The sequence below is a fragment of the Xenia sp. Carnegie-2017 genome, unplaced genomic scaffold (genome assembly GCF_021976095.1).
Source record: "Xenia sp. Carnegie-2017 unplaced genomic scaffold, XeniaSp_v1 HiC_scaffold_24, whole genome shotgun sequence".
Taxonomy (NCBI): Eukaryota; Metazoa; Cnidaria; class Anthozoa; order Malacalcyonacea; family Xeniidae; genus Xenia; species Xenia sp. Carnegie-2017.
The window spans coordinates 8,285,097-8,848,202 of record NW_025813487.1 but is presented as its reverse complement, the minus strand read 5'-3'; the positions used below and the strand labels follow the sequence as shown (position 1 = coordinate 8,848,202).

The 563,106-nt window shown below is 34.4% G+C and overlaps 18 protein-coding genes, 13 long non-coding RNA genes and 2 pseudogenes across 54 annotated transcripts; 10 read left to right on the top strand and 23 right to left on the bottom strand.

Annotated features, from left to right (window-relative positions):
• Positions 1-25,951: 25,951 nt before the first annotated feature.
• Positions 25,952-29,987, bottom strand: LOC124450548. Its single transcript, XM_047001203.1, has 2 exons — positions 29,916-29,987; positions 25,952-28,669 (listed from the first exon to the last, which is right to left on the bottom strand). The coding sequence occupies exon 2, from the start codon at positions 28,558-28,560 to the stop codon at positions 26,008-26,010; it is 2,553 nt and encodes an 850-aa protein (XP_046857159.1). The 5' UTR covers positions 28,561-28,669; positions 29,916-29,987; the 3' UTR covers positions 25,952-26,007.
• On the bottom strand, positions 28,648-70,466 carry LOC124452083 (the record flags this gene model as incomplete). Its single annotated transcript, XM_047002676.1, has 4 exons — positions 70,368-70,466; positions 69,428-69,482; positions 66,462-66,581; positions 28,648-30,035 (listed from the first exon to the last, which is right to left on the bottom strand). Coding segments are annotated over exons 2-4 (1,536 nt in total), but the record flags the coding sequence as incomplete, so codon positions are not given.
• Positions 70,467-76,461: 5,995 nt separating this feature from the next.
• Positions 76,462-141,653, bottom strand: LOC124450547. 7 transcript variants are annotated; one of them, XR_006950074.1, is made up of 5 exons: positions 90,928-91,015; positions 89,979-90,629; positions 89,546-89,700; positions 88,964-89,048; positions 88,111-88,618 (listed from the first exon to the last, which is right to left on the bottom strand). XR_006950074.1 is itself a non-coding variant. In XM_047001202.1 (4 exons), the coding sequence occupies exons 2-4, from the start codon at positions 91,037-91,039 to the stop codon at positions 78,772-78,774; spliced, it is 3,477 nt and encodes a 1,158-aa protein (XP_046857158.1). In that variant the 5' UTR covers positions 91,040-91,050; positions 106,040-106,162; the 3' UTR covers positions 76,462-78,771. The 7 variants fall into 7 exon arrangements, 1 of the variants encoding a protein (XP_046857158.1); XR_006950071.1 differs by lacking the exon at positions 88,111-88,618 and adding an exon at positions 88,794-88,874; XR_006950073.1 differs by lacking the exon at positions 88,111-88,618 and adding an exon at positions 88,794-88,874 and having other exon boundaries at positions 90,031-90,629.
• LOC124452082 lies at positions 121,412-139,862 on the bottom strand. The gene is made up of 4 exons (XM_047002675.1): positions 139,718-139,862; positions 124,661-124,786; positions 121,497-124,294; positions 121,412-121,444 (listed from the first exon to the last, which is right to left on the bottom strand). The coding sequence occupies exons 2-4, from the start codon at positions 124,770-124,772 to the stop codon at positions 121,412-121,414; spliced, it is 2,943 nt and encodes a 980-aa protein (XP_046858631.1). The 5' UTR covers positions 124,773-124,786; positions 139,718-139,862.
• LOC124452081 lies at positions 127,225-127,872 on the top strand. The gene has a single exon (XM_047002674.1). It carries the CDS (start codon positions 127,225-127,227, stop codon positions 127,870-127,872), a length of 648 nt encoding a protein of 215 aa, XP_046858630.1.
• Positions 141,654-154,763: 13,110 nt separating the features above from the next.
• LOC124452079 lies at positions 154,764-174,845 on the bottom strand. Its single transcript, XM_047002673.1, has 4 exons — positions 174,754-174,845; positions 158,524-158,643; positions 154,880-157,794; positions 154,764-154,775 (listed from the first exon to the last, which is right to left on the bottom strand). The coding sequence occupies exons 2-4, from the start codon at positions 158,630-158,632 to the stop codon at positions 154,764-154,766; spliced, it is 3,036 nt and encodes a 1,011-aa protein (XP_046858629.1). The 5' UTR covers positions 158,633-158,643; positions 174,754-174,845.
• On the bottom strand, positions 160,153-161,345 carry LOC124450554. The gene is made up of 3 exons (XM_047001210.1): positions 161,130-161,345; positions 160,889-161,051; positions 160,153-160,816 (listed from the first exon to the last, which is right to left on the bottom strand). The coding sequence occupies exons 1-3, from the start codon at positions 161,287-161,289 to the stop codon at positions 160,459-160,461; spliced, it is 681 nt and encodes a 226-aa protein (XP_046857166.1). The 5' UTR covers positions 161,290-161,345; the 3' UTR covers positions 160,153-160,458.
• Positions 174,846-199,365: 24,520 nt separating the features above from the next.
• Positions 199,366-292,499, bottom strand: LOC124450546. 5 transcript variants are annotated; one of them, XM_047001199.1, is made up of 10 exons: positions 292,236-292,499; positions 290,861-290,932; positions 289,574-289,644; positions 288,515-288,590; positions 286,882-287,020; positions 280,755-280,874; positions 229,953-230,506; positions 216,658-216,662; positions 202,464-205,347; positions 199,366-201,881 (listed from the first exon to the last, which is right to left on the bottom strand). In XM_047001199.1, exons 6-10 carry the CDS (start codon positions 280,861-280,863, stop codon positions 201,840-201,842), a joined length of 3,594 nt encoding a protein of 1,197 aa, XP_046857155.1. In that variant the 5' UTR covers positions 280,864-280,874; positions 286,882-287,020; positions 288,515-288,590; positions 289,574-289,644; positions 290,861-290,932; positions 292,236-292,499; the 3' UTR covers positions 199,366-201,839. The 5 variants fall into 5 exon arrangements, with proteins under 5 accessions (XP_046857155.1, XP_046857156.1, XP_046857152.1 ...); XM_047001200.1 differs by lacking the exons at positions 199,366-201,881; positions 202,464-205,347; positions 216,658-216,662; positions 229,953-230,506 and adding an exon at positions 276,441-276,716 and having other exon boundaries at positions 277,525-280,874; XM_047001201.1 differs by lacking the exons at positions 199,366-201,881; positions 202,464-205,347; positions 216,658-216,662; positions 229,953-230,506 and adding an exon at positions 277,255-277,373 and having other exon boundaries at positions 277,525-280,874.
• LOC124450559 lies at positions 213,686-215,743 on the bottom strand. Its single transcript, XR_006950086.1, has 2 exons — positions 215,708-215,743; positions 213,686-214,283 (listed from the first exon to the last, which is right to left on the bottom strand). It is a non-coding gene; the product is annotated as an uncharacterized LOC124450559 (long non-coding RNA).
• LOC124450572 lies at positions 218,572-220,607 on the bottom strand. Its single transcript, XR_006950101.1, has 3 exons — positions 220,379-220,607; positions 218,999-219,070; positions 218,572-218,920 (listed from the first exon to the last, which is right to left on the bottom strand). It is a non-coding gene; the product is annotated as an uncharacterized LOC124450572 (long non-coding RNA).
• LOC124450550 lies at positions 246,157-250,176 on the top strand. Its single transcript, XM_047001207.1, has 2 exons — positions 246,157-248,785; positions 248,889-250,176. Exon 1 carries the CDS (start codon positions 246,241-246,243, stop codon positions 247,489-247,491), a length of 1,251 nt encoding a protein of 416 aa, XP_046857163.1. The 5' UTR covers positions 246,157-246,240; the 3' UTR covers positions 247,492-248,785; positions 248,889-250,176.
• Positions 292,500-292,956: 457 nt separating the features above from the next.
• LOC124450580 lies at positions 292,957-296,518 on the top strand. Its single transcript, XR_006950110.1, has 2 exons — positions 292,957-293,434; positions 295,978-296,518. It is a non-coding gene; the product is annotated as an uncharacterized LOC124450580 (long non-coding RNA).
• Positions 296,519-305,319: 8,801 nt separating this feature from the next.
• Positions 305,320-316,321, bottom strand: LOC124450555. The gene is given in 3 exon segments (XM_047001212.1): positions 305,320-311,102; positions 311,105-311,921; positions 316,164-316,321. Coding segments are annotated over 2 exon segments (4,047 nt in total). The 5' UTR covers positions 311,914-311,921; positions 316,164-316,321; the 3' UTR covers positions 305,320-307,864.
• Positions 316,322-324,824: 8,503 nt separating this feature from the next.
• Positions 324,825-403,898, bottom strand: LOC124450557. Of its 8 annotated transcripts, none has more exons than XR_006950078.1 (11): positions 403,453-403,896; positions 402,972-403,010; positions 402,830-402,853; positions 402,534-402,604; positions 401,195-402,058; positions 400,420-400,499; positions 399,845-399,916; positions 398,466-398,536; positions 397,418-397,493; positions 327,258-327,348; positions 324,825-325,035 (listed from the first exon to the last, which is right to left on the bottom strand). It is a non-coding gene; the product is annotated as an uncharacterized LOC124450557 (long non-coding RNA). The 8 variants fall into 8 exon arrangements; XR_006950083.1 differs by lacking the exons at positions 324,825-325,035; positions 327,258-327,348 and adding exons at positions 391,722-392,201; positions 396,425-396,674; XR_006950082.1 differs by lacking the exons at positions 324,825-325,035; positions 327,258-327,348 and adding exons at positions 393,753-393,822; positions 396,425-396,674.
• LOC124450566 lies at positions 333,874-361,153 on the bottom strand. Its single transcript, XR_006950095.1, has 3 exons — positions 360,964-361,153; positions 359,941-360,123; positions 333,874-333,925 (listed from the first exon to the last, which is right to left on the bottom strand). It is a non-coding gene; the product is annotated as an uncharacterized LOC124450566 (long non-coding RNA).
• On the bottom strand, positions 363,071-367,530 carry LOC124450575. 2 transcript variants are annotated; one of them, XR_006950104.1, is made up of 3 exons: positions 367,421-367,530; positions 363,263-363,327; positions 363,071-363,170 (listed from the first exon to the last, which is right to left on the bottom strand). It is a non-coding gene; the product is annotated as an uncharacterized LOC124450575 (long non-coding RNA). The 2 variants fall into 2 exon arrangements; XR_006950105.1 differs by lacking the exon at positions 367,421-367,530 and adding an exon at positions 364,259-364,574.
• On the bottom strand, positions 371,319-385,706 carry LOC124450567. Of its 3 annotated transcripts, none has more exons than XR_006950096.1 (6): positions 385,591-385,706; positions 385,067-385,161; positions 373,630-373,954; positions 372,951-373,022; positions 372,653-372,785; positions 371,319-372,586 (listed from the first exon to the last, which is right to left on the bottom strand). It is a non-coding gene; the product is annotated as an uncharacterized LOC124450567 (long non-coding RNA). The 3 variants fall into 3 exon arrangements; XR_006950097.1 differs by having other exon boundaries at positions 371,319-372,582; XR_006950098.1 differs by having other exon boundaries at positions 373,809-373,954.
• LOC124450564 lies at positions 372,069-373,628 on the top strand. Of its 2 annotated transcripts, XR_006950091.1 has the most exons (5): positions 372,069-372,158; positions 372,410-372,482; positions 372,751-372,794; positions 373,261-373,353; positions 373,441-373,628. It is a non-coding gene; the product is annotated as an uncharacterized LOC124450564 (long non-coding RNA). The 2 variants fall into 2 exon arrangements; XR_006950093.1 differs by lacking the exon at positions 372,751-372,794 and having other exon boundaries at positions 373,259-373,353.
• Positions 403,899-405,613: 1,715 nt separating the features above from the next.
• On the top strand, positions 405,614-426,230 carry LOC124450556 (annotated as a pseudogene).
• Positions 426,231-426,837: 607 nt separating this feature from the next.
• LOC124452078 lies at positions 426,838-440,218 on the top strand (annotated as a pseudogene).
• A 615-nt stretch (positions 440,219-440,833) lies between these two features.
• On the bottom strand, positions 440,834-443,367 carry LOC124450551 (vesicular integral-membrane protein VIP36-like). Its single transcript, XM_047001208.1, has 8 exons — positions 443,206-443,367; positions 442,750-442,865; positions 442,561-442,675; positions 442,381-442,463; positions 442,212-442,307; positions 441,929-442,115; positions 441,231-441,353; positions 440,834-441,106 (listed from the first exon to the last, which is right to left on the bottom strand). The coding sequence occupies exons 1-8, from the start codon at positions 443,351-443,353 to the stop codon at positions 440,943-440,945; spliced, it is 1,032 nt and encodes a 343-aa protein (XP_046857164.1). The 5' UTR covers positions 443,354-443,367; the 3' UTR covers positions 440,834-440,942.
• On the top strand, positions 441,092-443,040 carry LOC124450563. 2 transcript variants are annotated; one of them, XR_006950089.1, is made up of 3 exons: positions 441,092-441,168; positions 441,326-441,418; positions 441,802-443,040. It is a non-coding gene; the product is annotated as an uncharacterized LOC124450563 (long non-coding RNA). The 2 variants fall into 2 exon arrangements; XR_006950090.1 differs by lacking the exon at positions 441,326-441,418.
• A 2,879-nt stretch (positions 443,368-446,246) lies between the features above and the next one.
• Positions 446,247-448,008, top strand: LOC124452077. The gene is made up of 11 exons (XM_047002672.1): positions 446,247-446,338; positions 446,433-446,498; positions 446,592-446,657; positions 446,753-446,818; positions 446,923-446,988; positions 447,102-447,167; positions 447,265-447,330; positions 447,437-447,502; positions 447,600-447,665; positions 447,748-447,813; positions 447,913-448,008. Exons 1-11 carry the CDS (start codon positions 446,282-446,284, stop codon positions 448,006-448,008), a joined length of 747 nt encoding a protein of 248 aa, XP_046858628.1. The 5' UTR covers positions 446,247-446,281.
• A 223-nt stretch (positions 448,009-448,231) lies between these two features.
• LOC124452076 (nucleolin-like) lies at positions 448,232-455,357 on the top strand. The gene is made up of 13 exons (XM_047002671.1): positions 448,232-448,750; positions 449,385-449,429; positions 449,526-449,576; positions 449,687-449,752; positions 449,868-449,921; positions 450,392-450,436; positions 450,617-450,697; positions 450,831-450,896; positions 450,986-451,045; positions 451,130-451,216; positions 453,176-453,268; positions 455,176-455,214; positions 455,301-455,357. Exons 1-13 carry the CDS (start codon positions 448,232-448,234, stop codon positions 455,355-455,357), a joined length of 1,263 nt encoding a protein of 420 aa, XP_046858627.1.
• Positions 455,358-458,084: 2,727 nt separating this feature from the next.
• LOC124450579 lies at positions 458,085-459,856 on the bottom strand. Its single transcript, XR_006950109.1, has 2 exons — positions 459,811-459,856; positions 458,085-458,461 (listed from the first exon to the last, which is right to left on the bottom strand). It is a non-coding gene; the product is annotated as an uncharacterized LOC124450579 (long non-coding RNA).
• A 9,374-nt stretch (positions 459,857-469,230) lies between these two features.
• LOC124450549 lies at positions 469,231-472,029 on the bottom strand. Of its 2 annotated transcripts, none has more exons than XM_047001205.1 (2): positions 469,401-472,029; positions 469,231-469,327 (listed from the first exon to the last, which is right to left on the bottom strand). In XM_047001205.1, exons 1-2 carry the CDS (start codon positions 471,916-471,918, stop codon positions 469,296-469,298), a joined length of 2,550 nt encoding a protein of 849 aa, XP_046857161.1. In that variant the 5' UTR covers positions 471,919-472,029; the 3' UTR covers positions 469,231-469,295. The 2 variants fall into 2 exon arrangements, with proteins under 2 accessions (XP_046857161.1, XP_046857162.1); XM_047001206.1 differs by lacking the exon at positions 469,231-469,327 and having other exon boundaries at positions 469,394-469,417; positions 469,567-472,029.
• LOC124452075 (E3 ubiquitin-protein ligase DZIP3-like) lies at positions 471,968-480,842 on the bottom strand. The gene is made up of 4 exons (XM_047002670.1): positions 480,833-480,842; positions 476,548-476,602; positions 472,037-472,817; positions 471,968-471,977 (listed from the first exon to the last, which is right to left on the bottom strand). The coding sequence occupies exons 2-4, from the start codon at positions 476,573-476,575 to the stop codon at positions 471,968-471,970; spliced, it is 819 nt and encodes a 272-aa protein (XP_046858626.1). The 5' UTR covers positions 476,576-476,602; positions 480,833-480,842.
• Positions 480,843-491,330: 10,488 nt separating this feature from the next.
• Positions 491,331-495,669, bottom strand: LOC124450562. The gene is made up of 4 exons (XR_006950088.1): positions 495,490-495,669; positions 495,295-495,370; positions 494,426-494,564; positions 491,331-492,273 (listed from the first exon to the last, which is right to left on the bottom strand). It is a non-coding gene; the product is annotated as an uncharacterized LOC124450562 (long non-coding RNA).
• Positions 495,670-502,171: 6,502 nt separating this feature from the next.
• On the bottom strand, positions 502,172-509,292 carry LOC124452074. Its single transcript, XM_047002669.1, has 4 exons — positions 509,119-509,292; positions 503,032-506,406; positions 502,379-502,435; positions 502,172-502,218 (listed from the first exon to the last, which is right to left on the bottom strand). Exons 2-4 carry the CDS (start codon positions 506,393-506,395, stop codon positions 502,172-502,174), a joined length of 3,468 nt encoding a protein of 1,155 aa, XP_046858625.1. The 5' UTR covers positions 506,396-506,406; positions 509,119-509,292.
• Positions 509,293-509,932: 640 nt separating this feature from the next.
• Positions 509,933-510,998, bottom strand: LOC124452073 (uncharacterized protein K02A2.6-like). The gene is made up of 2 exons (XM_047002667.1): positions 510,303-510,998; positions 509,933-510,145 (listed from the first exon to the last, which is right to left on the bottom strand). The coding sequence occupies exons 1-2, from the start codon at positions 510,996-510,998 to the stop codon at positions 509,933-509,935; spliced, it is 909 nt and encodes a 302-aa protein (XP_046858623.1).
• A 9,518-nt stretch (positions 510,999-520,516) lies between these two features.
• On the bottom strand, positions 520,517-520,864 carry LOC124450565. The gene is made up of 2 exons (XR_006950094.1): positions 520,720-520,864; positions 520,517-520,587 (listed from the first exon to the last, which is right to left on the bottom strand). It is a non-coding gene; the product is annotated as an uncharacterized LOC124450565 (long non-coding RNA).
• A 26,467-nt stretch (positions 520,865-547,331) lies between these two features.
• LOC124450552 (isoaspartyl peptidase/L-asparaginase-like) lies at positions 547,332-555,643 on the top strand. Its single transcript, XM_047001209.1, has 7 exons — positions 547,332-547,477; positions 553,499-553,569; positions 553,639-553,769; positions 553,886-554,036; positions 554,210-554,536; positions 554,695-554,868; positions 555,159-555,643. The coding sequence occupies exons 2-6, from the start codon at positions 553,551-553,553 to the stop codon at positions 554,853-554,855; spliced, it is 789 nt and encodes a 262-aa protein (XP_046857165.1). The 5' UTR covers positions 547,332-547,477; positions 553,499-553,550; the 3' UTR covers positions 554,856-554,868; positions 555,159-555,643.
• Positions 555,644-560,715: 5,072 nt separating this feature from the next.
• Positions 560,716-562,955, bottom strand: LOC124450571. The gene is made up of 3 exons (XR_006950100.1): positions 562,747-562,955; positions 562,530-562,617; positions 560,716-560,847 (listed from the first exon to the last, which is right to left on the bottom strand). It is a non-coding gene; the product is annotated as an uncharacterized LOC124450571 (long non-coding RNA).
• Between the last annotated feature and the right edge of the window lie 151 nt (positions 562,956-563,106).

Below are 563,106 nucleotides of genomic sequence, written 5' to 3'. Positions count from 1 at the left end.
AAATTTTTGGGTTCATCTTTGTAAATCGTCACAGGTCACAGTTTTCGGGGGCGTTTTACCCCTTCCTTCCGTTTTGATAATGTTTGTTCGTTTAGTTCGGTAGACAAAATGCTGGTCAGGATTTTAGAAATTTTAGTTGGCAATTATTAGTCTGTCGGTTCATTCTCAGTCACTTCGTGAATCAGCTCATCTACCAAAGTATCGTTTTGATTTGCTAGAGCTGGAGCTGTATCTGCAACTACAGCAGCAGCCCCGTTGGTTGAGTGTTCGTCATCAGTTTCACCTTCAGACATAACATTACCATGGTTCATTTGGTATGAAATATCATAAGCCTGCTTAAGCTCTTATAAGACAGGAGCAAAAGTATTCATCAAGACAGTAAGTTGATCGACTTTCCTGTTAAGGTCATCCAAAATAGTTCTCCCGTCATTTCCTTCTTCTACCAGATTGTTGTTGTTGGCTTTAGCAGGGTGTTTATACCCGGCCCCGCCAGATTTGCTCATTTTCCCTTGTAGACGAGACCGCTTCTGTTCCGGTTCATCATATACATTCATGTCTCCTAATAAGCCCGACAGCGTCGAATTAGGATGTAGGCCCACAATCTGAACGGCCCATTTTTCGTAGTTATTGTAAGGAAAAATCAGAAATTATAAGTGATGAAATCATGCTTTTGGTTAAAATTCACTTGAAGATGTCCACACACCCATGTCAATACTGAAAATTAATAATAGTTAAATGTGTACAACATTTATGAGTTGATTGAGTTGAACTGAAATTGAATTTGCAATAAAATTTAAAAATCATCCCTTCTTCGTATATTCTCATCAGTCATATTTGATATAAAAAATTTGCCCATCTCTTTTTATCGTCTCGCTGTTATGAACAAAATTCAATATTTTACAATAAAAACAGCAGGTGATTGAAATCAAGCATTTATTGAACATTCCAATTTCTTTGTTATCAAGAAAAAGCAAAGACATAATGTAGATGGTTGCGTCTTTTTTAATCTTTCTAAATTTGTGAAGGTATATTGATTATAAAGTTCACCTATCATAGTGTCATTGTTTGTTTTTATGTCTAGAATTTTGTTATATTTGTCATAAAAAACCTGAATGTCATTTTCGTGGTGGAATTCGCACTTCATATGTTTTATATTAATACATGTGTTGATTTTGGTGGGATTTTCCCAATAGCACATTGGATAAATTATTATTTCAAAATACTGACCTTTCTTAAATTGTCACCAATAATTAATTTCATTAGTCTTTTCAAATATCATTGGTACGGCAGGGCTAAAAAATCAACAAGATGAATCAAAATTATGATACGTCATAGACTTTCAGTTATGCATATCATTATGTGCAATAATTTTAGTTTTATCTAACAGGGCTTTTATCAAGAAGAATTTTTTCCTCATTCATATAGTCATCTATCTATTTATCTTATTCCTAACCCAGATGGTGACATAAAAACGTTTTGTTAAGTATGTCTTAAGAAATTGCGCCTAGTTGGGGTGAAAAGCTCATTTCTTCACGTATTAGTACACGTGATTTTTTTCTAGTCTATAATTGTTAAACTTGTTGTAAGATAGACTATTTGAAATATTTGTTTGCGTCAAAAGTTCGCAAAATGACAAAACTTTGCATGATGAACTGTCAAGTCCAAACACTATCAATTTTGAAGTATCTCTGATTACTGAGATGTGACAAAACTATACAAAATTAGAGACTTGAGATTAGTTACTCTGAAATTCCCTTTTAAATAAAGACTGCCGCTAAAATCTTCAGCCAACCAACTTTTATTTGCTTCTCACGCCCCTGATCAAATTACTTGTTTATCAGCATCGAAAGTTTACAAAATGACAAAACTTTGCATGATGAACTGTCAAGTCCAAAACGCTATCAATTCTGAAGTAAAACCTTGAGCCCCTTAACTTTTACTTGCTTCTCACGCCCCTGATCAAATTATTTGTTTATCCAGATCAGAAGCTTACAAAATGACAAAACTTCATTGACCACGTTTCAAAGTTGGAACGCTGACAATTTCAGAGAAGCTCTGTTTATCGATTTTCTTACTTCCTAAATTATAAATCTTTAACTTTTGAACTATCTTACTTTTAAAAGGCTAACTGCCACGTCTTCCTTTATGATTATTTTAGTTAGTTTGCATGTAAGTCAGGATGTTCACTAATTGAAATAAATAATAGTGAACTGTGAAAGGTTTATTAGCATAAAGCTTCCAAGTCAAAGCTTCTTTGTGTTTATTTCAGTCATAGCTAAAATAAAAAATTTGCATTTCATATTCTATTGGGTATGAACAAAAATCAATATCTTACAATAAAATCAGCAGGTGATTAATATTGAACATTTAGTGAACATAACAATTTCTTTATTATCAAGCAGAAGCAAAGGCACCATGTAGTTGGATGTGTCGTCTTTAATGTTTCTTAATTTGTGAAGGTATGTTGATTTTAAATTCTACCTGTAATGGTTTGTTTTTATGTAATCTGTTACAAACGACTTATATTAATAATTTCAGTACTATAGGCATGTGTTATACGGACAACACTTGTCAATTTTGATGGAATTTTTAAACAAACGGTAATTTAATATGAACATTTTACTATTGGAAAGTACTGACCTTTCTCACATTAACATAAAGTACACATTCCAAAAGTTTATTTTAAATATTACATGTATGCAGAAGCTACAAATTGACAAGATGAGTCAAAATAATGACACGTCAAAGAATGTTAAGTATGCATGTCAATATGTGCGATAATTTTACTTTTTCTAACATGGCTTTTATCAAGACGTGTATAACATTTTACTTTTTTCATTTATTTCTTACGTCTAATAAAATTTACAAATCTTCTTTTAAACATATTCAGAATCGTCCACCAAAACAGTCAACAAGATCTTAAAGATCTTTGGTCAATTTAGATGGTATGTCAACGTACAACCATTAATATTATAGTGAATATAGAACCAGAATATTTACATCGAAGGAGAGTTGGAAGTTTATTATCTAGATCTTTATATTTCGCAAATTTCGCGTTAGATATCTATGGAACAATAAGTTGCTACAGATAACGATCACTACTTTTGTGTTCTTTCTGTGTCGTTGTTGAAAGGCATTTTTGATATGAATAACATTTGTTGATTTTGATGGGGTTTTTTAAACAATCACAAATAAATTTTGGATAATTTAACGTTGAAATTTAACGAAAACACTGAACTTTACAGCATCATCACTAGCAATACGATTTAGTTAATTAAGTATTCATTTCAAATCTTATTCATACAACAGGTGTAAAAATCAACAGGATGTGTGAAAATAATGAAACGTCACAGAATTTCAGTTATGCATATCATAAATGAGGAATGATTTGAATTTTTCTGACCTGACTATCTTCAAGAAGAGCAACATTTTTTTACTTCTCATTGGAATCTCTTGCAGAATATCTTATGCATGATCAACTGAAAACAATTATCTTTGATAAATTTTAATTGAAATCAACGTAAAATTCATTAATATTGACACAAAATTGATGATTTTTAAGCCATATTGGTCGTTATCATTCTTAGTTGCATGTGTTTCTTGTTCTGCTTGGTTGGTGTGTGCATTAACACTTATGACTCATACATCACGGATAGTCAGAAAAATGTAAACTTCGGTAAAGTTTGTTTGGGAAAAATTCTGCTTGGTTGTCATTTAACACTACGTCACCAATGGTAAACAAGATATCTTTGTCCCCCAAAGCAACAAAATAAGTGTTCAATTGATGCATGGTAAGCAATATCTGTCATACTATTATTATTATATTATTCTCAAAACAAAGCTTAAAGGTGTCTTCTAAGATGGCGAATTCTTGGTGCAGTTGCATATTTGAATGAAAATTTTGTGTCTCTGATAACTTTATGTTTCCCGCCATTTGCCACACACTATCCGAGTTTTTGTGGTCACGACAACATTGAAGAGCAAAAAAGGTTCTGTGTTCTGTTTACAAACACTGATAACATCCATACTGCTATTTTGTAAATATGTATATTTGAGACGTTTCACAATTTTATTTTAGAAAAAAAAAGCAGAAACTATACATGTTTTTAAATGTAGATCGTCCACGTTGGTATAGTCCTGAGAAGGACTGTTTTTGTTGTTGTTGGCTGACGTTTCGACAACCTTAGCGGTAGACATCTTCAGAGCCAATTGAGGAGTAAAATTCAGGTTAGCCGTATTTGTTATCTGGTTCTTACGTCCTTGCGGCGGTGGTTGAACCAGAGTTGTTGGCGTATGCCTCTTACGTCGCTTGCAAAACGTATGTAGTCGTTAGCAAGTTGTTTGCTCTGTCGTCCAAATGATCGTAATAAAGTAAATGGTTTGAGCCCGGGAGCATCGTTACATGTTTGTAAATGTATAAAACGTCAGTCAACAACAACAAAAACAGTCCTTCTCCGGACTATACCAACCTGGACGATCTACATTTACAAACATGTAACGATGCTCCCGGGTTCAAACCATTTACTTTAAAGCAGAATCTAGTTATAAAATTCCCTTACGGTGATGTTTTTGAATTCTTATGTTTTGTTAATTGAACCAACGCTTTGTTAATAATCTCTACTTGTAGAATAACTGCATTGATGTCTTTGTAACGACACAAACGCCTGGTTTCCCATTGGAATTGAAGTGTAAGCTTTGGTTTGCCGTTACAATTCCCATCACCAAAAAGAGTATGTGACCACAAAGGGTTGCTTTCTTTAAAAACGTGTAAATAAATTGAAGTGTACTTTGTTTGCAATAGTTCAACATCTAAGAGTGATTTCTCGATTGCTAAGTTTAATCTGTGTGCGTAGTGTACGTAGATTGCAGGTGAGCTAACGCCCTTTACTTAAACCTTTTCTTTCATGCTCCATCTCTTCCATATAATCTAATTCACTAGACGTCTTTTTATCTTTTCATAAATTGCCTATGCAAACGACCCCATGGAGTTAAGCTCAAATCCCCGACAGTCACTCAAACTTCTGGGGGTCCATTCACTTCTCTCCAATAAGCCTATGCACACCCAATATTTTTGTTAAAAACAGACACGTGGTACTGTTTTGTTGGTGTAAATGTAAGACAAATTTTTTGAGCTTTTTTGTCATTTTCTAAATTTTCCAAAACATTTCAAGTGTTAGGGATGTTTAAAGATACTTTAAATGCATGCAAAGAAACACAATAAGTAAATCGTACATTTTATGGCATTTACATGAAATTTACATGTCGATTACATACAAAATACTATAAAATGGTAATAACAGAATTTACCATAACATTTAACAGTGTGTAATTAATTTGTTTTTTAAATGTTCGCCTGCACACAGTCTCAAACTGCATTCTATACAACTAGAATGAATTTTTGGTTGTTTTTTCTATAAAACATGACTTACATGACATGCCAAATATTTTACATGACTTTTTTATTGAAAAGGAAGAACACTTGAAAAATTTCTCATGGTTGTCTTTACAATTAATTCTAGAAAGTAATCAGATCTTTTATAAGAAATAGTAATTGTTTTAAATGCAAAGGCTAAATTCACTCTGCTTCATACATATTTTTATTGTAGAGCTGACTAAGTAGTCATTGTATTCAAGTAGACTGCCTGCACAAACTTTGTGTGTCAGTTAGACAAATTGGTAAGCACCTACCTAAGTGATGGTATAACTCAGTACCTCCATCTTCATTCCAACATGCAGTGGCGTCCCTAAAGTGGGACCTAGGAAGGGGGCACGTACCCCCCTAAAAATTGGCTGTGCCTCTTAAGTGTCCTCCATTTGAATTTTAGATAAGAGTTTTCATATGGATCATTCGAAATTGAAAAAGAAGCACATGGCATTAATGTAGCTCTTACTGAATTCGCACAACTTTTTTGTAAAGGGAAGCATTCTATTAGCTGTGCAGACTAGTTTGCGTTGCATTTACCCTTTCTGGGTTGTTAGCCAAGTGGTGAAGACTTTAATTCCTTGAAAATGAAAAAATTAAAACAATAATTCTACAATAATTCAAATATCTAGTGGGCAAGGAAGAATAATAATACTGTGATGCATGTCATGAGCCACATTACACCATATCATAAAACTTGTATGAGATCGTGGAAAAGTATACTCATAGACTCAAACTTGTAGACACAAAAGTACAAATATAGTAATGACTAACATTAAGGCTCATGAAAACACTGCAATTCTGGAAGTATTATAATATGAAGACATTTAATTAAAATCAATAATCAATCTACGTAACGTTATAACACGAAGAATGTACAAATCCGCCAAGGTTTAACTGGGAAGTTAAAAAATTGAACCTATTCATGTTGTGATTAATATTTTGAAACTTTCCCAGTGCAGAAGCAATTTTGAGGGCCATTTTGCTAGCGACGGATGTGGTACAAATTTTGTGCCCCCACTCGCTAAATCCAGGCAACGCCATCACCAAAATGTAGCCAAATGCCTAAATGCAGGAAAACTATAATGTCCAAATTCGTTATTTTCAGCTGCCATCCACGATATTCATTTACACGTACAAATAAAACTGTAACATTACGTAGCTATGTTTGATCTTCAACAATTTTAGCTGTCTATAAACTCTAATTAAAGAACCAATTTATGTTGATATCAATAATTTTATGACCCTTAGATGCAGTCAAGAGAAAAAATTAATAACTTCTATTTGCAAGAAATACTTACTGATGTTACAAAGAAACTTGCTGATCTTTTTATCCAAAAGTGGAACACTTATTACAAAAAATCTCTCGGAGAATGGGAAAATACAAACGTCAGTGGTATGAAGTTGTTCTATATTGAAAAAACAAAGAAGAAACCTCATGACAAACATATTATAACAAAATTTCAGCATGGTGACACCAGTAAGTGGGATTGTACGACATTATTTGCAGCAATTTTGTTTTCCAACTCAGTTGGAACAAAACTAGACCCAAAATCTAAGGCTGCTGTGGATAAACTTCGTGTTATCAGAAACAACTTTATCCATGAAAACAAAGGAAAAGTTTCTGATAACAAATTTCAAATGATGCTTTGTGATATTGAAAAGTCGTTTAAAGATCTAGGATTTTCATTTAATGAAATTAATGAAAAAAAAAGTCAAAGAAACAAGTTTAATTCTTTTCAAGTACTTCCTTGCAAACCAAATCACGATGTCGTTAAACGTACAGAGTTACTTAATCAAATCACAGCAGATCTCAATAACTTGCGCAGTACTAACAATAATGAACTAACATATTACTATATTTCTGGTAATCCTGGCTGTGGTAAATCGCAATTAGCCAGACAAATTTGTAAAGAAATGTTTAAATCAGTAGACTGGGAAAATAAAACAACATTTGTGATGACACTCGAAGGAAATGATTCAGAATCCCTTTTAAAAACTTATGCTGAACTTTGTCAACGTTTCAACAATGATAAAACTGTCATTGAAAATATTCTGAAAGAAGCAAAAAGCAGCGAAGATAAAATTAAAGATTTTCAATTATTGCTGACACAGCAACTGAAATCATGGCAAACATGGTGGATTGTTGTAGATAACGTGGTTGAACTTTATAAAATTTATCCATTATTACCTCAAGTTGGTGATCATAGCTGGAAAAATGGTCAAATTATTGTAACTGTCCAAAATACAGATGCTGTACCACCAGATGGAAATCTAAATAAACACATTTCAGTTAGTCATGGTATGAACAATGAAGAATGTCGAGAACTTCTATCTGTCTTTTCTGATATTCATAATAAAGATGAAAATTTTTAAAGGATTTATCAGAGAAATTAGATCGTCAACCGTTGGTCCTGGCAAATGCTGCTTACTATGTAGGTAGTGTAAAAGTGCAAATCCGACATTCACGTGGGAGCAATATTTTGATAAGTTGAATAAAGGAGGGCGACAGAAAATGGATGGCAATTTTCAAAAAATAAACTCAGCTTATTTAGGAATGAAAACTGTTATGTTAGCAGTACAAAAAAATGCTGAAGAATCCAACTTGTTGGAATATATTTTTAAACTTTTCTCAATAATATCTTTTGATCCCTTACCACAAGGTGTTATAATACCATTTATTAAAAGCATTGATCCACAAAAATCTGCAGAAGATGTCTGTCTTGAATTAAAGCATTGTTCTTTGTTCCTTCAAACAGAAAACAACGACATCCGCCTGCACAGCGTTGTGCACGAAGCCATCATAAATTATTCATCGGAGAACTTTGGCTGGAAACAAAACGAAAATAATTCAAAAAAGTCTGCAGCTGATCTCGCCTGTCAAGTTGCTTGGGCACTAAATAATTTTGAAGGCAGAGAAGATGAAATCAAAATAATTCCACATCTAATTAAATTCATAACAAATTCATCATATCAACATTTCCTAAATAAGATGATCGATGTAAAATCACTCTTTTTTTTCATTAGAAAACAGAAAATTGATGAAAGAAATTGGAAATTTGCCAAATATTTTGTAGATGTTCTGGAAAGATTTCGCAACTATAAACTTGCTGCTAAAGTACTTTATGAAATAACAGAAATTCAAGCTAAAGTGTTAGGTGTTGATCATATTGATGTTTCATATTCGTACAAAGAGCTGGGTTTATTGCTCTGGAAGAATGGAGAATATGAGAATGCTAAAGATTTTCTCGAGCGAGCAATGGACATTCAAGCAAAAACACTTGGACCTGACCATTTTAATATTGCGACGACGTACAACAATCTGGGTTTGGTTTACAGTAAAATGGGAAAGTACGAAAAAGAAAAAGATTTTTATGAACGAGCGATACAAATTGAAAAGAAAACATTTGGACCTGACCATGTTAATATTGCGATACAGTACAACAATGTGGGTTTGGTTTACAGTAAAATGGGACAATACGAAAAGCAAAAGATTTTATGAACGAGCGATAGAAATTGAAACGAAATCATTTGGACCTGACCATGTTAATATTGCGATATGGTACAACAATCTGGGTTTGGTTTACAGTAAAATGGGACAATACGAAAAAGCAAAAGATTTTTATGAACGAGCGATAGAAATTGAAACGAAAACATTTGGACCTGACCATGTTAATATTGCGACAATGTACAGCAATCAGGGTTTGATTTACAGTAATATGGGAGAGTACGAAAAGCAAAAGATTTTATGAACGAGCGATAGAAATTGGAACGAAAACATTTGGACCTGACCATGTTAATATTGCGTTAACGTACAACAATCTGGGTTCGGTTTACGATAATATGGGAGAGTACGAAAAAGCAAAAGATTTTATGAACGAGCGATAAAAATTGAAACGAAAACATTTGGACCTGACCATGTTAATATTGCGACAATGTACAGCAATTTGGGTTCTGTTTACAGTAAAATGGGAGAGTATGAAAAAGCAAAAGACTTTTATGAACGAGCGATGAAAATTCAAACAAAAGCATTTGGACCTGACTATGCTAATATTGCGACAACGTACAACAATCTGGGTTCGGTTTACGATAATATGGGAGAGTACGAAAAAGCAAAAGATTATTATGAACGAGCGATAGAAATTCAAACAAAAGCATTTGGACCTGACCATGTTAATATTGCGACAACGTACAGCAATCTGGGTTCGGTTTACGATAATATGGGAGAGTACGAAAAGCAAAAGATTTTTATGAACGAGCGATAGAAATTCAAACAAAAGCATTTGGACCTGACCATGTTAATATTGCGACAACGTACAACAATCTGGGTTCGGTTTACGATAACATGGGAGAGTACGAAAAAGCAAAAGATTTTTATGAAGAAGCGATAGAAATGCAAACGAAAGCATTTGGACCTGACCATGTTTATATTGCGACAACGTACAGCAATCTGGGTTCGGTTTACGATAATATGGGAGAGTACGAAAAGCAAAAGATTTTATGAACGAGCGATAGAAATTCAAACAAAAGCATTTGGACCTGACCATGTTAATCTTGCGACAACGTACAGCAATCTTGGTTCGGCTTACGATAATATGGGAGAGTACGAAAAAGGAAAAGATTTTATGAACGAGCAATAGAAATTCAAACAAAAGCATTTGGACCAGACCATGTTAATATTGCGACAACGTACAGCAATCTGGGTTCGGTTTACGATAATATGGGAGAGTACGAAAAAGGAAAAGATTTTTATGAACGAGCGATAGAAATTCAAACAAAAGCATTTGGACCTGACCATGTTAATATTGCGACAACGTACAACAATCTGGGTTCGGTTTACAGTAAAATGGGAGAGTACGAAAAGCAAAAGATTTTTATGAACGAGCGATAGAAATTCAAACAAAAGCATTTGGACCAGACCATATTATTGCGATAACGTACAGCAATCTGGGTTCAGTTTACAGTAAAATGGGAGAGTACGAAAAAGCAAAAAGTTTTTACAAAAGAGCGATAGAAATTAAAACGAAAACATTTGGACCTGGCCATGTTAATATTGCGACAACGTACAACAATCTGGGTTTGGTTTACAGTAAAATCGGAGAGTACGAAAAAGCAAAAGATTTTTATGAACGAGCGAAAGAAATTGAAACAAAAGCTTTTGGACCTCAATTGCAATAATATATAACAATCTTTATTTCGTTATAAATAAACTATAGATATTGAAACTGAAGCATTTGGTATTCTATTTATCTTTTATGTGCTTGAAGCTAAAACACCCCTGTCTTTGAGAAAATGTATAAGGAAATAGAAGAAGAGGAAATGAATTTGTGGCTCATTTTCAATGAAGAAGAAAATCAATTTCTCTTTTCATTTTAGGTATGTGTTCTTCATAATAAAGCTGATTAAACACATTTGTATTGTAGATTTCTTTTAACAAATTATTAACAGTGAAAACAAGCGAAAACAGCGAAAACAGTGGAAAATGCAAACAATCAAGTAGTCAATCAATTATTAACAGTGGAAAATGCAAACAATCAAGTACTCAATCATTTCTGATTGTTATGCAATCACAAACACATCAATGGAAGATATTGATATTGATAAAGATATTGTGCACGAATCAAAAATTTGAGGGCCTTTCAAAACTTTCTACCAACCTCGACTATTCAACATGGATAAAACAATGCGAATCAATTTGACATTAAGTAATCTTAAAAATATTGTCATCAACATGTTTTTAAAGTTATCCATGCAAGAATCTCTCCCAACTAACAGTGGTATGCAACTGATCCATACAAGAATCTCTCCCAACTAACTGTTGAATGCAACTGATCAATACTAGAATCTCTCCCAATTAACAGTGGTATGCAACTGATCAATACTAGAATCTCTCCCAACTAACAGTGGTATGCAACTGATCCATGCAAGAATCTCTCCCAACTAACAGTGGTATGTAACTGATCCATGCAAGAAACTCTCCCAACTAACAGTGGTATGTAACTGATCAATACAAGAATCTCTCCCAACTAACAGTGGTATGCAACTGATCCATGCAAGAATCTCTCTCAACTAACAGTGGTATGTAACTGTTCCATGCAAGAAACTCTCCCAACTAACAGTGGTATGCAACTGATCAATACAAGAATCTCTCCCAACTAACAGTGTAACCCTTTCCTTGTTTTTTTTTCGTTTTTATTTTTAATAAATCGTCTTTATTACTTTTGCTCTGGAAGGGCATGAGTAGAGGTTTCGGCTGTGGTTTTGGCTTGTGGTCCTTGCGGTGTCGAGAAATCGACTTTTTGACCCATAACGCTTTGCGCTTTCACACTATGGTGACTGCAAGGAGTGACAAAATATATTACGAAGCGCTAACGTTTACTACGATGATAATATCATTGTCCTTAAACTTCACAAGGGCAATGGTGTTGTCATTTTGGGCAGTTAGGTATACATTAATTACTCCCACACCATCATTAACAATACATCTAAAATCAAGCCCCTTCCTCATGACACTACGATTTCCCGTGAAGCAAAACTGCAACGACTCCTACGTAAATTAAAGAAGAAAAACTCCAGAAAAACTCCAAAGAAATATTTCCCAGAGGTTTGCAACCAGCTTGATTCTATGGTCTACCTTAACTCTATAAACTAAATAATCTTAATGACATACCTGCCATAAGACCCATATATAGTTCAGGTACGTTGGAGTGCCATTTGTGCAAAGTAAACTGCACGTCGGCGAAGATTTCCGCTGTAGTTTCTCTTAATTTCTTTGTTTGTAGGTACAATGGTTTCTCCTCCACCGATCAAGTCGTCGACGTATAGGCTGTCTTTAATCTCTTTTACAATGTCGAGGTGGTTTTGTTTATTGTTGTTTAGGTGTTGTATGATGAGTGCTACGAAAAAGAAAAAGGAAGGAGAGAAGCCAAACAGAGCTCTGGTGAAACGTAGAATTGTCTTTATATCTTTGTACCAATGGAAACGCATCCAATCCAGATATTCTATACGTATTTTTACCTAGAGAAATGCCTGCTTTAGATCTCCTGTTAACGCAACTGGGTGAAATCTTCCTCTTACTAGCACCCTTCACAAATGATTCTGCAGTGGTGGACCGCCTTGTAAACATTCATTCTAGGATGCTACTTTATCGTTATCATGTGCAGATCCATCATATACCATCCTTAACTTTTTTCTCTCTGCTGATTGCTAAATCAATGGTTTATGAGGCAAGTAGAACTCTTTGCCGTGAGCTTTCATTTCTGCCACCTCTACTATTTCTTCTTTAAACTGTTTCAGAATAATCTCGTTACACTACTCCATGATATTTTGTTCGTCTAGGTTTTTAGTCAAACTGTTTAGTCTTCTAACACTATTACATTTGTTGTTGGGTAATGGTGGATGATTTCCTTTCCAGGATAATCCTGTCATATACCAAACTTCTTTAATTCTCTGCAGCTGCTCTATAAACTCATTGTACATATTCTGTTGATCATTGGTTTCAGGGTCCTCCAGTACAAGAACATCTAACCTACACAGTTGCTTGTACTCTTCGTGATGTTTTTATGTAAAAAGCAGTTTATTAAGGCTACCTTCCTCCCCCAGTGGCATGATTTTCAATCTTACTTTCGTGATCTCAGAGACAAGCTTCCCGGGGATCCAACTCTTAGTTTTGACGCGATTTAAATTTTAGAGTAATCCCCCGCCTCTAACATTAAACGTAAGGAGAGTTTTCCTTTGTCGTCATCATCATTCATGCTTATGACACTTAGATGTGTGTACGCTGAAGTTAATTTTGCATGTTTTGGATTGTCAAGCATTAAAAGTTCCCTTTTTTCTACTCGTGTTACTTCTGTCTGAATTTGAATCCTTTTTTATTTCAGTCGGTGCATGCCAAATCTCATCTCAACATCTCGGATTTCCTTATTATCAGGTAATTGCTTAAGAATGTCAAAGAATGTTGAGGATGCGTAAGAGCTTCCTACCCACATATCAATTAGAGATCGACATTTATACCTATTTACTTTAACAATAACAACGGATGAACTACTGCTTTGTACTCATTAGATTTAGTGTTCAATAATTGGACATTACACAGGGTTTTGACAGGAATTTTTGCAGATAGTATTATCATGCCTTTGCTTGCAAATAGCGCATTTGGATTTGTTACAACACACGGAAGCCCCATGTCCTTCCCCAGTGCAATTAAAGCAAAGACGATTAGCGCTGAGTAATTTCTTACGTCCTGCTGATGGGTGTAGATAAATAGCCGGTGTGATCATAGATAATTTTTTTTGACCCATTATTTAAAGCAATCAAACATGCATATTTTAAAGTTTCAATTTTCAGTCAGTCATATAAAGTGCAACGCAATGAAACCCTATAGTTAGATATTACCATCTCAATTAACACATTTAATTTAAAAAATTTAACTATATTTGCCTTTCCATACTTCACCCAATCATTGCATTTCCGTAGTTTTGTATTTTTTTCGTGTCTAGTCAATAACCTTTCACTCATGTTGGCCTTACTTGGGTGGACGTGTTTATTTTACTACATTGATAATAACTTCCGTCAAACTTACATTTGGCAGAATAGTTTCATCGTATTGTGAATAAACAGTAGAGTCACTCTATTGAAATTTTTCGTGCTACACATATCTTAATACGCATACGATTACCATAGTGGCAGCCAGTCAATTGCTTTTTTGACCAATAGAATAACAAAATAGCTAAAGGCAGCCAGTAATCTAATTAAATATACAGATGCCAGTTGCGCACGAAAAGGACCTACTGTATATTCACTATACTGTGGCAGTACGTTTATATTGCAGTTTTCAACTTGTACTTCCTTTTAGAAGCTGAGGTTTGAAGCCATTGAAACCTAACTAGTTAGCTCGTACAATAATTAAAAAAAGAGCTACAGAGATCTTCCAATGTTTGCCTATACCTATGTCTCTTACAAACATCATTTATTTTCGTTTTTTTAGCTTTTTCCCCGTTAATTTTTCAACGTAGAATATTTTAATAACAAACTAAAAGCATTTTATTTAATTTTGCATTTTGTTTTATTTCTTTTGTCCGCCGTCCTCGTCCACCTTCAGCGCCCGCTTTTAATCTACACTCTTCTGCTGACGTATAAATCTTTTTAAAATTGACAGATGAATGATTGGTTTCATTACAATAGACACATATCGTCTTTGTTTAACCTCATGTTGGCGCGCTTGCAATTAATTGATGTGGGGATGTCTCGATATGATGTTCTTAGCGTCATGCTTATCATGAATTTTTAAGATTTCCCTCCGTCCATTTCCTAATGCGTCAGTAAGTCGGATAAAATTCCATTTCTTCCAATTATCATACATGTGCACTAAATTGCCCCAAATTCCCTCTGATTTATCAAGGCACATACGAGCATACCCGTTTACCTCTTTTAGATTTCCCATTGTCTCAAGTGATTGAACGTTAAAGAAAAGTTTATCATAAAATGGGTAGATTTTACCGCAGTGTGTTACCAGTAGGTCAAGTAAATCTATGATGTTCAGTACATAGTAGTATAGTAGTTTGTCATGGCGTAGTTTTGTCCACTTCTTTCTTTCAGCAATTCTTGTTCTTTTCGTTCTTCTTTCTCACCAGCTAAAACATGCTGAAAACTTGTGTGGTATGCTGATGCCGAATTTGCGCAAGAAAAGGAAATGGTTTTACCATAACAATGGTTTTACGAGACTGGTAAGCAAGATAATGTTGTTTTTCATTCTAAGTGTTCAGTATTTTCACTAATTTGTTTGCCGTATTGTTTTTACGAAGCTTGTAGTGGTTAACGTTTTTTATTACAAAGTAATAAGATTGATGTTGGTCCAATAATGTATATTTATTACTTAAATGCTTGTCAGACATATGAATTTGGCAATTTTTTTCGAGATGTGCATCTCTTGCATCAAAAATTAAAAAAATTCCTCCATTCATAATGCGTTGAGTTTATGCCTAGGAAAGGGATTAGGATCTTTTCAAAATATAATTCAGACAATATAAAGGAAAAGTTAATAAATAAAGTTGCGTTGAAATTGAATGCAACACTTGTAAATTTTCAAGTGGAAATATCCTTTTGGTGTACAAATAATTTTTCAAGTGGAAATTTCTATTTGGCATCCATCTTTTTGACAACAGTTCCCAACCCAAGTTTCCTCTCCAGGTAATTTGATAGAACTCTATGTGCATAACACATTCCACACGAGACACATTCTATATTCATGTACAATTTGTCACGTGCGCGATCTCGCGTGACTTCCACTTATGTATGTTTAAATCTAAACCTAAACAGTCTTGTATTTTGACAAGGTAGTAGCAGGGCTATAACAAGAAAGTTTCAGGGGGGTGCACATTTGAAAAAGACGGACATATATAACACAACTATATATAACATTTAGAATTACACCAATGCCTTCGAATAGTACAAATAGCCTTTTCTATGATTTCATTTTCACGGTAAATTTAAAATATAGTGTCAAATTGAAATCGATGACGATGCTTTCTTAAATAAATGTTTATTGTTCTTTTATATCTGTAAAGCGAAGCATAGAAAATCGGACCTTTTAGTTATGGGAGGGTGCACGTGCACCTAGTGCACCCCCCTGGTTACGGGCCTGCTCTCAACACAAAATGACCGACCGATAACGAAAACAGTTTAACAAAACCGTAAATTAAAATATCTCATAAGTAAATTTTAAACAACAAAAAATACAGGGCAATAATAACGAGTGATTTTACTACATTTTTTGCAGCTCTTTTAACATCAAAATGTTTTTGTATCCAAATAAAAAACGAGATTGTTCTTAGGATTTGTAAAAAATGTTATTAAAAACCTATGCATGGGACACTTACCCTGTTATTCGTGATATTTTTGAGTGTTTAAAGTCATTGCAGATTGGCTACAATTATTTTCGCATAAATTTAAGTGAATCAGACCCAATCACAGCACCTCACCGTAACACATGAAAAAGCCAATCTTTCAGGGCTAAAAAGTAAAAAAAGATCAACTTTTTGTCTCATAAAATATATTGCAAAGTTTTTAAAATCGTCCACTCTATCTAAATTAATGACTTTCCTGAGGGTGATATCGGCACTTTAAGGATTTTACGGGTAGTAATTGTGACACGATAACTTTGTTAAAATTTAACGATGAAGGTTGAAAGTTGGCATTTAGCTAGAAAACATCTCAATTTAGTGCCTGACATTTTTTGATTTTTAAATTTTTTAATGAGTGATTAATCATGACGTCTTCGCACATATTAATCAGGATTGAAATTTATGTCAGGCACGAGATAATGTTCTAAGCTTTCCAAAAATTTGTCATTTATGATATTAAAGACATGTTTAACAACACGAAATCATGTCACGTGTAGGTGCTAATAAATAGGCTGCAATATTAATTCATCAGTGTAATTTTAAAATAAGAATCTTAAATTTTCTATAGTCATTTGTTTCCCTTGTCAACTCCTTGGAGAAGATGGCAAAATTCATTTTATTTCATGAAAATTATGAAAAAACCCATGAAAGGGGATGACCATCTTTAAGTTCATAGCTATAAATGGTACTGTAGCATCTGTGTTGTGTCGGCTGTAGTTATAGTTAAGCACAAGTTATTTGGTTTTATGATGTCCTACAATACAGACAATACTCAGTATATATACTTCATATAGACGTATATTATTGTTAATCTTCTTGCCTAATTACGGTTCACTGCAGTTCACATTACTTTTTAGCGCATGCGCATTTAGATAATTATTAAAAAATAGAACTGCTGGGGATAAAACGGAGGTAGACTTATTTCAGTAACGTGTTGATTTGATTTTAAAAATCGTTAGTTTGATTTAAAATAATTAAATAAATGTCTTAATGTAAGTTAGAGTTAATGTAAATTTCTCTCTCAATAATTGGCGAAGAACTTATAATTCGCTTCGCTTGCGTCATTCAATGCCAGATGGCTCAGGTGAAACATGAACGTATTTCAAGTGCCAGCGTTGGCGATCTGCCATTGCAGTCAACAGGTCTTGTCTAGACATAGGCGTGTCTAAGCATTCTTGTGTATGTGCCGTCGAGACGCTTCTTATATTTCTCAAGGGGCGAGTGGCTGAATGGTTAATGGCGTGAGCTGTAAGCCAGACGGCGCGGGTGGTGGCTAAATGGTTAATATCGTGGCACATTAGGCAATGTGTCTGTAAACCTAGCCCGGGTTGACCAAAGCCATGTGAGGGAAATTTGGCAGAGGAAACTCTGTCCTCGGATGGACTGTACCTGCATCTGCAATGTTGCAGCCTTGTCACACTGTGTCACGCTGATATCAGCGTTGAGGTTGCGTGAAGGGTACGAGTGATTGTAGTCAGGTCAGCTGCCTTCACTATAATTTCAGTAACCAGGATGTTCCACTTCGTGGAACCCTCATACGTCGAAATCGACGGAGTCCATTAAATTAAATTAAATGTTTCACATTTAGCGTCCATAAATCTGACCCGTAGAGAAGGATGGTTTCAATGCAAGCCTTGAACACTTTACTCCTTGTTGACTTCTTGATTGGAGACTTCCAAACTGCCTGAAGAGAATGCAGCGCATTCCATGCCAACGCTATTCTGACAGACATATCATGCTCAGTATCTGAATAACCGCCAAGGTACTTGAAGTCTTCAACACAGTCGATTTTAGAGCCATCTGATGCAAACAGTGGAGTGACAGATGATGGATTTAGATGCATGTATTGTGTCTTCAGAGCGTTGAGGTGCAGACCAACCTCTTGACAGACATTCTCTACACGCTTAAGGAGATCTTGAGCAGCTTCAATACAATCTTCAAGAAAGGCAATGTCATCAGCGTAGTCCAAGTCAACAAATTTTTCAGCAGGGTATCTGCCACTTCGGCGCGGATTGAGTGTGAGGCTGTCACTGCTAGTAATGGAAGTAAGGAGTGCGTAATCAGGAACAATGATAAATTGAAAAGGCGCCAAGGGGTTGCCTTGAAGAACACCAGTGTCAATCTTGAATGCGTTTGTTTCTCCTTCCGGGGTGAGTACTTCAGCACAGGTGTCTTTGTACATTACTTGAATTGCATCAACAACGCATGACGGCATTCCATGTCCTGAGAGGATTTCAAACATTCGATCACGGTTGATGGAATCGAAAGCCTTGCGAAAGTCTATAAAGGTTATAACTGCTTCCTTGTTGTGATTTTTTAGCTCCTTAACTGTACGCCTGAGAGCCAGTAAATGAGACGTGGTTGATCTTCCTTTGCGAAAACCATTGTGATTAGTTCGCAACACCCTGTCGATGACTGGCCGGATTCTGTTGAGTAGGCAGCGGTTGTAGATTTTCGCTGCTATTTGGGTGAGCGAGATGCCTCTATAGTTGTCTGTCTTCTTGAGATCCCTTTTCTTCGGTATGGGAGTTAGACCAGAAACACCCCATTCTTTTGGGCGTTTGCCATGAAAGGTTTCGTTACAGAACTACAGCAGGGTACTCTTCACTTCAAGTAATTTCCAAAACTCTGGAGGAAGACCGTCCAGCCCTGGCGCTTTCCCATTCTTCAGAATCCGTGTGGCAGAGTCAACTTCATCTTGTGTTAGATCACCACAGTCTTTTTCAGGGAAGATGTCGAATATCTTATGAATTAGAGGGAGATCAGGCTGTGCACCAACAACGGCATTTAGCAAGTTCTTGAAATGATTTTCCCATGTCTTAAGACGGTCAGCACCTTCAATAAATATAATGCTTCGTGAATTTTTGTCTTACAGGGTCTTCACTAAAGCCCATGCATTTTTAATGACAGAGCCTGCCGCTGGCGTTTCAAATGAGCGTAAGATATTGTTAATCCGCTTGTCTTCATAGCTGCCATACGTTTTGCGGAGATTTTTCTGATTTTTCAACAGTTTTTGTGGCTCTTGGTGGACTTTTTGAAAGAAGCTCAGCGCCCGCATCTGTTGCTACTGAAACAAATGTCGAGTAGTCTTGCTCGGGTGGAGAGAGGCTAATGAAGCGCTCTGAGATTGTGCTGCCAATTTCAGTAGCAAGTTCTTTGTCAAGTGATAGCGCTTTCCAGTGAAGTTTTTTCTTTTTTGGAAGAGCAGGGTGGCGTAAACTAAGTTTGAGAGTTGCAGTTACCATACGGTGATCACTACCAACAGGATTAGATGAGGAAAAGGCACGACACTCACTAATGCTGTTTCGCCACCATTTGCGGTACAGTACGAAGTCAATTTGTGAAAGTGACCCTGATGGAGATCTTTGGGTCCAGAGCTGGCTTCGCTATTTCTGAAACAATGTGTTACCGATGAAAAGGTTATGTTGTTAGATGAAATCAAGGACTAGGACACCATTACGATTTGATGATAAATGGTATGAGAAACCTGTGTCGACTTGAGCGTTCATGTCTTCTCCGACAAACAACATGGAGTGAGATGGCACATCTTCAATCACTTGACTCAGTTTTTGGTAAAAGTCAGAAACGATGGGTTCATCAAGAGCGTTGTGAGATGAGTAGCAAGGAACAACGATAGTTTTAGGATTGCATTTAAATGTAGCAAAGATGGAGCGACTGTCATGTTTATCGACTGATTCAAGAAATGGCAGTAGCTTTGCATTTATTGCTATACCAACACTATGCATTGAGGCTCCAATAGAGCTGCGATTGGCTGTCGATGAAAACAGAACAGATGGTCTAAGTTACGAATAACTATGTCAGAATCGTTGTCAGCATGCACGAAACGATGTTCGTGTACGCATGTGATGTCGATGGTGTAGTTGTTAAGCAGTTTGTTGAACTCGGCTTGTGGTGATTATAATAAATCTCTGAAAAAATCATCAAACATAAAAGGAGCGTTGATACTATACATCCCACGGAAAATTTACACTACGATTGACACGGACTGTCTAACTCATACAAACTTTTGCCACACACCACAATACTGTAAAGGTTTCACGGAAGTTTTACACTAAAAAGTAAAAGTTATTAAAATGATAACTCTAGCAGCAGAAGTGTAAATTAATCTGGGTACCAGTGAAGAAAAAGTAATAGACAAAAGCTTCTTTTCCATCTTCTTGCAACAAGAAAGGTAGGTAGGTCTGAACATAGATTGAAGAAAGCCATTAATACCTCAAGTCGAACATATATTTCCGTATTTATGTGCAGGATTTTGCCTTTTCATTCATATGTACTACACAGCAATGACTGTATAGACAAAATACGACGTTAATTATTGACTTGATTTCTGATTACCAAATAACAACAGTAGAAATAATTTTAATAATGAAGCTTTAAAGGTCAGCTTTATGTTTTTTAGTTGGGTAATGACACTTTACACCTGAATTTGGTTTACATTTATATTTCACTCACGTTTAAATTATCATCATCTTCCTTAGATCCACGACAAAATATTTCACACGCTCCACAAGCTTCTTAGGGTTCTAGTTACATGTCGGATCTAATGTCAGGAGACTTAGTCACATATTTCTGTACACTTGACTTGACAACTTTAAAAAGCAAAGTTCTTGCCCAATAGAAAGAAGATTGTATTTCACAACGCCATAGTGAATGATCATCAAGCAACTTTAATCTTTAACTTCCACATTTACGATAAACGATTTAACTTGCTTTACGTTTGAATCCATATCTTGTGCTGTTAGCTCATCATCTCAGAGTTAATCGTGTCTAGAAATGTTTAAAGTTTGCCCCTCCAAAAAATTCAAACCTGGCAACCATCTCAGACATCCTTAACAAGCAAAGACACAGCTCAAATCAAACACAAGTGCATGGGGAAGTAAAGCTATCCTACAAACAGCACGCAAAAATATGAATTTTAAATAAAGTAGAAAACCAAACACCTTTGGGATTCATCACTCTTTTGACTCAAACACTAATGGACACTTCTCTATTGTTTATGCTTTCACGTATTGTGTTTATATTATAATTACCTTCGATATAAAATCAATTTTTGCACAACTATAATCAAATAATTCCTTGGGAAAACGTCTTCCATCGTATAATAAGTTTGTTAACGACTTTTATAGAGCCTCGCCTCATCGATATACCACCCTGGGTGCTTCGCGCTGTATATCGGCCTTGGTTCCTTTCTTACGTCCAGTAGCATACACACCCATGACACAAGAAAAATTAACTGAACTTTAAACATACGGGGAAAATGGGAAAGAGGTTGTGGATATTTGGCAAAACTCTCGTGGCAAATTTAGGAAACATCCAATTTGTTACATTTCATATAAACTCAATCTTATGTCTGTATATCAAATGCTAACTGTTAACGGATAACCCATAATGAAATGAAGCAAAATTTGAAAGAAGACGCTTCTCCTTGACACCCAAACATTCCACGACGAGAAAATCAGATACAAACTAGTGTATGGTCACAGAATAATGACTATACAGAAGGGTCACTCAGGTGTACAACGCGTCCTCGTTACTTAAAAAATGACTTCGGATCATTTTTAAGATTTGGAAAAAGTCAAAAACCTTAATCAGCTGGCTGGAATAATGTCGGCCACCATGCGCGTGACGACATGCGCGAGGACAAAAACATCAAAGGTTCCGACACGAGTGACTCTTCTGTATATTCTTAATCTGTGGTACGGTGCTATAGTCGAAAACCCGTATAAGACTTTGTATTCATTTCATTTACCGGAAGTAATCTCAACTGTTATTAGGTAAAATGACCATGACGAACAACATGGCACAAGTGCCATTTCCTCAAACCGGTACGAAACTCATGAAATTAGTACTAACAATACAATTTTCATTAATTATAAACACAACAAAAAATCAATGGTGTTCAGGATGCTTATCAAAAAATATAAATGTTACTTTTTCTTCAAAATTAAAGTGTTTTTCTGATACCTTTTAATTTCAATCTAAGGCCTGTTTCAAACGTCGAACTTTACATGCACCAAACGCATTAAAGACAAAAGAAAATGAGATGAGTTTCCTAATTATCTTTTGTTTTAAATGCGTTTGTTCCGTGTAAAGTTTGACGTTTGAAATGGGCCTAAGTAACATCAAACACTTTTAAGTTCTACGTACATTCTTTTATTGGTTTCTCGCAACTTTCATCGCTAAGTATAGCTACTGTCAACATGTCCGATTCTTATTCATCATAATTACATAATAAACTATTAAGTCATTAGTATTAAAGTATCTGTTTGCGACAACTTTAATGTAAGAAAATTGATAAGATTCTACGTGTAAAAGATGTAATTGTACCTGATGTTCTCATCTTGTGAACCATTCTTTACGTACATATATACATTATACGGGTGTTCCCAAAAAGGAACAAATACAGGATGTATAAAAACAGTATTAAAAAAATCAACTTATTCTGAAAAGTTAATTCCTGATCACCATGTCTCACAGATGCATTTTTCTGAACTAAATTCTAGGAGACTAATGATGTGCATGAAAGTCGTTTGATTTTGATTTGGAATCCTGCAAACCATAAAAATCGGCAAATCAACTTTCGAATTATGACTGTTTATGCAAGTAGTTGAATTGTTATATAGATGCTGTGTATAGTAATTGTGATTGGTTTATTAGTAGTCACATGACTTGAAATAAATGCATGATTTCCTGCCAGGAAAACATATGAAAAAGTGTTGCCCACTCATTTTAATATCATAACGAATAAAACAGCCACCAAGCCAAAAACTGAAAAACGTTTCTCGAGCTTATTAAGCGACGAAAATCAACTATTAATAAAAAAGAGTTAAGAGAAAACTCGAAGTCAACCTAAATTGCTGTGGTCAATCATAGCATTTTGCAACGAAATTTATTTAAGACACTACATATAGATCAACACACACATTGTAACAATTTCGTAGAAAACATATTTATACAACGATTATTTCCTACATCAACATACTAATATAATAAAACTATGTCAATACGTGTTAAAAAACAAAGTTCAACAAAACACTGCCAAAAAGAAAGTTGCCCTGTAATAAATTTTTTATAAGTGTTAAATGAATGAATCCCAACCAGTCTTTAAAATGGCAACTGCAATTGTTCTGTTTTGATAAAATGTGGGTATTTTTCAACTTCCTTTACAAGATGACAGTTACCAACAAATAATGTTGCTGAATGTCAGTGAAAGTTATTAAACAACTATTGATTGCTAATTTTAAAAAATTGTATTTTTGAATTCAAGATAGGACTCCTCCTTTTCTAAAGCACCAGTGATTTTCACATGGCAGTTGGCAAATTACCATTAGTCTAAAACAGGGGTGTGCAACCTTTTTCACTGGAGGGCCATTTTCAATCATTTGAACAACAGGGAGGGCCAGTCATCATAAGAAATGTCTAAATTTATTAAATGTTTTGGCATCAATGAGGGCCACAACAACTGCCCTTCGGGGCCGGATTGTGGCCCGCGGGCTGCACATGCCTGGTCTAAAAAATGGTGTTGAGTTATGTGGGATTCATTTATTTAGCATTTAAAATTTAAAAAGTAAAAGAAAAATCTAGAAACGTAAAGAAAAAGTGCAGAAATGAAAAGTCTGCATACAGTCAAGCTACTCGTAAACGGACATCCTTGAGACCACGACCTAATGTCTGCTTACGGTAGATGACCGTTTATGAGATGTTATAAAAGATATCTATTCACTATACGTCGATATGTGCACAACAAAATGAAATAAATTTAATGATCTAAAATTTATTCACTACACAAAAATTAAACACAGTTGATCAAGAAATATGACATCTTGAAAAAAGACGTTGAAATTTTTCCATATTTTTCATTCTCATAACTTGATGTAGTTCTTACATGTTGAAGTTACTTTTGTTGTGAATGATGGGTTGACCATTTATATGAACTAAACTGATCACATTCATTCTACAACCATCCATAGTTGACGTTTGCTTTGAATTTTCATGACATGTTGCTGTTGAGATCTTTAATCATATCAGAAAGGTTATAGTATCATTTAAGTACATATATATTTCAGAGCACGCGCAAAGGTAATCAAGTGTCAAAATATTCACAATGACAGTGTGTTTGTATCAAGCAGCTTCAATTATAGATGCAGCAAAAAATTCCTTTAGCCATCTCCAATAGCCACAATGTAATAAAATTAAATTCCTTTTATTCACTCTCATGATTACTTATGCATTTTGTTCTCATCAAAATGTCCACATGAGAGGATAATTTTTACGTTTCAGTTTTATAAAAAGTGAACAAAGTGAACAGCAAGCTTTCACCTTTTTAAAAATGTAAAAGTTCATATCTTCCACTTTTGACGACAAATGACATTTCAATGAACACTTGACCTGGTGACGTTACAATGTACAACAATAAATCGTCAGAGAACCATGGTACATAAAATTTTCATTTCTTTGATTACGTCACTTCCTGAAATAAGGCTTCTCCTTCTTGTGTTATCGTTTGAAGTAAGAGTAGACGATGGAATTTTATAGACAAGCCATAAACATATCAAACTTTGGCAAAGTAACTTGCAGTATGTCTACCGATAATTGAGTTGATGTTGTTAAAAATAATTCCCATAAAGTATCGATTTATAAAGTAAAAGTATTCAAACTTTAACAATGCTTGATATCGATTTTGCATAAAAAGTTGAAAACGTGTCTTTAAACTCCCTTCCATATGCAACATTGTGGGTTTCTTTTCCGTCTCTCTATATTGCAAAACTTTCTTTGACTTATGTTAACTTTTCCTGTTCATACGGTTTGGAGTGTTCAGTCACAATGGTTAAATTGTTTATCACGCTGATTAATGCCAATTATAAGTCATATTCTTGTCGAGTTTACGATTTACTTTTTAACAGTCAGTGAGAAAGACAGCCAAATTTTTACTTTTTCTTGAAAAAATTAGCAAAGATATCATTGCTTTATTATAAATTTACGTTTTTAAAATTGATAAAGATAAAAATATTCCTATATCAGAAGTAACAATTGGGCTGTATTTGTCTCTCTTAACAACTTAAACACATAGATATTTTGTATACCAAAATGCAATAATTAAAAAGAATTAAGAAATTATTTCAGTGCAAGATAGTATTGATTTAATTAGTAACAACTTGTTTTTTGGTGTAAAAGACTATGGAAAAACGTGCAATATTAAAACCATCCTACACTGAATACACTTGCATGAAAATTATATGTTTATATGGTGTAGATATAAACAAAATATAACCAATGGTACAATAACTAACAATAGTTTGCACTTTATTTGATTGTGTGATAAGATGAAAGTCAATAAAATTATTTTCTCGTGCAAGGAAAATTATTATCTTTAACACGAAATCATTTGTGTTTATGGTTTCTCTCTATTGTCATTGAATTATCATCTTTAATTAACTTCAGCTTTTATACATAATCTCTCTCAATGTTGACATTATCGTACACTGCGGTCTCTGTACAAAATAATCAAATTAGACAAAGGTCGTTTCATGAAATCATAGGCAAACAGACATTAATAGAAATGTCAACAATGATAGAAATCATGCATAAATTGAACAAGATTTTCTTAAAGATAATATAGTCATTATCCAAAATGGTGAGAAATTTTATCATTAAAGACCAAATTTATTCTCGTGGCAAGATGATTTTAAAGCATTGTACCGGGACCTTTGAGGAAGAAAAAAATAAAGCAAGTTTGCGTTTACGACAGTAATAAAAAGTTCTTGAAAATATACTTAACAATGCGAGAAAATAACCTTCATTTTTAAAATATTTCAAATCAATTAAATATAAGTCTTTGTTAAATATATACCTATCATCAACAAAGAAAAACTTTGAATCAGAAAAACCCCCAGTATATCTATAAATAATTTGTATGTTTTTAACATCAAATACTTTCACATACCTGCGCATGTCACTTATTAATAATTTATCTGCTGAAGGCGAAAAAGCAGCGTAAGTTATATAGGGAGTAACATCACGCCGGAAGTTTCCAATGACTTTGTCGGTGATTAAGTCCTCTTTAATTACGTCATCCCAACAATTAACAAGTTTTTCTTCATGCCACATACAGTAAATTATCTGACCCTTAAATTCAACTTTAGCAAACACGTGATACTTAGAGCTACATGCAAATACGTGCACATTTCGATAATTTTCAAAATTTACTGATATTTCTTTTTGCTTGTTTTCAACATTGAAAAACACAAAAGAATCAGTTTTTTTACAAGCAAATGATACATCACTCACCTCAAAAATTTTGTTTGTACCTTTAAGTTCATCGAAACTATAAACAAGTTTTGTCAAATCATTATTCCAAAGCTCAGGAGTATTTTTTGCCGTAAGCGAAATAACTCCATTTTCTACAGCAACCATGTCACCAACAAAACATTCCTTGACAACAAAGTCAAATGTGTTGAGATTGTATATAATTATCCTTGAATTTTCTTCATTGCTCCGATACAGCAATTGTCCATTTGAGCAAAATTTCTCGTTACGAAAACAGTAACTGTTAGTTAAATATGCACGCGGTATTGAATAAAGATAAAAGTCATATCCGTATTCAAACAAAAGAACATTGTCGTTATTCAAAATAAAGTAATACTTTTCTTCTCCACTAAAGGAAAAGCTTGATCTGTTCTCATCGAAAGGATCAAGAGGAAAAAACGAAGTTTGGAAAACAGGATCAAAGTCAGGAAGTTTCTCACCAGTGGGATTTACAATGAAACGTTTATTCGTATAAAAAGTATCGCAACAACACCAGGAATGAAGACCAACAGTGAACAAATTATCATCCTCATCTAATTTACCAGACAGTAAATGATCGATCGTTTCATAATTATTCGCTACATCAAATACTTTACACGCTATTCCTTCCACAATAACGCACAAATATCTTCCAGAATTAGAAAAACACAGTAAGGTCACATTATTACATCTAATACTGCGTTTCTTGTCACCTTTCTCAACATCCCATACTGTCAAAGTATCTTCGTAACTAGTGACCATTGTGTACTTATCCTTAGAAAAACATTTGTTAGTAAAGAACTTAGAAGTGGAATCATCACAATGGAACGGACTGGAGGAAATTTTACCATTAATATCTAATATCTTATCAAGCTGGGAGGCAAAAATGAAATCCTTGAATGGATGAAAGACAACGCAAAAGTCTTTCTCGTTGTATTGCTTAAACTGACCAGCAATATTTTTTATCCATAAACATCTGTTTGTTCTCAATGAAAAAAGTTGCACGATGAATTCTTCATAACCACAGACGACGTAATCATGATTTCGTGAAACATCAAGAGACTTCAAATATTGATTCAAAAGTAATAATCGAACTTTTACAGAACTCGTGTCTCTGTACTCTAGATATGGTGAGCCTTTGAAACGTGTTTGAAGCATTGTGGTGGCTTGAGACGACAGATCATTGACTTCGTTGGCAACGTATTGCAAAAAATCTTCTTCATCGTCAAAGATTGTCATTACAGAATAAACTTCATTAAATAAAAATCGAATGTCCTCAGAAATAAGAAAGTACACATCATGTGCGTTGAATAATTTAAAATTTTCAAAAGTACGAGAACGATCAACCAACACAGAAGCAACTAAAACTTCTAAGTCAACAAGATATTTACCAACATTTTCAACCATAAATTCATTATCAGAAATAGCAAGTAAATGAAGCAACCAATACTTGACTGAATACCTCACTGACGCATATTTAATGACGTCATAGTTTACACCTACAGCTTTGAGATTATCCAAAGTTTTTAAACAAAATTCTAAAACAAGTCGATGACCATAAGAAGTTTTTACTGAGTAATCATGTTTTCGATCATCCAACAACCAATCATTTAAAGATTTGTGAAAAAACGAAACACATCCTTCTTTGTTGCTAACAAACAGGCAAGAGATAATTTTTCTAACCCCAAGTGATTCGCGACTCGAATTCAAACAAAGAACGTCATCGATCATTTTCCAAGGAAGAGGTTCTTTAGCAACAGCCAGAGCATTTAAAATTGACTGAAACTTTTCGTTACTAATATGAAACGAATCTAATTCCTTACTTAATCTTGTTAAGCAAATTTCGTAATAATCACTGAGATCTTTTGGTATGGGACCTTTCAACAAATCCTGATTTTTGACTTCACTGCTAAGAAGTGATGCAAGCAACATAAGTCCGTCAGCTTTTTCTGCCAAACTGTTTTTAACATCAGATAGGCTGCCAGTAGAGCCAATTCTTTTTTCAATCAAAAATTTAATATCCTCTAAATTGCGATCATCGCTACAATTAATGAACAGTGGATTTAATTTTTCGAACTTATTCAAAGCAACTTCGTTAGGTCTGGTTGTAATTACAAAACGAAAATAAGGCGGAAGTTTGTGTAAGTGATTAGCAAGCAAATAAGCAAGGTCATCTCTTTCAGGATAACCACATTCATCAAGAGCATCAAGCACAACTAACATTCGCTTGGGAACTTCTGAGATATTATAAAACAACTCAGTAAAAAGAAGGGAAAATAATCCTTCCACATTCATGTTATTCAAAGGCTGAGAGAGTTTACTTGAAAGTTTTTCCACAAGAAGTTGTTTGTAAGCAGGAAACTTACGACTAATTTGCATAGCTAAAGATTGAAGAAGTACATTGGCTTTATTGTAACGACTGTTGTTGTGTTGAAAGAAATGAACTGCAGTCAAATATTGTGGATAACGTTTACATAAAGTAGCTGAAACTACAGATTTACCCATTCCAGCAACCGCAGAAATAACGAATGCACGATTTTTAGAACTGTCGTCTTCGAACCAAGCTAAGAACTCATCAAAAACCCATTTCCGTGTTCCCTCTAAAAATTTTTCATAATGATGCCTAATTTCACTTTCAAAGTTACAGCTAACAAGGTTTTTTGTCAAAATATCTTCTTCTGAACCTAAGTGAGGGTGATGTCGTATTTCATGTACTTCGTCTTTAATTACTGTGACACTATCTTTTACCTGTTGTAAATCTTTCTCTATACCCTCCACTGTTCTCTTAATACCTCTCTGATCAGTTTTAATATCAGTTAAATCGCTCTTTAATCTATCCCATTCTCTCAAAATTCTTTCACATTCTTCATTACCAAACAACTCATTTTTCAATCTATCTATTTTTTCCTGACTTATTCCTAAACGAACTAATGGTTCACTTATATCCAGCCAATGATTTTCAAATTCATCACAGCTTACTGAAGTGTCAGGTAAGTGAGCAAAACGATCATTACGAAATAACCTGATACGGGTAATATCTGCTTCAGTTGAACAATCAGTGACATTAGGCATGTTTTGCCATATTGGATCACGAGGTGGTTTTAAACCACAAATATTACGCAGGAGAATACAAAGTAAAGTAATGTCAAACTTATTTTCATTTGGTAATATTGGAGGAGAAGGATACAGTAGATCCCATTGATGTTGCTTTATAATTTGCTTATCTTTTAGCAACAAAAGCTTATTATAATTTTCTGTCTTATTTAAAACATAAAATAAATCAGTACCTGACAGTTGTTTCCTCAATGTTATTCTTAAAGCTTCTCCACCAACATCAACAATTAATCTCATCAACTTAAAACCATTAGTTTTCATGTCTGAGCTCAAGACAGACATAATGTTGCTCCCTGCAGAAAAAAAGTATGTAAGATTTCCATGGTACAAATTCATTGTGATTATAATGGAAAACCTGCGGTCAGTTACATGAAGGGAGAATAGTTTTATCCATTAGATGGTAAATAGTTTTGAACTTTTACAAAATCTCTTAAAAAAGGATCAATATGTGATTAGAACTGAGCAATCATTGAAATCAAATATTGCTTCACAGATTACAAAATTTTTCTACAAGTTTGAAAATTTTACTATCCGACAAATAATGCTATCCAGGCTTCGTGCAACCGTTCCCAGATATACAAGGTACATAAAAAATAGGTACGTGTGTACACGTGGGTAGCCTTGACCAGAGTTAAAGTACATGAAGCAAACAGTAGTCAGTAGTCCAACTGCTTAATATTGTATTTTTCATTAAATTAAGGCCATTTCCAAGGTCAAGTCCCAAAATCACTCCGTAATAATAACATATGAAAAATAACAAAAAATATTTTCAAGTCAAAATGCCACAAAATGAAATCATTCCTTCTTTGGCACTTCTCTTTGGTACAAAACGTTCTTTGTGCTCAATGTTTAATAAAAATGCCCAGTAATTATCATTGTCTTTCCTTTTTATTGCTCTCCTACGCTCAGTGCATGTTATGTGTGCTGGTGTTCACGGGCTAATATCGTGCATAGGAAGCTTGCAAAAAACAATTTAATTGCAATGTTCTTATAAATCTCATAAATTTCAATGATAGAACAAAAAGTTCTTCGCCATTTTGATATAAAACGATTTTTTTCAATTAATATTGTATCTTATTTGTCTAACAATGGTGTGGTGAAAAGATATATCAAATCGGTTTGTTTTGTTGTACGAATTTTTGCTTATTGATAGGACTATGTTGCCGATGATTCTGTTTCAATTTAAATTTTTTTGTTTATTTTGAAAATGAGGAGGCATTGCACATGGTACATATATCATTGCTGATGTAGTTATTTTCCGTAGGGCCATAACATATTTAAATTCTTCGTCATTTTTGACGATCTGTTAAATCCAAATCGCCGTCATTACTAATTGAAATAAATATAAAGAAAACTATATCCTGTCTGCTTTACATTTTCCTCACCAAAACACAGAACACAGGGTGAGAGATAAACAACGTGATATACGAATAAAATACTGAGCAAAATACAAGCACGGAGTGCACAGTGTAGCTATCAAATTCCAATCATTGCCTATACTAGACAAAACAATACTAGTCGTTATCGTTCGCATTTGCAACTATGAACGAGGACACAGCCGAAGATATCACGACGGACAGACAGACACTGCCTCACTCAGACACTTTTTCAATATTGCCACCAAAAATTTATTTAGCAATCTAAAATCTTACTATGATTTTTAGCCTTTCAGAGAAAAAATTTCAAAAATTTACTCAAATCAACAAGCTTTTATGGAATCTTGAAGTTGTGCATTTTTGGCTCAACGCCGTCGATTTCTATAATACTAAAGAGACTGGCACTAGAAGGTGTTTGACGTCATCTAATATAGGCAGCACTCGGGCATATTTAGCTTATATTAAACATATACATTCTTTCACGCTGTTTAATTATATGTCTTCCAAAGAAAGCAATAAATCAAAATCAAAATTTAGTGTTCAGTCAGATAATTCTGACAAAAACTTTATTCCGGGATACGTGACAGAAAACTAGGAAAGCAATGAAACTTGAGCGATAATGATTCAGATTTTCAGTCCAAAGAATGGATGGTCAGAAAGACACAAATTCTAATCTCATCTTTTTTAAGTCCTGGAAAATTAGCATTTTTTTGATTCGGCAAACTACTAAACTGACGCTCCAAATCCTCTCGTTTTAATCGGGCCGAACAAAGTGTTGAAGCACTGGAAGGCTCAAATACGCACTTTGCTTTAAAACCCAGATATTCCGTCTTCGCTTGGCCTCGGGCCTTTTATCATTATAAGGCATAGTGTGAAGACTCATACTAGAGCAAAGGCTTGACTCATTCGTACAATTGGCTGCAACGCAACAATTTACCTTTTTTCTGCTATCACTAGTGCAAAGGCAATGCTTTTAGGCGCTTATAGACTTAAGTTGTGCCTCAGGCAGCATTGACTTGGTAGCAATTGAATACACGACTCGTGTAACACGAGTACCTTAGATGACGTCAGAAAATTAGCTAGTTTCAGGCTCCTCATTATCACGGACATAGTTCACAAGAATATACGATTTTAGTGAATTTAACGCTTTTACAAAAATCAAACGATTTGACTAAATTTAAATTTTCTTCCTCAACGAGGCTTAAAATCATCGACAGATTTGATATTGCTAAAAAATTTTTTTGGTGGAAGGGACACTTTACGACTCACAAGGTAAATTGCCTATTATTTTCAAAGTAAAAGAATATAAAAACGTACATAGAAGGACTAAACATTTTATCAGTCTGGCTACACCACTGAAAATTTTATTCTTTAAAAATTCATAACCATTATCATTGTTTAGAAGGTATTATGATAAAAAAAAATGAGCAGGTGTAATTTATTTGGACTAATGCTTCATTCACTACTTTGGACCTAAAGAAGACATAATGTAATTGGGGCATGGTTACAGGAACATATAGTATAATTTTATAGAGAACATGCAGTAGATTGCATTGAATATTTTTGTGCCATGAATATTTTATTCCACAAGTGATTACCATAGTGGCAGTCAGACACTACCATTTTTTGACCAATAGGTGCACTGAACTGGTAAACTACACCCAGTAATATAATTATATATACAGCAGTAAGTTGCACAGAAAGTGGTCCTACTTTATATTCTCTATACTGTCGTTGGGGTGACATAAACATTTGGATGTAATGATCCCTAGACAACAATGGTTTCAAAGGAATTTAACACATGTAGCCTATATTATGCATACATGATATGATCTCCAAATTAACAATCATCCTACAGTCCTGCCACAGTTTTTCTTGTTAAAAAAGGGAGTGTGTCAAGAAGTCAACAAAAGTGATGAAAGCAATAAAAATGGTCAACAAAACATTGTAATAAGAAAACCAATGAAAAATTGGAGGACATAATTTTTATGAGAGTTGATCCAAAATTGTGTAAAAGATGTAAGAATCTGTACGCCTATGACCAAAACCATTTTTCATTGGTTAGATTATTATTCAAAAAAAATAGGCAAACTACATGAAATAGGTAGCAACTGAAGAATAAAAACATATCATATACATAAATTAATATGAGCCCCAACCCAACAATTATTGATCTTCCTGTACATGAATGAATTCAAGTAAATAGATAAATCTTTAGCAAAAATATATTTAGCGACCACACATTATCCACAATCATTGATCAGTTATAAAAGATGAAGAACACATATAAAATATTGACTTTAGTATTTTATTTCAGTTGCAAATCAACACATATCAACAAACAAGTTTTATCATATCAAAGGTTCAAAATATGTTGATGTACGTAACTAAGTGATGAAAACCCTCTACAACGATCATTTTAAGATTAAACGATGACAAAAATAACTTTTAAACATGAACAAATCATGTTAAACACAGTGATTTAATGTTCTGCTTCAATTATATTCATTTCCTATACAATGTTGAAATCTAACTTGAATATCTTGTTTATGTTTGTTGTATTTTATGGTTTGACAATAACCATGTTTAAATGCTTATGAAAAATAAAAAAGCAAACTAGTTTTAAGGTCGAATCATACCTACATTAGTCAAAGTCTTAAGTAAATTTTAAATGAAAAACTGTCTTTGTTCTACTTAGATAGATACGTAAATTAAAATTAAATCGAGTCGCCATCTAAGGATGCAAAATCTTTATCTTACCGTTTTATTAGATGGAAGGAATATTTCTTGATATCGTGATCATATATCGCCAGAAAAATAACTCCAACTTTTAACGTTGACGTGGATGTATTTGATAACATAAAGAATTTAAATATTTCTCACAGCAGGCTGCCGCTTCCTTATTTACGTGCAATGGGTGTTACGCGCGCGATCTTGCGTGAATTCCACGTATGTATGGTCAAAGGTCTTACACTTTAGGCAACTCCAACCGTTAACTCAAACACTTTCACCAAACCGTTCATTAAAGTATCCCATACATAAATAGTAAAACACATAAAAATAGGACGCAATAATAACGAATGACTTTACTACATTTTTATAATGCATATGAAAAACGAGAATGTTTTTTGGGTTTGTCATATCAAATGTTTTTCAATATCTGTCCTGGGCCTTTCAAAACCTATGCTAGGTTTTTCGATACCTATGTCACACGTTAGTGCTAATTAGCAGGCCGTCATGAATATGAGTGTAATTTTAAAATGAGAATCTGAAAGTTTTTGTTGTCTATTGTTTTTCGATCTTGTCAATTCTTTAGAGAAGATGGTAAAATTTATTTTTTTCATGGAAATTATGAAAAAACCCATGAAAGGGGGATTACCACCTTTAAGAGCATAGCTATAAATGGTACTGTAGCATCTGTGTTGTGTCAGCTGTAGTCTGTGTATTCAATGTATTGCTCAATTTTCAGTCATAAGCAAAACATTATAAATGTAAATCTTAATGTTTCATACGAAGGCAGATATTTGCTCAACTTTCAATTTAACTGTCCTTTGTCCAAGATCATCTCATCAACGCGTAATATACGAGAGTAGATGCTCCAGAAATCATAACATTCTAAACTGGAGCCTGACAAAAACTTCAGAATGTTAACATTATGCGAACTTAATACTCATTGTAATTAATTTACTCATATCATATTATGTATCATATTACTTAACACTAATCATTCCGTGTAATCCTTGTACTAAAAAGTAAAAGTTATTAAAATGATAACTCTAGCAGTAGGAGAGTAAATTTATTAAACAGCTAGTAAAGAAAAAATAGCAGACAGAAGCTTCTTTTTAATCTTGTTGCGAGGTAAGTCTGAACAGTAAGGAAGGTAAGTCTGAACACTAATAAAAAAGACATTAATACGGCAATGTCGAACATGTATTTCCGTATTTGTGAGCGGGATATTGATTTTTCATTTACATATACACACAATAAAAATTGTATGGACAAAATACGACAGTAATCATTGGGTTAATTCATTTATTTATTACGGTAAATTAAATAAGGTATATATACTGTCCCTGTGACTTCAATGTTTCCTTGCTGAATCTGAATACTGTCCGGTGTTGCTGGTTTGTATCTAGATACAGCCTCGTATTGCTGGGCTTTACCTGTGTTGGGAATGCTACAGAAGCTAAGTTGTTGGCCAACACACTCATAATTTTTGTTATGTTTTATTTATAACTGTTTCACATCGAGAAAAAAGACTCAAAATTACTGTCCATCTCTAATGAATATAGTCGGTAATATACCCCTTACTCACGTTATTAACTATATGATTACGTAATACAAATTGTCCCTGTTCCCTACACTCTCCTCTACTCGTTTTCCGTTAGAGACGAATATAAACACAAATCATTTACTAGAAAACTACCTTTATAACAAACTGTAGTGAAAGATTAACTACGCATTGACCTGAAGTTAGGCTTTAATCAACGATAAACATAGCCTAATTAATAAACATGGCGGCTGTCAAGACAGAAGACCGCTGACAATGATAATAACTGACTCATATACCACAAGAACCCCAAAACCATATAAATGTACTTAGAAGCGAATGCGGTTATCACGACATTCACCATGTCCTTTAAAGATTAAGTCTATCAATTGGGTGCCTGATTCGCTAAGAACGCCGCACAGGGGTGTGTTCAGATGTAGTAGGTATGCTAGCTTGATTGGTAGCTGTTGGTACTTCTTGTTGCGCAGGAGAATTTACAACTGTGGTTTCTGGCGCATGATCGTGAGGCTGAATTTGAACTTCAGTTGTAGATGAGGTTTGGGTGCAAAATGCTTCGTTGACACAGTTGTCTCCTTACCATCAGGATAACGTACAAGGCAAAGTGAGGGTTTGCCTGGAGTAGCTCCACCTCGTCGACTAACGGATCAGTTTTATTTGTGCGAACATGACGCTTGAGGAGTACAGCACCTGGTTCTGTCATCCAAGTAGCAATCGATGAACCCGAAGAAGATCGTCTAGGAAACTTGAAGAAGCGCTCGTGAGGTGTCTCATTTGTAGCCGTACAGAGTAAGGAGCGAATGGAATGGAGGGCGTCAGATAGAACAACTTGCCAATACTTAATATGTATATTCTTGGATTTCAAGGACGTTTCAACAGCTTTCCATACAATACCGTTGTAGCTTGTTGTTCGACTTGTGGCGATCCCTTTTCCTCTTAGGAATGCTTGCAGCTCATGGCTCATCAACGATGCACCACGGTCTGAATGAACAAATGCTGGCATGCCAAACAGGTAGAATAGAGTAGTTAAGCACTTTATTACTGTAGATGTTGATATATCTGAGCATGGAAAAACGAATGGGAACCTGGAGTATTCATCAACTATGTTCAGGAAAAACTTGTTTCCGTTGTTGCTTGGCAATGGTCGCTTTTGGTCGGTTCTCAGAATGAAGTGTCGCCCTGTCAGGAAATGTCTCCAATGCCTGATGGCCTCAATGATAGCTTGTGCTTCCTTTTTTATGGCAGCATTCTTCAGTTCACTTCCTTGTAGTGAGCGAGAGAAGAGAGCGACAGGCCTGCCATCTTGGCTGAGTGTGGCTGCTATTTCTACATCAGATGCATCAGTTTCGACTTCAAATGGTATATTGTTATCAATAGCAGTAACAAAGGCTCCTTCTACAGTTTTCTTCAAGTTGTCAAATGTATTGACAGCTTCAGGGGACAGAGGGAATGATTTTGAGCTTGTTAGTGGCTTAATGCGGTTGGAGAACTCTGGGATCCACTGAGAGTAGTAAGAGGACAGACCAAGGCACCTGTTGAGTGACTTAGAATCGTGAGGCACAGGTAGGTTGCGCAGAGGGCTTAGCCTTTCTGGGTCAGGACGAATAACGCCTTCTTCAATTACATATTCAAGAATAGCAAGTTTCCGAGTTGAGAAGACACTCTTTGAGTCGTTGTAACAGATGCTCTTCTTTACTGCAGCAAGATATTGCTCAAGGTTTGCATCATGTTCTTGTTGGTCTTTACCGCAGATAGTAATGTTATCCAAGTATGGAAATACTGCGTTGAGATTGTTCTTTTCAACAAACTTTACCATCTCACGTTGAAAACAGGCAACTCCATTTGTCACACCAAATGGGAGGCGTGTAAACTTATAGAGATTGTTGCGTGCTTCGAAGGCTGTGTATTGCTTATCTTCTTCTTTGAGGGGAACCTGATGGTACGCACTTTGTAGATCAATTGTTCTGAAGACTCGAAACTGTGCAATGTCATTGACCAAGTCATTTATCCTTGGTAGCGGGAAGGGGTCTACTTGAGTGAAGCGATTAATAGTTTGGGAATAGTCGATAGCAAGTCTCTTTGCGTGATTATCATCTATGGTCACAACGACTTGTGCTCTCCAAGGGGAGTTGCTTGGTTCTATGATCTCTTCTTTTAGCAGCCTTATAACAATTTATATCGCAAGGTGTGAAGTACACGTGCAGCAAAATTTCTCCTTCTTTCTTCAACAAGTCGTCGAATGAGGCAGGTCTAGTTGGTAATAGTTGCACTGATTACCAATTAAATCAAATCACAAAAAATTATAGTTCTATATACAAAACTGTATAGCACAATCAATAATTGGGGAGTCCTATTCATATATGCAAGTTCTAATTTCTATAGAGACAGATTTTCTGAGGGGTTACAGGGGAGTGCTTCAAAAAGAAGCAATTAAACTTCCTCAATTTTTAGCAAAAGAAATCAATAGTACAGTTGAACTGAGTTTTGCGATAGGTAATGATTCAACTTTGTACACAACCTTCAATGGCTGCATAACCAGACAGCCATAAAATCCAGATCCTTACTTTGTCTTACATCACTTCCTTACCAGCGCAACCCCCTAAATTTTTTAAAAGAATGAGTATCAGCGTCATGCTTTGCGCGCTCCGTTGGCCATTTTAAGGCAACTCGAAAATGGCGGCTGTATTAAGTTTGATTTGGGTTTATTTGGATACACCCCCCCCCAAGTGAATATATGGATACACCCCAATTAACGATCTAGTTACGTCTCCGATCAACTCTAACGTGTTCATCTCAATATTGTATCAACGCTTAGTTAATCATTAAAAGAACTATAAAGAGCATATGACACAAAAACTTCGCTACCCAGATTTATTTTTATCCAACATACTTTTTAAAACAATTTTGTAAGTAAGATCTTAGGTATTGTTATACAGTAAGTACGAGTGTTTAGGATACTACACTGGATAAGTTACTCAATACTAAGTGTGTACATTGAAGTTAGCTATTGAAATATAGTCAATAGCTACGAGAGTGCTATTGATGTTAAAATTGTAAAAAGAGCTATCATTTTTACAAATGTTCAAAGTGTTATTAATGTTACGAATGTTGCAAGTGTAATGTCACGAATGACAGGCATTTGGGACAAAAGTTTATCATAAAATGCGTGGATCTTACCGCAGTGTGTTCCCTGAAATTGGAAACGACGTAATGATTTTGGAGGAACAAACCTCAAAAACAGTTTAAAATCAATGATGTTACATGAAGATATTTATATATGAGTACATAAGTAAAGCATACAAATATGGCATGAATATTGTAGCAGGATACAAACCATCAATCATAAATGCTTCCTATAAATAAATATGATGACATATGTGAATTAACGAAACAAAGCCTGTACTGAATACGCATCGGATTGCGTAAGTGGACATAAACATAAACATAAACATTATTAAGCCCGCAAAGCATGATCCTGATTCTCATTCGTTAAACGAGCTTAGTAAAAAAATATGGAAATCCATTCATGGTTGTATTGCGCGAATTCACTTTTGAGGTAGGTTTTTGTAAATCGTTACTTGAAAATTTATTATGAATTGGAAAGTTTAAGTGTTCTAGGTAGCTATAGTAAAAAAACACAATTCTATGTTTACTAAAATTGGACTTTACCGATTTCCAAATCAAGTTTCTTCGTAAAGTTTGAATTTCTTTTTTATTTGAAGAAAGCGACGGAATCAGTGGTAAATTTACTGAGAGAAAAACTGAACGAGTCAGGAGGAGCTATAACGATTGACATAAACGGAAATTTTGGTAAGGCATTTTCTACTCATCTAATGTCTTGGGCTAGCTTGAAAGAAGATTAGTTGAAGGCTGGATTTGAGAAAGATGAAAAAGAAAAAACGAAATTGCTGTAGAACGAAAGGGTTTGAGGTAACTAAAAAATTACCATTACTATATGATTTAGGGTCATATTTCTTTAATGAATATATATACGTATCTTCACAATTATGCACACGTTAACTCTACTACAAGTAGGACACATCACATTTTCCTTCATTGTTTTAAAAACTTTAACTTTTTTACTGAAAAATATAATGTTATCTATTCTTCAAGATTGTAGTATTTCTTAATGTGAGAAAATTGACAAGATTCTACGTTTAGACGGTGTAGTTGTAGCTGTTGATATCATGATGTGTGTTATTCTTCATATTTTATTATACATTATACGTTGTGTTCCTGAAAAAGTGACTCCAAAGTGACAAATTAACCTATGGTGATAATTTCGATGACAATGTTAATCCTATTGATGCATTCCTTTGCGTGTTTTAATGCTGTCTTAAATTCCTTGGAGCAAAAAACAACTTTTGTGCTTGCAACGAAGATATGTATTATAGCGAAGCAAATAGCTGGCAAGAATTGATGCAAATTATCAAAGTACGTAAGAAGATTTACTTTATGACAATGTTCTTTTTCATTCGCCATTTGTTTTTTAAAATATGGTTTTGTCCAGAAGCCCAGTTATTATTGGACAACAGGGAAATTACCGCAACGAGGAACATGTACATTGTAAAGTAAATAAAGAAAAGCGTCTATTGGAGAATGTGCGCAAAACACGAGTGCTTAATGGATATACCACCCTGGGCGCTTTGCGCTGTATAACATCCTTGGTTCCTTACTTACGTCCAGTAGCATACACGCCCATGACACGAGAAAATTAACTGAGCTTTAAACATAAGGGGAAATGAGAAAGAGGTTGTCGATATTTAGCAAAACTCTCATAGCAAATTTAAGAATCTTCAAATTTGTTACATTTTATATAAACTCAATCTTATATCTGTATATCAAATGCTAACTGCCAACGGCTAACCCATAATGAAATTAATCGAAATTTGAAAGGAAGGCGCTTCTCCTTGACACCCAAACATTCCACGATGAGAAAATCTTATAGAAACTAGTGTATGGTCACAGAATAATGATTATACAGAAGGCTCACTCAGGTGTAAAACGCGTCCTCATGTCAGCCATTATTCCAGCCAGATGATTATGATTTCTCACTTGTTTACAACCACAGAAATTACATGACGCCAATACTTAATAAAGAATTCAAGCATATTTTGACTTAAAAAATGACTTCGGAATATTTTGAAGGTTTGGAAAAAGTCAAAAACCCTGATCCTCTGGCTGGAATAATGGCGGCTACTCTTCGCGGCACGACATGGGCCAGGACAAAAACAATAAAGGTTCTGACACGAGTGACTCTTCTGTATATTCTTGTTCTTTGGTATGGTGCTATAGTCGAGAACCCGTTTAAGAGTTTGTATTCACTTCATTTACCAGAAGTAATCTCTACTATTTTGGGGCAAAATGATCATGACGAGCCACATGGCAAATGTGCCATTTCCTCAAACCGGTACGAAAGTCCTGAAATCAGGACTTACAATACAATTTCAGTTAATTATATACACAATAAAAAAAATCACATGGTGTTCAGGAGGCTTATCAAAAAATATAAATGTTACTTTTTCTTTAAGATTGAAGTGCTTTTGTGATATCTTTTAAGGCTGAAACACACTAGGCAGTCGCTTTAGTCGCGCGTCTAAAACTACCACTTTGAGTGGTTACTAAGCTAGTAGCGTAGTCGCGTCAGCTAGTCGCTTTGAAAGTTCAACATGTTGAACTTTTGACTTTGGTCGCTTCAGTCGCTTTACACTGATTGGCCAATAGATACATTTTAACTTTCTAAATGCATATCATATTCCCTGTCATAAGCACAGAATAGATACAACCAGAAGGGCCACTCTCGTCGGAACCTTTGAAGATTTTGTTGTCAACTTTTAGCCCGCAATCAGGCATCGCCGCCATGTTGGCAGCAAGATAACTCCAGCAAGTTCGTAGTAGAAAATATAGTAATGAGAAACAGTTTGGCGCGTCCTCGATAATTATATGGCTATTCCATTTTTGTTTTGTGTATGCCATCACGAGCAATGTCAAAGAAGGTAATTTTGACAACTTAGGTCGAATCGCATCGTTAGAATACACGTTTTAAAGTCAAAATTTGTTATTGTGGTCTGATGCTTTTGCCAACTTGCCAACATTCAATCATGGTTATGCTTGTATTGCGAGTTAGAATGAAAAGGATCATCAACTTTGTCTATGGAATTTCCCTTGTAGTAAGTTTGTAGAATGTTACAAATGCTTGACTTTAATGTACTTTCGCGATCTTTTATTAGAAGAAGAAAACTCGCGATTTGCAAATTTGATGCCGTAATAAATTCGCATTCTTAAAAAAAGTTTGACCAAATATTGCAGTGGAAACTGTGAACATGTACGGAATGGCACTGGTATCCAATTGATGAATATGTGCAAATCGATGCAGCAACGGTGTGGCTGAATATTAGTGCAGCATATTTAACTTGAAAATTAATCTGAAAATTAATGCAGCGACAGCGATGTAACGAAAATAACAATATATATATATATTAATAGAAGCAAGAGGACAATTTTATTTCCTTACAACGGAATCAATACTTTAAATTATCTAAAACATGACAAATATAAGGAACATATAGTTAAGAGCATCTGGAAGTTAGCTACAATCATACAATATAAGAATTTTCCCAACACAATATGGCATTGGCATTAAATACAATTGCACAAGTTTGCAATTTCTCAATGAACATTTATCGAGTGTTCGGGATATGACTAAATTTGTCTGAATTCTAAAGCACCAAATCCAATGTCATACGAAATATCTTTTTTAGTGTAGCCCGTCCGTTGATAAATTTCACATTGTTCCTTCTTCTTTCTGATTTAAAGACGTTCGTTAAGCACTTCTCCGCTTCCGTTCTTTACAAATAAATAAATACGAATAACCTTGACCACACGGCCACGGCACAGCATTTCTCATACAGGTTTCGATAGAATTGTACACATTGTTTGTACATGAAAAAGCATAAAAATATGTTGATTGTATGTTCCCATTTCAGCACAGCTTTGATTTGGTCGTCTCAGGATAAATATTTCAACTTTTCAAGTAATAACGCCAAGATTTTTGAGTTGTACACTGCTACCCTTATTTAGTGTAGCAAGTTTATCTTGCTGCCAACATGGCGGAAGTGGCGCATGCGCATTAAAATTTAGGACCGCATTTTTCGCGAAGTGGCCCTTCTGTATGTATCTATTCTGTGGTCATAAGCATCATACGGAATTTATAGATTATACCTTGGAAAACGAAGGCAATATATAGTGAATTCACACTGGAATCTTTCAGTTTTTATATGACTTATCAAATAGGGACAATAGGAGCTACAAACTGGAACCCTAATGCACAACCTAAGTGCACAGAATAAGATTATCCACAATATATGCGTAATGGACTATGATAATTTTGGCGTGTTTTAACTGCCTTGTTCTCTTTTCTCCACATAGTAGTCTGTACTGAGTAAATATTCATATGTTAGTAGCTATAATAAAGGCCAAAATAAAAAGTTTAAGTGATATCTGTGTCTGTAACAAACTAAAATCACCGCCATGTTCAACAGACGCCACGGTAAATGTCGCGATGGTCGCTGCATGTGTGTTCCTAGCGTTCAAGCAACTGACGCGTGCGCATCAATTCGCTTTGGACGCGCGACTGAAGCGACTGCCCAGTGTGTTTTAGCCTTTAATTTCAATCTAAGGCCCGTTTCAAACGTCGAACTTTACATGCACCGAACGCATTAAAGACAAAAGAAAATGAGATGAGTTTTCTGGTTATCTTTTGTTTTAAATGCATTCGGTTCATGTAAAAATGAACGTTTTAACTAGGCCTAAGTAACATCAAACACTTTTAAGTTCAACGTACGTTCTTTTGTTGTTTTCTCACAACTTTCATCCTTAATTATAGCTCCTGTCAACATGTCCGATTCTTATTAATCATAATTACGTATTAAATTATTAAGTCATTGGTATTAAAGTATCTGTTTCCTAAAACTTTAATGTAAGAAAATTGACATGAAAAAGATGTAATTGTAGCTGATGATCTCACCTTGTGAACCATTCTTTATGTACATATATGCACTACACGAGTAGATATCATGCAGCTTTGTCACACTTTTGTCACGGAGCTCTTACCCGTGCCAGTTAGTTTCCAGTCCCCCTAAAGTTGAGCGGTGCGCGCGCATGTCAACCGGAAATAGGGTTTAATAAACATGGCATGGCATTGGATGGCGTGAAAATCGGAAATACGACAAAGCTGGAAGTTGCATGCTATTGACAAAGTAACATTAGATCCGCCTTATGTTTTACTGGTTAATAAACCGGATCTATGTCATTGTGTATTCATTCTTCAAACTATATAGTCGAACTATCGTCTTAAAAAATGTTATTTGCGTTGTTTATTATTGCATTGCTTTTGGACGTTTTGAAAAAAAACAAAAAATATGGCACACATGTTTAATCAGATATATGCAGACACTGTTGAGTTTGAAGAAGTTAGTCACAGTGATCTTATCAATTTGATTTTCGTCGATTTTATAAGTAAAAAGATTCAAGAGCTACGAAGAGCTGAAAAGGATGAAAGTAAAGCAGACCCTTGGACGGAGTATCAAAACGTTTTAGAAATGATGGCTGAGGAAGATCGGTGGTTCAATTTTGCAGCTCGTGCAGTCGAAACAATCAATCGCGAACATGTCTGGAATGGAATATGTGAAGCCTTTAAGTTTCTAAAGTACAGTGGACCTTCGAATTCTCACAAGACATATTTTGACAAACTGTTTAGTGTTACTTGGGTAGAACTAATGTTAATGTACACGGAGACAAAACGTCCTCCTTTTTATCAACATCTCTTTGACTATGCTGATTGTAGTTGTAAACTGAAATACAGATCAACTATGTAATTGCTTTGACAAAAAAATAAAATATAAATTTCAACGTTATTGCATTTTGTCTTCAGTTGTTTTATGACCATGTCATTGTGAAAATGGGGATCGGTAGCAGCAAACGTGAAAATAGAAATGCAAAAAGGGATAAAAATCATAATCGTCAGAAAATGTTTCGCTTGGGTATAAGTTTTGGACGCAACGATCTCAATCTTGAGGGTCATTTGCAAGCAGGATACACAAGTAAAACTGTTAAAAATTATGGACCCGCCGCAATTAAACTTCCAACAGATAATGCAATAGAAGAAACATTGTCTGTAACTGAAAACATTGAACCCATCGATAATGAGTAGTTAAAAGAAATTGACATCTATTTGCAAAATTATTATCACGAGAACATTGTCATGAGTAACGTTGACCAGTACTTAGCAGGTGTATACTTCAATCCAAAACGTCCTGGAAGCTACGGAGGTGTTGAACGTTTGTACCGCGATGTAAAAGCAGAAGGAATATATGACATTAGTCGTGAAAGAATTAAAGAATGGCTCATGCAACAAGACGCATACTCTTTGCATAAACCTATTCGAAGAAAGTTTGAAAGAAATCGTGTCGTAGTGAGTGGTATTGACGACCAGTGGCAATTGGATCTTGCAGACATGCAATCTTTGCAAAAGTATAATGATGGTTATCGCTATCTTCTTATCTGTATTGATGTTTTTTCCAAATATGCATGGGCTGTTCCATTAAAAAAGAAAACAGGATCGTCGTTGGTAGAAGCTTTTAAAAGATTTTGTCATCAGGACGTAAACCACACACATTCAAACGGATCAAGGCTCGGAGTTTTTTAATCGAGACTTTAAGAAACTTTTGGCAGAAGAAAACGTTACCTTGTTTAATACATTTAACGAGACGAAGGCATCCATCGTTGAACGTTTGATACGTACACTGAAAACTAAAATGTGGCGCTACTTCACAGCAAACAAAACAATGAGATACATTGACATGCTTCCTGATCTACTGTATTCTTATAATCATAGCATGCATCGCAGCATTAAGGAAAAACCGATCAACGTTACAAGTGAAAATGAAGATAGAATTCGGCAAAATTTATACGGTGATAGCAAACTAAATAAGCCTACGCATGTAAATTATAAGTTTGATATTGGTGATCAAGTACGAATAAGTAAAATAAAACGAAAGTTTGAGAAGGGGTATTTACCGAATTTTTCAAAAGAAATTTTCACTGTAAGTCAAAAAATACCACGCAATCCTCCTGTATACAGACTGAAAGATCATGAAGGGGACGAACTTCAAGGAACATTTTATGAAAAAGAACTTCAAAAAGTCATCAAGAAAGACGATGTTTATGAGATTGAAAAAATACTTAAGAAACGTGGTAGAGGGGGCAATGTACAATATTTTGTAAAGTGGTCTGGCTACCCTAACAAATTTAATTCATGGGTACCGGCATCGGAAATACATATATAAAACGTAACCGTTTTCATGATTTTTTCATTTCACATTATACCTTAAAGATGAGCGGGACACACTTCTATCTGACATTACCTAGTAATGCATCTCTCTGTATTTCCTGAGAATAAGATTTCAGGTTATCGCGTAAAACTACCTCACGTTGTGAATTTAAATGGTAATTGGGAAGTAGGACTGTATTCAATTACATATCCTCATACATGGTACACGTTGAAAAAAGGTTTGGATACACATATATATGTAACTCACAAAACAGGTCTACCTACTCCGGTATATGTCAACTATGGCTTGTATGAAAAAGCCTTCGACCTAGTAAAATCAGTTAACGAGACTCTGGACAAAGAAGTAAAAGACAATATCAAATTGAGCTTTGACCCCCGCACAGAAAAAATTAAAGTGCATGTAAGACAGGGTTACAAAATATCATTTAATCAACGAATGTCGGTCTTACTTGGTTTTGGCGGAAAAGACGTAGAGATTTCAAAAACAACCGAAAGCCCTTATGCTTCTGATTTGCACGGATCCGTCATGATGTATGTATATTGCAACATTGTACAACCGCAAGTTGTTGGAGACGTCAATGTAAAATTACTAAAGGCAGTTACCATTCAAGGAAAATATGGAGACATTGTTTCAAGAACATTCACTAATATCCAATACATACCCGTGCAAACAAAATCTTTTGAGGACATCGAAATTCTCTTAAGGGACGAGTTAGGAAACCCCATCGCATTTGAACGAGGGAAGTCGATAGTGACACTTCATTTCAGAAAGCAAGCTTCGTCTTATTTTACATAAGAAATATGACTCTAACAAATCGTTATGTTCAATATTATCTCAACCAACAACGAGGATACGGTTCATCGCCTGTGTTTAAAGGAGCACCTTGGCAAAGAGGATATGGGCAAGTGGGTTATGGTCTTGGTGGGTTATTTCGCAGTTTAGCTAGAGCTGTAATACCTCTGGCAAAAAAGCGGTGCAAAAGCTCTGGGTAAAATTGCTCTTAACACAGGAGCAAACGTTTTAGGCGATGTTATCTCCGGGAAAAGTGTGAAAGAGTCTGCAAAATCGAGAGTAAATCAGGCTGCTAAAGATGCGGGGAAAATGGCTGTAAACAGAATGCAGCAGTTTGCTCAAACAGGAAGAGGAAAGTCTTCAAAGAAACGGTCAAGAAAACCAGCTAAAAAAGAGAAAGGCGACGACCTCCATTGCCATTCACAGTTCAGCCAAGAGACGTAAAGCAGCTAAAGAAGCGGAGGACATTTTCGGCTAAATATGGATTTCGTTCATCCAAAATCTGCAGAATGTACAAAAACCGAACTTGATTTATTTTCTGTCCCACCAACACAAGTCAGTTTAGAAAGGGCATTGGATTGATCATCAACCTGTGTCCAGCGTATCTGAAAATGGACCAATTACATTTTTAGCGCCCGGCACTGAAGATTATGTTGACATGTCTAAGACAATATTGGTAGCTAGAGCGAAAGTAACAAAAGCCGATGGTGGGGATATCGATGATGACACTAAAGTTGGACCTGTAAACAATTTCTTGCACAGTTTGTTCAAGCAAGTTGACGTGTTTCTAAAAGGAAAGTTAGTTACACAAGCAACAGGAACATATCCATATCGTGCATATCTCGGCACACTTTTAAATTATGGTCCGTCAGCCAAACAATCACAGCTCACCGCTGCGTTATTTTACAAAGATACTGCAGGTCAGATGGATAATGCAGATCCTGCTCACGCAAGTCCAAACAGGGGTTTGAAGACAAGAAATAAGTTTATCATGGGAAGTAAAATTGTTGATATGGCAGGTCCTATCTTTGCGATGTTTTCTTTGGTGAACGTTACTTACTTAGCTATGTTGATTTGAAAGTGGTCATGAACCGTACCAGTGACGAATTTGTCTTAATGTCATCGGTGGACGGTGCAGCCTTTAGAGTGAAATTGATAGATGCATACCTTAAAGTTCGTAAAGTCAAAGTGAATCCTAGTATATCTCTGGCTCACGAAGTTGCCCTGAAAAAAGGTCCAGCCATTTACCCTGTAAGGCGTGTGGACTGTAAAAGTTTTATTATTCCTTCTGGAAACCCTTCGCTGCAAAAAGATAACCTTTTCAATGGTTTAGTGCCTAAATCGTTTGTTTTTGGTCTTGTTGAAAGTGCGTCATTCAATGGAGCTTACAAAAAGAACCCATTCAATTTCCAACATTTCAACATTTCATCGTTAGGCATTTCAATAAATGGTGAATCTGTACCATTTAAACCAATCAATTTGTCCTTTGGCGCGAATCCAAGATTTATAGAAGCATTTCTATCGCAGTTTTCAGGCACTGGGAAAATGTATTACGACACAGGCAATGGCATTACGCGTGAAGATTTCCCAAACGGTTTTGCCCTGTTCGGCGCGGACTTTACCCCCCGATATGTGCAGTGCATCCGAACATTTTAACACGGTGCAAAAAGGAAATCTGGCCATTGACTTACAATTCTCGACACCGCCAACTCAGGCAGTTAGCCTTGTGTGTTATGGTGAGTTTGAAAATATAATACAAATCGACGGAGAGAGAAATGTCGTTTATGACTACATTGGATAAATGAACACCTCACAAATATGGACCGCTTTGAAATCCGATCCGGTAACAGGAAAAAAATTTCTCGGCGTTTTTCCAGCCGACCGTTTGCCTAAAGAAATCGAAAGCTACCCAAAAGGATTTATCGCAAACACGGATGTAAGCGGAAAACCGGGGACCCATTGGGTTGCCTTTTACTTTCCTTCAGAAGGAAAAGCCGAATTCTTCGATAGCTATGGACAACCACCAGAGCGATATCATAAGTTCTTTAGAGATTATTTGAAACATTATGATTGGGGATTTAATAAACGTCAATTGCAAAGTATCTGGACGGATGTATGTGGACAATATTGTATATTTTACCTCAGCCATAGAGTGCGAGGATATAGCATGAATAAGATTGTAAACATGTTTGATGGTAACACTGTTGAGAACGATAACAAGGTATCAAGTTTCGTTAGCAGACATTTTCATATAGAAACTAGTGTAACCCTAAACGATAGCATTCAGTCAAGTATAAAATTTGTTGTAAAAGCTTGAGCCGTTTATTATCAATAAAATTTGTTGTAAAAGCTTGAGCCGTTTATTATCAATAAAATTTTCTTTGTGTAAGCTAATTGCCTGTGTTTTCTATTTGCATATTCTAATGATAACAGTCAGGAAATTGATATCAACTGCTCTATTTATTTAAACAAAACAAATCTTTACATGTCAAATTTTAATAGTCTATCCAACGTAAACGAGTTTTCTTTAGTGTAGGGGAAGGTTTAGGTGTTGTAATTTTTGTTCTTGAGCCTCTGTGGTAGGCTATTCCGTCTTCTTCATCGGGCGAAGTTTCCATTTGAGCTTCTTCCCATCTTACATCGTTCCGAACCAAATCGCGAGGAATGTTTATTTTTGATAAAACGCGAAAGAATTCTCTAGAACCTGTAGGATTGAAATTCTTTCTCCCTCTTACGGCATCGCTAATGAGGTCTGATATATTTGATTGAGGGATAATAACACCGTCAAGTTTGACTTGTCCTGAATCATCCCAAGTTATTATATCAGGATGTCTTTTAATACGATGCAGTATTGCTGTTGCGCGTTCACGCATCGTCTTCGGCACACTTTGTACAATGACGGAGTCAGCTAATGTACGCACTTCGTTGTTTATTACCGTGTTTCTTTCTTCCCCGTCGGTTGTATCCATCACGCGTACTGTGGGTATCTGAATATCTTTTTGTTTCTTCAAATTAAGGAATTGCTCAAAGTTTGTGTTAAAAAGTTTTTGCCTTTGATCGTCACTTAAACCGTCTTGGTGAAGGATGTGTGAGAGTTGAGTATCTTTTTGCATCATGTTCATGGTAATCGGCGAAACTTCAAATTTTTGCTTTTGTTCATATTTATTATAAACGTCTTCAGGTACTAAAATCATTCGCTTGGCATGCTTCATTATTTCAGCAAACTCCCTAGAACGTTCAAAACCGGTGGTAGGAAGGCGCTCAGTAGATTTCCTTTTGATTTAAAAGTTTTTCTTTTAGCTCTTGAAATTCTCTTGTTCGCTAAGGCTCTGAGATGTTTCTTATACCTCAACAAGCGTCGTTTTGACTCGCAGATATCGGTACAGTTCCTTTTAACACATTAACTGCGCATTCACAAACACAACATGACATCAGATGGTCCATGTTCGATGATAACCTTTCGAATTTTCGGCTTAGATTTTGCAAGTACTTGTAGGTATGGAAGATTGCTCCTAATTCGTTTAGACATGGTGCTTAAATGACTGTTGATGTCGATGCTTATCACTTATGTACATAGGCAATCTGCTTTTCACCGGGCAAGATATTTGTTCTGACACGCATATTGTCAGATGTGAGTTGATGCAAATCGAGCAAAAGATAACCGTAAGGGCGGCATGTGGCGTCTTGAAATGACTCCAAAAGGTAATTCGTTTTCTTTGGGTACATTTGACGTACCAATGTTGCGATACCTAGTGAATCTCTGGGGTTTTTAAAAATGATCATGTAGTGGGAATTTAAGCTGATTGTTCGGGATTGTTTACCAGGCGGAAATAAATTTTGTGTTAGATACATGACAGAGACGCCACGGTGATGTGACCCGCGGGTAAATAAATCGGACATTCGTTGATCGCTAGAACATTCTGACATCAAATCGTCAACGACCACTAAAGAGTTTTGACAACCTTCCAGAATATCAAATAAGTTGTCCGGGAATCCTTCGACGAAGCAAATGTTTGGAATTTTCGATTCCATTTCACCAAATTCACTTTGCCGTTCGCCATAACAGTAAATAATCTTATTCGGAACGGGATAAAAAAGTTCATTTAAATTATAAAGCATCGACCTAACCAAATAGCTTTTGCCCGACTGACTTTGACCACACACATAAAAGTTGGCAGGTGTTCTAAAACGTACGTCCATTGTCTCGCAAATAAAAGCAAACATGCTCTGCTTTCACTTTTATAACCACTCGCACTAGTAAGCATTTTGACATATTCAAAGAAATAAGGAATGATTCGACTGGCATGAATGGGTGGGGGCTGTATTTGTAAAATAGTGAACAAAGTGCACACATTAAGAATACATTGGACAGTGAGTAATTTTTATTAAATATTTTTCTAATTATCTACATCAATCAAACAACAAAAATCTCTTTTGATTACATATGAACACACCATACTTTAGCAGATATTTATGACAGAAAATTTTAAAAAGCACTTGAGGGTTTACTTTAAAATCCTCACAAGCATAGGCATGTCTTTTAATCGTTCATTCGTTTGTATTGTTTACAGCATAGCTCTTTTTTACATTTCGATAAAATGAGTTTTTCGTTGCTTTTGTGGGTGTTTTTTTTTATGGCCGTGGGAGAAATCCACACTGAAAAATGCGGTTATGTGAGGAGATACCGTATGTTGGATTGTTCCAATTTAAACCTTAATGGTATTCCGGTAAATGAAAAAGATGAAAGAGTGAAAATAATCTCAGCCAGAAAGAACCATATCAGAAGTGTTGACGAGACATCTCTAATTCGTGCGTTCCCGAACGTTCTGTATATAGATCTTCGTGAAAACCCTCTGGTCTGTCCTGTAAACTTCACATTGTTACACATTCTTCACGATCCATGTCCAATGTCAAGAACTGTTGTGCTATCGTCGTCGTCCGTCAACTCTTTAACGTCCATATCACCATCAGTCCAATTTATTCCCACAAATTTTTACATACATCACCCCACGACCTCTTTGAATTTTACATCGTCACTGCCGTCGTCATCATTGTCGCTGTCTTCGTCGTTTTCATCGTCACAGTCATCACGGCCGTTACCACCTTCCTTGTTACATTTACAGCCCTCCTCTTCATTGCCGCAGTCACAGTTGTCACAGTTGTCACACACGTCGCCCTCGTCGTCTTCGTCTTTATCGTTATCACCGTCACTGTCAGAATCAATGGTTTCGTCTTCATCGTTCATGTATTTAGTTCCACCAGCGAAAGAAAAAACTGTCAACTTTTATGTGTTGGTTCCTTCTACGATAGTTTCCATATTTGTCTGTATAATGTTGATGTATTGCATGATTCGCAATTGTCGTCGCTGTTTCCCGTCTGTACATACCGATCACATTGAAATGACTGCGTATCGTGTTCAATCATCGTTAGCCTTGTCCAGTGTAGAAATTTGTCAAACAACCTCAGTCTAAAAATATGTATATTTGTTTGTTAGTTTACATGTCCTTGATTCGAAACTGTTTAACTATTCAACGCTGTTTGATTATATGCATGTCACTTTATTAATTTACCTGTCTCGACTCTATACTTGATTATCAATCTGTCTGTAAAACGAAAGTTCACTGTCGGAGTGATCAATGTCGTCAAGAAACTCCACATCGGATTGTCTTTCGGAAAAGCTTTCTTCGTCTTCAGAGTCGGTTGCCATTAAATCAATCGACTCGCTACATTCACCTTGACCTGTCATACATTCTTTGTAATTTTCTAGTGCGGTTGGATGCACGGATGTGAATAAAATATCATTAGCCACGGCTTCGCGTGCGATCTGAGGTAAACTGTTGGAAATTTCCGCTGACGGGAACCAATTATAGCCATAGGGAATGGTATTGGCCCCTCCGTCTATTATTATACGTTTGTCAAAGACAACTTGATATTTCTTACTTTGATTTTTATTTACAAGTTTATGCGACCATTTCTCCCTGACTATTTTACTTTCTTCTATTTGTACAGTTGACGGTTTTTCAACATAATTATAAATCATATCTTTTAACGTGTCGAAGTTTAAAAGCAAGCTATTTTTAAAATTCAATGTAAAGCCTCTTATTTTACAGTGTTGCTCGCCATTACTAACTGTAAAGCATAATTTTAGGACCCCACAGACAAATTCAGTAATGTGCTCGCCTTCACCAATTTCATCGGTCAAATCTCCTAAATAGTCTCCTAAAGGAGGCTTTGGAGAATCAGGCTTTGCAACATACACACAGCTGTCTGTGTCTGCATAGAGCGAATTTTCTCCTAGTAAATCTAACAAACTGTAGAGCTCCAAACGCGCCCATGCAGTTGTAAAAATACCTATAAAAATATTTGTTGTTTTATTTTCTTTTTGAAACTCCCAATCACGCTTATATACAACTTCGACTAAATCGTCATTCAGTAATTGCATGTCGTGAATTTCAGTGTCTGCACTATTTAGTCGTTTGTAAAATACAAGCGGATCGTGAATAAACTCTGTAATTAACATATCATTACGTTGTGCAAATTTACCCCAAAGCGAGTTTAAACAAAGTTTTGCTAGCGCTCTTAACCCTGGATTTTTCACAATTTTTTCCTTACGCAATAGAATTCCCTCGTGCTTTAGATAGTCGTCGATATATTTTGCCCGGTCTGCGTCTGAGTTTACCCAATCCGGAAAGCCCGAAGCTTCTTGTTTCAACCAAAAAGAAATTTACATATTCACTAAATAAACTGTCCGATGTTTCTTCAAAATGCCAAATTTCATGCACCCAAAATTTTGTAGCCTTTTTCGATTGCCTTGTTCATTTCAATGGTCGTAAACGTCCCGCAAAATGAACGCTGGTTTTCGGAATGATGACATTCTGCCGAGGCAGTTACAGCACATCGCTTACACAATGGAAACATTAATTTACCATTAACTTTCATCGGGAGCACAGGATGATACAAGCCTGCCGGTGCCAAAACGCGGCACTTAATCAAACCGAAGTAATTTGAAAGATCTTCAAAATTTTTGCGAATAATTGTAGGGTGCCCTATAGGATAACGGCGATTTTTCATAACGAATGGATAAAGACTTGTAAAATCGTTAAAAGATTTTCTCATTTTCTTCGGCCTTACGAAACAGTTTAAAACCCTCAACTCTTCCACCAAAAAAGCTATCGTCAGGGTAAAGGTCTGTTATAAATTCATGTGTGTTTAAAAAATGCTGCATTTGAGGAGTTTGTCTGAGTTGCTTGAAATCATGCTCCCATATGGTTTTTACTTTATATCCTAACTCCGTTAATCTTTTTTCACGCTCAATGGTTCGGTTATATGCTTCTCTTAGCGTTGTACCTGTACGGTAAGGATTTTCACTCTTCAAATCCAGGCATAAAGGGCAGCCGTGATAAACTTTTCCGTAGAACTCATACACGGTGTTTGTGTCTTCACAAAATCCATCGACATAATAATGTTTGTTTAACAATGGGTCATAAATAACTTTCTCCCCCCCATTATGAAGAGCGTGTTTGATATTGCTTTTTGTTTGAAAGGAAACAAACTCCAGCCACTCAATGGCACTGTTTGAATACGGTTTATTACTATCACGGTAAAAATTCTTAGGTACAATGCCGATGGTTTTTTCTTTTAAATAGTTTGAACGAAACACTGCCATGACCGAAGACGCAATTGTACAATAACAAAATGGGTCTACATGAGTTTCGACCAAAAACAGCTTTCTGAATTCCATACAACACAAACGCAAAATAGTTACATCTTGAGAACAGTATTTGTACATTTCTTTTTGAAAGTCGAAAACGTATCCCTCATCAATTAAATTCTGATGCCATGCAATTAGCTCATCTCTTTTAAGTTTTGACTTTGTGTCAGGGCTATAATATTCAAGAGCCGGAATAGGTCCAACGTATGTCTGATTTTCTCGTGTGTTAAATTTAAAAGGGAAATCGCCTTTCGAATACATCGACAAATCTAATCCAAACGTTTTAGGCAAATCGGAAAGAGGCATACTTAGGAAGTTTAACGAGTCGATTAGCGTCATCTGGTAATCTTTTAAAAATAGTTGCATTACTTTCTGACCAGAATGAATGACATGCATATCCGATGTCGGTCGATATTGTATGAGCCATTTTTGAATGATAACAGCGTCAAATCCTTTGGCATTATGGGCAATTGCTATATAGCCTATATGCTGTCTTGAAAACAGAAACTCACAAAAATCATTTAATGCATTGTATCCTTTGAAAACACGTTCGTCACCTGAAGCATACTGTAAAACTGCAAAATTCACAACGTGCTCACCGCTTGTAAAATCCGTTTCAAAATCGTAGAAAATGAGTTTAGCATTTGGCTTTTTTGCTGGTTCGGGTTGAATAAAACATAAATGCCCACTAGCAACCAGCTGTTTGCAGATATGACACTTAAATTCTCCGCACTTGTGTTCGTCTTGTCTATTTCTGTTGACAATGACACTGCATGTACGACATTTATACGTGCTGTCACATTTTGAGGGAAGATTAAGTCCTTTTAATCTACGTTGTTTTTTATGTAGGTTGTAACATGCATTTGAGCGGCAGGTCTTATAACAGTCAGGGCATTCATGCTGCTCCGATTCAATTAATGCACATCCTTTGTGTAGGCATGTATTGCAGACATCAAAACATGGGTGATCAATATAACTGTTTACAAAGCTTGAACACTGTTCACAGTAAAATCTTTTACCGAAAAAAGCTGGGAGCTTTGCCGGATTGATAACATTGAAATGATCTCCGTGTTTGTATAGCATTAGCTTTTTTACTCTTCTAGGCCCTTCATAAATTGAAGTGTTTCGTGCATCAAAGTCTATTACAATAATTTGATAGTCTGAAAGAACACCTTGAAACTTTGAAATTTCCCTCAATCCACATTTACCAGGCAAAATATTGGCACGTTTATGCAACTTTAAGGCTAATTTTTTTTGTATAGGTCTACCCATCTTCATTTGTTTTAATTTTGGATGGTGGTCAGCCATCCCTAAGGCTACAACTAAAGCCCGAGCGCAGCATAGGTTATCATTATTCTTGATAGTTACAATCGATTTTTTTAAAGTACTGTCTTTAGAGTAATCTAAGACTTTGAGGGCCTTACCACTCCCAACAGGCGCTTTTACACCAATAAGGTCGATGATAAACGAGTTGTCCAAAGGAATCTTCTCATTACTCTGCAAAGTTTTTGTAATTTCACCCAAAATTCTGTTAGAGTTAATTTCAGCGGCAGGAAGAAGCTTAGTGCTGATTGGTGTTTTCAAAGCATCCGATCTAATCATTACACGAAGCCGATCTTCCAATGGTGTTCTAAAATCACACTGTTCTTTTACCTAGGAACATTAACATAAAAATTAAAAAGATGCTTTGTGTCACACAGCGCTTTTTTCACTCTCACCTGACGTATGGCGTCGTCAAACAAGCCATCGAGCTCAGTCATTATGTCTTTGACTTTTATTTGCTTATCGCGAACGGTTAGATCGTCTAACTTAGCACGGAATATACACGACTTGGCGCCGAATTTACGAACATATCGTTCCGAAACTTTTTCAAGCACAAAGTTAACAGATTTTTCATCATTTTTAGTTTGATTTTTTATGTTGTTTCTTTCTTCCACAAGTTCAACACTTTGCTGCAACAACTTTGTTGATTTTTTTACCCATTTTAACACTTTTGAAATATCCGTTTTATCTTTAGAGATTTCTTTCTGAACTTTTTTCAGCAAACGTTTTGCCTTTACATTTTTTCTGATGGCTCGAACACGTAAACGCTCTAGATACTCTTTTTCTCCCATGATCATCTGGCGATGATTTTCATGCGGTAATGGCAATTTGTGAAATCATGCTTTATTTTATAGTATATGTTCATTGAACTCCTACAGAGTAATTGAATACTTACAAACAGACAACATATTGAGGTGTTCAGAAAGGTATTGTATGTGTAATGAACAAACACTCAAAGCGATACATTAAAAAAATTTATTGCGTGAATTTTTTATAGTTAGATACAGTGATCAACCGTTTGTGCATGCATTGTTGCTATTGCTTAACGTTTCGCGTTTATTCATCGTCCTGGAATGGGTTGGCCCTTTTTTTCTGTTTCTTAACGGCGACCGTTTTAGGTTCCTTTTCTTTAGGCTCTTTCCTCTTATGGTCATTCGGTTCTACCTTTCTTTTTTTCATAATGATCTTGCTATTCATAGTCGCGTCGCCCCAATGGAAGAAGCTACATTTTTCTCCGTCGACGATAGATTGACAACGAAAATAGGGTCTTTCAGGATTATTGCTCGATTGGGAGACCTTGAGACTACCTGGATAACCGCATTTGCACAGGGGGAACTTGTTTGGTTTGAATTCTTTCGCGACTTTCGTTTCGTAGGCATCCATTATATTATGGTACCTTTCTTCGTGGCAGAGCAATGTGCATCCTTCACCTCTGCACTTAACATACGCCCGTCCTTCGTCCTTCTTAGACACGATTCTCTCGAGGCCTGCACCACAGAAACATGGATATTTCTCAATGGAAACCATGATGTTCAAATTATTTGCTCTCCTAACACAGATTTAACACGTTTATGAAGCACTGTTCAAGTTGTGTGTGCAACAAGAACATTTTCCACCTTTTTTAAAGGGTTGGCCTTCACATGAATAATCATTTACCAACGCATGATTTTCTTTAAAGAAGAATAGGTCTCATTCATACTGGGAGTAAAGAATTGAATAGAATCACATTCAAGTGTAAGACTCACGCTTGTTCAAATCAGTAACCCCTGTTTGGTACATTGTTTGATATCTTTCCTGAGGGTCTCATCATTAATTAACTGCATCGCTTCCCTCTGTATGATACCCTCCCACACCGCAGGATCTTATCTTCACAACATGATTTTTCTTTTTAATTTCCCTTCAATATTGACTCATGTTCAAACCGATACTTTATTCACATTGTCAGGCATCTTTCCTAGGGTCATTTACTGTATCATGTCGGTATGTTAAAGGCTCTTTTCATTTCCCTTTAATATTGACTTTTGTTCATGCCGCTCCTTTATTCACATTGTCAGGCATCTTTCGTTGGTCCTTATCATTTACTGCATCATTCCCCTCAGCAGGATTCTGCACCGATCTTACCCACGCCTCATTATTCAATGGTAATTTTTAACTTACACGTGCGAGATGGCAGCGAAGGTCACATCTCAAACGCATGCGTTGTGTACTTCAACCACTTGAAATTTACACGTGCGAGATGGCAGCGAAGGTCACATCTCAAGCGCATGCGCTGTGTACTTCAACCACTTGAAATACTAAAAGTGTTTTGTATGTGTTAAGACGATAAAAACTCTGCAAAAAATCAAGACACGCAAATCAGAAAATTTTGCAGAATGGCATCGATGCAGCAGCAGGAATACCCTGAAATTAGTAAGTGCGAGCTCTTTCTGTTTATTTCAAATTAGAGAATGTTTTTATCTTCAACAGAATCTATCTCCTCGTTTTCAGAAAAATGTGATCACTGTGATGATTTTTTCATCAAAGCTAAATGTGGACATACTGTCCATTTGTCCCCGTTAGTGGAGTCACGGGGAAAATTTAAATGTAGAATTTGCGGGTTTGTATGCCTTTAAAGATATTTTAATCTCAGGTTGCGTTTCATGTCATTGATTTTTAGTCTTCATTCATGTAGTGTATCGGACGCAAGTGTTGACGCCGCTGTCCGTCAATTTGTAATGTAAGTTTGTAATTCATGGGTGCGTTTATATATAAACTGTCATACGGAAGCAGCAATTTTATATGGTGGTTCTTATTTCATTCATTCAGAAAACTGTGTACAGAGGGCATCATGTTCGACGCAGAACATTGACAACGAAGACTTGATGTATTAATTTAAATAAAAATTTACAAATGTTGAATGACTCGTTTTTTAAGTTTGTTCATTTTATCCGAAACAAATACTTTACGCCAGTCGTTACAAGTGTATTTTAGTATCTCAAGTCCATTAACGGGCGGCTTGACATCTTCAATGCTTTTCATAAAATCTTTGATCACAATCTCTTCGGACACATTTTCCAAGGCATCATCAAAATGCAACAACATACGCTCGTCATGCTCCATCATGAGACAGTCATGCTCACGCTGAGAGGGGTGATTGATCATGCATCCATTGCAGTTCTTATTTACTTCAGCATTTATCATTGCAGCAATTTCTTCAGCATAGCAGTCTAAAAGTTTATTTTCTAACAAACTTTGACGTACAGTTATTTCATTCTTTTCCGACTCCAAAAGCAATTTGTTCATTCTTAATGCCAGATCAATGTCTACATTCAATTCCATTTGTTTCAAGAGATAGAATGTAAACCTTTCGATAAAGTATAAACTATAAAATGCAATTACCTCGTTTTCTACCGTTTTTACCTTCGATTGAGAAAAGGAAACGGATCTAATGTTACTTTGTCAATAGCATGCAACTTCCAGCTTTGTCGTATTTCCGATTTTCACGCCATCCAATGCCATGCCATGTTTATTAAACCCTATTTCCGGTTGACATGCGCGCGCACCGCTCAACTTTAGGGGACTGGAAACTAACTGGCACGGGTAAGAGCTCCGTGACAAAAGTGTGACAAAGCTGCATGATATCTACTTACACGGGGTGTTCCCAAAAACAAACAAATACAGGATGTACCAAAAAAGAGTATTATAAAATTCAATTTTTTCCGAAAGTTTAATTCCTTATAACCATGTCTCACTGATGCATTTTCCGAAATAACTTATAGGAGACTAATGATGTGCATGAAAGTCGTTTCATTTAGATTTGGAATCCTGCAAACCATTTAAATTGGCAAATCAACTTTCGAATTATGTCTATTTATACAATTAGTTGTATTGTTATGTAGGAGCTGTGTATAGTAATTGTGATTGGTTTATTGGTAGTCACATGACTTGAAATAAATGCACGACGGTTTCCTGCAAGGAAAACAAGTGAAAAAATGTTGCCCGCTCATTTTAACATTATAGCGAATAAAACAGCGAACAAACCGAGAACTGAAATAACGTTTCTCGAGCTTATTAAGCGACGAAAATCAACTATTAATAAAAAAGAATTAAGAAAACACTCGGAAGTCAACCTAAAGTGCTGTGGTCAATCATAGAATTTTGCAACGAAATTTTGCAGGCCAACTCCCCCGCCGAAAAAAATTGATTTTATTGAAGAGTTGTCAAAATTTATGATTTTTCCCCTATATAACAAAACACTTAATGTGCTCTCCCCCGGGAAATAGTGAGCCTAATTTCCCGAGAATCCCAACATAGGTTTGGTGTGGTAGAAAAATGTGAAAATTATTTAAGACACTACATATAGATGAACAAACATATATTGTAACAATTTTGTAGAATACAACGATTATTTCTTCACTAACATACCAATAGAATAAAATTATATTAATATGCGTTAAAAAACAAAGTTCAACAAAACGCTGCGCAAAAAGAAAGTTTCTCTCTAAATAATTTTTTATAAGTGCTAAATGAATGAATCCCAGGCAGTCTTTAAAATGGCAACTGCAATTGTTCTGTTTTGATAAAATGTGGTTACTTTTCAACTTCCTTTACAAGATGACAGTTATTAACAAACAATGTTGCTGAATGTGAGTGAAAGTTATAATACAACTATTGAATGCTAATTTTAAAAATTGGTATTTTTGAATTAAAGATACAACACCTCCTTTTCTAAAGCACCAGTGATATTCACATGGCTGTTGGCAAATTACTATTAGTCTAAAAAATGGTGTTGAGTTATATGGGATTCATTTATTTAGCATTTAAAATTTAAAAATCAAAAGAAAAATCTAGAAACGTAAAGAAAAAGTGCAGTAATTAAAAGTTTGCGTACAGTCAAGCTACTCGTAAACAGACAACCTTGAGACCACGACCTAATGTCTGCTTATAGAAGATGTCCGTTTATGAGTTGTTATAAAAGATATCTATTCACTATACGTAGATATGTACACAACAATATGAAATAAATTTAATGATCTAAAATTGTTCATTACATAAAAAAATAAAACACAGTGGATATAGAAATATGACATCTTGAAAAAGAAAGACGTGGAAATTTTTCCATATTTTTCATTCTCATAACTTGATGTAGTTCTTAGATGTTGAAGTTCCTTTTGTTGTGAATGATTTGTTGACCATTTATATGAACTAAGATGATCACTTTTATTCTACATTTATTCATAGTTGACGTTTGCTTTGAATTTTCATAACATGTTGCTGTTAAAATCTTAATTCATATCACAAATGTTAAAGTATCATTCAAGTACATATATATTTCAGAGCATGCGCAAAGGCGATCAAGTGCCACAATGACAGTGTGTTTTCATCAATAAGCAGCTTCGATTATAGACGCAAAAAAATCCTTTAGGCATCTCCAATAGCCACAATGTAATAAAATCAAATTCTTTTTATTCACTCTCATGATTACTTATGCATTATGTTCACATCAAATCGTCCACATGAGATGATAATTTTCACGCTTCAGTTTATTAAAAAAGTAACAAAGTGAACAGCCAGCTTCAACATTTTAAATATGTAAAAGTTCATATCTTCCAATTTTGACAACAGATGACATTTCAATAAACACGTGACCTGGGTGACGTTACAAAGTACAACAGTAAATCCACAGAGAGCCATGGTACATAAATTTGTCTTTTCTTTCATTACGTCACTTCTTGAAATAAAGTTTCTCCTTCTTGTATTATCGTTTGAAATAAGAGTATATCGAATTTTACAGACAAGCCATAAACATATCAAACTTTAGTAAAGTAACTTGCAGTATATCCGCTGATGTTTGAGTTGACGTTGTTGAAAAATAATTCCCATAAAGTATCGATTCACAAAGTAGAAGTGTTCAATCTTTAACAATGCTTGCAATATCGATTTTTCATTAAAAGTTAAAAACTTCTCATTAAACATCCTTCCATATGCAACATTTTCGTTTGTTTTCTGTCTCTCTATATTGCGAAACTTACTTTGACTTTTGTTAACTTTTCCTGTTTATACTATTTGGAGTGTTCAGTCACAATAGTTGAAATGTTTATCACGATGATGAACGTCAATCATAAGTCATTTTCTTGTAGAGTTTATGATTTACTTTTTAACAGTCAGTGAGAAAGACAGCCAAATTTTTAGTTTTTCTAGAACAAATTAGCAAATGTACCATTGTTTTATTGTAAATTTACATTTTTCAAGTTGATAAAGATGAAAATATTCAAATAACCGAAGTAACAATTGGGCTGTCTTTGTCTCTCTTAACAACTTAACGCATTGATATTTTTTACATCAAAATGCAATAATTAAAAAGTATTAAGAAATTATTTCAGTGAAAGATAGTATTGATTTAATTAGTAACAACTTGTTTTTGGCGTAAAAGAGTATCGAAAAACGTGCAATATTAAAACCATCCTACACTGAATACTTTGCATGAAAATTATATGTTTACATGGTGTAGATAATAACAAAATATAACCTATGGTACAATAACTAGCAATAGTTTGTACTTTATATGTTTGTGTGATAAGATAAAAGTCAATAAATTTTTTTTCTTGTACAAGGAAAATTATTATCGTAGACACAAAACCATTTGTGTTTATGGTTTGTCTTTATTGTCTTTGAATTTTCATCTTTAATTAACTTCAGCTTTTATACATGATCTCTTTCAATGTTGACATTATCGTACACTGTGGTCTCTGTACAGAACAATCAAACTTAGACAAAGGTCGTTTCATGAAATCATACGCAAACAGACATTAATTGAAATGTCAACAATGATAGGGATCATGCATAAAAATTGAACAAGGTTTTTTTAAAGATAATATGGTCAATATCAAAAATGGCGAGAAATTTTATCATCAAAGATCAAATTTATTCTCGTGGCAAGACGATTTTTACGCATAGTAGCGGGACCGTTAAGGAAGAAAAAATTAAAGCAAGTTTGCGTTTACGACAGTAACATAGAGTTCTTGGAAATAAACTCACAAGGGGGAGAAATAATTCTACAATCTTAAAATATTTCAAATCAATCAAATGTTTATATTCATTATATACATACATATAATCAACAAAGAAAAAGTTTGACCCCAAAAAATGCTCAAAATTCTCTGTAGAACTGTAAATAATTTGTATGTTTTTAACGTCAAATACTTTCATATACTTGCGCATGTCACTTATTAATAATTTATCTGCTGAAGGCGAAAAAACAGCGTAATTTTCATAGCCAGTAGTATCACGCCAGTACTCTCCAATGACTTTGTCGGCGATTAAATTAACGATTTCCTCCTTAATTACGTCATCCCAACCATTAACAAGTTTGTCTTCATGCCACACACAGTAAATTATCTGATCCTTAAATTCAACTTCAGCAAACACGTGATACTTAGAGCTGCATGCAAATACGTGCACATTTCGATAATTTTCAAAGTTCACTGATATTTCTTTTCGCTTGGTTTCAACATTGAAAAACACAAAAGAATCAGTTTTTTGACAAGCAAATGATACATCACTCACCTCAAAAATTTTGTTTGTACCTTTTAGTTCATCGAAACTATAAACAAGTTTTGTCAAATCATTATTCCAAAGCTCAGGAATATTTTTTGCCGTAAGCAAAATAACTCTATTTTCTACAGCAACCATGTCACTAAAAAAACATTCCTTGACAACAAAGTCAAATGTGTTGAGATTGTATATGTCTATCCTTGAATTTTCTTCACTGCTGCGATACATAAATTTAACATTTGAGCAAAATTTCTCGTTATAAAAACTGTAACTGTTAGTTAAACATGCACGCGGTATTGAATAAAGATAAAAGTCACGTCCGTATTGAAACAAAAGAACATTGTCGTTATTCAATATATGATAATACTTTCCAAATCCTTTAAAGGAAAAGCTAGATCTGTTCTCATCGAAAGGATCAAGAGGAAAAAACAAAGTTTGGAAATCCGGATCTAAGTCAGGAAGTTTTTCACCAGTGGGATTTACAATGAAAGGTTTACTCCAGAAGAAAGTAGGCCAAACACAACACCAAGAATGAAGACCAACAGTGAACAAAACACCAGACTTACTTAAATTACCAGACGGTAAATGATCGTCGTAAACGAATGTTTCATAATTATTCGCTACATCAAATATGTGAACCTCTTTTCTTTCCTCAATAACACACAAATATCTTCCAGAATTAGAAAAACACAGTGAGGTCACATTATTACATCTGATACTGCGTTTCTTCTCACCTTTCTCAACGTCCCATACTGTCAAAGTATCTTTGTAACTAGTGACCATTGTGTACTTATCCTTAGAAAAACATTTGTTGGTAAAGAACTTAGAAGTAAAATCATCACAATGGAACGGACTGGAGGAAATTTTACCATTAATATCTAGTATCTTATCAAGCTGGGAAGCAAAAATCAAATCCTCAAATGGATGAAAGACAGCGCTAAATTTTTCCTCTTCATATAGCTTAAGCTGACCAGCAATATTTTTTATCCATAAACATCTGTTTGTTCTCAATGAAAAAAGTTGCACGATGAATCCAGAATAACCACAGACGACGTAATCATGATTTCGTGAAACATCAACAGACTTCAAAAAATGAAATAAACGTAATAATCGAGCTTTTACAAAACCCGTGTCTCTGCACTCTAGATATGGTGAGCCTTTGAAACGTGTTTGAAGCATTGTGGTGGCTTGAGACGACAGGTCTTTGACGTCGTTGGCAACGTATTGCAAAAAATTTACTTCATTGTCAAAGCGCGTAGAGTACGTCATTACAGAATAAACTTCATTAAATAACAATCGAATGTCCTCAGAAATATGAAAGTACACATCATGTGCGTTGAATAATTTAAAATTTTCAAAAGTACGACGAGAATCAACCAAAATAGAAGCAACTAAAACTTCCAAGTCAACAAGATATTTACCAACATTTTCAACGATATAATCATTATCAGAAATATCAAGTAAATGAAGCAACCAATACTTGACTGAATACCTCACTGTCACATGTTTAATGACGTCATAGTTTAAGCCTTCAGCTTTGAGGTTATCCAAAGATTTTATACAAAATTCTAAAATAAGTCGATGACCATAAGAAGTTTTTACTGAGTAATCATGTTTTCGATCATCCAACAACCAATCATTTAAGGATTTGTGAAAAAACGAAACACATCCTTCTCCATTGGTAACAAACAGACAAGAGATAATTTTTCTAACCCTAACTGAGTCGCGATTCGAATTCAAACAAAGAACGTCATCAATCATTTTCCAAGGAAGAGGTTCTTTAGCAACAGCCAAAGTATTTAAAATTGACTGAAACCTTTTGTTAGTGATATCAAACGAATTTAATTCCTTACTTAATCTTGTTAAGCAAATTTCGTAATATTCACTGAGATCTTTCGGTATGGAGCCTTTCAACAAATCCTGATTTTTGACTTCGCTGCTAAGAAGTGATGCAAGCAACATAAGTCCGTCAGCTTTTCTGCCAAAATGTTTTTAAAACCAGGAAGGCAGTCAGTAGAGCCAATTCTTTCTTCAATCAATAATTTAATATCCTTCAAATTGCGATCATCGCTACAGTTAATGTACAGTGGATTTAATTTTTCGAACTTATTCAAAGCAACTTCGTTAGGTCTGGTTGTAATTACAAAGCGAAAACAAGGCGGAAGTTTGTGCAAGTGATTAGCAAGTAAACAAGCAAGGTCATCTCTTTCTGGATAACCACATTCATCAAGAGCATCAAGTACAACTAACATTCGCTTGGGAGCTTCTGAGATATTATAAAACAACTCAGTAAAAGAAGGAAAATAATCCTTCCACATTCATGTTATTCAAAGGCTCACACAGTTGACCCGAAAGTTTCTTCACAAGAAGTTGTTTGTAAGGAGGAAACTTACCACTAATTTGCATCGCTAAAGATTGAAGAAGTACATTGGCTTTATTGTAACGACTGTTGTTGTGTTGAAGGAAATGAACTGCAGTCAAATATTGTGGATAACGTTTACATAAAGTAGCTGCAATTACAGATTTACCCATACCAGCAACAGCAGAAATAACAAATGCACGATTTTGAGAACTGTCGTCTTCGAACCAAGCTAAAAACTCATCAAAAACCCATTTCCGTGTTCCCTCTAAAAATTTTTCAAAATGATGTTTAATTTCACTTTCAAAATTACAACTTACAAGGTTATTTGTTAAAATATCTTCTACTGGACGTGAGTGAATTTGACGTTTTATTTCTTTCTGATTGCTTTTCATTTCCTCCTGATTACTTTCAATCACACATAAACGATTCTGTAGACTATCTTTTACCTGTTGTAAATCTTTCTCTACACCCTCCACTGTTTTCTTAATATCTCTCTGCTCAGTTTTAATGTCAGTTAAATCGCTCTTTAATCTATCCCATTCACTTAAAATTCTTTCACATTCTTCTTTACCAAACATTTCGTTTTTCAATCTATCTATTTCTTCCTGTCTTATTCCTAAACGACCTAATGGTTCGCTTATTTCCAGCCAAAAATTTTCAAAGTCATCAGAGCTTACTGAAGTGCTAGGTAAGTGAGCAAAACGACCATTACGAAATAACCTGATACGGGTAATATCTGCTTCAGTTGAATAAACAGTGACATTAGGCATGTTTTCCCATATTGGATCACGAGGTGATTTTAAACCACAAATATTACGCAGGAGAACACAAAGTAAAGTAATGTCAAACTTATTTTCATTTGGTAATATTGGAGGAGAAGGATACAGTAGATCCCATTGATGTTGCTTTATTTGCTTATCTTTTAGAGACAAAAGCGTACGATAATTTATTCTGTCATTTAAAACATAAAATAAATCAGTACCTGACAGTTGTTTCCTCAATGTTATTCTTAAAGCTTCTCCACCAACATCAACAATTAATCTCATCAACTTAAAACCATTATATGTCATGTCTGAGCTCAAGACAGACATAATGTTGTTCCCTGCAGAAAAAAAGTAGGTAAGACTTCCATGGTACAAATTCATTGTGATTATAAAGGAAAACCTGGGGCTGGTTACATGAAGGCAGAATAGTTTTATCTATTAGATGACAAATTGTTCTAAACTTTTACAAAATCTCTTACAAGGGAATAATATGTGATTTGAACTGAGTAATCATTGAACTAAAAATATTGCTTCTAAGATTACAAAAATTTCTTTCACCAAAGAAAAATAAAACACTTTTTTCTACAAGTCTGAAAATTTTACTATCCGACGAATAATGCTATCCAGGCTTCGTGCAATCGTCCCCAGATGTACAAGGTACATAAAAAATAGGTACGAGTGTGTAAATGTGGGTAGCCTTGACCAGAGTTAGAGTACATGGAACAAACAGTAGCCAGTAGTCCAACTGCTTAGTGTTGTATTTTTCATTAAATTAAGTGAAGTCACAAGGCCATTCCGTAATAATAACATATGCAAAATAACAACAAATATTTTCATTTCAAAATGCCACAAAATGAAATCATTCCTTCCTTTGGCACTTCTTTTTGGTACAAAACGTTCTCTGTGCTCAATGTTTAATAAAAATCCCCAGTAATTATCATTATCTTTCCTTTTTATTGCTCTTCTACCCTCAGTGCATGTTATGTGTGCTGGTGTTCACGTGCTAATATCGTGCAAAGGAAGCTCGAAAAAAAAATATAATTGCCAAGTCCTTATAAATCTCATAAATTTCAATGATAGAACGATAAGTTCTTTACCATTTTGAATTAAAACGATTTTTTTAAATGAATATTATATCTTATTTGTCTAACAATGGTGTGGTGAAAAGATATATGAAATCGGTTTGTTGTGTTGTACGAATTTTTGCTTATTGATAGGACTTATGTTGCCGATGATTCTGCTTCAATTTAAATTTTTATGTTTATTGTTAAAACGAGGAGTCATTGCACATGGTACATATATCATTGCTGATGTAGTTATTTTCCATAGGGCCATAATATATTTAAATTCTTCGTCATTTTTGACGATCTGTTAAATCCAAATCGTTGTCATTACTAATTGAAATAAATATAAAGAAAACTATATCCTGTCTGCTTTACATTTTCCTCACCAAAACACAGAACACAGGGTGAGAGATAAACAACGTAATATACAAATAAAATACAGAACAAAATACAAGCACGGACTGCACAGTGTAGCTATCAAGTTCCAAGCATTGACTATACTAGACAAAACAATATTATTCGTTATCGTTCGCATTTGCGACTATGAACATGAATACAGCCAAAGATATCACGACGGACAGACTGACACTGCCTCACTCAAACACTTTTTCAGTACTGCCACCAAAATATTTCTTTAGCAATTTGAAATCAGTCTATGATTTTAAGCCTTTCTAAGAAAAAATTCCAGAAATTTGGTCAAATCAACAAGCTTTTATGGCATCTTGAAGTTGTGCATTTTTGGCCCAACGTTTTCTATAAAAGAAACTGGCACTAGAAGGTATTTTGACGTCATCCAATATAGTCAGCATTTGGACATATTTAGCTTATATTAAACATATACGTTGCTTCACGCTGTTTAATTATAATATTCGAGAAAATTATGTCTTGCGAAATAAGCGATGAATCAAAATGAGAATTCAGTGTTCAGTCTGTTAATTCTGACAAAAACTTTACTCCGGGATACGTAACAGAAAACTCGGAAAGCCATGAAACTTGAACGATAATGATTCGAATTTTGACTGAAAAGCATGGAAGGTCGGAAAGACACAAATTCTAATCTCATCTTTTTTAAGACCTGAAAAATTAGCGTTCATTTGATTCGGCAAACTACTAAACTGACGCTCCAAATCTTCTGGTTTTATGCGAGCTAAACAAAGTGTTGAAGCACAGGAAGGCTCAAATACACGCTTTGCTCTAAAACCCAGATATTCCGTCTTCTTTTGTCCTCGGGTCTTTTATCATTATAAGGCATAGTATGAAGACTCAAACGAGAGCAAAGGCTTGACTCATTCGTACAATTGGCTGCAACGCAACTATTTACCTTTTTTCTGAGTTTACTAGTGCAAAGGCAATCCTTTTAGGCGCTTATAGACTTAAGTTGTGCCTCAGCCAGCATTGACTTGATAGCAATTGAATACACGACTCGTGTAACACGACTACCTTGGATGACGTCAGAAAATTAGCTAGTTTCAGACTCCTCATTATCACGGACATGGCTCACAAGAATATACGATTTTAGTGAATTTAACGCTTTTACAAGAATCAAACGATTTGACCAAATTCAAAACTTTTTCTTTAACGAGGCTTAAAATCATCGACAGATTTAATATTGCTAAAAAATTTTTTCTGGTGGAAGGGACACTTTAAGACTCACAAGGTAAAATGCCTATTATTTTCACAGTAAAAGAATATAAAAACGTACATAGAAGGACTAAACATTTTATCAGTCTGGCTACACCACTGAAAATTTTATTCTTTAAAAATTCATAACCATTATCATTGTTTAGAAGGTATTATGATAAAAAAAATGAGCAGGTGTAATTTTTTTGAACTAATACTTCATTCACGACTTAGGACCTAAGGAAGACATAATGTAATTGGGACACGGTTATAGGAAAATATAGTATAATTTTATAGAGAACATACAGTAGATTGCATTGAGTATTTTTGTGCCATGCATATCTTATTCCGCAGGTTATTACCATAGTGGCACTGTACCATATTACCACTGTATATTCTCTATACTATGGTTGGGGTGACATAAACATTTGGATGTAATGATCCCTAGACAACAATGGTTTTCAAAGGAACTTAACACATGTAGCCTATATTATGAATACATAATATGATCTCCAAATTAACAATCATCCTACAGTCCTGCCACAGTTTTTCTTGCTAAAAAAGGGAATGTGTCAAGAAGTCAACAAAAGTGATGAAAGCAATAACAATGGTCAACAAAACATTGTAATAAGAAAACCAATGAAAAATTGGTGGACATAATTTTTATGAATGTTGATCCAAAATTGTGTAAAAGATGTAAGAATCTGCACGCCTATGACCAAAACTATTTTTCATTGGTTAGATTATTATTCTAAAAAAAATAGGCAAACTACATGAAGTAGCTAGCAACTGAAGAATAAAAACATATCATATACATAAATTAATATGAGCCCCCACTCAACAATTATTGATCTTCCTGTACACGAATGAATCCAAGTAAATAGATAAATATTGTAACAAAAATATATTTAGCGACCACACATTGTCACAATCATTGATCAGTTATAAAAGATGAAGAACACATATAAAATATTGACTTTAGTATGTTATTTCAGTAGCCAATCAACACATATCAACATTCAAGTTTTATCATATCAAAAGTTCAAAAATATGTTGATGGACAAAACTAAGTCATGAAAACCCTCTACAACGATCATTTTAAGGTTAAACGATGACAAGAATTACTTTCGAACAAGAAAAAATCATGTTAAACATGGTCATTTAATGTTCTGTTTCAATTATATTCATTTCCAATGCAATGTTTGTAATCTAGCTTGAATATCTCGTTTATGTTTGTTGTATTTTATGGTTTGAAAATAACCATGTTTAAATGCTTATCAAGAATAACAAAGCAAACTAGCTTTAAGGTCGAATCATACCTACATTAGTCAAAGTCTTAAGTAATTTTTAAATGAAAAACTGTCTTTGTTCTACTTAGATAGATACGTAAAGTGAAATTAATTTGAGTTGCCATATAAGGATGCAAAATCTTTATCTTACCGTTTTATTAGGTGGAAGGAATATTTCTTGATATCATGATCATATATCATTTCGTTTCGTTTTCGTTTTTGTCAATATAGACGATAGTGTGGCCCAGGCTTTATTCTATACGGATGAAGTAAATTCACTGATCTGATAATAAACTGGATATAGCTTCTACAAGTATCAAAAGTGAAGCCTAATTAATTATACATGCAAAATTCACTTCCGGGTAGCTCGGCGAGATACAAATTGCTATAGAAATGTATGGCGGATAACGTTTACAAACATGGATTTTCGAATATTTAAGACCTTTCGCGACTCCTTACTAACCTCAAGTATGAGTCATGGATAAAACAGGTTATGCGAATCGATTTGACATCAAAATGATTCCTTTTGCTGTAAAATATCGACGTTAGTGTTAATTTGAAAGTTGTACATGCGAGAATGCATTTTGTCCCATCGTTGCCAATGCAAGATAGTTCACTGCTCGCTTTCCAATTTCTGAGGCATTTATGATCTAGTATACGTTTCAGTTCTTTAGAAATGAGATGAGTTACTTTTTTTATCATTCTTTCTTTATGTTGAGAGATTGTTGACATTTTATTTTTTCTGTAAATTCAAGTACTACTGATGCTTAAACAAGACAAGTTTATTTAGTTTCTTTCGCACTTTATCTTTAGTTGCTATTTCTGTAGTTGTTTTTCTCAAATGGTATACTCGCACCTTGCTGTAACATTAAGATATGGTCTTAATGAGTAAATATGATTTTCGTGAACAGTAGTATTCAACATGTGTGCGTCGAGATCCTTGAATGTGGTCCTCAAATCTATACCATTTAATACAGACACAGCAATACCATCAGCAATTCCTTTCCCTTGCGGTAAATTTCCATTTGTAGCTGCCAAACATTCTCTGAAAGCACCTCTCTGTTTCATTGCATATTACTAAAACACTTGCTGTTGGCTTAAACAAATTACCCCTGTCTTTTAAAGTCAAGAAATCAGACTCATTTTTATGGTTTCTTGAACCGACTGCTTCATGACAAACAGGACAGTTTATTTTCTTTTGCACCATCTGGGCAATATAGCCAGCCATGTACGATATTACTGCCTTTTTACATTCAGTACATTTCATTTTCCTCTTCTAAGTGCTAAGCAAATTCCAGAAGATGATAGTTAGTATGAATGTAATATTAATGCCTTAAATATTTTTCCAAAAAGATTAAAATTATTCTTAAGATATGAATGTAGTTAGAGATGGTATAAATATGAATTGCAGTTGACATTAGAATCCTTTTCAGCAATAGTTTGATCATCAGTCTCTAGTCTTGTAGTAATAAGAAAGACAAGAGCTTTATTCCACTTGTGAAGTGTGACTTTAATAATCGAACAGTTGACCAATTTACAGCTGTAGACAATAAACTGTTGCCGAGAAGCAGTATTCATGGCTGTAAAGGAATTAGCACAAGACAATGTGAAACTGATATACTGGATACAATTGGATACACTTATAATTATAAACTGTGGACACAGTCTTATGTTGCTGTTAATAATTTAAATCTGCTTAAGGGACAAACCAAAACCAAGATGAATATAAAGATTAAACAATGCACCCAGCTTTTGCACTCTTAAAGGGCCTGCAAATTCATACCTGGCTGGCTACATTACCTTGATGTTTCAAAAGCAGTTTACTAAAGTGTCCTAATGTGTGTAGAACGCATGTGTTACATTTTAATGTCAATGAAAATCATACTTCTATAAATAGTTAAGCGCAAAGTGCGACTATACCATTTGAGAAAAACAACTACAGAAATAGAAACTAAAGATAAAGTGCGAATGAAACTAAATAGACTTGTCTTGTTTAAGCATCAGTAGTACTTTGCTCATGAAAAAATGAAGTAACAGCAAAAATAAAATGTCAACAATCTCTCAACATAAAGAAAGAATGATAAAAAAAGTAACTCACCTCATTTCTAAAGAACTGAAACGTATACTAGATCATAAATGCCTCAGAAATTGGAAAGCGAGCAGTGAACTATCTTGCATTGGCAACGATGGGACTAAATACATTCTCGCATGTACAACTTTTAAATCAACACTAACGTCGATATTTTACAGCTATAGGAATCATTTTGATGTCAAATCGATTCGCATAACCTGTTTTATCCATGACTAATACTTGAGGTTAGTAAGGAGTCGCGAAAGGTCTTAAATTTTCGAAAATCCATGTTTGTAAACGTTATCCGCCATACATGTTTATAGTAATTTGTATCTCGCCGTGGTACCCGGAAGTGAATTTTGGATATATAATTAGGCTTCACTTTAGCTTCCTGTAGAAGCTATATCCAGTCTATTATCAGATCAGTGAGTAAAATCAAATGATTTCGATGAAGTAATAAATAATGCATTAAAGTTTGATTCACCGCCCCATTTTCTCAATTTCAAATTGCAATTTGCAATTCGTACTGCAGATGTGGCGCAGCGAATTTTTAAGACGATCGTCAAAAAATCGTCTATCTTGTTGTTCTCACTCAATCTCCTCGGAGGTTTTCGTTTACTTCGAGGAATTTCAGAATATAATACATTTTTTTGTTGTTGTTAAAAGCATTAACATTGCCACGCATGCGGGAATAATAATTTCAGCAGTGGTTTCAGCCCGGGCTGAACGATTACCTGAGAGATTTTCCAGCTGGGGCTGAATACAGCACGGATAGCTCAAACTGGGCTGAAATTGTTGTCATGTATACGCGTACGCTATTATGTTAGGATATCATAACAGGCCCAGGCTAAAATTGCTCCATGTAATCGGCATATTAATGTAGTAAAGATGGGCAACAAGCCACATTATTTCTGACTGCTCTAATTTTATATTCCACTTGAATGAATTCCCCCAATGATATTTTACACCATTATTACAATACAATCAAATTAATAGATGCATTTCTTTTATAATATGTAACTGGAACATCTTTTTATAAAAAGACTGACAAGTAAACGGAGAATATATATTACTCACAAACCTTGGAAAGAATTCATCTCAAAAGCATCACAAGTTTGGGGGCTCTCTAGTGGAAGCGGTGTTAATGACACTTTAAACCCGAATTTGGTTTACATTCATATTTCACTCACGTTTGAATTATCATCATTTTCCTCTGATCCACGACAAAATATTTCACACACCCCACGAGCTTCTTATTCTACTCTTTACAAGTCGGATCTATTGTCAACTGATTTAATCTCATATTTCTGTACACTTGACTTCACAACTTGAAAAAGCTAAGTTCTTGCCCAATAGAAAAACATTGTATTTCACAACGCCATAGTGAATGATCCTCAAGCAACTTTAAACTTTAACTTCCACATTTACGATGAATGATTTTACTTGCTGTACGTTTGAATCCATATCTTGTGTTGTTAGCGCTTCATTTCAGAGTCAATCGTGTCTAGAAATGTTTAAAATTTGCTCCTCCAAAAAATTCATACCTGGCCACTGTCTCAGACGTCCATAACAAGCAAAGACACAGCTCAAATAAAACACAAGTATATGAAAGCAAAGCTATCATGGAAACAGCACGCAAAAATATGAATTTTTAATAAAGTAGAAAACCAAACACCTCTGGGATTCATCACTCTTTTGACTCAAACACTAATGTACACTTCTCTATTGTTTATGGTTTCACGTATTATGTTTATATTATAATTACCTTCGATATACAATCGATTTTTTGCACAACTATAATCAGATGATTCTTTCGGGAAAACGTTTTCCATCTTATAATATGTTAATTAACGACTTTTATAGAGCTTTGGCTGTAATCGATACACCACCCTGGGTGCTTCGCGCTGTATAACAGCCTTGGTTCCTTACTTACGTCCAGTAGCATACACGACCATGACACGAGAAATATTAACTGACCTTTAAACATACGGGGAAAATGGAAAAGAGGTTGTCGATATTTGGCAAACCTCTTATAGCAAATTTAACATACATCCAATTTGTTACATTTCATAAAAACTCAATCTTATGTCTGAATATCAAATGCTAACTACTAACGGCTAACCCATATCGAAATGAAACAAAATTTGAAAGGAAGACGCTTCTCCTTGACACCCAAACATTCCACGATGAGAAAATTAGATATAAACTAGTGTATGGTGCAATAGTCGAAAACCCGTTTTTAAGAGTTTGTATTCACTTCATTTATTGGAAGTAATCTCAACTGTTTTTGGGTAAAATGACCATAACGAACAACATGGCATATGTGCCATTTCCTCAAACCGGTACGAAAGTCCTGAAACCAAGACTAACAATACAATTTTAATTAATTCTAGACACAATAAAAACACATGGTGTTCAGTATGCTTATCAAAAAATATAAATGTTACTTCTCCTTCAAGATTGAAGTGCTTTTGTTATATCTTTTAATTTCAATCTAAGGCCCATTTTAACGTCAAACTTTATATGCACCGAACGCATTAAAGATAAAAGAAAACGAGATGAGTTTCCTTATTATCTTTTGTTTTAAATGCGGTCGGTTCATGCAAAGTTCGAAGTTTGAACAAGGTCTAAGTAACATCAAACACTTTTAAGTTCTATGTACATTCTTTTGTTGTATTCTCACAACTTTTATCCCTAATTAAAGCTCCTGTCAGCCTGTCCGATTCTTAAATGAAGATATGATCTTAGCACTTTACTGGACAATTTAAGCAATTGTCTCATGAACCTGAAAAATTCAGGTGACTCAACGAGATTCGAACCCATGACCTCTGCGGTGCCGGTGCAGTGCTCTGACCAACTGAGCTTTTAAATCACACAGTGGGGAGCAGGTCAGTTTTGTTGGGCTGATGTTTTCTTGTGAAAGGAATGACATACGAAAGAATATTATATGCAGTGCGGTGTTTGAAACTAAATAAAGATATGATCTTCGCACTTTGCTGGACAATTTAAGCAATTGTCTCATGAACTTAAAATATTCAGGTCACTCAACGGGATTTGAACCCATGACCACTGCGGTGCCGGTGCAGTGCTCTGACCAACTGAGCTTTGAAATCACACAGTGGGGAGTAGGTCAATTTAGTGCACTGTACCGGCACCGCAGAGGTCATGGGTTCGAATTCCGTTGAGTCACCTGAATTTTTCAGCTTCATGAGACAATTGCTTAAAGTGTCTAGCAAAGTGGATGATCATATCTTCATTTAATTTCAAACACCGCACTGCATATAACATTCTTTCGTATGTCCGATTCTTATAAATGATAATTACATATTAAGCAATTATAAAGCATCTGCTTTCTACAATTTTAATGTAAGAAAATTGATAAGATTCTACGTGTAAAAGATGTAATTGTAGCTAATGATCTCACGTTGTGAACCATTCTTTACGTACATATATACATTATACGGGGTGTTCCCAAAAAGGAACAAATACTGGATGTATCAAAAACAGTATTATCAAATTCAGTTTATTCTGAATATTTAATTCCTGATCACCATGTCCCACTGATGCATTTTTCTGAACTAAATTCCAGGAGACTAATGATGTGCATGAAAGTCGTTTGATTCAGATTTGGATTGCTGCAAACCATTCAAATCGGCAAATCAACTTTTGAATTATGCATATTTATACAATTAGTTGTATTGTTACATAGGTGCTGGGTATAGTAATTGCGATTGGTTCATTAGTAGTCACATGACTTGAAATAAATGCACGATTTCCTGCCAGTAAATTAAGTGAAAAGGTGTTGACCGCTCATTTTAATATCCTAACGAATAAAACAGCCACCAAACCGAAAACTGAAAAAACATTTCTCGAGCTTATTAAGCGACGAAAATCAACTATTAATAACAAAGAACTAAGAAAACACTCGGAAGATAACCTAAATTGCTGTGGTCAATCATAGCATTTTGCAACGAAATTTTGCAGGCCAATCCTCCCCCCCCCCCAAAAAAAAGACATTAATTCTATTGAAGAGTTGTGGAAATTTATGATTTTTTCCCTATCTAACAAAACACTTAATGTACTCTCTCTTAGGAAATAGTGAGCCTAATTTCCCGAGAGTCTCAATATAGATTTGGTGTAGTGGACAAATGTGAAAATCATTTAAGACACTAAATATAGATCAACACACATATATTGTAACAATTTTGTAGAAAACATATTTATACAACGATTATTTCTTATATTAACATACTAATATAATAAAACTATGTTAATACCTTTAAAAAACAAAGATCAACAAAACACTGCGCAAAAAGAAAGTTTCTCTCTAAATGATTTTTTACAAGTGCTAAATGAATGAATCCTTACCAGTCTTTAAAATGGCAACTGCAATTGTTCTGTTTTGATAAAATGACGGTTACCAACAAATTATGTTGCTGAATGTGAGTGAAAGTTATTGTACAACTATTGAATGCTAATTTTAAAAATTGGTGATTTTTAATTCAAGATACGACACCTCCTTTTCCAAAGCACCAGTATTCTTCACATGGCAGTTCGCAAATTATTATTAGTCTAAAAAATGGTGTTGAGTTATGTGGGATTCATTTATTTAGCATTTAAAATTTAAAAACCATAAGAAAAATCTAGAAACGTAAAGAAAAAGATCAGTAATGAAAAGTCTGCATACGGTCAAGCTACTCGTAAACGGACATCCTTGAGACCAGGACCTAATGTCTGCTTACGGTACATGTCCGTTTATGGGAAATTATGAAAGATATCTATTTACTATACGTAGATATGTACACAACAAAATGAAATAAATTTAATGATCTAAAATTGTTCACTACATAAAGAATAAAACACAGTGGATTTAGAAAAATGACATCTTCAAAAAGAAAGACGTTGAAATTTTTCCATATTTTTCATTCTCATAACTTGATGCAGTTCTTACATGTTGAAGTTACTTTTGTTGTGAATGATTTGTTGACCATTTATATGAACTAAACTGATCACTTTTATTCTACAACCATCCATAGTTGACGTTTGCTTTGAATTTCCATGACATGTTGCTGATAAGATCTTAAATCATATCACAAATGTTATAGTATCATTCAAGTACATATATATTTCAGAGCATGCGCAAAGGCAATCGAGTGTCATAATATTCACAATGTTAGTGTGTTTCTATCAAGAAGCAGCTTCAATTATAGATGCAGCAAAAAATCCTTTTAGCCATCTCCAATAGCCACAATGTAGTAAAATCAAATTCTTTTTATTCATTCTCATGATTACTTCTGTGTTATGTTCACATCAAAACGTCCACATGAGATGATAATTTTCACGCTTCAGTTTTATAAAAAGTGAACAAAATAAACAACCAGTTTCACCATTTTAAAAATGTAAAAGTTCATATCTTCCAATTTTGACAACAGATGACATTTCAATGAACACGTGACCTGGGTGACGATACAAAGTACAACAATAAATCCACAGAGAACCATGGTACATAAATTTGTCATTCCTTTCATTACGTCACTTTCTGAAATATAGCTACTACTTTTTGTATTATCGTTTGAATTAAGAGTAGACGTTGGAACTTTATAGCCAAGCCTTAATTGCAGCATGTCCTCTGATGTTGTTAGTTGAGTTGATGTTGTTAAAAAATAATTCCCATAAAGTATTGATTCACAAAGTAAAAGTGTTTAAACTTTAACAATGCTTGACATCGATTTTCAGTAAAAGTTAAAAACTTTTCATTAAACATCCTTCCATACGCAACATTGTCGTTTGTTTTCTGTCTCTCTATTTTGCAAAATTTTCTTTGACTTTTGTTAACTTTTCCTGTTCATACGGTTTGGAGTGTTCAGTCACAATGGCTAAATTGTCTGTCACGATGACGAACGTCAATCATAAGTCATTTTCTTGTGGATTTTACGATTTACTTTTTAACAGTCAGTGAGAAAGACAGCCAAATTTTAAGTTTTTCTTGAAAAAATTAGCAAAGGTACCATTGTTTTCTTATGAATTTACGTTTTTCAAATTAATAAGGATGAAAATATTGATATAACCGAAGTAACAATTGGGCTGTCCTTGTCTCTCTTAACAACTTAACACATAGATATTTTGTATATCAAAATGCAATAAATGAAAAGTATTAAGAAATTATTTCAGTGCAAGATAGTATTGATTTAATTAGTAACAACTTGTTTTTGGTGTAAAAGAGTATCGAAAAACGTGCAATATTTAAACCATCCTACACTGAACACATTTGCATGAAAATTATATGTTTACATGGTGTAGATATAAACAAAATATAACCTATGGTACAATAACTAAGAAAAGTTTGCATTGTATATGTTTGTGCGAGAAGATAAAAGTCAATAAAATTATTTTCTTGTGCAAGGAAAATTATTATCTTAGACACGAAATCATTTGTGTTTATGGTTTGCCTTTATTGTCATTGAATTTTCATCTTTACTTGACTTCAGCTTTTATACATGATCTCTCTCAATGTTGACATTATCGTACACTGCGGTCTCTGTATAGAACAATCAAAATCAGACAAAGGTCATTTCATGAAATCATACGCAAACAAATATTAATTTAAATGTCAACAATGATAGGGATCATGAAAAAACCGAACAAGATTTTCTTAAAGATAATATAGTCATTATCCAAAATGGTGAGAAATTTTATCATCAAAGATCAAATTTATTCCCGTGGCAAGATGATTTTTACGCATTGTACAGGGACCTTTAAGGAAGAAAAAAATAAAGCAAGTTTGCGTTTACGACAGTAATGAAAATTTGTTTGACGTTGTTTACTCTTAAATGCGAGAGATGAACCTACAATTTTAAAACATTTCAAATCAATCAAACGTAAGTGATCACTAATTATATACCTATCATCAACAAAGAAAAACTTAGAAAAAACGTTAGTATAGCTATAAGTAACTTGTAAGTTTTCAACACCAAATACTTTCACATACCAGCGCTTGTCACTTATTAATAATTTATCTGCTGAAGGTGAAAAAGCAGCGTAATTTATACAGGGAGTATTATCACGCAGGTACTCTCCAACATATTTGTCGGCGATTAAATTGGCGAATTCCTCTTTAATTACGTCATCCCAACCATCAACAAGTTTGTCTTCATGCCACATACAGTAAATTATTTGATCCTTAAATTCAACTTTAGCAAACACGTGATACTTAGAGCTACATGCAAATACGTGCACATTTCGATAATTTACAAAATTCACTGATATTTCTTTTCGCTTGTTTTCAACATTGAAAAACACAAAAGAATCAGTTTTTTGACAAGCAAATGATACATCACTCACCTCAAAAATTTTGTTTGTACCTTTTAGTTCATCAAAACTATAAACAAGTTTTGTTAAATCATTATTCCAAAGCTCAGGAATATTTTTTGCCGTAAGCAAAATAACTCCATTTTCTACAGCAACCATGTCACTAAAAAAACATTCCTTGACAACAAAGTCAAATGTGTTGAGATTGTATATAATTACCCTTGATTTTCCTTCATTGCTCCGATACAGAAATTTTCTATTTGAGCAAAATTTCTTGTTATAAAAACAGTAACTTTTAGTTAAACATGCTCGCGGTATTGAATAAAGATAAAAGTCACATCCGTATTCAAACGATAGAACATTGTCGTTATTCAAAATAAAATAATGCTTTCCTAATACATTAAAGGAAAAGCTAGATCTGTTGTAATCGAAAGGATCAAGAGGAAAAAACAAAGTTTGGGAAACAGGATCTAAGTCAGGAAGTTTCTCCCCAGTGGGATTCACAATGAAAGGTTTACTCACGAAGATAGGAGACCAAACACAACACCAAGAATGAAGACCAACAGTGTACAAAACACCATACTGACAAAAATTACCAGACGGTAAATGATCGTTGTAAACGAATGTTTCATAATTATTCGCTACATCCAATATTTGAACCACTATGTCTTCCTCAATAACACACAAATATCTTCCAGAATTAGAAAAACACAGTGAGGTCACATTATTACATCTAATACTGTGTTTCTTCTCACCTTTTTCAACGTCCCATACTGTCAAAGTATCTTTGTAACTAGTGACCATTGTGTACTTATCCTTAGAAAAACATTTGTTGCTAAAGAACTTAGAAGTAGAATCATCACAATGGAAAGGACTGGAGGAAATCTTACCATTAATATCTAATATCTTATCAAGCTGAGAAGCAAAAATCAAATCTTCGAACGGATGAAAGACAACGCAAACTTCTTTGTTTTTATATAGCTTAAACTGACCAGCAATATTTTTTATCCACAAACATCTGTTTGTTCTCAATGAAAAAAGTTGCACGATGAATCCTTCATAACCACAGACGACGTAATCATGATTTCTTGAAACATCAACAGAGATCAAATATTGATTTAAACGTAATAATTGAGCCTTTACAAAACCCGTGTCTCTGCACTTTACATATGGTAAATCTTTGAAACGTGTTTCAAGCATTGTGGTGGCTTGAGACGACAGATCTTTGACTTCGTTGGCAACGTATTGCAAACAAATTAATTCATTGTCAGAGAGCACAGAGTTCATCATTACAGAATAAACTTCATTAAATAAGAATCGAATGTCCTCAGAAATAAGAAAGTACACATCATGTGCGTTGAATAATTTAAAATTTTTAAAAGTCCGACTACCATCAACCAACACAGAAGCAACTAAAACTTCCAAGTCAACAAGATATTTACCAACATTTTTAACGATATAAGCATGATCAGAAATAGCGAGTAAATGAGGCAACCAATACTTGACTGAATACCTAACTGACGCCTCTTTGATGATGTAATAGTTTACACCTTCAGCTTTGAGGTTATTTAAAGATTTTAAACAAAATTCTAAAACAAGTCGATGACCACAAGAAGTTTTTACTGAGTACTCATGTTCTCGATAATCCAACAACCAATCGTTTAAGGATTTGTGAAAAAATGAAATACATCCTTCTCCATTGCTAACAAACAGACAAGAGATAATTTTTCTAACCGCAAGCGAGTCGCGACTCGAATTCAAACAAAGAACGTCATCGATCATTTTCCAAGGGAGAGGTTCTTTAGCAACAGCCAGAGCATTTAAAATTGACTGAAACTTTTCGTTACTGATATCAAACGAATCTAATTCCTTACTTATTCTTGTTAAGGAAATTTTGTAAAATTCACTGAGATCTTTTGGTATGGACGCATTCAACAAATCCTGATTTTTGACTTCACTGCTAAGAAGCGAAGCAAGCAATATAAGTCCGTCAGCTTTTTCTGCCAAACTGTTCTTAACATCAGAAAGGCTGTCAGTTGAGCCAATTCTTTCTTCAATCAATAATTTAATATCCTCTAAATTGCGATCATCGCTACAATTAATGAACAGTGGATTTAATTTTTCGAACTTATTCAAAGCAACTTCGTTAGGTCTGGTTGTAATTACAAAGCGAAAACAAGGCGGAAGTTTGTGCAAGTGATGAGCAATCAAATAAGCAAGGTCGTCTCTTTCTGGATAACCACATTCATCAAGGGCATCCAGCACAACTAACATTCGCTTGGGAAGTTCTGAGATATTACAAAACAACTCAGTAAAAAGAAGGGAAAATAATCCTTCCACATTCATGTTATTCAAAGGCTCAGAGAGTTGACCTGAAAGTTTTTCCACAAGAAGTTGTTTGTAAGCAGGAAACTTACGACTAACTTGCATCGCTAAAGATTGAAGAAGTACATTGGCTTTATTGTAACGACTGTTGTTATGTTGAAAGAAATGAGCTGCAGTCAAGTAATGAGGAAAACGTTTACATAAAGTAGCCGCAATTACAGACTTACCCATTCCAGCAACAGCAGAAATAACAAATGCACGATTTTGAGAAGTATCGTCTTCAAACCAATCTAAAAACTCTTTAAAAACCCATTCACGTGTTCCATGCAAATACTTTTCATAATGATGCCTAATTTCACTTTCAGAGTTACAGCTAACAAGGTGTTTTGCCAAAACACCGTCTTCTGAAACTGAAGTAAGTCCATGTCCACTAGCTTTCATTCCTTTAATATCATCTCCTACTAATTCTAATTTATCTATCACTTTCACAACATTTGCACCGACATCTTTTAAGGTATTCTTAATTTCCTTGTGATCTGATTTTAAAACTTCTAAATCACTCTTTAATTCATCCCATTCTCTCAAAATCCTTTTATATTCCTCATTACCATACACTTCACTCGTTATTCTATCTATTTCCTCCTGACTTATTCCTAAACGAACTAATGGTTCGCTTATTTTTACCCAAACATCTTCAAATTCATTAAAGCTTACTGAAGTGTCAGGTAAGTGAGCAAAATAATCATTACGAAATAACCTAACACGGGTAATATTTGCTTCAGTTGAATAATCAGTGGGATTATTTACTGACGTCCATATTGGATCACGTGGTGGTTTTAAACCACAAATATTACGCAGAAGTATACAAAGTAGAGTAATGTCAAACTTATTTTCATTTGGTAATGTTGGAGGAGGAGGATACAATAGATCCCATTGATGTTGCTTTATTTGCTTATCTTTTAGCAACAAAAGCTTACGATAATTCTTTCTGTCATTTAAAACATTAAATAAATCAGTACCTGACAGTTGTTTCCTCAATGTTATTCTTAAAGCTTCTCCACCAACATCAACAATTAATGTCATCAACTTAAAACCATTAGTTGTCATGTCTGAGCTCAACACAGACATAATGTTGCTCCCTGCAGAAAAAAAGGAGGTAACACTTCCATGGTACAAATTCATTGTGATTATAAAGGAAAACCTGCGGTCGGTTACATAAAGGCAGAATAGTTCTATCCATAAGATGGCAAATTGTTTTGAACTTTTACAAAATCTCTTAAAAGGGAATAATATGAGATTTGAACTGAGCAATCATTGAAATAAAATATTGCTTCTAAGATTACAAAATTCCTTTCACCTAAAGAAAATATAAACATCTTTTTCTACAAGTTTGAAACTTTTATTATCCAACGATTAATGCTATCCAACTTCGTGCAACGGTACCCAGATGTACAAGGTACATAAAAATAGGTACAAGTGTGTACATGTAGGTAGCCTTGACCAGAGTTACAGTACATGGAACAATTAGTAGTCAGTAGTCCAACTGCTTAGTGTTGTATTTTTCATTAAATTAAGTGAAATCCCAAGGTCATTCCCAAGTCAAGTCCCAAGGTCTTTCCGTAATAATAACATATGAGAAATAACAAAAAAATTCTTATGTCAAAATGTCTCAAAATGAAATCATTCCTTCCTTTGGCACTTCTCTTTGGTAAAAAACGTTCTCTGTGCTCAATGTATAACAAAAATGTCCAGTAATTATCATTATCTTTCCTTTTTATTGCTCCCCTACGCTCAGTGCATGTTACGTCTGCTGGTGTTCACGTGCTAATATCGTGCAAAGGAAGCTTGCAAAAAACAATACAGTTGCCATGTCCTTATTAATCTCATAAATTTCAATGATAGAACGATAAGTTCTTCGCCAATTTGAATTAAAACAATTTTTTTAAGTAAATATTATGTCTTATTTGTCTAACAATGGTGTGGTGAAAAGAGATATGAAATCGGTTTGTTGTGTTGTACGAATTTTTGCTTATCGATAGGACTATGTTGCCGATGATTCTGTTCCAATTTAAATTTTTATGTTAATTGTTAAAATGAGGAGGCATTGCACATGGTACATATACCATTGCTGATGTAGTTATTTCCATAGGACCATAATATATTTAAATTCTTCGCCATTTTTGACGATCTGTTAAATCCAAATCGTCGTCATTACTAATTGAAATAAATATAAAAAAACTATATCCTGTCTACTTTACATTTTTCTCACCAAAAAACAGAACACAGGGTGAGAGATAAACAACGTGAATATACGAATAAAATACCAAACAAAATACAAGCACGAGCTGCACAGTGTAGGTATTAAGTTCCACGCATTGACTATACTAGACAAAACAATACTATTCGTTATCGTTCGTACTTGCAACTATGAACGAGGACACAACCGAAGATATCACGACAGACAGACAGACACTGCCTCACTCGGACACTTTTTCATTATTGCCACCAAAATTTTTTTAGCAATATGAAATTTGTCTATGACTTTTAAGTCTTTCTGAGAAAAAATTTCAAAAATTTGGTCAAATCAACAAGCTTTCCCCACGCCGTCGTTTTCTATAATACAGAAGAGACTGGCACTAGAAGGTATTTTGACGTCATCGAATATAGTGAGCATTCTGGCATATTTAGCTTATTTTAAACATATACGTTCTTTCGCGCTGTTTAATTATTATATTCGAGAAAATTATGTCTTGCAAAGAAAGCGATAAATCAAAATCAGAATTGAGTGTTCAGTCAGATAATTCTGACAAAAACTTTATTCCGGGGGATACGTGACAGAAAACTCGGAAAGCAATGAAACTTGAGCGATGATTCGGACTTTCACTCCAAAGCATGGATGGTCGGAAAGACACAAATTCTAATCTCATCTATTTTAAGGCGTGGAAAATTAGCGTTCTTTTGATTCGGCAAACTACTAAACTGACGCTCCAAATCCTCTGGTTTTAATCGAGCCGAACAAAGTGTTGAAGCACTGGAAGGCACAAATACGCGCTTCACTTTAAAACCCACATATTCCATCTTAGCTTGGCCTCGGGCCTTTTATCATTATAAGGCATAGTGTGAAGACTCATACGAGAGCAAAGGCTTAACTCATTTGTACAATTGGCCGCAACGCAACTATTTACCTTTTTTCTGTTTTTACTAGTGCAAAGGCAATGCTTTTAGGCGCTTATAGACTTAAGTTGTGCCTCAGCCAGCATTGACTTGATAGCAATTGAATACACGACTCGTGTAACATGAGTACCTTGGATGACGTCAGAAAATTAGCTAGTCTCAGACTCCTCATTATCACGGACATGGTTAACAAGAATATACGATTTTAGTGAATATAACGCTTTACAAAAATCAAACGATTTGACAAAATTCAAAATTTTTTCTTCAACGAGACTTAAACCATCAACAGATTTGATATTGCTAAAAATTTTGTTGGTGGAAGAAATAGTTTAAGACTCACAAGGTAAAATATTATTTTCACAGTAAAAGTATAAAGAAACGTACATAGAAGGACTAAACATTTTATCAGTCTGGCTACACCACTGAAACTTTTATTGTTTAAAAATGCATAACCCCTATCATGGTTTAAAAGGTTTTGTGATAAAAAAAATGAGCAGGTGTAATTTATTTGAACTAATACTTCATTCACGACTTAATACCTAAGGAAGACATAATGTAATTAGGACACGGTTATAGGAACATATAGTATAATTTTATAGAGAACATACAGTAGATTGCACTGAATATTTTTGTGCCATGTATATTTTATTCCGCAAGTTAATACCATAGTGGCAGTCAGACACTACCATTTTTTGACCAATAGGTGCACTGAGCTGGCAAACTACACCCAGTAATATAATTATATATACAGCAGTAAGTTGCACAGAAAGTGGTCCTACTGTATATTCTCTATAATGTGGTTGGGGTGACATAAACATTTGGATGTAATTATCCCTACACAACAATGGTTTTCAAAGGAACGTAACACATGTAGCCTATATTATGCATACATAATATGATCTCCAAATTAACAATCATCCTACAGTCCTGCCACAGTTTTTCTTGCTAAAAAAGGGTGTGTGTCAAGAAGTCAACAAAAGTGATGAAAGCAATAAAAATGGTCAACAAAACAAATGTAATAAGGAAACCAATGAAAAATTGGTGGGCATAACTTTTATGAGAGTTGATCCAAAAATTGTGTAAAAGATGTAAGAATCTGTACACCTATGACCAAAACCATTTTTCATTGGTTAGATTATTATTCAAAAAAAATAGGCAAACTACATGAAATAGCTAGCAACTGAAGAATAAAAACATATCATGTACATAAATTAATATGAGCCCCAACTCAACAATTATTGATCTTCCTGTACATAAATGAATCGAAGTAAATAGATAAATCTTGTAACAAAAATATATTTAGCAACCACACATTGTCCACAATCATTGATCAGTTATAAAAGATGTAGAACACATATAAAATATTGACTTTAGTATGTTATTTCAGTAGCAAATCAACACATATCAACAAACAAGTTTTATCATATCAAAGTTCAAAATATGTTGATGTACATAACTAAGTGATGAAAACCCTCTACAACGATCATTTTAAGATTAAACGATGACAAAAATAACTTTCGAACAAGAACAAATCATGTTAAACACAGTGATTTAATGCTCTGCTTCACTTATATTCATTTCCTTCCTTAAACAATGTTTGAAATCTAACTTGAATATCTTCTTTATGTTTGTTGTATATTATGGTTTGACAATAACCATGTTTAAATACTTATCACGAATAATAAAGCAATTTTCGTACAAGTTTTAGAGTTGAACTGTAACTACAATGATCATTGTTCATAGAAATATTTAAATGACAAACCATCTTTGTTCTACTTATAGATAGGTAAATAAAATAAAATTAATTCCAGTCGCCATCTAAGGATGTAAAATCTTATTCTTACCGTTATATTAGATGGAAGGAATATTCCTTGATATCATGATCATATATCGCCAGAAAAATATTTGTGGATGATAACATAAGAATTGCACGAACACTTCCTAATTCATATTCAATATAAGGGATTGGCGACCACAGATTACTGAGTAATCAATACCGCTCGATACCAGGCTTCTAGCGAAATAATCCATACCATATATGTCGATACCATAGTAGCATCGTAATATTTTCTATTACTCTACAAACATTGTAATGTATTAGCTAAAATTCATAGGTAAATTTGTCTTTGTACGTTGTATATAACGAAATTTATAGACAATAAACTCAATGGGGACATATATTTGTCCCTCGTTTATCGTGTCCGCCGGGAAAGAGTTGACATTGATTTCTATTGTCTCGGAACTTGAAATCATCCCATAATGAATTTATTATGGCATTATAGCATGCTCAATGCGTATCTGTGTACCTGGTATTTCACAATTTAGCCAAACTAAAGAACTTTGATACAATAGTAGAGTGGCTAACAATATCATTTCAAAATTAATGTGTTATACAATTTTACTCACCACATATGACCTAAACGTCTAATTCTTCATTTCAACACGTTGCATAACGTAGTCACCAATATGATTCAGAAAATTATTTTCAATAGAAGATGCCAAAAAGTATTCGTATCGATCATGAATGCATGACAAATTTCTTTTCTGAAATTCCGAGACTGAAGATTAGCAGATAGAGTGGGTACATGAGTGGGGTACAAAGCACCGGTCGTCTTACCAGTTCTTCAATTCAAAATGTCTTTACGCAACTATGGAAACATTTTGCTTTTGCAAAAGAATGCACGAAAATTTGAGAAAGCTTGTAGATTGATTGCATGAAATTTCTTGAAAATTATGGTTAGACTTTACATGGTCTTCATATATGGCTGAAATCTCTTTTCTGTGTTGATTTTTGTAGATGAAGAAAAGATGGCTTTGTAGTATTACCGTAATTGAAATATTATGGTAAATTATAGTCTTGTTTTTATAAAAGATCACAACTTTTTCTGAGCATGTTTTTCCTTTTATGTAGAAAAGAAATTATCTATATTGTTGCCAGTGAGGTGCCAGGCGGGAAACAGATTCTCAATATAAATATTACAGCCCAACATATAATTTTGAACACAGCCATAAGCAATTTGGTTTTGTGAAATTTATTAAAATACTGACGTTTCGTCTTGACTCAAGACATCTTCAGACTAATAAGGAAGTTAACAACGAAATGTAGGTATATATATGGTAATTTACATAGTTAGAGGTATTAGATTACTGTTGATGTGTAAGTGTGATGTGATGTATAGTTAGGTTGAGGTGTTGAGACTAGAAAAGCTTAAGAGAAATGAAGCTGCCTTGGGTGTTAAGTGAAGATTTTAGGTTGGCGATGAAGAGGTTTTCGTGGATCATGTCCCAGAAAATATTTGAGATTGGCGCAGAAAAAAATTGGTTATAAGTACTGAAAAGTTATAGAATTCTTATAAGTAGGGTTATAAGTAAGGAAAAGAAACTAAATACACAAGCTTCAGTTTTGTAAATGCACAATGTCAGACAGACATCTCGAGCTACTCAGCAGTCTCGACAGCAGCCTGGAAAGTCAGAACTTAGTAAGATGAAGTCATCTTTGCAGTTCTTCTTAGTCATTCCTTCATCTATAGTATTTAACAGCAATGATATATCATTGCAGTAGCCAGGATTTTCTGTCAAGGGGGAGGAGATAAAAGGGAAGGGGAGCCACAACCATTGTTGTAATTAATTTTAATAAAATAATATATTTTAGTGGACCCAAGAATTTTGCCAAGGGGCCTGGCTCTCTGTCTCATATCATAAAGTGCTTCAAGATATTTTAATGGATGATCTTTACTATTATTTATACCACAGTTCATGTTTGGTTATCTTTCGCTTAACCTGAAAAAGAATTCCACGTGATTACGATGAAGTCACGTGATCTTACACAAAGTCAATTTCACACCAAATCATAGTAAAGTCTGTGTAACCTGTGAACTATGTAGATCTGTACTCAACATGATGATATTGTAAGCAAGAACATTGGAAGCGTCGGCTCTAGCAAACACATGGTTACTAAAATATAAATGATAAATATGAAATAAAAGTTTATCATAGACAGTCAAACCTAGCTATATCTAGACACTAGCAAACACATCGTCACTAAAATATAAATGATAAATATAAAATAAAAGCTTCTCATAGACAGTCTAACCTAGCTATATCTAGACACTAGCAAACACATCGTTACTTAAATATAAATGATAAATATAAAATAAAAGTTTATCATAGACAGTCTAACCTAGCTATATCTAGACACTAGCAAACACATCGTCACTAAAATATAAATGATAAATATAAAATAAAAGTTTATCATAGACAGTCTAACCTAGCTATATCTAGACACTAGCAAACACATCGTCACTAAAATATAAATGATAAATACAAAATAAAAGTTTATCATAGACAGTCAAACCTAGCTATATCTAGACACTAGCAAACACATCGTTACTAAAATATATATAAATATAAAATAAAAGTTTATAATATATGGAACGAATCTTATTCCTTACTTCATCTTGTTAAGCAAATTTCGTAATATTCGTTGAGAACTTTTGGTATGGAACCTCTCGATAAATCCTGATTTTTGACTTCACTGGTAAGAAGCGATGCAAGCAACATAAGTTCGTCAGCTTTTTGTGTCCAAGTATTTATAAAATCAGGAAAGCTGTCAATAGAACCAATCAATACATTAATATCCTTCAAAGTGCGATCATCGCTACAATTAATGTACAGTGGATTTAATTTTTTGAACTTATTCAAAGCAACTTCGTTAGGTCTTGTTGTAATTACAAAACGAAAACAAGACGGAACCACATTCATGAAGAGCATCAAGCACAACTAACATTTGCTTGGGAAGTTCTGAGAAATTATAAAACAACTCAGTAAAAAGATGGGAAAATAATCCTTCAACATTCATGTTATTCAAAGGCTCAGAGTGTTGACCTGAAAGTTTCTTCACAAGAAGTTGTTTGTAAGCAGGAAAATGACGACTAACTTGCATCGCTAAAAATTGAAGAAGTACATTTGCTTTATTGTAACGACTGTTGTTGTGTTGAAAGAAATGAACTGCAACGAAATAACTTGGATAACGTTTACATAAAGTAGCTGCAATGATAGACTTACCCATACCAGCAACAGCAAAAATAATAAATGCACGATTTTGAGAACTGTCTTCTTCGAACCAATTTAAAACTCATCAAAAACCCATTCCCGTGTTCCATGGAAGTATTTTTGGTAGTGTTGACTAATTTCACTTTCAAAGTTACAACTTACAAGGTTTTTAGTCAAGATACCGTGTTCGGGAATTGAATTAAGTCCATGTTCACGAGCTTTGATTTCTTTGATATCGTCTCCTACTAATTCTAAATTATCACTATCACACCGACATCCTTTACAGCATTCGTAATTTGTGATTTTAAAACTTTTGAATCACTCTTTGATCTACCCCATTCTCTCAAAATTCTTTCTCATTCTTCATTACCAAACAACTCATTTTTTAATCTATCTATTTCTTCCTGACCTATTCCTAAACGAAGTAATGGTTCTCTTATTTCAAGCCAATGATTCTCAAATTCATCAAAGCTTACTGAAGTGCTAGGTAAGTGAGCAAAATGATCATTACAAAATAACCTGATACGGGTAATATCTGCTTCAGTTGAATAATCAGTGACATTGGGTATGTTTTCCCATATTGGATCATGAGGTGGTTTTAAACCACAAATATTACGGAGGAGAAAACAAAGTAAAGTAACGTCAAACTTATTTTCATTTGATAATATTGGAGGAGGAGGATACAGTATATCCCATTGATGTTGCTTTATTTGCTTATCATTTAGCAACAAAAGTTTATCATAATTTTTATTGTTATTTAAATTATAAAATAAATCAGTACCTGACAGTTGTTTCCTCAATGTTATTCTTAAAGCTTCTCCACCAACATCAACAATTAATCTCATCAACTTAAAACCATTAGTTTTCTTTTTAGAGCTCAAGACAGACTCCATGTCAATGTTTCCTGAAAAAAGGTAGCTCAAACTTTTATGGTACATAATTTGTCACGTTTATAATGAAAAACCTGATGTACAACATATATAAAAAATATAGTTAAGACTCAAACATAAAATGTAGGGATGAACAACAGTATTCTTTAAAAATCTATTATTTTCAGAGTAAAAGAAGATAAAATATACAAAGCAGGACTAAATATCACACAGGTCTGGTTATGCCACTGTTAATTTTATTCCTTAGAAAGTCAAATTCCTAACCAAGAGCCAGATTTTAATAAAAAATGGTCGGCTATAACTTATTTGGTCTAACGCTCGATTTGCTACTTAGTACCTAAGAAGGAAAAATATAATTGGGGTGAGGTGCTCATATTCATTTGCATGTGATAATCCACACACAACAATGGTTTTCAAAGGAGCTCGACACATGCAACATATATCATATTGTGTACACCTAAAACTGAAACTATTTGTTATTGGTTTGATTACTGTTTCATGGGAAACTACACAAAAACTACATGAAATAACTAGCATTTGAAGAATAAAAATGCAAGCATAGTTGTAGGAAGATGGATAATTGGTGGGGTGTACAATGTATTTGAAAAAAACTTAATACAACTGAACACACAATATACATAAATTAATATGAGCCCCAATTAATATGAACTAATTTGAGGTGGTTTGGGCATGTGGAAAGGAGGGAAGAAAGTGCTAAAATTCGTAGAACCTTGCATATGAATGTTGATGGAGTCCGCAAACGAGGTAGACAGAGAAAGAGATGGATGGATGCTGTGAACAGTGATATGAAGGCGATGGGTATAACGAGAGATATGGCGAGAGATAGAGACGTTTGGCGTGGAAAAATTCATGGACCGGTCAACCCCCCTGGCGGGGATTAATACTGGCCGGTATACAAATGTTGTTTGTTTGTTTGTTTGTAATATGAGCCCCAACCCAACAATTATTGATCTTCCTGTACATGAATGAATCCAAGTAAATAGATAAATCTTGTAACAAAAATTATATTTAGCGACCACACATTGTCCACAATCATTGATCAGTTACAAAAGATGGAGAAAACATAAAAAATATTGACTTTAGTATGTTATTTCAGTAGCAAATCAACACATATTAACAAACAAGTTTCATATCATCAAACATTGAAAATTATATGTCGATGTACAAAACTAAGTGATGCAAAATTCTTGATAACGATAATTTTAAGGTCAAACGATGACAAAAACAACTTTCGAAGAAGAACAAATCTTTTTAAACACAGTGATTTAATGTTCTGCTTCACTTATATTCATTTCGTATGCAATGTTTGAAATCTAACTTGAATATCTTGTTTATGTTTGTTGTATTTTATGGTTTGACAATAACTATGTTTAAATGCTTATCACGAATAATAAAGCAATTTTCAAACTAGTTATAGGGTCGAATCATACCGACAATCGACAATAGTCAATGTTCTTAGTAAATTTCGGATGAAAAACTGTCTTTGTTCTACTTAGATAGGATGCGTAAATTAAATTTGATTCGAGTCGTCATTTAAGGATAATAAATCCAAGTAAATAGATCAATATTATAAAAAAATTATATTTAGCTACCACACATTGTCTACGATCATTGATATGTTATAAAAGATGAAGAACACATATAAAATATTGACTTTAGTATGTTGTTTCAGTTGCAAATCAACAGATATAAATCAATTCGAGTCGCCTGTAAGGATAAAAAATCTTTATCTTACCGTTTCATTAGATGGAAGGAATAATTCTTGATATCATGATCATAAATCGCCAGAAAAACATTTTCAACCTTTAACGTTTACGTGGATGATAACATAATGAATTTTAAATATTGCTCACTGCAGGCTGCGGCACAACTCCACACAAGACTGACACAAGACGAACGACTCGTGTGACTCATGTATGCAGAGGTCCGTTTACATGATCCGACTTGTCGGATCCGATTTCGTCGGATTAAGAAAAACGGATCGTGTGAACATACATAAAGTGAGCGAGCTTCCGATAGTCGGATCCGTCAGTCTGAAAAAACGGATGGAAATAGAACTTGCTCTGTTATCTTATGCAAATTTTTCCCTCCCTTCACAACCACCGGGACCTTCTAAACACGTTAAGCATTTCATAGGGGTTATTCCTTTTTTTTGTAAGTAAAGCTATGTCGACACTGCCATTTTAGGGGGTCTCGATTTCAGAAGTTTCGTCCAGCTCGTACATATGTCATATTGTTCGTCATTTTACCTAAACAAAATTGAGATTACTTCCGGTAAATGAAGTGACTTTAATACAGGTACTTCACTATTAAAGAAAACGCCAAGTTTACATTGAAAAACTACATTATGATATCGCTTGAAGCTTCTAAATTATAGCATAAATATAAGTAAAATGTAAAGATGTAAAGATAATTGATCTGTTGCATAGACGCATAGTTAAAAAAACAGCTTGTGCAAGAGCTTTATCAATTTTTTGTAATTGATAAAGCGAGAAGTGCAATTGAGCAGTTTAAAGCGGAGTTAAAAGGAAGTTATTACTTTACTAAAAAGATATCCACTTCTCTTCCGTCCATACTTCTGCAATCGTAGTAAGCCGCTGACTGCGGTAAACGTTGACAGAATATTTACGCCAGATTTTTCATAAAATGGTTGTCAAAGACGTGATAGAGAGGAACTTGTTATAATGCATAGGCGCGACTATCTACAAGAGTGCGAAGGTACAGTACAAAATGTTTCGTCCAAATTTTTTCGATGTAAAAAAGACCTTTATCAAACGAACTACTTGTATCTCTAATAAGCGCCTCGTCTATAATAGACGCTTTGCACAAATATAATAGTGGATTGATGGTGCTCAGAAGTCAGAAACGTGCATTTAGTTTAACTTTTTTGCTTTGCTAAGTGATAGAAATAATATAAACGCCTCTACGTACGACCGTTAGGGTATATTTAATGCCCCAGACGTTTATTACACAATGAACAATATTTTTTTGCTATCAAACGTAACTCTTGAAATATAGCATTGTATATAATTTTTGTGACAAACGGACTATTTGCTTGTTGGAAGATGTTCGGCCCAAAAGTAACACATGCGCCAACGTATCGTATTTTCCACTCCACAATGACAAAGACAACCTTAGCTATAAATAGTTTCAAGAAATGATGAACGATGGGATTTTGAACTTCCCCACATTGGTGTTCCATAGATTTTAGTTGGAGAATAACGCTTTAAACCTTTATTTAGTTTACATACATATTTCAATCACATTTGCATTATCATCATCTTCCTCAGATCCACGAAAAAATATTTCACACGCTTCACAAGCTTCTTAGGCTGCTTGTTACATGTCGGATCCAATGTCAACTGTTCTAATCTCATATTTCTGTACACTTGACTTGACAATCCAAAAGCAAAGTTCTTGCCCAATAGAAACAACATTGTATTTCACAACGCCATAGAGAATGATCCTCAAGCAACTTTAAACTTTAACTTCCACATTTACGATGAATGATTTAACTTGCTTTACGTTTGAATCCATATCTTGTGCTATTAGCTCATCATCTCAGAGTTAATCGTGTCCACAAATGTTTCAAATTAGCAACTCCACAAAAATTCAAACATGGCTGACCACTCTTTCTCAGGTATCATATCAAACCACAACACAGTTAGAATAAAACCCAAGTGTATGAAAGCAAAGCTATCATGAAAACAGCATTCAAAAAAATGAATTTTAAATAAAGTAAAAAACCGAAACCTTTGGGATTCCTCACTCTTTTGACGCAAACACTATTGGAAACTTCTTTATTGTTTATGCTTCACGTTTTGTGTTTTGTATTATAACTAGTTTTGATACAAACAGTTGGCTGCACAATATTCTCAAATTATTCCTTCGGGAAAACGTCTTCATCGTATAATCGCTAACAGCCTCAGTTCCTAACTGAAGATCAAAAAATGAAATGAATATGGCGGGATATTTCCCGGGGGAAGGGATAAATGCAATTGTAGCAGATGATCTCAGCATGTGAATCATTCTTTAAGTACATATATACATTATACGGGGTGTTCCCAAAAAGTTACAAACACAGGATGTTTCAAAAAAGATCTTTATAAAAGTCAACCTATTGTGAAATTTCAATGTCTCATCACCGTGTCTAACTGATGCATTTTTCTAAACAAATTTTTATGAGACTAATGATGTGCATGAATTGAGTCGTTTGATTTATACTTGGGATTCTGCAAACCATTCAAATTGGAAAATAAATTTTCAAATTATGCCTATTTATAAACCATTGAAGGTAAAAATCGTTTCGTTAATCAATCGGCATTTTTGAACGCACAACATGCTGTATTTAACTTAAATATTGTTTATTATTAAACTTACTCTTTGCAATTTCTGTGTGAAGTGATAAAATTCACTTTACGTCAGATATATCTTTATACATTTGACTTTATCTGTAAATGATAAAAAAGAAAATGTGATCGTGTTTTGTAATTAGTACATATTATTTTAACTCTCTTTCTTCATGCAATAAATTATAGAAGTAAATTATTTTAGTGAAACCAAAAGTTAATCGTCATCTCTTAAGTAAAGATGATTATACAACCTAATGAAAGAGGCAGCCAAAGCAGGTTGTGATATATTGAAGGTGTATGTATGAGATATAGTGTGAAAGATCAAAACAAACTCTTTTAAAATTCCCCCCCGTTCTTAGCAGCAATAAATTCCATTGTTATATTGGGGCTTTGTACGTTAAATATAATTGGTTCATTCGTAGTCACAAGACTTGAAACAAATGCAAGATTTCCTGCAAGGGAAACATATGAAAAATTGTTGCCCGCTCATTTTAATATCATAACGAATAAAACAGCCATCAAGCCGAAAACTAAAAGACGTTTCTTGAACTTCTTAAGCAGCGAAAATCAACTATTAATAGCAAAAAAGGATTCAGAAAACACTCAGAAGTCGATTTAATATTCTGTGGTTACCCTTAGGACTTTGCTAAGAAATTTCGCCGGCCGAATTTCCCCATAAAGACATTGACTTTATTGAAGAGCTGTCGAAGTCTATGATCTTTTTTCCTATAGCTACAACAAAACATTTAATGTTCTCTCCCTCGAGAAATCGTGAGCCTAATTTCCCGAGAATCCTAATATAGATCAACGCACATATATTGTAACATGTCTGCAAAAAATATATTTATACAACGATAATTTCCTCCAACAACATACAAACTAATAATATATAAAATTATGTTAATATGCTTAAAAAACAGAGTTGAACTAAACACTGAGCAAAAAGAAAGTTTCCCCTAAATAATTTATCATAAGTGCTAAATAAATGAATCCAAACCAGACACTAAAATGCCAACGGCAATTTTTCTGTTTTGATACAATGTGGGTATTTTTAACTTACTTTACAAGATGACAGTAACCAAAAAATGTTACTAAATATTGAGTGAAAGTTATTAAACAACTATTCAATGCTATTTTTCAAAATTGGTATTTTTAAATTCAAGATACAACAACTCCTTTTTTAAAGCACGAGTGATGTAATTCTTCACATGGCATTTGGCAAATTACTTTTTGCCTAAAAATTGGTGTTGAGTTATCTAGGATTCATTTATTTAGAATTTAACATTCAAAGAGCAAAACGAAAATCAAGAAACTTAAATATAGAGAATAAAAACGAAAAGTTTTCATACTGTCTAACCTCTCGTATACGGACATCAATGAAACCACAACCTAATGTCTGCTTATGTAGATGTCCGTTTATGGGATTTTATGAAAGATATCTATTCACTATACGTAGATTAATTAAAATTGTTCACTACATAAAAAATAAAACATAGTAGATCTACAAAGGTGACATCTTGAAAAAGAAAGACGATAAAATTTTCCAAATTTCTCCTTCTCGTAACTTGATGTCTTCTTTAATGTTGAAGTCATTTTTGTTGTAAATGATTTGTTGACCATTTGCATGAACTAAACTGATCACTTTTATTCTACAACCATCCATAGTTGACGTTTGCAACATTTTCAGGACATGTTGCTGACAAGATTTTACTTCATATCACAAATGTGATAGTATCATTCAAGAACATATATATTTCAGAGCATGCGCAAAGGCAATCAAATGTCATAATATTCACAATGACAGCGTGTTTGTATCAAGAAGCAGCTTCAATTATAGATGCAGCAAAAAAATCCTTTTAGCCATCTCCAATAGCCACAATGTAAAAAGATCAAATTCTTTTTATTCACTCTCATGATTACTTATGCGTTATGTTCACATCAAAACGTCTACATGAGATGATAATTTCAACGCTTCAGTTTTATAAAAAGTGAACAAAGTGAACAGCCAGCTTCACCATTTTAAAAATGTAAAAGTTCATATCTGCCAATTTTGATGGAACAGATGACATTTCAATGAACACGTGACCTGGTAACGTTACAAAGTACAACAATAAATCCACAGAGAACCCTTGTACATAAATTTTTCATTACTTTCATTACGTCACTTCCTGAAATAAAGCTTCTCTTTCTTGTATTATTGTTTGAATTAAGAGTGGACGTTGGAATTTTATAGACAAGCTATAAATATATTAAACTTTGCCAAAGTAACTTGCAGTATGTCTACTGATGTTTGAGTTGATGCTGTTAAAACATAATTCCCATAAATATCGATTCACAAAGTAAGAGTGTTCAAACTTTAACAATGCTTGATATTGATTTTTCATTAAAAGTTAAAAACTTCTCATTAAACACCCTTCCATATGTAACATTGTCGTTTGTTCTCTGTCTCTCCATATTGAAAAACTTTCTTTGACTTTAGTTAACTTTTCCTGTTCGTACAGCTACACATGGTTTGGAGTGTTCCATCACAATGGTTATATTGTTTATGACGATAATGAACGTAAATCATGAAGTCATTTTCTTGTGGTGTTTACGATTTACTTTTTAACAGTCAGTGACAAAGACAGCCAAACTTTTAGTTTTTTTTGAAAAAATTAGCAAAGGTACCTTTGTTTCATTATAAATTTACGTTTTTCAATTGATAAAGATGAAAATATTCATATAACCGAAGTAACAATTGGGCTGTCTTTGTGTCTCTTAACAACTTAACACATAGATATTTTGTATATCAAAATGCAATAATTAAAAAGTATTAAGAAATTATTTCAGTGCAAGATAGTATTGATTTGATTAGTAAAAACTTGTTTTTGGTGTAAAAGAGCATTGAAAAAGGTGCAATATTAAAACCATCCTACACTGAATACATTTCCATGAAAATTATATGTTTACATGGTGTAGATATAAACAAAATATAACTTATGGTACAATAACTAACAATAGTTTGCATTTTACATGTTTGTGTGATAAGATAAAAGTCAATAAAATTATATTCTTGTGCAAGGGAAATTTTTATCTTAGACACGAAATCATTTGTGTTTATGGTTTGTCTTTATTATCTTTGAATTTTCATCTTTTATTGATTAACTTTAGCTTTTATACATGAGCTCTCTCGATGTTGACATTATCGTACACTGCGGTCTCTGTACAGAATGAAAATTAGAGAAAGGTCGTTTCATGAAATCATACGAAAACAGACATTAATTGAAATGTCAACAATGATAGGGATCATGCATAAAAACTGAACACGATTTTCTTAAAGATAATATAGTGATTAACCAAAATGGTGAGAAATTTTATCATCAAAGATTAAATTTATCCTCGTGGCAAGATGATTTTTGCGCATTGTACCGGGACCTCTAAGGAAGCAAAACTTAAAACAAGTTTGCTTTTACGACAGTAATAAAAAGGTGGTAGAAATGTACTCACAGCGTGGGGAAAGAATTCTACAATCTTAAAATATTTCAAATCAATCAAGTCTAAGTCATCATCAATTATATACCTATCGTCAACAAAGCAAAATTTTGATTCGAAAGAATGACCAGCATAAGTATAAATAATTTGTTTGTTTTTAACGTCAAATACTTTCACATACTTATACTTGTAAGTTATTGCTAAATTATCTGCTGAAGGTGAAAAAGCAGCGTAAGTTATACAGGGAGTAATATCCCGCATGTACTCTTCAACGTCTTTGTCGGTGATTAAATTGGTGATTTCCTCCTTAATTACGTCATCCCAACCATTAACAAGTTTGTCTTCATGCCATATACAGTAAATTATCCGATCCTTAAATTCAACTTTAGCAAACACGTGATACTTAGAGCTACATGCAAATACGTGCACATTTTGATATTTTTCAATATTTACCGTTATTTCTTTTCGCTTGTTTTCAACATTGAAAAACACGAAAGAATCAGATTTTTGACAAGCAAATGATACATCATTCACCTCAAAAATTTTGTTTGTACCTTTTAGTTCATCAAAACTATAAACCAGTTTTGTCAAATCATTACTCCAAAGCTCAGGAATACTTTTTGCCGTAAGCAAAATAACTCCATTTTCTACAGCAACCATTTTACTAAAACATTCCTTGACAACAAAGTCAAATGTGTTCAGATTGTATATAATTACCCTTGATTTTTCTTCATAGCTCCGATACAGAAATTTTCCATTTGAGCAAAATATCTCGTTATAAAAAATGTAAATGTTAGTTAAACATGCAGGCGGTATGGAATAAAGATAATAGTCACATCCGTATTCAAACAAAAGAACATTGTCGTTGTTCAAAATAAAGTAATAATGTTCTGATCCATAAAAGGAAAAGCTAGATCCGTTGTCATCGAAAGGATCAAGAGGAATGGGAGTATAGGAAGTATGGGAATCACGATCAAAGCGACGAAGTTTCTCACCAGTGGGATTTACAATGAAATGTTTATTCCTAGAAAAACAATGCCAACCATAACACCAAGAATGAAGACCAACAGTGAACAAAACACCAGACTCACTTATATTACCAGACGGTAAATGATCGTCGTAAACGAATGTTTCATAATTTTTCGCTACATCAAATATTTGAACCATTGTTCTTTCCTCAATAACACACAAATATCTTCCAGAATTAGAAAAACACAGTGAGGTCACCACATCAGTACATCTAATACTGCGCTTCTTCTCGCCTTTCTGAACGTCCCATACAGTCAAAGTATCTTCGTAACTAGTGACCATTGTGTACTTATCCTTAGAAAAACATTTGTTGGTAAAGAACTTAGAAGTAGAATCATCACAATGGAACGGACTGGAGGAAATTTTACCATTAATATCTAGTATTTTATCAAGCTGGGAAGAAAAAATCGAATCTTCGAATGGATGAAAGACAACGCAAAATCTTTTCTTCTTATCTTGCTTCAACTGACTAGCAATATTTTTTATCCATAAACATCTGTTTGTTCTCAATGAAAAAAGTTGCACGATGAATCCTATATAACCTATATAACCAAAGACGACGTAATCATGCTTTCGTGAAACATCAACAGAAATCAAATTTTCATCTAAACGTAATAATCGAGCCTTGACAAAACCCGTGTCTCTGAGCTCTAGATATGGTGAATCTTTGAAACGTGTTTGAAGCATTATGGTGGCTTGAGAAGAAAGATCTTTGACGTCGTTGGCAGCGAGATGCAAAAAAATTACTTCACTGTCAGAGTACGTCATTACAGAATAAACTTCATTAAATAACAATCGAATGTCCTCAGAAATATGAAAGTACACATCATGTGCGTTGAATAATTTAAAATTTTCTAAAGTACGACGAGAGTCAACCCACACAGAAGCAACTAAAACTTCCAAGTCGAGAAGATATTTACCAACATTTTCCACGATATAATCATTATCAGAAATATCAAGTAAATGAAGCAACCAATACTTGACTGAATACCTCACTGACGCATGCTTAATGATGTCATAGTTTACACCTTCAGCTTTGAGGTTATCCAAAGATTTTAAACAAAATTCTAAAACAAGTCGATGACCACAAGAAGTTTTTACTGAGTAATCTTTGTTTTGATCATCCAACAACCAATCATTTAAGGATTTGTGAAAAATCGAAACACATCCTTCTTCATTGGTAACAAACAGACAAGAGATAATTTTTCTAACCCCAAGTGATTCGCGATTCGAATTACAACAAAGAACGTCATCGATCATTTCCCAAGGAAGAGGTTCTTTAGCAACAGCCAAAATATTTAAAATTGACTGAAACTTTTCGTTACTGATATCAAACGAATATAATTCCTTACTTAATCTTGTTAAGCTAATTTCGTAATATTCATTGAGATCTTTTGGTATGAAAGCATTACACAAATCCTGATTTTTGACTTCACTAGTAAGAAGCGATGCAAGCAACATAAGTCCGTCAGCTTTTTCTACCAAAATATCTTTCAAATCAAGAAGGGTGTCAATAGCGCCAATTCTTTGTTCAATCAAAAATTTAATATCCCCTAAATTGCGATCATCACTACAATTAATGAAAAGTGGATTTAATTTTTCGAACTTATTTAAAGCAACTTCGTTAGGTCTGGTGGTAATTACAAAGCGAAAACAAGGTGGAAGTTTGTGTAAGTGATTAGCAATCAAATAAGCAAGGTCATCTCTTTCTGGATAACCACATTCATCAAGAGCATCCAACACCACTAGCATTCGCTTAGGAAACTCCGAAATTGTAACAAATAACTCAGTAAAAAGAATGGAAAATAATCCTTCAACATTCATGTTATTCAAAGGCTCAGAGAGTTTACCTGAAAGTTTTTTCACAAGAAGTTGTTTGTAAGCAGGAAAAAGACGACTAACTTGCATCGCTAAAGATTGAAGAAGTACATTGGCTTTATTGTAACGACTGTTGTTGTGTTGAAAGAAATGAACTGCAGTCAAATATTGTGGATAACGTTTACATAAAGTAGCTGCAATTACAGACTTTCCCATGCCAGCAACAGCAGAAATAATAAATGCACGATTTTCAGAACTGTCGTCTTTGAACCAAGCTAAAAACTCATCAAAAACCCATTGCCGTGTTCCCTTTAAAAATTTTTCATAATGATGTCTAATTTCACTTTCAAAGTTACAACTTACAAGGTTTGTTTTCAAAATATCTTCTACTGGACGTGAGTGAATCGGACATTTAATTTCTTTCTGATTGCTTCTCATTTCTTCCTGATTACTTTGCATTTCTTCCTGTTTACTTTCAATCACACACAAGCGATTCTCTACCTCCTGCAAACCTTTCTCTACACCGTCCACTGTTCTCTTAATACCTCTCTGATCAGTTTTAATATCAGTTAAATCGCTCTTAATTTCTTTAAGATCTGATTTTAAAACTTCTATATCACTCTTTAATTCTTCCCATTCTCTCAAAATTCTTTTATATTCTTCATTACCATACACTTCACTTGTTATTCTATTTATTTCCTGCTGACTTATTCCTAAACGAACTAATGGTTCGCTTATTTTAACCCAAAAATCTTTAAATTCATCAAAGCTTACTGAAGTGCTAGGTAAGTGAGCAAAATGATCATTACGAAATAACCTGATACGGGTAATATCTGCTTCAGTTGAATGATCAGTGGGGACATTTACTGACTTCCATATTGGATCACGAGGTGGTTTTAAGCCACAAATATTACGCAGGAGTATACAAAGTAAAGTAATGTCAAACTTATTTTCATTTGGTAATATTGGAGGATCTGGATACAGTTGATCCCACTGATGTTGCTTTATTTGCTTATCTTTTAGCAACAAAAGCTTATCATAATTTTTTCTGTCATTTAAAACATTAAATAAATCAGTACCTGAAAGTTGTTTCCTCAATGTTATTCTTAAAGCTTCTCCACCAACATCAACAATTAATCTCATCAACTTAAAACCATTAGTTTTCATGTCTGAGCTCAACACAGACATGTTCTGCTCCCTGTAGAAAAAAAGTAGGTAAGACTTCCATGGTACAAATTCATTGTGATTATAAAGGAAAACCTGCGGCCGGTTACATAAAGGCAGAATAGATTTATCATAAGATGGCAAATTGTTTAGAATTTTTACAAAATCTCTTAAAAGGGAATAATATGTGATTTTAACTGAGCAATCATTAAAATAAAATATTGCTTCTGAGATTACAGAATTTCTTTCTCTTAAGGAAAATATAAACACCTTTTTCTACAAGTTTGAAAATTTACCATCCGACAAATAGTGCTATCCATGCTTCGTGCAACCGTCTACGATTTTAAGCCTTTCTGAGAAAAAATTTCAAAAATTTGGTCAAATCAACAAGCTTTCATGGAATCTTGAAGTTGTACATTTTTGGCCCAACGCCGTCGATTTCTATAATACAAAAGGAACTGGCACTAGAAGGTATTTTGACGCCATCCAATATGGTCAGCATTCGGGCATATTTAGCTTATAGTAAACATATACGTTCTTTCACGCTGTTTAATTATTTGTCTTGCAAAGAAAGCGATGAATCAAAATCAGAATTGAGTGTTCAGTCAGATAATTTTGACAAAAACTTTATTCCGGGATACGTGACAGAAAACTCGGAAAGCAATGAAACTTCAGCGATAATGATTCGGATTTTGACTCCAAAGCATGGATGGTCGGAAAGACACAAATTCTAATATCATCTTTTTTAAGCCCTGGGAAATTAGCGTTAGTATTATTCGGCAAACTACTAAATTGACGCTCCAAATCCTCTGGTTTTAATCGAGCCGAACAAAGTGTTGAAGCACTGGAAGGCTCAAATACGCGCTTTGCTTTAAAACCCAGATATTCTATCTTCGCTTGGCCTCGGGCCTTTTATCATTATAAGGCATAGTGTGAAGACTCATACGAGAGCAAAGGTTGGACTGATTTGTACAATTGATAGCAACGCAACTATTTACCTTTTTTCTGCTTTCACTAGTGCAAAGACAATGCTTTGAGGCGCTTATAGACTTAAGTTTTGCCTCAGCCAGCATTGACTTGATAGCAATTGAATACACGACTCGTGTAACACGAGTACCTTGGACGACGTCGGGAAAATTAGCTAGTTTCAGACTCCTCATTATCACGGACATGGTTCACAAGAATATACGATTTTAGTGAATTTAACGTTTTTACAAAAATCAAACAATTTGACCAAATTCAAAATTTTTTCTTCAACGAGGCTTAAAACCATTGACAGATTTGATATTGCTAAAAAAATTTTTGGTGGAAGGGACATAAGGTAAAATGCCTATTATTTCCACAATAAAAGAATATAAAAACGTACATAGAAGGACTAAAAATTTTATCAGTCTGGCTACACCACTGAAAATTTTATTCTTTAAAAAATTTTATTCTATTTTATTCATTCACGACTTAGGACCTAAGGTAGACATAATGTAATTGGGACACGGTTATGGGAACATATAGTATAACTATATAGAGAACATACAGTAGATTGCATTGAATATTTTTGTGCCATGCATATCTTATTCCGCAAGTGATTAGCATAGTAGCAGTCAGACACTACCATTTTTTGACCAATAGGTGCACTGAGCTGGCAAACTACACCCAGTAATATAATTATATATACAGCAGTAAGTTGCACAGAAAGTGGTCCTACTGTATATTTTCTATACTGTGGCTGGGGTGACATAAACATTTGGATGTAATGATCCCTAGACAACAATGGTTTTCAAAGGAACTTAACACATGTAGCCTATATTATGCATACATAATATGATCTCCAAATTAACAATTATCATACAGTCCTGCACAGTTTTTCTTGTTAAAAAAGGGAGTGTGTCAAGAAGTCAACAAAAGTGATGAAAGCAATAAAAATGGTCAACAAAACATTGTAATAAGAAAAACAATGAAAACTTGGTGGGCATAATTTCTATAAGAGTTGACTTAAAATTGTGTAAAAGATGTAAGAATCTGTACGCTTATGACCAAAACCATTTTTCATTGGTTAGATTATTATTCAAAAAAAAATAGTCAAACAACATGAAATAGCTAGCAACTGAAGAATAAAAACATATCATATACATAAATTAATATGAGCCCCACTCAACAATTATTGATCTTCCTGTACATGAATGAATCCAAGTAAATAGATAAATCTTGCAACAAAAATATATTTAGCAACCACACATTGTCCACAATCATTGATCAGTTACAAAAGATGAAGAACACATGTAAAATATTGACTTTAGTATGTTGTTTCAGTAGCAAATCAACACATATCAACAAACAAACCCTGGAATAATCTTCAAACCCTGGAATAATCTTCCCTTTAATTATCAAACCCTGGAATAATCTTCCTATAATTATCAAACCCTGGAATAATCTTCCTATTAATTTATTTCATTTTGACAGCCCTAACGTTTGAGAGTTTAAAGCAAAATTGAAGAAACACATGAATATTTATTGAATCGTCAGTTAATAATTGATATTTAGCTGTTTCTTATTTGACATTTTTATTTATTTATTATTTACTATTTATTTTTTATTTATTATTTTTATTTTTTATTAACTAGTTCTGTAAGATTTTTTACATAAATAGGAGACCCTTGATATAGGGCTAACCTCTGGGTTTCCTTTTTCTTAGTAATGATGTATTTACATGTTGTTCTGAAATAAAGTATTGTATGTAAACAAGTTTTACCATATCAAAAGTTCAAAACATGTTGATGTACATAACTAAGTGATGAAAACCCTCTACAACGATCATTTTAAGATTAAACGATGACAAAAATAACTTTCGAACAGGAACAAATCATGTTAAACACAGTGATTTAATGTTTTGCTTCACTTATATTCATTTCCTATACAATGTTTGAAATCTAACTTGAATATCTTGTTTATGTTTGTTGTATTTTATGGTTTGACAATAATCATGTTTAAATGCTTATGAAAAATAACAAAGCAAGCTAGTTTTAAGGTCGAATCTTACCTACATTAGTCAAAGTAAAATTTAAATAAAAAACTGTCTTTGTTCTACTTAGACAGATACGCAAATTAAAATTAATTCGAGTCGCCATCTAGGGATGCAAAATGTTTATCTTACCGTTTTATTAGATGGAAGGAATATTTCTTGATATCATGATCATATATCGCCAGAAAAATATCTCCAACTTACGTTGACGTGGATGATATTTGATAACATAAAGACTTTTAAATATTTCTCACAGCAGGCTACTGCTCCTTATTTATGTGCAATGTGTTACGCGTGTAATCTCGCGTGACTTCCACGTATGTATGGTCAAAGATTTTATACTTTGGGCAACTCTCACCACAATATGACCAACCGTTAACTCAAACACTTTCACCAAACCGTTCATTAAAATATCTCATATGTAAATAGTAAAACACGAAAAAATAGGACGCAATAATAACGAATGACGTTACTACATTTTTACAATGCATATGAAAAACGAGAATGTTTTTTGGGTTTGTCATAGCAAATGTTTTTCAATACCTGTGCTGGGCCTTTCAAAACCTATGCGAGGTTTTTCGATACCTATGTTACACGTTAGTGCTAATTAGCAGGCCGTCATAAGCAAAACATAAGCAAAACATTATAAATCTAAAATTTCATGTTTCATACGAAGGCAAATATTCCCATAACTTTCAACTTCACTGTCCTATGTCTATATGAATGTGGTTGGTTCAAAATTCATAACATTCTATACTTAAGACTGACAAAAACTTCAGAATGTTAACATTATGCCAGCACTAACGAAAAGCATTACAGTAAAAGTGCATTTTTTTTGCATTAATGAACTTTCTACACTATTTGATGTTTATAGCAATTTCATTATGGCTGCTATTTCAAGCCTTTACAGTTCGTAGAAAAGTAGTACTTGCGCATTTAGGTATTTCTTAGCACTGATAAAAAGTTTCTGGAAAATAATGAAACATAAAATCAGCGTTGATGCTACACATCCCACGGAAAGTTTTCATCACTGACACGGACTTACTCATTTATACAAACTTTTGCCACACACCACAATACTGCAAAGTTTCCGTGTAATTTTTGTACTAAAAAATAAGAGTTATTAAAATGATAAACATCTAAAAACACTCTAAAAACTCTAGCAGTAGGAGAGTAAATTTATTAAACAGCTAGTAAAGAAAGAATAGCAGACAGAAGCCTCTTTTCAATCCTGTTGCAACAAGTAAGGAAGATAAGTCTGAACACGAATAAAAAAGGCATTAATACGGCAATTTCGAACATGTATTTCCGTATTTGTGAGCAGAATTGTAATTTTTTTATTTACATATACTACACAATAAAAATTGTATGGACAAAATACGACAATAATCATTGAAATAATTGATTTACTTATTACGATAAATTAAATGTAGATATAATTTTAATCTTGAAGATTTCATGATCATGCATCTTTAATTTTTCTCATGTCGTCGCCTTTCTATAAAGACATAAGTATCATGAGTATCGATATTAACGTTATACAGCATCTTTTCTGGATCTATTCTAAAATTCTTTTCCGGTCATAAAAAGCAATATTTATATGTGTATGAATAAAAATCAGCGATTATAAATATAATCATCTATTTATGTGATATTATTATAAGTTAGAGTCGTTTTACTTTGATGGTCCGCTGGTTGTATTTGACGTAACTGCATAAATTCATGGAATGTATTTAGATGCAGTCCTATGTCCCCCATGCTTCGTGGCTGTATCTGAATGCTGTCCGGTGTTGCTGGTTTGTATCTCGATACAACCCGGTCTTGCTGGGCTTTACCTGTGTGGGAACGTTATAGAAGCTAAGTTGATGGCCAACACACTCACAAGTTTTGTTATGTTTTATTTATCACTGTTTCACATCGACTAAAGTCTCGAAATTACAGTCCATCCCTATTGAATATAGTCTGTAATATACCCCTTATTCACGTGATTCTACCCAGCTAATCATTAACTATACAATTACGTAAATCAAATTGTCCCAGTTCCCTACACTCTCCTCTACCCGTTTTCCGTTAGAGACGAATATAAACACAAATCATTTACTAGAAAACTACCTTTATACCAAACAATATAAAAATTATTTATATTAAGAAATAATAATGTCCTAAGGTTTGAAAGAATTACTCCCCTTCCTTAATTTTCCTGGTCTTCTTCTTCTACTTGGTCTTGTAACCGACAATCTGCAACTTCTGCGGCATTATTCTTTGGTTTAAATTCACGAGAATCTACATTCAGATCAGTGTCCGAGGGTAGTTTCATGTTTCTTTGTTACGTCGTAAGATAATTAAATCAGATTCAGTAATTGAAGGGGTCGTTCGATTATACTCTTTGCAACTCTCAGCTTTGCTCCACGTACAACAACATCATTTTCGGTTACTAACAGCTTTTCAATTCCAAATTTCCACTTGCGTCAATTCTTCTCCTCGCACTTTATAATCGCAACGTCACCAATGCTGAAGTTTGCCTTTTTTCTGTTATGCTTCATGTTATCTCTCTCACGCAGTGCCTTCAAATATTCTGTCTGCCACCGTTTTCATAGCACTTCCTTGCAGCGTCGTATATACCTTGCTCTGCGTCGCTATTCTTAATTCGATGGTCTTCTTGCTTTGGAATAATGTTTGGTAGTTCAAACTGAATGGCATTTGGAGTGAGCAAGGGAAGTTGATTGTTGTCTTTGATGTATCTGAGTAGACGGTGGTTTAAGGGGATTTCCACATCCCAATTTATTTCCTCGAGCTCTTCCGAGGTCAGAAAGCCGTTGCTGATCGATTTGTAAAAGACCTGCTCGATAAGACCAATCAACCTTTCGTACTGACTACCCTACCATGGACCTCGACTAAGGTTGATTTTGCATAGGACGTTGAACTTAGCTAAATATTCGTTGAACCTCTCGTTGTGCATAATTTCTTTTAATATCCTTGCTCCAGCTACAAACGTCTTGCCATTGTCGGAGTAAACTTTGCTTGGTCACCCTTTTCGCGCAATTAACTGTTTGAAAAATATGAGAAAATCTTGAAGTCATAGGCGTTGTTAATTCCAGATGTAATTCATTCGTGACTGCACATGCATAAACTACAATCCAGGCTTTTCCTTTAATATTTTTCCTTTTACGATACTTTATCGGGCCAGCGTAGTCCACACCAATTACTTGGAACAGTAAACGCCACTTAGTGCGGTCTCTAGGTAGATTTCCTAGGACAGGGCTTGGATAGGGAACGGCTTGAAATTTTTTACATCGGTGACAACGCTTTATAAATCGTTTAATAATTTGTCTTAGTCTTGGAATCCAGTAACTTTCACGTACCTTCACTATTGTTAAACTTGCTCCTCCAAGAAGGGTGACATAATGCTAATGCTAAACAATCTTTTCTGTAAACACATCGTTGTCGGGCAGATAAATAGGGTAATCACTTTGAATTGATCCATAACATTTTAGGACACCAGGTTCGTCAGGCAAAAGATGCAGCCTCTCTTGATCTTTACAAAATTTTGCAGTGCCTAGATTTCGGGCTTGGACTCGTTTTAGCCACCAATATCTCCGATTGTTAACTTTCTCTGTAGTCAATGGACCGCTCTTCTTTTGTCTTTGTTTTCTAATTTTCCGAATAAGCTGTGGCTGTGAGATCCATCCACAAATTCTCAAGGTTTTCCAGAGATCAGACTCGTCACGCAGCAGGGTTGCAGTTTCAAATATTTGTGCTATAGGTTTTGTTTCCGCCATACTCTCTTTCGTTGCTGTACGTAGTTGTGATGTTCTCTGGCCAATATTCGTTCGTTGTCTACCACTTTGGACCCTATCCTTAACTCACTTAAATATCTCTGCTGGTCACATCTTCAGGATTATCTTGTCCAGGAACGTGTCGCCACTGGATGTAGTAGGTCTTTTCCATGCAGTATTTTGCAGTATTTTGCTTACTTGATTCCCAAATATCTGTTTTAAATCCTTACTTCCACCATTCCGTATCCAATGGAGAGCTACTGTGCTGTTCAGCCATCCAAAAACATTGCCGTTTGGAAGCCCATATAGCGCTCCCTTGACGTTATAAAGAAAGTTTGTTGCCATATGTACCAATACAAGTTCTAGACGTCGTATGGCCAGTTTCTTTGCAAGAAGAGATTTGGTAGCCACCAGGTCCTTCCACGTACCACTCTTTTGATGGACAATGGCCATCACTATTGCCTCAACTTCATGACTGCTGACATCAGCAAATGTATGCAGCTCGATTTCTTGGATGATTTACTGGTTCAGGTACGTTGGAGTGCCATTTCTGCAAGGTAAACTGCTCGTCGGTGAAAATTTCTGTTGCATTTTCTTTTAATTTCTTCATTTGTAGCTACAATGGTTTCTCCCCCGCTGATCAAGTTGTCGACGTACAGGCTGTCTTTAATCTTTTTTACAAGGTCGGGGTGGTTCTGTTTATGGTTGTCAAGGTGTTGACTGCTCCCAAAAGTAACGGGAAAGGAGACACGCCGAACAGAGCTCTGGTGAAACGTAGGGTTGTTATTTCTTTTGTCTTTATATCTTTGTACCAATGTAAAGCATCACATCCAGATCTTCTTTACGTATTTCTACCTGGAGAAATGCCTTCTTTAAGTCTTCTGTTAACGCAACTGGGCGAAATCTTTCTCTCACCATTACCTTCCACATATAATTCTGCAGGGGTGGACCGGCCTGTAAGAATTCATTCATGGATGATGCTTTTTCATTATCGAGTGCAGACCATCATACAAGACCCTTAACTTTGTTGTCTATGCTGACTGCGTAATCACTGGTTTATGAGGCAAGTAGAACTCTTTACCGTGAGCTACCTCTACTATTCTTTCTTTCAACTGTTTCAGAACAATCTCGTTATACTGCTCTATATGATATTTTGTTTCTTTAGCTTTAGTATAATGACACAAACAATATGGCGGAAGGTTATGCTCTCGTGAGTACAGCTGTCTTGGCGATATTCTTGGCTTCTTTGGGCAACAATGGCCTCTTCGACTATTATTACAATCGTGCACAATCAGGAAAGATCGTTTCTTGGCCACGAGTATTTTTCAGCGCAAATGTAGACGTTGGTGCTACCGCTGTCGCTACACGTGGTAACTTTCGAAAATTTAGGAGTCTCCGGCGTTCAAAGTTCTTCTCGAGGCGTTTTAAATACTACTCAAATGCCTCCTGTGCTTTTAACCCAGCTGTTTTCAAGATCTTAAACAGTGGCGATGTTGAAATAAATCCCGGTTACGCACCTAAAGGCACGACACGACCTCGAAGACAAAATCGCACTTCGAAGTTGAAGGTATTCTACACAAACGCCAGGAGCATTGTCAACAAAGTTACCAAATTACAATTGCAACTAGCTAATAGTCAAGCGGATATCGTTGTTCTAACTGAGACACATTTAGACTGTTCGATTTCAAGTGAGGAAGTTATTGGTAGCGATTATACTGTCTACCGGAATGACCGCGACGGCAATGGAGCTAGACATGGCGGTTGTGTTTTGATCGCGAGGAAGAAAGGCATAATCACCTCAATACGTGATCACCAAGATCTACCTTCTGAGTTACTATTTCTTGATATAATCACGGACGGAGGGAAGAAATTAACAATTGGAACATTTTACAGACCGCCAAATAGTGACTTGAAGCCTCTGGAAGACCTTCGGTCTTATCTTTCTTCGATTACAACCACAGATCTTGTCATTACTGGAGATTTTAACCTAAGCGAATTTGATTGGTCCACGAACCATCCTACTAAATCATCTGAACATCACTACCTCCTGTCTGAAATAATTCAAGACCATTTCTTGTATCAAATGGTTGACGAGCCTACTCGTGGGAACAACATATTAGACTTAGTACTAACGACTAACATCGACCTGATAAATAACTTGGAAGTCTGTGAACCATTCTCCGATCATAATGCAATAACATTCATCGTAAACACTCGCCCCTACCAACAACGGATCTCAACTAAAGAAAATTATGCATTCAACAAGGCAGACTGGAATTATTTAAGATCTTTGTTCAGTTATTCACCCTGGTACTTTACAATAGACCAACAAGACATAAATGCCAACTGGGAAGCATGGAAAGACCTTTATTTTGCAGCGGTAAACGAATGTATTCCCAAGTACCGGCATAAAAGAAAAAACATCGCTCCATGGATTACGAAGGATTTAATTAAATTGTGCAGGGAAAAGAAACACCTTTATAAAAAAGCAAAAAAAACCAACAATGAAAATCACTGGGCCGCTTATCGTACTTTGAACAATTCTTTGAAAAAGAAATGTAACTCAGCCAAATGGAGACATCTTGAGTCACTCGCAGATAAATTGCAGGTAGAGAATAATTCCAAGCCTTTTTGGAACTACATGCGTTCAATAAGAAAAGGAACTAACGACCTATTGTTCCTAAAAGACGGAAGTGTAGAAATCACTGGAGATCAGGATATTGCACAACATATGAACGCATATTTTGCATCAGTATTTACACAAGAACAAAAGTCTCTTCCGGAATTTGATCATGTTCTCAATGATAAGTTGTGCAATGTATTATGTACACCTAGCGAAGTGGAAAAACATCTGAAAAACTTAAACATACACAAATCCACAGGTCCTGATAAATTATCGCCTCGTATCCTAAAAGAATGTGCACTGGAACTATCTACGTCACTTTGTAACTTATTTAACATGTCGTTCCAATCCGGCTCACTACCCAACGACTGGAAAATTGCACACGTTATTCCAATTTATAAAAAGGGACCAAAATATAGAAAGGAGAACTATCGCCCAATCTCGCTAACATCTATCATTAGTAAAACGGCGGAGAAGATTGTGAAATCGAGAGTTGTCTCAGTTTGGACGGAACACCAACTACTAAACCCAAGCCAATGTTGAATACAAGAAGTTTTTATAGTGTTGAAAATGTTGAGCACTTAGTCATATGACAAAAATTAAGAAGCATTCTTTCTGCAATGAAATACGTGCACAGCCAAAATATACAGTGACACGCAAAAGTATTCAATATACTGGATAATTGTTAATATCTCAAGTTCTAATCATTATTTTTTGATGAAAATTGCCTGAAATATTCATGTTAGTGTAAGAAACAAAATCTCTGAAGGCTATTGAAAAGCAATCAGTATTTTATTGTTTATTCAAAAAAACATCAAAATAAGTAACGCAAAAGTATTCAACACATCAATTTAGTATTTAGTTGCAAATCCTTTATTCTGTTTTACAGCAAGAAGTCTCTTAGCATAGTTCTCAGAGAACTTCTTGCATGTCTCAGGCGTTATTCGATTCCATTCTTCGAAGCAGAAAGTTTTCAAATCGTCCATATTTTTAGGATTCTGCTTGTGGACAATGATTTTGAGAATCTTCCACAAATTTTCGATTGGGTTTAGGTCAGGTGATTGGCTGGGCCATTTCATCACATCAATTTTGTTATCCGTAAACCATTTTTTCATTAGCTTCGAGGTGTGCTTTGGGTCATTGTCTTGTTGAAACACAAAACCACTTTCAAACTATAAGGAATCAACTGATTTCTTAAGTTTTTCCGTCAAAATGTCTCGATACATAAGGGCATTCATCCTTCCTTCTATGATCTTCAACTCTCCGACTCCATTCGAACAAAAACAAGCCCAAATCATTATACTACCCCACCGAATTTAACTGTTGGGATAGTGTTTTTTGGAGCATGAGATTTTCCGCTTTTTCTCCAAACCTTGTTAGCACCATTATGACCAAAAAGTTCTATTTTTGTCTCATCTGACCATACAACAGTGTCCCAATACGTATCTGGCTTCACTAGATATTCGTCGGCAAACTTCAATCGATCAACAACATGTTTCTTCTTCAGAAGAGGCGTTTTTCTGGGGGACCTGGAGTGAATACCGGCTCGATAAATAGTCCGACTGATGGTATCTTTGCTAACATTTACTTCAGCACCTTTTAACTGCTCTTGTATCTCTGAACGGGTTACAAATGGGTTCTGCTTCACTTTTCGAATGACCAACCTTTCACTTGCACCAGTAATCTTTCTTGGACGGCCTGTTCTGGGACCATTTAAAACAGAGTCACACTTCCTCCACTTTCTGATGATGCATCCCACTGTGTTTACATTCACATTTAAAGCCTGTGATATCTTCCTGTACCCATTCCCTTTTTGGTACAGTTCTACGATACGTTCACGCATGTCGTTACACAATTCCTTTGCTTTAACCATGGTTAAATAGTAAACACTAAGGGAAACTGAGTTCACGAATGGTTACAGGGGTATCACCGGCCATACTGACTTCAAAATAACGACGGGGACGCTGGTGATTGGTCAAATATTGTCATATTAATATGGAAATGAACCGTGATGAGGTGTTCGCAATAAAAAACTATAGTAATATGTTAACAACATTATGATAACATAATGTGTTGAATACTTTTGCGTTACTTATTTTGATGTTTTTTTGAATAAACAATACAATAATGATTGCTTTTCAATATCCTTCAGGGATTTTGTTTCTTACACTAACATGAATATTTCATGCACTTTGCATCAAAAAATAATGATTAGAACGTGAGATATTAACAATTATCCAGTGTATTGAATACTTTTGCGTGTCACTGTATATACAGCTCACTATACATATAAAGAACATTACAAAAATCTTGCAAGAAGAGCATTTAAAACTATTTTATTTACTGTTGAATAATTTCGAATAGCATTATTACAGGACAAGGAAACAGTCTAGTTGATTTATTAAAACAATGGCCATTACTTTAACATATTTATTTAATATATGTATTAACAATCATGTACACGTATATAATTATTTCACGGATTCTGCATCATTAGACCATATGATTCCTTCATTGTGAAACATTTGAAACTAACACTTCACTTCGAAATATTCGTACAATAAAATCTAATATGGTGTTTATAATGATTCGATAAAAGTACGCTCCTAGTAAATACACGGCTCGTATCTAATGAACGCTCGCTTAAATAATTTTGCATCAGACACCTCTCTCGTAAGAGACGAAGCACCCTGACAAATTAAATACTCATTACGACAATATCATTATAATACTGGCACAGAATATGATGTGATATCTGGGTTTTCGATTCAGCTGAGAAACCAATATATTTAGCCTTAGTATTGTTTTTCTTTGATCACACCTCACGCTCTCTCTAACTGTTAAACAACAAAGACAGTCGGGAAATACTCTCTAAAAAGTCGCGTAAATAAGGTCATACATCAACATTGAAAATGTACCGACCACGCCTTAAAAAGTTTTATCCAGTGTCTCATGATCTGTCGCTCATTAATTGACGTTTTATGCTTAGTAGGGTTAATACGACTGGACGACTTAAGATAAATTTTTTTACATGCTTCTTATAAAGGACATATAACTCGAAAAATATGCTTTACTTTTACTTTATATTTGCGTTGAACATCTTGAAGCTTTAAAGATTTGATTTAATATTTCTTGCAACGTCGCCTTTCTATGAAAACGTATGTAACATGAGTACCGACTTTAAATTTATGAAGCATCTTTTTGGGCTTTATTCCTAACATTCTTCTCTTGTCATATGAAAAGCATTTATCTATGTGTATAAATGAAAGTTAGCGATTATAAATATAATCATCTATTTATGCAATGTTATTAAAGGATAGAGTCGTTTTTTGAGGCTCCACCAGCTGTATTTAGCGTAACTGCATGAATTCATTGGTGTATTTAGATCAATCCCTGTTACAGCCAAGTTTCCGGGGTGTATCTGAATATAGCCCGCCATTCTAGGCTGTATCTGGATGCAGCCTGCAAATTCATAATCTTTTTAGTTGAAGAGTTACGCTTTAAACCTATATTTAATTTACATTCATATTTCACTTTGAATTATCCTCATCTCCCTAAGATCCACGACAAAATAATTCACCTGCTTCACAAGCTTCTCAGGCTGCTCGTTACATGTCTAATACAATATCAACTGACTTCATCTCATATTTCTGTACACTCGAGAACTTCAAAAAGTCAACTTCTTGCCCAATAGAAAAACATTGTTTTTCACAACGACATAGAGAATGATTCTCAAGCAACCTTAAACTTTAGGCTCTAACTTCCGCATTTACTGTACGGTGAATGATTTAAATTGCTTTACGTTTAAATCCATATCTTGTGCTGTTAGCGCTTCATTTCAGAGTAAATCATGTCTAGAAATGTTTGAAATTCCCAATTCCACAAAAATTGAAACCTGTGCAGGCCACTCTTTCTCAGATATCACAACTAACCACAACACAGCTCGAATAAAATGAAAACAGCATGCATAAAATATGAATTTAAAATAAACACCTTTGGGATTCATAACTTTTTTGATTCAAGCACTAATGGATACTTCTTTATTGTTTATGTTTTTGCGTTTTGTGTTTGTAATGCAATTAGTTTTTAAACAAACATTTTTCTACACAAAATATTGTCAAATTGTTCCTACGGGAAAACGTCTTCAATCGTATAATAAGTTAGTTAACGGCCTAGAACCACGCCTGTAATCCATAAACCACCCTCTACGCTTTGTGCATTATATGGGTAAAAGCCTCGGTTCCTAACTTATGTATAGGAAACATACACTCCCATGAACAAAAATTTGTTGAATTTGATAAAAATTTGTGTGCACTTCATTTACCCGAAGTTATCTCAACTGTTTTTGGGTAAAATGACCATGACGAACAACATGGCATGTGTGTCATTTTCTCCTTCTGGTACAAAAGTCCTGAAATCAAGACTAACAATACAATTTTAATTAACCATTCACCAAATAAAAAGAAATAAAACGAAGTTTAGGGTGATTATTAAAGAATATTAATGTTACTTTTCCTTCAAGATTGTAGTATTTTTTGTGATATCTTTTAATTTCAATTTAAGTAACATCAATTCTTTTTAGTTCTATCTACGTTCTTTTGTTGTTTTCTCACAAGCTTTCATCCCTAAATATAGTTCCTGAAAGTAAAAAACAATTTTCGAGCTTATTAAGCAACGAAAATCAAATCTTAATAAAAAAATTTCAGAGAACACTCGGAAGTCGACCCATAATGCTGTGGTCACCATTAGAATTTTGCAACGAAATTTCGCCTGCCGAGTTTCCTAATAAATAGTCGATTTTATTGAAAAACTGTCAAAATCTGTACTCTTTTTTCCTAAATAACTAAACACTTTCTGTACGCTCCCCGGGGAAATGGCAAGTTTTGTCCCCCGAGAGTTTCAATATAGATTCGGTGTAGGACAAATGTGAAAGCTATTTAACACACAATATAATCAACACATATATTGTAATAACTTTGCAGAAAACATCATAATACAACAATTATCTCCTATATTAAAATACTAATGTGATAAAACTATGTTAACACGTCTTACAAAACAGAGTTCAACAAAGCACAGTGCAAAAAGAAAGTTGCCACATTATTTATTATAAGTGCTAAATGAATGAATCCCAACGAGTCTTTAAAATACTAACTGCAATTGTTCTGTTCCTATACAATACGGGTATTTTTCATTATGCTTTACAAATTGGCAGTTACCAACAAATAATGTCGCTGAATAGTGAGTGAAAGCTACTATATACAACTATTCAATGCTAATTTTGAAAATTGCTATTTTTTACTTCAAGATAAGATAACTCCTTTTTTAAAGCACGAGTAATCTCATTCTTCAAATGGAAGTTCGCTAATTACTATTAATATAAAAATTGGAGTTGAGTTATGTGGGATTCATTTATTTATAACATTTGAAATTTAAAAAGCAAAACGTAACTATACTATACGTAACATAATACACAACAATATGAAATAAATTTAATGATCTAAAATTGTTCACTACATAAAAAATAAAGCACAAAGGATTTAGAAATATGACATATTGAAAAAGAAAGACGTTGAAATTTTTTCATATTTTTCATTCTCATAACTTGATGTAGTTCTTTGATGTTGAAGTTTCTTTTGTTGTGAATGATTTGCTGACCATTTACATGAACTAAACTGATCACTTTTATTCTACAACCATCCATAGTTGAGATTTGTTTTAAATCTTCATGAAATGGTGCTGTTATGATCTTAATTCATTTCACACAGGTTATAGTATCATCCAAGTACATAAATACTTCAGAGCATGCGCAAAAGCGACCAACTATTATGATTTTTACGATGGCAGTGTGTTTGGAGGAAGAACAGCTTTAATTGATGATGCAATTCCAAAAATAACTTTTCATATTCCAATAACCACAATGCAATAAAATCAAATTTTTTTCATTCAATCTCATGATTACTTCTCCGTTATGTTCACATCAAAACGTCCATAAGAGATGATAATTTTCACGCTTCAGTTTTATAAAAATTGAACAAAATGAAAAAGGAGCTTCACCATTTTAAAAAAGGAAAAGTTCATATCTTCCTATTATGACCACAGATGACATTTCAATGAGCACGTGACCAGGTGACGTTACAAAGTACAACAATAAATCTAAACAGAACCATGGTACATGAATTTGTCATTTCTTTCATTACGTCACTTCCTGAAATAAAGCTTCTCCTCCTTGTACTATCGTTTGAATTAAGAGTAGACGATGGAATTTTATAGACAAGCCATAAACATATCAAACTTTGGCAAAGTAACTTGCAGTATGTCTACTGATGTTTCACTTGATGTTGTTAAAAATGAATTTCTATAAAATATCGATTCGAAAAATAAAAGTGTTCAAACTTTAACAATGCTTGATATCGATTTTTCATTAAAAGTTAAAAACTTGTCATTAAACATCCTTCCATATACAACATTATCGTTTGTTTTCTGTCTCTATATATTGCAAAACTTTCTTTGACTTTTGTTAACTTTTCCTGTTCATACGGTTTGGAGTGTTCCATCTCAATGGTTAAATTGTTTATCACGATGATGAATGTCAATCATTAGTCATTTTCTTGTGGAGCTTACGATTTACTTTTAAACAATCAGTGACTAAGACAGCCAAATTTTTAGTTTTTCTTGAAAAAATTAGCAAAGGTACCATTGTTTTATTATAAATTAACGTTTTTCAAATTGATAAAGATGAAAATATTCATATACCCGAAATAACAATTGGGCTGTCTTTGTCTCTCTTAACAACTTTACACTTAGGTATTTTTTATATCAAAATGCAATAAATAAAAAGTATTAAGAAATTATTTCAGTGCAAGATTGTATTGATTTAATTAGTAACAACTTCTTTTTGGTGTAAAAGAGTATCGAGAAACGTGCAATATTAAAACCATCCTACACTGAATACATTTGCATGAAAATTATATGTTTACATGGTGTAAATATAAACAAAATATAACCTATGGTACAATAACTAACAATAGTTTGCATTTTATATGTTTGTGTGATAAGATAAAAGTCAATAAAATTATTTTCTTGTGCTAGGTACATTAAAAGAAAGTTCGGAGCGTTCAGCCAAAATGGTTCCATTGTTTATCATGATGGTCAAGGGAGATTATGAAGTCAATTTCTTCTTAAGAATGCAATTTTATTTTTTCACACTCAACGGCGAAGCTATTCCAAATTTGTAGTTCTTCTAAGAAAACTCGGCAAAGCTGCAATTCATTTTGTTAATGAATTAACAACGTTCATGAATGATCACAAAAAAATATTTGGACAACAAAAGTTTGGGCTAGCTTCGTCTCTGTTAGCTATAATATCTTCATTGATATTTAGATATTTTACTATCAAAAGCATTTATTACCATAACTTTTTAGCTATTAAAGTTCTAAATTATTTTAGTGCAAGATAGTGTTGGTTAAAAATTTGTTTTTAACGCAAATAACTAAAAACGTACAACATGCAAAATTGAACAATCTTGCACTAAAACATTTGCAAGGTAATTATGCGTACAACTTCAAATTTTTCGTTTTACTTTTCTAGTATATAAAAGATTTTTTTAAGAATTGTTTTCCTAGATATAAGTTTAGAGAAAAATTGTTTTTATTTCTATATTATTGACTTGAGAGCAAAACATTCTGAAATTGCCCACATTCAGCGAACAGAAAAACAACTAAACCTACTTAGGTTTGCAAGCATACGTCTATCCAGAGAAAGAATTTCATAAAACGACTTTTTTTACAATTTGGTTGTTCTAACAGATACCTTATTTTGATGATAATGTTAACAACTAGATCATGCATTAAAACAAAAATTAGTCAATGAAAGATGCCAATTAAATATTAATGATTTAACAAAGAAGAACAAAAATGACTTTTGTTAGATAATGATTTTACTCAGAAAACAAACAATGTTTTTTAATATATCTTAGCAAGCATACATATAAAATGCAAATTATCATGTGAGTTCTTCTACCATTCCAAAATATTTAATGTAAAATGTAATATAGCTACAACAATGCTTTAACATGTAGAAAGAAAGCCTACAAAAAGCAGTGTAGACATAGAAGTACGTAAAACAGCAATGCTCAGATATACTTTAATTGACAACTAGCTACCAATAGTTTGCTGGCGTTGTAGTAGAACTTTTTTAATAATAAATCTGTGTTGTCGAAGTAAATTTCTCCTCATGTTTAATTTATTGTGTTTAAACGCAAAATTCGTTTGTGTGTTGCCCTGTTCTATATTATTGTTATTTAAGTTTCATTTTCCATTTAAGAATTTTAGTTTTCATGCGTAATCGCCCTTATTGTTGATACAGAATATTTTTCACTTGCACACGTGTCATTGCAATTGTGAATTGCATTTTCGATTACTTTAAATTTTGTTAATGATTGACTTCTTACCAATAACGAACAAAAAATGATGTAAATTTAAGTTGTTGCACAATGAAATCATAATACCCTAAATATGATCACCAAATAAATGAGATGTACTTTCAGCTAATGTAGTTGAGATCACGATGAAATTTATTCTCGGGGCAAGATGATTTTCGCGCAATTTACTGGGACTTGTAAGTCAGTAAATAAGGTAAAGACAAGTTGGCTTTTACGACAAAAATAAAAAATGCTCCCATGTTTATTGATAAACGGGTAATCTAATTTTATTTTTTTAAAACACTTCAAATCAATGAGCGTTAAGCGACTACAAATTATAAATCTATCATCAATAAAGACAAACTTACCTGATAAATTGCACTCATCTAAAGAATAAATAACTTGCATGGTTTTAATGTCAAAGACTTCCATATACATAAAGTTGTCACTCGTTAATAATTTATCAGCTGATGGTGAAAAATCTGCGTGATCAAAACTGTTAGTTACATGTATTAGCCAACTTCCAAGTGTGGACTTTTTACACTGAACAAGTGTATCACTCCAACCATCAACTAGTTTATCTTTGTGCCACAAATAGTAAGTTACATTGTTTTCAAATTCCGTTTTCGCAAACACATGATACTTAGAACTACATGCAAGTATACTTTGATGATTTTCAAAATTCACCGATAGCACTTTTCGTTTGTTTTCGATATCTAAATACACAAGAGAGTCAGTTTTTTGACAAGCAATTAATACCTCACTTACCTGAAAAATGTTGATGATATCTTTAACTTCATCGAAACTATAAAGAAGTTTTGTCAAATCATTATTCCAAAGCTCAGGAATAGCTTTTGTCGTAAGCAAAATGACTCCATTTTCTAAGGCGACCATGCCATTAACAAAACATTCCTTGTTAACAAAGTGTCCTGTGTTGAGATTGTTGACTATTATGCATGATTTTTTTTCGTCTCTCCGATACAGAAAGTTGCTATTTGAGCAAACTATCTGGTTATCAAGAACGAAAGATTTTGTTAAAATTGCGTGTGCCATTGGAACAAGATGAGAAGCATGTCCATAATCAAATAAAAGTATATTGTTATCATTCAATAAATAATAATGATATCCTGTAAAATTTATCAAAGAAACGCCTAACATGCTATCATCAAAGGGATCAAGCGGAGACAAACCAAATGTACGCTCAAGATCTAACCCAGGAGGTGCCTCTTGACTAGGATTGACAATGAAAACTTTGTCATTATCAGACAAAGCACAAGACCAAGAATGAAGACCAACAGTGGAAAGAATACGAAGCTTTCTATCATAATAGCGATAGCGCTTTGCATCATTTTCAAAAGGTGAAGAATCAAATAACTTATAATCCTTCGTTACGTCAAATGTTTGAAATACGTTTTTTTCATCAATAACACCCAAATATTTTTTTGAATTGGAAAAACACAGGGATGTCACATTGCTGCATATAACACTGTGCATCTTCTCACCTTTCTCAACGTCCCATACAGTCAAATTATCTTTGTAACTAGTGACCATTGTATACTTATCCTTGGAAAAACAACTGTTGGTAAAGAACTTAGAAGTTGAATGATCACAATGAAAAGGACTAGAGACAACTTTCCTGTCTACATTTAGAACTTTATCCAATCGGGAAACGAAAATCAGATCGGTGAAAGGATGAAAGACAACGCAAAATCCTTTCAACTCACTTAGACTTAGCTGATCAGATATATCTTTTATCCATAGACACCTGTTTGTTGTCAGAGAAAAAAGTTGCACTATGAACCCTTCATAACCACAGACGACATAGTCATATTTTCGCGATACATTTACTGAAATCAAGTTTCGCGCTAAACGTAAAAGTGGAGTTAATACAAAATGCGTATCGAGGCGCTCAACATAAGACTCTCTGAAACGTGTTTGAAGCATTGTGGAAGCTTTTGGCGCAAGATCTTTGATTTCGTTGATAACGTACTGCAAAAAAATTATGGAATTCATGAAACGCCTCGTAATAACACAATAAATGTCATTAAATAACAATCGAGTGCCCTCAGAAAGATGAAAGTATATGTTATGAGAGCTTATAAGACGAAAGTTTTCCAAAGTACGATGTCTATCAATCGATACAGAGGCAAGTAAAACATCTAAGTCAACAAGATATTTACCAACGTATTCAATGACATGATCATTATCACAAATAGCAAGCATATGAAGAAACCAATATTTCACTGAATACATTACTGACGCCCGTGTAACGAAGTTATTGTAGTCTACGTCGACAGCTTTGAGATTGTCTAAAGTTCTTGAACAAAACGCTAAAAGAACTCGATTACCGTCAGTAGTATTAACAGAGTGATTATGTTTACACTCGCCATCCAGCCAATCAGATAAAGATTTGTGGAAAAACGACACATGTCCTTCTTCATTGGTAGCAAAAAGGCACAACATAATTTCTTTAACCACAGATGAAAGGCAATTGAAATCAAGTATGTCCTCAACTAATTCCCGAGGAAGGGGTTCTTTAGCAACTGCTAATGCATTTAAAAGTGACTGAAATTTTTCTTTACTGATTTGAAATGAATCTAATTCGTCACTTATTCTTTTTATGGAAATTTCGTAATATTCATTGAGATCCTTTGGTATGGATCCATTAAACGAATCCTGATTTTTAATTTTACTGGAGAGAAGTGATGCAAGCAACATAAGTCCGTCAGACTTTTCTAGCAAATTTTTCTTAAGATGTGAAACTCTGTTAGTGGGGCCAGTTCTTTCTTCAATTAGTAATTTTACATCATTCAAGTTATCATCATCACTGAAATTGATGAAGAGCGGATTTAGTTTTTTAAATATGATATTACAATCTTTGTTAGGTCTTGTTGTGATTACAAAGTTAAAACAAGGCGGAAGTTTGAACAAATGATTATCTAACAAATCAGCCAGGAGAAGGCTTTCTGGATAACCACATTCATCTAGCGCATCCAGCATAATTAAAGTCCGCTTAGGAAATTTCGTGATTTTTTCAAACAACTCAGTAAAAAGAAAGGAAAATAGTCTTTCAACATTCATGTCACGCAGAGGTTCTGAGAGATTTCTTAGTGTGTCCTCTAAAAGTTCTTCATAAGCAGGAAAATTACGAGCAATTTGCCCAGCTAAAGATTGAAGAAGTACATTGGCATCATTGAAACGACTGTCATTGTGTTGAAAGAAATGAACTGCAGCGAAATAACTTGGATAACGCTTACATAAAGTAGCTGCAATTACAGACTTACCCATTCCAGCAACAGCAGAAATAACAAATGCACGATTTTGAGAAGTATTGTCTTCAAACCAAGCTAAAAACTCATCAAAAACCCATTCCCGTGTTCCATGTAAAAATGTTTCATAATGATTACTAATTTCACTCTCAAAAGTACAACTTACAAGGTTTTTGGTCAAAATATCGGCTCCAAATTCAAAACGGGGGCCTGCCTGTACCACAGGTATATTCATTATACGTTCAATCAACTGAATTCTTTCCTTGTTTAATTGATCTATTTTTTGCTGACTTATTCCTAAACGAGCAATTGGTTGGCTAACATCCTTCCACAAAATCTTAAAGTCACCTAAGCTAACTGAAGTGTTAGGTATGTGAGCATAACACTCATTACGAAAAAACCTGATACGGGTAATATCGGCTTCGGTTGAATGATCGGTGGACTTAGGTTTGTTTGTCCAGATAGGATTACGCGGTTGCTCTAAATTGCAAATATTGCGCAAAAGGACACAAAGTAAAGTAATGTCAAAATCGTTTTCATTAGGTAATCTTGGAGGATCTGGATACAAAAGAATCCATGCATCGTGCCTGATTATTTTTTTCTTTATTCTCAAAAGCTTTTTTCTATTTTTAGTGGTATTCAAGAAAAAGAATAATTTAGTACCTGACATTTGTTTTCTCAAGGTTATTCTCAAAGCTTCACCACCATGATCAACAATCAATTTTCCCAACATAAAAATGTTTGCTTCATTTTCTGACATCAAGGCGGAAGCCATTTCAACACCAGTAACTAAGAAAACAGCTTACAATTTAATGACAGATTTTCAATGACGTATAATCACATCAAAGACATATCGTTAGAATCGTAAATAGTGATTGAGAAATACTAATTATATATTCAAACATTCTTTTTTCAATGTGTGTGGTAGAGATTTGAAACTGTATAGGGGAACTCCTTCCTCACAGAATGTTGGTATTGAAAGTTTTATTTGTATGCAAGGGTTACAATATATTTTGAGATTTTTAAATTAGGTGCTTAATTTTGATGCCAAGATGTAAAATTTCCAATTTCCATCTTCCTAGGTTCAAAATTTTTGACACTTCTGAGATGCAAAATTTCTGACTTCCTCTGACAAATGTATTTGTATAAATCATTTAAAATAAACGACAAATTTTTTTAAAGCAAACATATTTGGCATACTTTATGTCATCTTCAGTGCGAAGTGAATAAATACAGGAAGTTTACATGATAATAAGTTATAGTGATAAAGCGGAAATATCGACTAGTTATGAATTTATATTAACAGTTGAATAAGGTGTTATAAAATGTTTGAGTTAGGTTTTATCACAAAAAAAATACAAAGAAAATGAAAAATATCTGATAAGGTAGGAATAGCTATTTACAGTTCAAAGATAGTGTTAAGATGTTGTATTTGTTGAGGTTGGGTTTACGCTTCTTGATATAAAGGGCTTCGTTGAGTTTAAGGGCGAAAGGAGGGTGAGCGGTGTCTAAGATATGGAAACAGAATTGTGTATAATAGTTTTTGGAGTGTGGTGACGAGAGTAAGTGTCAGAATATGTGTGAGTTTTTCTCTGTGGTGGTGTGTTCTTTAACCCGTGTGGAAAGGTGGCGGTTGGTCTCCCCAATGTAACTGGAATTACATCCAGCACAAGAAAATTCATAAGCCACGTTGGATTTTAAAAGAGTAGGAATAGGATCTTTGAAGCTAAAGTGATTTTTGATTTAAAAAGATGAAAAAACTAGTTTGATGTCTAAGTCTGTGCAGTAGCATTTTATTAAGTTGTGTGATTTCCGTTCCTTGATTTGTGAAATGTAGCCTATGTAGGGTAGTTTGAAGAAGTAAGTCTCGAGTTGGGTAGGTGTGGGTTCGTTTCTGGTGTTTATTTTGTTTGTGTTTTTGTTATGGTCATATGATTTAAGGATTTTTTCTATGAAAGGCGAGGGAAAGGAGTTTTGTTTGAGATTGTCAACGAGAGCGTTTAAGTCGACGTGTTGTTAATTTTCCGTATGCGGTCTATAAGAGTTTTAATCAGTCCTGTCTTATCCTTTTGTGAGGTGAAGCTAAAAAAGTTAAGTAATAGGCCAGTGTAAGAAGATTCTAACACTATCTTTGACCTGTAAATAGCTATTCCTACCTTATCAGATATTTTTCATTTTCTTGGTAATTTTTTTTGTGATAAAACCTAACACAAACATTTTATAACACCTCATTCAACTGTAAATAATTATTCATAACTAGTCGATATTTCCGCTTTATCACTATAACTTATTATCATGTAGACTTCCTGTATTTATTCACTTCGCACTGAAGATGACATAAAGTATGCCGAAATATGTTTGCTTTAAAAAAATTTGTCGTTTATTTTAAACTTGTTATAACCATTGTGCTCTTACGAAATTATTGTATAAATCCTTTTCCAGCCGACAATTTCTTAAAATAAACGACAAAACACACTGCAGAAAACGTTATCTTGTAAACACAAGATTCGACTTATAAAAGTAAGAGACAAGATTCAAAGCATTATTTCGACTTCATTTCAAAGTCATTATCAAGCTAAGTGATTATTTACAAGCATGCGTGATTTTGAATAATTGTTACAAGGAAATGACGTAGGAAATGAAAAGAAAGAAAGGCGATGAAAGGAGGTTAGGAGCTTGCTCATCGCCTTGCTTTTCCTTGATGCGATTTATATAAGTTTCAAACAGCCTTAGCTAAATTCTGGACTAAAGGCTTCTGAAGAACTTGCTATTTTTTAATTTCATTGATGTAATTCTAGACAGTAACACCTCCTTTCATCTCCTTTCTTTCTTTTCATTGCTTACGTCATTTCCTTGTAACAACTATTTAAGATCACGCATGCTTGTCAATAATCACTTAGCTTGATAATGACTTTGAACTAAAGTCGAAATGTTGCATTAAGGCCCCGTCCACACGTATCCGGATTCGTTTGTATCCGCAAACATTTTGTTGCGGTTACGCTTATCGTCCACACGTATCCTGTGAAAACGCATGCTGTAACCGCAAACTTTTGAAAACGGTCTCCAGAGTGGAAACTTTTGAAAACGCATTAAATCCGGATACGTGTGGACGCACTGTAACCGAAATGATTAAAAAACGCTGACGTAATTCGATTATCTACCCACACAACGATCCTCTAAATTTTCTAATCCAGTCCTCATTTATCCTGCGTTATCCTACCGTTAAAATGGCCCCTCAACAGCAAGCGATTCTTTCGATTTTAACTGCGCTAATTTCGAGCATTATAGCGTTTATCCAATTGAATATTACCGTCGTAAATTATCAGGAAAGCTATGAAAGAGAGCGTGCGGCACTGATACGGCTGCTTTCAATACCAGTAGCCAGAAATGTGTCGTTAAAACGATTAAATAAAATACGCCAAGCACGACCTCGAAGATTTTGGGTTAGACCCGGACGCACAAGCGCTTGGTGGGAAAGTTTTTTGAATGAAATAGTTATTCCTGAAGAGTGGAGGGAAAATTTTCGTATGGGTCGAGTCTCTTTGTACAGGTTAGCCGAAGAGTTAAGACCCTTCATTCAAGGCAAGGACACCGTGATGAGAACATCAATCGACCCTGTAAAACAAGTGGCAATAACTTTATACTATTTGAGTGACGAAGGTCGTTTACGGAAAACGGCAAATGCGTTTGGAATTTCAAGGCAGACCGTTTCAAAGATCGTAAGAAAAGTCTGCAAGGCAATAACGGTTAATCTGGGCCCAAAGTACATTAAACTGCCGTTTACAGAAGAAGAGGTGAACGATCTCGTAAAAAATTTCACAGAGTGCATGGATTTCCTCAATGTTTGGGAGCCATTGACGGAACTCACATTTTAATCAAGCAGCCACGACTCAACTCCACTGACTACATCAACAGAAAGAGCTGTTACACCTTAAATGTGCAAGCAACATGCAATTACGATTATTGTTTTATGGATGTCGTTGTTAAATGGCCTGGAAGTGTCCATGATGCTAGAATGTTTTCAAATTCCAGTCTAAGTGATGCCCTAAAGCATGAAATATTCCTCCATGCAGACGCCAGATCCTACCTGATGAAGACCCGATTCCTGTCTTTTTACTTGGAGATCCTGCATACCCACTGATGCCGTATCTAATGAAAGAATATTCAAGCGGTGGCTCAACTGCACAGGAGCAATACTTTGGTATGTCGTTGTGCCAGTCTCGAATGGTCATCGAGTGCGCCTTTGGTCGATTGAAAGCCCGTTTTGGTGCTTTAAGGAGAGCTATGGACATAAATCTGGATGACCTTCCACAGGTCATTTATGCTTGTTTTGTCTTACACAATTTTTGTGAATTAAATAATGAGAGAATTGGAGAAGACAAAGTTGCAGCTGCAGTTGATTATGATAAGAGTTTCCAACCAGTTGTTTCCAACAACAACTTTAGAACGACTGTAACGAAGCAGAGGGAAAGAAAATCAGACGGACACTAACAAAGTTCTTTGATCCTTGAACATGAGCCAGCATCAGCACAATATTGATGGATTTCAGTAACTTACTTGTTTTTGTGTTTATGCATTATCAATTAAATAAATACTTTGCTTACTTCTTTGTGCCTAATGAAAAATAACATCAGCAGGCTTCTCTTAACTCATAGAAAGTAACTTTATTGGGGCATAACTGTGCATAAGCCATTTTCTATTCTTTATTTACAATATTTTGAGAATTGAAATTTTATACATTTGTAAAATAGATTGCCAACATCTGCAAACAAATGAAAATCAGTCAGTTTGGAGCAGCTATGAAACTTACCTAACCAAACACAGACCTGATTACTTAAGATGCTACAAACCACATTTTAGGTATACTTCTGATTCCACAACATTAACTGTGTACCTTCTAGCTGTAGATAATTCAATGATGAACAAAACAAGAATTAAAGAAAATATTTAAGACAGTTATACGTGAGTAAAAGCAAACCATGCTTTTATTTATAATTCTTACACTACTGCACTAAAATTCTCATTAAATCAATCTTCGTTTTCATGCTGTATTACTCATCTAGTGTTCACAGAGTTCAAAAGTTATCTGGCTGAAAATGCAAATTCTGTTCATAATCGTTGTTGAATGTTTCATTCTCCCTAATCCTGTTAGTTTGGTAATGATTCGGCATTGTGTTGTATATACCAGATTGATAATGTACAGGTGGTACAAATTGAGAAGACATAGCAGGTGGTTGCTGCATAACTTGCCGGAGCATTGCAAAGCCTTCAACAATGGAACCAGTCAACTGTTCCATGTTTGAAGTTAACCTCTTCATGTTTTCTCCCTGCTGTCTGTCTATATCATCCATTTTTGAAAAAATCCTTTTCTTCATTTTCATATCTTCCTTGGCAATATTGAGAAGTTGAGCGTCAACAGAGAGTTTTCGTTTAAGTTTGTCTTGTCTGTAGCTCTTTAATCTATTATTTAGTAGATCTCGTCTTTCCTTTAGGGAACTTGAATCTTTTAGTGTTGGATCTTGTTCATCATCGACTTCCAAACACTCGTGCTCATTTGAGGTTTCACTTTCCCTGCTCAGTGGAGAGATGGACCTTGTGGTAGGGATATTTTGTTGGTAGGGTTGGGAATTAGGAGTGCTGGAAGAAGAAGGAGAGCTAAATGACAAGTCAAGTTCTTGTTCGTCACTTATTTGACTCGTTTCAATGCCATTTTGTAGCGTGGTTGTAGCTGGCGAGCCACCCCATATTTCCTGGCATTTATCAAAGAAGAGAAGGACAACTCTTCCATGGCCACTTTTTCTTCCACTTTCGATGGCAGCGCGAAACTTCGAGCGAATGGCTTTCATTTTGGACGTCAGAATAGCTTTTGTAAGCTCATTTTCTTGATGCGGAAATTCCTTATCAAGCTGAATAGCGTTTTCAGCGGAAGGATATTGTGATATAAACAGATCCAAAATGTCAGCATACTTTGACTGGCAGGTTTCCCATTCGAAATTTTCTGACGTTTTCGCGATTTTATATTCTAAAACGACGCTTAATAGAAGGCCCACTTCATCATCTGTCCACACAAAAGCTTCATTCTTACTTTTTTTCTTTGATGACCCCGAAGCAGTAGTTTTTGTTGGACAATTCGATATTTTACCGTATGATCGAAGCAATCTCTAGTAAAAAATATTGCGTGCTCATTATTCGTAACAGCGCATGCTCTGTAAGCAATAATTGCGTATTTGTATCGTTTTCGCGGCTACGTGTGGACGCACAAAAACGCACCGAGTTCGCATACGTGTGGACGCGTAAAGTTTTGAATCCGCAACAAAATTTTTGCGGATACAAACGAATCCGGATACGTGTAGACGGGGTCTAAATCTTGTCTCTTGCTTTCATAAATCGAATCTTGAGTTTACAAGATGATGTTTTTTGGAGTGTGTTTTTTCCTTTAATGTATTGTATGTTTACGCTCATTCGAAATGAACGAAGAGGTATGTTCATAGATGGCACTCCCATTTACTAATATAATTCATTCGCATGTTTATTATATTGACAATGACAAGAGAAAAGAAGCATTTATGTATTTCAACTTTAATGAAATCGATGTCATTGTTTGTTACTTGAAAACGATTAAATTTTGTGCAACAGTTAGTTTATTGCATAGTTTACTGACAAATTTTCGGATCCTAGAAAACGGATCTTGGGAGCACAAAAAAGTGAGTCTCACTTGTCCATCTAAAAAATCGTATGAAAATAGAGCTTGTTTCATTTTCATCAAACAAGATCAAAGAAAACTGACTAGTCAAATTACATAGATTTGAACAAGAACAAAATACAAAAAATATATCGATAAATCTTCTGGATAACACAAATAAAAATATCTAAACGAACATAAATATCAAAAAAATTAACCGACCGTCTGAGCAAGTAACCAAATTAAAGTCGGGACCGAAACAATCAGATACGACAAATCGGGTCGTGTGAACGGGTTTATGTGCATAACAAACGCAAGTCATGAATTTTCATCGCTAAGAATATATTTTAGTGTTAACAGCAGAGAACGCTGATTCCTAGAGAACATAATTCACATTCAAGTGTGCATATACAGAAATAAAGAATCCCTGAGAACTCAACAGAAAACTTTTTCTACGAACATCTACTTTTAAAAGTGCAATTCTACTTCATTTTAACCGCTACATTTAACCTGCAACTTGAGACATAGGGTCACTTTTTCAGGGAGGAAAACAATATATCAATAACGTCTTTGGAAAAGAGCTTATATGCTAACTAAATTCGGGTACCGTAAATTTCTGCTTTATTTTTGTTTCTAAACAGTAAGCTTTGAATTGCTTCGATGTATATTCTGCTCCATTATCGCTTCTCAATTTTCAAGGTAATCCTGATTGTGCTACGTACTCTTTAAATTTTTTGAATGCTTGTGATTTCATGCTCATGAATTTAACGACTGCATACTTCGAGTATACGTCCACAAAGGTAATTGCATATCTGCATCCACTTCAAATGGACCAAGAATATCTGTGTATACCAGTTCGCGTGGTTTCTAGGACTTATTGTGAGCTTCTTTAGGTAGAGGTTTGCATGATTGCTTTCCAAGTGCACGTTTCACACACTTTCTTTAATTTGTCTTCCCAGTTAACGGTGCGTTTGACATAATTTTTGTTCAAATGTCCGAGACGTTGATTCCACAGTTGAAAATCTCATTTGATTTCTCTTTTATTCTGGTTGCTTTTAATGAAATTACAGGAGCTGGATCTTTGGAATATGATCTCCAGATTAAATAAACCTGCATTTTTGTTTAGAGCAATTTCTGGACCATGATTTAACATCAACTTTGCTTCACTCTTTTGAATACGAACTTATGTTCAAATTTGACAGCTCGGTTGACGGAGAGTAGGTTTACTTCATAATTTGGCACATAAAGGACATTTCGCAGTACCATCTCTACTTCTTGTCCATTTTTCAATAGAAGCTTTACTGGTACGTCACCAATACCTTCCATATATGTTAATTTTCCCTTTGGAATTTTATCATTTTTGGTATTGCATGGTTTTAAGTTGTCGAATAGTTCCTTTTCAGTAATGATATGATCTGTGCAACCAGTATCAATGATGATATAATTCAATCTTCTACTGTCACTATTTATTCCAGTGCCACTGTTCATGCATTGAGAGTATAATGAGAATGAATTTGGTCTTATTGTTGAAGGTTCTTTGGTTTTACTCTGACTCCTACATGCTTTCGATAGATGTCCCTTTTCTTGCACTTTGAACAGAAAGCAGAACTTCTTTTACTACATTGCTTGGCAAAATGACCAGGGAGTCCACAAACATAACAAGTTCCTTTTTGCATCATTGGGGCTTTGTTTTTGCCTGATGCATTTCCAGAATGCATTGCTATTGCGCTATCTTCTTCTTGCTTTCTTTGAATCCGACTATCCTCATAGTTTTGTAGTCAAGTTCTCAGTTCTGAGAAGTTAGCTGCTGGATTAAAACTTTCTTGAACCACGAAGTGTTCAAATTTTTCTGGAAGTCCATTAATGACTAGAGCATTAAATAATGTTTATGATATATTTTCTCTGGCTTCGGTGAGTCGAGACATTAATTCTTGTGATCGTATAAAGTATTCGGATAACTTTTCACTTTCACCTAATTGTAATCGAGATATTTGTCGAACTAGACTTACTACAGTTGGTTTTTCTACGTTAGAAAATCTTTGTTGCAGTAGACGCCACGCTTTTACTCCATCTCCGACACCATCTGGCGACAGGCAGTCATGTCGTATGTATTAAAGACTGTTGTTGTCAAGAGCTGATGCAATATGACACCATACCGTGTTGTTCCCACAGATCTAATAATACACTAGATAGTGCAACTGACATAAAAGTTGAAGCCGGGCAAATTTACTTCCGGAGCCCCAAAGTAGTGAGAATCAATATGGCGTTGTATTAGAAAATATGTGGTCCAAGTTAATATTTCGCAATTATTAGCAAATCGCGGAGGTTGCATCAACTTTTTTGCACTATCTATGAAATAAATCATTGTGACTATAGTTTGTAAGAAAAAAATTGCAGAATACGCCAATACATCGATGTAAAATTGATTTCAAGTGTAGCTCGATTTGAAAGCATCAGCAGCGACTAAGGCTTAAGGACTGGAATTTACACATCTAAATATCGTATCACAGGACAATCTGCGATAGTGTGGCTTAGTTCGTGTGGCAAATACAGCGATATCATACTCGATCTATGGATGTATTGTAATAGAACAGGCATATTACAAAAATCAGTCAGAAATTGACACATGTTACAAGCCCAAATTAAATATTTTGCTCAGAATAAATAATTTAGGTTTGACATTTTCAATAACAAGAATGTGTAGAAAGTTTTATATGCATATACATGCCTGAATGGTAAAAAAGACAATAAAAATGTTGAAAACAGTAGCATAATATCACCATAACAGTACATTAAGCACTGTGGGCAGTGGCCATATAACCCACTGGTTTAAATTATGACAATACATTGTTTATATATATGTGTAAAACACAGTCAATACTACAAGTCTGGTGACTCTTCTTGCTTTAACAAGTAAATATTTTCCCCGTGTTGGACAGAGTGTATTGTATCAACCTGTGGTATCAACAGTTTCACAAGTGACCTGCTATTTTATACTTCACAAAAAATTTGGTGTAACAGAGGTAGACTCATAATATAAAACAAATTCCGAAGAAGCAAGACAGACTCTATGACATAGACAAGCAAGACAAGCAAGACATAGACAAGACATAGACAAGCAAGACATAGACTCTTCGAGGTAGACTCTTCACATTCTTTCTGTAAATAATTTCTGAACGTATTAATTACTCACATCTTGACATAGCTATATTCGTTTGCCGACCAGAAACACCAGAAAAATGCATTTCTGGTACAATAATCCAGTGCAATATTTAATTATGTACAGTGAACAATATACTTTATATAAATCGTGAAAAATCTTTCAAACTGTTATCTCCAACTCGTTTTACTTAACAATAAATATCGGAAGATAATTCTACGACGTTCGATTGAACATTTTGTGGCAGATTGTGCTGTGATACGATATTTAGATGTGCAAATTCCAGTATCTTAAGCCTTCGTCGCTGCTGATGCTTTCAAATCGAGCTACACTTGAAATCAATTTTACGGCGATGTATTGGCGTATTCTGCTATCTTTTTCTTGCAAAACTATGGTAACATTGATTTTTTTCATTAATAGAGTAAACCAGTTTATGTAACCGTCGTGACTTGCAAGTAATTGCAAGATATCAGCTTTGACCAGATATTTTCTAATAAAACGCCATATTGACTCTCACTACTTTGGGGCTGCGGAAGTAAATTTGCCCGGCTTCAACTACTACTTATGAAATGTAAGCCGTTGCACTATCTAGTGTATTATTAGATCTGTGGTTGTTCCTTTCTTTAATTTCATCAATTTGTTGATTTCTCTCTTGTACTTTTGTTTCCCATTCTGCCCTTTGTTCACTTGTAGCTTCGACTGTTAATGGTGTATCTTCTTGAGGTATGACTTCTCTCCCAATGAGTGCTTTGTACAAGCCTTTCGCTTGCATATATGCAGTAACTTTGTGCTCCATGCCGGATAGTTCTCGGCTGTTCCATCGAACACAAGCCACTTTATTGACTACCCATAAATACGGTCTTGGACTATTTCTTTACTATTACTGAACTATTTCTGGGCCCATAACCTGTTAGATTATGAACTTTATTCTAAGATTAGTATTGATTTCACAATAATCTTTTTCTACTAAGAACAACAAAAATATATATACAGGATGTATGTAAAATCGTTCGTTTGTCACGTGTCCAATGATCTATATCTAATGAACTAAATTAACATTCACTTTAACAAATGAAATACTTTATGTTATATTATATCATGTTAACAGTATTAAAACATGAAGTATATAAAATAAAGAAGCAAAGTACTTGATTTTTGTGATCGAGCAACTATGAAGGTTTTATTGTTATTCATTCGTTCCTTTGTTGCAAATCTAAATGTCATCATGGCATGTACAAAGTAAGCAAAAAGGCTGTATGCATGAAAAAATATACGAGTCAAATATCTAAACATGAAGCTAGTATATTTATGAAATGCACAATGATTTCACAGAACAAGTGGGCTTTGTCGCGTAATTTAACTACTTCAATGGTAAAAAAACAGTTTTCCTTACAAAAGACCCATTTTTAGCGTAAGAATAATTGTCTTTCACTACAAACTGACAGAGTTTTTTAATTACGATGATGAGTTCCGTTCAAAACTGGACTATATGATTGTTCCGCAGAAAAAGTCGCTGGTTTTGAAGGAAGTTAAAAGCAATGCGTGCACATATTATATAATCTCTGATACTAAACATTACCTCCAACATGGCAGTTGTCGACGTAGTGATTTCATAGGGCGGCGGAAACGCGGGTGAGTAGGGTTAAACTCCTCCCGACTTTTTGTAAACGTAAAATTGGCGGACTGAGCACCGGGCGAAACTAGAACGTTAGTTGGAGGGTATATATTCATATATTCACCTCTTCCCAGCTGATTTCTTTCGTTTGTGATGTTAATTCCAAAAGAAACCAGCAGGGCAGCGATGAATGTATGAATATTTACCCCCCCCCCTACTAGCGTTCTAGTTTCGCCCCTGACTAAGCTCCCCCCCTTAAAAAAACCCTAACAAATTAATTGCCCATTTTTGTGATACTTCGACAATGCTCTTTTATAATTGACTATGCTAACCAAGGAAAAAGATCTTTAGGCATTTTTAAAGAAGATTTTCTATTGAACAATCATCAAAGTTTTGTACGGAGTACGTCACTGTTTTTAGCTGTGAAAGATTTACTTTTTTAAAATATTTCCATAGTTTCGGCGATTTAAATTTTGAAAACGGGTCTAAATTTTACTTCTGACTCTGTGACAAAAAAAGGCAGACGCTGATTAAAACGTGTTTAAATCACATATAAGTCGCGGAAGTTTGTTTAAGTTAAGGGAGGCGTGAATCATGGGGGAATGGGCTCTTATACACAAAAAGTATCGAGGATGGGGAGACCGTTATTATCTAAAGTTTTGAAATGTTAAATAAAGGTATTGGAGATAACAACTGTATAATATTGCAATGCTCCAGGCACCCAAAAACTTGAATAGCCTCTTAGAAAGAGCAATAAAACTGTTGTTCAGTTCAATGATTTGTAGTAATGTCAGCATTTAGCATTGACACTAATCGTCACGCACACCAGCTATCCGACATCAAATTTAAAAAAAATAAATCATTTTTTGTGAATTGATTGCTTTTGAATGTCCATTAGAGACCAAATATGCAAATGTGACATGAGATAAATTTCCATATGTAAACGCCTCAACGCTCGCCCGCAATTGGTTTTCTGTCGGTTGTTTTTTGAAAACTCAACTTTAGAATTTTGAGTTTTGAATCAGCAATGAGCATAAGATTTTGAAAGTTTTACACGTATAACGGCTACTGCCTGTGATAAATCACCATAAAGCATCTGGACAGCTAATGATGTTAAAAATTTATTGTGATCAAGGGAGGGAACTGCATGGATTTGGATACCGTAGTGAACAAGTTCAACGTTAGATTTTGCAAGTGTAGAGTTGCTCCCTAAATTATTGTTGGACATAATTATAAAATATTTCATAGTACACCACTGATTCATTGTATACATGCAGTCAAAAAGGACTGCTCATCAGCAAAAAAGTTTAACAGGGTAACATTAAGATAAAGTGCCAAAACATAAGATTTAAGTTAAACAAGAAAAAAATAAAATTGGAACCTCATCTTACTTAGATTAAAGCTTTTAATTGATTAAAAAAGATGTTCAATATGATAAAGTGTTTATATTACGAATTTTAGCCCCTCTCCCTTTTTAGTAGCTGAATTAAAAGACTAGCTTTTGGGGATTCCATTTCTGCAATTACAATTAAAATCTGATTTCCAGAAGTGATTTTATTAACGTTCAAAGTTGCGATTTTCAGCCATATTTTTGCGAACTTTTTGATGGTATGTTAATGGGTGTGACCAGAGGGTGTAACGCAGCCTCATACCCAGGCGCTTCACATGGCATGCCTGGGCATCACGCATTTGCGTGCCTGTAACAAGCCGATTACGTGTGGAAGCGATTTCCCATTTTTTGCTCACGCATGTCGTCCCGCGCAACTACAGTATTAAATATTTCAAAGCAAAATATCAAAGCGCCTAGGTACAAGGCTGGGTGTGACGTAAATAGTTGAGCACATCAAATCATCATGGCGTATTTCACTAGTAATCGATACAAAAAATGCGATGGAAAAAGTTGTGTTACTGGCCGACCTAATCAAGTTACTTGCGCCAATTACTCAATAAATGAAGAAATATCAATTCATTTGTTTCCTAACAAAGAAAATAAGTGGCAAGGACAGGAGAAAGGAATAAATTCAGCAGGTAAGTATTAAATAACCTTGACAAACTTTGAGGCTTTCATTACCTCGATCGCTTGTTCTGCACTTTTTGAGGATTTTTGTTTCGACTTTAATTAGAAAGTGCAAGTCAAATAGCAAAGAATGTTGACGAGAAATGCATCGGATCATTGTTTTTGCTGGTACACCTGAGCCGTTAGAGAAGCAGACAACCGATCGAAAGCAATGACAATAAAGTCCAAATTTACGCTTATGATTAACTATCCAGTAAAATAATATACTGCTGAGAATTTATCTTTTATAATATAAATTAGATATACAGCTAGTACAAACTATTTGAAACACTCTGCATCAACCAATAAAGAAAGAAACGTATTTTAATGACGATGAATTATCGTCTACCAGTGGCGCAGAAACTACATAAAGTATGCAGCTATATTTAACAAGTAAAAGATGTTTATTGTGTTCGCACAGGCTTATGCAAACCGAGGAGACCTTTGGGAGAACTCGAAAGCAGATATGTGCAAGCCCGAGACCGAAGGTCGAGAGTTGCACATGCTCGAAAAGTAGATATAATCAAAAATGAGCTGCAGTGATTTATTTTGACTTACCCTATACCTGCCAAAGCATTGATTCAGATCTGGACCTATGTATGTGTAGTAACGTGTTTTCCTGACCAAGAATATGCAACCGAAATGTCGAGTATTGACTTTATTGCTGGTAAATTATAAGCAATGAAAACAAATATCTTGGTGCTGCTGTTGAAAACTACCAGAAGATACGTTCAAATACGTAAAAACGCTTAGCAGTGGGTCAAGATTAGTTTCAAAGCACGATAAAAGCACGAACCAGTCAACCGCAAATTTAGCTCAAATCAATAAAATTGAGTTTGGTTTGCAGTAATTATTCACGAAAACGCCAAAAGCTTCATTGTGGAGTCCGATATATTTAAAATTTCCATTAAAAAAGGCGGAATTGCTTCATTCTTTTGCTCATTTAGCCGATTTCACACAGTTTCATTATAAGTTTATATTGCAAGTAGAAACGAAAATGGCGGCTCTGCGCTCGCCCCAGACTGTTATGCCAACTCTTTCAAATAGAGGGCTCTGAGTAGGGCTACTTCGCCATTCAACCGGCTGCTGTATATTTAATTAGTTTACAAGCTGCCGTTTGCCATATCGTCAATCCTATTGGTCACACAATGCAATTGACTGGCTGCCAATATGGTAATCCTATGCATAATAAGATATGCGTGGGACGAAAAATTCAATGGAGTGGCTCTAATGTATGTTCTCTATACTGTGGCATTACCGTGAGAGATACTACCGAAAACTAAAAAGAATTTCCACATGTCATGTATACACGTCATGCAAACGCCAAATATTTCGTAGTACTTTATCTCAAAATGTTTAATTTTTGTAATCAGACTTGATGTGTAGACTGCGGCACATTATTTCTGTTGGGAAAGACGTCTTTCGTACAAAGCATATACATGTTTATTTGAATGCCTGCTTTATCATGATGATCCTTCATTTGATTTTACTCAATGCACGTGAATGCTATACTCAAACATTCTCGATTTAATGCAGCATTAATAAATATTATTGATTGTCGACTAGTGCTCTATATTGCTATAGCGCTACTGATCAGTCAAAGCGTGTAATTAAATGTCCAATGTGCTCTAATGATGAGCAAATGTTGTGTATACATGCTTATTTGATTGTCTGCTTTATATAAATGATCTTTCTTTCGTTTGATTGAATGCACGTTAAAGCAAGTTGAATATTCCTGATTTTTATGCTATGCGGCATAAATAAATGTTATTGATAGTCGACTTGTGCTCTTGATTGTTCATTCGTGTTAAAGAATATTCTACAGCGCTATTAATAAGTCAATGCGTGTAATTGAATATCCAATGTGCTCTAATGATGAGCAAATGATGCAAAATGCATTAGCTAAATATCACAAGTAAATTTGTCTTTATACGTTGTATACAACGAAATTAATAGACCATAAACTCAATGTGGACATAGCTTTGTCCCACGTTTATCGTATCCGCCGGGAAAGAGTTGACATTGATTTCTATTGTCTCGGAACTTGGAATAATCCCATAATGAATTTAATATGGCATTATAGAATGCTCAATGCGTATCCGCGTACCTGGTATTACACAATTTTGCCAAACCGAAGAACTTTGATACAATAGTAGAGTGGCTAACAATATCGTTTCAAAATTAATGTGTTATACAATTTTACTCACCACATATGACCTAAACGTCTAATTCTTCATTTCAACACGTTGCATAACGTAGTCATCAATATGATTCAGAAAATTATTTTCAATGGAAGATGCCAAAAAGTATTCGTGTCGATCATGAATGCACGACAAATTGCTTTTCTGAAATCCGAGACTGAAAATTAGCAGATAGAGTGGGTACAAAAGTGGGTACAAAGCACCGGTCGGCTTAACAGTTCTTCAATTCAAAATGTCTTTACGCAACAATGGAAACATTTTGCTTTTGCAAAAGAATGCACGAAAATTTGAGAAAGCTTGTAGATTGATTGCATAAAATTTATTGTAAATTATGGGTGGACCTCACATGGTCTTCATATAAGGCTGAATATTCTTTTCTGTGTTGATTTTTGTAAGTGAAGAAACTATGGCTTTGTAGTATTACCGTAATTGAAATATTACGGTAAATTATAGTCTTGTTTTTTAAAAGATCACAACTTTTTCTGAGCATGTTTTTTCTTTTATGTACATATGAAATTATTTATATTGCTGCCAGTGAGGTGCCAGGCGGGAAACGGATTCTCAATATAAATATTACAGCCCAACATATAATTTTGAACATAGCCCTAAGCAATTTGGTTTTGTGAAATTTATTAAAATAGTGACGTTTCGTCTTGACTCAAGAAATCTTCAGACTAATAAGGAAGTTAACAACGAATTGTTGGAAAAAATATAGTTATTTATATAGTTAGAGGTATCAGATTACTGTGGATGTGTAAGTGTGATGTGATGTATAGTTAGGTTGAGGTGTTGAGACTAGAAAAGCTTAAGAGGGATGGAGCTGCCTTGGGTGTTAAGTGAAGGTTTTAGTTTGGAGATGAAGAGGTTTTCGTGGATCATGTCCCAAAAATATTTGAGGTTGGCGCAGAAAAAAATTGGTTATAAGTACTGAAAAAGTTATAGAATTCTTATAAGTAGGGTTATAAGGAAGGAAAAGAAACTAAATACACAAGCTTCAGTTTTATAAATGCACAATGTCAGACAGCCATCTTGAACTACTCGGCAATCTTGACATCAGTCTGGAAAGTCAGAACTTAGTAAGATGAAGTCATCTTTACAGTTATTCTTCGTCATTCCTTCATCTATAGTATTTAACAGCAGTGATATATCATTGCGGTAGCCAGGATTTTCTGTCAAGCGGGAGGAGATAAAAGGGAAGGGGAGCCACAATCGTCGTTGTAATTAATGTAAATAAAACAATACAATTTAGTAGATGCAAGAATTTTTCCAAGGGGCCTGGCTCTCTGTCTAGCTATGTCACCATTGATTGATACAAATGATTTCCTTTGTATTGGATAAGTGATAATTCCCATGAGACGTTTTTTTGAAGAAAATTATTTATTGGCCTGGTGGTCCCAGAAATTGGAATATTTTATGCCCATCAGCTTGAATAAAGCAGTATAATTTATGCAATTTTTCAAGCAGATGTGACAGTATGGCATATGAAGGAGCAAGCACCTTTAATACTGCAATTTGCATAGAGCTGTACAACAGGTATGGGCATATGACAGTAGTTTCAGACTTCACTATTTATTTTAGACTAGATGCAGACTGACCTGTTCTTGACTCACTGCAAACCCTCAGAAAAAAGGTGCTGTTTGTAGCAAGTAGCCATTTCTTTGTATAACAAAATGACTTGTTAATTTCGAATAGACATCAAATATATGAGGTCCATTGAAAATATTTACCTAACCTTTTATCGTTAAGTGCTCACATCAACATTCAAAGCTCTTCATCTAACCCTACATCCCCAACATCATTACTACATCCACTCTAAGTCAATGTCCTGATGCTCCATCCAAAACACAGGACTACATTTCCAAGCCACTTTTTTAAAAACCTCCATCACAAAGGTCTTTACAGCCTTGTGTGTTGTTTATATTTAAAAAAAAATAGGTTTTTCATATTTTTTCCTGTTTTTCTCAAATACCAAATCAGCCTAGTGACTACATTCCAGATCTTCTCTTCAATCTCCATTCAAAAGATCCACCTCCCTCCCCTCCCCTCCTCTAGCCCTCTGTGACCGTAAATAATCATCTAAGCTTTGATCCTAAACTCTTCACAAGATCCTACCACAACTACGAAATACGTTATATGTTAGCGGAAAAGGAACGTAACGAAAGAGACCACTACCTAATCCCAACTCCAATCAAACTATTGGCTAATGGCATTTTCTTTGATTGTGGGCTCACTACACCAACTTTGCCCAGACTCACGCAGTGGCATTCTAAATAAAAATTCAAAAAGATACCCACAGCGTCATATTTACTGTTCACTTTGATTGGGGGTGTGTTTCACCTTGATTTCATTCTTTGCCATAATATCATAAAGTGCTTCAAGATATTCAGATTGATGATCTTTACTATTATTTATACCACAGTTCATGTTGGGTTATCTTTCGCTTAATCTGAGAAAGAATTTCACGTGATTACGATATGTTACTTTTCCTTCAAGATTGTAGTATTTTTTGTAATGTCTTTTAATTTCAATCTAAGTAACATCAACACCTTTAAGTACTATCTACTTTCCTTTATCATTTTCTTACTTGCTTTCATCCCTTAATATAGCTCCTGTCAACATATCCGATTCTTATTAAATATAATTACATATTAAACTATTAAGTCATTAGTATTGAAGTATCTGTTTACTACCTTTTTAATGCAAGAAAATTGACAAGATTCAACGTATGAAAAATGTAATTGTAGCAGATGATCTCACCATTTGAATCATTCTTTACGTACATATATACATAATACGGGATGTTCCCAAAAAGTTACAAAAAAAGGATGTATCCAAAAGACCTTTATAAAAGTCAACCTATTGTGAAATTTCAATATCTGATCACCATGTTTCACTGATGCATTTTTCTAAACTAATTTTTATGAGACTAATGATGTGCAAGAATTAAGTTGTGTGATTTATATTTGGAATTCTGCAAACCATTCAAATCGGAAAATCAACTTTTAAATTATGCCTATTTATAAACCATTGAAGGTAAAAATCGTTTCGTTAATCAATCGGCATTTTTGGACGCACAACATGCTGTATTTTACTTAAATATTGTTTATTAAACTTACACTTTGTAATTTCTTGCTGAAGTGAGAAAAATTCACGTTACGTAAGATATATCTTTATATATTTGAATTTATCTGTAAATGATTAAGTACAAAATGCGATCGTGTTTTGTAATTAGTACATATTACTTTAACTCTTTTTTTCATGCAATAAAATATAGAAGTAAATTATTTTGATGGAACCGAAAGTTCGTCATCTCTTAAGTAAGGATGATTATACAACACAATGAAAGAGGCAGCCAAAACGGGTTGTGTTACATTGAAGGTGTATGTATGAGATATAGTGTGAAAGATCAAAACAAACTCTTCTAAAATTTCCCCCCGTTCTTAGCAGATAAATTGTATTGTTATACAGGGGCTATGTATGTTAAATGTAATTAGTTCATTCGTAGTCACATGACTTAAAATAAAGCAAGATTTCCTGCCAGTAAAACAAGTGAAAAGGTGTTGCTCGCTCATTTTAATATCATAACGAATAAAACAGCCACCAAGCCTAAAACTAAAAGACGTTTCTCGAGCTTATTAAGCAGGGAAAATCAACTATTAATAGTAAAAAAGGATTCAGAAAACACTCAGAAGTCGATTTAAAATTCTGTGATCACCAGTAGTATACAAAGCGTTGCTGCTGGCGCACCTTACACCTTGAGACCTAGTATACGCAAATTTAAGCCCCTCAGCCCTAGTTCGCGTAGGTACTTCTTGTAATTATGCTAGCATAATTATTTATTTAGTCGGGGTCTATTATTTATCTAGACAGAAATTCTCCTATATAGTATATTCAAACAGTCAAAAGCCATGAGGCAAAGCAAGAACAAGTGTGCGTGGTTATTATCCGGAAAGCCCACCACATGTGGACGTAGCTGCATTGGGGAATACTGCGGATTTCATATGAGGTGGTTAAGGGAAGGCAAGCGACTTCCAGAGCCATGTCGTAAGTGTGGGGTCGGAACACAGGCAGAAACTATCCTTGGCAAATCCTGCGGTGCGAATAGGGTGCTGCATATATTTGTTTGTAAACAGAAACAATCAAGAAAAAGGTTTGCTAGCGTACTCGCCGAATTAATTTCGACATTTAGAATTAATTTTGATTTAGAAAATATCTCCCCTAATGTATAGCACTAAATTTTGCGACACTCGAAATGGATACTGTTAATAAACATCTGCAACTATATGACCAAGGTGTAATTAGCGTACACGCGCTGAACGCCTCTCTTAAGGCTCTTCAACCGCCCGAGCCTTTGCACATGACGTCTCCTCCTCGCCGACGTCTTCGAGAACTTCCGAAAGCTGTGCCTCGAGTGATACCGTCTAGACCCATCCAACTATTACACGAGCCCGGGCCTAAGCTGGGACGCTCTCCTCAAGCAAACAGGGGTGGAGCTCGAGCTGCTCATCGACATCGACATGCATCTCTTCATCGAAAAGGGCCTGCGCGGCGACATCAGCATGGTCAGCAGGCGCTTCGCCAGGGCCAACAATCCCAAGGTGCCAGACTACGATCCGGGGAAGCCCCAAAGCTGGGTCCAGTACTACGACGCCAACAACCTGTACGGCTGGGCGATGTCGCAGCCGCTGCTGACAGGCGCGTTCGAATGGGTCGCCCTAGAGGATGCAAAGGCGGCCCTGAACCAGCCTGTAGATGCAGAAAATGGCTGCATTCTCGAAGTCGGTCTGAAGTACCCAGATAAGCTGCACGACAAGCACAATGCATATCCGTTAGCGCCAGAACGCCTGAAGGTTGACAACGCGTGGATTTCGGATTACCAGCGAAATCTCCTCAAACAGATGTATGGGGGTGTGTCTCACGAGGTCGAAAAGCTGGTCCCCAATCTGCGCGACAAGACCCGATACGTCCTGCACTATCGGAGTCTGCAGCTCTATCTGCAGCTTGGCATGCGCCTGAAAAAGATCCACAGGGCACTCCGCTTCGATCAAAGTCCATGGATGGAGCCCGACATACGGAAAAACACCGAACTCCTTAAGAAGGCAAAGAGTGACTTTGAAATCAACCTTTACAAGCTGCTGAACAACAGCGTCTTTGGCAAGACGATGGAGAACCTCCGAAAGCGTGTTGATGTGAAGGTGCTCCGGCCAAGCGAAACCGAAAGACTCTGCAAACTTATTGCCAAGCCGACATTCAATCGGCATCTCATCTTTGGCGATGAGGGAGACCTCGCAGCCGTTCACATGAATAAAAGCAGTCTGCTGCTCAACCGGCCGGTCTTCGTGGGCATGAGTGTTCTCGATCTCTGGAAGCATCTGATGTACGACTGGTACTACAACCACCTCAAGGCGCAGTACGGGTCGTCAGCAGAGCTCCTCTACACCGACACCGACAGCCTTGTGCTGGAGATCCAAACTGAGGATGTGTATGCCGACATGAGGCGCAACGCCGGTCAGTACGACACAAGCAACTATCCCAAAGACCATCCGCTGTTCAGCACAGCTAACCAGAAGGTGCTGGGGAAAATGAAGTACGAGTGCGCTGGGGCGCCTATCGCTGAGTTTGTGGGGCTCAGGCCCAAGATGTACTCTATTCTAAAAGCCGATGGTCTCGAGGAGCGCAAAGCCAAAGGTGTTAAAAAGGCCGTTGTGAAAAAGCATATCAGTCATGCCCATTACAAAGAGGCACTCTTCGAAACAAAGCGCTTCCGCCACGGTATGGATATGCTGCGCAGTCGCGGACATCAGATCTTTGGCGAGCATGTCAACAAGACATCGTTGAGCCCGCTGGAAACGAAGCGCTGGATCACGGCCGATGGGATCTTTACCCTAGCATACGGGAATAGGGAAGCCCGTGTCACAGGCGAATATCACATCGTACCAATCATCACATCAGACATAACAGAAATAAAAGACTTCGTAGAAGAGCTGCTCCACGGCTAAGTCGGCGGTATTTCGGTCCCAGAGGGCACCATTTGGAGCTCCTCGCGCACAAACGCGCGCTTGTGCCCATCACTCAAATAATACAACACAGGCTTCCCGCCCTCAAACACAGCCCGCTCGACCTGGTGGGAGGTCACACTCCAGATAGGATCGGTCGCCCTACGCCGTTCGCCACCCTCGAGTTCACCAGGTGCATACAAATACCGCAACATAACATCCGATGGCAAGCGTCGCTCTTTAAAACCAACTGGACGAAGCACTGGTGCAGCGGGCTTGGCCTTAACGCTCTTCTTCCGAATCGCAAGGGAGGGCTTTTCGCCCGTCAAACGAGAAGTTTCATCGTTGAGCGCTTTAACCACCTCAGGTAATCATGATACCCATTCTTTATTCCGAGTTCCAGGCTCAGCCATCTCGCGATGATACTCTGTAACCGAACAATTGCTCCACCAAAGTTCGGTTAAATCTTTCTACGATCCCCTGATCTCTATAAACTCCGACCTTACCCCGTCGAATCGTGACACCATTTTTATCACACGCTTTTTGCACAGCCCCGCTGAACTCCGAGCCAGGGTCGATTTGCAAAACTTTAGGCCATGGAAGAGGCCCACACCCATAAATAGACTCTAACGCCTTAGCAACATGCGTCACTGTCTTGTCTGTGATTGCCTGGGCCTCCTTATACTGACTTGCTACGTCGACCACCGTCAATGCGTATTTGAATGTACGTCTTAGAGACTCGATTGGGAGGCAGGTACAAGAGATCGGCCTGGTGGACCTCATTCGGGGTGCTGATGTCAAAGTTAGGTCGAGGGATAGCACTTCGCGCTGGTGCGGGCAAGTAGATCTGCCAGATGGTACTGTTTTGTTAGCCATTCATGAGCCACATCTTCGCCCACGCCAGCCTCTTTAGCAAGCTTTGGAATAGCAGCACGGCCGTACCAGTACCCCGCAGGACTGTAGTACGCCTCTGCTAGGCGTTCCTCAACGCTTCCGTCCGTAGAAACGCGACCATGCTTTGTCGGAACGACGGCTTTGACACTACGTGTCATAGGCGACTTCTCTTAAGCTTCGAATTTTGCCGTATCAGCAAGCTTTGGAGTTAACTTTTCAGATATTACTGGTAGATTAGAACGTAATTTCCTCCCCATTAATAATTCTGCTGGTGAGTACCCGTTCTGCAATGGTGATGATCTGTATGCAAGTAAACCTGAATAAGGATCTTCGGACTTTATGATTAAGTTCTTTGCAGTTTTTACAGCTCTTTCTGCTTCTCCATTACTTTAAGGATAGCGAGGACTACTTGTTAAATGTGTAAATCCCCATTCTTCCGCAAATTTGGAAAAAATAGCTGCAGCATACTGTGGACCATTATCCGACACAACTGTTTCTGGTATACCATGACGAGAAAATATGGATTTCATATGATTGATAACATCTTCTGCAGTTGTGCTTTTTTTCAAAGGAGCAATTTCAAAATATCTAGAATAATAATCTACTACAAGCACATAATTTTTTCCGCTATGTTCAAACAAGTCTGTAGCAACTTTCTGCCACGGTCGTTGAGGAAAACACGTTGTTAGTAACGGCTCTGCATGATTTTCTCTGTATTTACAACAAATGGAACAATCAGTAACCATGTTTTCAATGTGCTTACTTAGTCCAGGCCACCAAACAGATTCTCTTGCTCTTTCACGACACTTACGGATGCCTTGATGACCAGCATGAACCTTTTCTAGAATATCTAAACGTAGCGATGATGGAATTATCAAGCGGGAGTCTTTCATTAACATTCCTTTCTGCATTGTAATTGTTGCTCTTTCAAAGTAATAAGGTAACAAGGTACTAGTAATTCGATTTCGGTCAGGCCAACCTTCCGAACAAAATTCCACAAGTTTCATACAAACCGGATCTTCTTGTTGGTGTCGGCGAATTTCTTCTAGCCTTCTCTCACTAGCTGGTATGTTTTGAACAATCTGTGCAACATAAATGTTCAAATCTTGGGATAAATTGTTATCAGATTTTGTAGGTTGTTTCATAATAGGAGCTCGAGACAATGCATCCGCTACAACCAACTCTTTTCCTGGTATGTGACGAATAGTAAACGAATATTTCATCAGCCTCATCTTGAATCTCTGTATTCTTGGAGGAAGTTGGTCTAATATCTTCGAGCCAAGCAGAGGAACCAAGGGTTTATGATCAGTTTCTATCACAAAATCCATTCCTAAAATATAATCATTAAATTTCTCACAAGCCCAAGTTGTTGCCAATGCTTCCTTTTCAATCTGAGCATATCGTTCTTCGGTAGTTGTCATTGATCTTGACGCATAAGCGACTGGTTTCTTTTCTCCTTTCTTATTTAATTGCCAAAGAACTGCTCCTATACCATACGACGATGCGTCGGCTGCCAAAACAGTTCGCTTCGTTGGGTCATAATAGGCTAAAACTGGTACAGAACTTAATTCAGTTTTCATCTCTTCAAAAGCTTTTTGTTGTGCACCTCCCCACTGAAATTCATTCTTTGTACTCAATAGATCTCTCATAGGTTTTGTTTTTTCAGACAAATTTGGAATGAATTTTCCCAATTGATTAACCATTCCCAAAAGTCTTCGCACATCACTCACATTTTGTGGCACTTCCATACTTTGTACTGCTTCAATCTTTTCTGGGTCTACTTGAATTCCATCTTCACTCACTATATTACCTGCAAACTTTACCATCTTCTTAGCAAACTCACACTTCTCAGGATTTAGTGTTACTCCAGCATTGTCAAATTTTTTCAGCACAGCTTTCAGTCTACTTTCGTGTTAATTTTTTGTCTTTCCATAAACAAATTAAGTACGTCGTCAATTATGCAGCTGTTTCATTCTTTTCTGAAAATGCTCAGGTGCAGATTTAATACCGAAAGGCATTCTGTTGAAACAGAATCTTCCGAACGGAGTAATAAATGTAGTTAACAAACAAGAGTTTTGTTCTAGTTTTTCTTGCCAGAAACCAGAGTTACAATCTAGCTTCGAAAAATATTTTGATCCTCTTATTTCTGCCAAGAGACTTTCGATCTTCGGAAGTGGATAAATTTCTCGCAGGACCCACTCATTTAACTTTGTGAAATCAACACAGATCCTTATTTTACCATCTGCTTTTGGAACAACAACCATACCAGCGCACCAATCGGTAGATATATTAACCTTTAAAATAACGCCAAGTTTTTCCATGCGCGTCAATTAATCATGAACTTTCTTTGTCATCGTTAAAGGTATTCTTCTAGGTGTGGTTAACGCAAATGTGATAGCACCAGGTTTTAATTTGATGTTGTATTCTCCGTCTAATTCACCCAGACCTTTAAACAAGTTTGGATAAGTAGCCTTTATTTCTTCTTCCATATCACTTGCATCATTTGACTGAATCGCTTCGACTGTCGCTATTAGATCAAGGGCATTGATAGCTGGACGTCCCAACAATGGCTCTTTCAAATTTTTCACAATATAAATATCTTGCTCTGTTGTTTTTGAAGTAGCAGTTCTCAATGTTGCTCGAATTTTTCCCTTTACTGACAGCTTTGCTTGATTTGGCCCGAACAATTCTTTATTAGTTGATTGCATCCGTGTTATGCCTGTTTGCATAAACACCGATTCTGGAATAACCGTCACATCAGCGCCCGTATCAATTTTAAATTTCACTGTAGACTTTCCTAATAATAAATCGATTGCCCATTTTCGCTCATTTTCTATATCGCTAATTGTCCCAAGAAAAAAATCTCCTGGGGAATCCGTGCTTTTGTCATCAACTGATTGAGTTTTTGCGCTTGAGTTACTTCTGCATACGGCTGCAAAATGCCCTTGTTTATTGCACTTTAAACAAGTTTTATTGTTCGCTGGACAATCCTCTCTTTTGTGAATTGTTGATCTTCCACATCGAGAACATTGACGGTTTTTCTTTCTCGAATGTTGATCGGGACTCCTATTCTGATTCCATTTTAACTTCGATTTTTGTGTCGTATCATTACCTTTCCGTTGATTTGTTCTTACGCGACCAATCAGCCCATTTTCGCTGTCTCCTTTTAGAATATCGTGATGGTGCTTGACAAGCTCCGATGATTTCACCTCCCTAATAGCTTTCTCTAATGTTAATTTATCATCTTGCCTTAGCCTTTGTGAAAGGTTTGCATTTTGTATACCGACGACAATTCTATCTCGTATCAACTCGTCTTTTAGTGTTCCAAATTGGCAAGTTTCCGCCAGTTTGTACAAATCTTCCACAAAGTCGATGACTGATTCTTTTTCACCCTGTATTCGTTTATTGAACCGAGCACGCTCGAAAATTGTGTTCGATCGACCAACAAAGTGCGATGCAAATTGTTCTACAACATTTCCGTACACCATATCTCTTTCGCTTATTTGAAAGCTTTTTAAAAGATCATTGGTATTGCCTCCCATAGCATATATCAAAGTATTGATTTGTACTTTATCATCTTTTTCGTCTAAGCCAGCTGCGATGCGATAACATTCGAATCGTTCAATCCATCGCTTCCAATCTTCGGGCTTTTTCGATTCTAATTTTTCTGGCAATGGAATTTGTGTTTGAAATGCCATTTCTTATTTATCTCCACGTCTCTTGTCCACTGGTCTTTACCATTTTAGACAGGATCCTATCGTTGCCACCATGTAGAGTTTTTATTAAGTGCCTTCTTATCTAAATGTCCTCTATATATATACATTATAAGCGGAAGTAATATTCAACAGGAAGTGACATCTACACATACTCCACCTTTTCTAGGAGCGTCCCCGGATTGGGGGAGGGTGCGCATCCCTAAAAAGGCATCCTCGTCGCTTGGTGAAATACCGAAGGAAATTATCTCTCATTCTATCCAGTGATTGTTAGAATCCAAGCCGCCAGCAATCGAATTTCGCACTAGAGGCTGCCAGCCTACTAAGCCTGCCCCCGTCATGAGACATCCGTATTGATGGACTTTTGATGGACTTTTGATTGCAGACTGCATGCACAGTGAGAAGAGCATGGTTGTGCAGGCCATGTTCTATTGGCTTGGCCACGCGGTTCCATCTTCAGTGGCACAAATGATCGCGACGACTGTGAAACTACGCGGTTCCAGGGAGAGGCCGTCGACACAGTTAATCCGTGAGCGCCCTTTGCTGGCGTTTATCCCGTTATGCCGAAAACCATTTACCCATGGCTGGGGACTATTTAATCCATAGCTGAGCAAACCTTGTCAGACCGCAGGGCATGTCCACACGTCAGTGGGCCTGGCCTGTCGTGACTGAGGGGGGTTTGTCCTCCGGAGGTTTCTGTCAGGGTTACCTCACCCTTAGCTTTTGGGAAGTCAAATACTAACCGCAAGCCATTAGTATAACCGTAAGCAATTAAGCCATTAGTATAAAGTATCTGTTTGCTACAACTTTAATGTAAGAAAATTGATAAGATTCTACGTGTAAAAGATGTAATTGTAGCTGATGATCTCACCTTGTGAGCCATTCTTTACGTACATATATACATTATACGGGGTGTTCTCAAAAAGGAACAAATACAGGATGTATCAAAAAACAGTATTATAAAATTCAGTTTATTCTGAAAATTTAATTCCTGATCACCATGCCCCACTGATGCATTTTTCTGAACTAAATTCCAGGAGACTAATGATGTGCATGAAAGTAGTGTTATTTAGATTTGGAATCCTGCAAACCATTCAAATCGGCAAATAACTTTCGAAAATATGCCTATTTATACAATTAGTTGTATTGTTATATGGGTGCTGTGTATAGTAATTGCGATTGGTTCATTAGTAGTCACATGACTTGAAATAAATGCACGATTTCCTGCCAGTAAAACAGGTGAAAAGGTGCTGCTCGCTCATTTTTAAATCCTAACGAATGAAACAGCCACCAAATCGAAAACTGAAAAAAACTTTTCTCGAGCTTATTAAGCGACGAAAATCAACTATTAATAAAAAAGAATTAAGAAAACACTCGGAAGTCAACCTAAAATGCTGTGGTCATTCATAGCATTTTGCAACGAAATTTTGCCGGCCAATCCTACCCCCCCCCCCAAAACAAACGACATTAATTTTATTGAAGAGTTGTGGAAAGTTATGATTTTTTCCCTATCTAACAAAACACTTAATGTACTCTTCCTCAGGAAAAAGTGAGCCTAATTTCGCAAGAGTCTCAATATAGATTTGGTGTAGTGGACAAATGTGAAAATTATTTAAGACACTAAATATAGATCAACACATATATATTTTGTAACAATTTTGTAGAAAACATATTTATACTATTATTTCCTACATTAACATACTAATATAATAAAACTATGTTGATACGTGTTAAAAAACAAAGTTCAACAAAACACTGCGCAAAAAGAAAGTTTCTCTCTAAATATTTTTTTACAAGGCCTAAATAAATGAATCCTTACCAATCTTTAAAATGGCAACTGCAATTGTTCTGTTTTGATAAAATGACGGTTGCCAACAAATAATGTTGCTGAATGTGAGTGAAAGTTATTGTAGAACTATTGAATGGTAATTTTAAAAATTGGTATTTTTTAATTCAAGATAAGACACCTCCTTTTCTAAAGCACCAGTAATCTTCAGATGGCAGTTGGCAAATTACTATTACTCTAAAAAATGGTGTTGAGCTATGTGGGATTCATCTATTTAGCATTTAAAATTTAAAAATCAAAAGAAAAATCTAGAAACGTAAAGAAAAAGTGCAGTAATGAAAAGCCTGCATGCAGTCAAGCTACTCGTAAACGGACATCCTTGAGACCACGACCTAATGTCTGCTTACGGTAGATGTCCGTTTATGGGAAATTATGATATATATTTATTCTTTATACGTAGATATGCACACAACAACATAAAACACTTACGGTAGATGTCCGTTTAAGGGATGTTATTAAATATACGTAGATATTCACACAACAATATAAAATATTCATGGTACATGTCCGTTTATAAGTTTTATGAAAGATAACTATTCACTATACGTAGATATGTGCATCACAAAATGAAATAAATTTAGTGATCTAAAATTGTTTACTACATAAAAAATCAAACTCAGTGGATTTAGAAATATGATATCTTCAAAAAATAGACGTTGAAATTTTTCCATATTTTTCATTCTCATAACTTGATGTAGTTCTTACATGTTGAAGTTACTTTTGTTGTGAATGATTTGTTGACCATTTATATGAACTAAACTGATCACTTTCATTCTACAATCATCCATAGTTGACGTTTGCTTTGAATTTTCATGACATGTTGCTGTTAAGATCTTAATTCATATCACAGATGTTATAGTATCATTCAGTACATATATATTTCAGAGCATGCGCAAAGGCAATCGTGTGTCATAATATTCACAATGTCTGTGTATTTCTATCAAGAAGCAGCTTCAATTATAGATGCAGCAAAAAATCCCTTTAGCCATCTCTAATAGCCACAATATAGTAAAATCAAATTCTTTTTATTCTTTTTCATGATTACTTATCTGTTATGTTCACATCAAAACGTCCACATGAGATGATAATTTTCACGCTTCAGTTTCATAAAAAGTGAACAAAGTGAACAGCCAGTTTCACCATTTTAAAAATGTAAAAATTCATATCTTCCACTTTTGACAACAGATGACGTTTCAATGAACACGTGACCTGGGTGACGTTAGAAAATACAACAATAAATCCACAGAAAACCATGGTACATAAATTTGTCGTTTCTTTCATTACGTCACTTCCTGATATGAAGCTTCTCCTTCGTGTATTATCGTTTGACTTAAGAGTACACGATAGAATTTTATAGAAAGCCATAAACATATCAAACTTCAATTTCCATAAAGTATTGATTTTTAAAGTAGAACTGTTCAAACGTTAACAATCTCTGACATCGATTTTTCATTAAAAGTTAAAAACTTGTCATTAAACATCCTTCCATATACGATATTGTCCTTTGTTTTATGTCTCTCTTTATTGCAAAACTTTTTTCACTTTTGTTAACTTTTCCTGTTCATACGGTTTGGAGTGTTCAGTCACAATGGTTAAATTGTTTATAAGGATGATTAACGTCAATCATAAGTTATTTTCTAGTGGAGTTTACGATCTACTTTTTAACAGTCAGTAAGAAAGACAGCCAAATTTTTAGTTTTTCTTGAAAATATTAGCAAAGGTACCATTGCTTTATTATAAATTTACGTTTTTCAAATTGATTAAGATGAAAATATTCATATAACGGAAGTAACAATTGGGCTGTCTTTGTCTCTTTTAACAACTTAACACATAGATATTTTGCATATCAAAATGCAATAATTAAAAAGTATTAAGAAATTGATTCAGTGCAAGATAGTATTGATTTAATTAGTAACAACATGTTTTTTGTGTAAAAGAGTATCGAAAAACGTGCAATATTAAAACCATCCTACACTGAATACATTTGCATGAAAATTATATGTTTTCATGTTGTAGATATTAACAAAATATAACCAATGGTACAATAACTAACAATAGCTTGCATTTTATATGTTTGTGTGATGAGAAAAAATCAATAAAATTATTTTCTTGTGCTAGGAAAACTATTATCTTAGATACAAAATCATTAGTGTTTATGGTTTGTCTTTATTGTCATTGAATTTTCATCTTTAATTAACTTAAGCTTTTATTCATGATCTCTCTAAATGTTGATATTATCGTACACTGCGGTCTCTGTACAGAACAATCAAAATTAGACAAAAGTCGTTTCATGAAATCATACGCAAACATACATTAATTGAAATATCAACAATGATAGGTATCAAGCATAGAAACTGAACAAGATTTTCTTAAAGACAATATAGTCATTATCCAAAATGGTGAGAAATGTTATCATCAAAGATCAAATTTATCCTCGTGGCAAGATGATTTTTACGCATTGTACCGGGACCTTTATAGAAGAAAAAATTAAAGCAAGTTTGCGTTTACGACAGTAATAAAAAGTTCTTGGAAACACACTCACAAGCGGGAGAAATAATTTTACAATCTTAAAATATTTCAAATCAATCAGATTTAAGTAATCACTAATTATATACCTATCATCAACAAAGAAAAACTTTGGCTTAAAAAGTGGAAAAGTATAAATAATTTGTATGTTTTTAACGTCAAATACTTTCACATACTTATGCATGTAACTTACTAATAAATTATCAGCTGAAGGTGAATAAGCAGCGTAATTTATACAGCAAGTAACATCATGCATGTAATTTTCCATGTCGTCGTGGGCGAATAAATTGGCGATTTCCTCCTGAATTACGTCATCCCAACCATTAACAAGCTTGTCTTCATGCCACATACAGTAAATTATCTGACCCTTAAATTCAACTTTAGCAAACACCTGATACTTAGAGCTACATGCAAATACGTGCACATTTCGATAATTTTCAAAATTCACTGATAGTTCTTTTCGTTTGTCTTCAACATTGAAAAACACAAAAGAATCAGTTTTTTGACAAGCAAATGATACATCACTCACCTCAAAAATTTTTTTTGTACCTTTTTGTTCATCGAAACTATAAAAAAGTTTTGTCAAATCATCATTCCAAAGCTCAGGAATATTTTTTGCCGTAAGCAAAATAACTCCATTTTCAACAGCAACCATGTCACTAAAAAAACATTCCTTGACAACAAAGTCAAATGAGTTGAGATTGTATATAATTATCCTTGAATTTTCTTCATTGCTCCGATAAAGAAATTTTCCATTTGAGCAAAATTTCTCGTTATAAAAAGTGTAACTGTTAGTTAAACATGCACGCGGTATTGAATAAAGATAAAAGTCATATCCGTAATCAAACAAAAGAACATTGTCGTTACACAAAATGAAATAATACTTTTCTGCTCTATCAAAGGAAAAGTTAGATGTGTTGTCATCGAAAGGATCAAGAGAAAAAAACGAAGTTTGGGAATCAGGATCAAAGTCAGGAAGTTTCTCACCAGTGGGATTTACAATGAAATGATCATCCATAAAAATACGATCGCCACAACACCAAGAATGAAGACCAACAGTGAACAAAATACGAATCTCGCTGTCCTCATTACAAGGTAAATGATCGCCATAAACAATCAATTTACAATTATTCGCTACATCAAATATTTGAACCACTATTTCTTCCTCAATAACACACAAATATCTTCCAGAATTAGAAAAACACAGTGAGGTCACATTATTACATCTAATACTGCGTTTCTTCTCACCTTTCTCAACGTCCCATACTGTCAAAGTATCTTTGTAACTAGTGACCATTGTGTACTTATCCTTAGAAAAACATTTGTTGGTAAAGAACTTAGAAGTAGAATCATCACAATAGAACGGACTGAAGGAAATTTTACCATTAATATCTAATATCTTATCAAGCTGGGAAGCAAAAATTAAATTTTTGAATGGATGAAAGACAACGCAAAATTTCCTCTCTTTATATTGCTTAAGCTGACCAGCAATATTTTTTATCCATAAACATCTGTTTGTTCTTAATGAAAAAAGTTGCACGATGAATCCTTTATAACAACAGACGACGTAATCGTGATTTCGTGAAACATCAACAGAGATTAAATTTTGATTTAAACGCAATAATCGACACTTCACAAAACCCGTGTCTCTGCACTCTAGATATGGTGAATCTTTGAAACGTGTTTGAAGCATTGTGATGGCTTGAGACGACAGATTTTTGACGTCGTTGGCAACGTTTTGCAAAAAAAATACTTCATTGCCAAAGCGCATAGAGTACGTCATTACAGAATAAACATCATTAAATAACAATCGAATGTCCTCAGAAATACGAAAGTACACATCATGTGCGTTGAATAAGGAAAAATTTTCAAAAGTACGACGAGCATCAACCAACACAGAAGCAACTAAAATTTCTAAATCAACAAGATATTTACCAACATTTTCAACGATACATTCATTATCAGATATAGCAAGTAAATGAAGCAACCAATACTTGACTGAATAACTCACTGTCACATGTTTGATGATGTCATAGTTTACACCTTCAGCTTTGAGGTTATCCAAAGATTTTAAACAAAATTCTGAAACACGTTGATGACCAAAAGAAGTTTTTACTGAGTAATCATGTTCTCGATCGTTCAACAACCAATCATTTAAGGATTTGTGAAAAAACGAAACACATCCTTCTTCATTGCTAACAAACAGACAAGAGATAATTTTTCTAACCCCAAGTGATATGCGATTCGAATTCAAACAAAGAACGTCATCGATCATTTTCCAAGGAAGAGGTTCTTTAGCAACAGCCAGAGCATTTAATATTGACTGAAACTTTTCGTTACTGATATCAAACGAATCTAATTCCTTACTTAATCTTGTTAAGCAAATTTCGTAATATTCACTGAGATCTTTTGGTATGGAACCTTTCAACAAATCCTGATTTTTGACTTCGCTGCTAAGAAGTGACGCAAGCAACATAAGTCCGTCAGCTTTTTCTGCCAAACTGTTTTTAACATCAGGAAGGCTGTAAGTAGAGCCAATTCTTTCTTCAATCAATAATTTAATATCCTTTAAATTGCGATCATCGCTACAATTAATGAACAGTGGATTTAATTTTTCGAACTTATTCAAAGCAACTTCGTTAGGTCTGGTTGTAATTACAAAACGAAAACTAGGCGGAAGTTTGTGTAAATGATTAGCAAGCAAATAAGCAAGGTCATCTCTTTCTGGATAACCACATTCATCAAGAGCATCAAGCACAACTAACATTCGCTTGGGAACTTCTGAGATATTATAAAACAACTCGGTGAAAAGAAGAGAAAATAATCCTTCTACATTCATGTTATTCAAAGGCTCAGAGAGTTGACCAGAAAGTTTCTTCACAAGAAGTTGTTTGTAAGCAGGAAAATTACGACTAATTTGCATCGCCAAAGATTGAAGAAGTACATTGGCTTTATTGTAACGACTATTGTTGTGTTGAAAGAAATGAATTGCAGTCAAATATCGTGGATAACGTTTACATAAAGTAGCTGCAATTACAGACTTTCCCATACCAGCAACAGCAGAAATAACAAATGCACGATTTTGAGAAGTATCGCCTTTGAACCAAGCTAAAAATTCGTTAAAAATCCATTCACGAGTTCCATTTAAGTATTTTTCATAATGATGCCTAATTTCACTTTCAAAGTTACAGCTAACAAGGTTTTTTGTCAAAACATCTTCTTCTGAAACTAAAGTAAGTCCATGTCCACAAGCTTTGATTCTATTAATATCATCTCCTACTAATTCTAATTTATCTATCACTTTCACAACATTCGCACCGACATCCTTTAAGGTATTCTTACTTTCTTTGTGGTCTGATTTTAAAACTTCTAAATCATTCTTTAATTCATCCCATTCTCTCAAAATCCTTTTATATTCTTCATTACCATAGAAGTCACTCGTTATTCTATCTATTTCCTCCTGACTTATTCCTAAACGAACTAATGGTTCGCTTATTTTTACCCAAAAATCTTCAAATTCAGCAAAGCTTACTGAAGTGTTAGGTAAGTGAGCAAAATGATCATTACGAAATAACCTGATACGGGTAATATCTGCTTCAGTTGAATGATCATTGGGGTCATTTACTGACGTCCATATTGGATCACGAGGTGGTTTTAAACCACATATATTACGCAGGAGTATACAAAGTAAAGTAATGTCAAATTTATTTTCATTTGGTAATATTGAAGGATCTGGATACAGTTGATCCCATTGATGTTGATGGATTTGTCTATTCTTTAGACTTGAAAGTAATTGCGCATTTTCGGGATCATTTAAAACATTAAATAAATCAGTACCTGAGAGTTGTTTCCTCAATGTTATTCTCAAAGCTTCTCCACCAACATCAACAATTAATCTCATCAACTTAAAACCATTAGTTTTCATGTCCGAGCTCAAGACAGACATAATGTTGCTCCCTGCAGAAAAAAAGTAGGTAAGACTTCCATGATAATAAACAAAACCAGTTACAAGAAGGCAGAATAGTATTATCCATTAGACCATTAGATGGCAAACTGTTTTGAACTTTTACAAAATCTCTTAAAAGAGAATAATATGTGATTTGAACTGAGCAATCATTGAAATATAATGTTGCTTCTATAGCCTGGGCCACACTATCGTCTATATTGACGAAAACGAAAACGAAACGAAAATTCGTGCACGAAATGCATGCCAGACACGACGAAAAATTTCAAGCATGTTTGCAAAGCCAAAACGTTTTTGGCCAATAAGCAAGCGACATTTTTGACGGATTAGAAACAATAGCGATGTCTAAAAGAAAAAGATTACTTCTTCTTAAGAAAAGTTACTGCTTTTAAAGTTGAAAACAAGCAACAGCAAACGTCGATACCGGATTCATCCAATTAATAAACGACGTGATCGTCTTGGACTATTTAACAACTTGATTAAAGAATTACGAGAGCCGAACAATGAAAATAGACACATAAAATACTTGCGAATGACGAGGAAAAATTTTGACTACATTTTGGATTTAATTAAACCTCACAACACTAAAGTTGACAAACATCTTAGAAAGTCTATTAGCCCTGATTTAAAGCTTGCAGTCACACTGCATCATCTCGCAGAAGGTGCAAGCCACGCATCCATTGCCTATCACTACAGGTTAGGGAGATCTACTGTCTCAACAATAATTTATAATGTGTGTCAAGCATTATGGAGTGATCTTCAACCAAGGTATATGAAGGCTCCAAGTGGACCAGAAGAATGGAAAGAAATTGCCAAAGGGTAAGTGCTTGACGTGTGGAATGTTAATTTAGTTAATTTGGGAAACCAGTGGCCCACCTAAAATCTAACTAATTGCAATCAAACTATGCTATATAAAATAAAATATGACATGGGTATAAAATTTGTGTATACCATAGTTTTGAAAGGTGGAATGTTCCAAATTGAATTGTAAGCATCGATGGGAAGCATGTATCTATCAAGAAGCCAAAACACAGTGGATCAGAATTTCACAACTACAAGCACAAACTATGGAAACAATAGAGTACTATTCATAAATTTTAGGCATCCTTGCTCAGCGATGGCGGTTATTGTTCAGAACAATAATTGCTGAACCAGAAAAGGCAGCATTGTTAGTTAAAGCAAAATGTGTTTTGCACAACATGTTACGAACTGTTGGTGATCCATCTTATACACCTCCAGGATTTTCAGATTTCATAACTCCGGATGGGCATCTGTGCAATGGATTCTGGCGAAGGCAATCCAATGCAGAGCTGGAAAGTGCTGTAAGGCTGGCAGGCAAAAATTCCACAGCTGAAGCAATTTCTGTACGTCAACACTTTACGGAGTATTTTGTTAGTGAGCATGGTTCAGTTGAGTGGCAATGGGCTTACATAAATCAACGCTGAACACTTTTCCTTGTAATTAATTTTTGTCAAAATAAACTTGAACCTTTAAAATCCATCTTTTTTTGTTTGTGTCTTAACACATGATGAATTATTATATATATATTTTAAAAATCACTTTAACAACAGATACTTAAGATAAATTAATTGAAGGATAATCACTTTGTACATCATTGTTTGTGGGTTGAGCAATGCTGGTCGGCAGGAAGTTTTGTTGCATTGTTTGGGGCAAAACTTGAAGAGAAGTTGATTGCGATGAAAAAGAATTAGAGTAGCTTGGTTCTCTAGGAGTAAAATACTCAGCATTAAACACTGCAACTTCAATTTGTCTCTTGGCAATGCTCATTTGATAGTGGGATAGCTTCCTTAATCGAGTTGCAATCCCATACAGAAAAAATGGGCATCATCTTCCTCATGATTCAATTGCTGGTCTATGGACTTAAGCATCTCATCATAATCCATGGAGCTTTTCCTCTTGCATGCTTTCTTGGTTTTTCGTGCAAGTGTTGGAGCTGTTGAAGTTGGTGTTGTTATTGATGGTGATGCTGATGGTGAAGGTATGGGTGAGGGTGAACTGGGTGAGTTTACAAGAGATGATGATGTAGATGGTTCGTTTGATGACTGAGCTGATGTAATCGCAGGAAAGGTTGTTGGAGTATTTAATACATCCAAATTATTGACTGGAGAAGGCGCAACTGTTCGTCTATGTAGACTAGATGACGTGCTATAGTTAACAAATTAAATAAACTTTCATTTATAATTAAAAAATTGAAATAATATTAAACAAAGAGCAAACCTTCTTTTTCTGTTAAAATCCAAATACCAATCAAAGTGTCGCCACCATTTCCAATTCGGCTCTTCAGTGGCAGCAGCACCACTAGCTCTTCGAAGATCGTACTGCCTTTTGTACTGCATGAATGAATCACGCAGATTAGCCCACTTTTTCATAATAGTATCAACTGTAAAATGTTTAAAAAATAAAGGAAATGCATGATTTGATATAAAAAGTGTGTCGGCGGACTATCAATAATACTCACTATCCCACGCCAAGTCCGTAATTTTATTAAATTCATCTAAAAAATCTTGCCAGTGATTTCTTTTCTTGTTCCTCGAGTCCTTATAATCCGGGTGACTTTTATCATACAAAATTGGTTTTTCTCGCATCGGATTTAGCAAAACCTCTTGCCACTCCGCCATGTTTGAGTACAAAGTCTGATATTATCAAGATATTATTAGCCAATAGTATGCGTTTTCGTTGACTAAAAAGGTCAAAAGTTCAACTCTTCTAATATGCACGAAAACGAAATTTTCGTCGAGTTTTCGTTCTAATTTTCGTCAATATGAACTATAGCGTGGCCTAGGCTTAAGACTACAAAATTTCTTTCCCCTAAGGAAAATATAAACACCTTTTTCTACAAGTTTGAAAATTTTACTATCCGACGAATAATGCTATCCAGGCTTCGTGCAATCGTCCCCAGATATACGAGGTACATAAAAAATAGGTACAAGTGTGTACATATGGGTAGCCTTGACCAGAGTTATAGTAAATGGAACAAATAGTAGTCAGTAGTCCAACTGCTTAGTGTTATGTTTTTCATTAAATTAGTTGAAGCCCCAAGGCCATTACCAAGGCAATAATAACATAATAATTTCTGTAATAATAACATATGAAAAATGACAAAAAATATTTTCATGTCAAAATGCCACAAAATGAAATCATTCCTTCCTTTGGCACTCCTCTTTTGTACAAAACGTTCTATGTGCTCAATGTTTAATAAAAATGCCCAGTAATAATCATTATCTTTCCTTTTTATTGCTCTCCTACGCTCAGTGCATGTTATGTGTGCTGGTCTTCACGTGCTAAATCGTGCAAAGGAAGTTTGTAAAAAGCAATATAGTTCCCATGTCTATGTTCCATAAATCTCATAAATTTTAATGATAGAATGATAGATCTCATTTGTCGAAATACATTTTTTCCTAATGGTTTCGTTAACATATCAGCAACCATTTGTTGTGACGTACAATACTCAAGTGCAATTTCTTTCTTCAGTATTTTGTCGCGAATGAAATGATATTTTATGTCAATGTGTTTCGTTTTTGGATGGTATTTCTGATTTTTCGACAAACTTATTGCTCTTTGATTATCCTCTTTTATGATAGTTGGTTTCTTTTGAGTGAAGTTTAAATCACCTAATAATCCTCTTAACCATATTGCTTCTTGACATGCTTGTGATGCTGTAACATACTCAGCTTCAGTAGATGAGAGAGCTACAATACTTTGCTTTTTGCTTGCCCAACTTACCAATCCACCACAAATCATGAATAGGTATCCTGAATGTGATTTTCGATTATTTGGATCACATCCCCAATCAGCATGAACAAATCCACTCAATTTGACTTCAGATTCCTTATGTCCATCAAAGCAAATGCCGTAGTTAATCGTACCTTTAATGTAACGTAAAATACGTTTGGCAGCATTCCAATGGTCTTGGCTAGGGTTAGCACAGAATTTATTAACTGTTGAAAGTGCTTGTGCCAGGTCTGGTCTTGTCGCTGTAACTGCATACGTTAATGCACCAATTAATGCTTGATATTTGGTTATGTTCATTGGCTCTCCTTCATTATTCAACAACTTGGTTCCGAGCTCAACGAGGGTTGCAACAGGTTTGCAGTCTTGAATTCCAAATCTCTTAAATAAATTCGTCAAATACTTTGATTGATGAAATCGCATTTGTTTCTTTTCCCTGTCTCGTTGAATTTGAATGCCAAGACAGAAATGAATTTCACCTAGATCTTTCATTTCAAAGTGTTTCTTTAAAATACCTTTCTCCTCATCTAGCATTTTCTTGTTGTTACTTGCAAGAATCAAATCATCGACGTATAACGCTAAAAGCATGATAATATCTCATTTCGTTTAATGTACAGGCACGGATCAGAATTGGATTGAACATAAGCGGATTTCTTTAAGAACTGATCAATGGTATCGAACCAGCATCTCGAAGATTGCTTCAAGCCATATATGCTTTTGTTTAATTTACAGACCTTCTGTTCTTGTCCCTTTTCTCATATCCTTCAGGTTGCTTCATGTATATTTCCTCTTTAAGTTCGCCGTTCAGAAATGCCGTTGAAACATCCATTTGGTGTACGCCAAAATCTAACCGATTAGCAATTGCCAAAAGAGAGCGAATTGATGTATATTTTGCTACTGGAGAAAATGTTTCTTCATAATCCAAACCATATTATTGTAAGTATCCTTTAGCAACTAACCGAACAAATGTGCATTTCTTGGTTTTGGAGTCCCATTTCTTCCTTGTTTCCTTAGGAACGTGCATGTAAGCTGTGCAACCAAAAATTTTCAGATGTGAAACATCAGGTTTCTTTGAATGGAAACATTCGTAAGGTGTAACTCCGTTCACGGATACAGTAGGACTTCGATTTCTTAAGATGATTGCAGTATGAACTGCTTCAGCCCAGATTTTCTTTGGTAGTTTTGCGTTGTTCAGCATAGATCGTGCAGCTTCTTGAATGGTTCTGTTCATTCTTTCAGAAACTCCGTTCTGTTGTGGCGTTCTTGGAACACTGAATTGATGCTGAATTCCCTTATCCTTTAGATATTTTTCAAACATGTGACAACTGTACTCACCACCGTTATCTGATCGACGTACTTTAATTTTCTTGTTAGTGAGATTGGTCACCATTGCTTCAAACTCTTTAACTTTCTCAAAAGCTTCATCCTTTCTCTTCATAAAGTAGACTGTTGTGTACCTTGATTTATCATCAATAAATGTTATGAAATATTTATTTCCAGCAAGACTTGTTTCTTCCATCGGTCATCAAACATCGCTATGGACAAGATCAAATACATCTTTAGCACGCGTTGCAGGTTCTCAAGGAAAGGTTGCTCGTATCTGCTTTCCTTGTGCACATCCTTCACAAACTTCAAAGTGATCATCGGATTGAAAATTAAATCTTTAACCAATTTTTTATATCGAAGTAGACGTAAATTCTTCAGGCTTAGATGGCCATACCATATTTCTTCGCTAGTATCACTTGTAGAAACATTCGCATGCTTCGAATCATCCTGTTCTTCTTTAAAATCAAGAACATACAGGTTAATCATCATTCTTCCTGATCCAGATATAGTTCTATTTTCATCAAGTATCAAGCAAGTGTGTTGATTAAATTCAACTGAGTATCCTCGTTTTGCCGTAGCACTAACTGAGAAGAGATTTTTTCCTAAATCTGGAACATATAGAACGTCAACCAATCTTCTTGGTTCATGATTCTTCTTAGACTTAATCTCAATGTGTGCATTTCCTTTTCCCAGTGCTTGAACTATTCTGTCATCTCCTAGCTTTACCTTTTCAGGGAATTTAAATGGGATGAAATCGACCATGATGTCCTTATTATATGACATATGAGATGATGCCCCTGAATCAATGTACCATGCAGATTCTTTGCTATCTGTAAACAATGATGAATTCTGAACTGTGGCTCCGTAGGATGCTTCTTCCCTTTTATTTCTATTGTCACTTCGCTGATTTTGTTTGGGTTTGCAACATTCTCTAGCCCAATGTCCAGGTAACCCGCAGTTATGGCATTTACCTTTTCTTTTGAATTTGGTATTCTTTACTTTGTCGTTTTTGGACTTTTGACATAGTAGTGCTTTCTCACCAATATCCTTACTTTCGTTGGATTCTTTACGTTTCTGTTCTTCATGAAGAAGTCTAGCAGTAACGAATTCTAATGATAAGTCATCCGCTCTAGATTCCAATGCTGTTATTAAATCACTGTACGCATCAGGTAAACTACCAAGGAGTGTCGCCACTTGATCTTCCTAAGAAACAGACGCACCCAATGCTTCTAATTGACTTGCAATATCCTTCATCTTGTTGAGATGTTCGGTCATGGAATCATCAGGACCCACACTTGTAGTGAAATATTTCTTTCGCAAGAATAACTTATTGGCCAAAGATTTGACTTCATAATGACTTTCTAATTTCGCCCAAGCATCTTTTACAGTACGCGCTGATCGAACGAGCGATAGCTGTTCATCGCCGAGAGACAAACATATTGTTGCAAATGCTTTCCTTTCCCGCCTTTGATATTGTCCACGTTGAGTATCAGTAGTTCCTTCACCATTAGGTTCTACCTCATCGCCAATAACTATTTGCCAGAGATCCTTCTCTTCAAGTATCATCTGCATCTCAAACTTCCAAAGGTGAAAGTTTTAACCATTGAACTTTTCGATCCGTGTAAATGCTTCGTCATTTCCCGAAGTCGCCATATTCAATATTTCGCACTTATGTAAGTTATATTCTCAAGAAATCGCGATATCTCATATACTTTCCGTATTTGCCGTCATAAACAGAAATTAAAACGCTCCTGGGCCCATAACCTGTTAAATTATTCGAGATTCTGCAATAACGCTCGGAAAATGTGTGAAATATTAGGATTTATATTTCTGAACAAAATAACAAGTATCTGCGAACGACGATATTACCATAACAAGTACTGAATGTCACTTAATATGACATGTGTCATATCTACTTAATGCTATATTGTTTATGTTTTTTGCGTGATATTTATATCTTAACGTTAAGTTGTGCCTCAGTCAGCATTGACTTGATAGCAATTGAATACACGGCTCGGGTAGCACGAGTTCCTTGGATGACGTCAGAAAATTAGCTAGTTTCAGACTCCTCATTATCACGGACATGCTTCACAAGAATATACGATTTTAGTGAATTTAACGCTTTTACAAAAATCAAACGATTTGACCAAATTCAAAATTTTTAGTGAGATTATTATTCTCAAAAAATAGGCAAACTACATGAAATCATGAAATAGCTAGAAATGCTGGCTGGAAAACAACAAATGCTTATCAAGAATAACAAAGCAAACTAGTTTTAAGGTCGAATCACACCTACATTAGTTAAAGTCTTAAGTAAATTTTAAATGAAAAAAACTGTTTTTCCTACAGTAATTACTTTAACTTGCATGTTTATTATATCGAAAAGGACAAGAGAAAGAAGCATTTATGTATTTCAACTTTAATGAAATCGATGTCATTGTTTGTTACTTGAAAACCATTAAATTTGGTGCAACTGTTAGTTTATTACATGGTTTACTGACAAATTTTCGGATCCTACAAAACCGAGCCTGTGAACCCAAAAAATGTGAGCCTCCTACAGTCTGATATGTCCATCTAAAAATCGTATGAAAATAGAGCTTGTTCTATTTTCATCAAACACGATCAAAGAAAACAGACTAGTCAAATTACATAGATTTGAAAAAGACAAGTGAACAAGAACAAAATACGAAAGATACATCGATAAATGTTCTGGATAACACAAATATAAATATCTCAACGAACATAAATAATCAACAAAATTTTCCAACCGTCTGAGCAAGTAACCAAATTAAAGTCGGAACCGAAACAATCGGATACAACAACGTGTGAACGGGCCTATGTGCATAACAAACGCAAATCATGAATTTTCAGTGGAAAGAATATATTTTAATGTTAACAGCAGAGAACGTTGATTCCAAAAGAACATAATGCACATTCAAGAGTGCATATACAGAAATAAAGAATCCCCGAGAATTCAACATAAACTTTTTCTACGAACATCTACTTTTGAAAGTGCAATTCTACTTCATTTTACCCGCTACATTTAACATGCAACTTGAGACATGGGGTCACTTTTTGTATGCTAAATATATTCACATGTAAAATAAATTCTTCCGAAGCATTTTTGATTGATGTTTTAAAACATTTTAGTTTTACTTTCCTTCAATTTGGCACATGGAACAATTTAAACAAAATCACGCGATGCAAAACTTTTTCATGATAATTTTGCTAAACACAACCACATGAAAAGAAGTAAAATTTTAAGAAGATCTGTGTTTTATCCCCACATGCGTGTTTTATCTCAACCCAAATTGGACTATATACCAGTCAGACAGTACATCCTACTAAGGACAAGTTGCTAGTACCGGTCGCTTGAAGGGATAAAATTGATATTTGTGATCGCTTGCGTTAATATGTGTGAGCTAAAAAATATTTAATACGCTACGTCCAAATTACAATTTGCCTAACCTTTTGAAGATGGTAAACATAAATTCTTTGATTAAGTATCTAGTCTTAAATTAATACGAGAAAGCATTGTCCAAATGAGCTTTTAAGGTTCGGAAAGATGTAAATAAACGTTTCATTAAACTGAGGTCAAATTTATAAATATAATACTACCAAAATGTACCTTAATGTATCTAGGTAAAACCTTTCACTGCTTTCTATTGTAGTAAAGCACGAAGTATATGAAATAATGAAACAAAATAGTTGATTTTTGTGATCGAGCAACTAGAAAGGCTTTATTGTTATTCATTCGTTCCTTTGTTGCAATTCTAAATGTCATCATGGCATGTACAAAGTGAAGCCTGCTGCACACTGGTGAACTTTCCGCGCGTACTTGTTATTCGTGACAAGTGTGATCGACAAAATTTCCTAGTGTGCGCGGAAGTTTTGAACAGCATTTGTCATTCGCGACAGATGAGTCAAATATCAAACGAGTTTGATATTTTTTGTCACGAGTGTCAAAAAATCCTAGTGTGCGGAGAGCAAGCAGCAAGTGCGCTGTAAATGACAAAAATGCGCACGCGCGAGATTGAAAAAACAAAATGGCAGATTTGTTGAACGCGTTGAACTCATTGTTGGACGACGACGATTTCTCGGAGGACGAAAAAGCGCTGCTATTGCTTTTATTGCTACGAAGACGTCGCAGAAGGTTAAAGGCAGCAAATCGTAAAATATGGACGAAACAGTGGCTCTTAAGAAGAAAAACACAAGGTGTCTGTGATAATTTATTGAGAGAGCTAGCAGTAGAAGATCCTGAACAGTTCCGTCAGTATCACAGATTGGACAGGCAATCATTTGAAGATATTTTGAAGATTGTTTTTCCATACATTGTGAAACAAGACACGAAATGAGGACAGCGTTAAAACATCGTAAACGACTGGCAGTAACCCTGCGATTTCTTGCAACAGGTACGTAGAATTACGTGTAGTAATTGAACACTTGGTCGGAGAAAGCAGTTTTCTTACTGTTTTTATTATTTTCCCATTTTAGGTGAAACATTTCGTAGTCTGTCATTCCAGTTTAGAATTGGAGAGCGTACAATTTCGAATATTGTTGAGGAAACATGCCATGCTTTGTATATCTCGTTGAAGGAAACATGTTTGGAGGCAAGCTATTAAGCATTTATAACAAATATCGGCAGTATTATTAACAATAACTGTTTACATCCATTAAGAGCTCATGTTAACATAGGCAGATGAGTCTTGACATGAATTAAGCTCTCTAAAGATTGGTGAAGACCACATATTAACAACAGGACGGCTCAATCCACCATCTATTGGGGAAGATGTATTGTATTGTTGACGGAAGTTCAGACAACGACTGTGTGATATAATGACCAAATGCTTCATCTGGGTTATTACATTGCTTGTGAGACATTTCTCTACTTCTTTTTCTTGAGATGTTTTCTGCCAAACGAATCAGGAGCTTGTATTCTTCGTCTGCCTGCCTTTTTCTATTTGGCTTTATACGTGTTGGCTGTTTAGTCCTAGAAATGGGACAGTCAACCTCGTTCTCAAGAGTGTTGCTTGGTGTTGCTGGATCATTAAAACTGTCGTCATCATCATCATCGTTTTGATCATCAACTTCATCAGCAATTTTTATGCATGAAGGTGAACTGGAATCGTCCTAGAAGCATTCAATAAATGAACATCCATTAGTTTAAAATAAGCAAATTAATGATGTAATTGCTTTTATTTTCTTCAATTACAGACTCCATCTTGTGCAGACGAATCGATGGCTGTTGCAGACCAATTTGAAAAAAATGGAACTTACCTGGCTTCATTGGAGCTCTAGATGGGAAACACGTAGCCATACAACAACCAAATAGTAGTGGTTCAAAAGTTTTACAACTACAAGCATTTTTTCAGTGTTTTGCTTTTAGCTCTAGTAGATGCAAACTACAAGCTTGTCTATGTTAATGTTGGAGCAGCAGGCCGTGCAGGAGATGCTGGCGTGTATAACGAGTCTAGCTTGCAAAAAGCTGTTGTTGAAAATACTCTTGGTCTACCACTATCGATTGAAATTCCAGGACTTTCTTCAAAAATACATTACCACATTATGGGTGATGATGCTTTCCTATTGAGCAAAACAATGACGAAGCCATTCCCTCACAGGAATTTAAATAAGGAGAAAAGAACCTTCAACTACAGATTGTCTCGTGCCAGATGGGTAGTAGAAAATGCTTTTGGGATTCTTGCCAGCAGATGGCGTGTGTTCCTAACTACAATAAGATTGTGTCCTGACAAGGCTACCTATCTAATTCTAGCTGCTTGTTGCTTGCATAACTATATGATAGAAAAGAATAAATCATGTTATACAGCACCTGCAGATGTAGGGGATGACAATCAACTTGTCACACCTGGCTCCTGGAGAATAGATATATGCATGACAAATAATGCATGAATCCATTCAACACAGACAGAAATCCTTCTAATAGTGCCAAAATGCAACGTGAAATTCTGACGACATATTTTAACACTTGCGGAGCTGTATCATGGCAAGATAGCATTATCTAGCAGCAGCACTTTCTTAATATATATATATATATATATATATATATATAGGAAGTTTATAATTTATGATTTTCCGTATAAAACAGTGCTCGATTTACGTGCGAATAATTCCCATTTTCTTGTTCTTCTGAGAATATCTATCCCATATGTCGATTTTATAAGTTTGAAAATTTGTAATCCAGGCATTGAATACATAAAAGATAAACGTTTCTCCGGATTTTTAAATGATTTTTTATTGCGCTTTCGACTCGTTGCCTCGAGCCTTCATCAGAATGAGGATATTTATTTACACGTGCTTTTTAGCTTGGAGACGTTTAGAGCATCTAATTGGATTAGTGGGTGGATTAATGTGATTGGATGGGGTGAAATGCGTTGCCATGGGTTTTGGTGTGTTGTTAATATGATTGGTGTTAGTAATATTAGAGTGTAGTGTTTTAGTTTTGGTGTTGTTTGTAGTTTTGTCCTTTTCTTTAGTTGTGAGTATATGATGGGTATGTCGATATGTCTGTTTATTGTGTCGTTGTCTTCACTGTACCAAGCTTCTTTAAATTCGCGTGCGTGTTTAGTCTGTGCGCGTCCGAGTACTTTAGTTTCTGTCCAGTCGAATGTGTGTTGTTTCCGTGGGTATGTTCTGCCGGTAGTGAGTTCGGATCTCGTCGTTTTATGGCGTTTTGTGTTCTGTGAGTCTTGTTTCAATTTTCTTAGATGTTTGTCCTATGTATTGCTTTGAACAGTCTTTACATGGTATCATGTAGATCGCGTCAGTTGTATCATGAATTGTTGTTTTGTCTTTATGTTTGGTGAAACATGATTTGAGTTTTTGTGTAGGTTTGTGGGCGACGTTAATATTAAATGGTCTAAGAAGTCTGGCAGTCATTTCTGATGTTCCGTTTATGTATGGTAATGTGACGATTTTTACTGTTTCGTCCGGTTTTTTGTTGCTTTTGTCGGTTTGTGTTTTGTTTTGTATTTTGTATATAGTTTTGTTTATGAAGTTTCTAGGGTAGTTGTTTTTAATAAATGTGGAGTATAAGTAGTTGCGTTCTGTTTTTTTGGCTTCTTCCGTATTACAATGAGTGTTTATCCTGTTGAAAAGTGTTCGAATGCAGCTTATTTTGTGTTGTGTTGGATGATTGCTGTTGAAATCGAGTATTTGGTCTGTGTGGGTGGTTTTGCGGTATACTTGTGTGTTTAGTGTACTGTCATCAGTTCTGGTTAGTACGATGTCGAGGAAGGTAAGTTGTTTGTCGTGTTCTTCGTCTTTAGTAAAGGTAATGTTCTTTGTGGTATTGTTTATGGTGTGTAGGATTTGTTCAGTTTTGTCTTTCTTGACTATGGCAAAGATGTTCAGTTTTGTCTTTCTTGACTATGGCAAAGATTTCAGGCACACCAATGGGATCACCACTATCCACCTTCCTCGCAGAAGCTGTCATGCAACACCTCGAAACACAATCAGTCACAAACAACACAAACATCAGACTATGGAAAAGATATGTCGACGACATCTTTGCCATAGTGAAGAAAGACAAAACTGAACAAATCCTACACACCATAAACAATACCACAAAGAACATTACCTTTACTAAAGACGAAGAACACGACAAACAACTTACCTTCCTCGACATCGTACTAACCAGAACTGATGACGGTACACTAAACACACAAGTATACCGCAAAACCACCCACACAGACCAAATACTCGATTTCAACAGCAATCATCCAACACAACACAAAATAAGCTGCATTCGAACACTTTTCAACAGGATAAACACTCATTGTAATACGGAAGAAGCCAAAAAAACAGAACGCAACTACTTATACTCCACATTTATTAAAAACAACTACCCTAGAAACTTCATAAACAAAACTATATACAAAATACAAAACAAAACACAAACCGACAAAAGCAACAAAAAACCGGACGAAACAGTAAAAATCGTCACATTACCATACATAAACGGAACATCAGAAATGACTGCCAGACTTCTTAGACCATTTAATATTAACGTCGCCCACAAACCTACACAAAAACTCAAATCATGTTTCACCAAACATAAAGACAAAACAACAATTCATGATACAACTGACGCGATCTACATGATACCATGTAAAGACTGTTCAAAGCAATACATAGGACAAACATCTAAGAAAATTGAAACAAGACTCACAGAACACAAAAACGCCATAAAACGACGAGATCCGAACTCACTACCGGCAGAACATACCCACGGAAACAACCACACATTCGACAATATTATTAACACCAATCATATTCACAATACACCAAAACCCATGGCAACGCATTTCACCTCATCCAATCACATTAATCCACCCACTCATCCAATTAGACGCTCTAAACGTCTCCAAGCTAAAAGCACGTGTAAATAAATATCCTCATTCTGATGAAGGCTCGAAGCAACGAGTCGAAAGCTCAATAAAAATCACTTAAAATCCGGAGAAACTTTTATCTTTTATGCATATACATATATATGATAATGATAAGGATTCTCTGGATTTGTTTTAAATTTTTATTAAGCTTTCAACTCGGTGCTTCGAGCCTTCGTCAGAATGTGACAATATATTATTTACAAAGATTTTGTAGGCGTTTGGAGCGTCTGATTGGTTGGTTAGTAGTTGAGTTGATATACTCAACTTTAATAGCAATCACCCAACACAACACAAAATTAGTTGCATACGAACTCTCTTTAACAGGATTAAAACACACTGCAATACAGAAGAAGCCAAGAAGAATGAACGCAACTACTTATAGTCTACATTCATAAACAACAATTACCCACGAAACTTTATCAATAAAGTATTGAACAAAATACACAACAAACCACAAACTGAAAAACCTAACGAAGATACAGACGAACCAGTAAAAATAGTGACATTACCATATATAAACGGAACATCGGAAATGACATCAAGATTACTCCGACCATTCAAAATAAACATCGCACATAAACCAACACACAAACTCAAATCATACTTCACTAAACATAAAGACCGAACAACGACATTCGACACAACCAACGCGGTCTACATGATACCATGTAAAGATTGCCCCAAACAGTATATAGGACAAACATCCAAGAAAATTGAAACAAGACTCACTGAACACAAGAATGCCGTCAAACGACGCGACCCAAAATCACTACCAGCAGAACATACCTACGATACCAACCACACATTTGACTGGACAAAAACACAACTTCTTGGACGCGCACAGACAAAACACGCACGAGAATTCAAAGAGGCATGGTACAGCAAAGACAACAACACAATTAACAGACATATTGACATCCCCATCATCTATTCACAACTAAAGACAAAACCAAAACAACAAACTAATAACACAACGACTAAAATAAAACACTCGAATTTCATTAACGTAATCCATACACCCGAAAACATGACAACGCATCTTATACCATCCAATAATATCAACTCAACTACTAACCAACCAATCAGACGCTCCAAACGCCTACAAAATCTTTGTAAATAATATATTGTCACATTCTGACGAAGGCTCGAAACACCGAGTTGAAAGCTCAATAAAAATTTAAAACAAATCCAGAGAATCCTTATCATTATCATAATATGCCTGGGTTACCAATTTTCAAATATATATATATATATATATATATATACATGTTATGCTAAATATTAATTGCTTTGAAAATCAAAATAAAACAAGAATTTCGCTTAACGTATCAATATTTGAAATGGGAACTCTTGTTGCCACGAAAGGAGACAGGAACTTCAGTTTATCCAGCAACCAGCTACCTCGCTTCGTAAGATTTTTGCGAGCGCTACCACTTGGAGGAGGTTTTTTGACTCGTGTGTAAGCATGTCTAAATGCTTTTATTTTAGCCTTGACATAATCAACTAAGTAAGAAATTGACGTGTGAGTTCCATTGCGACTATTTATTATATTTTCCAGCAAACAAGTCTCTGCTCAACAGCGTGAACTGAATAAAAGAACTAAAAGATTGGAGAATGACTATATAACAAACACTTATAAAGTCGATATTTATTATTAAGAAATAACAACCTGTTTGCCCAAGATTTTCTGCAATTTCTTGCAGAGCCTTATCTCTTGCGTCTAGATTTTTAAATTCCGACGATCTTACATCGTATAGACATGGATAATCAGGCCAAATATCAACAAGCTAGTCCTCTAATATAACGTCCGCCACATGTTCCAAGGTTTGGTCTGCCATTTTGTTTTCTCAATCTCGCGCGTGCGCATTTTTGTCATTTACAGCGCACTTGCTGCTTGCTCTCCGCACATCAAGATTTTTTGACACTCGTGACAAAAAATATCAAACTCGTTTGATATTTGACTCATCTGTCACGAATGACAAATGTTGTTCAAAACTTCCGCGCACACTAGGAAATTTTGTCAATCACACTTGTCACGAATAACAAGTACGCGCGGCAAGTTCACCAGTGTGCGGCGGGCTTAACACAAAGTTTGTTTGCATGAAAAAATAATATGAATGAGTCAAATATCTAAACATGAAGCTAGTATATTTATTGGTAAAAGCAAAGTCACATAACAATGCCCTTACTTCTTATCAGACGTGTATAAACAGCTAACAAAATTATCTGATAGTTATTGCCTCAACCTATGTCAATTAACTTAGTGGCAGTGTTGGTATATAGTTCATCGTGAATGTCCCACAAGATTCAGATATCATTCCTTTTGTAAATTGTCTGTTTACCCATTTAATACAATGTTCCTGTAGCTTGGTTAGCAGTTAGATCATTTTAATGTATAATTCTTAATATAAAATGTTTGATTTTGAATTACTTGTGTATTTTGTAATGGTAAAGAATGAATGTGTATGGGTGAAGGATGAATGTTTAAAAATGCTCGTCTTTGTAAATTAAGTGTCTTGATACATATATATGTAGCACACTATACTGAAAATTACTGAAATAAATTGAATTAGTACAAGACCACATACATATCAGTTTAAAAATGGTGATCATAATTCATACCTTATTGTTACATCAATTATCCATGTAAGTTTTGTTACATAAACACATTTAAATAGCGAACGAAATTGAAGAGTGATTCAGGATCTCCTTCAACAAACAGTATTATAAAACATTAATGACTTCTATGTAAAACATTCTAGTTATATAACTAAGTATACATCACTGACTAAAAACAATTGTTATATAAATACAAACACATAAATAAGAACCTCATGCAGAGTACATAATAACATTGAGATTAGTCAAATTCCAAAGGACTACTGCTAAATCTTATAAAGTTTCGCAAGTTTTAACTCAGGAGTAAAGAACAACCTATCTAAGACAGGATTTGAATGCCAATGATTAAGACACGATTTTCGAAACTGTGAATGGATTTTTCCCTTCTTTAATAAAAATTCCATGCATGTATATTCTTGCACAATGCAGTCCATATTATAAAAAACCTTTGTTATTGAATAAATCATTGTAAATTATGAATACGTGGCAAACATCGACTGCACGCAATTGTAATTACTTATGATCAATAAAAACACTGTAGATACAACAGTAAAGTATGCAATGAAAGTAAACCTTAAAACTGTTAAAACAAACATGATCAAAAGTATAAATTTAAAAGCTCACTGTGTTGCATGAATCAACATTTCACAAAAATAGATTCGGTTGCTTTATTTCTCTGTGTAAACACATTCTTCCTATGTTTAACATTTGCTTATTTTACAAATGTTCTTACTTTAAAAATGAATGGTTTGCTCAATACAACTAACAACATTTTGTTAGACACACAGCGATTAGTCAAAAGTGGTGTCGGCAAAGAAGGGAGGTGATGCATGATTGGACATGCTACCCCCCTACATAAATTTTTACAGATTACCATTTTTTCCATAGACAAGTACGCTATTTCGCTACTCCCATACCTTTGGACAGGTTTTGTTTCCTATACCATGCAGCTTATTGTCAATAGTTAGAAAGTTGATATATCAATTTAGATATGATTTCTCATGCATGTTTAGTCATACTTTATCGAGATTCTGCTTTAGCCAACTTGTTATGTCGGTAATGTAGTTCTAAAATATCTTTTAATTTTTTTACAATTACCTTCGTTTTAGAAGTAAGACGTGAACAAAATTATGCATGCTTTAGTTCTTTACATGTCACAAACTCAACAAACGGATGAGAGATTTAATATAAACAACGCGATCACATACACATCAGTTTAAAAAAAGGTGATCATAGTTCATGGCTTATTGTAACATTAATTTTTTATCCATGTGAGTTTTGTTACATAAACACATTAAAATAACGAGCGAAGATGAAAAATGAGTCAGGATCTACTTCAACAAACAGTATTATGAAACATTAATGACATCTATGTCACAGTATGGGCATAGAATAAGAATATACAGAGGAGACACTTGTGTCGGAACCCTTTGATGCTTTTGTCCTTGCGCATGTCGTGGTATAGGGAATATAGAGTAGGTCCACTTCTTGTGAAACTGGCTGCTGTATATTTATTTTGATTACTGGCTGCCGTTAAGAATTTTATCATTCCTATTCGTCAAAAAAGGCAATTGACTGGCTGCCACTATGGTAATCACATGCGTAATAAGATATGTGTGGCATGAAAAATTTGAATAAAGTGGCACGATTGTATGTTCATCTATAGTGTATATGTAGAAAAGTAGTGGTACCAGTGAAGGAAAAACACCCACAGAGCACATTTACGATTTCAAGAAGTAAATGCTTAGAGTGAGTTAAATCACAGTATAGGAATATACTGTAGGGTCACTTTGCTGTGCGACTGGCTGCTGTATATTTAATTACGGGCTGTTCACATGAGCCCGTAGCCGCGATTGAGCGAAGTGTTAAAACATTTTGGCAAATGGAAATGATTAAATTCTTCAAAACAAAAATCTTATTTGAGCCATTTCTCTGTAATATGACTTTGGAAATTCACAAAACCTTCAAAAAGAAGACAAATAATTTAGCTTCACTTGAGAATTACGACTAAAATGACTTATGACGCTTAAGAAAGGTTGTAGATTTTGCACTTACAGCTTTAACTCTAAGAGCGAAAGGTTTCCGGTGTACTGCAAGCAGTTAAAGAAAATTAAGAAGTAGCCAAAAATGTTTTGGTGAAGAGGAAAGAAACTTGTGATGTAGATGCAAATTACCTATTTTCTCTGCTGTGCCCTGATTATTCTGATGATAGTACTTCAAGAAGAATGCTTGAAGAAACCATCATGGATAACTTTCAATATTTCTTCATGGCACTGGAAGATAAACACATATCTGGATACAAAGAGGAAATTGCATGGTTTGTTACCAACCCCGCTAAAACCAATCAGTATGCTGATGATGATGAAGAAGTGGATGAAAGCACTTATTCCATAATGACAAATCTGACACCTTCAGGTTGGCTTACAGGCCAAAAACATCGGTCATTAAATGGTGATGTTTTAAAAGCAACTGTTAGATTTGATCAATGTTGTCTATTAAGGAATCCTAATCATACTATCTGCTTTCCTATTATTGGAGCTTGTGGCCGTACCATAACAATATCTGTTGCACACATTAGCAAAACTGGTGATTTTCAGCATCTTGTTTTGCTAGCAATATGTAAGGGTGGTGTTTTTGCAACTCCTTAATTTTCCAAAACTAAGTTGTAAACAAGAGAAGCATTTGAAACTGTATAATTGACACAGACTATAAGAGTATGGTTTAATTTACATAACACATGAGTTGATGTTGGCTTTAAATCACAGCAAATTCGTTGGCTGTTACTTTAAAATATCGTAAATTTTATAAGATGTCATCACAGTTATTCAGAAATAGCAAACAGAAAATTATATACAATGTTATTATCAGAAAGATTCCACAAACTTTAGGTTTACTGAAGTTAAGTAACCATGTTAACTTAACAATTAAAAAACAATTTTTGTAAAATGAAATGCTAATTTCATTTTGTAATAACAGTCACTTAACAATATTCTGTCATCAAATGCAGACCTTGAAAAGACAATCCGCTCAAACAGGTATAAAATCAATGGTCTTTTGCTTTGTAAATTAATTCATTGTTAAGATCCAAGACTTGTCTCCACTCTTAAGGCAGCTCTAAGCCAGCTTGATCTATGACACAGTATACAAACAAACAGTAGTCTCACTCCATTGTGAAACTTAGTGCTGTATAATTAATTAAATTACTGGCTGCGGCTAGCTATCTCAGCGCTCTTATTAGCGAAAAAAGCAATTGACTGGCTGCCACTATGCTAATCACATGCGTGATAAGATATGCGCTACACAAAAAATTTCAACATAATGGGTTTTCTGTTTGTTTCTATACTGTGTCCATGACATGTACAAAGTACTCTTCGTACTCGCTTTTGTTTTAATCAAGATAATACTCTGTATAACCTGATCACACTGTTGTAGACTTACAGATTGAAGAAAATCTTCTGAATCATGCCTCTCGGGAAGGTAATATAACTCATTTGGCCTTCCTAGTATGGTGTCAAACCTTGATCTTCTTATATAATGAGTATTCCAATGATTTTTTACATGATTCAAGTCTTGTTGAATGAGACTTGAAAAACAAATCACAGGCATTCCATTTCCAGTTCAAATCCAGATGAAACAACTTCCTGATGCATCAAGTCTTTAAAAAAGTTGATCCAACAGTTTGCTCGGCTTCTTCTAAAGTATGACTACCACCCTTCGATTCTTTGATTGTGTTGAGATGTACCATACACATGAGACTGGTCATAATTTGTAAAGTAACATTATGCAGCTATAACAAGGACATTTTCGGTTCCCAGGTCAGTTCGTGAATTTTTAGGGCAGCCATGGCACGACATGACTAAGTTTAAGAAAAGTTTAAGTATCGCTTGTGGTTTATTGTTTGACTTAGTCAAATGCAGCAATAATATTTTACGACTAAAACCATCGATACACCCATGTATGGGGAAACCAAACGGTTTCAGTTTATCATATCTATCCAAGTACCAATAAAAATTTGGACCTGGATTTACATAAACTCTCCGCCTTAAACGATGAGCTCGTCTTGTTTCACAACCCTCAGGATCTAATTCTTTTAACAACTCTTGAACTTTTTTCCTCGGTATCATAAATCCTCCCTGCTAAGAATATGCCACATTCCCCGATATCTGCTCAAACATCCTGGTCCATTAAGTTCGCGCATAATTCTTTCCTTAAGGCGGATCTTCACTAGACGATTTTTATGACGACATCAACTTGATATTGACGTTTGTGAAACATAATATTGATGTTTTGCGCTGTTATTCGATTCGAAAGGTATGTGTACATACGGAATCAAGCCAATCAAATTTGCGTTTTTCTCTCAAGCATCAAAGGTGCCTTTGTCAGAGAAATTTAAGGTGCTCTGTTTATATAGCAGTAGTGGCGTATTTTGTATGAAACAACAGTTCAACTTAAATTTTGAGGCCGGTTACATGGACTCAGTTTTAAATTCAGGTAGCACAAAATACCGATTAAATACACGTTTTTTGATTTTGAGTGATTATACTATGTTGATAACGATAATGCATAAAGGATCGTGACTAAAACACCACACGAGTACATACGAGTACATACGAGTAACATACGAGTACATACGAGTACATACGAGTAACATACGAGTACATACGAGTAACATACAAGTACATACGAGTAACATACGAGTACATACGAGTGACATACGACTATTTTCTGGTCAACAAATGATAAACAACACAATTTCTTCAATACATTGATATTTGCGTTTATTTTTCCTTGTATTTGTGTGGACTTTGGGGCAACCATTCGATGGATTTAAATACTGAAAAGGTATTTTACTTTCATACTACATTCATTTGTATGTTTTAGTTGAATTTGTTATAGATATTTTGTCGATGCGATTTGCCAGTATTTGAGCGCTTTTTGACACATTTTCACCTAGGAAATACATATTTATGAAAGCGATTAAATACACAACGTATAAATAATGCTTTCAAAACGTGCTATATGAAATAAATGTACATTATATATATTTGAATTAAATGAGAGTTGCACTGTGTTACGTATCAAATTATGCGTACAATTTCAGCTTACTTTTAATGTTTTTAAAGTTCTAGCTGATATAATTCAGTCTTTTAACTGAAAAATCAGTATCTTAAAGACCAAAATGAATGTATAATCGCTTTCATAAATATGTATTTCCTAGGTGAAATGTGTCAAAAAGCGCTCAAATACTGGCAAATCCCATCGACAAAATATCTATAACAAATTCAACTAAAACATACAAATGAATGTAGTATGAAAGTAAAATACCTTTTCAGTATTTAAATCCATCGAATGGTTGCCCCAAAGTCCACACAAATACAAGGAAAAATAAACGCAAATATCAATGTATTGAAGAAATTGTGTTGTTTATCATTTGTTGACCAGAAAATAGTCATATGTCACTCGTATGTACTCGTATGTTACTCGTATGTACTTGTATGTTACTTGTATGTACTCGTATGTTACTCGTATGTACTCGTATGTACTCGTATGTTACTCGTATGTACTCGTATGTACTCGTGTGGTGTTTGAGTCACGATCTGCATAAAGTCGTCAAATGTCGTCATAAGGGGCGGATCTAGGGTATGTCAAATCAGTCACGCGACATATGTTTATAGTTCAAAAATTATTTATCAAATTTAATGATTACAATTTTTTTAATCATTAAATTTTCGTTCTTTAATCGTTTGGATTTCACCTTTAAAGGTACAAGGTCCAACATGCTGTCAGAGCATAACATTTTGCTTGTCAAAATTATTTAAAAGGACTGTGCATCTTTCAAAGGATTTCATCGCTCGCTCGTTAACGTTGGCATTGTATCGAAGCCAGGATTCGAATTTTGTTTAAAAGTAGAGTAACACTTCATTTAAGTTAAGAAAACTGATTGAAATCAGCTCATTCGGGCTGTCAATTTCAATACATAATTTCTATTTACGTAAAGTTCAAACCGTTTAAAATATTTACCAAACTTGTAAAATTGACTGAAGTATCACACAACAAATGCTTTTCTACCTTATATCAAGTTGATTTCAGCTGGAGTTCAAACTTTTAGGACGATTTTAGTGTATATATTGTAGTACAGAAAATTGTGTCATCAAATCTTACCATGCTCACGATTTGCCACCTTTATTTTACAATTATGACTTTTTATTGCCGGTAAATGAATAAATAAATCCTGAGCTCAGCGTAATAATTTATGAAAATTTCAAAAATGTGTGGGGAAACATTGTTTAACAAGTTTTTAATGCAATTGACATCGCAAACTAAAAGGGGAAATTCAGGTGAATTTTCGTAGTACCTTTAAAAATGCTATTTGCTTTTGTTGATAGGATGTTATTAACAATTGTTTTGGTTATTGAGTCACATTGCAGTTGCAACTGGAGCGGTTTCTTAAATTTTCCTATTCTGAAATTTTCCCCTGAAAGAGAAACTCAAGATAGAAAAATATGGAGAAAAGTATGGGAAATGTGGAGAAGAGTATTGAAAGGAGGAGTTTCACCAAGTTACTGGGTTCGATTTTAGAACTGCTACTCAAGACAGTGATGAATATATTGATATTGACAAAAATTCACTTACTCCTGTGTCACCCAATGAGCTTCAAAGTTGTGATTCATTTATACCAACTCATCAATATGACTTTCAGTTTTCCAGAACATTACACACTGAAGCATTTATTTCATGGCAAGCGACTTGGACCAAATTGATGACAAAGACACTGTCAGCACAATTCCTTACCTTCTGCAATCTCCAAGTAAAAAAGAGCCTGAAAACATACAAGAGAGGGATGATCTATCAAATTCTAAGTCATTAAATATATGCAAATCCACGTCATTTTTTCCTTCTGTTTCTGAATTGAATCCATCAGAATGCAACTCATACAATCACTTTTATTCACCAAATCAATCAGATACTATGTCTTTTTATCTTTCACATAATTCACATTTGGATCCACACAACCAATCAGTTTATTATTTACTTCAAACTTTGAATTCAGAGTTGTGTAATATTGACGTTCCCAATTCACTTGATCTAATGGAATCAGAGGAATCAGAGGAATCAGATTTAACTTTTTCAGAGTCTGAGGATCAATCCAAATTCAAAACACTAAATCAGTCTTATGCCAGGTCACCTAGCTTTTCTTATTTTGAGTTACCTCGTTCACTTGATTCCAAGTCAATTAATCTCTCCAATTCAGAATTCTTTCTATCACTAGATTTATTGGTATCTGAACCATTTAAATCAGATACACCTGACATATTTGATTCTAGTTTAGTATTCGTCTGATACTAATTCACATGATTCATCGGAATCTAATCGTACTGTTTCATCCGATCCTAATTCATTTGATCTATCTTATCCACATTTAACGGATTCATTTAATTCTCACTTAAAAATTTTGTACAATTCAAATGATTTTTCAAATTCTGGCCAAATTTCTCATCCAAATTGATTCTCATCCAAATCTATTTCAATGCAATTCATCTCAATCAAATTCACCTGATTCTAAATCACCAACTCCTCGTGACTCTGATTCAAATGCTCCATGGAAGTCTGACTTAACTATTTTACCTGCTTCAGGTTTACCATATTCATCTTATTCCAATTCCCTTGATTTGTCGAATTCAGATTCATTAGATTTAGATTCAACAAGCTCGCCATGTCTATCTCATCAAATTCACCAGTATCAGATTCACCATATTGACCAGTTTCACCAGAGCCACCCGATCTACCAGATGCATTAGATTCTCATTCTTTACATTCATCAGAATCAGTTTATCATATCCATCTGATTCTGTTTCTATAGATCCATCACCTTCTAACTTAAATGATTCGTTTGATGCTGTGAACAGTTTTGATTCAAAATAACGTGAAACAGATGCGCTAGTTCCGCCTGTTGCATCTGGCTCTGATTCATCAGATTTTTCCGATTCAGATTCGTTGGAATCTGATACAGCATATTCACCTGATCAATCTGATTCTGATTCACCGAATCCATCACATTTTGATTTTTCAGCTCTATCTTATGATTCATATTTAAAAGTAACTTTCCTAATCCACAAGATTCTGATCCATTGGACTCGAATTCAAGTGATTTCAATACAGCTCTTCCTTCTCAACAATCTACATTACATGTTAATCCATTGACATGATTTGGGATGTCTTCATCAACCAGATTCGGATTTTGCAAATTTATATTCCAAAAATGTCTACAATGACAATGATGACCATCCACAGTATTTGCAGGTAAAAAGTGGAAATGATGCAGAAACAATTGCAGGGGTAAATGATTGCATTAAGCTTGAGGGAGACAATGTTGATCAAGGTATTGAAATCAATTCACTTCTGTCCATTCAAGAAATTGCAGAGCAGGATGATTTTGATAGAGGTGTTGGGATTAACCCACTCCTTCCTATCGAAGAAAGTGAGGAAGAGCATGATTTTGACCAAGGTGTTGCCATAAACCATCTCATCCCAATCCAGGAAAGTTAGGAACAGCAAGATTTTGAATACGATGTTGCCATAAACCATTTCTTCCCAATCCAGCAAAGCAAGGAACAGCATTATTTTGAACAAGTTGTTGCCATAAACCCACTTCTTACAATCCAGGAAAGCGAGGAACAGCAAGATTTTGAACAAGTTGTCGCCATAAACTCACTTCTCCCAATCCAGGAGAGCAAGGAACAACATGATTTTGAGCAAGGTATTACCATAAACCATTTCCTCCCAATCCAGTTATGCAAGGAACAACATGATTTTGAATAAGGTGTTACCTTAAACCATTTCCTCCTAATCCAGGAAAGCAAGGAACAACATGATTTTGAACAAAGTGTTGCCATAAACCCACTCCTCCCAATCCAGGAAAGCAAGGAACAACATGATTTTGAACAAGGTGTTGCCATAAACCCACTCCTCCAAATCCAAGAAAGCGAGGAACAGCATGATTTTGAACAAGGTGTTGCCATAAACCCACTCCACCCAATCCAAGAAAGTGAGAAACAGCATGATTTTGAACAATATGTTGTCATAAACCCACTCCTCCCAGTCCAGGAAAGTGAGGAACAGCATGATTTTGAACAATATGTTGCCATAAACCCACTCCTCCCAATCCAGGAAAGTGAGGAACAGCATGATTTTGAACAATATGTTGCCATAAACCCACTCCTCCCAATGCAGGAAAGTGAGGAACAGCATGATTTTGAACAAGATTTTGCCATAAACCCACTCCTCCCAATGCAGGAAAGTGAGGAACAGCATGATTTTGAACAAGATGTTGCCATAAACCCACTCCTCCCAATCCAGGAAAGTGAGGATGATTTTGAACAAGGTGTTGCCATAAACTCACTTCTCCCAATTCAGGAAAGTGAGGAACTGTAAAATTATTACATTGATATGACGAAAAATGATTTAGAAGAAGAATTGTATATGGTGGTGAAATTTTTGACGCATATACTTCAATGATTCGTACAAAGGTTTGTAGACCTAACATTCGTTATCATTTGTGCCTGATTATATAACGCTCATTCAAAAAAGTACTTGCATGATTGATTCTGAGGTATTCTTCAAGTTTTGTAATATTACGATAATAACTAATTGTTCATTGCATGAATTATGATAGTTAAAAATTATAATAATTTTTTCAAAAACCTATGTTATGACCTTAAATCTTATGTTTATTGATGCTTTATATAACTAATTGTGATTATATCAATGTTTTAAGAAAATGCAATCTACATATGATGGTTTCTTTATCTTTTTCGCGTAGGTGCTTTTACATGCGTATGTAAAATCATTTGTCAGCCCCATGAAGCTAACCCAAACTTATCTAATTCATGTATAAAATGATGCATATGTAATAACAACCACACAAATATTTGCATAGCACGACTAATCATCTCCGGCTGCCATTCCTGCTTTGTGTAGTGTAAGAAAATCAACAAAAATTATGATAAAATACTTATATTTAGAACAAATGCGCATAGCTTGAGTAAGAACTTTTCTCACAAGATTTAATATTAAAACTCGTGACAATTGGAGTTTTATCTCACATTCTTTTATTTTTGATGTATCGGTTGATGTAAAGTTCAACGTTTGAAACTGACCTAACAACGCACTCCAGCCACTCCTTCATAAAGAAAGCTTGTTCAAGTGGAGAGAGAAGAGGCAGGGGGTTATATTAGTCCAGCCCCCATGTGGAAACGGATGGCTCATCGAAGACGACCAATTGAAAGTTCTATGGATGACTCGGCCGTCAGCACCTGACACCCTAATTGAGGTCGTCACCTGCCATTGTAAAACTGGGTGCAAAACCCTTAGATGCTCATGTTTAAATTCTGGCTTTAAATGTACCGACTTGTGTGGCTGCGCGGACTGCTGTAATTTTGTTGCAGGAGATGACGATTTGTCAGAAGATGAGAATGATGATGATGATTGTGATGATAAAGACGATGAGTACGATAGTGAGGAAGATTAATAGATTTACAGATTTATAGATTATCGCTTGAGGAATATGCGCGCATCATATCAAATTTGTCGATTCAGGTCGCACGTTTAGTATAATTAGTCATATAATAATATAATGTTATGTATTGTTTGCTCATATAATTAGACCATTCAAAAGGTCATATAAATCTGCATTGTATTTGAACGAAAATAGCTAGTAAGAAAAGTTCTTACTAGGACGCTTACAAGTAATAAGTAATCTTCTCTATAATATTATATAAGTATTTAATGATGTAAGCGCACGGGTTGAGGTCATCCACTCAGAACAACTGAGCCTTTCTCTTTTGTTTATAATGTTCAAATTTTTAGATAGATACCGCTTTCCCGCAGTTTTGCACTGCTAAAATACATAAGAAATAATTTAAATCCTAAATGTCACTATACTCACTTTGATCAAATACTGTAGTTTACTGAATATATATTTTCTCACTTTTCTGTTTTAAATTAATAAACAATATATATATAAAATACTTCAAGCAAAAAAAACGGAAAAAAACTAAAAAGACTGCCTTAAAATCCTCGATTCTATTTCGTCATTGGACTACGTCACTAAGGAGTCATGTGAGAGATATGCCCACGCAGATCGAGGAATCAGTTGCCCGCGTAGTCTTCGAGCGAACGGTTGTATTTATCGAATAAAATCTCAACAAAGGAGTGAAAATCATGGCATCAGATGACGAATTGGAAAGACGGCTATTGGAAGAAGAGCCAAGCGGTATGAAAGAAGCGACACCACCAGGGATATCAATGCCAGAAGTGTTGGCTAGTCTCGTCGACAAAGTAGAGAAAATGTCAAGCAAAATTATCAACATGGACAGTTCCATTAAACGGTTGCAGTCCGACAGTCAGGATCCTTGCTTGAACGAAGGACCAAGCAAAAAACGACGTGTAACTTCACTAATGGAAATAGACAAAGGTTACACTGACGGTGATGCAGAAGGATTGCATCGAGAAAGTGAACCTGATGCCGACTCGGCAAATGAAGGTAGTATAAGCGCCACATGTGTTCGACGCGAACATGACGCTCTGCTACAAGAAATCTCGCACGACTTGGAGCAAGAAGAGGAGGTTGGCGACAATATAAACCAGCAACTTGCTGATAAACAAACGATGGTCAAACAAGCTCCCAGAAGCAAAACAAAAAGAAAAAATGGAAAAGTATTCAAGACCAAGTAATTGTGAAAAATTTATTGTCCCTCGCGTTAACGCTGAGATATGGGACAAGCTTGACAATAAGACCAAGCACAACGACCTTCGCACTGCTAACACGCAGAAAACAATAGCGAAGGTTGGCGCCGTACTGTCTTTCACGACAGACAAATTGCTACAAATACGTAGTAAAGAATCACCAGTCGTTGATAAACTGATCACAATGAATACCGATGCCTTGGCACTTCTTGGCCACACAATGTGTGAACTATCAATGCGTCGACGAGACGCTATTAGGCGAAATTTAAACAAGGATTATAGCAGCCTTTGTGCATCACATGTGCCAGTAACGACTTACTTGTTTGGGGATAACCTTCAAACACAACTAAATGATATTAGGGCATCGAACAAGATCAGCAAGGCAACAGTGCCTCAAAGGTTTGATAAGGTCAGGCAGTATGGCCGCCCTCACTCTCATGGTACCAACAATTCCTCCTCACAGGGAAAACCAAGAAAGAACCATTTTTTATCCAACAATCTGAGTTGGAAGAAACACCCACCAAGGTGGACATACCCATCGAAAAAGCCATCAACCTTTCCAGTCAAGCAGCAACAATACCAGTAATGGCCAATAGTGAAAGAAACGAAAATATCATGACAAACTTACAGGTCAGTACTTTAGAGAGAGACTTGCCTTTATTACTCAGGTATTTACACTCACGAGTGAAACGCTTTCAAGCAGGCCAGTTAAGTCACAAACTTTGTGAATGGCTCAAACTCACCTCTGATTCAGAGGTTTTACATACAGTCTTGGGTGAGGAGATTGAATTTAACGCTTTACCTCACCAACTACATGCACCAAAACCCAATACATTCACAACATTCGAGAATGGTTGTGTTGCACAGGAAATAAAAAAGCTGTTTGCAAAGGGTGTCATAGTTCAATCGGCTCATGAGGCAAATGAATTTATTTCATCCATTTTCTTAAGACCAAAACCTGATGGGTCTCATAGAATGATATTAAATCTCAAAAGTTTAAATAAGTATGTGGTATATAGGCACTTCAAAATGGACTCCATTTGGAATGCTATTAGTCTAATGAAACCAAACTGCTACATGGCATCAGTTGATCTAAAAGATGCCTATTATTCAGTACGTATCTGTGCTGAACATCAGAAATATTTAAAATTCGATTGGAATGGTAAATTATATAAATTTACTTGCTTCCCTAATGGGTTAGCATTAGCACCAAGAAAATTCACAAAATTGCTTAAGCCTGTGTACTCATCATTACGGAAAAAGGGTCATATATCATCACCTTATATTGATGATTCCATTTTGATAGGTGATAACTTTAATGACTGTGCAGCAAACATTGTTGAGACAGTTAAAGTTTTAGACAACTTAAATTTTGTCACTCACCCTGAAAAATCTGTGTTAATACCAACACAAAAAATTGTATTTCTTGGTTTTATTCTAAATTCAATAACTATGACTGTTTCTTTGACACAAGAAAAAGCAAAGAAGGTAAAATTGGCTTTTACCCACCTACACTCTTGTAGGACACCTCAAATAAGAGAGGTTGCCCAGGTTATTGGGTTTATTATCTCTACATTTGCAGGGGTAATGTATGGGCCCTTATATTTTCGGATTACAGAGGGTGAGAAAGCGGAAGCCCTAAAACAATGTAAGGGAAATTATGATACTCACATGCAGTTATCCTCTAGCGCAAAAAAGGAGCTGGAATGGTGGATAAACAATGTAGAAAGATCAAACAATCTGATCTCTAGACCAGAGCCGCATGTAACTATGTCCACAGATGCATCTAAAGTGGGCTGGGGGTGTGCTATAAATAACATTAAAACTGGAGGGCTCTGGACTCAGGAAGAGAGTCAATCTCATATTAACTATTTAGAAATGCTGGCAGTGTATTTTGGTCTCAAGTCACACCAAAATCTATTACGAAAATGCATGTAAAAGTACTAGTTGATAACACTACGGTTCAAAATACCCTAAACAAAATGGGAACAAGTCACTCTCCATTATTGAACAGTCTTATCAAAACTATATGGGACTGGTGCATTGTTAATGAGGTTTGGATCACAGTTGCCCGTATTCCTTGCAAGGAGAATGTCGATGCAGACAGGGAATCTCGGAAGGCTAGGCGCACCACTGAGTGGTGCCTGAATAAACACATATTTCATAGGGCTTGTACGAAACTAAATGTAAAGCCAAACATTGACCGTTTTGCCTCAAGAATTAATTGCAAATTAAAGCCATACATTTCATATACCCCAGACCCGGAAGCAATTGCAGTCAATGCTTTCCATCATTCATGGCTGGGTTATCAATTTTACGCTTTTCCACCTTTTTGTTTGATTAGTCAGGTGCTACAAAAGATTCAAAAAGAGAAGTCGGAGGGACTGCTTATTATACCAAAGTGGCCAACCCAATCCTGGTGGCCAGTAGCAATGAGAATGCTGATGCAGTCACCAATCTTGCTACCACAAACACCATCAACACTAATTCTACCCAGCAACCCATTGGAGAAACATCCTCTTCACGAGAAACTAGTGCTAGTAGTGTGTCACTTATCAGGAAACAGTTCAAAGACCGAGGACTTTCGGCAACAGCTGTGGAATTCCTGGAATCAGCATGGAGAGCAGGCACACGAAAGCAATATGAAGGGCATTTGGAAAGATGGAGACAACATTGTTATCAACGGCATATCAATCCCTTTTCTCCCACTGTAGAAGAAGGGATAAACTTCCTTGCGGAGTTGTTCAAAAAAGGGCTTGGGTACAGTGCACTAAATACTGCAAGGAGTGCGCTATCATCGATAGTAAGTTTATCAGATAGTACTAGTTTTGGAACGCACCCACTAGTTTGCAGATTCCTTAAAGGAGTCTTCGAAAATCGTCCAGCCTTACCAAGGTACACCAGAATCTGGGATGTACGAATAGTGCTAGAATACTTAAAAACCATGCAGCCAAATGAAACTTTGACACTGAAAAGGCTAACACTTAAACTGACCATGATGTTAGCCCTTATCTCTGCTCAAAGGTGCCAAACCCTTAAAGCCTTATCACTGGACAATATATCTCGGGAGGATGATAAGTATGTATTCACCTTCGACCAATTGTTAAAAACATCTCGGCCTGGGAAACACCTAAAGCCTTTCATAGTTAAGAAATATGACCCAGATGCAACACTTTGTCCGTTCAAACTCCTTACGGAGTACATTGAAAGAACAAAAACTATTAGAAGTAATTCCAAACAGTTGTTAATTTGTTTCCAAAAACCCTTTAATGTAGCAAGCACGGACACTATCTCGAGATGGCTTAAAACAATCTTAAAGCTGGCCGGAATAAATAATTTTTCTGGCTACAGCATAAGAGCAGCATCCTCGTCAGCTGCAAGCAAAGCATCCATATCAATTGAAGCAATTATGGAAGCAGCTGGGTGGTCTAATGCTTCAACATTTCAAAAATATTACAATAAGCCATTAAAAACAAAAGCCGACTTCGGTTGTTCATTATTAAATGGTTCCAATGACTAAGCACGAATTTTTTAATAGTGAGAAGTATAGTTATATGTGTTGTTGAAAAAATTGTCAATACATTTGGGATTATGTTAAAGCTCGTGATCACAACACTTTGAATATCTCACATGACTCCTTAGTGACGTAGTCCAATGACGAAATAGAATTTAAAAATTAAACGAGACTTACCTGTAAGTTGAAGTTTGATTGTAATTCTATGAGTTATTGGACAAGGAAACTAAGGAGTCACCCATTATATTGGAGGGATGTTTAGTGTAAAAAATCTTATTGCACCCGCCCTAAATGGTGAATGCTGTTGTAATCACTCGCAGCGTTGAAAACTGATTCCTCGATCTGCGTCCGCATATCTCTCACATGACTCCTTAGTTTCCTTGTCCAATAACTCATAGAATTACAATCAAACTTCAACTTACAGGTAAGTCTCGTTTAATTTTTAAATTTTGCCGCCTCTTTCTCTATCTGAGCCTGCGAATAATACAGCGGTCTTCCACAAAAAAAAATGGCGGACTATGGAAAAACAATAGGATTCAATTCGTAATTTCGAGGCTAAAACTCCCTAGATTGCAAGATTTGGAGGTGTAAACAGGTAAATTCTTGTTAGTTATGGAAAAAGCAATCAATTCATGTAGTTTTTACGTAGTCATATATTTTTACATACGAACTTGAACGATAATAGACCACAGAATACGGCCTATATAGCACAAGAGTATAGAATACTTGAAAGGACGCTGAATTTTACCCAATTCAATACTTGAAAATAGAAGAAGTGATGGTATGCCCCCCCCGAGCCTCTCGCTCCACCGCGGTATCTTAGATACAGACCAATAAACCGCTTGTTCACAGCTAAAAAATACATAATTTGTGAAAACGTTTCACTTTCTGCTGCTTTAAACTTGTTACATTTAGACTTTTGAAATTTTACAATAATTTATCAAAAGGTCATTGAACTTTTCAAAAACTCTTAATACAAATAATTTTTATTCTACAACTTATTCGTTACTAACATAGTTTCTAGACCGCTTGGTTTTGATTATTTCGTAAAAAGTGGCCACCATTTTTTCATTATAAAACTTGGTGAGTCAAGAGAAAAATGTTGTGTTACGTACTTTCACCTGGGTCTAAAGAAGTAAACTTTTCCTCAAGAGTCAAGACCATGTTGTGTTACGTACTTTCACCTGGGTCTAAAGAAGTAAACTTTTCTCAAGAGTCAAGACCACAAGACATACTTTCACAAGATTTAAAAATTTTCGCGCTTTAGCGTGCTGTCAAGTGAGAATTATGAGATACCAAGGCCTGCTTCATACATCGCATTTTACATGCGCCGAATGCATTAGAGGTAAAAGAAAATGAGATAAAATTCCTCATTAACTTTTAAATGTATTTGGCTCATGTAAAATGCGACGTATGAAACAAGCCCAATTCTCGTCTACATTTTTAATTTTATGCTTCTAACTTACGGCAATAGTTCACTCGCCAATTTAGTAAATTACTTTCGAACGACTTAAAATTATAGCATTCAAATCAAAATTCAAATATATTGGTTTTGGCTTTCAAATGCTGCACACGACCACGTAAAAAAATGCAAGACGTTTATAAAATGGATGAAAATATCGATAAACCTTTACTAGTTGTTTCAATAGGAACACCTGGATCTACTGTTTAAACACAGGACGGTAAGACTCCACGAAAAACAAAGCCATAAACTACATCCAGTCTCAAAACCCTAAACAAACATCCATTATTGCGATTAATATTGAACAACATCACTATAATCAGTACATTGCTAACCGCAAACGAAATTTCTTGCTGATGTTTTCTTTTACAAGCGGAAATACATTATAATTCTTTTCACAAGTAAATATCACTGAATTTGCTTTCAAAATACATCCAAAGCGCGTAAGATGTGATTCATACACAAAACAACTAGGAATGGTTTGGCTATGAGCTATGCTCGTATAATTCAACACCATTACGCAAGTTCGATGTTTCCAAACAACACATCGTCTTGGTACATGTTTGCAAAGTGAAGATGATTACCGCTAACGTTGTCGAAATGTCAGCCAACAACAAAAACAGTCCTTCCCAGGACTATAACAAACTGCATGATCTACATTTACAAACATGTAACGATACTCCCGGGTTCAAACCATTTACTTTACATCGTATTGAAATGCTAAAATATTTTCGCTACATAAGATATTTAAAAGAATATATTTTAGAGAAAATTCATGAATCATCCAAACCTGTAAAAGAAGTTAAAGGTACACGAAAATCTGCCTAGCTTTGCCTTCGATGATTGCTTGTTAGTTGTTTGTCCATATTTCGAAGCAGTCAAATACTTTGGTGAAATGCGTCGTCAGATCTTAATGTAACTCACGACAATGACATAAGGCTACTTAGAATGTGAGAAGAAAATAATAGAACAGCAAGTTTTTCGTATTAGAAAAAACTAATTTCTAGTACAAAGTCTAAAGCTACTGGCCCATTGGCAAAACCAAAGCGAGGAGAAAAAAAGATAAAGTTCCAAGGCCGACGCTATATTGACATATTTATTCCACATCACAGAATAGATACGTTACAATCAGAGGCCGCGGAACCGGGGGGGCATTGGGGGCAAGTGCCCCCCCACTTTTTGCACCAGGGAAAAATGTGCCCTTTTTCTGGAATGAAAGTGCCCTTTTTCATGGTGTAGAAATGCTCTTGTTTTAGGTAAAATTGGACTGAAGAAGTTTTTCTTAGATACATGTAGCCCCGAGAGTAGAACAAAGTCTGTCGGCATCATACGAAATCAGCTATAGCTTAGTTTTTGATCTTGATTACCCCGATGGATCAAAAATTGCGTTTGTCGATTGGGGCTGTCTTCGCAGACGTCCGCCCAGTAACTTAATTAACCAATGAGAAGTCGCAATTTATGATCCACATGAGACTATAAATTCTACGGCAACGCATTGCTCCCATCGTATTGTCTTTCAGGCCTTTGGTCCTACAAAACTGTTGACAATTCATAATCATAATAATTGAAAATTTTTTGGTTTAAATCACTTCTAATCAAAATCATCATGCCTAGAGCTGCTAGGCGAAAACGAGAAAAGGAAAAAGAGCTTGTAGAAACAGCTAAAAGGATGCGAAAACTGACGAGATTTTTTAGTAGTGCTCCAGCAGAGAACGTTGTTGACCAAAACATCGACTCTAGGTCTAATTTGACACTGACGTCAGCTACAGAAACTCCATCAACGTGTTTATCTCCTCATTCTCATTCCGAACCAAAATTCGGCGATTCTGACTCTACATCGTCTTCAGAGATACTAGTCGCGCCCCCGACCGAACCAGTTCACACACCTTCTCAAAACCTAACGTATGCGTCTTTGCCAAGTTCCACGACTACCGCCCTATTGGTAGGACCTATGCAAATTGAGTCAACGGAATGTTTGCTAGGACTCGATTGTAAGCGTTTGTGCTGCACAGGCCGACAGCCTTACTATCCTACCCTAGAAGAAATAAAGCACACGTCTAGAAAGCAAACCAGTACAGGAGGATCGTCGAATGTACGAACTTGTCCGTCTTCTATATTTTTGAAATATACATGGGTCACATACTGCATGACAAAAGGCACCATTGCCTGTTACTTTTGTCAAAGAGCGATGCGTCAAGACCTTATTACTTTCAGTCATAATGGTGAAAAGGCTTTTCTCCTAGGACAATTCAGCGACTGGAAGAAGTGCCGAGAAAAACTTAAAAAACACTCTGAGTCTAAATTTCACGCAGAGGCTACTGAGAAAGTTTTATTATCTGATGATTCGAGAAGAGATATTGGAGCGATATTGGTCAGTGAATTGAAGAATACCCAGGAAACTCGAAGAAGAATGTTGCTAAAACAACTTAGTAGTATAAGGTATTTGGCACGCCAAGCCCAAAGTTTGCAAGGTAAAACTGAATTCGAGAGTAACTTGCAACAGTTGCTAAAATTAAGAGCAGAGGATGTACCTGATTTGTTGGAGTGGATTGACAACGGAAGGATTGTAAGTTACAGTGGATTGTAACTTACAATCCTTATTCTGTAACCACATATTAATCACACATGTGTAACCACACATGCCCACGCATGTCATTAATTATGTCACGTGTCATTTTACTTTAACATCCAATCAGGCCCTCACTTACGAAGGTTTACAATGCTCTACGAAGTTGTGATACATGATATTTTTCTTTTCCAAAGAGAATTCTTAGTTCAAGAAATATATGCTCTAGATGATTAGATGAGCAAATGATCAGAGGAGGCAAAATCATGAGAAAACTTTGAAAATTCAGATCTCTAGACGGCTGAAAATGGCCATTTTATAGATAGCTTTTTTAAAGTCATTATATTACTTGCTCTACGAAATAGCAAAATCTTAGAATTTTTTTTCAAAACAATTTTTCCAAAAATTAAAAGCCCAAAAGACCAAGGTGTTGATTACATAAGAAAGTTATCAAGGCTGGGAGAAGCAGAATGTGATTAATAAATACAATGAATCCCCGATCTACTGTGCTTAGAAACAAAAAGAGGGACAAAAAATTTCGTTGAATGTAACCAATTTACACATAGGTCATTGATCAATATGTTAAGCATACTTACAAATAAAGTTATTGTACAGTTACAATGCTTGATTATTCCAAATGGTTATTGAATTAGTTACTTTTTGAATACTTAATGAACTTCTCGGCTAACCTTGACAATTCCAATAACTTATTGACAACAAAAAACTTATTTGGTTACAACAGATAGGGTGCCTCTCCTTATTTGACAAGAAATTATTGGATATAAAAAATATCAAGTTTCTTTTCCACATAATATCTCTAACCTGTATGTACTTTCCTATTAATGACATTGCCATTATATTGGACGTGACGATATTTGAACCTTAATTAACTTACTTGAGTAAGTCTACATTTTACTATGGAGTAATGATAAAAATGTTCTATTTATGTTCTAATTTACTCTGTCTATTCCATAACAGGGGCGTAGCAAACTCGTTGATGAGGAAGGGGGGAGGGTACAAATTTATGAATGCATGTTTTAATCTATAGAAAATAATGGATTTCAAAAAGAATTTAATTCTGCAGAACATGCTTGTATGAATACGCTCTCCCCCAATTATTGAGTTTGCTAAACAATTGCATATGGATGTAATATTTATGATCATTGTAACAATTTCAATGGTTGTAAAAAGAGAAATTGTATTTCGACATGCCATAACAAATTACAGTCATCAAAGCTCTGGAGGAACAGACTTAAAATCAAGATGAAAGTCCATATTCTGCCTGCTGTCCTCAAAGAGATTGCTGACCTCAAGGTCTATTAATTCAAGTCCATTTAGTTCATCTTGATTTGTTTCCTGGAGTGAATTGGCATCATCATCTTGATTTGTTTCCTCTGTCAGAAATTATAGAAATTCGTAAAAAGATTTTTTATTTGTTTGAAAATGTAGTCGAGAACGGTATTTAGTGAGAGACAGGCAATCTATTGGCGAGTGAAAGTCATAGTGGAATACATCGTAAACAAGCTTAAAGAAAGATGACAGAATCAAGCACAACCAGATTTCTCAAATGGATCACTTTAGGGCAGGCTCTGTGAACTGTGAGTTTGGCTGTCCCTAGAAAGTTAATGGGAGAGGGGGCTTAATCACAAATTTAGTTGCGTCCAACTGATTTCTTTTGAAAGCAATTTACTGAAAGTGCCAATGCAACGAAAATTTTGCAAGTTGAATTATGTTTGCAATGACTAGAACCTTTGAAATTACAGTGTACTTTCTAAAACAGTAAATGCATATTCTTGTGATTTTGATGTTTTTGTTATTTCCATATTATTTAACTTGTGACGTCATATAACATAATGAGTTCCCACAATGTTTCAAATACTCTTCAGTTTCCTGACAACTTAAGGTTGATACAAGTAGGCAGCATTTTATACCATTAACCCCGTCACAATGAAAGGAACTCTGTCATTGTAAAGTAAAATATCAGTAAATACACCTAATAATTTTAGTTCTCATTATGCAATGTGACGTCACAAGTTAGATATAATGGACATAACAAGAACATCAATATCTCAAGAGTTAAAAGTGATATGCATAAATTGGTTTAGAATGTCCATAGTCATTTTAAAATATCTCTTCAATAAAGTATTACTCAGATAACAAAATTTTCGTTTCATAGGCGCTTTAAGAAATTAAACAACTCGCTTTCAAAAAAAATCAATCAGGCACAATTGAGTATATGAATAACACACACTCTCTCACCAATCAATGTTTACCAGGTGGCCGTGACTGTGAGATGTATGTGCGGGGGTATCAAAAAATAGTCAGTGACGAAAAACTTTCCTAAATTGATCAGCGCGCAATCTTTGCAAAAAGTTTAAGTGGAAATAGGCAGTTGGTCTTCCAATGGTTCATCTGATAGTTAAGTAAAATTGTTTCAAATAATAACCTTGTTAGAGGGAGGAATGTGTTTTTCAGAGAAGTGCTTTTGAAGTAGCTCACGCACAAAAATGACAAAGCTAAAAGATATTTAAACACATAGGATTAAAATATGTCACATTTTGTTCAAGCAAATGAAGTTTCAGGGAATTTGGCAAAAGCGTACGCGAACAATTAGCTTCCAAATCACAGATTATTTTGTTTTCGTTTTTGAATACCTTTTTATAGCTCTTCAATTTTGTGTAAATTTCAGTTTCCAAAAAACCTGAATCATTATAAACAGAAAAATTGATGATGATTTATGTAAAATGTCTTATAAACGGAAAAACACAAATCAATCTACGATTCGGAAGATGAGCGTTCGCGTAAGAATAGTCCAAATTTACTGAAACTTTATTAGTTTGAACAACATATGCCATATTTTAACCTTATGCGTTCCAATTGTAATCTATTGTTGTCATTTTTGGGGCATACTATTTTAAAACAGTTTCTCGTTTACAAATTTTTTACTCAACAACGATTATGATTTACGAAAATTTAACTGTAATAACGTAAATGGTTTGAAGCCCGCCGTATCGTTACATGTTTTTAGATGTAGATCGTCATGGTTAGTAGAGTCCTGAGAAAGTCAACTTGACTTTAAAGATGACTACTGCTAAGGAAGTCAAAACGTCAATCAACAACAACAAAAACAGTCCTTCTCATAACTCTACTAAACTGGACGATCCACATCTACAAACATGTGAAAATTTGACATTAGATAAATCATTGTAAGTCAAACTACTTATTTTCACCAAAGGTTTTTGCAAACCTTGCACGCTGATCGATTTAGCAACGTTCTCTCAACTGTGTTGTTTTTTCAATTTTCTCCAATCCTTTGGGGTAACCATTACCTCCGTAGGATTTCTAGCACTTCAACAAGACAGCATATTGATAATTACTGTCTCGATTCAGAGACAAATCGTTCGTTCGTAGGGCCGTACTGCCACTGTAGGGATTCCAATGGAATATGAATTTCAACAATCGGTTGAAACTAAAAAATACGTCAAACATGTCAAATACATCGTAAATATGAGTGGACAACAATTAATAAGAATTTATAAAATTTCAATGTTGCCAGTGAGGTGCCAGGTGTGAATCGAATTCTAAATATAAAGATAAGATCCCAAAAGATCGTGTTTGAGAAAGCCATCGGCATTTGATTTTTTCAGTACTTATTTAAAAAAGCAAGCGACGTTTCGTCTTGACTCAAGACTTCTCAGACTAATTACATAGACTTAAGCCTGGGCCACACTATCGTCTATATTCACGAAAACGAAAACAAAACGAAAATTCTTTCACGAAATACATGCCAGACACGACGTAAAATTGCAAGCATGTTTACAAAGATCGGCTAAAACGTAAACAGTATTATTGCTGGATGTGTCTTTGTAGTAGACGTTGCAGTAACAAAACAAGCAAAAACAGAAAAGGTGTCTTCCTCTGGCAAGAACTTACTCCTTCTGAAGTATAAAGCAAGCATTTAGCAAGACAACCAAACTCCGATACTAGATTGACCCAATTAATAAACGACGTGATCGACTGGGATTATTTAACAATTTGAATAAAGAGTTACGAGAACAGAACAAAGAAAACAGACTCATAAAATACTTGCGAATGACGACAAATTGTTTTTTCTCGCATCGGATTTATTAAAACTCATGCCACCCCGCCATCTTTGTGTATTAAGTTTTAGATTATTAGCCAATTGCATGCGTTTTCGTTAACGAAAAAGGTCGAAAGTTCAACTCTTCTTATAAACACAAAAACGAAATTTTCGTTGAGTTTTCGTTCAATATTTTCGTTGCGGCAGTTTTCGTTCTAATTTTCGTCGATATGGACGATAGTGTGGCCTTGGCTTTACTACGATGCTCAAAAGTTCCTGTTTATTACTTTTGTTTTGCTGTGTGCCCTTTCACAGGAAGCAACTATCTATAACTTCCTTTTTTCAGGTCTTAAAAACACTTTAATTGGTCTTTGGAATAGTTGGGAGAATGCACGTCCCCCTCAGCTCTTTTCATGGTAAACTTCTCCCCATTACTTACCCCCCTTATATCTTGTACAGTAATTCTTACATTTCCTTACAATACTCAATATCAGCTTTACACTGTAAGTACACATCCACACAAACCTCACACCTTAACTATCTAAGTAATTACATCTCATTTGAAGATGTCTTGAGTCGAGACGAAACGACAAACGTCACTTGCTTTGTTTTAATAAATATCAAAGAAATCGAACGCTTATGGTTATCTTTGAAACGATGTGTTGGACTCTAACATTTAGGTTGATGATTCATAAATTTCTTTAATATTTCAAACATGTTACCCTCTTCAGTACATAAAACATTGTCTAATTCTTGTTGATCAACGTTATCAACGTCGTCGTCGGCGCTCATGTTTCACTGTATAAAGAAAAAAACGTCAAACTAGATGAATTGGTCAATTTTGACTTCAAAATATCATTTAATTTCAATAAACATCGACTACAAATCATCTAGAGTTGCAACTACATAATAAGTACGTTTCTCGAGCTTATTAAGCAGCGAAAATCAACTATTAATAGCAAAAAAGGATTCAGAAAACACGCAGAAGTCGATTTAATATTCTGTGGTTACCCTTAGGATTTTGTAATGAAATGTCGATAGGCTGAATTTCCCCAGAAAGATGTTGACTTTATTCAAGAGCTGTCGAAATCTATGATCTTTTTTCCTATAGCTACAACAAAACATTTAATGTACTCTCCCTCGACAAATAGTGAGCCTAATTTCCCGAGAGTCTCAATATAGATTTGGTGTAGTGGACAAATGTGAAAATTATTCAAGACACGATATAAATCAACGCACATATATCGTAAAATGTCTGCAAAAAATATATTTATACAACGATTATTTCCTCCAATAACATACAAATTAATAGTACATAAAATTATGTTAATACGCCTTAAAAAACATAGTTCAACAAAACATCACGCAAAAAGAAAGTTTCCCCTAAATAATTTATTATAAGTGCTAAATAAATGAATCCAAACCAGACTCTAAAATGCCAACGGCAATTTTTCTGTTTTGATACAATGTGGGTATTTTTTAACTTGCTTTACAAGATGACAGTTACCAAAAAATGTTACTAAATATTGAGTGAAAGTTATTAAACAACTATTCAATGCTATTTTTCAAAATTGGTATTTTTAAATTCAAGATACAACACCTCCTTTTGTAAAGCACGATTGATGTAATTCTTCCCATGGCATTTGGCAAATTACTTTTAGTCCAAAAATTGGTGTTGAGTTATCTAGGATTCATTTATTTAGCATTTAACATTCAAAGAGCAAAACGAAAATCAAGAAACTTAAATATAGAGAATAAAAACGAAAAGTTTTCATACTGTTTAACCTCTCGCAAACGGACATCATTGAGACCACAACCTAATGTCTGCTTATGGTAGATGTCCGTTTATGAGTTGTTATAAAAGATATCTATTCACTATACGTAGATATGTACACAACAATATGAAATAAAATTTAATTATTTAAAATTGTTCACTACATAAAAAATAAAACATAGTATATCTACAAAGGTGACATCTTGAAAAAGAAAGACGATAAAATTTTCCAAATTTCTCCTTCTCGTAACTTGATGTCGTTCTTTAATGTTGAAGTCATTTTTGTTGTAAATGCATTGTTGACCATTTATATGAACTAAACTGATCACTTTTATTCTACAACCATCCATAGTTGACGTTTGCAACATTTTCATGACATGTTGCGGATAAGATCTTAATTCATATCACAAATGTTATAGTATCATTCAAGTACATACATATTTCAGAGCATGCGCAAAGGCGATCAAGTGCCACAATGACAGTCTGTTTGTATCAAGAAGCAGCTTCAATGATGCAGCAAAAAAATCGTTTAGCCATCTCCAATAGCAACAGTGTACTAAAATCAAATTCTTTTTATTCACTGTCATGATTACTTATCTGTTATGTTCACATGAAGACGTCCACATGAGATGATAATTTTCACGCTTCAGTTTTATAAAAAGTGAACAAAGTGAACAGCCAGCTTCACCATTTTAATAATGTAAAAGTTCATATCTTCCAATTTTGATTGAACAGATGACATTTCAATGAACATGTGACCTGGGAGACGTTATAAAGTACAACAATAAATCCACAGAAAAACATGATACATAAATTAGTCATTTATGTCATTACGTCACTTCCTGAAATAAAGCTTCTCCTTCTTGTGTTGATATTGTTAAAAAATACCTCCCATAAGTATCGATTCACAAAGTAAAAGTGTTCAAACTTTAACAACGCTTGATATCGATTTTTCATTAAAAGTTAAAAACCTCTCATTAAGCACCCTTCCATATGCAACATTGTGGTTTGTTCTCTGTCTCTCCATATTGAAAAACTTTCTTTGACTTTAGTTAACTTTTCCTGTTCGTACAGCTACACATGGTTTGGAGTGTTCCATCTCAATGGTTATATTGTTTATTACGATGATGAACGTCAATCATAAGTCATTTTATTGTGGAATTTACGACTTACTTTTTAACAGTCAGTGAGAAAGACAGCCAAATTTTTAGTTTTTCTTTAAAAAATTAGCAAAGGTACCATTGTTTTATTATAAATTTACGTTTTTCAATTGATAAGAATGAAAACATTCATATAACCGAAGTAACAATTGGGATGTCTTTGTCTCTCTTAACAACTTAACACATAGACATTTTGTATATCAAAATGCAATAATTAAAAAGTATTAAGAAATTATTTCAGTGAAAGATAGTAATGATTTGATTAGTAAAAACTTGTTTTTGGTGTAAAAGAGAATCGAAAAAGGAGCAATTTTGAAACCATCCTACACTGAATACATTTGCATGATAATTATATGTTTACATGGTGTAGATATAAACAAAATATAACCTGTGGTACAATAACTAACAATAGTTTGCATTTTATATGTTTGTGTGATAAGACAAAAGTCAATAAAATTATATTCTTGTGCAAGGGAAATTATTATCTTAGACACGAAATCATTTGTGTTTATGGTTTGTCTTTATTTTCATTGAATTTTCATCTTTTATTGATTAACTTTAGCTTTTATACATGATCTCTCTAAATGTTGACATTATCGTAGACTGCGGTCTCTGTACAGAACAATCAAAATTAGACAAAGGTCGCTTTATGAAATCATACGCAAACAGACATTAATTGAAATGTCAACAATGATAGGGATCATGCATAAAAACTGAACAAGATTTTCTTAAAGATAATATAGTCATTATCCAAAACGGTGAGAAATTCTATCATCAAAGATCAAATTTATCCTCGTGGCAAGATGATTTTTACGCATTGTAGTGGGACCTTTAAGGAAAAAATTAAAGCAAGTTTGCGTTTACGACAGTAATATAAAATTCTTTCAGATATTTTCACAAGCGGCAAAAGTAATTCTACAGCCTTAAAATATTTCAAATCAATCAAATTGAATTGATTAATAATTATATACCTATCATCAACAAAGAAAAACTCAGGTAAAGCCTTAAAAGCCCAAATAATTTGTATGTTTTTAACGTCAAATACTTTCACATCCACATTACTGTAACTTATTGCTAAATTATCTGCTGAAGGTGAAAAAGCAGCGTAATATATAAAGCGAGTAAGATGACACAGGTCATTTTCAACGTCTTCTTTGGGGAATAAATCGGCGATTTCCTCCTTAATAATTACGTCATCCCAACCATTAACTTGTTTGTCTTCATGCCACATACAGAAAACAATCTGATCCTCAAATTCAACTTTAGCAAACACGTGATACTTAGAGCTACATGCAAGTACGTGCACATTTCGATAATTTTCAAAATTCACTGATATTTCTTTTCGCTTGTTTTCAACATTAAAAAATAAAAAAGAATCAGTTTTTTGACAAGCAAATGATACATCACTCACCTCAAAAATTTTGTTTGTACCTTTTAGCTCATCGAAACTATAAACAAGTTTTGTCAAATCATTATTCCAAAGCTCAGGAATATTTTTTGCCGTAAGCAAAATAACTCCATTTTCTACAGCAACCATGTCACTAACAAAATATTGCTTGACAACAAAGTCAAATGTGTTGAGATTGTATAAAAATATGCTTGAATTTTCTTCATTGCTTCGATACAGAAATTTTCCATTTGAGCAAAATTTCTCTTTACGAAAACTGTCACTGTTAGGTAAACATGCACGCGGTATTGAATAAAGATAAAAGTCAAATCTGTATTTAAACAAAAGAACATTGTCGTTATTCAAAATAAAGTAAAACATTTCTGACCCATCAAAGGAAATGCTCGATCTCTTGTCATCGAAAGGATCAAGAGCACGCGGCAAAAATCCCAGAGCAGGATTCAAGTCAGGAAGTTTCTCACCAGTGGGATTCACATAGAATTTTCCCCACCCTTGATAACACCAAGAATGAAGACCAACAGTGAACAAAGCACTAAAGTTTGTAGTAAAATTATTCAGTAAATGATCGTAGTAAACGAGTGTTTCATAATTATTCGCTACATCAAATATTAGAACCACGTTGCTTTTCTTAATAACACACAAATATCTTCCAGAATTAGAAAAACACAGTAAGGTCACCACATCATTACATCTAATACTGCGTTTCTTCTCACCTTTCTCAACGTCCCATACTGTCAAAGTATCTTTGTAACTAGTGACCATTGTGTACTTATCCTTAGAAAAACATTTGTTGGTAAAGAACTTAGAAGTAGAATCATCACAAAGAAACGGACTGGAGGAAATTTTACCATTAATATGTAATATCTTATCAAGCTGAGAAGCAAAAATCAAATCTTCGAATGGATGAAAGACAACGCAAAATTCTTTCTCTTCATATTGCTTAAGCTGACCAGCAATATTTTTTATCCATAAACATTGGTTTGTTCTCAATGAAAAAAGTTGCACGACAAATTCATAATAACCACAGACGACGTAATCATGATTTCGTGAAACATCAACAGAAAACAAATATCGATCTAAACGCAATAATCGAGCATTTAAGAAACCCGTATCTCTGTACTCTAGATATGGTGAATCTTTGAAACGTGTTCGAAGCATTGTGGTGGCTTGAGACGACAGATCTTTGACGTCGTTGGCAACGTTTTGCAAAAAAACTAATCCATTGTTATAGTACGTGGGGCAGCGCACAAAGTACGTCATTACAGAATAAACTTCATTAAATAACAATCGAGTGTCCTCAGAAATAAGAAAGTACACATCATGTGCGTTGAATAGTTTAAAATTTTCTAAAGTGCGACGAGAGTCAACCAAAATAGAAGCAACTAAAACTTCCAAGTCAACAAGATATTTACCAACATTTTCAACGATACATTCATTACCAGAAATATCAAGTAAATGAAGCAACCAATTCTTGACTGAATACCTCACAGTCACATGTTTAATGACATCACAGTTTACACCTTGAGCTTTGAGGTTATCCAAAGATTTTAAACAAAAATCTAAAACAAGTCGATGACCACAAGAAGTTTTTACTGAGTAATCATGATTTCGATCATCCAACAACCAATCACTTAAAGATTTGTGAAAAAACGAAACACATCCTTCTTCATTGCTAACAAACAGACAAGAAATAATTTTTCTAACCCCAAGTGATATGCGATTCGAATTCAAACAAAGAACGTCATCGATCATTTTCCAAGGAAGAGGTTCTCTAGCAACAGCCAGAGCATTTAAAATTGACTGAAACTTTTCGTTACTAATATCAAACGAATCTAATTCCTTATTTAATCTTGTTAAGCAAATTTCGTAATACTCACTGAGATCTTTTGGTATGGAACCTTTCAACAAATCCTGATTTTTTACTTCGCTGCTAAGAAGTGATGCAAGCAACATAAGTCCGTCAGTTTTTTCTGCCAAACTGTTTTTAACATCAGGAAGGCAGTCAGTAGAGCCAATTCTTTCTTTAATCAAAAATTTAATATCCTCTAAGTTGCGATAATCGCTACAGTTAATGAACAGTGGATTTAATTTTTCGAACTTATTCAAAGCAACTTCGTTAGGTCTGGTTGTAATTACAAAACGAAAACAAGGCGGAAGTTTGTGTAAGTGATTAGCAATCAAATTAGCAAGGTCGTCTCTTTCTGGATAACCACATTCATCAAGGGCATCAAGCACAACTAACATTCGCTTGGGAAGTTCTGAGATATTATAAAACAACTCAGTAAAAAGAAGGGAAAATAATCCTTCCACATTCATGTTATTCAAAGGCTCAGAGAGTTGACCTGAAAGTTTTTTCACAAGAAGTTGTTTGTAAGCAGGAAACTTACGACTAACTTGCATCGCTAAAGATTGAAGAAGTACATTGGCTTTATTGTAACGACTGTTGTTGTGTTGAAAGAAATGAACTGCAGTCAAATATTGTGGATAACGTTTACATAAAGTAGCTGCAATTACAGACTTTCCCATGCCAGCTACAGCAGAAATAATAAATGCACGATTTTGAGAAATGTCGTCTTCAAACCAAGCCAAAAACTCATCAAAAACCCATTCCCGTGTTCCCTTCAAAAATTTTTCATAATGATGTCTAATTTCACTTTCAAAGTTACAACTTACAAGCTTTTTTGTCCAAATATCTTCTACTGGACGTGAGTGAATTTGACGTTTTATTTCTTCCTGATTGCTTCTCATTTCTTCCTGATTACTTTCAATCACACACAAACGATTCTCTACCTGTTGTAAATCTTTCTCTACACCCTCCACTGTTCTCTTAATACCTCTCTGGTCAGTTTTAATATCAGTTATATCGTTCTTTAATCTATCCCATTCTCTCAAAATTCTTTCACATTCTTCATTACCAAAAAACTCATTTTTTAATCTATCTATTTCTTCCTGACTTATTCCTAAACGAACTAATGGTTCGCTTATTTCCAGCCAAAAATTTTCAAAGTCATCAAAGCTTACTGAAGTGCTAGGTAAGTGAGCAAAACGATCATTACGAAAGAACCTGATACGGGCAATATCTGCTTCAGTTGAATGATCAGAGGGATCATTTACTGACGTCCATATTGGATCACGAGGTATTTTTAGACCACAAATATTACGCAGGAGAATACAAAGTAAAGTAATGTCAAGCTTATTTTCATTTGGTAATATTGGAGGAGGAGGATACAGTAGATCCCATTGATGTTGCTTTATTTGCTTATCTTTTAGCGACAAAAGCTTACGATAATTTTTATTGTTATTTAAAACACTGAATAAATCATTACCTGATAGTTGTTTCCTCAATGTTATTCTTAAAGCTTCTCCACCAACATCAACAATTAATCTCATCAACTTAAAACCATTAGTTTTCATGTCTGAGCTCAAGACAGACATAATGTTGCTTCCTGCAGAAAAAAAAGTAGGTATAACTTCTATGGTACAAATTCATTGTAAATATAAAGGAAAACCTGCGGCCGGTTACATAAAGGCAGAATAGTTTTATCCATTAGATGGCAAATTGTTTTGAACTTTTACAAAATCTCTTAAAATGGAATAATATGTGATTTGAGCTGAGCAATCATTGAAATAAAATATTGCTTCAAAGATTACAAAATTTCTTTCCCGTAAGGAAAATATAAACACTTTTTTCTACAAATTTGAAAATTTTACTATCCATCAAATAATGCTATCCAGGCTTTTTGCAACCGTCTCCAGATGTACAAGGTACGTAAAAAATAGGTACAAGTGTGTACATGTGGGTAGCCTTGACCAGAGTTACAGTACATGGAACAAACAGTAGTCAGTAGTCCAACTGCTTAGTGTTGTATTTTACATTAAATTAAGTGAAGTCCCAAGGCCATTCCCAAGGTCAAGTCCCAAGGTCATTCCGTAATAATAGCATATGAGAAATAACAAAAAATATTTTCATGTCAAATGGCCACAAAATGAAACCATTCCTTTCTTTGGCACTTCTCTTCTACAAAACGTTCTCTGCGCTGTATGTTTAATAAAAATGCCCAGTAATTATCAGTATTTATTTTTATCGCTCTCCTACGCTTAGTGCATGTTATGCGTGCTGGTGTTCACGTGCTAACATCGAAGTAATACGAGTTTTTTAAATGAAGATTATATCTTATTTGTCTAACAATGGTGTGGTGAAAATATATATCGAATCGGTTTGTTGTGTTGTACGAATATTTGCTTATTGATAGGACTATGTTGCCGATGATTCTGTTCCAATTTACTATTTTATGTTTATTGTTAAAATGAGGAGGCATTGCACATGGTACATATATCATTGCTAATCTAGTTATTTTCCATAGGGTCATAATATATTTAAATTCTTCGTCTTTTTTGACGATCTGTTAAATCCAAATCGTCGTCATTACTAATTGAAATAAATATAAAGAAAACTATATCCTGTCTGCTTTACATTTTCCTCACCAAAAAACAGAACACAGGGTGAGAGATAAAGAAAGTGATATACGAATAAAATACACAACAAAATACAAGCACGGACTGCACAGTGTAGCTATCAAGTTCCAAGCATTGACTATACTATACAAAACAATACTTTTCGTTATTGTTCGCATTTGCGACTATGAACGAGGACACAGCCGAAGATATCACGACAGACAGACAAACACTCCCTCACTCAGACACTTTTTCCGTATTGCCACCAAAATACTTTTAGCAATATGAAATCTGTCAATGATATTAAGCCATTCTGAGAAAAAATTACAGAAATTTGGTAAAATCAACAAGCTTTTATGGCATCTTGAAGTTGTACATTTTTGGCCTAAATCCGTCGTTTTCTATAATACAAAAGAAACTGGCACTAGAAGGTATTTTGACGTCATCCAATATAGTCAGCATTCGGGCATATTTAGCTTATATTAAACATATACGTTCTTTCACGCTGTTTAATTATAATATTCGAGAAAATTATGTCTTGCAAAGAAAGCGATGAATCAAAATCAGAATTGAGCGTTCAGTCAGTTAAATCTGACAAAAACTTTATTCCGGGATACGTGACAGAAAACTCGGAACGCGATGAAACTTGAGCGATAATGATTCGGATTTTGACTCCAAAGCATGGAAGGTCGGAAAGATACAAATTCTAATCTCATCTTTTCTAAGCCCTGGAAAATTAGCGTTTTTTTGATTCGGCAAACTACTGAACTGACGCTCCAAATCCTCTGGTTTTAATCGAGCCGAACAAAGTGTTGAAGCACTGGAAGGCTCAAATACGCGCTTTGCTTTAAAACCCTGACACTCCGTCTTCGCTTGGCCTCGGGCCTTTTATAATTATAAAGCATAATGTGAAGACTCATACAAGAGCAAAGGCTTGACTCGTTCGTACAATTGACTGCAATGCAACTATTTACCTTTTTTCTGCTTTTACTACTGCAAAGGCAATGATATTAGGCGCTTATACAATTAGGCAATGATATTATACAATTAGGCGCTTATACAATTAGGCGCTTATACAATTAGGCGCTTATACAATTAGGCAATACAATTAGGCAATGATATTAGGCGCTTATAGACTTGTGCTTATAGAGTTGTGCCTCAGCCAGCATTGACTTGATAGCAATTGAATACACGACTCGTGTAACACAAGTACCTTGGATGACGTCAGAAAATTAGCTAGGTTCAGACTCTTCATTATCACGGACATGGTTCACAAAAATATACGATTTTAGTGAATTTAACGCTTTTACAAAAATCAAACGATTTCACCAAACTCAAATTTTTTTCCTCAACGAGTCTTAAAATCATCGACAAATTTGATATTGCTGAAATATTTTTTTTGGTGGAAGGGACACTTTAAGACTCACAAGGTAAAATGCCTATTATTTTCACAGTAAAAGAATATAAAAACGTACAAAGAAGGACTAAACATTTTATCAGTCTGGCTACACCACTGAAAATTTTATTCTTTAAAAATTCATAACCATTATCATTGTTTAGAAGGTATTATGATAAAAAAATGAGGAGGTGTAATTTATTTGGACTAATGCTTCATTCACGACTTAGGACCTAAGGAAGACATAATGTAATTGGGACACGGTTATAGGAACATATAGTATAATTTTATAGAGAGCATACAGTAGATTGCATTGAATATTTTTGTGCCATGCATATCTTATTCCGCAAGTGATTACCATAGTGACAGTCAGACACTACCATTTTTTGACCATTTGGTGCACTAAGCTGGCAAACTACACCCAGTAATATAATTATATATACAGCAGTAAGTTGCACAGAAAGTGGTCCTACTGTATATTCTCTATACTGTGGTTGGGGTGGCATAAACATTTGGATGTAATGATCCCTAGACAACAATGGTTTTCAAAGGAACTTAACACATGTAGCCTATATTATGCATACATAATATGATCTCCAAATTAACAATCATCCTACATTCCTGCCACAGTTTTTCTTGCTAAAAAAGGGAGTGTGTCAAGAAGTCAACAAAAGTGATGAAAACAATAAAAATGGTCAACAAAACATTGTAATAACAAAACCAATGAAAAATTGGTGGGCATAATTTTTATGAGAGTTGACTCAAAATTGTGTAAAAGATGTAAGAATCTGCACGCCTATAACCAAAACCATTTTTCATTGGTTAGATTATTATTAAAAAAAAATAGGCAAACTACATGAAATAGCTAGCAACTGAAGAATAAAAACATATCATATACATAAATTAATATGAGCCCCCACCCAACAATTATTGATCTTCCTGTACATGAACGAATCCAAGTAAATAGATAAATCTTGCAACAAAAATATATTTAAAGTAAATGGTTTGAACCCGGGAGTATCGTTATATGTTTGTAAATGATGATCGTCCAGGTTAATAAAGTCCTGAGAAGGACTGTTTTTGTTGTTGTTGACTAATTCACAATGACAATACACATTTCATGTACACACAATACAATGATGTAAGAACCAGACAACAAATACGGCTTACCTGACGTTTACTCCTCATTTGACTCTGAAGATGACTACCGCTAAGGTTGTCGAAACGTCAGTCAACAACAACAAAAACAGTCCTTCTCAGGACTTTATTAACCTGGACGATCATCGTTTACAAACATATAAAAATATATTTAGCGACCACACATTGTCCACAATCATTGATCAGTTATAAAAGATGAAGAACACATATAAAATATTGACTTTAGTATGTTATTTCAGTGGCAAATCAACACATATCAACAAACAAGTTTTATCATATCAAAAGTTCAAAATATGTTGATGTACGTAACTAAGTGAAGAAAACCCTCTACAACGATCATTTAAGATTAAACGATGACAAAAATAACTTTCCAACATGAAAAAATCATGTTAAACACAGTGATTTAATGTTCTGCTTCACTTATATTCATTTCCTTCCCTAAACAATGTTTGAAATCTAACTTGAATATCTTGTTTATGTTTGTTGTATTTTATGGTTTGACAATAACCATGTTTAAATGCTTATCACGAATAATAAAGCAATTTACGTACAAGTTTTAGAGTTGAACTGTAACTACAATGATCATTGTTCTTAGAAATATTTAAACGCCAAACCATCTTTGTTCTACTTATAGATAGGTAAATAAAATAAAATTAATTCGAGTCGCCATCTAAGGAAGTAAAGTCTTATTCTTACCGTTATATTAGATGGAAGGAATATTCCTTATATCATGATCATATATCGCCAGAGAAGTATTTATGGATGATAACATAAGAATTGCACGAACACTTCCTAATTCATATTCAATATAAGGGATGGGCGACTACAGATTACTGAGTAATCGATACCGCTCGATACCAGGCTTCTAGCGAAATAAATCATACCATATATATCGATACCATAGTAGCATCGTAATATTTTCTATTACTCTACAAACACTATAATGTACTAGCTAAAATTCATAGGTAAATTTGTCTTTGTACGTTGTATATAACGTAATTTATCGTCAATAAACTCAATGGCGACAAAGCTTTGTCCCCCCTTCATCGTGTCCACCGGGAAAGAGTTAACATTGATTTCTATTGTCTCGGAACTTGGAATCATCCATATTGAATTTATTATGGCATTATATCATGCTCAATGCGTATCCGCGGACCTGATATTCCACAATTTAGCCAAACCGAAGAACTTTGATACAATAGTAGAGTGGCTAATAATATCGTTTCAAAATTAATGTGTTATACAATTTTACTCACCACATATGACCTAAACGTCTAATTCTTCATTTCAACACGTTGCATAACGTAGTCATCAATATGATTCAGAAAATTAATTTCAATAGAAGATGCCAAAAAGTATATGTGATGATCATGAATGCATGACAAATTGCTTTTCTGAAAATCTGAGACTGAAGATTACCAGATAGAGTGGGTACAAAACACCGGTCGGCTTAACAGTTCTTCAATTCAAAATGTCTTTACGCATCTATGGAAACATTTTGCTTTTGCAAAAGAATGCACGAAAATTTGAGAAAGCTTGGAGATTGATTGCATAAAATTTCTTGAAAATTGTGGGTAAACCTCCCATGGTCTTCATATATGGCTGAATACTCTTTTCTGTGTTGATTTTTGTAAGTGAAGAAATTATGGCTTTGTAGTATTACCGTAATTGAAATATTGCGGTAAATTATTGTCTTGCTTTTATAAGCGATCACAACTTTTTCTGAGCATGTTTTTTCTTTTATGTACATAATAAATTATCTATACTGTTGGCAGTGAGGTACCAGGCGGGAAAAGGACTCTCAATATAAATATTACAGCCCAACATATAATTCTGAACATAGCCATAAGCAATTTGGTTTTGTGAAATTTATTAAAATAGTGACGTTTCGTCTTGACTCAAGACATCTTCAGACTAATATAGAAGTTAACAACGAATTGTAGGTATATATATAATTATTTACATAGTTAGAGGTATTAGATTACTGTGGATGTGTAAGTGTGATGTGATGTATAGTTAGGTTGAGGTGTTGAGACTAGAAAAGCTGGAAAGTCAGAACTTAGTAAGATGAAGTCGTCTTTGCAGTTCTTAGTCATTCCTTCATCTATAGTATTTAACAGCAGTGATATATCATTGAGGTAGCCAAAATTTTCTGTCAAGGGGGAGGAGATAAAAGCGAAGGGGAGCCACAACCGTCGTTGTAATTAATGTAAATAAAACATTTATTTTAGTGGGCCCATGAATTTTGCCAGGGGGCCTGGCTCTCTGTCTAGCTATGTCACCATTGATTGATATGTCACCAAATGATTTTCTTTGTATTGGATAAGTGATAATTCCCATGTGACGTTTTTTTGAAGAAAATTTTTTATTGGCCTGTTGGTCCCAGAAAATGAAATATTTTATGCAACCATGCCCATAAGCTTTAATAAAGCAGTATAATTTATGCAGCTTCTTAAGCAGATGTTACAGTATGGCATATGCAGGAGCAAGCACCTTTAATACTGCAATTTGCATAGAGCTGTACAACAAGTATGGGTCTATGACATAGGCTAGCCAAGATTGGTGAATATTTTTTTGAAACTCTACTTTGTATATTAACATTTTGTAGTGAAAATGACATCCCTCTTGCACCTTCTCTAACCCAGGCAATGATGGGTGTACACCCCTAGCTTTACGACCCTCCGTAAATCCTTTCCTGTGATCATTTATGATTACTTGACAGTAGTTTCAGGCTTCACTATTTATTTTAGACTTAGATGCAGACTGACCTGTTCTTGACTCACTGCAAACCCACAGAAAAGGGTGCTGTTTGTAGCAAGTAGCCATTTCTATGTATAATATAATGACTCGTTAATTTTGAATAGACATTAAATTCATGAGCTCCATTTAAAAGATTTACCTAACCTTTTATCCTTAAGTGCTCACATCAACATTCAAAGCTCTTCATTTAACCCCACGCCAAATGCATTAGAGGCAAAAGAAAATGAGATAAAAATCCTCATTATCTTTTAAATGTATTTGGCTCATGTAAAATGCGACGTATGAAACAAGACCAAGTCTCGTTTACAGTTTTACTTTTATGCTTCGAACTTACGGCAATAGTTCACACACCAATTTAGCAAATTACTTTCGAACGACTTAAAATTATTGCTTTTGAAACAAAATTCAAAAATATTGTTGTTGGCTTCCAAAGTCAAAACACATGGCACATGCTGTAACCATGACGACGTGCGTAAAAAAATTTATTTTATATTATACAAATACTTTGGTGAAATTCGTCGTCAGATCTTAATGTAACTCACGATAATGACATAAGGCTACTTAGAATGTGAGAAGAAAATAATAGAACAGCAAGTTCTTCTTATTAGAAAAAACTAATTTCTAGTACAAAGTCTAAAGCTACTGGCCAATTGGCAAAGCCAAAGCGAGGAGAAAAAAATAAAGCCCCCAAGGCCGACGCTATATTGAATATTTATACCACACATTGATCGCCCACGCATGTCATTGATGATGTCACGTGTCATTATACTTTAACATCTCCTCAGACCCTCACTCACGAAGGTTTACAATGCTCTACGAAGTTGTGATACATGATATTTTTCTTTTCCAAAGAAAATTCTTAGTTCAAAAAATACATGCTCTAGATGATTAGATTAGCAAATGATCAGAGGAGGCAAAATCATGAGAAAACTTTGAAAATTCAGATCACTAGACGACTGAAAATGGCCCATTTTATAGATAACTTTTTTAAAGTCATTATGATACTTGCTGTATGAAATAGCAACATCTTAGAAAATTTTTTTTCAAAAACACTTTTTCCATGAATTAAAAACATAAAGGACCAAGGTGTTGATTACATAAGAAAGTTATCAAGGCTAGGAGAAGCAGAATGTAATTAATATATACGATGAATCCCCGATCTACTGTGCTTAGAAACAAAAAGGGAGACAAAAAATATCGTTGAATATAACCAATTTAAACATTGCCCATTGACCAATATGTTAAGGATACTTACGAATAAAGTTATTGTACAGTTACAATGCTTGATTATTCCCAATGCTTATTAAATTTGTTACTTTTTGAATACTTAATGAACTTCTCGGCTAACCTTGAAAATTCCAACAACTTATTGACAACAAAAACTTATTTGGTTACAACATATAGGATGCCTCTCCTTTTTGACTAGAAATTATTGGATACAAAAAATATCAAGTTCTTTTTCCCCATAATATCTCTAACCTGTATGTACTTTCCTATTAATGACATTGGCATTATATTGGACGTGACGATATTTGAACCTTAATTAACTTACTTGAGTAAGTCTACATTTTACTATGGACTAATGATAAAAATTTTCTATTTATGTTCTAATTTATTCTGTCTATTCCATAACAGGGGCGTAGCAAACTCGTTGATGGGGAAGGTGGGAGGGATCAAATTATGAATGCATATCTTAATATATAGAAAACAATGGATTTCAAAAAGAATTTAATTCTGCAGAACATGCATGTATGAATACGTTCTCCCCCAATTATCGAGTTTGCTAAGCAATTGCATATGGATGTAATATTTATGATCATTATAACAATTTCAATTAATGGTTGTAAAAAGACAAATCGTATTTCGACATGCCATAACAAATTATAGTCATCAAAGTTGTGGAGGAACCGACATAAAATCAAAATGACAGTCCATATTCTGCCTGCTGTCCTCAAAGAGATTGCAGACCTCAAGGTGTCTTAATTCAAGTCCATTTAGTTCATCTTGATTTGTTTCCTGGAGTGAATTGGCATCATCAACTTGATTGGGTTCCTCTGTCAGAAATTATAGAAATTAGTAAAAAGGTTTTTTATTTGTTTGAAAGTGTAGTCGAGAACGGTATGTAGTGAGAGACAGCCAATCTATTGACTCGTGAAAGTCATAGTGGAATACATCGTAAACAAGCTTAAAGAAAAATGACAGAATCAATAACAACCAGATTTATCAAATGGATCACTTTAGGGCAGGCCCTGTGAAATGTGAGTAGGGTTGTCCGTAGAAAGTTGATGGAAGGGGAGGGGGCTTATTCACATTTTTAATTACGCCCAACTGATTTCTTTTGAAAACAATTTACTGAAAGTGCCAATGCAACGAAAATTTTGCAAGTTAAATTATGTTTGCAATGACTAGAACCTTTGAAATTACAGTGTACTTTCTAAAACAGTAAATGCATATTCTCGTGATTTTGACGTTTTTGTTATTTCCAATTTATTTAACTTGTGACGTCATATTGCATAATGAGTTCCCACAATGTTTCAAATACTCTTCAGTTTCCTGACAACTTCAGGTTGATACAAGTAGGCAGCATTTTGTACCATTAATCCTGTCACAATGAAATGAACTCCGTCGTTGTGAAGTAAAGTATCAGTAAATATACCTAAAAATTTTAGTTCCCATTATGCAATGTGACGTCACAAGTTAGATATATCGGATACAGCAAAAACCTCAATATCTCAAGAATTAAAAGTGATATGCATAAACTGGTTTAGAATGTTCATTGTCAATTTAAAATATCTCTTCAATAAAGTATTACTCAGATAGCAAAATTTTCGATTCATAGGCGCTTTAAGAAATTAAACAACTCGCTTTCAAAAAAATCAGTCAGGCACAATTGAATATATGAATAACACACCCTCCCCCACAATCAACGTTTACCAGGTGGCCCTGACTGTGAGATGTATGTGCGGGGGTATCAAAAAAATAGTCAGTGACGAAAAACTTTGCTAAATATTTGCGAAAATTTTAAGTGGAAATAGGCTGAAAGGTGACGACTTCTAAAGAAGTCAAAACGTCAGTCAACATCAACAACTGTAATAACGTAAATGGTTTAAACTCGGACGTATCGTTACATGTTTCTAGATGTAGATCGTCATGGTTAGTAGAGTCCTGAGAAAGTCAACTTGACTTTAAAGGTGACTACTGCTAAGGAATTCGAAACGTCAGTCAACATCAACAACTGTAATAACGTAAATGGTTTGAACCCGGACGTATCGTTACATGTTTCTAGATGTAGAGGTTAGTAGAGTCCTGAGAAAGTCAACGACTGCTAAGGAAGTCAAAACCGTCAGTCACCAACAACAACAATCCTTTCATAACTCTACTAACCTGGACGATCTACATCTACAAACATGTGAAAATTTGACATTAGATAAATCATTGGAAGTCAAACTACTTATTTCCACCAAAGGTTTTTGCGAACCTTGTACGCTGATCGATTTGACACGTTCTCTCAACATTCAATTTTCCCAATCCTGGGGTAACCATTACCTCCGGATTTCTAGCAATTCAACAGGACAGCATATTGATATTTACTGTCTCGATTCAGAGACAAATCGTTCGTTCGTAGGGCCGTACTGCCACTGTAGGATTCCAATGGAATATGAATTTCAATAATCGGTTGCAACTAAAAAATACGTCAAACATGTCAAATACATCGTAAATATGATTTAGACACTACTCAGTGATAACACAAATAGTGATTTAGGTTTTTACATAAAATATTACACGTTTACTTGATTAAGAGCCGCGATGTTTATTAAATTCACAAAGCTAATGTGCGGTGCTCACTTGGGGGGCGGCATTTCTATTATATCGCGCTGATTTGGGAGCGGTGTTAATTAATCAATTTGTATGTGGGGGGTTGATGAAGTTCGTACTTGTGAATTTTACCGTAAAATTATAAAATTTCAATGTTGCCAGTGAGGTGCTAGGTGTGAATCGAATTCTAAATATAAAGATAAGATCCCAAAAGACCGTGTTTGAGAAAGCCGTCAGCATTTGATTTTTTCAGTATTTATTTAAAAAAGCAAGCGACGTTTCATCTTGACTCAAGACATCTCAGACTAATTACATAGACTTACTACGATGCTCAAAAGTTTCTGTTTATTACTTTTACTTTGCTGCGTGCCCTTTTAAAGGAAGCAACTATCTATAACTCCCTTTTTTCTCTTCAGATCTTAAAAACTCTAAAATTGGTCTCTGGAATAGTTGGGAGGGGGACGGTGAATGCACGTCTCCCTCAGCACTTTTCATGGTAAATTTTCCCCCATTACTCAACCCCCTTATATCTTGTACAATCTTTCTTACATTTCCTAACAATATTCAATATCAGCTTTGCACTGTAAGTACACATCCACACAAACCTCACACCTTAACTATCTAAGTAATTACATCTCATTTGAAGATGTCTTGAGTCAAGACGAAACGACAAACGTCACTTACTTTGTTTTAATAAATATAAAAGAAATGGAACGCTTATGGTTATCTTTGAAACCATCTGTTGGACTCTAATCTTTAGGTTGATATTTCAATAAAAATTCTTTAATATTTCAAACATGTTACCTTCTTCAATACATAAACACTGTCTAATTCTTGTTGATCAACGTTATCAACGTCGTCGTCGGTGCTCATGATTCACTGTATAAAGAAAAAAACGTCAAACTACATTAATTGGTCAATTTTGACTTCAAAATATCATTTAATTTCAATAAACATCGATTACAAATCATCTAGAGTTGCAACTACGTAATAAGTACCGTGCTTGCTATAAGCACGAGCATAATTTCTCTTCAACGAGAATGATCATGACGAAGTAAGAGATTTCGAACTATACAATATCACATGTGCAAATGCGTCATTATGTCGTAACAAAACCCCATCATTCTTTGCGGACGCAGACATGATGCATAATAAAAGTGAAAGCCGTTAAGGAGAGTAGCCTTTTGTTATTTCTCAAATTAATATGTTGACTGATGACTCTAAGCGATAAAATAAAATGCAGTCTACTTCTGTCGACACCTTAAGAATAAAATTGAATTTCAACAGATAAATTTTCACAAACTCTTTCGATTTTTGAAATAGAATTTGCCAACAACCATCATGCATAGCGCGCGTTTGTTCGTTTCACATCAAAACAATTGTAGAATCACATATATCAACTATTGTTACTTAAAAAACGAATATCAAAAATTCAACAAACATTGCAGTGATTAGTACAACGAAACATGTAACAATAAATTCAAATTTGGGAAGTGTTATGTCCCAACATTTCTAGGAGCGAATGTTTATTAAATGATTTTTATCTTCTGTCGAAGACTCGAAGATATTTCGATCTTGTGAAAGCTGCTTTTAGTTAACCTCTTAATCACAAGCAGTAACTAACGGTGATTTACATTGACTAGTCTTTGGGATAAATTCATACAATTTATGAAACTTTTAGCAACATATAGATAGCGAATGTTCACGGAAATAATCTTAACAATCTGTGACAAACTGGAATTCAAATTCAGAAGTTCGTTCCCATTTACTTTACTTATGTCACTGAAATTCGAACAACAAATACTTAATACATGATATTTACCTTTTGATGAAAATGCTTTGTACAATTTTATCGAAATTTTCGTAAGGCGTCTTCTCCAATGAATACGATGACTAGAAAATGAAAGTATTGATCTCAGGAAGAATGTCATATGATCTCTGCGTGACTAGAAATACTATATGATTAAATATCATGTGTATAAACTTACGCTAGTTAACATAATTTCTTTCAATAATTGACGAGAATTAGTCAATTTGATAAAAGAATTTCTGGTTTCACAAGAATTATTCCACAATATACAGCATAAGACTTCGGTAGAGAAATTTTTTATCTCACTGTAAATGCTACACGCAAGAAAATACTGGATATTAAAAGTGCTAATAGTCAATTGGTAAAGAAGTGACGACAATAAAAGTGTAGATTTTAGGGGAGGTCTGGTAGTGCAGCCACCAAAGATATTAAAGAAAGTTGAAACATTGCCCAGAAAAACTCAGTTCAACTGTACTACTGATTTGTTTCGTTAAAAATTGAGGTAGTTAAAATGTTTCCAGCAGGGGTATGCAATTTATTTTTGGGAGTTAAATCTAAAGATTGTGAGCCCCACCCAGTACCCCTCCTCAGTAAATCTGTCCATGTTTTATAGTGGTTATCTCATTAATGGCAGGAGAAATGGTAAAGCTGTAATGGAGAAAGTTCTTTTAAAATACTTTTGTTTTCTTGGATTACAGTAAATCACTCTACAAATATGGAATAAAGAACAATTTTTCATTGAAAGAAAATTTACATCGTCGATAGGGAAACAATTCTTATACTAAATCCTCCTAAGTTAAAATGGAAATAATAGTATATATCAATATATGAGTGATTATTTTACTTTTATTGCAAATTCGTAATAGTTAAATTTTAACGTTGCCAACAAATAGCGACACTCTTTTTTAAGCAACATTATTCAAAGATGAAAGTTCAACATAGCTACATAGTATCTCTTGTAATTGTTGGCAGTATTGAGCACATGCTCTCTTCTACAGAGAAAAAATCCCAGTCTGCTTTCAAGACATCTATCAACGGGCTATGTTGATTTTGTAGAACTCATTTCTGTAGAAAATGTCAAACGTTCGCCACTCGTCAGTTTGTACATTATAAATTTCTTACAAATTTGTTATTTTTACATACCATCTTCAGAATATTCACTGTCTTTGACATAAGATTCAGCAGTCTTTCGTTCATTTGTTTCATATTAAAATCCTTAAGGAAAGAAATTTCATCTTAAAGAGTTTCCATCATAAGAAACATGTGCTAAAGCACAATATTTATACATGTGAAAGACAATAAAAATGTAATTTCTAAAGACAGTGATAATTAGACAAATAATGTATTCATTTGATTTACTAGTTAGAGCAATAATTAGCAATTGGGAATAATAATGTGTAGTTTTGACAAACCATAGAGGAAGATGTGGCACTGGAATTTTTTTTGGCCAGTCTTTCTTAAGTGAATTATCTTAAATGAATTTTTTTTATTACTTTGTGGGAGCTTGGTTTATTGTAATATAGTTGTTTTATGTCAGGGACTTAGGAACTGAAACATTTCTCCCTACAACTGAACGATCTTGATGCATAACAATTTAATTATAATGAATTATGTAAGAAAGTGACTTGTTTGAAAACAACTGTTTGGAGCATACATTTTTTCATACAGTGGTTATTTTTGGCAATTGTGTGGTAATGTCCCAAAAATTCAAAATATAAATACTATTTAAGTGACCTTTACTGAACAGTCCACCTACTTTAAGTAGACATGGTCACCTTTTCCAAGATTAAAATTTGATTTTTCATTGTTCAAAACTGTATTAAATGGTCGGGTGAATTAAATACCCACTACATATAAAAATTAGTCATTTAAAACAAAAGGACAACTTTTTTATTATAAACATCAACTTACATTAAGTCAACTTCAGTAGACTGGAAAGTTGAAACATGTTTATAAAAAAACAACTTGTTGTTTATTTCAAATCCATAATTAATCTGGTGCTTTTGAGATCATACATACATACATATAACAATTTATAAAACCAACACATACAGTGTTTTGTGAAGAAGCAAAAAATGCCATGTTCTAACAGATATTTCAGAATGCAAGATTAGTAAGAGATGTTGTGTGACTGGTAACTTTATAATAAGTCTTAAAGTATTTCAAAGTTTTGAAAAATATAATTGTATTGGGCATTAATTTGATTAAATCCAAACTGAGGTTGTTGCTTTTGTTTAAATATTTTGCTACCATTATATTTAAAGATGTGTTGTCTCATTTAACACATAAACGAATGCAGCATTGATAAATTAAAATTTAAAAGAAAATGAATAAAAAAAACAAATGTGTTGCCTTTTAGGTCCTTCTCAACTAAACCCCAATAACAATGACAACATTCTACCGCATAATTCATAAAATGTTCAAATTTACTGTTTCATTTATGACCAAATATAAAATAAAATGCACTTGCCAGATAATTTTGTTCAAAATCTAAATTATAAATCATTAAAAAACTTTACTTACCACTGTACGTTTTACAGACATTAATGACGATGTGTTTACGGAATCATGTAGCATGCGACGTCTGAAAATTGCATCGCTCGCGCGCAAATTCTCACGATTTTAATTCCTTTCATTTCATAAATTTCATACACACATATAATTTTTCATAGCTCATACAACCAAACAACCAAATAAACGATGACAAAAACGCAAGATTAATGAAGAAAAGTTAAATCACGTTTTTGTACGACTACTTCCGCTTGCATGAGCACCAAGACTGTTGCTTTGTAAGGGGAGGGGTAGATAATATGTTGCAAATGTTTTTGGCTGATGATATTCTTTATCAGTTGATGGTTGCATGTGAAAAGAGCGAAGTTTTTCGATGTGTATTTTCTGCTAATAACTCATACAATACAGATCCTATAAATAAAGAAAAGGTATAGTCATTTTTTAACCTCATGGTTTGCCACAGACCACATGTACTAGGGCTTCATTATTTGAAAGTTGGTGCTACAGTTGATGAAATTAATAGAAAAGATTTGTTTAGTTTGTAACACGCTCTCCATTAATTTATCTCATTTCCTCATTATCCTTATAACTTATCCAAATTTATATCTCTCATTGTTATTGTATCATAATACTTTTATAAACCCTGTATTTATTTATTTATTCACTCATACTGAAGATGGCATCATGAGATGTCAAAACATGTCTATTTTCAAAAATTAGTCGTCTATATTAAATGCCAAACAAAACAACTGGCATCATATTCTACAAATTCACTATAGCGACGATTGAAATTGTTGATCGTCTTGCTTTTATCTTGGATATACCAAGCAAAATGATTTAGCTTAAAGCACTTCGTGCATTTTTTCCATAAGTCTTGCATTTCCCTCGCTTGTGAGTGTAAGAATAAAATTTACAGTCTTTTAGTAGGGAGTTATCATAACTTAATGATTCTCTGCCAATATTCTTTTTTGTTTCTCGTGAATTTTATCTTCTGTATACTGTCAATATATTCTTTGCCTTTTAATTTCCTTTTGAAGTTCCTTCATATGTCTCTTCGTTTTCTCAGCAGCATGTCCATTTGTACAGTTTTCTGTAGTGTTGATTCTGGTTCTCTAAGTAGACGTTCACGAAGACGGTTATCATTAAGTCCACATATTATAATGTCACAGATGAGATCATCTCGAAGTATTTTAAACTTGCGTTCTGCACTACGCTCCTTCATACTAAAGTTTGATTATGACATAGGCATTTGCTATCTGTTATAAATATGACTGCGTTAAGTATTTAAGGTATAGTAGTAGTATATGAAATGTTACATACCAACTTCCAGAAACTACACCAGCTGTCCTACTTAGTTTCGGTTGGGTATAATTAGACAACATGCTGGAAAACGTGGAGATCCAATTGATTTTCCACTTGTAAATGTCCTAATAACTTTTTCTATCTTAAAAACCGACATGGAATAATTTTTGCAAATGTATATGTATATATGTATATATATGTTAGAGCTCACAGCAAAGTAACCAAATAAAATGACAAAGTACAATCAACATGTTCGACTGTAGTGTAGTCGACATACATGATAAGCAAAAACACAAAAACAAGAATATTGGTTTACTGTGAAATACCTTCATTGATAACCTAGTTGGTTACAACTAATATAACACCCAAGAAAAAAATTAATGCGACAGTTGAAAATTAAATGTGGAGAGTAAGATTTGTTTATTTTTATGGCTTGCCAAAAAAACATTTTAGCAACACTATCAAAAAAAAGTTATTGTACACTCAGACTTTAGAGGAGCCTTTAAAAAACTGCCACAAGCAGACCCGAGAAGCTCACCTTCCTTAACGCTCCAAAAACACAGGAAAAAGCATAGGGTATTAGATATAAAAACCGAACAGGGCCACCTCCCACAGAATGGATTAAAATTGGGATCATCATCATCAAAGTTCTGCAACGCGATCCACATCACACCAAAGTTTACAGATTTAAAGAATCACTAGAGGAGCAGAAATGTTTTCACTATTTAACATCAGTTGAAGAACAAACACTCGTATGCACTAATGTTAATGAACTGTTCATGATGACCAAATATACACCAGATAAAACTATCTCAACCAAATCTCACCAATAAGCAGCAATCCATGGCCCCCAAAACCACTTCCAGAAACGACAAAAGGATGGCGGAGACCTTCACCACTACAGACTGCAAAAACCATGAAAATATCTTTACCAGCGCAAACCATTACACCAACAGAACCAAACCTGCTCGAACTAGTAAACACAAGCACAGATTACTTGACTACAAAAAGGACTACAGTAGAAGCTTTACAAAATGAACGAATAACACATAGCTACTTATTGTCTGCAACTGTACAATTTTACATCTTCAAAAAATTTAGGGAGGAAGGATTGAGCATATTCATACTGCCCTTAGTTAATAAGGAGCGTGCACTCAAAATTTATTGTTTTCTATCTTGTGTATAAAAACAAAATCTTTACACTGTTTTTGTTGGAAACATTTGATAAAGATTCATATTTCGTAAAAAAGTCTCAGTCCTATAGAGAAAAATGCCAAAAATTCGATGTCGATAAAAATAAGATCATTTTCTTCTTTATAGCACGTCTTTTGGTTTAACAGCCGCTAGTGATAAATATGAAATAATTTATAGCAGCATTTTAGGTCAGAGATCACTGGAGTCACATAATTCAAACACACACACAACACGCAATAATTTTTCAACAAAACAATTTCTTTACGACTACATTCTATATTACAGTGCAAAATTAATAAAAGTCATGCAAATACTTCTTAATAAAATCACCTAAAGTTATTTCATTATATGTTTTTGCAAAATTTTTGACACACATATCAACTGCCTGTTCTTGTCCAACAAAATGAACAATTCATTTCCTTCAAATGGACAGTAATATCACATGTACATAGTTCCATGCAACAAAAAATCATTGACTAATAATGTAACTAGCCCACTCGTGTCAGTCGTGCTATGCAAATTTTTGAGCATCATCATCATTCATTTCTTTAGAATACGTTAATTTTCAATTTTTAAATTTGCACAGTAAAACTTAATGAGTTAACTGGCTACACTACATTTATTGAAGACACATATAAAAAAAGCCATTGAAAATTTTGAAAATAACCATTGAAACATCCTTAAAAAACTTAACTTCCTGAGAAAAACGTTCAAAGTGTCGTATACTTCTCATCGTTGTAGATTGACGTTACTTTCACATTTTGATGTTACTGTAGTCTAGACACACTATCTATATGAAACAAAGTAGACATGAAACTGTCACTCCAGGTTGAGGCATCGACAAAAATACTGAACGATAGCCCATTGGCTACAAAATCTTTGTAATCATGCGACATTCTTTTATTCTCTCTCACAAATGTTCAGTCACTTTAATTGTTTACAGTTTTTCAAGAACATTTGAAATTCCCTTGAAAACGGTTGTGTGGATGACCATTTTTTCACGTTCAGGTTTTAAAAGTGTTGTCAACAAAGTCAATAACCAATATCACAGTAAAATCACAGAGCCTTTGTCTTCCAGTTCTGCTCGCAGATGAAACTTTATGGTTTGAGAAAAATAGAAAACTATGCCACCAAGTGCTTTAGTAGATAAATTAGTCATTTCTTTAGTTTGAATTTAGACAGTGCAAATTTTCAATATGCTATAAATTAATAAATATCAAATCTCGTTGGACATCCATTTCCAGTATGCTCACTGATCTTTGAGTGAATAATGTTCTTTTAATTGTTTAACACTTTTAATACAAATACACTTTAATTAAGTTCACGGGCTTCGCTTGTCCAACAATACTAAGTTCTCTTTTGTCGCAGCCCATAAATGATACGATTGATTCACAAAGCACAGGTGTTCACAAAGCAAAATTCTTGATTTAAAATTTCTCAGTAAAAGTCATAGATGTGTCCCCGAACATCCTTTCACATACAGCACTGTAGCTTTTGTTCTTTCTTTATATTTGCAAAACTCTTTAAAGCTTTTGTTAACTTTTCTCGTTCGTACAATAACACATAGTTTGGAGTGTTTTTGAATCAATCAACACTTGTTTAACACAAAATTGAATGTCCATTATGAAGTCGATTTCTATTGTACATTTTACTTCTTCACATGTTTCTTCACATTTAGTGGTGCACGTGGTTTGGTTTTCTATGTAACTGCTTTAATATTTCTCGTTTAAATTTACTTGAGCATTATTCATACTAGTGAATGTATAGTAGTAAGACAGTGTAAAGTACAGAATGAATAATAGAGTGAATTTAAAATTATTTGGACTGTAATGTCATAGATATGAGCCTCTTTAAAGATAAATTTTAACAATACAAATAACTTGCCAAACAGCATATACATGAGCTTTGCTTTCAAAAATGTTCTACCTTCTTCAAAATAAATCCAGTCAAGATCTTTACGAACCACAATACACTGCACTTCCCATGCTTATTGTTAAAATTTATATTTAATTGACCCTCTCAATTGTGCAAGAATTGAATACGTTCGTGCTGACCTTTGACAAGCTGAAACCAAAACCTTTAACAGTAATCGAACGAAATACCAATATTTTAATACTTTATACAACATATTCTTCGACATATTCTCCAACAAATATTTAGACCGATTCGGGCAAAGAGTTTTTTGAAGAATATATCGAAGTTTATTTTGTTGAACCTGCAATGGAGTAAGTCTTTTAATGCCTTTTTTTTGTTTGTTAACAATTCTTGACTGAGACTAAAGAGAACAGTTATATCACTTTTTGAAACAAAACACACTGTGTCAAAGATTTTAATCAATTGTTTCGTTGTTTGCCAATTTTCAAACAAAAAAATTGACAACGTTAACAAACGTCTCTTTTGGCTAACATCATCATGTCCTCCTCACCTTATTGTCTATGTATGTAATCAACTAATTCCCAAGGAAGGGGTTCTTTAGCAACTGCTAATGTATTTAAAAGTGACTGAAATTTTTCTTTACTGATTTGAAATGAATCTAATTCGTCACTTATTCTTTTTATGGAAATTTCGTAATATTCATTGAGATCCATGAAAGAAAAATTGTTCAGACGTTAAAAATCTCTGACATCGATTTTTCATTTAATGTTAAAAACGTGTCTTTAAACATCTTTTCGTGTGCAACATTGTCGTTTGTTTTCTTTCTCTCTTCGTGCAGTAACACATGGTTGGAGTCTTCAATCTCAATGGTTAAATTGTTTATCACGATGATGAACGTCAATCATGAAGTCATTTTCTTATGGAGTTTACGATTTAACTTTTAACAATCAGTGACAAAGACAGCCAAATTTTTAATTTTGCTAGAAAAATATATGGCAAAGGTACCATTGCTTTATTATAAATTTACATTTCTCAAATGCATGAAGACGCAAATATTCATGTAACAAAAGTGACAATTGGGCTGTCTTTGTCTCAGTTAATAACTTAATAACATCGATGATTTGTAAATCAAAACGCAATAATTAAAATGTATCAAAAAATGCTTTTAGTGGAAGATAGAATTGATTAAATTACTAACAACTTGCTTTAAGTGTAAAATAGTAACAAAAAACGTGCCACGTGAAGTATTAAAACCATTCTGCTTCAAATAAATTTGCAAGAAAATTATGATTACATGACGTTTTAACAAAACATAATATTTAGGTGCAATAACAAACACTAGTTTGCCTTTTCTATTTTTGTGTGAAAAGATAAAAGTCAATAAAATAATTTCGTTGTACAAGTAAATTTATTGTCTCACACGAAAGTCCTTTTTGCTGTTGGTTTGCTTCATTATTGTTTTTCAATTGCCATCTTTACTTGATGAAGTTAAGTTTTCCTGCATGATTTCCAAAATTGTTGACATTGATGAAGATGACTACCGCTAAGGTTGTCGAAACGTCAGTCAACAACGATGGACGATCTACATCTACAAACATATAACAATACTCCCGAGTTCAAACCTTTTACTTTATTGTTGACATTATCGTCAAACTGCAGTCTCTTTACAGAAAAATCAAAGTTAGACAAAGGTCATTTTATAAAACCATAAGCAAACGGACTTAATTGAAATGTCAACAATGTTGGAGATCATGCATAAGAACTGAATGAAATTTTCTTTAAGATAATGTAGTTGACATGTCATGATCAAACATGGGAAGAAATTTTATCATCAAAGATCACATTTATTCCCGTGGCAAGATGATTTTTGCGCAATATATCGGGACAGCAAAGGAAAAACTAAAAAAAAGTTTGCGTTTACGACAGAAATAAAAAGTTGCAAGTGACATTTTATCACGCGGTCTTAGTAAAATGCTCTTAAAATATTTCAAATCAATCACTTGTAAGTTAACATTAATCATAAATCTACAATCAAGAAAGAAAAACTTACCATAGACTAAATTCTTAGTAAAACTACAAATAATTTGTAGGTTTTTGATGTCAAATACTTTCACATACAGTCCTGGGTCACCTATCAATAATTTATCTGCTGAAGGTGAAAAAGCAGCGTAAGTTTTACAGCGAATAATATCACGTGTGTACTTTCCAGCGTGTTTGTTCACGATGAAATTGGTGATTTCCTCCTTAATTACGTCATCCCAACCATTAACAAGTTTGTCTTCATGCCACATACAGTAAATTATCTGATCCTTAAATTCAACTTTAGCAAACACGTGATACTTAGAGCTACATGCAAATACGTGCACATTTTGATAATTTTCAAAATTCACTGATATTTCTTTTCGCTTGTTTTCAACATTGAAAAACACAAAAGAATCAGTTTTTTGACAAGCAAATGATATATCACTCACCTCAAAAATTTTGTTTGTACCTTTTAGTTCATCGAAACTATTAACATGTTTTGTAAAATCATTATTCCAAAGCTCAGGAATATTTTTTGCCGTGAGCAAAATAACTCCATTTTCTACAGCAACCATGTCCCTAACAAAACATTCCTTGACAACAAAGTCAAATGTGTTGCGATTGTATATACTTACCCTTGATGTTACTTCATTGCTCCGATACAGAAATTTTCCATTTAAGCAAAATTTCCTGTTACGAAAACTGTAACTGTTAGTTAAACATGCACGCGGTATTGAATAAAGATAAAAGTCAAGTCCGTAATTAAACAAAAGTACATTGTCGTTATACAAAATAAAATAATACATAAATAACATATAAAAGGAAAAGCTAGGTCCGTTGTCATCGAAAGGATCGAGAGGAAAAAACGAAGTTTCGAAATCAGGATCTAAGTCAGGAAGTTTCAAAACAGTGGGATTTACAATGAAAGGCTTTATCCCAAAAAGAGGATGCCAACAACAACACCAAGAATGAAGACCAACAGTGAACAACTTACTTGAAAAACTAGACGGTAAATGAACGCCGTAAACGAATGTTTTATAATTATTCGCTACATCAAATATTTGAACCACTTTTCTTTCCTCAACAACACACAAATATCTTCCAGAATTAGAAAAACACAGTGAGGTCACATTATTACATCTAATACTGCGTTTCTTCTCACCTTTCTTAACTTCCCATACTGTCAAAGTAACTAGTGACCATTGTGTACTTATCCTTAGAAAAACATTTGTCCGTAAAGAACTTAGAAGTAGAATCATCACAATGGAACGGACTGGAGAAAATTTTACCATTAATATCTAATATCTTATTAAGCTGGGAAGCAAAAATCAAATCTTCGAACGGATGAAAGACAACGCAAAATTCTCCCTCTTTAAATTGCTTAAACTGACCATCAATATTTTTTATCCATAAACATCTGTTTGTTCTCAATGAAAAAAGTTGCACGACGAATCCATAATAACCACAGACGACGTAATCATGATTTCGTGAAACATCAACAGACTTCAAATTTTGATTTAAACGTAATAATCGAGCCTTTACAAAACCCGTGTCTTTGCACTCTAGATATGGTGAGTCTTTGAAACGTGTTTGAAGCATTGTGATGGCTTGAGACGAAAGATCTTTGACGTCGTTGGCAACGTTTTGTAAAAAAATTACTTTATTGCCTATACGCTTAGAGTACGTCATTACAGAAAAAACTTCATTAAATAACAATCGAATGTCCTCAGAAATAAGAAAGTACACATCATGTGCGTTGAATAGTTTAAAATTTTCTAAAGCACGACGAGAGTCAACCAAAATAGAAGCAACTAAAACTTCCAAGTCAACAAGATATTTACCAACATTTTCAACGATATAATCATTATCAGAAATATCAAGTAAATGAAGCAACCAATACTTAACTGAATAACTCACTGACGCATGTTTAATGACGTCATAGTTTACACCTTCAGCTTTGAGGTTATCGAAAGATTTTAAGCAAAATTCTAAAACAAGTCGATGACCACAAGATGTTTTTACTGAGTAATCATGTTTTCGATCATCCAAAAACCAATCATTTAAAGATTTGTGAAAAAACGAAACACATTCTTCTCCATTGGTAACAAACAGACAAGAGATAATTTTTCTAACCCCAAGTGATATGTAATTTGAATTCAAACAAAGAACGTCATCGATCATTTCCCAAGGAAGAGGTTCTTTAGCAACAGCCAGAGCATTTAAAATTGACTGAAACTGTTCAAATATAATTCCTACTTAATCTTGTTAAGCAAATTTTGTAATATTCACTGAGATCTTTTGGTATTGAAGTATTCACCAAATCCTGACTTTTGACTTCACTGGTAAGAAGTGATACAAGCAACATAAGTCCGTCAGTCTTTTCTGCCAAAATTTTTTTCAAACCAGGAATGCTGTCAGTAGAGCCAACTCTTTCTTCAATGATAAAATTAATATCGTTTAAATTGCGCTTATCTCTGCAGTTAATGAACAGTGGATTTAATTTTTCAAACTTATTCAAAGCAACTTCGTTAGGTCTGGTTGTAATTACAAAGCGAAAACAATGCGGAAGTTTGTGCAAGTGATTAGCAATAATATTAGCAAGGTCATCTCTTTCTGGATAACCACATTCATCAAGAGCATCAAGCACAACTAGCATTCGCTTGGGAACTTCTGAGATATTATTAAACAACTCGGTGAAAAGAAGGGAAAATAATCCTTCAACATTCATGTAATTCAAAGGCTCACACAGTTGACCTGAAAGTTTTTTCACAAGAAGTTGTTTGTAAGAAGGAAACTTACGACTAATTTGCATCGCTAAAGATTGAAGAAGTACATTGGCTTTATTGTAACGACTGTTGTTGTGTTGAAAGAAATGAGCTGCAGTCAAATATTGTGGATAACGTTTACATAAAGTAGCTGCAATTACAGACTTTCCCATGCCAGCAACAGCAGAAATAATAAATGCACGATTTTGAGAACTGTCGTCTTCAAACCAAGCCAAAAACTCATCAAAAACCCATTCCCGAGTTCCCTCTAAAAATTTTTCATTATGATGTCTAATTTCACTTTCAAAGTTACAACTTACAAGGTGACGTTTCATTTCTTCCTGATGACTTATCATTTCTTCCTGTTTACTTTCAATTACACACAAACGATTCTGTACATCAAATTTGAATTTGTCCCATTCTTTCACAATTCTTTCACATTCTTCATTACCAAACAACTCATTTTTCAATCTATCTATTTCTTCCTGACTTATTCCTAAACGAACTAATGGTTCGCTTATTTCCGCCAAATGATATTCAAATTCATCAAAGCTTAGTGAAGTGTCAGGTAAGTGAGCAAAACGATCATTACGAAATAACCTGATACGGGTAATATCTGCTTCAGTTGAATAATCAGTGGGGTCATTTACTGACGTCCATATTGGATCACGAGGTGATTTTAAACCACAAATATTACGCAGTAGAATACAAAGTAAAGTAATGTCAAACTTATTTTCATTTGGTAATATTGGAGGATCTGGATACAGTTCATCCCACTGATGTGGATGGATTTGTCTATTCTTTAGACTTGAAAGTAGTTGCGCATTTTCGGGATCATTTAAAACATAAAATAAATCAGTACCTGACAGTTGTTTCCTCAATGTTATTCTTAAAGCTTCTGCACCAACATCAACAATTAATCTCATCAACTTAAAACCATTAGTTTTCTTTTTAGAGCTCAAGGCAGTCTCCATGTCGCTACCTGTAGAAAAAAAGTAGGTAAGACTTCCATGGTACAAATTCATTGTGATTATAAAGGAAAACCTGCGGCCAGTTACATGAAGGCAGAATAGTTTTATCCATTAGATAGCAAATTGTTTTGAACTTTTACAAAATCTCTTAAAAAGGAATAATATGTGATTTGTACTAAGCAATCATTGAAATATTGCTTCTAAGATTACAAAATATCTTTCCCCTAAGGAAAATATAAACACCTTTTTCTACAAGTTTGAAAATTTTACTATCCGACGAACAATGCTATCCAGGCTTCATGCAACCGTCCCCAGATGTACAAGGTACATAAAAATAGGTACAAGTGTGTACATGCGGGTAGCCTTGACCATAGTTACATTACATGGAACAAACAGTAGTCAGTAGTCCAACTGCTTAGTGTTGTATTTTTCATTAAGTGAAGTCTTGAGGCCATTCCCAAGGTCAAGTCCCAAGGTCATTCCATAATAATAAAATATGAGAAATAACAAAAAATATTTTGATGTCAAAATGCCACAAAATAATCAACGATAATGGTTCGGATTTTGACTCCAAAGTATGGATGATCGGAAAGACACAAATTCTAATCTCATCTTTTTTAAGCCCTGGAAAATTAGCGTTCTTTTGATACGGCAAACTACTAAACTGACGCTCCAAATCCTCTCGTTTTAATCGAGCCGAACAAAGTGTTGAAGCAATGGAAGGCTCAAATACGCGCTTTGCTTTAAAACCCAGATATTCCGTCTTCGCTTGGCCTCGTGTCTTTTATCATTATAAGGCATAGTGTGAAGACTCATAGGAGAGCAAAGGCTTGACTCATTCGTACAATTGGCTGCAACGCAACTATTTACCTTTTTTCTGCTTTTACTAGTGCAAAGGCAATGCTTTTAGACGCTTATAGACTTAAGTTGTGCCTCAGCCAGCATTGCCTTGATAGCATTTAAATACACGACTCGTGTAACACGTGTACCTTGGATGACGTCAGAAAATTAGCTAGTTTCAGACTCCTCATTATCACGGACATGGTTCACAAGAATATACGACTTTAGTGAATTTAATGCTTTTACAAAAATCAAACGATTTGACCAAATTCAAAATTTTTTCCTCATCGAGGCTTAAAATAATCGACAGATTTGATATGCTAAAAAAATTTTTGGTAAAAGGGACACTTTAAGACTCACAAGGTAAAATGACTATTATTTTCACAGTAAAAGAATATAAAAACGTAAACTTTTTATCAGTCAGGCCACACCACATATAGTATAATTTATAGAGAACATACAGTAGATTGCATTGAATATTTTTGTGACATGCATATCTTATTTTGCAAGTGACTACCATAGTGGCGGTCAGACACTACCACTTCTTGTCCAATAGGTGCACTGAGCTGGCAAACTACACCATGTAATATAATTATATATACAGCAGTAAGTTGCACAGAAGTGGTCGTACTGTATATTCTCTATACTGTGGTTGGGGTGGCATAAACATTTGGATATAATGATCCCTAGACGACAATGGTTTTCAAAGGAACTTAACACATGTAGCCTAGATTATGCATACATAATATGATCTCCAAATTAACAATCATCCTACAGTCCTGCCACAGTTTTTTTGCTAAAAAAGGGAGTGTGTCAAGAAGTCAACAAAAGTGATGAAAGCAATTAAAATGGTCAACAACACATTGTAATAAGAAAACGAATGAAAAATTGGTAGGCATAATTTTTATGAGAGTTGACTTAAAATTGTGTAAAAGATGTAAGAATCTGTACGCCTATGACCAAAACCATTTTTCATTAGTTAGATTATTATTCTAAAAAAATTGGCAAACTACATGAAATAGCTAGCAATAAAGACATATCTTATACATAAATTATTATGAGCCCCCACCCAACAATTATTGATCAAAAATATAACGAGCGACCACACCTTGTCCACAATCATTGATCAGTTATAAAAGATGAAGAACAAATATAAAATATTGACTTTAGTATGTTATTTCAGTTGCAAATCAACACATATCAACAAACAAGTTTTATCATATCAAAGGTTCAATATATGATGATGTACGTTACTAAGTGATGAAAACCCTCTAAAACGATCATTTTAGGATTAAACGATGACAAAAATAACTTTCGAACATAAAAATATCAAGTTAAGCACAGTGATTTAATGTTCTGCTTCAATTATATTCATTTTCTATACAATGTTTGAAACCTAACTTGAATATCTCGTTTATGTTTGATGTAATTTATGGTTTGACAATAACCATGTTTAAATGCTTATGAAAAATAATAAAGCAAACTAGTTTTAAGTCGAATCATACCTACATTAGTCAAAGTCTTAAGTAAATTTTAACTGAAAAACTGTCTTTTCTACAGCAACTACTAATATATATATCACTCACATGCTTATTATATCGACAATGACAAGAGAAAAGAAGCATTTATGTATTTCAACTTTAAGGAAATCGATGTCATTGTTTGCTACTTGAGAACGATTAAATTTGATGCAACTGTTAGTTTATTACATAGTTTTCAGACAAATTTTCGGATCCTAGAAAACGGATCCTGTGAACACAAAAAAGTGAGCCTTAGACAGACTGATACGTCCATCTAAAAATCGTATTAAAAAAGAGCTTGTTCTATTTTCATTAAACAAGATCAAAGAAAACTGACTAGTCAAATTACATAGATTTGAGAAAGACAAGTAAACAAGAACAAAATACGAAAAATATATCGATAAATGTTCTGGATAACACAAATATAAATATCTCAACGAACATAATTATCAACAAAATTATCCGACCGTTTGAGCAAGTAACCAAATTAAAGTCGGAACCGAAACAATCAGATAGGACAAATCGGATCGAGTTTACATAGTTTATTCCATAGTTTTCAGACAAATTTTCGGATCCTAGAAAACGGATCCTGTGAACACAAAAAAGTGAGCCTTAGACAGACTGATACGTCCATCTAAAAATCGTATTAAAAAAGAGCTTGTTCTATTTTCATTAAACAAGATCAAAGAAAACTGACTAGTCAAATTACATAGATTTGAAAAAGACAAGTAAACAAGAACAATATACGAAAAATACATCGATAAATGTTCTGGATAACACAAATATAAATATCTCAACGAACATAATTATCAACAAAATTATCCGACCGTTTGAGCAAGTAACCAAATTAAAGTCGGAACCGAAACAATCAGATAGGACAAATCGGATCGTGTGAACGGGCCTATGTGCATAACAAATGCAAGTCATGAATTTTAAGGGCTAAGAATATATTTTAGTGTTAACAGCAGAGAACGCTGATTCTTAGAGAACATAATGTACATTCAAATGTGTATATACAGAAATAAAAAATCCCCGAGAATTCAACATAAACTTTTTCTACGAACATCTACTTTTAAAAGTGCAATTCTACTTTATTTTACCCGCTACATTTAACCTGCAACTTGAGAAATAGTTTCACTTTTTCGGGCAGAAAAATAATGTATAGATAATCTCTATGGTACAGAGCTTATATGCTGACTATATTCACATGTAAAATAAATTTTTGCGAAGCATTTTTTGATTGATGTTTTAAAACAGTTTGGTTTTACTTTCCTACAATTTGGCACATGGAACAATTTAAACACAAGAAACGATGCTAAACATTTTCATGATAATTTTCCTAAACACCACCACATGAAAAGAAGGAAAATTTTAAGAAGATTCGTGTTTATTCCCCTTATCCATGTTTATCCCCACATACGTGTTTCATCGCAACCCAAATTGGACTATATACCAGACAGACAGTACATCCTACTAAGTACAAGTTGCTGTTACCAGTCGTTTTACTCTTTGATTAAGTATCTAGTCTTAAATTAATACGAGATAGCATTGTCCAAATGAGCTTTAAAGGTTAGAAAAGATGTAAATAAACGTGTCATTAAACTTAGGTCAAATTTACAAATATAATACTAGAAAAAATACATAAATTTAGCTCAGTAAAAACTTTCACTGCTTTCCATTGTATACAAACACGAATTATATAAAATAATGAAGCAAAGTAGTTGATTTTTGTGATAGAGCAACTATGAAGGCTTTATTGTTATTCATTCGTTTCTTTGTTGCAATTCTAAATGTCATCATGGCATGTACAAGTAAGCACAAAAATATGTATAAAAAATATGCATAAATATGTATTCATAAAAAAATAATATGAATGAGTCAAATATCTAAACATGAAGCTTGTACATTTATTGGTAAAATCAAAATCACATAACAATGCCCCTACTTCTTATCAGACGTGTGTAAACAGCTATCAAAATTATAAGACAGTTATTGCCTCAATCCATGTCAATAAACTTATTCGCACTGTTAGTATATAATTCATCGTGAATATCCCACATGATTCAGATATCATTCCTTTTGTAAGTTGTTAGGTTTACCCATTTAATACAATGTTCCTAGAGCTTGGTTAGCAGTTAGATCATTTTAATGTGTAATTTTTACTATAAAATGTTTGATTTTGAACTACATGTGTATTGTGTAATGGTGAAGGATGAATGTGTATGTTACGTGCGTGGTCCCGAAAGAATAAGTATTAATTTTGGTTCTATTTCCACACGCAACAAAGATAGTGTGAACCAGTTATATTTCTTAAACAATTTATTAATAAAGCGTAAATATTAAAAGTAGATAAGTGTCTTAATAATTATATCAATAAGTATGAGTAAAACTTATCTCCTCTGTCTGAGTACAACCGCGAGTCTTTATTCTTGAGCGTTCGTGAGTCCAACAATGACTCACAATAGTTTTCCAATAGATTAAAGCACAGAAGCCAAAAGATAGTTATGGCACAGAAGCCAAGATAGTTGTTTGGTAGATTGTAGCTTGTCAACCTACTTCGGTAGGCTATGCCTCCTAAGTTTCTCCTCGTAGCTTGTGCTCGTAGGTTGTCCTCGTAGGTTGTACTCAGTGGTCTAAACTACTGATATATATATCATATCTAATGGGAAGTATTGTGGTTTTGTGACCTACATCCCATACGCAATACAGTATGTTACAGCAAGATATAGTTAACCACAATAACAACAAATGCGGTTGCGGTTCTAAAGTGCTTACGCATGTAAGCAAGCTTCTAGCGCATGCAAGCAAGCTTCTAGATAACGTTCTAATTAATTGTATATGAAATTATAATATGACATTAAAAAGATGTTACATGATAATACTTGCTATCATGTAACACCCTCCCTCTTGGAGAAAAAGAAAGCACACAAGGGCTTTCTTTTAAAGTCGCAATGTTATAATGTTCTACGGTCGTGAAAGACAATCTGCAATGAGGTTGTCACGTCCCTTGATGTGACGGATTTCTATGTTGTACTCCGACAGTATAAGACTCCAGCGTAAAAGTCGTTGATTCTTTTGACGTAATTTATGCAGAAATACCAATGGGTTGTGGTCGCTGTATACAATCAGGGGTGTGTTGTTGGATGAGACATAAACGTTGAAATAAACTTTTTCGATGGTGGAATAGTTTCGTTGGTTTACATTAAATTTTCTGGAAAAGTAGCAAACTGGATGATCTATTCCCTCGTCATCTTCTTGTAGTAACACTGCTCCGGCAGCTGTATCACTGGCATCAACTGCTAGTTTAAATGGACGTGAAAAGTTTGGTGCAGATAGTATGGGTGAGCTTTGCAACATTGCTTTCAACTGATCAAAAGCTAACTGACATTGTTCTGTCCAGGAGAATTTAGCGTTCTTTTGTAATAATTTCGTCAATGGTTCAGCGACTGAAGAGAAATTTGGGCAAAACTTGCGGTAGTATCCTGCCATACCGAGAAAACGCATGACATGTTTCTTGGTAGTTGGTTCTGGAAAGTTGGCTATAGCTTGTACTTTAGCATCAACTGGTTTGACTTTACTTTGACCCACGATATGTCCTAAATAAGTCACTTGGCCACAACCAAATTCACTTTTCAACAAATTGACTGTTAGATTAGCTTCGCTTAAACGTTGGAAGAACTCGTGTATAATCATTAAATGTTTTTCCCAAGTATCACTGTAAATTATGACGTCATCAATGTAACCGTCACAACCGTCAATGTCAGCAATGAGACTGGTGATAAGCCGTTGAAATGTTGCTGGAGAATTACGCATGCCAAATGGCATAACTTTGTATTGAAAGAGACCATGTGGTGTAACAAAAGCTGAAACTTCTTTAGCACGTTCAGTAAGAGGAATTTGCCAAAATCCTTTCAGTAAATCAAATTTAGAAATATATCTAGCATTTCCAATTCGGTCAATACAATCATCCATCCGTGGAATCGGGTAATTGTCAGGTTTAGTTACGTGATTTAGTTTTCGGTAGTCAGTACACATGCGGTAACTTCCATCGGGTTTGGAAACAAGAATACATGGTGAGCTCCAACTACTTTGACTAGGTTCAATGAAGTCATTCTCGAGAAGGTAGGAAATTTCTGTATCAAGATATTTCTGCTTTGTTGGATTAAGGTGATAAGGATGCTGCTTCATGGGAGTTGCGTCACCGATGTCTACGTCGTGAGCAATTTTATTGGTTCGTGAAGGTACGTCAGGAAACAAATTTGGAAATTTGGCAACAAGAGTTTCTACGTCTTCTCGTTTTCCTTCGTCAAGATGACCAAGTTTTAATTTCATATTTTGTAGGACATCGGAATTGTGTAGTTTGGTCGACTCAGACAGATTGCAGAACTCTATTCCATCAGCATTGTTATTGTTTAAACTATTATTTGTTTCTGTCTCAACTGTGGTTACCACTCCTACATCATTCTTTCCCTCGGTACATTCTCTTTCATAATACGGTTTTAACATATTTACATGACAAAGTTGTTTTGCCTTGCATCTATCAGGGGTGACTATTACATAATTGTAATCATTCTCTTTCGTTTCAATAAGATAAGGGCCAGAGTAACGCGATTGAAGAGTATTCCCAGAAACAGGAAATAATGCAAGAACCTTATCTCCCGTTTGAAAAGTACGACTGGTAGAAATCTTGTCGTATTAGCGTTTCATGCATTTTTGAGCTGACATAAGGTTATCTTTTGCTAAATCCCATGCTTTTGAAAGTTTAGTTCGAAACTTAGAAACATATTCTGAGACATTCAATGATTCACCACCGTCATCAAGTAATTCATCCTTTAAAATACTAAGTGGTCCCCGTACATCGTGACCGAAAACAAGCTCGAAAGGACTAAAACCTAAGGATTCTTGTATTGATGATCTTGCTGCAAACAAAAGAAAATGAACGCCTTCGTCCCAATCTTTTTCAATCTCAAAACAGTATGTGCGTATCATGTTTTTTAATGTTTGATGAAATCGCTCAAGTGCACCTTGGCTCTCTGGATGATATGCAGTGGACTTGTATTGTTTGATGTTTAACGCATGCATTACCTCTTGGAAAATTGTTGACATAAAATTTGATCCTTGATCCGACTGAATAGACTTTGGCAGTCCAACTAGCGTAAAATATTTTGTTAAGGCTTGAATAATTGTCTTCGTTTTTATGTTTCGTAATGGTATAGCTTCGGGGAATCGAGTGGAAGCGCACATGATAGTAAGTAAGTATTGATTTCCCATTTTAGTTTTTGGTAATGGACCAACGCAATCAATTAAAATACGGCTGAATGGTTGTTCAAAGGCCGGTATTGGTTTCAATGGTGCTTTTGGAATGATCTGGTTTGGTTTTCCTATGACTTGACATGGATGACATGTCTTGCAAAACTCAGCCACGTCCTTACGTATTCCTGGCCAATAAAAATGGTGTGTGATTTTGTCATAAGTTTTGTTGACGCCTAAATGTCCAGATAATGGATTATCGTGTGCTAAACTTAAAATATCATTTCGATAGATTTTGGGTACGACTATTTGGGTACGAGTCAACCATTCGTCACTTGGTGAAGCAGAGGAAGGCCTCCACTTTCGCATTAAAATATTTTGTTTCATAAAGTAAGAGATCGAATCATTTGTTGCTTCGTCTTCATTTGGGGCATTTTGAATCAGGGCAGCTAATTCAGGGTCATTCCGTTGCGCAGTAATCAAATTAGATTGGAAACTTGTTTTATCATTTCCCGAAGAGTCGAAAATTTGCGAAAGAAAAGTTTCCGACAGATCGAGATCATGCTCTGTATTTTCTTTATCGACCTGTTTGGCCTTTTTCATTGCTCGTGTAACCGCACAAGATGGATATAAACTTGCTATCAAATCCTCTGAAGGATTTGGCTCTTCTGAACTCACTGGCTTATCGCTTAAAATTGGATCTACACTAACTTTACTTCCTGCGAGATCGTTTCCAAGGAGTAAATGAATCCCATCAAACGGTAATGCGTCAATGATGCCTAGTTGCACCTCCCCGGAAACTAAACTTGACCGCAATTTTATGTTATGCAATGGGATGGCGGTGTATTTGTGTGGAACAACTCCTTTTATTAGGGCATTTTTACCAGAATAAGAGTGTGTAGAAAATGGTTGAGTTTTAGTTAAAATTAAAGACTGAGAAGCACCTGTGTCTCTAAGTATCTTAACTGGATACATTGGCGAATTATCATCAGCTAAAGAAACTGATCCATCAAAAACAAATGGTTGGAATATTTTCATAACGGGATTAACATGCTCAAGTGGCTCCTTAACTGTAAACAAAGATGTTTTATGATGATTTGCATTTTTTGACAATAAACCCGTGGGTTTATGCTGTTGTTGTTGCTCTTTACGCTTTAATTCAAAACAGTTTGACATTACATGTCCTTCACGTCGACAGTATCCGCAGATTATAGGCTTAAATGGTTTTGGTGGTCTTTGTGGTCTAAACGTGGGTGTGTAACGAGATCGGTTGTTGTTTTGAAAATTACGATCGCAATATTGAGGATTCTCATTTCTACTGGTGTTCAAAGGATTGCGGTTTTCGGGATGATTGCGAAAATTTTTAGGCGGAAGTTTGTCATCTAAATTGACATTGCTATGGTGTCGAGAATGATTTTGCAAGTGCACTCTGTTTGTCGAATATTTATGTGTTAAAGTGAACTCGTCTGCTAATCGAGCGGCTGTTGTTATGTTATCTGGTTTTTGCTCGTTAATGTATGTGCGTGTGTCGTTGCTTAAACATCTTTTGAATTCCTCTAAAAGCAAAATTTGGCGTAGACGTTCATAATCTTTTTTTATATTTTCTGATAAACACCAACGATCGAATAGTTGTTTCTTTTTTCTGCGCAAATTGAATGTACGTTTCTTTTAAATCTTTGTCTAAATTACGAAATTTTTGGCGATAAGCTTCGGGTACTAACTTATATCCTTTCAGGACGAGTTCCTTAACGGTGTCGTAATCGGAGGACATCTCATCGGAAAGTTCAGAGTAAATATCTCTAGCTTTCCCAACTAAAACACTTTGAAGTAACAAAGTCCAATATTTTTTTGGCCATGCACAATTTTTTGCAACTTTTTCGAAATGTAAAAAAAATTTGTCCGCTTCCTGTTCCTGGAAAGATGGAACCATTCGAACGTGTTTTGTAAAGTCAAAATAATGACCTTGAATAATGTGGCGTGGGTAAAATCTGTGCAGTATCCTAGCTTTTAATTCTGTCCTTCTTAGATTTACAAACATTATTTTTATTTTAGTATGCGTTTGTTTTACTGGTTGCTAGAGATTGTATTAGGAGAATTTAAACGAAGAAGTTAGGGCAATCAACTGATAAAAGTGCAACGAGCGTTTGATATTGATATTGCAGTAATTGATACCACAAGCCTATCTGCCTATAGTGGTTTAAATTTATTAACTTATGCATTCAAGATGCGATGTGGCACAACATTTTTAGTTGTTTCAGGCTTACCATAACCGGTTTACTGCTGAAAGTTGCGTATATAGGTAGAAGTGTAATTATTCAATTACTCTGTAGGAGTTCAATGAACATATACTATAAAAGGAAGCATGATTTCACAAATTGCCATTACTGCATGAAAATCATCGCCAGATGATCATGGAGGAAAAAGAGTATCTAGAGCGTTTACGTGTTCGAGCCATCAGAAAAAATGTAAAGGCAAAACGTTTGCTGAAAAAAGTTCAGAAAGAAATCTCTAAAGATAAAACGGATATTTCAAAAGTGTTAAAATGCGTAAAAAAATCAACGAAGTTGTTGCAGCAAAGTGTTGAACTTGTGGAAGAAAGAAACAACATAAAAAATCAAACTAAAAATGATGAAAAATCTGTTAACTTTGTGCTTGAAAAAGTTTCGGAACGATATGTTCGTAAATTTGGTGCCAAGTCGTGTATATTCCGTGCTAAGTTAGACGATCTATCCGTTCGCGATAAGCAAATAAAAGTCAAAGACATAATGGCTGAGCTCGATGGCTTGTTTGACGACGCCATTCGTCAGGTGAGAGTGACACAAAGCATCTTTTTAATTTTTATGTTAATGTCCGCAGGTAAAAGAACAGTGTGATTTTAGAACACCATTGGAAGATCGGCTTCGTGTAATGATTAGAACGGATGCTTTGAAAACACCAATCAGCACTAAGCTTCTTCCTGCCGCTGAAATTAACTCTAACAGAATTTTGGGTGAAATTACAAAAACTTTGCAGAGTAATGAGAAGATTCCTTTGGACAACTCGTTTATCATCGACCTTATTTGTTTGTAAATGATGATCGTCCAGGTTAATAAAGTCCTGAGAAGGACTGTTTTTGATGTTGTTGACTGACGTTTCGACAACCTTAGCGGTAGTCATCTTCAGAGTCAAATGAGGAGTAAACGTCAGGTTAGCCGTATTTATTGTCTGGTTCTTACGTCATTGTATTGTGTGTACAGGAAATGTGCAGGAAATGTGTATTGTCATGTGGATTAGTGTGAAGTGAAATATTTTATTTTTAGTTGTGATGTGTGATTTAGGTGTGACGTTTTTAGTTGTAATGTGTGGGTGTAAATTGTGTATTGTCATTGTGAATTAGTTTGAAGTGTAATGTTTTTAGTTGATCGTTTGTTTGTATTGTGAATAAGTCGTTTGTAAGGTGCCGGTAATTGCTGTGATCTGTTCAGGGGGGTTTGTTCCAAGTTGGTATACCAACTTTCTAATGTAAGCCGTTGTCTATAGTCAGTACTGTAAGTGATGCATTTTGCCGAGTCCCAGTCAATGTTGTGCTTTGTGATTCGGTGATGTTCGGCAATGTGATTAGTTTTGTCTTGTTTCTTAGTAGCTCGTTTGTGCTCAGTAAGTCTTATGTTTAAGTTCCTGCCAGTTTCCCCGATATAGGAGGCGTGGCAGTCGGAGCAGTTTATTTTGTAAACTGCACCTTGTCGTTCGTTGGGTTGTTCTTTGTCCTTTATGTTCGTTAGTACTTGTCGTAATGTTGTGATTGGTTTATGTGCGACACGTATGTTGTATGGTCGTAAGATACGCGAGATAGTCTCAGACGTACCTTTGATGTAAGGTATCGTTGCTGTTGTCACTGAGTTGTTCGTTTCGTTGGGTTCGTTGGGTTTGTAAGTGTTGCGTTTGATAAAGTCAGAGTTATAGTTGTTTTGTCAAAACACGTTTGAGATAGTTGTTTTCGTTTTGTAGAGCGTCCGGTGAATCACATATGATTTGTGCACGTCTTGTTAATGTTCTGATTGTGGTGGCTTTGTGTGATGTAGGGTTGTAAGATGATTGGTCTAGTAGTCGGTCAGTATGTGTTGGCTTGCGATAAACTGTTGTTCCTAGTTTTGATTGTCATGTTTTACCAAACAGTCGAGAAAAGGAAGAGTTCCGTTTTCTTCGACATCTTTGGTAAATTGTATGTGGCTGTTCTGTTTGTTGATGTGAGTATGGAAGTCATCAATCTCGTCTGCATGTAGTGCTGTGATTGTGTCATCTACGTAGCGAAACCAAAAAGGTAGTGCATGTTTGTAAGTCATGAGTGCCCGTTCCTCTATAGATTGCATTACAATTTCAGCAACTACAACAGAAACGGGCGAGCCCATTGCTGTCCCATGTAATTGTTTGTAGTGTGTTCCTTTGTATTGGAAGTAAGTCGAGGTGAGGCAGAGCTCTAGTAACTCCATAATGTCTTCTGTCGGTAATGGCAGTACGTCCGTGGTGTTTGTAATGAGGGTTTTTGTACAAGTAAGTGCCAGATTAAGTGGAATACTGGTGAACAGTGATTTCACATCAAAAGACACTAGTATATAGTTGTCTGGTATTTGTATAGTGCACAGTTTTTAATGAAAGTTTCAGTGGATTGTAGCTTGTGTTTTGATTTGTTTGTAAGTGGTTGCAGTATGTTAGTCAAGTACTTTGAAAGTTCGTAAGTAGGCGAACCACAGAATGATACAATTGGTCGCATGGGTATTTGTGGTTTGTGAAGTTTTGGTAGTCCGTATAGTCTGGGTGGTCGTGGTACTGAACATCTGAGTCGATAGTAAATACGTTCAGATATAATGTTAGATTTTCTCATAGAAGATCTTGCTGTTAAGTTTGCGTACTAGTGATGGTGTTGGGTCTCGTTTGAGTTGTTCGTACGTTTGTCTGTCGTTAACAAGTGCGTCCATTTTGTTAAAGTAATCATTCCTGTCCATGACCACAGTCACGCGTCCTTTGTCTGCTGGTAAAATGACGATGTTGTTGTCGTGTTTTAGTCGTTTGAGTGCTTGTTGTTCGTCTTTTGTCAAGTTGTTGTCACGTATAGAGGACGATTGTAAAGTGGAGGCTATCCTGCTTCTGATCTCGTCTTTGTTGTCTCTGACAAGTCTCTTTGATACGCTAGGACAGCCTCGACACTTGATACTATCGTCTCAGTCGGGATTTGTCTAGGTGTTATGGAATGTTTTAGTCCGTAAGATAGTAGTCGCGTTTCAGTTTCGTCTAATGGGCGGGAAGAAATATTCCTCACCCAGTTATCGTCATGTTTATGTCTTGCACGTGTTTTAGTTTGTTTTAAACGTTCAAGTTTTTGTTGTTGTTTGATTTGGTGTTGTGTCTCTGTCTTGTTTGCTCGTTTCTCTGCAATAGTTTGTATGGTAGAAAGTAAAGTATCACTTACTGTCGTTGGTATGAGTTCCTTCAGTTTGTTCAGTCTTTGTTCTTGTTGTTTGATGTAATAGTTGATTCGTCTGTGACAGTCGTTAATCCGTGCTCGTATCAGTCGTCTGCTGGTGGATTTGACAATCTGAATAGCCTCTTGTGTGTTCAACGGAGACTTAATTCTAAGTCCTGTCGGAACGAGACCAAAATCCTTGCAGCGGTGGTTGAACCAGAGTTGTTGGCGTATGCGTCTGACGTTGCTTGCAAAACGTATGTAGTCGTTAGCAAGTTGTTCGCTCTGTCGTCCAAATGATCGTAATAAAGTAAATGGCTTGAACCCGGGAGTATCGTTATATGTTTGTAAATGATGATCGTCCAGGTTAATAAAGTCCTGAGAAGGACTGTTTTTGATGTTGTTGACTGACGTTTCGACAACCTTAGCGGTAGTCATCTTCAGAGTCAAATGAGGAGTAAACGTCAGGTTAGCCGTATTTATTGTCTGGTTCTTACGTCATTGTATTGTGTGTACAGGAAATGTGCAGGAAATGTGTATTGTCATGTGATTAGTGTGAAGTGAAATATTTTATTTTTAGTTGTGATGTGTGATTTAGGTGTGACGTTTTTAGTTGTAATGTGTGGGTGTAAATTGTGTATTGTCATTGTGAATTAGTTTGAAGTGTAATGTTTTTAGTTGATCGTTTGTTTGTATTGTGAATAAGTCGTTTGTAAGGTGCCGGTAATTGCTGTGATCTGTTCAGGGGGGTTTGTTCCAAGTTGGTATACCAACTTTCTAATGTAAGCCGTTGTCTATAGTCAGTACTGTAAGTGATGCATTTTGCCGAGTCCCAGTCAATGTTGTGCTTTGTGATTCGGTGATGTTCGGCAATGTGATTAGTTTTGTCTTGTTTCTTAGTAGCTCGTTTGTGCTCAGTAAGTCTTATGTTTAAGTTCCTGCCAGTTTCCCCGATATAGGAGGCGTGGCAGCAGACTTATTTTGTAAACTGCACCTTGTCGTTCGTTGGGTTGTTCTTTGTCCTTTATGTTCGTTAGTACTTGTCGTAATGTTGTGATTGGTTTATGTGCGACACGTATGTTGTATGGTCGTAAGATACGCGAGATAGTCTCAAAGCACAACATTGACTGGGACTCGGCAAAATGCATCACTTACAGTACTGACTATAGACAACGGCTTACATTAGAAAGTTGGTATACCAACTTGGAACAAACCTGAACAGATCACAGCAATTACCGGCACCTTACAAACGACTTTATTCACAATACAAACAAACGATCAACTAAAAACATTACACTTCAAACTAATCACAATGACAATACACAATTTTACACCACTACAACTAAAACGTCACACCTATCACATCACATCAAAAATAAAATATTTCACTTCACACTAATCCACATGACAATACACATTCCGCACATTTCCTGTACACACAATACAATGACGTAAGAACCAGACAAAACTGGCTAACCTGACGTTTACCTCATTGACTCTGAAGATGACTACTGCTAATTGTCGGTCAGTCATCAACATCAAAAACAGTCCTTCTCAGGACTTTATTAACCTGGACGATCATCATTTACAAACATATAACGATACTCCCGGGTTCAAGCCATTTACTTTATCGACCTTATTGGTGTAAAAGCGCCTGTTGGGAGTGGTAAGGCCTTCAAAGTCTTAGATTACTCTAAAGACAGTACTTTAAAAAAATCGATTGTAACTATCAAGAATAATGATAACCTATGCTGCGCTCGGGCTTTAGCTGTAGCCATAGGGATGGCTGACCACCATCCAAAATTAAAACAAATGAAGATGGGTAGACCTATACAAAAAAAAATTAGCCTTAAAGTTGCAAAAACGTGCCAATATTTTGCCGGGTAAATGCGGATTGAGGGAAATTTCAAAGTTTCAAGGTGTTCTTTCAGACTATCAAATTATTGTAATAGACTTTGATGCACGAAACACTTCAATATATGAAGGGCCTAGAAGAGTAAAAAAGCTAATGCTATACAAACACGGAGATCATTTCAATGTTATCAATCCGGCAAAGCTCCCAGCTTTTTTCGGTAAAAGATTTTACTGTGAACAGTGTTCAAGCTTTGTAAGCAGCTATATTGATCACCCATGTTTTGATGTCTGCAATACATGCCTACACAAAGGATGTGCATTAATTGAATCGGAGCTGCATGAATGCCCTGACTGTTATAAGACCTGCCGCTCAAATACATGTTACAACCTACATAAAAAACAACGGAGATTAAAAGGACTTGATCTTCCCTCAAAATGTGACAGCACGTATAAATGCCGTACATGCAGTGTCATTGTCAACAGAAATAGACAAGACGAACACAAGTGCGGAGACTTTAAGTGTCATATCTGCAAACAGCTGGTTGTTAGTGGGCATTTATGTTTTTTTCAACCCGAACCAGCAAAAAAGCCAAATGTTAAACTCATTTTCTACGATTTTGAAACGGATTTTACAAGCGGTGAGCACGTTGTGAATTTTGCAGTTTTACAGTATGCTTCAGGAGACGAACGTCTTTTCCAAGGATACAATGCATTAAATGATTTTTGTGAGTTTCTGTTTTTAAGAGAGCATATAGGCTATACAGCAATTGCCCATAATGCCAAAGGATTTGACGCTGTTATCATTCAAAAATGGCTCATACAATATCGGCCGACATCCGATATGCATGTCATTCATTCGGGTCAGAAAGTAATGGAACTATTTTTAAAAGATTATCAGATGACGCTAATCGACTCGTTAAACTTCCTAAGTATGCCTCTTTCCGATTTGCCCGAAACGTTTGGATTAGATCTGTCGATGTATTCGAAAGGCGATTTCCCTTTTAAATTTAACACACGAGAAAATCAGAAATACGTTGGACCTATTCTGGCTCTTGAATATTATAGCCCCGACGCAAAGTCAAAATGTAAAAGAGATGAGCTAATTGCATGGCATCAGAACTTAATTGATGAGGGATACGTTTTGGACTTTCAAAAAGAAATGTACAAATACTGTTCTCAAGATGTAACTATTTTGCGTTTGTGTTGCATGGAATTCAGAAAGTTGTTTTTGGCCGAAACACGTGTAGACCCATTTTGTTATTGCACAATTGCATCTTCGGTCATGGCAGTGTTTCATTCAAACTATTTAAAAGAAAAAACCATTGGCATTGTACCCAGGAATATGTATCGTGATAGCAATAAACCGTATTCAAACAGTGCCATTGAGTGGCTGGAGTTTGTTTCCTTTCAAACAAAAAGCAATATCAAACACGCTCTTCATAATGGGGGGGAGAAAGTTATTCATGACTCGTTGTTAAATAAACATTATTATGTCGACGGATTTTGTGAAGACACAAACACCGTGTATGAGTTCTACGGAAAAGTTTATCACGGCTGCCCTTTATGCCTGGATTTGAAGAGTGAAAATCCTTACCGTACAGGTACAACGCCAAGAGAAGCATATAACCGAACCATTGACCGTGAAAAAAGATTAACGGAGTTAGGATATAAAGTAAAAACCATATGGGAGCATGATTTCAAGCAACTCAGACAAACTCCTCAAATGCAGCATTTTTTAAACACACATGAATTTATAACAGACCTTTACCCTGCCGATAGCTTTTTTGGTGGAAGAGTTGAGGGTTTTAAACTGTTTCGTAAGGCCGAAGAAAATGAGAAAATCTTTTATAACGATTTTACAAGTCTTTATCCATTCGTTATGAAAAATTGCCGTTATCCTATAGGTCACCCTACAATTATTCGCAAAAATTTTGAAGATCTTTCAAATTACTTCGGTTTGATTAAGTGTCGCGTTTTGGCACCGGCAGGCTTGTATCATTCCGTGCTCCCGATGAAAGTTAATGGTAAATTAATGTTTCCATTGTGTAAGCAATGTGCTATAACAGCCTCAGCAGAATGTCATCATTCCTAAAACCGGCGTTCATTTTGCGGGACTTTTACGACCATTGAAATGAGCAAGGCAATCGAAAAAGGCTACAAAATTTTGGAGGTGCATGAAATTTGGCATTTTGAAGAAACATCGGACAGTTTATTTAGTGAATATGTAAATTTCTTTTTGCGGTTGAAACAAGAAGCTTCGGGCTTTCCGGATTGGGTAAACTCAGACGCAGACCAGGTAAAATATATCGACGACTATCTAAAGCACGAGGGAATTCAATTGCGTAAGGAAATAATTGTGAAAAATCCAGGTTTAAGAGCGCTAGCAAAACTTTGTTTAAACTCGCTTTGGGGTAAATTTGCACAACGTAATGATATGTTAATTACGGAGTTTATTCACGATCCGCTTGTATTTTACAAACGATTAAATAGCGCAGACACTGAAATTCACGACATGCAATTACTGAATGATGATTTAGTCGAAGTTGTATACAAGCGTGATTGGGAGTTTCAAAAAGAAAATAAAACAACAAATATTTTTATTGGTATTTTTACAACTACATGGGCACGTTTGGAGCTCTACAGTTTGTTAGATTTACTAGGAATTAATTCGCTCTATGTCGACACAGACAGTTGTGTGTATGTTGCAAAGCCTGATTCTCCAAAGCCTCCTTTAGGAGACTATTTAGGAGATTTGACCGATGAAATTGGTGAAGGCGAACACATTACTGAATTTGTCTGTGGGGGCCTAAGAATTATGCTTTTACAGTTAGTAATGGCGAGCAACACTGTAAAATAAGAGGCTTTACATTGAATTTTAAAAATAGCTTGCTTTTAAACTTCGACACGTTAAAAGATATGATTTATAATTATGTTGAAAAACCGTCAACTGTACAAATAGAAGAAAGTAAAATAGTCAGGGAGAAATGGTCGCATAAACTTGTAAATAAAAATCAAATTAAGAAATATCAAGTTGTCTTTGACAAACGTATAATAATAGACGGAGGTGCCGATACCATTCACTACGGCTATAATTGGTTTCCGTCAGCGGAAATTTCCAACAGTTTACCTCAGATCGCACGCGAAGCCGTGGCTAATGATATTTTATTCACATCCGTGCATCCAACCGCACTAGAAAATTACAATGAATGTATGACAGGTCAAGGTGAATGCAGCGAGTCGATTGATTTAATGGAAACCGACTCTGAAGACGAAGAAAGCTTTTCCGAAAGACAATCCGATGTGGAGTTTCTTGACGACATTGATCACTCCGACAGTGAACTTTCGTTTTACAGACAGATTGATAATCAAGTATAGAGTCGAGACAGGTAAATTAATAAAGTGACATGCATATAATCAAACAGCGTTGAATAGTTAAACAGTTTCGAATCAATGACATGTAAACTAACAAACAAATATACACATTTTTAGACTGAGGTTGTTTGACACATTTCTACACTGGACAAGGCTAACGATGATTGAACACGATACGCAGTCATTTCTATGTGATCGGTATGTGCAGACGGGAAACAGCGACGACAATTGCGAGCCATGCAATACATCAACGTTATACAGACAAATATGGAAACTATCGTAGAAGGAACCAACACATAAAAGTTGACAGTTGTTTCTTTCGCTGATGGAACTAAATACATGAACGATGAAGACGATACCATTGATTCTGACAGTGACGGTGATAACGATAAAGACGAAGACGACAGCTGCGAATGAAACGGTGATGATGCTGATGGTGATAGTGGGGTAACAGTGGTAATAACGACAACAGAGGCGATGACTTTGAAGTTGAGAATGATATCGTTGAATGTGGAGGAATTGACGGCGTGGACGGCGACAACCGCAAAGATGTAGACAATAACAACAGCGACGGTGATGAGGTTGAAATGGAGGTTGACATGTTAAAAAAAAAAAAAAAAAATCCGTGAGGGGCGAATATAAAACTTTTGGCGGGACGACGGAACGTGAGATGATTTACATGGGGTGGACATAATCAACGACGATGGTAGAAGAGAAAAACTGACTGATGACTGAGGCAAACGATTGCTTGTGGTTGACGTATACGGAAAAAGTTGTGTCACAAGCGAAAATGAGTTCACAGACAACAAATATAAATCTTTCTTTCGGGCTGGACACGGATCAAACAACACATTTAACATTGAGAAATTGACAGGACAGGACAGAGGGTTTTCACGTAAATCAATGTACATAAGTCTTGGGTACGCACGGAATAACATCCAGTTCATTCACACCTTTAATGTTGTTTCGTCTCAACGACAAAATCCGTATTCGTGCATCTTTTACCGTTCTGACAGGAACATGCTTGAGATCCATGTTAGAACAATCTAACATATGATATCGCTTCACATAACCGCATTTTTCACCGTGGTTTGCACAGCCATAAGGAAAAAACATACAGACAGCAAGGAATTCATTATGGAAAATTGGAAAAGTTACAAACAACTCTTGTGAAATATGAATGTTGCGAACTATGAATGTAGTTACAAAATGAATGAACGATTAAAAGACATGCCTATGCTTGTGAGGATTTTAAAGTAAACCCTCAAGTGCTTTTCAAAATTTTCTGTCATAAATATCTGCTAAAGTATGATGTGCTCATATATAATCAATAGAGATTTTTGTTGCTTGATTGATGTAGATAATTAGAAAAATATTTAATAAAAATTGTTCATTGTCCAATGTATTCTTATTGTGTGCACTTTGTTCACTATTTTACAAATACCTCCCATTCAAGCTAGTCGAATCATACCGTCTTTCTTTGAATATGTCAAAATGCTTACTAGCGCGAGTGGTTATAAGAGTGAAAGCAGAGCATGTTTGCTTTTATTTGCGAGACAATGGACGTACGTTTTAAAACACATGCCAACTTTTATGTGTGTGGTCAAAGTCAGTCGGGCAAAAGCTATTTGGTTAGGTCGATGCTTTATAATTTAAATGAACTTTTTTATCCAGTTCTGAATAAAATTATTTACTGTTACGGCGAACGGCAAAGGGAATTTGGTGAAATGGAATCAAAAATTCCAAACATTTGCTTCGTCGAAGGAAATGTTAAAAAAACATTAAAATGTTAAAAAATGTTATAAGGAAAAAAATGTAAAAAATGTTAAAAAATGTTAAAATGTTAAAAAATGTAAAAATGTAAAAATGTAAAAATGTAAAAATGTTAAAATGTTAAAAAATGTTATGAAGGAAAAAATGTAATGAAGGAAATGTTAAAAATGTTAGGAAATGTTAATGCTTATTCTGGAAGGTTGTCAAAACTCTTTAGTGGTCGTTGACGATTTGATGTCAGAATGTTCTAGCGATCAACGAATGTCCGATTTATTTACCCGCGGGTCACATCACCCTGGCGTCTCTGTCATGTATCTAACACAAAATTTAATTCCGCCTGGTAAACAATCCCGAACAATCAGCTTAAATTCCCACTACATGATCATTTTTAAAAACCCCAGAGATTCGCTAGGTATCGCAACATTGGCACGCCAAATGTACCCAAAGAAAACGAATTACCTTTTGGAGTCATTTCAAGACGCCACATGCCGCCCTTACGATTATATTTTGCTCGATTTGCATCAACTCACATCTGACAATATGCGTGTCAGAACAAATATCTTGCCCGGTGAAAAGCAGATTGTCTATGTACATAAGTGATAAGCATCGACATCAACAGTCATTTAAGCACCATGTCTAAACGAATTAGGAGCAATCTTCCATACCTACAAGTACTTGCAAAATCTAAGCCGAAAATTCGAAAGGTTATCATCGAACATGGACCATCTGATGTCATGTTGTGTATTTGTGAATGCGCAGTTAATGTGTTAAAAGGAACTGTACCGATATCTGCGAGTCAAAAACGACGCTTGTTGAGGTATAAGAAACATCTCAGAGCCTTAGCGAACAAGAGAATTTCAAGAGCTAAAAGAAAAACTTTTAAATCAAAAGGAGGAAATCTACTGAGCGCCTTCCTACCACCGGTTTTGAACGTTCTAGGGAGTTTGCTGAAATAATGAAGCATGCCAAGCGAATGATTTTAGTACCTGAAGACGTTTATAATAAATATGAACAAAAGCAAAATTTGAAGTTTCGCCGATTACGATGAACATGATGCAAAAGATACTCAACTCACACATCCTTCACCAAGACGGTTTAAGTGACGATCAAAGGCAAAACTTTTCAACACAAACTTTGAGCAATTCCTTAATTTGAAGAAACAAAAAGATATTCAGATACCCACAGTACGCGTGATGGATACAACCGACGGGGAAGAAAGAAACACGGTAATAAACAACGAAGTGCGTACATTAGCTGACTCCGTCATTGTACAAAGTGTGCCGAAGACGATGCGTGAACGCGCAACAACAATACTGCATCGTATTAAAAGACATCCTCATAAAATAACTCTGGATGATTCAGGACAAGTCAAACTTGACGGTGTTATTATCCCTCAATCAAATATATCAGACCTCATTAGCGACGCCGTAAGAGGGAGAAAGAATTTCAATCCTACAGGTTCTAGAGAATTCTTTCGCGTTTTATCAAACATAAACATTCCTCGCGATTTGGTTCGGAACGATGTAAGATGGGAAGAAGCTCAAATGGAAACTTCGCCCGATGAAGAAGACGGAATAGCCTACCACAGAGGCTCAAGAACAAAAATGACAACACCTAAAGCCACCCTACACTAAAGAAAACTCGCTTACGTTGGATAGACTATTAAAATTTGACATGTAAAGATTTGTTTTGTTTAAATAAATAGAGCAGTTGATATCAATTTCCTGACTGTTATCATTAGAATATGCAAATAGAAAACACAGGCAATTAGTTTACAAAGAAAATTTTATTGATAATAAACGGCTCAAGCTTTTACAACAAATTTTATACTTGACTGAATGCTATCGTTTAGGGTTACACTAGTTTCTATATGAAAATGTCTGCTAACGAAACTTGATACCTTGTTATCGTTCTCAACAGTATTACCATCAAACATGTTCACAATCTTATTCATGCTATATCCTCGCACTCTATGGCTGAGGTAAAATATACAATATTGTCCACATACATCCGTCCAGATACTTTGCAATTGACGTTTATTAAATCCCCAATCATAATGTTTCAAATAATCTCTAAAGAACTTATGATATCGCTCTGGTGGTTGTCCATAGCAGGGGTCTCCAAACTACGGCCCGCGGGCCAGATGCGGCCCGTTGGGCTTCTCAATCCGGCCCGCAAAGGCACTTCAGAAAAAAAAAATTATTAAACAAAATAAATTTTGTGCAGAAAGTTTACGTTATGTCGCAAGCCAACTAGCAAGAGTGGCTTACGTTAATTTTTCTCCCAACTTCCTACTTCCGTTTCAAGCACACTGCGAAATTTAAAAAGCTGAAGGATAACGTGGAAATTTTTTATATTCTTTGGCCCTCAACATGCTGGATGAAAGTTCATGTGGCCCTCTGGCTGTAAAGTTTGGAGACCCCTGGTCCATAGCTATCGAAGAATTCGGCTTTTCCTTCTGAAGGAAAGTAAAAGGCAACCCAATGGGTCCCCGGTTTTCCGCTTACATCCGTGTTTGCGATAAATCCTTTTGGGTAGCTTTCAATTTCTTTAGGCAAACGGTCGGCTGGAAAAACGCCGAGAAATCTTTTTCCTGTTACCGGATCGGATTTCAAAGCGGTCCATATTTGTGAGGTGTTCATTTATCCAATGTAGTCATAAACGACATTTCTCTCTCCATCGATTTGTATTATATTCTCAAACTCTCCATAGCACACAAGGCTAACTGCATGAGTTGGCGGTGTCGAGAATTGTAAGTCAATGGCCAGGTTTCCTTTTTGCACCGTGTTAAAATGTTCGGATGCACTGCACATATCGGGGGTAAAGTCCGCGCCGAACAGGGCAAAACCGTTTGGGAAATCTTCACGCGTAATGCCATTGCCTGTGTCGTAATACATTTTCCCAGTGCCTGAAAACTGCGATAGAAATGCTTCTATAAATCTTGGATTCGCGCCAAAGGACAAATTGATTGGTTTAAATGGTACAGATTCACCATTTATTGAAATGCCTAACGATGAAATGTTGAAATGTTGGAAATTGAATGGGTTCTTTTATAAGCTCCATTGAATGACGCACTTTCAACAAGACCAAAAACAAACGATTTAGGCACTAAACCATTGAAAAGGTTATCTTTTTGCAGCGAAGGGTTTCCAGAAGGAATAATAAAACTTTTACAGTCCACACGTCTTACAGGGTAAATGGCTGGACCTTTTTTCAGGGCAACTTCGTGAGCCAGAGATATACTAGGATTCACTTTGACTTTACGAACTTTAAGGTATGCATCTATCAATTTCACTCTAAAGGCTGCACCGTCCACCGATGACATTAAGACAAACTCGTCACTGGTACGGTTCATGACCACTTTCAAATCAACATAGCTAAGTAAGTAACGTTCACCAAAGAAAACATCGCAAAAGATAGGACCTGCCATATCAACAATTTTACTTCCCATGATAAACTTATTTCTTGTCTTCAAACCCCTGTTTGGACTTGCGTGGGTAGGATCTGCATTATCCATCTCACCTGCAGTATCTTTGTAAAATAACGCAGCGGTGAGCTGTGATTGTTTGGCTGACGGACCATAATTTAAAAGTGTGCCGAGATATGCACGATATGGATATGTTCCTGTTGCTTGTGTAACTAACTTTCCTTTTAGAAACACGTCAACTTGCTTGAACAAACTGTGCAAGAAATTGTTTACAGGTCCAACTTTAGTGTCATCATCGATATCCCCACCATCGGCTTTTGTTACTTTCGCTCTAGCTACCAATATTGTCTTAGACATGTCAACATAATCTTCAGTGCCGGGCGCTAAAAATGTAATTGGTCCATTTTCAGATACGCTGGACACAGGTTGATGATCAATCCAATGCCCCTTTTCTAAACTGACTTGTGTTGGTGGGACAGAAAATAAATCAAGTTCGGTTTTTGTACATTCTGCAGATTTTGGATGAACGAAATCCATATTTAGCCGAAAATGTCCTCCGCTTCTTTAGCTGCTTTACGTCTCTTGGCTGAACTGTGAATGGCAATGGAGGTCGTCGCCTTTCTCTTTTTAGCTGGTTTTCTTGACCGTTTCTTTGAAGACTTTCCTCTTCCTGTTTGAGCAAACTGCTGCATTCTGTTTACAGCCATTTTCCCCACATCTTTAGCAGCCTGATTTACTCGCGATTTTGCAGACTCTTTCACACTTTTCCCAGAGATAACATCGCCTAAAACGTTTGCTCCTGTGTTAAGAGCAATTTTACCCAGAGCTTTTGCACCGCTTTTTGCCAGAGGTATTACAGCTCTAGCTAAACTGCGAAATAAGCCACCAAGACCATAACCCACTTGCCCATATCCTCTTTGCCAAGGTGCTCCTTTAAACACTGGTGATGAACCGTATCCTCGTTGTTGGTTGAGATAATATTGAACATAACGATTTGTTAGAGTCATATTTCTTATGTAAAATAAGACGAAGCTTGCTTTCTGAAATGAAGTGTCACTATCGACTTCCCTCGTTCAAATGCGATGGGGTTTCCTAACTCGTCCCTTAAGAGAATTTCGATGTCCTCAAAAGATTTTGTTTGCACGGGTATGTATTGGATATTAGTGAATGTTCTTGAAACAATGTCTCCATATTTTCCTTGAATGGTAACTGCCTTTAGTAATTTTACATTGACGTCTCCAACAACTTGCGGTTGTACAATGTTGCAATATACATACATCATGACGGATCCGTGCAAATCAGAAGCATAAGGGCTTTCGGTTGTTTTTAAAATCTCTACGTCTTTTCCGCCAAAACCGAGTAAGACCGACATTCGTTGATTAAATGATATTTTGTAACCCTGTCTTACATGCACTTTAATTTTTTCTGTTCGGGGGTCAAAGCTCAATTTGATATTGTCTTTTACTTCTTTGTCAAGAGTCTCATTAACTGATTTTACTAGGTCGAAGGCTTTTTCATACAGGCCATAGTCGACAAATACCGGAGTAGGTAGACCTGTTTTGTGAGTTACATATATATGTGTATCCAAACCTTTTTTCAACGTGTACCATGTATGAGGATATGTAATTGAATACAATCCTACTTCCCAATTACCATTTAAATTCACAACGTGAGGTAGTTTTACGCGATAACCTGAAATCTTATTCTCAGGAAATACAGAGAGAGATGCATTACTAGGTAATGTCAGATAGAAGTGTGTCCCGCTCATCTTTAAGGTATAATGTGAAATGAAAAAATCATGAAAACGGTTACGTTTTATATATGTATTTCCGATGCTGGTACCCATGAATTAAATTTGTTAGGGTAGCCAGACCACTTTACAAAATATTGTACATTGCCCCCTCTACCACGTTTCTTAAGTATTTTTTCAATCTCATAAACATCGTCTTTCTTGATGACTTTTTGAAGTTCTTTTTCATAAAATGTTCCTTGAAGTTCGTCCCCTTCATGATCTTTCAGTCTGTATACAGGAGGATTGCGCGGTATTTTTTGACTTACAGTGAAAATTTCTTTTGAAAAATTCGGTAAATACCCCTTCTCAAACCTTCGTTTTATTTTACTTATTCGTACTTGGTCACCTATATCAAACTTATATTTTACATGCGTAGGCTTATTTAGTTTGCTATCACCGTATAAATTTTGCCGAATTCTATCTTCATTTTCACTTGTAACGTTGATCGGTTTTTCCTTAATGGTGCGATGCATGCTATGATTATAAGAATACAGTAGATCAGGAAGCATGTCAATGTATCTCATGGTTTTGTTTGCTGTGAAGTAGCGCCACATTTTAGTTTTCAGTGTACGTATCAAACGTTCAACGATGGATGCCTTCGTCCCGTTAAATGTATTAAACAAGGTAACGTTTTCTTCTGCCAAAAGTTTCTTAAAGTCTCGATTAAAAACTCCGAGCCTTGATCCGTTTGAATGTGTGTTGGTTTACGTCCTGATGACAAAATCTTTTAAAAGCTTCTACCAACGACGATCCTGTTTTCTTTTTAATGGAACAGCCCATGCATATTTGGAAAAACATCAATACAGATAAGAAGATAGCGATAACCATCATTATACTTTTGCAAAGATTGCATGTCTGCAAGATCCAATTGCCACTGGTCGTCAATACCACTCACTACGACACGATTTCTTTCAAACTTTCTTCGAATAGGCTTATGCAAAGAGTATGCGTCTTGTTGCATGAGCCATTCTTTAATTCTTTCACGACTAATGTCATATATTCCTTCTGCCTTTACATCGCGGTACAAACGTTCAACACCTCCGTAGCTTCCAGGGCGTTTTGGAATGAAGTATACACCGGCTAAGTACTGGTCAACGTTACTCATGACAATGTTCTCGTGATAATAATTTTGTAATTAGATGTCAATTTCTTTTAACTACTCATTATCGATGGGTTCAATGTTTCCAGTTACAGGCAGTGTTTCTTGTATCGCATTATCTGTTGGAAGTTTAATTGCGGCGGGTCCATAATTTTTAACCGTTTTACTTGTGTATCCTGCTTGCAAATGACCCTCAAGATTGAGATCGTTGCGTCCGAAACTTATACCTAAGCGAAACATTTTCTGACGATTATGATTTTTATCCCTTTTTGCATTTCTATTTTCACGTTTGCTGCTACCGATTCCCATTTTCACAATGACATGGTCATACAACAACTGAAGTCAAAACGCAATAACATTGAAATTTATATATTTTTTTTTTATCAAAGCAATTACATAGTTGATCTATATTTCAGTTTACAACTACAATCAGCATAGTCAAAGAGATGTTGATAAAAAGGAGGCCGCTTTGTCTCCGTGTACATTAACGTTAGTTCTACCCAAGTAACACTAAACAGTTTGTCAAAATATGTCTTGTGAGAGTTCGTAGGTCTGCAGTTCTTTAGAAACTTAAAGGCTTCACATATTCCATTCCAGACATGTTCGCGATTAATTGTTTCGACTGCTCGAGCTGCAAAATTGAACCAACGATCTTCCTCAGTCATCATTTCTAAAACGTTTTGATACTCTGCCCAAGGGTCTGCTTTATTTTCATCCTTTTCAGCTCTTCGTAGCTCTTGAATCTTTTTACTTATAAAATCGACGAAAATCAAATTGATAAGATCGCTGTGACTAACTTCTTCAAACTCAACAGTGTCTGCATATATCTGATGAAACATGTGTGCCATATTTTTTGTTTTTTTTCAAAACGTCCAAAAGCAATGCAATAATAAACAACGCAAATAACATTTTTTAAGACGATAGTTCGACTATATAGTTTGAAGAATGAATACACAATGACATAGATCCGGTTTATTAATCAATAAAACATAAGGCGGATCTAATGTTACTTTGTCAATAGCATGCAACTTCCAGCTTTGTCGTATTTCCGATTTTCACGCCATCCAATGCCATGCCATGTTTATTAAACCCTATTTCCGGTTGACATGCGCGCGCACCGATCAACTTCAGGGGACTGGAAACTAACTCGCACGGGTAAGAGCTCCGTGACAAAAGTGTGAGAAAGCTGCACGATAACTACTGAGGACGCGTTGTACACCTGAGTGACCCTTCTGTATAATCATTATTCTGTGATTTTCTCGTCGTGGAATGTTTGGGTGTCAAGGAGAAGCGTCTTCTTTCAAATTTTGCTTCATTTCATTATGGGTTATCCGTTAACAGTTAGCATTTGATATACAGACATAAGATTGAGTTTATATGAAATGTAACAAATTGGATGTTTCCTAAATTTGCCACGAGAGTTTTGCCAAATATCCACAACCTCTTTCCCATTTTCCCCGTATGTTTAAAGCTCAGTTAATTTTTCTTGTGTCATGGGTGTGTATGCTACTGGACGTAAGAAAGGAACCAAGGCCGTTATACAGCGCGAAGCACCCAGGGTGGTATATCGATGAGGCGAGGCTCTATAAAAGTCGTTAACAAACTTATTATACGATGGAAGACGTTTTCCCAAGGAATTATTTGATTATAGTTGTGCAAAAATTGATTTTATATCGAAGGTAATTATAATATAAACATAATACGTGAAAGCATAAACAATAGAGAAGTGTCCATTAGTGTTTGAGTCAAAAGAGTGATGAATCCCAGAGGTGTTTGGTTTTCTAATTTATTTAAAATTCATATTTTTGCGTGCTGTTTTTAGGATAGCTTTACTTCCCCATGCACTTGTGTTTGATTTGAGCTTTGTCTTTGCTTGTTAAGGATATCTGAGATGGTTGCCAGGTTTGAATTTTTTGGAGGGGCAAACTTTAAACATTTCTAGACACGATTGACTCTGAAATGAAGCGCTAACAACACAAGATATGGATTCAAACGTGAAGCAAGTTGAATCATTCATCGTAAATGTTAAAGTTAAAGCTTAAAGTTGCTTTAGGATCATTCGCTATGGCGTTGTGAAATCAGGGGCGTAACTAGACTTGAAGTAATGGGGGGTGTGGAGAAAATTTGCCCTGCAAAAGGGCGTTGCCCACTAAAACCCCTTAAATCATTAGGGCTAGCAAATTCAGGGGCGTAACTGTTGGGGGGGTGTGGGGTGGTGTGACACCCCCCCCAATTGCTGAAAACAGTGTTTTTGCAGGGCATATTGCCGTCAAGTGGCAGGGCAGTGTTCAGGAAGTAGAAAAATTGACATACCATCGAAAACAACTAATTGATTACTAAGTGGAAATAATTCGATCATGGGATAAGATGAGAAGCGTTGGTAAAGATAAAAAAGGAAAGATGCAACAGCATTTCTCTTCCGAATCCCACAAAATTGCTTTGAGTGATTTGGCACACTTTTCATGCAATATGAAAAACGTCGATGTAATGTTGGAAAAGAAGTTAAGAGAAGTAAGAATACAAGAAGAAGAAAACAATTTGCGAAACCAAGAAGCCATAAAGATCCTTTTAGACATCGCAAGAACATTGGCACGACAACAGCTAGCTTTCAGAGGGCATAATGAAAAGCACGAGGGAAACTTTATCCAAATATCAAATCTTGTTGCCAGGCATAACCCTAGACTTCAGTCATGGCTGTCAGACAAGAACATGAAACCTTATTCAGTAAAATACCTATCACCTATTTCACAAAATGAGTTTATTAGCCTTTTGACTGAAGACTTAAGGAATCGCATCGTAAAAGATATCGTTTCATCTGAAATATACTCAGTCATGGCCGACACGTCTCCTGACACTTCAAATGCGGACCGCCTCGTAGTGGCAGTGCGCTACGTTGACGAAAACAACGTGCCAAACGAGAGAATACTGGAGATGAAAGAAACAAGGAATAAAACAGGTGAAGGCCAAGCAAAAAGAGATTCTTGATTCCCTTAAATCACGATTACCTATTTGTCACGATGGGTTAGTGTATCAGTCTTACGACTACACAGCTTCAATGTCTGGGACTTTTAATGGAGTTCAACAACATTTGCAGGAAATGGTTGAACGCAACATTCCATACATCTCATGTCAAGGCCATAGGTATGTGTCCAATGCACAGCATTAAACATTGCCGTATAAATTACTTAGGCATTAACTATATCTTTTTAAATATTTTTAAGACTAGTCTCTGCGTTGAATAATTTTTCAATTATATGTTTTTAGATCAAACACTTTCAATGAGCATTGCTCAAAGGCCTCTACATTTGTTGAGATGTATAGCTTGCTCGAAGAGCTGTATGTTTTTTTCAGCAGAAGTTGTAAACGAGATTCTATGTTGCAAGAACATATGGAAAAAATTGAAAATGCTCTTAAATTGCGCAATCTCTCAAAGACGAGATGGGTGTATAGAAGTGAATCAATTGAAGCGGTATGGAGATCTTTTGAAGCCATACGAAATGCCTTAGCGGAAATAGCAAAAATTGACAACAACTCATTAACCAGAACCAAAGCAACCTCGCTCTGTAAGAAAATGGTCAAATTTGAGTTTGTTTTTGCAGTTATGTTTATGAGGTTCATCATGAGAAAGACCAAGATCCTGACAGTACAGATGCAGAAGCCAGAGCTCAATATCCTTGATGGTCTTCAACTGATTGATGAAACTGTTAGATCACTAGAAAGAATACGGCACAATGAATCGGAATTGAATGACCAAATAGATGCGAGTGTTGAGTTTGCGAAGACTCTAGGCTCTAATCCCGAGGAAGAGTTTGCTAGAAAGAGTAATAAAAGATCAAGTACACGTTTGGATGACAACCCTGAGACTTTGGCAATTATGTCACTAAAAACTAACTATCGAAAATGCATGATTGAGGTCCTCGATTCCCTCATCAGAGAATATAGAGATAACATAAAAAGTTGTTTGCAAAAAATAAAACCCTTAGCTGTTATCCTTCAGCCTCGACTGACTAAACCAAATTTTGAACAAGTTGAAAAGGTCACCGAACTTTTTCCTCCATCAATTAGCGTAGATTGTATGTCACTGTATGCAGAACTTGAGATTTTTGTTAACTTTGTAAATGAGACAGAGAAAGAATGTAATACAGTCCACGACGGAAACACTGCTTTCAAAAATATAGAAATTTTCCCAAACGTTTATAAATGTTACAAACTTCTGTTTACTGCTCTAGTAAGTGTGGCTGATCTTGAAAGATCATTCAGCAAAATGAAAATTGTCAAGAACTATTTTCGCTCAACAATGAAAGGTGAAAGGCTGGAAGAACTCATTGTCCTCTCAACCGAGAATGATTTAACAGATACAATTCATCTGGATGTAGTACTAAAATCTTGGGCAGCCAGAAAAAACCGTAAACTCAGATTAAAATTCAAGTAAAAAGCAACATCTCAAGACTACGTTGAGATGATTCTCACTTAAGACTCTTGATATGAGAACAAATATACATTGTTTTACTGTTATGTCCGAAACGGTTAAGGTTTATATTTCAAAAACAGGTTTTGTAATAATGTATGTGTTAGAAACCTAATCTTCGATAATGTTTACTAAAAAACAACGTATGCAATAATAGAAATGATTATAATTTGCTCAGGGGCGTAACTAGACTTGAAGTAATGGGGGGGTGTGGAGAAAATTTGCCCTGCAAAAGGGCGTTGCCCACTAAAACCCCTTAAATCATTAGGGCTAGCAAACTCAACACTCGCATCTATTTGGTCATTCAATTCCGATTCATTGTGCCGTATTCTTTCTAGTGATCTAACAGTTTCATCAATCAGTTGAAGACCATCAAGGATATTGAGCTCTGGCTTCTGCATCTGTACTGTCAGGATCTTGGTCTTTCTCATGATGAACCTCATAAACATAACTGCAAAAACAAACTCAAATTTGACCATTTTCTTACAGAGCGAGGTTGCTTTGGTTCTGGTTAATGAGTTGTTGTCAATTTTTGCTATTTCCGCTAAGGCATTTCGTATGGCTTCAAAAGATCTCCATACCGCTTCAATTGATTCACTTCTATACACCCATCTCGTCTTTGAGAGATTGCGCAATTTAAGAGCATTTTCAATTTTTTCCATATGTTCTTGCAACATAGAATCTCGTTTACAACTTCTGCTGAAAAAAACATACAGCTCTTCGAGCAAGCTATACATCTCAACAAATGTAGAGGCCTTTGAGCAATGCTCATTGAAAGTGTTTGATCTAAAAACATATAATTGAAAAATTATTCAACGCAGAGACTAGTCTTAAAAATATTTAAAAAGATATAGTTAATGCCTAAGTAATTTATACGGCAATGTTTAATGCTGTGCATTGGACACATACCTATGGCCTTGACATGAGATGTATGGAATGTTGCGTTCAACCATTTCCTGCAAATGTTGTTGAACTCCATTAAAAGTCCCAGACATTGAAGCTGTGTAGTCGTAAGACTGATACACTAACCCATCGTGACAAATAGGTAATCGTGATTTAAGGGAATCAAGAATCTCTTTTTGCTTGGCCTTCACCTGTTTTATTCCTTGTTTCTTTCATCTCCAGTATTCTCTCGTTTGGCACGTTGTTTTCGTCAACGTAGCGCACTGCCACTACGAGGCGGTCCGCATTTGAAGTGTCAGGAGACGTGTCGGCCATGACTGAGTATATTTCAGATGAAACGATATCTTTTACGATGCGATTCCTTACGTCTTCAGTCAAAGGCTAATAAACTCATTTTGTGAAATAGGTGATAGGTATTTTACTGAATAAGGTTTCATGTTCTTGTCTGACAGCCATGACTGAAGTCTAGGGTTATGCCTGGCAACAAGATTTGATTTGGATAAAGTTTCCCTCGTGCTTTCATTATGCCCTCTGAAAGCTAGCTGTTGTCGTGCCAATGTTCTTGCGATGTCTAAAAGGATCTTTATGGCTTCTTGGTTTCGCAAATTGTTTTCTTCTTCTTGTATTCTTACTTCTCTTAACTTCTTTTCCAACATTACATCGACGTTTTTCATATTGCATGAAAAGTGTGCCAAATCACTCAAAGCAATTTTGTGGGATTCGGAAGAGAAATGCTGTTGCATCTTTCCTTTTTTATCTTTACCAACGCTTCTCATCTTATCCCATGATCGAATTATTTCCACTTAGTAATCAATTAGTTGTTTTCGATGGTATGTCAATTTTTCTACTTCCTGAACACTGCCCTGCCACTTGACGGCAATATGCCCTGCAAAAACACTGTTTTCAGCAATTGGGGGGGTGTCACACCACCCCACACCCCCCAACAGTTACGCCCCTGTGTGAAATACAATGTTGTTTTTATTGGGCAAGAACTTTGCTTTTTAAAGTTGTCGAGTCAAGTGTACAGAAATATGTGATTAAGTCTGCTGACATTAGATCCGACATGTAACTACAATCCTAAGAAGCTTGTGGAGCGAGTGAAATATGAAGTATGAAGCTTGGTAATCAGAAATCAAGTCAATAATTAATGTCGTATTTTGTCTATACAGTCATTGCTGTGTAGTACATATGAATGAAAAGGCAAAATCCTGCACATAAACACGGAAATATATGTTCGACTTGAGGTATTAATGGCTTTCTTCAATCTATGTTCATACCTACCTACCTTTCTTGTTGCAAGAAGAAGGAAAAGAAGCTTTTGTCTATTACTTTTTCTTCACTGGTAACCAGATTAATTTACACTTCTGCTGCTAGAGTTATCCTTTTAATAACTTTTACTTTTTAGTGTAAAACTTTTTGTGCCACATTGTGGTGTGTGGCAAAAGTTTGTATGAGTTAGACAGTCCGTGTCAATCGTAGTGTAAATTTTCCGTGGGATGTATAGTATCAACGCTCCTTATATGTTTGATGATTTTTTCAGAGATTTATTATAATCACCACAAGCCGAGTTCAACAAACTGCTTAACAACTACACCATCGACATCATATGCCTACACGAACATCGTTTCGTGCATGCTGACAACGATTCTGACATAGTTATTCGTAACTTGGACCGTCTGTTCTGTTTTCATCGACAGCCAATTGCAGCTCTATTGGAGCCTCAATGCATAGTGTTGGTATAGCAATAAATGCAAAGCTACTGCCATTTCTTGAATCAGTCGATAAACATGACAGTCGCACCATCTTTGCTACATTTAAATGCAATCCTAAAACTATCGTTGTTGCTTGCTACTCACCTCACAACGCTATTGATGAACCCATCGCTTCTGACTTTTACCAAAAACTGAGTCAAATTATTAAAGATGTGTCATCTCACTCCATGCTGTTTGTCGGAGAAGACATGAACGCTCAAGTCGACACAGGTTTCTCATACCATTTATCATCAAATCGTAATGGTGTCCTAGTCCTTGATTTCATCTAACAACATAACCTTCTCATCGGTAACACATTGTTTCAGAAATAGCGAAGCCAGCTCTGGACCCAAAGATCTCCATCAGGGTCACTTTCACAAATTGACTTCGTACTGTACCGCAAATGGTGGCGAAACAGCATTAGCGAGTGTCGTGCCTTTTCCTCGTCTAATCCTGTTGGTAGTGATCGCCGTATGGTAACTGCAACTGTCAAACTTAGTTTACGCCGCCCTGTTCTTCCAAAGAAGAAAAAACTTCACTGGAAAGCGCAATCACTTGACAAAGAACTTGCTACTGAAATTGGCAGCACAATCTCAGAGCGTTTCATTAGCCTCTCTCCACCCGAGCAAGACTACTCGACATTTGTTTCAGTGGCAACAGATGCGGGCGCTGAGCTTCTTTCAAAAAGTCCACCAAGAGCCACAAAAACTGTTGAAAAATCAGAAAAATTTCCGCAAAACGTATGGCAGCTATGAAGACAAGCGGATTAACAACATCTTATAACGCTCATTTGAAACGCCAGCGGCAGGCTCTGTCATTAAAAATGCATGGGCTTTAGTGAAGACCCTGTAAGGCAAAAATTCACGAAGCATTGTATTTATTGAAGGTGCTGACCGTCTTAAGACATGGGAAAATCATTTCAAGAACTGGCTAAATGCCGATGTTAGTGCACAGCCTGATCTCCCTCTAATTCATAAGATATTCGACATCTTCCCTGAAAAAGACTGTGGTGATCTAACACAAGATGAAGTTGACTCTGCCACACGGATTCTGAAGAATGGGAAAGCGCCAGGGCTGGACGGTCTTCCTCCAGAGTTTTGGAAATTACTTGAAGTGAAGAGTACCCTGCTGTAGTTCTGCAACGAAACCTTTCATGGAAAACGCCCAAAAGAATGGGGTGTTTCTGGTCTAACTCCCATACCGAAGAAAAGGGATCTCAAGAAGACAGACAACTATAGAGGCATCTCGCTCACCCAAATAGCAGCGAAAATCTACAACCGCTGCCTACTCAACAGAATCCGGCCTGTCATCGACAGGGTGTTGCGAACTAATCAGAATGCTTTTCGCAAAGGAAGATCAACCACGTCTCATTTACTGGCTCTCAGGCGTACAGTTAAGGAGCTAAAAAATCACGACAAGGAAGCAGTTATAACCTTTATAGACTTTCGCAAGGCTTTCGACTCCATCAACTGTGATCGAATGTTTGAAATCCTCTCAGGACATGGAATGCCGTCATGCGTTGTTGATGCAATTCAAGTAATGTACAAAGACACCTGTGCTGAAGTACTCACCCCGGAAGGAGAAACAAACGCATTCAAGATTGACACTGGTGTTCTTCAAGGCAACCCCTTGGCGCCTTTTCTATTTATCATTGTTCTTGATTACGCACTCCTTACTTCCATTACTAGCAGTGACAGCCTCACACTCTATCCGAGCCGAAGTGGCAGATACCCTGCTGAAAAATTTGCTGACTTGGACTACGCTGATGACATTGCACTTCTTGAAGATTGTATTGAAGCTGCTCAAGATCTCCTTAAGCGTGTAGAGAATGTCTGTCAAGAGGTTGGTCTGCACCTCAACGCTCTGAAGACACAATACATGCATCTAAATCCATCATCTGTCACTCCACTGTTTGCATCAGATGGCTCTAAAATCGACTGTGTTGAAGACTTCAAGTACCTTGGCGGTTATTCAGATACTGAGCATGATATGTCTGTCAGAATAGCGTTGGCATGGAATGCGCTGCATTCTCTTCAGGCAGTTTGGAAGTCTCCAATCAAGAAGTCAACAAGGAGTAAAGTGTTCAAGGCTTGCATTGAAACCATCCTTCTCTACGGGTCAGATTTATGGACGCTAAATGTGAAACATTTAATTTAATTTAATGGACTCCGTCGATTTCGACGTATGAGGGTTCCACGAAGTGGAACATCCTGGTTACTGAAATTATAGTTAAGGCAGCTGACTTCACTACAATCACTCGTACCCTTCACGCAACCTCAACGCTGATATCAGCGTGACACAGTGTGACAAGGCTGCAACATTGCAGATGCAGGTACAGTCCTCCATCCGAGGACATAGTTTCCTCTGCTAAATTTCCCTCACATGGCTTTGGTCAACCCGGGCTAGGTTTACAGACACATTGCCTAATGTGCCACGATATTAACCATTTAGCCACCACCCGCGCCGTCTGGCTTACAGCTCACGCCATTAACCATTCAGCCACTCGCCCCTTGAGAAACATAAGAAGCGTCTCGACGGCACATACACAAGAATGCTTAGACACGCCTATGTCTAGACAAGACCTGTTGACTGCAATGGCAGATCGCCAACGCTGGCACTTGAAATACGTTCATGTTTCACCTGAGCCATCTGGCATTGAATGACGCAAGCGAAGCGAATTATAAGTTCTTCGCCAATTATTGAGAGAGAAATTTACATTAACTCTAACTTACATTAAGACATTTATTTAATTATTTTAAATCAAACTAAAGATTTTTAAAATCAAATCAACACGTTACTGAAATAAGTCTACCTCCGTTTTATCCCCAGCAGTTCTATTTTTTTAATAATTATCTAAATGCGCATGCGCTAAAAAGTAATTTGGTGTGAACTGCAGTGAACCGTAATTAGGCAAGAAGATTAACAATAATATACGTCTATATGAAGTATATATACTGAGTATTGTCTGTATTGTAGGACATCATAAAACCAAAAAACTTGTGCTTAACTATAACTACAGCCGACACAACACAGATGCTACAGTACCATTTATAGCTATGAACTTAAAGATGGTCATCCCCTTTCATGGGTTTTTTCATTATTTTCATGAAATAAAATGAATTTTGCCATCTTCTCCAAGGAGTTGACAAGGGAAACAAATGACTATAGAAAATTTAAGATTCATTTTTTAAAATTAGACTGATGAATTAATATTGCAGCCTGTTTATTTGCACCTACACGTGACATGATTTCGTGTTGTTAAACATGTCTTTAATATCATAAATGACAAATTTTTGGAAAGCTTAGAACATTATCTCGTACCTGACATAAATTTCAATCCTGATTAATATGTGCGAAGACGTCATGATTAATCACTCATTAAAAAATTTAAAAATCAAAAAATGTCAGGCACTAAATTGAGATGTTTTCTAGCTAAATGCCAACTTTCAACCTTCATCGTTAAATTTTAACAAAGTTATCTTGTCACAATTACTACCCGTAAAATCCTTAAAGTGCCGATATCACCCTCAGGAAAGTCATTAATTTAGATAGAGTGGACGATTTTAAAAACTTTGCAATATATTTTATGAGACAAAAAGTTGATCTTTTTTTACTTTTTAGCCCTGAAAGATTGGCTTTTTCGTGTGTTACGGTGAGGTGCTGTGATTGGGTCTGATTCACTTAAATTTATGCGAAAATAATTGTAGCCAATCTGCAATGACTTTAAACACTCAAAAATATCACGAATAACAGGGTAAGTGTCCCATGCATAGGTTTTTAATAACATTTTTTACAAACCCTAAGAACAATCTCGTTTTTTATTAAGATACAAATACATTTTGATGTTAAAAGAGCTGCAAAAAATGTAGTAAAATCACTCGTTATTATTGCCCTGTATTTTTTGTTGTTTAAAATTTACTTATGAGATATTTTAATTTACGGTTTTGTTAAACTGTTTTCGTTATCGGTCAGTCATTTTGTGTTGAGAGCAGGCCCGTAACCAGGGGGTGCACTAGGTGCACGTGCACCCTCCCATAACTAAAAAGGTACGATTTTCTATGCTTCGCTTTACAGAAATAAAAGAACAATAAACTTTTATTTAAGAAAGCATCGTCATCGATTTCAATTTGACACTATATTTTAAATTTACCGTGAAAATGAAATCATAGAAAAGGCTATTTGTACCATTTGAAGGCATTGATGTAATGCTGAATGTTATAAATATATAGTTGTGTTATATATGTCCCTTTTTTTCAAATGTGCACCCCCTGAAACTTTCTTGTTACCGCCCTGCTACTGCCTTGTCAAAATACAAGACTGTTTAGGTTTAGATTTAAACATACATAAGTGGAAGTCACGCGAGATCGCGCGCATGACAAATAATACATGAATACAGAATGTGCCTTGTGTGGAATGTGTTCTGCACATTGAGTTCTATTAAATTACCTGGAGAGAAAAACTTGGCTTGGGAACTGTTGTCAAAAAGATGGATGACAAAAAAAATTTCCACTTGAAAAATTATTTGTACACCAAAAGGATATTTCCACTTGAAAATTTACAAGTGTTGCATTCAATTTCAACGCAACTTTATTTATTAACTTTTCCTTTATATTTTCTGAATTATATTTTAAAAAGATCCTAATCCATTTCCTGGGCCTGAACTCAATTCATAATGAATGGAGGAATTTTCTGAATTTTTTTGATGCAAGATATGCATATCTCAAAAAGAATTGGCAAATTCATATGTCTGACAGGCATTTAAGTAACAAATATAAATGATTGGACCAACATTAATCTTATAACTTTGTAGTAAAAAACGTTAACCGCTACAAGTTTTGTAAAAACAATACGGCAAACAAATTTGTGAAAATACTGAACACTTTGAATGAAAAAAACATTTTGCTTATAAAGTAAATAGTTTGAGCACGAGAGTATCGTTACATGTTTGTAGATGTAGATCGTCCAGGTTGGTATAGTCCTGAGAAGGACTGTTTTTGTTGTTGTTGACTGACGTTTCGACAACCTTAGAGGTAGTTTTCGCACAACCTCTACGAAGTGCTGGTTCACTGCTCTCGAGACTTCACTCGAACGATGGGACTGTATTTTAACAATTGTATTTAACACTTGATAGGATATTTACAGTGGTTCGTGTACGATTTGTGATACGGAGTTCCAAACGTTGGTTCTTTGCGTAACACAAATATGTTATTGAAACGTTGAGATTACGGCCAACCGTCAATCTTAAACTTGAAACTTATTCAAACGCTATCGCCTCCTGCGATATGACTTCTAACTTATCACTTTTGTACGTCTAACAACGTCTGTTTTTCCGAATGCCGAACCAACGCTTACAATCTCTTATTAATATTATAATTATTAGGACATGATTTTTGGGCGTTTGGATGACTTGCAACTACGCGATTCCGTTTATAGAGTACCGTCGTTACCTACATCCTACCGCAATGCCACATTGGGTAGAAAAAGTGTTCCTAAGTATTTTGAATTTACGTACAGGATTTCCACTGAAACCACAGTTTAATAACTATATACGTATTTTCCTATTTGTCTAGTAATATATGAATAACATTTTACAATTTATCATGCGGTATATTCACACACTACACAACATATCATGACAATTTACAACAGTAGTCATCTTCAGAGTCAAAATTATCTTGCTTACCAGACTCGTAAAACCATTGCAATGTTTCGTTTTCTTCCACAAATTTGGCTTCAGCATACCACACAAGTTTTTAGCATGTTTTAAAGATGAAATTTAAAAAACATTTTGCGTTTGGAATGCCCTTCGACATGTTTTATAACCGTTTTTTTTTATTGCTTGTCAAACACTGCAAAAATGCTAATTCTCTTTGAGAATTGTCAACAAAGTTGAAAAACATTGTGTTATGGGTCATGCAATAAAAATGTTATAGTTAAGCTCTTTGTTTGTCATGCGGAAATTAACAGACTGCAAACAATAAAAATAGTGAGTAGTGAGGGAAAGGTTTCCTTGATGAGAATACACTTATGAATGCTGCTCAATGGTTCTGTAAATTCATAGAAGCATTGTAATATTAAACTAGTTGATTAATGCATAAAAACTAACAAAAAAGAGCAGCTTTGTGCAATTTTATGCAGTTAAGACTTCCTTCTGAAATTGTTAAAATGATCATAAATATTACATCCAAAATGCAATTGTGTAGCAAACTCAATAATTGAGGGAGAACGTATTCATACATGCATGTTCTGCAGAATTAAATTCTTATTGAAATCCATTGTTTTCTATTGATTAAGACATGCATTCATAAATTTGAACCCTCCCCCCTTCCTCATCAACAAGTTTGCTACGCCCCATGTTATGGAATAGACAGAGTAAATTAGAACATAAATAGAAAATTTTTATCATTAGTCCATAGTAAAATGTAGACTTACTCAAGTAAGTTAATTATTAATATATTGCCAGTGTCATTAATAGGAAAGTACATACAGGTTAGAGACATGAAGAAAAACAAATTGATATTTTTTGTATCCAATAATTTCTAATCAAATAAGGAGAATTTTACTGTCCATTGCACAAACTTTACAAAGAGTATGATTCAATGCTTAGTGCTTTTTAAGTAAGAATCAATCAACAGTAAAAGGCGGCCATCATACCACACATTGCAAATTTTGATAGTAAATAATTCCACGTTGAACAAATACGCCGTATTACGGTCATTGCCTACGTCTATAAAATGAAAGGTTAGGGTTTGTATTGGTACCACAGTTCTTATTTGTAAAATATAAAATACATATGTAATTTTGGGGGTTGTTTTCCTTCTTCTCCATAAAATCCTTGTATCTTAATGCTATTGTTTACCTCAGGAATATGTTGTAGTTGGGATGGGACTTGATATTTAAATTAGAAACATGTTCAGATTAGGATCAAGTTTGGATTGCGCATGGATTTGGATTAGGCAAAGTTTCGATCAAGTAGGACATTTTGACATGGAAGATATTAAAACACGATACCGCTGGGATTACCTGGTTTAGATTAGGCACAAAATTTGATCACACGTGACATTCAAATTAATTAGATACTAGGTTTGGATTAGACATTGGGTTTGTATCAGACATGATTGCATGTCATTGTGGCCAAATTTAGTAATTTTTATTACCATATCCACTCTAGTGAGGTTACACATATCCACCAGCTTTACATAATTGCGACATTTGAAACAGGGGAACACCCAGAGACGTGTTTAGTGTTTCGAGATTCTCTCGCGAAGTAAAAATTGATTGAACTACGCACTCGTGTCTGGGTGTAATCTCAAATGTCTGGGTGTAGGATTTAGATTTAAAAAATCGCTATGCTTTTCTATAACAGGTAGCGGTCAATGTATTTTATAGTTCAATGATATGAGCGCCCCTTCCTCGCTCAATTATCCATCTTCAATTATCCAACTCCCATGCATAAGTTCAGTGATTAACTAACAAGAAATCAAACACAAATTCTACATCATCACAGTTATCACATACATCATCATAGGGGGTATTGCTGGAAACGTAAAGGACGTGTTAGTGATGCTGCATTAGCTGGTTGTGGTGGACATTAAAATGATAAAGAAGCAGCAGCAACCACTGGTCATGGAGAGAAGTTGATAAAATTAACCTTAGTACATCAAGTTGTCAATGAAATGGAAAACGGTAAATGTGCACATTTAGTGTAAAAAATCGATCATTTATTTCTTCGCTCGTAAATTATTTTTTGAATTTATGGGTCGCTTTGATGCATTGCACAATAAATTCCATAAAACAAATGTGATTTATATTTGGAACTGTGCAAACTATTTCAAAAGCAAATCATTATAAATGAAGTGGAAAGTTTTGGTTTTCTATAGTTGCACTGATTACCAACTAAATCAAATCACAAAAAATTGTAGTGCGATATGCAGAACTGTATAGCACAATCGATAATTGGGGAGTCCTATTCATATATGCAAGTTCTAATTTGTAGAGAGACAGATTTTCTGAAGGATTACAGGGGGTGCTGCACTAAGAAACATTTAAACTTCCTCCATTTTTAGCAAAAGAAATATATAGTACAGTTGAACTGAGTTTTCCTATAGGCAATGGTTTAACTTTGTACACAACCTTCAATGGCTGCATCACCAGCGAGCCATAAAATACAGATACTTAGTTTGTCTGACGTGACTTCCTTACCAGCGCAACCCAGAGCCCTCTATTAGTAAGAGTTGGGACTTCTATTGTTATCCGTTTAGCTTACGTTGATTGGGCAATAGTGATCACCTGATCGATTTCCGAGATTTTGGTTCCTAGTTTTGAAATTTGAGTTCGTGTTTATATAGCAATTGCTGCTAGTAATGCAGTATTTTGATATAATATTGCGTTTTTTTTATGGATAACTTTGTAATAACTGATTGTTGACGGCTACTAAATGTCATTACATATCGCAAGAATCGAGGATTACGAAAAAAATGAAAGAAATGCCTTTACGTCGAACTTACGAAATTTGATTGCGTATGGTGATTGTTGTGCAGAACTGCTTTTGATATAAGGTTCAATTAACTGACTCAAGTAAAGAAACATTTTTGGGCCAAATAACATTGCAAAGTTCGTGCTGATGCAGTTTCAATAGTTTTCCTGAAGCCCAGTTATTATTAGACAAGAGAGAAGTTATCGCAGCGAGGTACATGTACGCTGTAGAGTAAAAAAAAATAAAAGCGTTTATTGAAATAGTGCGCGAAACACGAGTGCGTAATCGATATACCGCCCTGGGCGTTTCGCGCTGTATAACAGCCTTGACTCCTTACTTACGTCCAGTAGCATACACGACATTGACACGAGAAAAATTAACAGAGCTTTAAACATACGGGGGAAATGAGAAAGAGGTTGTCGATATTTGGCAAAACTCTCATGGCAAATTTAAGAAACATCCAATTTCTTACATTTCATACAAACTCAATCTTGTATCTGTATATCAAATGCTAACTGCTAAGGGCTAACCCATAATGAAACGAAGCAAAATTTAAAAGGAAGACGCTTCTCCTTGACACCCAAACATTCCACGATGAGAAAATCAGATAGAAACTAGTGTATGGTCACAGAATAATGATTATACAGAACGGTCACTCAGGTGTACAATGCGTCCTCATGTCGGCCATTATTCCAGCCAGATGATTAGGATTTCTCACTTGTTTACCACCATTAAAATAACATACATCAATACTTAATAATGAATTCAAGTATATTAACACGTAAAAAATGACTTCGGATCATTTTAAAGGTTTGGAAAAAGTCAAAAACCCTAATCATCTGGCTGAAACAATGTATATTAACACGTAAAAAATGACTTCGGATCATTTTAAAGGTTTGGAAAAAATCAAAAACCCTAATCATCTGGCTGAAACAATGGCGTCCACCATGCGCGGCCCGACATGCGCGAGAACAAAAACATCAAAGGTTTCGACACGAGTGACTCTTCTGTTTATTCTTATTCTGTGGCATGGTGCTATAGTCGAAAACCCGTTATAAGAGTTTGTATTCACTTCATTTACCGGAAGTAATCTCAACTGTTTTGGGTAAAATGACCATGACGAACAACATGGCATAGCTGATGATCTCACCTTATGAACCATTCTTTACGTAAATATACACATTAAACGGAGTGTTCCCAAAAGGAACAAATACACGATGTCTAAAAAAACAATTTTATAAAATTCAACTTATTCAGAAAATTTAATTCCTGATCACTATGTCCCACTGATACCTTTTTCTGAACTAAATTCTAGGAGTCTAATGATATGCATGAAAGCCGTTTCATTTAGATTTAGAATCCTGCAAACCATTCAAATCGGCAAATAAACTTTCGAATTATGTCTATTTATACAATTAGTTGTATTGTTATATAGGTGAAATAAATGCACGGTTTCCTGCCAGGAAAAAGTGAAAAGATGTTGCCCGCTAATTTTAATATCATAACGAATAAAAGAGCCACCAAGTCGAAAACTGAAAAACGTTTCTCGAGCTTATTAAGTGAGGAAAATCAACTATTAATAAAAAAGAATCAATAAAACACTCGGAAGTCAACCTAAAAGACTGTGGTCAATCATAGCATTTTGCAACGAATTGCCGGCCAATTCCACCCCTCCCCCTCCGGAAAACATTTATTTCATTGAAGAGTTGTCGAAATTTATGATTTTTCCCCTATATAACAAAACACTTATTGTACTCTCCCTCGGGAAATAGTGAGCCTAATTTCCCGAGAGTCTCCATATAGGTTTGGTGTAGTGGACAAACGAGAAAACTAATTAAGACACTTTATATAGATCAACACATATATATTTTGTGACAATTTTGTAGAAAACATATTTATACAACGATTATTTCCTACATTAACATACTAATATAATAAAACTATGTTAATATGTGTTAAAAAACAAAGTTCAACAAAACACTGCGCAAAAGGAAAGTTTCTCTCTAAATAATTTTTTATAAGTGATAAATGAATGAATCCCAACAAGTCTTTAAAATGGCAACGGCAAATGTTCTGTTTCAATAAAATGTATGTGTTTTTTTCAACTTCCTTTACAAGATGACGGTTACCAACAAATAATGTTGCTGAATGTAAGTGAAAGTTATTATAAAACTATTGAATGCTAATTTTAAAAATTGGCATTTTTGAATTCAAGATAACACACCTTCTTCTCTAAAGCACCAGTGATCTTCACATGGCAGTTGGAAATTTATTATCATTCTAAAAGATGGTGTTGAGTTATCTGGGATTCATTTATTTAGCATTTAAAATTTAAAAAGCAAAAGAAAAATCAAGAAAGGTAAAAAAATGCAGTAATGAAAAGTCTGCATACAGTCAAGCTACTCGTAAACGGACATCCTTGAGACCACGACCTAATGTCTGCTTACGGTAGATGTCCGTTTATGAGTTGTTATGAAAGATATCTATTTACTATACGTAGATATGTACACAAAAAAATGAAATAAATTTAATGATCTAAAATTGTTTACTATATAAAAAATAAAACACAGTGGATTTAGAAATATGACATCTTGAAAAAGAAAGACGTTAAAATTTTTTCAAAATTTTTTCATTCTCGTAACTTGATGTATTTCTTCCAGGTTGAAGTTATTTTTGTTGTGAATGATTTGTTGACCATTTATAGAAAATAAACTGATCACTTTCATTCTACAACCATCCATAGTTCACGTTTGCAACATTTTCATGACATGTTGCTGTTAAGATCTTAATTCATATCACAAATGTTATAGTATCATTCAAGTACATATATATTCCAGAGCATGCGCAAAGGCAATAAAATGTCATAATATTCACAATGACAGTGTGTTTCTATCAAGAAGCAGCTTCAATTATAGATGCAGCAAAAAATACCTTTAGCCATCTCCAATAGCCAAAATGTAGTAAAATCAAATTCTTTTTATTCACTCTCATCATTACTTATGCGTTATGTTCACATCAAAACGTCCACATGAGATGATAATTTTCACGCTTCAGTTTTAAAAAAAAGAACAAAGTGAACAGCCATCTTCACCATTTTAAAAATGTAAAAGTTCATATCTTCCAAATTTGACAACAGATGACATTTCAATAAACACGTGACCTGGATGACGTTAAAAAGTACAACAATAAATCCAGAGAACCATGGTATATAAATTTGTCATTTCTTTCATTACGTCACTTCCTGAAATGAAGCTTCTCCTTCTTGTGTTATCGTTTGAATTAAGAGTACACGATGGAATTTTATAGACAAGACATAAACATATCAAACTTTGGCAAAGTAACTTGCAGTATGTCCACTGATGTTTAATTTGATGTTGTTAAAAAGCAATGTCCATAAATTATTGATTTTTTATGTAGAGCTGTTCAAACGTTAACAATCTCTGACATCGATTTTTCATTAAAAGTTAAAAATTTGTCATTAAACATCCTTCCATATGCGTTATTGTCGTTTGTTTTCCGTCTCTCTTTATTGCAAAACTTTCTTTGACTTTTGTTAACTTTTCCTGTTCATACGGTTTGGAGTGTTCAATCACAATGGTTAAATTGTTTATCACAATGATGAACGTAAATCATGAAGTCATTTTCTAATGGAGTTTACGATTTACTTTTTAAGAGTCAGTGACAAAGACAGCCAAACTTTTAATTTTGCTAGAAAAACATATGGCAAAGGTACCATTGCTTTATTATAAATTTACGTTTACAAATTGATAAAGATAAAAATATTCATATAACCGAAATAACAATTGGGCTGTCATTGTCTCTCTTAACGACTTAACACATAGATATTTTGTATATCAAAATGCAATAATTAAAAAGTATTAACAAATTATTTCAGTGCAAGATAGTATTAGTTTAATTAGTAACAACTTGTTTTTGGTGTAAAAGAGTATCGAAAAACATGCAATTTTAAAACCATCCTACACTGAATACATTTGCATGAAAATTATATGTTTACATGGTGCAGATATAAACCAAATATAACCTATGGTACAATAACTAACAATAGTTTGCATTTTATATGTTTGTGTGATAAAGGTCAATGAAATTATTTCCTTGTGCAAGGAAAATTATTATCTTAGACACGAAATCATTTGTATTTATGGTTTGTCTTTATTGTCATTGCATTTTCATCTTTAATTAACTTCAGGTTTATACATGATCTCTCTCAATGTTGACATTATCGTACACTGCGGTCTCTGTACAGAACAATCAAACTTAGACAAAGGTCGTTTCATAAAATCATACCCAAACATACATTAATTGAAATGTCAACAATGATAGGGATCATGCATAAAAACTGAACAAGATTTTCTTAAAGATAATATAGTCATTATTCAAAATGGTGAGAAATTTTATCATCAAAGATCAAATTCATTCTCGAGGCAAGATGAATTTTACGCATTGTAGCGGGAACTTTAAGAAATAAAAAAATAAAGCAAGTTTGCGTTTACGACAGTAATGTAAAGTTCTTGGATATCTACCCACATCCGAGTGAAATAAATTTACAATCTTAAAATATTTCAAATCAATCAAATATAGCTCATCACTAAATATATACCTATCATCAACAAAGAAAAACTTTGGCCAAAAAATACAATCAGTATAACTATAAATAATTTGTATGTTTCTAACGTCAAATACTTTCACATACTTACGTACGTTACTTATTAATAATTTATCTGCTGAAGGTGAAAAAGCAGCGTCAGTTATATAGGAAGTCTTATCACGCATGTACTCTAAAATGACTTTGTCGGCGATTAAATTGGTGATTTCCTCCTCAATTACGTCATCCCAATCATCAACTTGTTTGTCTTCATGCCACATACAGTAAATTATCTGATCCTTAAATTCAACTTTAGCAAACACGTGATACTTAGAGCTACATGCAAATACGTGCACATTTTGATAATTTTCAAAATTCACTGATATTTCTTTTCTCTTGTTTTCAACATTAAAAAACACAAAAGAATCAGTTTTTTGACAAGCAAATGATACATCACTCACCTCAAAAATTTTGTTTGTACCTTTTAGTTCATCGAAACTATAAACAAGTTTTGTCAAATCATTATTCCAAAGCTCAGGAGTATTTTTAGCCGTAAGCAAAATAACTCCATTTTCTACAGCAACCATGTCCCTAACAAAACGTTCTTTGACAACAAAGTCAAATGTGTTGAGATTATATAGAAATATGTTTGAATTTTCTTCATTGCTCCGATACAGAAATTTTCCATTTGAGCAAAATTTCTGGTTACGAAAACTGTAACTGTTAGTTAAACATGCACGCGGTATTGAATAAAGATAAAAGTCGCGTCCGTATTGAAAAAAAAGAACATTGTCGTTGTTCAAAATAAAGTAACACATTCCTGCACCATAAAAGGAAAAGCTAGATCTGTTCTCATCGAAAGGATCAAGAGGTATAAACGAATTTAGGGAATCAGGATCTAAGTAAGGAAGTTTCTCCCCAGTGGGATTTACAATGAAAGGTTCAACCCTAATAAAAGCATTGCAACAACACCAAGAATGAAGACCAACAGTGAACAACTTACTTGAAAAACTAGACGGTAAATGAACGCCGTAAACGAATGTTTTATAATTATTCGTTACATCAAATATTTGAACCTCTCTTTCTTCCTTAATAACACACAAATATCTTCCAGAATTAGAAAAACACAGTGAGGTCACATTATTACATCTAATACTGCGCTTCTTCTCCCCTTTCTCAACGTCCCATACTGTCAAAGTATCTTTGTAACTAGTGACCATTGTGTACTTATCCTTAGAAAAACATTTGTTGGTAAAGAACTTAGAAGTAGAATCATCACATTGGAATGAACTGCAGGAAATTTTACCTTTAATATCTAATATCTTATGAAGCTGCGAAGCAAAAATCAAATCGTCGAATGGATGAAAGACAACGCAAAAATCTTTGTTTTCAGAATGCTTAAACTGACCAGCAATATTTTTTACCCATAAACATCTGTTTGTTCTCAATGAAAAAAGTTGCACAACGAACCCAAGATAACCACAGACGACGTAATCATGATTTCGTGAAACATCAACAGAAATCAACCAATAACGTAAACGTAATAATCGAGCCTTTACAAAACCCGTGTCTCTGTACTCTAGATATGGTGAGTCTTTGAAACGTGTTTGAAGCATTGTAGTGGCTTCAGACGACAGATCTTTGACGTTGGTGGCAACATTTTGCAAAAAAATTACTTCATTGTCAGAGTACATCATTACAGAATAAACTTCATTAAATACCAATCGAATGTCCGCAGAAAAAAGAAAGTACACATCATGTGCGTTGAATAATTCAAAATTTTCAAAATTCCGACGACTATCAACCAACACAGAAGCAACTAAAACGTCCAAGTCAACAAGATATTTACCAACATTTTCAACGATACATTCATTATCAGAAATATCAAGTAAATGAAGCAACCAATACTTGACTGAGTATCTTACTGACGCATGTTTAATGACGTCGTAGTTTACACCTCCAGCTTTGAGTTTATCCAAAGATTTTAAACAAAATTCTAAAACAAGTCGATGACCATAAAGAGTTTTTACTGAATAAATATGTTTTTGATCATCCAACAACCAATCATTTAAAGATTTGTGAAAAAACGAAACACATCCTTCTTCATTGGTAACAAACAGACAAGAGATAATCTCTCTAACCTGAAGTGATATGCGATTCGAATTCAAACATAGAACGTCATCGATCATTTCCCAAGGAAGAGGTTCTTTAGCAACAGCCAAAATATTTAAAATTGACTGAATCTTTTCGTTACTGATATGAAACGAATCTAATTCCTTACTCAATCTTGTTAAGCAAATTTCGTAATATTCATTGAGATCTTTTGGTATGGACGCATTCAACAAATCGTGGTTTTTGACTTCACTGGTAAGAAGCGATGCAAGCAACATAAGTCCGTCAGCCTTTACTGCCAAAATATTTTTAAAACCAGGAATGCTGTCACTAGAGCCAATTCTTTCTTCAATCAAAAAATTAATATCGTCTAAATTACGTTTATCGCTGCAGTTAATGAACAGAGGATTTAATTTTTCGAACTTATTCAAAGCAAGTTCGTTAGGTCTCGTGGTAATTACAAGGCGAAAACAATGCGGAAGTTTGTGTAAGTGATTAGCAATCAAATAAGCAAGGTCATCTCTTTCTGGATAACCACATTCATCAAGAGCATCCAACACCACAAGAATTCGCTTAGGAAACTCCGAAATTGTAACAAATAACTCAGTAAAAAGAAGGGAAAATAATCCTTCAACATTCATGTCATTCAAAGGCTGAGAGAGTTGACCCGAAAGTTTTTCCACAAGAAGTTGTTTGTAAGCTGGAAAATTACTACTAACTTGCATCGCTAAAGATTGAAGAAGTACATTGGCTTTATTGTAACGACTGTTTTTGTGTTGAAAGAAATGAACTGCAGTCAAATATTGTGGATAACGTTTACATAAAGTAGCTGCAATTACAGACTTTCCCATGCCAGCAACAGCAGAAATAACAAATGCAAGATTTTGAGAACTGTCGTCTTCGAACCAAGCCAAGAACTCATCAAAAACCCATTCCCGTGTTCCCTCTAAAAATTTTTCATAATGATGTCTAATTTCACTTTCAAAGTTACAACTTACAAGTTTTTTTGTCAAAATATCTTCTACTGGACGTGAGTGAATTTGACGTTTTATTTCTTCCTGATTACTTTTAATTTCTTCCTGTTTATTTTCAATCACACACAAATGATTCTGTACATCAAATTTGAATTCGTCCCATTCTTTCACAATCCTATCACATTCTTCATTACCAAAAAACTCATTTTTCAATCTATCTATTTCTTTATGACTTATTCCTAAACGAACTAATGGTTCGCTTATTTCCAGCCAATGATTTTCAAATTCATCAAAGCGTACTGAAGTGTCAGGTAAGTGAGCAAAACGATCATTACGAAATAACCTGATACGGGTAATATCTGCTTCAGTTGAATGATCAGTGGGGTCATTTACTGACGTCCATATTGGATCACGTGGTGGTTTTAAATCGCAAATATTACGTAAGAGAATACAAAGTAAAGTAATGTCAAGCTTATTTTCATTTGGTAATATTGGAGGATCTGGATACAGTAGATCCCACTGATGTGAATGGATTTGTTTATTCTTTAGACTTGAAAGTAGTTGCGCATTTTCGGGGTCATTTAAAACATTAAATAAATCAGTACCTGACAGTTGTTTCCTCAATGTTATTCTTAAAGCTTCTCCACCAACATCAACAATTAATCTCATCAACTTAAAGCCATTAATTTTATTGTCTGAGCTCAAGACAGACATAATGTTGCTCCCTGCAGAAAAAAAGTAGGTAAGACTTACATGGTACAAATTTATTGTGATTAAAATGGAAAACTTAAGGCCGGTTGCACAAAGGCCGAATAGCGTTATCCATTGGATAGCAAAATATTTTAAAGTTTTACAAAACCTTTTAAATTGAAAAATATAGGATTTGAACTGAGCAATCATTGAAATAAAATACTGCTTCCAAGATTACAGAATTTCTTTCTCCTAAGGAAAATATAAAGACAATTTTCTACAAGTTTGAAAATTTTACTATCCAACGGATAATGATATCCACGCTTCATGCAACTTCATCGAGATGTACAACGTACATAAAAACTATGGTTAAGACTTGCAAGGTAAAATGTTAACAAAAAACAAAGAATGATATCATCATTTAGAAATTTATTTTTTTCACATAAAAAAGAAAAAAAATACATAGCAGAGCTAAATATTATATCAGGTAATTACATGCATATCTAATTATGTAAGTGATTACCATAGTGGCAGTCAGACACTACCATTTTTTGACCAATAGGTGCACGGAGCTGGCAAACTACACGCATTAATATAATTATATATACAGCAGTAAGTTGCACAGAAAGTGGTCCTACTGTATATTCTCTATACTGTGGTTGGGGTGACATAAACATATGGATGTAATGATCCCTAGACAACAATCGTTTTCAAAGGAACTTAACACATGTAGCCTATATTATGCATAAATGATATGATCTTCAAATTAACAATCATGCTACGGTCCTGCCTCTGTTTTTTTGATAAATGTGTTTCAAGGAGTCAACTATAATTGTGAGAGCAATAAAAACGGTCAGTAAAAAATTGTAGTAAGAAAACCAATCAAAAATTAATGGGCATAATTCTCATGATTATTGAACAAAAATTCTTTTAAATATATAAGAATCTGTACCCCTATAACCAAAGCAATTTGTGTTATAGGGGTACAGATTATGTTGTACATTCAAGTGTGCATATACAGAAATAAAGAATCCCCGAGAATTCAAAATAAACTTTTTCTACGAACATCTACTTTTAAAAGTTCAATTCTATTTCATTTTATCCGCTACATTTAACCTTCAACTTGAGACAAGGGACACTTTTTCAGGCATTTCACTCATTCACAAGTAAAATAAATTCTTGCGAAGCAATTTTCTATTGATGTTTTAAAACATTTTGGTTTCATTTTCCTTCAATTTAGCACATGGAACAATTTAAACAAAAGCACGCGTTGCAAAACATTTTCATGATAATTTTGCTTGACACAAATACATAAAAAGAAGTAAATATTTAAGAAGATCCGTGTTTAATCCCTTATCCTTGGCAATTGCGTCAAAATGCCAATCCCGTCAAAATGCCTTATCCGGCATTTTATCCCAACCCAAATTGGACTATATACCAGACAGACATTACATCCTACTAAGCACAAGTTGCAAGTACCGGTCGCTGGAAGGGATAAAATTGATATTTGTGAACGCTTGCGTTAATATGTGTGAGCTAAAAAAGATTAATACGCAAAGTCCGAACTACAATTTGCCTAACCTTTTGAGGTTAGTAAAGATAAATTCTTTGATTAAGTATCTAGTCTTAAATCAATACGCGAAAGCATTGTCCAAATGAGCTTTAAAAGTTCGGAAAGATGTAAATAAACGTGTCATTAAACTGAGGTCAAATTTATAAATATAATACAACCAAAATGTACATAAATGTAGCTCAGTAAAACCTTTCACCGCTTTCTATTGTAATAAAACATGAAGTATACGAAATAATGAAGCAAAGTAGTTGATTTTTGTGATCGAGCAACTACGAAGGTTTTATTGTTATTCATTCGTTCCTTTGTTGTAATTCTAAATGTCATCATGGCATGTACAAAATAAGCACAAAGGTTGTATGCATGAAAAAGTAATATGAATGAGTCAAATATCTAAACATGAAGCTATTATATTTATTGGTAAAAGCAAAGTCACATACCAATGCCTACTTCTTATCAGATGTGTGTAAACAGCTAACAAAATCATGTGATAGTTATTGCCTCAATCCATGTCAATAAACTTATTGGCAGTGTTGGTATATAATTCATCGTGAATATCCCACATGATTCAGATATCATTCCTTTTGTAAGTTATTCTGTTTACCCATTTAATACAATGTTCCTGTAGTTATGTTAGTAGTTAGATCATTTTAATGTATAATTATCAACATAAAATGTTTCATTTTGAATTACCTGTTTATTTTGTATTGGTGAAGGATGAATGTGTATGGGTGAAGGATGATTGTGTATAAATGCTCATCTTTGCAAATTAAGTGTCTTGCTACATATATATGTAGCACATTATACTGAAAATTACAGAAATAAATTGAATTAGTGCACGACCACATACATATCAGTTAAAAAATGGCGATCATTATTCATACCTTATTGTTACATCAATCTTTTATGCATGTAAGTTTTTTACATAAATAGCGAACGAAAAGGAAGAGTGAGTCAGGATCTCCTTCAACAAACAGTATAATAAAACATTAATGACATCTATATAGAACATTCTAGTTATATAACTAAGTATACATCACTGACTAGAAACAATTGTTATAGAATTAAAAATACATAAATAAGAACCTCATGCAGAGTACAAAATAACATTGAGATTGATCAAATTCCAAAGGACTAATGCTAAATCTTATAAAGTTTCACAAGTTTTAACTCAGGAATAGAGAATCACCTATCTAAGTCGGGATTTGAGTGCCAATGATTAAGATACAATTTTTGAAACTGTGAATGGTTTTTCCCTTCACTAATCAAAAATTCCATACATGTATATTCTTGCATATGTCAGTTCATATTATATAAAACCTTTGTTATTGAATAAACTATCGTAAATTATGAATACGTGGCAAACATCAACTGCACGCAATTATAATTACTTATGATCAATAAAGACACTGTAGATACAACAGTAAAGGATGCAATGAAAGTAAACCTTAAAACTGTTAAACAAACATGATCAAAAGTATAATTTTAAAAGCTCACTGTGTTGCATGAATCAACATTTCACAAAAATAGATTCAATGGCGTTCTTTCTCTGTGTAAATAAATTCTTCCTATGTTTAACATATGCTTATTTTACAAATGCTTTTACTTTAAAAATGAATGGTTTGCTCAATACAATTAACAACACTTTGTTAGACACACAGCGATTAGTCAAAAGTGGCGTTGGCAAAAAAGGGAGGTGATGCATGATTGGACATGCTACCCCCCCTACATAATTTTTCAAATATTCCGTTTTTCCAAAGACAAGTATGCTATTTCACCTCTCCCATACCTTTGAATTGGTTTTGCTTTCCTTTACCATGCAGCTTATTGTCAATAGTTAGAAAATTGGTACATCAATTAAGATATGATTTCTCATGCATGTTTAGTCATACTTTGTCGAAATGCTACTTTATCTAATTTGTTATGTCGATAATGTAGTTCTAAAATATCGTTAAATTTTTCTAAAATTACCTTCGTTTTAGAAGTAAGACGACCGTGTGAACAAAATTATGCTTGCTTTAGTTCTTTACATGTCACATACTCAACAAACGGATGAGAGATTTAATATAAACAACGCGACCACATACATATCAGTTAAAAAATAATGATCATAGTTCATACCTTATTGTTACATCAATCTTTTATCCATGTAAGTTTTGTTACATAAACACATTTAAATATCGAACGAAAATGAATGTTGAGTCAGGATCTTCTTCTTTAACCAGTATAATAACACATTAATGACATCTATGTAGAACATTCTAGTTATATAACTTAGTATACATCACTGACTAAAAACAATTGTTATAGAAATAAAGATACATAAATAAGAACCTCATGCAGAGTACATAATAACCTTGAGATTAGTCAAATTCCAAAGGACTACTGCTAAATCTTTTAAAGTTTCACAAGTTTTAACTCAGGAATAGAGAACAACCTGTCTAAGACAGGATTTGAATGCCAATGATTACGACACGATTTTTGAAACTGGAATGGATTTTTTCCCTTCATTAACCAAAAATTCCAAACATGCATATTCTTGCATAAGTCGTTCATATTATATAAAACGTTTGTTATTGAATAAACCATTGCAAATTACGAATACATGGCAAACATCAACTGCACGCAATTATAATTACTTATGATCAATAAAAAAACTTTAGATACAACAGTAAATGTTGCAATGAAAGAAAACCTTAAAACAATTAAACAAACATGATCAAAAGTATAATTTTAAAAGCTCATTGTGTTGCATGGATCAACACTTCACAAAAATAGATTCGTTTGCGTTTTTTCTCTGTGTAAATACATTCTTCTTATGTTTAACATTTGCTTATTTTACAAATGTTTTTACTTTTAAAATGAATGGTTTGCTCAATACAATTAACAACATTTTGTTAGACACACAGCGATTAGTCAAAAGTGGCGTCGGCAAAAAAGGGAGGTGATGCATGATTGGACATGCTATCCCTACTACATAAATTTTCACAGATTCTTATTTTTTCCATAGACAAGTATACTATTTCGCTTCTCCCATATCTTTGAATTGGTTTTGCTTTCCTTTACCATGCAGCTGATTGTCAATAGTTAGAAAGTTGCTATATTAATTAAGATATGATTTCTCAAGCATGTTCAGTCATACTTTATCGAGATGCTGCTTTGCCTAATTTGTTACGTCGGTAATGTAGTTCTAAAATATCGCTTAATTTTTCTGAAATTACCCTTGTTTTAGGAGTAACAAATGTTTAGGAGTAACAAATGTTTGTTTTAGATGACCGTGTGAACAAAATTTTGCTTGCTTTAGTTCTTTACATGTCACATACTCAACAAACGGATGAGAGATTTAATATAAACAACGCGACCACATACATATCAGTTAAAAAATGGTGATCATAGTTCATGCCTTACTGTAACATTAATTTTTATCCATGTAAGTTTTGTTACATAAACACATTAAATAAACGAGCGAAGATAAAAAATGAGTCAGGATCTACTCCAACAAACAGTATTATGAAACATTATTGACATCTATGTCACATTATAGACACAGAATAATAATATACAGAAGAGTCACTTGTATCGGAACCTTTGATGTTTTTGACCTCCCGCATGTCGTGGTATAGGGAATTTACAGTAGGTCCACTTCGTGTGCAATTGGCTGCTGTATATTTAATTAGATTACTGTCTGCCGTTAGACATTTCATCATTCCTATTCGTCTAAAAAAGCAATTGACTGGCTGCCACTATGGTAATCGCATGCGTAATAAGATATGTGTGGCACGAAAAATTTCAATAAAGTGGCTCTACTGTATGTTCTTCTATAGTGTGTCTATGTACAACATCTCGGTTATATAACTAAGTATACATCTGAAGAATGTTATATGCAGTGCAAAGCCGGTGCAGTGCTCTGACCAACTGAGCTATGAAGTCACACAGTGGAGAGCAGGTCAATTTTGTTGGGCTCATGTTTTCTCTGCACCGCACTGCATATAACATTCTTCATATGACATTCCTTTCACGAGAAAACATGAGCCCAACAAAATTGACCTGCTCTCCACTGTGTGATTTCATAGCTCAGTTGGTCAGAGCACTGCACCGGCACCGCAGAGGTCATGGGTTCGAATCCCGTTGACTCACCTGAATTTTTCACGTTCATGAGACAATTGCTTAAATTGTCCAGCAAAGTGCGAAGATCATATCTTCATTTAATTTCAAACCCCGCACTGCATATAATATTCTTCATATGACATTCCTTTCACGAGAAAACATGAGCCCAACAAAAATTGACCTGCTCTCCACTGTGTTAAGACACGAATTTTGAAAATGTTTTTTTCTACTAACCCAGACAATCTACATCTACAAACATGTGAAAATTTGTTTTTTGCGAAACTTGTACGCTGATCGATTTAGCAACGTTCTCTCAAATGTGTTGTTTTTTTTAACTTTCCCCAATCCTTTGGGGTAACCATTACCTCCGTAAGATTTCTAGCACTTCAACAGGACAGCATATTGATATTTACTGTCTCAATTCAGAGACAAATCGTTCGTTCGTAGGGCCATACTGCCACTGTAGGATTCCAATGGAATATGAATTTCAACAATCGGTTGTAACTAAAAAATACGTCAAACATGTCAAATACATCGTAAATATGAGTGGACAACAATTAATAAGAATTTATAAAATTTCAATGTTGCCAGTGAGGTGCCAGGTGTGAATTGAATTCTAAATATAAAGATAAGATCCCAAAAGATCGTGTTTAAGAAAGCCATCAGCATTTGATTTTTCAGTATTTATTTAAAAAAGCAAGCGACGTTTCGTCTTGACTCAAGACATCTCAGACTAATTACATAGACTTACTACGATGCTCAAAAGTTTATGTTTATTTTTTTTACTTTAATGTGTGCCCTTTTTGCTGGAATCAACTATCTATCACTCCCTTTTTTCTCTTCAGATCTTAAAAACTCTTAATTTGGTCTTTGGAATAGTTGGGAGAGGGGGAGGGGAGAATGCACTCAGACTAATTACATAGAGTTAAGCCTAGGCCACACTATCGTCTATATTCACGAAAACGAAAACAAAAGGAAAATTCGTGCACGAAATACATGCCAGACACGACATAAAATTGCAAGCATGTGTACAAAGATCGGCTAAAACGTAAACGGTATTATTGCTGGATGTGTCTTTGTAGTAACCTTTGCAATAACAAAACAAGCACAAAAGAAAAGGTGTCTTTCTCTGGCAAGAAGTTACTCCTTCTGAAGTTGAAAGCAAGCATTTAGCAAGCCAATCAAACGCTGATACTAGATTGACCCAATAAATAAACGACGTGATCGACTTGGAGTATTTAACAATTTGATTGAAAAGTTACGAGAACCGAACAAAGAAAACAGACTCATAAAATACTTGCGAATGACGACAAATTGTTTTTTCTCGCATCGGATTTATTAAAACTCATGCCACTCCGCCATCCTTGTGTATTAAGTTTTAGATTAGTAGCCAATTGTATGCGTTTTCGTTAACGAAAAAGGTCAAAAGTTCAACTCTCCTTATAAGCACAAAAACAAAATTTTCGTTGAGTTTTCGTTCAAGATTTTCGTCGATATGGACGATAGTATGACCAAGGCTTTACTACGATGCTCAAAAGTTCATGTTTATTACTTTTATTTTGCTGTGTACCCTTTTACAGGAAGCAACTATCTATAACTCCCTTTTTCTCTTCAGATCTTAAAAACTCTTAAATTGGTCTTTGGAATAGTTGGGAGGACAATGCACGTCTCACTGAGCTCATTTCATGGTAAATTTCCCCCCATTACTCATCCCCCACTTATATCTTGTCCAATCTTTCTTACATTTCCTTACAATACTCAATATCAGCTTTACACTGTAACTACACATCCACACAAACCTCACACCTTAACTATCTAAGTAATTACATCTCATTTGAAGATGTCTTGACTTAAAACGAAACGACAAACGTCACTTGCTTTGTTTTAATAAATATCAAAGAAATCGAACGCTTATGGTTATCTTTGAAACGATCTGTTGGACTCTAACCTTTAGGTTGATAATTCAATAAAAATTCTTTAATATTTCAAACATGTTACCTTGTTCAGTACATAAAACACTGTCTAATTCTTGTTGATCAACGTTATCAAAGTCGTCGTCGGCGCTCATGATTCACTGTATAAAGAAAAAAACGTCAAACTAGATTAATTGGTCAATTTTGACTTCAAAATATCATTTAATTTCAATAAACATCGACTACAAATCATCTAGAGTTGCAACTACGTAATAAGTACCGTGCTTATAGCCATGCATTAAAGTCAATAACGAGCATAATTTCTGTTCAACGAGAATGATCATGACGAAGTAAGAGATTGCGAACTATACAATATCACATGTGCAAATGCGTCATTATGTCGTAACAAAACGCCATCATTCTTTGCGGACGCAGACATGATGCATAATAAAAGTGAAAGCCGTTAAGGAGAGTAGCTTTTTGTCATTTCTCAAATAAATATGTTGACTGATGACTCTAAGCGATAAAATATAATGCAGTCTACTGCTGTCGACACCTTAAGAATAAAATTGAATTTCAACAGATAAATTTTCACAAACTCTTTCGATTTTTGAAATAGAATTTGCCAACAACCATCATGCATAGCGCGCGTTTGTTCATTTCACATCAAAACAATTGTAGAATCACATATATCAACTATTGTTACTTAAAAAACGAATATCAAAAATTCATCAAACATTGCAGTGATTAGTAAAACGAAACATGTAAAAATAAATTCAAATTTGGGAAGTGTTATGTCCCAACATTTCTAGGAGGGAATGTTTATTAAATGATTTTTATCAACTGTCGAAGACTCGAAGATATTTCGATCTTGTGGAAGCTGCTTTTAGTTAACCTCTTAATCACAAGCAGTAACTAACGATGATTTACATTGACTAGTCTTTGAGATCGCATGTAATTTTACATTTCTTACAATCATTCATACAATTTATCAAACTTTTAGCAACATATAGATAGCGAATGTTCACGGAAATAATCTTAACAATCTGTGACAAACTGGAATTCAAATTCAGGAGTTCGTTCCCATGTACTTTACTTATGTCACTGAAATTCTAACAACAAATACTTAATACATGATATTTACCTTTTGATGAAAATGCTTTGTACAATTTTATCGAAATTTTCGTAAGGCGTCTTCTCCAATGAATACGATGACTAGAAAATGAAAGTATTGATCTCAGGAAGAATATCATATGATCTCTGTGTGACTAGAAATACTATATGATTAAATATCATGTGTATAAACTCACGCTAATTAACCTAATTTCTTTCAATAAGTGAAGAAAATTAGTCAATTTGATAAAAGAATTTTTGGTTTCACAAGAATTATTCCACAATATACAGCATAAGACTTCAGTAGAGAAACTTTTTATTTCACAGTAAATGCTACACGCAAGAAAATACTGGATATTAAAAGTGCTAATTTAATAGTCAATTGGTAAACTCAGTTCAACTGTACTACAGATTTGTTTCGCTAAAAAATGAGGGAGTTAAAATGTTTCCGACAGGGGTGTGCAATTTATTTTTGGGAGTTAAATCTAAAGTTTGTGAGCCACACCCTGTACCCTCCTCAGTAAATCTCTCCATGTTTTATAGTGGTTATCTAATCAATGGCAGGAGACATGGTAAAGCTGTAATGGAGAAAGTTCTTTAAAATACTTTTGTTTTCTTGGATTACAGTAAATCACTCTACAAATGTTGGATAAAGAACAATTTTTCGTTGAAAGAAAACTTACATCGTCGATAGGGAAACAATTCTTATACTAATTCTTCCTAAGTTAAAATGGGAATAATAGTATATATCAATAAATGAGTGATTCTTTTACTTTTATTGCCAATTCGTAATAGTTAAATTTTAACGTTGCCAACAAATAGCGACACTCTTTTTTAAGCAACATTTTTCAATGATGAAAGTTCAACGTACACCATGTCATGAAGAAATTTATATTGCATACGAATGAACGTAAGTTGTGATCTAAACATGTTTTTGCTCAATAACCACATACCCAGAACTACATACGTTGTCTGTGAATTTTAGATAGGTGTGCTAAATATACAATGAAAAATATTAGCTACATGAAAACTTTTCAAAGAACGTGAAATTAGCACGATAATTAATATCTCACTGTTGGTCATATATAAGTAGCTAACGGTTTAAACTTGTACATAGCTACATAGTATCTCTTGTAATTGTTGGCAGTATTGAGCACATGCTCTGTTCTTCAGAGAAAAAATCCCAGTCTGCTTTCAAGACATCTATCAACGGGCTATGCTAATTTTGTAGAACTCATTTCTTTAGAAAATGTCAAACGTTCGCCACTCGTCAGTTTGTACATTATAAATTTCTTACAAATTTGTTATTTTTACATACCATCTTCAGAATATTCACTGTCTTTGCCATATGATTCAGCAGTCTTTAGTTCATTCGCTTCATTTTAAAATTCTTGAGTAAAGAAATTTCGTTTTAAAGAGTTTCAGCAAGAGAGACATGTGCTAAAGCACAATATTTATACATGTGAAAGACAATAAAAATGTAATTTCTCAAGACAGTGATAATGTGACAAATATTGTATTCATTTGATTTACTAGTTAGAGCAATAATTAGCAATTGGGAATAATGTGTAGTTTTGACAAACCATAGAGGAAGATGTGGCACTGGAATTTTCTTCGGTCAGTCTTACTTAAGTGAATTATCTTAAATGAAATTTTTTTTATTACTTTGTGGATGCTTGGTTTATTGTAATAGTGTGCTTTTATGTCAGGGACTTAGGAACTGAAACACTTTTCCCTACAACTGAACAATCTTGATGCATAACAATTTAAATATGAATGAATTATGTAAGAAAGCGACTTGTTTGAAAACATCTGTTTGGAGTATACATTTTTTCATACAGTGGTTATTTTTGGCAATTGTGTGGTAATGTCGCAAAAATTCAAAATATAAATACTGTTTAAGTGACCTTTACTGAAAAGTCCACCAATATTCACTAGACATGGTCACCTTTTCCAAGATTGAAATTTGACTTTTCATTATTCAAAACTGTATTAAATGGTCGGGTGAATTAAAAACCCAACACATATAACAATTAGGCATTTAAAATAAACGACAACTTTTTTATTATAAACATCAACTTACATTAATTCAACTTCAGTAGACTGGAAAGTTGAAACATGTTTATAATAAAAAGTTTTATCGTTTATTTTAAATCTTTAATTACTCTGGTGCTTTTGAGATCATACATACATACATATAACAATTTATAAAACCAACACATACAGTGTTTTGTGAAGAAGCAAAAAATGCCATGTTCCAACAGATATTTCAGAATGCAATTAGTAAGAGATGTTGTGTGACTGGTAACTTTATAATAAGTCTCAAAGTATTTCAAAGTTTTGAAAAATATAATTGTATTGGACATTAATTTGATTAAAGCCAAACTGAGGTTGTTGCTTTTGTTTAAATATATTACTACCATTATGTTCAAAGATGTCTTTTCTCATTAAACACATAAACGAATGCAGCATTGATAAATTAAAATTTAAAATAAAATTAATAAAAAAAACAAATGTGTTGCCTTTTTGGTCCTTCTCAACAAAACACCAATAACAATGACTACATTCTACAGCATAATTCATAAAATGTTCAAAATTACTGTTTCATTTATGACCAAATATAAAATAAAATGCACTCGCCAGATAATTTTGTTCAAAATCTATGATATAAATCATTAAAAAACTTTACTTACCACTGTACGTTTTACAGACATTAATGACGATGTGTTTACGGAATCATGAAGCATGCGACGTTTGAAAATTGCATCGCTCGCGCGCACATTCTGACGATTTCTTTTCTCTTTCATTTCATAAATTTCATCCAAACATATAATTTTTTCATAACTCATACAACCAAACAACCACATAAACGATGACAAAAACGCAAGACTAATGAAGAAAAGTTAAATCACGTTTTTGTACGACTACTTCCGCTTGCATGAGCACCAAGACTATTTGCTTTGTAAGGGAGGGAGAGGGAGGTGATATGTTGCAAATGTTTTGGGCTAATGATATTCTTTATCAGTTGATGGTTGCATGTGAAAAGAGCGAAGTTTTTCGATGTGTACTTTCTGATAATAACTCATACAATACAGATCCTATAACAAAAGAAAAGGTATAGTCATTTTTTAATCTCATGGTTTACCACAGACCACAGGTACTAGGGCTTCTTTATTTGAAAGTTGGTGCTACAGTTGATGAAATTAATAGAAAAGATTTGTTTAGTTTTGTAACACGCTCTCCATTAATTTATCTCATTTCCTCATTATTCTTATAATGCATGAGTCAATTCCATGAGTTACCACACCCCCGGGATACCCCTGGGCATTTGCCCTGGAGACCTTTCTCGGGGGTCGGGAATTTGCTCGTAAAATGGATGCTCGGGATTCGGGTATTTACTTCGGCTGTAATACCCCCGAAGATTTGGCACCATTTGAGTACGCGAGTCGCGACTATTGATTTCAATTAAACGCGACATTAAGTACCGATTCCCATCTCTTTGTATCCAGACGGACCATCGTGTAGTTTTTTTTCCTTACCCAGTTGCTGATGCAGAGACCTTGCGGAAGGAAGATTGCAAAACATGCACGTGAGTTTGCTATGGGCATTATGTCACCGATGTGTCAGAGCTGCTAAATTTATATGCAGTAGGCAAAGCTATAAGGAGCCCGCCGCCGTCTGAAATACTGGCAGACTTTCACAAGAATTACAGTGGTGGATGTGTAGAGGATACTGACATAAGCATGCTTGCCAAGAAATGTTTGCTGTCAACCGAGGATGTTAAATTGTGGTTTCAGTACTTGACGCTTGACGCAATTTCTGTGAACAGGAAAAGAGGTGCTTGAAAAGCAAAAGCAACAAGAGAAAAGCGGAGCAAGGGAAAGTAACTCAGGTACGAATTTCTTTTACTACATTTATTTTTTGTAGGATCTCTCATATATCTTGTTTAATAAAGTATTAAAAAGTGTTCCTAATCTTCGTAATTTAAATTAAATTGGTCCGGGAGCAGGGCATTTGCCGTTGGCAGCTTGCCGGGGGCCGAGTATTTGCCTTCTTGCCTCTCCCCGGCAGCGGGGAAATTGAACTATTAAAACGAAAAAAATCAAATGCCCGACCAAATTCCCGGGGGAGGGATGGTAACTCTTGGAATCGATTTATGCATAAATGTAGATCGTCCAGGTTGGTATAGTCCCGAGAAGGACTGTTTTTGTTGTTGTTGACTGACGTTTCGACAACCTTAGCGATAGTCATCTTCAGAGTCAAAATTCTATTTATGGCCGAAACAGAAGTCGGCCCTTCCATAGCATCCGGCAACCAAGTATGTAACACTAATTGAGCAGATTTTCCTACAGCCCTTATAGTTAATAATATACAAATCCAAATACAAGCTGAAGATGGTGATAAAGCCGGAAATAAACTACAGTAATCTACTGCCCCAAATTTTTTCCAGATTAATATAATAGCCAGCATTAATCCTATGTCTCCTATTCTATTGATTAACATTGCTTTAATTGCCGCCTTATTAGCTTGTATGCGTGTAAACCAAAAGTAGATTAATAAATAAGAAGATAAACCAACATCCTCCCAACCAATAAATAATTGCACATAATTATTACTAGTAATTAAAATTAACATAAAAAAGGAAAAGACAGATAACTCATAAACCTAGGTAAGTGGGGATCTTCTCACATATAACTTGTAGAATACACATGAACTAACCCGCTAATTGCTGTAACTACAATTAACATTTGTTACAATTAACAGCTGTTACCATATCAAATTGTAGGCCAAAGCTAGTTATTAGTAAATATGACTCTATCCATCTGCCTAACTCTATATATACTGTAGACCCATTAATCAGGATTTCATAACATAACACAAAAGAAAGGAGACTACTGACGAGAACCCACACAGAACTTAACAAGCCAGCCCCCTTTCTTCCTAAATAGCGACCCCCTAATCCGCTTCCGACTGCGCTTAGTAATGGTATTAATATAACTAGAAGATACATTGGAATAAATCTAAGATAATCAAGTGTACTAATTGAAAGAATAAACTAGGACATAATTGTTAACACTAAATATAATTGTTAAATTTACACTAAATATAAACTTGCCCCCATTAATATTGCTTGCCTAAACTTGTTTCCTCTGGTGTTACATTGCCACATGGAGAATTTAATATATTTGTTATTACTAAAGGCGTAGACAAAGGTTGATAGAACATAATTTTTACTAATCTAATGTAATAAACTCCAGCTATCACAGAACAAACTAAAGCTAGTAAAGCACTGAGATAGTAACCTTGACCAACAACTGCTAAATTACATACCATTTGGTTAGAAACGCAATTAAAGGAGGAATTCCTGCAGTAGACAATAAACCTGTAGCTAATGCTAATGCTAACATTGGGTTTAATCTTGAAACACCACCAAATTCAATAAGCATGTTTCTTTCAGGGGATATTATTAGGACTCCAGACCAAAGTAATACTTGAGTTATTATGTAAGCATCTATATACATTAAACTCACCTGAAGACTTTCTATAGACCCAATAGCTATTCCAAGTAACACGAACCCCATATGGCCTATTCCGCTATAAGCTAGTAGTCTTTTTATTCGAGTTTGATTCAAAGCTCCTATAGCTCCAACAATCAAAGAGATTAACCCAGCTATTAATAGCCCCATTTCATTTAAGCCTATTTGTACCATAATAGCTAGTACTCCTAATTTAGGTGCAATAGATAATAGCGCAGCTACCCAAGTTGGAGCTCTTTTGTATACATTGGGGGCCCACATATGAAATTTGGCTGCAGACACTTTAAATTACAATGAGATAGTAATAAGACGCTTACCAGCTAATACACCATAGATTCTAAACTCATACGAATAAATTGAAGTTCAAGTTCTCCTGTGGAGCCATAGATTAAAGCACAACCAAACAGAAACAACCCCGAAAATAGTGCCCCTAACACAAAGTATTTATGGCCAGCTTCTGCCGATAACAATGAGCTTTTATTATAAGCCACTAAGATAAACATACATAATGTTGCATCTCTAATGCCAAATATATAGAAATTAAATTTGTTGACCCTATAAGTAGTAAATTACTTAAGATCACTAATAAAATCAATAAAGAGCTTAATCGATGCGATGTTTGATGGTCAAGCATACATAGTATAGCTAATCCACTTATCATCACCAACATTTTAATAGCCTGTGTCCAACATAGTAGATGGGGTTCAGTTAATAACTCAGTAGCCCCCACAACCCCCGCAAGTAGTAGAGCTAATCTTAAAGTCGGGGCTTTTAATCCATATGTCAACATTGTTAATATAATGAGCCCTAGTGTTAATTCCATAATATGCCAGAGGCGATGCACCCACATGGCATATGACTTGTTAATCCCTAAACCTTTTGTTTTCCTTCTTTGCAGCAGCCAGAAGTTGATTACGTCGATGGGGGCAATATAGTTGAGCATCGCTGAGACCATTCATTGCGTACTAGGACTCAGAAAAGTTGGGATTGATTATTGTAGATAGAAACCGTACTGTGTCACCACGCTCTGAACTCAAATCATGTACGGTTTTCATGGTCGAACAGACCAACCTAAGGTACCTTCTACAGCACCAGGGCACCGCAATTCAACATTGAGGTCGCAAACATTGTCCTCGATAAGAACTCTCCGACAATATTACGCTGTTATCCCTACGGTAGCTTTTATCCGCTTTCGATATTTATTTTGGACTATGATATCGGGTCATTATCGCCCACATAGGACTATGTATTTGTGCCAGCTAGGGGTGTCCCCCTCACTGTCAGGCTAATGAGATCAGCTTTTATACCAATAAGCTCGCCTTCGTTTCTTATTCAAAGGTAGTCGCCCCAACTAAACTGTCTTACCAACAAAATTACTTACTCAAAATTAGGATACTTGTATCGATCATTTTTAGTAAACGTTATTGGTATCCAGTAAAGCTCGATAGAGTCTTTTCGTCTTGCAATGATTATCTTCACTACAACTATAATTTCATCGGCTTTCTTCTTGAGACAGTAATACCCTTGTGGTTCCATTCATACCCGCCAACAATTAATTGGCTGTTTATTGTGCTACATTATCACGGTCAGAGTTATCGCGGCCATTCAGTTGGGTTTCGCTTTAGACGTTAGTCCTTAGTTTCACTATGCAACCATTGGGCAGAATTTACCCTCTATACTTCAGTAACTTTTAGCAGAGAGCTATGTTTTTGGTAAACAGTCGAGATCTTATTTTGCCGAGTTCCTTAAGAGAAATTATGCCTTGATCTAAGTCCAATAATAACAGTTGAAGGTACAAAGTACCATAATATTTTCCTGAACAAGTACAAGAATTATAATTCATCAGGCGTGATACCCTTAGAAGCTGTATATAGATTTATTTGGGAGTGAATCTTGTACTACTCATGCCCGCATTATCACTTCTGTTTGTCTCACGAAGTATGCACATATCGTGCTTACAGAACGCTCTACTAACAAGCCAGTTGCTTCCTTATGGTCTGACTTCCAAAATTTTAGTTACAGATTTAGCCGCCTTGATTTTTAGAGTTTTCTAGCTCATTCAGTGAACTTTTACGTTTTCCTGTACAGATGGCTCTTTCCAAGCCTATTTACTGTTTGTCTAAGTTGAACCCTCTCTATACACTTAATTTTAATTTCTAGTGACTTTAATTTCTGGTTAGGGCTTAGCTCTTTTGACTAGAAGCCTTATCGCTATATTCTTACTGCACCAGTAATTCAAGCCCCCGGTTTTTGGGGCGAATCAACTTGGGGCGCCTTACTAAGATAAGTTTCGTAGAGAACCAGCTATATCCAAGTTCGACTAGTATTTCACCGCTAACCACAGCTCATCCAAGATTTTTGCCACAAATACTGGTTCGGTCAGCAAATAGCTACCTGGCCATGGTTAGATCACTTGGTTTCGGGAAATTTGACTTACGATTTTTTTTCTCTTGCTTTCACTATGCCTTCATTAATACTTAAGCTTGCCAAATTTTGACTTGCAGGCCCATTATGCAAAAGGTAACTTTTAGAACAAATTCTGCGTCTTTGCCTCGCGGTATTTTCTCTATAGATTTCTATCGGGGTTTAGTCTAGATGTCCAATCATCTTAATTATCTGTTTTTGAGACAACTCCGCTATCGCACGCCGCTACGCACGGAATCTCAGTTGATGTATTCCTCATAGTCTAATAAGATGTTTCAATTAACTATTCAATTTACCCTTTTCAGTTAGGATAAAGAAGTTCAAAGTATCTCCCTAGTTATTTCGTGTTTACGTCCTTACAGATAGACCCTAGACTTTACTCAGTTCCACTGTCTAAGACTCATTAAGATAAACCCAATATAATTTCTTATGTCCTGGTGTTTTCTTCCAACCTAAAATAGAAATTTTATTCCTATGTATATCTAAATGACAGCTTGAGCAAACTGGCACTAAGTTTGACCTTCGATTTAATCTTCTACTACCTAATTTCTTAGGTTGAATGTGGTGGTTAGCCTCCGCTGGAGCTCCGCATATTTTTTTCATGAATCAATAAAAACTTGAGTATTAAATTTTGAAGGCGGAATACTGCTAAAGAGCTTGCTCCACTTCGAGATGGTTGTTTCCAGTTAATAAGTTTACGATATTTTAAAGCACTGTTATAAAATTTTTTGTCATTATTTATGTGGCCCATAACTTCATTGCCATATTGGGAAGGTCCTGGGCCAAGTTTTAATTTACGTTCATAAATTAGGCCCAAATCTTCGTGTTGAATAACAGATAAATGATAGAACCGAGCTGGTGAATCAATTAAAGAATAAAATTGGTGTAAATGAGTTGAAAGAGCAAAACTATTTTGTGCAGTTGTTAATCTTTCAATTGTTGCAGCTAATATCGCTGTTCCTGAACTAACTTCTGTTCCATGACAAATTTCATCACCTAAAATTGAACTGTTATAATTAGCTAGCTTTAACATAGTTGAAAGATCTCTCATTTCGACCTCAAAAGTACCATGGCCTTTATGAAGATCATCTCTCCCTAAAATACGAGTAATTAAATAATGATAAGGTCTTAACCTAAATGAATCTGCAGCTACATATATTCCTGCTTGAGCTAATTTTACGTTGACTCCAATTGCTTTAAGTAAAGTGGATTTACCTGCACCATTTACTGAGAATATTAACATTCCTTTATCTTCTAGACTTATATTATGAGCCACACATTCTTCTTGAGTGTTTAACTGTTCTACTAATGGATGTCGTAAATTAATTGTTTCAATTAGACCCTTGGATTGTTGGGATTTTGTTGGTGTCAAAAAATGTTTAGTATAATTAAATTTAATAGCCGCGATAGCTCCGCTTAGTGCAATATCTATTCTAGAAATCATATTTTCTAAAGGCGAAAATAACTCAAAATAAATAAAATATAATCTTTTAAGTTCTCGTTTATAAGTCTGTTTTGCATAAACATTAATCTGCTCTTCTAACAAATTTAATTCGATTGACACTTTGTTGATGGTGGGGCTAGTAACTATAAGGTAGTTTTTTCTTTTGCCCAACACAATAATTGATATAACAGATATAGAGGCACTAGTCATGTAATGCTTTAACTTAGTTAAATTTTTAGATGAAATAGAGAAAGCATGATCCTCTTTATTAAAATAACAAACTTTAATAGAAATTGTATCTTGAAACACAATGTGTGAAGTCTGCTCGGCCCACTTTGTGAGTTGGGCCCTTAAAGTTTGTTGTTGTGAAAGAAGCTTGGTTAGATTATCAGATGGTTGTAATACATCTTTAAAAACGCCTAGAGTATTATCAACCTAGAAAATTAGACCTATTGCTTTGATTAACAATACTAATTGAGGCTTAATTGAGGGGGGTAATTGAATATTATTTATGAATTTGTTTATTAATTGATTAGCAAATAAATAAGAATGATAAATTTGACTAAGATTTTAGGTGGTAAGATGATATCACTTGAAGCAGATATTGCCCATTGACGGTGTAGAGAAGATAAATCTTTAATTTGTCTTAACTCGGAATTGTCAAAGATTTTCTCGCTAATTAATTGTTTAAATGTAGCAAAATCTTCATAACGAAAATTTAATTCAGAATAATTTGTAATAGGATTAAGAAGTCTGAATTTTAGTAGTTTTTTACCCATTGCAGTAGAACAATAATAATAATAACTCGGCTTGAGAGTATGCTTGTTGTCTACTAGGGGTGTTAGGGTCATGCCAAAGTTCATAGAACTTACCAATTTGAATAAGCTGGATGACTGATAATCCATGCTTAGAAAAATTCTCCTCTGCTAAGTTAAAATATTGCATAGGTATCTGATTAATTTTAATTTAGGCTTAACCTCTCAATAAATTTAAGGCTCGAACAGCAATTTTACCACGTAAACGATAATAGTTAACCATAATAGCTAAACCAAAGGCAGATTCTGCAGCTGCAATAGTTAAAATTACTATCGCAAAAATTTGACCAAAAAGCGCATAGAGCACACGAGATTCAAATGGAAGTAAAATAGTAGAAGCCAGTAAAACTAGCTCTACACACATTAACATAATAATTAAATTACTTCTATTAAGAATAATACCTAATATTCCGATTAATAAGATGATAATTGATAACACTAAATAATTCATGCGCCAATACTAATTAGAAGCTAGTTTCCTACTCTAAACCTCCTTCTATCCATTCATAAATTAACCCTAAAGTTAAGATAAATAAAAATAACATAAAACCCAATATCCAAATAAAGGTAAGCCCATATATGTAACAGCCCAAGGAAACAAAAAACATATCTCTAGATCAAATATTAAGAACAAGATACCAATTAAGAAAAATCAAACGGAGAAGGGATTTCCGGATTATCAAAATGGACAAATCCACATAGAGCGGTAGTCATCCACAACCTTAGCGGTGGTAGTCATCTTCAGAGCCAAACTACGAGTAAACGCCAGGTTAGCACTAATTCACAATGACAATACACATTTCCTTTACACACAATACAATGACGTAAGAACCAGATAACAAGTACGGCTAACCTGACGTTTACTCCTCATTTTACTCTGAACATGACTACCGCTAAGGTTGTCGGAACGTCAGTCAACAACAACAAAAACAGTCCTTTTCAGGACTATACCAACCTGGACGATCTACATTTACAAACATGTAACCATACTCCAGGGTTCAAACCATATAGTTTAATATATTCTTTGCCTTTTAATTTCCTTTTGAAGTTCTTTCGTACGTTTCTTAGTTTTCTCAGCAGCATGTTCATTTGTACAGTTTTTTGTAGTGTTGATTCTGGTTCTCTAAGAAGAAGGTCACGAAGACGGTTATCCTTAAGTCCACATATTATAATGTCACAGATGAGATCATCTCGAAGTATTTTAAACTTGCATTCTGCACTACGCTCATTCATACTAAAGTTTGATTTTGACGTAGGCATTTCTATCTGTTATAAATATGCCTGCGTTAACAATTTAAGGTATAGTAGTAATATATGAAATGTTATACACCAACTTCCAGAAACTACACCAGCTGTCCCACTCAGTTTCGGTTGGGTAAAATTAGACCACGTGCTGGAAAACGTGGAGATCCAATTGATTTTCCTCTTGTAAATGTCCTAAAAACTTTTTCTATCTTAAAAACCAACATGGAATAATTTTTTCAAATGTATATATTTGGATTTTTATTTTAGAATTTTTATTAAGCTTTCAACTCGGTGCTTCGAACCTTCGTCGGAATGGAAGAATATATTATTTACAAAGATTCTGTAGGCGTTTGGAGCGTCTGATTGGTTGGTTAGTAGTTGTGTTGATATTATTGGATGGTATAAGATGCGTTGTCATGGTTTCGGGTGTATGGATTGCGTTAGTGAAATTCGAGTGTTTTATTTTAGTCGTTGTGTTATTAGTTTGTTGTTTTGGTTTTGTCTTTAGTTGTGAATAGATGATGGGGATGTCAATATGTTTGTTTATTGTGTTGTTGTCTTTGCTCTACCATGCCTCTTTGAATTCTCGTGCGTGTTTTGTCTGTGCGCGTCCAAGAAGTTGAGTTTTTGTCCAGTCATATGTGTGGTTTGTATCGTAGGTATGTTCTGCTGGTAGTGATTTTGGGTCGCGTCGTTTGATGGCATTCTTGTGTTCAGTGAGTCTTTTTTCTATTTTCTTGGATGTTTGTGTTATGTACTGTTTGGGGCAATCTTTACATGGTATCATGTAGATCGCGTTGGTTGTGTCAAATGTCGTTGTTCGGTCTTTATGTTTAGTGAAGTATGATTTGAGTTTGTGTGTTGGTTTATGTGCAATGTTTATTTTGAATGGTCGAAGTAGTCTTGATATCATTTCTGATGTTCCATTTATATATGGTAATGTCTCTATTTTTACTGGTTCGTCTGTATCTTCGTTAGGTTTTTCAGTTTGTGGTTTGTTGTGTATTTTGTTTAATACTTTGTTGATAAAGTTTCGTGGGTGATTGTTGTTTATGAATGCAGAGTATAAGTAGTTGCGTTCATTCTTCTTGGCTTCTTCTGTACTGCAGTGTGTTTTAATCCTGTTAAAGAGAGTTTGTATGCAACTAATTTTGTGTTGTGTTGGGTGATTGCTATTGAAGTTGAGTATTTGGTCTGTGTGTGTATTTTTGCGGAATACTTGTGTGTTTTATGTGCCGTCATGTGATCTGGTAAGTAGAATATCTAGGAAGGTAAGTTGTTTGTTCTGTTCTTTGTCCATGATGAAGGTTATGTTTTGTATGGTGTTGTTTATTGTGTGTAGAATGTGTTCTGTTTTGTCTTTTTCGACGGTAGCAAAGATGTCGTCAACAACTCTTCTCCATAGTCTGATGTGTGTTTTGTTGGTGACTGACTGCTTTTCAAGGTGTTGCAAAGCAGCTTCTGCGAGGAAGGTAAATAAAGGAGAGCCCATTGGTGCTCCTGAGATTTGTCACTAATATGAATTTTGGAAGGAGAATTCAGTGGAGAGGCAGAGCTCGAGCAGGTCGATGATATCGTTTTGGTCTAGTTCGGTTGTGATTTTCCATGAGTTGTTGTTAGTAAGTAGTTTATTTGTGACTTGTTTGGCTATGTTTAGTGGTATGGATGTGAAAAGTGACACTACATCGTAAGATATCATGATTTCGTCTGGTTTTAGTTTTACATTTTTAATATTGGTGAGGAAAGTTGTGGCATTTTTGATAGTATGATGTGATGATTTGACTAGTGGGTGCAGAATATTAGAAAGATATTTTGATAGTTCATACGTAGGAGATCCAGGAAGAGATACAATTGGTCGAAGCGGGTTGTTTTCTTTGTGAATCTTTGGTAGTCCATAAAATTTCGCGGTGGAGGAGTCGTTGGATCGGATTCTTTTGTAGACGGTTTCGTTAAGTTTCTTTTTGTCTTTTAGTTGTTTTAATTTCTTGTTAATGCGGTTGGTAGTGGTTTTGTTGAGTCTGTTTGTAGAGGTTCATACGTGTTGGTGTCTTGTTAGAAGGTCTTCGCTTTGTTGATAAAGTCTGATTTGTCCATGATTACAGTTTTGCGTCCTTTGTTGGCTGGTAGTATGACTATGTCTTCGTCGTTTCGTACGTTTCTGATAGCTTTTTGTTCTTCGTTGTTAAGTGTGACTGGTCTTTTGAGGCAGAAGTTTGTCGTTACTTTGTGGCGAATGTATTGTAACATGTTTTTTGGGGAGGACACCCTGTATGCTTTATATACACAATTTGTATAGCAATGTACCCTCCTGTGCAATGGTGGATCAGGGCTGTGGAGTAGAACAGACGGTTACACATTGTTGCTGTTTTACACTAGAGTTTCCAGAGTGCTAAAACTTGTAGAAATATTCCTTCGACTGTTATGTTAATGAGGACAATATTCATAAGACATCGCTACAAGCAGTGTGTGAGATAAAGGTGTACACAGTGCAATTTGCACATCGTTTTAGCTAAAATGAACACAATTGCACATCACTTTTTAAAACGATATGCAAAAAACTGATTACCACCACATGAATTGAAAAAAGTTTCCAAGCTTATTCTTTACTAATCTTTACTTTACAAACGAGTGCGCTGCACGACATTAAAATCAATGTTGGCACAATGTCATCAAATTCAAAGACGTTGTCACTTTGAGACTGTGAAGTCTGTCAAGAATCAACATACATGGTGCTTATATTCTTATGACAATACATTATTCATGTCAAATTTTGCATTTGCGTTGTTTTGTAAACCGTTACGTAGTGTTTTTGGCATCATAGCTATTTTGAGTATTTTCAGTAAAATCAGGAAACATTTTGAAAGAAAACAAAAAAAAACTTAAATATGCCAAATTTGAAATATAAACCAAAACGACTTTTGATTTTAAATAAGCCTAATGTGAGAAAAAGAAGCCAAATCTGGTTCAAAACATTAAGCCAAACTGGCAACCTTGATCAGTCATTCTTTTTGCTTTTACCTCAAACTGGTACGAAAGTCCTGAAATCAGGACTAACAATACAATTTTAATTAATTATAGACACAATAAAATAAATCACATGGTGTTCAGGAGGCTTATCAAAAAATAAAAATGTTGCTTTTCCTTCAAGACTGAAGTGGTTTTGTGATATCTTTTAATTTCAATCGAAGGCCTGTTTCAAACGTCAAACTTTACACGCACCGAACGCATTAAAGACAAAAGAAAATGAAATGAGTTTCCTCATTATCTTTTGTTTTAAATGCGTTCGGTTCATCTAAAGTTTGACGTTTGAACTAGGCCTAAAAAACATCAAACACTTTTAAGTTCTACGTACGTTCTTTTGTTGTTTTCTCATAACTTTCATCTCTAAAGATAGCTCCTGTCAACATGTCCGAGTCTTATTAATCATAATTACATATTAAACTATTAAGTCATTAGTATAAAGTATCTGTTTGAAACAACTTTAATGTAAGAAAATTGATAAGATTCTACGTGTAGAAGAAGTATTTGTAGCTGATAATCTCACCTTGTAAACCATTCTTTTGGTACATATATACATTATACGGGGTGTTCCCAAAAAAGAACAAATACAGGATGACTAGAGCCATAGAAATAGACCAAAAAAATATATTTCTTGGTGTAAAATTCAACTTATTCTGAAAATTTAATTCCTCATCACCACGTCCCACTGATGTATTTTTCTGAACTAAATTCTTAGAGACTAACGATGTGCATGAAAGTCGTTTGATTTAGATTTGGAAACCTGCATACCATTCAAATCGGCAAATCAACTTTCGAATTATGTCTATTTATACAATTAGTTGTATTGTCATATAGGTGCTGTGTATAGTAATTGCGATTGGTTCATTAGTAGTCACATGACTTGAAATAAATGCACGGTTTCCTGCCAGGAAAACAAGTGAAAATGTGTTGTCCCCTCATTTTAATATCATAACGAATAAAACAGCCACCAAACCGAAAACTGAAAAACGTTTCTCGAGCTAATTAGGCGACAAAAATCAACTATTAATAAAAAAGAATTAAGAAAACACTGGGAAGTCAACCTAAATTGCTGTGGTCAATCATAGCATTTTGCAACAAAATTTTGCCGGCCAATCCCCCCACCCAAAAAGACATTGATTTTACTGAAAAGTTGTGGAAATTTATGATTTTTTCCCTATCTAACAAAACACTTAATGTGCTCTCTCTCAGGAAATAGTGATCCTAAATTCCCGAGAGTCGCAATATAGGTTTGGTGTAGTGGACAAATGTGAAAATTATTTAAGACACGATATATAGATCAACACACATATATTGTAACAATTTAGTAGGAAGCATATTTATACAACGATTATTTCCTACATTAACATACTAATATCATAAAACTGTGTTGATGCGTGCTACAAAACAAAGTTCAAAAAAACACCACGCAAAAAGAAAGTTTCTCTCTAAATAATTTTTTACAAGTGCTAAATGAATGAATCCCAACCAGTCTTTAAAATGGCAACTGTAATTGTTCTTTTTTGATAAAATGTGATTATTTTTCAACTTTCTTTACAAGATGACGGTTACCAACAAATAATGTTGCTGAATGTGAGTGAAAGTTATTATACAACTATTGAATGCTTATTTTAAAAATTGGTATTTTTTAATTCAAGATACGACACCTCCTTTTCTAAAGCACCAGTGATCTTCACATGGCAGTTGGCAAATTACTATTACTCTAAAAAATGGTGTTGAGATATGTGGGATTCATTTATTTAGCATTTAAAATTTAAAAATCAAAAGAAACTCTAGAAACGTAAAGAAAAAGTGCAGTAATGAAACGTCAGCATACAGTCAAGCTACTCGTAAACGGACATCCTACAGACCACGACCTAATGTCTGCTTAAGTGAGATGACCGTTTATGGGATGTTATGAAAGATATCTATTCACTATACTTAGATATGTACACAACAATATGAAATAAAGTTTAATGATCTAAAATTGTTCCTTACATAAAAATAAAACACAGTGGATACAGAAATATGACATCTTGAAAAAGAAAGACGTTGAAATTTTTCCATACTTTTCATTCCCATTATTTGATTTACTTCTTAGATGTTGAAGTTACTTTTGTAGTGAATGATTTGTTGATCATTTATATGAACTAAACTGATCACTTTCATTCTACAACCATCAATAGTTGATGTTTGCTTTGAATTTTCATGACGTGTTGCTGTTAAGATCATCATATCACAAATGTTATAGTGTCATTCAAGTACATATATATTTCAGAGCATGCGCAAAGGCAATCGAGTGTCATAATATTCACAATGACAGTGCGCTTGTATTAAGAAGCAGCTTGAACTATAGATGCAGCAAAAAATCTTTTAGCCATCTCCAATAGCCACAATGTAGTAAAATCCAATTCTTTTCATTAACTCTCATGATTACTTATGCGTTATGTTCATATCAAAACGTCCACATGAGATGATAATTTTCACGCTTCAGCTTTATAAAAACTGAACAAAGTGAACAGCCAGCTTCACTATTCTATAAATGTAAAAGTTCATATCTTCCAATTTTGACAAATGATATTTCAAAGAACACGTGACCTGGGTGACGTTACAAGTACAACAATAAATCCACAGAGAATCATGGTACATAAATTTGTCCTTTCTTTCATTACGTCACTTCCTGAAATAAATCTTCTCCTTCTTGTATAATCGTTTGAATTAAGAGTAGACGATGGAATTTTATAGCCAAGCCATAAACATATCAAACTTTGGCAAAGTAACTTCCATAAAGTATCGATTCACAAAGTAAAAGTGTTCAAACTTTAACAATGCTTGATATCGATTTTTCATAAGTTTCAAAGTTAAAAACTTGTCATTAAACATCTTTCCATTTGCGACATTGTCGTTTGTTTCTGTCTCTGTATATAGCAAAACTTTCTTTGACTTTAGTTAACTTTTCATGTTCATACAGTAATACATGGTTTGGAGTGTTCCATCTCAATGGTTAAATTGTTTATCACGATGATGAACGTCAATCATAAGTCATTTTCTTGTCGAGTTTACGATTTACTTTTTAACAGTCAGTGAGAAAGACAGCCAAATTTTTAGTTTTTCTTGAAAAAATTAGCAAAGGTACCACTGTTTTATTGTAAATTTACGTTTTTCAAATTGATAAAGATGAAAATATTCATATAACCGAAGTAACAATTGGGCTGTCTTTGTCTCTCTTAACAACTTAACACATAGATATTTTGTATATAAAAATGCAATGATTAAAAAGTATTAAGAAATTATTTCAGTGCAAGATAGTATTGATTTTATTAGTAAAAACTTGTTTTTGGTGTAAAAGAGCATCGAAAAACGTGCAATTTTAAAGCCATCCTACACTGAATACATTTGCATGAAAATTATATGTTTACATGGTGTAGATATAAACAAAATATGACCTATGGTACAATAACTAACAAAAGTTTGCATTTTACATGTTTGTGTGATAAGATAGGTCAATAAAATTATTTTCTTGCGCAAGGAAAATTATTATCTTAGACACGAAATAATTTGTGTTTATGGTTTGTCTTTATTGTCATTGAATTTTAATCTTTGATTAACTTCAGATTTTAAACATGATCTCTCTCAATGTTGACATTATCGTACACTGCGGTCTCTGTACAGAACAATCAAAATTAGACAAAGGGCGTTTTATGAAATTATACGCAAACAGACATTAATTGAAATGTCAACAATGATAGGGTTCATGCATAAAAACTGAACAAGATTTTCTTAAAAGTAATATAATCATTATCCAAAATGGTGAGAAATTTTATCATTAAAGATCAAATTTATGCTCGTGGCAAGATGATTTTTACGCATTGTACCGGTACCTCGAAGAAAGAAAAATTTAAAGCAAGTTTGCGTTTACGACAGTAATAAAAATTGCTTGGAAACATCCTCACAAGAGGAAAAAGTAATTCTACAGTCTTAAAATCTTTCAAATCAATCAAATCTAAGTCCTTAATAATTATATACCTATCATCAACAAAGAAAAACTTTAAACCCCAAGAATCCTCCAAAAATCTATGAATAATTTGTTTGGTTTTAACGTCAAATACTGTCATAAACTTACCCACGTATCTTATTAATAATTTATCTGCTGAAGGCGAAAAAGCAGCGTCAGTTATACAGTGAGTAGTATCACGCGTGTACTTTCCAACGTGTTTGTTCACGATGAAATTGGTGATTTCCTCCTTAATTACGTCACCCCAATCATCAACTTGTTTGTCTTCATGCCACATACAGTAAATTATCTGACCCTTAAATTCAACTTTAGCAAACATGTGATACTTAGAGCTACATGCAAATACGTCCACATTTCGATAATTTTCAAAATTCACTGATATTTCATTTCGCTTGTTTTCAACATTAAAAAATAAAAAAGAATCAGTTTTTTGACAAGCAAATGATACATCACTCACCTCAAAAATTTTGTTTGTACCTTTTAGTTCATCGAAACTATAAAAAAGTTTTGTCAAATCATCATTCCAAAGCTCAGGAGTATTTTTTTCCGTAAGCAAAATAACTCCATTTCGTACAGCAACCATGTCACTAAAAAAACATTCCTTGACAACAAAGTGAAATGTGTCGAGATTGTATATAATTACCCTTAAATTTTCTTTATTGCTCCGATACAGAAATTCTCCATTTGAGCAAAATTTATCGTCACGAATACTGTAACTGTTAGTTAAACATGCACGCGGTATTGAATAAAGATAAAAGTCATCTCCGTAATTAAACAAAATAACATTGTCGTTATTCAAAATAAAATAGAACTTTGGTACTCTATCCAAGGAAAAGATAGATCTGTTGCGATCGAAAGGATCAAGAGGTAAAAACGAATTTTGGGAAACAAGATCTAAGTCAGGAAGTTTCTCACCAGTGGGATTTACAATGAAATGCTTACTACTCCTATATAAACGATGGCAACAACGCCAAGAATGACGACCAACAGTGAACAAAACACCAAACTCACTTAAAGAATCAGACGGTAAATAATCGTCGTAAACGAATGTTTCATAATTATTTGCTACATCAAATATTTGAACCACTTTTCCTTTCTCAATAACACACAAATATCTTCCACAATTAGAAAAACACAGTGAGGTCACCACATCATTACATCTAATACTGCGTTTCTTCTCACCTTTCTCAACGTCCCATACTGTTAAAGTATCTTGGTAACTAGTGACCATTGTGCATTTATTCTGAGAAAAACATTTGTTGGTAAAGAACTTAGAAGTAGAATCATCAAAATGGAAAGGACTGGAGAAAATTTTACCATTAATATCTAGTATCTTATCAAGCTTGGAAGCAAAAATCAATTCTTCGAATGGATGAAAGATAACGCAAAACTCTTCCTCTTTATATTGCTTAAACTGACCAGCAATATTTTTAATCCATAAACATCTGTTTGTTCTCAATGAAAAAAGTTGCACGACGAGCCCAAGATAACCACACACGACGTAATCATGATTTCGTGAAACATCAACAGACTTTACAAATCCACTAAAATATAATAATCGAGCCTTTACAAAACCCGAGTCTCTCCACTCTAGATATGGTGAATCTTTGAAAAGTGTTTCAAGCATTGTGGTAGCTTGAGACGACAGATGTTTAATTTCGTTAGAAACGAGTAGCAAAAAATTTACTTCATCGTCAAACCACGTAAAGCGCGTCATTACAGAATAAACTTCATTAAATAACAATCGAATGTCCTCAGAAATAAGAAAGTACACATCATGTGCGTTGACTAATTGAAAATTTTCAAAAGTACGACTAGAGTCAACCAACATAGAAGCAACTATAACTTCCAAGTCAACAAGATATTTACCAACATTTTCAACGATATAATCATTATCGGAAATATCAAGTAAATGAAGCAACCAATACTTGACTGAATACCTCACTGTCACATGTTTAATGACGTCATAGTTTACGCCTTCAGCTTTGAGGTTATCCAAAGATTTTAAACAAAATTCCAAAACAAGTCGATTACCACAAGAAGTTTTTACTGAGTAATCATGTTTTCGATCATCCAACAACCAATCATTTAAGGATTTGTGAAAAAACGAAACACATCCTTCTTCATTGCTAACAAACAGACAAGAGATAATTTTTTTAACCCCACGTGATATGCGATTCGAATTCAAACAAAGAACGTCATTGATCATTTCCCAAGGAAGAGGTTCTTCAGCAACAGCCAGAGCATTTAAAATTGACTGAAACTTTTCGTTACTGATATGAAACGAATCTAATTCCTTACTTAATCTTGTTAAGCAAATTTCGTAATAATCATTGAGATCTTTTGGTATGGAACCTTTCAACAAATCCTGATTTTCGACTTCACTGGTAAGAAGCGATGCAAGCAACATAAGTCCGTCAGCTCTTTTTGCCAAAATATTTTTAAAATCAGAAAAGCTGTCAGTAGAGCCAATTCTTTCCTCAATCAAAAATTTAATATCGTCTAAATTGCGATCATCACTGCAATTAATGAACAGTGGATTTAATTTTTCGAACTTATTTAAAGCAACTTCGTTAGGTCTTGTTGTAATTACAAAGCGAAAACAAGGCGGAAGTTTGTGTAAGTGATTAGCAATCAAATAAGTAAGGTCATCTCTTTCTGGATAACCACATTCATCAAGAGCATCAAGCACAACTAACATTCGCTTGGGAAGTTCTGAGATATTACAAAACAACTCAGTAAAAAGAAGGGAAAATAGTCCTTCAACATTCATGTTATTCAAAGACTCAGAGAGTTTACCAGAAAGTTTTTTTACAAGAAGTTGTTTGTAAGCAGGAAACTTACGACTAACTTGCATCGCTAAAGATTGAAAAAGTACATTGGCTTTATTGTAACGACTGTTTTTGTGTTGAAAGAAATGAATTGCAGTCAAATATTGTGGGTAACGCTTACATAAAGTAGCTGCAATTACAGACTTACCCATGCCAGCAACAGCAGAAATAATAAATGCACGATTTTTAGAAGTGTCGTCTTCAAACCAATCTAAAAACTCTTTAAAAACCCATTCCGTGTTCCATGCAAATATTTTTCATAATGACGCCTAATTTCACTTTCAAAGTTACAGCAAACAAGGCTTTTTGTCAAAATATCTTCTTCTGGACCTAAGTGAGTGTGATGTCGTATTTCATGTACTTCGTCTTTAATTACTGTAACACTATCTTTTACCAGTTGTAAATCTTTCTCTACACCCTCCACTGTTCTCTTAATACCTCTCTGATCAGTTTTAATATCATTTAAATCGCTCTTTAATCCATCCCATTCTCTCAAAATTCTTTTATATTCTTCATTACCAAACAACTCATTTTTCAATCTATCTATTTCTTCCTGACTTATTCCTAAACGAACTAATGGTTCGCTTATTTCTACCCAAAAAATTTGAAAGTCATCAGAGCTTACTGAAGTGTTAGGTAAGTGAGCAAAACGATCATTACGAAATAACCTGATACGGGTAATATCTGCTTCAGTTGAATAATCAGTGGAGTCATTTACTGACGTCCATATTGGATCACGAGGTGCTTTTAAACCACAAATATTACGTAGGAGTATACAAAGTAAAGTAATGTCAAACTTATTTTCATTTGGTAATATTGGAGGAGGAGGATACAGTAGATCCCATTGATGTTGCTTTATTTGCTTATCTTTTAGCGACAAAAGCTTACGATAATTTTTTCTGTCATTTAAAAAAATAAATAAATCAGTACCTGACATGTGTTTCCTCAATGTTATTCTTAAAGCTTCTCCACCAACATCAACAATTAATCTCATCAACTTAAAACCATTAGTTTTTTTGTCTGAGCTCCAGACAGACGCCATGTTGCTACCTTTAGTAAAAAAGTACGTAAGACTTCCATAGTACAAATTTATTGTAATTATAAAGGAAAACCTGCGGCGGTTACAAGAAGGCAGAATAGTTTTATCCATAAGATGGCAAATTGTTTTGAACTTTTACAAAATCTCTTAAAAGGGAATAATATGTGAATTGAACTGAGCAATCATTGAAATCAAATATTGCTTCAAAGATCACAAAATTTCTTTCCTCTAAGGAAAATATAAACACCTTTTTCTGAAAATTTTACTATCCGACAAACAATGCTATCCAGGCTTCGTGCAACCGTCCTCGGATGTACAAGGTACGTAAAAAATAGGTACAAGTGTGTACATGTAAGTAGCCTTGACCTGAGTTACAGTACATGGAACAAACAGTAGTCAGTAGGGCAACTGCTTAGTGTTGTATTTTTCATTAAATTATGTGAAGTCCAAAGGCCATTCCCAAGGTCAAATCCCAAGGTCATTTCGTAGTAATAACATATGAAAAATAACATAAAATATTTTCATCGCCAAATGCCTTAAAATGAAATCATTCCTTCCTTTGGCACTTCTCTTTGGTACAAAACGTTCTCTGTGCTCAATGTTTAAAAGCAAGGCCCAGTAATTATCCATAGTTTCTATTGGAACCCACTCATTATACCATACAAATTGGTAACCCACCCTACATTTGGGTCCAAAATTTCTTACCATACATACGAGCCGAAAAATTCGTTTTCTAAGGAAAGCTGATTTTAGACTTATTTATGGTCTCTCTATGCATACTATATACAACACTGATAAAGTCTATGTATTCACTGATGCAATTAATGGCTGATGCAATCAATAGCTGATGCAATCAATGGCTGATGCAATCAATGGCTGATGCAATAACATGGTGCCAAATTAGGGAGATATTTTTGGTCCCTTATAGGGTAATATGAAGATAGATGATGCAATAACATGGGGCAAAATTGAGTGATGTTGAACTTTGAAGTTATTAACTTTTTTTTTATCATAGATGCATTTCATCTATTTTTAATTTTCTAATAGGGAAAATCTCGGAACCCATCCTACATAGACATACACTAGTTTATAACTAGAAATTCAAAATTTTTTCGACCCACCCCTAGAAGGCATTTTTGAAAATTCCAAGACCCCCCTAAATTTGGGGGGGGTAGAAACTGTGTTATCATTATCTTTCCTTTTTATTGCTCTTCTACGCACAGTGCGTGTTATGTGTGCTGGTGTTTACGTGCTAATATCGAGCAAATAAATCTCATAAATTTCAATGATAGAACGATAAGTTCGCCATTTTGAATTAAAACGATTTTTTTTTTAAGGAATATTATATCTTATTTCTATAACAATGGTGTGGTGAAAAGATATATCAAATCGGTTTGTTGTGTTGTACGAATATTTGCTTATTGATAGGACTATGTTGCAGATGCTTCTGTTGCAATTTCAATTTTTATATTTATTGTAAAAATGTGGAGGCATTGCACATGGTACATACATATATATCATTGCTGATGTAGTTATTTTCCATAGGGACATAATATATTTAAATTCTTTGTCATTTTTGGCAGTGTAACTATCAAGTTCCAAGCATTAACTATACTAGACAAAACAATAATATTCGTTATCCTTCGCATTTGCGACTATGAACGAGGACACAACCGAAGATATCACGACAGACAGACAGACACTTTCTCACTCAGACATTTTTTCATTATTGCCACCAAAAATTTATTTAGCAATATGAAATCTGTCTGCGATTTTAAGCCTTTCTGAGAAAAAAATTCAGAAATTTGGTCAAATCAACAAACTTTTACGGCATTTTGAAGTTTTACATTTTTGGCCGACGCCGTCGTTTTCTATAATACAAAAGAAACTGGCACTAGAAGGTATTTTGACGTCTTCCAATATAGTCAGCATTCGGGCATATTTAGCTTACATTAAACATATACGTTCTTTTACGATGTTTAATTATAATATTCGAGAAAATTTTGTCTTGCGAAGAAAGCGATGAATCAAAATCAGACTTGAGTGTTCAGTCAGATAATTCTGACAAAAACTTTACTCCGGGATACGTGACAGAAAACTCGGAAAGCAATGAAACTTGAGCGATAATGATTCGGATTTTGACTCCAAAGCATGGATGGTCGGAAAGACACAAATTCTAATCTCATCTTTTTAAGCCCTGGAAAATTAGCGTTCTTTTGATTCGGCAAACTAATAAACTGACGCTCCAAATCTTCTGGTTTTAATCGAGCCGAACAAAGTGTTGAAGCACTGGAAGGCTCAAATACGCGCTTTGCTTTAAAACCCAGATATTCCGTCTTCGCTTGGCCACGGGCCTTTTATCACTATAAGGCATAGTGTGAAGACTCATACGAGAGCAAAGGCTTGACTCATTCGTACAATTGGCTGCAACGCAACTATTTATCTTTTTTTCTGCTTTTACTAGTGCAAAGGCAATGCTTTTAGGAGCTTATAGACTTAAATTGTGCCTCAGCCAGCATTGACTTGATAGCAGTTGAATACACGACTCGTGTAACACGAGTACCTTGGATGATGTCAGAAAATTAGCTAGTTTACGGCTTCTCCTTATCACGGAAATTTAATATACGATTTTAGTGAATTTAACGTTTTTACAAAAAATTTTTCCTCAACGAGGCTTAAAATTATCGACAGATTTGATATTGCTAAAAAATTTTTTTGGTGGAAGGGACACTTTAAGACTCACAAGGTAAAATGCCTATTATTTTCACAGTAAAAGAATATAAAAACGTACATAGAAGGACTAAACATTTTATCAGTCTAGCTACACCACTGAAAATTTCATTCTTTAAAAATTCATAACCATTATCATTGTTTAGAAGGTATTATGATAAAAAAAATGAGCAGGTGTAATTTATTTGGACTAATGTTTCATTCACGACTTAGGAACTAAGGAAGACATAATGTAATTTGGGCACAGTTATAGGAACATATAGTATAATTTTGTAGAGAACATACAGTAGATTGCATTGAATATTTTTGTGCCATGCATATCTAATTCCGCAAGTGATTACCATAGTGGCAGTCAGACACCACCATTTTTTGACCAATAGGTGCACTGAGTTGGCAAACTACACACAGTAATATAATTATATATACAGCAGTAAGTTGCACAGAAAGTGGTCCTACTGTATATTCTCTATACTGTGGTTAGGGTGACATAAACATTTGGATGTAATGATCCCTAGACAACAATGGTTTTCAAAGGAACTTAACACATGTAGCCTATATTATGCATACATAATATGATCTAAAAATTAACAATCATCCTACAGTCCTGCCACAATTTTTCTTACTAAAATAGGGAGTGTGTCAAAAAGTCAACAAAAGTGATGAAAGCAATAAAAACGGTCAATAAAACATTGTAATAAGAAAACCAATGAAAAATTGGTGGGCATAATTTTTATGCAAGTTGACTCAAAATTGTGTAAAAGATGTAAGAATCTGTATGCCTATGACCAAAACCATTTTTCATTGGTTAGATTACTATTCTAAAAAAAATAGGCAAACTACATGAAGTAGCTTGCAATTGAAGAATAAAAACATATCAATACATAAATTAATATGAGCCCCCACCCAACAATTATTGATCTTCCTGTACATGAATGAATCCAAGTAAATAGATAAATCTTGTAACAAAAATATATATAGCGACCACACATTGTCCACAATCATTGATCAGTTATAAAAGATGAAGAACACATATAAAATATTGACTTTAGTATGTTATTTCATTAGCAAATCAACACATATCAACAAACAAGTTTTATCATATCAAAAGTTCAAAATATGTTGATGTACGTAACTAAGTGATGAAAACACTCTACAACGGTCATTTTAAGATAAAACAATGACAAAAATAACTTTCGAACGAGAACAGATCACGTTAAACACAGTGATTTAATGTTCCGCTTCACTTACATTTATTTCCTTCCTTAAACAATGTTTGAAATCTAACTTGAATATCTTCTTTATGTTTGTTGTATTTTATGGTTTGACAATAACCATGTTTAAATACTTATCACGAATAATAAAGCAATTTTCGTACAAGTTTTAGAGTTTAACTGTAACTACAATGATCATTGTTCTTAGAAATATTTAAATGACAAACCATCTTTGTTCTACTTTATACAGATAGGTAAATAAAATAAAATTATTTCGAATCGCCATCTATGGATGTCAAATCTTATTCTTACCGTTATATTAGATGAAAGGAATATTCCTTATATCATGATCATATATCGCCAGAAAAATATTTGTACGAAGGAATTGCACGAACACTTCCTAATTCAAATTCAATATAAGGGATGGGCGACTACAGATTACTGAGTAATCAATATCGCTCGATACCAGGCTTCTAGCGAAATAATCCATACCATATATGTCGATACCATAGAACCATCGTAATATTTTCTATTACTCTACAAACACTGTAATGTTTAGCCAAAATTCAGAAGGTAAATTTGTCTTTGTACGTTTTATATAACGAAATTCATAGACAATAAACTCAATGGGGACATAGCTCTGTCCGCCGTTTTTCGTGTCCGCCGGGAAAGAGTTATGGGGCGCGAAGTGTTTCTTTATTATTTACGGAATTTTTAATGTTTAATTTCATTATTTATTAAATAACCAAACGTAATAGGTTGGTTATTTCAAATAACCATTTTTTGGACCAGCATAAGTTTGGTTATATCAAATAATCAATTGACAAAATTTGGTTATTTAATAAATAACCATTTTATTTCGGCGCCGATTTGGTTATATCAAATAACCAATTTACGCTAATTGGTTATTTAATAAATAACCATTTTTATTTCGGCGCCGATTTGGTTATATCAAATAACCAATTGACAAAATTTGGTTATTTAATAAATAACCATTTTTATTTCGGCGCCGATTTGGTTATATCAAATAACCAAATAATTTTGTTACACTTGGCACACTTGAGATGACGTACGTTCGTGTTCTACTTACCCTCTCCCGCTGTGGAAAGTTATGTAACATGGCTTCCGGTTTAATATTATACACTGATTTAAGCAGAAAGCGCGCAAAACAAGGCATGGCAGATAATAAAAATGATATTTCGAGAAGGCTGACAGAAGCGATAGGAAGGGTAATCACGCAAACTTTGGGTACAAGAGTTATTTGAAACAAATTTAACAGATAAGCGTTGAGCACGAGACAAATGATCCACTGGTCATTCAAACCTGTGGCTTGCTACATAAAATCAAAGATATTTCGTTGATTCAGATTTTAAGTATTTTCTCAATCAGCAGGCATCAACGGCTGATGACATCCCCAGCCTAAACAGTTCTAATTCTAGTTCTATTACAGTCCAGCCTGTCCAGGTACGTTGACTTTTTACAGCTGACCCCTGGGTTACTAACTTACTATGTGCCTGGTCACTAGAGATGCTTTCCAGAGACACTCTTTTGTTAACATTTTTTTTATTTCTCAAAGTTTTAATTCACATGATTAAAAAGAGCAAAACATAATTGTGATATACACAATGTGTTCTCTGTAGCAAAGAATTCCAGCTCAAACATATTTGGAGACATCAAATTCAAGTTGTCACCTCAGTGTGGTAAGCTTTTTTATAATAAATTATCAATGTGAATCAGATATTCATTGATGAACATTGACAATGTTAATGAACATTGACAATGTTAATAACCACATTACATTTATCACATGTATGCTACCAGGAGTTTATATTATGTTGTCGTCAAATGAGAAATTTGCAGTGCCAAAATATGAGTTTCCAGAGTTGAATTGTTGTCAATGCCAATAGGCATAAGCAATGTCTTATTTACTTTGTATATTATGGTTTGGGATTAAAAGTCAAACATGATTAAGCAATCTATTAAAAGTTTAAATTACTTCTTAGACAAGGCAACTGCCTTCACTTTTTGGTGGAGTAACTGGTAGAAAGAAAAGAAAACAATCTTCTGCATGCCTTCCTAAAAGAGGAAAAGTTCACACTAAGGATGTTGTTTGTTTACCACCAACAGATCAAACCTTCAACATTCCTATTCCACAAGGGAATAAAAGAGCACATCTTGCAGAAATGGGCTTGATAGGGAAAGTTTCCATTAACTCTGCTTGGGGGGCTGAAGAAGTTGCAAAAGAAATTTCTAGTGTATTCTCTAGGGCATTTAACCTTCAGCCTGGAGAAGTTCTGTCATATGATTATTTGGGGTATGTCATTCATGAATATAAGGTGTTTGCATTGCTCATTGTTGTAATTTTGCTATTAAGTTAATTTATATGTAACGAAAACAAAACAATGAAAACATGTACTTATTAAAGATGTGTTTTAATATAACAAAGGGGACAAAACAGTTGACTTTCCCATAAATATCAAGATCTTTTGTGTGGAATGGGCCAGAAGTCATCTCAAATTCATCCCAAGGATGTCTATACATAATGGCTAAAATCAATCCTGTATCAACTGTTTTCATCTCAGATGATGATGACTGTGATGATCTCATTGAGGTATTAGGCATTATCTTGTAGTAGAAATCAAAAATTATATATGAGATAAATGGTCATAACTGTTCTCAAAACTTTTTAATGACTGTATTATTTATTTTACTGAAAGAGTGTAAAAGGAATTGGTAACCAACCTAAAGATGAAAAGAGTGATGCTGTTAGTGAAACTGTTTTAAATCATACACATCCCTTGTCAGCAACAAGTGTTGAATCAGCCGTAGCTGTAACCACATCTTCTCCATCTTTTACTTCAACAGTTTCACTTAGTCAATATTCCATATTCCTCCATATATCTAAAAATGGTAATTCTTGACACTAAAAGATGTCTTGCAATATCACATATAGGAACTTTCAGTTGAAGAAAGTTCAACAAATGTTCTTTGTTAACTCTCCTTCTAGGTCGGCCAGCCCTTCTGTTAATATCATTTTCACCTCTGAAAGAAAAGAAGCACAACTTGCATTTTATATGTCCTTTCTATACCAAGATAATTATCAATAAACTGACTATTGAGGATACTAACTCATATGCTGAGATATCCAACATTAAAATGCACAAATTTATGTGCATAAAGAAAAAAGTATATCTTAAAGAAAACATGAGTTAGAGGAATACAATGATACCTTTCATGTAAATCTTGTATATTATCAGTCATTACTATCTAAACAATCAAATGAAACATTGACAAGCATAGCATCAACCCTAACCTTGATGGCAAAACAAATTATAAATATATATCTTGAGCTGGAATACTTTGCTACAGAGAACACATTGTGTATATCACAATTATGTTTTGCTCTTTTTAATCATGTGAATTAAAACTTTGAGAAATAAAAAAAATGTTAACAAAAGAGTGTCTCTGGAAAGCATCTCTAGTGACCAGGCACATAGTAAGTTAGTAACCCAGGGGTCAGCTGTAAAAAGTCAACGTACCTGGACAGGCTGGACTGTAATAGAACTAGAATTAGAACTGTTTAGGCTGGGGATGTCATCAGCCGTTGATGCCTGCTGATTGAGAAAATACTTAAAATCTGAATCAACGAAATATCTTTGATTTTATGTAGCAAGCCACAGGTTTGAATGACCAGTGGATCATTTGTCTCGTGCTCAACGCTTATCTGTTAAATTTGTTTCAAATAACTCTTGTACCCAAAGTTTGCGTGATTACCCTTCCTATCGCTTCTGTCAGCCTTCTCGAAATATCATTTTTATTATCTGCCATGCCTTGTTTTGCGCGCTTTCTGCTTAAATCAGTGTATAATATTAAACCGGAAGCCATGTTACATAACTTTCCACAGCGGGAGAGGGTAAGTAGAACACGAACGTACGTCATCCATAGATATAGTAGGTCTAGATTACTAACGAGCCGCCATATTGCGTGACATCCATGATAAATCCAAGATGGCGTGGGAACCGGGCAAAAAACATGGAGTCACTATAGGGCAATTGATGTTTTTCGCAATTTACTTCTTCTCATTGTTTTCAAACTCTTCCGATGAAGTTTTATTGGAAACAAATCTTTATTTCAAGTGTTTTGAAACGATATTGGACAGTTATAATTAAAATACGGGTGAAAATATCGCTATCGAAATATTGTGTAAATTGGTCGTTTGGTTGTCTCAAGTCGTTTGTCCACTAAAAGAAACAGATTTTTTCAGCTTTAACTCCCATACTGATTTGTTGCGCATCGGAATATGTCATATTGACAATTTACAGAAAGATTGGGGAATCAATCTGAATATTTCTGACAAAAAAGCGACTCATTCGAGAAAGCACTCTGCACTCCCACTGTACTCGTACTGATATGAGATATGTGAGATTCAAACACGGTTTAGAAAGGCCATCCGACTTTGAATGAATGAAAAGAGGAGCAAGGAGATACATAACAATGCAGCACTATTATCTACTGACAAGATCTTAGTGAAGCTATTAAAGTTAGTAAACCTAACTGAAGGAAACTTGCCTCATATCAAGTAATTGTATCCAGGAGCATTGGCTATACTGATGAGATCTTACAGCTAAGAGGTTCAACGAAAGAGAAGGAACTTATGTTCAGAAGCTTGTTATATTAACAGTGGTTATTTCAAAATCTGACATAATTACATTCAAACACATAACCCAAGATACTGTTACAATACTATTTTTTGAGAGAGTTATAAAGCTCTGTATAAAGTATTTTTTACCAGAGCTAAGGTGTTCATTAAATTTATATATTATCTTATGAAATATTTGATATGGATGTCATCGGTGGCATATCCAGAATGAATGTTTTACACTTGCTATGTAAATTTCACTGCATCATTGCTCATTCATTAGAAATCTATTGTTTTTACAGTGAGTGAAAACAGCAAGATTGAGATAGAATGAGCAAATAAAAATGCTGGCTATGGCTGAGATTATTATAAGATATAGCTGTGAATAAAATATATGTGACTTTTATGCTTATCATACTTAGTTATAGTATATGTTTTTATTATGCTATAGCTACAACACCATCTATGATACCAGTTGTTTCCAATGGCAATACAATTTTATAACTACAAATGTCTAAATTGCATCACATTATTAACATGCAACTAATGACTTCTGATAAAAATTGTATCATACTGCTCAGTTGGTTCATTTTATGACACTTACGTACAAAGATAAGTAAACTACTGATATTTCTTTGTTCAATACATGACAGCCCCAGCAACTGCCAACTGCTCTATTGTAAGTGAAAGCAAGCTAGCTGAAGAGACACAAAATGTTGATAGGAGAGTTGCAGCATTATTAAACAGTTCCACTCTTTGGCATGATGATGTACTGACCTATATCAGTGAATGCATAGCCAAGAAAATTACAAGTTGCATCAAGTGTGCTGAATGTGCAACTGCCTTAACCATAGAGAATGATGACCAACCTCTCATACCTGACCACTCATACTGTCATGGAGGTTCATTAAAGTCAAGCTTAACATCTTTCAAGACCTATGGCAAGCTTACAAGTCCATCGTCCTCATTGGTAAAAGTAGTAAAAGCAGCAGATAAAGCCCTTCGATGAAGATTAATTTTCCCATCTTTTTGTATGTATCCAATATCATGTATTTCAATTTGGACGAACAATTATGGGAACTAAAGCAGACGAAATCCGTTTAGTTTGGTAGACAAACGCCTCGAGACAACCAAACGACCAATTTACACAACACTTCGCAAGCGATATTTTCGCCTGTATTCCAATAATAATTGTCTAATATGGCTTCAACACATTATTAATAACGCTTTGTTTCCAATAAAACTTGATTGGAGGAGTTTGAAAACACTGAAACGAAGTAAACTGCAAAAAACAACAATTGCCTAATACAAGCCCTAAGTTTTTTGCCCGGTTCCCGCGCCATCTTGGATTTATCATGAATGTCACGCTGCCGTCTTAATAAGTCTTATATGACGTCACACTCGTCAGCGATCTAGACCTACTATATCTATGACGTCATCTCAAGTGTGCCAAGTGTAACAAAATTATTTGGTTATTTGATATAACCAAATCGGCGCCGAAATAAAAATGGTTATTTATTAAATAACCAAATTTTGTCAATTGGTTATTTGATATAACCAAATCGGCGCCGAAATAAAAATGGTTATTTATTAAATAACCAATTAGCGTAGAATTGGTTATTTGATATAACCAAATCGGCGCCGAAATAAAAATGGTTATTTATTAAATAACCAAATTTTGTCAATTGATTATTTGATATAACCAAACTTATGCTGGTCCAAAAAATGGTTATTTGAAATAACCAACCTATTACGTTTGGTTATTTAATAAATAATGAAATTAAACATTAAAAATTCCGTAAATAATAAAGAAACACTTCGCGCCCCATAAAGAGTTGACATTGATTTCTGGATAGATAGATAGATAGATGATTTATTTCTATTGTCTGGGAACTTGGAATCATCCCATAATGGATTTAATATGGCATTATAGCATGCTCATTGCGTATCCGCGTACCTGGTATTCCACAATTTAGCCAAACCGAAGAACTTTGATACAATAGTAGAGTGGCTAACAATATCGTTTCAAAATTAATGTGTTATACAATTTTACTCACCACATATGACCTAAACGTCTAATTCTTCATTTCAACACGTTGCATGACGTAGTCACCACAATATGATTCAGAAAAATATTTTCAATAGAAGATGCCAAAAAGTATTCGTGTCCGATCATGAATGCATGACAAATTGCTTTTCTGAAATCCGAGACTGAAGATTAGCAGACAGAGTGGGTACATGAGTGGGTACAAAACACCGGTCGGCTTAACAGTTTTTCAATTCAAAATGTCTTTACGCAACTATGGAAACATTTTGCTTTTGCAAAAGAATGCACGAAAATTGCAGTGAAAATGACATCCCTCTTGCACCTTCTCTAACCAAGGTTATGATGGGTGTACATCCATAGCTTTGCGACCCTCAGTAAATCCTTCCCTGTGATCATTTATGATTACTTGACAGTGGTTTCAGAATTCACTATTTACTTTAAACATAGATGCAGACCGACCTGTTCTTGACTAACTGCAAACCCTCAGAAAGGGTGCTGTTTGTAGCAAGTAGCCATTTCGATGTATAATATAATGACTCATTAATTTCGAATAGACATTAAATCTATGAGCTCCATTTAAAAGATTTACCTAACCTTTTATCCTTAAGTGCTCACATCAACATTCAAAGCTCTTCATTTAACCCTACGCCGAATGCATTAGGGGCAAAGGAAAATGAGATAAAATTCCTCATTATCTTTCAAATGTATTTGGCTCATGTAAAATGCGACGTAAGAAACAGGCCCAAGTCTCGTCTACAGTTTTAGTTTTAAGCTTCTAACTTACGGCAATAGTTCACTCACCAATTTAGCAAATTACTTTAGAACGACTTAAAATTATAGCGTTCAAATCAAAATTCAAAAATATTGTTGTTAGCTTCCATAGTCGAAACACATGGCACATGCTGTAACCATGACGACAAACGTAAAATAATTTTTTTATTTTATACAAATATTTTGGTGAAATGCGTCGTCAGATCTTAATGTAACTCACGACAATGACATAAGGCTACTTAGAATGTGAGAAGAAAATAATAGGACAGCAAGTTCTTCGTATTAGAAAAAACTAATTTCTAGTACAAAGTCTAAAGCTACTGGCCCATTGGCAAAGACAAAGCGAAGAGAAAAAAAGATAAAGCCCCCAAGGCCGACGCTATATTGACATATTTATACCACACATTGATCGTCCACGCATGTCATTGATGATGTCACGTGTCATTTTACTTTAACATCTCCTCAGGCCCTCACTTACGAAGGTTTACAATGCTCTACGAAGTTGTGATACATGATATTTTTCTTTTCCAAAGAGAATTCTTAGTTCAAGAAATATATACTCGAGATGATTAGATGAGCAAATGATCAGAGGAGGAAAAATCATGAGAAAACTTTGAAAATTCGGATCTCTAGACGGCTGAAAATGGTCATTTTATAGATAACTTTTTTGAAGTCATTATATTACTTGCTCTACGGAAATAGCAAGATCTTATAAATTTTTTTTCAAAACATTTTTCCAAGAATTAAAAGCCCAAAGGACCAAGGTGTTGAATACATGAGAAAGTTATCAAGGCTAGGAGAAGCAGAATGTGATTAATATATACGATAAATCCCCGATCTACTGTGCTTAGAAACAAAAAGAGGGACAAAAAATTTCGTTGAATATAACCAATTTACACATTGCCCATTGGCCAATATGTTAAGCATACTTACGAATAAAGTTATTGCACAGTTACAATGCTTTATTATTCCCAATGGTTATTAAATTTGTTACTTTTTGAATACTTGACCTTCTCGGCTAACCTTGACAATTCCAATAACTTATTGACAACAAAAAACTTATTTGGTTACAACAGAAAGGGCGCCTCTCCTTATTTGACTAGAAATTATTGGATACAAAAAATATCAAGTTGCTTTTCCCCATAATATCTCTAACCTGTATGTACTTTCCTATTAATGACATTCGCATTATATTGGACGTGACGATATTTGAACCTTAATTTACTTACTTGAGTAAGTCTACATTTTACTATGGAATAATGATAAAAATTTTTTATTTATGTTCTAATTTACTCTGTCTATTCAATAACAGGGGGCGTAGTAAACTCGTTGATGAGGAAGGGGGTAGGGTTCAAATTTATGAATGCATGTCTTAATCTATAGAAAACAATGGATTTCAAAAAGAATTTGATTCTGCAGAGCATGCATGTATGAATACGTTCCCCCCCAAATATTGAGGTTGCTAAACAATTGCATATGGATGTAATATTTACGATCATTGTAACAGTTTCAATGGTTGTAAAAAGACAAATTGTATTTCGACATGCCATAACAAATTACAGTCATCAAAGTTCTGGAGGAACCGACATAAAATCAAGATGACAGTCCATATTCTGTCTGCTGTCCTCAAAGAGATTGTTGACCTCAAGGTCTATTAATTCAAGTCCATTTAGTTCATCTTGATTTGTTTCCTGGAGTGAATTGGTATCATCAACTTGATTTGATTCCTCTGTCAGAAATTATAGAAACTAGTAAAAAGTTTTTTATTTGTTTGAAAATGTTGTCGAGAACGGTATGTATTGAGAGACAGCCAATCTATTGACTCGTGAAAGTCATAGTAGAATACATCGTAAACAAGCTTAAAGAAAAATGACAGAATCAAGCACAACAAGATTTGTTAAATGGATCACTTTGAGGCAGACCATGTGAACTGTGAGTAGGGCTGTAAATAGAAATTTAATGAGAGAGGGGGGAGAGGCTTGTTCACATATTTAGTTGCGCCCAACTGATTTCTTTTGAAAACAATTTACAGAAAGTGCCAATGCAAATTTTGCAAGTTAAATTATGTTTGCAATGACTAGAACCTTTGAAATTACGAAGAAGCAAGACATCTTGAGATTGCAAAACATGCATCAAAACAAGACGGGAAGTGAACTGTTTAGATGCATATTTTGCAATCTCAAGATGTCTTGCTTCTTCGGAATTTGCTTTATACTATATTTCTTTAAATTGTCGGCTTGTCGTGGTTTTCGAAATTACAGTGTACTTACATATTGCAAAATGACTTCCCACAATGTTTCAAATACTCTTCAGTTTCCTGACAACTTCAGGTTGATACCAGTAGGCAGCATTTTATACCATTAACTCCGTCACAATGAAATGAAATCTGTCGTTGTGAAGTAAAGTATCAGTAAATATACCAAATAATTTTAGTTCTCATTATGCAATGTGACGTCACAAGTTAGATATATCGGACATAGCAAAAACCTCAATATCTCGAGAATTAAAAGTGATTTGCATAAACTGGTTTAGAATATCCATTGTCATTTTAAAATATTTCTTCAATAAAGTATTACTCAGATAGCAAAATTTTCGTTTCATAGCCACTTTAAGAAATTAAACAACTCGCTTTCAATAAAATCAGTCAGGCACAATTGAATATATGAATAACACACCCTCCCCCACCAATCAACGTTTACCAGGTGGCCGTGACTGTGAGATGTATGTGCGGGGGTATCAAAAAAATAGTCAGTGACGAAAAACTTTGCTAAATTGATCAGCGCGGAAAATTTGCAAAAATTTCAAATGGAAATAGGCAGTTGGACTTCCAATGGTTCATCTGATAGTTAAGTAAAACTGTTTCAAATATAAACCTTTTTAGAGGGAGGAATGTGTTACAGAGAAGTGCTTTTGAAGTAGCTCACGAACAAAAATGACAAAGCAATTTAAACGCATAGCATTAAAATATGTCACACTTTGTTCAAGAAAATGAAGTTTCAGGGAATTTGGCAAAAGCGTACACGAACAATTAGCTTCCAAATCACAGATTATTTTGTTTTCATTTTTCAATAGCTTTTTATAGCTCTCTTCAATTATGTATAAATTTCAGTTTCCAAAAAACCTGAATCATTATAAACAGAAAAATTGATGATGATTTATGTAAAATGTCATATAAACGAAAAAACACAAATTAATCTACGATTCAGAAGACAAACGTTCGCGTAAGAATCATCCAAATTTACTGAAACTTAATTAGTTGAAACAACATATGTCATATTTTAACCTTATGCGTTCTAATTGCAATCTATTGGTGTCATTTTTGGCGCAAGCTATTTTAAAATAGTTTGTCGGTTACAAATTTTTTACTCTAACAACGATTTTGATTTACGAAAATTTAACTGTAATAACGTAAATGGTTTGAACCCTGACGTATCGTTACATGTTTCTAGATGTAGATCGTCATGGTTAGTAGAGTCCTGAGAAAGTCAACTTGACTTTAAAGGTGACGACTGCTAAGGAAGTCAAAACGTCAGTCAACATCAATAACTGTAATAACGTAAATGGTTTCAACCCGGACGTATCGTTACATGTTTCTAGATGTAGATGGTCATGGTTAGTAGAGTCCTGAGAAAGTCAACTTGATTTTAAAGGTGGTGACGACTGCTAAGGAAGTCGAAACGTCAGTCAAAAACAACAAAAACAGCCTTTTTCATGACTCTACTAACCTGGATGATCTACATCTACAAACATGTGAAAATTTGACATTAGATAAATCATTGGAAGTCAAACTACTTATTTCCACCAAAGGTTTTTGCAAACCTTGTACGCTGTTCGATTTAGCAACGTTCTCTCAAATGTATTGTTTTTTCAATTTTCCCCAATCCTTTGGGGTAACCATTACCTCCGTAGGATTTCTAGCACTTCAACAGGACAGCATATTGATATTTACAGTCTCGATTCAGAGACAAAACGTTCGTTCGTAGGGCCGTACTGCCTCTGTAGGATTCCAATGGAATATGAATTTCAACAATCAGTTGCAACTAAAAAATACGTCAAACATGTCAAATACATCGTAAATATGAGTGGACAACAATTAATAAGAATTTATAAAATTTCAATGTTGCCAGTGAGGTGCCAGGTGTGAATCGAATTCTAAATATAAAGATAAGATCCCAACAGATCGTGTTTGAGAAAGCCATCAGCATTTGACTTTTTCAGTACTTATTTAAAAAAGCAAGCGACGTTTCGTCTTGACTCAAGACTTCTCAGACTAATTACATAGACTTAAGCCTAGGCCACACTATCGTCTATATTCACGAAAACGAAAACAAAACGAAAATTCGTGCACGAAATACATGCCAGACACGACGTGAAATTGCAAGCATGTTTACAAAGATCGGCTAAAACGTAAACGGTATTATTGTTGGATGTGTCTTTGTAGTAGTCGTTACAGTAACAAAACAAGGAAAAAAAGAAAAGGTGTCTTCCTCTGGCAAGAAGGTACTCTTTCTGAAGTTGAAAGCAAGCATTTAGCAAGACAATCAAAGGCCGATACTAGATTCACCCAATTAATAAACAACGTGATCGACTTGGATAATTTAACAATTTGAATACAGTTACGAGAACTGAACAAAGAAAACAGACTCATAAAATACTTGCGAATGACGACAAATTGTTTTTTTCTCGCGTCGGATTTATTAAAACTCATGCCACCCCGCCATCTTTGTGTAGTTAAGTTTTAGATTATTAGCCAATTGCATGCGTTTTCGTTAACGAAAAAGGTCAAAAGTTCAACTCTTCTAATATGCACGAAAACGAAATTTTCGTTGAGTTTTCGTTCAAGATTTTCGTTGCGGCAGTTTTCGTTCTAATTTTCGTCGTTATGGACGACAGTGTGGCCTAGGCTTTACTATGATGCTCAAAAATTCCTGTTTATTACTTTTACTTTGCTGTGTGCTTCCTTTCGCAGGAAGCAACTATTTTTAACATCCTTTTTTCTCTTCAGGTCTTAAAAACTCTTAAATTGGTCTTTGGAATAGTTAGAGGAGGAGAATGAACGTCTCTCTCAGCTCTCTTTATGTATTTCCTTACAATACTCAATATCAGCTTTATACTGTAAGTACACATCAACACAAACCTCACACTTTAACTATCTAAGTAATTACATCTCATTTGAAGATGTCTTGAGTCGAGACGAAACGACAAACGTTACTTGCTTTGTTTTAATAAATATCAAAGAAATCGAACGCTTATGGTTATCTTTAAAACGATCTCTTGGAGTCTAACTTTAGGTTGATAATTCAATAAAAATTCTTTAATATTTCAAACATGCTACCTTGTTCAGTACATAAAACACTGTTCAGTTCATGTTGATCAACGTTATCAACGTCGTCGGCGGCGCTCAGGATTCACTGTATAAAGAAAAAAACGTCAAACTAGATGAATTGGTCAATTTTGACTTCAAAATATCATTTAATTTCAATAAACATCGACTGCAAATCATCTAGAGTTGCAACTACGTAATAAGTACCGTGCTTATAGCCATGCATTAAAGTTAATAACGAGCATAATTTCTGTTCAACGAGAATGATCATGACGAAGTAAGAGATTGCGAACTATACAATATCACATGTTCAAATGCCTCATTATGTCGTAACAAAAGCCCATCATTCTTTGCGGACGCAGACGTGGTGCATAATAAAAGTGAAAGGCGTTAAAGAGAGTAGCCTTTTTTCAAATCTCAAATAAATATGTTGACTGATGAATCTAAGCGATAAAATAAAATGCAGTCCACTGCTGACGACACCTTAAGTATAAAATTGAATTTCAACAGATAAATTTTCACGAACTCTTTCGATTTTTGAAATAGAATTTGCCAACAACCATCATGCATAGCGCGCGTTAGTTTATTTCACATCAAAACAATTGTAAAATCACATATATCAACTATTGTTACTTAAAAAACGAATATCAAAAATTCATCAAACATTGCAGTGATTAGTACAACGAAACATGTAACAATAAATTCAAATTTGGGAAGTGTTATGTCCCAACATTTCTAGGAGCGAATGTTTATTAAATGATTTTTATCTTCTGTCGAAGACTCGAAGATATTTCGATCCAGTGGAAGCTGCTTTTAGTTAACCTCTTAATCACAAGCAGTAACTAAAGTTTCTGTTATTACTTTTACCTTGCTGTGTGCCCTTTGACAGGAAGCAACTATCGATAACTCCCTTTTTTCTCTTCAGGTCTTAAAAACTCTTAAATTAATCTTTGGAAAAGTTGGGGGGGGGGAGGGAGAATGAATTTTATCCTCAGCTCTATTCATGGTAAATTTCTCCCCATTACTCACCCCCCCCCCCTTATATCTTGTACAATCTTTCCTACATTTCCTTACAATACTCAATATCAACTTTACACTGTAAGTACACATCCACACAAACCTCACACCTTAACTATCTAAGTAATTACATCTCCTTTGAAGATGTCTTGAGTCGAGACAAAACGACAAACGTCACTTGCTTTGTTTTAATAAATATCAAAGAAATCGAACGCTTATGGTTATCTTTGAAACGATCTGTAGGACTCTAACCTTTAGGTTGATAATTCAATGAAAATTCTTTAATATTTCAAACATGTTACCTTCTTCAGTACATAAAACACTGTCTAATTCTAGTTGATCAACGTTATCAACGTCCTCGTCGGCGCTCATGATTCACAGTATAAAGAAAAAAACCCGTCAAACTAGATGAATTAGTCAATTTTGACTTTAAAATATCATTTAATTTCAATAAACATCGACTACAAATCATCTAGAGTTGCAACTACGTAATAAGTACCGTGCTCATAGCCATGCATTAAAGTCAATAAGGAAAATGATTTCTGTTCAACGAGAATGATCATGACGAAGTAAGAGATTGCGATCTATACAATATCACATGTGCAAATACGTCATTACGTCGTAACAAAACCCATCATTCTTTGCGGACGCAGACGCGGTGCATAATAAAAGTGAAAGCCGTTAAGAAGAGTAGCCTTTTGTCATTTCTCAAATAAATATGTTGACTTTTGACTCTAAGCGATAAAATAAAATGCAGTCTACTGCTGTCGACGCCTTAAGAATAAAATTTAATTTCAACAGACAAATTGAAAAACTCTTTCGATTTTTGAAATATAATTTGCCAACAACAATCACGCATTGCGCGTTTGTTCATTTCACATTAAAACAACTGTAGAATCACATATATCAACTATTGTTAATTAAAAAACGAATATCAAAAATTCATCAAACATTGCAGTGATTAGTACAACGAAACATGTAACAATAAATACAAATTTGGGAAGTGTTATGTCCCAACTATTCTAGGAGCAAATGTTTATTAAATGATTTTTATCTTCTGTCGAAGACTCGAAGATATTTCGATCTTGTGGAAGCTGCTTTTAGTTAACCTCTTAATCACAAGCAGTAATTAAAAGTGTTTTACATTGACTAGTCTTTGGGAACGCATGTAAATTTGCATTGCTTACAATCATTCCCCCATTTTTTTAAAATTTTAGCAACATATAGATAGCGAAAATTCACGGAAATAATCTTAACAATCTGTGACAAACTGGAATTCGAATTCAGGAGTTTGTTCCCATGTACTTTACTTATGTCACTGAAATTCCAACAACAAATACTTAATACATGATATTTACCTTTTGATGAAAATGGTTTGCACAATTTTATCGAAATTTTCGCAAGGCGTCTTCTTCAATGAATACGATGACTAGAAAATGAAACTATTGATCTCAGAAAGAATGTCATATGATCTCTGCGTGAATAGAAATACTATATGATTAAATATCATGTGTATAAACTCACGCTAGTTAACCTAATTTCTTTCGTTAATTGACGAAAATTAGTCAATTTGATAAAAGAATTTTTGGTTTCATAAGAATTATTCCACAATATCCTTCCAGCATTATTTTTATGAATTTCAGTACATTCAGTTGTCTTCAAATTTCCGACAAAATCAGCGATTTTACAAAAAATGGGGAACGCCCGGGGGACATAAATTTTAGTAGTGTGTACCTCACTTTTTTGTTAAATATTATTAATACAATCATGAGCATTTATTGTGTAAATATTAATGATGACACAGCTTCGTCGTGTCTGTATGACATGTATTTGTGTCTGAATGCAACAGAATGAATTAATTACGATATATTTCAAAATAATATGAAAATAATATGAAATAGATAAAAGGTAGTATTATGTGTTCATATATTTGATTCCTATTTTACTTCATAAGAAGTCACAAAATAAATTATAAAGTCAACTTCTACTGGAAAAAATGACAGTTTTACTATTGTCTGTTCCTTTTGTCAACAAAAGATTCACCCAGCAAGACACGAAATAACTATAGACTTCCATCGTTTTATAGGCTTTAATTGGGGCAAATGAAGGCTTGAGCCACAATCTCACGACGGACACGATCCCCCGGGAAAAATTAAAAAATGAAGAAAAGAGAGGTCGCAAACGCTATTTCCTTGGGTTTTCATGATCAGACTACATGGTTTTGTGATTGCTTGATTCCACGTTTTTGTCAAATCATTTTGCATTTTGCATCACCAGTGATAAAGGACCTTTACTATATTTCATAGGTAGTTCTCTGCATGAAAACAGAATCACAACACGAAATTCTTCTTGGTAGTATCGTATCGGATTCCAGGATTACGAAATTGCTTGGTCATATAACTAAAAGCATTTTCAAATCTTAAAAAAGTGTGGCATAAATAATATTAAATATAAAATTCTATTTTAAATATGTTGATTAGATCTACTTCATTCAGTAGCTATATACTTGTAGGCTAACAACATGTACGCATTGCGTACTATTTTTCTTTAAATGTAAGTCATGTACTTAATAATCGCAGTGTTTTGAGAGATACCCAAAGGCCATGAAATGAAGAAAAGAAACGAGAATATTCATGACAGCTACAATAAATAGTGTTCTGAAAAACAGCTTTGCTTGGCCCGAAATGTGGACACTGTTTTTTTCCAAAACAAAACGAAATGTGAGGAAAAACTGGTGGATTCGGTAAAAACCCTCCACATAAAAGAAAAGATCAAAAATTTAGAAAAATTTCTTTAAATTTTTGTAGTTTTAAGATGTCTCATATTTTTGTTGTATTTAATGATCCCGATGATCTACTTTAACACGTAGCGTAATCAGATCGTACAGCGTACAATTTTCAGAGCGACAAAAAATTGCGCGACCTGACCATTCACCTTTTAATAACAATGAAAAATGAAATGACCAAAGTGACGTCATGACTTGCATAAAAATCAGTTTTGATGTACACTAGACTTTGTTTGATTCAAAATAATTACTTTGCTTCATTAAGACCTTCATTAATAGCTGGCTTTCACTCGAGTTTTTTTGTCAGAAATTTTAACAATTTTAACAATTGTGAAAATTTAGTTTTACGGAGTTTTTTAACTGTTGAATTTGAAAATGCGTTTCACTGTTAAGCATTATGCATAATAAAAGTCGCCAGTGTGAATCTTTCAATAAGGACACTTGTCTCTTGGTGCTTCTGTCTGACTTGATCGTTCATTCATTGCACAGTTAGTAGGCCTAGATATAGCTTCTCTATAAAAAACACGTTATAAATGTCAGCATAATGAATGAACAAAAGCAGAATTTAAATATATGGAAAAAGAACAAAATTTTCATACCTGATTTCGAAGCGTTGTCCTGAACAGTCTGATCCAGGCGACTTAGTCGGGCCCTTCCTTTTTTCACCGCGCAATTTTTGCGTGTATATCGTTGAAATTAATTGCAACATTTTTATCTTAGGAATTTAATGAACACTACTTGCAGCATTTTAATTTTCCTTATAAACGTTAAATAAAATTAGGAAAAAGTAGCGAGTGAAAGCCAGCTATTTTCTCATAGCAAGTGACATCTTTTATTGATATTCTTTTTAATTTGGGAGTTTTTCTTAATTATGGTTCAAATTATAAAAATAGACCTTCAGGATCCTTTTTAACGATCTCATGCAGTTACTTATGAAAATTAATTTTAACACTTATCTACTCGACTTACAAACCACAAGACATGGATTGTGTTTTTCTACTCGCTTGTTTTCCATTTTCGTAGAATACAGACGTTTTTATATTCCACTCACTCCAATGTTAATGTTCATACGTACATATGCCGTTATACGATGTCCATTCAAAACGTTTGTACCATTCCATACACAAAGTTACCAGCATCATTAACCAATAAAGTAGCTACTGAGATCATGAATCGCTATTTCTATAGATTACAATTGGTAAATTCAAGCAAAGGAAAAGGGAACACTTCATCACTCGTCACTCAAAGAATGCTTAGTGCAGAGTTGATCTTCTGTGAGTATCAGCTGACCACCTTTAGGTGGCTCATCTAACAATGGGGCCCATCATCATTATATGAGCAAGCAACTGACATCAACAAAGAATCCAAACTACAAATGAACATTCTTGGCCATGAATCACCATGACACATGAGTAATGACAAACCATTAAGAGTAACTGAAGTCAATGACACAGGTGGTAAAGGGATATTCACAACTCCATCCAAGTGGGATCTAAAATATAAGAAAATATGAATCAGATATGTTTTCTGTTTGATTATCCAAATGGTAAAACATTTTCCTACATTGCATGAAGAGCATTAGTCAGTTGAGTTTGAAAATTGAACAATGCAACAAGAACTTTTAAACGATCAAAGGCTTAACATCGTGGTCGAAGCATTTTAAAGTGAAAGCTTTCATATTACAAACCAAACAAATAAGACTACTTGTTATTCCATGTAACTCATACTTCACTACTTAGTCAATAAAAAGGAGAGAATTTATCTTATTTTCTAACATTAAAGTGACTAAACCGTTGTTAACATTCCCTTAATTGAATTCATGACTGAAATTTTTTATTGTAATTGTCTCCTTAGGGGCATGTTACATATTCAAAAAGACAATAAGTAATCCTTCAGCAAAGGCTTCGGTGCTTTTAAATAAAAATAATTCGTCAGAATTTTCAGATTTTTTTGCATTTATATGGCATTATGCAAAGTAACGGGATATGATGTTGTAGGTTGGGATTCAAGAGACGTTAATTAATGTAGAAACTAGACTTTAATTTTGTCCAATTATTTATTGCATCTTGTAGTCATATCTTGCTAGGTAAAGGTTAGGAGAGGGTTTGAATGCATTCTGCTTGCCCTAAGTTTTCTCGACTACTAAAAATATTGTAAGAAATTCGAGCTAAAGACAATTATGGATCTCGTTCATTGCAATTCTTCACCACAATCTGAAAAAACTGCACCTCTAGCGCTCAACCACATAGTGCGTTGGAGACAGACGATAAATTTAGTGTATTTATCATTGCATCTATTCAATAATGACTAATGTGACATTGAAGAAATAAACCAAAAGTCAATAGCATCAATAAAAAACATTGAGATTTTAAGAAGAACAATATAGAGATAAATGAAGAAGCAAATAATCATTTATCGTCAGCGTAGTCACTTACATTTAGTTTCCAGCCGAGGGTTTTCTTTTTATACATGATACCGAAGTAAGTACGTGGGTAAAACATTTCAAAATGGTTTCAAGGCGACACCTTTATTTTGCTTTGCAGAATCACAAATCTTTATACTTGTCGTCTATGTGTATACTCTTGTTCCATCTCATGTGAACAACATCTGCTTTCCACGACGCCTCATGGTTTATACGGGACAAAATTTGAAGTGAATAGTACCTTTATGCATGGTGTTAAGCATGTCATTATATCTATTTGTTCCACATAATTATTTAACCTTCCTTGTTCGTACTTGATCAAATTACCAGATATTTATCAAATCTAATTTTTAAAAACAAAACGTATTGTTGCCAAACAAAAGAAATATGCTCTCCCTTCATTAATATACGTAAAATGCAAAAAGTTTTTGACCATTTTTCTGAGATATTACGCAAATCCTTAATTAATTAAAGTTATTCAGCCTATTAAATAACACAAATATCATCGTTTTCGGCATTAAGATGTTGGTGACGTCAACCAAAACACCCTTAAACCCTCTCCTAACCTTAACATAGCAAGATCGATTGCAAGATTCATAAATATTTGGACAAAATTAAAGTATAGTTTCCAAATTTAATATCGTCTCATGAATCTAAACCTACAACATCATGCATCGTTACTTTGCATAACGACATTAAAACGTAAAAAATCTGAAAATTCAAATGACTTTTTTTTAAACGCATTGAAGTTGATTTGAACGCAAGTCTTTTTGATAGATGACATGCTCCTAAGGAGCCATTCACAATAAAAATTTAGTCACGACGTTAATTAAAGAAATGTTAACAACGGAAAATTAGTCACTTAAAGGGCTGTTTATATGAGCCTGGTTAACCGGATTCAGTGAGGCGTTAAATGATTTCGACGCTATGAAAGGGGGAGGGGGGGCATCTCGAGAAGATTTTCTTATGATAAGTATAGAATCGTTTTAGAATTGTATTGAATAGAATTTTTGTCATTACTTTGTGTTGATGCTTGGTTTAGTGTAATAGTTGTTTTATGTTTGAAAAACATGTCCCAACAACTGTAGGATCAAGTTGCAAAAAATTTTAATAAGATGATTATGTAAAAAAAAAACATGACTGAAAACATGTTTTTGGGGGAGGGAATTTTGTTGCGTAATGGTTATTAATTAATGATTGGGGGGGGGGGCACTAATATTTATATACTGGTTACATGTTTTACTACGTTAGTTAATTAATTTCTTTTGAAATCCATAGTGATTAAGGATTATACAATATGAATAATGACAATAAACTAATAAACAAAAAGGTTGAGTTTTTTGTGCATCTTGATTCCTACAACAGGTAGCAAAGAGTTGAAAACCCACAACAGACATGTTCATATATTTAAAATAACCCTTTCCTCTCTATTAGCTTCAACTTGCTCTGTTGGATTCATACTTTTTCCTTTGGCAGACATTAGTCATGGTCTGTTCTTTGAAAATGCTATTATGGACATAATTTTCCATTTTATAACTTAATTAAGGCAAAAAATCTGCAATGTATAAATTAAGTGTTCCATAATTGTGGAAATGTGCGAATTGGAAGAATATTGTTGTAAAAATAAGGCAGGTTATAATTTCACCTATCAAAACAGAAGATAGCCAAATTGTCAAAGTTGTGATGCAGTTGATGTGAAATAAAAAACACCCCTTCATCAATGACACTAAAAAATGCACTGTTTCTAGGCAAGCCTTGCTTCTATAGTTTCCTTAAAGATGCGACAACTTTGGGTAAGTATATTTGTCGAATGGAGATTCTCATGTTGATTCACCCCACCACTAACTTCATCTTTAATACAAGTTTCAACTATAGCCACAGATGAATTTTCAAACAAAGGAAAGGTCTAGCTTCTTGGAGAAGTTGGTTGAAGCTATCTAAAGAAATGTAGAGAGATTAGAAAGATATAAAACAAAGTAAGAAATTCCTGTAATACTCCAAGGTTGGTAAAACAAAACTCTGTAATTCCAATGTATCATTTACGTATATTAAGATGCAAGTTAGGCATGATGAAAGGGTTCAAATTGGTCTTTGAGGGAAAGAGCCCCTTTGCTTAAATTTCTCTCTCCAAAATCAAGGCAATCTATAATTGATAACATTGATAGAAAGCCATCTAGATTGAAACATTCACTAATTTAGCTTCAAAAACAAACTTAAACTTTTATGACATTTTGATAACCTTACTATGCTATTAAAAAGATAAAAAAGTGCACTATGATTCAATGTATTGACTTGAAATATATGATTTGCTTAATGCAAATGATAAGGTAAAATTGTAACAGTGCTTTGTGAAGACGCAAATAATGCCATGTTCCAATCGGTAATTCAGAATGCAAGATTAGTTATACTTATAAGTCAATATCTTGGGAATAGTAAAAAAGTATCTTACTTTATGTTAAGTCTTAAAGTATGACTTAAGTTTTGAAAAACATCATAGTATTAAACCAAACAGAGGTTAATGGTATTGTTACTGTTACATTCTTGGTCATTGGTGTGTAGTCTAATTTAACACATAAAGCCCTGTTTCCATATAATCGTCTCGATCGTCTGTCGTCTGAAAGCGTGCAGGGACGATATTGCACGCAAACGTTTTAATCGTCTAGATAGAACAGAGTTCCATCTTGACGATTGTAATCGCTTTGATGGCCTTGTTCGTTTCGATAGTCTTGAATATGTTTCCATAAAATCGCTCTAATCGTCCTTGTACGCTTTCAGACGATTGAAGATGGAGACAATTATATGGAAACCGGGCTTAAACGAATGCGGCAATGACATTTTAAAATATAAAATAAAATGAAGAAAAAAAATGTGCTGCCTTTCGGACATTTCACTATACATCATAATTCATAAAAAATTGAAAATTACGGTTTAGTTCAAAATCCACGAAAATAAATCATCAATAAATTTAACTCACCTCTGTATATTCCATACTGTGTTGTAAACATTTATCGCAATGTCTTTACGGTTTTTGGTTTGTTTGAAATTGCATCTTTAGTGGTCACTTACATACAGTTTTTATTCTATTTTTTCTCGAAAACATATCTATTTCCAAACACTCATAAAGACATAAACGGGCAAAAATTCGATTGTACAATGATTGTACGCGCGGAATATGTCTGTCGGGGGGACTCGGGGGGACTCAAGTTAAACGTAAATAGCGCAAACAATATTTTTTTTATTTCAACCAATCATTCGCGCCATTGGTTCCCGCACTTGCGTAAAAAATGTGAAGTTTCAATTTAAATTCATCCCGCTGCACGAATATCAATTCGATTTTATGCTTTATAAAAGAAAAAACTAAAGAGAAGCTTTATAAAAGGAAAAAGGTAAGTTATAACTTATACATAGATCGGGTTTATTTAATTAGAATAACAACAAGATGGATAGGTCTAATTGAAAGTACTTTGTAATTTACACAGATAAATTTGAAGTCACTGCCACATGATAATAAACGAAATGTAACTATTTAAGCTGATTTGTTATTTTCAAAGCAATGTTACATAAATAAATCGTCATGCCAAACGCATTTTGAAGGTTTAACATACTAACGATGGTACAATTGTACGTATGTCGCTAAGTAGTACAACTGTACGTTGGGGAAGGCCGACCGAAATATAGTAGACGAAATATACACTATAGCAGGCACGTTTATATTAACGGGCTATCTACAGGGTGTATCAAAGACGACATTTAGAAACTAACCTATCGTGAAATTTCAAGACCAGATGACGATGCTAATCTCTGTGATACATTTCAGCCCATGTTTTGTTGTTAGAACTTGTGTCAAATTCCCAGGATCAGAAAAGCTTTTGCGCAAGTATATGTACGTAGCTAACAAAGTTTATGCAGTAGTGTGCCGAGCCTAGTCGTAGCAATTTAAATCATCGCAATATGTCAAGTTCTAAAGATCTTTGATACACCTTGTACACTATACATTCTGTACACTTAACACCCTGTACACAATACACCATATACCTGCACACCACTTGCACTAAACACTTTCAAGATTCATCACTAAACACTGCACCAAGGGCATCAAAAAATTTAAACATTGAAACCATTTGAAATCAACTCAAATTTAGACTATAAATGCATGGTTCAGCAGTAATTGTACCCCAAGGAGGCAGCTAGTGCACATAGTAAATCAAAGAATATAATTCCTTTTTTTTGTGTTTGCGCCTCCTTGTGGATCAATGGAAAATTCCTAAGGTCAGGTGATATCTACGGATTGAAGTTTTTTAACACACCCTGTATGCTTTATATACACAATTTGTATAACAATGTACCCTCCTGTACAATAGTGGCTCAAGACTGGGGAGTAGAACAGACGGTTACACATTGTTGCTGTTTTACACTAGAGTCGCCAGAGCGCTTAAACTTGTAGAAATATTCCTTCGACTTTAATGTTCATGAGGACAATATTCATAAGACATCCCTACAACATAAGACAAGGTATAAACAAATTTTTAAACTTGGGGTTTGCCAGAGGGGTGAGAGAATCTTTAAAAGAATGTGGTTATGTGGATGCCAAATATGATTATAAAAAAAGGAAAGGCATATACAATCTCAATGTTTAAAAATGTGTGGAACACAAATATTGAAAATCAAATGGTCTGTCTGTACTGTATGCATGTTATTCAAAACTAACTTCATTGAAATACCTAGTGATGCAATGAAATGCTCTCCAAAGTAATGTTTAATGGTGAACATTCTGTCTCGAAATGCTTTCCTGCTAATCTTCTATACCCTAATATGCTTACTTTGACAAAAATTGCAAATGAGAAACCACACATTCAGCACAATGATGCAAATATAGATTACCTTAAGCAAAAACAATGGACAATTCACTTGGTAAATTAAAGCTTAATTAAGGTTTTTAAGGAAGCTTTTTGAGCTTGAAATGAACTACATACCATATGCCACTTTGAGCATGATCGTACAAGACAGTTTCTACTCAACTTTAAAGGCAAGTTTCTGTAATGAGGAAAAAATTATTTTCAGTAAAGAATCACAAGCTAATTACTTCAACTAAAATGAATACTCCTCCTTAAACAAAACATTTAGATACATTATGTGTTGAAAGCATACAATAAGTGGAAAACATGACACAACTGCCAAATTGGTGATCATGATTTTAAAGATGTGCCCCCACATTTTAGTCCTTCCAGTGCCGTTGTGCAATAATATAAGTTCAAACTTGAAATTGATAGTTATTTAAATGCCCCAGAAGAATGGCCAGTTTCAAAATATTGCACTTCATTCTTTCTGCACTTGATAATATAGCCATAGAGCAACTATTTTTTAGGAAATTCTCGTGATTTTTTAAACTGCATCATCTTGTCTACAATAATTCCTCATTGGCATCTTGGTTGCAAAACATTAATTTGTAGAATAACAAGATGTTCATTCACAGTGACTAATCCAATGTGACAATGTATGTTTTATACATTATGAGCATTGATCTGTGTAGATTGCTTCCCCCTGTTCCATATGTTGTGATCATTTAAAGCAGGTGGGGCTGTCAAAGCTCAACAGACTAGATCTGGTAATAAAAATTACCAAGTCTGATCACATTGAACTAATCTCTACCAAAACACTTGCAAGATACAAATAACGAACTTGATTCTAATTCATGCATTTAAAAATTCACTCTATATTCAAGGTTAGTTGTCAAAGGACTGCATCTCAAATTTCACTTAAGACATTAAAAATTTCAGGACAAATTTTCATATTCTTTACAGGGGTGGTGCTAAAAAATTTTTTTGGGGGAGGAGTGCTGGTAAGGAAGTGATGTAAGACAATGTAAGGGTCTATAATTTATGGTGGTCTAGTAGTGTAGCCATCAAAGGTAGTGCAGAAAGTAGAAATTTTGCCCTGAAAAACTCAACTGTACTGCTGATATGTTTCACTAAAAATTGGGGAGTGGTAATTATGATGTTCGTTAGAGGGGCGAACAATTTAGTTAGGGGATGAAATCTAGTCTTTGAGGTGTGGTAACCCATGCACCCCAATGTAAATCTATCCATGTCACATATCTGCCAAACAGACTTGCTCACCTCTTGAGCTGATTTGTGATTTATTTCATTGAACCACCTACTAATTTTGAAAGATTTTTTCTGCATACCTTCTATTAGAGTTGTCACATGATAAAGAGCTCAAATTTCACTACAGAGATAAAGAATTTCACGACAAATTTGTAACCATCAACTCTTTCAACTGTCCACAATCATTCAATGCTTTAAACGCAAATATTTTACCTTCGCTATTATTTTTGCCATTATATTAGCAGTTTCCATGTACGACGATTAGGTGAAGATTAGTCCAGTGTATGTCATCCACGCTGCACGATCGCCTCTGGTAGCATTGGACATACAGATTCTTCCAGTTCGCTCAAATTTCGATGGAGCACTGCTCCGGTCTGTTTCCATGTACGCAATTTAAATGAAACATTATGATTCACTACGGTAACAGTTCAACCACTCTACACAAAATACACTGACATTTCAACTGTCGACCTTTTGTTTGCCGCCATATAACTATGAAAGCATGTCAGAAAAGAGCGCGAATTGTTTGAGGGGAAATGACGAAATCATTTCTGGGAAGAAATTGGATATGTGTAAATATTTTTTCTCGATCAAATTGAATTCATTGTCTGATAGCGATTTGCGAATCCGATACGGATGAATCATGTATTCAGTACAGATTCAGCATCGTGGCATTCGCTTGAACAGGACTGGTAGAATTTAACAGTATATAATGATAAAATAGAAGTAATCTCTTTCTATATTAATTTATGATTCAAATACCGGAATATTTTTTCCAGATAGCGATCATAAAGTATGGTATCAATGTACGTAAAAAAACCAGAGTATATATCCAGGGAAACATAACTTCAAATCAGCAAATCAGCAAATCAGTAAATCAAATAATCAGCAAATCATTTTTCTAAATTTCTTAAGAAAACCAAACAAACAAAACTGTTAACAAACAATAATGCAGGTTTAATAGTTATTGGCAATTTAACAGTTTTTATTTTTTTTGACATTTTCTCTAATTTTAACTTAACCACTCAAACTTTTTCAATGTAGAGAGCAATGATAATTGACAATAGTAATCTTGAGAAAGACGAGTTGTCTCTTTTTGAGTCCACTCAACCCCAGTTCCACTCATCATATGTGAACCCATTTTGTTTTTGTCCACATTTTTGACATTGAAAACAGTACATTAGGGGATGAAAAGACGCCACGTGAAGTGTGATGTTCCCCAACAGATTTGGAAATTCAGTTTTTGGCGGCAGAAGGGGGGGTTTGGTTCAAAGCGTCGAAATTTTGCGACAATTTTTGAGGGGTTTTGAGAATTCCTTGACAAACCCCAAAAATTGTTTTATTATCAACAAAATTTCATAAATAATTTTTATTATCTGTTTTCAAAGATCGATTTACTGAATATTAGAATCGATGGAGGCAGTCATAGCTATCTCACTCCTCCCAATCCAGGAAAGTGAGGAACAGCATACTTTTGAACAAGGTGTTGCCATAAACCCACTCCTTCCAATTGAAGAAAGTGAGGAACAGCATAATTTTGAACAAGGTGTTGCCATAAACCCACTCCTTCCAATTGAAGAAAGTGAGAAACAGCCTAAATTCGAACAAGGAGTTGCCATAAACCCACTCCTTCCAATTGAAGAAAGTGAGGAACAGCATAATTTTGAACAAGGTGTTGCCATAAACCTACTCCTTCCAATCCAAGAAAGTGAGGAACAGCCTAATTTCGAACAAGGTGCTGCCATAAACCTACTCCTTCCAATCAAAGCATGTGAGGAACAGCATAATTTCGAACAAGGTGTTGCCATAAACCTACTGCTTCCAATCGAAGCAAGTGAGGAACAGCATAATTTTGAACAAGGTGTTGCCATAAACCTACTCCTTCCAATCAAAGCATGTGAGGAACAGCATAATTTCGAACAAGGTGTTGCCATAAACCTACTGCTTCCAATCGAAGCAAGTGAGGAACAGCATAATTTTGAACAAGGTGTTGCCATAAACCTACTCCTTCCAATCAAAGCAAGTGAGGAACAGCATAATTTCGAACAAGGAGTTGCCATAAATCCACTCCTTCCAATCCAGGAAAGTGAGGAACAACCTAATTTCGAACAAGGTGTTGCCATAAACCTACTCCTTACAATCGAAGCAAGTGAGGAACAGCATAATTTTGAAGAAGGTGTTGCCATAAACCTACTCCTTCCAATCGAAGCATGTGAGGAACAGCCTAATTTTGAACAAGGTGTTGCCATAAACCCACTCCTTCCAATTGAAGAAAGTGAGGAACAGCATAATTTTGAACAAGGTGTTGCCATAAACCTACTCCTTCCAATCGAAGCAAGTGAGGAATAGCATAGTTTTGAAGAAGGTGTTGTCATAAACCCACTCCTTCCAATCCAGGAAAGTGAGGAACAACCTAATTTCGAACAAGGTGTTGCCATAAACCTACTCCTTACAATCGAAGCAAGTGAGGAACAGCATAATTTCGAACAAGGAGTTGCCATAAATCCACTCCTTCCAATGCAGGAAAGTGAGGAACAACCTAATTTCGAACAAGGTGTTGCCATAAACCTACTCCTTACAATCGAAGCAAGTGAGGAACAGCCTAATTTTGAACAAGGTGTTGCCATAAACCCACTCCTTCCAATTGAAGAAAGTGAGGAACAGCATAATTTTGAACAAGGTGTTGCCATAAACCTACTCCTTCCAATCGAAGCAAGTGAGGAATAGCATAATTTTGAACAAGGTGTTGCCATAAACCTACTCCTTCCAATCGAAGCAAGTGAGGAATAGCATAATTTTGAAGAAGGTGTTGCCATAAACCTACTCCTTCCAATCGAAGCAAGTGAGGAACAGCATAATTTTGAACAAGGTGTTGCCATAAACCTACTCCTTCCAATCGAAGCAAGTGAGGAACAGCATAATTTTGAACAAGGTGTTGCCATAAACCTACTCCTTCCAATTGAAGCAAGTGAGGAATAGCATAATTTTGAACAAGGTGTTGCCATAAACCTACTCCTTCCAATCGAAGCAAGTGAGGAACAGCATAATTTTGAACAAGGTGTTGCCATAAACCTACTCCTTCCAATCGAAGCAAGTGAGGAATAGCATAGTTTTGAACAAGGTGTTGCCATAAACCTACTCCTTCCAATCGAAGCAAGTGAGGAACAGCATAATTTTGAACAAGGTGTTGCCATAAACCTACTCCTTCCAATCAAAGCATGTGAGGAACAGCATAATTTTGAACAAGGTGTTGCCATAAACCTACTCCTTCCAATCGAAGCAAGTGAGGAACAGCATAATTTTGAAGAAGGTGTTGCCATAAACCTACTCCTTCCAATCGAAGCAAGTGAGGAACAGCATAATTTTGAACAAGGTGTTGCCATAAACCTACTCCTTCCAATCGAAGCAAGTGAGGAACAGCATAATTTTGAAGAAGGTGTTGCCATAAACCTACTCCTTCCAATCGAAGCATGTGAGGAACAGCATAATTTTGAAGAAGGTGTTGCCATAAACCCACTCCTTCCAATCCAGGAAAGCGAGGAACAGCCTAATTTCGAACAAGGTGTTGCCATAAACCTACTCCTTCCAATCGAAGCAAGTGAGGAACAGCATAATTTTAAAGAAGGTGTTGCCATAAACCTACTCCTTCCAATCGAAGCAAGTGAGGAACAGCATAATTTTGAAGAAGGTGTTGCCATAAACCTACTCCTTCCAATCGAAGCATGTGAGGAACAGCATAATTTTGAACAAGGTGTTGCCATAAACCTACTCCTTCCAATCGAAGCAAGTGAGGAACAGCATAATTTTGAACAAGGTGTTGCCATAAACCCACTCCTTCCAATCCAGGAAAGCGAGGAACAGCCTAATTTCGAACAAGGTGTTGCCATAAACCTACTCCTTCCAATCGAAGCATGTGAGGAACAGCCTAATTTTGAACAAGGTGTTGCCATAAACCTACTCCTTCCAATCCAGGAAAGTGAGGAACAGCCTAATTTCGAACAAGGTGTTGCCATAAACATACTCCTTTCAATCGAAGCAAGTGAGGAACAGCCTAATTTCGAACAAGGTGTTGCCATAAACCTACTCCTTCCAATCGAAGCAAGTGAGGAACAGCATAATTTTGAACAAGGTGTTGCCATAAACCTACTCCTTCCAATCGAAGCATGTGAGGAACAGCCTAATTTTGAACAAGGTGTTGCCATAAACCTACTCCTTCCAATCGAAGCAAGTGAGGAACAGCCTAATTTTGAACAAGGTGTTGCCATAAACCTACTCCTTCCAATCCAGGAAAGTGAGGAACAGCCTAATTTCGAACAAGGTGTTACCATAAACATACTCCTTTCAATCGAAGCAAGTGAGGAGCAGCATAATTTTGAACAAGGTGTTGCCATAAACCTACTCCTTCCAATCCAAGAAAGTGAGGAGCAGCATAATTTTGAACAAGGAGTTGCCATAAATCCACTCCTTCCAATCCAGGAAAGTGAGGAACAGCCTAATTTCGAACAAGGTGTTGCCATAAACCTACTCCTTCCAATCGAAGCAAGTGAGGAGCAGCATAATTTTGAACAAGGTGTTGCCATAAACCTACTCCTTCCAATCCAAGAAAGTGACACAAACAAACAAACAAACAAACAACATTTATATACCGGCCAGTATTAATCCCCGCCAGGGGGGTTGACCGGTCCATGAATTTTTCCACGCCACACGTCTCTATCTCTCGCCATATCTCTCGTTATACCCATCGCCTTCATATCACTGTTCACAGCATCCATCCATCTCTTTCTCGGTCTACCTCGTTTGCGTACTCCATCAACATTCATATGCAACGTTCTACGAATTTCAGCACTTTCTTCCCTCCTTTCCACATGCCCAAACCACCTCAAACGCTGGCGCCTTACCCAATTTTCGATACACTCAACACCAACTCTTTCTCTAATCTCTTCACTTCGAATCCTATCCATCAACGTTACACCACACATCATCCTAAGCATTCTCCTTTCCGTCGACGCCAATCTTCTCAGGTCCTCTGCTTTCGGCGCCCAACACTCTGCTCCATATCCCAAAACACTTCTAACACATGCCTTATACAATTCTCCCTTCTGCTTCAACGAAGTCGACTTTCCGCACAACATTCCCGACAACTCTCTAAAACTCCACCACGCTGCTTGAACTCTGTTCCTCACCGCTTGCTCGCACCCTCCACCATCATTTAACACATCGCCCAGATATTTATACTCCGATACACCTTCCAAACTCACGTCACACAGTTCAAACCGTTCAATCGCGACTCGCCCACCACTTCGGCACGTCCCACACTCAAAATCAGTTACTCTTGTCAATGCACCACGGACACCTGAACATCTTCCATGAACCCACTTACCGCATTTCCCACACATTATCGAATTCACTCCAACTCTTTTCCCACACACAATCCAAGAAAGTGAGGAACAGCATAATTTTGAACAAGGTGTTGCCATAAACCTACTCCTTCCAATCGAAGCAAGTGAGGAACAGCATCATTTTGAACAAGGTGTTGCCATAAATCTACTCCTTCCAATCAAAGCAAGTGAGGAACAGAATAATTTTGAACAAGGTGTTGCCATAAACCTACTCCTTCCAATCGAAGCAAGTGAGGAACAGCATCATTTTGAACAAGGTGTTGCCATAAACCTACTCCTTCCAATCAAAGCAAGTGAGGAACAGAATAATTTTGAACAAGGTGTTGCCATAAACCTACTCCTTCCAATCCAGGAAAGTGAGGAACAGCATAATTTTGAACAAGATGTTGCCATAAACCCATTCCTCCCAATCCAGGAAAGGGAAAAACTGTAAAATTATGACATTGATATGACGAAAAATGATTTAGAAGAACAATTTTAGATTGTGGTGAATTTCTAATTGCATATACTTCATTCATTCGTACAATTATTTGTAGACTAAACATTCGTTATCATTTAGTTCTTGATTGTGTAATTAACGCTCATTCCAAAAAGTAATTGCATGATTGAATCTGAAGTTTCATCAAGTTTTATAAGTTTATGATGATAATTAATCGTTTATTGCATGAATTATGATATTTAAATTTAAAAATATCTTTTTAATAACTTATATTATGACCTTAAAGTTTATGTTTTTTATGCTTTATATAGTGACTAATAGTGATTATATCAATGTTTTAAGAAAATGCAATCTACATATGATGGTTTCTTAATTTTTTTCGCATACGTATTTTTTACATGCGTATGTAAAATCATTTGTTAGCCCCAGGAGGCTAACCCAAACTTATCTAATTCATGTAAAAAATGATGTATATCTAATAATAACCACACTAGTACAGCACGACTAAAATTATATTAAAATACTTATATTTAGAACGAATGCACTTGGCTTGAGTAAGAATTTTTCTCGCTCGATCTAATATTAAAATTTATGACAGTTATGGCGCAAATATGCTTCTAAATCCTTATGAATAGTAATTCAGAGTTTCCTTTTTTATAATTTGCATTTCAAACATCAAGTGAAACTTTCCAAAGTATTTTTTAACAAAAGGGAAGTTTTTAACGCCCCTAATTACTCCAAGAGATAAGACAGCAATGAGTACTCATCTCACAACTCTACTGATTATTTAAGCTGTGATGCACGACATGTTCCATTGTTTTATCACAGTATAGGGAATACATAGTACCTCCACTTTGCTGTGCAACTTGCTGGGTATATTTAGATTACTGGTTGTCATTTGCCAGCTCAGTGCAACTATTAGTAAAAAAAGCAATTGAATGGCTGCCACTATGATAATCACATGCGCAATGAGATACGCGTGGCACAAAAAAATTGAATGCAGTGGCTCTAATCTATGTTCTATATACTGTGGTTTTATGCTACGACAAGATTAATTACGTTGGTTCTACAGAATATAATTTATACCTGTATATTTGTTCTTTTTTCAGGTAGCCATAAAAAACTTTTAGTTAAGGGCTGTTCACATGAGCCCGAGTAACCGGGATTCAGCGAGACGTGAAATGATTTTGAGGAAGTGAAAGGAGTAAAAAGTTTAAGTGCAAAATTTACAACCTTTTCTTAAGCGTCATAAGTCATTCCAGTTTCAATTTTCAAATCAGACTAAAACATTTGTTTTGATTTTTAAAGGTTTTGTAAATTTGTAAAGTCAGAGCATAGAGAAATTGCTCAAATAAGGTTTTTATTGTGAAGTATTTAATCTTTTTCATTTGCCAAAATGCTTTAACGCTTCGCTGAATCCCGGCTACTTGGCTCATGTGAACAATCCCTTAATCCTGCTGCGTTTAAAGTCACATTGGGAACAAGCTAAACTGATTTATTCTTATTCATTCAAACTCTGTTACTCAAGTGTTTGCATTTACTTCAGACAGATAGCGCGTAAGTAAAACTTTTATTTTCAATGCATTCGGTTGATGTAAATTTCGACGTTTGAAACTGACCTAACAACGCACTCCTTCCTGAGGAAAGCTCGTTCAAGTGGAGAAGGGGGGGAACAATAGCACAAGTGTATACACTATTTGAAAGGACGCAGAATTTTACTCAAATCATTGCTTGATAATAGAAGAAGTGATGGTATGCTCCCCACGACTCTCCTGCTCCGCAGTATCTTAGATACAGACCAATAAACCGCTTGTTCACAGCTTAAAACACATAATTTGTGAAAACGTTTCACTTTCTGCTGCTTTAGTACGAACTACGGAGTTGTTCGGAATTTGAATCTGAATTTGCAAAACTAATGCAGGAATAATAAAATTACAAAGAATTTGGCAACTTACACTTGACTTACACTTAGACTTTTGAAATTTTGTCATAATTTAGCAAAAAGTCATGAAACTTTTCAAGAACTCTTAATAAAAATAATTTTGATTCTACAACTTATTCGTTACTAACATAGTTTCTAGACCGTTTAGTTTTGATTACTTCGTAAGAAGTGGCCACCATTTTTTCATCATAAAACTTGGTCAGTCAAGAGAAAGAATGTTGTGTTACGTACTTTCATTTGGGTCTAAAGAAGTAAACTTTTCCTCAAGAGTTAAGACCACAAGACATGCTTTTACAAGATTTAAAAACTTTCGAGCTTTAGCGTGCTGTCAACTGAGAATTATGAGATACCAAGGCCTGTTTCATAAGTCGCATTTTACATGCACCGAAGGCATTAGAGGCAAAAGAAATTGAGATAAAATGCCTCATTATCTTTTAAATGTATTCGGCTCATGTAAAATGCGACGTAAGAAACAGGCCCAAGTCTCGTCTACAGTTTTAATTTTAGGCTTCAAACTTACGGCAAAAGTTCACTCACCAATTTAGCAAATTACTTTCGAACGACTTAAAATTATAGCATTCAAATCAAAATTCAAAAATATTGATGTTGGCTTCCAAAGCCGAAACACATAGAACATGCTGTACACGACGACGTACGTAAAAAAAATTACTTGAAACACGTTTGTAAAGTGGATGAATAATTTGACAAACCTTTACTAATTGTTTCAATAGGACCACCTGGATCTACTGTTTAAACACAAGACAATAAGACTCCACGAAAAACAAAGCCATAAACTACACCAAGTCTTAAAACTCTAAACAAACATCCATTATTGTGATTAATATATGTTGAACAACATCACTATATTCAGTATATTGATAACCGCAAACGAAATTTCTTGCTGACGCTTTCTTTTACAAGCGGAAATACATTATATTTCTTTTCACATTATAATTCAATATCACTAAATTTGCTTATAAAATACATCCAAAGCGCGGAAGATGTGATTCAAACACTAAACAACTTGAAATGGTTCGGCTATGAGCTATGCTCGTATAATTCAACGCCATTACGCAAGTTCGACACTTCAAAACAACACATCGTATCGAAATGCTAAAATATTTTAACTACATAAGATAATCAAAAGAATATATTTTAGAGAAAGTTCATGAATCATCCAAACCTGTAGAAGAAGTCAAAGGTACACGAAAATCTGCTTGGGTTTGCCTTCGATGATTGCTTGTTAGTTGTTCGTCCATATTTCGAAGAAGTCAAATACTTTGGTGAAATGCGTCGTCAGATCTTAATGTAATTCACGACAATGACATAAGGCTACTTAGAATGTGAGAAGAAAATAATAGGACAGCAAGTTCTACGTATTAGAAAAAACTAATTTCTAGTACAAATTCTAAAGCTACTGGCCCATTGGCAAAGCCGAAGCGAGGCGAAAAAAATAAAGCCCAAAGGCCGACGCTATATTGATATATTTATTCCACAACACAGAATAGATACGTTACAATCCTTATTCTGTGACCACACATTATTCGCCCACGCATGTCATTGATGATGTCACGTGTCATTTTACTTTAACATCCCCCAGGCCCTCACTTACGAAGGTTTACAATGCTTTACGAAGTTGCGATACATGATTTTTTCTTTTCCAATAGGAATTCTTAGTTCATATGAAAAGACACCACGTGAAGTGTGATTTTTCCCAACGGATTTGGAAATTCATTTTTTGGCGGCAGGGGGGGCTCAAAGCGTCGAAATTTTTCGACAATTTTTGGGGGGTTTGAGAATTCCTTGATAAACCTCAAAAATTCTTTTATTATCAACAAAATTTATAAATCATTTTTATTATCTGTTTTCAAAGATCGATTCACTGAATATTAGAATCGATGGAGGCAGTTATAGCTCTCTGGCAACTAACAGCACATACAAAGAAAATAGATTAAAAATAATAAGGTTTATGCATGAATTGCCAAGTGGAATTATTCACTCTTCACTGCTCTTGCATTATTTTTATGTATTTCAGTACATTCAGTTGTTTTCAAATCTCCGACAAAATCGGCGATTTGACAAAAAATGGGGAAGCAGTTGCCCCTCGACACCACTGAGATTTCTACCCCTGCAGGACATAAATTTTAGTAGTGTGTACGTCACTTTTTTGTAAAATATTATTAATACAATCATGAGCTTTTATTGTGTAAATATTAATGATGACACAGCTTCGTCGTGTTTGTATGACATGTATTTGTGTCCGAATATAACAGAATGAATTAATTACGATATATTTCAAAATATTATGAATATAATATTAAATAGATAAAAGGTAGTATTATGTGTTCATATATTTGATGCTCTTTTACTTCATATAAAATCACAAATTAAATTATAATGTCAACTTCTCCTGGAAAAAATGACAGTTTAACTATTGCCTGTTCCTTTTGTCAATAAAATATTCACCCAGCAAGACACGAAAAAACTATAGACTTCCATTGTTTTATGGGCTTCGTTGGGGCAGATGCAGGCTTGAGACACAATCTCACGCCGGACACGATCCCCCGGGAAAAATTGAAAAATTGAAAATAAGGGGTCGAAAACGCTATTTCCTGCGTTTTCATGATCAAATTATATGGTTTTGTGATCGCTTGATTCCACGTTTTTGTCAAATCATTTTACGTTTTGCATCACCAGTGATAAAGGACCTTCACTATATATCATAGGTAGTTCTCTGCATGAAAAAAGAATCACAACTTGAGACTCACTATATTGAAACGTTCTTATTCATTGAAAATGACGTATTAAATTCATCGAAAATTCTTAGACAATTTATAGAGCGAAATTTCATTTATGATAGATATAAAGATGATCTCGCAATAAGAAATAGGACATGTTCACAAGTTAATCAAGTAAAATTATGCAAATTTCATTAGCTTCCTATAGCAACACATTCACGTAAAATAATATTCCAAAATCTTAGACTTTTTCTATTATATTTTGAAGCTTTACACTATAGATATCGCTTCTACATGTGTTTGATACAGATGTTAGTCGTGCGGTTAAGAAAAATTGCAATCAAGCTACCGCGATAAGGATGACCATAAGCACAATACATGAGCACAAACAGAAGTACACGAACACCAACAAAAGTACACGAACACAAACAAAAATACACGAACACAAATAGTTTACATGTTAATTGCTAGCTACTTAATACTCCGAGCTTACATTCACAAGATCGAAGAAGCAATACAATATTACATTAGTAGAAATTATCAAAACAAAACTACAAGCACTTTTATACGTTACAATACTGTTAAGGAAGTGATGACAAAATCCTACATGGTTGTTGCAAAAAAACCCAGACTGAAAGCTAACTAAAGCAGATATTTATAGTTTCTACAAAATACAAATAATAAATCAATCAGTTGGTGAAATAATTGTTTCAACAGTATATACACAAACAACAAATATAATATTGGAATATTTAGGCTGCGCGTTGACATCATACCGGATTCGCTGATCACGACATCTTTATTTGCTTTAAAGGGGTAACTGCTCGGAGTAAAAGCTTATTAAGCTGATAGATTTAGTCCATTTGATTGTGTTTCTGACGTTGAACAATTTCACTGCCTTTTGATATAAAGAATATTCAACCTGCTACGATAGCAATCCGGTATAGTGCAAACAGGAATTTAGATGTGTAGATATGACTTTAACGTCCTCACTAGACAATATCGAACGTCCATGAACGTTTCTCGCGAAGAATGGATGAAGAATCTTCCACCACTTCATTTAGCACTGATAAGTGCTTGGAACTTCAAGTAAAGGACCACAAGTATGAACAACAGGCCGACGGGCTGAACCATTTAAGTCAGTGAATGTGATCTTCCACTTCATTTCTGGCAGAAGGAAACTGGCTCCAATAGCGAACTGAAGAAATGCAATGACGTTACTTCCAAGAGATGTAATGAATTAGGTTAAGTGGTGTAACAGGTGTTTGTTGTCATTTTGTGCATCAAGCATTTGAATGGCTTTCTTCGGTGTAGGCTTTTTTATCGTAAAACAAGTAATGTTTGAGATATTCTGAAATTATGCACCTTCGAGCTTCAACGATTGCAGTATCGCATTCCAGCAGCTGCAATTGCTTGGAAGTATTGTATCGGATTCCAGAGTTAGGAAATTACTTGGTCATATAACTAAAAAGCATTTTCAAATCTTGAAAAAGTTTGACATGAATAATATTAAATATATAATTTTATTTTAACTATGTTGATTAAATCTACTCCAATCAGTAGCTATATACTTGTAGGCTAAAAACATGTACGCATTGCGTACCTATTTTCTTAAAATGTAAGCCATGTATTTAATAAACGCAGTGTTTTGGGAGATATACCCAAAGGCCATGAAATGAAGAAGAAACGTGAATATTCGTGATAGCTACCATAAATAGTGTTCTGACAAAAAGCTTTGCTTGGCCCCAAATGTGGACACTGTTTTTTTCCAAAACAAAACGATATGGAAGGGAAAACCGGCGGATCCGGTAAAAAAACCCTCCAATAAAAGAAAAGATCAAAATTTAGAAAAATTTCTTTCAATTTTTGTAGTTTTAAGATGTCTCATATTTTTATTATTTTCAATGATCCCGATGATCTACTTTAGCATGCAGCGTAGTCAGATCGTACAGCGTTAAATTTTCAGAGCGACAAAAAAGTGCGCTGACCACTATATTGGCACAGCAAATATTTTGTGTTCCAACAAAAGAAACGAAAACTTTTGTAGAGAACAAAAAATGAAAAAGCGCAGAGTCACAAATTTTAATAAATAGAAGAAAAATGAAAACTATTAGTAGCTATACATAAATCATATGAAAAAATATTCAGTGCGTACGACCTGACTTTAATAACAATGAAAAATGAAATGACCAAAGTGACGTCATGACTTGCATAAAAATCATTTTTGATGTATACTAGAATTTGTTCTATTAAAAATTATTACTTTGCTTCATTAAGACCTTCATTAATAGCTGGCTTTCACTCGTGTGTTTTGTCAGAAAACTTAACAGTTGTGAAAATTTATAGTTTTACGGAGTTTTTTAACTTTTGAATTTGAAAATGCGTTATATTGCTAAACATTATGCATAATAAAAGTCGCAAGTGTGAATCTTTCAATAAGGACGCTTGTCTCTTGGTGCTTCTGTCCGACTTGGTCGTTCATTCATTGCACAGTTAGTAGGCCCACAGACATAGCTACTCTATAAAAAACGCGTTATAAATGTCAGCATAATGAATGAACAAAAACAGAATTTAAATACACTGAAAAGAACAACATACCTGATTTCCAAGCGTTGTCCCGGTCAGTCTGATCCAGGCGTCTTAGTCGGTCTCTTCCTTTTTTCACCACGTAGTTTTTGCGTGTATATCGTTGAAATTTATTGCAACATTTTTATCTTAGGAATTCAATGAACCCTACTTGCAGCATTGCAATTTTCCTTATAAACGTTAAATAAAATTACGAAAAAGTAGCGAGTGAAAGCCAGCTATTTTCTTACAGCAAGTGACATCTTTTATTGATATTCTTTTTAATTTGGGAGTTTTTCATGATTATGGTTCAAATTATAAAAATAGATCATCAGGATCCTTTTTAACGATCTCATGCAGTTTCTTATCGAAGTTAATTTTAACACTTATCTACTCAACTTGCAAACCACAAGACATGGATTGTGTTTTTCCACTCGCTTGTTTTCCATCTTCGTAGAATACACTCGTTTTTATAGTCCAATCACTCCAATGTTAATGTTCATACGTACATATGCCGTTATACGATGTCCATTCAAAACGTTTGTACCATTCCATACACGAAGTTACCAGCATCATTAACCAATAAAGTAGCTACCGAGATCATGAATCGCTATTTCCATAGATTGCAATTGGTAACTTCAAGCAAAGGAAAAGGGATCACTTCAATACACCATTTATATCATCACTCAAAGAATGCTTAGTGCAGAGTTCATCTTCTGTGAATATCAGCTGACCACCTTTAAGTGGGCTCATAAAACAATGGGACCCATCATAATTATATGAACAAACAACTGACATCAACAAAGAATCCAAACTACAAATGAACATTCTTGGCCATGAATCACCATGACACATGAGTAATGACACTCTAGTAAGAGTAATTGCAGTGAATGACACAGGTGGTAAAGGGATATTCACAACTCCATCCATGTGGGATCTACAATATAAGAAAATATGAATAAGATATATAGAGGATGAGCAAGTTACAATATGTTTTCCGTTTGATTATCCAAATGGTAAAACATTTACCTACATTGCACAAATAGCTTTAGTCAGTTGAGTTTGAAAATTGAACGATGCAACAAGAACTTTCAAACGATCAAAGACTTAACATCGTGGTCGAAGCATTTTACAGTGAAAGTTTTCATATTACAAAGCCAACAAATAAGACTAGTTGTTATTCCAAGTAACTCATACTTCCCTGCTTAGACAGTAAAATAGAGAGAATTTACCTTGTTTTCTAACATTAAAGTGACTAAACCGTTGTTAACACTTCATTAATATAAGTCATAAAAAAGATTTTTTATAGTGATTGTCTCCTTAGGAGCATGTCATCCATTTAAAAAGACAATAAGTAATCCTTCAGTGAAGGCTTCAGTGCTTTTAAATGAAAATAATTCATCAGAATTTTCAGATTTTTTTGCGTTTATATGTCGTTACGCAAAGTAACGGGATATGATGTTGTAGGTTGGGATTCAAGAGACGATAGTTAATGTAGAAACTAGACTTTAATTTTGTCCATCTTGTAGTCATATCTTGCTAGGTTAAGGTTAGGAGAGGGTTTAAATGCGCTCTGTTTGCCCTGAGTTTTCTCGAGTACTACAAATATTGTAAGAAATTCGAGCAAAAGACAATTATGGATCTCGTTCATTGCAATTTTTCACCACAATCTGAAAAAACTGCACCTCTAGCGCTCAACCACATAGTGCATTGGAGACAGACGACAAATTTAGTGTATTTATCATTGCATCTATTCAATAACGACTAATGTGACATTGAAGAAACAAACCAAAAGTCAATAGCATCAATAAAAAAACATTGAGATTTTCAAAAGAACAATATAGAGATAAATGAAGAAGCAAATAATCATTTATCGTCAGCGTAGTCACTTACATTTAGTTTCCAGCCGTGGGATTTATTTTTATACATGATACCGAAGCAAGTACGTGGGTAAAACATTTCAAAAGGGTTTGAAGGCAACACCTTTATTTTGCTTTGCACAATCATAAATCTTTTTACTTGTCGTCTATGTGCATAGTCTTGTTCCATCTCATGTGAACAATATCTGTTTTCTACGACGTCTCGTGATTTACTTGTGGCAACACTTAAAGTGAATAGTATTTTTATGCATGGTGTTAAGCATGTCATTATATGTATTTGTTCCACATGATTGTTTAACATTCATAGTTTGTACTTGAACAAATTACCGTAAATCTATCAAATCTAATTTTTTAAAACAAAGCGTATTGTTACCAAACAAAAGAACTATATGTTTGTAAATGATGATCTTCCAGGTTAATAAAGTCCTGAGAAGGACTGTTTTTGTTGTTGTTGACTGACGTTTCGACAACCTTAGGCCCGGTTCAAACGTCGCATTTTACATGCGCCGAATCAAATCTGAGTTTTAGTCGACTAAAATAGTTTTATGCGTAGTTTGATTCAGACGTCGAATTTAATAGTCGCATTTATTATAGTTATGCTTCCACTTTTTCATAGTTTATTCATTTTCTTGTACTAATTTCCTAAATGGCGAACAGGAAAATGTTGAGTTTATGCATTTCAAATATAATTCGTGTTAATAGGAAAAGACGAATATTGATGCATGCTACAGCAAATAAACTATTAGAAACGAGACGGCAGCTTCTGCAAATTTCCCATGTTTTTCTACGATTAATTGGTCAAAAAAATGCCTTCATACGTAGCCCTCCTTATCGATCTTGTCGAAAACAAGATAGAAATTCCGGCTGGTGGAAGAAAGTTTGGAGTATTTATTCTGATCTTCGATTCAAAAAAACATTTCGTGTATCTCGAGGAAACTTTCTTTTTATTTCAAGTCGTATTCGACCTATACTTTAAAAGCAAACTGTCACAGAGGAACCCCATTCTCCGGAGGAAAGACTTGGTATATGCCTTTACAGATTGGGACGAGGAGATTACTTTTACACCATCGCTGAAATGTCAGGAAGAGGAGTATCAACGGTGAGCACCATTGTGCAGCAGGTATGTCAACTTCTCGTTGAATACTTATGGAATGAAACAATTTCAAAAAACATGCTGAAATGTCAGACTGATTTCAAGAAAAAAATCGTGGACATGGAAGAATTATGGCAATTTCCCTGTATCTGGGCTGCTTTGGATGGTTGCCATATTCCTATAAAATGCCCCCCTTGGTGGTCTTCAAGCGTGCAAAGAATATCATAACTACAAGAATTATTATTCAATTGTTTTAATGGCCTTGGTCGATTCTACTTCGCCTTCGGTGCTCTCACAAGAGGACAGTCGAAATGCACGTATGCTCGCCCGAGAAGATGTACTCCTACCAATTTACTGATCGACTTCCTCAATCCCAATCTTTTCACGAAAACATGCATCGCAACGAGAAACCGCTCGTTCTGCTTTCCAACCAACACTCCCTTCATCGTCTTTAAAAATAGAGCACCTTGTACATATAAATTTTTTGCACTTTAAACAAGTGTATTTTGTTAAACTTGTGCACGAAATACAAGGGCATTACCATCACTCGCCGCCGCCATGTTTTTACAACTTTGCGAATGGCATTTAGCATGGAAATAATTGATTTTTGCTTAGAATATCTTAAAATAAATTATGCATTAAATTCGGCTCATGTAAAATGCGACGTTTGAATCAACATGAATTTTCGTCGCATATTCGACTAACTCAGTCGAATATGCGACTAAAGTCGCATTAAATTAAAATCCGTCGAATTTAATTGATTCAAACGTCGCATTTTACATGCACATAATTCTCGCATTTGATTCGGCGCATGTAAAATGCGACGTTTGAACTGGGCCTTAGCGGTAGTCATCTTCAAAGTCAAATGAGGAGTATACGTCAGGTTAGCCGTATTTGTTGTCTGGTTCTTACGTCATTGTATTGTGTGTACAGGAAATGTGCAGGAAATGTGTATTGTCATTGTGGATTAGTGTGAAGTGAAATATTTTATTTTTAGTTGTGATGTGTGATTTAGGTGTGACGTTTTTAGTTGTAGTGTGTAGGTGTCAATTGTGTATTGTCATTGTGAATTAGTTTGAAGTGTAATGTTTTTAGTTGATCGTTTGTTTGTATTGTGAATAAGTCGTTTGTAAGGTGCCGGTAATTGCTGTGATCTGTTCAGGGGGGTTTGTTCCAAGTTGGTATACCAACTTTCTAATGTAAGCCGTTGTCTATAGTCAGTACTGTATTTAATGCATTTTGCCGAGTCCCAGTCAATGTTGTGCTTTGTGATTCGGTGATGTTCGGCAATGTGATTAGTTTTGTCTTGTTTCTTAGTAGCTCGTTTGTGCTCAGTAAGTCTTATGTTTAACTTCCTGCCAGTTTCCCCGATATAGGAAACTGACGTTTACTCCCCATTTGACTCTGAAGATGACTACCGCTAAGGTTGTCGAAACGTCAGTCAACAACAACAAAAACAGTCCTTCTCAGGACTTTATTAACCTGGACGATCATCATTTACAAACATATAACGATACTCCCGGGTTCAAACCATTTACTTCAAAAGAACTATGTTCTCCCTTCATTAATATACGTAAAATGCAAAAGATAATTGACCATTTTTCTGTGATATTACGCAAATCCTTAATTAATTAAGTTATTCAGCCTATTAAATAACACAAATATCATCGTTTTCGGCATTAAGATGTTGGTGACGTCAACCAAAACACCCTTAAACCCTCTCCTGACCTTAACATAGCAAGATCAGATTGTAAGATTTCATAAATATTTCTACAAAATTAAAGTATAGTTTCCAAATTTAATATCGTCTCATGAATCTAAACCTACAACATCATGCATCGTTACTTTGGATAACGACATTAAAACGTAAAAAAATCTGAAAATTCAAATGACTTTTTTTTAAACGCATTGAAGTTGATTTGAACGCAAGTCTTTTTGATAGATGACAAGCTCCTAAGGAGCCATTCACAATAAAAAAATTTAGTCACGACGTTAATTAAAGAAATGCTAACAACGGAAAATTAGTCACTTAAAGGGCTGTTTATATGAGCCTGGTTAACCGGAATTCAGTGAGGCGTTAAATGATTTCGACGCTATGAAAGGGAGGGAGGGGGGGGGGCATCTCGACAAGATTTTTCTTATGATAAGTATAGAATCGTTTTAGAAGTGTATTGAATAGAATTTTTGTCATTACTTTGTGTTGATGCTTGGTTTAGTGTAATAGTTGTTTTATGTTTGAAAAACATGTCCCAACAACTGTAGGATCAAGTTGCAAAAAATTTTAATAAGATCATTATGTAAGAAAAAAACATGACTGAAAACATGTTTTTTGGGGAGGACATTTTGCTGCGTAGCGGTTATTGATTGATGATTGGGGGGGAGGCACTAATATTTATATACCGTATACATGTTTTACTATGTTAGTTATTTAATTTCTTTTGAAATCCATAGTGATTAAGGATTATACAATATGAATAATGACAATAAACTAATAAAAAAAAGGTTGACTTTTTTGTGCATCTTGATTCCTACAGTAGGTAGCAAAGAGTTGAAAACCCACAACAGACATGTTCATGTATTTAAAATAACCCCTTCCTCTCTATTAACTACAACTTGCTCTGTTTGATTCATATTTTTTCCTTTGACAGACATTAGTCATGGTCTGTTCTTTGAAAATGCTATTATGGACATAATGTTCCATTTTATAACTTAATTAAGGCAAAAAATCTGCAATGTATAAATTAAGTGTTCCATAATTGTGGAAAAGTGTGAATTGGTAGAATATTGTTGTAAAAATAAGGCAGGTTATAATTTCACCTATCAAAACAGAAGATAGTCAAATTGTCAAAGTTGTGATGCAGTTGATGTGAAATAAAAAACACCCCTTAATCAATGACACCAAAAATGCACTGTTTATAGGCAAACCTTGCTTCAATAGTTTCCTCAAGGATGCGACAACTTTGGGTAATTATATTTGTCGAATGGAGATTCTCATGTTGATTCACCCCACCACTAGCTTCATCTTTAATACAAGTTTCAACTATAGCCACAGATGAATTTTCAAACAAAGGTAAGGTCTAGCTTCTTGGAGAAGTTGGTTGAAGCTATCTGAAGAAATGTAGAGAGATTAGGAAGATATAAAACAAAGTAACAATGTCCTGTAATACTCCAAGCTTGGTAAAACAAAACTCTGTAATTCAAATGCATCATTTACGTATATTAATATGCAAGTTAGGCATAGTAAAGGGTTCAAATTGGTATTTGAGGGAAGGAGCCCCTTTGCTTAAATTTCTCTCACAAAAATCAAGGCAATCTATAGTTGATAACATTGATAGAAAGCCATCTAGATTGAAACATTCACTAATTTAGCTTCAAAAACAAACTTAAACTTTTATGACATTTTGATTACCCTACTATGCTATTAAAAGATAAAAAGTGCACTATGATTCAATGTATTGATTTGAAATATATGATTTCCTTAATGCACATGATAAGGTAAAATTGTAACAGTGTTTTGTGAAGACGCAAATAATGCCAAGTTCTAATCGGTAATTCAGAATGCAAGATTAGTTATAATTATAAGTCAATATATATATAATTATATAGTAATTATATATAGTCAATATATAATTATAAGTCAATATCTTGGGAATAGTAAAAAAGTATGACTTCGAAAAACATCATAGTATTAAACCAAACAGAGGTTGATGCTATGGTTACTGTTACATTCTTGGGTCATTGGTGTGTAGTCTAATTTAACACATAAAACCCGGTTTCCATATAATCGTCTCGATCGTCTGTCGTCTGAAAGCGTGCAGGGACGATATTGCACGCAGTCGTTTTAATCGTCTATATAGAACAGAGTTCCATCTTGACAATTGTAATCGCTTTGATGGCCTCGTTCGAAAATAAATCCACGAAAATAAATCATCAATAAATTTAACTCACCTCTGTATATTTCATACTGTGTTGTAAACATTTATCGCAATGTATTTACGGTTCTCGGTTTGTTTGAAATTGCATCTTTAGTGGTCACTTACATACAGTTTTCATTCTATTTTTTCTCGCACACTTATCTATTTCCAAACACTCATAAAGACATAAACGGGCAAAAATTCGATTGTACAATGATTGTACGCGCGGAATATGTCTGTCGGGGGGACTCGGGAGAAAGTTAAACGTAAATAGCGCAAACAATATTTTTTTTATTTCAACCAATCATTCGCGCCATTGGTTCCCGCACTTGCGCAAAAAATGTGAAGTTTAAATTTAAATTCATCCCGCTGCACGAATATCAATTGATTTCATGCGCCACTAATGAGAAGCTTTATAAAAGGAAAAAGGTAAGTTATAACTTATATATAGATCGGGTTTATTTAATTAGAATAACAACAAGATGGATAGGTCTAATTGAAAGTACTTTGTATTTTACACAGATAAATTTGAAGTTATTGCCACATGATAATAAACGGAATGTAACTATTTAAGCTGATTCGTTATTTTCAAACCATTGTTACATAAATAAATCGTAATGCCAAACGCATTTTGGAAGTTTAACATACTACTGTACGTATGTCACTAAATAGTACAACTGTACGTTGGCGAAGGCCGACCGAACTGTTGTGGACGAAATATACACTACAGCAGGCACGTTTATATGAACGGGCTAGCTACAGGGTGTATCAATAACGACATTTAGAAACTAACCTATCGTGAAATTTCAAGACCTGATGACGATGCTAATCTCTGTGATACATTTCAGCGCATGTTTTGTTGTTAGAACTTGTGTCAAATTCCCAGGATAAGAAAAGCTTTTGCGCAAGTATATGCACGTAGCTAACAATACTTTACGCAGTAGTGAGCCGAGCCTAGTCGTAGCAATTGAAATTATCACAATACGTCAATTTCTAAAGATCTTTGATACACCCTGTACATTATACACCCTGTATACATTACACCCTGTACACCATACAGCCTGTACACAATAGACCCTGTACACTTAACACCTAGTACACAATACACCCTGTACACAATACACCCTGTGCACAATACACCCTGTACACAATACACCCTGTACACAATACACCCTGTACACAATACACCCTGTACACTTAACACCCTGTACACAATACACCCTGTGCACAATACACCCTGTACAATTAACACCCTGTACACAATACACTCTGTACACAATGCACCCTGTATACAATACACCCTGTAAACAATACACCCTGTACACCATACACCCATTACACAATACACCCTGTACACAATACACCCTGTACACAATACACCCTATCCCTGCACACTTTACACCATGTACACTAAACACTCTTCAAGATTCATCACTAAACACTGCACCGAGGGTATTAAAAAATTTAAACATTGAAACCATTTGAAATCAACTCAAGTTTTGACTATAAATGCATGGTTCAGCAGTAATTGTACCTCAAGGAGGCAGCTAGTGCACATAGTAAATCCAAGAATATAATTCTTTTTTGTTGTGTTTACGCCTCCTTGTGGATCAATGGAAATTCTAAAGGTCAGATGATATCTACGGATTGAATTTTTTTAACACACCCTGTATGCTTTATATACACAATTTGTATAACAATGTACCCTCCTGTACAATGGTCGCTCAGGACTGGGGAGTAGAACAGAAGGTTACACATTGTTGCTGTTTTACACTCGAGTCACCAGAGTGCTCAAACATGTAGAAATATTCCTTCGACTTTTATGTTCTTGAGGACAATATTCATAAGACATCCCTACAACATAAGACAAGGTATAAACAGATTTTTAAACTTGTGGTTTGCCAGAGGGGCGAAGGAATCTTTAAAAGAATGTGGTTATGTGGATGCCAAAAATGATTATAAAAACAGGAAAGGCATACTGTATATAATCTCAATGTTTAAAGTTGTGTGGAACACAAATATTGAAAATCAAATGGTCTGTACTGTATGCATGTTATTCAGAACTAGCTTCATTGAAATACTGAGTGATGCAATGAAATGCTCTTCAAAGTAATGTTTAATGGTGAAAATTCCGTCTCCAAACGCTTTCATGCTAATCTTCTATACCCTAATATGCTTACTTTGACAAAAATTGCAAATGAGAAACCACACAATCAGCATGATGATGCAAATATAGATTATCTTTAGAAAAAACAATGGAAAATTCACTTGGTAAATTAAAGCTTAATTAATGTTTTTAAGGAAGCTTATTGAGCTTTAAATGAAATACATACCATACGCTACTTTGAACATGATCGTATATGACAGTGAGTTTCTACTCAACTTTAAAATTAAGTTCCTGAAATGAGGAAAAAATTATTTTCTGTAAAGAAATAACAAGCTAATTACTTCAACTAAAATGAATACTCCTCCTTAAACAAAACATTAAGATGCATTATTAGGAGTGTTGAAAGCATACAATAAGTGGAAAACATGACACAACTGCCAAATTGGTGAAGACAATTTTAAAGATGTGCCCCCATTTTAGTCCTTCCTGTGCCGCTGTGCAATAATATAGGTTGCATCTGAATTTGTGCAAACTTGAAATTGATAGTTATTTGAATGCACCAGAAGAATGGCCAGCTTCAAAATATTGCACTTCATTCTTTCTGCACATGATAAATAGCCATAGCGCAACTATTTTTTTTTGGCATCTTGGTTGCAAAATATTAATTTGTAGAATAACAAGATGTTCATTCACAGTGACTAATCCAATGTGACAATTTATGTTTAATACATTATGAGCATTGATCTGTGTAGATTGCTTCCCCTTGTTCCATATGTTGTAATCATTTAAAGCAGGTGGGGCTGTCAAAGCTCACCAGACTGGATCTGATAATAAAAATTACCAACTCTGATCACACTGAACTAACCTCTCCTAAAACACTTGCAAGATACAAATAAAGAGACTTGATTCTAATTCATACATTTTTAAAATTCACTCTATATTCAAGGTTAGTCGTTGAAGGACTGCATCTCAAATTTCGCTAAAGACATTAAAAATTTCAGGACAACACTTTCTCAGGGCCACTGCTACAACATTAGTTAGGGAAGGGTGTTATTCATCGATGCAACAGATATGAGTTGGACGCATTGAGTTCTCTGTGACCTTGAGGTCTTATGAGGTCTTATGCAACTCAATGGTTGGGTGCAACAGAATATATGAATTTCATAGCCCTCCAGCTAAGAACCTGTCTAATCATTTAATACTTGTTCAACAAATATTTCACCTTCGCAGCTATTCTTTTCTTTGTCTTAGCACTTTCCATGCACATTGACCAGAGAGTTTCACAATGTTTATTCCCGTGTATCAAGTTCATCCACCCCCTTTCTGGCTGCAATTCAAACAGTCATTTCCAAATTGCAATTCGCTCAAATTTCGATTCAATACTTCTCCAGTCTGCCTCCACATACAATCAAACTTCATGATTCACTACGGCAAGAGTTCAATCTTCCTATCAGTCCAAATTGGACGGCCTTTCAGTTAGAAATGCGTCGAGATTTCGACTGTCATTTGCCGCCATACGGCTACTCCACATGCACTAGTTCGTGTTGCAGGGGAAATGACGTAATTGTAGAGATAAATTATGTTTTATTTTATTTTTTTTTGCTTCATCGGATTGGATTCATGATTGGATTTCGATTCCGACACGGTATAAGTCCCAGTATCGTGTAAATAGTACTAATATAGAATGTACATAAGCTTGCATAGGAAATCATGGTACGAAAATAGAATTAAGTTAAGTTTATGATACAAATTCCGGAATTTTTTTCCAGATAACAACGTGTGCCATTGAAGTAAATGTGACTTAATCAATACTTTTTACCTTATGTTTTTGTAAAAAAGCCCAGAATATTTCTAGATAATAAAAACTTTAAACTCAGCAAGTCATCTTTTTAAATTGGAAAGGTGTTTGTTGTAAGGAAACTAACCAAAAAAATTTAACTTTTCTTGAATTCGGACATGCCCAAGAGTGGACATTGTGCCATTGTGTCATGGTACGTGGGCCCTTACTAGTATATGAAAATGGACCCTTTATACGCACATCTATGAAATACCAATGTTACTGATATTTAAAGAATTATTTGATTCTCGTACTTTTGCAGGTGTGACAACGAAAACAGTCAAGAAGTTTAAAGCAGGTCAAAAGGTGCGCAATAAAACTCCCCGGATGTTTAAAGGCAACAAAAGTTCCAAGAATGTGTAAATACTTCAGATCACCGTCAAAGTCATTGAAAATGAATCAATTTCTCTTTTTTGCCGCAGGGGTCGGTTGCACGAAGACTGGATAGCGTTATCCACTGGATAGCAAATTTTTCTGAACGCTCATAAAATCTCTCATAAGAGAAAAATATACGATTTGAACTGTGCAATCACTGAAATAAAATATTGTTTCGAAGATTACAAAATTTCTTTGTTGTAAGAAAAATATAAACGCCTTTTTTACAAGTTTGAAATTTTTGCTATCCAATGGATAACACTATCCAGGCTTCGTGCAACCGGCCCTAGGACTGTAACCTGGATAATCAAGACTACATACAACATGTAACTATACTCGCAGGCTTAAATCATTCACTATATCAATAAAGCACCAATATATTGCCATTCGTGATTTAATCAATATTTTTTACTTTATTCGAGACATCCTTTATATTACAAAACTTAACCGTACTTTTGAAACTTTCCATATGTAGAAGTAGAATGGTTGGTTACAATAATGGATCTAATTCAGCCGATGAGTTCCACCTTACTTTGCCTATTCAAGAGACATCTGATGGTGAGTATACTGCCATGCCAAATCATGGACCAACGGCTTATCAAAACATATCTAAACATGAATCCTCGTGTAGTAATTATAGAATTGCGAATCAAATTACTTTTCTTTTAAATTAGGGAGAAGTGATCTTAATGATTATCTAGATGATGACGAAATGTATTTCCCAGTGCATAAGGAGGAGTCCGTTGAAGATGATTTTCTTAATCAGTTAGAAAACAGCAAAATAAATAGATCTTTAGATAAATAGTACTACCCAGCAAACAATACGTAATATATAATGAAATAGATTTAGTTGACATATATTTAATTTTAATTTCTTAATCGGTGTTTTACCATTGATGTTCATTAAAAAATTACAATTCTTGTCAGCGCTAAAGGAAATTTGCCGGAAAGAATGAACATCTGCGTATTGCTGCTTGCGTATAGTAAAAGTTTGTATCAACGTACATGCATTTATGATTAAGAAGTGAGGAAGGAATGTATTTTCTTCTTCACTCTTGCAAAAGAAGAGTTTTTACTAAACCATGGGGAACACCAATCATTAGAAGAAGTGCTTGTTTTGAGTAGCTACTGATATTCAGACATCATTGTGAGAGAATAAGAAAGGAACTATTCCGTAGTCAGTCTGTTAAAACATATATAACTCGGGCAAAACGAGATATATTGCTGAGCATTGCAGAAATAATTCACATACTGCTCGTAAAACATTTCATGTAAATGTGGAAGCTTATTCTATTGGAATATTTTAGCAAAAATCTTGCAATTGTAGAAGAAATCACTCTGCTATTAATTAGAGAGAACACGATTAGCGTGAGAGAGCGTTTAGAAAACGGGCGTTGGTCTCAAATTCTAAATAAAATTTACTAAAGCGTATTATACGTATCTGCCGTCTGCTTTAATAGACTTCACTAGCACACCAAAACCGCTTTCTCTTTGAAAGTGGTGAAAATAAATCATAATCTTTGTGAAATTGATACACGCTACATCACCTGTTCAATTTGCATTCTCTCACCAAACTGCTTACTAAAGTATAAAATCGTGCAAAATTGGAGCAAAGAGAACTGTGATAACTCCACTGAACTATCATAGAAGGAAGGCTACCTGTAATAGACAACAGCTAGGGCTTTCTTTGCAAAACTTTATTTGCCGAAAAGTTGTGTATCCTTAATGTTAAACTTCATTTGAAAAGTTTTGTTTGCCAAATAGAAAAGGACGTTTGTTTTGTTTTGGGATATTTGTAAATCATACAAGTTATCTTTTCCTTCGCTTCTATCGGCCGTGCGTTTATATTGCGTTTAAAGAGTGGGCTCTACTGCCATCAAAATATCGAAAGACGTGTAGACTTCCATCTATTTTAGTTCAATAACACACTGATAACACACGATAACACACTGAACTGCTTGAAGACAGTGAACTGTATATGTAATTGACAGAAATGTTTTATTTGCTGTTACATGTAAAAGCTTGCCTGCGGGTTTTAATAAGAGCATGATATTTAATAAATATATATTGTCTTTATCATTTGAAAAACTAAGCCATGTATCATGCATCAATGAAAACTTTACAGCATTTGCCAGTTAGACGAATCGCAGATGCACATCTTTCAAATCTTACCATAGGTTATTAGTATAGTCGTTTAATCGGCTTGTTTGCAAGATTTCAGCGAGTCCAATCTTTTTCCTTGCAAGTCAAGAATTTTTATGTGATGTGAAGCCGCCATGTTGGTTTGTTAATTCAAATTTCCGACAAAAAAGATTACATTTTTAAATTCACTGATGAAAAGGAAATTAGTCGCAAAAATTTGAAAAAAATTGAAATCCAAGATCTTTGAAGGACATCTTAATTAATACAAGGACTTTCAAGAATATTCAAGTTTCTGTGTATTGTGTACGAACTCTGTTGAACATATCAACATAATCAACAACTTCAAGGGATTCAGCCATGTTCACCCATAACAAATCCAGATCAAAGCATGCATTTCTCTTAAGATATTTTAAAATGTGCTAATAAATATGTCACAAGAGCTAAATGAAAGTATATATTTCATGATAAATGTAAGTATTTATTATATTTTAGGAAATAGTTTATGAATCATCCAAACCTGAACGTGAAGCCAAAGTTACAGGGAAATTTGTCAACTTTCGCCATCAACCAACACTTGCTTGTTAAAATTTCAATGACTTCAAATAATAAATATTGTCGAGGTTTGTTAAGCGACGCATTTTTAATATAACTGATATACGTAAAATTTTCCCACAAAGTAGTCGTATGAACAGATGCTTGATAGGAATAAAAATAGAAAGAGATGTAGTCAGGGGCGAAATTTAAGGGGGGGTATGGGGGGGACTAACCCCCCAAAAATGTTAACGTTGCAGGGCAACGATTGAATTTGCATGGCTAATTACAAAACTAAACACTAGGATACGTGCGAACAGTTATCCACATAATTTGAAAATATAGTTCAGTTTTAATTTAAGCTGGATTTGCACTTCATGGGTAAAAACGGAAAACGGTAAACGGTAAACGGTACGCATCAAGGAAACTTTCCGTTTATAAATTTCCTCTTGTTTTGGCGGACATTTTAAAAGCAGATATGCATCATCATCGAAGTGTTCGTAAGTAAAATTATTGAAGGTTTTATATCTTAAGCACAGAATAGATACATACAGAAGCGCCCCACTCAGCGAAAAATCTGTCCCCTACTTGTACCCAGTTCTTAAGTGCGCATCTTTTGCGTCCGCCATTACTCCAGCCAGATAAACTGGCCAGAATGTATATAGATTAATATTATGAAGAGTTGTTTTTCGAAAATTTGACGAATTTAAATTCACTTATGGACAAAATTTTTAATGCCATCGGATAGGATAACAAGCATATGAGGTGAGAAACAGTTTTGTTGTAAAATACGTTCTTCAAATATAATTTTACGGGTTTTATAGTTTCTTGCCTTGAATTGTATGCGAGATCCATGTTTAGAACGTCTCTTATATTGAACGGCAGTTGCCCTAAGAATTTATAATTTAGGACAAAAGTAATAAATATATTTAGTGTGATTCCATTTCTATATTTTCTAGTAAAGAGTTTCCTATTAGAATGATCAACGGATTTGATAGAAGCGATAAAACGACCTACTGTGCGTAAAGAACGTTCTTCAGATGAAGACGTTATTGGTATAAAATTTGGACTAAACTAATTTATATTTGATTCTTGAATCGTGGCTTTTTATTTGCAATGTAGCTTGTCTGCATAATTATAATTGAAAGTTTTTATTTGTAATTGTATATTGAGTTCCTGTGGCTATCACGTCTGTCAAATTTGTATTAACTTACAAATAAAGATGCTTTTTGTTGTCTTATTTTTAATAAACAATATATGAAATTACAATTTTTAGAATGAAGTTATTGATAAATTGTTACAATTAAATTAACAACTTTACCATTATGTCAAACATATTGTCAATCTCCTACAGCTTACCTCTTTGGTTAAACTTCACTTGTGAGTTGTGACCAACAATTGTATGTGAAAAATGATTAGAATTATGTTTGATTCACTGCATTGATCAACCAGCAGAGAGAAATTATTGCAACAAAGGGCTCGAAAATTTAATTTTTGCTAAAATCCATAAACTTCATTCAGTAAATTAAAATTTTTATTGTAAGTAATCATGTCACAAACAGAATTTATTCTGACAAAAACCAGTTATAGTTACTCTTAATGCCATTATTTAAATCGTAATACTTTACACAGTAAAATGTTTACCAAAAGGTGAAACACAGATACACCAGAAAACTTTTTTAAAACATTTGACAGGGGGAAACTGTGCCAAGCCAACACCAATCCAATTCACAAAAGCATTCAGGAAGCTTTTTTATGTTCACTTCTCACATCATCAATAAGCATCCATGTCAAATATATAAATAATCTCCTGATTGAATTTAAAAAGGCAGAAATAACAAAGTTAAGTCATGTGGACCATATGGCAGTATATGTTTTACAAATTGCTATTCAAGCACTTTATTGGTGTAGGCCAACATGCTGCTGCTTATGTTCCAACTTGCTCAAAAGTCATTCAAGCTTCACAAGTTATAACTGTGATGAATACAAAATATTTTGGCATCAGATGACTTTCATAGTGGCCATGCAGCATCTCTTCTGATAGTTTAAAACACCTGGGTAGACAATTTTGGTGATTCGAATGTTCTGCCAAACGTTGTTTGCAATATATAAACTTAACTGGAGGATAATTTGATTTGTCACTTGTTTCAGCCACGACCGAGATTCCAAATGTTAGAACAAATGTCTTCAAGATTCTCTGCAGAATTCTTATATGATAAAATTAAAACTGACGACAAACCATATACCGAGTACGCATCTCGTCAGATACATATCTACTTTGCAAATATTCCGAATAAACCCTCATTTATCAAAACGGACGTCGAATTAATGATAAATTGTTGAGAGGTTGATGTGTTAACTGTATCCACACAAAAAAATATTAAAAAAATGGCCAATCTATAGAAATATTTGGGTTTATTTGCCAAAACCCATCCGTAGAACTATATATTATATTGCGATCTGGCTGATTTTATCTGGCTGGAAACATGGCCGCCGTGTAAAGTTGCCCGGATGCTGCGGACACGAACATCAAAGGTTTCGACATCGAGTGGCGCTTCTGTATGTATCTATTCTGTGTCTTAAGTGGAAACACCATACTATATTTTTTCATCAGTAAACACAAACACTAAGATAAATTTTGTTGATTTAAATTGATTGAAGCTTTTTAGTAGTTAATGTTTGTATAGTTTATTTTAGGAAAAAGAAAAGTCAAGGATGAATGGTAAGTAATAGCAATTATTTAAACAAAAAAACCGAAACTAACAAATGTGTAAATGTGATTGGTATTTATTGTAATCGGTATTAAAGCCACCCAAACGAATTGGCGAGCATTCCGAAATAACAACAGAAACATCATTTAAAGATTTCTACCGAAAGGAAATGTACTTGGTTCTAGACTCACTTATTACCGAGTATACCGATAACATTAAAGATTGCATCGACAAAATAAAACCTCTTGGAGAGAGCTTACAGCTGCCGCTAGAAAGACCGATGGCTGAAACAGTTAATGAAATGTGTAGTCTTTTTCCACCAGCGTTAAAAGATTTTGATGCAGAAATACTGCTGTCTGAGTTGGAAATTTTCAATATTATTGTGTCATCACAACTTAAATCAGAACGTAAATCCCTTCAAGACGTTGCGTTATTTGCTTTCAAACACAAAAACGTCTTTCCAACGGTGTGCAAGGCGTATCAACTATTGCTGACCGCTACAGTGTCCGTGGCAAAAGATGAAAGGTGTTTCAGCAAGCTTAAGATTGTCAAAAACTGCCTGAGATCCACAATGAAAGATACGCGATTAAATGACTTAATCGTTCTTGCATGTGAAAAAGATCTTACGGACAATGTTGACTTAAATATTATTTTAAAAAATTGGGCAACTGTAAAGATGCGAAAACTGCCATTAAAGATTTAATAGTACGCTAAAGTGCGTTCTGCCACAAAAATACAACATGTATTACAAAAATATATAGTGTAAGTACTGTTCCATATGATCTGCAGGGCATCTTATGTCCTTCCAGGGCAATTTCATCCCGAGCCCCTCCCCCCCCCCATTAAAAAGGTGCTAGTTTCGCCCCTGGATGTAGTTCGTACTTATGTCTTTGAGAAAGAAGCTTAAGTGAAGGCTTAATAAGTCTGTTACGTCATAGCCTCCATCATGTAATATTCATAAAGTAACTCGATGATAATGACAGTGTCAGACAATTGCTGTATCGCTTGCTGTGTGCAGTGTACATCGAAAATAATACAGATGTAATTTAGAATACGGCAGCACTTCCTGGTCCTTTTACGAGAATTATCATTCTGTACATTTGTCCTCATACTGGCGATTCACAAGCAGAATTTCTGCCATGCGACGACATAGTCGAGGGCCTCGAGGCTGTTGTTTACCGTTGCAACTAAAAGCAAGTGGCTTCATTGCTAGCTAGTGGCATCAGTCGAAGAATTGTTGTGTAGGAAGACATTGTTGCTCAGGAAAAAGAACTTGTGAACGCTTTAGAGAGTCAATTAGATTGTTGCTTTCGTTCTGTTCTGAAATGGTCTTAGTGAAAGTATTTATCCATATTTGTAATAATATCCATTACTTGCATCAATATGAAACTCAACTGCATACTTCGTTCAAGTGGGAGTGAGTCCAGTAAGAAGATGGATCAATACCGTATATATTATAGACTATTATGGCTTTCACAAAGTTTCTTTGAACAAATGAGTTCTTGATACTGAAAGCCCAGAGAAAAGTAAGCAATGTTATTATGTATTATTTGTGTGTGATGACAGGAGGCCTCATTGTTTATATAATATATGGAAGCTCCATTATTTCTGATTATTGATAGTAGTTTCGTATTTGGTAATTTACTGTAGGCTCTTAACATCCTTGGTTTTACATTTTCTTTCTACCACTGAAATGTTAGGCTGTCAGGATGTATTGGATGACACATGCAAAGCATTATCAAATATTTCAATAGATATGTTATTGATATTTTGTTAGGCTACACCTGCAAAGCATTCCAGCTGATAAGAATAATGAATCATCTTTGGAGCAAAATATTAAAAACTGAAAGGTATCTTTCTGAACACCTTTTTTGTGTTGTAGAAGATAATTGTTTAACCAATTGTTTGTGTCCTCTTGTGCTTCCTTTAGCTTTTTATATGCAATACAACCTAACTTAAAGAAAAAAAAACTTCATTGCAGCTACCTCATAAAGTTGTATAAATGTAAACTGCATATTACCCCTAGTGAGCCAAATCCATGCCTTGAGATTTTTACCAATATTGTATTAGCATCAGATAATCCTCATATAGCAGTCCAATAAAAATAACATCCAATAGCTTTCCTCCATTTAGTGACAGCATGTAATTCCTTCCTGTACAAGGTAATTAAATAAACTTTACATTTCTTAATTATGTCATAAATCAAAGAAAGTTGGAATGGCTGTTTTTTTATATGCCATTGTATATTCAAATAAATGTTTCTCTTGTATACTTAGTGATAGTTGCATGGCTATCAGAAATAAGTGTTGTTATCATACCAGTGGTAAAAAACCAAACAATTGCTTCATAGTGGCCAAGGTCTCCCATATCTGTACTGTTCTGCTTAACATCTAAAGTTTGCATAAACATACAATTAAAAACGTAAAGGTTAATCTTTGATTTTTATCATCTACTTCTCATGTGAATCACAACAAATGAAATAATGACTAATACTGTCATCCCTACTATCACCAACTCCTACAATACTTTTATTGTTTCTATTGTCTAGAATTTTTGTTGACAAGACTTGCAATACAGGGAAAAGAAAATTATGTTTATGATTATAAGTTGATTTGCTGTATCCTAGAGACTCATGCGTTGATAAACCTGAAAAACCACTGATGTGCCCAGAAAAATTATGGTAAAGCTCAAAAGAAGATTAATGGATATAACTAAGATAAGGTTATCTTTTCCGAATGTGATGTTCATCACAGTTGTAGCAAAATCATTTGTTAACATGGTTACTGAATGGCTTGTTTTCACCTTAAGAACTGGCGCAAAACATAAATGATGTTGCTGAAAAAGAAGGAGTTGCTATAGAACGATAATTTTCTTAGCTTTATATTTCGCACTTGTGTCTTGGCCTGTTGTCAAGAGAATGCAAGTTTGGGTGAAAATACTAAAATGTACGTCTTATCTAGTGAAAATATATAATGGGACCTACTCTTCAACGCTTACAATGTCTTTTCAGCATTTTTGTTGTATTCTTTGCTTGGACATTCAGGATGTACATCATAACTTTATATCTGCTTAAACTGTGGTGTATGTTGCATTTTTTTCATGGTTTGTGCTGAAGTCAATGCAAGTTTGGATAAATTACCAAAGCCAAGTATTTCAGTGAAACATATGTGACCTACTCCTCAATTATCTTCATCAGCATTTTTGTTGTATTTTGTGCTTGGACTGTCTGTCTGATTCCAGTGCTGATGCTACATCCTTTATGTAACTGTTGTATTTACTTGCATATCTTCAGTATCTTTCATAAACTCTTCCACCACATCATCTACAGAACAATAATCAATAATTGTAATCTTTGACTTATAAATTAATAAGTAACAATAATGCATTGCGGTGCCTGACGCAAGCCGACGCATAACCATTTAAATGAAACTAGCTCCTAAAACAATCACTAGTAAAATGCTCCGATTATATCGTTTGACGACATTTCGCATTTTCCGGAGTTAAAATTGATTTGTTTGTAGAGGATTGACTAACCTCCCCCCCCCCCATTGTAGAAACAATCTAGCTTCATATGTTTCTTGTGTTGTTTGCTTTCCATCCTTGTTGTTCGTATGCGATTTGAAAACATGTTCAGCATTGACTACAGTTTTTTCATTAATTTTTCAACTACCATTTAATCTTGTTTTGTGCTTGTTGAGGTCGACCTCATAGAGTTTTTACTTTCTGCATAAAGTGAAGCATGCTCACTTCAATAATTTTGTACTTTTCAACCTGTTTTTTAGCAAGATTGCAAATAAATGTATCTTGTAAATAAATATTTTTTAATTTCCTGATGTATTCTTTCCATTAAAGATATTTATATTTTCATTTTTTCTCTTTTCTTTGTGTGACATTTCACAAATGTATAAGGCTCAGTTTAAGTAATTATATTTTCTGTATTTTGACTTTTTTTATTTGAAGGATGCTAAGTTTTATTTAACAGTTTTGATTTAAAGGTTTTCAATCAGAAAAGAGACTAGAGCGACCAATACAGTTTCATCTTACTATATGATTATTATACGTTTGAAAATGCTATTTTTTGTTTGAGTAAATGAGCCAATTTTTGTAAAGATACATCATGTGCTTGTGGTATGGAAGTCCAGTTCTTTTCAGAACAGCTCATAATTACAACGTAGAAAAATCGTTGAAAAACGCGCGGTCCTTTTCCAACGTCCATCTATAGATACAGAATAAATACGTAATTACAATCCTTATTCTGTACTATAGATGTAAAGGTTGGTCATATTTTTGCTGGAATTTTTATTTTACAGCACATTTTAAAAATTGAACATTATTAAAACAAATATGTGCTATAGTAGATCGTAGAAAACTATGCTTTGGGGTTGAAATTTACGATTGAAAAAACGGCCATTTTTCTTTGCAAAATTTGTAAAAGGCTTGGGGTGATACCTTCCATTCCCCCCCGTAATAGAACTCTAGTGATATTCATTTTAACGTGTAGTCAAAGTTAAGGTAAAGAAAAGTTTAAAAAACCAATCGTAAAACCACTTTTCAAAGTTTTTATAAAGGTAAGCCTACGTCGAGTTTCGTATGTATCTAGTCCAAAAAATATTTTATTGTATCTTCTCTAAGACGCTAATTATTTCGGGAAGGTATAAATGATCTATAGCCATGTGCTTTTAAAAGAGCAGCTTTTTGTTAGATATGTGTTAAGTGTATTCAATGCAATCTTATAGACAACTATGCTTGAAGATTGCTGTTTAGTATACTGGCTTTGTTATGTGATCGTTTAAAGGAAGCAACTTTTTTTATTGCAATTTGAAGTTTGATTCATTGCACTTTCCCTTCTTCCCCTTCATTTTTTCCATGATTTCTAACATATAAAAAATGGTCTTTGGAAGGACTAGTCCCCTCAAAGTTAACTCCCTGGTGACGCCACTAATTGTGTCTACTAAATTATTGCCAACCTTTGGTGTTTTAAGAATTTTTGTTGATTTTGAGGTCTGTGCATGCACATTTATGCATTTTATCAGATGATGGTTGCATGAGAAAAAATACTAAATGCAGACAGTATTGGCTTTCCAGTCTTATTTTTAAAAATAAATTGCAAACAAAAGGCAACACACCATCTGAACAATTTTCAGGTGGAGAAATAGGTGGCATAAACAAAAACAACGGCAATGTGCACCTTTAGCTAAAAGCACACTAGGTTTTGAAGACAGGAAACCAAGCTTAAAATGAAGCATATACGATATACTTTTGTACTTTTTGTGCTATAAATACCGTGCACATCAAAGAAGTCCACACAGAGTAATAGATGACAGAAAGTACAAATGATTTGAATTTTTGCAAAAAATGCCTGAAATGAGAAGTAAATAGCTTTGTAGTAAAAACATATAATATAAATCTTTACAAATTATTATTTTTATAGACATCAAAATGAATGTCTTGGAAGTCCTGGAATACTTCATCAAGTTCTTTGTTCTACATTTATTCCATTACATTCGTAATTGCTTGATGATGGTAGCGCTTACATCATCAATTCTATGCTGGAATTTACGTATTTTGGTAAATTAAGTTCATAACTTTTAAATGTTTGATGTGTTTTTACTGAATTTCTATAGTTGATAAACGAATTTCAGCGTTTATGCAAAATTGATCAAATCGTTAGAATTTAATATGGTTTTACGATTATTGTTTCACGCGTAATATTTCAAGGAAATTATACTTCATGTTTTGAAAGTGCAGCATTTGCTGGCAATATTCAAATCTGTGTGAAAATATTTAAGCAGCAATAAAATCACTGGTTATTTGGTTTGGGCAGCAAATTCAAAAGGCAAATATATAAACAATACATGTTATTAAAATCAAAAAATTTGCCTTTTCAACATTGTTTTTAAAAACTACTTTATAAAGGGAATAGAAAACATTTTACTTGTTTCTATAAAGTTATAAAAACACTTGTGAAAGTTTGGGAGAAACTTAAAATTACTTGGAAACGCTTGCACTTTGTGTGTGTGCTTGCCACGCAATTTTCCGTTTCTCCCGACTTTTCAATCGTCTTTGTATAACCCTAAAGAAAAAAAAAATTTATATAATTCTAAAATGATTTCATTAAATTAAAGATCGTTCATTACACAACATATGCAATATTAGACGTGTTAAATTACAGCGAGTGTGTGACAAATTGGCTTAAAAATATCTTTTTAATCATGGCATGAAAGTTAGGAAAGTAGTATATGCAGCAAGAATATAAAACACTGATTACATTTTGCTTTCTAAAATTAATTTTCGAAATATTACCTATCACATTCAGTGCATGTCAGGCTCAAAAATTTTAGGTCAGACCATTGAAGATGGCAAAGTAACTATTCATTGTTATATTTAAATAATTTCTGAAAAATTGTTAGAGATTATAATTATTTTATCATAAGGTGCTAGATTTTCATTTTAAAGACGCTTTAACTTCTTAGGGAGCCATTGAAAGAATACCAGTATTTTCCATGAACAACTTATGGGATTCTTGTCTAAACTTTGACATAAATACTTTTATTAATATATCATTGTTAGAAATGAAGACAGTTAAAATAGTAACAGTTACAAAAATATTGCAACTCAACAGATTGCATTATAATTGAGAAATCCTTTATTTTTAACAATATAATAAACATTCTTTATTTAGAATATAATTCCGAGTAATAGCCCTCAAGTGGGAAATGGTTTCTTACAAGAAGATGAAGGTGAGCATCTCAATGACCAGCAACTCTTTTAGCTCATACAGAGTACTCAAATCCCGAATCGTCTAATTGTAAATCCACTGACAACAAATCGTTTTATTATGAAGATCCCGGTGATGAGTCCTTAGAAGATGAGTCATCTATTGGTGGATACTCTGATGAGGAATACAGTGAGTACTCTTATGCACAACTATTGAATTGGGACTTTTTTGCAATCATGGAATTCCAAAACCAATGACTTTTTTACTTAGGCAGTGCTGATGATCCAGAAGAATTTAACGCTTCGGCTAACGCTAATGCAGATTTTGGTGAGGCAACAGCCGCACTGTGAATTAATTTACTTTAAATTTTGAGGTTTTCTGAGGTTTTAATATTTTAGTGCACAGTCACTTTAGTGCCATGCTTCAATCTTTTATTTAATGATATAATCAATTTTTAGTTGTATATTATTGGCACGCAAAAAAAGTAAAAAGTAATTTACTAACTTATTTCCTGTTATTATATTTGCTCGTAATATAATAAAAGCAGTTATCAAATTGTCAAAACGTATAGGAGAGAGTATCATTAATTTCATATACGCTTATTGCAAGCTTTTAAATAGCTGGACAGTTCTAGAACTTACGGTGGCCAACAAGGGAAACGTCAACTTTAAATCAATACGCTAAAGTTAAATTGCTCACGCCAAATTGAAATTCATCGCACCAAATTGAAATTCATCGCACCAAATTGAAAATCATCACACCAAATTCAAATTCACACCATTGAGTTCTATAATAACTGGAGCAGCTAACTTTACTGGGCGAGGTCACCAAAAAAATGGTGGCCAACGGACGTATTTCCACTAAAATAAGCGCTTTGCAGAAAAATAATATTCTCGACCTCCCCCTAGTGACTATAGTAAATTACAAAGACTTTTTTAAAAAACAAACACAATACCACAGAATATGGATATCGTTAGTTCCATATTCTGTGACGATATCTTTTTTGGCATTTCTTTTATAATGCCAACACTTCAATCGTTCAACTGTTAGATGTCATAGTTTCCACAAAAAGGAACATATCGCTTCTCACAGGTGAGATAGTTGCTTGTTTTTTTAGTCCGTCAACGATTGAAAAGCTATTATACATGCACTTGGAAAGCCATAAAATACATATTAAAGATCGTATTTTTTAAGACTGACTTGAACGCCAAATATACTGATGTTTTCCTGTTTTTCTTAATAAAATTCTGTATACTTTTCTGTCATTTGTTAATGCATGAAATGGTAGATTTACCCATTTATTTGCAAAATAGTTTCATTAAAGCAAAAAAGATCCTGCACACATTTTGCTCTGTGAGTAAGTATCAAGAAGAAATGATCAGCCCAAACAGTATCCATGATTTGGAGCAGAGCTTGTTATGTTCGATTTGCTGACAACATGCAGGGAAGACCAAGGAGTAAAGATGACTAGAAGATGTTATTGACCAGGCAGAGTCTCAAAAAATGATAATGCTGTAAAGATAATTGATTCATTGTCTGCCCTATCCAGAGTTATTTAATTTGATCATGGTCAAATTCTATGGATGGAGACAATGGATTCACTAAGGATGCCTTGAATGCTTTGAAGTTAAAGTTCATGAATCAAAGAAAGATGGCAAGAAGGTTGTGTGTGTTTTGATGCTTAATGAAATGTCAATTCACAAACATATAAAACAGGAAGGCCATAAAGTTTGTGTCTATCTAAACATTTGTACTGAGATTGATGATGACTCGATGCAGATGTGAAGCTTCAAACGTTATAAGCCATTGGGTTTTATACAACTTAAAGTTTAAATCATGTCATATTTTTATCAAAATATTTTAGTTGAATGTTGTTTAGATGTTACTGATATCTAATGCACTATACTGAAGCATTAAAGATTCAGTGATGAAAACTTTAAACTTACTGTACTGTTTATTTCTTATATATTTCTTATATTTCTTTAAGAAACAGTATAAGCTTATTTACCTATTAGAGTACAGAATGGAGATTTATCATATGCATTATTGCTGCTTTTTTAAAGAAAAGTTTATTCACTTTTCAAAGCTTTTCTACAAATATTTTGCTTCTTATTTCTTATCATGAGAATGATAATAAAGAGGTAATATAATCCAATAACTTTATAATTTCTAAAAAGCTTTTAAGCTTCTAGCATAAAAGTGCACTATAGGTATTTAATTCATTTGGTTTTATTGCCTTGCTATAACATATCTACTTGCCCTTCATCATTCTTGTATGAAGTAAACACCAGATGTGGATACTCAGAGAACAAAATGTACTACCAACTGCTTATGAAATTTATTATTGAGGTGAAAACTCTGTGTTAATCATTCAAATTGTGCACTTATATTGAAAATATAGGAAAAAAACAAGGTGAAAAAGAAGGGTAGAAGTATTAAAACTAAAAATGAATTATAAACACCATTGGAAGTATAAGTGTTTTGATGATTATTTGCATTTTGCTCAATTCGTATATCAATACAACAAAATCAAAATGTGCTACAACTTTACGAGTATTTGATGCAGTTGCACTTCAGAACATCACAAAAAGGTTATTTAAAGTAATTTCTATACAATATTGTTTGTTTTCATTTACCAAACCTATGCAGACTTGAGTCCTTTTGAAATTTAATATGAAACTCAATTACAGAAAATCCGTAAATATCCAAAGATTTAATATTTACTTTTTTAAAGAAACAAGTAAGAATCCTACATTTGTGGCAAAAAAAGCCATTGCTTATTGCATGAAAAGAAGCAAAATAGCAATGATAACAAATAAGCTAACTTCTCTCTCGTGAACCGTGGAGATGAACTATGATATACTTTTTTGTATAGACTAAAGAGCTTAATCGATCAAACAAGTTTGACGCTGGTAAAAGAACGACGCACATCTGCATTCATATATGTGTAGCCGATATATAGCTCTTTCGTCGATAGTTATAAATGCATCCTCGTACGAGCAGATAACTGACAACCACAGTTGACTCGCTGTTATGAATTTAAGGTTTTTACCTTGATTTTCATCAAAAAATTGCTTGCCGAATCCAAAATACTCACATACATTTTCCTCACTCTTTCCTTAGGAGGGAATGGGAAATTGTGAAATTTTCGGAAAAGCAGTCAATTTCGGTAAAACTCAGAGGCAACGGACGAAATCCGCCATTTTTTTGGCGTCATCAGACATCTAAGGCCGCGCTTGAGATTACCCGCTACAGTTATTATAGAACTCAATGATTTGCACTCATCATCATGCCCGCGCATGCCCTCAGTGGCTTTGTTTAAGAACACTCATTACTTCATGTCACGATGCAATTTTTGATGCGAAAAACGTGACACAAATCATAAACAAAAAGCGCGTATTTTATTTGGCGACCATCATGTAGCTCAGTAAAATCTTTCACTGCTTTCTATTGTATTAAAACACGAAGTTTATAAAATGATGCGGCAAAGTAGTTGATTTTTGTGATCGAGCAACTATGAAGGCTTTATTGTTATTCATTCGTTTCTTTGTTGCAATTCTAAACGTCATCATGGCATGTACAAAGTAAGCACAAAGGTTGTATGCATAAAGAAATGATATGAATGAGTCAAATGTCTAAACATGGAGCTAGTATATTTAATGGTAAAAGCAAAGTCACATAAAATGCCCCTATTTCTTATCAGACGTGTGTAAACAGCTAACAAAATTATGTTATAGTTATTGTCTCAATCCATGTCAATAAACTTATTGTCAGTGTTGGTATATAATTCGTCGTGAATATCCCACATGATTCAGATATCATTCCTTTTGTAAATTGTTCTGTTTACGCATTTAATACAATGTTTCTGTAGCTTGGTTAGAAGTTAGATCATTTTAATGTATAATTCTTAATATAAATGTTTGATTTTGAATTACCCGTGTATTTTGTAATGGTGTGGGATGAATGTGTATGGGTGAAGAATGAATGTGTATGGGTGAAGGATGAATGTGTATAAATGCTCATCTTTGTAAATTAGGTGTCTTGCTATATATATGTAGCACATTATACTGAAAATTACTGAAAGATTTTGAATTAGTACACGACCACATACATATCAGTTTAAAATTGGTGATCATAAATTATACCTTATTTTTACATCAATCTTTTATCCATTAAAGTTTTGTTACATAAACACATTTAAATAGCGAACGAAAATGAAGAGTGAGTCAGGATCTCTTTCAACAAACAGTATTGTAAAACACTAATGACATCTATGTAGAACATTCTAGTTATATAACTAATTATACATCACTGACTAGAAACAATTGTTATAGAAATAAAAATACACAAATAAGAAACTCATGCAGAGTACATAATAACACTGAGATTAGTCAAATTCCAAAGGACTAATGCTAAATCTTATAAAGTTTCACAAGTCTTAACTCGGGAATAGAGAATCACTTATCTAAGAGAGGATTTGAATGCCAATGATTAAGACACGATTTTCGAAACTGTGAATGGATTTTTTTCCCTTCATTGATCAAAAATTCCATACATGTATATTCTTGCATAAGTTAGTTCATATTATAAAAAACGTTTATTATTGAATAAACCATTGTAAACTATGAATACATGGCAAACATCAACTGCACGCAATTATAATTATTTATGATCAATAAAGACACTGTAGATACAACAGTAAAGGAGGCCAAGAAAGTAAGCCTTAAAACAGTTAAACAAACATGATCAAAAGTATAATTTTAAAAGCTCACTGTGTTGCATGAATCGAAATTTCACAAAAATAGATTCTGTTGCCTTCTTTCTCTGTGTAAATACATTCTTCCTATGTTTAACTTTTGCTTATTTTACAAATTTTCCTATTAAAATAAATGGTTTGCTCGATACAATTAACAACATTTTGTTAGACACACAGCGATTAGTCAAAAGTGGCGTCGGCAAAATAGGGAGGTGATGCATGATTGGACATGCTATCCCCCTACATAAATTTTCACAGATTCTCATTTTTTCCATAGACAAGTATGCTATTTCACCGCTCCCATACCTTTGAACAGGTTTTGCTTTCCTTTACCATGCAGCTTATTGTCAATAGTTAGAAACTTGGTATATCAATTTTGATATGATTTCTCATTCATGTTTAGTCATACTTTATCGAAATGCCGCTTTAGCTAATTTGTTATGTCGGTAATGTAGTTCTTAAATATTGCTTAATTCTTCTAAAATTACCTTCGTTTTAGAAGTAAGACGACCGTGTGAACAAAATTATGCTCGCTTTAATACTTTACATGTCACATACTTAACAAACGGATGAGAGATTTAATATAAACAACGCGACCACAAACATATTTGTTAAAAAATAGCGGTCATAGTTCATGCCTTATCGTAACATTAATATTTTTACCATGTGAGTTTTTTACATAAACACTTTAAATAAACGAGCGAAGATAAAAAAGTATATATCATTGACTGAAAGCAATTGCCATAGAAATAAAAATACATAAATAAGTACCGCATACAGAGTCCAGATAACATTGAGACCCAAGGACTCGTGCTAAACGTAATAAAGTTTCACAAGTTTTAACTCAGGAGTTGAGGAGCAACTATCTAAGACATGATTTGAATGTTAATGCTTAAGACACGATTTTCGAAAATGCGAGTATTTTTTCCTTTCATTAATCAAAATTCCATACAAATAGATTATTGCATAAGTTATTTCATATTATAAAAAACCTTTGTTATTAATAAACCGTTGTAAATTATGAATAATTTTTAAGCTCCAACTAAACGGAATCATATTTACTTACGATAAAAAACACTGCAGACACAAGAGTAAAGAATGTAATGAAAATAAGATAATGCTTATCTCAGATGTGTAGTAACGATGAGAAACACATTGTAGTTGAGTCTCAGTAGGCAAATTTAAAAGATTAGTGGTACCAGTAAGGGAAAAACACCCACATAGCGCATTTACTTGAAATTCAGAGCGAATTTCAAGTAGGACCCTTTGCTGTGCAACTGGCAGCTGTATATTTAATTATGGGCTGTTCACATGAGCCCGTAGACGGGATTTGGCAAATGGAAAAATGAAATACTTCACAACAAAAATCTTAGTTGAGACATTTCTCTGAAATATGACTTTGGAAACTAACAAAATCTCTAAAATGAAAACAAATAATTTTGCTTGATTTGAAAATTACGACTAAAATGACTTATGACACTTAAGAAAAGGTTGTAAGTTTTGCACTTAAAGCTTTAACTCTTTTCAATGACTTAAAATCATTTTACGCCTCGCAGAATCCCTTTTACCGGGTTCATATGAGCAAGCTCTTAGTTTACTGGCTGCTGTTTGCCATATCGTCAATCCTATTGCTCACACAATGCATTTTGCTGGCTGTTAATATAGTAATCACATGCGTAATAAGATATGGGTGGCACGAAAAATTCAATAGAGTGGCTCAACTGTATGTTCTCTATACTGTGGTTAAATGTTCTTTTCCATCACATGTGATTTTTCTTTAAAAATATGAAAATGCAATCTCTGCCAAGAAAATTGGTTAGTTTAAGCAAACTTTACATTTGACGAGAAATGTATATAGTATGTTTCTGAGTAAATATTGATGTTATTCAAAGTTTTTCCTCCCGCTAAAGTGAACCTTCTAAAACATGTCAAGAGCTTCAAAAAAGTTATTTCTTTTTGTTTTTGAAAGTTAGAACTATGTTGACATTGCAATTTTAGTGGGGTGTCGACTTTAGGATTTTTGTCCCGGATTGAAGAATTGGCACATGTACCATGGTGTTTGTTGTGGTAACAATCTCGCAAATGAATTTGACACTGTTTCCCAATGGAACACCAATTGGGACTTATGTACAATATTCAGAATGCAAATTTTAAAGCTTGTGGTCAGTTGGCTGCTACTTCCATTGCTCAAAGAAGTCTCCCACTATGCATTTTGGACAAAGTGCTTACAACTTGATGCTAATCCTAATATCCTAATCTAATCCTAATCTCGACAGCAGCCTGGAAAGTCAAAACTTAGTAAGATGAAGTTCTTCTTAGTGATTCCTTCATCTATAATATTTAACAGCAGTGATATATCATTGCGGTGACCAGGATTTTCTGTCAAAGGGGAGGAGATAAAAGGGAAGATGAGCCACAACCATTGTTGTAATTACGGAGCTTTAGCAAGAGTACGACTACGACAACGAGTACGACGTTTGACCGTGTAAGAGAATGGCACGAGGAAGTTTGTTGTCGTTGTCGCTTCGTCAAAATTTTGTTTTAGTTGTAAACAACAGAACGAGCCTTTTTATTGTGTAAAACACCGACGTTGGCGAAGCAGCTACGGCTCTTTTTGTTAATAATGATATTAAAAAATCGGTAATACTGGTTTTGCGAGAATATAAGACTCTTTAGACTAAAAAATCTTCACTATTTTAAGTTTTATGTACGATATATTTGTACTATTTTATTGTTTGTTTACTTTTCACTTTGCGTACGAAATACATGAAAGTTTTGCAGGTCATGTTTTCCTTTTTAAAGTACATCTGCGCTCAAAAAGGGTTCTAAATTAAAGCCTGGATGCTCGAAAATACTATTGCAAACTAATTTCTTACAGAATGAAGAAATATACCTACTTTCTTTGCTTAAAAAGACATCGTAGTCGAGACTACGAATTTTTTACAAAACATTGTACTCACATTGATGACGGCTACGTGTTGTTGTTATCGCAACAATGTTTTCGCGCCAAAATGACGTAATTCGTACTCGTACTCGTAGGCTCTGCTAAAGCTCCCTAGTAATGCAAATAAAACAATATATTTTAGTGGACCCAAGAATTTTGCCAGGGGAATTTTGCCTGGCTCTCTGTCTAGCTATATCACCATTGATTGATACAAATGATTTCCTTTGTATTAAAAAAGTGAATAGAAAATATATAACACTAACAGGGACCTGTTATGACTCACATCACAGCAGTTTTTCTCAAGAAATCCCATATCTGGAAATAGTGACATTTAAAACGTACAAATCTTATCCTGCGAGAATAGACGAACTTAGTAGCTATCATAAGAGCAACAAGAATCACTTTGGTAATATAGCCAGTATATTTTTGAACGTTTGTTAGTCATTTTATCAGACATCAGAAACCAAACAATTAAAAAATTTGATTTTTGAACAAACATCTCTACTTAAATAAGGAAAAATTCGTGTAAATCAGACGTACCTGTGTCGAGAGGAGTGAAAAGCTTGTTCAAATCAGAAATTTGTCAATATACCGTAAAATATCTCGAAAAAAATGATGCATCTGTTTCAATGCGATTGCTTTTAGAATTTGTGAAGCTCCTTATCATAGCAGACGTAGAGTCGCAGTCAAACAAAACAGGTTGCTAAGATAAAAGGAATGTTGATGACATTGAAAGGATCTTATTGGTTGGCAAATAATTAGTTATGCTACTAGCAACTGTTGAAAAAAAAATATTTAATTAAAACAGTAGATTTCAGTAAATGGACAGCTGTTTTTACATTTGTAGTTCACCCATTTGATCTAAACTCTCCGAAATTATGTCTTCTTATTTGTATTTAGCATTTCCTTGACATATAGAATTAGCATATCTTATAACGGTGAAGGCTATTTCAGATATGGTAGAGCACCTTGTGCCCAGGCCCTTTAGCTTTAACTTGTCTACTTAAAGCTATTAATAATTAATTTTCAGATATTTACATATTACATCGCGCTTACTCTTTCGTAACATGGAAGATTATACTTTATCTGATTTACATATTCCAAAAATTGACAATATTGTCAACGAAGAAAATCCTTTTTTCGGTTATGTAAGTTCTTTGGAAAAAGCGCTTGAGCTCGTGAGGGATTTTGAAAACGCGACACGACAAAATTCACAGTCTTCACGAAAACAAAGAGCTTTGGAGCCACCGGTAAAATGCGTTTTGAGCGCGAATATTTGAAATACTCTACCGTGATGATGCAATCATCACACATTATTAAGTATTTATTTTAGTAGAATGTCGAATACATTTGTTGAACCAAGTATAAATCAATAAAGTCAGTAGGTTTAAAAATGTAACGTTTATCTGCAGCTAAGTATTTACGGAAGTTGTTAGGATTCATCTTGTGCATTTCCTGCTGTATAATATCAATATAATAATCGTACATGGTCATGGCCTGTTTTAATTTATTAAAATGCACCTTGTTAACGAAATCTTCTCATCTTCACGTAACATATTATATTGCTTCGCTGGATGTTAACATAATCTATGAAAACTACTGTTACAATTGACCTAAAACCACACCGAATCTAAATGGTACTGAAAAAATGTACCCTATTTGGTTGGAACGAATGTCTTGGAATGCCAACACGGTGTAGACAGAAACGTTTATCAGAAAAAAAAACATGAATCAAATCTCCTGGTAATTATTCTAGATGACACCACTACTCTTCATAAATTCTTTAGGTAATGAAAGTAAATTGGACTTAAAAATTAAAGTTTTACTCATATTACAGGGCGACCGTGGAGATCATACTATAAAACAGAGACGTTTCTGGAAGCAAGATAGTAAAAAACTTGATTGCACAGCCATCATACAAATGAAAGAAGTAATAAAGTTTCCAGAATACAAGGTATATTACTAATAAAAAAGAAAATTGCTCATACTGTGGCTTTATTTTTGTTCATAGTAAATCGACAAGTATACACATGTTAAATTGGTTTTTTTCTAAAAGATTAGAGTGCAATATTTTTAGGTGCCACATGACGCTAAAAAGTAGAAACGTGACACGACCTCTGCTGATTTGCGAGCCCATTTAATAAAACCCCAGCTCCTCAATAAAAACTGAACGCAGAATCTATATTTCGTTTCCGCGGCCAGAAGATCACACCACGCACAGACTTGGAATGGTATATGCTCTTGTTTGACATGCTCGTCTTGCAATCTGTAGACAAGAACATCACAATCATTTGTGGCATTTGCATGATAAAATTCATGAGACTAACTAGTTTTGCCTTTTGCTATTTCAGCACAGCGGAATGACACAACGACTAGATGAAAAGGTTATTAGAAAGATAGAAGAACTTGTCAGTGAAGGAGTGCGAACTGTTCATGAGATGAAACGTCATTTGAAAATATACATAAAGGATGAGCTTTTTCGAGGAAAAGAACAACCTCTGCGTGACAATCGACGATACTTTCCCAGAGCTAAAACAATAAAAAATCACATGTACAACGCGGCAATGAGAGCCAGGCTTTCATTTATGGACCAAGACAACGTCACTCGACTGGTTGAAAAATGGAAATGCGAAAAGGCTTCGAGCAACGATAGATTTATTTCCGTCCATACGTTGAAGGAAGCAGTGAATTCAAAAATACAGACTTACAAAATGAAGAAGACAGCGATGACGACATAAGTTTAAATGAAGAGGTTATGACGACTGCAAAGGAGCAAAAAGGGCGACTTTTGTTTATACACCAAACGGCTTGGCAATCAAGGTTACTTTGTCGTTATGGTCAGGAACTAGCTTTCCTAGATGCCACATACAAAACCACAAAGTATTCCTTGCCATTATTTTTTGTTGCTGTGAAGACTAATGTTGATTATGCTATCGTTTCATTCTTTGTAATACAAGATGAAACAACAGCTAGTATAACGGAAGCTCTCAGTATTTTACATCAATGGAATCCACGATGGAACCCACAGCATATGATGACCGATCTTTGTGAAGAAGAAATAAAATCAATCGAGTTTGTTTTTCCAGGTATGAGGCACGAGCTGCAAGAGGTTTTGACCAAAACATCTGGCATTCTTTATTGCACTAAATCAACCATGTAACACCTAAATAATAAAAGCAATGAACAGCAATTCACAAGTTATATTTCTTCCATCGCTAATCAAATATAATAATAATATCAGAAAACTTTGGACATGGGAAGGGAAGAAAGGGTTGATCAATTTCTACGTGCAGATTATTTTCATTTTACGATTTATATGTAATCGTGTTGACAAAGTTAAACATCCTTTTAAAAAGTTCTATATACCATGGCTACGTAGCTCTGCAATTCATCATGGAGTGTAACATGTGGGTATATTTTCAGACTGCAAAGTGCTGCTTTGCGATTTTCATCGAGAGAAAGCATGGGAACGTTGGACATCTAAAAAAGATAATGGATCGCAGACAACCGTGAATTTATATTGGCTTTGATGAGACAATTGGCACGGTCAAGAACTGAGGATGCATACGAAAATGCCCTGCAAAAAGTTAAAGACACTAGCGAGTGGAAGACCAATAACAGCTTTAAAAGGTGGCTGGAAAACACGTGGATAAGACACAAAAAGGTAAAAAAAAGAATACAGACTTAGCAATTGCACGGCCGCAAAATGTACTGCACAAATAACTACCACAAGCGTTTACACGAAAAAAGTGGAAAAGTACGTTTCATTGTACTTTCCTTCTTCGTCACGTCAATACAAGTAAAACCTACAACCATTTTTTATACTTTATTGATATTTAACTTTTACAGAGATGGGTATGGGCATTCAGAAAAGAGCGTCTGCTTGTTTATGTTAGCACAAACAATAGGTTGGAAAGACAAAATGGGGCTTTCAACACCAGTATTTACTGACTTTACGAAAGTATTCTCTCAGCGCAATGTTAACAATTCTTGTAAATGAATTTCTTCCTGACAAATACGAAAGGTAAGTCTGGCATTCAATTAAAAGATGATCTAAAGCGACACAGTTTTTCTTTCTGAATGAGAGGCAGATCCTGGCTAGCTTACGTATATTATTTATATTAATGCCGAGAGTAAACCGTAAAGTGAAGTTAATACACACATAAATTATTCGTAATGACAGGAGCACTACATGCGGTCGTTTCCACAACAACTAGCTAATGCAAACCTGAAAATTCAACAAGAAATCTTATATTCTATAATAATAAATTACGTCAAAATGGTTTCCATCTTAGTTTCAGTGCGTTCTCCTCGAAACACTTCTTATTCATGTTAGAGGAAATATTAAAACGTTTGCTTTGAATTTATCTTTATTACATTATTGTTATTCTATAAAAGAAATATAAAGATGTTTTCGCCCTGATCTGCTTTCGAGTACTCTCAAAGGTCTCCTCGGTTTTAATATTTCCACAATAAACATCTTTTATTTCTTAATTGAACATCTGCAAATCTTGCAAAGTACACCGAGTGGAAACATTTGTTTCCTCCTTAGAAACGTACGTCAGTTTGAAACCTCCACAGCAACAAACGTGACTATGGCACTTTAACAAGTTGCCACAAAATGAAAATTTTGCTAATTGAATCGTGTTTTTATGGAATAGTGAACACAAAAGGTCTGTCCATAAGCTAAGAGAGGACGAAAAAGTTAGTGTGGTTAAAACCTGGGACTTTTTTATCGAATATAAACACTAAATATGTTGGTCCTAGCTGCTGCAACTCTTTAGATATAAATGACTTGAATATGGAGCCTACGAATTTGGACAACTATATATATGATAAAATGGTCGAAAGAGACATATAAAACTAATTGGAACCAAAAAGTTAAAAATAAGTATAATCCGTAAAAGGGCATCTTGTAACCTGAAATAGTGTAACCTAGTGTAACTCATAATGTAACCACAAAGTTATAAAACAAGACAATTACGCGGCAATGTTTCGGTTTTATTTAAAAATCAACATCAGAAAGAATGACATATTTACAAGTTGCCAGCTAATTGCACACATATATACAAAGTTTGTATACATTTACGAGAAAATTTAGGGGCTGTTTAACTGATCCCGGGTACCCGGGATTCAGCCATGCGTTAAATGACTTTGGCAAGTGGAAAAGATTTAATACTTATCATCAGATGAATGTTCTTCAGCACTTTCACAATATTCCGTTTTCATAACTATACGCATAACATTCAGAATCGAACAACAAATTTGGCCTTATTTGAGAATCATAACAGGCAAAGTCGTAACTAGAACGTTAATTGGGGGTGGGGGTGGATGGGTGTATACTCATATATTCAGTTGTGCCCTTGTGTTTTCTTTTGAAATTCAATTCATTTTCCCCCTGACAGTTGAAATGCCAAAGCCCTTATTTTGGAGCTACTTTGTTTAGTCTATTTATTTACCTTTCAAAAGACATGTTGTACGAATCTTTCAGTTGTGAAATGAAGGAGTATTTCTTTACAAATAAAGTTCATAAAAATCACAATTTTCCGCTAGTGGGAATTCCATTTTTTTTCTTTCAAATTTACTCCCATAAAGCTTTTAAATGCTAATCATCACTACAGACCTAATCCAAATTTAACTTCTTGTATCGTATGCTTTACAAACGCAGTGGCTCTAATTAAGAATGGCAGAAGGCACATTTCTTGTGAAAACGTTTTTTGAAACCGGTAGCTTACAAAAAACACACAATCAGTTCAAACAAAGATTTCCAGAACGACAAACTTTGGCCTCAGTATCACCTGGTACACTGGTACAATGTGCGTAAATTTGAGCAGAATGGAACAAGCCTAAATCGTAATAAAATTATGTAAATTTTATTCGTAAACGAGTTCTTAAATGCTAAATTGCATTATCTTTCGTCTTCACGTCTCACTTTAAATTCATTAGCGGAAAAATCTTATTTCAAGCTAAAAGTTTGAACAGAAGACTGCGTGGTTGATTTTGATAGAATCATCAGTTAAGGTGTATAAACAGAAATCTAATATGTTATTCTTTATCACCATGTAAAAACTATAAGCTTCAGTCAAGTATACTGTATTGCTTGCCTCCATGATTGTTGCTTGCTGTGCTAAGAATCATGATTTGTGCAAAGAATCAAGATAAGCTAATGGTTGGCTATCACATCTATTACTTGGTTAACACAGAATTTTAGGAACTTAATTCTTTTGACATTGAAGTTATGTTGCACCATATTAACTATCTCCATTTAACACTTTCTGTCTAAAACTGACAAACTCATAAAATTATGTACCATTGTTTACACTGTTCTGGTTAACACAGAACTTTGGAACTTGATTTTTTTAATATTTCAATGGTCTTTTCACTCCATTTTCATGTAATCAAATCACCTCTTATAAAACTATCTGATTCTTGGTTGTTTTAAACCTAAATTAGAATGTCAAATTACTCCGTAACTTTCAAACTCAGCAACATTTACTCAAAATATATAAGTCTTAAATATCTTATTGCATTTTATGCTATAGATTATTCAAAGAAAGAAGATTTTTACAAACTTTAAATATATGCTTCGCAGTAAACAATTTTTCATAGATATAGCATTTCATATGAGACAGACTAATTTTTGAGTTATTTCTATGGAAGACCAACGAACATTTTCCTAGATAAGGCGTGGAAGCCACTAGTATTTATTTCTAAGAAAACATTAAATTAATACAAATCGGTTAAAATGAGTTTTCCTGAAATGATGTTATCTCATTTTGAGGAATTGAAAAAAATCTTCAGCTCCATGCATTAGTTCTTTTAACAAACCAATAAAAACCATGTACATTTTAAAAACTTATATTTTTGATTAATTGTAAAAATATTAATTTCATAGACACATAAAAAGACTCTAGGCTTTGCAAATGCATGTCCCTTGCCTAATGCCAGCAACGTTCTTTTGAATTCTTTTGATTTATCATATGACAGACAGGAAAGGTTCTGTTGATTCAGGATCCATTGCTTCAAGCAAGTCTTGGACAATGGCTCTTGGAACGTTCAGTCCTTCCATTCGCAGACAATGCCATAACCGCTCTGCAGCCCTTGGAATTCTCTGGACCACTAACTAATTCTCTTATTTTTGGCAGCACCATCTGAAATGTATTATCGAAGTTGGGAGAATCTTTGACATGTCGACAATGAAGACCATAATCTTTCAAGCGTCTGAGAAGTGTATTGTAACTCATGTTACAACTGTGGTGCTTCGATAAAAAGCCAAGGACTTCATTGTACTCATGCCCACAGCAAAAATAGTATTTTATAGTCGCTTCCTCATTGAATCCCTCTCTAAGCTCTTCAGTAGACGACTCACTGTTTTCAGATTGCGATACTAACTCGTGAGATGTTAACCAACCTTTTTTTTACATTAGGACAAAAAATTTGAGAAATAAGGATTAGCATTGATTTTAAGGGCACATTCAAATGTGCTTTGCATGTTTATGTCAGAATTTTTTTGGCAAAAATTACGAAAAAACCCATGAAAGGAGGATGACCACCTTACAGCATAGCTATAAATGGTACTGTAGCATCTGTGTTGTGTCAGCTGTAGTCTGTGTATTCAATGTATTGATCAATTTTCAGTCATAAGCAAAACATTGTAAATGCAAATTTTAATGTTTCATACGAAGGCAGATTTTTGCGCAACTTTTAATTTCACTCAGGAGTTGAGGATCAACTATCTAAGAAAGGATTTGATTTTCAATGCTTTAACACGATTTTCGAAAAGGCAAATGTTTTTTTCATTTCATTAATAAAAATTCCATACAAATACGGTATTTCATAAGTCATTTCATATTATAAAAAACTTTGAAAATTATTTATAATTTACAATGGTTTATTAAATAACAAACTCCAACTACACAGAATAATAATTAATTGTGATAAAAAAAAACACTGCAGACACAAGAGTAAAGAATGTAATAAAAATAAGATAATGCTTATCTCAGATGTGTAGTAACGTTGAAAAACACATTGTTGTTTTTGTCTCAGTAGGCAAATTCAAAAGATTAGTGGTACCAGTAAGGGAAAAAACACCCACAGAGATCATTTACGATTTCAAAAAAATGAAAACTTAGAGTGAGTTAAATCACAGTATAGGAATATACTGTAGGGCCACTGCGCTGTGCAACTGGCTGCTGTATATATAATTAGTGGTCCTTAACATGAGCTCAGTAGCCGGGATTCAGTGAAGAGTTAAAACATTTTGGCAAATGGAAAAGATTAAATACTTCACAACAAAAATCTTATTTGAGCAATATCTCTGTAATAGGACTTTGGAAAATCAAAAAACCTTTAAAATGAAGACAAACAATTTAGCTGGATTTGAAAATTACGACTAAAATCACTTCTGGCGCTTAAGAAAAGAATGTTAATTTTGCACTTTTAACTCTTTTCAATGACTTAAAATCATTTTACGCCTCGCAGAATCCCTGTTACCTGGCTCATGTGAACATGCTCTTAGTTTACTGGCTGCCGTTTGCCATATTGTCAATCCTATTGGTCACACAATGCAATTTACTGGCTGCCAATATGGTAATCACATGCGTAATAAAATATGCGTGGCACGAAAAATTCAATGGAGTGGCTCTACTGTACGTTCTCTAAACTGTGGTTAAATGTTCTTTTTCTTTTTACCATAAGTTAACTTCTATGAGGTTCCTTTAAATACACCAAAAGTGTTGTACTTTATTAATATTCTCTCGAGCTGAGTCCTCTCTATAATACATAATTGATTGATGACATTGAGTCTAACATATCAATTCCCATCTCGCAGCCGCAAAATTTGAAATCTAATGTGACTCCGTAGTGACGTGACTGATGACGTTGTAAAATTCTTAAATTAAACGAGACTTACCTGTAAGTTAATGTTTGATTGGAAATCTACAAGTCATCACTAAGGAACAAAGGAGTCACATTCCCTGCACTACCCATAATTCCCGTGACTCCTTCGACTCCTTAATTTCTGCTACTGCTCTCGTTGAAAAACTGATCGACAAGCGAGGCGCACGCGCTTCTCATGTGACTCTTTCGTTCCTGTCTGATGACTAGTAGAATTCCAATCAAACATCAACTTACCGGTAAGTCTCGTTTACTTTAAGGATTCATCGTGAATATCCCACATGATTCAGATATCATTCCTTTTGAAAAATGGTTTTGTTTACCCATTTAATACAATGTTCCTGTGGCTTGTTTAGCAGTTAAATCATTTTAATGTATAATTCTCAATATAAAATGTTTGCTTTTGAATTACCTGTGTATTTTGTATTGGTGAAAGATGAATGTGTATGGGTGAAGGATGAATGTGTATAAATGTTTATCTTTGAAAATAAAGTGTCTTGCTACATATATATGTAGCACATTATACTTAAAATTACTGAAATAAATTGAATTAGTACATGACTATGCGATATGCATAAACTGGTTTAGAATGTCCATTGTCATTTTAAAATATCTCTTCAATAAAAGTATTACTCAGATAACAAAATTTTCGTTTCATAGGCACTTTAAGAAATCAAGCAACTGGCTTTCAAAAAAATCAGTCAGGCACAATTGAATATATGAATAACACACCCTCTCCCACCAATCAACGTTTACCAGGTGGCCGTGACTGTGAGATGTATGTGCGGGGGTATCAAAAAAATAGTCAGTGATGAAAAACTTTGCTAAATTGATCAGCGCGCAATATTTGCAAAAATTTTAAGTGGAAATAGGCAGTTGGACTTCCAATGGTTCATCTGATAGTTAAGTAAAATTGTTTCAAATAATGACCTTTTTAGAGGGAGGAATGTGTTACAGAGAAGTGCTTTTGAAGTAGCTCACGCACAAAAATGACAAAGCTAAAAGCAATTGAAACACATGGGATTAAAATAGGTCACACTTTGTTCAAGCAAATGAAGTTTCAGGGAATTTGGCAAAAGCGTACACAAACAATTAGCTTCCAAACCACAGATTATTTTGTTTTCGTTTTTGAATACTTTTTTTATAGCTCTCTTCAATTATGTATAAATTTCAGATTCCAAAATACCTGAATCATTATAAACAGAAAAATTGATGATGATTTATGTTAAATGTCTTATAAACGGAAAAACACAAACTAATCTACGATTCGGAAGATGAACGTTGGCGTAAGAATCGTCCAAATTTACCGAAACCTTATTAGTTTGAGCAACATATGCCATATTTTAACCTTATGCGTTCCAGTTGCAATTTATTGGTGTCATTTTTGGCGCAAGCTATTTTAAATTAGTTTCTCGGTTACAAATTTTTACTCTAACAACGATTATGATTTACGAAAATTTAACTTTAATAACGGAAATGGTTTGAACCCGGACGTATCGTTACATGTTTCTAGATGTAGATCGTCATGGTTAGTAGAGTCCTGAGAAAATCAACTTGACTTTAAAGATGACTACTGCTAAGGAAGTCAAAACGTCAGTCAACATCAATAACTGTAATAACGTAAATGGTTTGAACCCGGACGTATCGTTACATGTTTCTAGATGTAGATCGTCATGGTTAGTAGAGTCCTGAGAAAGTCAACTAAATTTTGAAGGTGACGACTGCTAAGGAAGTCAAAACGTCAGTCAACATCAATAACTGTAATAACGTAAATGGTTTGAACCCGGACGTATCGTTACATGTTTCTAGATGTAGATCGTCATTGTTAGTAGAGTCCTGAGAAAGTCAACTAAATTTTGAAGGTGACGACTGCTAAGGAAGTCAAAACGTCAGTCAACATCAATAACTGTAATAACGTAAATGGTTTGAACCCTGGCGTATCGTTACATGTTTGTAGATGTAGATAGTCATGGTTAGTAGAGTCCTGAGAAAGTCAACTTGACTTTCAAGATGACGACTGCTAAGGAAGTCAAAACGTCAGTCAACATCAATAACTGTAATAACGTAAATGGTTTGAACCCTGGCGTATCGTTACATGTTTCTAGATGTAGATCGTCATGGTTAGTAGAGTCTTGAGAAAGTCAACTTGACTTTCAAGATGACGACTGCTAAGGAAGTCAAAACGTCAGTCAACATCAATAACAGTAATAACGTAAATGGTTTGAACTCTGGCGTATCGTTACATGTTTCTAGATGTAGATTGTCATTGTTAGTAGAGTCTTGAGAAAGTCAACTTGAACTTAGAGGTGACGACTGCTAAGGAAGTGAAAACGTCAGTCAACACCAACAACAACAGTCCTTCTCTTGACTCTACTAACCTGTACGATCTACATCGACAAACATGTGAAAATTTGACATTAGATAAATCATTGTAAGTCAAACTACTTATTTCCACCAAAGGTTTTTGCGAACCTTGTACCTCCGTAGGATTTCTAGCACTTCAACAGGACAGTATATTGATATTTACTGTCTCGATTCAAAGATAAGTCAAACTACTTATTTCCACCAAAGGTTTTTGCGAACCTTGTACCTCCGTAGGATTTCTAGCACTTCAACAGGACAGTATATTGATATCTACTGCCTCGATACAAAGATAAATCGTTCGTTCGTAGGGCCGTACTGCCACTGTAGGATTCCAATGGAATATGAATTTCAACAATCGCTTGCAACTAAAAAAATACGTCAAATATGTCAAATACATCGTAAATATGAGTGGACAACAATTAATAAGAATTTATAAAATTTCAATGTTGCCAGTGAGGTGCCAGGTGTGAATCAAATTCTTTATATAAAGATAAGATCCCAAAAGATAATGTTTGAGAAAGCCATCTGCATTTGATTTTTTCAGTATTTATTTAAAAAAGCAAGCGACGTTTAGTCTTGACTCAAGACATTTCAGACTAATTACATAGACTTACTACGATGCTCAAAAGTTTCTGTTTATTACTTTTACTTTGCTGTTTGCCCTTTTACAGGAAGCAACTATCTATAAATTCCTTTTTTCTCTTCAGATCTTAAAAACTCTTAAATTGGTCTTTGAATAGTTGGAAGAGGGAGGGGGTAATGGTGAGAATGCACGTCATCTCAGCTCTCTTTATGGTAAATTTCCCCCCATTACTCACCCCCTCCCTCTTATATCTTGTACAATCTTTCTTACATTTCCTTACAATACTCAATATCAGCTTTACACTGTAAGTACACATCCACACAAACCTCACACCTTAACTATCTAAGTAATTACATCTCATTTGAAGATGTCTTGAGTCGAGACGAAACGACAAACGTTATTTGCTTTGTTTTAATAAATATCAAAGAAATCGAACGCTTATGGTTATCTTTGAAACGATCTGTTGGACTCTAACCTTTAGGGTGATAATTCAATAAAAATTCTTTAATATTTCAAACATGTTACCTTCTTCAGTACATAAAACACTGTCTAATTCTTGTTGATCAACGTTATCAACGTCGTCGTCGGCGCTCATGATTCACTGTATAAAGAAAAAAACGTCAAACTATTGGTCAATTTTGACTTCAAAATATCATTTAATTTCAATAAACATCGACTATAAATCATCTAGAGTTGCAACTACGTCATAAGTACCGTGCTTATAGCCATGCATTAAAGTCAATAACGAGCATAATTTCTGTTCAACGAGAATGATCATGACGAAGTAAGAGATTTCGAACTATACAATATCACATGTGCAAATGCGTCATTATGTCGTAACAAAACCCCATTATTCTTTGAGGACGCAGACGTGGTGCATAATAAAAGTGAAAGCCGTTAAGGAGAGTAGCATTTTGTCATTTCTCAAATAAATATGTTGACTGATGACTCTAAGGGATGAAAGAAAATGCAGTCTACTGCTGTCGACACCTTAAGAATAAAATTGAATTTCAACAGATAAATTTTCAAAACTCTTTGATTTTGAAATAGAATTTGCCAACAACCATCATGCATAGCGCGTTTGTTCATTTCACATCAAAACAATTGTAGAATCACATATATCAACTATTGTTACTTAAAAAACGAATATCAAAAATTCATCAAACATTGCAGTGATTAGTACAACGAAACATGTAACAATAAATTCAAATTTGGGAAGTGTTATGTCCCAACATTTCTAGGAGCGAATGTTTATTAAATGATTTTTATCTTCTGTCGAAGACTCGAAGATATTTCGATCTTGTGGAAGCTGCTTTTAGTTAACCTCTTAATCACAAGCAGTAACTAACGGTGATTTACATTGACTAGTCTTTGGGATCGCATGTAATTTTGCATTGCTTACAATCATTCATACAATTTATCAAACTTTTAGCAACATATAGATAGCGAATGTTCACGGAAATAATCTTAACAATCTGTGACAAACTGGAATTCGAATTCAGGAGTTCGTTCCCATGTACTTTACTTATGTCACTGAAATTCGAACAACAAATACTTAATACATGATATTTACCTTTTGATGAAAATGCTTTGCACAATTTTATCGAAATTTTCGTAAGGCGTCTTCTCCAATGAATACGATGACTAGAAAATGAAAGTATTGATCTCAGGAAGAATGTCATATGATCTCTGCGTGACTAGAAATACTATATGATTAAATATCATGTGTATAAACTCACGCTAGTTAACCTAATTTCTTTCAATAATTGACGAAAATAAATCAATTTGATAAAAGAGTTTCTGGTTTCACAAGAATTGTTCCACAATATACAGCATAAGACTTCGGTAGAGAAATTTTTTATTTCACAGTAAATGCTACACGCAAGAAAATACTGGAAATTAAAAGTGCTAATTTAATAGTCAATTGGTAAAGAAGTGACGACAATAAAAGTGTAGATTTTAGGGGAGGTCTGGTAGTGCAGCCACCAAAGATATTAAAGAAAGTTGAAACATTGCCCAGAAAAACTCAGTTCAACTGTACTACTGATTTGTTTCGCTAAAAATTGAGGGAGTTAAAATGTTTCCAGCAGGGGTATGCAATTTATTTTTGGGAGTTAAATCTAAAGATTGTGAGCCCCACCCAGTACCCCTCCTCAGTAAATCTGTCCATGTTTTGTAGTTGTTATCTTATTAATGGCAGGAGACATGGTAAAGCTGTAATGGAGAAAGTTATTTTAAAATACTTTTGTTTTCTTGGATTACAGTAAATCACTCTACAAATATGGAATAAAGAAAAATTTTTTGTTGAAAGAAAACTTACATCGTCGATAGGGAAACAATTCTTATACTAATTCTTCCTAAGTTAAAATGGGAATAATAGTATATATCAATATATGAGTGATTATTTTACTTTTATTGCAAATTCGTAATAGTTAAATTTTAACGTTGCCAACAAATAGCGACACTCTTTTTTAAGCAACATTTTTCAAAGATGAAAGTTCAACGTACACCATGTCATGAAGAAATTTATATTGCATACGAATGAACGTAAGTTGTGATCTAAACATGTTTTTGCTCAATAACCACATACCCAGAACTACATACGTTGTCTGTGAATTTTAGATAGGAATTTTAGAATTCTAAATATACAATGAAAAATATTAGCTACATGAAAACTTTGCAAAGAACGTGAAATTAATATCTCACTCATGGTAATGTATAAGTATCTAACGGTTTAAGCTTGTACATAGCTACATAGTGTCCCTTGTAATTGTTGGCAGTATTGAGCACATGCTCTGTTCTATAGAGAAAAAATCCCAGTCTGCTTTCAAGACATCTATCAACGGGCTAATGTTGATTTTGTAGAACTCATTTCTTTAGAAAATGTCCAACGTTCGCCACTCGTCAGTTTGTACATTATAAAATTCTTACAAATGTGTTATTTTTACATACCATCTTCAGAATATTCACTGTCTTTGTCATAAGATTCAGCAGTCTTTAGTTCATTCGTTTCACTTTAAAATTCTTGAATAAAGAAATTTCGTCATAAAGAGTTTCCAGCAAGAGAAACATGTGCTAAAGCACAATATTTATACATGTGAAAGACAATAAAAATGTAATTTCTCGAAACAGTGATAATGTGACAAATATTGTATTCATTTGATTTACTAGTTAGAGCAATAATTAGCAATTGGGAATAATAATGTGTAGTTTTGACAAACCATAGAGGAAGATGTGGCACTAGATTTTTTTTTGGCCAGTCTTTCTTAAGTGAATTATCTTAAATGAATTTTTTTTATTACTTAGTGGGTGCTTGGTTTATTGTAACATAGTTGTTTTATGTCAGGGACATTTTTCCCTACAACTGAACGATCTTGATGCATAACAATTTAAATATGAATGAATTATGTAAGAAAGCAACTTGTTTGAAAACATCTGTTTGGAGCATACATTTTTTCATACAGTGGTTATTTTTGGCAATTGTGTGGTAATGTCCCAAAAATTCAAAATATAAATACTATTTATACCTTTATTGAACAGTCCATCTACATTAAGTAGACATGGTCACCTTTTCCAAGATTCAAATTTGATTTTTCATTGTTCAAAACTGTATAAAATGGTCGGGTGAATTAAAAACCCAACACATATAACAATTAGGCATTTAAAATAAATGACAACTTTTTTATTATAAACATCAACTTACATTAAGTCAACTTCAGTGGACTGGAAAGCCAAAACATATTTATAATAAAAAATTTTGTGATTTATTTTAAATCCACAATTAATCTAGTGCTGGGAGTACATACAACAATATATAAAACCAACACATACAGTGTTATGTGAAGAAGCAAAAAATGCCATGTTCCAACAGATATTTCAGAATGCAAGATTAGTAAGAGATGCTGTGTGACTGGTAACTTTATAATAAGTCTTAATGTATTTCAAAGTTTTGAAAAATATAATTGTATTGGGCATTAATTTGATTAAATCCAAACTGAGGTTGTTGCTTTTGTTTAAATATTTTGCTACCATTATATTCAAAGATGTGTTGTCTCATTTAACACATAAACGAATGCAGCATTGATAAATTAAAATTTAAAATAAAATGAATAAAAAAAACAAATGTGTTGCCTTTTAGGTCCTTCTCAACTAAACCTCAATAACAATGACAACATTGTACAGCATTATTCATAAAATGTTCAAAATTACTGTTTCATTTATGACCAAATATAAAATAAAATGCACTCACCAGATAATTTTGTTCAAAATCTATGTTATAAATCATTAAAAAACTTTACTTACCACTGTACGTTTTACAGACATTAATGACGATGTGTTTACGGAATCATGAAGCGTGCGACGTTTGAAAATTGCATCACTCGCGCGCACATTCTGACGATTTCTTTTCTCTTTCATTTCATAAATTTCATACACACATATAATTTTTCATAACTCATACAACCAAACAACCACATAAACGATGACAAAAACACGACTAAGGAAAAAAAGTTAAATCACGTATATGAACTACTTCCGCTGGCACGAGCACCAAGATCAAACTGAAGGTGATATCGACCAATCACAGGTATTTTTACCAGAGCCCTGATATTTACATCTACGATTGTATTAACGAAATCACCCAATCAAAGAGCGGCGGGAAATTTTTCGCGTTCAAACAATACTTTCAACCACCTACGCGTTTCAACAATGAGCATTATTGGTATTCTTCTTGGTAATTGAGAAGTTGGTATCCTTCGAAAGGTAAGATCGGAATTCTGAATTCATAATTACACAAAATGCGCACTTCTATGAAAGTATGTTCTATTTCACACAAAGTATTTCAATAAATTTGCAATTAACGATAGATGATTATAAACATAATGTTGGTAAATAAGCTGATTTGTTATTTTCAAAACATTGTTACAATCGCATTTTTGTTGAGGAAAACGCATTTTGGTGAATTATTACACTAACATTCTAACGAAGGTACATACATACGTCGCTACGTCAATAGTACAACCGCATGCCAGCGATCTCCGTACTTTAGTTCGCGAAATGTACACTATGGTACGTATTAGAATGTTCTTTATCAGTTGATGGTTGCATGTGAAAAGAGCGAAGTTTTTCGATGTGTATTTTCTGCTAATAACTCATACAATACAGATCCTATAATAAAAGAAAAGGTATGGTCATTTTTAAACCTCATGGTTTGCCCAAGACCAGAGGTACTAGGGCTTCTATATTTGAAAATTGGTGCTACAGTTGATAAAATTAATAGAAAAGATTTCTACATTCTCATGTTGAAGGTGGTGTGGAGGATAAATATTGTTTCATAGATAATATCAAATGGTTTAGAAGCATGGCAGACATGCTTGCCAACTCAAGCTTGATTGAAATGCTGATATGCAATGAAATGCTCTCTAAGGTAACATTTTAAGGCAAACATCATGTTCCCATATGCTTACCTGCAGATTGTGGCTACCACAAATTTTAAAAGAGAAACCACACCAAAAGAAAAATTTTCAAATCAAGGTTATCTTGAGCAAAAATGGTGGTCAAGTGCACAAAGGTTGAATTTAAGCATTTTGAGTAACTTAATTTTGCACTTCATAATTTTGAGCAATATGCAATGAGCACTCACCAAGTAAAGCCATGCTTACAATTGTCAGTGAGTTTTAATTGGTTTTGGTCCACTCAACTTTGACTTAAGTCCTGAAATGAGAAATAATTTGAACAAATGATCACAAGCTTATAGTTATGTTTGCATCTGAATTTGAATAAAATTACAAACAATAATTTCTTTAATGCACCAAAGAATAGACAGCTTCAAGATTCTGCACCATAATAATATCTGTTCAGAACATTTTTTCATTAACTACAAATCCTAGTTGCAGCATAATAACTTGAGACATGAGATGATCATTAATGTTGACTAACCTCTCTGAAAATGTTTGAAAACACCTAAAAATATGAATAAAGTAGATTTATTTACAAGTGAAACATGTAATTTAAAGAGCAGTTGAACCAGACAGGGGGCTGTTAGGGAGCCCCCCAAAATAATGAGTTCGTCTATGCTTACTTTCTCCAATTAATTTCAGACTTACATAGACCATGCTACCTATTAAGAAAATACATTTAAGTTTGACGTCTCAAAGGACAAATTTTCACATTCTTTACAGAGGTGCTGCTAAAAAAATTTTTTAGGGGGAGGAGTGCTGGTAAGGAAGTGATGTAAGACATTGTAAGGGTCTATAATTTATGGTGGTCTACTAGTGTAGCCATCAAAGGTTGTGCAGAAAGTAGTAATTTTGCCCAGAAAAACTCAACCATTCTGCTGATATGTTTCACTAAAAATTGGGGAGTGGTAATTAAAATGTTCGTTAGAGGGGCGAACAATTTAGTTAGGGGGTGAAATCTAGTGTTTGGGGTGTAGTACCCCATGCACACCCATGTAAATCCATCCATGTCACATATCTGCCAAACAGACTTGCCCACCTCTTGAGCCGATTTGTGATTTATTTCATTGTACCACCTACTTATTTTAAAAGATTTCTGCATACCTTCTATTGTAGTTGACACATGATAAGGAGCTCAAATTTCACCACAGAGATAAAGAATTTCACGACAACTTTGAAACCATCAACTCTTTTAACTGTCCACAATCATTCAATGCTTTAATCCCAAATATTTTCCCTAGTTTCCATGTACAACGATTAGGGGAAGATTAGTCCAGTGTATGTCATCCACGCGGCACGCTCTGCCTCTGGTAGCATTGAACATACAAATTCTTCCAGTTCGCTCAAATTTCGATTGAGCACTGCCCCGGTCTGTTCCATGTACACAATTTAAATCAAACATTATGATTCGCTGCGGTAACAGTTCAATCACACTACACAAAATACACTGACATTTCGACTGTCGACCTTTTGTTTACCGCCATATAACTATGAAAGCATGACAGGAAAGAGCGCGAATTGTTTGAGGGGAAATGACGAAATCATAGCTGGGAAGAAATGAAATTGAATATATGTAAATTTTTTTTCTCGATCTATTTGGATTCATTGCTTGATAGCGATTTGCGAATCCGATACGGATGAATCATGTATTCAGTATAGATTCAGTATCGTGGCATTCGTTTGAACAGGACTGGTAGAATTTAACAGTATATAATGATAGAAATAGAAGTAATCTTTTTTCTATATTAATTTATGATTCAAGTTAAGGAATATTTTTTTTTGATAGCGATAACAAAGTATGATATCAATGTACGTAAAAAAAACCCCGAATATATATCCAGGGAAATATGACTTAATGATTTCATGCAAATTATTTTTCTAAATTTTTTAAGAAAACTAAACAAACAGAATTGTTAACAAACAATAATGCTGGTTTAATAGTTATTGGAAATTTAACAGTTTTCATTTTTATTGACATTTTCTATATTTTTAACTTAACCACTCAAACTTTTTCAATGTAGAGAGCAATGATAATTGACAATTAGTAATCGTGAGGAAGACGAGTTTTCTCTTTTTGAATCCACTTAACCCCAGTCCCACTCAACATATGTGAACCCATATGATAATGACTTAAGCAGCATTACTAGCGATGAGTTTACTCAGATCTATTCGGAGTCACCAATCACTTCATCTTTTAATGATTTTTACATTTCAAGTCACCAGGAAAGTCTTCGCCACGAAACAAATATGGCATTGCCCGTACAGGAGACTGGCGATGAACATGGTTTTGTTTTCGTCCACAATTTTGACATTGAAAATAGTCGATTAGCGGATGAAGAGACGCCACGTGAAGTGTGATGTTTCCCAACAGTTTTGGAAATTCAGTTTCTGGAGGCAAGGGGGGTTCAAAGCGTCGAAATTTTTGAATAATTTTTGGGGGGTTTTGAGAATTCCTTGATAAACCCCAAAAATTCTTTTATTATCAACAAAATTTCATAAATCATTTTATTATCTGTTTTCAAAGATCGATTCACTGAATATTAGAATCGATGGAAGCAGTCATAGCTCTCTGGCAACTAACAGCACATACAAAGAAAATAGATTATAAATAATCAGGTTCATGCATGAATTGCCAAGTGGAATTGTCCACTCTCCACTACTCCAGTATTAATTTTATGAATTTCAGTACATTCAGTTGTTTCAAATTTTCTACAAAAATGGGGAAGCAGCAGCCCCTCGCCCCCACTGAGATTTTTACCCCTAGGACACATAAATTTTAGTAGTGTGTACCTCACTTTTTTTGTAAAATATTAATTTAATCATGAGCTTTTATTGTGTAAATATTAATGATGACACAGATTCGTCGTGTCTGTATGACATGTATTTGTGTCTGAATGTAACAGAATAAATTAATTACGATATATTTCAAAATAATATGAATATAATATTAAATAGATAAAAGGTAGTATTATGTGTTCATATATTTGATGATCTTTTACTTCATAAGAAGTCACAAAATAAATTATAAAGTCAACTTCCCCTGGAAAAAATAACAGTTTTACTATTGTCTGCTCCTTTTGTCAACAAAAGATTCACCCAGTAAGACACGAAAAAACTATAGATTTCTATCGTTTTATAGGCTTTCATTGGGGCAGATGCAGGCTTGAGCTACAATCTCACGCCGGACACGATCTCCCGAGAAAAATTGAAAAATTGAGAAAAGAGGGATCGAAAACGCTATTTCCTGCGTTTTCATGATCAGATTACATGGTTTTGTGATTGCTTGATACCACGTTTTTGACAAATCATTTCGCGTTTTGCATCACCTGTGATAAAGGACCATCACTATATATCATAGGTAGTTCTCTGCATGAAAACTGAATCACAACACGAAACTCTGCTGCTTGGTAGTAAAGTATCGGATTCCAGGGTTAGGAAATTACTTGGTCATATAACAAAAAAGCATTTATAAATCTTGAAAAAGTGTGACATAAATAATATTAAATATATAATTTATTTTAACTATGTTGATTAAATCTACTTCATTTAGTAGCTATATACCTGCAGGCAAACAGCATGTACGCATTCCGTACCTATTCTCTTAAAATGTATGCCATGTATTCAATAAACGCAGTGTTTTGGGAGATATAGCCAAAGGCCATGAAATGAAGAAAACAAACGTGAATATTCATAATAGCATCAATAAATAGTGTTCTGACAAAAAGCTTTGCTTGGCCCTAAATGTGGACACTGTTTTTTTTCCAAAACAAAACGAAATGGAAGGAAAAACCGGTGGATCCGTTAAAAAACCCTCCAATAAAAGAAGATCAAAATTTAGAAAAATTTCCTTAAATTTTTGTAGTTTTAACATGTCTCATATGTTTGTTGTTTTTAATGATCCCGATGATCTATTTTAACATGCAGCGTAATCAGATTGCGTAGCGCACAAATTTTCAGAGCGACAAAAAAGCGGCTGACTACCATATTGTCACAGCAAATATTTTGTGCTCGAACAAAAGAAACGAAGACTTTTGTAGAGAACGAAAAATGAAAGAGCGCAGAGTGTTAACAAAATTTTAATAGACAGAAGAAAAATGAAAACTATTAGTAGCTATACACAAATCATATGAAAAAATATTCAGTGCGTACGACCTGACCATTCACCTTTCAATAACAATGAAAGATGAAATGACCAAAGTGACGTCATGACTTGTGACGGCATAAAAATCATTTTTGATGTATACTAGACTTAGTTTGATTCAAAATTATCACTTTGCTTCATTAAGACCTTCATTAATAGCTGGCTTTCACTCGTGTGTTTTGTCAGAAATTTTAACAATTGTGAAAATTTAGTTTTACGGAGTTTTTTAACTGTTGAATTTGAAAATGCGTTATACTGCTAAACATTATGCATAATAAAAGTCGCAAGTGTGAATCTTTCAATAAGGACGCTTGTCTCTTGGTGCTTCTGTCCGACTTGGTCATCATTCATTGCACAGTTAGTAGGCCTACAGACATAGCTTCTCTATAAAAACACGTTATAAATGTCAGCATAATGAATGAACAAAAACAGAATTTAAATACATTAAAAAGAACAAAATTTTAATACCTGATTTCCAAGCATTGTCCTGGTCAGTCTGATCCAGGCGACTTAGTAGGTCTCTTCCTTTTTTCACCTCGCAGTTTTTTCGTGTGAAATTAATTGCAACATTTTTATCTTAGAAATTCAATGAACCCTACTTGCAGCATTGCAATTTTCCTTATAAACGTTTAATAAAATTAGGAAAAAGTAGCGAGTGAAAGCCAGCTGTTTTCTCACAGCATGTGACATCTTTTATTGATATTCTTTTTAATTTGGAAGTTTTTCATGATTATGGTTCAAATTATAAAAATAGACCATCAGGATCCTTTTTAACGATCTCATGCAGTTACTTATGAAAGTTAATTTTAACACTTATTTACTCAACTTACAAACCACAAGACATGGATTGTATTTTACCACTCGCTTGTTTTTCATCTTCGTAGAACACAGTCCGTTTTTAGTCCAATCACTCCAATGTTAATGTTCATAGGTACATATGCCGTTATACGATGTCCATTCAAAGCGTTTGTACCATTCCATACACGAAGTTACCAGCATCATTAACCAATAAAGTAGCTACTGAGATCATGAATCGCTATTTCCATAGATTACAATTGGTAACTTCAATAGGAAAAGGGATCACTTCAATACCCCAGTTATATCATCCCTCAAAGAATACTTAGTGCAGAGTTGATCTTCTGTGAATATCAGCTGACCACCTTTAGTGGGCTCATATAACAATGTGGCCCATCATAATTATATGAACAAACAACTGACATCAACAAAGAATCCAAACTACAAATGAACATTCTTGGCCATGAATCACCATGACACATGAGTAATGACAAACTACTAAGAGTAACTGAAGTGAATGACATAGGTGGTAAAGGGATATTCACAACTCCATCCATGTGGGATCTACCATATAAGAAAATATGAATCAGATATATAGAGAATGAGCAAGTTACAATATGTTTTCTGTTTGATTATCCAAATGGTAAAACATTTACCTACATTGCATGAATAGCATTAGACAGTTGAGTTTGAAAATTGAACAATGCAATTTGAACTTTCAAACGATCAAAGGCTTAACATCGTGGTAGAAGTATTTTACAGTGAAACCTTTCATACTACAAAGCCAAGAAATAAGACTAGTTGTTATTCCATGTAACTCATACTTCACTACTTAGTCAGTAGAAAGGAGAGAATTTACCTTATTTTCTAACATTAAAGTGACTAAACCATTGTTAACATTTCTTTAATTGAAGTCATGACTGAAAGATTTTTATTGTGATTGCCTCCTTAGGAGCATGTCACCAATTCAAAAAGACAATAAGTTATCCTTCAGTGAAGGCTTCGGTGCTTTTAAATAAAAATAATTCACCCGAATTTTCAGATTTCTTTGCGTTTATATGTCGTTATGCAAAGTAATGGGATATGATGTTGTAGGTTGGGATTCAAGAGACGATAATTAATGTAGAAACTAGACTTTAAATTTGTCCAAATATTTATTGCATCTAGTAGTCATATCTTGCTAGGTTAAGGTTAGGAGAGAGTTTAAAACCGTTCAGCTTGCCCTGAATTTTCTCGACTGCTAAAAATATTTTAAGAAATTCGAGCGAAAGACAATTATGGATCTCGTTCATTGCAATTCTTCACCACAATCTGAAAAAACTGCACCTCAAGCGCTCAACCTCATAGTGCATTAGAGACAGACGACAAATTTAGTGTATTTATCATCGCATCTATTCAATAATGACTAATGTGACATTGAAGAAATAAACGAAAAGTCGATAGCATGAATAAAAAAAACATTGAGATTTTCAGAAGAACAATATAGAGATAAATGAAGAAGCAAACAATCATTTATCGTCAGTGTAGTCACTTACATTTAGTTTCCAGCCGTGAGATTTATTTTTATACATGATACTGAAGCAAGTACGTGGGTAAAACATTTTAAAAGGGTTTGAAGGCAACACCTTTATTTTGCTTTGTACAATCACAAATCTTTATACTTGTCGTCTATGTGTATAGTCCTGTTCCATATCATGTGAACAATATCTGCTTTCTACGACGCCTCGTGATTTACTTGTAGCAACACTTGAAGTGAATAGTATTTTTATGCATGGTGTTAAGCATGTCATTATATGTATTTGTTCCACAAGATTGTTTAACATTCATTGTTCGTACTTCAACAAATTACCAGATATCTATCAAATCTAATTTTTAAAAACAAAACATATTGTTGCCAAACAAAAGAAATATGGTCTCCCTTCATTAATATACTTAAAATGCAAATGATAATTGACCATTTTTCTGTGATATTACGCAAATCCTTATTTAGTTAAAGTTATTCAGCCTATTAAACAACACAAATATCATCGTTTTGGGCATTAAGATGTTGGTGACGTCAACCAAAACATCCTTAAACCCTCTCCTAACCTTAAATTAGCAAGATGCGACTTCAAGATTCAATAAATATTTGGACAAAATTAAAGTATAGTTTCCAAATTTAATATCGTCTCATGAATCTAAACCTACATCATGCATCGTTACTTTGTATAACGACATTAAAACGTAAAAATATCTGAAAATTCTAATGACTTTTATTTAAACGCAGGTCTTTTGAACGCAGGTCTTTTTGATAGATGACATGCTCCTAAAGAGCCAATCACAATAAAACATTTTTGTCACGACGTCCATTAAAGAAATGTTAACAACGGAAAATTACACACTTAAGGGGCTAACCTTGATTCAATGAGTCGTTAAATGATTTCGACGCATTGAAAGGGTGAGGGGGCATCTCGAGTCGATTTATCTGATGATAAGTATAGAATCGTTTTAGAATTGTATTGAATAGAATTTTGTCATTACTTTGTGTTGATGCTTGGTTTACTGTAATAGTTGTTTTATGTTTGAAAAACATGTCCGAACAACTGTAGGATCAAGTTGCTAAAAATTTTAATAAGATCATTATGTAAGAAAAAAAACATGACTGAAAACATGTTTTTTGGGGAGGCCATTTTATTGCGTAGCGGTTATTGATTGATGATTGGGGGGGGGACACTAATATTTATATACCGTATACATGTTTTAGTATATTAGTTATTTAATTTCTTTTGAAATCCATAGTGATTAAGGATTATACAATATAAATAATGACAATAAACTAATAAAAAAAAGGTTGACTTTTTTGTGCCTTTTGATTCCTACAGTAGGTAGCAAAGAGTTGAAAACCCACAACAGACATGTTCATGTATTTAAAATAACCCCTTCCTTTCTATTAACTACAACTAGCTCTGTTTGATTCATATTTTTTCCTTTGACAGACATTAGTCATGGTCTTTTCTTTGAAAATGCTATTATGGACATAATGTTCCATTTTATAACTTAATTAAGGCAAAAAATCTGCAATGTATAAATAAAGTGTTCCATAATTGTGGAAAAGTGTGAATTGGTAGAATATTGTTTAAAAAATAAGGCAGGTAATAATTTCACCTATCAAAACAGAAGTTGTCACCTGTCATAGTTGTGATGCAGTTGATGTGAAATAAAAAACAACCCTTCATCAATGACACCAAAAAATGCACTGTTTATAGGCAAACCTTGCTTCTATAGTTTCCTCAAGGATGCGACAACTTTGGGTAATTATATTTGTCGAATGGAGATTCTCATGTTGATTCACCCCACCACTAGCCTCATCTTTAATACAAGTTTCAACTATAGCCACAGATGAATTTTCAAACAAAGGAAAGGTCTAGCTTCTTGGAGAAGTTGGTTGAAGCTATCTGAAGAAATGTAGAGAGATTAGGAAGATATAAAACAACATAACAAACAGGGGCGGATCTAGGATTTTTTAAACATCAGTCATAAAACGTCGGAGGCGCTCCGCACCTGGGGGGTCTGAGGCATTCTCCCCTGAGAAATTTTGAATTTCAGAGCCTTGAAAATGCCATTTTCAGCGTTTTAGAGCAATACAAAATGTATTTAGTGGGCATCGTTTTTGCGTTAAAACAACACATTTTGCTTACGTTTTTTTCAAAAAAAAATGAAGTGAACAATACTTGAATGTTTTGCCAAATATTTAGGCTCATCATCATGCCAAATATATGGCTCATTAGCATGTCTAGGAACGTAAAATTTATATTACAAAAATGCTATTCAAAAACAGATATAGTCTTTAAAAATTTCTACCAAGTTGTCAGGCATAGACCCCCCTAGAGACCCCCATTCAAACCTCTATGTAATGAGTTAAGTTAGAAATTTGGTACTATAAGTGACAGTTCATAGATAAAGAAAAGCTCAGACTTCAAACCATGCAAGTTTATTGTAACCCTTTACACATCTCCACATCAGTGCCAGCAAATTCACTTTTGACAAAAATTCAAAATTTTTTCTGCCAAAGATTAAGCAAAAATTATCAGAGTGAAAATTTGCAGTTAAGGACAGCTAAATGTCATAAATGTTTATTAGGCATTTCACTTGACAATTATCTTCTGCAAGGTGTGCTATATAGCAATCACTAGTGGCATTGTATAATCAAATACAAACAGAATGTAACCAACATGTCTTTAATTATATAATTACATGAATGTTAAAATTGGTTCATGTGTCATGCTTACTGGTTATGATAAATATCTTTTCATATGATCAAAGCTCGTTTAAATGTAAATCTGAAATAATTTAGTCTAAAAATTATAATGATCATCAGAAAAATTACCTAGTGATCATGAAAAATACTTTGCTGTTTTGCCAAATTTCAAGGTTTATCTGCATACATAGGAAGACATTTTTACTTTATAGAAAATGCTTTTCATACATCAATAGCCCTTTTGGATTTATGGCAAACAATCTGGTATGAGCCATAGATTAACACACCTTTACATCTCTACATGAGGTGTTCAGTTAGAAAAGGGCACAATATGTGACATGGGACAACATTTCATGTATGTGAAATACTAAGGTTTAATACCATTCCAGTCAAATTGTCAAAATATAAAGCTTCATGGATCAGAAGACTCAAAATCACAGGTTATAGTAAACAGCTTCTCGTGTAATCAATGTTAGTTTTCTCAAATCTTAAACAATATGTAGTATAACTGTCTTATGATTGAATGACCAATGATCATAAACTGAAAAGCCCCAAACATTTGTTTATGATAAAGTAAATAATAGTATGGCGCTTTATGGCTACAGATTTTTTGTCAATTGAAATATATTTGCAGGAATGTAGGATTTCGCTGCCATATAACGGTCACGATTCCCCAAGCACTAAAGAAATTATAGCTAAAAGTCCTTCGTCAACAACAATTTTAGAAGCATCAATCTGCTTAACATACGCCATATTAACATAAATCGCATCACACACTCGCATAAATTGACTTTCATATATTACATTCATGCATACACTTCAGTTGTCCTTTACTTACGATTTTGGATGCAAATTTCTGCTGATAAAACTCAAAACAATGTTGGCTTGCTTTTGAACATCAATGACTGAAATGTCGCTCGCGAGATCGTCTTTGTCAAGCATTTACAATTCATCCATAAATTTTTCGTCCTCTTGAAAAAATTCCAAGTTTGGAAAGCAGCATTCATGTCAATATATGAATTTGTAAAAGATTTCCATAAATTCCATCTGATTGGAGTTTAGTTTCTATCAAGCTTTAGAAAATTACTATGAAACGATCAAACATTCAATTCAGACAGTGAGCTTGACTATGTTAGTTCAGTTGGCTATCAGTCGAAATAGGTCAAACCAATCACAGTAAGACAAAAATTCAAATGAACCAATTGTAAGATAGCAAGTGGACTCCCTTATAGGTCCGGCCACCCCGCTTATCGGTCGAGATTATTCCAGATCGTCCACTGATCTGGCTATTGACCAATGAAATAAGCGTTTTTGGCGTTCATAGACTCCTTTATCCGTCGAACCAGTCAAGCCACCCCGCTTATCAGTCGGTTATTCCAGGTCAATTAAAATTCAACTGATCTGGTTACCAACGAGATATTCATTGCATTAGTCATTAGTTTTCAATAATAAATAAAGCTGGATTTTTATCACGAAGTAAATGCGATAATAAAGGGAGAATAATTAATGAATTTTTAATTAATATGAATAGGTAATTTTTGAATTTCAAACATCAGTCGCGCGACGGATTTGACATACTCTAGATCCGCCCCTGATAACAAATTCCTGTAATACTCCAAGCATGGTAAAACTCTTTAATTTGAATGTATCATTTACATATATGAAGATGCAAGTTAGGCATGATGAAAGGGTTCAAATTGGTATTGGAGGGTAGGAGCCTCTTTGCTTAAATTTCTCTCTCCAAAATCAAAGCAATCTATAATTGATAACAGAAAGCCATCTAGATTGAAACATGCACTAATTAGCTTCAAAAACAAACTTAAACTTTTATGACATTTTGATAGCCCTACTATGCTATTGAAAAGATAAAAAAGTGCACTATGATTCCATGTATTGACTTGAAACATATGATTTGCTTAATGCACATGTAAGGTAAAATTGTAACAGTGTTTTGTGAAGAAGCAAATAATGTCATGTTCCAAATAATGTCATTTTCAGAATGCAAGATTAGTTATAATTATAAGTCAATATCTTGGGAATAGTAAAAAAAGTATCTTACTTTATTTTAAGTCTTAAAGTATGACTTAAGTTTTGAAAAACATCATAGTATTAAACCAAACTGAGGTTGATGGTATTGTTTAAATATTTTGTTACTGTTGCATTCTTAGGTCATTGGTGTGTAGTCTAATTTAACACATAAAGCCCTGTTTCCATATAATCGTCTCGATCGTCTGTCGTCTGAAAGCGTGCAGGAACGATATTGCAAGCAAACGTTTTAATCGTCTATATAGAACAGAGTTCCATCTTGACGATTGTAATCGCTTTGATGGCCTCTTTCGTTTCGATAGTCTTGAATATGTTTCCATAAAATCGCTCTAATCGTCCTTGAACGCTTTCAGAGGATTGAAGATCGAGACGATTATATGGAAACCGGGCTTAAACGAATGCGGCAATGACATTTTACAATATAAATAAAATGAACAAAAAAATGTGCTGCCTTTCGGGCATCTCACTATACACCATAACTCATAAAAACTTGAAAATTTCGGTTTAGTTCAAAATCCACGATACTAAATCATCAATAAATTTAACTCAGCTCTGTATATTTCATACTGTGTTGTAAACATTTATCGCGATGTATTTACGGTTCTCGGTTTGTTTGAAATTGCATCTTTAGGGGTCACTTACATACAGTTTTTATTCTATTTTTTCAGGCACACAGATCTTTTCCAAACACTCATAAACAAACGGGCAATTTCGATTGTACATTGTATTGTACGCGCGGAATATGTCTGTCGGGGGGACTCGGGAGAAGGTGAAACGTAAATAACGCTAAAAATGTTTTTTTATTTCAACCAATCATTCGCGCCATCGGTTCCCGCACTTGCGTTCAAAAATTGAGGTTTAAATTCCGCTGCACGAATATCAATTCGATTTCATGCGCCACTAAAGAGAAGATTTATATAAGGAAAAAGGTAAGTTTATAACTTATATGTAGATCGGGTTTATTTAATTAGAATAACAGCAAGATGGATAGTTCTAATTGAAAGTACTTTGTATTTTACACAGATTTGAAGTTATTGCCACATGATAATAAACGGAATGTAACTATTTAAGCTGATTCGTTATTTTCAACCCATTGTTGCATAAATAAATCGTCATGCCAAACGCATATTGGAAGTTTAACATACTAACGATGATACAATTTTACGTATGTCACTAAATAGTACAACTGTACGTTGGCGAAGGCCCACCGAACTTTTGTGGACGAAATCTACACTATAGCAGGCACGTTTCTATGAACGGGCTATCTACAGGGTGTATCAAAGACGACATTTAGAAACTAACCTATCGTGAAATTTCAAGACCTGATGACGATGCTAATCACTGTGATACATTTCAGCGCATGTTTTGTTGTTAGAACTTGTGTCAAATTCCCTATGAAAATGCAAGAAAGCTAACAATATTTTACGCAGTAGTGTGCCAGTCGTAGCAATTAATTATCACAATACGTCAATTTCTAATCTTGATACACCCTGTACATTATACACCCTGTATACATTACACCCAAATACACCATACAGCCTGTACAATAATAGACCCTATAAATACACCCTGTACACAATACACCTGTACAGAATACACCTGTACAAAATACACCTGTACACAAACACCCTGTACCAATACACCCTGTACACAATACACCCTGTACAATTAACACCCTGTACCCAATACACCCTGTACACAATGCACCCTGTATACAATACACCCTGTACACTATGCACCCTGTATACAATACACCCTGTAAACAATACACCCTGTACAATTACACCCTGTACACCATTACACCCTGTACACAATTCACCCTATCCCTGCACACTTTACACCACGTACACTAAACACTCTTCAAGATTCATCACTAAACACTGCACCGAGGGTATTAAAAAATTTAAACATTGAAACCATTTGAAATCAACTCAAGTTTCGACTATAAATGCATGATTCAGCAGTAATTGTACCCCAAGGAGGCAGCTAGTGCACATAGTAAATCCAAGAATACAATTCCTTTTAACTGTGTTTACGCCTCCTTGTGGATCAATGGAAATTCTAAAGGTCAGATGATATCTACGGATTGAAGTTTTTTAACACACCCTGTATGCTTTATGTACACAATTTTTATAACAATGTACCCTCCTGTGAAATGGTGGCTCAGGACTGGGGAGTAGAACAGATGGTTACACATTGTTGCTGTTTTACACTAGAGTCACCAGAGTTCTCAAACATGTAGAAATATTCCTTCAACTTTTATGTTCTTGAGGACAATATTCATAAGACATCCCTACAACATAAGACAAGGTATAAACAGATTTTTAAACTTGTGGTTTGCCAGAGGGGCGAAGGAATCTTTAAAAGAATGTGGTTATGTGGATGCCAAAGATGATTATAAAAACAGGAAAGGTATACTGTATACAATCTCAATGTTTAAAGTTGTGTGGAACACAAATATTGAAAATCAAATGGTCTGTCTGTACTGTATGCATGTTATTCAGAACTAGCTTCATTGAAATACTGAGTGATGCAATGAAATGCTCTCCAAAGTAATGTTTAATGGTGAACATTCCTTCTCCAAATGCTTTCATGCTAATCTTGTATACCCTAATATACTTACTTTGACAAAAATTGCAAATGAGAAACCACACAATCAGCACGATGATGCAAATATAGATTATCTTTAGCACAAACAATGGAAAATTCACTGGGTAAATTAAAGCTTAATTAAGGTTTTTAAGGAAGCTTATTGAGCTTTAAATGAAATACATACCATACGCTACTTTGAACATGATCGTATATGACAGTTTCTACTAAACTTCAAAAGCAAGTTCCTGGAATGAGGAAAAAATTATTTTCAGTAAAGAATCACAAGCTAATTACTTCAACTAAAATGAAAACTGCTCCTTAAACAAAACATTAAGATGCATTATCAGGGGTGTTGAAAGTATACAATAAGTGGAAAACATGACACAACTGCTAAATTGGTGATGATGATTTTAAAGATGTGCCCCCATTTTAGTCCTTCCAGCACCGCTGTGCAATAATATAGGTTGCATCTGAATTTGTGCAAACTTGACATTGATAGTTATTTGAATGCACCAGAAGAATGGCCAGCTTCAAAATATTGCACTTCATTCTTTCTGCACATGATAATATAGCCATAAAGCAACTAATTTTTTTGAAATTCTCATGATTTTTTAAACTGCATCATCTTGTCTATAATAATTCCTCATTGGCATCTTGGTTGCAAAACATTAGTTTGTAGAATAACAAGATGCTCATTCACAGTGACTAATCCAATGTGACAATGTATGTTTAATACATTATGAGCATCGATCTGTGTAGATTGCTTCCCCCTGTTCCATATGTTGTGATCATTTAAATCAGGTGGAGCTGTCAAAGCTCACTAGACTGGATCTGGTAATAAAAATTACCAACTCTGATCACACTGAACTAACCTCTCCTAAAACACTTGCAAGATACAAATAAAGAGACTTGATTCTAATTATACATTTTGAAAATTCACTCTATATTCAAGCTTAGTTGTCGAAGGACTGCATCTCAAATTTCACTAAAGACATTAAAAATTTCAGGACAACACCTTCCCAGGGCCACTGCTACAACATTAGTTAGGGAAGGGTGTTATTCATCGATGCAACAGATATGAGTTGGACGCATTGAGTTCTCTGTGATCTTGAGGTCTTATACAACTCAATGGTTGGGTGCAACAGAATATATGAATTTCATAGCCCCCAGCTAAGAACCTGTCTAATCATTTAATAACTTGTTTAACAAATATTTCACCTTCGCAGCTATTCTTTCTTTTGCCTTAGCACTTTCCATGCACATTGACCAGAGAGTTTCACAATGTTTATTCCCGTGTATCAAGTTCATCCACCACCTTTCTGGCTGCAATTCAAACAGTCATTTCCAAATTGCAATTCGCTCAAATTTCGATTCAATACTTCTCCAGTCTGCCTCCACATACAATCAAACTTCATGATTTACTACGGCAAGAGTTCAATCACCCTATCAGTCCAAATGGGACGGCCTTTCAGTTAGAAATGCGTCGAGATTTCGACTGGCATTTGCCGCCATACGGCTACTCCACATGCACTAGTTCGTGTTGCAGGGGAAATGACGTAATTGTAGAGATAAATAAAGATTTTATTTTAATTTTTTTGCTTCATCGGATTGGATTTATGATTGTATTTCGATTCCGACACGGTATAAGTCCAGTATCGTGTAAATAGTACTAGTATAGAATGTACATAAGCTTGCATAGGAAATCATGGTACGAAAATAGAATTAAGTTAAGTTTATGATACAAATGCCGGAATTTTTTTCCAGATAACAACGCGTGCCATTGAAGTAAATGTGACTTTAATCAATACTTTTTACCTTATGTTCTTGTAAAAACCCAGAATATTTCTAGATAATAAAAACTTTAAACTCAGCAAGTCATCTTTCTAATTTGGAAAGGATGTGCTATAACTTATTGTAAGAAAATTAACCAAAAATTTTAACTTTTCTTGAATTCGGACATGCCCAAGAGTGGACAATGTGCCATTGTGCCATTATACGTGGGCCCTAACTAGTATATGAAAATGAACCCATTATACACACATCTATGAAATACCAATGTTACTGAAATTTAAAGAATTATTTGATTCTCGTACTTTTGAAGGTGTGACAACCAAAACAGTCAAGAAGCTTAAAGCAGTTCAAAAGGTGCGCAATAAAACTCCCCGGATGTTTAAAGGCAACAAAAGTTCCAAGATTGTGTAAATACTTCAAATCACCGTCAAAGTTATTGAAAAATGAAACAATTTCTTTTTTTTGCCCCTGGGGTCGGTTGCACGAAGACTGGATAGCGTTATCCACTGGATAGCAAATGGATATTTTTGATTGCTCAAAAAATCTTTCATAAGAGAAAAATATACGAATTGAACTGTGCAATCACTGAAATAAAATATTGTTTCGAAAATTACAAAATTTCTTTGTTGTAAGAAAAATATAAATGCCTTTTTTACAAGTTTCAAAATTTTTGCTATCCAATGGATAACACTATTCAGGCTTCGTGCAACCGGCCCTAGGACTATAGCCTGGATAATCAAGACTACATACAAAATGTAACGATACTCACGGGTTTAAATCATTCACTATGTCATTAAATCAACAATATATTGCCATTCGTGATTTAATCAATAGTTTGTACTTTATTCGAGACATCCTTTATATTACAAAACTTAACTATACTTTTGAAACTTTCCATATGTAGAAGTAGAATGGTTGGTTACAATAATGGATCTAATTCAGCCGATGAGTTTCACCTTATTTTGCTTATTCAAGAGACAATCTGATGGTGAGTATACTGCCATGCCAAATCATGGACCAAGGACTTATCTAAACATATCTAAACATGAATCCTCGTGTAGTAATTATAGAATTGCAAATAAATGACTTTTCTTTTGACTTAGGGCGAAGTTATCTTAATGATGATCATATTCAGACATCATTTTGAAAGAATAAGAAAGGATCTATTCCGTAGTCAGTCTGTTAAAACATATATAACTCGGGCAAAACGAGATATATTTGCTGAGCATTGCAGAAATAATTCACATACTGCTCGTAAAACATTTCATGTAAATGTGGAAGCTTATTCTATTGGAATATTTTAGCAAAAATCTTGCAATTGTAGAAGAAATCACTCTGCTATTAATTAGAGAGAACACAATTAGCGTGAGAGAGCGTTTAGAAAACGGGCGTTGGTCTCAAATTCAAAATAAAATTTACTAAAGCGTATGGTACGTAGCTGCCGTCTGGTTTAATAGACCTCACTGTAACACCAAAACTGCTTTGAAAGTGGTGAAACAAATCATAATCTTTGAAAATGAAACAGGCTACGTCACCTGTTCAATTTGCATCCTCTCACCAAACCGCTTAGTAAAGTATAAAATCGTGCAAAAATTGGAGCAAAGAGAACTGTGATAACACCACTGAACTATTAATGAAGATATGACGATGTTGGATTTTAAGCATCAGTTCAGGACCTGAAAATCAGTCACCATTTTCAGGTCCCTGAGACGATTGCTTAAATTGTCCAGCAGAAGATCATATCTTCATTTAATTTCAAACACCGCACTGCATAAAACATTCATAATACTGAACTATCATAGAAGGAAGGCTGCCTGTAATAGATAAAAGCTAGGCTTTTTTACAAAACTTAATTGCCGAAAAGATGTGTATGCTTAATGTTAAATTTCATTTGAAAAGTTTTGTTTACAAATAAAAAGGGCTTTGTTTTGTTTTCGGAGATTTGTAAATCATACAAGTTATCTTTCCTTCGCTTCTATCGGCCGTGCGTTTATATTGTGTGGAAAGAGTGGGCTCTCTGGCATCAAAATATCGACAGACGTGTAGACTTCCATCTATTTTAGTTCAATGGATACAACACTGACAGGGGCGGATCTAGAGTATGTCAAATCCGTCGCGCGACTGATGTTTGAAATTCAAAAATTACCTATTCATATTAATTAAAAATTCATTAATTATTCTCCCTTTATTATCGCATTTACTTCGTGATAAAAATCCAGCTTTATTTATTATTGAAAACTAATGACTAATGCAATGAATATCTCGTTGGTAACCAGATCAGTTGAATTTTAATTGACCTGGAATAAACTGACTGATAAGCGGGTGGCTTGACTGGTTCGACGGATAAAGGAGTCTATGAACGCCAAAAACGCTTTATTTCATTATCAATAGCCAGATCAGTGGACGATCTTGAATAATCTCGACCGATAAGCGGGTGGCGGACCTATAAGGGAGTCCACTTGCTATCTTACAATTGGTTCATTTGAATTTTTGTCTTACTGTTATTGGTTTGACCTATTTCTGACTGATAGCCAACTGAACTAACATAGTCAAGCTTCAATGTCTGAATTGAATGTTTGATCGTTTCATAGTAATTTTCTAAAGCTTGATAGAAACTAAACTCCAATCAGATGGAATTTATGGAAATCTTTTACAAATTCATATATTGACATGAATGCTGCTTTCCAAACTTGGAATTTTTTCAAGAGGACGAAAAATTTATGGATGAATTGTAAATGCTTGACAAAGACGATCTCGCGAGCGACATTTCAGTAATTGATGTTCAAAAGCAAGCCAACATTGTTTTGAGTTTTATCAGCAGAAATTTGCATCCAAAATCGTAAAGTAAAGGACAACTGAAGTGTATGCATGCATGAATGTAATATATGAAAGTCAATTTATGCGAGTGTGTGATGCGATTTATGTTAATATGGCATGTTGCAGATTGATGCTTCTAAAATTGTTGTTGACGAAGGACTTTTAGCTATAATTTCTTTAGTGCTTGGGGAATCGTGACCGTTATATGGCAGCGAAATCCTACATTCCTGCAAATATATTTCAATTGACAAAAAATCTGTAGCCATAAAGCGCCATACTATTATTTACTTTATCATAAACAAATGTTTGGGGCTTTTCAGTTTATGATCATTGGTCATTCAATCATAAGACAGTTATACTACATATTGTTTAAGATTTGAGAAAACTAACATTGATTACACGAGAAGCTGTTTACTATAACCTGTGATTTTGAGTCTTCTGATCCATGAAGCTTTATATTTTGACAATTTGACTGGAATGGTATTAAACCTTAGTATTTCACATACATGAAATGTTGTCCCATGTCACATATTGTGCCCTTTTCTAACTGAACACCTCATGTAGAGATGTAAAGGTGTGTTAATCTATGGCTCATACCAGATTGTTTGCCATAAATCCAAAAGGGCTATTGATGTATGAAAAGCATTTCTATAAAGTAAAATGTCTTCCTATGTATGCAGATAAACCTTGAAATTTGGCAAACAGCAAAGTATTTTTCATGATCACTAGGTAATTTTTCTGATGATCATTATAATTTTTGACTAAATTATTTCAGATTTACATTTAAACGAGCTTTGATCATATGAAAAGATATTTATCATAACCAGTAAGCATGACACATGAACCAATTTTAACATTCATGTAATTATATAATTAAAGACATGTTGGTTACATTCTGTTTGTATTTGATTATACAATGCCACTAGTGATTGCTATATAGCACACCTTGCAGAAGATAATTGTCAAGTGAAATGCCTAATAAACATTTATGACATTTAGCTGTCCTTAACTGCAAATTTTCACTCTGATAATTTTTGCTTAATCTTTGGCAGAAAAAAATTTTGAATTTTTTGTCAAAAAGTGAATTTGCTGGCACTGATGTGGAGATGTGTAAAGGGTTACAATAAACTTGCATGGTTTGAAGTCTGAGCTTTTCTTTATCTATGAACTGTCACTTATAGTACCAAATTTCTAACTTAACTCATTACATAGAGGTTTGAATGGGGGTCTCTAGGGGGGTCTATGCCTGACAACTTGGTAGAAATTTTTAAAGACTATATCTGTTTTTGAATAGCATTTTTGTAATATAAATTTTACGTTCCTAGACATGCTAATGAGCCATATATTTGGCATGATGATGAGCCTAAATATTTGGCAAAACATTCAAGTATTGTTCATCATTTTTTGAAAAACGTAAGCAAAATGTGTTGTTTTAACAAAAACGATGCCACTAAATACATTTTGTATTGCTCTAAAACGCTGAAAATGGCATTTTCAAGGCTCTGAAATTCAAAATTTCTCAGGGGAGAATGCCTCAGACCCCCCAGGTGCGGAGCGCCTCCGACGTTTTATGACTGATGTTTAAAAAATCCTAGATCCGCCCCTGAACACTGACATGCTTGTCGACAGTTAACTGAAAATGTAATTGACAGAAATTTATTTGTTGTTACATTTAAAAGCTTGCCTGCGGGTTTTAATAAGAGCATGATTTTTAATAAATATATATTGTCTTTATTATTTGAAAAACTAAGCCATGAATCATGCATCATTGAAAATTTTACAGCATTTGCCAGTTAGACGAATCGCAGATGCACGTCTTTCAATATCTTACCATAGGTTATTAGTATAGTCGTTTAATCGGCTTGTTTGCAAGATTTCAGCGAGTCCAATCTTTTTGCAAATCAAGAATTTTATGTGATGACTTGCAGCTAAATCGAGAGATCGGAGCACAGACGCCATATTGAAATTTGATGCGTGGGTTCAGTATATTACGTCATTATTTCTAAAACACGGCAAAACACTTGCCTAAATATATTTTCTTTTCCAAAACCAAACGATGTCGTTTATTCGTATTCTGTCTGGTAAGTGTCCGTGTAAGTATTTAAATTTATTAACACTTCATCCCATGCACTGTCTCAAATACAAATACATTAACACAAGAAAGTGGAAAGAATTTATTTATTTTATGCGCATACGATGATGTTTTTTTACAAAAAAGTTAAAGTGGGTAAAATCGTATTTCGCGGCAAGACGATAAAACAATTCGCGCGCGCAACGATGGTGTATTTATCTTTCAGTTCACGTTTCACGTGCCAAATTTCAATATGGCGTCTGTGCTCCGATCTCTCGATTTAGCTGCAAGTGCGGCAAGTTCTCAGCAAAAAATGATAAGAACAGATTGGAAGAAAGAAAAAGAATTAGAAGAAGCTAGAAAGGCAGGAACTGCACCAGCTTTGCAGGATGAAACAGGAAAGTATGTGTACCGTCTAAACTTTCTTTTACTTGTCAAAAGGCTAACCATCTTGCGCCTTTTATGTTCGTAATTTTGTGATTGCGAATACTTAACAGTTTCCTTCTACTTCAAACATTCGATTTCAAGTTCAACTAATTTATATCTCATTATTTATGAATTTTACGAAGCATTTCAAATTAAAAATATATTACTTAGAAATGATTCACGTTATATATAAATAAATTTAAAATATACTAGTTTGTTTATTGTTTAAATTTTAAAGTTTATATAATAATTCTAGATTGTATGTGGAATAAATATAACACATATTGTGAGAGAAAACATGTCATGTGTGTCTGAACCATTCACTTTATAAAATCCTATGTCCAAGTGTTGTCTTGTTATGCGATAATTAAAATTACTTGGTTTTTTAAACCACTGAAGATCTTGTAAAGTAGTGCTTAAAGTACTTTATTTATGAATTGTGTAAATATTTTCATAATATCTGATACGTTCAATATTTTGCTTTATCTAGAGACATCAACCCTCATATTCCTCAATATATTTGGATGCCTTGGTACTATGGAGCATCTGGGTATGTTAAATAGTTTATATTGTGTTGTTTCGTATAGTTTGTTGCTGAGGTTGCTGGCTTGGATTTTTAAATTTGATGCAAAATCATATATTCAACTTGTTTGTTTACTGAAATACAAATAGTATATGCAGAACAAAATTGTTGACTTTAGTGTAAAGCAATCAATTTCCGAAGTTCAACATCAACATCTTGAACTTTCAAAGCAACTTGCTAATGCAAAGAGTAGTTTTCGAGGGTTTTCACCTTCACCTCAGGTTCTGGATCTGGTCGGGATAAAAAACTTCAGCTTTGGCCAAAAAAACTTAGTGTTAATTTTCACGGTCTTTCAAATACTGTAACTACCCACCACACTGGAAAATCTTGCTATGAATGAAGAAAAGGTTTTTACAAAATAGTTTTACTTTCATGAAAAACAGCACCTTGTCTCTGAATCACTTTGTCATAAAAATATTTTTGCTCTCACATTATGCAGTTGTCATAGTGTGAGAGCAAAAATACTGCTCTGAGAGTTGTCATAGTGTCAGATACAGTCGAATATAGTATTTAATTTATGTATAACGAAAGATGTCATGTTATCTTTCGTTATACATAAATTAAATACTATATTTCGACTCTATCTGATTTTTGACTTCAAACATTAATGTTTTTACTCATTTACAAAAATCTCACTGCCAGAGCTTTTGTTTTGACATAAATTTTGACTCCCTTTGAAAAATATATCAAAACTGCTCCAAGTGCACAGTACTAACCAAAAATAAGCCTTTACTAGAATTGAACTCCCAACAGTTGTTTCACAAAAAAGAGTCGGATATGCTACATTGACAAGTAACCATGGAAATGCAATCCAAGCTTGAGCACCACCATTCCATTCACAAAATCATTGTAGATTCATCCTTGTCTTTAACAATGAACACCACATAACATTGCAATGAATATTATTCTACAATGAAAAGTTGTAAGATTGTTTTAACTCAAACCATGTCCTGTGTAAAAGTACAAATGCAGACCTTAAATGATTTTTCTCAATATTTAGACCAACTCTCAAGCATCAAAGGCCACAGGAAGAAAGGCAAAAACAGGCTTGAAAGAGGTAGCGAGTTACACGTTGGTGAATTTTCATCGTTTTGAAAATTATGTAATGTAACCTGTCTAAATCTTTAGACTGCAGCGATAAAATTTCGAAAGGGAGCCTGTGAAAACTGTGGTGCGATTACTCACAAGAAAAAAGACTGTCTAGAGGTTTCTTTCATGATAATTATGTATTTGAAATCTGTTTTAACTCTTGTTGTCTGATGAGATTGATTAGTGGCGTCGGTCTTTTTTAATGGGAATTTTTGCCTAGCTGAACATCGAGGATAGTAGAGCCTAAATCCGGATCCGGTTATCACTTTAAATCAATCACTTGCAAGATTAAAGGATTACCGTAGACTCTCGACTGTAAGACCTGCACGTGTTACTTTCGTGAGCGATATATGATGGGCTAATACAATGGGCGTGTTGTTATATTCAGAGGGCTTAAAGTCAATGCTTCACGGTAATCTACGCACAACAAGAAACATTTAAACGACTCTTGTGATTGCACCCTGCATGTTGTAATTTAATAAAATGATCTTTAAAGTATGAAAATATGGCATTCATAAATCGCGTTGCTTATTTTACAATCTGTAGTATTTATTTCACTTAACTTGGTAGCGTCCTAGACGTGTAGGTGCTAAATTCACCGGTGAAGATATAAAACCCGACGAATATGTCCCTGAACAACATAGCTTTGACTACGATGGCAAAAGAGACAGGTATACATGGTTTACACATGAAGTGGGATTGTTCAGTGATACGTCGCTGTAGTTATGTACACAGCGAGTACTTCGCCATTGATTTTGCATGGTGTTCGTTACTTTAAGATGGGTTGGATATGATCCTGAAGAACACCAAAGGGTGCTAGAAGAATATCAAAAATGGAAATGGTAAGCGAAAGTTTTGTGAACAAAGAAACCGAACTTCAAATTGTTCTTATCATCGCATTCTTACTTAATGAACCTCTTGGCCAGTAGCACTGCGAGTACTCATCACGGAGTAAAGTTCTCTTTTCATTCATCTAAATATTCTACTCCGATTGATCTATATTTATCATTGATACGAGTACTTTATGCACCCATAGGCGTACGGGACAGGGGCAGTTGGAAAGTTGGGCAAATTTTTAACGGGCGAAATTACGGCGGGACCTCTTTGTGAATTGGGAAAATTTCTTACTCCCTCTCCAGAAATGATAGCTCCCGTGCGCTTATGTATGGACCTCATCTTTATCTATAAGTTTTCTAAAGCGAAGCTTACTGATATTTCTTTGTAGGCGAAACAACAGCTGAAGTCGGATAAACTGCATCAAGATTTAATGGACGGAAAGAAAGTTGAGGAAAAAGTGCGTTCTTGAATTTTGAATTCTCCCCGTTTCACCCAGTATCATGACGTTTCAGTTGTCACTTACGTGCATAACATTTTATGTCCATAGGAGAAATTAAGTGACGATGACGATGACGATGAGGATAAATATGCTGATGATGTCATTATACCTGGACAGAAGTTTGACAGTAAGAGGTGAGATAGATCATGGTAGTTGCCTTCAATACACCAGTATCCACAGAGAGGTGAGATAGATCATGGTAGTTGCCTTCAATACACCAGTATCCACAGAGAGGTGAGATAGATCATGGTAGTTGCCTTCAATACACCAGTATCCACAGAGAGGTGAGATAGATCATGGTAGTTGCCTTCAATACACCAGTATCCACAGAGAGGTGAGATAGATCATGGTAGTTGCCCCTTCAATACATGGAGCGATACTCCCGGGTTCAAACCATTCACTTTAAGCATCATCACAAGTCAAATAGTTACAGTGAAAACCACCATTTCCCTAATTGACTTACTTCATTTCCCAGGCGAGTCTTGTCATGGACCCGGCCGCCTTTCTCGAAAGACGAACTCAATTGAGAATTGAAGAACAAACTGAAAGGATTTTATCCGAGCGCGAAGATTATCCGACTTACCAACAACACGTCCAACAACGAAGGAAAGGTTACTCGAAGAATGCGTCAAAGTTCACACGGCCCTACAAGAACTTGTTTCTATATACATACATTATGTAAGGCTAAAGTCATGCCGTTTACGTTGCTGGAAATGAAATTGATGGTCTCGTCTTGCCTTTATTTGGTTTGTTTTTCTTTTTGCGCAGGCCGAGACAAAACAGACACCGACACCGAACGATGAACTTAATGAGTCCATTGATAGCATGGCCGACAAAACTCAAGATCTACGACGTCAAGTTTGTATCTTTATTCTCCAATCTGTAAAACGTGTAAAACTTGTGTAAAAGTGTGTTGACTACGGCCGTAAACATCATGCGTCAACACTCAACAGACATACATGGCTTTCTTATTGTCAGAAATTTATGTTTTAGATGCGTGTTGCCGTGGCTGATCATATCTCGGATACCTTTCTCGACACTCTTGTACCGCTGATGTTGCTTGTTGACGCTGCCAAAGATGGTAATCAACGTGGGGTCGAGGAATGCGCCATTGTGTTCAGCGAAGGAGCTGCGAAACTGGAAGAGGTAAAGAGTTGTAGCATACAGTATATGTTATTTCAACCGTTTAGTCGTAACGAAAAGTAAGATAGTCTATCCACCTTGCGAAATGTATACTCACCACCAGTTGGTACGTGGCCTTATAAGTACGAGTGCAAGATAAAGGAAGAAACTATTGAGCACTCCGGGAAAAACCCAGCATAAACAAACCTGGAGGGAGAGGGGAGATAAAACGCGCACATATACCCAATCTCGCTTGCTCTGTGTACTTATGTGTACCTGCATTGACTAACATATTTTCAAAATTGCAACAGGTTAACGTAAATGTAAAAAATGCCATTTTATTGTGTCACTTGAGGTCGCCAATCTTGCTTGCTCTGTGTCTAATAATGCTGAGGGAGTTAAACTTGTTCGAGTGATCACCAAGAAAATTCACAATTTATGTCCACAGGTTGGTAAAACAACTATATATTTGTTGTTGTGTCTGTGTAGGTCTTATGAAAAAGTTTGCATTCAAATGTATTGCGACACATTGTATTATTCAGCCCCAGTCTTCTTATGCTCGCACACCGCTTTTTTTGCCTAGCTTTTTGCGAGTAAAGTCCTCACTTTTAGGTGATAAATGCAGCCCGCACGTTGGCAGCCCGCCCACGTAGTCGTACGGCACGTGCCAATATCGACACATTCAAAGCGACTTGGGAAAGTCAAGTTCATCTTCTGGTTGAAGCTGTGGATGAGATCACGGAGATTGACGAATTTCTAACTGTTTCAGGTATGAACACATTGATCACCTCACCTGCTTAATATACTAATGATTTATCATGGTGTATTCTTAGTGCATGTTTGTGTTTGTTGTGTTATGTTTTGTGCTGTGTGTCATTTTGCTCAATTAAGTCTAGTGACTGTCGTCGATCCTAATGAGTTCAACGTAGTAAGAAAGATTACCTAGACACAAAATGTACAACAGTATTAGCCAGTTTCCAAGCGTGTGTTTTGCTTCAAACTTTACCACAACATTCCTTTCCTACTAATGTGCTGTTTACAGTTGCTGTATAAGTATTTAATTGTTTTTTTGATAGAAAATCATATTGAGAGGACGTTGAATCCTGTATCAAGGCGACAAAGGAGAGAGATGTGGAGACGCTGGATGGGACTGCTGGTCTCATTCGTGGATGCACGGAGCGCGTTGCTGCAGTGGTATTGGCTGAAATGGAAAATTTCGAGCAATGACCTTATACTGAAAATGTACAGAAGACTGTGAAATCACTCGAGGAAGACAGTAAGTGTTTTCCAACTTTCACATATGTTCGATTAACGCTGGGTAAAATCTGTCACTGGCATGTAGCTCTGGTTGGATATGTGTAGCTCTGCTGGGATATGTGTAACTCTGGTGGGATATGTGCATTGAGTTCTATAATAACTGGAGCGGCTAACTTTACTGGGGCGAGGTCGCCAAAAAAATGGCGGCCAACGGACGTATTTCCGCTGAAATGATCGCTTTGCAGAAAAATAATATTCTCGACCTCCCCCTGGTGTCTATAGTAAATTATAAAGAATTTTTCAAAAACAAACACGATATCACAGAATATGGATATCGTTAGTTCCATATTCTGTGACGATTCTTTTTGGCATTTCTTTATAATGCCAACACTTCAATCGTTCAATTGTTGGATGTCGTAGTTTCCACAAAAAGGTACATATCGCTTCTCACAGGTGAGGTAGTTGTTTGTTTTGTTAGTCCGTCAACGATTGAAAAGCAATTATACATGCACTTGAAAAGCCATAAAATACATATTAAAGATCGTATTTTTTAAGACTGACTTGAACGCCAAATATACTGATGTTTTCCTGTTTTTGTCTATAAAATTCTGCATACTTTTCTGTCATTTGTTAATGCATGAAATCGTAAATTTACCTATCTATTTGCAAAATAGTTTCCCTAAAGTAAAAAAGACCCTGCACACATTTTGCTCTGTGAAAAGTATCAAGAAGAAATGATCAGCCCCAACAGTACCCATGATTTGGAGCAGAGCTTGTTATGTTCTATTTGCTGACAACATGCAGGGAAGACCAAGGAGTAAAGATGACTGGAAGATGTTATTGACCAGGCAGAGTCTTAAAAATGATAATGCTGTAAAGATAATTGATTTATTGTCTGCCTTATCCAGAGTTATTTAATTTGATCATGGTCAAATTCTATGGATGGAGACAATGGATTCACTAATGATGCCCCTAATGCTTTGAAGTTAAAGTTCATGAACCAAGAAAAGATGGCAAGAAGGTTGTGTGTGTTTTGATGCTTAATTAAATGTCAATTCACAACATATAAAATGGAAAGGCCATAAAGTTTGTGTCTATGTAAACATTTGTACTGAGATTGATGATGACTTGATGCAGATGTGAAGCATTAAACTGAATAAGCCATTGGTTTTATATAACTTAATGTTTAAATCATGTCATATCTTTATCAAAATATTTTAGTTGAGTGTTGTTTAAATGTTACTAATATCTAATGCACTATACTGAAGCATTAAAGATTCAGTGATGAAACCTTTAAAATTACTGTACTGTATATTTCTTTATATTTCTTATATTTCTTTAAGAAACAGTTTGAGCTTATTTACCTATTAGAGTACAGAATGGGATTTATCATATGCATCATTGCTGCTTTTTAAATAAATGTTTTCACTTTTCAAAGCTTTTCTACAAATATTTTGCTTCTTATTTCTTTTCATGAGATTGATGATATAGAGGTAATATAATCCAATAACTTTATAATTTCTAGAAAGCTTTTAAGCTTCTAGCATAAAAGTACACTATAGGTATTTAATTCATTTGGTTTTATTGCCTTGTTATGACATATCCATATGCATTTCATCATTCATGTATGAAGAAAACACCAAATGTGGATACTCAGAGAACAAAATGCACTACCAACTGCTTATGAAATTTATTATTGAAGTGAAAACTGTGTTAATCATTCAAATTGTGCACTTATATTGAAAATATAGGAAAAACAAAACAAAGTGAAAAAGAAGGGTAGAAGTATTAAAGCTAAAAATGAATTATAAATACCATTGGAAGCATAAGTGTTTTGATGATTATTTGCATTTTGCCCAATTTATATATCAATACAACAAAATCAAAATGTGCTACAACTTTACAAGTATTTGATGCAGTTGCACTTCAGAACATCACAAAAAGGTTACTTAAAGTAATTTCTATACAATATTGTTTGTTTTCATTTACCAAACCTATGCAGACTTGAGTCTTTTTGAAATTTAATATGAAACTCAATTACAGAAAATCCGTAAATATCCAGAGATTTAATATTTACTTTTTTAAAGAAACAAGTAAAAATCCTACAATTGTGGCGAAAAAAGCCATTGCCTTTCCACGAAAAGAAGCAAAATAGCAATGATAACAAATAAGCTAACTTCTCTCGTGAACCACTGTGGAGATGAACTATGATATACTTTTTTGTGTAGACTAAAGAGTTTAATCGATCAAACAAGTTTGACGCTGGTAAGAAAACGACGCATATCTGCATTCATAGATGTGTAGCCGACATATAGCTCTTTCGTCGATAGTTATAAATACATCCTCGTAGGAGCCGATAACTGGAAAGCTAGGTTGACTCGCTGTTAGGAATTGTAGGTTTTTATCGTGATTTTCATCAAAAAATTGCTTGCCAAATCCCAAATACACACATACATTTTCTTCACTCTTTCCTCAGGAGGGAGGGAAATTGTGAAATTTTCGGAAAAGCGGTCAATTTCGGTAAATCTCAGCGGCAACGGACGAAATCCGCCATTTTTTTGGCGTCATCAGATATCTAAGGCCGCGCTTGAGATAGCCGCTCCAGTTATTATAGAACTCAATGGATATGTGTAGCTCTGGTGGGATATGTGTAGCTCTGGTGGGATATGTGTAGCTCTGGTTGGATATGTGTAGCTCTGGTGGATATGTGTAGCTCTGGTGGGATATGTGTAGCTCTGGGATATGTGTAGCTCTGGTGGGATATGTGTAGCTCTGGTTGGATATGTGTAGCTCTGGTGGGATATGTGTAGCTCTGGTGGGATATGTGTAGCTCTGCTGGGATATGTGTAGCTCTGCTGGGATATGTGTAGCTCTGGCGAGATATGAAATCGATAGGTTCGAGTTTTTGACTCTTTGATTACAAATGGCTAAATGAACAGATAATTGTCTGCACAAGTTGCATTTCCGCTAATTAGCACAAAACAAAGCGCGTTCATAACTTAACACTTCTGTTTGTTTTTCTAATTGGAGTTGAACGAATACATTCAAATAGCAAAGTTTCATCTTTCAGTACAACTATATAATATCCGTTGGAATCGTTTTATTCCAAATCATGAATTGGATTGCGAGTGTGCAGTTGATAAGTTAGTTGTTAAATCGCTCTATCGTCTGTTTTTGTAATGACCACAAGGTCTGTAGCAACTATTAAAAGAATTTAAAACTAATTATTGCTTACATTTATAACTTCTACAGTTATTCCAAGATTTTCCGACGTCGTCGATTCAACTGTGGAAACTTTGAACCGAAATCCTCGCGAGAAAATTGACGGGGAAGCTGTTGTTCAGGCATCGCAACTTGTAAGTAAACATCATGTCTGGTCTGGTGAAGTGTTCACCAAATTTTTCACCGAACTTCATGTTGTTACATCTTGCTACATGTTTAAGGCGTTTAAAGTGCACACGACACGAAAGTTGTGCTATTTAGATTATATTTTCATTGAACATAACGTTCAAATAGATAGCGTTTCTTCTAAAACCGTTTATTCGTATGACACTTCGTTCTCAAGATATTGTAGTTTGTGTCGTTAATGTACGCTTTGCAAAATTTGTGACGTCACATTGCATCATGAAAATTTGAAATTTTGAGGTATATTTGCTGATTTGTTACGTCAGTGGAGCGGAGTTCCCTTCGTTGTGAAGAATTGATCGCATGAAAACTGCCCAATCGTATCAACCAAAAGTTTGCAAGGAAACTGGCGGATGTCTGAAAGTGTGCGTCGATTTATTATGCAGAATGACTTCACGAGTTGTATGAGTCGGACTTATTCAAAAAACTTCGATATCTTAGGAATGAACTCTAGAAAGTGCAGTGTCATTTTAAAAGTTCTATTCAATGAAAATATAATTTAAAATGTCACACGCACTTAAAGTTAAACTGTTCATTTTTCTATCGCCGTAGCTATAACATGAATTGGATTATTATGAAGACTGTAAGAATTTGATTATTATATAGGTTTACGATGCAATAAGAGATGTGAGAAAAGCAGTTAACGTGAAAACGGTATGAATGTTTTTGCATCGTTTCCTCGAAGGTTTTAGGCTCTTGCTAAGGTTTACGTTCTAATTTGATGTAGAAACGTTACATTAACGGGTTGGAAACGAATATCGATCCAATTTACACGGCCCAGGTTCAACAAGAATTGACTGTCGCTAAAGAAGAGGCCGCCTATGAACAAATACAAGCTGCAGGTAAAAGTGTTTAAGGTAGAAACAGTGTTTTGAAAATTGTTTTAAAGTGAGCAATTGCCATGGTGGAAGGCCAAAATAAGCTAGGTGTTCTAACGTTTACTTTTTCATTCCATTATGAACGTCGATTCAATCGATTGATTTTACGTTTTCATTTTGCAGACGTTGACACCTGTTTGAGTAGTCTGTCGGAATGAATCCCGTGTTTTAAAACAGTTCTTTTTAGATTTATTGGGTCGGTGTTTTGGTTGTAAACCAGTTCTTTTGCTAGAAGTCTTGCGTTGTTTTGGCCCGTATACCATGGCCATTGCTATTTTTGAAACATTTTGTAGATTTATCACCACGACAGAGTCTTTATTGAACAGTATTTTATTTCAAAGTCTTCTTCATCTCAGACTCGTCCAAGCATATGACCATATTTGAAATAATTTTCCGAAACAAGATTTTTTAAACTCCTCTTTCGCCCTTCACTTTAATCTCGTGACGTTTTTTACGTTCATCTGTGTTAAGCCCTTCAATTCTGGTGTCGTTCTCTGTATTCTCTTACTGCTGTCCTTGAAAAGACACAATTATTGTATTTTCATGATTGATCGAATTGTATTTGTTTGTATATTCAAGATCCTCACATCACTTGTGTGTTTTTCATTGAAGTCCTGCATTATATGGTCATTAAAAATACACATTACACATTAATATCGTTATCTACTCGCACATAAACACGCACATATACCCAAACATATTACGTATAATAGTTGCAACTAAAAGTTACGACAATTTCACGAAGTATATGTAATAAAACATATTCGGAAAACTGTAACTAAATATAACGAGATGAGATAACCCTCCTTCAATTTCATCGAGAATGTTACAATTTAAAGGAATAGATTTCTGACTTTTGTGTTTGTAATAATTCGCATTAAGGTTTGACTGTTTTATAACTTTTATTTTTTACCAAGGTAAAGTTCATTACGACATCCGGGCATCTGGTGGCGATGACGTTGGTGGTATGGGTGTGGCATCTATCAAGGTGAACGGAGTAGAGTATTGTCACAAGCGAGTTGGACATAACGTGGTCGTGTTGGATCCCGCAGGAGAATTTGTGGCGTCGGAAAATTTCGACACAACAGCGCCAGAGGGTGGCGTTGCCATGGGAAAATTTTGGATGAATTGCCCGAAGACCATATTGTATTGGTTGCTACCCAGGAAACTACTGGTGCGTTTTATCAACTTCAGCCTCTTTTATTATTATTGTTGTTGTAATGTCGTTAACCGTGTAGGTCCTGGGGTCGAGTACGCTGCTCCCGCCCTTGGAAGACTTGGAGCTCAAGGGCCATTTGATTCCGGTTACCGATCATCTTGGGCGTTTGCTGGATACACGGGACCTGAGCAGAAACCATGGATACACGAGAAGAGTCGTCCTGCAGGGCAAGGACCAACGTTGGTGTCGAATCTCATGTTCACACCGGCTCATGAACAGGGTAACAAATTTTAAACATTGCTGCCCTGTATGTGTGTAGTCAATGGTCTAAAATATCTATTGAAGTTGGTTTTTTGTCCAAAGTTAATCGAAATTCCTTTACATTAAGATTGAATTTATTCTATACCAGCAAAAAAAGATTTTGTCAAATTTAGAAATTGTTTTAAAAAGAGAAAATACCACGGCGAATGGTCAAAATAATAACATAATAGTTCTTAAAAGAACTGTTTGAAACTGGAACACTAACCCAAAACGGTTTAAAAACAGTTCTTTTAGAATTGTTTATTTCCAGCATTAAGCTTGGGTATAATCATAAAATTACAGGAAAATCAAGATAGTTCTTCGTGGCGAAGGTTCCGACGACCCTAACAAGTTAGGCTACTGTAGCATAAAAGTAAACGGTGTAGAAAGAAGCATGAAACACCGAGGTCATAACGTTGTCGTCCTCGACGACAGTGGAAACTTTGTCACATCGAAATGTTTTGATACCGGTGATGCATCAAAGAACGAAGGTGTTGAAATGCAACGTTTTCTCGATGGTTTACCGAACGAAAGGATTGTACTCATTGCTACACAAGATACTAAAGGTATGCAGTATTATCGTAGAGGGAAAGTAACTGCAGCCCACTTGAAAGCAGCCGTCTTTTTTAACATTTAAACTAAAGAAACGCGAAAGTACGACCGCCTTCACGAAAGTATAAGAACTTTTAAGAGCTTTGCAGCATTTACGTTTTTATTCAAATAAAGGGTTCATACGCGTTTGTATCAACTAACTCAACCTTCCATTCCTTTAAACTCAGTGAAAAATATCGTTTTTACAACGTGGTTTAAGATTTGACCTTTTGAGTTAACCGATATCGAAAATAACTCGTGCGTTGGGGCGACTTTAGAGACTCTACTGTTGTTTTCCTTATACGGTCGTTGTGAAGAATAATGGGGAGTTTTAGCAAGAGTACGACTACGACTACGAGTACGAAATTTGACCGTGTAAGAGAATGGCACGAGGAAGTTTGTTGTCGTTGTCGCTTGGTCAAAATTTTGCTTTAGTTGTAAACAATAGAACGAGCCTTTTTATTGTGTAAAACACCGACGTTTGCGAAGCAGCTACGGCTCTATTTTTCAATAATGATATCAAAGAATCGATAATACTGGTTTTACAAGAATATAGGACTCTTTAGACTGAAAAATCTTCACTATTTTAAGTTTTATGTACGATATATTTGTACTATTTTATTGTTTGTTTACCTTTCACTTTGCGTACGAAATACATGAAAGTTTTGCAGGTCATATTTTCCTTTTTAATGAACATCTGCGCTCAAAAAGGGTTCTAAATTAAAGCCTGGATGCTCGAAAATAGTACTGTAAACTAATTTCTTACAGAATGAAGACATATACCTACTTTCTTTGCTTAAAAAGACATCGTAGTCGCGATTACGAATTTTTTACAAAACATCGTACTCAGATTGATGACGGCTACGTGTTTTTGTTGTCGCAACAATGTTTTCGCGCCAAAATGACGTAAATCGTACTCGTAGTCGTACTCGTAGGCTCTGCTAAAACTCCCTATTGTTAGCTAGAAGAGAGCACACGTCTATACTAAATAACAATTATATGAATGCAAGAGTTTAGATAAATTAGATGAAGATATGATCTTCGCACTTTATTGGACAATTTTTAAGCAATTGTCTCATAAACCTGAAAAAATCAGGTGACTCAACGGGATTCGAACCCATGACCTCTGTTTCAAACACCGCACTGCATAAAACATTCATAGTTTAGATAAACTCCGGATTAAATTAGATCAATGTCAAATCCAGATTTACGATCAAAGCTCATTTACAGGTGTTAGTGTTAATGAAGCAAAGGATTCGCTTGGTCGTATCGGTGCTACTGGTAATGTAAATCCTGGACCAGGTGGCTCTTGGGTATTTATGGGATACACGGGACCAGATGCAGTAGATTGGGTCACACAGGAATCGAAGCCTCGATACGAAGGACCCTCAGTATTATCCGACTTTGTTTCTTTACCCGCTACCGTGAAGGCAGTCGAGGAAGAACCAGGTATTTTGTTTAACGAATTTTTGCATCACTATTAATGAAGAGCTTTGCAGAGATTCTCCGAAATGCGTGTGCAGCACGTTTCAACACGTTTCCTGTTACTTTTAGTTCGTCCGCCTTCGCTTGTCGCCGTCGACGGTTTCGAACTCGCAGCCGAACCCGAACCTGAACCTGAAAATGATAGCGATGATGAAGAAACTGGAACGAGTTTCGCGGAAATGAGTGACAGGGTAAGTATGCTTTATATTAATCATTACTAAATAATATTTTCATGTCCTTTTTCTTTGATAAAAAATTTCCCGTTATGGCAGACTGTATTGGTGGGGTGCCCTCTTAAATTAAACCTGCCAACACCTTAATGAAATTGAGACAGTTGTAAGATGGCGCGGTGCGTATCGATCTACGTATTTCCATTTTAATATCTACTTACATACGTATAGCTTAGCCATATACCATGATGCATTGCGTTGTGCTTTGTGATTGGGTCAGTTTTTCGATCTTTTTCATAAAACTAGGCAAAAATGAAAGCGATGCCCGCCGAAGATAAGGCGAAAATTGAACAACTGTCAACCGAGCTGCGTTCAGAGAAATCGAGGTTCGAAAATATGTTGTCACAGTGGGATGAATCTGGCAACGAGATTGTTGTTTTGGCTAAGAAGATGTGTGTGATGATGATGGATATGTCGGACTTTACAAGGTACGTTGATTACATGTTTGTAAATGTAGATCGTCCAGGTTGGTATAGTCCTGAGAAGGACTGTTTTCGTTGTTGACTCTGAAGATGACTACCGCTAAGGTTGTCGAAACGTCAGTCAACAACAACAAAAACAGTCCTTCTCAAGACTATACCAACCTGGACGATCTACATTTACAAACCTGTAACGATACTCCTGGGTTCAAACCATTTACTTTAGTACGTTGGTTAATCACGACTTTCCTTATGTCATCTGAGATCAAACAAACGCTGTTTGTTTTTTTATATTAACAGAGGTACTGGAACATTGAAGACAACCATGGACGTTATAACTGCGGCAAAGGTGAGTGTCGATTCTGAAGCAGATGAACTCCGACTTGTGATTGATATTCTAAAAAAAAGTAGAGAAAAATCTGCCTTATATATATGTCAATGTACAACACAGCACAAGAGAAAATTAAAAAATAGTCACAATATAATGTGACGTCAATGTAATAATTCTGGCCATTTCTATGTCGTGGATGACCATTGAACTAAAATACATGGAAAGCATGTATTTTAGTTCAATGGGCATGACTTCAAAGTGCCGGCTTACAATATGTAGAAAATTTATGTTAATTATTCCTCTTGTGGGTGATTCTGATATTTTTGTTTGCGTTTGGTTGTAGCGTATTGCAAAAGCTGGCGAAAGAATAAATCAATTATCAACAGAAGTTGCTGAAAAGGTGCTTGTGATTTATTTGTTGAGCAAACATAATAGCGAACAACAAGGGCAAATTTTTGCCGCCTGAAATGCTTCATTATGTGAGCATTGTACGTCTCTAATGCCCGGGCAAATTCTTTCAGTTTATTTTAAACTTAATTATTGTGAGAAAATTACATTTATGTCTCAACAAGATAGGATGTTCTTGCGATGGTATCCAGTGGAAGATAAAATCTGTCCTTTAGACAATGTCAATGTTACCCTTTGCGTTTGCCAATTGTCTAATCTGGATATTTAAGCAAACGAAAGAGATTGTCTTTCTAAAAAACAAAATGAAAGCTTGAGTTTCTTGTAAATATTATATTGCAGAGACCGGTTGCACGAAGCCTGGATAGCGTTATCCATTGGATAGCAAAATTTTCCAAAAAAGGTGTTTGTATTTTACTTACGACAAAGAATATTCGTTATCTTCGAAAAATATTTTATTTCAGTGATTGCTCAATTCGAATCTTATATTTTTGCGTTATGGTTTTATAAAAGTTTAAAAATTGCTGCCCAATGGACAACGCTATCCAGGCTTCCTGCAACCGGCCCCGGCCGTACTTTTATTGCTCTCTATTGCATGTATTTGATTTTCGCACTCGTGTTGCATCCAAGTTTCTTTTCCTGACTTTAGTGTCCTCATTCTCAATCGAAGAACGATCTTCTCGCATACATTCAACGCGTCTCTCTTTTTTCACATCAACTCACCATCACCAGTCGAGTGAAAGCTGATATCCAGACAATCAGTGGCGTCGAAGTTGTGTCAGCGGTAAGTCCGTTGTTGTGTCAGCGGTAAGTCCGTTGCCAGCGGAGATATTTGTGACTTTCTTTTTCGAAATAAATTGACCACTTTAGCGGTAGTTGCCATAGCGTCCAACTTGAAATGAAATATGCGGAGCTAATTGTGTCTCCTTTGCTTAATTAATATACTAGCTAACTTCGAGACCATGATTTAAAGTTTCCTTTTCTCTTTATCAGTTGGAAAGTGCAACTTCTCTTATAACAGCTGCGAAAAACTTGATGAATGCTGTTATACTAACAGTCAAAGCTTCTTATGTCGCTTCTACTAAGGTAAGTGAGCAATAAACAAGTGATTTGACTCAACGTTGAATTTCATAATTATTAAGATTTGCCATTATTCCGTTTCTAGTTTCGAGGTTCTAACAGATCAGTGGTAAGTTATTAAATCATATTATAAATTAAACACAATGAAACGTGTGCGCTGATTGGTCTAGAGCTGTGTTTGCATTGGCCTTTGCAAAACACAACTGAGCTCAACCAATCATAACAATCAATCAGTCATAGAGAATTTGCAAATTGAGCATGAATACATTTTAGAAGAAAAATTAAAATGTTTGTCTTTTTGCATTTTATTTTAAAAGAAATAAAAGATGTTTTTCGTGTTTACACAGGCTTATGCAAACCTCTCGAGCATGTGCAACCCTCAACCTTCGGTCTCGGGCTTGCACTGATCTGCTTTCGAGTTCTTCCGAAGATCTCCTCGGTTTGCATAAGCCTGTGCAAACACAGTAAACATCTTTTATTTCTTAAATATCGTGTTTTATTCATGAGTAAATATTATATTCGCCCATCAAACTTTAGGTTGTGTTACATTAAGGTTTTGTCGATGATAGATGTGTATAGATTACTACCAACGATGATCATTACATGTGTAGCTATTTGTGATTGCTGGGGCATAGTTGCTTGACTGCAAGTATCTTGTCAATTGGAATGACCAATTGGATTGAAGAAAAAGAGCAAATAGTGACGTATATGACAAGGTCACGTTTGACGATCTCTAAAACGTAGTTCTTTTTCAGGTCAACTGGACAATGAAAGCGCCCAACATGAAACCGCTTGTCACTCAAAGGAGTTTCGCAGACGATGACTCATCACCTCGTAGGTTAACCAAGTCGACAAGATATAGTGAAGTAAATCCACTTGTCCCTCTCGATCAATTCGACACATCTCGACCAATGAAAAGAGCAGATTTCTAGAAACTATCGATTTTATAGGTAAATAGTAACTTATGTATGTTATCGTATTGACAGGTATGTGTGGGTAATTCAAGGCTGCGATAGATGCACTTTGATTGTATGAAATTTTAGGTAATTTTAATGACGATTGGTGATGGCGGTGGCCCTAAGGGCTCGCCATCATTCAACTCACCTTATTTTGTGTCAAGACTTGCTTGCAGCTAATCATATAGCTGCAGTGTAGGAGTTCTTGTCTGTAAAATGAACCTTAGCACGATGTATTACAGAGGCTGACAGGCTGATATTATTTAACTTACATGGATAGACGAAGCGTTCTATCCTTTGTTTAAAAAAACACGTATTTTACTTGTAACGATGTCTTCAATTAATTAATTATGTCTTCGTCTAATTTTCAAATAAAGAAAATCCGAAATATTTTTATCCAAATGTAATTTGGATATTTGCTAGCGTCCGGATTTGTGATGTATACACAGATTATTGAATGATAGAAAAAGTAGCTAAAATAGTGAGCACAGTAAACATATACGTTAACCAGTAAATTGATACCGTTATGCATTGCGCGGCGGCGCCTTGTTTCTTCCAGTTAACTATGGTTGAATTACTTTGCCAATGAAAAAAAAAGTTCGAGTGATTAGTCTTTCAACGACCTGTTTGAGCCCGCATTCCCGCGATAATTTATTTTGAATTATTTATAGAGCTACAACAGGCGGTGAGTGTGTTGTTGCCTCAAACAATGTGGCAATTCAAACGCAACAATTTGTAACTTCTCGATTGTGAAATTAACTGCAGATGGCGGATGAGAATTTTTCCAATAACTGGAGATGACGGATGAGTATTTTTCCAATAACTGGAGATGACGGATGAGTATTTTCCAATAAGTTATGAATACTCCAAATTCGATTTGACGTACATATTGTTGAACAGACGTCGTTTCGAGATTACACACGCACAAACACACATTCATCCGTTTTGTGTGAAGATTGAAATGCATTCTGGTAAAATAGACATGCCGCCATCTGTCTTGAGGCATTTTGTGTAAAGATTACAAATTTTAGCGATGCAGAAGCGATATTTGTTCATTTCGTTAAAAATCGTTTGCGTGCAGCCTCCTGTTGCTTCTTGTATACAAAAAATCCGACCACACAAACAATGACACCGACCACCAAAATCCAGAAAAACCACGTGAACGCTTTCGTCATTCGCCGTGTATAGTGTCCTTTCGGGGAATTCTCGACAGGCTCTGGAAGAAAAAAATTTTAAATGTCAACGTCGCTGGTATGATGAGTCATGATATTGTACAAGGTATGCAAAACAAAATCGTGCCCTAGTATGTATGAGCCATGATATGTATTGAACTTACTGACCTTTAACAGGTTCCGCTTTTACAAATGGGACAATGTCATCGGTGTTTTCTGTACTTCTAACTGTTTGTTCATCTTTCTCAACTTCCAACTCGTAGAATTTCAAACCGACGATGTCGTGATTATCTGTTGTGCAGGAATTATGATTAGTACCACGATAAAACGACGTTTTTCAAAGATGATCTTAACAGGTAACGCGACATCCAAAGAATGAATATTACAGCACGCCTGTGTTTACTACTGGAATTAAACTTCTGATATATGATGCAGATAGTTCAACTGAATAACTGAACTTAAAATAACGTCTTTCTCCAAACTTTACTCTTGCTATTTCGTCTTCATTTCATGCCCTACCACGCTTTAGCGTTAATAGACCAGATTTGGCAGGGAAAGTAGACATTTTGTGGAACTAACAACCTAAAATGACGCCATCATTGGATGTCCCTAAAATGGCTATGGCTCGCTAAGCGCGCAAGGCATTACTGTTATACTCGTTCTTTAATGTCTTTGTCAGCAATGTGTTACGTTTGAAAGCAAAAAAACTACCAAAATCCTATTTACTCAATCTTTTCAGGGAAACAAAGAAATGCTTGGCCGACACAACTTTACCATAACACAGTTCAGAAGAACGACTTTTCTTGTATTTTATCAATATCTTTTTTGCTCCTGAGAAATTCATAAGCCATTTTACAGTGACCCACCTGCCAAATTGCCAGTAGCAGCGCTAAGACCAATGAAATATGAAGTCGGAAGTCGTATACCAGAGACCTGAAGACATGCTTTCCATTCACCATCACTATCAATGTCTGTCATAACTGTTAAAGTTTCTTTGCTACCCAAGTACTGAATCAAAGCATATGTTTCCGCTCCATTATTGCGAAAAGAAGCCTAAGAAAATATCTGAACTGTCAAAATTGGACCATGAAGATATTCAATGAGCGCTTGAAATCATGAAAACAGTTATACAAGAGGTAAAATACAAACCGAGCAGCCCTGTATTTGTGAATAAGCACCATCACGATTATGGTCGTAGTTTAAGGTACCATTGTTTACCATAGCTGATATATAAGGGTGGTCTGCCTATATCAAGAAGAAAAATCATTGCTGAAATGTGGTTTGCTTTGAAGAAAACTTCAATGGATATCAATCTTACAGCGTTATCACCATTTGCATTACTATAAGTGTCAAAGAAAACAGCAAGTCCTGAGAAGAAATTTTTGCTTCCAAAGACTGGACCTAAACAATACAAATAACATTTGTGCATAAATTTATCATATGAACTTTCCACATCCATAGATTTAATGAAATTTACTAAATAAACTCAATTTATTACCGAATTCCATTTTCTCTTTAGCATAATGGAACGCAAAGCCATCTCCATAAAGTGAATCTCCAGAACCATGAACTGAAAAATGGATATGGATTTCCCAATCGCGAGCTGTTACAGGCTGTATGGTAAAAGAAGTTTTCATGTTAATTCACTACTCGGACATAAAACAAATCTTATTTTATTACCACTGACCAATGTGTTCCAAATAAACCCTTTTTGACTTTGATGATCCTCGGTCAATCGGATATGATTACTGGTTATCAATGTGTCACCACCAAAATCCCAAAATTGCAGGCTAGTGCTACCAACTAAATAAAAACTGCTGTAAGCTCTAAGGACTATGACAAAAACGCCACAACTTACATGTTGGAAAACTTTGAAATACTACTATTGATTAATTCTGAACATGCTGAGTTAGCAAATCAATTGTAGATTTTCATCAATGTCAATTTATTTCTACATAAATTAAAAAAATAACCAGCAGCAACGCTTAAGAAGTGTCAAGAAGGCGCATATACAAAAAAGTGCATGTTTTGAGAGCGATCCAAATTTGATTTCCGTCAAATTTTGAAGGCTCAAAAGTCCGTCGGGGCGCCGAGCACGAGCAGCCGGTTCGACCGAAGAAAAATAGTTTTTAAAATGCAGCACCTTGAAATGGTTTCGAAAGTGAATGTTCTCTTCTCACATATCCATTCGAGCTTGCAAGTTCCAAACCGTATATGCTTGAGAAACTATGACAAAATAATGAAAAAAATAACACATTTCGAATGAATATTTGGCCACAGCGGTTCGCCATATTGAAGAGCACAGATTTACTGAAAATATAAATGATGAATTTTCCTTTGTGTTTCCATTTGTTAAATACTGCAACCTTACGAGACATCAGCCAATCATATTACGAAGAAATTTTTTGAGTCAATACTAACATAATAAAAACACTTAATTCACGCAAAAAATAAGTGTTCACTGTCCTAACATCAATTAAGTTTTTTTGGCTTTTTTCAGTCACGGTTCGCAGCCTGCATAACATAGCAGACATGCCTCTGCTTTACACTTTTTCCATAGACAAGCAATTGATTCGGGGGGGAGGGGAGGAGAATTCAGCGTCCCACATACACATACATTTTCTCATCTTATTCTCCTCCGTCCTCTTTTGAACAGGCTCCGTAGTCAGTGTTTCAAATTTACTCGCTTGTTCTGCTGAAGTTTAATTATTAGGAGAACTACTATACCTAATTTCAATACAATGCCATATACGACCTCAATAACTGTCTAGAGAACAGCCAGCTATACAACACTAGGATCCACTTCAGTGTTTTGCCATGATTTAACGTCACAGGTTGTGCTAGAGTTCCCAAGGCACGACCAGCATGCACCGGGCTCTTTAGAATTAATGGTGTAACAAAGCGCACGGAACCAATTAGTGACGTAACAATGCTCACGGAGCCAATTACTATCGTCAGAATAAACACGCAATGTTAATTTGTTCATTTCGCAGCAATAGCTCGCATCGCAAGGTTCTACATATTTTCAAAGCAATTTCGAAAGAGAGATATTTTCATTGCAGTTAAGTAGCAACGAGAAAATGGGTAACTGTTTCTCTTGCCGCTTCGGAAAGGATAAAAAAAGCAAACGAGAACGCAGAAAAAACTGCGTCTCGAACTCCGAATCCAAAATGTTCAGCGTCACGATCGCGGAGAAGACATCAAAAGTTGATCTTTCTGAAAAAAATTCAGACGAAGTAAGTACCAATCATTTTTATAGTATCTTGTAAAGTTTAATTGCTAAATATGCTCTTTTTGGGTGAGTAGCTATAACGCAACAAGTTAAACATTTTTATAAAGTTTTCTGAAGTTTTTGTCGCAATTATATTACTTTGTAATGAATTATGTTATAGCTAATTGTGTGTTTTTTCTTTACAGTAAATAAAAACATTTTTTTCGTGTGTTTTTGTTTTTTTTTTCTTCTTGGGTCAATAGCTTTCTTATGAGTAATACGAGTGTAGCATTTTTTCGCTATGAATCGAAAGGTTTTCTGCGCTTTCTTGCTAAAACTAATTATTTGTCATAGCAACAAGAAACTCAGACCCAGGTCTCCTTTAGCGATTGTGCTACGAAGTGCATGCGCACGATTGTGATTGGTGAGAAAAGTTTGATGACGTTACTGATAATTGACTTGGAATAAATGAGAGTGCATTCATTTCGGAAAATTTTCAACCGTTTTGGAATGTAAACATGAAGTCCAATTTTCATAAAGACGAAATTGCCTACGGAACAAAAGACGAAAGACTACTTCCTTTAACTTAACTCGACGCATTTTCAAGAATTTCAATTGTTTTCGATTTTTGGAAAACATACAAAAACATTCACCAAAACAAAACAATATTTTATTGCTCTCAACGCATCCCGATTTCATCTTGAACTTTTAGCTACACTATGTTTGACTTGAGCAGAACAAAACTTACATAAGCAAACATTTTAGCTAATCACTTTTCTAATCAAAACAAGTCTAAATAATTTCTTCATGAAGCCATGGCATCTTTACATGATCATGCATTACGTACATTAATTTCTTCATGAAGTCATGGCATCTTTACATGATCATGCATTACGTACATTAATTTCTTCATGAAGCCATGGCATCTTTACATGATCATGCATTACGTACATTAATTTCTTCATGAAGCCATGGCATCTTTACATGATCATGCATTACGTACATTAATTTCTTCATGAAGCCATGTCATCTTTACATGATCATGCATTACGTACATAGAAATCATCTGTGTTTTTTACTTAACTTTTTTGGACACATGTAGACAGGAAATCTATGATAACTCTATAAAAACTCTGTATATTCTTTAATACTTTTCGCTGGTGAAATTAAGCTCCACGTCAAGTATATGAAGACATTACCGTATCCAGCAAACGTGTTTCGTCATTTTCACTGTGTAAATTTCAGACATGATATCATTGCGTGTATATATTTGCTCTGGAGGAGTAAGCTAAAATGGACTGGCCAGTGGTAGTGCCCCATCGTTTATGTAGCCAACATTTACTGCACATAAAATGCTACGAACCCTAACATTTCGTGACTGTAGTGATAGAGTCATTGTGTAAGAATTGAAAACTAAAACTTTTATCGAATGAGCCAACTTTGCACGTTGTGTCTGAGTGTAAAATCAATACTTATTTGATTAATTTGCTACGTAGCACAAAGGCTTGCTCTTGGCTATCCGTTTTATATTAACCATTGATTATGTTGATGATCCATACTTTCCCCATAATATAACCTGTTTCATTCATGCAAACGAATTTTAGGCGCAAGCTCCACAAAAGCAACAACAATTGGCTATGATACCATACATTGACATGAGTTCCAAGCTTGTGAGTTTTCGTTATCTACCTCTTGGCTATCTATGAAACCATGAAGTTGACTAATATCGTGAAAAATTTTAGATGCCCGTGTTAAAAAGAAAACTTGTCGTTGATCGTGAACCTCACGAGGTTAATGTACCAGAAAACGTTAGTCAAATCTTTCTTAAATTGATAAATGTTTCATTTGACTTTATTGACTTCATTTGACTTTATTTCATTTGACATTTGACATCATTTGACTTTATTTCATTTGACATTTGACATCATTTGACTTTATGTTTGAACTAACTGAACTATTTTTATGATCATACGCACCAACCATATTCATATTTCATTTCATTCAAAAGATGCAACAGTTGGCCATCATAACATACATCAACATGAGATCCAAATTTGTGAGTTTAGTGAGTCATCTTTCAAATGTAGTTAGTGATCGTACCTGAGCCCCGTGGCTCTTCGCGAACCATTTCTATTGACAATATGTCGTGAAAATTTCAGATGCCCGTCTTAAAAAGAAAACCAGCTTGTGTTTTTAAGCCTTATTTGGCGAACACACCAAAGAGCGTAAGTTCAAAGTCAACTTGTATCTGTTAGATCAAGATCTATATTTGATAAATCACTGAATATTAATTTGTCATATGTTGCCATGAATTTCAGATCCAACTTGTTCCAAAGCAGAAACAGTTATCTATAATACCATACATTGATATGACATCAAAACTTGTAAGTTTATCGATATTCAAATATCTTTAGAATGTAATCAACTGTAATTTTACGTACAATCACACTAATTGAAACTATCTCTCAAAAAAATTTAGATGCCAATGTCGGAAAGAAAACTGGTGCTTGCTTATAATCCGTATGTGATCAAGATGGAAAAGAGGGTAAGATCAATTTAATATTAGTTATTTAAAATAAATGTTTGATGAAGATCTAAATCTGATAAACCAATAAATATTGACTTGTCATATATTGCCATAAATTTCAGATTCAGTTTGTTCCAAAGCAGAAAGAGTTATCTATAATACCATACATTGATATGACATCAAAACTTGTAAGTTTATCGATTATTAAAAGATATTTTAATATATCTAGCTAATCACGTTTAATTTTTATGTACCATGACTAGTTTACAATATCTCTAAATATCTTCAATAAAAAATTTAGATGCCAATGTTTGAAAGAAAACTGGTTTTTGCTTATATTCCGTATGTTGTCAAGATGGAAAAGAGCGTGAGTTCATTTTAATATAAGTTATACATAACAAATGTTATCTTTAAGCTGATAAATCACTAAATGTTAATTTGTCATATATTGCCATAAATTTCAGGTCCATCTTGTTCCAAAGCAGAAGGAGTTATCTATAATACCATACATTGATATGACATCAAAACTTGTAAGTTTATCGATTATTAAAAGATCTCTCAGTATATCTAGCTAATCACCTTTAATTTTTATTTGCCATCTCTAATTTACAACATCTCTTTAAATAACAAATTTAGATGCCAATGTTTGAAAGAAAACTGGTTTTTGCTTATATTCCGTATGTTGTCAAGATGGAAAAGAGCGTGAGTTCATTTTGATATAAGTTATACATAACAAATGTTATCTTTAAGCTGATAAATCACTAAATGTTAACTTGTCATATGTTGCCATAAATTTCAGATCCAACTTGTTCCAAAGCAGAAAGAGTTATCTATAATACCATACATAGATATGACATCAAAACTTGTAAGTTTATCGTTTGTCAAAAGATCTTTCAAATCCAATCACCTTTACTCTATGTACAATCACGTCACTAAATAAACTTTAGATACCAATGTCAGAAAGAAAACTGGTGGTTGCTTATAATCTGTACGAGATCAATATAGAAAAGAGCGTGAGTTTAATTTAATGCCAGTTACATATAAATGGTAAAGAACATCCAATCTGATAAACCAATAAATATTGATTTGTCGTATGTTGCCATGAATTTCAGATCCAACTTGTTCCAAAGCAGAAAGAGTTATCTATAATACCATACATTGATATGACATCAAAACTTGTAAGTTATCGATTGTCGAAAGATCTTTAAAACACGATAATCATCTTTACATAAAGATTATTTGCTTTTTACCATCACACTTATTGATAATATCTCTCGACCAATTTCAGATTCCTGTGTTGGAAACGAAACTAATGCTGGTTCATAATTTTCTAAAAAGATATTTTCTATTCGTCTTGAATGATGATCACAATTGATGATCATCATTCTTGGGTATACATGATCATCTTCTTGGGTATCCTTCGATCCCACGATGTCATCAATTGATGATGACATCGTGGGATCGAAAGATACCCAAGAAGATGAGTTGGACGACATTGAAGTGCAGGAGCATAACGAACATCACATCCTTCAGAATATGAAGGACGAAGATGACATTAACAATGATGACACCGTGGGATCGAAGGATACCCAAGAAGATGAGTTGGAGCATTTTGAAGTGCAAGAGCATGACGAACATCACATCCTTCAGAATATGAAGGACGAAGATGACATTAACAATGATGACATCGTGGGATCGAAGGATACCCAAGAAGATGAGTTGGACGACATTGAAGTGCAGGAGCATGACGAACATCACATCCTTCAGAATATGAAAGACGAAGATGACATTGACAATGACATCATGGGATCGAAGGATACCCAAGAAGATGAGTTGGACGACATTGAAATATTGGAGCGTGAGGACCTTTCGGATGATTCTGAGGACGAGTCATGCCATTCGAAGGAAAAGAACAAATCTGAGCCACGTGTGTCTATAGATCCTTCGGAGGTAAAGTCATATTTGTTTACAAGAACGGTGAGCAATTTCCAACTTGCGAGATCGAATAAGGATTTCATGGAGCTTGTGAAAACTTTATGATTTTATTTTTGCAGCCGTTGACAGCAGCCTACATGAGCCAGATATTATTTAATAATCTCAACATTGTAAGTAAAAAACAAAATAATTTCAGCATTTATATATTTTTCAAATATTGCCGTTTTTTAAAGGAACCCATGATTTTTGTTGGGTTAGTTAATCCAGAAATTGATCAGAAAAAATGAACAAACATTTGAACCTGAAAAATTCATTTTCACTTTATACAACTATCGCAAAGAAGTTAGTTATCTCGTACCAAACATTGTCTCCTGTACAGTTAGACAGTGGTCATTGTATTAAGAATGTATACGTCATCTTCATATATATAGTCTGTGACGTATACATTACGTAATTCATAATTTTCTTTAATATCTCCAGGTTCTGTACGTGAAGATAAACGTTCTGATGCATCAACCGACTATCGTAGTAAGTAGAAAATTTATATTACTTAGTCATCTTAGTCTTCTCAAGACGAGACTTGCAAATGGCGTTTTTCAAATTCATTAAATTGTATGTAGTTTTACTGACTTGTTACCTTTTATCACAGAGAACAGCCAAACAAATTGGCCTTCTCGATGTTCATCCCGATACGGTGAGATTCTTCTATCGTGTAAAACACGTCATCATTAATAACGAAGACATACTTGAAAAGATATTGTTTATATTTGGAAATTTATTTACTTTGCAGTCGTTGGTCGGAGTAATGGGATCCAGGAATTTTATATCACTGTTGCATCAGGTATGAACTATACGATTTTATGGTTTGTTTTTCGCGAATGATCAATCCACAAAAACAAGTGGGCTGTTCATTTGCGAAATGTTAATATGTTATGGTTTTCCCGTGTGTAGATTTACAAAAAACTGCAGGAATACAATTACGTTGGAAAAAACGATTTGTTTGAACTGATTGATGTGGTACGTGGAGTAATTTCATCTGTGCTTCATTTTTTGCTGCAATTTGTTGACGTTTGTTCAAACAAAATAGCCTCCTGAATATCTCTAACATGTTCCATTCTTATTTTTACCTCAGCCGAGTTATATGAATGAAGGACATTGCTCCGATGATCTTGATGAAGATGATACGGTAAGTTACAAAAAATACCAAAAGTTACCTAAAAACCAAAGGAAAACAGTAAAACAAAGTTTATTTACAGTGTATAATCAACTGCAAAATATTTTCTTCATCAATTTAACATTCTGAATGCATATCCATGTATCTGCGCGTGTATCCTTCTGAATATCCACACTGAATATCCACGCGTGTGTATCCTTTCTGAATATCCACGCGTGTATCCTCAATTCTTTAGTAAAAAACGTTGTTTGGGTGCATGGTAAATAACCTTTATCAAATAAGAGAGAGAGAGCTAGCATGAATTAGGAATGCTGCACGATAAAAAAAGCATGTTAGGACACGGGTTGTAAAACGTGTATAGCATAACAGAAATTTATCAGGCTAGAAATAAGGTAATCAGATGACAAAATCACGTGAGTTGAAATAGAATAACGCAGATTACAAAGGAATTTACGAAATCATGCGTTAATGGCTATTTGCAGGACTCGTCCGAAGATACATCTCGATCAGATTGTCTGTTTAAAGAGGTAAGTCTCGAAATCTTTGGAAAGTCTCTATTTGCCAAAATACGTTCGTCATATAACTCTGGTGAAAATATGCTTTTTTCTATAGAAAAAGACGTATTTTCATATCATCAAAATAAAGCATAAAAATGTTGAATGATGCGTTTTTTCTTGACGTTTACACTGACATATGATATTTTTCAGCCAAAGTCACAGGATGAAGAGGCTGCAAAAGAAGCAGCAAGCGTTGTGGCTGATGTTGTCAAAGATGTCATTGATGAAGATGTACGTTTGAATTTCCTCGAAACGGTGTTTGGATTTGTATAATTTTCTGGCATTTTCACGTACACATATTTTCTTGCGTGAAACTTTCAAAGTAACCATAAAGCCAAGATGCATATTCTAGTAATGTTTTTAGGAATCGAATTGCGGTGATGAAACCACAAAAGATCAAGGATATACTCCGCCGTCATCCAAGAATAAAGTTAGTTGAAATTGTAGAATCGAAAAACTTAACAAGGACTAATTAAAGGAAAGATTTTTTATCATTTGTCTTTTGTACAATTATTTTAGGATGACAAAGTTGACAAACAAAATATGAATGAGCATGGGCACAATCCCGTTGATGAAAAAGTAATTTTTAATTTCAAAATCGACGAGATATAAATACGTTTATTCATTCGTTTCCTCAAATGTCTGCTTTCTGAATATTTTTAGTTTGCTAATGTTGAACAGCAGGAAGCTCCAAATGAATGGTCTAATGGGAATGGTGATCACTATCATATTCCCAATCAATGGCACAATGTCCATGCTCATCAACATGAAATTCCCAATCAATATCACAATGTCAATGCTCATCAACATGAAATTCCAAATCAATGGCACAATGTCAATGCTCATCAACATGAAATTCCCAATCAATGGCACAATGTCCATGCTCATCAACATGGGATTCCTAATCAATGGCACAATGTCCGTGCTCATCAACATGGAATTCCCAATCATTGGCAATTTGTCAATGCTCATCAACATGAAATTCCCAATCAATGGCACAATGTCCATGCTCATCAACAGGAAATTCCCAATCAATGGCACAATATCCATGCTCATCAACATGAATTCCCAATCAACGGGAAAATGGCAATGGCCATCAACAGGAAATTCCCAACCAACGGGAGGATGACAATGCTCATCAACAGGAAATTCCCAACCAACAAGATAATGTCCATGCTCATCAAAATGAAATTCCCAACCAACAAGAAAATGTCCATGCTCATCAACATGAAATTCCCAATCAATGGAAAATGTCCATGCTCATCAACATGAAATTCCCAACCAATGGGAAAATGTCCATGCTCATCAACATGAAATTCCCAATCAATGGCAAAATGTCCATGCTCATCAACATGAAATTCCCAACCAACAAGAAAATGTCCATGCTCATCAACATGAAATTCCCAACCAATGGAAAATGACAATGCTCATCAACATGAAATTCCCAAACAATGGGATGATGAAAATGCTCATCAACATGAAATTCCCAACGAACGGGAGGATGACAATATGGAAATTGTGATAAAGATGACAAAGATGGAAACAAAGATACAAAGATTGCAGCAAGAGTTGGAGCAATTACAAACGTCCGAAGCAGACCTTAAACGAAGAATTGATGTTGTTCGAGCTAAGAGGGTTAGGATCCGGAAGGATGACAATGCTCATCAACATGAAATTCCCAACCAACAAGAAAATGTCCATGCTCATCAACATGAAATTCCCAACCAACAAGAAAATGTCCATGCTCATCAACATGAAATTCCCAACCAACAAGAAAATGTCCATGCTCATCAACATGAAATTCCCAACCAACAAGAAAATGTCCATGCTCATCAACATGAAATTCCCAACCAACGGAAAATGACAATGCTCATCAACATGAAATTCCCAAACAACGGGATGATGAAAATGCTCATCAACATGAAATTCCCAACGAACGGGAGGATGACAATATGGAAATTGTGATAAAGATGACAAAGATGGAAACAAAGATACAAAGATTGCAGCAAGAGTTGGAGCAATTACAAACGTCCGAAGCAGACCTTAAACGAAGAATTGATGTTGTTCGAGCTAAGAGGGTTAGGATCCGGAAGGATGACAATGCTCATCAACATGAAATTCCCAACCAACAAGAAAATGTCCATGCTCATCAACATGAAATTCCCAACCAACAAGAAAATGTCCATGCTCATCAACAAGAAATTCCCAACCAACAAGAAAATGTCCATGCTCATCAACATGAAATTCCCAACCAACAGGAAAATGACCATGCTCATCAACATGAAATTCCCAGCCAACGAGAGAATGACAATACTCATCGACATGAAATTCCCAATCAACGGGAAAATGGCAATGGCCATCAACATCTCCCCAATCAATGGGAAAATGACAATGCTCATCAACATCTCCCCAATCAATGGTACAGTACCAATATTAAACAGCAGCTGATGCTTAGTCGATGGTATAATTCAGTTTGTCAAAACGTAAGTTGGAATCTTAAGATAGAAACATAATTTGATAAATGTGTTTATGAATAGTTTGGATGAATGAGCGTGAAAGATTTTTACGTAAGAGCCGTGACTGAGATTTTGCTCTCGCTACGAACTTGATATTTTGTAGTACGCAAACTGTGAACTTCACAAATCCTTCAATAACCTCATCTTGATGCAAGTATAGTAAATGTTATAATGTGTAAAAAAATTTTTACAGCAAGAAGAATACAACGACAACCAGATTCTGCAAGAGAACGAGCAATGTTCAGGTTGTTCTTTATGCTTTATGAAAAAAAATCCCAACTCCAAGGTATGGCAAAGAGAAAACGTAAATTTTGTTCAAAGTAAACTTTTCAAAAAAAGTTGTTGATTGAAGTTCAATATTTGATTAACCAAAAAAATCATAGCTCTTTATTTATTCAAAAAATGTTTAACGTCTTAGAGGAAAGCACCATGTTAGAAGTGTGACTTAGGAAAGATTTTACTTTCTTAGCTTTGATTTCGGCTAAAAAGTTCTAGAAATTTTTGGCTGAAACGCAGATACTATTAACCAGTGCTGTAGAACTAAATTTATCAGATGGGGGGGCTCTCTTGACTAAGCTGAAGTCATGAAATTATGAAAAATTACCCATTTCAAAGGTAGAAGGGGGCTCCTCCCCGAGCGCCCCCCCCCCTACTTCTACAGCACTGCTATTAACCACACAAGGGATTGACATTATTTCTCCTAACAATTTATAGTCTTCATCAGAGGTACAATGCCATCTGGTTGAAGAGCGGCTCATCTTTGGTCAATATGAGCACGTAAGTTAACTGTTTATACAAAGAAACAAACTAAAAATTAAATACTTTTATAGACTAACCTACAAAACACAATTGACGCTCGCGCATTTTCTCTACACACATACTATGAGGCGGAAAACAAATACTTCGAACCAGACAAACAGTCCTTCTCAGGTTGACTCTGAAGATGACTACCTCTAAGGTTTTAGAAACGTCAGTCATCATCAACACCATAGGAGGGGGATCCTCTACCGAGCGCCCCCCCCCCCCACTTTCTTCAGCACTGCTATTAACCACACAAGGGATTGACATTATTTCTCCTAAAATTTTATAGTCTTCATCAGAGGTACAATGCCATCTGGTTAAAGAGCGGCTCATCTTTGGTCAATATGAGCACGTAAGTTAACTATTTATACGAAGTAATGATACAACTTGTTTTGCAGAGTTAGAAAGCTCTAGGCATGTATTATTCAATAAGACCAAGCAATATTCGCCATCGTATTTGAATATGACTAAAGATGACGAATTTACATGTTTTTAGAAACAAACGAAGAAACAAACAAAAAATTAAGCACACTTTTTTAGACTAACCCACAAAACACAATTGACGCCCGCGCATTTTCTCTACACACATACTATGAGCCGGAAAACAAATACTTCGAACCAGACAAACAGTCCTTCTCAGGTTGACTCTGAAGATGACTACCTCTAAGGTTTTCTAAACGTTAGTTATCATCAACACCAACAGTCCTTCTCGGCTTGACTCTGAAGATGACTACCTCTAAGGTTTTAGAAACGTCAGTCATCATGAACACCAACAGTCCTTCTCAGGTTGACTCTGAAGATGACTACCTCTAAGGTTTTAGAAACGTCAGTCATCATGAACACCAACAGTCCTTCTCAGGTTGACTCTGAAGATGACTACCTCTAAGGTTTTAGAAACGTCAGTCATCATGAACACCAACAGTCCTTCTCAGGTTGACTCTGAAGATGACTACCTCTAAGGTTTTAGAAACGTCAGTCATCATGAACACCAACAGTCCTTCTCAGGTTGACTCTGAAGATGACTACCTCTAAGGTTTTAGAAACGTCAGTCATCATGAATACCAACAGTCCTTCTCAGGTTGACTCTGAAGATGACTACCTCAAAGGTTATAGAAACGTCAGTCAACTTCAACAACGACAGTCCTTCTCAGGTTGACTCTGAAGATGACTACCTCTAAGGTTTTAGAAATGTCAGTCATCATCAACACCAACAGTCCTTCTCAGGTTAACTCTGAAGATGACTACCTCAAAGGTTATAGAAACGTCAGTCAACTTCAACAACAACAGTCCTTCTCAGGTTGAGTCTAAAGATGACTACCTCAAAGGTTTTAGAAACGTCAGTACTCTGATGATGAATTTATAGTGATTTTTGTTACAATTATTTTTCCATAGATGAAAGACAACAAGGTTCGACCCAATTATAGACAACAAGTAAGACCACTTTCCTGCGTTTTCAAATGGATATTTTTGAAATTTCATGTTTTTCAGTATCAAATCTACACTTATACATTCTGTAGTATCGTAGTCAGAAACGTAAATCGATGTACAAGAAATCAGAGGTCCGTGCAATTTAAAAAAGAATTCCCTTATAGGTAAATATTACGTTACTTTTGAAGAAAATGTTTAGAGGATTATTGGTCATGTTTGTGTTTCAAATACATGGTCGAAACTCTAACTGTGCATAAAATGAAGAATGGTGATGAGATACGGCAGGCTAGACAACTTGTATTGCAACAATATCTTTACATGAAGGTCTTTCAACAGCTTAAAATGAGACAATATTCCTAACAACGATAAATAACTGACATCAAGTCATGCAGTGCATGTGATGCAGCTTTAAACTGCATGCTTTGAGTCGATAAAGTTTAATAATTTGAATGACGTATTATTTTTCTATCTTGAAATTGATTTTTTTTCATTTCAAACAGATACATCATCAACATGCAAGATTATGTTTATATAGATGAACCTATATTTAAATATATTTTTCACGTATTGTACTTTAGTTGTAAATAATAAATTTAAAGATTTGTACATTACAGACATGCTTGTCTCTATCTTTTTTAAGAGAAGACATAAGTAACTATAAATGTATTGCTAATGTATTACCAAACTAACATTAATATAAATTTATATATTTGTACTACTCTTTCACTCTTTATATCAACAATCCTTCTTCGTCTAATTTTTACGAATATGATTTTTGGTTTGTTGTTTTATCTTTACCTGGAAGTGTTCTGCTATAATTTTGATTCGAGACCTTCAATGGTCTATTTTTTTTTTTGCATTAAATACTTCAAGGTAGGAATGGCACTTTAAAATGACCAAGTGTCTTCAACGAACTCTCTGGTCTAGTGGATAGACACAACCTTTCGAGGTTGAGAGTGGAGGTTCGAGCCCTGTCTGGAAAAAGATGTAACTATGCTAAGGATGAATAAGAAATAGGAAAATAAGGAAATAGTGCTGGTTAATAGAACAAAAATGGGATTTCTATTACTAAACTTTTCGAGAATGGAATGCGACACTTCCATAGTCTTTGTTGGGAAAAGTGTTAAAATTTGTGAAAATGCATGAATAGAAAGAGAAAAAGATGTAATCGATTACATAAAAGAGAAAAAGTTGTCATTGTATAAAAGACGATATCATAAAAGACGCCATTTCATAGGTTTCTTTGTCCTTGCTATTTAACTTTTGTTTGTGCGCAACCAAAACCAACGATGAAAAGAATATGGTTGGTGCGTTATGATGATAAAAAATAGTTCAGTTAGTTCAAACATAAAGTCAAATGATCTCGACGCCATTGCATCGGAAAAAATGACCTAAGACATGCTCGTCACTGCCTTGATTTACCACATGGCATCGCGTGAATTGACTACCTTCGATTACTTGGAATACTTTCGACTATGAAATGACTAATTTTTCAATTAGTCATTTCAAAGGTAGACACAAAGGTGGACAAGAAGGTAGACACAAAGGTAGACAAGAAGATAGACACAAATGTCGACAAAAACCGCATTGGCTATATTGATTACATTGACTATAGATGAAATGATGACACTCAAGACATGGCAAGATTGTAAATTGACAAAAGACTTGAATTAGTAAGTGGATACTGTTCTGTAGGAACCATATGCTTTTGTACAAACCATTACAATATTATCATGCATGATGGTAAAAAATTAAAAAATATTTTATTTAACTTTGAACAGACAAGTTAGAAACTCCCAGCGCCATTAAATGGACTACGAACATGCGCGTTGTTTTTCTGATTTACCACATGGCAATGTCTGACATTGTGCATACTTCATTCGTCTTCCTCCTTTCAGTTATATGATTTATTCTCCTGCAATGTTAGAGTTGAACAACTAAAATGCGTAGTAAGTCTCTTTCTTCATCTTTGCAATGATGGTGACAAAGAACAAAACAAATACAGTATTAAATGTGAGCCTCAAGAGAAACGAAGGCAGTGTTGTCTAGTCAGAAACACTTGACATGTTTTAAACGGTTTTCCAATTCACCCGTCTGGCCGAGTGGTAAAGATGTCGGTGCAGTGCTCTCACCTTCTCGGGTTCAAGACCATCTAAGGTTCAAGACCTTCTCCTTTTCTTTCGCTTCACATTGAAAAAATTTGACAAATACTCCAAAAAACATAGAGCTTTCGATGATGAGCGGTTAGTTCAACTGGCCGATGTTGGGCGTTTAGTTCGACATCAATGACCTCCGGTGCACAAGATCCTTGGTTCGCCCCTCTGCCAACACACTTGGCAGGTGTACGCGGTGGATGTGGAAGACAGAAAGTCGAACTGAGGAACGAGTGCCTGGATGTAAGAAAGGGATGATTAGGGCGTTCTGTTTGCTCTTGGGTTTCCTGACTTTTCAAAATTTAAAAAAATAACTCCCTGATCACAGGGAGTCATAAAAAAATTTGAGCAAAAGACTTAGTTTTTTTAAGAGTGGTTTTTTGCATGGGATCCTATCTTTTTTTTTTCTTCGCTCTCCTTCTCATCGGAGAGCGTTTTTTTTCTGAATTTATACTAAGTGTCGCATTCCATTCTCGAAAAGTTTAGTAATAGAAATCCCATTTTTGTTCTATTAACCAGCACTATTTCCTTATTTTCCTATTTCTTATTCATCCTTAGCATAGTTACATCTTTTTCCAGACAGGGCTCGAACCTCCACTCTCAACCTCGAAAGGTTGTGTCTATCCACTAGACCAGAGAGTTCGTTGAAGACACCTGGTCATTTTAAAGTGCTATTCCTACCTTGAAGGATTTAATGCAAAAAAAATAGACCATTGAAGATAAAGCAACAAACCAAAAATCACATTCGTAAAAATTACACGAAGAAGGAGTGTACATATATAGTGTGAAAGAGTTACACAAATATATACATTTATATTAATGTTAGTTTAATAATACATTAGTAAAACATCTATAGTTACTTATGTCTTCTTTAGAAAATCAAAGAGACAAGTGTTTCAAAAGCAGCTTTGTTAAATTCAATTTCATCGTTGTTCTGCCATTGCACTTGCTGTCGTTGTTTCCTGTTCACCTTTTAGTCGGGCTGTTTAGATGTAACATGCTTTATTATCTATGTATCGGACACAGGTGATTCCAAACAGTTCTTCAAAACGATTCTTTCTTGCGACTCGATATACGACTAACACCACCAAAAACACCTAATTATAAAAAGAAATACACAAAAAAAAATTACTTTTTTTTAACGTAAGACTAACACAATCACAAACAGCAAGGATTAGACAAACATCACACTATGACTAATACTATCACTATCACCATCACAAACACCAAGACCAACATAAGTATTAAGACCTACACTAAACTAAGACTAACACAGTCACAAACAGCAAGGATGAGAGCAACATCACACTATCACTAATACTATCACTATCACCATCATAAACACCAAGACAAACATCAGTATTAAAACCACTAAATGACTAATACAATCACTATAACTAATACTATCACTAAAACCAAGTCTAACACTAACATCAGCATGAAGATTAACACTACATTAACACCAAGATTGAGACTAATACCAACTTAAAGACTAGACTAATACCCAGCCTGTGAATAGCACCAAGAAAAAGGACTAAAACAAGAATGAAAATAAACATCAGCATTCTTTTAAAGGAATTATTCACTCATGTACAAAAAGAGGACATTTGCATGAGATTGTCCCCAAAAAAGGACAATTCAAGCATAATTTCCAGAACAAAGGGAAAGGGTCTGCACATTGTGCCAAAGAAGATGAAAATGAACAAGGTGAAAATTGTCAAGAAGATACTGATGAGTAGCGTTAATTACAAATGGAAATGAAAGTAGATGTGACTGGATAATCCATTCTGGTGCAACTCAGCACATGACGTTTGAATGTGACTACAGCCAACTAAAGCTAATCTTGGGATGATCGTGTCATATTGGCTTATGCGAAAGGAACCTATCACCGAACCACTTAATTAACCTCACCAGAAATCCTATAAGTTCCATAATAGAACTAAAGATATAGATGTGTGGTATCATTATATTTGAGAACAAGTCGAAAGTAACATCGTTTCTATCAAGTATTGTTATGTGACATTATGACCAAGGGACTCTCGAAAGTTCAATTTCAAAAGTTTAGGAAGTTATTGGGGGTAGTTGAAGCCAAAGAACAATAATTAGTTTTAACTTTAAGTGTATAAAAATACACAATATTGCACACTAAACCATATTGCAAAGCTAATAAGTAGTTAATAAATATAAATAAACCTATATCCAACCATGCTATCTTAACTCCTGAGACTCGTAACTTTCTAACCAAAACGTCTACAGTTTTTGTAGATGTTTTGATTCACTTGTCACGTGTAGGTAAATGTATATGAAATTATATGAAATGAACTAGTGAGACATCATACTATGTCTAAGATTTCTTGTACTAAAATACAAATATTCAGCAATAATTTCAGGAAATGGTAAACAAACCGTTAATATTTATTTCTTAAGGTCATCAAAACCATCCTACCTTGTACCAAAGAAAGCAAGCCGTGAGACTCTCTGCTTGGCTTGTCGAAGTACAGCATTATGTTCCAAATACAGCATTATGTCATCAACACATTGATATATATAACGTCAGTGTGTGGTATATGTCACGATAATTGTCACTTCATCAACATTCAGGTATTAAGGCAAAAAAGTAGCCGCAACTGCGGCGTTTACTTGTTAAGGTTTGCATAATTGTCTTGTAGAGATTGGCTATTGTTAAATATGTAAATAATGTAAACCAAGAAACTCTCGTATGTGAAATTGTTAATACAACATCTAATTTTGTTGTATTTTAGGAATAAATAAAATACTTAAATAAAGATAGAAAACGTAAACAGCTTTTTAAAGAGCTTCTCAACACCCAAGTTATGTTAAGTTAAGTCAAGTTAACTAGTTATGTCAGTGGATAATGTCATAACCTTTCATCCAATCCACTAAAATAATATATGCTGAAAGTAATCGTAGTATATTTCTGTATCTTATGAATCTTGTTTAGACTTCATTTGCTAATGCAAACAGCAACCAACATGGCAAAAATTTCATCGTTTTTCACTTCTTAGGGGTGATATTACAAATATTATCATTGCGTCTTAGAGCACATTTAAGTAAGATTAAAAGTATGTATTCAATTCGTTATTAATAACAAGTTTGCTGCATTTAACCCACTTAAAACCGCTGATCGAATGGACTGGATATAGCTTCTACAAAATGTATAAAAAAAGTAAATCAAACATTTGTAGGTAATCATGCATCTAACATTGTGTTTTGCACATACATTTTAACTTTGAATATAGCAAAAAAAGCAGCTTTTTGTTTGTGACTTTTCAATGGTATTTTTATTATGTCATAAAATGCAGCAATAATTAAGTAAAATGAAAGTACAATGTGAAATACATTATTCCACGAGTGAGAATTTCTTACAATTGATGATTCTCTATAAATGATACAACACAGCAAAAACCTGCTGTTCATTTGCTTTTGTTTGAAATGGCAGCGAAACCTTATTAACAGTGGGAAATGCAATCAATCAAGTACTTAATCCTTTCTGATTGTTATGCAAGCACAGACACATCAATGGAAGGAGCACCTTTCTTTTTTGCATAGAACACAAAATATCCACTTCTTTTTTTACATACTATATAAGTAGCAAAAATGAAGTGTAATCAATGTATGGTATATATTGTGCATGAATCCAAAATTTAAGGCCTTTCAAATTTTTCTACCAACCTCAAATATCCAACATGGATAAAACAATGCGAATCAATTTGACATTAAATAATCTTGATTCTAATAAATATTATCATCAACATGTTTTTAAAGTTATCCATGCAAAAATCTCTCCCAACTAACAGTGGTATGCAAGTGATCCATGCAAGAATGTCTCCCAACTAACAGTGGTATACAACTGATCCATACAAGAATCTCTCCCAACTAACAGTGGTATGCAACTGATCCATACAAGAATCTCTCCCAACTAACTGTGTTATGCAACTGATCCATACAAGAATCTCTCCCAACTAACAGTGTAATCCTTTTCGCGTTTTTTTCGTTTTTATTTTTAATAAATCGTCTTTATTACTCATGCTCTTCCAGTGGAGGTTTCGGCTGTGAATTCGTCTTGTGGTCCTTGCAGTGTCGAGAAATCAACTTTTTGAAGGGTGAAATTCACCCTGGCGGGTTAAGATTACGGAGAGCCCATCGACTTCGAAGGAGAGTCTACCTAAATCTAGAGCCAAATCATTGTTAGCACGATGACGGATATGATAAATTGAAACCATTTGGATTCCAATTTCACAATGTACTGACGGTTTTAGTTGACGCATCATGTGGCTTGAGATCACAAAAAGCAATAATAATCCCAACGATAATGCAAACTTGTTTTTAAATTGTGCAAAAGAACAACAAAGCTGCCCGACCATCATAAGAACTGACAGAGGGACGGAAAATTGCGTAACGGCTACAGCTCGGAGTTTCTTACGACGCATTCACCCCGATGTAATCTCTGGAATAAAGGCTCATCAATATGGCTCTTCCCATAGTAATCAAAGAATTGAAGCGTGGTGGACTATGCTGCGTCGAGCATGGGCGTCGTGGTGGATAAACTTTTTCAAAGACCTTGTTGCTAATGGGATTTTGGACACAAGTAAAAAATTGCATGTCGAATGTCTTTTTTTTTTCATGTATTAATGTAATGAAACAAATTCTTAATGACATTAAAGAGTCGTGGAACAGTCGTTAAGTTTGTAGGTCAAGGTACCATACAGCTCAGGGCATACCCAACCAGCTTTTCTTTTTGCCCGAGTCTGTACATGCATTGGATTGCAAATAGATCTATCTTCATCAGGACATTCTAGAGATTGAGATTGAGAATTGGCTATACTGGGATTGGGGAGAAAACCTGGTAGTATTTTGGAGATTGGTAGCAGAAGCTGAGTAACAATTAAACTTTTTTATTGGAACATGAACTGCAATATTACAGAGCAAAAACTTTTTGTATCAGGTTGCATACACAGTAGGTTGAATCTTTATTCAAGGAGTAAAAAAATTAACAACATTGATTTCATTTGCAGATTTCGCAGCGGATCGGAACTCCCCACAATACTAAGACTAGGCGTACATTGCAAACAAATGCTACAATCTTTTGGGAACTATCAATGATTTTATATTGCTTAATGATTATAGATATTCTTGAGATCAAACACTCTAGATATCTCCCTCAAGTCATCTTCAGAGTCAAATGAGGAGTAAACGTCATGTTAGCCGTATTTGGTATCTGATTATCTGGTTAAGGCTTTTTTTACAAAGTTATAAGATTGATGTTGGTCCAGTCATTTATATTTATTACTTAAATACTTGTCAGACATGAATTTGCCAATTCTCTTCGAGATATGCATATCTTCCATTAAGAAAAATTTACAAAAATTCCTCCATTCATTATGAATTGAGTTCAGGCCCAGGAAATGGATAAGGATCTCTTCAAAATATAATTCAGAAAACTTTCAAGTAAACTTTTCTTGTAAACTTTCAAGTGGAAGTTTCCTTTTGGTGTTCAAACAATTTTTCAAGTAGAAATTTCCTTTTGGCATCCATCTTATTGACAACAGTTCCCAAGCCTCGTTATCTCTCCAGGTAACTCAATGTGCAGAACACATTCCACACAAGACACATTCCATATTCATGTTCAATTTGTCACGCGCGCGATCTCGCGTGACTTCCATGTTTGTATGTTTAAATCTAAACCTAAACAGTCTTGTATTTTGACAAGGTAGTAGCATGGCCGGTAAAAGGGACATATATAACACAACTATATATTTATGAAATTTAGCATTGCATCAATGCCTTCGAATAGTACAAATAGCTTTTTCTATGAGTTCATTTTCACGGTAAAACAACGAAAGAAGGATGACCACCTTTAAGTTCATAGCTATCATTTGTAATGTGGCATCTGTGTTGTGTCAGCTGTAGTATGTGTATTCACTGTAAAATCTTATAAGACTTATAAAATCTTCAGAACGTAAACAACAGTGCCAGTGTTAACGAAAAGCGTTATAGTTAAGCACAAGATGTTTGGTTTTATGAATGTCCTACAATACAGACAATACACAGTCTTTATACTTCTTATAGACATATTATTGTTAATCTTCTTGCCTAATTACAGTTCAATGCAGTTCACGCGAAATTACTTTTTATCGCGTGCGCATTCAGATAATTATTCAAAAATAGAACTGCTGAGGGTAAAAAGAAGGTAGACACACTTCAGTAACGCGTTAATTACAATTTTAAAATCGTTAGTTTGATTTAAAATAATTAAATAAATGTCTTAGTTAATGTAAGTTAGAGTTAATGTAAATTTTTCTCTCAATAATCGGCGAAGAACTTATAATAAATCTCTAAAAAATCATGAAACATAAAAGGAGCGTTGATACTACACATCCCACGGAAAGTTTACACTACGATTGACACGGACTGTCTAACTCATACAAACTTTTGCCACACACCACAATACTGTTAAGTTTTCAGGGAAGTTTTACGCTGAAAAGTAAAAGTTATTAAAATGATAACTCTAGCAGCAGGAGAGTATATTCATCAGGGAACCAGCGAAGAAAAACTAATACACAGAAGCTTCTTTTCCATCTTCTTGCAACAAGAAAGGAAGGTAAGTCTGAACACAGATTGAAGAAAGCCATTAATACCTCAAGTCAAATATGTATTTCCGTATTTATGTGCAGGATTTTGCCTTTTCATTTATATAAACTACACAGCAATGATTGTATGGACAAAATACGACATTAATTATTGACTTGATTTCTGATTATCAAATAAAAACAGTAGAAATAATTTTAATAATAAAGCTTTCAAGGTCAGCTTTAATTTTTTTAGTTGGGTAATGACACTTTAAACCTGAATTTGCTTTACATTCATATTTCACTCACGTTTGAATTATCATCATCTTCCTCAGATCCACGACAATATAAATCACACGCTCCACAAGCTTCCTAGGCTGCTCGTTACATGTCGGAACTAATATCGACTGACTTCATCTCATAATTCTGTACACTTGACTTGACAACTTCAAAAAGTAAAGTTCTTCCCAATAGAAACAACATTGTATTTCACAACGCCATAGTGAATGATCCTCATACAACTTTAAACTTTAACTTCCATATTTACGATGAATGATTTAACTTGCTTTACATTTGAATCCATATCTTGTGTTGTTAGCGCTTCATTTCAGAGTCAATCGTGTCTGGAAATGTTTAAAGTTTGCACCTCCAAAAAATTCAAACCTTTTCACTGTCTCAGACATCCATAACAAGCAAAGACAAATCTCAAATAACCCACAAGTGTATGGAAGCAAAGCTATCATGAAAACAGCATGCAAAAATATGAATTTTAAATAAAGTAGAAAACCAAACACCTTTGGGATTCATCACTCTTTTGACTCGAACAGTAATGGACACTTCTCTATTGTTTATGCTTTCACGTATTGTGTTTATATTATAATTACTTTCGATATAGAATCAATATTTTGCACAAATATAATGAAAAAATTACTTCGGGAAAACGTCTTCCATCGTATAATAAGTCTATCAACAACTTTTATAGAGCCTCGGCTGTAATTGATATACCACCTTGGGCGCTTCGCGCTATATAACAGCCTTGGTTCCTTACTTACGTCCAGTAGCATACATGCCCATGACACGAGAAAAATTAACTGAGCTTTAAACATACAGGGAAAATGGGAATAAGGTTGTCGATATTTGGAAAAACTCTCCTGGCAAATTTAAATTTAAGAAACATCCAATTTGTTACATTTCATAAAAACTCAATCTTATGTCTGTATATCAAATGCTAACTGCTAATGTCTGTATATCAAATGCTAACTGCTAATGAAATAAAGCAAAATTTGAAAGGAAGACGCGTCCCCTTGACACCGTCCCCTTGACGCGTCCCCTTGACGCGTCGAACTTTACATGCACAGAACGCATTAAAGAAAAAAAAAGAGATGAGTTTCCTCATTATCTTTTGTTTTAAATGCATACGTTTCATGTAAAGCATCTGTTTTCTAAAACTTTAATGTAAGAAAATTTATAAGATTCTACGTGTTAATGATATAATTGTAGCTGATGATCTGACCTTTATGTACATATATACATTATACGGGGTGTTACCAAAAAGAAACAAATACAGGATGTATCAAAAAACAGTATTATAAAATTTAACTTATTCTGAAAATTCAATTCCTGATCACCATGTCCCACTAAATTCTAGGAGACTAATGATATGCATGAAAATCGTTTGATTTAGATTTGGAATCCTGCAAACTATTCAAATCAGTAAATCAATTTTCGAATTATGTCCATTTATACAATTTGTTGTATTTTTATATAGGTGCTGCGTATGGTAATTGCGATTGGTTCATTAGTAGTCACATGACTTGAAATAAAGCACAATTTCCTGCCAGTAAAACAAGTGAAAAGATGTTGCCCCTCATTTTAATATCATAACGAATAAATCAGCCACCAAACCTAAAACTGAAAAAACTTTTCTCGAGCTTATTTAGCGACGAAAATCAAATATTAATAAAAAAGAAGTAAGAAAACACTCGGAAGTCAACCTAAAATGCTGTGGTCAATCAGCATTTTGCAACAAAATTTTACCGGCCAATTCCCCCCTCCCCCCAAAGACATGGATTTTATTGGAGTTGTCGAAATTTATGATTTTTTCCCTATATAACAAAACACTTAACGTATTCTCTCTAGGGAAATAGTGAGCCTAATTTCCCGAGAGTCCCAACATAGGTTTGGTGTTGTGGACAAATGTTAAAAATATTTTAGACACTATAAATAGATCAACACACATATATTGTAACAATTTTGTAGAAAACATATTTATACAACGATTATTTCCTACATTAACATACTAATATAATAAAACTACGTTAATATGTGTTAAAAAACAAAGTTTAACAAACACTGCGCAAAAAGACAGGTTTCTCTCTAAATGACTTTTTCTAAGTTCTAAATGAATGAATCCCAACCAGTCTTTAAAATGGCAACGGCAATTGTTCTGTTTTGATAAAAAGTGGGTGTTTTTCAACTTCCTTTACAAGATGACAGTTACCAAAATACAATGTTATTGAACGTGAATGAAAGTTATTGTACAACTATTGAATGCTAATTTTAAAATTTGGTATTTTTGAATTCAAGATAAGACACCTCCTTTTCTAAAGCAGAAGTGACCTTCACATGGTAGTTGGCAAATTACTATTAGTCTAAAAAATGGTGTTGAGTTATGTGGGATTCATTTATTTAGCATTTAATATTTAAAAAGCAAAAGAAAAATGTAGAAACGTAAAAAAAATGTGAAGTAATGAAAAGTCTGCATACAGTCATGCTACTCGTAAACGGACATCATTGAGACCACGACCGAAGGTCTGCTTACGGTAGATGACCGTTTATGAGTTGTTATAAAAGATATCTATTCACTATACGTAAATATTTACACAACAATATGAAATAAATTTAATGATCTAAACTAGTACACTACATAAAAATAAAACACAGTGGATTTAGAACTATGACATCTTGAAAAAGAAAGACGTTGAAATTTTTCCATAATTTCTATTCTCCTAATTTGATGTAGTCCTTACATGTTGAAGTTCCTTTTGTTGTGAATGATTTGCTGACCATTTATATGAACTAAGATGATCACTTTTATTCTACAACCATCCATAGTTGACGTTTGCTATGAATTTTCATGACATGTTGCTGTTAAGATCTTAATTCATATCACAAATGTTATAGTACCATTCAAGTACATATATATTTCAGAGTATACCAAAAGGCAATCGAGTGTCATAATATTCACAATGACAGTGTGTTTGTATGAAGAAGCAGCTTCAATTGTAGATGCAACAAAAAAAATCGCTTTGGCCATCTCTAATAGCCACATTGTAAAAAAATCAAATTCTTTTCATTCACTCTCATGATTACTTAAGCGTTATGTTCACATCAAAATGTCCATGTGAGATGATAATTTCACGCTTCAGTTTTATAAAAAGTAAACAAAGTGAACAGCCAGCTTCACCATTTTAAAAATGTAAAAGTTCATATCTTCTAATTTTGACAACAGATGACATTTCAATGAACACGTGACCTAGGTGACGTTACAAAGTACAACAAAAAATCCACAGAGAATCATGGTACATAAGTTTATCATTTCTTTCATTACGTCACTTCCTGAAGTAAAGCTTCTCCTTCTTGTATTATCGTCTGAATTAAGAGTACACGATGTAATTTTATAGACAAGCCATAAACATATCAAACTTTGGCAAAGTAACTTGAAGAATGTCCACTGATGTTTGAGTTGATGTTGTTAAAAATAATTCCCATAAAGTATCGATTCACAAAGTAAAAGTGTTCAAACTTTAACAATGCTTGATATCGATTTTTCATTAAAAGTAAAAACTTGTCATTAAACATCCTTCCATATGCAACATTGTGATTTGTTTTCTGTCTCTCTATATTGCAAAATTTTCTTTGACTTTTGTTAACTTTTCTTGTTCATACGGTTTGGAGTGCTAAGTCACTATGGTTAAATTGTTTATCACGATGATTAACGTCAATCATAAGTCATTTTCTTGTGCAGTTTACGATTTACTTTTTAACAGTCATTGAGAAAGACAGCCAATTTTTTACTTTTTCTTGAAAAAATTAGCAAAGGTACCATTGTTTTATTATAAATTAACGTTTTTCAAATTGATAAAGATGAAAATATTCATATAACCGAAGTAACAATTGGGCTGTCTTTGTCTCTCTTAACAACTTAACACATAGATATTTTGTATATCAAAATGCAATAATTGAAAAGTATTAAGAAATTATTTCAGTTCAAGATAGTATATATTTAATTAGTAACAACTTATTTTTGGTGTAAGAGTATCGAAAAACTGAATACACTTGCACAAAAATTATATGTTTATATGGTGTAGATATAAACAGAATATAACCAATGGTACAATAACTAACAATAGTTGCATTTTATATGTTTGTGTGAGTGAGGAGATAAAAGTCAATAAAATTATTTTCTTGTGCAAGGAAAATTATTATATTAGACACTAAATCATTTGTGTTTATGGTTTGTCTTTATTGTCATTGAATTTTCATCTTTAATTAAGTTCAGCTTTTATACATGATCTCTCTAAATGTTGACATTATCGTACACTGTGGTCTCTGTACAGAACAAACATAATTAGACACAGGTCGTTTTATGAAATCATACGCAAACAGACATTAATTGAGATGTCAACAATGATAGGGATCATGCAAAAAAACTGAACAAGATTTTCTTAAAGAGCAATATATTAGTCATTATCCAAAATGGTGAGAGATGTTATCATCAAATATCAAATTTATCCTTGTGGCAAGATGATTTTTAGGCATTGTACAGGGAACTTAAAAGAAGAAAACATTAAAGCAAGTTTGCGTTTACGACAGTAATAAAAAGTTCTTCGAAATATATTCACAGGGAGGATAGATAATTCTACAGTCTTAAAATATTTCAAGTCAATCAATTGTAAGTTACCACAAATTATATACCTTTCATCAACAAAGAAACACTCGAGAAAAGAATTAGAATAACTATAAATAATTTGTATGTTTTTAACGTCAAATACTTTCATATACTTACGCCTACGAAAATCCAATTGCTGGGCACTTATTAATAACTTACCTGCTGAAGGTGAAAAAGTAGCGTAGGGTAGACAGCGAGTAATATCACGCGTGTACTTTTCAATGACTTTGTCGGTGATTAAGGTCTCCTTAATTACGTCATCCCAACCATTAACAAGTTTGTCTTCATGCCACATACTGTAAATTATCTGATCCTTAAATTCAACTTTAGCAAACACGTGATACTTAGAGCTACATGCAAATACGTGCACATTTCGATAATTTTCAAAATTCACTGATATTTCTTTTCGCTTGTTTTCAACATTGAAAAACACAACAGAATCAGGTTTTTGACAAGCAAATGATACATCACTCACCTCAAAAATTTTGTTTGTACCTTTTAGTTCATCGAAACTATAAACAAGTTTTGTCAAAGCATTATTCCAAAGCTCAGGAATATTTTTTGCCGTAAGCAAAATAACTCCATTTTCTACAGCAACCATGTCACTAAAAAAACATTCCTTGACAACACAGTCAAATGTGTTGAGATTGTATATAATTATCCTTGATTTTTCTTCATTGCTCCGATACATAAATTTAACATTTGAGCAAAATTTCTCGTTACGAAAACTGTAACTGTTAGTTAAACATGCACGCGGTATTGAATAAAGATAAAAGCGATTTCCGTATTCAAACAAAAGAACATTGTCGTTGTTCAAAATAAAGTAATACTTTACATATCCACTAAAGGAAAAGCTAAATCTGTTCTCATCGAAAGGATCGAGATTAAAAGACGAACTTTTGGAATCAGGACCTAAGTCATGAAGTTTCTCACCAGTGGGATTTACAATGAAATCTTTCTTACAAGAAAAAGGTTTGCTCAAACACCAAGAATGAAGACCAACAGTGAACAAAACATCACACACACGAAATTTATCACGCGTTAAATGATCGTCGTAAACGAATGTTTCATAATTACTCGCTACATCAAATATTTGAAACTTTTTTCCTCTCACAACAACACACAAATATCTTCCAGAATTAGAAAAACACAGTGAGGTCACATTTTTACATCTAATACTGCGTTTCTTCTCACCTTTCTTAACGTCCCATACTGTCAAAATATCTTTGTAACTAGTGACCATTGTGTACTTATCCTTAGAAAAACATTTGTTGGTAAAGAACTTAGAAGTAGAATCATCACAATGGAACGGACTGGAGGAAATTTTACCATTAATATCTAGTATCTTATCAAGCTGGGAAGCAAAAATCAAATCTTCGAATGGATGAAAGACAACGCTAAAGTCTTTCTCGTTATATTGCTTAAACTGACCAGCAATATTTTTTATCCATAAACATCTGTTTGTTCTCAATGAAAAAAGTTGCACGACGAATCCATAATAACCACAGACGACGTAATCATGATTTCGTGCAACATCAACAGAAATCAACTGACCAAGAGGCATCGACCATCTATGTAAACGTAATAATCGAGCCTTTACAAAACCCGTGTCTCTGTACTCTAGATATGGTAAATCTTTGAAACGTGTTTGAATCATTGTGGTCGCTTCCGACGACATATCATTGACTTCGTAGGCAACGCGTTGCAAAAAACTTACTTCATTGTCAAAGCGCCTAGAGTACGTCATTACAGAATAAACTTCATTAAATAACAATCGAATGTCCTCAGAAATATGAAAGTACACATCATGTGCGTTAAATAATTCAAAATTTCCAAAAGTACGACCTCTATCAACCAACACAGAAGCAACTAAAACTTCTAAGTCAACAAGATATTTACCAACATTTTTAACGATGTAATCAACATCAGAAATATCAAGTAAATGAAGCAACCAATACTTTACTGAATATCTCACTGATGCATGTTTAATGACGTCACAGTTTACACCTTCAGCTTTGAGGTTATCTAATAATTTTAAACAAAATTCTAAAACAAGTCGATGACCACAAAGAGTTTTTACTGAGTAAATATGTTTTCGATCATCCAACAACCAATCATTTAAAGATTTGTGAAAAAACGAAACACATCCTTCTCCATTGGTAACAAAAAGACAAGAGATAATCTCTCTAACCTGAAGTGATATGTAATTTGAATTCAAACAAAGAACGTCATCGATCATTTCCCAAGGAAGAGGTTCTTTAGCAACAGCCAAAGTATTTAAAATTGACTGAAACTTTTCGTTACTGATATCAAACGAATCTAATTCCTTACTTAATCTTGTTAAGCAAAGTTTGTAATATTCATTGAGATCTTTTGGTATGGAGCCTTTCAACAAATCCTGATTTTTGACTTCACTGCTAAGAAGTGACGCAAGCAACATAAGTCCGTCAGCTTTTTCTGCCAATATGTTTTTAACATAAGATAGGCTGCCAGTAGCGCCGATTCTTTTTTCAATCAATAATTTAATATCCTCTAAATTGCGATCATCGCTACAATTAATGAACAGTGGATTTAATTTTTCGAACTCATTCAAAGCAACTTCGTTAGGTCGGGTTGTAATTACAAATCGAAAACAACGTGGAAGTTTGTGTAAGTGATTAGCAAGCAAATTAGCAAGGTCATCTCTTTCTGGATAACCACATTCATCAAGAGCATCCAACACCACTAGAATTCGCTTAGGAAACTCCAAAATTGTAACAAACAACTCAGTAAAAAGAAGGGAAAATAATCCTTTAACATTCATGTTATTCAAAGGCTCACACAGTTGACCCGAAAGTTTTTTCACAAGAAGTTGTTTGTAAACAGGAAACTTACGACTAATTTGCATCGCTAAAGATTGAAGAAGTACATTGGCTTTATTGTAACGACTGTTGTTGTGTTGAAAGAAATGAATTGCAGTCAAATATTGTGGATAACGTTTACATAAAGTAGCTGCAATTACAGACTTACCCATGCCTGCAACAGCAGAAATAATAAATGCACGATTTTGAGAAGTATCGTCTTCAAACCAATCTAAAAACGTTTTAAAAACCCATTCCCGTGTTCCATGCAAATATTTTGCATAATGATGCCTAATTTCACTTTCAAATTTACAGCTAACAAGGTTTTTTGTCAAAATATCTTCTTCTGGACCTAAGTGAGGGTGATGTCGCATTTCATAAACTTCGTCTTTAATTACTGTGACAAAATCTTTTACCTGTTGTAAATTTTTCTCTACACCCTCCACTACTTTCTTAATACCTCTCTGATCAGTTTTAATATCAGTTAAATCGCTCTTTAATCTATTCCATTCTCTCAAAATTCTTTCACATTCTTCATTACCAAACAACTCATTTTTCAATCTATCTATTTCTTTCTGACTTATTCCTAAACGAACTAATGGTTCGCTTATTTCCAGCCAATGATTTTCAAATTCATCAAAGCTTACTGAAGTGCTAGTTAAGTGAGCAAAACGTTCATTACGAAATAATCTGATACGGGTAATATCTGCTTCAGTTGAATGATCATTGGGGTTATTTACTGACGTCCATATTGGATCACGTGGTGGTTTTAAATCACAAGTATTACGCAGGAGAATACAAAGTAAAGTAATGTCAAAATCATTTTCATTTGGTAATATTGGAAGATCAGGATATAGTAGATCCCACTGATGTTGCTGGATTTGTCTATTCTTCAGACTTGAAAGTAGTTGTGTATTTTCAGGATCATTCAAAACATTAAATAAATCAGTACCTGACAGTTGTTTCCTCAATGTTATTCTCAAGGCTTCTCCACCAACATCAACAATCAATCTCATCAACTTAAAACCATTAGTTTTCATGTCTGAGCTCGAGACAGACATAATGTTGCTCCCTGTAGAAAAAAAGTAGATAAGACTTCCATGGTACAAATTCATTGTGATTACATAGGAAAATCTTGGGTTGGTTAAAAGAAGGCAGTATAGTTTATGAAGAAGACAGTAAATGACAAATTGTTTTGAACTTTTACAAATTCTCTTAAAAGGGAATAATATGTGATTTGAACTGAGCAATCATTGAAATAAAATATCCCTTCTAAAATTACAAAATTTCTTTCCCCTAAGGAAAATATAAACACTTTTTTCTACAAATTTGAAAATTTTACTATCCGACGAATAATGCTATCCAGGCTTCGTGCAACTGTCCCCAGATGTACAAGGTACATAAAAAAAGGTACGAATGTGTACATGTGGGTAGCCTTGACCAGAGTTACAGTACATGGAACAACAGTAGTCAATAGTGCAACTGTTTAGTGTTGTATTTTTCATTAAATTAAGTGAAGTCTTAAGGACATTCCCAAGGTCAAGTCCCAAGGTCTTTCCGTAATAATAACATATGAAAAATAACAACAAATATTTTCATGTCAAAACGCCATAAAATGAAATCATTCCTTCCTTTGGCACTTCTTTTTGGTACAAAACGTTCTTTATGCTCCATGTTTAATAAAAATGCCTAATAATTATCATTATCTTTGCTTTTTATTGCTCTCCTACGCTCAGCGCATGTTATGTGTGCTTGTGTTCACGTGCTAATATCGTGCAAAGGAAGCTTGCAAAAAACAATATAATTGCCATGTCCTTATTAATGTCATAAATTTCAATGATAAAACGATAAGTTCTTCGCCATTTTGAATTAAAACAATTTTTTAAATGAATAAAACCAAACCGATTTGATATATCTTTTCACCACAATGGTGTGGTGAAAAGATATATCAAATCGGTTTGTTGTGCTGCACGAATATTTGCTTATTGATAGGACAATGTTGCCGATGATTCTGTTCCAATTTAAATTTTTATGTTCATTGTTAAAATGAAGAGGCATTGCACATGGTACATATATCATTGCTGATGTAGTTATTTTCCATAGGGCCATAATATATTTAAATTCTTCGTCATTTTTGACGATCTGTTCAATCCAAATCGTCGTCATTACTAATTGAAATAAATATAAAGAAAACTATATCCTGTCTGCTTTACATTTTCCTCACCAAAAAACAAAACACAGGGTGAGAGACAAAAAACGTGATATACGAATAAAATACCGAACAAAATACAAGCACGAACTTCACAGTGTAGCTATCAAGTTCCAAGCATTGACTATACTAAACAAAACAATACTATTCGTTATTGTTCGCATTTGCGACTATGAACGAGGACACAGCCGAAGATATCACGACGGAAAGACAGAGACTGCCTTAGTCAGACTTTTTTAGCATTGCCACCAAAAGTTTCTTTAGCAATCTAAAATCTGTATATGATTTTAAGCCTTTCTGAGAAAAAATTCCAGAAATTTGGTCAAATCAACAAGCTTTTATGGCATCTTGAAGTTGTGCATTTTTGGCCCAACGCCGTCGTTTTCTATAACACCAAAGAGACCGTCACTAGAAGGTATTTTGACGTCATCCAATATAGTCAGCATTCGGGCATATTTAGCTTATATTAAACATACGTTCTTTCACGCTGTTTAATTATTTGTCTTGCGAAGAAAGCAATAAATCAAAATCAGAATTGAGTCTTCAGTCCGATAATTCTGACAAAAACTTTATTCCGGGATACGTGACAGAAAACTCGGAAAGCAATAAAACTTGAGCAATGATGATTCGGATTTTGACTTCAAAGCATGGATGATCGGAAAGACACAAATTCTAATCTCATCTTTTTTAAGCCCTGGAAAATTAGTGTTCTATTGATTCGGCAAACTACTAAACTGACGTTCCAAATCCCTGGTTTTAATCGAGCCGAACAAAGTGTTGAATCACGGGAAGGCTCAAATACGAGATTTGCTTTAAAACCCAGATATTCCGTCTTCGCCCAGACTCAGGCCTTTTATCATTATAAGACATAGTGTGAAGACTCATACGAGAGCAAAGGCTTGACTCATTCGTACAATTGGCTGCAAAGCAACTATTTACCTTTTTTCTGCCTTTACTATTGCAAAGGCAATGCTTTTAGGCGCTTATAGGCTTAAGTTGTGCCTCAGCCAGCATTGCCTTGATAGAAATTAAATACACGACTTGTGTAACACGAGTACCTTGGATGACGTCAAAAAATTAGCTAGTTTCAGACTCCTCATTATCACGGACATAGTTCACAACAATAAACGATTTTAGTGAATTTAACGCTTTTACAAAAATCAAACGATTTGACCAAATTCAAAATTTTTTCCTCAAATGAGCAGGTGTAATTTATTTGGACTAGTGCTTCATTCAAGACTTAGGACCTAAGGAAGATATAATGTAATGAGGTATTTGCCGGTTGTCAGTCTCCTTAAATTTGCGCAGTTTTTGCAATGCTTTCTGAGATCGCAGGGGGCAAACATTGTGTATCTTTATAAAGATATCTTTTCGTAAAAGGTTTATATTGAAATTATAATGGGAAAAGAGGATCACTGTGTTGTTTATGGATGTGATAACGATAGGAGATATCCTGAAAAATATATCGTTTACGATGACGTTGTTATTCTTCGCTTTTTTCCTCCGAAAAACGAAAGACAAGAGTGCTTGGCAAAGCTGATCAACAGGAAAAATTTCAAAGTCACTACTAATACGAAGGTTTGCTCAAATCATTTTCTTGCTGGTTATCAATCCGAAGGCTTTCCCAATACAACTTGGTATCTTAAAGGATACAAATCAAAAGAAACCAGTAAACGATTACCTCCGAAAGATAGAAGCAAATCAAATATTCCGAAAATAAAGAGACGAAAAATTCTGTGTGAAGGCAGTACTGAAAAACGCTTTGAGCATGAGGATAAGGCATTTTTTTTCAGCTGAAATCACTGTTCTTGAGCAGTATACTGATCCAGACTCTGTGCACCACGACAGTCCACAAATAAATTGTACAACAGACTTGGATGCTACAAGTTATGATTCTGATGATAGCTACAGCTTTGAAAGTGATAAACATGACCTCATTGACTGTTTTTGTATCAAAACATCGTTACACATTTCTCGAATGTGAGCAAAGTTTTCGTTGCTTTCACCGTTTATAGGCAACGAAACTGCTCAATAAAAGCAATTACCGTCTCCACATACTTTTACTTCTTTTCTCCCCACTGGTAACGGATACGCATTACAACGAACAACCATTATATTGGAAATAGGTGCTTTAAATTGAGAATTATCGAAAATATTACTATTACAGATACTTTTCTGAAGAAATGTTTGCCCCCTGGCGACCAGTGAATGCATTGCAAAAACCGCGCAAATTTAAGGAGACTAGCAACCGGCAAATACCTCATTGGGGCACGCTGATAGGAACATATAGTATAATTTTATAGAGAACATAGAGTATATATTGCATTTAATATTTTTGTGCCATGCATATCTTATTTTGCAAGTGATTATCATAGTGGCAGTCAGACACTACCATTTTTTGAACAATAGGTGCAGTGAGCTTGCAAACTACACCCAGTAATATAATTATAAATACAGCAGTAAGTTGCACCGAAAGTGGTCCTTCTGTATATTTTCTATACTGTGGTTGGGGTGACAAACATTTGGATGTAATGATCCCTAGACAACAATGGTTTTCAAAGAACTTAACACATGTAGCCTATATTATGCATACATAATATGATCTTCAAATTAACAATCATCCTACAGTCCTGCCACAGTTTTTCTTGCTAAAAAAGAAAGTGTGTCAAGAAGTCAACAAAAGTGATGAAAGCAATAAAAATGGTCAACAAAACATTGTAATAAGAAAACCAATGAAAAATTGGTGGACTTAATTTTTATGAGAGTTGACCCAAAGTTGTGTAAAAGATGTAAAAATCTGTATGCCTATGACCAAAACCATTTTTCATTGGTTAGATTATTATTCTGAAAAAATAGGCAAACTACATGAAATAGCTAGCAACTGAAGAATATAAACATATCATTGACATAAATTAATATGAGCCCCCACCCAACAATTATTGATCTTCCTGTACATGAATTAATCCAAGTAAATAGATAAATCTTATAACAAAAACATATTTAGCCACCACACATTGTCCACAATCATTGATCAGTTATAAAAGATGGAGAACACATATAAAGTATTGACTTTAGTATGTTATTTCAGTAGCAAATCAACACATATCAACAAACAAGTTTTGTCATATCAAAAATTCAAAATATGTTGATGTACGTAACTAAGTGATGAAAACCCTTTACAACGATCATTTTAAGATTAAACGATGACAAAATAGCTTTCAAACATAAACAAATCATGTTAAGCACAGTGATTTAATTTTCTGCTTCAATTATATTCATTTCTTATAGAATGTTTGAAATCTAACTGGAATATCTCGTTTATGTATGTTGTATTTTATGGTTTGACAATAACCATGTTTAAATGCTTATAAAGAATAATAAAGCAAACTAGTTATAAGGTAGAATCATACCTACATTAGTCAAAGTCTTGAGTAGATTTTAAATGAAAAACTGTCATTCCTACAGTAACTATTAATAAATATATCACTTGCATGTTTATTATATCGACAAAGACAAGAGAAAGAAGCATGTATTTCAACTTTAATGAAATCGATGTCATTGCTTGTTACTTGAGAACGATTAAATTTGGTTCAACTGTTAGTTTATTACATAGTTTACTGACAAACTTTCGGATCCTAGAAAACCGAGCCTGTGAACACAAAAATGTGAGCCGCCTACAGTCTGATTCGTCCATCTAAAAAATCGTATGAAAATAGAGCTTGTTTCGATTTTCGTTAAAAAAAATCAAAGAAAATTGACTAGTCAAATTACATAGATTGGAGAAAGACAAGTGAACAAGAACCGAATACGAAAAATATATCGATAAATGTTTTGGATAACACAAATATAAATATCTAAACAACATAAATATCAACAAAATTATCCAACCTTCTGAGCAAGTATCCAAATTAAAGTCGGAACCGAAACAATCGGATAGAACGAGTCAAATATCTAAACATGAAGCTAGTATATTTATTGGTAAAAGCAAAGTCACATAACAATACCGCAACTTCTTATCAGACGTGTGTAAACAGCTAACAAAAATATGTTATAGTTATTGTCTCAATCCATGTCAATAAAGTTATTGGCAGTGTTGGTATATAGTTCATCATGAATATCCCACATGATTCAGATATCATTCCTTTTGTAAATTGTTCTGTTTACAAATTTAATACAATTTTCCTGTTGCTTGGTTAGCAGTTAGATCATTTTAATGCCAATGATTAAGACACGTTTTTCAAAACTGTGAATGGATTTTTCCCTTCATTAATCAAAAATTCCATACATGTATACTCTTGCACAAATCAGTTCACATTTTATAAAAAACCTTTGTTATTAAATAAACATTGTAAATTACGAATACATGGCAAACATCAACTGCACTCAATTATAACTACTTATGATCAATAAAAACACTGTAGATACAACAGTAAAGGATGCAACGAAAGTAAACCTTAAAACTGTTAAACAAACATGATCAAAACTATAATTTTAAACGCTCACTGTGTTGCATGAATCAACATTTCACAAAAATAGATTCGGTTGCGTACTTTCTCTGTGTAAATACATTCTTCCTATGTTTAACATTTGCTTATTTTACACATGTTCTTACTTTTAAAATGAATGGTTTGCTCAATACTATTAACAACATTCTCTTAGACACACAGCGATTAGTCGAAAGTGGCGTCGGCAAAAAAGGGAGGTGATGCATGATTGGACATGCTATCACCCCTACATAAATTTTTACAGATTCCCATTTTTTCCATAGACAAGTATGCTATTTCTCCTCTACAATACCTTTGAATAGGTTTTGCTTTCCTTTACCATTCAGCTTAATGTCAATAGTTAGAAAGTTGGTATATCATTTTCGATATGATTTCTCATGCATGTTTAGTCATACTTTATCGAGATGCTGCTTTAGCTAATTTGTTATGTCGGTAATGTAGTTCTAAAATATAGCTTAATTTTTCTAAAGTTACCCTCGTTTTAGAAGTAAGGCGACCGTGTGAACAAAATTATGCTTGCTTTAGTTCTTTACATGTCACTTACTCAACAAACGGATGAGAGATTTAATATAAACAACGCGACCGCATACATATTAGTTAAAAATTGTGATCATTATTCATACCTTATTGTTACATCAAAATTTCATCCATGTAAGTTTTGTTACATAAACACATTTAAATAGCGAACGAAAATGAAGAGTAAGTCAGGATCTCTTTCAACAAACAGTATAATAAAACTTTAATGACATCCATATAGAACATTCTAGTTATATAACTAAGTATACATCACAGACTAAAAACAATTGTTATGGAAATAAAAATACATAAATAAGAACCTCATGCAGAGTACATAACAACATTGAGATTAGTCAAATTCCAAACGACTAATGCTAAATCTTATAAAGTTTCACAAGTTTTAACTCAGGAATAGAGAACCATCTAAGATGGGAATTGAATGGCAATGATTAAGACACGATTTTTGAAACTGTGAATGAATTTTTTCCCTTCATTAATCAAAAATTCCATACATATATACTCTTGCATAAGTCAGTTCATATTATAAAAAACCTTTGTTATTGAATAAACCATTGTAAATTATGAATACGTGGCAAACATCAACTGCACGCAATTATAATTACTTATGACGAATAAAAACACTGTAGATACAACAGTAAAGGTTGCAATAAAAGTAAACCTTAAAACTGTTAAACAAACATCATCAAAAGTATAAATTTAAAAGCTCACTGTGTTGCATGAATCAACATATTACAAAAATAGATTCGGTTGCGTTCTTTCTCTTTGTAAATACATTCTTCCTATGTTTTACAAATGTTCTTATTTTAAAAATGAATGGTTTGCTCAACACATTTAACAACATTTTGTTAGACACTGTTGTAAATTGTCATGTTATGTTATGTAGTGTGTGACTGTGTCATATTTTTGATATAACGGATATTATGTTGATGTAAAATAGTCATGGTGAGAGTCAATGCGTCATTGCGGTAGGATGTAGGTAGAAACGGGATGGCAAAGTTGTGCGTCATATGTAGACTCCAAAAAACCACTTCCGAATGATTACACATAAATATAGCTTGAAAGCGTTGGTTCGGGAGTTCGGAAAAGTTGACGTTATTGCTGTATGAACTGATCATACAGATTTGATGAATTAGAGTTGTATTGCAGAAGGCAATAAATTTCGAAAACGCAGTTCTAAGATTGACGGTTTTCCGTAATCTTAACGAGATCAAATTTAATCATTCCGTATCGCGAAGAACCAACGCTTGGAACGTAAAATCGTGCACAACACTGTAAATATCTTATTGAAGTGTCAAAATTATATATTCAAAATACAGTCCCATCGTTAGTGTGAAGTTTTAGAACAGTGAACAAGCACTTCGCGCAGATTGTGCGAAAGACACACAGCAAAAGTGTAGCCGGCAAAAAAGGGAGGTGATGCGTGATTGGACATTCTACCCCCTACATAAATTTTCACAGATTCCCATTTTTTCCATTTACAAGTATGCTATTTCACCTCTCCCATACCTTTGAACAGGTTTTGCTTTCCTTTACCATGCAGCTTGTTGTCAATAGTTAGAAAGTTGGTATATCAAATTAGATATGATTTCTCATGCATGTTTAGTCATACTTTATCGAGATGCTGCTTTAGCTAATTTGTTATGTCGGTAATGTAGTTCTAAAATATCGCTTATTTTTCTAAAATTACCCTCGTTTTAGAAGTAAGACGACCGTGTGAACAAAATTATGCTTGCTTTAGTTCTTTACATGTCACTTACTCAACAAACGGATGAGAGATTTAATATAAACAACGCGACCACATACATATTAGTTAAAAATTGTGATCATTATTCATACCTTATTGTTACATCAAATTTTCATCCATGTAAGTTTTGTTACATAAACACATTTAAATAGCGAACGAAAATGAAGAGTAAGTCAGGATATCCCTAAACAAACAGTGTAATAACACATCAATGACATCCATAAAGAACATTCTAGTTATATGTCACTTACTATACAAACGGATGAGAGATTTAATATAAACAACGCGACCACACACATATCAGTTAAAAAATGGTGATCATAGTTCATGACTTATTGCAAAATTCTTTTTTTATCCATGTAATTTTTGTTACATAAACACATTAAAATAACGAGCGAAGATGAAAAATGAGTCAGGATCTACTTCAACAAACAGTATTATGAAACATTAATGACATCTATGTCACAGTATAGGCATAGAATAAGAATATACAGAAGAGTCACTTGTGTCGGAAGCTCTGATGTTTTTGCCTTCGCGCATGTCGTGGTTAAGGAAATATACAGTAGGTCCACTTCGTGTGCAACTGGCAGCTGTATATTTAGTTAGATTACTGGCTGGCGTTAGGCATTGCATCATTCCTATTCGTCAAAAAAAGAAATTGACTGGCTGCCACTATGGCAATCCCATGCGTATTAAGATATGTGTGGCACGAAAATTTCAATAAAGTGGCTCTACTGTACGTTCTTTTATGGTGTGTTTATGTAGAACATCTCAGTTATATAACTAAGTATAAATCATTGACTAAAAGCAATTGTCATAGAAATAAAAATACATAAATAAGTACCGCATACAAGGTGATTAGTTAAGATTAGTCATATTCCAAAGGACTAGTGCTAAATGTAATAAAGTTTTACAAGTTTTAACTCAGGAGTTGAGGATCAACTGTCTAAGACAGGATTTTCAATGTCAATGCTTAAGACACGATTTTCGAAAATGCAAACGTTTTTTTCCATTCATTAATCAAAATTCCATACAAATAGATTTTTGCATAAATCAGTTAATATTATAAAAAATCTTTGTTATTTCATAAACTATTGTAAATTATGAATAATTTTCAAACTCCAACTACACGAAATTATAATTACTTATGATAAAAAAAACACTGCAGACACAAGACTAAAGAATGTTATGAAAATAAGATAATGCTTATCTCAAATGTGTAGTACCGATGAGAAACACATTGTAGTTCAGTCTCAGTAGGCAAATTTAAAAGATTAGTGGTACCAGTAAGGGAAAAAACACCCACAGTGTGCATTTATTATTTCCAAATAAAATGCTTAGAGCGAGTTAAATCACAGTATAGGAATATACAGTAGGAGCCCTTTGCTGTGCAACTGGCTGCTGTATATTTAATTATGGTTGTTCACATGAGCCCAGGAGCCGGGATTCAGCAGAGCGTTAAAACATTTTGGCAAATGGAAAAGATTAAATACTTCACAACAAATATCTTATTTAAGCAATTTCTCTGTAATAGGATTTTGGAAAATCACAAAAACTTTAAAATGAAGACAAATAATTTAGCTTGATTTGAGAATTATGACTAAAATGAGTTATAACACTTAAGAAAAGGTTGTAAATTTTTCACTTAAAGCTTTAACTCTTTTCAATGACTTAAAATCATTTTACGCCTCGCAGAATCCCTGTTACCGGGCTCATGTGAGCAAGCTCTTAGTTTACTGGCTGCCGCTTGCCATATCGTCCATCCTATTGGTCACAAAATGCAATTTACTGGATGCAATATGGTAATCACATGCGTAATAAGATATGCGTGGCACGAAAAATTCAAAGGAGTGGCTCTACTGTATGTTCTCTATACTGTGGTTAAATGTTCTTTTTCATCTCATGTGATTTTTTCTTTAAAAATATGAAAATGCAATCTTTGCCAAGAAAATTGGTTAGTTTATGCAACATTTGACGAGAGATGTATATAGTAATTCTCTGACTAAATATTGATGTTATGCAAAGTTTTTCCTCCCGCTAAAGTGAACCTTCTAAACATGTCAAGAACTTCAGAAAAGTTATTTCTTTTTTTTTTTGAAAGTTAGAACTATGTTGACATTGCAATTTTAGTGGGGTGTCGATTTTTGGATTTTCGTCCCGTATTGAAGAATTGGCACATGTACCATGTTGTTTGTCGTGTTTATTTTACCCCTTTAAGTTGAGATTACTTCTGGTAAACGAAGTGCATACAAACTCTTATACAAGTAGTTTTTTAACACTAACTAATTCATTACACGTTTGTAATTGACCATGCGGCGTGCATAAATTAAACATTTGTTACTTTTTCAAAACTTGACGTTACTAAGGTTACTGATATCCATCTCATTGTTGCTAATACGTAACCCCTTAGTTAGGATTGGTTAGTATTAAAGTGTTGTACTATGAGTCTACGACAAAGACACACTATGTTTTACCAATACCAATTTAAAGTCTAATCTCTAACGATAGAGTCTCACGTTTTTAAACATTCTTCCATGTTTGCTAAATGTCAACATGCTGCGATCGTTTATTGCAAAAAAGCAACTTTACCGCTTTAATTACTTAACTTTTCCGGTGCCTACAACTGTTTTCACTGGAAGTGAAGAACGAAGAGACATTCCCAATTCATGTAAAGTTGACAACGTCGATCACTCCACATTTATGGAAGGCATTGAAAAAAAAGTGGAAGACAATGAACAGTTTTTCCTTGTTGTGCAATGCAGTGTTTTAATTCTTCGATCTTTATCTTTATGACAGCGAGAATGCAAAAGATCTGACCCAAACAAAGTACTTCGAGTTAAATAAATGCGAGAAGATGGCATTGACTCGGGTGCCATGTCTCAAGAATTTTTTTCTGAAAAAATCTCACAAATAAGTTCGACAATGTTGCCCGATGGAACACTAATTGGCTCTATGTGCAATATTCAGAATGGAAACTTTAGAGCTGGTGGTCAATTGGCTGCTACTTCCATTGCTCATAGAAGTCCCCAACCATGCATTTTGAATGAAAGTGCCTACAACTTGATGCTTTATCCTAATATTGATATGAGTAACTTAGTACTAGAAGAGCATTTTACTGAAGCTGATCGTGAGCTCTTGGAAAGTATAAAGAAAGATGTTCATACTCACAGAGATTTCATTATTAAGAGAGGGTACACTGGCATTATAGATGGCTTGCACACTGATGACATAATAGGAACTGTAATGGTGAGCATAATTGGCAAAGAATTCTTTTTCTTAAAGAGTTTGCTTAAAGAGGGTGGTGTTTTTGCAACTCCTTAATTTTCCAAAACTTAGTTGTAAACAAGAGAAGCATTTGAAACTGTATAAATGACACAGACTATAAGAGTATGGTATAGATTACAATCACATTAGTTGATGTTGCCTTTAATTCACAGCAAATCATTTGGCTGTTACTTTAAAATATCGTAAATTTTATAAGATGTCACCACAGTTATTCAGACATAGTAAACAGAAAATTATATACAATGTTTTTATCAGAAAGATACCAGAAACTTTTGGTTTACTGATGTTTAATAACCATGTTAACTTAACAATTAAAAAACAATTTTTGTAAAATGAAATGCTCATTTTCATTTTGTAATAACAGTCATTTTACAATATTCAGTCATCAAATGCAGACCTAGAAAATCCAATCCGCCCAAACGTGTAAAAATCAATTGTCTTTTGCTATGTAAATTAACTAATTGTAATAATCCAAGGCTTGCCTCCAGTCTTAAGGCAGCTTTAACCTGCTTGATCCATGACACAGTATAGAAAAAAACAATAGTCTCACTCCATTGTGCAACTTGGTGCTGTATATTTAATTATATTACTGGCTGCGGCCAGCCATCCCAGTGCTCTTATTGGCCCAAAAAAGCAATTGTCTGGCTGACACTATGCTAATCACATGCGTAATAAGATATGCGCTAGACAAAAAATTTCAACAGAGTGGGACTACACTTTGTTTTTATACTGTGTCCATGACATTTGCAAAGTACTCTTCATACTCGTTTTTGTTTCCAAAAAGATAATTGTTCTGTAGAACCTGATCACACTGTTGTTGACCTACAGGTTGAAGAAAATCGTCTGAATCATGCCTCTAGGGAAGGAAATATAACTCATTCGGCCTTCCTGGTATGGTGTCAAACCTTGATCTTCTTATGATGAGTACTCCAATTATTTTTTACATGATTCAAGTCTTGTTGAATGAGACTTGAAAAACAAAACCATAGGCATTCCATTTTCAGTTCATTTCCAGATGAAACAATTATCTGATCCATCAAGTCTTTAAAGAAGTTGATCCACCAGTTTGCTCGGCTTCTTCTAAAGTAAGACCACCACCCTTCAATTCTTTGATTGTGTTGAGATGTACCATACACATGCGACTGGTCATAATTTGGAATGAAACTTAATGCATGGAAATCTTTGTCTCGAATGTTCCAGCGAGAAGGTTAAGTGTTCTAAATTAATGGAGGACTTCCGGAAACTTGAGAATTTCACTTGTGTGTTGTTTGGTTATTGTGATGTAACATGCTAAACATGCTAAAGTGCACAGGAAAACTTCTCGACGTTTCTGCGTAAGGGTGTTCGTCTCACAATTTCGTTTGACTGTGCTCATTGACTATTTGTTATTTCGTATTTTACGTCAACACTGAAAAAATTTGTTTCTTGCCCTTTTTTCAGTTCCATACCTTCAGAAAATTTTTAAATTCTTAAAGATTCTCGAAAAAAATGCCTTGATAGAAGACGAGCATTGTCTAAATCTGGGGCAGCTGCTTCGACACTTCCAACATGCTAATATTTTGAGGTTATGAGATTTCTTTATAAGAAAACAAGCTATTTGGAAACTCGCAGCAATGTGGAACTTGAAATCCAAACAATACCAGAGAACATATTGGACATATCCTCATCACAATCTCTAGGACCTAGTCAGCATTCTTCAAGCTGTTCAAGCGTATCAGATGAGGCAAAATATGGTAAAAGAAAGCATCCAAATTCTAAAGATCAAAAAGACCCATTTTTTGACCATGTGAAGAGTATGGATGTGAAAATGGTAAATTATTTAGAAAGAATTCAGATAAAAGAGAAAATGAAGATAAGGATGAAGAAGAGTTATTTTGTATGAGTCTTGTTCCAGTTTTAAGAGATATGGAAAAAAAGCAACTCAGAAATTCTAAATAAAAAATTGAACAGCTTTTGTATGATTTACAATATTCAGATACCTAAAAAAAATTGTTGTAGAACTTCACATATCGCATTAAATAATTAATAAAATACTCTCACTTATACAAGATACATTCCTTCCAATGAATACAGATATATGGCAAGTGAAATCATTTATTTTTAGAATTACAGCTTAAACAAGTATTGCTAACTACATAAGTGAAAAACCCTTTTTGTATGAAAACCCATCACATCACTAATGCTCATATTAAATATAAAATATATTCTGCACCATAGTTATTTGATGCACCAACATTTCTAATGTCACCCAATCCATTCATACAATTTGCATCTTGTCGCCACTCACCAGGGTTAAACTCATTACCCATTTGCCCATTTTGATCAGCAAATGATGCTGGGCAGTTTAGATTAGAATCATCATGTTCATTTACGCTCATAAGGAAGTTATGCAATGCCACAACATCTTTAGTTATGGCAATCACATTATCAACTTTGGCAACTATAGGCCTATGAAACATGCGAAACTGACTGACACATATACCAAAAGCATTTTCAATGACACGTCTGCCTCTGCTTAGACTGAAATTGAAAATTAGCTTCCTCACAGACAGGTTTGAAAAAGGATAGGGCTTCATCATGTGGCGTTTTAGGCCAAATTCATCATCCCCTACAAATACGTGGGGTAGTACTTTTGTTGAATGGGTAATCTCGCCATCTGTGGGCATGTTGAGAAGCTTGTTTTCAATAGCATAGCCAAGATTGCTGTTGGAAACACGCTGCCATCACTTCGCCGCCTACTATCACTAATATCAACTAGGGTGAATTATCAATTTGCATCACAAACTCCCAACAAAACAATGCTATGAGTCTTTTTGTAATTAAAAAAACTTGATGCCTGTTCAGCAGGAGCAAACATATGCACATGCTTTCCATCAATTGCTCCCAGCATATTAGGAGGAAAGCTCCTATTAGGAAGCTCCATCGATCTACAAAATCTTTAGATACTTTCCTCGAATCACTTTCAGTGCAAGGTGTTTTCATTAACCCCAATTCCTTTAGTTTGTCCCAAAGTGCGTTGCATGTTTCGTAGATAATTTGACCAACAGTCGTTGAGCTCATTCTATACATGACAGCGATAGTTGTATGAGCATCCTCAGAATTGGATATCCTCATGTGATACTGATTTAGATCCACCAGAATCGGATTCAAATTCATTTGAATCAGATTCGGCATATTCACCTGATCAATCTCATTCTGATTCACCAAATCCATCACATTTTGATTTATCAGCTCTATCTTATGATTCATATTTGAAAGTAACTTCCCTAATCCACACAATTCTCATCCATTGGACTCGAATTCAAGTAATTTCAATACAGCTCTTCCTTCTCATCCATCTATATTACATGATAATACATCCACATGATTTGGGATTACTTCATCTACCAGATTCTGATTTCGCAACTTTATATTCCATAAATGATCACAATGACAATGATGAACATCCACAGTATTTGCAGGTAAAAAGTGGAAATGACGCAGAACCAAATGCAAGGGTAAATGATTGCATTGAGCTTGAGGGAGACGATGTTGATCAAGTTATTGAAATCAATTCACTTCTGTCTATTAAAGAAATTGCAGAGCAGGATGATATTGATAGAGGTGTTGGGATAAACCCACTCCTTCCTATCAAAGAAAGTGAGGAAGAACATGATTTTGAACAAGGTGTTGGGATAAACCCACTCCTCTCTATCGAAGAAAGTGAGGAAGAGCAAGATTTTGAACAAGTTGTTGCCACAAACCCCCTTCTTCCAATCCAAGAAAGCGAGGAACAGCAAGATTTTGAACAAGTTTTTGCCGTAAACTCACCACTCTCAATCCAGGAAAGCAAGGAACAACATGATTTTGAGCAAGGTGTTATCTTAAACCATTTTCTCCCAATCTAAGAAAGCGTGAAACAGCATGATTTTGAACAAGATGTTGCCATAAACCCACTCCTCCCAATCCATGAAAGTGAGGAACAGCATGATTTTGAACAATATGTTCCCATAAACCCACTCTTCCCAATCCAAGAAAGTAAGGAACAGCATGATTTTTAACAAGATGTTGTCATAAACCCACTCCTCCCAATCCAAGAAAATGAGAAACAGCATGATTTCGAGCAAGATGTTGCCATAAACCCACTCCTCCCAATCCAAGAACGTAAGGAACAGCATGATTTTGAACAAGATGTTGCCATAAACCCACTCCTCCCAATCCAAGAAAGTAAGGAACAGCATGATTTTGTACAAGATCTTGCCATAAACCCACTCCTCCCAATCAAAGAAAGTAAGGAACAGCATGATTTTGAACAAGGTGTTGCCATAAACCCACTCCTCCAAATCCAGGAAAGTGAGGAGCTGTAAAATTATTACATTGATGAGACGAAAAATGATTTAGAAGAATTGTATATGGTGGTGAAATTTTTGACGCATATACTTCAATGATTCGTACAAACGTAGGCTAAACATTTTTTGTCATTTGTGCCTGATTCTATAACGCTCATTCAAAAAAGTACTTGCATGATTGATTCTGATGTATTCTGCAAGTTTTATAATATTACGATAATAACTAATCGTTCATTGCATGAATTATGATAATTAAATTTTATAATAATTTTTTCAAAAACTTATGTTATGACCTTAAATCTTATGTTTATTGATGCTTTATATGACTAATTGTGATTATATCAATGTTTTAAGAAAATGCAATCTACATATGATGGTTTCTTTATCTTTTTCGCGTAGGTATTTTTACATGCGTATGTAAAATTATTTGTCAGCCCCAGGAAGCTAACCCAAACTTATCTAATTCATGTATAAAATGATGCATATGTAATAACGACCACACAAATATTTGCAAAGCTCGACTAAACTCCGTCTGCCATTCCCGCTTTGTGTAGCGTAAGAAAATCAACAAAAATTATAATAAAACACTTATATTTAGAACAAATGCCCATAGCTTGAGTAAGAACTTTCCTCGCACGAGTTAATAATAAAACTCATGACAATTGGAGTTTTATCTCACATTCATTTATTTTTGATGCATCGGTTGATGTAAAGTTCAACGTTTGATACTGACCTAACAACGCACTCCAGTCACTCCTTCATGAAGAAAGCTTGTTCAATTGGAGAGAGAAGAGATACCCCTGTGTGTTAAATAGCACAAGAGTATACAATATTTGAAAGGACGCTGAATTTTACCCAATTCAATACTTGAAAATAGAAGAAGTGATGTTATGCGCCCCTCCCCCCCGACCCTCCAGCTCCCCCGCGGTATCTTAGATACAGACCAAAAAACCGCTTGTTCACATCTTAAAATACATAATTTGTGAAAACGTTTCACTTTCTGCTGCTTTAAACTTGTTACATTTAGACTTTTGAAATTTTACCATAATTTATCAAAAGGTCATGGGACTTTTCAAGAACTCTTAATAAAAATAATTTTTATTCTACAACTTATTCGTTACTAACATAGTTTCTAGACCGTTTGGTTTGATTACTTCGTAAAAAGTGGCCACCATTTTTTCTTCATAAAATTTGGTCAGTCAAGAGAGCGAATGTTGTGTTACGTACTTTCACCTTGGTCTAAAGAAGTAAACTTTTTCTCAAGAGTCAAGACAACAAAACATACTTTCTCAAGATTAAAAAAATTTTCGCGCTTTAGCGTGCTGTCAAGTGAGAATTATGAGATACCAAGGCCTGCTTCATACGTCGCATTTTACATGCGCCGAATGCATTAGAGGCAAAAGAAAATGAGATAAAATTCCTCATTATCTTTTAAATGTTTTGGCTCATGTAAAATCTGACGTATGAAACAAGCCCAATTCTCGTCTACATTTTTAATTTTATGCTTAGAATTTACGCCAATAGTTCACTCACCAATTTAGTAAATTACTTTCGAACGACTTAAAATTATAGCATTCAAATCAAAATTCAAAAATATTGTTTTTGGCTTCCAAAGCCGAAACACATGGCACATGCTGTACACGACGACGTAAAAACTTTGCATGACGTTTATAAAATGGATGAATAAATCGATAAACCTTTACTAAATGTTTCAATAGAAACACCTGGATCTACTGTTTAAACACAGGACAGTAAGACTTCACGAAAAACAAAGCCATAAACTACATCCAGTCTCAAAACCCTAAACAAACATCCATTATTGTGATTAATATTGAACAACATCACTATATTCAGTATATTGCTAACCGCGAACGAAATTTCTGGCTGTTGCTTTCTTTTAGAAGCGGAAATACATTATAATTCTTTTCACATGTGAATATCACTAAATTTGCTTTCAAAATACATCCAAAGCGCGTAAGATGTGATTCATACACAAAACAACTTGAAATGGTTCGGCTATGAGCTATGCTTGTATAATTCAACGCTATTACGCAAGTTTGGTTTTTCCAAACAACACATCGTATTGGTACATGTTTGCAGAGTCAAGATGACTACTGCTGAGGGTGTCGAAATGTCAGTCAACAACAACAAAAACAGTCCTTCACAGGACTATACCATCCTGGACGACCTACATTTACAAACATGTAACGATTCTCCCGAGTTGAAACCATTTACTTTACATCGTATCGAAATGCTAAAATATTTTCGCTACATAAGATATTCAAAAGAATATATTTTAGAGAAAGTTCATGAATCATCCAAACCTGTAGAAGAAGTCAAAGGTACACGAAAATCTGCCTGGGTTTGCCTTCGATGATTGCTTGTTAGTTGTTCGTCCATATTTCAAAGCAGTCAAATACTTTGGTGAAATGCGTCGTCAGATCTTAATGTAACTCACGACAATGACATAACGATACTTAGAATGTTAGAAGAAAATAATAGAACAGCAAGTTCTTTGTGTTAGAAAAAACTATATTCTAGTACAAAGTCTAAAGCTACTGGGCCATTTGGCAAAGCCAAAGCGAGGAGAAAAAAAAATAAAGCCCCTGAGGCCGACGCTATATTGACATATTTTTACCACACATTAATCGCCCCCACGCATGTCATTAATGATGTCACGTGTCATTTTACTATAACATCCCTCCCTCAGACCCTCACGAAGGTTTACAATGCTCTACGAAGTTATGATACATGATATTTTTCTTTCCAATGGAAATTTTTAGTTCAAGAAATATATGCTCTAGATGATTAGATGAGCAAATGATCTGAGCAGGCAAAATCACGAGAAAACTTTGAAAATTCAGATCTCTAGACGGCTGAAAATAGTCATTTTATAGATAACTTTTTTAAAGTCATTATATTACTTGCTCTACGAAAACAGCAACATCTTAGAAATTTTTTTCCAAAACAATTTAAACAAGAATTAAAAGCCCAAAGGACCAAGGTGTTGATTACATAAGAAAGTTATCAAGGCTAGGAGAAGCAGAATGTGATTAATATATACGATGAATCCCCGATCTACTGTGCTTAGAAACAAAAAGAGGGAAAAAAATATCGTTGAATACAACCAATTTACACACTGTCCATTGGCCAATATGTTAAGCATACTTACGAATAAAGCTATTGTACAGTTACAATGCTTGGTTATTGAATTTGTTACTTTTTGAATACTTAATGAACTTCTCGGCTAACCTTTACAATTCCAATAACTTATTGACAACAAAAAACTCATTTGGTTACAACAGATAGGGTGCCTCTCCTTATTTGACTAGAAATTATTCGATACAAAAAATATCAAGTTGTTTTTCCCCATAATATCTCTAACCTGTGTGTACTTTCCTATTAATGACATTGACATTATATTGGACGTGGCGATATTTGAGCCTTAATTAACTTACTTAAGTAAGTCTAAATTTTACTATGGACAAATGATAAAAATTTTCTATTTATGTTCTAATTTACTCTGTCTATTTCATAACAGGCGCGTAGCAAACTCGTTGATGAAGAAGGGGGAAGGGTTCAAATTTATGAATGCATGTCTTAATCTATAGAAAAGAATGGATTTTAAAAAGAATTTAATTCTGCAGAACATGCATGTATGAATACGTTCTCCCCCAATTATTGAGTTTGCTATACAATTTCAATGGTTGTATAAAGATAAATTGTATTTCGACATGCCATAACAAATTGCAGTCATCAAAGTTCTAGAGGAACCGACATAAACTCAAGATGACAGTCCATATTCTGCCTGCTGTCCTCAAAGAGATTGATGACCTCAAGAACTTTTAATTCAAGTTCATTTAGTTCATCTTGATTTGTTTCCTGAAGTGAATTGGCATCATCAACTTGATTGCATTCCTCTGTCAGAAATTATAGAAATTAGTAAAAAGGATTTTTATTTGCTTGAAAATGTAGTCGAGAACGGTATGTAGTGAGAGACAGCCAATCTATTGGCTCGTGAAAGTCATAGTGGAATACATCGTAAACAAGTTTAAAGAAAAATGACAGAATCAAGCACAACCAGATTTGTCAAATGGATCACTTTAGGGCAGGCCCTGTGAACTGTGAGTAGGGCTGTCCGTAGAAAGTTGAGAGGGGGGGGGGCTTATTCACATATCTAGTTGCCTCCAACTGATTTCTTTTGAAAGCAATTTACTGAAAGTGCCAATGCAACGAAAATTTTGTAAGTTAAATTATGTTTGCAATGACTAGAACCTTTGAAATTACAGTGTACTTTCTAAAACAGTAAATGTATATTCTCGTGATTTTGACGTTTTTGTTATGTCCAATTTATCTAACTTGTGACGTCATACTGCATAACAAGTTCCCACCATGTTTCAAATACTCTTCAGTTTCCTGACAACTTCAGGTTGATACTAGTAGGCAGCATTTTATACCATTAACCCCGTCACAGTGAAAGGAACTCTGTCGTTGTGAAGTAAAGAGTCAGTAAATAAACCTAATAATTTTAGTTCTCATTATGCAATGTGACGTCACAAGTTAGATATATCGGACATAGCAAGAACCTAAATATCTCATGAATTAAAAGTGATATGCATAAACCGCTTTAGAATGTCCATTGTCATTTTAAATTATCTCTTCAATGAAAGTATTACTCAGACAAGAAAATTTTCGTTTCACAAGCACTTTAAGAAATCAAACAACTCGCTTTCAAAAAAATCAGTCAGGCACAATTGAATATATGAACAACACGCCCTCCAAAACCAATCAACGTTTATCAGGTGGCCGTAACTGTTAGATGTATGTGCGGGGGTATCAAAAAAATAGTCAGTGACTAAAAACTTTGCTAAATTGATCAGCGCGCAATATTTGCAAAAATTTTAAGGGGAAATAGGCAGTTGGACTTCCAATGGTTCATCTGATACTTAGGAATGTGTTACAGAAACGTGCTTTTGAAGTAGCTCACGCACAAAAATGACAAAGCTAAAGCAATTGAAACACGTATCAACGTTTACCAGGTGGCCGTAACTGTTAGATGTAAGTGCGGGGGTATCAAAAAAATAGTCAGTGACGAAAAACTTTGCTAAATATTTGCAAAAATTTTAAGTAGAAATAGGCAGTTGGACTTCCAATGGTTCATTTGATAGTTAAGTAAAACTGTTTCAAATAATAACCTTTTTAGAGGGAGGAATGTGTTACAGAGAAGTGCTTTTGAAGTAGCTCACACACAAAAATGACAAAGCTAAAAGCAATTGAAACACATGGGATTAAAATATGTCACACTGTTCCAGCAAATGAAGCTTCAGGGAATTAGGTATATGCGCAGACGAACAATTCCAAATCACAGATTATTTTATTTTCGTTTTTGAATACCTTTTTAGCTCTCTTCAATTATGTATAAATTTCAGTTTCCAAAAAACCTGAATCATTATATACAGAAAAATTAATGATGATTTATGTAAAATGTCATATAAACGAAAAAACCCAAATTAATCTACGATTCGGAAGACGAACGTTCGCGTAAGAATCGTCCAAATGTACAGAAACTTTATTAGTTTGAACAACATAAGCCATATTTTAACCTTATGCATTCCAATTGCAATCTATTGGTGTCATTTTTGGCGCAAGCTATTTCAAAATAGTTTCTCGGTTACAAATTTTACTCTAACAACGACTTGATTTACGAAAATTTAACTTTAATAATGTAAATGGTTTCAACCCAGGTGTATCGTTACATGTTTTTAGATGTAGATCGTCATGGTTAGTAGTCCTGAGAAAGTCAACTTGAATTCAAAGGTGACCACTGCTAAGATTGTCGAAACGTCAGTCAACAACAACAAAAACAGTCCTTCTCATGACTCTACTAACCTGGACGATCTACATCTACAAACATGTGAAAATTTGACATTAGATAAATCATTGGAAGTCAAACTACTTATTTCCAGCAAAGGTTTATGCTGGAAATAAGTAGTTGTACGCTGATCGATTTAGCAACATTCTCTCAACTGTGTTATTTTTCAATTTCCCCCAATACTTTGGGGTAACCATTACCTCCGTAGGATTTCTAGCACTTCAACAGGGCAGCATATTGATATTTACTGTCTTGATTAAGAGACAAATCGTTCGTTTGTAGGGCCGTACTGCCACTGCAGAATTTCAATAAAATATGAATTTCAACAATCGCTTGCAACTAAAAATACGTCAAACATGTCAAATACACCGTAAATATGAGTGGACAACAATTAATAAGAACTTATAAAATTTCAATGTTGCCAGTGAGGTGCCAGGTGTAAATCAAATTCTAAATTTAAAGATAAGATCCCAACAGATCGGGTTTGAGAAAGCCATTGGCATTTGACTTTTTCAGTATTTACTTAAAAAAGCAAGCGACGTTTCGTCTTGACTCAAGACATCTTAGACAAATTACATAGACTTACTACGATGCTCAAAAGTTTCTGTTTATTACTTTTACTTTGCTGTGTTCCCTTTTACAGGAAGCAATTATCTATAACTCCCTTGTTTTTCATCAGATCTTAAAAACTCTTAAATTGGTCTTTGGAATAGTTGGGACGAGGGGGAAGAGAAAGCACGTTCCCTCAGCTCTTTTCATGGTAAATTTCCCTCAATTACTCATCCCCCCTTATATCTTGTACAATCTTTCTTACATTTCCTTACAATACTCAATATCAGCTTTACACTGTAAGTACACATCCACACAAACCTCACACATTAACTATCTCAGTAATTACATCTCATTTGAAGATGTCTTGAGTCGAGAGAAAACGATAATCGTCGAGTGCTTTGTTTTAATGAATATCAAAGAAATCGAACGCTTATGGTTATCTTTGAAACGAGCTGTTGGACTCTAACCTTGAGGTTTATAATTCAATAAAAATTCTTTAATATTTCAAACATATTACCATGTTCAGTACATAAAACACTGTTTAATTCTTGTTGATCAACGTTATCAACGTCGTCGTCGGCGCTCATGATTCACTGTATAAAGAAAAAAAAGTCAAACTAGATGAATTTGTCAATTTTGACTTCAAAATATCATTTAATTTCAATAAACATCGACTATAAATCATCTAGAGTTGCAACTACGTCATAAGTACCGTGCTTATAGCCATGCATTAAAGTCAATAACGAGCATAATTTCTGTTCAACGAGAATGATCATGACGAAGTAAGAGATTGCAAACTATACAATATCACATGTGCAAATGCGTCATTATGTCGTAACAAAACCCCATCATTCTTTGCGGACGCAGACGTGGTGCATAATAAAAGTGAAAGCCGTTAAAGAGAGTTGCCTTTTGTCATTTCTCAAATAAATATGTTGGTTGATGACTCTAAGCAATAAAATAACATGCAGTCTACTCCTGTCGACACCTTAAGAATAAAATTGAATTTCAACAGATAAATTTTCACAAACTCTTTCGATTTTTGAAATAGAATTTGCCAACAACCATCATGCATAGCGCGCGTTTGTTCATTTCAAATCAAAACAACTGTAGAATCACATATATCAACTATTGTTACTTAAAAAACGAATATCAAAAATTCATCAAACATTGCAGTGATTAGTACAACGAAACATGTAACAATAAATTCAAATTTGGGAAGTGTTATGTCCCAACATTTCTAGGAGCGAATGTTTATTAAATGATTTTTATCTACTGTCGAAGACTCGAAGATATTTAGATCTTGTGGAAGCTGCTTTTAGTTAATCTCTTAATCACAAGCAGTAACTAACGGTGATTTACATTGACTAGTCTTTGGGATCGCATGTAATTTTGCATTTTTTACAATCATTCATACAATTTATCAAACTTTTAGCAACATATAGATAGCGAATATTCACGGAAATAATCTTAACAAAATGTGACAAACTGGAATTCGAATTCAGAATTTCGTTCCCATGAACTTTACTTATGTCACTGAAATTCAAACATCAAATACTTAATACATGATATTTACCTTTTGATGAAAATGCTTTGCGCATTTTTATCGAAATTTTCCTAAGGCGTCTTCTCCAATGAATACAATGACTAGAAAATGAAAGTATTGATCTCAGGAAGAATGTCATTTGATCTCTGCGTGACTAGAAATACTATATGATTAAATATCATGTGTATAAGCTCACGCTAGTTAACCTAATTTCTTTCAATAATTGACGAAAATTAATCAATTTGATAAAAGAATTTTTGGTTTAACAAGAATTATTCCACAATATACAGCATAAGACTTTGGTAGAGAAATTTTTTATTTCACAGTAAATGCTACACACAAGAAAATACTGGAAAGTAAAAGTGCTAATTAAATAGTCAATTGGTAAAGAAGTGACGACAATAAAAGTGTAGAATCTACACTTTCAACTTTCTTTAACATCTTTGACCAGACCCTAAAATCTACACTGTAGATTTAGGGAAGTCTGGTCCAAAGATGTTAAAGAAAGTTGAAACATTCCCAGAAAAACTTAAAGTTCAACTGTACAACTGATTTGTTTATAAAACGGGGAAGTCTGGTAGTGCAGCCACCAAAGATGTTAAAGAAAGTTGAAACATTTCCCAGAAAAACTTAAAGTTCAACTGTACAACTGATTTGTTTATAAAACGTAGGGGAGGTCTGGTAGTGCAGCCACCAAAGATGTTAAAGAAAGTTGAAACATTTCCCAGAAAAACTTAAAGTTCAACTGTACAACTGATTTGTTTATTAAACGTAGGGGAGGTCTGGTAGTGCAGCCACCAAAGATATTAAAGAAAGTTGAAATATTGCCCAGAAAAACTCAGTTCAACTGTACTACAGATTTGTTTCGCTAAAAATTCAGAATATTCACTGTCTTTGCCATAAGATTCAGCAGTCTTTAGTTCATTTGTTTCATTTTAAACTTCTTGAGTAAAGAAATTTTGTCCTAAAGAGTTTCCAGCAAGAGAAACATGTACTAAAGCACAATATTTATACATGTGAAAGACAATAAAAATGTAATTTCTCAAGACAGTGATAATGTGACAAATATTGTATTCATTTGATTTACTAGTTAGAGCAATAATTAGCAATTGGGAATAATAATATGAAGTTTTGACAAACCATAGAGGAAGATGTGGCACTGGATTTATTTTTGGCAGTCTTTCTTAAATGAATTATCTTAAATGAAATTTTTTTATTACTTTGTGGGTGCTTGGTTTATTGTAATATAGTTGTTTTATGTCAGGGACTTAGGAACTGAAACACTTTTCTCTACAACTGAAAGATCTTGATGTATAACAATTTAAATATGAATGAATTATGTAAGAAAGTGACTTGTTTGAAAACATCTGTTTGGAGCATACATTTTTTCATACAGTGGTTAGTTTTGGTAATTGTGTGGCAATGTCCCTAAAATTCAAAATATAAATACTATTTAAGTGACCTTCACTGAACAGTCCACATATACTAAGTAGACATGGTCACCTTTTCTAAGATTCAAATTTGACTTTTCATAGTTCAAAACTGTACTAAATGGTCGGGTGAATTAAAAACCCAACACATATAACAATTAGGCATTTAAAATAAATGACAACTTTTTTATTATAAACATCAACTTACATTAAGTGAGCTTCAGGAGACTGGAAAAACGAAACATGTTTTTCATAAAAAAATTTGTGATTTATTTTAAATCCATAATTACTCTGTTGCTTTTGAGATCATACGTACATACATATAACAATTTATAAAACCAACACATACAGTGTTTTGTGAAGAAGCAAAAAATACCATGTTCCAACAGATATTTCAGAATGCAAGATTAGTATAAGATGTTGTGTGACTGGTAACTTTATAATAAGTCTGAAAGTATTTCAAAGTTTTGAAAAATATAATTGTATTGGTCATTAATTTGATTAAATCCAAACTGAGGTTGTTGCTTTTGTTTAAATATTTTGCTGCCATTATATTCAAAGATGTTTTGTCTCATTTAACACATAAACAAATGCAGCGTTGATAAATTAAAATTTAAAATAAAATGAATAAAAAAAAACAAATGTGTTGCCTTTTAGGTCCTTCTCAACTAAACCCCAATAACAATGACAACATTCTACAGCATAATTCAAAAAATGTTAAAAATTACTGTTTCATTTATGACCAAATATAAAATAAAATGCACTCGCCAGATAATTTTGTTCAAAATCTATATTATAAATCATTAAAAAACTTTACTTACCACTGTACGTTTTACAGACATTAATGACGATGTGTTTACGGAATCATGAAGCATGCGACGTTTGAAAATTGCATCGCTCGCGCGCACATTCTGACGATTTCTTTTCTCTTTCATTTCATAAATTTCATACACCCATATAATTTTTCAGAGCTCATACAACCAAACAACCACATAAACGACGACAAAAATACAAGATTAATGAAGAAAAGTTAAATCACGTTTTGTACGACTACTTCCGCTTGCATGAGCACCAAGACTATTTCTTTGTAAGGGGGGAGGGGGGGGTAGGTGATATGTTGGAAATGTTTAGGGCTGATGATATTCTTCATCAGTTGATGGTTGCATGGGAAAAGAGGGAAATTTATCGATGTGTATTTTCTGCTAATAACTCATACAATACAGATCCTATAACAAAAGAAAAGGTATAGTCATTTTTTAACCTCATGGTTTGCCACAGACCAGAGGTACTAGGGGTTCTTTATTTGAAAGTTGGAGCTACAGTTGATGAAATTAATAGAAAAGATTTGTTTAGTTTGTAACACGCTCCCCATTAATTTATCTCATTTCCTCATTATTCTTATAGCTAATCCAAATTTATATCTCTCATTGTTACTGTATCATAATACTTTTATAAACCCTGTATTTATTTATTTATTCACCTGAAGATGGCATCATGAGATATCGAAACATGTCTATTTTCAAAAAACTCGTCGTCTATATTAAATGCTAAACAAAGCAGCTGGCATCATAGTCTGCAAATTCACTATAGCGGCGATTGAAATTGTTGATCGTCTTGCTTTTGTCTTGGCAATACCATGCAAAATGATTCAGCTTTAAGCATTTAGTCTTGCATTTCCCTCGCAAGATTATTCCATTAGTCTTGCATTTCCCTCGCTTGTGAGTGTAAGAATAAAATTTACAGTCCTTTAGTAGGGATTTATAATAACTGAATGATTCTCTGCCAATGTTTTTCTTTTTGTTTCTCGTGAATTTTCTCTTCCGTATACTGTCAATATATTCTTTGCCTTTTAATTTCCTTTTGAAGTTTCTTCGTATGTCTCTTCGTTTTCTCAACAGCATGTCCATTTGTACAGTTTTCTGTAGTGTTGATTCTGGTTCTCTAAGTAGACGTTCACGAACACGGTTATCATTAAGACCACATATTATGTCACAGATGAGATCATCGCAAATATATAACAAAACACTTAATGTACTCTCCCCCGGGAAATAGTGAGCCTAATTTTCCGAGAGTCCCAATATAGGTTTGGTATAGTGCACAAATGTGAAAATTATTTAAGACACTATATATAGATCAACACACATATATTGCGACAATTTTGTAGAAAACATATTTATACAACAATTATTTCCTACATTAACATACTAATATCATAAAACTATGTTAGCATGTGTTAAAAAACAAACTTCAAAAAACACTGAGCAAAAAGAAAGTTTCTCTCTAAATAACTTTTTATGAGTGCTAAATGAATGAATCCCAACCAGTCTTTAAAATGGCAACTGCAATTGTTCTTTCTTGATAAAATGTAGGTATTTTTCAAATTTTTTTACAAGATGACAGTTACCAACAAATAATGTTGCTGAATGTGAGTAAAAATTATTCTACAACTACTGAACGCTAATTTTAAAAATTGGCATTTTTGAATTCAAGATACAACATCTCCTTTTCTAAAGCACCAGTAATCTTCACATGGCAGTTGGCAAATTACTATTAGACTAAAAAATGGTGTTGAGTTATGTGGTATTCATTTATTTAGCATTTAAATTTTAAAAAGCAAAAAAAAATGTAGAAACGTAAAGAAAAAGTGCAGTAATGAAAAGTCTGCATACAGTCAAGCTACTCGTAAACGGACATCCTTTAGACTACGATCCAATGTCTGCTTACGGTAGATTTCCGTTGGTAGGATGTTATGAAAGATATCTATTCACTATAGGTAGATATGTACACAACAAAATGAAATTAATTTAATGATCTAAAATTGTTCACTACATAAAAAATAAAACACAGTGGATTTAGAAATATGACATCTTGAAAAAGAAAGACGTTGAAATTTTTCCATATTTTTCAATCTCATAACTTGATGTAGTTCTTAGATGTTGAAGTTATTTTTGTTGTGAATGACTTGTTGACCATTTATATGAACTAAACTGATCACTTTTATTCTACAACCATCCATAGTTGATGTCTGCTTTGAATTTTCATGACATGTTGCTGTTATGATCTTAATTCATATCACACAGGTTATAGTATCATTCAGTACATATATATTTCAGAGCATGCGCAAAGGCAATCGAGTGTCATAATATTTACAATGTCAGTGTGTTTCTATCAAGAAGCAGCTTCAACTATAGATGCAGCAGAAATATCCCTTTAGCCATCTCCAATAGCCACAATGTAGTAAAATCAAATTCTTTTTATTCACTCTCATGATTACTTATGCGTTATGTTCACATCGAAACTTCCATATGAGATGATAATTTTCACGCTTCAGTTTTATAAAAAGTGAACAAAGTGAACAGCCAGTTTCACCATTTTAAAAATGTAAAAGTTCATATTGTCATTTCTTTCATTACGTCACTTCCTGAAATGAAGCTTTTCCTTCCTGTATTATCGTTTGACTTAAGAGTACACGATGGAATTTTATCGACAAGCTATAAACATATTAAACTTTGGCAAAGTAACTTGCCACTGATGTCCACTGATGTCCACTGATGTCCACTAATGTCCACTGATGTTTGAGTTGATGTCGTTAAAAAACAATTTCCATAAAATATTGATTTTTAAAGTAGAACTGTTCAAACGTTAACAATCTCTGACATCTATTTTTCATTAAAAGTTAAAAACTTGTTATTAAACATCCTTCAATATACGACATTGTCCTTTGTTTTATGTCTCTCCATATTGCAAAACTTTTTTCACTTTTGTTAACTTTTCCTGTTCATACGGTTTAAAGTGTTCAGTCACAATGGTTACATTGTTTATAAGGATGATTAACGTCAATCATAAGTCACTTTCTTGTGGAGTTACGATTTACTTTTTAACAGTCAGTGAGAAAGACAGCCAATTTTTAGTTTTTCTTGAAAATATTAGCAAAGGTACCATTGTTTTATTATAAATTTACGTTTTTCAAATTGATTAAGATGAAATTATTCATATAACGGAAGTAACAATTGGGCTGTCTTTGTCTCTCTTAACAACTTAACACATAGATATTTTGTATGTCAAAATGCAATAATTAAAAAGTATTAAGAATTTATATCAGTACAAGATAGTATTGATTTAATTAGTAACAACTTGTTTTTGGTGTAAAAAAGTATCGAAAAACGTGCAATATTAAAACCATCCTACACTGAATACATTTGCATGAAAATTATGTGTTTACATGGTGTAGATATAAACAAAATATAACCTATGGTACAATAACTAACAAAAGTTTGCATTTTATATGTTTGTGTGATAAGATAAAAGTCAATAAAATTATTTTCTTGCGTCAGGAAAATTATTATCTTAGACACGAAATCATTTGTGTTTATGGTTTGTCTTTATTGTCATTGAATTTTAATTTTTAATTGATTAACTTATACATGATCTCTCTCAATGTTGACATTATCGTACACTGCGGTCTCTGTACAGAACAATCAAAATTAGACAAAGGTCGTTTCATGAAAACATACGCAAACAGACATTAATTGAAATGTCAACAATGATAGGGATCATGCATAAAAATTGAACAAGATTTTTTTAAAGATAATATGGTCAATATCTAAAATGGCGAGAAATTTTACCATCAAAGATCAAATTTATTCTCGTGGCAAGATGATTTTTACGCATTGTTCCGGGACCTTAAATGAAGAAAAAATTAAAGCAAGCTTGCGTTTACGACAGTAATAAAAAGTGCTGTGAAATATCAACTGCGGGAAAAATAATTCTACATTCCTAAAATATTTCAAATCAATCAATTTCAATTTATTACTAATTATATACCTATCATCAACAAAGAAATACTTTGGGGCCAATATTTCATTAAAACTATAAATAATTTGTATGTCTTTAACATCAAATACTTTCACATACCAATCCATGTCCCCTATTAATAATTTATCTGCTGAAGGTGAAAAAGCAGCGTAATTCATATAGCCACCAATACCATTTTCCATGAGTTTAACGGCGAAAAAATTAGCGGTTTCCCACTGAATTATGTCATCCCAACCAATAACTTGTTTGTTTTCATGCCACATACAGTAAATTATCTGACCTTTAAATTCAACTTTAGTAAACACGTGATACTTAGAGCTACATGCAAATACGTGCACATTTCGATAATTTTCAAAATTCACTAATATTTCTTTTTGCTTGTTTTCAACATTGAAAAACACAAAATAATCAGATTTTTGACAAGCAAATAATACATCACTCACCTCAAAAATTTTGTTTGTACCTTTTAGTTCATCGAAACTATAAACAAGTTTTGTCAAATCATCATTCCAAAGCTCAGGAGTATTTTTTTCCGTAAGCAAAATAACTCCATTTTCTACAGAAACCATGTCACTAACAAAACATTCCTTGACAACAAAGTCAAATGTGCTGAGATTGTATAAAATTACACTTGAATTTTCTACATTGCTCCGATACAGAAATTTTTCATTTGAGCAAAATTTCTCGTTATAAAAACTGTAACTGTTAGTTAAACATGCACGTGCTATTGAATAAAGATAAAAGCCAATTCCGTATTCAAACAAAAGAGCATTGTCGTTATTTAAAATAACAGATAACATTTCAGAACCCTTAAAGGAAAACCGTAATCTGTCATTGAAAGGATTAAGAGGAAAAATTTTCTCACCAGTGGGATTTACAAATAAAGGTTCACTCAGGAAGAAAGGATGCCTACAACAATACCAAGAATGAAGACCAACAGTTAACAAATCAGAACAATCACTTGAAAAAACAAACGGTAAATGAACGTCGTAAACGAATGTTTCATAATTATTTGCTACATCAAATATTTGAACCACTTTTTTTTCCACAATAACACACAAATATCTTCCAGAATTAGAAAAACACAGTGAGGTCACATTATTACATCTAATACTGCGTTTCTTCTCACCTTTCTCAACGTCCCATACTGTCAAAGTATCTTTGTAACTAGTGACCATTGTGTACTTATCCTTAGAAAAACATTTGTTGGTAAAGAACTTAGAAGTAGAATCATCACAATGGAACGGACTGGAGGAAATTTTACCATTAATATCTAATATCTTATCAAGCTGGGAAGCAAAAATCAAATCTTCGAATGGATGAAAGACAACGCAAAAGACTTTCTCTTCATATTCCTTAAGCTGACAAGTAATATTTTTTATCCATAAACATCTGTTTATTCTCATTGAAAAAAGTTGCACGACGAACCCAAGATAACCACAGACGACGTAATCATGATTTCGTGAAACATTAACAGAGATCAAATTTTGATTTAAACGTAACAATCGAGCCTTAACAAAATCCGAGTCTCTCCACTCTAGATATGGTGAATCTTTGAAACGCGTTTGAAGCATTGTGGTGGCTTGAGACGACAGATATTTCACGTCGTTGGCAACGTTTTGCAAAAAATTTACTTCATTGTCAAAGCAATTAGAGTACGTCATTACAGAATAGACTTCATTAAATAACAATCGAATGTCTTCAGCTAAAAGAAAGTACACATCATGTAAGTTGAATAAAAAAAAATTTTCAAAAGTCCGACGACCATCAACCAACACAGAAGCAACTAAAACTTCTAAGTCAACAAGATATTTACCAACATTTTCAACGATATAATCATTATCAGAAATATCAAGTAAATGAAGCAACCAATACTTGACTGAATACCTCACTGACGCATCTTTGATGATGTCATAGTTTACACCTTCAGCTTTGAGGTTATCCAAAGATTTTAAACAAAATTCTAAAACAAGTCGATGACCGCAAGAAGTTTTTACTGAGTAATCATGTTCTCGATCATCCAACAACCAATCATTTAAGGATTTGTGAAAAAACGAAACACATCCTTCTTCATTGCTAACAAACAGACAAGAGATAGTCTTTCTAGCCCCAAGTGATATGCGATTCGAATTCAAACAAAGAACATCATCGATCATTTTCCAAGGAAGAGGTTCTTTAGCAACAGCCAGAGCATTTAAAATTAACTGAAACTTTTCGTTACTGATATCAAACGAATCTAATTCCTTACTTAATCTTGTTAAGCAAATTTCGTAATATTCACTGAGATCTTTTGGTATAGAACCTTTCAACAAATCCTGATTTTTGACTTCGCTGCTAAGAAGCGATGCAAGCAACATAAGTCCGTCAGCTTTTTCTGCCAAACTGTTTATAATGTCAGGAAGGCTGTCAGTAGAGCAAACTCTATCTTCAATCAATAATTTAATATCCTTTAAATTGCGATCATCGCTACAATTAATGAACAGTGGATTTAATTTTTCGAACTTACTCAAAGCAACTTCGTTAGGTCTGGTTGTAATTACAAAGCGAAAACAAGGCGGAAGTTTGTGTAAGTGATTAGCAAGTAAATAAGCAAGGTCATCTCTTTCTGGATAACCACATTCATCAAGAGCGTCAAGCACAACTAACATTCGCTTGGGAACTTCTGAGATATTATAAAACAACTCGGTGAAAAGAAGGGAAAATAATCCTTCAACATTCATGTTATTCAAAGGCTCAGAGAGTTGACCTGAAAGTTTTTTCACAAGAAGTTTTTTGTAAGCAGGAAAATTACGACTAATTTGCAACGCTAAAGATTGAAGAAGTACATTGGCTTTATTGTAACGACTGTTGTTGTGTTGAAAGAAATGAACTGCAGTCGAGTAATGAGGATAACGTTTACATAAAGTAGCTGCAATTACAGATTTACCCATACCAGCAACAGCAGAAATAACAAATGCACGATTTTGAGAAGTATCGTCTTCAAACCAATCCAAAAACTCTTTGAAAACCCATTCACGTGTTCCAGTTAAGTATTTTTCATAATGATGCTTAATTTCACTTTCAAAGTTACAGCTAACAAGGTTTTTTGTCAAAACATCTTCTTCTGAAACAGAAGTAAGTCCATGTCCACAAGCTTTGATTCCTTTAATATCATCTCCTACTAATGCTAATTTATCTATCACTTTCACAACATTCGCACCGACATCCTCTAAGGTATTCTTCATTTCTTTGTGATCTGATTTTAAAACTTCTAAATCACTCTTTAATTCATCCCATTCTCTCAAAATCCTTTTATATTTTTCATTACCATACGACTCACTCGTTATTCTATCTATTTCCTCCTGACTTATTCCTAAACGAACTATTGGTTCGCTTATTTTTACCCAAAAATCTTCAAATTCAACAAAGTTTACTGAAGTGTTAGATAAGTGAGCAAAACGATCATTACGAAATAACCTGATACGGGTAATATCTGCTTCAGTTGAATAATCAGTGGGGTCATTTACTGACGTCCATATTGGATCACGAGGTGGTTTTAAACCACAAATATTACGCAGGAGAATACAAAGTAAAGTAATGTCAAACTTATTTTCATTTGGTAATATTGGAGGATCTGGATACAGTAGATCCCATTGATGTTGCTGGATTTGTCTATTCTTTAGACTTGAAAGGAGTTGTGCATTTTCGGGATCATTTAAAGCATAAAATAAATCAGTACCTGACAGTTGTTTCCTCAATGTTATTCTTAAAGCTTCTCCACCAACATCAACAATTAATCTCATCAACTTAAAACCATTAGTTGTCATGTCTGAGCGCAAGACAGACATAATGTTGCTTCCTGCAGAAAAAAAGTAGGTAAGACTTCCATGGTACAAATTTATTGTGATTATAACGGAAAACCTGCGGCCGTTTACAAGAAGGCAGAATTGTTTTATCCATTCGATGGCAAATTGTTTTGAACTTTTACAAAATCTCTTAAGAGAGAATAATATGTGATTTGAAACAAAATATTGCTTCCAAGATTACAGAATTTCTTTCTCCTAAGGAAAATAAAAACACCTTTTCCTACAAGTTTGAAAATTTTACTATCCGACGAATAGTTCTATCCAGGCTTCGTGCAACCGTCTATGAAAAATTTGGTCAAATCAACAAGCTTTTATGGCATCTTTAATTTGTGCATTTTTGGCCCAACGCCGTCGTTTTCTATAATACAAAAGGAACTGGCACTAGAAGGTATTTTGACGTCATCCAATATGGTCAGCATTCGGGCATATTTAGCTTATATTAAACATATACGTTCTTCACGCTGTTTAATTATATGTCTTAAGAAGGAAGCGATGAATCAAAATCAGACTTGAGTGTTCAGTCAGATAATTCTGACAAAAACTTTATTCCGTGATACGTGACAGAAAGTGGGAAAGCAATGAAACTTGAGCGATAATGATTCGGATTTTGACTCCAAAGCATGGATGATCGAAAAGACAAAAATTCTAATCGCATCTTTTTTAAGCCCTGGAAAATTAGCGTTCTTTTGATTCGGCAAACTACTAAATTGACGCTCCAAATCCTCTGGTTTTAATCGAGCCGAACAAAGTGTTGAAGCACTGGAAGGCTCAAATACGCGCTTTGCTTTAAAACCCAGATATTCCGTCTTCGCTTGGCCTCGGGTATTTTATCATTATAAAGCATAGTGTGAAGACTCATACCAGAGCAAAGGTTTGACTCATTCGTAAATTGGCTGCAACGCAACTATTTACCTTTTTTCTGCTTTTACTAGTGCAAAGGCAATGCTTTTAGGCGCTTATAGACTTAAGTTGTGCCTCAGCCAGCATTGACTTGATAGCAATTGAATACACGACTCGTGTAACACGAGTATCGTGAATGACGTCAATATCACGGACATGGTTCACAAAAGTATACAATTTTAGTGAATTTAACGCTTTTACAAAATCAAACGATTTCCCAAATTCAAAATTTTTTTCTCAACGAGGCTTAAAATCATCGACAAATTTGATATAGCTAAAAAAATTCATTTTGGTGGAAGGGGCATTTTAAGACTCACAAGGTAAAATGCCTATTATTTTCACAGTAAAAGAATATAAAAACGTACATAGAAGGACTAAACATTTTATCAGTCTGGCTACACCACTGAAAATTTTATTCTGTAAAAATTCATAACCATTATCATTGTTTAGAAGGTATTATGATAAAAAAAAAAAAATGAGCAGGTGTAATTTATTTGGACTAATACTTTATACGACTTAGGAGCTAAGGAGGACATGAGGCACAGTTACAGGAACATATAGTATAATTTTATAGAGAACATACAGTAGATTGCATTGAATATTTTTATGCCATACATAACATATTCCACAAGTGATTACCATAGTGGCAGTCAGACACTACCATTTTTTGACCAATAGGTACACTGAGCTGGCAAACTACACCCAGTAATATAATTATATATACAGCAATAAGTTGCACAGAAAGTGATCCTACTGTATATTCTCTATACTGTGGTTGGGGTGACATAAACATTTGGATGTAATGATCCCTAGACAACAATGGTTTTCAAAGGAACTTAACACATGTAGCCTATATTAGGCAAACATAATATGATCTCCAAATTAACAATCATCCTACAGTCCTGCCACAGTTTTTCTTGTTAAAAAAGGGAGTGCGTCAAGAAGTCAACAAAAGTGATGAAAGCAATAAAAATGGTCAACAAAACATTGTAATAAGAAAACAAATGAAAAATTGGTGGGCATAATTTTTATGAGAGTTGATCCAAAATTGTGTAAAAGATGTAAGAATCTGTACGCTTATGACCAAAACCATTTTTCATTGGTTAGATTACTATTCTAAAAAAAATAGGCAAACTACATGAAATAGCTAGCAACTGAAGAATAAAAACATATCATATACATAAATTAATATAAGCCACAACCCAACAATTATTGATCTTCCTGTACATGAATGAATCCAAGTAAATAGATAAATCTTGTAACAAAAATAAATTTAGCTACTACACATTGTCCACAATCATTGATCAGTTATAAAAGATGAAGAACACATATAAAATATTGACTTTAGTAAGTTATTTCAGTAGGAAATCAACACATATCAACAAACAAGTTTTATCATATCAAAAGTTCAAAAAATGTTGATGTACGTAACTAAGTGATGAAAACCCTCTACAACGATCATTTTAAGATTAAACGATGACAAAAATAACTTTCGAACAAGAACAAATCTTGTTAAACACAGTGATTTAATGTTCTGCTTCACTTATATTCATTTCGTGTACAAAGTTTGAAATCTAACTTGAATATCTCGTTTATGTTTGTTGTATTTTATAGTTTGACAATAACCATGTTTAAATGCTTATCAAAAATAACAAAGCAAACTAGTTTTAAGGTCGAATCATACCTACATTAGTCAAAGTCTTACGTAAATTTTAAATGAAAAACTGTCTTTGTTCTACTTAGATAGATACGTAAATTAAAATTAATTCGAGTCGCCATCTAAGGATGCAAAATCTTTATCTTACCGTTTTATTAGATGGAAGGAATGTTTCTTGATATCATGATCATATATCGTCAGAAAAATATCGCCAACTTTTAACATTGACGTGGATGATATTTGATAACATAAAGAATTTAAATATTTCTCACAGCAGGCTGCAGCTTCCTTATTCATGTGCAATGTGTTACGCGCGTGATCTCGCGTGACTTCCACGTATGTATGGTCAAAGGTCATATACTTTGGGCAACTCTCAACACAATATGACCAACCGTTAACTCAAACACTTTCACCAAACCGTTCATTAGAATGTCTCATATGTAAATAATAAAACATCAAAAAATAGGACGCAATAATAACGAATGACGTTACTACATTTTTACAATGCATATAAAAAACGAGAATGTTTTTTGGGTTTGTCATAGCAAATGTTTTTCAATACCTGTCCTAGGCCTTTCAAAACCTATGCTAGGTTTTTTGATATCTATGTCACACGTTAGTGCTAATTAGCAGGCCGTCATGAATATTAGTGTAATTTTAAAATGAGAATCTGAAAATTTTTATTGTCAATTGTTTCACGGTCTTGTCAATTCCTTGGAGAAGATGGTAAAATTCATTTTATTTCATGGAAATTATGAAAAAACACATGAAAGTGGGATGACCACCTTTAAGATCATAGCTATAAATGGTGTAATGTTTAGAATTTTTCTTCTTCCTTTAGTATCTATCTATTGTGCTCTCTCTCTAATATCTGTCTGTCAACAACATTTCTCATTCCTATATATATACATGTCATTGTCACTTTTAAGAGGCGTGTCTACAACACTACATCCCTCCTCAACTTAAAGGATAACAAAGTCAGGGTTTATTGAGTTCCCATATTGTTCTGTTATTTTTCTTTGTCGGGTTGATCTCCTTGGAGCTGGCTCTTCTGGTTCTGGTTCTATGATGTGTTCTGGTTCTTCACATTCTGGTACGCATTGGTTGTGTCTGTACGGCTGTTCGTGGATGTTGTATTCATCTTCATCAGTTGATTCTCTCGACTTGTCTCTTATCTTTTTTAAAGAACGATGTGTTTCTGGTTATTTGATGGTTATGGTTCTCAGCGACTACTTTAGCTCCTCTACGATAAATCACTGTGTATGGTGTTTGCACAAATTTTGTTGTGAATTTATCTTTCTTCCTTTGTTTTAAGAGCACTTTGTCTCCCACCCTGATATCTGATTCTTTAGTTCTTCTTTTGTTTGCCAATTCTCTTCCTTTCGATTTCGCTTCAAAATTATTCGCCTGCGCCTCTTTATGTCTATTTAGCACTTTGTCCTTGGGGTTTAGCATTGGTAGGATACCTCTCAATGGTCGGTTAAATAGTAGTTGAGCTGGTGGGACATTGGTTGAACAATGAGGCGTAGTGCGATAGCTGAGTAAGAATCTTGAAAGTTCTTGTGTCCAATTGCGATGTTCCGCACGGGCTGTTTTGATCGCTTTAGCTAAAGGCTTCATGAATGCCTCGGCCTCTGAGTTTCCTTGCGGCCACTCCGGGATTGATGTCTCGTGCTTCACCCCAAGTTTATGTAGATATTTGGAGAATTCCTTACTGTTGAACGGTGGACCGTTGTCAGATTTGAACTTTAATGGGATTCCATGCCTTGCAAAAATAGCATCTATTTTAGGGATCAGTGCTTTGGCGGAGGTACTTGAGATTATTTCGGCTTCTGGGTATCGCGAATACTTATCGATCAGCACGATGATATATTGTCCAGTAGGGAGCGGACCATAGAAGTCAGCATGGATGGTTTGCCAAGGGCACTCTGGCATTTCTGGACTTGCTAATGGTTCTGGTGGGCTGGTTGACCCATTTACTTGACATGGTAGACAGGCTTCAATTTCATCCTTGACGGCCTTGTCCATATTAGGGAACCAGGCGTATTGGCGTAACAAAGCTTTAGTTTTGGCTATTCCTTGGTGGCCTTCGTGGGCCAGCTTCACAACGCTTGTTTTTAGGGTTGTTGGAATGATAATCCGCGTTCCTCGTAGGAGTATGCCATTCGTGTTGTCCACAGATATTTCATCTTTGATGCTAAGAATGGTTTCACAGACTGATTGCTCCAATCACCCGACTCGACCGCTGTTCTTACCGCCTGAAGACTTATGTCTTTGGTCGTATGTTCTTTGATGACTTCAATTGATATGGCATTTTGAGCTGCATTTGTCGTGACAAACGTGATGTATTCTTCGGCGATGTTGCGTTTGGGAGTCTGTAATTGTGGGTGTCTGGATAAGAAGTCTGCAGGGTTCGTGTCACCTGGTCTGTAAATGACTTGAAAATTGTATTGTTGAAGTCTCAATAACCATCGCTCAATCCTGGCGGGAGGTCTGGACCGAGGATTATTATAGATAAGTTGTAATGGTTTGTGATCAGTGATCAGGGTGAACGATGCCCCAAATAGGTAGATGTGAAAGTGTTCGATACCCCACACGATAGCAAGGGCCTCCTTTTCAGTTTGCGAATATCGTTGTTCTACTGACGAAAGAGCCCGACTAGCATAGCAGATCACGTTATCGGCGTTTGTTTTAGGATCTCTTTGTGTTAATATGGCTGATAAGCCAACTGGGCTCGCATCAACTAATACCGACGTTTCTTTTGATGTATCAAAATGACTCATAACTGGACTGTTGGTTAGTGCATTTTTTAACTTGTCATAAGCTGCTTGGTGTTCCCACGTCCATCACACTTACGTGTTAGTTTTCGAAGGGTTCTGTAATGGTAGCATAATTTTGAATAAACTTAACGCTGTAATTTGCCATCCCCAGTAAGCTTCTCACTTCGCTGACCGTTGTGGGTATTGTAGTTTTAACGAAAGCTTCTACCTTTTTTTGGGTCCGGGCAGATCCCATGTTCTGAGAATAATAACCCAAAAAACTCAAGGTTCTTCTTCAGGAACTTGCACTTTTGGCAATTAAGTGTGAGATTGTGATCTTGTAATCGGGTAAGAACTTCATCCAGTGCACGGTCATGGTCTGCTCTATTACTTCCAAATACGATTATGTCGTCAGCAATGTTCTTGACCCCTTTAATTCCTAGCAATGTTTCCTGCAGTTTATGTTGAAATAATTCAGCTGCGGCATTAGTTCCATAGTTTAATCGCTTATAACGATAGAGACCATAATGAGTTGAGAATGTTGTGATGCTGTGGGATGCTGGACATAGCTCTAGTTGGTGGTATGCCTGAGCAAGATTAAGCTTTGAAAATATACGTGCTCCATTGAGTTCCATGGATGCAGCTTCCACAGTTGGTATTGGATGTCTGGTTCGTTTGATAGCCGTATTTGCTATCCGCATATCAACACACAATCGAATGTTACCATCACGCTTGGGAACAATCACCACCGGAGAGACCCAGTCAGTGGGCATGCCTTCAGGTATTTTCTCTATGATGTCATCGTTCTCTAATCTGTGTATTTCACTTTCCACTTTCAGGCGTAGGTGGAACGGTGTTCGTCGCTGTGGTTGTGCAACCGGGAGCACGGAGTCATCAATTGCTAGTCTAATTTGTTTATTTTTTAACTTCCCAAGTCCGTCAAAGACAGGTGCATGTTTGTCCAAAATGTGATGTAGCTTTGTATCCTTTGTTGTAAGTGTTGAGTTTTCTGGCGATGTGTTAATTTTGTTCAAGTTTATGCTTACAAGTCCAAGTTCTTGCGCTGTTTCCGAGCTGAGTAAACAGCCGCCATCGTCTGATGTCACATATATAGTAGCAACTGTGAACTTGTGTTTTGACTCCGCAAGAACACGAAACTTCCTTCCATCTTGACTGGCGTTTTTGAGTTAAACGGGTATGCTTTCACGGATGTGGGTTCAAGCTCAGTATTTCGAAATTTCCGGAAAGTCTTCTTGTCGATTATATTTATGCTTGAGCCAGTGTCAATTGTCATTCTGACATATAGTCCGTTGAGAGATATTGACGTTTCAGGACGTTTAGGCTTGTTGTTGTTACAAACCGCATAACAGTATTCCGAATTATTGTCGCTACTGCTATCTTTCTCCTCATCAGCCTTTACCGGTCGTATGTCTTGGCGTGGTTTAGCGGATGTTTTCATTTTCTGCGAGTTTCGGCTGCGACATTGGCTTGCAAAATGATTTAACTTCCCGCATTTGGCGCATGTTTTGTTCTTCGCTGGGCACGGTTTGTCTAAATGGGGGTAGTTACCTCCACAGTAAAAGCATATCTTCTGTGGTTTATCGGCTTGGGAGTTTTTATTTGTAGGTTTTTTTAGTGTATGTAAAACGTGGCTGTCCAAGTGCTCTTCGATGTCCGCCGCTTGTACTTTACTTGTTTCTTCACGCCTTGCTTCAAGCAACAGATCTTTTAAGGTATATTTAGGATCTCTTAATGCTTGTTTTCGTACACGACTGGATCGTCCACCAATAACAATTTGAACCATTATCTCAAAATCTACATCAGCAAATTCACAGTTTTTAGAAAATGAGCGCAGTCTTGTATGAAATTGGTCGATTATTTCGGACTCTACTTGCTTTGCTTGTCGAAATTTGTAAACTTCATATAACCGATTTTTCTGTGGTTCAAAATACTCCGTAAGAAGTATTCCCGCTTTAGCAAAATCATCATCTTCTCCCGGGTCTGGAAATTGTCGAAATATCTCTCGAATTCGGGGTCCTGCTTGATAATGAAGTAAAGCCCGTTGCCGAGTTCTATTTGTTATATTACTGGCTGTTAAAAATGTTTTAAAATCTGCCAACTACGTGCGCCATCTATTTGCAATTTTTCCTCCGATTTCTTCATCCGGATTGAAATGTGGCATGGGAGATAAAAATGTTGCCATGTTTGCGTTGATATTTTATTCCTCGTCGCCAATGTAATGTTTAGAATTTTTCTTCTTCCTTTAGTATCTATCTATTGTGCTCTCTCTCTAATATCTGTGTCAACAACATTTCTCATTCCTATATATATATACATGTCATTGTCACTTTTAAGGGGCGTGTCTACAACAAATGGGTACTGTAGCATCTGAATTGTGTCAGCTGTAGTCTGTGTATTCAATGTATTGATCAATTTTCAGTCACAAGCAAAACATTATAAATGTAAATTTTAATGTTTCATACGAGGGCAGATATTTGCGCAACTTTCAATTTAACTGTCCTATGTTCAAGATCAACTCATCATTGGGTGGAAAACTTCAGAATGTTAACATTATGCCAGCACTAACGAAAAGCGTAAGAGTAAAAGCGCAATTTTTTTGGATTAATGAACTTTCTACAATATTTGGAGTTTGTAGCAACTTCATTATACTATTGAAAGCCTTTACAGTTTACAGAAAATTAGTGCTTGGGCATTTAGGTATTTCTTAGCACTGATAACAAATCTCTAAAAAATAATAAAACATAAAATGAACGTTGATGCTAGGCACTCCCCGGATTGTTTACACTACTACTGACACCCCACAGGAAACTTTACACTAACTGACTCATTCGTCGACCTTTTTGTGCAATTAACCTTTTGAAATTTGAGCGAAAATCTTGAATGTCGATAGACTTTGTTAATTCCAGATGTAATGGTCTCGTGACTGCACATACATACACTACAATCCTTGCTTTTCCTTCAATATTTTTCCTTTTACGATACTTTATCGGGCCAGAGTAGTCCACAACAATTACTTGGAACGGTAAACGCCACTCAGTACGGTCTCTAGATAGATTTCCTGAGACAGGGCTTGGTTAGGGAACGGCTTGAAATTTTTTACATCCGTGACAACGCTTTATGACTCGTTTCACAATTTGTCTTAATCTTGGAACCCAGTAACTTTCACGTACCTTTGCCTATTGTTAAACTCTCGCCCATGAAGGGTGACATAGTGGGAATTTTGAACAATTTTTTTGATAACACATCACTTTTGGACAAGTAAATTCGGAAAATCCCCTTGGATTCATCCATTACACTTCACGCCTCTCCTGATCTTTACAAAATTTTGCAGTATACATGTCTAGACTTTGGATTTGGATTCGTTTTATCCACCAATATCTCCGATTGTTGATTTTCTTTGTTGTCAATGGACCACTCTTCTTTTGTCCTTGTTTTCTACTGTTCTGGACATCCATCTAATAAGGTTTTCCAGAGGTCGTATTTGTTCAGCAATTCGTCAAACTTGTCATGTAGCAGGGTTGCAGTTTTAAATATTTGTGTTACAGGTTTTGTTTCCGCCAGACGTTCGTCCGTTGCGTAGTTGTGATGTCCTCTAGCCAATATTCTTTCGTTGTCAACCACTTTAGACCCATTCACCACCGATCGTTTCCTTTACTCACTTTACCACCTCTGCTCGCTAGGTCTGCATAATTATCTTGTCCAAGCATGTGTCTCCACTGGATGTAGTAGTTCTTTTCCTGTATCTTCCTTACCAGACTCCCTATGAATTGCTTTAATCCTCACTTCCACCATTCCGTATCTAATGGAGTGCTACTGTTCTGTCCAGTAATGCAAAAACATTGCCCTTTGGGAATCCGTACAGCGCATCCTTAAAGTTATAAAAATGATTTGTTGCCATATGTGAAGATATAAGTTCTAAGCCTGATATTGTCAGGTCCTTCTTAGCAAGACGAGATTTGGCAGCCACCAGGTCCTTGCACGTACCACTCTCTTGATGGACAATGGCCATCACTATTGCCCCAACTCTATGACAGCTAGCATCAGCAAAGGTATGCAGCTCGATTTCTTGGATGATTTCCTGGAAACACACGATATTTAGTGGAAATTTACTAGATTGTGGAAAATATATTTCTCAGGATGACCATTAATCTTCGATTTGTTGTGGTAATTCCTCGTCCCACGATAACTTGGCATCACTGCAGTCTTGATGGTGGAGCTTGGCCAACAACGTGACGGAAGACATTAAACTCAGTGGGTCATAAATCTTTGCTGTCTTAGCTAACCCTTCACGCTAACCCTCCTCGAACTGCCGATACCTCGCAATGAACAACCTCTGTCATTCTACCTTTGTCACTTCCACCACCGAATGTATTAACTTCCAGCCATTCTCGCCTAGCAATGTTAAGCTTGGCACACCTCTTTGCGTCACACGTCACAAAGGATTTCTGACTTCCCGAGTCGAAAAGCACTCGCACTCTTGTCTTACCCTTTCCTATAAGTACTCCCTGCGCAGTTTGAAGAGCCACTCTACTTCTAGTACTAACATGGACATTAGCTACACTAACCTGTCCACTTTCTTCCCGACTATTTCTTTCAACTTTCTGATTATTATTACTCTTATCACATATAGAAACATGATGACCCTCCCCACATACGCTACATTTAGTACGTGCACGACAATCTTTAGATACATGTCCCTTATTTAAACAAATGAAACATCGTTTGAACTTACGAAGAAGTTGCATCCGTTCTTGCCGCCCCGTTACCTTGGTGCATTCTTCATGCTTGTGCTCTCCACAGCAGAAAGCACAAAACAATCGGTTGTTGCGGCTGGCGAACAACCCGCTAGCTGTTCCCAGTTCCCGTCGTCTTCTTCGTTGATCTTCTTCTTTCTCTCCGACCGCTAATTTGTGGCATTCCCGCAGCTCCACTTCGGCTTGTAATGCGTCGACAAAATCTTTCATGCCCCACTCTAAGTAGTCTCTTCCCTGGTAATTGTCAGTTTTAATGAGTTCGGTATCTTTGTTAGCAGATTGGGCACGACTATCTCGCAGTACGTTTCCTCCTTTACACCGAGCGCCTCGAGTCCTCGGTAATTTGTTTCGACCGCGTCGAAGAACTTGCGCAGCCTCGTCGTGTCACTCTCGTTGTACACGGGTTTTAAGTTCATCAAATCATTTGCGTGTGCCCTTTGCACCATCACTTTGCTCCCGTATCTCCGTTCTAACACCTTCAGTGCTTCTGTATAGTTAATCGAAGTCAGAGCAAATCCCGAAATTGCTGACTTGGCCGGCTCCTCCACCAGTCCCCTCAGATAGGTGAATTTGTCGACCTCAGACAGTCCGTCATTGTTGTGAATGGAACTTTCGAAAGAGTCCCAGAATTCACGCCAATCTTGTATCTTGCCCGAGAACTTTTTCACCTCTAGTTTAGGCAGCTTCACTCTACAGCGTGCCCCACTGGATACTGTACTTGTCGATGTGTTGGCGAGTTCCTCGTTTCGTTTGTTCGTCTCTATCGTGCTCAGCGCTTCGTTAATTTCGGCCAACGCACCCAGAACTTCGCAGCCGTATTCCGATGAGCTGTCGATATCTGCTGCAATATCGTCATCCTTTTCCAACAAGCTCTGAATCTCATCGTCTAACTTCGAAATTGTATCCAATTTCTGTACGAGTACAAGCCGCATTTGTTCCAGTTCGACTTTCCTTAATGGCGCATTGTCGTTTACCATACCTCGAACCTTGTTTACAACTTTTGTGGCGTACAATTTGTGCCCACTCCTCGACTGTCGCTTTCTTGTCAACTCAGACATCGTGAACAACCCTGTATTCTATTTCTGTGTTCTTCTTGAATTCTGCTACTCTATCCGGCTCGAAGGACCACGTTTCGCACAATCTGCGCGAAGTGCTGGTTCACTGTTCTAAAACTTCACACTAACGATGGGACTGTATTTTGAATATATAATTTTAACACTTCAATAAGATATTTACAGTGTTGTGCACGATTTTCCGTTTCAAGCGTTGGTTCTTCGCGATACGGAATGATTAAATTTGATCTCGTTAAGATTACGGACAACCGTCAATCCTAGAACTGCGTTTCGAAATTTATTGCCTTCTGCAATACAACTCTAATTCATCAAATTTGTATGACCAGTTCATACACCAACAACTACAACTTTTCCGAACTCCCGAACCAACGCTTGCAAGCTCTTATTTATATTATAATTATTAGGATATAATTTTTGGGCGTTTGCATGACTTGCACTACGCCATTCCGTTTATAGAGTACCGTCATTACCTATATCCTACCGCAATGCCACATTGGGTAGAAAAAGTGTTCCTAAGTATTTTGAATTTACGTACAGGATTTCCACTGAAACCACAGTTTAATAACTATATACGTATTTTCCTATTTGTCTAGTAATATATGACTTAACATTTTACATAAACATAATATCCGTTATATCTTAGTATCAAAAATATGACACAGTCACACTCTACATAACATAACATGACAATTTACAACAGTGTATGATTTGTTGACCATGAAATAAACTGATCACTTTTATTCTACAACCATCAATAGTTGACGCTTACTTTGAATTTTCATGACATGTTGCTGTTAAGATCTTAAATCATATGACAAATGTTACAGTATCATTCAAGTACTTATATATTTCAGAGCATGTGCAAAGGCAATCGAGTGTCATAATATTCACAATGACAGTGTGTTTTGACAACAGATGACAATTTTGACAACAGATGACATTTCAATGAACACGTGACCTGGGTGACATTACAAAGTACAACAACAAATTCACAGAGAACCATGGTACAAAAATTTGTCACTTCTTTCATTACGTCACTTCCTGAAACAAAGCTTCTCCTTCTTGTATTATCGTTTGAATTAAGAGTAGACGATGGAATTTTATAGACAAGCCATAAACATGTAAAACTTTGGCAAAGTAACTCGTAGTATGTCCACTGATGTTTCAGTTCATGTTGTAAAAAAATAATTCCCATTAAGTATCGATTCACAAAGTAAAAGTGTTCAAACTTTAACAATGCTTGATATCGATTTTGCATAAAAAGTTAAATACGTGTCATTAAGCACCCTTCCATATGCAACATTGTGGTTTCTTTTCTGTCTCTCTATAATGCAAAACTTTCTTTGAATTTTGTTAACTTTTTCTGTTCGTACAGTAACACACGGTTTGGAGTGTTCCATCTCAATGGTTAAATTGTTTATCACGATGATGAACGTCAATCATAAGTCATTTTCTTGTGGAGTTTACGATTTACTTTTTAACAGTCAGTGAGAAAGACAGCCAAATTTTTAGTTTTTCTAGAAAAAATTAGCAAAGGTACCATTGTTTTATTATAAATTTACGTTTTTCTAATTGATAAAGATGAAAATGTTCATATAAGCGAAGTAACAATTGGGCTGTCTTTGTCTCTCTTAACAACTTAACACATAGATATTTTGTACATCAAAATGCAATAAATAAAAACTATTAAGAAATTATTTCAGTGAAAGATAGTATTGATTTAATTAGTAACAACTTCTTTTTGGTGTAAACGAGTGTCGAAAAACGTGCAATGTTAAAACCATCCTACATTGAATACATTTGCATGAAAATTATATGTTTACATGGTGTAGATATAAACAAAATATAACCTACGGTACAATAACTAACAAAAGTTTGCATTTTTTATGTAGGTGTGATAAGATAAAAGTCAATAAAATTATTTTCTTGTGCAAGGAAAATTATTATCTTAGACACGAAATCATTTCTGTTTATGGCTTGCTTGTCTTTATTGTTATTGAATTTTCATCTTTAATTGATTAACTTTAGCTTTTATACATGATCTCTCTCAATGTTGACATTTTCGTACACTGCCGTCGCTGTACAGGAACAATCAAAATTAAACAAAGGTCGTTTCATGAAATCATACGCAAACAGACATTAATTGAAATGTCAACAATGATATATGCATAAAAACTGAACAAGATTTTCTTAAAGATAATATAGTCATTAGTAGATAAGGTGCAGCTTTGTCACACTTTTGTCACAGAGCTCTTACCCGTGCCAGTTAGTTTCCAGTCCCCTGAAGTTGATCGGTGCGCGCGCATGTCAACCGGAAATAGGGTTTAATAAACATGGCATGGCATTGGATGGCGTGAAAATCGGAAATACGACAAAGCTGGAAGTTGCATGCTATTGACAAAGTAACATTAGATCCGTTTCCTTTTCTCAATCGAAGGTAAAAACGGTAGAAAACGAGGTAATTGCATTTTATAGCTTATACTTTATCGAAAGGTTTACATTCTATCTCTTGAAACAAATGGAATTGAATGTAGACATTGATCTGGCATTAAGAATGAACAAATTGCTTTTGGAGTCCGAAAAGAATGAAATAACTGTACGTCAAAGTTTGTTAGAAAATAAACTTTTAGACTGCTATGCTGAAGAAACTGCTGCAATGATAAACGCTGAAGTAAATAAGAACTGCAATGGATGCATGATCGATTACCCCTCTCAGCGTGAGCATGACTGTCTCATGATGGAGCATGACGAGCGTATGTTGTTGCATTTTGATGATGCCTTGGAAAATGTGTCCGAAGAGATTGTGATCAAAGATTTTATGAAAAGCATTGAAGATGTCAAGCCACCCGTCAATGGACTTGAGATACTAAAATACACTTGTAACGATTGGCGTAAAGTATTTGTTTCGGATAAAAAGAACAAACTTGAAACACGAGTCGTTAAGCTTTTGTAAATATATATTTTTATTTATTCCCATTCGATTCGTAAGGTCTAACCATTACACATTGTTCTAAAAGAAATATAAGAAACATGTATGAATTTACTGCTTACATGTTAGCACTTCTGTATACATATACGTAAGCGATGTAATATTACATAGAAATAAACATTTTACGACAACTACAAACAAATTAAAACTTACTCGATAAGGTCTTTTATGAGACGATACATGCCCACACGAGGGTTTTACAAGATAATCATCACAGTGATCACATTTTTCTAAAAAATAAAATCGACGCCTCTGTTAAAGTTAATACAAACACCCTAAGGAACAGAAAAAAGACAAACGGTACTTACTGAAGGTTTAAAACGACGCTTATGGCGAGGACATCCTTCTTCGATTGCATGTTTGGATATTGCATCTCCACAAAGGCTCTCTGTTTCGTAAGTGGTTGAGATACACTACACATGCGCTTGAGATGTGACCTTCGTTGCCATCTCGCAAATGTAAATTATAAATTACCATTGAATAGTATGACCTTGAATAATGTGGCGTGGGTAAAATCTGTGCAGTATCCTAGCTTTTAATTCTGTCCTTCTTAGATTTACAAACATTATTTTTATTTTAGTATGCGTTTGTTTTACTGGTTGCTAGAGATTGTATTAGGAGAATTTAAACGAAGAAGTTAGGGCAATCAACTGATAAAAGTGCAACGAGCGTTTGATATTGATATTTCAGTAATTGATACCACAAGCCTATCTGCCTATAGTGGTTTAAATTTATTAACTTATGCATTCAAGATGCGATGTGGCACAACAATTTTAGTTGTTTGAGGCTTACAATAACCGGTTTACTGCTGAAAGTTGCGTATATAGGTAGAAGTGTAATTATTCAATTACTCTGTAGGAGTTCAATGAACATATATTATAAAATGAAGCATGATTTCACAAATTGCCATTACTGCATGAAAATCATCGCCAGATGATCATGGGGGAAAAAGAGTATCTAGAGCGTTTACGTGTTCGAGCCATCAGAAAAAATGTAAAGGCAAAACGTTTGCTGAAAAAAGTTCAGAAAGAAATCTCTAAAGATAAAACAGATATTTCAAAAGTGTTAAAATGGGTAAAAAAATCAACGAAGTTGTTGCAGCAAAGTGTTGAACTTGTGGAAGAAAGAAACAACATAAAAAATCAAACTAAAAATGATGAAAAATCTGTTAACTTTGTGCTTGAAAAAGTTTCGGAACGATATGTTCGTAAATTTGGCGCAAAGTCATGTATATTCCGTGCTAAGTTAGACGATCTATCCGTTCGCGATAAGCAAATAAAAGTCAAAGACATAATGACTGAGCTCGATGGCTTGTTTGACGACGCCATACGTCAGGTGAGAGTGAAAAAAGCGCTGTGTGACACAAAGCATCTTTTTAATTTTTATGTTAATGTTCCTAGGTAAAAGAACAGTGTGATTTTAGAACACCATTGGAAGATCGGCTTCGTGTAATGATTAGATCGGATGCTTTGAAAACACCAATCAGCACTAAGCTTCTTCCTGCCGCTGAAATTAACTCTAACAGAATTTTGAGTGAAATTACAAAAACTTTGCAGAGTAATGATAAGATTCCTTTGGACAACTCGTTTATCATCGACCTTATTGGTGTAAAAGCGCCGGTTGGGAGTGGTAAGGCCTTCAAAGTCTTAGATTACTCTAAAGACAGTACTTTAAAAAAATCGATTGTAACTATCAAGAATAATGATAGCCTATGTTGTGCTCGGGCTTTAGTTGTAGCCATAGGGATGGCTGACCACCATCCAAAATTAAAACAAATGAAGATGGGTAGACCTATACAAAAAAAATTAGCCTTAAAGTTGCATAAACGTGCCAATATTTTGCCTGGTAAATGTGGATTGAGGGAAATTTCAAAGTTTCAAGGTGTTCTTTCAGACTATCAAATTATTGTAATAGACTTTGATGCACGAAACACTTCAATTTATGAAGGGCCTAAAAGAGTAAAGAAGTTATTGCTATACAAACACGGAGATCATTTCAATGTTATCAATCCGGCAAAGCTCCCAGCTTTTTTCGGTAAAAGATTTTACTGTGAACATTGTTCAAGCTTTGTAGACAACTATATTCATCACGCTTGTTTTGATGTCTGCAGCAGTAGTATAGTACATGGGGGTACGAGAGCACATAAAGTGCTCTCATATCCCCCATGTACTATACTACATATAACCGTGGGTAAAATCTATCTTTATAACAGCGCAAAATAAGACCATGGTTCAAAAGGCGTCCCTCAGTAAAAGGTCATGTAAAAAAAGCTGCGTAAAAGTCATTGTTTCAAAGTAGTGTGAAAAAGGCCATGTTTCAAAGGCGTCCCTCAGTAAAAGGCCATGTAAAAAAGTCATTGTTTCAAAAGGGGGTAAAAATCTCGAGTTTACAATCTATCGTTTAAAAATATGGAATCTATATGTTTTTGAAATATATAGGTGCGTTTAAATTTTACAAACAGTCTTTACAAATATATGTTAATAAAGCATCGTTTCGGAGAGGGCTCGGCAGCGCAAATTTTAGCGTAGCTAAAATTGAGCAGGGGAATGGAGCCCTTGAGAATTCTGAGCGACGGCGGGGAAAATTTTCACGAAGTGAAAATTCGGAGCGGCCCCGTAGATTCGATGAATATTCGAAGAATATTCGAGAATAACAGAGGCTTAAGAAATGCTCTTCAAAAAACAGTCTTTAATAATCAATTGTTAACAAGGCCCTGCCAGGAGGCTGTCAAGCGCGTGTCTTAGTGCATGTTTCTAACAATGGTTGTTTAATGTAAACAGCACATTTCATCAGCGCATGTATAATAATACAATGTTTTACAAAATATGGAATCTATATGTTTTTTTTAATTTGTCTGTCAAGCGAGTGTCATATAATTTTTGTTAAAATTGTTTTTAATAATTGTTTCAGGATTTTGAATTCCTTTGTATATCGCTTTTGTATTAATTACTTATTACAAACAGTTATGTGATATGTAGTCAAACATGAGGAGCAGGTATGTATGATTTTACTCTAACAGAGGCCCACATTATAACTGTTTGTTAATATTTAGTTATTTGAATTGATAAGATAATGGCCATAAGCATAACTTTTACACCCATTAGCTAATATGTATCGTTTATCATCAAAACAACTGAGTGATACTTTATTAATTTCATAACTACTAAGTTGATGGTTTACACTTCTAATAGTTTTCATTGTATGATGTATTTGTTTCTTTTCAAATAGTGTTTTTTTGTAGTCTTCATGTTTTATTTCGTTTTTAATAATATTTTTCTTAATTCCTTTAGCTTTTTTATCTCCTTTATTATCATCTTTTATATAACTATACATCTTACTTCTTAAACCAACAAATTCTTTAACTACTATTCCAGCGGCTTCGTCTTTCATTTTACCAATAACCTTTTTATTAGTCTTATCATGATATTGTGAATTTTCTGGGTAATCACTAAAATCAAATTTATCTTTATCAACCCAAAAATCTTGATAGACATCTTCAGTTTCTATTTCATAACAGAGAGAATCGGTATCAGTGAATAATAATTTAGCTTTATCACCATACCGATTTTTAATATAGTTGTAATGAAAATCATACATCAACGTTTTACTCAAATCTAATATACACATGCCCACATATGCAGGTCTGTTAAGGGTTAGTGTTTCTTTGATCTTATGCACAGCTACTAAATTTTTATTAAAGATCTTTGAACTTACATAAGTAGGTTTTGAAGCCAATTTTAATAATTTATTTTTATTAGTTACTAGTCTAACATCTACTCTTTTTCGTAAGTTCTCCATTGTCTTACCAAAAACACTGTTATTCATGAGTTTGAAGAAGTCTTTTTCAAAAGAATTTTTTGCATTAGTTCTTTTTTGAGTGTTAAAGTCTATGTATTTTTTCAACCATGGAGATTGATTAAATTCAAGTACTCTATGTACTTTTTTTAATTTTAACCCGAGATCTAAGTATAGTTGAAGATTTCTATAATGCAGCACATACTTATCTTTATTTTTTAAAGTAGGTATTAATTTTGAAACTAAACCTGTTGATATATTGTAATTAGAAGCAATTGTCTTACAATATTTTGACAGCATGTTGCTAGTGACCTTAATTTTTTCGGGTGCTAGTGGATAATCGTTATGTAAAGTATGTAGTTCTTCAGGGTATTCTAAATCAACTTCTAAAATTAGACCTTTTTTATTATCTTCTTTATATGTGGCTAAATTTATGTTGTTAATCTGTTTATCAGTTAACCATTTGAAATCACCAGTAGGTAGGTATTGTGACATAGCCCATCCAAATAAATTGTTTGCATCAAGATACGTTATATATTTTGAGGGTTTATTCTTATCAAATGTTTCCATATACTTGTTATTAGCCTTACCATATCGGTTAGAAATGTAAGAAACACCTCCTCTCATACCCTTTTCGATGAATTGAAACATGTCAATATCAGTCATTAATTCTAATTTAATATCTGTCATCTTCAACATAGCATCCCAGCTTAATCCCGGACTCGTGAAATAATGACATGGGTCTAAGTTATAGTATTCAAGACATGTTTTTCGAAAGTTTTCAAATACATCAGCTAATAACAAAACGTCTGATTTTAAATACAAATCGTGGTAATCACCCATGTTTTTGAGATTGAATGTATTCCAAACATTTTGAGCATGCTTATAAGAATCATCTGATATATTCTCATTAGTAAGAATACTATAAAAGTCTTTTTTTGAAGGCAACCCCTCATCAAACTTTTCAAAACTATTCATATAATCATATGGGTATATACCCTTTTTAGTCATTAAATTAAGTTTTTCACCTTTAAACTGATTATAGGTGTATTTAAATGATTCTTTAGGTAGGTTATTAACAAGCTTATTAAGACTAGAACTCATAAATTGAAAACTATCAAGAAATGTGAGATGGTTACCTAGCATGAAAGCCATATATTTTTCCATGTTATTAGGTATACAATTTATATTCATTTCAATTTTCTCACCTTTTTTGTTTTTGTATGTATGCTTCTTAACAATAGCTCCGATTTCTTGCATAATAAAATGGCTATCATATCCCCGCAGATTGTGAAATATTACTGGGATTTTTAATTTATTATAGTCTATTCTAAGTTTTAAATTACAATCTTGATGAGCTGATCCTCTGTATTTTCCAGTGATATGACAATGGTCTCGAACTCTAATATCTTTGTTAGTATATTTTTTGTTACAGATATGACATTCATCAGCTTTTTTAAATTCTTCTTCATCATCAGAGGTCATTTTTAATGGTTTATTAAAGTGGGTTTTCATAATATTTTTACAATATTTAACTTCTTTCAACATAGCTTCCATAAATTTGTAAACAGCCTTTTCACCTCTATATATTTGAATTGATTTCGTGAATTTATCATCATAACAACAAACAACTTTATATCCATAACCACAGTCTGTATGCTTTTGATAGGCTTCTGTATATGATTTTTTATTATTCTGATTACAACCAGATATCTTTTCTGTAATAGCTTCAAAATTGCTATAAATAACAAATGGTACTGGTTGTTGCTTATGATAATTGTTGAATTTAAGTATGTTGTTATTTTTATCAGGCATTCTTATTGATTGAATACCATTTATTAATATACAGTTTTCTATATGGTTATTTAATATTTTTTCAGAACTAAAGCATTGAAGACAGCGCATACAAAAATGTTTTCTTTCTTTATGTTTAGTTTGATTGTACATAAATTTATTAAAATCTTTTATTAATACATAATGTTTGTTTTCATTATCAGTTATCAATAGTAGTTCCATATGGTCTTCAAATTTTTCTTTTGAAATGAATAATGGATATGGTTGTTTATCTTCATAACCGAAAACGTTAATGTTAATTCTGTTTTGCTTTTCAATTTTATTATAATGTTTAACCGTCACTGGAAAATCAACCCCTTCATAATTAAGCTTTTCAATATATTCTTTATCAGATTTTTTAATTCTATTTGCGTATTTATTTTGCGGGTTAATATGTCTAATATGGCACCATCTAAAGCATTCATTATCTCTATTTTTGATATTAATTAATCCTTTTTTAGAGTTTTTAAGTTCTTTTGGTAAATTAATGTATGAACTTCCTTTAAGTGGTTTATATTGTACAATATTAAGATAATGGTTATCTACAGAGCGTATAACCCATCCAGAACCTTCTGTAGTAAATTTATTAATCTTATTTAATATATTTTGTTTTGAAATTTGTAAGGATTCATTGATTTCATTAGAATTAGTAATTGTTGAAGCTGGACTGTTGAAATAAGCAATTTCTATTAAATGATCAACATTACCATCATATTTTATTTTAATTTTTTCAAATGTTATTTTAAGAGTTTCAATATATTTAAATGCTTTCATTGATGTTAATATTTCTTTAATATAATATGTAAGATACTTTCTTGTGCTTTGCATTTGTTTTAATGGATCTATATTGTTAATAATATTTATTTCATATGACTTTATATAACTTTTAAGAGCATTGTTTGTTTCTCTTATTTTAACTCTTGGTGTTGGTACTGGTTTCTTATTTTTATCTGATAGCATCTGTGTATTGTTCTCATACTCTTTAATAATCTCTTTTACACTCTTTCTTGGTTTTGGGACTGGTGTTAATAATTTGATTAATTCGTTTTTCCTAAGTTTATAATAACCTTTAACCTTTTTTTCTTTAGCAATAACTTTTAACTGAGATACAGTCATTTTTTTGATATTGGATTGTGATAGTATTTTTTGTACTGATTTTGAAATTGAAGTATTATTAACCTCAATATTAGGCTTTTGATTTAATATTATATTGATTAAATCGTCTTTAGTCAAATTTTGAAGTTCATCTCTATTTATATTAGGCATACTATATAAAATACTCATGTCTTTCAGTACCTTATGTTTTGTTGTATCTCTATTCATATTTGGCATACTATATAAAATAGGTTTGTCTTTAAGTACCTTTCGATTTAAATAATCTCTATTCATATATATACTATATATTTTATTTTATTTTTTTTTTAAACACACTAATTTTAATTATAGAAATAAATCTATATTTAAAACTTTTTATAAAAACTATATTTAATTTTTTGAATTTCTTAAATGTTTTCTAGTTCTAAGATGCAAAGTTTTATATGCTAAACTATATGTTTTATTACATAAATCACAACGCCATGGTTTTGACAACATATATGAAGTTCTATGTTGTTTAATTTGTTCTTTAGTATAAATTTTTGGTCTTACTCGTATTGGTTTATCTGAACACATATATACTATACTATATATTTTATTTTTAAATAGTTATTTAATGCGTTTGAGACAAATTTTAATAATTCCATTAGCACTTGAATAATTACAATATTCATATAAATCAAATTTTATAACATAAACATCTGTATCTATATTGTTGATTTCATACTTAAAATAACAATCATCCCATCCATGATATTTATTAAACAGAGCTTCAGTGATATATGTAAACCGTGGTATATAAAAATCACTATTATTAGTATTTATATTAGATGGTTTAAATGTATTTTGTATAATCGGTTCATAATCAATATTCAGTGCACACATAATATGTAAAATGTTTGTTATATTTTCTATATTATATTTATTTTTTGAAAAAGATAACCATTCATTTGTATTCAATTCATAATAGTTAGTTATATATCTATCAATATTGTCTTTATAATAAAGTTCGTACTTTAATGATTTAATATACATGTTTTTATCTTTCATAATTTCATCAAATAAATCTAAATTAATTTCATGTCCTTTAAATTTATATACATCTTTGTTTTTTATAACTTTCACCATTCTATATAATTACTATATATATTAATTTTTTAAGGTGCGTTTAAATTATCTTTTGTTTTATACAATGTTTTTTCAAAATCCTTCAAAACGCCTTCTATATTAGAACTAGTTTTTTTACAACATAAAATAAAATCTCTGATCCTTTTTAATAAAACTTTAAGATTCATATATAATAGTAAATTTTTTATTTCTTTGACTCTATCCAATTTTTATAATAAGTACAGTCAATATCTTTATCCCACTCAAGGATTTTATATACTTCACCAAATAATCTATCATCAAAAATCTTCTTTGTCTTACTATTTTTCATATCTCTAACAGGGTGTTTTAATAATATACCCCTCCTACTAGCTAAGCGTATTATATAATAGTTATACATGCTAATATTCTTTTTCTGTATCAACTTATGTTTAATTATGATCCCAACAATCTTTATAAAATCATTTGTAATCATCTCAACATATTCAAAAGGTACACATAATTTAAGTTTATTATAAAACCATTTTCTTCTCGAGTGTATTGATCGTTGATTTTTCCAAATTTCAGGTATCCATTCATTAACAATCTTATATGAGTGAACAACACCACAGTGTATACAAACCATTTTATTGTTATCTGAAATAATTTCTTGATTTTTACAACATATGTATATTTTAACAGATCTATTAATATAATTATCACATATCTTTTTATCACAAAAGCAACAATTTACATAACCAAAAAACTCTTCTAACTCTTTATGAATCAATTTATTACAATACATATACTAATAATATATTTTTTATTTTTTAAGTAATTTTATATAATAAATATCCAGATATACCACCAATCAAAACCATTGTAATAGATTGATATTTTTTCATATTATTAGATTCTTTGTAAAAGTCATTTAATCGTGGTTCTCTATGAAATGTTAGACCGTTGTATTGTATCGTTTTTACTTTTCTAAGCGCATCTAAAGCTTTGTTTGTAAGTTCTATATCATCATCAGCATATTCAAGTTCTTGTCTTAACTGTTGTATTTTATCATGCTGCTTGACTTCATTTTCATAAAATGCCTCTTTAGCCTTAGATAGGTCCTCGAGAGCCTTATTGTGCCTTTTAATTTCATCAGCATAACCGTTTTTATCAAGTTTATGAATTAGCCAGCCTGCTAGAGAGAAACCTAGGCCATTCACAATAGATCCAAACACTGTTCCAATTCCACTAGTAATAAAACTTGTCATATATATTTATACAGATTTAAATGGATTTTCAGGGACCCATTTTTTGTCTTGAGCATATTTAACTAGCATTGTTGATGTTGTAATAGCAATAGCTAATTTTGTAAAATCTTTAATATTATCAGTATCTGTTAATTTTTGACCTAGTAGTTTTTTAGACACCATAGAAAGACCTACAGCAGTTGTTGTAACAAGCACTGCATCAAAAGCCTCATTCATAAATTTTTTCTTATTCATAGTATTACTCATATATAATAGGAAATATTTTATTCAAATGAGTCTAAATTATATTTTTTATTTTTTTGTATCAAAACATGTTTTTCACTAGTTGTTTCTTCTTTTGCTTTATCGTTTGCTAATTTTTCCTGCCTTTTATCATTTTTCCTTGTATAATAGAGACTAGCAATAGCAGTTAATACTCCAATAGTCCCAAATAAGAATCCATAATTAATATTCCAGCTATTATCCTCAATTTTCTTTTTATTTTCTAATTCAATTTTATCTCGCATTTTTTTTTCTTTAGAAGCTTTAGATATAAGAGCAAGGCGTTTCCCAGCTTCGACTCTAAGAGGGTCTTTCTCTTTTTTAACAGTAGTTATCTTTAGGTTTTCTTCAGACATGTTATATAATAATGTAGATTTTATTCACAAATAACTCACAGATAACTTATAGATAATCTTACAGATAACTCACAGATCTTTATATTTTTTGTTATATTTACTCACCATACCATCTATAGTAGTACAAAAATCAATTATAATATCATCGAACTTTTACTTCCGATATAAATATCAATTCATCATAAGGTAATCCTCTTAAATATGATCTTATATCTATAAGTATTTTTTCATATGATGTATATGCAAATTTACACATTTCTAAGTTATTATTAATCTTACTCTTAACCATATAACCTTGAATTAAAGCACCTAGGCCTGATAGGCTAGCTATAACTATCGGGTTCAGGGTTACACTACCTACAATAGCACCAGTCGAGACTAGAAAAATACTTACCATATGTAATGATAGTCTAATTTTCTTTAATTTATTATACTTCCATTTATAACAGGTATACATTTTGTGATAGTATAAATACAACTTTTTCAGTTTTTCAAATTCCTCTTGACTTAACTCACTCGAAATATGATTAAAATCTAAAACTTTTTTCATATTATATTATAAAACATATTTAACTAATATGAATGATGATATCATTGATATACCAAGTAAAGTAATCATATCTGTTTGATGGGAATTATTTACTATCATTTATTAATGGTTTTTTATGAACTTCATATAGAGTATCTAGGTGTTGTGATTGTGCATTATCTTGATGTACTTTTTTAGGTTCTTCCTTTTTAACTCCATAATAATTTATTTTAGAATTAATACCGAACTTCATAGTTTTACTAGCTAATGTTAAAATATTATTATACCCATCAATCTTTTTATCTAATATGATCATACGACTTGGTATTAAGATCATACCAGGGCTGATTGCCATATTTAAAACAACATTCGTGTCTTTTATACTCTTTCTCATGTTAGATATCAATATAGTCGTATCATTCTGTACTATAGTATCCTCTATTAATTTTCTAAAAACGTTTTGAGTTTGCATGCTCCTAGCCCCCTGATTAACTATTGCCCAATGTGTGCTAGCCTGACTGCCTAAAATTGTATAAACAAAACTTTCAATAGACTCTTGCAAAAGAACCTTTCCGATTGATGTAATACCTTCAGAATGATATGCAATGAAGCTCTTATAATCAGTAGTCGAATATTGAAAATTAACATAATACCCATCATTGTTTTTATCAAATTTTAAAATACCTTTTTAAGGTATATGCTTTTTCAATTCCGTAAAATTATATTTATCTAATAACGAGGGATGCTTCATAAATTTTCTGATCTGATAATACAAATGATATTTAACAAGGCTTTGTATAATTCTACTTTTATTAAAATTTAAATGATTAATTGCAATACCGCATAAAAAACTGGCAACATATGCCCCACAAATCATAGTGTAGTACTCTTCTTTTTTATAATTTAAATGATTTTTAATATTGTATCTTATACCATTCGGCTGTTCTTTTTTACTTTTAATTTCACTTGTCCACGTGGCTGTTATAGGTGGTAAACTACTCATAAAATAATCACTCTCTGTTACATACAATCTGAAGTTACAGATATCAACATTTACCGGTCTTTGAAATGTAGGTTTAACAATAAATTTACTAGTCCAGCGATGTAACATATGATCGAAATACTCCTCAGAATGACCTTCATCTCCATTAACAGCTGCTATTAGATTTGAAAACAAAGGCGTTTTAGTTGTTTCTAAATATATTTTTGGCCATGTTGGTACATGTTTTAAATTATCATCATCGCCTAATTTTATATCATTTTCTTCTATTTGCTTGTCTGACATATAATATAAGCTATGTTATATATGAAAAAGTTCACTGTTTTTATAGACGGAGATAGTAAAAAAATCGACTTACAAGAAAGTATAGTAACATCTAACTATTCATATTTATATATTAAAAAAGCTTATATATACTGGAAATTCAAAAATATTGAATTAAATACTTTAGCTTTTACAATAGGCGCAACAAAATATAATATAGATGCTGGTTACTGGACTTTTAAAATGCTTAAAACGTTTCTTGAGTCTGTTAACGTAAAGCTTGAGATGGTAGAAAATAACGCAACTTGTAAAATAACTAATAATAATGATGAGATATTAGTATTGTCTGATACTCTTATTAAAATGTTAGGTTTTAATGATACTATAAAAACTATGAAAAAAGGTATCGTACAAAATGGTGTTTCTAAAGTGGATATAAACAGAGGATTAAGTGTTTTGCAAATTTCTTCTAATATTGTAAATTCAAGTTATAATTATAACACTAAAGGAAAAAAAAGTAATATAGCTTTAACTTTACCAGTAATAACAATTCAGTCATTATTTGGCACTGTATATGAATACAACGATATTGAATCTAAAGTTACAATTATAAAAGGAGCCTTTAACGAGCTAATATTTAACATATTAGATCAAGATTGCAACCCTGTTAATGTATGTAGCATTCTACTGGAATGTTATCTTGAGTAAGTTAAATGGATGAAGACATTAAACTTGAACAAAGTTTAAGAGATATTTATTATAATCCTAAAACAGGGTATCAATCAGCAGAACGATTGTATCAAAAAGCATTAGAAGAAGGTATAGATGTTAGTAGAAAACAGGTTAAAGAATGGTTAATATCTCAAGATACATACACTAGATATAAACCTATTATTAGGAGACATAAATTCAGACAAACAAGGGTAAACTATCTTGGTGAACAAATACAAATGGATTTAGTTGATATGGGTTCTTATAAGTATAAAAACAATGGTTATTATTGGATATTAACAGCTATTGAAATATTAAGTAGATATGCATTTGCTATCCCTGTTTATAGGAAAGACACAAATAATATGACAAAAGCTGTTGCAGAACTATTAAGTCAATTTAAAGATAGATTTAATGGTTACCCGAAACTAGCTCAATTTGATGATGGTAAAGAATTTTATAATGTAGGTGTCAAATCATTATTAGAGAAACATGGAATTAAGTACTTCTCTACTAAAAATGATAAAAAAGCTGCGATTGTCGGACGATTCAACAGAACGCTTAAAACATCTATGTGGAAATATTTTTATAGTAAAGGAACATATAAATGGATTGATATATTAGATGATTTAGTAAATAATTATAACAATACAAAACACAGTACAATCTTGATGAAGCCTAAAGATGTTAATAAAAATAATGAAGATGAAGTATGGAATACATTATACGGTCATGAAATTGCTTATTTACCATTACCTAAGATTAAAATTGGTGATATGGTTAGAATATCAAAGTATAAATCTATATTTACGAAAGGTTATGAAGCAAATTTTACAGAAGAGTTGTTTAGAGTGACTAAAGTTATTAGAGGAGATCCGAATTTATATGAAATAGAAGATTTAGAAGGAGAGCCTATAATTGGTAAATTTTATGAAGAGGAACTATCAGTTGTGAATAAGAAAGATGATGTTTATAGAGTTGAAAAAATATTAAAACGTAAGAAAGTTAAAGGTAAGAAGATGGTTTTAGTTAAATGGTTAGGTTATGATAATAGACATAACAGTTGGATTCCTGAAAGTGAAATACAAAATATAGAGTAATCTATATAATGGCAGAAGGTTTTGATTATATTGAATTAGAAGATAAGAAGCAAGAAGATAATAACGATGATAATGAAGATAATAACGATGATAATGAAGATTGGCAAAATTTTCAATTTATTGATGAAACATCATTTACCGACGATAATTATGGTGTAACAATAAGAAAAAAGACAAATAAAACTAATACTCTTCCTGATGTTCCTACTTCCACTCCTGTTTATAAAAATATTATTAGACCTGAAAATGAAGTTTCTTTTGCTGTTGAAAATTTCATTACAAAAAATTATAAAAAAGAGTTTAGATTTAATCACCTAGAAGGTATGGCATATGATGAAGGTATAAATCTTAGATTAAATTTAAGTAGAACTGATATAAATAATATTACTTACAAACCATTAAATACAAGAAATAAACGAAGCAAAAAAGGTATAATTATTTTAACGCGTAACAATAATGGAATACTACAATATAATAAAAATAAAATTGCTAAAGAAGCTGTTAAACAATTTAAAACGAAATTAAAAGAATTATTAATTTGCAAGATGAATTTATAAAACTGAAAAGAGTATGCCTATGGTTGATTTAAATAATCAATATACAGAAAATTTCAATCAAATAACTAATCAAGAACTTAGAGAACATATAGGTGTGATGACTCCTTCTGGAACTATTGATAAAAGAACAAGGCCACAATTCATAGAAGCACAAATAAATCACTTTGCTGAAGAGCTAAACAAAACTATACCTAGAATAGATGAAATAGAAAATGAAAATGGTATTAACAACGATATTGATGAATTAACTAATTTGCATGAAAGAGCCGCTGAATTAGAAATTATAATTAAAGAAGAAAAGAGCAATTAGAAAAGAGGATGTACTAGAGGAACAGGAAGAAGACATTACTAGATTACAGCGTTTTAAAGAATGGGTTAAGGAAAATATACCAGGATTATCAGTTTTAGCTATATCTGTGGCTGCAATAATTACAACCATTGTCATTGGTGCAAGAAAAGCAATCCTACAAGGTGCTCAAGCTACTAGTAAATTTTCTAAGGCTTTAGCAAATCTAGGTAAAAATTATGGCCAGTGTTAGGACCATTATTGAATATTATCGCTCAGGCTATATCTTGGGGAGCTAAAGGCCTAGCATGGGTAGCTTCTAATCTATGGGTTTTAGCTATTGCTGCTGCTTTGTTAATATATGATCAGTATAAACAAAGAAGAAAATAAAATATGTTTTAATATATATGAATAGATTATTACAAGAAGAGCTTTTACCTGGTTATAAAAGACTGCTATGACAAAAATTAAAGGTAATCGTACTTTTATAGCATAACCTTTAATCCTAATAGTCTTAAACCTAATGAACAAGTTTATATTAATATTCCGAAATTGAAAGCAAATAGTTGCTTAGTGCCTGGTTCACTTAATCTATCGTTTGATCTTAAAATCAGTAATACAAAAAGTCACTTTTTAAATAATCTCAGTCAGATTTTACAACATAGACTACAAATTAAAGTGGCTGGAGAGACCCTTTACGATTGTAATAATCATAATATTATAAGTATATACAAAGACTTGTGGATGCCTAAAAGTGATCGACAAGGCCTTATTGAATATGGTATTTGTAGCGAAAATTTACGAAAACTTATTTCTAAGGATGATAGTGGTAAAACAATTGGAGATTCAGAAAAAATAGCAGACAAATTAATGTATGATATTTATGGTACAAGGCAGAAAATTAATATTGATAATATCATTAAAGACCATGGTCTGTATTGTCCTTTCAATATGAATAATAATTTTCAATATATAATCACATTACCACCAAGTAATCAAGTCCTTATCCCTCAAAGCGGTAATTCTATAGGTGATTATGAATTAGAAAATATTCAGCTGGAATATGAAACTATTGAAAATCAAGAAATTGCAAATGAGGTGGCAAATTTATATTCTCAAGGAAGAAGTCTTTATCAGCATATAACCCTCTTAAAAAGGAAAAATGGGATAAGTCAAGTACATTACAGAATGTTAACGTTAATGTTCGTAAATCAATGAAAGGCATTGTACTACTATTCACAGAAAATTCAGTTAGTGACAGCGAGAAATTTATATATCCATTAATCGATGAAGTAAAATTGACTATTGAAGGTGTACCTAATATGATTTTCGCCCAAGGTATGAATAAAACACTCTTATGAAGAAGCAAGAAAATTTTTTGATAGAACTATTCCTATAGATTGCTTCATGACAATTGAAAAATTTTATAAAGATAAATTTGCATTAGTTATCGATCTACACACCTTTCAAGAAAAAATATTGCTGGTAACGGAAAACGAATCATGAATACTCAAAACGGCATTCTGCTCGAAATTAAAAAAGCATATACAAAAGATTTAAACTGTTACATCTATGTTTTAGTGATGCTCTTGTTCAATTTGTTAATAATGATTTACAAAGTATTCAATACTAAATAACCAGTAATATATAAATGAATACACCCTTTAATATGATTATTGTAGGAATGACGAATTGTGGTAAAAGTCATTACCTTCTCACAATGTTAGAAAAAAACTTTAATAAACATTTTGATTATATCATTTTATTATGTCCAACGCTATCATATAATAAAACTTATCAAGAATGGAAATATATAAATGATTCTGATTTAATTAAGGTAGAATGTGACCAAGATCAGGTAGATATTGTTTTAGAATATATTAGTGATGTATATAAAGGATCCAATAGCCTTATTATACTTGATGACTGTGCGAGTTGCTTAGATGTTAAAAATAGGACATCTGAATTAGTTCGTTTAGCATTCAGTGCTCGCCATTATGGGCTTTCTACAATTGTGGTGACACAGCAATTGACAAGTATTGCCAAACCTTATCGTGAAAATATAAGTTATTTAGTTACATTTTATAATACAAACCGCAATGATATGAAAACAATATTTGATGATTATCTTTATGGTGTTGAAAAAGATGATATAGAAGAAATAACCAAAAAATTGAAAAATAATAAGTATGCACATTTAGAAATTCAACTTGTATACCCATACCAATAAAAAATTGTTATTCCGCAATAAAACATGTGTTATATATATGCCAAAGCGTAAAGAGCCTGAAACAATTGATGATATAATTAATGAGATTGATTCCGCAAATGATACTATCAAAGATGCTGTATGTGATGATAATATACAAGATAAGCCGCAAGAAAGTTTTAATAAAAGAGATCAACTACTTAAACTAGCTGAAGATGGTGATTTAGACAAGTCAGTTTCTTACATTAAAAAAGCTAGTCAAAAAATTATTGATAAATTGTACACTGAATACGAGAAAAAACGATTACAAAAAACCAATGAGTTTTTAACTGATTTAGTTATATCAAAATTTTCAGATATATTAAAAGGGTTTGATGCTATTGAAGATCCCAAAGAATTAACAAAACAGCTTAAATCAGACGACCTTTTAAAACGAGATGTGTACAGTTTAGTAGAAAAAGTATCCCCTCTATTGCCTTTTTTAGGGTTTCTATCTGGGGGTATAATAACCGTTAAACATGTTTACGAACATAAAAATAATAAACCGGATATAAAATCTGAGGAATAATATAAATGAGCTTATTTTATGGGTATGATAAAACAGATATTAATGTAAATATACAAGGATCTGTAGATAAAACAAATCTATCAGATCATTATTATACTAAAACTCAAGCTGATGGTAAATTTAATGACTACTATACTAAAACACAAGCTGATGGTAAGTATGCTTTGATTTCTAATTTACTAAAATATTATACTAAAACACAAGCTGATAATAAATATGTTTTTGTTTCAAGATTAGCCAACTATTATACAAAGAATGAAACAAATGGTAAGAATGAAACAAATTTATGCTTTAAGTTCTAATTTAAATAAATATTATACAAAGACTGAAACAGATGGTAAATATTATACAAAGACTGAAACAGATAATAAGTATGCTTTAACTTCAAGATTAGCCAACTATTATAATAAGAATGAAACAGATAATAAGTATGCTTTAACTTCTAATTTAACTAACTATTATACTAAAATACAATCTGATGGTAAATTCAATGACTACTATACTAAAACACAAGCTGATAATAAATATGTTTTGACTTCTAATTTAATTAACTATTATACTAAAATACAAGCTGATGGTAAATTTAATGACTACTATACTAAAACACAAGCTGATGGTAAATTTTATACTCGAACCCAATCTGATAATAGATATGCTTTAAATTTTAATTTAGCCAATAACTATTATACTAAAAATGAAATAGATGATATAGTAAATAGTAAAGTAGTATATCAAAGTAACCAATTAAATTATACCACAAATGTTGATAGCCAACGAAATATTATCAGAATTGTTTTTAATAATATTAAATTTATTGAATTTACACTTTTATTAATAAATCAATCTGATAACTCTAAAACAGTTAAATTAGATATTATGGTAGATAAGATTAACAAAAAATTTATCATTAAAATAATAAATGATAACGAAAAAAAGATAGCTAATGCATTACTAGATTATTATGATGTATACTGTGTTGATGATAATTTAAACTATATTTATATTATTATTGAACCAAAAAAATCTCCAGCTTCAATTGATTATGACGAATGGAAAAGAAAATGGCTGGCAGTATTTAATGGATTAACTAAAATGCAAGTTTATTCACACCACCAATCTACATTATCTATGAGATATAATGGTTATTCACAAAATTTCGGAGCTATTATACAAGATAATATTCTATCAACTAAAAAATTTGTAAATGATGAAATCGAAAAATTAAAAAAAATTATTAAAGATAACTATCAAGCTAAACCTAAAGATGAAGAATAATCCTCATGTTTCACTACATATCACATAACTGTTTGTAATAAGTAATTAATACAAAAGCGATATACAAAAGAATTCAAAATCCTGAAACAATTATTAAAAACAATTTTAACAAAAATTATATGACACTCGCTTGACAGACAAATTAAAAAAACATATAGATTCCATATTTTGTAAAACATTGTATTATTATACATGCGCTGATGAAATGTGCTGATTACATTAAACAACCATTGTTAAAAACATGCACTAAGACACGCGCGCCGCTACAAAACCAGCTATCGCTGATACTGATATTTTAATAACACTTGATTATTGACACTTGATTATTAAAGACGGTTTTTTGAAGAGCATCTATGACATTGTTGCGCTTAAAATTTCAGGCTTAGCTGCCTGAAATTCTTCGCCCCTAACAACGATTTAAAAAGATGCTTTATTAACACTTGATTATTAACACTTGATTATTAAAGACGGTTTTTTGAAGAGCATTTCTTAAGCCTCTGTCGTCCTTCGGACAAAACGGGGGCGCTCCGAATTTTCACTTCGTGAAAATTTTCCCCACCGTCGCTTAGAATTCTCGAGGGCTCCATTCCCCTGCTCAATCACTTCGTGATTTGCGCTGCCGAGCCCTCTCCGAAACGATGCTTGTTAACATTTGTTTGTAAAGACTGTTTGTAAAATTTAAACGCATCTATATATTTCAAAAACATATAGATTCCATATTTTTAAACGATAGATTGTAAACTCGAGATTTTTACCCCCTTTTGAAACAATGACTTTTTTACGCAGCTTTTTTACATGGCCTTTACTGAGGGACGCCTTTTGAACCATGGCCTTATTTTGCGCTGTTATAAAGACAATTTTTACGCAGCTTTATTTACATGACCTTTTACTGAGGGAGGCCTTTTGAATCATGGTCTTATTTTGCGCTTTTATAAAGATAGTTTTTACCCACGGTTAAAAGTAGTAATATACATGGGGGATATGAGAGCACTTTGTGCTCTCGTACCCCCATGTATATTACTACTAATGCAGAGCAATTTAAATTGTGTAGATGCATTTTAGATGTAAAAAACCTCTTCGTATTTAAAATTGACAACACAGGTCACAGTAAATCTTTCAAACATACATGCCATAAATCTTACACGTAGTTGTTAAAACTACTTTTACTCATCAAAAATTTGCCATTAAATTTTGGAATTTTTTACACTACAACATCACTGAAACCTTCTTAAACAACCCATTACTGATAATTATAACCAATGAGCGCCGCACTTTAAATGTACGGTTAATCGACCCAGCATCAAAATTGTTGAGGATGCGAATACAAAAATCTTGAATCCACCTAAGAAATTTTATTTTCTTGTGAAAATATTGTAAGTTTATTTGTAGTAAAATATTCTTCTTATAGCCCATAACGTACAATTAAAAATCGCCACCCAAAATGAGCGCCACATCTAAAGTTCCAAAAATTTGATAAGCTCTGCGGCGCTCAAACGAATAACTAAGTTAATGGTTAACCAATACGCAAATACGCATGTGTTTCTCGAGTTTTTGAGTAGTTACATGCATTGGTCTACATGGCATATAACACTGATGGTATACAGTGCACACTGCTGCCACTTACACTATACACAAGTAACACAATAGTGAAATAATGAATTCGTCAGAATTGAGAATATAGGGCACTTATTTCAGTCCCTAGTCGACTATAAAGGAAGATATTTTTGATAAGCAGTGGTGTACACCTCTTGTATTATTGGAGGGAGGATGAGGGGCTCGTTCTTAAAGCACGAAATTTCTAGTGAGGTTATGGAAGGATACTCATATTTACAAAAGTCAAGAAGGTTTAAAGGGTATGCTGGGACGTGTATAAAATAGAAGTGTATGAAATAGTCATTATTTAATATGACAGTTATGTTATAAAAGTCTTATTTGTGGTAATTCGTGCAAAATTTTTAGAGGGGGGAGGGACTTGCACCCTAGTGTCTGCCACTGTTGCTAAGAATGAAGAACTTGTAAACGCTATGCGATTCGTTTTTTTCGTTATGCGTATCGTCTATCATGCATGTATATGAACATTAACTGCATCAATATGAAAGTAAATTGCCTAATTTGCTTGGGTGTGGGATGGACAATATAATACTTTAGGTGTGAGATGGTCCAGTGAAGACATTTATCAATACCGTATTATGGATGATCACTGCTTTTCCTATGCTTCTTCGAACAGATGGGTTCATGAAGATTAAGCTGTAGCACTCTCACAGGTGCGTTGCCAATGCATGCGTGTTGAAATGAGTTGAGTTAATGGGTGGGCCGAGTTGATCAGAAAAACCGAGGAAGATGCAAGGTCAGGAATGTTGCTTTACTTTTGATGAGCTGCTGCTCTATACATGTGCTATGAAAATCAACAATCCAATCTTTCTTGTTTCATAAGAATTCCAAGTACCATTGTCCTACAATCTTTAGGGTTTGAATTAGAAATCCATATTTCTTAGGGAACATCAATTTTCCACTAAAGACATCTTGCTACCAATAAATGGAAAGAAAAGTTTCCATCACAAATCCCATCTGCTTAATGAAAATTCGTACATTTATGAGACAAATTCGAGATTACTTTAGCAAAATGGTATCAAGTGGTTTCATCATGATAAGCTAAGTACTATTATTATGAGCACAATTGGAATAAGGTTATCTAAATCAGAGAGAAGCACAGATATAATTTTACACCTGTGTTTCTTTTTTATTTAAGTCGAGCATGCTAGAGAAGTGAGATTTCTGAATGCGTCTCTTTTCTCATATCTTTTCCCTTCGCTTTCCTGTTTTGCAAGACATCTTCATCGCGAAGAGACATTGCATCGTAAAAAGACCTGTGTTAGTAAGTCCGTGTTTTTCACTTTTTTTGTTCATACTGCAATGGTATCCAAGAAGCTCTGGTGGCTCTTTGTTTTTTTCTGCTTAAAATGCAGCTTCAACATCTTAACTGTGTTGTTACTTATGTACTTATTAACAAAATCACAGATTTTAATGAAATTTTAGCTGAAATTTTTAACTCGGAATATAATTGTTTTTAGCTTTTGTATTAGATTTATTTTACATTAATTAATTTATAACTTTCCTTGTTTCGTACGTTTGTATTTCTTTTGTATTTATTTATAATTGGCGAAAGGTTTTAAATCATAACGATGGGACACCATGCATAGTCACCTGACTCAGCTCGAATGGTTGAGTACATTATCAGCACAGTCATCATGAGTCATGGTCTTATAAGCATAAACTCGATACAAATCGTTTCTCATAAAACAATTCTTCATCAAATTTACAAAATTTTATTGATACAAAAAACACGGCCTCAAGATCGATTCTAAAGAACGTACAAACACACATCAACGCAATTATTCCCCGACATAACTCACTAAACGTATCATCAACTTTCACAATAAAGGAAGCAAAAACTCTAAAATCACAGAAAAAGTATATACAAACAAATGCAATCTTTAACCCTACTCTACGCAGTCACTATACATCATATTTGGCTATCAACTAATCTTTTAATTAACTAGTATATTACCACGCCGGTACTATATTTCTACCTGTATATATTTCATGCTGCAATTAATGTATCTTACTGAAGAGGACACATAGTTAAGTCAAAATATGTTTGCACTTAAAGTGCCAATGACACGAAATTCTTATTCTTTTTAATACGACTTTTTCTAAAACTGTAATGACTATCTTTTTATTTGCATATTATAAACGCTTCATTTGTTCCAAAGTTAAATATGGAAAGTTGATGTAAAAAACCAATTCAGTTTAAAGTGAACTTTTATATAAGAGAATAAAAAAATTCGCGTCATGGGCAATTTCAAAGTATGAATATTATTGTCGTTTATTTGAAATGCTTCATGCCTGTCAATTTATAGTAAACAGTTTTCCCACGAGTTTGTTCCAGTAATTCTTGAATAGTCAGTGTATGCTTTTTACTGTAGAACTATCTAATATATAATGAAATCTAATATACGTATAAAATCATCCATGACCCCAAATCATGAAACCTTACAAGGCAAGTGACATATTTCACAGTTGAAAATAGAGAATGTATTGTTATAGCAAGTTGTTGGCTCCAAGGATGTATTCAAGTGCGCATATATAGAAGTATAAGGGCTTTTTTAATGCTTCGTATAACTTCTTTCAAACTTTTTAGTTACCAATAACGTTTTTAAAATTTTTTCAAGACACGAGCTCTTACTTAGCTTAAATAATTATTATGCGATTCAACACCCACACAATTCAACTTAAACGGCAATAGATAGCAAATATCTACTGGACAAAATTCTTGTAAATTAAAACTATACTAGCAGGAAAAGGTTTATTATTACTAGTTTCATTATGACAATCAGTTACTTACAAAGACGACTTTTTTAAATCATCATTTTATATTATAAATTTCGAATGAAGTGATTAATATTGTTTTCAAAATTGCCAAATGTATTATAAAACAGTAAAAACGTATCATAGTATTCATTACGCTTCAAATTTTGCCGACTACATATGTTTTAAAAGCACAACGGCTTGAGTGTCTCTTTTCACACACAAAGGCTAGAGCACCCAAAAGAATATTGAAGAGTCCTACTATACTTCAATTTAAGAAAAGCCAAGGAACTAAAAGCAACACAACGAAAAGCGAAAGAGCCCAAAAACTATATCAACAAAAAATAAGTTCGTTGTCAGACCAAGTCATTCATGTCTCTCCCTGGAAAATACCCTGTCCCCAAATACCTAACTGCTAGTGGTGGGTATTGGTTGGTATTTCATAATCGATCATTGAAAATGCCCACAACCGATCAACATCATAAGAAGGCAGGGTAAAAAACCTGTTGAGTTTATTAAAATGTTATTAGAACTTACAGAGAAATATAACTAATCCCTATCTAATCTCTAACAAATAGGGATCAAGTGCATCAATTTTTGGGTATAGCATTTGCCCCTTGGGAAAAGCACTTGCTTGTATAGATGGCCTCAGTTTTGTCTCTTTTTATAACTTGAAGCTAATACCTTGATATAATGTGTTAAGAATGTAATCCCTTCATCGGTCCAAATGAGGGAGTCTTCCTCTCAGGATAAATTAAATTTTTACTTGTGGTGTTGGCCTTGAACAAAACGCAAATTATGCTTAACTTGCAGAGGAGAAAACCAGTTAACTCCTTTTTTTGTTTTGAAGAGCTAATGCTTTGCCAGAAGAATAATTTTGCCATTCAGTGGGGGTTTTGATGGTACTTCAATATCCTTGGAAAATTTCATCTAAATTAAATAGTTTGTCTTCAGAGTCAATGAAAATAGAAGCAAAATTGCGCGATTAGTAATGGCATACCCAGCTCAATAATTGAGAAGGCTGAACTAAGTTATTTTGAAATCAACTGTTTACTGCAGATTTTAAAATGTATGTATGAATATCCCCCTTCCCCCAGTTATGATGCTAGCTAAGCCACTGATGATTGGATATTTTGGTAAATAGAAATCGATATTGTGTTTTATGCTGCCGTTGCATCAAAAGTAAAATTTATTTAGCCCCTCGTAAATTTATTTAACCATCAGTAAAATTTTTCCAGCCCCTACTCCATTTTAGTCTCCCCTCTCCCTTCAACTTATCAAAATACATTAAACCTTGTAGAGGGCTAAATGGTTGAAATACAGTAACTGATAAGCAGTTTATTAAAGTTCCACAATACCTAATGGCAATATGATAGATGATTCCTAAAGTATAAATTGCAATGGCTATGATTATTTCCAGCAAAATACCACACATGCACTCACAATGAAATCATCTATCAGTTTCTTCTCTTTTCTATCAGTTTCTTCAGTATCATATCTTTTTCTGAGTCATCTATGAGTTTATATTTTAGTGATAACAATATTACTGATGATTCAAATAGTGCAACACTGAACCTCGTAACCTCCTATCGTCAATAAAAACTGTTTTCAACGAAACTGAAAATATCCCAGAAAACCAAGCAGTTGAAAAACATATGATAGGGAGGCAGTTCATCATAGACTGTTCTACTTTGATTGCCTAACAAAGTGACCGGAAAAAATGACGGGTTTCTTTTAATTTGGTCTATTTTTGTGATGAATTGGTTTCACTACCATGTAAAGACACAAATAAATACCTACAAACTGATTTTAAAAGTTTCAAACGTTTTTTAAAAAGAATACAAAATAAGCGAAAATTCTCACGTGCAAAATGCTTGCTCAATACACAGGCTGTGGCGTTTTGCTTGCAAGTGAAGATCACCACTTTTCCCAAATAATAAGCTGAAGATCAACGAGTCTGTACTTAAAATCTCAAGTCAGTTTTGTGATTTGTCTTACAGAAGCAAAATTTAGATGAAGATTGTAATTTTTAAAGGCTTGAAATGACTTCAATGAAGATGAATGCTTGAAAAATTACCAAGCAACGTAAAGCAGTCTTTCTCTTAGTGTTTTTCATGGATGATATTTATCCATTAAAGACAGCCCTTGATTTAGATCAGGAAACTTTGGGTAACTTCTGCATATGATATACAATGCTCAAAAATCATTTTTTCGTCTTTAGTTCTTAGTCTCACTGTGTGTCGTCTCTTTACTTCAGGAACAATTTACAAAGATGTAAGTAAAATAGAATGCATTTCTAAATCCTCTCTGATGTTTTTATTTTTGAGAGCACGGATGTTTTGAAAAGACAATTCAAAGAACTTTGTCTTTAGGCTCTTATCACGAGAGGTGAAATCCGTTTATTTCATAACATCAATGTTCATTTGCAGGGCATCCCGTTTCTTACTTATTCATCTATGTATTCAATAATAGTATTAGAACAATTACAAGAATATTATTAAAGATAGCATAAGAAGTACATAATAAAAACTTAATGTTCATTTATCAATATCAGCTAAGTTCATGGGTTTGTTTAGATTGAGTCTTAATACGAAACATTTAGGATAACAGATGCAAGCTTCAAGTAAATCTTGTCGGAAAAAGGAAGTTACATACAACCTGTAGACTGACTAAAGAAATCATTTTAATGCTGCATGTGAAGAACAGGTATTTGTGCGCAGGATTTTGTCTTTATATTTATGTTTATGACACAATAACTATTGATTGCATGGATGAAATACAGTATTATTTACTGACTTGATTTATTTATTACGGAGATAATAACTGTAGAAATAATTTCTATCTCGTAGTTCAAGAAGATTAAGCTGTAGCACTTTCAGAGGTGCCTTGCCAATGCATACGCGTTAAAATGGGTTGAGTTAGTGAGTGGGCCGAGTTGACCGGAGAAACCGAGTAAGATGCAAGGTCAAGTAAGTTGCTTTACTTTTGATGAGCTGCTACTCCATACATGTGGTATGGAAATCAAAATCCAATTTTTCCTGGTTTAAAGAGAATTCCAAGTAACAATGAACTACAATCTTTGGGATTTGAATTAGAAATCCATATTTCTTATGGAGCATCAATTTTCCACTGAAGATATCTTGCTATTTATATATGGAAAGAGGGAAAGTTTCCCTCACAAATCCCATCAGCTTAATAAAAAAATTCCTACATTTATGAGACACTTTAGAGAGTACTTTAGCAAAATGGTATGAAGTGGCTCCATCGTAATTAACTAAAAGTATTATTATGAGCACAATTGAGATGAGACCCCAATATAATGAAACATCATAACCAGTATATTAACATCATCTCAACCCCAGCTTGCCCCAAAAAAAGTGATAAGACAAACTGAATAAGTTATCTAAATCAGAGAGAAGCATCGATATATTTTCCCACCTGTCTTTCTACTTCATTTAAGTCCAGCCGGCTAGAGAAATGAGAATTCCAAATGGGTCTCTTTTTCTCATATCTTTTCCGTTCGCTTTCCGTCTTTGCAAGACATCTTCATCGCGAAGAGCCATTGCATCGTAAAAAAGATCTCTGTTAGTAAGTCCGTGTTTTTCACTTATTCTTTTGCTCATTGTAAATGGCAGGGGTAAACACGGAATGCGTGTGATAACAGTTTTAATTCCTGTAACGCGTTTATATAGTGAGAAAGAAAAGTACATTAACAACATTTGGTTGCTAAGCAACTCCCGGAGACTATATACTTGAACTTGCGGATTAAATATAGAATTGGGAGGAAAATTTTTAAATAAAATATTTTAAAAGTGCTGAAAGTAAATTGCTTTGTTCATTGAACAAGCTTCAAAAAAGAAATTAATTGATGTTATGCTTTGAATTATTAGATTTTAGTATGTTCATATTTACAGAATAATATTAGATTTTAGTATGTTCATTTTTTAGTCCTGAGCACCAGGACCGCTAACTACACTCTAATAGTAATCATCACTATCAAACATAAACAGAATAAAAGTGAATACATACGTACATGTTGTCACTATATACTTTATAAAGACGGAAGATATATGATTATTTATTGCATAAATTCATCAATTTTAGCATATTTTAAATTCATCCAAAATAACGCATCGTTTGAATTGGAATTCCTCGAATAAAGACTTTCTTTTCTAAAAGTGAAAGTTATTAGCATGATAGCCCTACCAGCAGGAGAGGAAATTTAACGAGCAGCCAGTGAAGAAAAAATAACAGGTACAAGCTTCAAGTGAATTTTGTCGGAACAAGGAAGTTACATATAACCTCTCGACAGACTAAAGAAATCATTTTATTGCTACAAGTGCAGAACAGGTATTTGTGTGCAGGATTTTGTCTTTTCATTTATGTTTATGACATAATAATTAATGATTGCATGGATAAAATACAATATTATTTACTGACTTGATTTATTTATTACGGAAATAATAACTGTAGAAATAATTTCAATCTTGAAGCATTCAAAGTCAACTTTGATTTTTTTCGTGTCATCGTCGTCTTTTTATCAAAGAACGTATAACTAAATTATCAATACTAACTTTACGAAGCATCGTTTCAGACCAGATTTCTAACATTCTTTTCACGCCATATAGAAAACATTTAATAGTGTGTATAAATAAAAATGAGCAATTAGAAATATAGTCATCTGACAGCTAATCCTTCCAAAGTAAATGTAATGTTACGTAGACGTCACATAACATGGGCAAAATCAAAGGAGCTTTATAGACATAAAGGAAGGGGGCATATGAATATTTGGAGAATATAAATCTCATAAAGCAGAGCTAAAACAAAACTGTTGCACTTGTCGTTACGATGAGCTCTTGCCCATATGTTAAATAAAAATTCTACTCCAAATTGTTACCCTGCAACTATAAACTCAATTTTATCTCTGAATAATAAACGCTAACAGCTAAATAAAACATAAGGAAATGAAGCAAAATTTTAAACTAAGACGCTTGTCGTTAACACCCAAACATTCCATGATGAGAGAGTAGTTTATAGAATAGTCGTACGAAAAACGCAAAAAAACTAACCTTAACTGTAAAATAACAATTTGATATTGTTTAGAACTTATATACTATGGCATTAATAAGAGATGTAAAGATGTTTACGACATAGACGCGCTTTAAAACAAAAAAACCCAACAACACTAAACTCATTTGAAGCAATTCATCTAAACAATGCATAAAATGCCTTCCCCATCAACATAATAACTTTATATCAGGGGCGTATCTAGGGTATGTCAAATGAGTCACGCGACATATGTTTATAACTCAAAAATTATTTATCAAATTTAATGATTAGAATTTTTTTGATCATTAAATTTTCGTTCGGTAATCGTTTCGATTTCATCGTCAAAATTCTGTTTTATATATGAAAACTTACACAAATATCACCTTCGTAAACTGATCAGTAGATAAAAACATATCTAGAATTATATTAACTGGCTGAATGATAAGCGGGATGTCTCGACTGGTTCGACCGATAACGGAGACGGAGTCCAAGAACGCTTATTTAAGTCATTCCATTGGTAATAGCCAGATCAGTAAACGATCTGGAATAATCTCGACCGATAAGCGGGGTGGCCGGATTTATAAGGGAGTCCAATTGCTATCGTGTAATTGGCTCGTTCAAATTTTTGTCTTAGTATGATTGGTTTGACCGATTTCGACTGATAGCCAAATAAACTAACATAAAGTAAATGGTTTGAGCCCGGGAGTATCGTTATATGTTTGTAAATGATGATCGTCCAGGTTAATAAAGTCCTGAGAAGACTGTCTTTGTTGTTGTTGACTAACGTTTCGACAACCTTAGCGGCAGTCATCTTCAGAGTCAAATGAGGAGTAAACGTCAGGTTAGCCGTATTTGTTATCTGGTTCTTACGTCATTGTATTGTGTGTACAGGAAATGTGTATTGTCATTGTGGATTAGTGTGAAGTGAAATATTTTATTTTTAGTTGTGATGTGTGATTTAGGTGTGACGATTTTAGTTGTAATGTGTGGGTGTCAATTGTGTATTGTCATTGTGAATTAGTTTGAAGTGTAATGTTTTTAGTTGATCGTTTGTTTGTATTGTGAATAAGTCGTTTGTAAGGTGCCGGTAATTGCTGTGATCTGTTCAGAGTGCTTTGTGATTCGGTGATGTTCGGCAATGTGATTAGTTTTGTCTTGTTTCTTAGTAGCTCGTTTGTGCTCAGTAAGTCTTACGTTTAAGTTCCTGCCAGTTTCCCCGATATAGGAGGCGTGGCAGTCGGAGCAGTTTATTTTGTAAACTGCACCTTGTCGTTCGTTGGGTTGTTCTTTGTCCTTTATGTTCGTTAGTACTTTTCGTAACGTTGTGATTGGTTTATGTGCGACACGTATGTGGTATGATCGTAAGATACGCGAGATGTACCTTTGATGTAAGGTATCGTTGCTGTTGTCACTGGGTTGTTCGTTTCGTTGGGTTCGTTGGGTTTGTAAGTGTTGCGTTTGATAAAGTTAGAGTTATAGTTATTTTTGTCAAAAACACGTTTGAGATAGTTGTTTTTGTTTTGTAGAGCGTCCGGTGAATCACATATGATTTGTGCACGTCTTGTTAATGTTCTGATTGTGGTGGCTTTGTGTGATGTAGGGTTGTAAGATGGTTGGTCTAGTAGTCGGTCAGTATGTGTTGGCTTGCGATAAACTGTTGTTCCTAGTTTTTGATTGTCATGTTTTACCAAACAGTCGAGAAAAGGAAGAGTTCCGTTTTCTTCGACATCTTTGGTAAATTGTATTTGGCTGTTCTGTTTGTTGATGTGAGTATGGAAGTCATCAATCTCGTCTGCATGTAGTGCTGTGATTGAGTCATCTACGTAGCGAAACCAAAAAGGTAGTGCATGTTTGTAAGTCAAGAGCGCCCGTTCCTCTATAGATTGCATTACAATTTCAGCAACTGCAACAGAAACGGGCGAGCCCATTGCTGTCCCATGTAATTGTATGTAGTGTGTTCCTTTGTATTGGAAGTAAGTCGAGGTGAGGCAGAGCTCTAGTAACTCCATAATGTCTTCTGTCGGTAATGGCAGTACGTCCGTGGTGTTTGTAATAAGGATTTTCGTACAAGTAAGTGCCAGATTAAGTGGAATACTGGTGAACAGTGATTTCACATCAAAAGACACTAGTATATAGTTGTCCGGTATTTGTATAGTGCACAGTTTTTTTAATGAAAGTTTCAGTGGATTGTAGCTTGTGTTTCGATTTGTTTGTAAGTTGTTGCAGTATGTTAGTCAAGTACTTTGAAAGTTCGTAAGTAGGCGAACCACAAAATGATACAATTTGTCGCATGGGTATTTGTGGTTTGTGAAGTTTTGGTAGTCCGTATAGTCTGGGTGGTCGTGGTACTGAACATCTGAGTCGATAGTAGATACGTTCAGATATAATGTTAGATTTTCTCATAGAGAAGATCTTGCTGTTAAGTTTGCGTACTAGTGATGGTGTTGGGTCTCGTTTGAGTTGTTCGTACGTTTGTCTGTCGTTAACAAGGGTGTCCATTTTGTTAAAGTAATCATTCCGTCCTTTGTCTGCTGGTAAAATGACGATGTTGTTGTCGTGTTTTAGTCGTTTGAGTGCTTGTTGTTCGTCTTTTGTCAAGTTGTTGTCACGTATAGAGGACGATTGTAAAGTGGAGGCTATCCTGCTTCTGATCTCGTCTTTGGTTGTCTCTGACAAGTCTCTTTGATACGCTAGGACAGCTTTGACACTTGATACTATCGTCTCAGTCGGGATTTGTCTAGGTGTTATGGAATGTTTTAGTCCGTAAGATAGTAGTTGCGTTTCAGTTTCGTCTAATGAGCGGGAAGAAATATTCCTCACCCAGCTATCGTCATGTTTATGTCTTGTACGTGTTTTAGTTTGTTTTAAAAGTTCAAGTTTTTGTTGTTGTTTGAATTGGTGTTGTGTCTCTGTCTTGTTTGCTCGTTTCTCTGCAATAGTTTGTATCGTAGAAAGTAAAGTATCACTTACTGTCGTTGGTATGAGTTCCTTCAGTTTGTTCAGTCTTTGTTCTTGTTGTTTGATGTAATAGTTGATTCATCTGTGACAGTCGTTAATCCGTGCTCGTATCAGTCGTCTGCTGGTGGATTTGAAAATCTGAATAGCCTCTTGTGTGTTCAACGGGGACTTAATTCTAAGTCCTGCCGGAACGAGACCAAAATCCTTGCAGCGGTGGTTGAACCAGAGTTGTTGGGGTATGCGTCTGACGTTGCTTGCAAAACGTATGTAGTCGTCAGCAAGTTGTTCGCTCTGTCGTCCAAATGATCGTAATAAAGTAAATGGTTTGAACAAAAACAGTCCTTCTCAGGACTTTATTAGCCTGGACGATCATCATTTACAAACATATAAACTAACATAGTCAAGCTCACTGTCTGAATTGAATGTTTGATCGTTTGATAGTAGTTTTATAAGCATTATAGAAACTAAACTACAATCCGATGGAATTTATGGAAATCTTTTACAAATACATATATTGACATAAATGCTGCTGCCCAAACTGTGAATTTTTTCAAGAGGGTGAAAAATTTATGAATAAATTGTAAATGCTTGGCAAAGACGATCTCACGAGCGACATTTCAGTCATTGATGTTCAAGAAAAAACCAACATTGTTTTGAGTTTTATCAGCAGAAATTTACATCCAAAATCGTAAGTAAAGGACAAGTGAAGTGTATGCATGAATGTAATATATCAAAGTCAATTTATGCGAGTGTGTGATGCGATTTATGTCAATATGGCGTATGGTAAGCAGATTGATGCTTCTAAAATTGTTGTTGGCGAAGGACTTTTAGCTATGATTTCTTTATTGCTTGGGGAATCGTGGCCGTTATATGTCAGCGAAATCCTACATTCCTGCAAATATATTTCAATGGACAAAAAATCTGTACCATAAGGCGCCACACTATTATTTACTTTATCATAAACAAATGTTTGGTGCTTTTCAGTTCATGATCATTGATCATTCAATCATTGGACAGTTATACTAGACATTGTTTAAGATTTGAGAAAACTAACATTGATTACATGAAAAGCTGTTTACTATAACCTGTGATTTGAGTCTTTTCTAATCCATGAAGCTTTTTATTTTGACAATTTGACTGGAGTGGTATTAAACCTGAGTATTTCACATACATAAAATGTTGTCCCATGTCACACATTGTCCCTTTTCTAACTGAACGCCTCATGTAGAGATGTCAAGTTGTGTTGATCTACGGCTCATAACAGATTGTTTGCCATAAATTACAAAGGGCTATTGATGTATGAAAAGCATTTTCCATAACGTAAAAATGTCTTCCTATGTATGCAGATAAACCTTGAAATTTAGCAAAACAGCAAAGTATTTTTCATGATCACTAGGAAATTTTTCTGTTGATCATTCTAATTTCTAAACTAACTTATTGCAGATTTACATTTAAACAAGCTTTGATTATATGAAAAGATATTTATCATAACCAGTAAGCATGACACATGAACCAATTTTAACATTCATGTAATTATATAATTAAAGACATGTTGGTTACATTCTGTTTGTATTTGCAAATACAATGCTACTAGTAATTGCTATATAGCACACCTTGCATATACTTACAGAAGATAATAGTCTAGTGAAATGCCTAATAAACATTAATGGCATTAAGCTGTTCTTAATTGCAAATTTTCACTCAGATAATTTTTGCTTAATCTTTGGCAGAAAAAAATTTTGAGTTTTTTCTCAAAATGTGAATTTGCTGGCACTGTATGTGGAGTTTGGTAAAGGGTTACAATAAACTTGCATGGTTTGAAGTCTGAGCTTTTCTATATCTATGAACTGCCACTTGTAGTACCAAATTTCTAACTTAACTCATTACATAGAGGTTTGAATGGGGGTCTCTAGGGGGGACTATGCCTGACAACTTGGTAGAAATTTTTATAGACTATATCTGTTTTTGAATAGCATTATTGTAAAATAAATTTTACGTTCCTAGACATGTTAATGAGCCATATATTTGGCATGAAAATGAGCCTAAGTATTTGGCAAAACATTCAAGTATTGTTCACTCTATTTTTTTTTCAAAAAAGACGTAAGCATAATGTGTTGTTTTTATGCAAGAACGATGCCCACAAAATACATTTTATATTGGTCTAAAGCGCTGAAAATGGAATTTTCAAGGCTCTGAATTTAAAATTTCTCAGGGGAGAATGTCTCAGAACCCCCCCCCCCAGGTGCTGAGGCCTCCGACATTTTATGACTGATGTTTTGAAAAATCCTAGATCCGCCCCTGCTACATATTAAATATGCTGTTTTTGCCTGCAACTGAATAGTCTAAACGATATTTTCCTCTAAGTTTGGAGTAGTGTTTCAATTCCGGAGGATTTACTCATATCGTATGCAAAGTTATGGCACAATACATGGCAGGTAGCTACATAGGAAAATAATGAAGAAATTCCTCATAAATAATAAACATACGATCGTTTATATTTGAAGACGAAAATCACGGAGTTGGTATTATTATCACTGGAGGAGCCAAAAGCAGGTTTAAACATCCTCTTTTGAGTGAAGATGAGTATATAAACACAATAAAAGACGCAGCAAAGGCAGGTTATTGTATTTTGAAGGTATGTGTATGAAATATAGTGTGAAGGATAAAAAAACTCTTCAAGAATTTCCCCTGTTCCTAGCAGCAATATAAGTTAATTGTATTGATTTTCAACAAACTTTTCTGTTATCTTAAAATGGTGGCAATGCTGTTGAAGCTGTTGAAAAATCAGTTAGTGTTATGGAGAATTGTGAGTTATTTGAGGCAGGTCGTGGATCTTATGTGAATGCCAGCAGGGAAGTTGAATGTGATGCGATTATTATGGAGGGACACACCTTAGATACAGGTTACAATTTTTGACATATTAATTGGGAATTGCCCATGTCAAGAAGGCTTATGATAAGACAGTGTATGATAGATAAAAAAACTTTGAATACAACAAGTACAACAAAGCCAGGTAATGTCTTTAGCATGGGCTATCAAACAAGAAAGCTTCTTAATTTTTCCTATGTGCTGTAGGTGCAGTAATCTCAGGCCGATATTTTAAAAATCCAGTTTGCCTTTCAAGAAACGTTTTGGAAGAAACACCACACTGTGCCCTTAGTGGTTATGGTGCGTTAGATTTTGCAATAAGTATCAATTTTCCTTGTTGCGAACCGAATGAATTAATAACAGAAGACAAAATGCGAAAGCATATTTCTCACGAGCGTTTTAATGACTACGTCGACTTTTTCTATGAGGGAAAACCTATTCCTGATTGGGACAATGAAAATAGCGATAATGCAGATACTGCATGTGCTGTTGCAATTGATAAAAATGGCAACTTGGCGTGTGCCACATCAAAAGGTAATGAATAAATAAGACATGTAGCATGCTTTGATGTGTTCATAGGTGAAGAAAAATCAACATATTAATATGTAAATGACATCCTTTCAAATCTATTGTTGTTATCAATTATAACATGTATAAAGGAAAAGGAGTCCCCTCTCCAAATATCAATATAGGAGGTATCGCAGGGAAAGGTAAAGGTCGTGTTGGTGATGCTGCATTAGTTGGTTGTGGTGGATATGCAAATGATAAAGGAGAAGCTGCAACAACTGGTCATGGAGAGAAGTTGATAAAATTAACTCTAGCACGTCAAGTTGTCATTGAAATGGAAAATTGAAAAAAATGCCCAGGTAGGGTGAAAAATCGATAATTTATTTCTACGTTCAGAAATTGTTGGGACTTACGGGTTAGCATTGAAGCATTACACAGTAAATTCCAAACGCTAATGATGTTGACAAAATTATGTGATTTACATTTGGAACTGTGCAAACTAGATCTATTTCAATTTTATAATCTTAAATGTAAGTGTACATGTCACACAATTTTATTTTCACGCAATGTCACGCAATTTTATTGACTTAAATGTAACTGTACATATGTATGACAGAATTTACGAGAGATTGTATATTTTTTACAAAAGGAAGCAACGGAAGAAGCTGTAAAATTACTTAAAGTAAAACTGAAGGGACATGGAGGAGCTATTGCGATTGACAAAAACGGATTTTTTTGGAAAAGCATTTTCTACTCCCCTAATGTCTTGGGCTAGCATCAAAGATGATCAGTTGATAGGGGGATTTAAGAAAGATGAAGAAGGAAATGCAAAATTACTGTATAATCAAAGACTGTAGAATTAATAAACCAATGGCCATTATTTTATAATTCAGGAAAATATTTTCTTGATATATATATTCATAATCATGTACACATAAATATTTATTCCAAAACTCTGCACCAGTCGGCCATATCATGTTTTTTCCACTCTTGAAATTTAACATTTGAAACTAACAATACAATAAAATATAATCACATAGTGTTCAGGGTGCTTACTGAAAACAATAAATACAATAAATGTCATACATTCCTTCAAAATATAGTATAACTGATTAATAAAAAAACAATAATTGATAAGAGTTTATGTTCATACAGTGTAGTCGCATTTGTAACTGATGATGTCACCATGTGAGCGGTTCTTTAGGTATATATATTTGTTATTGATAACGTCCCCCAAAAAGTGACAATACAGGGAGCGCTTTCCTTTTCCCAAAAGAAATAAGCTTCAATGTCCAGCATATGCAATGTAAAAATTGAAACAATCCAATCACTAGATCCAATGAAGACAGACTAGCTGAAGAAATACTTGGTATATACGTGCTGTGAAAGTTAAAATTGATTGGCTTATTTGTAATCACATGACTTAAAATAAATGATACATTTCCCCCAATCTATGATCTTCCTCTCAAGGTGCACTAGAGACTCTAGGAAAACAAAAGTCATGAGTTCTCTTAAGAATATAAGATAACTTGATTTAAATGCAGAGCAATTTAAATTGTGTAGATGCATTTTAGGTGTAAAAAACCTCTTCGTACTTAAAATTGACAACACAGGTCACAGTAAATGTTTCAAACATACATTCCATAAATCTTATACATAGTTGTTAAATTACTTTTACTCATCGAAAATTTGCCTTTAAATTTTGAATTCTTAACCCTACAACATCACTGAAACCTCTTAAACAATACATTACTGACGATAATAACCATTGAGCGCGCCGCACTTATTATCTTTAAATGCACGTTTAATAGACACAGCATCAAAATTGTTGAGGATGCGAATACAAAAATCTTGAATCCACCTAAGAAATTTTATTTTCTTGTGAAAATATTGTGAGTTTATTTGTAGTAAAACATTCTTCTTATAGCCCATAACGTACAATTGAAAGATTGCCACCCCCGAATGAGCACTGCATCTAAAGCTCCAAAAATATTAAAAGCGCTGCGGCGCTCAAACGAGTAAATAAGTAATGGTTAACCAATACTTAAATGCGCATGTGTTTCTCGAGTTTTGAGTTTTATATGCATTTGTCTCTATGGCATATACCACTGATGGTATACAGTGCACACTGCTACCACTTACTAATACACCATACACAAATAACTTAATAGTGAAATGTCGAATTCATTAGAATTCAGAAAATAGGAGCACTTATTTCAGTACCTAGTCGTGTATAAAGGAAGATATTGTTGAAAAGCAGTGGTGTACACTTTTTGTAATATTGAAGGGAGTGTGAGGGGCTCGTTCTTACAACGCGAAATTTCTAGAGAGGTTATAGAAGGATTCTCATATTTACAAAAGTAAAGAGGGCTTAAAGTGTATGCTGGGACGTGTATGATACAGAAGTGTATCAAATAGTCATTATTTAATATGACAAATACGTTTAAAAGTCTAATTTGTGGTATTTCGTGCAAAATTTTAATAGAGGGAGGGCTCGCGCCCTAGTTTCTGCCACTGTTGCTAAGAATGAAGAACTTGAAAACGCTATGTGATTCGTTTTTGTCGTTATTCATATCGCCTATCATGCTTATTTATGTACATTGCCTGCATCAATATGAAAGTAAATTTCATAATTTGCTTCGGTGTGAGATGGACAATATAATACTTTAGGGGTGGAATGGTCCAGTAAAGACATTTATCAATACCGTATTATCGATGATCACGGCTTTTCCTATATTTCTTCGAACAAATGGGTTCATGAAGATTAAGCTGTAGCACTCTCACGGGTGCTTTGCCAATGCATACGCGTTGGAATGGGTTGAGTTACTGAGTGGGCCGAGTTGAGCCGAGTACAATGCAAGGTCAAGTAAGTTGCTTTATTTTTGATGAGCTGCTGCTCTATACATGCGGTATGGAAATCAACAATCCAATCTTTCTTGTTTTGTAAGAATTCCAACTACCATTGACCTACAATCTTTGGGGTTTGAATTAGAAATCCATATTTCTTTGGGAACATCAATTTTCCACTAAAGATATCTTGCTATATGTAAATGGAAAGAAAAGGTTCCATCATAAATCCCATCTTCTTAATGAAAATTCGTACATTTATGAGACAAAGTAGAGATTACTTTAGCAAAATGGTATCAAGTGGTTTCATCATGATTAGGTAAGTACTATTATTATGAGCACAATTGGAATAGGGTTATCTAAATCAGAGAGAAGCATCGATATATTTTCCCTCCTGTCTTTCTACTTCATTTAAGTCGAGCCGGCTAGAGAAGTGAGAATTCCGAATGGGTCTCTTTTTCTCATATCTTTTCCGTTCGCTTTCCGTCTTTGCAAGACATCTTCATCGCAAAGAGCCTTGCATCGTAAAAAAGAACTCTGTTAGTAAGTCCGTGTTTTTCACTTATTTTTTAGTTCATACTGAAATGGTATCCAAGAAGTTCTGCTTATTCTTTGTTTTTTTTTGGTTGAAATACAGCTTCAACTTCTCAACTGTGTTCTAACTTATGTACATAAAGTAACGAGTGTAAAGAACATCGTGCAAAGTCTCTCCAGTTGTAAACTTTGAAAATTCAAAATGAAATCTAAAACTCAAACTTTAACTCGAAATATAATTTTTTTTTAGCTTTTGTATTAGATTTATTTTACTTTTATTAATTTATAAATTTCCTTGTTTCGAACGCATATACTTCTTTTGTATCTATGTATAATTTGTTGAAAGGTTGTAAATCATAACGATGGGACACCATAGTCAGCTGACTCAGCTCGAATGTTTGAATATTTTATTAACACAGTCATCATGAGTCTACCTGTACATATTTCATGCTGTAATTAATGTTTCTTACTTAAGATGACGTATAGTTAAGTCAAAATATGTTTGCTCTTAAAGTGCCAATGGCACAAAACTCTTATTCTCTTTATTACGAGTTTTAATCTGGTTTTTTACGTCATTGTATTGTGTCATTCATTTCTCTCCATGGAAAGTACCCTGTCCCCAAATACCTAACTGCTAGTGGTGGGTAGTGGGTTGATATTTCATAATCAATCATTGAATTTGCTCACAACCGATCAACATCATAAAAAGGCATCGTAAAAACCTGTCGAGCTTATTATAATGTTATTAGAACCTACAGAGAAATGTAAATTCATCCCTTTTCTAATCTCTAACAAATAGAGATCAAGTGCATCAAGTTTTGGGTAGCATTTGCCCTTGGGAAAAGCACTTGCTTTTATAGATGGCCTCAGTTTTGTCTCTTTTTATAACTTGAAGCAAATACCTTGATAAAATCTGTTAAGAATGCAATACCTTCATCAGTCTAAATGAGGAGGTCTTCCTCTCAGGATAAATTAAATTTTTACTTGAGGTGTTGGCTTTGAACAAAACTTAAATGAAGCTTAACTTGGAGAGGAGGAGACCAGTTAACTCCTTTTTTTGTTTTGAAGAGCTAATGCTTTGTCAGATGAATGATTTTGCCATTCAGTGGGTGATAGGTTTAGATAATACTTCAATATCCTTGGGAAATTTCATCTAAAATAAATAGTCGGAATTCAGAATCAATGAGAATTGAAGCAAAATTGCGCGATTAGCAATGGCATATCCAGCTCAATAATTGAGAGGGCTAAACTAAGTTGCTTTGAAATCAACTGTTTACTGCAGATTGTAAAATGTATATATGAATATCCCCCTTCCCCCAGTTACTGATGCTAGCTGAGCCACTGATGATTGGATATTTTGGTAAATAGAAATCAATATTGAGTTATATGCTGCCGTTGTATCAAAAGTGAAAATTAATTTAGCCCCCGTAATTTTATTTAACCAACAGTAAAAATTTATTCAGCCCCTATTCTCATTTTAGTCCCTCCTTCAAACTAACAAAATACAATAAGCCTTGTAGAGGGCGAAATGGTTGAAATACAGTATTTGATAAACAAATTATTGAGATATATTGCTGGAAATAATCAATTGCTGTGAATATTTCCAGCAAAACACCACAGATGCACTCACAGTTTGGGTTTCAAACAATAACATGGCTCACATGCTTCTGGCACTAACATACTGGAATTGAACAAGTTTAGTAAGTGGATAAGTCAACAAGATAAGTTAAGTCAAGTCAAGTTAACTAGTTAATTCAGTGGATAATGCCATAACCTTTCATCCAATCCACTAAAATTAATATATGCTGAAAGTAATCGTAGTATATTTCTCATTCTTATGAAACTTGTTTAGACTTTACTTGTTGATGCAAATAGCAACCAACATGGCAAAATTTCAATGTTTTTCACCTATTAAGGGGTTTTACAAATATTATCATTGCATCTTAGAGCACATTTAAGTAAGATTAAAAGTATGTATTCAATTCGTTATTAATAGCAAGTTTGCTGCATTTAACCAACTCAAAACCGCTGATGGAATGGACTGGTTATAGCTTCTACAAAATGTATAAAAAAGTAAATCAAACATTTATAGGTAATCATGCATCTAACATTGTGTTTTGCAGTTATAGTTTAATTTTGAATATAACAAGAAAAAGCAGCTTTTTGTTTCTGACTTTTCAATGATATTTTTATTATTTCATAAAATGCAGCATTAATTAAGTAAAATGAAATTACAATGTGAAATACATTATTCCACGAGTGAGAATTCCATACAATTGATGATTCTCTATACATGATACAACACAGCAAAAACCTGCTGTTCATTTGCTTTTGTTTGAAATGGCAGCGAAACCTTTTTAACAGTGGGAAATGCAAACAATCAAGTACTCAATCATTTCTGATTGTTATGCAAGCACAAACAAGTCAATGGAAGGAGCACCTTTCTTTCTTGTATAGAACACAAAATATCCACTTCTTTTTTTACACACTATATGTGTAGCAAAAATGAAGTGTAATTAATGTATGGTAGATATTGTGCAGGAATCAAAATTTAAGGCCTATCAAAACTTTCTACCAACCTCAACTATCCAACATGGATAAAACAATGCGAATCAATTTGACATTAATTAATCTTGATAGCTGTAAAATGTTGTCATCAACATGTTTTAAAAGTTATTTATGCAAGAATCTCTCCCAACTAACAGTGGTATGCAACTGATCCATGCAAGAATCTCTCCCAACTAACAGTGGTATGCAACAGATCCATGCAAGAATCTCTCCCAAATAACAGTGTAACCCTTTCCGTGTTTTTTTTTTCATTTATATTTTTAATAAATCGTCTCCATTACTCGTGCTCTGGAAGGGCACGTAGAGGTTTCGGCTGTGGTCTCGCTCATTGCGGTGTCGAGAAATCGATTTTTTGACCCAGAACGCTTTGTGCTTTTACAATATGGCGACTGCAAGGAGTGACAAAATATAATTAGAAACATACAATATTCGGAAACGTTTACTACGAAGCGCTATAGCAAAAGATATAAAGAGCTAAGGAAAATTGATGAGGACTTGATGAATAAAACGGAGGAACTTAAAACCGTTCTGAGCTAAATAGATTGGCACATCTTGAATAAAGCCCTCAAGAAGAATGTCGACGAAGAGTGTAACAAAATATTTTCGACACACCGTGATAAACTCAATAATTTAACCAAAAACATATAAAGACACTGTCAAAAGTTTATCATCGGTAAAACTGAGTTTAGACGAACTTGATACTTTAAAAAACGGTCTTAATTTCAGCATCAAACGTCGAAAACTCCACTCCTCTGATATTCTGGCAACATTCGCATGAATTCACTATACATTATGAAATAAACTCATCAAGCAAAAGACTACTCAAACTTAAAACGGAACTTGAACATTAGGCACACACAAACGTATCATCATACCGCACAACACCTAAAGAACTAAAGAAATAAGTATCGTCCTACCGCACAACACCTAAAGACCAAAAGAAATACGTATCGTCCTACGGCATAACACCTAAATATCTAAAGAAATACGTATTTTCCTACCCCACAACACCTAAAGATCTAAAGAAATACGTATCGTACTAACGCACAACACCTAAAGATCTAAAGAAACGCGTATCGTCCTACCGCACAACACCTAAAGATCTAAAGAAATACGTATCGTCCTACCACACAATACCTAAAGATCTAAAGAAATACGTATCGTCCTAACGCACAATACCTAAAGATCTAAAGAAATACGAATCGTCCTACCGCACAACACCTAAAGATCTAAAGAAATACGTATCGTCCGACCGCACAACACCTAAAGATCTAAAGAAATACGTATTGTCCCAACGCACAACACCTAAAGATCTAAAGAAATACGTATCGTCCTACCGCACAACACCTAAAGATCTAAAGAAATACGTATCGCCCTACCGCACAACACCTAAAGATCTAAAGAAACACGTATCGTCGTTCCGCACAACACCTAAAGATCTAAAGAAATACGTATTATCCTACCAAAAAACACCCAAAGATCTAAAGAAATACGTATCGTCCTAACGCACAACACCTAAAGATCTAAAGAAATACGTATCGTCTTACCGCACAACACCTAAAGACCTAAAGAAACACAACATTCTACGCAACATTCGAAACAATGATAATGTCTTTGTCCTTAAACCTGACAAGGGCAATGATGTTGTCATTTTAGACCGTCAGGTATACACTAATTCATCCCACACCATCATTAGCAATACATATAATATCAACCACTTCCTCATGACACTACGATTTCCCGTGAAGCAAAACTACAAGTACTACTACGTCAATTAAAGAAGAAAAACTCTATCAACCTAGTTGGTAACAACTAATGTAACACCTAAGAAAAAACTTAACGCAACACTTGAAAGAATTAAACGTGGGGAGTAAGATTTGTTTATTTTAAGGCTTGACTAAAAAAATTATGAGCAACACTATAAAAAAAACATAAGTTATTGTACACTCACACTTTAGATCAGGCTTTAAAACTGCCATATGTACACTCGAGAAGCTCACCTTCCTTAACGCTCCAAAAACACACTAAAAGCATAGGATATTAGATATAAAAACCAAACAGGGCCACCTACCACAGAATGGATTAAAATTGGGATCATCATCATCAAAGTTCTGCAACGCGATCCACATCATAACAAAGTTTACAGATTTAAAGAATCACTAGAAGAGCAGAAATGTTTTCACTATTTAACATCAGTTAAAGAACAATAACCCATATACACTAATGTTAATGAACTGTTCATGATGACCAAATATACACCTGATAAAACTATCTCAACCAAATCTCACCAATAAGCAGCAATCCATGGCCCCAAAAACCACTTCCAGAAACGACAAAAGAACAAGGATGGTAGAGACCTTCACCACTACAGACTGCAAAAAGAGTGAAAATATCTTTACCAGCGCAAACCATTAGACCAGCAGAACCAAACCTGCTCGAACTAGTAACCACAAGCATAGACTAACTTGATTACAAAAAGAAAGGACTACAGTAGAAGCTTTACACAATGAGCGAATAACACAAAGCTACCTATTATCTGCAACTGTACAATTTTACATCTTTAAAAAAGTTAGGGAGGAAGGATTGAGCTATTATATTTCCCTTAGTTAATATGGAGCGTGCACTCAAATTTTATTGTTTTCTATCTT

What these genes read in the sequence shown, in the direction of transcription:
- LOC124452073 (XM_047002667.1), bottom strand. Translation starts at nt 510,998, where the DNA reads ATGGACAAGGCCGTCAAGGATGAAATTGAAGCCTGTCTACCATGTCAA. An exon ending in CTAAAGAATCAGATATCAGG is followed by an intron (nt 510,146 to 510,302) that starts GTGGGAGACAAA and finishes TCTTTAAAAAAG; the next exon opens with ATAAGAGACAAGTCGAGAGA.
- LOC124452076 (XM_047002671.1), top strand. Translation starts at nt 448,232, where the DNA reads ATGTCATCAATTGATGATGACATCGTGGGATCGAAAGATACCCAAGAA. An exon ending in AAGATGTCATTGATGAAGAT is followed by an intron (nt 450,698 to 450,830) that starts GTACGTTTGAAT and finishes TAATGTTTTTAG; the next exon opens with GAATCGAATTGCGGTGATGA. An exon ending in CGCCGTCATCCAAGAATAAA is followed by an intron (nt 450,897 to 450,985) that starts GTTAGTTGAAAT and finishes CAATTATTTTAG; the next exon opens with GATGACAAAGTTGACAAACA.
- LOC124452081 (XM_047002674.1), top strand. Translation starts at nt 127,225, where the DNA reads ATGGCCCCTCAACAGCAAGCGATTCTTTCGATTTTAACTGCGCTAATT.
- LOC124450546 (XM_047001196.1), bottom strand. Translation starts at nt 280,863, where the DNA reads ATGTCTGTCTTGAGCTCAGACAATAAAATTAATGGCTTTAAGTTGATG.
- LOC124452074 (XM_047002669.1), bottom strand. Translation starts at nt 506,395, where the DNA reads ATGTCTGTCTTGCGCTCAGACATGACAACTAATGGTTTTAAGTTGATG. An exon ending in TAGTTTCGATGAACTAAAAG is followed by an intron (nt 502,436 to 503,031) that starts GTACAAACAAAA and finishes TCTTCATTTAAG; the next exon opens with GTCCCGGAACAATGCGTAAA. An exon ending in AATAAATTTGATCTTTGATG is followed by an intron (nt 502,219 to 502,378) that starts GTAAAATTTCTC and finishes TGTTCTGTACAG; the next exon opens with AGACCGCAGTGTACGATAAT.
- LOC124452082 (XM_047002675.1), bottom strand. Translation starts at nt 124,772, where the DNA reads ATGGCTTCCGCCTTGATGTCAGAAAATGAAGCAAACATTTTTATGTTG. An exon ending in CTTGAGAAAACAAATGTCAG is followed by an intron (nt 124,295 to 124,660) that starts GTACTAAATTAT and finishes TTGCTCGTTTAG; the next exon opens with GAATAAGTCAGCAAAAAATA. An exon ending in ATATCATCAACATTTTTCAG is followed by an intron (nt 121,445 to 121,496) that starts GTAAGTGAGGTA and finishes TTGTGTATTTAG; the next exon opens with ATATCGAAAACAAACGAAAA.
- LOC124452077 (XM_047002672.1), top strand. Translation starts at nt 446,282, where the DNA reads ATGCAACAGTTGGCCATCATAACATACATCAACATGAGATCCAAATTT. An exon ending in TTGATATGACATCAAAACTT is followed by an intron (nt 447,331 to 447,436) that starts GTAAGTTTATCG and finishes TAACAAATTTAG; the next exon opens with ATGCCAATGTTTGAAAGAAA. An exon ending in TTGTCAAGATGGAAAAGAGC is followed by an intron (nt 447,503 to 447,599) that starts GTGAGTTCATTT and finishes CATAAATTTCAG; the next exon opens with ATCCAACTTGTTCCAAAGCA.
- LOC124450551 (XM_047001208.1), bottom strand. Translation starts at nt 443,353, where the DNA reads ATGGCGAACCGCTGTGGCCAAATATTCATTCGAAATGTGTTATTTTTT. An exon ending in ACTTTCGAAACCATTTCAAG is followed by an intron (nt 442,866 to 443,205) that starts GTGCTGCATTTT and finishes GTTTTTATTTAG; the next exon opens with TTGGTAGCACTAGCCTGCAA. An exon ending in CACAAATACAGGGCTGCTCG is followed by an intron (nt 442,116 to 442,211) that starts GTTTGTATTTTA and finishes ATATTTTCTTAG; the next exon opens with GCTTCTTTTCGCAATAATGG.
- LOC124452075 (XM_047002670.1), bottom strand. Translation starts at nt 476,575, where the DNA reads ATGATTGTTAATTTGAAGATCATATTAT. An exon ending in TAATTTGAAGATCATATTAT is followed by an intron (nt 472,818 to 476,547) that starts GTATGCATAATA and finishes TTTTTTCTACAG; the next exon opens with GGAGCAACATTATGTCTGTC.
- LOC124450547 (XM_047001202.1), bottom strand. Translation starts at nt 91,039, where the DNA reads ATGGAGTCTGTCTTGAGCTCTAAAAAGAAAACTAATGGTTTTAAGTTG. An exon ending in ATTGAGGAAACAACTGTCAG is followed by an intron (nt 82,940 to 90,927) that starts GTACTGATTTAT and finishes AACAACTGTCAG; the next exon opens with GTACTGATTTATTTAATGTT. An exon ending in GTACAAACAAAATTTTTGAG is followed by an intron (nt 78,826 to 79,628) that starts GTGAGTGATGTA and finishes TGTTCTATACAG; the next exon opens with AGACCGCAGTGTACGATAAT.
- LOC124452079 (XM_047002673.1), bottom strand. Translation starts at nt 158,632, where the DNA reads ATGTCTGTCTTGAGCTCGGACATGAAAACTAATGGTTTTAAGTTGATG. An exon ending in ATTGAGGAAACAACTCTCAG is followed by an intron (nt 157,795 to 158,523) that starts GTACTGATTTAT and finishes ACGAATTTTTAG; the next exon opens with CTTGGTTCAAAGGCGATACT.
- LOC124450554 (XM_047001210.1), bottom strand. Translation starts at nt 161,289, where the DNA reads ATGGCGGAGTGGCAAGAGGTTTTGCTAAATCCGATGCGAGAAAAACCA. An exon ending in TACGGACTTGGCGTGGGATA is followed by an intron (nt 161,052 to 161,129) that starts GTGAGTATTATT and finishes AACATTTTACAG; the next exon opens with TTGATACTATTATGAAAAAG. An exon ending in GATTTTAACAGAAAAAGAAG is followed by an intron (nt 160,817 to 160,888) that starts GTTTGCTCTTTG and finishes TGTTAACTATAG; the next exon opens with CACGTCATCTAGTCTACATA.
- LOC124450550 (XM_047001207.1), top strand. Translation starts at nt 246,241, where the DNA reads ATGCATGTCATTCATTCGGGTCAGAAAGTAATGGAACTATTTTTAAAA.
- LOC124450548 (XM_047001203.1), bottom strand. Translation starts at nt 28,560, where the DNA reads ATGTTGCTTGCATCACTTCTTAGCAGTGAAGTCAAAAATCAGGATTTG.
- LOC124450549 (XM_047001205.1), bottom strand. Translation starts at nt 471,918, where the DNA reads ATGGGTAAGTCTGTAATTGCAGCTACTTTATGTAAACGTTATCCACAA. An exon ending in TAGTTTCGATGAACTAAAAG is followed by an intron (nt 469,328 to 469,400) that starts GTACAAACAAAA and finishes TGTGTTTTTCAA; the next exon opens with TGTTGAAAACAAGCGAAAAG.
- LOC124450552 (XM_047001209.1), top strand. An exon ending in CAGGTTATTGTATTTTGAAG is followed by an intron (nt 553,770 to 553,885) that starts GTATGTGTATGA and finishes CTGTTATCTTAA; the next exon opens with AATGGTGGCAATGCTGTTGA. An exon ending in GGCGTGTGCCACATCAAAAG is followed by an intron (nt 554,537 to 554,694) that starts GTAATGAATAAA and finishes ATATCAATATAG; the next exon opens with GAGGTATCGCAGGGAAAGGT.